Source organism: Heterodontus francisci, chromosome 30, assembly GCF_036365525.1.
Source record: "Heterodontus francisci isolate sHetFra1 chromosome 30, sHetFra1.hap1, whole genome shotgun sequence".
Classification (NCBI taxonomy): Eukaryota; Metazoa; Chordata; class Chondrichthyes; order Heterodontiformes; family Heterodontidae; genus Heterodontus; species Heterodontus francisci.
Genome location: NC_090400.1, coordinates 28,572,045 through 28,986,457, shown reverse-complemented (window position 1 = coordinate 28,986,457; position 414,413 = coordinate 28,572,045). Strand labels below are relative to the sequence as shown.

General features: G+C 44.0%; 1 protein-coding gene and 1 pseudogene across 3 annotated transcripts; both read right to left on the bottom strand.

Annotated features, from left to right (window-relative positions):
* Positions 1 to 559: 559 nt before the first annotated feature.
* On the bottom strand, positions 560 to 330,980 carry caln1 (calneuron 1). Of its 3 annotated transcripts, none has more exons than XM_068009959.1 (6): positions 330,618 to 330,980; positions 329,959 to 330,083; positions 292,791 to 292,934; positions 268,813 to 268,925; positions 9,093 to 9,246; positions 560 to 4,415 (listed from the first exon to the last, which is right to left on the bottom strand). In XM_068009959.1, exons 2-6 carry the CDS (start codon positions 330,074 to 330,076, stop codon positions 4,288 to 4,290), a joined length of 657 nt encoding a protein of 218 aa, XP_067866060.1. In that variant the 5' UTR covers positions 330,077 to 330,083; positions 330,618 to 330,980; the 3' UTR covers positions 560 to 4,287. The 3 variants fall into 3 exon arrangements, with proteins under 3 accessions (XP_067866060.1, XP_067866061.1, XP_067866059.1); XM_068009960.1 differs by lacking the exon at positions 330,618 to 330,980 and adding an exon at positions 330,497 to 330,527; XM_068009958.1 differs by lacking the exon at positions 330,618 to 330,980 and adding an exon at positions 330,208 to 330,266.
* Positions 78,236 to 78,366, bottom strand: LOC137346905 (U2 spliceosomal RNA; annotated as a pseudogene).
* Positions 330,981 to 414,413: the final 83,433 nt, after the last annotated feature.

The window sequence follows — 414,413 nt, the reverse complement described above, 5'->3', positions numbered from 1 at the left end:
ACACGAAGATGGGTAGGTTGGGTTCAGGTCCAAAGTTGAAATTTTAAATATCTGAACCCTGACTGCAACGCCCCTCCAACCTGCCCATTTCCAGGTTTTACGGAGACAGGACAAGGGACAAAAGCAGCCCAACCACTCCCAGGAAGCGGTTTAAATGTTTTATGTTTAAATGTTTTATGTTTAAATGTGTTACGTTTAAATGGCAATTTAAATGTTTTACTGAGGCTGACAGGCTCTGATTAACCTGCTTTGTAGGTTTTACAGTGGGCAGTTGGGTTTTCCAGGCCTCAAGAAACCCAGCAGCTGATGTAAGGTGAGGAGAGCTTTGGGGAGAATGTAAGTGCCTTCACAATGCTGCTTGTGAGTGTTTCCTTCCATTCCCCGCACCGCCCCCCCCACCCCCTCCACTCCCCCTCCCCTCCCCCACAAGCTGCCCCAAATCCGAATCCTCTCCATTCAAAGGCCCCTGGGGTCAGGGATCGGCACTCTCACTATCACTGGGATTGCTACCCACCCCACCTGCACCACATGCCACCCCCCCACACCAGGTCTGGGATCTACTTGGTCTTGTGGCCTGTTCTGGACTGCTCCCCGTCCAACTGGAAGCCAAGCCTGTCAATCAGGCTGACTAGAGGGCAGAGAACCTGTCAGGGCCAAAAGACCACGTTGCAGAGTTGGTTAAGGGGCAGCACAGTGGCGCAGTGGTTAGCACCGCAGCCTCACAGCTCCAGCAACCCGGGTTCAATTCTGGGTACTGCCTGTGTGGAGTTTGCAAGTTCTCCCTGTGTCTGCGTGGGTTTTCTCCGGGTGCTCCGGTTTCCTCCCACATGCCAAAGACTTGCAGGTTGATAGGTAAATTGGCCATTATAAATTGCCCCTAGTATCGGTAGGTGGTAGGGAAATATAGGGACAGGTGGGGATGTGGTAGGGATATGGGATTAGTGTAGGATTAGTATAAATGGGTGGTTGATGGTCGGCACAGACTCGGTGGGCCAAAGGGCCTGTTTCAGTGCTGTATCTCTAAACTAAACTAAACTAAACTAAAACTCCCCAGCAATCAAAACTCTGCCTACCCACCAATGTAACCCATCACATTAATATCCAGACCATAAAGTTAGCTGCTTTGGAAGATCGAAGGAAAGGAAGGCTCATTAAGAATGCATTTTGTGTGTCTTCCCAACACTTGGATATAAAAAATTGGGACTACTTCCTTATGACTTTACAGCACCTTCCACAGTTGTGTAGGTTTTAAAAATGGTTACTGAATAAAAATCTCTCTTGAAAATATAGTTTATAACTTGTGGAGGAGTTACGATTGAAGGAATTCAAGGGAGAACTAAACATAAGTAAGGTTCTCCATTGGTGTGACTAAAGCTCCTATAAGATTCACTGTACTTATGCAATATTAGGAAACTTAAATCAAATAGTAGTTCTGACAAAGGGTCATTGACCTGAAAAGTTAACTCTGTTTCTTTCTCCACTGATGCTGCCAGACCTGCTGAGTATTTCCAGCATTTTCTGCTTTTACTGCATATCGTAGTGGTGGACTGGGGTACACTGCTGGATACGAATGGAATCAAGCCTTCAAGCTAATGATCCCCAGACATCTATTTCCTGACCTCACCTCTGTTGGTCATGGAGGCCAAGCACAGATTCCCTTTACAGAACTGAAGCAGTTTTGCTAAGTCATCGTAACTCACCAGTCAGCCATTTTATTTTAAAGTCTCATGCTTCGCTCAGGATGTTTATTATGCTGGCAAATCACAGGACTCGTGTGCAATTGTGAGTGTTGACAATCTGAAGGAAATGACTTGTTAACCACTTGGCAATTCTTTCAAAGGTCCATCAGAGAGCAGCAGTAGCATAGCCCTAGGATGAAATGTCTGTGGGAATGGTGGGTGAGGGGGGAGGTGGCGAGCAAGGTGCCCTTAAAAGAAAAAATCATGAATAGTGGTAAATTTAACAAAAAAAAATAGAAACAAGGTGATCCAACTAAACATTGGCACAATCCCTGTTCTAGTTAAATTATGTGAATGACTGTATTTGTTTTTGACATGTTCAATGACTTAGCAATGCATGCTGTCGAGCAGTCACCTCCCAACGAAGATAATTGCACGTTTCAGTCCCAGAGCTAACCATTGCTGGGATGTTTGTTAGTTGGGAATGAGTTTTGTCTATCCTCATCCAGTCACTAGGTGGAACACTTCACCAAGGCTTTGGTTTACCTCCCCGTGAGCCCACTTGCTTTCTACAGCAACATTGAGGGTACTAGAGTGAAGCAGTGCAGCGCCATGGAGCAAAGGGCTGAATCTGTGTTTCACAGCTACTCAATGGAGTGTACAGGGCTGGTTTACATTAATGAGCACAGCATAAAATGGAGCCCTCGTCCAATGTTCCATCATATTCATCTTTCTAGTCCACTCAAGGCATCATAATAAACATTCCACAGACATGAAGTTAATGCAGGAGAGGCAGGTGGAGGTCCTATCTGACAACAGTACTTGTTGATCGAGTTTGTGAATTATATAATGGCTAAATCATCCAAATGTTTTATTTTTATGAAACTGTGATTTTAAAATATTTGTAAAATCACGAAGCAACCATTTTTTTGTTTCTGCCGTGCGTCCTGAGGTATGTACAATCAACAGATTTGTTTTTTGTTTTCCGTTCTGTGCTTAAAAATTTTTAAATTACCAATATGAGTTTAAACAAGTGTCCCAGGCCATGTGTAACAGGCCTGCACCTTAACTGAGTGAAAACTGGGCCCTGTTTAATAATATCTCTGCCTTAGTAGCACCCAACCTGAGTTCACTGTACCTTACTGCCTTACACATTCACATCCACGGGGAGGGATGTTTCAATGTAAAACAGACAATAAAAGACATTCAAAGGGTTACATGGCTTGGGATAGTCTGAAAAAATACATGATCAGTCCACTCATCTCATGAGTCTATCAGGCTCTGTCAACACCCTCAAATGCCCAGGAGAGCACTGAGGAACAGCCATGTGAGCAATGATAAAGGAAGAGTGAGAGAGAAAACGAGCGGCAGCATGACCGGTGAAAGCGAGAGAACGAAGAGGAACAGCGGGGTTGGTGTTTGAGAGAGAAGAACGAGGAACAGTGGGGATAGTGAAAGGGAGCAATGTGGAACAGTGGGGTTGGTGAAATAGGTAGTCCTGTAACTGGTGAAGAATGAGGAGCTGTGGGACTGGTGGGGAATGAGGAGCTGTGGGACTGGTAAAAGCCAGTACCAGGCAATGTGTATACCAGTGAATGAGAATTTGATGAATATTAGAGTGGATGAATATACTAGGAATATTCATACATTCCTAGTATATTTGCATGTTTATTTAATTGGTTCAAATCAGGGACACTCATACCCCCTTTTCCCTTACAGTTGTGTTAGTAGCAGCACTGTGAAGTAGATCAGGGAAATGCTGATGTTATTGGAGGCACCTGAATCCCTTGGTTTCCACTGGCACTGCAGCAGGCAGTTAAAAGATAAGCTCTCCTTTGTGAGTCAGAAGCAGCTATTACTTTGAGCCACCATTGGGATATCCACTCTGCACCAGTAGAGGCCGGTGTTGCACGGTTCTATCGCACCCATCAGCAGTGGTCCAACAGGTACAAGTGAAGTCACAAATTACGACTTTAAAGTTTGCGCATATGCAGTCATTGGTCTATGGCTTCGACAAGGCAAACAGAATAGATTCCACAGCACCAGAAGCTTGGGATGTAGCTACTGTTTCTTGTGGTAGTTTTCTAATAATAAACATGCATCTGATAATGATCCACTCGGTCCCTCTGACTTAACAGAAATTAACGGTAGGACACCTTGGAGCTTGATTTTCCTTTGACTAATGTTGGAAAGAAAGTCACATCAGTATAAAGTAGGACCTGGCATTTGGTAGTTACGCCAACTGTTTCCACTAACATTAGCAGATGGAGAAAACAATATTCCCAAAATCATGATATAGTCTATCTCTCTCATATTGTTACTACCAGTCATAGCTATAATTCAGAACTTCTGTACTTTATCACCTTATTAAAAGCAGCTTTTAATTATTCAGCCCTTTTTTTACAAAAAAGAATCCCCGTCTGCGAGATTCTCATTGCGTGAACCTAAAAAGAATCACTTTCATTTTGGGCTCCATGTTCCTGGTAGAAATATATTCTACTCCTATTTACATCACCCTGTGTTCCTAACTTAGGAGTCCGCTGGAGTTTCCCCACTGACTGATAGTCATGCATGGCCAGTTCATGTCAACAGGTGGCTGGTTAGGGAGCTACTCCATGCCATTCCTGAGAATTTGATTTGCGGCAATCAACATGACACTGATGATGAAAGCCACACCAAACGCGCAGATCAGGCTCTTCCTCACACATGTCTGTCTATTCTTCTTTTGCGAATGCACTGTCAAAAGGAAAGAAGAAAGCTGTAAAGTCAGAGTTTTAGGCAGACAAGTACATCCGTGCTTTCAACATAACATAGCGTCAGTCAAGCTGCTGATCTGTGTGTGCCATTCTAACAAAAACAGACAAGGCCGCAAACAGTTGCAGTCAATCCTTTGTTGGGACTGAATGGGCATTAGTGAGCAATCCAGATTATTCCACCAATGTAGGAAGTTGTTCAGTCCATGTGCATCAAAGTCATCAGTGGGTAATGGTATTAGTTTCAAATGGTATAAGCTGTTGGTCTCCAATGTCTCTTGTACTTCTGTGGTCATTAAGGAAGAAATTACAAATAATGTTAATGTTTCTTTAAAGAAAAGCAGTTATACCCACAGTGAATTACATTGTAAGTGCACTACCCAATAGTGGGAAACTGTGTCATAGAGACTAGGAAGGTCCCAGGTTTAATCCCCAATCAATACTGATCTTAGCCAGTGCAGCATTACAGCTCAGGCCGCCCGCTGGCTTGGAAGGTCGGAAGGGGAAGAACCAGCTGAGATGCTCGAGATAATGACCCAATGATTCCTGTGTGTATGTCAAATGTGGACAACATTGGACTTGATTATGATCATCTCATAGTTAAACAGCTTGCCATTGCTCATTGGGTCAGCCATGAAGAATGATCACTTGGTTGAGGTACGAGTAGGTGTCTGGGTCCTGCACCCTGGGGAGAAAATTGGTAAAAACATCGACAAAGAAAGGAAACCAGAATCACTTCTCCCCCTGGAAGCCACTCCAAGCCCTCGTTAGTACCACGCAGAAGCCATTCAGTTTTTGCTTGGCTCTAGTAAGGTAGAGACTCCATAGGCCTGTGCTACATGATCTTGATGCCAAATACACAGAGCCAGATTTGATGGCAAAATAAACAGAGGCCTATTTTATTTGGTTTTCTAGACATGTACATTTCTGTTTCTATTTAAGTGAAAAGAGCTGATCTTGCATCTGAGTATTATTAAGACAGGATTAGAATTTAATTTTATGAAATCTGTTTTTTTGGGAGGAGGCATTGTGTTTCATTTTATTACAAAATAGGCATAGATTCTGTTTTATTACAAAAGGACAGCACCAATAAATATAGCAGCATTTCATTTTACTTCAGGAGCAACAGAGCTGAGTTCCTTAAATTCCATTTATTATTACTTAAAGGGAGCTGGGTTCCATTTATCTTCAGAAACAAAAGAGAACAAGCTTCCATTTCCTTCTTAACTAATGAGCAGCAGCAGTGTGAAAAGCCACATATGAAATCCCTGGCCCTGTTGTTGTTAGGAATAGGATATCATTACAATCCAGGATTCCTCACAAAATAACAATGAATAAAATGAATAACTTGAAGAGTGCACATTGAGAAAGGCCAGTTCATAAAGAAAGCAGCATTAAAGGATCCGAGAGTTCAGGATTATGACAAGAACAGTAAGATGGTGAGAGAAAGCTGAAAAAAGGAAAATGTTTCAATGAATATAGTGCCAGCTTGGATAATAATAAAGTGCGACAGCTTCTGACTTTGGCAGTTAGATGTGGGGGATGCAAGGAAAAATAAATAGTGCGTTGAGGGAGAAGACCAGTTTGCTGTGTGTTAGCAATATCAGAAACACAGCAGTGGCATTTCCTTTATTGTTACTGAAATCATAAATGCATTTGAATATTAGAAGAGTACAATGAACAGCTGATTGTTTTCCCTAGTTTTTGGAAAAGGACAATCATGTGATGAAAGTCATATCACAACATGTAAGCATTTTGGTGAGGTCCTTGAAATGGCTGTGAAACTGAGTGGAGAGAGACCGAGCTATATTATGGACATGAAGCAAAGACAACACTGGCTTTGTTGTGATGGCTTCCATAGTTAAATAATATTCCTGACAGTAAATGTTTAGGTGAACACGTGATGAATGGCTGATTGGGTGAGCTATGGGCAAGCAATTGCATCTTTGTGCTTTCATCCCAGCAAGAGTCAGCTCACCCGAGAAAAAGGTGATGGCTTCCCCAAATATAATGAATGATATAATGAATAGCAATATCCCTGTAGGTAACAGCCTTGGTAGGTTCTTCTCTCCATTTTTTATCTATTTTATTTTCTCCCCTCTCTTTATGTCTCCAGATGCAATTCCCTGGCCAGGAGATCATTAGCCTGTTGCCCAGGCTCCTGCAATTGATTTCTCGAATGACTTGGTCATACATGCACCCAATGACCTTTGGCTCAGCTCCATTCTATTTTTCTGTTCCTCTCTGAGGGCAGCCAAGATCCAGCTTCAGGCATTTTTAGGTCTCCATTTGTGGAACCAGAGACAGGGATATTGATTTTAGTTTCCTAAGGGAGATGAGTCAGGGGATAAAGCTGCCTCGTGCCAATGTGAATGAAAATTCCAGCATATCCATCTGGTATTCCAATCTACATCACTTGATCCTGCCCAGATCCTAACATTTCAGGGTCCCAACAGGACTAGAGCCAATAGTGTTGTCTTTGTTGTACTTTTAAAAAAAATCTAAGTGTCTACACCTGGATTGTTTTACATCAACTGCGTCAGATCAGGGTTTTACAATCTTCAGAAGTTAACAGTAAAAGATCTCAAAGTCACTTGAATGTAAAAGCAGCACTTGGATTTAAAATACAAAGAACCAGTTGAAATTCAGCATTACATAACTGACAATATCAGTATGTATTAAAGCCAGAAATGAACATGATCCTGTAGCTTGAGGCAATGTGCGTCAGATAGTTCTAAATAACTGAGGAGTTTTCAGCAATCTTGCTTCCTAATCTCAAAGGGCTGACAGAAATTTTAATTAATTTAGTGACTCATCATTATGTTTCACAGATTAATTTGTAAAGCGGTGAGCTACATAGAGATTCACCTGGTCTTGAAAGACACGCTAGTTATTTATATTTTGTCTATGCCTCTTGTAATTTTGGAGATATCAATCCCTTCACCAGCCTCTATGCTTAAAAGCTCTGAGTCTAAATAGTTTCTGGCTGATGATGAAATGATAGTCAAATCTGCAGTCGATCTTCTAAAGAGGAGCTCACCCATCCCAAAAAAATACTGTTTGAACAGCACACTAAACTCTACCAATATTCTGAACTGTTGTTGCTGCTGTGTTTACAGAGAAATCCAGCTTGTAACTGTGTGTTTATTTGTTTAGTTTAGTTTAGTTTAGTTTAGAGATACAGCACTGAAACAGGCCCTTCGGCCCACCGAGTCTGTGCTGACCATCAACCACCCATTTATACTAATTCTACACTAATCCCATATTACTACCACATTCCCACCTGTCCCTATATTTCCCTACCACCTACCTATACTAGGGGCAATTTATAATGGCCAATTTACCTACCAACCTGCAAGTCTTTTGGCTTGCTACAAAGAAAAACTCTACTGTTTATTCAGGATGCATTTATATTGTGCCTTTAACATAATAAAATGTCCAAAGGCACATAATCAGACAGAAATTGAGGATGGTGTGGTCAACTGTGTCAAAGGCTACAGGCGGATCGAGAAGGATAAAGAGAGATACTGCAATACTGTCATGGTCACAGTGCTGTGGCAGGAGAAACCTGGAAAGGATCAAACATGGAGTTGCAGGAAAGATGGGCACAGATTTGGAAGGCAACAAGGACTTTGGAAAGGAAAGGGAGGTTGGAGATGAGGTGGTAGTTTGCAAAGAAAGTGGGGTCAAGGATAGGTTTATTGAGGAGGCAAATGATGATGGCAGATTTGAAAGGGAGGGTGAAAGTACTTCAGGAGAGAGAACCATTTACAATGTCACTAGCATGGGAGGTGGTGGCGTGGTGACAGGAAGGAATGAGGACTGATTAGCAGTTTAGTGGGATTGAGGGAGCAGGAGGTGGGTCTCATGGACAAGATGAACTTAGAGAGTGCATGAGGGGAGATAGGAGAGATACTAGAGAAAAATATGAGTTCAGAGTTAGGGCTGGGGGAACCTTACAGGAGGATTGTCTTGGTGGCCAAATGGAGGGGAAGGATGCGACAGAGGCAGCTGAACGGAGGGTCCTCCATCTTAGTGGCAAAGAGGTCCATGAGGTCTTTGCAGGTCCAATCACTAGTTTGTGCTGCTCATTAACCTCAGCTAGAGCACTAATGAGGATGCAAAAGGCCTCTATCCCAGAGAAGAAAATATCAGTTGATGGTCCTGCTTCTGACCACTATCCAGTGGCCCTGCAAGTCCTCACCCAGTACATGTCAATGTGTATAACGTGTCAAAACAGGAGCAGGTTCAGATCTGCTGCCTCAATCCCACACCTAACAGTCCAAAATAGGTGAGGTACCAAAGGGCTATTGATGCCCATAAAGTGGTACGCCAGCTTCAGACCTATTTCTAACAGAGCAGGACAGAAAGGAAAATTAACTATTTTGGTCTGATTGAAATAAGGAGAACAATCTGAACTGCAGTCTTTGCCACAGCTTGAATAAAAATAGGACAGCTGTTGTCTGCACTGAAGAAAATAATAAAGATCTGTGACTTTGCGCAGTAACTAAATATAATAGAAAGTTAAATTAATTCTTTCAAATAAAATTTGTGGTGTCCTTAATCTGATTCTGTTTTTCTTCTTCGGCTGAGAGTGACTCAGCGAACTTCAAAAATAAAAATAAACCCAATCTCTATTCAGTATGTATGATGGGCTTACCTTCAAATTCGGTATGACAGTTACTTGAACTTTCATTCAGACTCTCCTCCTCCGTTATGATGATGTTCTCAATATCTTTCATTGTCAAATGGTCCCGAAATGCATGAAATAATATGTGCTTCAGTTCTTCCAGTGTAATCCTCTGCATATCAAACTGATAGAAAAATAAGAATCAAGCTGTATCCAGAATGACAAAATCTTTAGTTATTTTAATGGGAGAGAGTTCGGTATATCACAGATCAGGAATTGTATCTGAATTATATGCTTAATTAATCTTTCTCAACAAGGTCATTTGCAATCATACAGATTACTTCCACCAGCATGGAGATTCAGGTCACTGGTTTCTGCATAAACACTGCCATTGGATGCTTTGTGAATGGCAAACAGGATATGAAGATGAGAAGCACAACTTAAGTTCCTGATTTGCTCATTAAAATTAGGACTAGTGATTTAAAAAGAAAACCAAACATGTATCCACCTAAGGGTAAAGTAGGCTTATCATTACTGTACAGAAATTTCCTCCGACTAAATATTGGGAAGACTGACGCCATTGTCTTTGGTTGGCGCCGCAAATTCCGTTCCCTTGTCACCGACTTCATTCCTCTCCCTGACAATTGTCTGAGGCCAACCTAGACTACTCATAACCTTGGTGTTACATTTGACACCGAGATGATCCGACCACATATCCATGCCATCACCAAGACCATCTACTTCCAACTCCATAACAGTGCCCAACCCTAGCTCTGCATCAGCTCACCTGTTACTAAAACCATCATTCATGCCTTTGTTACCATTAGACTGGACTGTTCCAATACTCTCCTGGCCAGCCTCCCAACTTGCACCCTCCATAAACTTCAGCTCACCCAAAAGTTTGCTGCCCATATCCTAACTCGCATCAAGTTCCATTCACCAATCACCTCTGTGCTCACTGAACTACATCGGCAACTGGTCCAGCAACACATCAGATTTAAAATTCTCATCCTTGTTTTCAAATTGGTCCATGATCTCGCCCTGCCCTATGTTTGTCACCTCCTTCAGCCTTATAATGCTCCAAGATCTCTGGGCTCCTCAAATACTGGCCTCTTGCGTATCCCCGATTTTAATTGTTTCACCACTGGCAGTCATACCATCAGCTGTCAGACCGTGGGCTTTGAAATTCCCTCCATAAACCCCTCCGCCCCTCTACCTCTCTCTCCTCCATTCAGACACTCCTTAAAACCTACCTCTTTGACCAAGCTTTTGGTCATCTTTCCTAATATCTCCTCATGCAGCTTTGGTGTTCAATTTTGTTTGGTAATGCGCCTGTAAAGTGCCTTGTTTTACTATGTTAAAGGTGCTATATAAATACAAGTTGTTGTTGCATGACTCCATCTTATAGTGTGGAGTGTGCTCTTAGATGTTTAACTAAATACAAATATAAAGAATGTCAAAACTGCAGGAACAAGATGTCTCACACCTTATGGGCTAAAAATAAAATTAACCAGTCAGTAACCATTTTTATAAAACCAATTTCATATTCTCATCCTTTTTTTAAAAAATTGATTTCTTCGAGCTCAGTGATGATATCTTCTCTCGTTTGCTTTGCTCCAGGACAGGACAGTTTACAACAGCATCTATTCTTGCTTTTTAAGTGTCAGCTTGATTCACTGGTAGCCCTCTTGTCTCTAAGTCAGAAGGTTGTATGATCAACTCCCATTTTATGACTTGAGCACATCATCCAGGTTGACACTTCAATGCAGAACTGAGGGAGTGCTGCATTGCCTGCTTTCAAATGAGATGCTAAATTTACGCCCCACCTGTTCAGGGGGACATAAATGATCTCTTGGCACAACTTGTGAAAGAGCAGTGAGTTCTCATTCTGTCCTGACAAACAATTCTGCCTCAAATAACAGAAACAACATCAGATTAACTGGTCATTATTACAAGCAGATTGATAACACAAATGAGAACCAGGCCAAATATAGAAAGTTCAGAGGGGAACTGAAAAAAGTAATAAGAGAAGCAAAGAGAGAGAATTAGAAGAGTCTGACAACTAACATAAAGGGAATCCGAAAGTCTTCTATAGGCAAAAAAATAGTAAAGAAGCAGTGTCATGCTAGGCCCTCACCTGCCAAGAATGAGGCACATTAATTTTGTCATGAACATTGAATTAAATCTGTTACTGGAGTGAAGAAAGGACTTGCTAAACAGATTAGCCATGGCTGGAAAAGACATTTGCATATTGACAGTGTTTGGAAGGACAAAGCAGCCATTCCCTGACATTCAACCCACAATGGACTTTTGATCACCAGACATTGAAGGTGGGGAGCTTGCATTCCAGGTGACTGCTAAGATGGCCGAATACACAAACGGACATGGTCAAACCAGCTAGTCACATGACTAACCTGCTGGGCAACCTGAGTTTTTTGAATTTGTCAAACAGTTTGGGCAGAAGATTTGTTTGCTCCTGGACTGAGAAGATCTCTCCTGTGTGCTCCCATCTCTTTCTCACAAGCCTTTGAATCCACTGAAGACACATGAACCCCAAGAGAGAAAAGTTTCCTACAGTGAACAAGGTTTAAGAAGAATACTGGGCGCCAACGAAAAGCAAGATCTACCTACAATCAAGGACTCTGCAGTGAGCCTGAAGAACCATAACAACAACTCTTCAGATATTGCCCCAAACATTTCCACTTTATTTTTCTTCTGCTCTTTTCTGTCTCTATTTGCATATATCATGTATGCATGCTAGCATTGGCACATCATATATCCGTAGGCATTAACCGAATTAGAGTTTAAGTTCAAGTTTAATAAATTTCAACTTTTCTTCTTTAAGCCTAAGAAAGCCTGTATGTGCTGGTTTCTTTGCCTTATTATTGGAAAGCGATGAACAAGGATTCACCAAGGGGGAGCTAAAAACACATTGTGTAAGACCAGGTGAAGGTTGAGAGGGACTCCTAGACACCTTTCTCACCTGATAGTAACAGTAGTAAAAGGATGGGTGGATCAGATTAGGGACCAAAAAGGGGATTTTTGCACAGAGGCAGAGAACATGGCTGAGGTACTGAATGGATATTTTGCACCTGTCTTTACCAAGGAAGAAGATGTTGCTAAAGTCATGGTGAAAGAGGAGGTAGTTGAGACACCTGATGGACTAAAAATTGGTAAAGAGGCAGTATTAGAAAGGCTGGCTGTACTTAAAGTTGATAAGCCACCAGGACCTCCTGACTCCCCAAAGCCTGTCCACCATCTACAAGGCACAAGTCAGGAGTGTGATGGAATACTCTCCACTTGCCTGAATGAATGCAGCTCCAACAACACTCAAGAAGATCGACACCATCCAGGACAAAGCAGCCCGCTTGATCGGTACCCCATCCACCACCTTAAACATTCATTCTCTCTACCACTGGTGCACATTGTGTACCATCTACAAGATGCACTGCAGGAAATCGTCAAGGCTCCTTCAACAACACCTTCCAAACCCGCGACCTCTACCACCTAGAAAAACAAGGGCAGCAGATGTGTGGGAACACCATATCCTGCAAGTTCCCCTCCAAGTCACACACCATCCTGACTTGGAACTATATCCTCATTCTTTCACTTTCACTGGATCAAAATCCTGGAACTCGTTCCATAACAGCACTATGGGTGTACCTTCACCACATGGACTACAGTGGTTCAAGGACGCGGCTCATCACCACCTGCTCAAGGGCAATTTCAGATGGGCAATAAATGCTGGCCTTGCCAGCAACACTTACTTCTAAAGAACAAATAATAAAAATAGATGCGTCCGAGGATATTAAGGAAAGTAAGGGTGGAAATTGCGGAGGCACTGGCCATAATCTTCCAATGCTCCTTAGATATAGGGGTGGTGCCAGAGGATTGGGGTATTGCAAATGTTACACCCTTGTACAAAAAAGGGTATAAGGATAAGCCCAGTAACTAGAGGTCTGTCAGTTTAACCTCAGTGGTGGGAAAGCTTTTAGAAACAATTATCTGGAACAAAATTAGCTGTTGCTTGGATAAATGTGGATTAATTAAGGAAAGCCAGCATGGATTTGTTAATGGCAAGTTGTGTTTAACTAACTTGATTGAGTTTTTTGATGAGGTAACAGAGACGGTTGATGAGGGTAATGTGGTTGGTGTGATGTACATGGAATTCCAAAAGGTGTTTGATTAAGTGCCACATAACAGGCTTATCTGCAAAATTAAAGCTCATGGGATAAAAGAAACTGGTAGCATGGATAGGAAGTTGGCAGAGTGTCAGGAAACAGAGAGTATGGCGAACGGTTACTTTTTGGACTGAAAGAAGGTCCAAAGTGGGATTCTCCAGGGGTCTGTACTAGGACCACTGCTTTTCCTGATATATATTAATGACTTAGACTTGGGTGTACAGGGCACAATTTCAAAATTTGCAGATAACACAAAACTTGGAAGTATTGTGAACTGTGAGGAGGATATTGATAAACTTCAAGATAGTTGAAGTGGCGTAACTATATTTACTGGACAATGGTTATATTTTTTTATTTTAGAGATACAGCACTGAAGCAGGCCCTTCGGCCCACCGAGTCTGTGCCGACCATTAACCACCCATTTATACTAATCCTACACTAATCCCATATTCCTACCACATCCCCACCTGTCCCTATATTCCCCTACCACCTATCTATACTAGGGGCAATTTATAATGGCCAATTTACCTATCAACCTGCAAGTCTTTTGGCTGTGGAAGGAAACCGGAGCACCCGGAGGAAACCCACGCAGACACAGGGAGAACTTGCAAACTCCACACAGGCAGCACCCAGAATTGAACCCGGGTCGCTGGAGCTGTGAGGCTGCGGTGCTAACCACTGCGCCACTGTGCCGCCACAACGGGAGGAGATTTAAAAAATATTTGCTGGTATAGAGTGTGGCGTAACTATATTTACTGGACAATGGTTATATTTGCTGGTAGAGAGTGTGGCGTAACTATATTTACTGGGAAATGGTTATAGACTGGTTGGTGGAATAGGTGGGCACATGGCAGTTAAAATTTAATGCAGAGAAGTGTGAAGCAATACATTTTGGTAGGAAGAACAAGGAGAAGCAATATAAAATAAAGGTTACAATTCTAAAACTGGTTCAGGAGCAGAGGGACCTGGGGGTATATGCGCACAAATCATTGAAAGTGGCAGGGCAGGTTGAGAAAGTGGTTAATAAGGCATACAGGATCCTAGGCTTTATAACAAAGGCATAGAGTACAAAAGCAAAGAATTAGAATTAGAACATTACAGCACAGTACAGGCCCTTCGGCCCTCGATGTTGCGCCGACCTGTGAAACAATCTGACCTACACTATTCCATTTTCATCCATATGTCTATCCAATGACCACTTAAATGCCCTTAAAGTTGGAGAGTCTACTACTGTTGCAGGCAGGGCGTTCCACACCCCTACTACTCTCTGAGTAAAGAAACTACCTCTAACATCTGTCCTATATCTATCACCCCTCAACTTAAAGCTATGTCCCCTCGTGTTTACCATCACCATCCGAGGAAAAAGACTCTCACTATCCACCCTATCTAACCCTCTGATTATCTTATATGTCTCTATTAAGTCACCTCTCCTCCTCCTTCTCTCCAACGAAAACAACCTCAAGTCCCTCAGCCTTTCCTCGTAAGACCTTCCCTCCATACCAGGCAACATCCTAGTAAATCTCCTCTGCACCCTTTCCATAGCTTCCACATCCTTCCTATAATGCGGTGACCAGAACTGCACGCAATACTCCAGGTGCGGTCTCACCAGAGTTTTGTACAGCTGCAGCATGACCTCGTGGCTCCGAAACTCGATCCCCCTACTAATAAAAGCTAACACACCATATGCCTTCTTAACAGCCCTATTAACCTGGGTAGCAACTTTCAGGGATTTATGTACCTAGACACCAAGATCTCTCTGTTCATCTACACTACCAAGAATCTTCCCATTAGCCCAGTACTCTGCATTCCTGTTACTCCTTCCAAAATGAATCACCTCACACTTTTCCGCATTAAACTCCATTTGCCATCTCTCAGCCCAGCTCTGCAGCCTATCTATGTCCCTCTGTACCCTACAACATCCTTCGGCACTATCCACAACAAGGAAGTTATGGTGAACCTTTATAAAACACTGGTTTAGCCTCAACTGGAGTATTGTGTCCAATTCTGGGCATTACACTTCAGGAAGGAAGTGAAAGCATTAGAAAGGGTACAGAAAAGATTTATGAGAATGGTTCCAGGGATGAGGGACTTCAGTTATGTGTATAGATTGGAGAAACTGGGCTGTTCTCCTTACAGAAGAGCTGAGAGGAGATTTGATGGAGGTGTTCAAAATCATGAGGGGTCTGGACAGACTAGATAGGAAGAAACTGTTCTCATTGGCGGAAAGGTCAGTGCCAGAGGACACCATTTAAAGTGAATGGCAATAGAGCAAAAGGTGACATGAGGAAAAACTTTTTTACGCAGCTTGTGATTAGGATATGGAATGCACTGCCTGAGAGTGTGGTGGAGACTGATTCAATCATTGCTCTCAATAGGGAATTGGGTAATTATCTGAAGTGAAAACATTTGCAGGGCTATGGAGAAAGGGCAGGGGAGTGAAACTAGCTGAGCTGCTCTTGAAGACAGCATGGACACAATGGGCCGAATGGTGTAATCATTCTATGATTCTATTCTATGATTCTATATTGCTATTTTGGGTAGCTTGATGTGTGCAAATTGGCTGCTGCGTTTCCTATGTTGCAATAGTGACTACACTTCAAAAGTAATTCATTGCTTATGAAGATGCCATTTAAATGCAAGTTCTTTTTTTTCATTCATTAATATTCGTGGAAAACCCAAAACAAGTATTTGCACTGCCTTGTTCACAAATAATAGTGAAAAGAGGAAAATATCCCCCAATTTACATACTGCACAAATTTATGAAGAAGCAAGACTGAACAAAGGAAACTGGAGAGTCTATTTCAATACAAATATAAAATCACATGCAAAATTAGAAATCACATGAAAAATGTTTCAAATGCCATAGCTTTAAGCAGTACAGTGGCACAGCCAAGATGATGTGCCGTGAACTACTAAGAGATGGAGTCATGCCTGTGATCTTCCACACACTAAATTACCAATCTCAGACACACAGGCATGGGAGGTCCTAAGTGCAGGGCCACACTTTAGCTCAGCAAGAAACAGTCACCTGGACTGCTCTCATGTAGCTCAAAGTGTGCATTTTAGAGTCATATTGTTAAAGGTTTGGCAGCAAGTGACAGATCTCCTCACACTTTGACAGGAACGATGTTAAATAACAAGACTAAAAAGGAGATTGAGGACTAAATATTCTAAAAAGAGAAAATGCATTAGAATTTGGCTTGACACCTGTGGTGTGAAAAATATAGGAGTCCATTAGAAAAAGAAATTCAGCAGCACCCGATGAGAATGAAGATTGATAAATTCCAGGCAACGCAGTTTCTGTAAGACAGATTGTATCTAATAAATATACTGGAATTCTTCAATGATACAACAGATTTATAGATGAGTAAGATGGTGGATATTATATATTTTGACTTTCAGAAAGCCCTTGACAAGGCCTTTCATCGGAGACTTATGACTACAGTGAAAGCTCTCAGGATCCAAGATTGTGAATTGGATAATTAGCTGGCTAGATAATAGGAAGCAGAAGGTAGGCATTGATAGTATTACTAATTAGAAGTTGTGAGCAGCTTAGTCCCTTGGAAATGATCCTACGACCTTTATTTATTTATGACCTTGATGAAAGCATTATAAATGCAATATCTAACTTTATCGATGATATGCAGAAAGCAGAATATTTCCAAGGTGAAGAATTGTTTAGAGAGCAGTGTAGACACTCAGCAGCTGATGTGATCACTATTAGGTTTTAATGCTCAACAATGTAAGGCACAGCAGGATATTACGGGGGGCTTAATGTTGACTAGAGGGATTCAGGAAAAGGATATTTGTGTGTTGGTAAACCAAATAGCGGCTGTTACAAAATTCAAATATCACATCAGATAGCAACACTTATCAAACAAAACACAATGGCCCAGAATTTGCTGGGAAAGTAATGGCAACTTAAATGTGCACGCCATTATTAGTGTGTAAATAGCTCAGCAATTTGTGGCGAGAAAGAGATAAGGCATGAGTTGCAAATCACCACAAATTGCTGAGTTACTTACACACTAATAATGGAGTCCATATTTAACTCACTGTTATTTTCCCAACTGCAAAAACAGCAGCTCGCCACCAGCCTCCCTGTGCGTTTCAACAACTTGCTGCATTTGCACTGTTAAAAGAAAATCACCACTGAAAGTTAGGGCTGATATTTAGTGTTTGTTATAAGGACCCTTTTAATGACGAGGTTTATGTTCCTGCAATTTCACTCAGCCCTTAATCTTCTCTGCTCTAAGGAGAACAACCCAGTTTCTCTAGTCTGTCCATGTAACTGAAGTCCCACATCCCTGGTACCATTCTCATAAATCTCCTTTGCATTCTCTCTAAGCCCTCTTGAGATGCCCTGCTCCAGCAAATTCGAGGCCAATGTTTACATTATGCCTTGGGCGATAACAATGACATTCTGCAGGAGACTTTACCTGACTGGAATACCACTGACTGATGAAGCACAGGTGCCACAGCATGGACAGCAGTGTAAAGGATGGCAACCTCCATTCGGCCAAAAACAGTGGACAGCCAATTCTTCTTGGGTCTCACAGTCTGATATCAGTACTATCTTCTGACCTGCCAAATGCACAGACCTGATTCAGTGCACTAGTGTGCTTGTACTGTGATACAAAATAGCATCATGGCGTGAAAATGCTGATGCACAGTATGAGCTCAGCATTAAAAGCGGAAATTGGAAGCTTTTCAATGATAAAACAAACACTGCAAGTCAATTCAATTTTATCAGAAATTTGTGCATGTGAATGCAACATTTTCCAATAAAATGGTGGGGAAATTGTATGCAGCGCACATGAAATTTCTGAAATGCTCTCCCAGTGGACAATTCTCCCCACTAACAGAAACCTACCCTTCGGATACACATGTTTAGTGTAATCATGGGAATACAATTAGAATATAGGCTTTGTAGGAATGTAGGCTTTATTTAGAATCCTTCTCTGATTTAGAAGGAGCAGATGGGTGAATTTTCTATTCTGGGATGCTAAAATGGCAAAACTATGAGCTGCAAGAGGGGGCGGGGCTGACCTTGTAGGATTTCTTGCAAAATAACATTATTTATATATATGTGGTAACCGCTTTGCTGCTACTGAACCTGATGCTGAGACACAGATAACAGAGAAGGCTGCAGGAGATTGCTCACATGAACAGTCCTTCGGCATGAAGTGGGGGGAAAATGGTTTCAGCCTTTCAAAAGAGATTTCAAATTTATTTTAAGCCTTTCCAAAGGCAGCGTGAAGCAGGGGATAACTGTGCAGTATACCTAGAAGGAGCTGGTGGCTGGGTCAGTATTGTGCAGCGTGATAGAAAATACAGTCTGTGCCCAAGTGATGGTATGGTACAGCATCTGTGTTTCATAGGAACATAGGAGCAGCAGTAAGACATAAGAACATAAAAAATAGGAACTGGAGTAGGCCATTTGGCCCTTCGAACCTGCTCTGCCATTCAATAAGATCATGGCTGATCTTCTACCTCAACTCCACTTTCCTGCACTATCCCCATATCTCTTAATTCCCTTAGTACCCAAAATCTATCAACCTCCATCTTGAATATACTCAATGACTGAGCATCCACAGCTCTCTGGGGTAGAGAATTCCAAAGATTCACAACCATTTACGTGAAGACATTTCTCCTCATCTCAGTCCTAAATGGCCAAACTCTTATTCTGAGACTGTGACCCATGTTCTGGATCTACCCCATCATACCCCTGAAGAATGTTATAAGTTTCAATTAGATCACCTCTCATTCTTCTAAACTCCAGGGATTATAGGCCTAGTCTACTCAATCTCTCCTCATAACGCAATCCCCTCATCCCAGAAACAAGTCTAGTGAACCTTTGTTGCACTCCCTCAAGGGCAATTATGTCCTTCTTTAGGTAAGGAGACCAAACCTGCATACAGTGGGCTGAATTTTATGAGCCCGTCACAGCTCCTGGCAGCAGACCCGGAAGCGGGTGCCATCACTGCATGTCACATATGCAGTTGGAGGTGTAAATCTCATCCAATTGCACGACGGGGGTGGGCTCCAAGGCGCTGATTGCAGTGCCAGATGACTTCAACGCAGATGCTGCCGTCATTTTTAAAGCACTGCCAACCTTGCCTGTATTGCTGCCTTTCAATGAGGCAGTGAACCTAAAGTGCTGCTGGACCCTTTTGATGGCAGTCTGAATGGCTGGGCTCTCCTGTAATGCTAGTGTAGCTGCTGTTCCCTGGAATTCCTGGACCCCCTGCACTGGGACTGACGACCGTCGGAACAGAGCCTGATCGACCTAGGACAATCTCTGAGGCAAGACACCGAGTGCCCCCACAATTTAGCAACGCCTCCCTGGAGCTCCTCCTCCAGGCTGCATGGGAAAGGCGGGAGGTCCTCTTTCCAAGGGATGGCAAGAAGAGATCCACTCGTCTGACCAAGCAAACCTGGATGGAGATTGCAGAGGTCAGCAGTTGCAGGGTCACCCCTGAAACTGGGTCCAGTGTTGCAAGAGGGTCAATGACCTCCTTTGTTCCACCAAGGTGAGTCCTCCATACTGCTCTCCTCTTTGGGACTTACATGTGGCTACAAGGGAGGGAGTGCTACATGGTGAGGGAGTGACCACAAAGGTGGTGGCAAAGTGGTGAGGCATCGCCACATCCTGGCAGATGTACAGCTGCATCTCAGCGGCAAGCAGCCTCTTTTCAAAGCTCAGCCCCATTACGTCTCCTGAGAGCGGAGGTGGGGAGGAGCCCTGCAGGAAACCCCATCAGGGGACAAGAGGCTGCCATGAGCAGAACTGCAGTGTTGCTCTTCCTGCGAAGTTTTACTATGTCCGGCTTTCCAAATGCAGGACAAAAAGGCCCATAACACAGGGAGACCTCGAGGAATGGCGGAGAGATCCCTGATCTTCATCCACTAACATTGGCTGAGGAAGAGGCTCTGGAGATGGTGGGGGCCCAGGGCGGCCATTCAATCGCGGGCAGTGAGACTGAAGTGTCCACACAAGAGAGCGAGGATTGTTTTCATGTAACCTCCACCACACTTCTGGAGGTCCACAACACACATGGTTGGCATGAGGAGATCTGCACAACCTAAACTACAAGTGTTTGTGTTCTCTCATGCAGGTCATTGAACGCCAGAAGCAAGCGCAGCAACTACGACAGGAGGCCTGCCATCTACCTCTGAGGAGGAGGAGAAGCAGTCAGAGGATACACTGTCACATCATTCCCCTGCACCTTCCACCAGCACAGATACTTTCACCTCGGTGGGTATGTGTTCGAGCTTACATTCAGGGTCACAAGCTGTTGAGAGCAGCACACACGCGCTTGAGCAGCTGGCCAAGGCCTCTGACAGTCGGAGGACTGTGGGTGGTCAGGCCCATGCTAATCCCTGGGCTGATGGCGAGCCTCTGGTGTCAACAGCACATGGCATGCTGGAGTCGCAGAGAGAGGTAAGGCAATATCGGGCGAAGCTACCAGAGGCAATGCGCAGCCATGAGCGGGCGATGGAGGAGTGCATCCATACCATGAGTGCTGCCATGTTTCAGGCATGTAAGTGACCCTCACAGAGAGCCAGATCCCACAGATGACCAGCACACCATCACCTTGGCCATGAACTCAACGCTGCAGTGGCAAGGCGAGAGAAGAACAAGGCACCCAAGAGTCTTCTCCAGGCCCTCGACCTTCTCTGGTTGGCAGAAAGGTTCAAGCAAGTCTTGAAATAGAGGAGGGGAGGCCGACTTCATCAGCTGGACGATCCCCTCAGGGTGCTCTGAGTGTGAACAGCGTCTCCTCAGCCCCTCCACCAATGAGCTCTACTCCAGTAGCCGTGACAATTGAGGAGGCTCCTGCACCTGTGCAGCCACCTCTCAGCCAGCCGGGACCCTCCAGGCCTCAGGCACCCAGAGGACGGCCGCCGAAGTTATCCCAGACCAAAGGGCAGCCTCATAAGCAGCCTGCCTCCATCTCAGATGTTAGCCCAGGGGTCATATCACATAGAAGCACATGTAAATATACAAAGAAGAACACCTAGACTCACCTGGCATTTCACAGGTGTATTACTTTTGGCCTTTATATTGTTTTCTGTAATTGCTGTTATAGAGTTCACATTCATTGTTGTAAAATATTCATTCTTTCATGCCTGAATGGGAGATGCTGCCTTCACCCTTGCTCCCTCAATAGGCTGCCAGTGTAGGCATCTCAGATGTGCCACAGCGTGGGGTGAAGCTGGACGCTGGGCATAGAATTGAGATAGAGAGAAGGCAACAGGTGAAATACATTGAGGTGCGAATTTATTGAGTTCATCATGGTGGAAGGAACTGAGTTTGTATGAGATTGTTTCTTGCCTCCCTTGCGTGTCTCTCAATGGCCTTGGTCTCTGCTGCAAGGGAACCAATATCCAGTGGTGCCTGTTCATTAGCCTCCTCCACATCATCCTCATTGGATGAGGACTGGCGATCAATCATGTCCTCTTCTTGCAAGGCCTCCCCTCCCTCTGCAGTGCTAGATTGTGCAGAGCGCAGCAGACCACCACAATGCACAAGACCCTCGTTGGGACATACTGCAGGGTTCCACCGGATCAATCTAGGAACTGGAATCTCATCTTCAGCAGCCCAATGGCCTGCTTGTTGGACGCTCGGGTGAAGCAGTGGAAAGTGTTGTACCTTGCCTCTGCTGCAGTGCCAAGGGTTTGTCACAGGAGTGAGTAGCCAATTCTTCAATGGGTAGCTTTTGCCCCCGAGAATATATCCCTGAAGGCGAGTGGGGAGCCTGAAAAGCTGTGGCACCTGGGACTGTCGAAGTATGTAGGCATCATGACTGCTTCCTGGGAAGCAGCCATACCCCTGCAGGAAACGCTTTCGGTGGTCGCAGACCAGTTGAAACCCTACCTGTTGATGAAGGTGTCTGGGTGCTCTTTCAGAGCCTTCATGGTCATATATGTGCAATCTATCACACCTTGCATCTGGGGGAATCCAGCAATAGCCCCGAACCTGATGGCCTGACTATCGTGGTCGGTTCGGTAATGTACATAGTCGCCAGTCCTCTTCAACAGGGACATGGTTACCTCCTTGATGCAGCAGTGAGCTACTGCCTGGGATACCCCACATATGTGAGTAGAATTGGAAATAATTAGTTATTAGGTGGGTTCAGAGAATCACAGAATCATAGAAGTGTTACAGCACCGGCTCTTCGAATGAGCAATTCACCTCATGCTATTCCCCTGTCTTCTCCCTGTAGCTCTGCACATCCTTCCTTTTCATATAACAGTTTAATTCCGTTTTGAATGCTTCAATTGAATCTGCCTCCACCACACTCTCAGACAGTGCAATCCAGACCTTAACCACTCGCTGCGTGAAAAAGTGTTTCCTTATGTCACTTTTGCTTCTTTTACCAATTAGTTTAAATGTGTGCCCTCTCGTTCTTGATCCTTTCACAAGTGGGAACAGTTTCTTCCTATCTACACCTGTGTAGTGAGAAACAGAGTTAACGTTTCAGGTGTTTGACCCTTCATCAGAACATGTGAATGATACGACACTTCGAAGCATTGTGAACTGTGAGGAGGACAGTGTAGAACCTCTAAAGGACATAGACAAGTTGGTGGAATGGGTGGACAAGTGGCAGATGAAACTTAATGCAGTGTGAAGTGATTCATTTTGGTAGGGAGACAACATAAAATAAAGGGTACAATTCTAAAGGGAGACGGACCTGGGTGTATACGTGCAGAAATCATTGAAGGAGGCAGAGCAGGTTGAGAGAGCGGTTAATAAAGCATACAGTATCTGAGGCTTTATTAACAGGGGCATAGAGTACAAAAGCAAGGAAGTTATGTTAAACTTGTATAGAACACTGGTTCAACTTGAACTGGAGTATTGTGTCCAGTTCTGGACATCACACTTTAGGAAGGATGTGAAGGCATTGGAGAGAGTGCAGTAAAGATTCATGTGAATGGGTCCAGGGATGAGGAACTTCAGTTACGTGGATAGATTGGAGAGTTGGGACTGTTTTCCTCAGAGAAGAGAAGTTTGAGAAGAGATTTGATAGAGGTATTCAAAATCATGAGGGATCTGGACAGAGTGGATAGGGAGAAACTGTTCCCATTGGTAGAAGAATTGAGAACAAGAGGGCACAGATTTAAGGTAATTGGCAAAAGAAGCAATAGCGACATGAGGAAAACCTTTTCATGCAGTGAGTGGTTAGGATCTGGAATGCACTGCCTGAGAGTGTGGTGGAGATAGGTTCAATTGAAGCATTCAAGAGGGAACTGGATTGTTATCTGAAAAGGAAGAATGTGCAGGGCTATAGGGAGAAGGTGGGGGAGTGGCACTAGGTAAGTTGCTCATTTAGAGAACCAGCACAGACACGATGGGCTGAATGGCCTACTTCTGTGCTATAACAATTCTGTGATTCTATGTCCCTGGCAGATCCTTGGAAAGAACCAGAGGCGTAGATGTTGCGTGCCACGGTGATCTTCAGGACCTTGGGCATTGCATGTCCACAGAAGCCTGTGGGTTGCAGCTCATCCTGCAGCATGGCACCTAAGTTGGTGACGGCCTCCTTGGGGGGGCCGCAGTCTTCGCTGACACTGCCGCTTGAACATTTGGAGGTAGCTGAATCGAGTCCAGTACGCTCCCTGTCGTGGATAGGCCCTTCTTGGCTTGGCTGGATGCTGTTGCTTTCCTATTGGAGCTTCATAGGCAGGCGCAGCTACATCCTGGCCCGTCCTCCCTCCCTCTGACACGTTGCTGCACAGCATGGGGGTCCACAAAGACTGGGTCTATGAGACCCATGCCAGCTGATTAGTAGGCTTCCAGAGCGCTGTCCTTGCAGAGACGAACCTGCCTTGGTACCTTTTCCTTGTTAACCCCCTTAGAATACGCACTAATGCCCCTCAGTACCCACCCTTGCAGAGAGTCTAGCACCCGAGAGATAGCCCACCCGACCCTTGAACCTGAGAGATAGCCCAGTCGTGCAGGGTGCCCACCACTGCAGTCTGACGATGCCTCCGCTCTCCTCCCCCCCACCCACTTCCCTTATCCAATGCTCCCCCGCCCGCCTTCTCGCGATGTCACTGAGGCCTCCACCTCAGTGCCGCCACCTTTAAATAGCTGGGGATCAGAAGGCGCATGATTCCCACACGCTGTTGACAAAATTTAAAACCGCCCCATAAAACTGCGATCACTTCCATTTGCATGGAAGTGAACAACCTGTTCAGCAATTTAAATTGCAGTCCTGCCACATCGAGGTGACAATGCCGCCTTGGAGCTTTTCCGCCACTGACAAAATCCGGAACCGCTGACACGACATCCGGTTTCTAGGCGAGGCGCCATCCTAATTTTTCAGCTCCCGTGCCTCCATTCCCTTTCCTGCTGGCTGCACAAAATTCAACCCAGTACTTCAGGTGGGGCCTCACCAATACCCTTTACAATTGCAGTAAGACTTCTTTACTCCTATACTTTTTGTAACAGAGGCCAACATACAATTTGTCTTCCTAATTGCTTGCTGTAACTGTATGTTGACTTTCTGTGATTCATGTACAAGGAAACTCAGGTTCCTCTGAATGTAAACATTTCCCAGTCCCTCACCATTCAAAAAATATTCGGCTTTTTTATTTTTCCTACCAAAATGGATAATTTCACACTTCACTGCATTGTATTCCATCTGCCATGTCCTTGTCCACTTACCCAACCTGTCTATATCCCTCTGCAGCCTCTGTGCATCCTGCTCACCACCTAACATTGTACCATCAGCAAATTTGGATGCGTTATACTCAATTCTCTCATGAAAGATATTAATATAGATTTTAAACAGCTGAGGCCCAGGTCCTGATCCTTGCGGAATCCACCATTCAGCCCTTCAAGTCTGTTCCACCATTCAATGAGACGATTACTGATCTGTATCTAGACTCCATCTCCTGGCATTGATTCTGTAACCCGTACTACTCTCGGCTAACAAAAATCTATCGATCTATTTTTTTCAACTGACTTGACCTCAATATCTTTTTGGGAGAGAGAGTTCCAGATTTCTACTGCCCTTTGTGTGATGAAGTGCTTCCTGACATCACCCCTAAAAGGCCTAACTCTAACTTTAAGGTTATGCCCTATTGTTCAGGACTTCCTATGGATTCATGGCTGCTGCAGTGGCAAGACTGCTGCATGAGTTGGGTGTGAGGCTGCTAATCAATTCCAAGAGCCAACAGTGCAGTATACTTAGGAGGAGTTTATGGCTGGGTCAGTACCGTGTATAGTACTTGCGTGACCCAGTAATAGACTTAGAGGATGGCCCATCCTAAGGAAGCTACCAAGTTAAGACTAGTTACAACATTGCCACTTATCACCCAGATGGCCCTACTATGTATGAGACAAAGTGATATCTGTCAATCTGTTCCACATGTACTGTTGGCCTATGTCAAGCCCTCAACCAAGCTCTTTCATTGCTTCTCATTCACATGGTTCAGTAAAGCACAATTTCAAGTTGCAATCTACAACTGATATTCTCACCACACTCACATCTTAATGGGTTTCACACATAAAATAATAGTCGCATAAACTACCTGGTTGATGAATGCTTGAAAATAGTTTTGAAATAGCTGGCATCAATATTTGAAGTGAAACCCTGAAGGCATTTGTCTCTGGGACCAAGCCAGGCTGATTGATTTCAGAATTAATCAAGATTAATGGGCTTAGTTCCAGGTGCTAATTAAATTGTATAGAATGTGACGAAAACCACACCTGCCAAAAAATGAGCCATATTAATTTTGTCATATAGAACATTATTTTTGACCTGTTACTAGACTTGAAATAACTTGTTTAAAAAGACCATAACAGTGGCTGAAAACGTGGCTGCACATTTGAATTCTAAAAGACAGTTGTCTGAAGAAGACAATGGGAGTGCCTCCCTGATTCAATTAGCCAGATGGATTTTGATTAAGAGACACTGAATGTGTAAGAGCCAGCATTCCACCATCGCACGCACCCTCCCCTCGCCCCCAACTGAGAGTGTCTGCTAAGCTTGAAGGTATCCACAAAACCTCACAGGAGAAGCTGTTCCAAATAAGGAGCTAGTCACATGACTAATCTGCTGGCCAACCTGGGGGTTGTTGAATTGTGCGATACAGAAAGGAACAGACTACAATTTGAAGACAAAAGAGAAGGATGGTCACTCCATGTCTGTCTCTCTCTCAAGTAAAGTTCCAGGGACCCACAGAAGTAACTCAAGCCTCAAGCCAGAAAACCAATGAAACAAGTTTGAAAATGTGCACTGGGCCCCAACTAGAACTGCAAGACTTAACTTCAATCAAAGACTTTACATCAAACCCAAAGCCAGTAACTGAACTCCGCTATTAGTTCAAACCTTTCCCCTTCTTTCTGCTCCTCTATCTCTATTTGCGTGTGTGTTTATCGCGTATGCATGGTAGCATGGTCATGTCGCGTATTTTTAGTAGTTTTAACTGAATTCGAGTTTTAAGGTTAATAAACTTACACCTTTCTTGTTTAAATCTGAGAAAACCTGTCCGGTTAATTTCTTTGCCATTACAATTAGAGAGCAGTGAGCAAGGACTCACTGAGAGGGAAGCTAAAACATAGTGTTTTAAAAGTTAAACCCTGTTACGGCCAAACCAGGAGGAGGCTGAGAGGGGAAGCCCTAGACCCCTTTCTCACCTGCTCATAACAATAAAAAAGACTTGCATTTATATGGCATCATACATGACCTTGGGAAGTGGCAAATCACTTTATAGCCAATGAAGTACTTTTCAAGTGCATTCACTGTTGTAGCTAAATGTGGCAACCAAGCTGCACACATCAAGGGCCCACAAACAGCAATAAGTGACCAGAACATCTGTTTAGTGATGTTGATAGGGAGATAAGTGTTGACCAGGACACCATGAGAACTTTCTTGCTCTTCTTCGAATAGTGCCATGGGACCTTTAACATCCACCTGAGAGTGCAGACAGGGCCTTTGTTTAACATCTCATCGAAAAGGTGGCCACAGAGCGATTTGAAAACAAGGATGAGAATTTTAAAATCAAGACGTTACTTGACTGGGAGCCAATGTAGATCAGCGATCACAGGGGTGATAGGGGAATGGGACTTGGTGCAAGTTAAGACACAGACGGCAGAGTTTTGGATGACCTCAAGCTTACGGAGAGTAGAATATGGGAGACCAGCCAGGAGTGTATTGGAATAGTCAGGTCTAAAGGTAACAAAGGCATGAATGAGGGTTTCAGAAGCAGAAGAACTACGACAGGGACAAAGTTGGGCAATGTTACAGAGGTGAAAATAGGTGGCCTTAGGGATAGCATGAATATGAGGTCAGAAGTTTACCTTGGTCATACCACGCTAAATAACTTTACCTGAAAACATCTGAAGTTTGTTTTCAAATAATTTGGCAAAACTCAACAAGGAACTCAAAAGTCTTTTTGCATCATCAGATGGTAAACCCTTCCAGTTGTGAGTCAGCTGGCTAGTCACCCTGACAGATGCTATTAACACGTGTGAAATCTCGCACATGCTTAGACTGCATTATTTCCTCAAAGCTGACAGAGTGATTGCCCTGGACAAAAATACAGAGTCTGAAGCCTTAATGTGAAAACATTTGTGAAGCTACTCAGGCACACAAAATACAACTTCAAAGGTGGGTATGATCATGTTAGTGTGAAATATGTACTGTTAAAATATTTTATGATGTTAATACATTATTTTGGACATTAGAAATTACAGTCACTGCAAAAAAAGTTACAGATGAACAAATTTTCAAAAGTATTTTGTCTGATTTGATTACTTGGACCTCTTTTATTTATTGGTAGATTTTCCTGACCTGTCACTGAGCATTTCTTTTTATTCGTTTCATGGGCTGTGGGCATTGCTGGCTAGGCCAGCATTTGTTGCCCAACCCTAATTGCCCTTGAGAAGGTGGTAGTGAGCTGACTTCCTGAACTGCTGTAGTCCATCTAGAGCAAGTACACCTAGAGTGTTGTTAGGGAGGAAGTTCCAGGATTTTGATCCAGTGAAATTGAAGGAACATACATTTCCAAGTCAGGATGGTGTGTGGATTGGAGGGGAACTTGCAGATGGTGGTGTTCCCACATGTCTGTTTCCCTTGGCCTTCTAGTTGGAAGAGGTCGTGGGTTTGGAAGGTGCTGCCAAAGGAGGCGTGGTGAGTTCCTGCAGTGCATCTTGTATATGGTACACACTGCTGCCACTGTGCATTGGCGGTGGAGGGAGTGGATGTTTCAGGTGGTGGATGGGATGCCGATCAAGCAGGCCACTTTGCCCTGGATGGCGTCGAGCTTCTTGAGTGTTGTTGGAACTGCACTCATCCAGGCAATTGGATGAGTATTCCATCATATTCCTACACCTCTACACCTCCATCCTCCACCAAGATGGTATGAGGGCTCTCCGCATCTTCCTTGAACACATGCCCAACCAGTCCCCATCCACCACCACCCTCCTCCGCCTGACTGAACTTGTTCTCACATTGAACAACTTCTCCTTCAATTCCACTCACTTCCTTCAAATAAAAGATGTTGCTATGGATAGCTGCATGGGCCCTAGTTATGCCTGTCTTTTTGTGGGGTATGTTGAACATTCCTTGTTCTAGTCCTACTCAGGCCCCCTTCCCCAACTCTTTTTCTGGTACATTGATGATTGTATCGGTGCCGCTTCCTGCTCTCGGACCAAACTGGGAAACTTCATCAACTTTGCTTCCAATTTCCATCCTTCTCTCACCTTCACATGGTCCATCTCCGACACTTCCCTTCTCTTCCTTGACTTCTCTGTCTCCATCTTTGGGGATAGGCTGTCTACTGGTATTTATTATAAGCTCACTGACTCCCTCAGGTACCTTGACTACACTTCTTCACATCCTGCCTCCTGTAAGGACTCCATTCCATTCTCCCAGTTTCTCCATCTCCGATGCATCTGTTCTGATGATGGAACCTTCCACAACAGCGCCTCTGATACATCTTCCTTTTTCCTTAACCAAGGATTCCCCCACACTGTGGTTGGCCATCGACCGTGTCTGACCCATTTCCCGCACTTCTGCCCTCACACTTTCCCTCCCTCCCAGAACCGCGACAGGGTTCCCCTTGTCTTCACTTTCCACCCTACCAGCTTCCACATCCAAAGGATCATCCTCCGCCATTTCCACCACCTCCAGGGTGATGCCACCACCAAACACATCTTCCCCTCCCCTCCCCTCCCCTGCCAGCATTCCGAAGGGATGTCCCTCTGCGACACCCTGGTCCACTCCTCCACCACCCCCGATACCTCTTCCCTTTCCCACGGCACCTTCCCATGCATTCGCACAAGGTGTAATACCTGCTCTTTTACCTCCTCTCCTCACCATCCAAGGCTCCAAACACTCCTTCCAGGTAAAGTAGCGATTTGCTTGTACTTCTTTCAATTTAGTATACTGTATTCGCTGCTCACAGTGCAGTCTCCTCTACAATGGGGAGACCAAAAGCAGATTGGGTGACCACTTTTCAGAACAGCTCAGCTCAGTGCGCAAGCATGACCCGGTTGCCTGCCATTTTAATTCACCACCTTGTTCTCATGCCCACATTTTTGTCCTCTGCCTGCTGCAGTGTTCCAATGAACATCAACGCAAACTCGAGGAACAGCACCTTACCTTTCAATTAGGCACTCCACAGCCTTCTCCACTCAATATTGAGTTCAATAATTTCAGACCATGAGTCCCATTATTTTTTTATTATTTTTATATATAGATTTTCATCTTTTTAAAATAATCTACTTTTTTTTTAACCAGGTGCTAGTCTTAAACTTATTTTTCATCTTTTTGCTTTCATACAGAGCTGTTCATTACTCTGCCATTAGCACTCTCTCTGGACTCATGCTTTGTCTTTCGCTACACTTTTCGCTATTTAGCACTCCATTTGCATTTTGTTCCATGACATCTGTCTTTTAATCTCTCCTCCCTCATCCTATCACAGTCCTTCCTTCTTGTTCTTCTTCCCCCCTCCCCCCTTGCACTTGCTCAAAGACTGTTACATTTCTAACTTTTGCCAGTTTTGATGAAGGGCCACAGACCTGAAACGTTAACTCTGTTTCTCTCTGCACAGATGCTGCCAGAGCTGCTCAGTATTTCTGGCACTTTCTGTTCACACTCCTTACTTGTGCCTTGTAGATGGTGGGCTTTGGGGCGTCAGGAGGTGGGTTACTTGCCGCAGAATTCCCAGCCTCTGACCTGCTCTTGGAGCCACAGTATTTATGTGGTTGCTCCAGTTCAGTTTCTGGTCAATGGTAACCCCCAGGATGTTGACAGTGGGGGATTCAACAATGGTAACACCATTGAATGTCATAGGGATACGGTTAGATTCTCTCTTATTGGAGATTGTCATTGCCTGGCACTTGTGTGGCACTTATCAGCCCAAGCCTGAATGTTGTCCAGGTCTTGCTGCATATGGACATGGACTGCTTCAGTACCTGAGGAATTCTGAATGGTACTGAACATTGTACAAGCATCAGCGAACATTGCCACTTCTGACATAATGATGGAGGAAAGGTCATTGATGAAGCAGCTGGAGACGGTTGGGTTTAGGACACTAACCTGAGGCACTCCTACAGCAATGTCTTGGGGTTGAGATGATTGGCCTCCAACAACCACAGCCATTTTCCTTTGCTCTAGGTATGACTTCAACCAGTGGAGAGTTTTCCCCTTGGTTCCCACTGACTTCAATTTGGCTTGAGCTTCTTGATGCCAGACTCGGTCTAATGCTGCCTTAATTTCAAGGGCACTCACTCTCACCTCACCTCTTGAGTTTAGCTCTTTTGCCCATGTTTGGACTAAGGCTGTAATGAGGTTGGGAGCCGAGTGGCCCTGGTGGAACCCAAACTATGCATCAGTGAGCAGGTTGTTGCTGTTTAAGTGGTGCTTGATAGCACTGTCGATAACACCTTCCATCATTTTGTTGATGATCAAGAAGCCTGATGGGATGGTAATTGGCCGGATTGTACTTGTATTGCTTTTTATGGATTGGTTGTTTTCATAAGTCCTTAGCAATTTTTCACTGGGCTACCTGCTTTTCTCATGCTCAATTGGTATAGTGCCTGGCTATTCAAATGTAATTTTCCACTAATTTATGAATATGTAATTTGAGTCAATTACACTCAAGTGTGCCACTGGTTTTAGATATCAAATCGGATGGCCAAGGCTCGAACTGAGGAAGCAGGAATTGTGTGTTTACCTATTTTTATAATGTTACCAGTTGGTGCCCAGTGGTATTGCATGTGTGTAGTTGTGGGGTAGTGGGTGAGAATTCAATTCCGGGGTCAGGACCCCGACTTCACATTCATTTCCAGGTCCCGACCCTGCACCGCGCTGGCAACGCGCCAAGTGGCAATTTCAATTGACAAATCACTTAATTGGCTCAGAGTCATGCTCGCTGTCCAATTAGTTGCGGTGGGCGCAGGAAGGAGGCAGGACACAGGAAACAGAGGGGCCTGATTTAAAGGACAAGTGTCAGCCATTGCTGTGGTTGCTGTTTGTTTCAATAATGGAAGGAGGAGCTGAGCAGAGGGCAGTGGGTAGGGAGGGGCCCGTGACAGGGCACACCCCCGTTTCTCAGACATTCACTTGAGGTGTCGCTGGAGGGGTGACATCACAGAGAAATATCCTATTTCCTGACAGCATCAGAGAAGGCCTGAAAGACAGACCAAGAAGGCATGGCTGGAGTGGCACATGAAGTCAGCAGCAGAGGAGTGGTTAGGAGGAACTGGGTCCAGTGCAAGAAATGTTTCAATGACCTACTTAGGTCTGGCAAGGTTAAGACAGACCCAGATGGCATGCTTCCTGGGAAACAGTCACCAGAATGCAAAAGAGAGGGGCATCCTGAGGGCGCATAGAGTTCTCCTGACCATAGGAGAGATTTGTGCACAACAGCAATGATGATCCATAAGATTAGTTCATGACCCTCAGGCTATTGAACAGTAGGCTACAGTGAAGACTGCAACATCTTATGCAAATGAAAAGCTGCAAGTGGTGAGGTAGAGAGATAGTGTTCTAACGCCATCTTCACCTCGCAAGCCAAACCAGAGAACAACACAAGGGAGATCGAGAGGGTAGGTTTGGGTGGTGGGGTGCCGCAGCTCACATCACTGACGCATTTTGAGGAGCTGGCCCTTGATCTGGCCAGAGTGGCAAGCCACCGGGATGTTGGATACAGAGAAACTGGAGTCCAACATAGACAGGGTGAAAAGATCTCAACATCTCCAGGTTCAGGGAATGCATGGCAATCCTCCCCATGCAACGAGCTGTCAATGTATAAGCTGTCAACTCATTATTTTAAGTAGCAGAAGCATCTGTTGCTTGTGCTGATTTCTCATCACCACCTTTTCTTATTTCTCCCACAGGGCCAACTGCAGAGGAAGAGGAGTTGACACACCGCCAACATGTTCTGGAGGAGTCAGAGGAGGAAGAAACATGGAGCCTGCACTGTCACCTCTTTCTTGCACACCATCCTGCAGCACAGACATTCACACCTCTGTGGGTCCTTATGTGGTATCTGAGAAGGTGGCACAGGTGAAGCACACATCACAACTGGAGGAGATGGGGAGAGGCAGAATTGGCTGTGATTAGTACCCCTCAGAGGATGGAGGACAGGCACAGCCCTACTCAACAAGGCAGAGATGCAGCACTTCAGGCATCAGAAAACAGGCGGCTCTACCTGGAGAATCAGCGTGAGATGTGTGCCCGCATGTCGGAGTTACCTGAGGCACTGGAGCCATGGGATGAGAATGAAGGAGTCAATTCATCTCATGTGCTCCACAATGTCTCATTGCTTTCAACGCATGAGCTTCTCCATTGAGTGGCCAACCTCGTGGAGAGCCATATGCAGCATCATTTATAGTAAATGCAAGATCAGCGCACTGACATGCACAATCTGTAACGTTGTCCAGTCAGTGGCACAAATGGTGCAAAGAAGCATAGAGTGGATGCTAGCTGCGCCCCAGCTGGTGGTTCCCTCTAGCAATTATGGGCGCAATGAGAGGGCTTAGCAGCCAACAGATGGTGATGATGGGGCCTTCCTTCATGGGATTCCATCATCATCATCTGCTTCCGTGGCCCCTCTGACGGATGAAGCATCTGTAGAGTCATACCCTGTGACAGAGGTTGCCCCTGGAGCTCTGAAGCTGCCCCCACTACTCCCCGGCCATCTCAGGCCAAGACAGGCACTAGCAAGCAGTCTGCCTCCACCTCATCCTCAGCCACAGGGGGAGCAACTTGCATGAGTGGCCGTGAGCGGAGGCCACCTCACCAGTGACGTCACTTTGTGGGCCACTTAGGTGTTTCTGTTGTAAATGATATCAAACTGTTATGTGGTAAAACACCGGGTACGTTGTTGCAATTAGGCAGATTTGTGTGTTTCCATTTAATCATGGAAAAAGGCAGGAGAATGGAAAATAAGGGTTAACAAAGCAGTGTGTCGAGGAAGAGTGTGTCAGGTGGAGAGTCTGGAGCTTTGCAGTGTTAGTGATGACTTTTATTCTTCACAGTTGATTGCTCTCACACAGATGAAGGAGAATCTTCTCTCCAAATGCCCTGCAGACAGAGTCTCGCTCAGGTGAAATGATTCTAGATCAGAGTAGCCCTAGTATCTCTGCCATCCTGAGGAGCACTTCACCTTCTGAATCTGACACGGTGACATCCCTGCAAAACATGGGAACCATTCTCCAGTTCTCCTTCAGCCTCCCCCTCCTTGTCTTCCTTCTGTTCTTCACCCTCTGAGGAGCTGTGGCATTCCAGTGTCTCTTCCTCTTCAAGGTCCACACCTTTCTGGAGGATCATGTTATGGAGAGCGCAGCAACCACAATGCGATTGAGGGAATGTACTGGAGGGCACCACCTGACTGGTCAAGGCACTGGAACCGCACCTTCATGAGGCCAATGGCCTTTTCAATGATTATCCTTGTGGTCAGGTGGCATCAGTTGTAGCATCTCTCAGACTCCGGGGCAGGGTTATGCACCAGTGTCATCAGCCATCTCTTCAATGGATAAGCCTTTTCCGCGAACAGCCATCTATGGATTTCCCATGGCTCCATGAAGATCTGCAGCACTTGTGATTGCTGCAGAATGAAGGTGTCATGGCATCTTCCAGGCTAGCGCACACACCTGCATAAAGCACTTGCTGTGGTCACATACCAAATGAATGTTTAGGGAGTGGAATCCCTTCCTATTGAGGAATCTCCCTGGCTGGCCTTGGTGGCCATCTGGGTGCAATCAATGATTCCTGCATCTGAGGGAATCCAGCAAAGGAGGAAAATCCCACTGCCCTTTGAGCTTGAGTGCCATTATCCACGTGGAAATCAATGTAATGTCCTGCCCTCTCAAACAGAGCATCCGTTTACCTCCATGATGCAATGATGTGCTGCTGCCTGTGAGATGCCACTGATAGCTGCTGCCACTTCTTGGAAGGAATCAGTTGCAAAAAATTGCTAGGCCACTGTGACTATAACAGCCATGGAAGGCCATGGTGACAGTACCTGCGAACCTTCGGATGACCCTCAGCGAGGGCACACAGGTCAGCAGCTATCTGGGTGGACAAGTGCAGCCTACTAGGGCAATGACGCTCTTACATGTCCAGGTAGCTCTCATTTGACAGTAGGTCCTGTGCTGAGGGTATCGCCTTCACTGTCTTCCAGCCCCTCCTTCCTGAGCCGTGCCCCTGTTGCCCAGGGGTCTGTCTCTGTTCCTACAGATGCTGCTCCTCATCGCTAGTCGATAATATCTGAAACGCATTTCCTGTTAGGTCCTCCCTTCCTTTCAATTAGAATGTGGAGTCTTCCTGAAACCCCCCGTCATGTACCCGTGAAGCCTGTATACAGAACTGCCCATCCACCTCCCTAAGCCGCACCCCACCCCACAAATGCCCTCGCTCAGAGTGAATAGATATTACAGATAATTCTCTTGATGCTGTACAACTTGTTGCCTGTGAGTGAGGGCCTTCTCTGAGCCTTCCCTCTTTAATGGTGCCTTTTGCTGCTGTCCTGCCGTCCTTCCTCGCTCCCCGCTGTGTTACCGCTTCCTCCTCGTTTTTGGGGTTGAGATCCTCCTTGCATCGCGTGCCTTAATAAGAAAATTCCAAACTGGCCCTTAATGAGCTGACAACAAACTCGCTAAGAGCTTTAACTAGTCATTTACACATTTCACAAGGGTTGCCTCTTCCCACTCTCCTCAAAGTCTTTTAAACATTCAGCATTTCGGTTTTGCCTCGAGACACCAGCACGTCAAGCTGAAGGCCAAGTTTAAGTGTCTGCCCACCAAGACTCCCGCCATTGCATTTAAATAAAAATTCTGGCCAGAGAGTGCAAAGTAGAAGCTTTGCACAGTACAGGGAGAGGATAGTGAGAACTGGAGTAAATAGTAAGTAAACAGTGGTGTGTGGGACAGGGATATGATGAATGTCCTTGCTTGGCCAAGCCCCACTGCTGGGATTCACATATGTCTTTGTGGAAACCCGTAAGCCTCAACTCATTCAGCTGAAACTGTGTGCAGCAAGTCTTGTTCTGATGAAGGTCACAGGCCTGAAACGTTAACTCTGCTTCTCCCTCCGCAGATGCTGCCAGACCTGCTGAGTATTTCCAGCATTTTCTGTTTTTATTGCAGCAAGTCTCGGCTGTGAGCAATAATGTGAATAGTGCCAGCAGAAGACAAAGGGACTCCAGAATATAGTGTGTACAGGAAGGTCTGTATCAGGGATCCTGAGGAAGGGAATTAGATCCCAAAATGTCGACGGACTGACTGACTACTGTATTTCCACAACTGCTGAATATTTTCAGCTTTTTCTGTTTTCAAATTTCCACCATGTGCAATACATTGTTTCTGTCATTATAAAGAGGTATTCATTGCCCATTTCCATTTCTTCATTTTAGTAATTCAGTTTGTTTCACTGCCCATAAGTACTTTTAATGCTGATTTGTACTTCCTTGATGGCTCAGCTGGTTAGTAACTGAGTCAAACAAACCAGGAAAGTCTCTGTTCAATCCTGAGGCTACATTGAGTTTACTGATCTCAGCTCGGGTGTCTATACGAGCTTCAGCGCCACTAGTGTGGGAGGAATTTATTTATTTAGAGATACAGCACTGAAACAGGCCCTTCGGCCCACCGAGTCTGTGCCGACCATCAACCACCCATTTATACTAATCCATATTCCTACCACATCCCCACCTGTCCCTATATTTTCCCTACCACCTACACTAGGGGCAATTTATAATGACCAATTTAACTAACACCTGAATGAATCAACTAGAGCTCCAGGTCCTGCTTACAATAAGAACATAAGAAATAGGAGCAAGAAAAGCCTGCTCTGCCATTCAATAAGATCATGGGCTGGACTTTTATCTGTTTATTTTTATTTAGAGATACAGCACTGAAACAGGCCCTTTGGCCCACCGAGTCTGTGCTGACCAAGAACCACCCATTTATACTAACCCTACAGTAATCCCATATTCCCTACCACCTACCTACACTAGGGGCAATTTACAATGGCCAATTTACCTATCACCTGCAAGTCTTTGGCGGTGGGAGGAAACCGGAGCACCCGGCGAAAGCCCATGCGGTCACAGGGAGAACTTGCAGACTCCGCACAGGCAGCACCCAGAATCGAACCCGGGTCCCTGAGGCTGCGGTGCTAACCACTGCGCCGCCCATATTCCATCAACTTTTACATTAACTCCACTTTCCAGTGGGCCACTGCTAGAATGTACACACTTGCAGATGTTGAGTGATACCTAGTTCAGGTTTGACAGGAAAACAAAAGCAAAATATTGCAGATGCTGGAAATCCAAAATAAAAACAGAAAATGCTGGAAATACTCAGCAAATCTGGCAGCGTCTGTGAAGAGAGCAACAGAGTTAACAATTCATGTTGTCAGAATTGGCAAAAGGTGTTTATTTTATTCTTTTTTGGGACGTGGGCATCAGTTTTTTTATATTCTTTCATGGAATGTGGGCATTGCTGGCAAGGCCAGCATTTGTTGCCCATCCCTAATGTCCTTGAACTGAGTGGCTTGCTAGGCCATTTCAGAGGGCAGTTAAGAGTCAACCACATTGCTTTGGGTCTGAAGTCACATGTAGGCCAGACCAGGTAAGGGCGGCAGATTTCCTTCCCTAAAGGACATTAGTGAACCAGATGGGTTTTTACGTCTATTGATGGTGGTTTTCATGGCACCATTACTGAGACTAGTTTTCAATTCCAAATTTCTATTGATTAATTGAATTTAAATTCCATCAGCTGCCATGGTGGGATTTGAATGTGTCCCCAGGGCATTAGCTTGGGCTTCTGGATTACTAGTTCAGTGACATTACCACTACATCACCATCTCCAAAACCTGTAGCAGGCTTTAAGCAAGTACAGAGATAGGGAAAAAAAGGGGAGGGGAGGAAAGAACAAAAGGGAGTTTGTGATATGGTGGAAGGCAGGAGTGATTAAATGAGAATGGGAATGATGGTGCAAAGCAAAAGGGGGTTGGTAATCAGACATGTAAAGAAACAAACAATGGATCTAGAGGAGCTGTAAATGGCAAAAGCAGAACCATACCAGCAACTGCAATCTGAAAAAATGCAAGCAGTGGTTATGATCTGAAATTGTTGAACTCAATGTTGAGACCAGCAGACTGTAAAGTACCTAATCATAGATGAGGTGTAGCTCCTCAAGGTGCCTGACCTGCTGAATATTTCCAGCGTTTTCTGTTTTTATTTCAGATTTGTCAAGGATACTCTCCTGAAAGCAAATAATCTCTTTAAGCTCCCATATAAAGATTGGTTGGTGTGAAACAGTAGCTCAGCCAAGAGTCAATTCCAGCATGCATGGAGCTATTTCCTAGCTAAGAGTCAATTCCAGCACCCAGGAACTATTCACAGCGAAGAAACAGTCTCAGCACTCATGGAAGTCTATCCCAGTCAAGAGGAAAAGTACAAAGAAGAAAAATAAACAATATATTTGGAATGCAAATATTACAAAAATATTAAGATTATCTCCTTGGTCATAACGAAGGGCTTCCTTTTCAATTCCAATTCAATTCCCATTCCGCATGGATTTTAGCAAGGCTTTTGATAAGATGCCACATGGCAGACTAGTTGGAAAAATAAGAGTGCATGAGCTTCAAAAGAAAGAGGCAATATGAATCTAAAATTGTCTCAGTGGCAGGTGTTTTGTGACAGCAATGTCATTTCCAGCAGGGCACAGTACTAGGACCCCTTGCTTTTTGATGCATATATTAATGATTCAAACTTGTAGGGGGTATGATTAAGAAGTTTACAGATAATACAAAAATTGGCCATGTGGTTGATAGTGAAATAGAAAGCTGTAGACTGCAGGAAGATGGTCAGAAAGTAACAAATGGAATTCAATCTGGAGAAGTGTGAGGTAATGCATTTGGGGAGGGCAAACAAGACAAGGAAATACACAATAAATTGTAGGATACTGAGAAGTGTAGAGGAACAGAGGGAATTTGGAGGGGTGCAAGTCCACAAATCCCTGAGGGTAGCAGGACAAGTAGAAAAGGTGGTTAAGAAGGCATACGGGATACTTTCCTTTATTAGCCAACGCATAGAATATAAGAGCAGGGAGGTTATCCTAGAACTGTATAAAACACTTATCAGACCACAGCTAGAGTACTACTCGAGTTCAGGGTACCACATTACAAGATGAATGTGATCTCACTAGAGAGGTTTTACGACAGGTGGGAAAGAGATCTAGGGTTCCCTTTCAGCCTTCACCTGGTCTTACCATAACAGGGTTTAATTTTAAACACACCATGTTTTTAGCTCCCCCTTGTGAACCCTTGTTCATCACTTTTCAATTATAAGGCAAAGAAACCAGCACAAACATGTTTTCTTAGGTTTCAAGAAGGAAAGTTGAAAATTATTAAACTTGAACTTAAACTCTCATTCGGTTGACGCCTATGGATACACGGCGCACCCACGCTAGCATGCATACACGATACACGCATGCAAACAGAGACAGAAAAGAGCAGAAGAAAAATAAAGTGGAAACATTTGAGGCAATATCTGAAGAGTTTTTGTCACGGTTCGTTGAGCTCACTGTAGAATCCTTGATTGTAGATAAATCTTGCTTTTCGTTGGGGCCCAGTATTTTTCTTAAACCTTGTTCGCTGTAGGAGACTTTTCTCTCTTGGGGTTCATGTGCCTTCAGAGGCTTGTGAGAAAGAGATGGGAGCAGACAGGAGAGATCTTCTCAGTCCAGGAACAAACAGACACTCTGAGTTCAAACTGTTTGTGTAATTCAGAAAAACCCAGGTTGCCAAGCAGGTGAGGCATGTGACTAACTGGTCTGACCATGTCTTGGATTGTATCACCTTAGCATTCTCTGGAATGCTCCTCTTACACACAATACCTGGTGATCAAGGTCCATTGTGGGTTGAATGTGTCAGGGAATGGTCCTTTGTCCTTCCAAGCACAGTCTGTTAATATGCAAATGTCTTTCCCAGCCATGGCTGATCTGTTTAACAAGTCCTTTCTTCACTCCAGTAGCAATTGAAAATCTATGTTCATGACAAAATTAATGTGCCTCATTCTTGGCAGGTGGGGGCCTCACATGACACCTCCACACCCAGAGGAATGAAATGTGATTTGAGGAAAGTTGCATTTCATTAAAAAGGTTGAGAGAAAATATAAGATACAGAAAAAAACCCATGCATTTCTCTCATTCATTCACAAATCCTAAAACGTATGAAAATTGCCCCTTTATTGGCATCCCAATAAACATGTGGTTCTTTTTTGGTGATGTTTCTCTTCCGTTTGCCCATTTTCATGGCTGCCTGGGGTCTTTGTTCCTGCTGAGGTAATTATTTTTTCAGGAGAGTCAATAGTGGGCGGGTCTATCCTGAACTCTCTTTCAGTGCTTTGTCAGTCATGCAAAAGCTTTTGACTTTGGGGATGGGTAGTTTTCTTTCTTCTGACTGTGGGGAGGAGTCTTTGCTAATCTCCCCTTTGTCCACTGGGACACTCCTGCCTACAGGTATTTGTGCAGACTCTACTGCACTCCCGTGTGGCTCTTCAACTAGGTGAGGCATCACCCTCACGGTTTCTATGTCCCCCCAGAGATCTTTCTTTATCTCTGCAGGTTCCTGTAAATGCTTTCAGCAACTCTGGTGGGGTGCTTCTGGTGTCTGCATTTACGTAGGAGGGTGTGGAGTCTAACTTTCCACATTTTTTGGGGTTGGCTGACCAGACAGTGAGGGTCTTCATCCGGGATTCCTCCCACACTTCCTTTAACCTGCCCTCTTGGTCACTTTTTCCCCTTCTCTTTCGAAACTCTAGCCAGCCTTGTGCCTGACTGACACTTTTGTTCTCGGCAGGGGTCTGTTACTGTTCACCAGCCCTCTGCTGGGGGTGTGGGGGGGGGGGGGGTTCTCTTGACACCAGTATGAGACTTAAGGGTGCAGGTTTCACTGTAGTTTGGGGTTTCCCCTCAACCTGGCACATGTGGCAACTCCTTCAGTACTCCACCACATCTTTGTGGAGTTTCGGCCAGTCAAACTGCTGTCTTATGCGGGCTTTGATCTTTCATATACCGGCATGTACAGCCACTGTTGTCTTGTGGACCCTTCTTACTATTTCTCTCCGGTACCTCTGCGGCACCACTAACTGGTGAACGACTGTCCACTCCTTGCTCCCAGGTCTGTGAAGAGAACTCCATTCCCTCATCAGTACCTCATTCTTTGAATACTAGCAATCAGGGACTCCCTCTGCTTCACTTTCAGACTGGGCAGCCTGTGCTAACTCTCGCAATACTGGGTCAGCTCGCTGAGCCTCACCTAGGGAAAATCCATTTAATTCATTCCCTGGGTCTCCTAACTTTCCAAAGAAAGTCTCAGACAGACCTCATGGTCATCTGCCTACAGTGCCAATGCAGTCTCCTCGGGGGAAGCTGGTTTGATCATGGCCTGAACCACTACACATTCAGGGAAACTGCAGGGGTCCATCTCCTGCCACCGCCCTGTCTCTCTGACCTCCTGCCGTCTTTCTTTCACTACTGGAGGGGCTACCACCTTCACCCCTGCCAGATCATTACCTAGGAGCAGGTCAACCCCGTCCACAGGCAAACTAGAGACAATCCCTACGGTCACCAGTCCCGAAACTAGGTCACACTCCAGGTGCACCCGGTGTACAGGTACAGGCATACACTGCCCTCCAATACCATTCACCACCATTTTAGTATTCACTGCACTCTCTGGGGGAAAGGTCAGGCCTTTTCCCAGTAAAAGTGATCTAATGGCCCCTGTGTCACTGAAAATTACTATGGGCTTGCTTGCCCCACTCGAGGGGTATGGGGTTACTTTCCCTTCAGACACAAAACTCAGATAACCTTCAGGAATCCCACTAACCTTTCCTGCACTTGCAGTCGTAAGCCTCCTGGGTCTCACTCTTACTGCAGTTAAAGCCACAGTTTGTTCTGCTGTGCTTTCCATCAGGTTCTCTTCTTCACTGAGCGAGTGTGCCCTGATTAACCCTACAAGTTTTTCCTTTAGTTTTCAGCAGTCAGCTTTTAAATGCCCTGCTTTATTATAATGGAAGCACACAGGTCTTCAGGTCTCACTTTTGCTCATAGCACCTTCCTTTTTGGCTAGAGGAGGGCCCCCTGTGTCTCCTGCTTTACTTTCTCTCCCAGGACTGCTTGGGCTCCTATCACCTTCCCATCCTTTGTCCCTTTCGGATTTGTGGGGGTGACTAGGAAAGGTTCTCCCTGGGAATTTGACTTATAAATTAAAGCAAACTCATCATCCAGAACGGCCACTTGCAGGGCTCTCTGGACCCATTGCTCCTCTACATGGGTCTTTATTGAGAGTGGGAGAGAGTGTTTAAATTCCTCTAACAGAATTACTTCTCTGAGATTCTCATAGCTGAACTGTACTTTAAGAGCCCTCAGCCACTGGTCGAAAGCCAGCTGCTTACTTCTTTCAAACTCCAGATAAGTTTGATTAGCTTGCTTCTTGAGGGTTCTAAACTTTTGGCGATAGCCTTCAGGTACTAATTCATATGTCCCGTGGTAGCATTTGTGGTCAGTTCATAATTTGATGAACTCTCTTTGGCAACAGGGAAAAAAGCTCATGGGTTTTTCCAGTTAGCTTGCTTTGTAGTAAAAGAGGCCAGGTCCCAGCTGGCCATTTTAGCTGCCTTGCCAGTTTCTCAAAGGACACAAAAATCCTTCTACATCTTCCTCATTGAGTTTTGGAATTAGTTGAGCTAGTTTTAACAATTCTGTACCCAGCCCTGAATAACGCTCCTCCATTTTGGCCATGCTTTCACTGGGGTTACTCCGTCACCCCCTAGTTAACTCAAGCCGCATCAGCTCTCGCTCTTCACATTCTTTCCAGAATCTCTCTCTCCTCTCTCTCTCATTCCTTCTCCTGTCTTTCTTTTTCTTCACGTTCCTTCTGGATGGCTTTCTTTCTCCCTCTCCTCTAATTCAAGTTTCCTCTGTTCCAATTGTATCTTTGCTAGCAGTACCCTGTCTGGGTCTGCTTCTAACCCTGTTTCTACTTCTTCAGATTCAAGGGAAAAGTGGTTGGCCACTAGTCTTAGGAGTTCAGCACCCAAATTTCTGTTACAACCAGGTGAGAAAGAGGTCTACGGTTCCCTTTCAGCCTTCACCTGGTCTTACCATAACAGGGTTTAATTTAAAGCACACCTTGTTTTTGGCTCCCCTTTGGTGAATCCTTGTTCACCACTTTTCAATTATAAGGCAAAGAAACCAGCACAAACATGTTTTCTTAGGTTTCAAGAAGGAAAGTTGAAATTTATTAAACTTGAACTTAGACACTAATTCGGTTGACGCCTACGGATACACGATGTGCCCAGGCTAGCATGCTTACATGATACACACATGCAAATAGAGACAGAAAAGAGCAGAAGAAAAATTAAGTGGAAAAATTTGAAACAATATCTGAAGGGTTTTTGTTACGGTTCTTCGAGCTCACGGTAGAGTCCTTGATTGTAGGTAGATCTTGCTTTTCATTGGGGCCCAGTATTTTTCTTAAACCTTGTTCGCTGTAGGAGACTTTCTCTCTTGGGATTCATGTGTCTTCAGAGGCTTGTGAGAAAGAGATGGGAGCAGACAGGAGAGATCTTCTCAGTCCAGGAGCAAACAGACACTCTGAGTTCAAACTGTTTGTGTAATTCAGAAAAACCCAGGTTACCAAGCAGGTTAGGCATGTGACTAACTGGTCTGACCATGTCTTGGATTGTATCACCTTAGCAGTCTCTGGAATGCTCCTCTTACACACAATACCTGGTGATCAAGGTCCATTGTGGGTTGAATGTGTCAGGGAATGGTCCTTTGTCCTTCCAAGCACCATCTGTTAATATGTAAATGTATTTTCCAGCCACGGCTGAACTGTTTAACAAGTCCTTTCTTCACTCCAGTAACAGTTTAAAATTAATGTTCATGACAAAATTAATGTGCCTCATTCTTGGCAGGTGGGGGCCTAGCATGACAGAGGGTACAGAGGAGATTTATGAGGATTTTGCCAAAACTGACGAATTTTGGCTATGAGGACATATTGGATAGGCGGACATTGTTTTCTTTGGAACAGAGGAGGCTGAGGGGAGATTTAATTCAGGTGTATAAAATTATGAGGGATCTAGATAGAATAGACAGGAAGGACATATTTCCCTTAGCAGAGAAGTCAATAATCAGGGGGCATAGATGTAAAGTAATTGGCAGAAGGATTAGAGGGGAGTTGAGGAATTCTTTCATCCAGAGGGTTTTGGTGGTCTGGAACTCACTGCCTGAAAGGGTGTTAGAAGCAGAAACCCTCATCACATTTTTAAAAAACTTGAATATGCACTTGAGGTGCTGTAACCTACAAGATTATGGACTAGAAATTGGGATTAGGTTAGGTAGTGATTTTTTTGACCGGCACAGACACAATGGACCAATTGGCCTCCTTCCATGGCATAAACTTTCTATGTTTCTAGATTTGTTTGCTACTAACATACTTGGGGCAGGTGACGTATAAGCACTGTGATAGGAAGGCTGAAAATGTACTGTGTTTTCTATAACATTTACAATGGCCGTCATTTTCATAGTAAGAAATTTAAAGCTGCTTTGTGACACATGGTCGAAATCCAAGGCCTGTTATATCTTTGGTTCTCCATTTTCTATCCTTAACTTCCAAATTTGGAGCACAGCCAAATCCTTTTGAGCAAAGATCAAAGCCACATCACACAAACTAGCTGAAAAGTGCCTGCGTGCTTATAATTCAAAAAAATATGTTGTACCAAAAGCCACACGAAATATTTTATACCCTGCTAACTGTATCAATACCAACATAGCTCGTTGGCTATTTACCCCAAATATTGGGTATTTTTATACAGCTAAGGCACACCTACAACATTCTTTGTAGTCGACAATAATTTAGCATAGAAAACATTTTTGTTGTAATTAATATATTTCCAGTAAGCTTTAATTCACCCATTTCACAGGGAGATGTGAAAATATATTCGCTGCTATTACATAATGTATGAGAGGTATAGCATTTCAACTGCAAATTTAAAGTTACCATAACAATACCGCTTGCCCCTTCAAAAAAATTGATCGCACAAATTTAAACAGAGCTGCAGTATTTAGTAAAACAGTGAGACTTTTGCTCTGGATCCTAAAATAGAACCTGTGCTGCTATGTATCTTTTCTCCTACCCCAGTATACTCTCAGAGGTGCTGTCTTTTGGAATGAGACTTTAAGCTGAGGTCCCATTTGTCCTCTCAGGTGGATGTGAAATATCTCATGCCACTATTTCGAAGAAGAACACGGGAATCCTAGCTAATATTTATCCCTCAACTAACATCACTAAAAAAAACAGATTACCTGCATTGCTGTTTGTGGGACCTTGCTGTGTGCAAATTGGCTGCTGTGTTTCCTACATAACAACATTAACTGCACTTCAAAAGAACTTCATTGTTTGTAAATCTCTTGAGGTTGTCCTAAGGTTGTGAAAGGTGCTATATAAATGCAAGTCTTTCTTTTTTTACATCTCCCTCAGTGGATTCTATCTTCACAGTTCCAGCTGTGAATAATTCAAGAACTGGAAGTACCTTTCCAGTTGACTTCAAACACGAGCCTTTATTTAAAATTCAGGATTATCCTTTTTGATTTGGTAAATTTGGAAGTTGGGATTTGGGGGTAGGGGGGCAGTGGCAAGAGAATTGTGGCCCTGAGCAACATCTCTTTAAATGCAGAGCTATTCGACAGAAATACCTGAATGTATGAAAACGGAGCATTCTGTAAATGCACAGTCAGTGCTTGAGAAAGGTAGGTAAAATGTCAGGTACAGCAATCTCTTTTGTTTTTGTTTCAGTTTTTCAACATCACCATGTTTACTTTTTCTCTCTCTTAAGGAAATAGCTAATTATCTTCATTTTCTTTATACAAGTAAGAAAATTAAATATCCATTCAATTCCCTGCCATTTTTCCAATACAGTACTTAATACAATGAGGTAAAACAATAGATATTAAAACTGTAGGAAATAAGTTGTTACTAAATCTCATTAGAAATATGACAGGGTCAGTTCTTTGATTCCACACTCCTAGGGGGAACCGCTCTCAAAGGGAGTATTAAGCAGGGAATTGGCTGACTTATCTATGATTACTGCTTCCATTAGGTTCATTTACTCCTAAATCAGCAGTTCCAACAGAAGATAGTGAAGTTGGTAGTTTTTGCTTTATAAAACACAACCAGTTCTAGAGTTCTCCAGCAGTCCCTAGTTTAAGGGACACATGCTCCGGGTCATTTTTCCAGCCACAACCACTATCAGAAACAGTCTAAACTCCTAGTTTGAAACCTGATCTGTACAGAAGTAACTGTGTCAACTGGGCAGATGCACTATAATTGGCCTCAGGACCCCCAGGTTAGGGAAGTGGATGCCTGCTGGAAAGTTTACATGTCAGGATGTCAGGTGGGGACAGAATTGACTTGGTCACACTGTCTGCATGCACTGTCAAAGATCGCACATGGCCAACTGGCCTAGGTAAGAGACAGCAACTGGTAATCATATTCCAGTAAGGAGTCTATACAATCAGGGGAAGGAAGGGAGTGGAGAAAAATAGAAATACCACATACTTATTCTAGGAATCCCTCGATAATTTGCTCAGCAATTTACCTAAACCTAGGACAAAGCATTTCGTCTGTATATTGGGAATGTGAGACCAAGAGCTACATATATGTGAAAGAATTGTTTCCTATGGCACCTAGACTTGCTACTGCAGAAGTCCACTTCAGTTGGGAAGTGTCTTTGAGGCAGTAGTGAGACCACTTCACCGTCTGTATGCAGAGGGACAGCAGAGTATTGCGGCCCATAGGTCTGCCAGTGGCCACAGGGTTTGTATTAGTAGCTGAGATCCTATTACTGTAAGTGGTGGGCTGTTCAACTGGTCTGTCCCACGTTATGAGCCTGCCACTGAAGGCAGCTGAGGGGGTGGGGGGAATAAATGTAACGTAAATGCAGTATTAGGGATGATCCCAGAGATCCAGGAATATTTGGGATTTCTGCTCTTTGACCCAAATATTCTGACAGATGGTTGCTCACCTGGGATTCACCAACAGCTCCTGGTGTTTAATGTAAGGAGCCAGGGAAAAGAAATAGATCATGAAGCGTGCTGCATTGCGAAAAAAAAAAATTGCAAAGTGCTTTTCAGCCACAGTAATAGGCAAGAATTTAGAGGTCTGACATTTACATTGGCTAGACTGTAGTTGTTAGTGAATAATGAGGCATTAAAGTGACCCACTTAGATGAATAGTAACAGATTAGCATTTGCAGATGTGAAAATTGGATCATTAACCACCTCTTAAATATTCATTGTTTGTACAATCTATAAAAGCATACTGGTAGAGAAAAATTACCCTCAATATTGCATATATAATGGAATAGGCCGCCATAGCTGCAAAGGGAAGAGGACTTTTAGAAAACTATACATCTAAGTTAGAGGAACAGCCAGCGACAAAGATGCTTAGAATAAATTTCAATATATATTTTAAAAATCCTTACCATGCAAATCAAACACTGACTAAGAAATTATAATTTCTTCTGCCATCAGGCACAACTGGACACATACTTGAAAATGAAAAATTTGCAGAGTTTGAGGAAAACGTAGGGGAGTGGGACAAATTGGATAGTTTTTTCAAAGATCCAGCACAGGTACGAGGGCCAAATGGCATCTTGCTGTGCTAAATGGGGCAGGTAATGGTGGGAAATGGCTTGGGGACTTGCTTCACTGCATCCTGGCCCATCCCTGACAGTGCAGCACATGCTAACCATGGACTCCTCCAGCTAGCCAGTCAGGTACAACAAATGCTGGGAGACTGTTGACAGTATATGAATGTAGTGTGATGCTTGATGCACCTTTCTTTTAAATGCAGCATTTGTAAGAGCAGACAGACTGTTCAGCCAAAGGTTTACATCTCCTGATCCTCCAATCAGAAGTATCAGTCTTCAAATTATTTCCCCTTCAACCTTCCACTTCTGCATAAACTTGTGCAATATCCTTATGCACATTATCTGAGGATTCCCCAAGGTGCTCAACTCTTGTCTGGTGCTTAGAAGGGAGAAGGGAATGATGGCATGGGGAATGCAGCGTTGCCAGGAACTAAAGCTGAGGGACCTGACTGCTTTTCTTCCTGATCTGTTGTGTTTCATCTAGAGGAGAAAAGAAAGAGAGATGAGAATGGGTGTTTGAGCTACAGAGCTGTCTAGTCACTTTCAGCAGATGCAGTTGCATTGAGGCTGTTAGCAGGAGAATCACTGCACTCCAGTGACAATGGGTGGAAAAACAGCAGAATTAGATGCCAAAACCAACAGCCACTACCTGGTTTCATTACTCCTTCTCCAACTCCAATAGTGCTAGGGCTTCCTCCTCACAGAGCATAAGATGCCAACAGGAAGTGTAAAAGGCTTGTTTGCAGCTGCCTATGGAGCACTACTCAGAGACCTAAGGCAGAGTTTGAAAAGGTGAGGACAGCGCCATTTTGCATACAAGATTCTACAAACAGCAATGCTAACCAGAACACCAGTAGAACTCCCTGGTGTTCTTTGGATGTCTGTTTCTCCATGGCCATTGTACCTGGAGGGTAGGCAGGTAAAGTGTACCCAAAGGGCGCCCTGCCTTCAGTGTTCTGAACCCACCAGTATTTACAGGTAAAGGCCATTTAAATGACCTCAGATGCTGCTGCAGCACATGCATACCCTCCACCAGAGCTTAGTGCCTGCAATTGAGGGTGGCAAGTCCACTACCCCCTGCAGTTTGGGCCTCCTGGTTTCTGTCCAAAAACAGCAGCTAGAAATCATCTGGCCCCGATCCCTGGACCAATATCTCTGTAAGAACAAGTTGGGGCTTAGCTCCAGGGCCTGTGTATTGGCTGCCTGCCAATTCTCTGATCTGAGAGGGGCTGAGTGCAGAATCCAAGGCCCACTTCTTCTGGGCAGTCCCTCAAAAGGTGCATCTCAATGATGATGTCGGAGAAAAATATGGCAAAAAGGCCAGAAAAGCACCCTCTTACGTCATTCGAATGATCATCTTCAGCCTGTGCCAGCTGCAGGTACAGACACTTTCACCACCCCCCCAGCACCAGTGGGAGAAGCCCGGAATTCCTGGTGTTGCACATCTCCATCCCCATTTTCTGTGCTTAGTGCTGAGGGGATTAATCTCTTTCGAGTGCAAATCACAAGAAAACCAAAGTTAGGTTCTTTAACATTGACCTAAACCATTTATAACTAGTTATGTTTCACACCTTTGCAAATATTGATATGCACCCATGAACTCTCTGCCCTAACTTCAGAAAAACAATGGGCAGAATCTTAAAGCCTTTAAACATTTTCAGAGGTCAGGACCAAAAGTAACTCCCGATCCCACTGGTGATGCCCAGCCGCCCGTCTGCTCCATCTTACTGGAGGTGGTCAATTAAGAGGCAGCCTCCAGAAGTACAATCTAATAAAGGATGGCGGGCATGACATGCACCCAGCTGGGCCAATGGGAGGGCCCACAGCAATGTCCTGCTGGCAGCCCCACCAGGAGAGGTGGGCGTTGCTGTGGCAGGCAGGGGAATGTGAGTGCACCTAAAGATGGAGGCATCCTCAGAAGATGTATGAAAATGTTAAAATTAATTGCGGCCACAGCTGAACCCCTTCTACAAGGTGGCCTGCGTCCAATGCTGTAGCCCTGTGACAGAAATGGCTCCGGGGGTGGGGGATAAATAAAGGGGGCTTTGCTGGCCTCCCCAGCCTGCTTCATCTGCAGTGTGGGACTCGTCCGCTGCCAGTAAGATCCCACAGCGTCCTCAATCTGGCCCCAAGTGGGCAGTAGATTGACACCAATTGGTTATCTGCCGTTTCCATTGCTCACCTGCCTTTGGTAAGATCGGCCGGAGGAGGGAATGTGCCGGTCCACTGAACCGATAAACCATTTTCAAAATCTGCCCCTCCCAACTGCCACCAAAGCAGCCTCCACGCGGCTGGTAAGATTGCATCCAATGTCAGCTACTTAACAGAAAAGATCAGAATCATCGCAGATATAGCCACAGGAGTAACATTAATAAATCAACAAATACAGGGGAAAAAAATCAGAAATCTGATGATGGATTGACAGAAATTCATGACATGGGTGATCCCTTGGGAACTCCGTATTGTCCAAGGACCTCAGCTTGAAAAAAAATCTTCTACATGATTGCCTTTTTCACATGCCTTTTTTGTGTGAAAGAAGCAGTTTTTGGTGGGATTTCAATCACTTAGTTTTATATGGAACAAAACAGTGTTGAGACGTGCTGCACTGTCAATTGTTGCACACGGTATGAAGAGGTCATCAGATCCTCTGAATTATAAAGCAAGGAAGAAATCAAAACATGAAATCAGAAAGGAAACTAATGACAGCCATTATCGTCTAGCTGGCATCCTCATTCTTTTACACTATTGGTCTCCCACAATCTCTTCCTTCCTCTCCTTCATCCAGTGTCTTGTACTCCCAGTCTGACGCACACATTCTCACATTTTTACTCCAGTCTCGTCATTACGGTGACAAGGGAGAATCACAGAGAGAGAAAGCGCAGATAAACACAGAAGCAGGGAGAGAAGCTCCAATACATGGCAGAGCAAAAAAGAACTGTAATAAGAGATTAATAAACAAAATATACATAGACTCCTAGCAGAATTTTTGAATGCTTCCACAGGTACACGATGTGGGGTCTGGAAAATGGTATATTAGTGAAATTTTGCAGCTCCCCATTGAGAGCACAGGATGCTACTTTCCATATTTGGCTGCCTGCCAATATTAATTTCACTTGCACAGACTGTGTGAGCTTAATTTAAATGCTCAATTTTGTGTAGAAAACTCAGTCTGTCCATATTTAATGGTCTTCAAAGATCATTCCTGCTCTAAACTTCCAGGAAGCGCTTGCTTAAAGATGAATTGCTGCATTTTTGGTTTCAACAACCAAAATTGAAAATAGTGGGTACTGCAGTCAGAACTCCTCTCTTTGTGGAGGTGGAAGAAGAAGATGAAAGAAGGGATAACTGGGAGTTTCATCTCCAGCAAAGGCAAACTGCCCACAACCACCAGCAATCATAGAACCATGGTTACAGACCTAGGCATAGCTACCAGGTAATGTTTTGATAGAACTGCCACTGCAGTCTTAAGTTCAGCAAGAAAGCAAATCGGAGTTGGGCCATCTGCTGTAAGCTGACCTGCAGCAACAACGACTTGCATTTATAATACTTTAGTATATTAAAGGTGCTATATAACATTAAATGCAGGCAACCTCGTTTACAGTGATGGCAAATGCCAGTGCAGGCAAGGTCACCACCACCCAGAACATTTATGCCTCCATCCAGGCTCCTGCAAGAGACATGTGTCATATAAGTCAATACGCAGTGAATGCTTTTATCACCAACAAGCATCTCAATAATTTCCTAATGAAAAAAAATCAAAATGACAAGGAACATCGATCTTTCATACTACAGCATTCCTCCAAAGTCCAAGAAGTTACTGATGGCATGCTAGTGGACTAGACACTATTCCATGGCATTCATCATTCTCCATGTAATCTCCATATGATTAGTGATCACAGAATAGTATCATGCAGGTTAAAGGCAGCTTTCCAGGCAGCTGTCATAAATTCTTTTATTTTAAGGCAATCCTCTCTGCCAGGTTGATTTAAAAGAAATAGCAGACTTGAAGTTAGGCCAAGGTTACCATCTGCAGCCCCAGCTAATGACATTCTTGTCAGAGCCATATACAGAATACAATAAAATTCCTACAGCTACCAGAAGGATAATAGAATCTATAATTGGCATCAGATACCTCAAAGGATCAAGGGGGTATCTTGCAGTATGACCCTTACAGGGTCTTCAACATCAAAACAATCTGTTGCATAACTCTTCCTTCCAAAGAGGTTGATGTATGGAAGAGGAAGACTATCTACCAATAAAGCCAAATCAGAACACTAACAATGACCCTGAAAAATGTCACCATCTTTACAAAAAGTAGACTGCCAGGCTCTCACAGAGAAAACGATCATCATGAAATCCTGAGCCTTAGCAGTCTCCTTCAAGCCCCAGCATGTTATAGCTGAGCAAGAGAGTCCATTGCAACAGGGTATGGATCCACATTTATTTTAGAAAGGTATTAAGGAACAATCAAACTGGAAATCTGAAACATGATATATAAAGCTAAAAGAGAAAAAGAAAAAATAAAACTGTGTGGACAGTTTTGAACACATTATAGACCCAAAGGTTGCCCAGCCTTTGGGAAAGTATACAGAATAGCCAGGTATTGCAAATCTTCTTCTTCTTCTTTGGCCTCCTTGTCTCGAGAGACAATGGGTAAGCGCCTGGAGGTGGTCAGTGGTTTGTGAAGCAGTGCCTGGAGTGGCTATAAAGGCCAATTCGAGAGTGACAGACTCTTCCACAGGCGCTGCAGATAAAATTAGTTGTCGGGGCTGTTACACAGTTGGCTCTCCCCTTGTGCTTCTGTCTTTTTTCCTGCCAACTGCTAAGTCTCTTCGACTCGCCACACTTTAGCCCCGCCTTTATGGCTGCCCACCAGCTCTGGCGATCACTGGCAACTGACTCCCACGACTTGTGATCAATGTTACAGGACTTCATGTCGCGTTTGCAGACGTCTTTAAAGCGGAGACAAGGACAGTGATGAGCTCGCTGTACAATGTGTCCTTGGGGATCCTGCCATCTTCCATGCGGCTCACATGGCCAAGCCATCTCAAGCGCCGCTGGCTCAGTAGGGTGTATATGCTGGGGATGTTGGCTGCCTTGAGGACTTATGTGTTGGAGATACGGTCCTGCCACCTGATGCAGTGAAGATGGAATGAATTGAGACGTCGCTCTTGGCTGACATACATTTATCCAGGTCTCGCTGCCGTAGAGCAAGCTACTGAGGACACAGGCTTGATACACTCGGACTTTTGTGTTCCGTGTCAGTGCGCCATTTTCCCACACCCTCTTGGCCAGTCTGGACATAGCAGGGGAAGCCTTTCCCATGCACTTGTTGATTTCTGCATCGAGAGACAGGTTACTGGTGATAGTTGAGCCTAGGTAGGTGAACTCTTGAACTACTTCCAGAGCGTGGTCGCCGATATTGATGGATGGAGCATTTCTGATGTCCTGTCCCATGATGTTCATTTTCTTGAGGCTGATGATTAGGCCAAATTCGTTGTAGGCAGCCGCAAACCTGTTGATGAGTCTCTGCAGACACTCTTCAGTGTGGCATGTTAATGCAGCATCGTCAGCAAAGAGGAGTTCCCTGATGAGGACTTTCCGTACTTTGGTCTTCGCTCTTAGACGGGCAAGGTTGAACAACCTGCCACCTGATCTTGCGTGGAGGAAAATTCCTTCTTCTGAAGACTTGAACGCATGTGAGAGCAGCAGTGAGAAGAAGATCCCAAGCAGTGTAGGTGCGAGAACACAGCCCTGTTTCACGCCACTCAGGATATTGCAAATCACACTACAGGTAAAATCAAATGCACATTATGGAGGGGAAACCACTGAGCAAATTTTCTGTGAATATAATAACTTTGAATCAAGGAGCCCGAATGGATGCTCACATGAATGGTAGATGAAATGGTAGAATGATTTAAACTGGATTTAGAAGCACAAGTGGTTACCATGTATGTGCAACATTACAATTGTGGACATAAATTACTCAAATACAAGGACTTAATTGTTTGTCAAGTGAACAGTCGATCAGTTTTAATGGCCCGGATTTGCAGTCAGCAGCAAAGTGATGGCATTTGAAGAAGGCTGTCCATCTTTCCCCTTGTTAATTTAAATCTGGTGCCATATGCAGTGGATCTCCAGGCATCCAGCAACAGTGATTTAGTAAGCAGGGTAAGCAACTAATCACATTGAAGATTCTCACAGACCACAAACCAAGGAGTTAAAAGCACTGATTATCCTTCACTTTTTAATATAATTTTACAGAGAGTGAAATAAAGATTGGTACATACATACAGGATTAAGGTGGAAGATGAAATATCATAAACAAACTTTTCAAATATTATTTTAAAAATAAGTGGAGTTTTTCATCACAATGTTGGAATCTGATAGGTAAATAAGGTTGATAGGTAAATTGGCCATTATAAAATTGCCCCTAGTATAGGTAGGTGGTCGGGGAATATAGGGAAGGTGGGGACGTGGTAGGAATATGGGATTAGTGTAGGATTAGTATAAATGGGTGGTTGATGGTCGGCACAGACTCGGTGTGCCGGAGGTCCTGTTTCAGTGCTGTATCTCTAAATAAATAAATAAAAAATAAAATCTGTCATTCCACAAAAATAAATATGAGTTTTTCAGGGCCAGAGAGGTGCTTCGGCATAATTTTGAACTTAGTATTCCATTAAAATGCAAATTATACATCATTCAAAAAGTTTAACCTTTTCAAGGGTTTTTATAGCGAGACTAATAGTGGAAAAGTGGAAGTTCTTGCCAGTTCAACGATTTCTAATTGATTGCAGTCTCAGGGAGGTCCTCAACAGTGCACCCTCTGAAGAAGTGCAGAATCACAGACAGCAACTTCTGGATTTCTATGTTTATGCATGTGTGTATTCCAGAAGGTGCTGTCCACTTGAGAGGTATAATGATGCTGAACGGTGAAAGTCATTCCTACCACAAAATCTGGTACCCGTGTATAGTCTGCATGCTGGGAAAAATGAGGTATGGAGCTTGGCAGAATGGAGAACCTAAGTAGTATAAGAACAAAATAGCTGAACAAACGGAATCAATGAACTCTATTAATTAGTGACAAAAATGATTGGTGGATTATAAACTTACTTAAAGCCGAGAAAATCAAACAAGCCCTACTCCAGGACATAAGTATATAGCTAGAGTGGTGCTTCAATTCAATTCTAAAGGAGTACCATATTTTTAAAGGTACCAGCTTTCAGGTGACATGTTAAACAGAAACCAGTCGGTGTTCAGGTGAGTGCTAAAGATCCCACAGTACATTGCAAAGAAGATCAAGGTATTCTGGCCAACATTCTCCCCTCAGCTAACACCACCAAAAAGAGATTTAATTTCCTCTTTGTAGAATCATGCTGTGTACAAATGTTTGTCTCTACAACTTCAAAACTAATTAACTGGATGTGAATTGTTCAAAGGGTTGTCCACGACCGAATGTTGCAGACTGGCACATTCCAAGGTCCAGGACTATGTGCTGAGGGACGCACTAAAGCTTGGGGCAGCCGCAGCAAAGGCTCAATGGGGAAAGACCACAGTGTAAGGTCCCCCCACCAAGCTGAACTGAGGGGCTGGATCCATGGGAAACCCCTCGAACTGTATCGGAAAAATTTCTGTCTCCTGTATAATGTAAAAATGTATCTGGCATGACAAATGTGAAATGGAAGGGTTGTGAGGCAACTCATGATTGTATAGAAGGAACCTGATCACCTTTGCACTGTTTGTATTTTTTGACTTGATGTTGTTTTAAACTGTTTGGGAATGTAATTTTTACAGATTTTTATGAATAAAGTATATTTTGGAAATAAAAAAAAAACGGGATGTGAAGTGTTCGTGGATGTCCTGACGATGTGACAAGGTGCTGCATAAATGCTAGTTCTTTAAAAAAAATTTACATTGTATTGTTCCTCTGCATGAGGTTAAGTATAGGGCTTGAGCTTTTGGTCCCATTTTGGAGCCAGGCTTGCAGTGAGAATCAGGGCTACAATCTTGTAGCACAATCTCCAGTCCAAAATCCCTGTGAGTGTAACTCCCAGATGGGAATGCAAGATCATGGATTTATCCCTTTCAGCACACTACGTTAATGCAAAATATTTTAGTAAGTTAGATGTGTCTTCAGCTTTCTGGCAAATGAAACTAGATGAATCCCATTCCAATTTCAGCATGTTTAACACTCCTTAAGGAAGGTATAGATTCCTACAACTTCAGTGTGGTATTCTTCAGCTCTGGGTGGTACATTGTATGATATATGAACACATAGTATGTGTTGGCACATTGATGGATATTATAGTGTGGAGTTCATCTAAAGAGGAGTATGAAGGCTGATTTCAAAAGTTATTAGAAGAGTCAACCTGATGCTTAATATAGACAAAAGTGAATTTGGAGTCACTGAGCTGACATCTGTTCCTGACACCATCAATAATAAAGATGTTGAGCCTGACATGATAAAAATCCCATCAATTGGGCACATGTCATGTCCACACTGCAAGACAGGCTCCCCATCAATTCATACCCAATCTTTAGGGAAAAGTATTGCCTTGTGCAATCCATTTAGAAAGGGCTGCTGAATGACCAGAAAGAAATATGACAACCTTTAAAGATAACGTATGCACAAACTAGTTTTACAGCTCTCTGATCTTAAATCCCAATAAAATTTCACTGCTGTGCCACAAATGGGATTAGGGACTGTGCTGCTGCAGAATGACGCATATCTTGTCTCCATTTCAATCAATGCATATGCCTATTGCATATGTATTGACAGATGTGCAAAGAAGATATGCACGATTAAGGAGCAACTGTTAAATATTACAAACAAAAATTGCTGGAAGCCACTCAGTAGGTCAGGCAACCTTTTTTTACGCAGTAACTCGATCTTTGCCTAATTTTCCAATCCATCACGACCTGGTCCACTTCAGTGCTACCGATGATGACAAATGGAAAACCTACCCTATATTTACCTTAAAGGCTAAAAATGTAACTATGTAGAAATCGTCACGAGTCTCAAGACACATCAGTTTAGTATACTATAGGATGAATGAGAACAAACAGGAAAAAAAGCAACACAGCCATGTGAATCTAGATAAATGCAAATGTTTTGTAGGCAGATGCAAAGATATAGTACGGTCATTTTTCTTCATTTAATTCAATCAGTCTCAGTAGGGTAGATTTTGCACAGATTAAAAAAGAACACCAAGTAATGGGGCAGCAAGCTTTGTACTCATTACTTCACAGCTGGGCAGATTTACTGCAAATGGCCTTAATTCAGTATACATGAGACTTCCAGCCTGTCACTACCAAATTGTTGGGGAAATGGCCAAACATGAGAAATTGAGGGCACCAGCAGCCTTAAAAGGCTGATGGAAAATTTAATGGGATGGAACCACTTAATATGGGAGCAAAAATGTTGTTACCATTTACGAAGGCTGTAAGTATCTTAAAAAGGAGATTCCAGCCATTTCAAAGGCTGTTTGTGGCAAAGAAAGTTGCTTCAGAAAATCCAATCATTGGCACGATAAATGTGAGAGCAAGAAGAGTCTGTGTGTAAGTGATAGAGCCGTGCAGCACCAAACACAAAGGCAGGTGAAGTAAGGTATGACGGGAGTATGAAATCATCCAGTTTGCCATTCATGGAGACCCTAACCAGAAGACAGCAGTGTGGCATGCATGGAAGGATGGGACCTCGACTGTCACTGTCAGCGTTGTCCTAATGGTGCATTTTGGCTCAAGTGTCCATGGAGCAGCTGGCTCAGATCTGCAACTCTAGTTCCTAATGATCATTGCCAGGAAGGTGTGGTAGGATCTGCAGATACAATTGTAGGGTGTAATGGTGGGAGCCAGCAATCTGGCTCTGGTGCCTATTGATCTCTTTGACATACCTTCTTTTATCTTGCACTATTCATCCGTGAAATAAGAGACTGGGTTACTTATTCATGTTTTAGAGCCAGAGGACTTACCCTACCAGTTTGAGTTTGTAAGATAGAAACATTCCCTTAACAATCAGTATATCAGTGTACAAATTAGCCACATGCGTTGAGGGAATCTTCTCCAGACACAGACTGCACCTTATGAATTGTATTAAGATAGAGAACTGCTAAATGCTGTATACTATGAGGTAACCTCTTTAACAAAAACACGGATTAGAGATCTGGATGCAGAAATTACTGTTTATTGAGTCTGGAAAATAATCAAGAGCACCATGAATCAGACATAATGACTCCTAATTCCCTATTGAGCTAGACTCCTTGCCAGCTCTAAAGTCTCAGCACAATGCTCCAGCCTGAATAGACAGAACATCAAAGAGGCTCTAGATTAGGGAACAGAGCACAGTACTCAGGCAACAAGGGGAACAAAAGGTCTCACATGGTAAACTGGTCACTGGTCCATGGGATCCAAGACAAAGCGGTTAGTTGGATCCAAAATTGGCTCAGAGGCAGGAAGCAAAGGGTAAGGGTTGATGGTGTTTTTGTGATGGAAGGCTGTTTCCAGTGGGCTTTCGCAGGGCTCAGTAATAGGTGCCTTGCTTTTTGTGGTTTCTAACAATGATTTGGACTTGAATCTACAGGGTACGATTAAGAAGTTGGCAACAAATACAAAAATTAGCTGTGTAGTTGATAATGAAGAAGAAAGCTGTAGAATGCAGGAAGTTATCAATGATCTAGTCAGGTGGGAGGAATAGTGGCAATGGAGTTCAATCTGGATAAATGTGAGGTAATGCATTTGGGGAAGGCTAACAAAGCAAGGGAATACACAATAAATGGTAGGATACTGAGAAGTGCAGAGGAATAGAGGAACCCTGGAGTGCATGTCCACAAATCCCCGTCCAGCTACACGTATATAGGTGGTCAAAAAGGCATAGAGCGTACTTGCCTTTATTAACCAAGGCATAGAATATAAGAGCAGGGCGGTTATGCTGGAACTGAAAAAACACTAGTTAGGCCACAGCTGGAGTACTGCGTGCAGTTCTGGTCACCGCACTATAGGAAAGATGTAATTGCGCTGGAGAGGGTTGAGAGGAGATTTACAACGATGCTGCCTGGACTGGAGAATTTTAGTTATGAGGAAAGACTGAATAGACTAGGGTTGTTGTCTTTGGAACAGAGGAGGCTGAGAGGAGATCTAATTGAAATGTATAAAATTCTGAGGGGTCTAGATAGAGTGGATAGGAAAGTCCTAATCCCCTTGGTTGAGGAGTCCATAACCAGGCATAGATTTAGGGTAAGAGGTAGGAGGTTTAGAGGGGATTTGAATCGAAATGTTTTCATCCAGAGGATGGTGGGGATCTGGAAATCACTGCCCGAAAGGGTGGTAGAGGCAGAAACTCTCATATCTAAAAAGTACTTGGATGTGCACTTGAAGTGTTGTAACCCACAAGGCCACGGACCAAGAGCTGGAAAGTGGGATTAGGCTGAATGGCTCCTTGATGTCCAACGCAGATACGATGGGCCGAATGGCTTCCTTCTGTGCTGTAAATTTCTATAATTCTATGATTCTATGAAATGGGAGGCATTCAGAAGCCATAAAAATCACATGTAATGAAATAAAATTTGACAGCACTTCATTTGTATTTTGTCCAGTAAATGTTATGATAATAGAATTGCATCTAATGGGAAAAATTAAGAATGGTAGCATAGTGGATATGCTACTGGACCAGAGACCTAGACAAATAATACAAGAAACAGCATGGTAGCTGGGGAATTTAAATATAATTAATTAAATAAATCTGGAATCAAAAGCTAGTAACAGTACTGGTGACTATGGATTGTCATTAAAAACCCATCTCGCTCATGAACGCCCTTTAGGGAAGAAAATCTGCTATCCTTACCCAGTCTGGCTTATATGAGACTTCAGACTGAAGACCTGCCCAGGTCACGAACAAAAAAAATGACCCAAACCCGACAGAACCACATCAGACCCGAACCCAACCCGGCCCGAGTCCCTCCATTTTTTCCCATGCCCCTCCCGACCCAACCCGAGCCCGACTCAACCACCGGAATATTCACTTTATCTACCTTCCCATTCCGAATCTGTAGGAAGCTGCAGCATGAGCGTGATGATGTCATAGAGATGTTCACTCACTCACTGCGCAGACTCAGAGTTTCCCTCCTTGACGTCCCGGACTCCCAGCTCAGGTAGACTTTTCAACTTTTGACACTTAACAGCAGAGCAAAATGCAATACTTACCCGGCCTGACCCGGACCCGGCCCGACCCGGACCCGGCCCGACCCAACCCCGAAAGAGTGACCCGACCCGAACCCGACACGTCGTCGGGTCCCGTCGTGTTCGGGTCGGGTAGCAGGCCTTTACTCCAGACCAACTGCAATGTGGTTGACTCCAAACTGCCCTCTGTATTGGCCTAGCAAGCCACTCAGTTGTACCAAACTACTATGGAAAAGAAAATAAGAATAACATTGGACAGACCACTCAGCTTCAACCTACCCAGAGGAATTCCTATCATCAGACCTTTTTTGCTGCCAGTGGTATACTGTGGTGGGAAAACCAGGGAGAAAGGAAGAAGACTTACAAAAACTATGGGCTGAACAAAAGCTACAAGTAATGATACTGTAAAACACTACTGCAAAGCAATCCAAAAACACTAATGATCAAACCCCAACAAGAAATGGTAAAGTTCACCTTAAAATATCTTCTTCTCCAAGACCAAAAGGTGCATTCATTCCAACAATCCATTTTATGTGGATCTGCAAGGTTGTTTGTGGATTCTCAATGAAAAGCCACAGTCCATTTTAGATCCCCAGATGAAGCGGAAAATGGATCCGGTGACCACCACAACACAGGAGTGGGGTATGGGCCAGACCTGCGCCACGTACAGCAACAGCGTGAGTGCCTCGCACCTGATGACCAGGTTCTTACCCACAATGGAGAGAGATCGCTGCCCCCACATGCTCAACTTGTGTTGTACCTTGGCTACTCGCTCCTCCCAGGTTTTGGTGCACGCCCCGGCCCTTCCGAACCATATCCCCAGCACCTTCAGCTAGTCTGACCTGACGGTGAAGGGGACAAAGGATCGGTCAGCCTAGTTCCCAAAGAACATGGCCTTGCTCTTGCCGTGGTTAACTGTGGCTCCCGAGGAACTGGTAACACAGGAGTCTGTGCTCTACGGGCTGTTCCCAGGGACACACACCGAGATAAACATCAACTGCTGCTGGAGGACTATCAACTCGTTGAAAGACGCCCTTTGGTCTGCCCGAAACTTGCTGGTCTTCCAGCGCAAAGAGTTGTACACGACCGAATGTTGCAGACTGGCACAGTCCAAGGTCCAGGACTACGTGCTGAGGGACGCACTAAAGCCTGGGGCAGCCGCAGCAAAAACTCAATGGGGAAAGACCACAGTGTAAGGTCCCCCCACCAAGCTGAACTGAGGGGCTGGATCCATGGGAAACCCCTTGAACTGTATCGGAAAAATTTTCATTTGCTGTAAAATGTAAAAATGTTAATGGCATGACAAATGAAATGGAAGGGTTGTGAGGCAACTCATGATTGTATAGAAGGAAACTGACCGCCTTTGCACTGTTTGTATTTTTGACTTGGTGCTGTTTGAAACTGTTTGGCAATGTATTTTTTACAGATTTTTATGAATAAAGTATATTTTGGAAATAAAAAAAATTCTCAATGAAAAGCCACAGTAAACCATAATTGACAGCTATTTACATGAATTTGCACTGAATTCCATCTTTAATGAGACCTACAAATGCTTTGTGGCTATTGTTTTCTCCCAATTAGAAAATGCACAGCATATAAAATGGGTGAGAAACTGGCCTTGGGCCTTTTCCATGATTCACTGATCTCCCCCTCTTCAAATCAGCACTTCAGCAGCTATCACCAATGCAACTGATTGGACGAACTATCCAAGTTGAAAGGTGAAGGTTTATGACAGTTTAATTAGTTTGAGTACTCCAGCAGGCAACTTCTTTCTTACAGAAGTTCACGGACGGTACAATCTGTGAAGAGGAAAAGGAACTTGGAAAGATTAACTAAAAACTAGTGGTGTTTAAGTGAGTGAAATGAATAGGTAGTGCTCATCAATAGATGGGCAGCTTTACCATTCCTCATAGAACTTGGAGGGAAATAAGATTACATAATAATCAATGGTATTTTAGCAGCTTGGAATCACCAATAAAGGATTTGGATTGATAAGCCTTAGGCACTGTGATGTGTTCTGCATTGCCTCAAACCACATACTGTGTAACAGCGCAAACAAGTGAAGCAGTTTAATTCTGAACTTTAGGAGACTGCATTCGTTTTTCTCAAACACTCCAATAAATATGGCAAGACACTCCTCCAAAGTATGAATAATGTGCATCCTTGAGCAAGAGGTTATCAAGTTTCCAAGATCCTTTGATTATGTTCCAAATGTTAGGCTTCCCCAGAGGTGCAGAGCAGAGTCTGCACCTGTAATAGCTGCAAGCCAAGCACTGCCATGGTAATGAGGTGGATCTATCATTCGCAGCCCTTCAATCTTATTTTGCTGTGCTTACATCCTAGACCTGCCCATTTATAGTGGCATACCTAGAAGCTAGTGGTCTTTGCACCTGGATCCCCTCAGATTAAAGGGTCTGAGGGAACAGAGCAGCAAGGTGAAGAGGGGCAATAAGAACTGGTCAACTGACCTTACTGAGCCTCACTGGGTATTCGGCCTTGAAGGCCCTCGGCCTGCTACTCTCCAACAGCTACACTCCTGATTCCATCCCCAGTTCCCAGAGCAAAGTTCTGCCAGAGGGTGGGCCCATGCCAGGGGTGTGTCCAGATCACAATAGTGTCCAAATTTGCATGTCTCTCGACCTGTACAGGCAGAGCCCACTTGAGGACACTCTTCCTGTCCAGTGCCCTGCCAAGGTTGGGGTAACAATACTGGGGTCAAATTATGCTGTGGTGAATTCTATTCTATTTGCAACTCCCACCTGTTTCACAGCCCCATTGATGCATTTTCTCAATTTTGTGCATGTATTTCTTTGTCTGTTTAATTATATAACATTTTGAGAAAAATAATAGGAAATGAAATAATATTTGCAGCACGACATTTATAATAAAAATACTTTGCTCACTGCTCAATGTTTCATTTCAAGAATTGTAAGACTTATAAAACCAGAGGTTTAAAAAGGAGCCTGTTGTCATCTTCTTCCATAACACCACATTGCGAACTATATAAACAAATAGTTTCTTGTAGCAATCTGCTGCATGTCCCTTTCAAAATATGAAGATGTCTAACAGTGGCTTCACATTACAAATTTAATGTTTCTGTGAAGCAGCTTTAGCTTTTTACCCACTTTAAAATTGTGAATTGAAAGACATGTGTAAAGGCCCAAATTGAATCTGAAGTGAATTGGCACTCCTCCCTCTAAGGCATCTCACTCCACTTTGCTCTGGTGACAGCTGCAGTTACACAATAACTGTAAAACTGTTTTGCACAAGAACTACACTTGTAGTAAGTGCACCAGTAGTGAGGGTGATTTAGCACAAGTTCAAGTGGCTCTCCGATTCTCAGCTGATCAATTCACACTATTATATGGCACTAAGCCATACAGAAGTGAAGATCTCAGGTTTGATCTCTAGGACATGTTGAGTTAACTGATGAAGATTTTAGCAGCAGATGCACTGAGGTAAGGGCAATGTTACACGACCAGTATGTGGCCTCTTAAATACAGAGGATAAGGGATTGTACATCAGATCAGGATTGAATCTGGTGCAAAGATTGAATAGATTGCCAAAACTCAACAGTCACTTGAGTGTAAGTAAGTACTCCAACACTGACCAGTAAAAGAATTAAATTAATTTGCTTTGTTCCATTTTGAGCTGAGCAAGAAGGAAGCAATAACATGGAAAGAAAGAATAGTTTAATCTATGAATTAAGTCTTTATAAAATTCCTTTTTGATTTAGAAATATCTCACACTATATATGGAAAGCTGCCGCTTCAAGCCTCAGGCAGTTACTGTATATACACTAGTACTCAGTATGGTCCAGGGTCTATATGAGGATGGTAATGCAGATTATGTTTCTCCTGACCTTTTGAAAGCCAACAAGCAAATGTCTATGATTGCTGAGACATATGTCATGCTCGGTCCCCACCTGCCAAGAATGAGGCACATTAATTTTGTCATGAACATTGATTTTAAACTGTTACTGGAGTGAAGAAAGGACTTGTTAAACAGATCAGCCGTGGCTGGAAAAGACATTTGCATATTGACAGACAGTGATTGGAAGGACAAAGGACCATTTCCTGACACATTCAATCCACACTGGACCTTGATCACTAGGTATTATGTAAAGACCTGCTACCCGACTCAAACCCAACAGGACCCGAGGACATGTGTCGGGTTCGGGTCGGGTCAGGCCCCTCTGCCAGGTCTGGCTTTCGGGCTCGGCTCGGGTCGGGCTGAGTCCGGGTCATGCTCAGGTCGGGCCGGACAAACACAGTAAGTGCTCTGCCGGTAAGTAGTGAAATTAAAAAACTTGTCTAAGCTGGGAGTCCGGGACGAAACTGAGTCTGTGTAGTGAGCGAGTGATGTCACTATGATGTCATCATGCATGCGCTGCAGCTTTGTGAAGCTTCCCAGTCGGAAGGTAAGTAGAGGGATGGTCGGGTCAGGCTCGGCTCGGGTCGGGTCTGGCTCAGGCGAAACTGGAGGGACTCGGGCCGGGTCAGGCTCTGGTCCACTCTTGATCAGTCGGGTTCGGGTCGGGTTCTTTTTCCCGACCTGAATAGGCCTTTAGTATTGTGTGTAAGAGAAGCATTCCAGTGACTGCTAAGGTGATACAAACCAAGATGTGGTCAGATCAGTTAGTCACATGACTAACCTTGCTTGGCAACCTGGGTTTTTCTGAATTGTACAAACAGTTTGAACTCAGAAAGACTTTTTGTTCCTGGACTGACAAGATCTCTTCTGTCTGCTCCCATCTCTTTCTCACAAGTCATAGCGTCGTACAGAATAGGAACAGGCCCTTCGGCCCACCACGTCCATGCCGACCATAATGCCTATCTATACTAATCCCACCTGCCTGCATTAATTCCATATACCTCTATGCCTTGCTCCTTCAAGTACCTGTCCAGATGCCTCTTAAATGTCGCTACTGTTCCTGCCTCCACCACCTCTTCAGGCGGCTCATTCCAGATACCCAATATTCTTTGTGTGAAAAGTTTACCCCTTTGATCCCCTTTAAACCTCTTCCCTCTCACCTTAAATCTATGCCCTCTAGTTTTAGTCACCCCTATCACGGGAAACAGACTCTGGCTAAAATTCCACTTGCCAATCCCTTGCCCACTTTCCCAGTTTATCTATATCCTGTTGTAACCTTAGTCTCTGAATCCACTGAAGACACATGAACCCCAAGAGAGAAAAGTCTCTTACAGTGAACAAGGTTTAAGAAGAATACTGGGCCCCAATGAAAAGCAAGATCTACCTACAATCAAGGACTCTACAGTAGCCTCGTAGACCGTAACGAAAACTCTTCAGATATTGCCTCAAACTTTTCACTTTATTTTTTCTTCTGCTCTTTTCTATCTCTATTTGCATGTGTGTATCACGTATGCATGCTAGCATGGGCACGTCGTGTATCTGTAGGTGTCAATCAAATGAGAGTTTAAGTTTAAGTTTAACAAATTTCAATCTTTCTTCTTTAAACCTAAGAAAACGTGTTGTGCTGGTTTCTTTGCCTTATAATTGGAAAGTGGTGAACAAGGATTTACCAAGGGGGAGCTAAAATTAAACCCTATTACAGTAAGGCCAGGTGAAGGCTGAAAGGGAACCCTAGACCTCTTTTTCACCTGGTTGTAATGCATATAAAGGTCTGTGTGCATCTCTGCCTGGTGAGAGTAAGATACTGAATAATAATTTGTTATACAATATTTTGAAGGTGACCTCCACACAAAAGTGCTCCAATACAGACTGTGGAAGAATTAAACTTACTTGTTTTATTCTATCTTTAAAAGATGTTCTCCCTCTTGTGACAGAGAGGAGTGACAGCGTCCTGTTTCTTGGTCGTATGAGTACTGTACAGTGACCAATAGGACAGTGTGGTTGATTAACTTGAGCTGACTCTCCTGACTGACAACCTAGACTCAGTGCTAACACTTTTGCCTCTAAATCAGAAGATCATGGGTTCAATCATCATTCCAGAGACTTAATCTAAACTGGCACTCCAGTGCATTAATGGGAATTGTTGCACTCTCAGAGCTCCAACTTTCAAATGAAACGTTAAACCGATCTATCCTCTCTGATGGACATAAAAGTTTCCATTGCACTACTTTAAGAATAGTAAAGGAATTTTCCTACACTCTTGAACAAAATTTATACAATTTCCTTTTGAAAGTTATTATTGACTCTCCTTCCACCTTTCTTTCAGGTAGTGCATTCAGATCATAACAACTCATTGCCTAAGCCATTTTTTCTCATGTCGCCTCTTGTTCTTTTGACAATTACCTCAAATCTGTGTCCTCTTGTCACCAACCTTTCTGCCACTACTAACAGTTTCTCCTTATTTACTTTATCAAAATTCTTGATGATTTTGAACACCCCCATCAAATCTCCCCTTAACCTTCTCTGCTTCAAAGAGAAAAACCTGCTTATCCAGTATCTCCACATAACTGCCTCATTGCTGGTACCTCTTATCTATATGAGGCTGAACCAGACTGTCCACAACCTTGATGCCATTTGTGACTTCAAGATGAACTTCCAACTACATATCCACTCCATTAAGATCATCTATTTCCACCTCCGTAACATCGCCCAACTCCACTCTGCATCAGCAGATCTGCTGTTGAAACCCTCATTCACGCCTTTGTTACTGGACTTAAAAGCACGCCTTGTCGGGCTCCATAACCTTAAGTTCATTGAAAACTCAGCTACCCGTATCCTAACTCATATCAAGTCTCATTCACCCATCACCGCTGTGCTCACTGACCTACATATAAGCAATGCCTCGATTTTAAAATTCTCATCCTTGTTTTCAAATCCCTTCATGCCTTCACCCCTCCCTACTTCTGGAACCTCCTTCAGCACTGCAAGATATCCTCATTCCTCCAAATCTGGCCTCTTGGCGAATTTTAATTACTCCAACACTGGCGGCCATGCCTTCAGCTGTCGAGGCACTAAGTTCTAGAATTCCCTTCCTAAACCTCTCTGCCTCTCTACCTCTCTTTCCTCCTTTAGGACCCTCCTAAAACCTACCTCTTTAACAAAGCTTTTGGTCATCTTCCCTAATAACCCCTGATGTGGGTCAGTGTCAAATTTTATTTGATAGCACTCCTGTGAAGTGCCTTGGACATTTTACTATGTTAAAGACGTTATACAAATGAAAGTTGTTGTTGTTGTTGGTACCATTCTAGTAAATCTCCATTGCGCACTTGCTAAGGCCTGGACATCCTTCCTAAATCATGCTGTATAGAGTTGGCCACAATACTCCAGCTGGGGCCTAAACAGAGTTTTATAAAGGTTTAGCATAACGTCCTTGCTTTTGGACTCTATGCCCCTACTTACTAAGCCAAGAATCCCATTTACCTTTTTAACATCCTTCTTAACTTGTCCTGTCACTTTCAAAGGTTGTGTATACACACCCATAGGTCTCCATATTCCTGCATCCCCTTTAAAATTGCACTTATATAGTTTATATTGCTTCTCCCCATTATTCCTACCAAATGAATAATTTCACACTTCTCTGTGTTAAATTTCACCTGCTATGGGTCTGCCCATTTCACCAGTCTGTCTATGTCCTCCTGAAGTTTATTACTATCTTCTGCACTCTTTATCTTTTGAAGTCTTTTTAAAACTTTCTTCCCTTCCAATTTGCTCCCTTTAGCTTTCTTCAAGGCATTGACCCATGATCTCCTACAGCTCTCTTGTATCATGAACGAGTAGCCATTCCTTAAGTGTGCTCGCAAAGTGGGGTATCAGCAGATAATTTGACAATGAATGACTGAATCACAGCGATCCTCGATGCATGGTCAACATGTGACTTACCAGCAAAGTGAACTGAATAGCAATCAGAAACAGGAATCCTGGCTGTATAATTCTCTTCAAGCCCCCGCCCGCAACCTCCCGTCCCCCCGTCAACAACACCACAACACCATTCAGGGACACAAATACCAGTAGTATCTCCATTGCTAATCGAGCTGAAATACGCTAATGCAGCACAAAACCAAACCTGGGTCAATTCTGGTCAATCTGGCTTCGCTTTGAACTAGACAGTGCACTTATCAACTGAACTGTTCCCCCAAACAGGTAAGGCAAAAATTGAGAATTCTTTGGCGTCATATTCAAAGTCAGCAGGCTCACAAATCGGACAGTAACAGATTGGTGGCCTGTTATGTGGGCCACCTGAATTTCCTCTCCATTACAGTCACTAGCACTGTAACTGAACAGGCTGCGCAACCCTAGAGGGCATCACGGCAATCCCCAAATCGAATTTCATTCAGCATTTGCAATTATGCGCTTTCCATTGGAGTTTAGGGATGAGCAATCAGAAGTGGGAACTGCTTGTGCTTTTTCCTCCCCAGCTCAGGAACACTAAGGCTAATTGTTGCCCTCCATGACTAACCTATCAGAGACCAGCTAACTCAGTGCCGACCTGGGATTTGAACCTCAAAGCCTCTTGATCCAAATGGCTCAATATTATTGATCTACTAAAATTTTAATGGGCTTCAATTTAATCTACGTTCGAAAAAAATTATTTTATTACATCTGCATGTCTTGCTGAATTATCCATATAGTTAATACAACACTTTACTGACTAAAATTAACCATGTAGAAAGCATTTTAGCACAAAGAAAATAATAGTGATTAATAATGTGTTTTTCTTGACAATGCAAGAACATTCACCACTAATTTGTGCATAATAAATACTTAAAATTCTTGATTTTCAGGAAGAATTTGTGCCACGTTCAAGTTTACATGAAATCTAAGAGGTGGAAACTAAAATTTATGGTTATTTTAAATTGTAAATCTGACCTAGAAACATAAATCAAAATATCAGCTGGCCTAAGAATAGAGAAATATGCTACAGTGAATCACATTTCTCATTTTTTTGCCAGCCTCCATTTCTCTTCTCATCTTATGAAATGTTGGCTAATACTTCACCATGATCTGGTAGTCACTTTCAGTTCGCAGATACCGCAGGTGAATAATTGTTCTTCCGTTTTAAATCCAGAAGGAAGTGTCAGCAGATTACTTGACTCTGCAGAGCATCACAATTTAGCACCACCACGATCTCATCTGTACTCCACATAAGCATATTTGGATCACACTGAACACCAATCAACAATGCAAATACTGGCTGAAATTTTCCTTCCTTCTGACCCTGAGGGCATCAGCCTTGGCTCAGTTTGCAGCACTCTCACCTCTGGTTTGGAAAGTTGGTAGTTCAAGTCCCACTCCCGACATTTGAGTCTATAGGCTCAGCTGACAATTAAGTGCAGTACTGAGAAGAGTGCTGCACTGTTGGAGGTGCTGTATTTTAGATGAGATATTAAACTGAGGCCCTATCTGCTCTGTCAGGTGAATGTTAAAGATCCCATGGTACTATTCAAAGATGAGCAGGGAAGCTCTGTCCCATGTCCTGGCTAATATGTATCCCTCAGCCAACATCACTTAAAAAATGATTGATCGTTCATCTCACTGTTGTTCATGAAACCTTGTATACAAATTGTCTGCCACATTTCCCTACATTAAAACAGTGGCTGTAAAGTGCTTTGGGACGTCCTGTGGTCATGAAAGGCACCGCACAAATACAAATTCTTTACTCTTTTCTGCAGAATCTCTACAGTTGATAGTCTGTGACGAAAACCATACATGCCAAAATGAGACATATTAATTTCATCATATGGAACATTATTTTTGACCTGTTACTGGGCTTGAAATAACTTGTTTAAAAAGACCACAACAGTGGCTGAAAACATGGCTGCACATTTGCATTCTAAAAGACATTTGCCTGAAGAAGACAATGGGAGTGCCTCCCTGATTCAATTAGTCAGATGGATTTTGATCAAGAGACATTGAATGTGTAATTGACAGCATTCCATCACCACCCCTAACTGAAAGTGTCTGCTAAGCTTGAAGGAATCCACAAAATCTTGCAGGCGAGGCTGCTCTAAATAAGGAGTTAGTTACCTGCTGGCAACCTGGGGATTGTTTGAATTGTGCCACACTGAAAGGGACAGACTGCAATTTGAAGACAAAAGAAAGGAAAGGTCTATCCCTGTCTCTCTCACTCTCACACGCATAGTTCCAAGGACTCATGGAAGTAACTCAAGCCTCAAGACAGAAGATCCATGAAACAAGTTTGAAAGTGTGCAAGGGGCCCCAACAAGAACGGCAAGACTTAACTGCAATCAAAGACTTTACATTCAATCCAAAACCAGTAACTGAACTCCAGCTATTACTTCAAACCTTCCTTCCCTTTAATTCTTTCTCCTCCTCTGTCCGTATTTGCATGTGTGTTTATCATGTATGCATGCAAGTGTGGTCATGTCACGTATTTCTACTAGTTTTAACTGAATTACAGTTTTAAGGTCAATAAACTTACACCTTTCTTGTTTAAATCTGAGAAAACCTGTCTGGTTGATTTCTTTGCCATTACAATTAGAGAACAGTGAGCAAGAAGCTAAAACACTGTGTTTCAAAAATTAAACCCTGTTATGGCCAAACAAGGAACAGGCTGAGAGGGGGAGCCCTAGACCCTTGCCTCACCTGGTTGTAACAGTCACACTTTTCTTTAAAATTCGAGAACCAAACCACATCAAGCAAAAGACTACAAGAATGCCTGAAGGTGGAGCAGCCTCAGGGACACCACCGAGGATCTCTCACAAACCAATGTTTGGAACTCCCTTCACAAGCCTTCCTTGCATTTAGGTCCTTAAAACTCCAACCTCTCACTTCCCAGGGTCCTTTTACACTCAGTTCTCTGTCACCACCTGAGGGATTTCCTTCAGATGTTTTCCTCCATCGAACAACAGTACTCTTGTTCCAGGAGAAAACCACATTCAAGGAGGGAGAAATTTGACTTGCATTCGAGACAGGTGTGGAGTAACTGCTTTGTGTGCCACGTCTCAGCCAAATTCAGCTATGGGCCTCTTTTAAATGCTGCTGGTTAGGTGCAGGCACCAAACACGGAGTGCAGTAAGGTAACTGGTTAGTACATGGAAATTCATGTCTGTCATGATTGTATGTGTGGGCTTAAGCACGAAAGAATATATGGTACTTGGAAGGGAAACCAAAAGTAGTTTTGTGCTTTGGGGAAAACACCTGACCTGGTGGTTGTTCTAAGGGCAGATAAGCTTATGCTGCTGTAGTGAGAGCAGTAAGCACGAGCTCTACAGAAGTCTTTAATAAAACACTTGTTAAATCTTTGTTAAAGTTAAAGAAGTGATTTCAAGTGTGATTAATTTCGGCCTGAAATGTGACATTGGTGACGAGGTAAATTTGCGAGGTTATAAAGGCAAACAATAGAGAGGTAAATTCAGAGATATTTAGAATTGTGTCATGGCATTTGCTGGAGCTGATATGTCTGCAGTCCAGAGAGTTGAGCCATTTGATCCGACAGAGTTTGAAGAAGAGGTTGGATAAACTCGGATTGTTTTCACTGGAACGACGGAGGTGGAGGGGCGACATGATAGAGGTTTACAAAGTTATGAGCGGCATGGACAGAGTGGATAGTCAGAAGCTTTTTCCCAGAGTGGAAGAGTCAGTTACTAGGGGACAGAGGTTTAAGGTGCGAGGGGCAAAGTTTAGAGGAGATGTGCGAGGCAAGTTCTTTACACAGAGGGTGGTGAGTGCCTGGAACTTGTTGCCAGGGGAGGTGGTGGAAGCAGGTACGATAGCGATGTTTAAGAGGCATCTTGGCAAATACATGAATAGGATGGGAATAGAGGGATACGGCCCCTGGAAGTGCAGAAGGTTTTAGTTTAGGCAGGCATCAAGATCGGCGCAGGCTTGGAGGGCCGAATAGCCTGTTCCTGTGCTGTACTGTCCTTTGTTCTTCGGATGCTGACATTCACCTTTTGTTTGTGGACAGGGCGACAGAAGTACAGAAAACACAGCAATAGGCCTTATTGTTGTTCAATGGGGGTGCTTCAGTGAGGGACTTTCAAGACATTGCCTGACATGGGAGAAAAGGCAGATTATGAACCTGCAGTGAAAGCTTTGAAGGACCATTATGTGGTGATGCCAAATGCCACATTCCAAAGGCATGTTTTCTGTCAAATGAGACAGAAAGAGGAGGAAACAGTAGCCCAATTTCTGACTCGTTTGAGGCCAGCGTCGGATGGATGCAATTATGTTGCAAAGGATCTGAATAACCAGATAATGGATCAGGTGGTCCAACTTTGCAAAGTTGGATAAGTTGAGGCACAGGCTGCTGGAAAGAGGAGGTGACTTGGAGTCACTTTGGAGATTGTGGCTGCATTGGAAGCAGTGGATGGACAAGTTCACAGCATGAAACTTGGTCCCATTTCCACCATCAGCACGGCGAAATCTGAGGTTAATCAAGTGACACAGCGGAATCTAGGTATGCATAATTGTAAAGAGCAACAGTCTGAGAGAGAGTGTTTCAGATGTGGAAACTTGGGACACAATGAAAGAGATGACTGCTGCCCTGCCAAGGGAAAGGTATATAGAAAATGTAGGGGCAGAGAACCATTTTGCCAAGAAGTACAGAAGCAAAGCTGAATAGAGTGGGTAGCCTGGAAAACCATAGAAAGAGAGATGAAAGTAGTACAACTGTGAGATGAGTTGAAGAAGATGCAGTGAGTGAGGACAAGAATAGCAATTGTGGACACATGTTTTCTGTCAATGGAAGCAACCATGAGAAAGTTCCAGTGATTGTTGGGGGTGTTGAAGTGAGCATTATTGTTGATTCAGGTAGTGACAGTATTGTCACTGTGGGAGGAACTGAAGACAAAGAGAATCAAGTGCACATTACGAAAATGTCTCAAAAAGCTTTATCCTTACACATCTAAAATTCCACTTCAAACTGTTGGATGCTTCACAGCGAGTGTAAGAGCTGGAGTTTGAAGTGTGGAGGCAGAATTCATAGTGATTGAGAAGGATGGCGAGCCTCTTCTGAATAGAGAAACTGGCCAAGCCTTGGGGGTGCTACACATTGGATTGAAAGTGAATTCTGTGAATTCCTATGTGGAGCTTCGAGAGGAGTTTGGACCAGTGTTTCAAGGAATTGGGAAGTTGGTCTGAGAGGGAAAATTGAGGTAAAGATCAAGCAACTGGTTGACCAAGATATCATAGAACCAGTTGAAGGACAAACACACAGATCTTCACGAGAGAGGGAAGCTGAATCATGTGTGTGGTTTGTGGCAGTTCATGCTACACTGAGAGCAATCACAACTAGAGAGATTGAAAAAGAGTCAGACAAAGATCCAGAAATGAATGACATCAGACAGAGAATCCAAGCTGGAAATTGGGAGAATTGCCCATTTAGGGCATACATTGTTACACGAGATGAACTGTGCACAATTGGGAAGTGTATTCTCAGAGGTAACAGACTTATAGTGCCACAAAAGCTTAGCCTAGACTGCTGATGCTAGCTCATGAAATTCAAATGGGAGTGGTTGGTACTAAGCAAAATTTATGAACCAAAGTATAGTGACCAGGGATTTTTTTTTTCCAAAATATACTATATTCATAAAAATCTGTAAAAATACATTACCAAACAGTTTCAAACAGCACCAAGTCAAAAAATACAAACAGTGCAAAGGAGGTCCGTTTGCTTCATTACAATCATGAGTTGCCTCACAACCCTTCCATTTCACATTTGTCATGCCAATTACATTTTTACATTTTACAGCAAATGAAAATTTTTCAGATACAGTTCGAGGGATTTCCCATGGATCCAGCCCCTCAGTTCAGCTTGGTGGGGGGACCTTACACTATGGTCTTTCCCCATTGAGCCTTTGCTGCGGCTGCCCCAAGCTTTAGTGCGTCCCTCAGCACGTAGTCCCGGACCTTGGAATGTGCCAGTCTGCAATATTCAGTCGTGGACAACTCTTTGCGCTGGAAGACCAGCAGGTTTCAGGCAGACCAAAGGGTGTCTTTCACTGAATTGATAATCCTCCAGTAGCAGTTGATGTTTGTCTCGGTGTGTGTCCCTGGGAACAGCCCGTCGAGCACAGACTCTTGTGTTACAGAGCTGCTTGGGATGAACCTCAACAAAAACCACTGCATCTCTTTCCACACCTGCTTTGCAAAGACACATTCCAGGAGGAGGTGGGCAACCATCTCTTCCCCACCACAGCCACCGCGGGGGCATTGCGCGGAGGGGGCGAGACTTCGGGCGTGCAGGAAGGATCTGACGGGGAGGGCCCTTCTCACCACCAGCCAAGCTACATCTTGGTGCTTGTTTGAAAGTTCTGGTGATGAGGCATTCCGCCAAATGACTTTGGCGGTCTGCTCGGGGAACCATCCGACAGGATCCACCGTCTCCTTTTCCCGTAGGGCCTTGAGGACATTCCGTGCAGACCACTGCCTGATGAATCAGTGGTCAAAGGTGTTTTCCCGCAGAAACTGCTCCACGAAGGATAGGTGGTACGGCACGGTCCAACTGCATAGAGCCTTCCGCGGCAATGTGACCAGGCCCATCCTTCACAACACCGGGGACAGATAGAACCTCAGCACGTAGTGACACTTGCAGTTTGCGTACTGGAGGTCTACACACAGCTTGATGCAGCCGCACACGAAGGTGGTCCTCAGGATGAGGGCCACGTTGGGTACATTTTTCCCGCCCTTATCCAGAGGTTTGAACATCGTGTCCCTCCGGACCCAGTCCATTTTAGATCCCCAGGTGAAGCGGAAAATGGCTCGGGTGACCGCCACAGCGCAGGAGTGGGGTATGGGCCAGACCTGCGCCAAGTACAGCAACAACGTGAGCGCCTCGCACCTGATGACCAGGTTCTTACCCACAATGGAGAGAGATCACTTCCCCCACATGCTCAACATTTGTCGGACCTTGGCTACTCGCTCCTCCCAGGTTTTGGTGCACGCGCCGGCCCTTCCGAACCATATCCCCAGCACCTTCAGGTAGTCTGACCTGACGGTGAAGGGGACAAAGGATCGGTCAGCCCAGTTGCCAAAGAACATGGCCTCGCTCTTGCCGTGGTTAACTTTGGCTCCCGAGGCCAGTTCGAACTGGTCGCAGATGCTCATCAGTCTGCGCACAGACAGCGGATCCGAACAGAAGATGGCGACGTCATCCATGTACAGGGAGGTTTTAACCCGAGTGCCTCCACTGCCTGGGATTGTCACCTCTCTTATGCTCACATTCCTCCTAATAGACTCAGCAAAGGGTTCAATACAGCAAACAAACAAGACCGGGGAGAGAGGACAGCCCTGTCTGACTCCAGATTGGATTGGGAAACTGCGCTACTGATGCTTGCATAGAGCAGTTTGATCCAATTGCAGATTCCCTCCCCAAACCCCATTTTGGAAAGCACGTCCATCATGTAGGTGTGCGATATCCTGTCAAAAGCCTTCCCCTGGTCCAGGCTGATGAGGCAGGTGTCCACCCTCCTGTCCCGCACATAGGTGATCGTATCCCTGAGTAGCGCGAGACTATCAGAGATCTTCCTGCCGGGTACGGTACAGGTCTGATCGGGGTGGATCACCAACTCCAGAGCAGACTTGACTCGACTGGCTATGACTTTGGACAGAATCTTGTCGTCAACATTAAACAGTGAGATGGGCCGCCAATTTCTGATTTCTGCCCTCTCCCCCTTCCGCTTGTAAATGAGGGCGATGATGCCTTTCCTCATTGATTCTGACATGCTGCCGGCCAGGAGCATACTCTCGTATACTTCCAGCAGGTCCGGGCCGACCCAGTCCCACAGGGCCGAGTACAACTCGACCGGTAAGCTGTCACTTCCGGGTGTTTTACTCGTCTCGAAGGACTCGATGGCCTTTGTCAGCTCGTCCAGAGTTAGCGGCTTGTCCAGTCTTTCCCTCCTGCTGTCAGCTAAGACCTCTGTGATAGATAACAGGAAGGACTGGGAGGCTCTGCTGTCTGTGGACTTCGCGTCATACAGCCCAGCATAAAAGGATTTGCTGATCCTTAGTATGTCGGAGTGCGAAGACGTTACCGAGCCATCCTCTTCCTTCAGGCTGCTGATAACAGAGCTCTCTCTGTGTACCTTTTGGAAGAAGTAACGCGAGCACGTCTCATCCTGCTCGATTGAGCGGACTCTGGACCGGAAGATGATCTTGGAGGCCTCCGTGGCAAAGAGCGAGGCCTGCTGGCTCTTCACCTCTTTGAGGTCCTCCTTGACCTCGACCCCCATTGATTGCAACCGGAGCAGATTTTGCATACTTTTCTGGAGTCGGGACATTTCCCTCTGTCTCTCTCTCGCTCTCTGAACACCTTTGTGGATGAAGAACCTCTTGATGTTCTCCTTGATCGCTTCCCACCAGTGAACTGGAGATTCAAAGAGGGGTTTCACGGTCCTCCAATCTTTGTAATCCCTTTTGAGTTCCTCAACGTTCTCTGGGGTCAGCAGTGTAGCATTGAGCTTCCACGTCCCTCTGCCAACCCGCTGGTCGTCCTGTAAGTGACAGTCGGTCAGTAAGAGGCAGTGGTCAGAGAAGAACACCGGCTTGACGTCGGTGGATCAAACCGTGACAGCACGGGACACAAACAGGAAGTCAATCCTGGAACGGGCAGACCTGTCCGATCTTGACCATGTGTATCTACGCTGCGCTCCGTCTGCAGGTTTGCTGAAGACGTCATGCAGTTTGGCATCTTTAACTGTTTCTATTAGGAATCTGGACGTAGCGTCCAGTTTGCTGTCGTCACTGCCGGATCGTCCAGCCGCATCGATAATGCAGTTGAAGTCACCGCCTAGGATGACCGGCCTGGATGTCGCCAGCAGCAGTGGGAGCTGCTGGAAGACGGTCAGCCTCTTGCTGCATTGTACCGGGGCGTACACGTTGATCAACTGGAGCGGAGCGTTGTTGTAAATTACGTCTGCTACGAGGAGGCAACCGCACACCACCTCCTTAACTTCGGAGATGGTGAAGTTACCTCCCCGCAGCAGAATACCCAGGCCGGAGGAACGGCAATCATTACCCCCTGACCAGATCGATGGCCCGTGGGACCAGCATCGCGACCACTGCCTGTAGGTGCTGAGGTGTGGTATTCCACACTCCTGCAGAAACAGTAGGTCGGCTTTGACCTTGGCGAGGTAATCCAAGGTTGAAACACATCGCGTAGTAGATTTAATGCTACGCACATTAATGGAAGCAATCCTTACACCCATTTTTTTAAAGTTAGTTGTTGCTTCCCATACTATTTGTCCTTGCTAGTCCCAGTCCTTCGGGATGTTCCTGCATACCCATCATGTGTGCAAGCTGTTTCACATTAGTTGGGCTCAGAAACCCCTCCTGGTTTTTAATGCAGGGTTTGTTCCGCTGGGGTGACATCGGGGGGATCTTGTAGGCAGCAAGGATTGGGTTGTCCTCTGCTGCTTCCCTCTGTTTCTCCTCAAAAACATCACTGCTCCTGGCTTCCCGGAGCTGAGGTGCACCAGACGTGTCTTTGCTCTCGGTGTCCCGGAGCTGGGATGCGCTGGCCGTGTCGTTCGGTGTGGCGCTTTGGGGTTGGGGCACGCCGGGCCCATCACAGCTTCCCGTGCCCAGGGGCTGGGGGGCTTTATCTTCCATCTCCCTGGTGTTCTGCCACCTCTTTTGAAGGGGGCGTCGTTCCAGCATTTCCCCGTCCAGTGAAGAGGAGTTGTTGTAGTCTGTCTCAGAAGATAGCCTCCTCTTGCCATTGGTTTGGGTGGTGGCCTGTTCCGCTTTTGGAGGTCTTTTCTTTGTGGTTTTCCTCTGGACCACTTGCCACTGACCTGTTTGCCCATCTGCTGCCTCCTCCTCCATTGATTCTGTCTGTGGAGGAGGGGTTTCTGGGTACGGGGTAGGTGCTGGGTCGCTGGTTTCAGCTGCCTCCCCTTTCTTTTCCTTCTCAGGTTGAAGTTCCTCACTGCGGAGAAGGTTGCTCGTCTCCTTTCGAACACCGGACGCCTTCGTCGAACCTTCTCCCGGCATTTCCTGGGACCTTGCCGCCTGAGCCTAACTGAGGCAGCGTTTGGGGCAGGTTTTGTAGAGATGGCCTGCCGCACCGCACAAGTTGCAACACTTAGTCTGCTTACAGTCCTTGGTCTGATGGCCTTCCTCCTTGCAGTTCTTGCAAACAACCGTGCTGCAGTTGGCTGCCACGTGACCAGATTTGCCACAGGTGCGGCAAACTCTGGGCTGCCCAGCATAGACCAAGAACCCTCGACTTCCCCCGATAGCGAAGCTGGAGGGAGGGTGGATGATGGCTCCACTGGGATCGACCTTCAAGGTCACCTTGACCTGCCGCTTGCTGGTCCAAATCCCAAAGGGGTCCTTGACATCAGTGCTGCTGCCGGCCACCTCGACGTACCTGGCAAGAAAGGTGAGTACATCCACCACAGGAACATGGGGGTTGTAGAGGTGAATTGTCACCACCCGATCACGTTGTGACGGAAGCGTGGAGAGTGGCTCCGCTGTGAGGATCGACAGTGGCACCCGGTCCCCTTTCTCCTTGAAGGCCTTCAGGAACTTGATGCATCCCGCCACGTTCCGGAACGTCACGTCGAAGTATCCTCTGCTGGGGAAATCCTGCAGGCAGAAGACGTCCGTAGCTTGAAATCCACAGCAATCGATGAGGATTTTCTTGATGAAGAAGGTGCGATCGACCGGTGCATCTCCTTCCTTGTACTTCATGACCACCCGAACGGTGTTCCGCACTCCCTGGCCTGAAGCTCGAAGATTGGTTATAGCCATTTCACTCAAAACCTACCCAGGATCAAAAGGCAATGATCATGGTCTCTTCTCAACCAAGTAAGCACTGATAAGAACAGATACTACACTTGATCTTAGCCAAAAGACCGAGAAGCGATGACCAGGGATTTTTTTTTCCAGAATATACTTTATTCATAAAAATCTATAAAAAATTACATTCCCAAACAGTTTAAAACAGCATCAAGTCAAAAAATACAAACAGTGCAAAGGTGATCAGTTTCCTTCTATACAATCATGAGTTGCCTCACAACCCTTCCATTTCATTGTCGTGCCATATACATCTTTACATTTACAGCACACAAAATTTTCCCGATACAGTTCGAGGGGTTTCCCATGGATCCAGCCCCTCAGTTCAGCTTGGTGGGGGGACCTTACACTGTGGTCTTTCCCCATTGAGCCTTTGCTGCGGCTGCCCCAAGCTTTAGTGCATCCCTCAGCACGTTGTCCTGGACCTTGGAATTAGAATTTTAGAATTAGAATTAGAATATTACAGCGCAGTACAGGCCCTTCGGCCCTCGATGTTGCGCCGATCATCTGACCTACACTATTCCATTTACATCCACATGTCTATCCAATGACCACTTAAATGCCCTTAAAGTTGGCGAGTCTACTACTGTTGCAGGCAGGGCGTTCCACGCCCCTACTACTCTCTGCGTAAAGAAACTACCTCTGACATCTGTCCTATATCTTTCACCCCTCAACTTAAAGCTATGTCCCCTCGTGTTTGCCATCCTCATCCGAGGAAAAAGACTCTCACTATCCACCCTATCTAACCCTCTGATTATCTTGTATGTCTCTATTAAGTCACCTCTCCTCCTCCTTCTCTCTAACGAAAACAACCCCAAGTCCCTCAGCCTTTCCTCGTAAGACCTTCCTTCCATACCAGGCAACATCCTAGTAAATCTCCTCTGCACCCTTTCCAAAGCTTCCACATCCTTCCTATAATGCGGTGACCAGAACTGCACGCAATACTCCAGGTGCGGCCTCACCAGAGTTTTGTACAGCTGCATCATGACCCCGTGGCTCCGAAACTCGATCCCCCTACTAATAAAGGCTAACACACCATATGCCTTCTTAACAGCCCTATTAACCTGGGTAGCAACTTTCAGGGATTTATGTACCTGGATACCAAGATCTCTCTGCTCATCTACACTACCAAGAATCTTCCCATTAGCCCAGTACTCTGCATTGCTGTTACTCCTTCCAAAGTGAATCACCTCACACTTCTTCGCATTAAACTCCATTTGCCATCTCTCAGCCCAGCTCTGCAGCCTATCTATGTCCCTCTGTACCCTACAACACCCTTCGACACTATCCACAACTCCACCGACCTTCGTGTCATCCGCAAATTTACTAACCCACCCTTCTACACCCTCATCCAGGTCGTTTATAAAAATGACAAACAGCAGTGGCCCCAAAACAGAACCTTGCGGTACACCACTAGTAACTAAACTCCAGGATGAACATTTGCCATCAACCACCACCCTCTGTCTTCTTTCAGCTAGCCAATTTCTGATCCAAAGCTCTAAATCACCTTCAACCCCATACTTCCGTATTTTCTGCAATAGCCTACCGTGGGGAACCTTATCAAACGCCTTACTGAAATCCATATACACCACATCCACGGCTTTACCCTCATCCACCTGTTTGGTCACCTTCTCGAAAAACTCAATAAGGTTTGTGAGGCACGACCTACCTTTCACAAAACCGTGCTGACTATCGCAAATGAACTTATTCTTTTCAAGATGATTATAAATCCTGTCTCTTATAACCTTTTCCAACATTTTACCCACAACCGAAGTAAGGCTCACAGGTCTATAATTACCAGGGCTGTCTCTACTCCCCTTCTTGAACAAGGGGACAACATTTGCTATCCTCCAGTCCTCCGGCACTACTCCTGTCGACAATGACGACTTAAAGATCAACAACAACGGCTCTGCAATCTCCTCCCTGGCTTCCCAGAGAATCCTAGGATAAATCCCATCTGGCCCAGGGGACTTATCTATTTTCACTCTTTCCAAAATTGCTAACACCTCCTCCTTGTGAATCTCAATCCCATCTAGCCTAGTAGGCTGTATCTCAGTAATCTCCTCGGCAACATTTTCTTTTTCTACTGTAAATACTGACGAAAAATATTCATTTAACGCTTCCCCTATCTCCTCTGATTCCGCACACAACTTCCCACTACTATCCTTGATTGGCCCTGTTCTAACTCTTATCATTCGTTTATTCCTGATATACCTATAGAAAGCCTTAGGGTTTTCTTTGATCCTATCCGCCAATGACTTCTCGTGTCCTCTCCTTGCTCTTCTTAGCCCTCCCTTTAGATCCTTCCTGGCTAGCTTGTAACTCTCAAGCGCCCTAACTGAGCCTTCACGTCTCATCCTAACATAAGCCGCCCTCTTCCTCTTGACAAGCGCTTCAACTTCTTGAGTAAACCACGGCTCCCTCGCTCGACAACTTCCTCCCTGCCTGACAGGTACATACTTATCAAGGACACGCATTAGCTGCTCCTTGAATAAGCTCCACATTTCGTTTGTGCCCATCCCCTGCAGTTTCCTTCCCCATCCTACACATCCTAAATCTTGCCTAATCGCGTCATAATTTCCTTTCCCCCAGCTATAATTCTTGCCCTGCGGTATATACCTGTCCGTGCCCATCGCTAAGGTAAACCTAGCCGAATTGTGATCACTATCGCCAAAGTGCTCACCTACATCTAAATCGAACACCTGGCCGGGTTCATTACCCAGTACCAAATCCAATGTGGCATCGCCCCTGGTTGGCCTGTCCACATACTGTGTCAGAAAACCCTCCTGCACACACTGGACAAAAACAGACCCATCTAAAGTACTCGAACTATAGTATTTCCAGTCAATATTTGGAAAGTTAAAGTCCCCCATAACCACTACCCTGTTACTCTCGCTCCTGTCGAGAATCATCTTCGCTATCCTTTCCTCTACATCTCTGGAACTATTCGGAGGTCTATAGAAAACTCCCAACAGGGTGACCTCTCCTCTCCTGTTTCTAACCTCGGCCCATACTACCTCAGTAGACGAGTCCTCAAACGTCCTTTCTGCCGCTGTAATACTTTCCTTGATTAACAATGCCACACCCCCCCCCCTCTTTTACCCTCTTCTCTGTTCTTTCTGAAACATCTAAATCCCGGAACCTGCAACATCCATTCCTGCCCCTGCTCTACCCATGTCTCTGAAATGGCCACAACATCAGGATCCCAGGTACCAACCCATGCTGCAAGCTCACCCACCTTATTCCGGATGCTCCTGGCGTTGAAGTAGACACACTTTAAACCAAGTTCTTGCTTGCCAGTGCCCTCTTGCGTCCCTGTAACCTTATCCCCTACCTCCCTACTCTCAACAGCCTGTACACTGGAACTACAATTTAGGTTCCCATTCCCCTGCTGATTTCGTTTAAACCCCCCCGAAGAGCACTAACAAATCTCCCCCCCAGGATATTGGTACCCCTCTGGTTCAGGTGAAGACCATCCTGTTTGTAGAGGTCCCACCTACCCCAGAAAGAGCCCCAATTATCCAGGAAACCAAAACCAAAATGTGCCAGTCTGCAACATTCGGTCATGGACAACTCTTTGCGCTGGAAGACCAGCATGTTTCAGGCAGACCAAAGGACGTCTTTCACTGAATTGATAGTCCTCCAGCAGCAGTTGATGTTTGTCTCGGTGTGTGTCCCTGGGAACAGCCCGTAGAGCACAGACTCCTGTGTTACAGAGCTGCTTGGGATGAACCTCGACAAAAACCACTGCATCTCTTTCCACACCTGCTTTTCAAAGACACATTCCAGGACGAGGTGGGCAACCGTCTCTGCCCCACCACAGCCACCGCGGGGGCATTGTGCGGAGGGGGCGAGACTTCGGGTGTGCATGAAGGATCTGACGAGGAGGGTTCTTCTCACCACCAGCCATGCTACATCTTGGTGATTGTTTGAAAGTTCTGGTGATGAGGCATTCCGCCAAATGACTTTGACAGTCAATCTGTGTGTAGACCTCCAGTACGCAAACTCCAAGTTTCACTACGTGATGAGGTTCTATCTGTCCCCGGTGTTGCGAAGGATGGGCCTGGTCACATTGTCGCGGAACGCTCCATGCAGTTGGACCGTGCCGTACCACCTATCCTTCGTGGAGCAGTTTCTGCGGGAAAACACCTTTGACCACTGATTCATCAGGCAGTGGTCTGCACGGAATGTCCTCAAGGCCCTACGGGAAAAGGAGACGGTGGATCCTGTCGGATGGTTCCCCGAGCAGACCGTCAAAGTCATTTGGCGGAATGCCTCATCACCAGAACTTTCAAACAAGCACCAAGACGTAGCTTGACTGGTGGTGAGAAGGGCCCTCCCCGTCAGATCCTTCCTGCACACCCGAAGTCTCGCCCCCTCCACACAATGCCCCCGCGGTGGCTGTGGTGGGGAAGAGATGGTTGCCCACCTCCTCCTGGTATGTGTCGTCGCAAAGCAGGTGTGGAAAGAGATGCAGTGGTTTTTGTCGAGGTTCATCCCAAGCAGCTCTGTAACACAGGAGTCTGTGGTCTACGGGCTGTTCCCAGGGACGCACACCGAGACAAACATCAACTGCTGCTGGAGGACTATCAATTCGGTGAAAGACGCCCTTTGGTCTGCCCGAAACTTGCTGGTCTTCCAGCGAAAAGAGGTGTCCACAACCGAATGTTGCAGACTGGCACATTCCAAGGTCCAGGACTACATGCTGAGGGACGCACTAAAGCTTGGGTCAGCCGCAGCAAAGGCTCAATGGGGAAAGACCACAGTGTAAGGTCCCCCCACCAAGCTGAACTGAGGGGCTGGATCCATGGGAAACCCCTCGAACTGTATCGGGAAAATTTCTGTCTCCTGTATAATGTAAAAATGTATCTGGCAGGACAAATGTGAAATGGAAGGGTTGTGAAGCAACTCATAATTGTATAGAAGGAAACTGATCACCTTTGCACTGTTTGTATTTTTTGACTTGATGCTGTTTTAAACTGTTTGGGAATGTAATTTTTACAGATTTTTATGAATAAAGTATATTTTGGAAATAAAAAAAAAGATGTAGGAGCTGAGGCGAAGCTGACATCCAGCAATCCAGATGTCCAAGTCAGTGATGCTGTTGGCAGGCAGACAGCTTGCTATCCAGAGGGAGAAAAATCGGTTCCAGAGTGGCCAACGACATTTTCTAATCCAGATGTGGTGACCAGAGTTTCTGAGACAACAGGAACACCAATGCCAAGAGGAGACAACCAAAATGATATGAAGATTATATGTTGTGATTATGTTCAAAAATCATGGACATGTTTTGGTCTGATAAGGGAGGAATGTCATGATTGTATGTGAGGCTTTAGTATGAGAGAATACATGGTACTTGGAAGGGAAACTGAAAGTAGAGTCATACAGCACAGAAACAGTCCCTTCAGCCCATCGTGTCCATGCCGACCATCAAGCCTATCTTTTCTAATCCCATTTTCCAGCACTTGGCCCGTAGCTTTGTATGCTATGGCATTTCAAGTGCTCATCTAAATACTTTTTAAATGTGGTGAGGGTTCCTGCCTCTACCACCCCTTCAGGCAATGCATTCCAGATTCCAACCACCCTCTGGCTGAAAAGGTTTTTCCTCAAATCCCCTCTAAACCTTCTGCCCCTTACCTTAATTCTATGCCCCCTGGTTATTGACACCGCCACTAAGGGAAAAAGTTTCATCCTATCTACCCTATCTATGCTTCTCATAATCTTGTATACCTCAATCAGCTCCCCCCTCAGCCTTCTCTGCTCTAAGGAAAACAACCCTAGCCTATCCAGTCTCTCTTCATAGCTGACATGCTCCAGCCCAGGCAACATCCTGGTGAATCTCCTCTGCACCCTCTCCAGTGCAATCACGTCCTTCCTATAGTGTGGCGACCAGAACTGTACACAGTACTCCAGCTATGGCTTAACTACCGTTTTACACAGCTCCATCATAACCTCCCTGCTCTTATATTCTATGCCTCAGCTAATAAAGGCAAGTATCCCATATATCTTCCTAACCACCTTATCTACCTGTGCTGCTGCCTTCACTGATCTATGGACAAGTACACCAAGGTCCCTCTGACTTTCTGTACTTCTTAGGGTCCTACTATACATTGTATATTCCCTTGCCTTGTTAGTCCTCCCAAAGTAGATCACCTCACACTTCTCAGAATTAAATTCCATTTGCCACTGCTCTGCCCATCTTATCAGTCCATCTATATCGTCCTGTAATCTAAGGCTTTCCTCCTCACTATTTACGACACACCAATTTTCGTGTTATCTGCCAACTTACTGATCATACCTCCTATATTCACGTCTAAATCATTAATGTACACTACAAACAGCAAGAGTCCCAGCACCGATCACTGTGGTACACCACTGGTCATAGGCTTTAGGCTTTGGGGAAAACACCTGACCTGGGGGTTGTCGTAAGGTCAGACAAGCTTATGCTGCTGTAGTGAGAGCAGTAAGCAAGAACTTTACAGAAGTCTTTAATAAAACACTTGTTAAAGTTAAAGCAGTTATTTCAAGTGTGATTAATTTCAGCTTGAGATGTGACAATGCCATTGAGATGTACGTTTTATTTGGGGTCTGGGTGTCAGACAGTGGCAAGTAACCTCTCTCCAGCTGAGGTTCAACACAGTAACTTACCAATGAAAAAAAATTAAAAATACGCAGACAAACTTGAGACTCAGCCTAAACTCCAAGCAGTGAACTCCTTTAAACTCAGCATTCTCACCACGATCAGCTGCTCCTGCCAAGCCATAGTGCCTCATTTATATGGTCATACATTAAAGTGAGGATAGTCATGGTGAGAAACTGGACAAAGGGGGCTGAACTTGCCTTCCAGGGTCAGGACCTCCACACCCATAACATCTCCGGGTCCCGACCCTGCGCCGATGCAATGATATTTTCAAAGGAAAAGGGTCTAATTGACCCAGGGACAAGTTTGGCGCCCAATCAGGGGTGTCGGGAGTGGCCTTCGAGCGGAATCTGGCAACTGAGAGTGGTTTTAAAAGGAAAACGGCAGCTATGACTGAACTTGCCGTTGCCTGAAGCTATGGAGCAGCAGCGAAATCAGAGGGCCAGCGCAGGCATGGGCATGCATACCCGGGCGGCACCACGATTTTCTGATGCCTCCCTTGAGACGTTAACGGATGCAGTGGCAAGTGGGAGAGATGTCCTTTTCCCAACATCCGGAAGGAGAAATCCACCGAGAGATACCAGGAGGGCACGGTTGGACATGGCCACGTAGGTCAACAGTCCGGGACTCATCTGAAAGAGGTGAGCCCAGTGCAGGAAGAGATTCAATAACCTGATAAGGTCTGGTAACGTGAGTGGCCAGCAGCACCCAGTGATAGGTCACCAACTCTGTAAACACCAGCATGCATACAAGCTGACCTCACAGAATCTCCATAGTTTCCCCTAGACTTAGGGCCCTGGGATTGTTAGATTTCCATGCTTTGTGATATTGGAGAGTGCTGGCAGCAGAAACTTCATGCTCCATGCTCATGGCTGGCAATGACACTTCACAGATCGAGTGTCTAGTCGCATCATTGAGACAGCAGCCACCCTCACATATGGAGCACTATTCACAAAGACTGAAGGGAACATCAGCTACGTGTATGTCATGCTGGAAGAGATGAGAGAGGGAAGCCTACTGATGAATCATTCTCCTCTCATCCCGCAGAAGAGAGCCCACAATGCTCGGAAATGGCCTGAACAGGTGGTGTGGTGGCCCAACTCTGTAATCTGGAGGAGGCGGCGCTGGAGATCACCAGGGTGCCCTCGAGGCAGTCAGAGGGGGTTGGCGAGAGGTGAAGTCATGAGCAACCAAGTCATTGGTTATCTCTATCTTATGTTGAAGGGCATGGAGGAGGTGCCTGCCCAGTGCATGCTATGGATCTCTGACCACTATCATCTAAGAGGCTGGTTGTGCTGGGGCAATTGTTGAGTAGGACAATTGCTCATTTCCATTTTCTTGTGTTTCCCATGGGCCCATTTACAGAGATGGAGGACAGTGCACAAGCACAATCGTCACCGCCTTCCTTGGCAGGGGGAACCAGCACTGTCACATCATACCACCATCCACCAGCGCAGATACACTCACCTCGGTTGGGCCCCAGAGTAGCATCGAAAGGGGAGCACAGCGTGAACCTCACATTTTACCTGAGCAGGAGGAGGAAGATGAGGCAGAGTCAGGTATGGGCAGTTCCCTCGGAGGAGGGAGACAGACATAGCAATGCTCTGCTGGGCGAAAATGCTGGGTCTCGGGAGTCACAAACGAGGAGGGTCTTCCTTGAGAACCAGAGACAGATGAGTTCCCGTTTGTCCGAGTTCCCTGAGGCCCTGAGGAGCTATGGGCAGGCAATGGAGGAGTCCGTGTAGCATATGTGCTCTGTCATGACTCAGAGCTCCTCCATTGAGAGACTGGGCAACCTCTCGGAGAGCCACATGCAGCACCACTCTGAGTGGGTGCAGGAGCAGCATGCAGATATGCACAGAAAGTGTGAGACGCTAGCACAGACTATTCTGGTGGCACAGTGATGCTCGGAATGGATTGCAGCTGCAGCCCAGTCGGTGGCCTCATCGAGTGTCCATGGGCGCCAGAAAACGGTTGAGAGGGTTGAAGCGGCAGATGAAGGGGCCATCTCTCAGTGGGCACCAGTGCCACCCTTTGGCCCCTCACCCCCTCCGACTCAGGAACCATCTGTGTGCCAAGGCCTAGTGACAGAGGCAGCCCCTGCAATGACGCAGGCACGGCAGACTGTGGAAGACCCCAAAGGCACCTCCATGATGAGGACAGAAGCCTCAGGCATCTCAGCCAGAGGCAGAGACTAGGGAGCAGGCTCCTTCAACCTCATCCCCTGCCACAGGGTGAGCACCCCATAGAAGTGGTAAGAAAAGAAAGATGCCATGTGGGTCTAATGAAACATCTGGGTGCTGTTCTCCGCTCTTTTATTTCATTACAATATCACTTGTTTATTTTATTAATCGGGTATGTGTGTTATTGATGTTTCGTGTCAAAGGGGAGATGGAGTATGGTGGGGTGGGTGGGGGAGGCTTAGGACCCTGGGATTGCTGGATTTCCATGCTTTGTGATGTTGGAGAGTGTTGGCAGCCGAAACGTCATTCTCCATGCTCATGGCTGGCAATGAGACTTCAAGATGTGGGTCTTCAAGGAGTGATAGCTCTTCATGCTGGAAGGTGAGTTCACGTTTCTTCAGTCATAAAGGCTCGGAGGCGATCAAGTGAAACGCTGCTGAATCAGCGTCATCGCCATTCACCCTGAGGCCTGGGATGGCATTGACAGGCATCCTCCGCTGTTGGTTGTCGCCCACCTCTTGAGTGAACCCTATCTCCACCTCTTCATCCTCCTCCCAGTCCTCCGAGGTTGCGTGGCGTTCCAGGTCCTTCTCCTCCTCATCCATCGCCAGGCCTTTTTCCAGTGTTATGTTGTGCAGGGCACAGCAGGTGACCATGATACGAGACGCTCTGGCTGGCTCATACGGCAGGGCACCAACTGACCGGTCAAGGCAACAGAAATGCATCTTCAAGATGCCAATGGTCTGTTCAATGCAGGTCTGTGTTAGTAGGTGGATCAGGTTGTAGGTCCTTTTCCATCCATGCCTGGGTAGTGGACAGGCATCAGGAGCCATCTCTTTAGGGGATAACCCTTATCGCCGAGCAGCCAACCTGGACGTGGGCATGAAGAGATGTGATGCCTGGGGTCCGGGCCCAGACCTGCAAGATTCGCTTCCTGCGGTCACAGACCTGCCCAACATTCAACAACTGGTAGCCCTTTCTGTTCAGGAATCTGGCTCGTTGCTGGCTGCCTTGATGGCTACACGGGTGCAATCGATGACCCCCCCTGGCCCTGAGAGAATCCATCAATGGCAACAAACCCCAATGCCTTTTGTGCCTGCACTGGTCCATCTGTGTCAAAGTGGATGCATCCCTCCGTCCTCCAGAATATGGCCTCCATGACCTGCCTGATGACCTATTGAGCTGCCGATGGCGAGATGCCATCTAGGTCTGCAGCTGATCACTGGAACTACCCGGTTGCATAGAAATTCAGGGCAAAAGTAATCTTGTTGGCTGCAGGTAAAGGACGGTCATGGAGACCGCAAAGCCTCAGGTCACTGTGGATCGAAGTACAAATGTCCGACACCATCTGCCTGGATAGGCGCAGCCTCCTACGGCACTGGCGCTCTGTCATCTGCAGGTAGCTAACTCTTGGCTGGTAGACCCGATCTCTTGGGCAGTGTCTTCTTCCCCTTGCAGCCCCCCGCTATGCCCCTCTGACCTCCTCCTGTCCAGGAGGTTGCATCTGCTGAAGCTCATCCTGCTGCTCATTTCAAACTCAGAGTAGCCTGCCCAAGTGAGGCCAGCGGTCTCACATCCCTCTCCAGATTCCTATCATGCACCTTGGACAAATGCAAGCTTTTCAGCTCCAGCAATGGCTGCTCTGAGGCACTTTTTAAGCAGCTGAGCTTTATTCTGGGCTTCTACAATATGGTAAGCAGCCCTTCCAATAGCCCTCTTGAACCCCCCCACCCCCTTGCAGTGTGCATGACTTCTACACCCTGCCGTGTTCCAAACATGACGTTTTCCCCATGCACTCCTATTAAAACTTACACAGTGCTCCTGACAAGCCTTTCAATGAGCTCCACAATGAGCTCAACTGCTAATTAACTGGAGGTGTTTGAACTTCCCATTCCCTCCCTGCCGGCGAGTCTTTAAAAACTACTTTGCGTTCCATAGGCGGCGGGAGCCAGTGCCAATCTCCGAGAATGCAGTTTTCAAATCATACATGCACTCATTCCCACGCCCACCGGGATTTCAAAATTTAGCCCAGGGTATCATCCTATCATTGGCATATTCCTTATGTAATAACACTGCTGAAGGGACCAGTGGAGGAAATGCCTGCCCCAAAATATACAGGAAACTACTTCGGCATTTGCACATTAATTATCCATTAGTTATGTCTAGTAATTATCAGTATAAGTAGACTTTTAATGATGTGATAATTTGTAATTACTGCCAATCAATCCCTCTTGCTCAGAAATTAAGCACTTATCAGTGTCCCATTCTTTCAGCTTGTGAATTAATTTAGGAAATTTTATAAATGTCATTTTTACTTAGTTTTTTTCTCTCTCTTAATCTATGCTTTCTTTCCCTCTATTTTCCTTTCTGTACCTGATTTGACATTGAATTCATCCACTCTAATTCATCCTCCTTCTGTCCTTCCTCTATTTATTTCTCAGATCTTAAATCTCATTGGTTAAGAAGACTCTTTGTCCTGTTGTTCAATAAGATGCCTTGCTGACCTTTCTTCGCCATTACCAGCTGGAACTTCCAGCAATTGTGAGGCCAGAAATTTTAATAAAATTAAATGTGCAATTGTAAGTCTAACAGGACACACTCCTATCATGTTCCACTCCAGCAAACTCTGGCCCACTGCAGCTGTATTTACATAACACCTTAATGGATCCTCAGTGCAACTTGAGATGCTTTACACACAATGAATTACTTTTGAAATGTCGTCCCTGTTCTTGGAAGTTAACCAAACTAATTTGGTTAAGGTTTGGTAAAGAAGCAAGGGGAGATAATCCTTCCATCTATTTAAAATAAAATATTCACAGGATAAAGTGGATGGAGACCAACTGGAACAGGTGTCAGAGTTCAAATACCTTGGAACAATACTGACAGAGATGGGAGATGCACAAGAGAGATAAGATCAAGAATTGCAATTGCAAAGAGTGCATTCAACAGATGAAAGGAGTTGTTAACCAAGCAGTTGAGCATCAACCTGGGAGTGAGAATCGTCAAAACAATTATATGGAGTGTGCTCCTATACGGAGCAGAGACATGGACCCTGGGCAAGGCAAACATCAAGAAGTTAGAAGCGTGTAAGATGTGGTTCTGGAGATGAATGTTGAACAGCAAATGGTCAGAGAGGGTGGCAAACGACAAAGTGCTCAGAAGGGTCAAGGAGAGTCATTCCGTCATCGAACCCATCAGAAGAAGGTAAAAGAACTGGATTGGTTACATCATCAGACATGAAGGCGTGCTCAAAATGGTGGCTGAATGAAGGGTAAAAAACAAGGAAGGAACAGACTAGCAATGCTAGATATGGTGAACGAGTATCTAAAGGGCTATAGACAGGCAAATGTAAGAATGGGGCAAGGACCTGCCAAAGAAAAAAGAATTCACAGGATCTTTCAGTTTGTGAACGCATCATTCACAAAAATCACCAACAACAGAGGAGCTGCCATGATATAATCAATCATAATCACATACAGCTTTAGCAACATTTTTATATTTTTTAGTATGGTGCAATTAATAAGGATGATTGTTAAAGGATAAAAGAAAACTGAGGCTGGACAGATCACTCGCAGAAAATTGAAGAGGTGGGACTACAAACTTTACAGTCATTAGAATGAAGCAAGAAGCTCGAGTCATTACAGTGAAAGACAGATTCCATTGCTAATTATCTTATTAAAATATTTTCAAAAGACAGGACCAGCCTTCCCAGAAAGTATTCTGGCACAGCTTAAGAGTCTAATATTATATATTCACTTTAAGTGAAGCTAACTCCAGTAAGCTGTTCAGATCAACAAACTGTTGCGAGTTATGGAATGATAAGACAGGGCCAATGTGTTTATAGATTCATGAGCCACCAGCATCCACAAAAACTAATGGGTACAATGAGTAGAATGGGCCAAGAGGTACTTCTAATGGCTTTGACTATAGCTCGTTACTCAGAAACTGGTTGTTCAAAGCTCACCTGGACCAAGAAGTTCCAACCCATGTTTTGTGCTATGTCAGTAGATATCAGCCACAGCAATAAGGACACGACAATTGGCCTCAGTGGTTCTTCAGCTTGCTGGGGAAGGAGGAGGGTTAGGGGGGAAAGAACAGCCAGATTTCTCTCTCCTGGTCACGATACAGTGACCCTTGCTAGAAAATGCACATGTTCGGAGATCTACGATCAACCTGTTTTCTAAAGCCCCACATGCATTTAGGCCAGCCACCAGAGTTCTCTGATGACAATGAGTGTTACAATCCATCTGTCAACTTATTGCTTTTACACAGGGAATCAGATGTTCTTTTCACTGGGAATGAAGCTATCATTTCCAACCAATCAGGTTGGTTGGAGGGCAGGACTGGAATCCTTCAAGACTGTCAGCTCTGTTCAAGGATAAGACGGAAGATAGTAATACAAAGAAAAATCAAGTCCTTTATGGAAAATACAGAGTGGAAGTGAAAAGCGTTTAGAAAAGCTAAGTGAAGCTATGAAGAGAGTCTGCCAGGTAAAAGGAAAGGAAATAGTAAGGATTTTATAAACAAATAAAAAGTAAAAGGACAGTTAAAGAAATGGTAGGGGTGACTAGAGATGATAATGAAAATCCTCTTAGGGAGGATAAAGGAACAGCAGATTACTAAGACCTAGAAAATTCAACCACAAAGCCTCAGCATTTTTAGCGACTAAAGAGCCTCCAAAGGCTCCAATATGGCAGACAGGAAGAACATGGTCATTACGAGCTGAAATGCACTACCCACCATATCACTGTAAGCAGAAAACAACTGACATACAAAAAATGTTTATACTTAACTGAATGTGCAGCGAGGAGGAGCAAGAGAACTGCTCCCGACCTCACATTCAAACCACATGGGCCACTGCTTACCACCATTTCCCCCCCAACCATCATGACCTTGATCTTCCTGATTACCAACCCTTCATTATCATCACTACCCTCACCCCTCCTGGCCACCACAAACATCCTGACCCAATCATTCCCACTTCCTAACCTGACAGCTCCCTTTCTTGACCTGGTCAACCCATTTCTCAATCCCCTTCCCCTTTAACAAATTATCTGAGGGCCAACTGAGTTGACATTGCAGTAGCTCAATCTTTGAGTCTTCTTCACTAGTGAGCTGTCTGGTGAAGCCTATTAGTGGCTGCAGGTCGCCAGCTTAGATGACAATATCATGTGGGCTTCGATCCTATCTATTCAAGTGTGGAGTTGTTCCCTGTGCCCTGGAACACCCATTTGTGGGTACACTCAAAGTTTTAGGTCTTGGGCTTTTTACTTGAAAACAATGGGAAGAACCAATAGAGGTGTTCCTAAGCGGCGATCCAATGGAGGCTGGTATGTGTTGTTGTAATTGTAGTGTAGATAGGGTGTTATTGATAAAGTCTAGGAGTCTAAATAAGGTCAACTAATAACTCTTATTATTTTCACGTCTCTATGTACACTCTCCTCAAGCCTCTCCAGCCCATTACGATGTTATTAGTACACCATGATCACTACAGTGGGAGGGGTTGCTCTCATTGCAACATTTACCCTTTCAGGTCCCCCCTAAGTCTTTATCCAAACATTTTCTTAAACATATATACATTCTTGGCTTTACCTCCTACTCTTTCTCCCCCTCCTGTCCCCCTCAAGTCTCTGACTTCACAGATTTAGTCTGTTAGGATGTTTCACAACTCTCCCTGATCTTGTTCTAGTCTGAGTGGGATGATCAGTAGTCTTCCTTGTAAGTCTGGATCACCGACTTGGTTGATTACCACTAAGGATTCTCGTATCCTGTTTGCTCTGGGTTTCTTCATCATCATCTGGGTCTTCCGAATGATGGTAAGTCTCTGGCATGAAATCTTTTGTGGTAATTTTGAGTTTGTTGCCTTCCATAAGAGTTTTCCCGGTCTCTTACTCTCTCGTAATCCCAGACATCCAATCCTGGAAGCAATTTTTAGGCAATCAGCATGCTGCATTCTTATCTTCCTACCCATCAGTAACTCTACTGGTGATAGTCCACATATCAATGGTGCAGATCGATAAATTAGAAGTGAGCTTGGAAGCTCTTCATTCTTCTTCAATAATGACTTTATGGTTCTTAAACCTCTTTCCACTTCACCACGCGACTGTGGATAATGTGGTGAACCTGTGAGATGTTGAAATCCCATTCTTGTCGCCAACTGTGTGAAATATTCATTCGCAAACTGTGGTCTATTGTCTGACAGTACTTCATCAGGGATACCATGTGTCACAAAGATGTCTTGTCGAACTCATAACTGTTTCTGTTGTTATTGAATATAACCTTCTCACTTCTATCCACCTTGAGAAGTAATCAATGGTGCTTACATAGGACTTTCCGTTGAACAGGAATAAATACATACCTAGACATTGTCAAGGTCTGGTTGGAATTGAGTAGCTATCAGAGGTTCACACTGTTATGGTCTTTGTATTGCATAGATCTGATTGTTTTGAATCAAATTTTCGATGTCTTTGGATATTCCTGGCCACCACACGAATGATTGTACCCTTGCTCTGCACTTCGTTATTCCCATGTGACCTTGATGTAGACGTTCCAAGATATATGATCTAAGTGAACTGGGAATGACTAGTCTGTCATTATAAACTGGGAAATTGTCGATGATTGTGAAGTATTTTCTATATTCATAGAAAGTTTTCATCGTCTTCCCACTAGGAAGTTCTTGTGGCCACCCTTGTGTGCAATACTGCCTTATACGAATACAATCTTCATTGCTTTTTTGAGCGTGATGAATTTCTTGCAGTTTCTCTATGGTCAGTTTTGTGCAGTACACCACAAAATTCACATCTTGTGTCAGATGGTCAATCGTTGCACTTGATAGCGCATCAGTGTACGTTTGCATCTTTTCCTGGACCTAGTCTCATAGGTATATCTCATCAATCTTAAACAAATTCTTTAAATTCTTGCAGGCAATTTTGCAATCTCCTTTCCATCCAACAAAGATATCAAAGATTTATGGTCTGTCTCGATGATGACTCTCAATCCAACAATATAACCAGAAAATTTTTCACGTGCCCATGTGACGGCAAGTGCTTTTTTATCAATTATCGCATACCTTGTCTCTATCTCGGACAAAACTCTAGATGTGTGGTATATTGGTCTGCGAGAACCATCAGATAGCTCCTGGAAAAGGACTGCCCTTAACCCCGTAGAGGAGGTGCCTGCTACTATCGTTGTTGGTAGTGTAGGGTTATAGTGTGTCAAGTTGTCTGGTGATAATGAGCATTTCGTTAATCTTCTGGAATGCTTGTTCTTGGTGTGAACTCCAACACCCCTAATTATTTTTTGAGAAGTTGTCTTAGTGGTTCTGTTACCTCCGCTAAATGAGGTAGAAATTTGGCTAACTGATTCACCATTCCAAGAAATCTTGGAGCCTCTGAACGGAAGTAGGAGTAGGGAATTCTGTAATGGTTCGTGTCTTCTGTGGGTCTGCCATTATACCTTTACTGCTTACTATGTGACCCAAGAAATGGATTGATGTCTTGGAGAATTTGCACTTCTTGTTCAAAGATAGCCCTGTTTCTTGAAGTCACTGTAAAACTGTTCGAACTCATTGGTCATGTTCCTCTACTGACTGCCCATGCATCAGAATGTCATCCATGTGACAAGTAACTCCTTTGAGCCCTTCAAAGATGTTAGACATAGACCTTTGGAAGATCTCTGGTGCAGAGGTTATTCCAAATGGTGACCAACTGAAACGAAACTTCCCGAATGGTGTTATAAATGTGGTTAGTAATCCTGAGGTCTCATCTAAGGATACCTGCCAAAACCCATTATTGGCGTCGAGTTTGATAAACATGGTGCTCTGAGACAATTTTGCCAAGCTGTCATCCACTGTGGACATTGGGTGAATTTCGCACACCACTGCTTTGTTAAGCTGCTTTAAATCTGCACAGATATGTAGAATACCATTTTGTTTTGGAACAGGAACTATAGTCAAACACCACTCCACTGGTGTCGTAACAAGAGAAATTACTCCCATCCTAGTCATCGCTTCCAACTGGTCTTGAACTTGGTTCATCAACAGATGAGGTAAAGATACACACTGGCCTGGCAGCTTCCTTAAGTGTGATTCTGTACTCTGTCTTGAGTCTACTGAGACCTGTGAAAAGTTTTGGACAGTCTTCTTGAAAGCAACTGTATACCGGTGGCTGCTTGACTTCATGAATCTTCTTCTTGATCAGATGCAGGTTTAAGCACACATTTATGCTCAGGAGGGAAAATTCTTGGTTTTGCAAGACGTAATGTGTCTCTCTCTACTTACCCTTCACTTTCAGTTGGGACCATGCAACTGTGTGTCCGCCGGTTGTAGGCAATGTCCCATCAACCATGGCTCTTGGTCTGACAGAACTGTGACACTAGCAACTGTGTCCAATTTGAAATTCGTTAGATGTCCATTTACATAAATGTACACCATCCAAGATCCTTGATTTGGGTCATTAATTTCTCCAAGGAAATCCCCTGGTTCCTTTTCTGCTGGAAGTTGATGTACTGCATTCATCACTCTTTGTGTGTAGGTCTTTTGCTTTGTGACTTTGAGCAAAGATCAGGCACATTTTCCTGTAATGGCCAGTCTTTTTAAAGGTGAAACAGTCCACTTTACTCGTAGGACACTGCTCCTGTCTGTGGGTCTTCCTGGCTCCACAGCGCTGGGACGGTTTCCTGGTGTCATGTACCTTCTCACCTCTGTGTGTCTTCTCAATAGACTGCCTCTCCGTCTTTGACTTCAAGAACTGTACAAGCCACTGGATTTCTTCTAATCCAAGGCTTCTCCAGCCCACAGAAGGACTCTGTTTTGTCTTCGGACTTCTGCCTGTCCTATGATCTGAATTGCCTCTCAAATGTAAGATCATCTTTCAACTGTAAGACATCTGATAAAGACTCATCAGCTATTCTGACAACTATTTGGTCCCTTTCCAGTTCTGCCTTTAATTTTCCATCGTAACATCCCTCTGCCAATCTGTTCAGATCATTTATAAAATAATCTACAGATTCACCCATCTTCTAGACTCGCTTGTTAAATTTAGCTCTTTCCAGAATTTTGTTACTGCATAAATTGAAATATTTGTCCAAGGCTTGTAGCATATCTCCAAATTTATCAGCTGCCTCGTTTATCCCTTGTCTCAAAATCACGTCTTTCGCAATTGTACGCATAGAGTATAAGAGGGTATTTATCTAGTATGCAGCTGGGAAGCAATCCTAAATCGTAGGAATATTTTTCTCCGCAGGACCAATTTTGTAGCTGATTGGGTCTCTCCTGATTGTGGAAGCTGTCAGGCATTCTAAATTTCGAATCCATTTTGTTTTCTTAGGCTTTTTTGGGTGTTCTTTCTTTTTGAAGCATTTTGGCTTTATTGGAAGTGTTGGCACTCTTTCTGGGGTTCCTGCGCTTTCTGGGAGTTCCCACACTTTCTATCCTCAGTCTGGTTGAGTAATGGCTGCTAAATCTGCCCAACTCCTGATTCACCTCTTCGCTCAAGATTGACCTCGCTCCCTGCTTTTTTTCAATCAAATGCGCCATTATGCAACAATGGCACCTTTTAAAAATTCTCTCACCTAATCCTGGAACGTCGCCCGGCACTGTGACTCAGAACCCAATCGATGGAGCTGGATGTTTTGTTGCAGACCACCACATTTCTGTGGTGCAGTCTGAATGCCTGCATGGCTGACTCACCAATTGTCCACATCTTCTTCGACTACAGAGCAGCTCTAGAGCATTTTGCAGTCCCTTGACGAGATCTGCTGTTCTCTTGGCGCTACTTCATGAAGTGAGGTGTTCTCAGTACTTTCTGTTCACTTTAACCGGTGCCACCATGTGTTGTTGTCGTTGTAGCATAGCTAGGATGTTATTGATAAAGTCTAGGAGTCTAGATAAAGTCAACTAACAACTCTTTTATTATCTACATATCTCTATGTACACGCTCCTCAAGCCTCTCCAGCTAGCATCCTTCGAGTTGCTACTCTCTTCTTCCAAAGCCCATTACCATGTGACTGTTACATCATCATCACTACAGTGGGAGGGATTGCTCTTACTGTCTCCAACATTAACCCTTTCAGGTCCTTATACTACAGAGGCATTCAAATTGTGAGAAGCTTTGATAAATTAAATCAGGAAAAATTATTTTCACTTGTCAGTAAATTAGTAACAAAGCAAATTAATTACTTTACCATCGTTACTAATCACCAAAAGAATGAAGGGAGAGATTAGGAGAATCTTTTCTCACACAGTGGGTCATTTGAACATAAAGTACCCTATAAAAAAACAATGCTGGAAGCAAAGTTCATTATAGATTGTAAAAGAAATGGAATGGTGCTATGTTGATATCTCTCCTCAAAGATTTATGAAAGTGATCCTTTTTCCAGTCAACACACAAATCTTTCTATTAATAGTTATAGGTGCATTGCCATGCAGTGCAGCACTGAGGGAGTGCTGCATTGTTGAAAGTGTTGTCTTTCAGGTGAGACATTAAACCAATCTGACTATTTAGACAGATGTGGAAGGTCTCTCATCATTTTTATGAAGAACCATTAGTTCTGGCCAACATCTATTCTTCAAACAACATTACCAAATTCAAAGGGGTATGATAGCATAGTGGCTGTATTAGTGCTAGCATGCTGGACTAATGATCTAGTAGACATGAGCTTAAATCCCAGCATAGCAGCTAGTGAAGTTAAATTCAATTAAATAAAATCTGGAATCAGTAGTGATTTTGAAACGAACAGATTGTTGTAAAAACCCAACTGATTCACTAATATTTTTTAGGAAAGGACATCTGCTGTCCTTATCTGATCTGGCTGACATGTACTCCAGACTCATGGCAGTGTGGTTGACTCTTAACTGCAAATCACTCAGATGTATTCAAGAACAAGGTCCATGCTGCGTGCACATTGTTTGAAAAAACACTTGGAAAAAGTAACTGATTTGCTTTGAAAGCAAACTAACTTGCTGGAGTTCTTTGATGCAGTGAGGGAGAGGATTGATAAGGGTAGTGTGGTTGATGTTGTGCATATAGGTTTTCAAAAGGAATCTGATGAAGTTCCACCATAGTAGACTTGTTAGCAAAATTGTTGCCCATAGAATTAAAGGGGCAGTGGTAGCATGGATATGAAATTGGCTAAGGGACAGAAAGCAGAAAATAGTAGTGAACCACTTCTTTTCAAACGGGAGTGAAGTGTGCAACAGAGTCTCTAAAGTATCTGCATTAGGACCATTTTTGAAATATATTAATAACCTAGGCTTGAGAATACAGGGGATAATTATAAAGTTTGCAGATGACACTAAACTTGGAAACGTAGTAAACAGTGAGAAGGACATAGACAGATGGTAAAATGAACAGACACATGGCAGATGAAATTTAATGCAGAGCAGTGTGAAGTGATTCATTTTGATAGGAAGAATCAGGAGACATAATATGATGGTACAATTTTAAAGGGGCTGCATACATACACAAATGTTTGAAGGTGGCAGGACAAGCTCAAAAGACTGGTCAAAACTTTATAAGCCTTTATAAAACAATGGTATATTGTGGCCAATTCTAGCCACCACACTTAAGGAAGGATGTCAACGCACTGGAGAGGGTGCAGAGGAGATTTACTAGAATGATTTCTTGTAACTAGAATGGTATCAGGGATGCTGGACATCAGTTAGACAGACTGGAGAAACTGGGATTGTTCTCCGGAGAGGGGAGAAGGCTGAGGGAGAAATGTTCAAAATCATGAAGGGTTTTGATAGAGTAAATAAGGAGGAATTGTTTCCAATGGTAAAAGGGTTAATAAGCAGAGGACACATTTTTAAGGTAACTGGCAAAAGAACCAGAAGCAAACTAAGCGAAAAAATATTTACACAGCAAATGGCTATGATCGGGAATGCTCTGCTTGAAAGAATGGTAGAAGCACATTTTAATAGTAACTTTCAAAAGGAAATTGGATAAATAAATTAAAGTAAATAATTACAGGTCTATGGAGAAAGAACAGGAGAATGGGACTGATGGAATACCTCTTTTAAAAAATGGGCACCGGTGAAATGGGCCAAATGGCCTCCTTTTGTGATGTATGACTATGAATTCTGGAATATCCTAAGGATGTGAGAAACACTCAGGGCCATGAAGAGAGCAGGAGGGAGGATTTCTGGACAGGAAACCTGGAAATATGTGTTTCCCAGTTGTCCTACTGAAATTAACCACAGGATATCTTTAACATTTTAAAAACAGGGTTCCTGCCCAATCGTGGGGTCTGTAAAGAGATAAGCTTGTTGGGCCTGGATTAAACACTTTTGCCCCTCCAGGCCCATACGCAGTGCTGTAAAGGCATTTACTTCATGGATCAAGCCTGTCACTCTCCTTTTACTGGCCAGGATTCCTGAGGCCTGGGAAACCTAGCAGCCGTAGGTTAAAAACAGAAAATGGAGTCATGCAGCCTTTAAAAGCTTTTGCTGACTGACCTGCTGCCTGAGAGGAGAATAGTGTCCACCCACAACTCACCTCTATTAAAACCAGAAATGAATGGGTTGGGTTGGATTTGAGATATTTTTTATTTTTACCTCCCACCGGCCCCCTATACCCACCTGTCCTTGGTGGTTAAAATCTCACCCTCACCCTCACCCTCACCCTCACCCTCACCCTGTGTGAATGTAAGCCTTCCTTTATTTTACTTGGTAATGTTCTGATGTCTTTGAGATACAAGCCTCACATCAATGTGAAGGTATCTGTTTCAGGAGAGCCAAGCTGTGTGACATGTAAGTCAGATGTCAAAAGCAATCGAATCCCATCAACTGATGGAAGTCTGCAAGGCCACATTCCATCTAGATGAAAGGTAAAATTGATTAATAACATGTTTACCTGCCTAGTGTGAGAGAAGTGCTCTGATCTGAGGTTGTCAAAAGCCTGCATGTAGCTGTATAAGTGCTGCCATTCTCTATTCTGCAGTTCCCTGCTTCAACTGTGTGTTTACAAATCTCAGCAGAGGTGAGACTCCACAGAGTGAAGAATTAATCCATGTTAGGATTATCAAAGTCACAGTTACAAGATTCAGGAAAAGACTGTAAGGTATCAGGCACTGAATTTTCCTGAATCTTCCACAGAAGAGTCAGGACGAGACTTTCGGCCACCATTCTGACCACATTCCCAGACTCCTGAACTTGGTCCCAGACTCCCAGCCCCAAACTCCTGATCCCAGTCCCTGTCTCCCAGGCCCAAGCCCCAGACTCCCTGGCCCCAGCCCCAGACTCTCAACCCCAATCCCATACACGGGGGGCCCCAATATCAAATGACTGGCCCCAGTCCAAGACTCCCAGGCTCCTGTCCCAGACTCCCAGTCCCAGACACCTGACCCCACTTCCAGACTCTCAGGCCCCATTCCCAGACTCCTAACCTGACTCCCAGGCCCCATTCCCAGACTCCCAAGCCCCACTTCCAGATTTCCAGGCCTCACTCCCAGATTCCTGGACCTACTCCCAAACTCCCAATCCTGGTCCAGTTTCCTCCTTCGGCCCTATTAAATATGCATGGCGGGGCTCCTGGTCAGATTTTCCATTATCAAAAGGCAGCCTGCCACTTCTGAGGAGGAAGAGATGGTAAGACACCCACTGCTGCATCAGGAGAGGTGGAATATATAAACAAAGGAGCAGAACACCTGAAAGAACTTGTCAATTTTTTTACCGAAGGCCATGGACTAGACCAAGGCATTCAACAGGTGTAGGTTTGATGCTATTATGCAGGAAGAGGAGATCACTACGAAGCACACTTCCTCCAATGATGGGAGTTGCCACTACTAATCCAGAAATTATCATCACTCCTCTCCTGGCTGTCCCTGGCATTGTGCAAACAAAGAAACTGGATGGTTTGCTGGACCTGGCCTCCTCACCACGATTTACACACTTTCCTCTGACCACTGACCGCTCCTTCCTCACCATGACTGGCTACAAAGAGGCAACTAGTGGCCACAGGAAATAGAGGTCGAGGCGACTATCAGGCTTCATGACCTGATTTATCCAAATTTTTTCGTTATTATACCGGTTGATTTTTTGAGGAGGGATAGTGAAAGCAAATCCGGGCTTCCTTAGACTGTTTAAAGCATTGTATAAGTTGAACTGAATCCCGATTGCATCTGCATAATTAGAGTGCTTGTAGATAAAGTTGACTGCTAGTTTGGTCTGAACATTACAGTCTTGTATAGTTTCGCATGGTGGACAGGCATGACATAAGCATGTAAGTTATGGATCATTGGAGCTAGGGCTAGTGTGACAAATAGAGAGTTGGGAGTTTGAATTGTAACACCAGGCTGTTGTTTTATGTAAAAGTCTATTGCTTGCAGCTGCTTCATTTTTGTGTTAAGGAAGAGGTGTCAATGCATTAATTGACTTTGTTTGTGTATTCCTGTCACTGCAGTTGCAGAATTGCCAAGGTTGGGAAATAAACTGGGAGTGCAGTTTGAATAATGATCAGTTGCATTTAATTTAAAAATAATGTACGCCCATGTTTAGGATTTTGCTACAGGATAGCGCCATGATATGTGATGAAGGACATCAGCCTGCTTGTAAGTGGGTTACAGCGTTTGATTATGCTGTGCAACCTTGAAAACTGTTTTCAATTTACACACTAGTGGTGGAGGACCATTTGTTATCATGCAGAGCCGACGCTATCTGTATTAGAGTGGACAACCTCCATGGGGAAATATAAGGAATGACATTAATGATCAATATGTGTGCAATAGATTGCAAGTCCCAAACTAGAGGCAGTCAGAATCACTTGAGAGCAGAAAATTCAGCTCCCAGTTCCTGCCAACCACATGCTTGTGTACTTCAGTGTATTTTTAATGATTGCAGAGTCATGGGACAAAGGAAATAAATCTTTCTAATAGGACAAAGAGAAAGCAACATAGGCTGGGATTCAATGTTGGTCATAGTAGCAAACACAACCATGCATTTATTTGGCATTAACTTGACATGAACCAAGGAATAAACTTGTTTATTTTAACAGGATTAATACCTCCATTAAAATAGCGGTCAGAGGAATGTCACATAAACATGCTCACCCACTCTTACTGAGAATTCTAATGTCCATCCTCATGTGTTTCTCCTGTTTATCTTTAAACAAACACAAATGTATTGACTAGCAATATCTGTACACATTCTCTGTTCATGAATAGCACACATTTCGAGCTCCATGTAAGCTTGAGGAACACCACCTCATCTTTTGATTGGCATGTCATAGTTATCCAGAGTTCAACAGCTTTAGATCATAACCAACGCCCCCATTTTCTTAGACAGCAGGTGTTAGGTAAAGGTTCTGATGCAACCGTTTGCATCTCCTCTGGACCCATCATTTGTTCCTTTCCTTATCCCATTACTGCCCCCTTTTGTCTTGCACTATCAACAGTTGTCATTTAATCACTCCTGCCCGCCACCTTTTCACATTCCTTTTGTTCTTTTCTGCCTCCTTTTCACTTGCTTAAAAATTGTTAAGTCTGTAACATCTTCCAGTTCGGATGAAAGGTCATCAACCTGAAAAACTGGAGGAGGAATTTGTCCATATAGCGTCACTTCAAGCAGCGCTACATCGATTCCCCGGGGACAGACAACGCCGCGGGATGCTACCTGTGTAGCCCACACGGGTGTCTTTAATGACATCAATGAGGAAACTAACACAAGGTCATGCCAGTCGCAGTCGGTAGCACTGTCTGCCCCCGGGGAATCGGTGTAGGTCTGCGTAGCACCGTTTCATGTGAATGAATTTCTCCCCCGTTAACTGTTTCTCTTTCCACAGTTGCTGTCTGATCTGCTATGTATTTCCAGCATCTTCTCTTTTTATTCCTGAGAATGCTATCCCACACTCCACTCTAAACCATAGAACATTATCCTGAAGTAAGTTGGCTTCATCTTGGTGGCAGACTTCAAACATCGCCGCTGCTCTTGAACTCACAAGTACATGGTTACATTTTTTTATTTTAAGGAATTTGTCTTGATCATATCAACATCCTGGGGGTCACCATTGACCTGAAACTGAACTGGAGCAGCCACATAAATACTGTGGCTACACGAGCAGGTCAGAGGCTGGGAATTCTGCGGGAACTCACCTCCTGTCTCGCCAAAGCCTGTCCACCATCTACAAGGCACAAGTCAGGAGTGTTATGGCATACTCTCCACTTGCCTGGATGAGTGCGGCTCCAACAACACTCAAGAACCCTCGACACCATCCAGGATAAAGCAGCCCGCTGGATCAACACCCCATCCAAGCCTTAGCTTATGTTGCTTCCACCACTGACACACAGTGGCAGCAGTGTGTACCATATACAAGATGCACTGCAGCAACTCACCACACCTCCGTCGACAGCACCTTCCAAACCCGCGACCTCTTCCTTCTAGAAGGACAAGGGTAGCAGACGTATGGAAACGCCACCATCTTAATTTCCCCTCCAAGCCACACACCATCCTGACTTGGAAATATGTTGCCGCTCCTTCACTGTTGCTAGGTCAAAATCCTGGAACTCCTTCCCTAACAGCATTGTGGGAGTACCTTCACCACACGGACTGCAAAAGTTCAAATAAACAGCTCACCACCACCTTCTCAATGGAATTTAGGGATGGGCCTTAAACGCTGACTCACATCCCACGAATGAGTAAATAAAAAAGTGCGAGATTAGAATTTTCAGGGCTCGAATGCCCAAAGGTCTTTCTTAGAATAAATCACATGCCTTTAGCATTCATAGGTGCAACCTGCACTTTTGGATAGTTTAGTTTTGTGTTCTTTTCTCCCCCCTGCAATTCTACCATACTGACAGCTAAAGATTACGGCAAACATGTTCTGCGTGGCTGCACTTTCAGCCTAGTTCCTTGCCTTCGCACATCATGAGGCTCATATTCAGGATTGCTTTTGAGTTGTCAGCTCCTTTAGGCTGTGTCAGTTGTTTTGAAACTGTTGGGATATTTTTATGCTCACTTTCAAGGTTGGCACCTATGGTCAAAGAGCCACCAAGCACTCATTCTAGGTTCACACTTGAGAAGCTATTAAGGTAAAATACAGACAGTATAATATATATAATTTGGGCATTTTCCATAGACCTGGAATTCTGAAGCAATATTGCAGAAATGTTTCTGGGAGGAGTTCTAAAGTAGACATGGCCTTCAGTAAAATAACATCGGTATAGCAAAAGTGATAGGGGAATTAGTGAATAATTGCATAAGTGCACATTGGTCAAATATACAAGATTCAGCCGGAGGAATTATACCAGCTTTACTAGAAATGGATGCAATTCAAATATAAGCTCCTTAGGTTGGAATATGGAATCATATTTGGGCATTTGAAAGAATAGGCACAGGTATTACGATCAGGTGAGGAGGGGTCACCGGGCTCCCACTTTTACCCTCTCCTTGTTGGACTGCAACATGGTTTATTTCTTTTTAAAAAGTGAATGTACTTGCCAATTCAGTGAGTGTTTCACTATTTACATGCCGCGATCATAAAAGAACCAATCAGACAGGTTTTTCTGAGTTTAACAAAGAAAGAAGTTAGCTTTATTGTACCTAAATGGATCTAGGTAAAATAATAAACTACACTCCAACTATGCTGCGGCACAGTGGCGCAGTGGTTAGCACCACAGCTCCAGCGACCTGGGTTCAGTTCTGGGTACTACCTGTGCGGGGTTTGCAATTTCTCCCTGTGACCGTGTGGGTTTCCGCCGGGTGCTCCAGTTTCCTCCCACAGCCAAAGATTTGCAGGTTGATAGATAAATTGGCCATTGTAAATTGCCCCTAATGTAGGTAGGTGGTAGGAGAATGGTGGGGATGCAGTAGGGAATATGGGATTAATGTAGGATTAGTATAAATGGGTGGTTGTTGGTTGGCACAGACTCGGTGGGCCAAAGGGCCTGTTTCAGTGCTGTATCTCTAAATAAATAAATAAACTTTCACACACAGTTGTCTCCCAAATAAACTCGGTGGTCCTGAGGCTTCTGGTTTGTCGAGGTGGCCAGCAGATTCAGGTTTTCCTGGAGAATAGTCATGTGAATGGCTACCTTCACGGGATATCTGTCTGCAGCAATGATAGACTTAGGTAATCACGGTCAACAGGCAGGGTTCAAAACTTGCCAGGTGGACTGGTGAGAGAGAGGGACCCCACTTGGGTCTCTTCTGAACAGTGTTGGTTGTTTGTCTGCCGCAGAGAGAGAACAGCCAGTTTAAAACACATAGATGGTGGGCCTGTCACATGATGGCTCAGCATATTCCCTCTTGCAACCTAATTTGTTCATGTCTAGGAATTCCCCTTCTCTCAATCAGGGTCCCATTGTTCAAGCAATTATCTTTGAGTGGTCCATCTCCACCAGCTGTAATATCACAAGATTGCCTTTAATGTTTTGTTAATGGGGACTGGCCTGGTGAGGCACTCCAAACTTCTCAAGTCACTGTTCTAGAGAGGACTGGCCAGACAATTCGACTCCCTCTCAATGCAGTGGAATGCAAGGGACTGCGATGCAAATTTCAGTGGCCACTTTAGCTGCTAGCAGACATCTTTTGTCTGTTCCTTTTTCATTTTTTAAAATTTAATTCAGGTTTCCAGCCAATGGATTAAAAAAGTCATAATTCGGCATAGCACGTGTTTCTAACATCAGGATACCAGCACCATCAAGTGCAATATGTATCTGTATAGAAATCACAATGTCATTTATATTTTATTTACTGTTATAGCCTTCTGTTTGAATGTACAGCAGCTTGAGAAGTAGCAACAAAGTATTGGTTGAGTCAGGAAACTGTTACTATGCTAATTTTTAATTGTAACCTTATTTACAGGTTGCTATCTGGCCTCTTGTAGCCTTTCAAGTACAGACCTCAGATATAGGCAAACAAAAGGTAACAACCCACTGATTTGCTCAATTCAATAAATTGCTAAGTATTATTATATAAGCATCAAATGCACTCCCACTTTCTTCACCTCATCATTAGTGGCTTTTTCCTCAGCTGTGTAGGTCTTAAGCTCTGAAATTGATTCCTTAAACCTCTGACTTCTCTCTCTCCTCCTCTAAGACGCTCCTTAAAATCTACATCTTTGACCAAGTCTCCTTATATGCCTCGGTGTCTGATTATACTCCTGCAAATTGCCTTGGGATGTGTTACTGCGTCAAAAGCGCTATATGAACACAAGTCGTTGTTGTTATGTATATAGCTAAGAGGAGACATTTCCAAAGCTGCTATTCAGAAACATGAAGCAGGCCAACTTGCTGTAAAAACCCTTTGGACTCAATGGCCATTCACAGAACAAAGTAAGCAGCTTTCATAACTTGATTCAATTATGATGGATACATTCTTGCTTAGATTTCCACCAGGAACAAAGATAATGGCCGAAATCGTCCCAGCCCAGCAGAGGTGGCTTTGGAGGCGGGGGCGAAAGTAAATTTTGAAAGTTGTGCATCAGGTTGGCTACCCAACGCGTTCCTGCCTCCGTGTGCTTTTGCCAGAGGCGGGCGCAGAACGGCAGAGGCAACAACCCAGCAGTAGCTGGTAGCCAAGTAGGCTAATCGAGGGCCCACTTAGGGCCAAGTTGCAGATGCTGCCTGGGTTTTCCCAGCCTCGGACCAGCCCTCCGCCGAGTCCGGAGATGAGCAACAATGGGGAGGCAGCCCCCCGGCGACAAGTAGGCGGAAGGGCCATCCGTGACTCCTCTCACTGGCCCCATTATTCCACCACCTGAATGCCAAGGCTGCAGCCTGGGCCGCGACCATTCCTGTGGAGGGGTTTCTCCTCCACACTGATGGCCCCAGTAGCTGTGGGCCTTCCTTATTTTTAAACATTAGGCCCTCTGCCCTCGCGCTCCCCTACCTGCCTCAGCAGCGCCCACTTCTCCCTGTGGGGCTGCCATCTGTCTCGTGCTGCGGGTCCTCTGATTGGGCCTCCCACCTTGGGAATCTGCCCACCATCTTTAATTGTCCTGTCAGCACACCTCTGACCTGTGCGGGGTCAAGATCCAGAAATGGTCCCAAGGCCTGAAATTTTTCAATGAGCAGAAGATTACACCCAATGAGTTTTTTGAGAATGATACCTCCATTACTGTTTGCCACAGTCGGAGATGGGTTGCTGCTTGCTTCAGTGGTAAAACATAAAAAGACAAACATAATATGGAAAATCCTTACATTACTTTGCAGCAACTTGATTCTAACATCAACCAAGTCGGCTCCTGAGGTGGTCAATTTTGGCCTTTGGGTGACCGCCATGACTTTGAAGCACTGACCTCATTAACATTGGGTTAGCTAGTTGCAACCCACCAAATGGAAATATCAATGCAGCTCAATGGATTGAGGCTTCCGAATATTGGGGCTGCCCACAAAGTAAGCGAGGAGGGAGGGGAAATCACAATTGAAGAGGATGAGGGTTCCAGAGATGCTCCTGCTCCTCCAGGACCCACAAAAATAATTCGAGACTTACCTTAGATGTTCCTCTTCTACTCCACAGCGTGCACGCTGATCAATTTTGATCTAAGAGGGAGCTTTGGGTGAGTAAGCCCCTTTCAAAATATTGGTAGCAGCCTCTTCGGTGTTAATGGGGCTGTAAGGCTACTGACAACATTTTGAAGTCGCTACTACCCAGTTAATGCCAGGTGATAGAAGACACCCCACCACAGCTTTGAATAGAGGACCCAAAATACCTCAGCGAGCCTAGCAGCCAGTGCCTGTATCATATGGGTGTAGGGTAACCGAAGCACACTGCATGGTCATCAATTCATTTGACAAATTCTTTTGGTCTTAATAAATGTTAGGTGTGCAGGCACACAGCACAACAGACACCTTCCAGTCACTGAAACAGCTGCAGAGCAGCTCTGAGTATCTGCTGAGCTAGTTGTTTGCCTCTGAGGCACATTTTAGTTACCAACATTGACCCTTGTAAAATCATCCTACTTGAAAGAAAATTCTCTACTTGAAGGATGATAAAGGTTTGGAATAAAATACCAGATGAGATTGAAGATGTTAAGGGAGTTCAAGAGACAGCCGGGTCCAAGGCTGTTGAGTTGGAATGCTGGAGGAATAGCTGAATAGCCTTTTCTGTCCTTGAACTTTTCTTATATTAGACAATCTGAGCCTAGTGTCCAATCTCATGTTCTGTGCCTTTGCTAGTTCCCTTTGTAACCTTCCTGTTCAGGCTTCCTACCCTGCACAAGATTGTTGATTAATATAAAAAATGTTCAAGAATTTTTGCGACATGCACTTGAACAACATTAAATAGTTGGTCTCAATTAATATTTCAATACAACATTTTCAACAAAGGAACTTCTGTTTGCTTCCTTCCCACCTTATTCTGTAGGTGTCAGAAAATAATACATAAATCTAGTTTCTTGACCTATGTCGAAAATAATATGCAGCTGCGGATTGCCTTTCACTACAACTGTCAGCCAGAACACAGACGAATTCTGTCAGCAGCTTATGACAGCAGCAATCCACTGGGGCTGGTGGAGGGGAACAGTTTTCAGTCTACCTCTTATAACAGCACTATAACTGGCACCATGGGGAGGTTTGCTACTTGTTCTGACTTCAAAATTAGATATACAGCCACATTGTTACAGACCAGGTTTGCAGTAAAAGACTTCAGCCGAATCATAATGAAATGATAGACGAAGGCATGAAATATATTCAGGTGTGGGTTCCCAACCCTCTGCCCCACACCCACACCTCTCTGAACACTACCCTCACATCCATCCCAATGCCCCAGAAACCTCTCCATCCCAATGCCCCAGAATCTTCTCTGAACATTACACACACACACACACACACACACACACACACACACACACACACACACACACACACACACACACACACACACACACACACACACACACACACACACACACACACACACACACACACACACACACACCAGTAAATTGAACCCAAAATGCACTCGACACTACTCCCTGTAAGACCAATGTGAAATTGCACCCATGTTTGTGCGCAAACTAATTAACATAAGTCTTAGCTTTATATCAGGAAGATACAAATGTTTAGAAAGTAGCTACAAGGAGTGCCATAAAAATTATTCCTAGCTTAAAGAACTTCAGCTACTCAGACAGGCTCAAGGACCTTGATCTATTTATTTAGAGCAGGTAGACTTAGAGGTGACCTGATAGAGGCCTATAAAATAGTTAAAGAGTTGGACAGTGTCTCTACTGCTGGAATATTGGGGTTGGTTAGCTCAGTTGGCTAGATAGCTTGGGTATGATGCTGAAAGATACCTAACAGTGTGGGTTCAATCCCTGTACTGGCTGTGCTAGCTTGTGGAGCCCTGCATCCTCATCTTGCCCCATGGTTGCTAAGTGGTGAGCTGTACATTAACAACTGTCTCTCTCTAATGGGGAGAGATGCTTATGGCCCTTTGGGGACCATGGCTAGAGTGTGATAGAATATTGCAGTTTAACAATTGGGGAGGACCGGGGACAAGATTTTAAGCTAGATAGGAATGGACTGGATGTTAGGCAGTTTGTCATTTCCCAGTGAGCAGTGAGCCTCTGGAACACACTGCCTGCTGATTTGGTGGGTGTTGACTCTCTGAATGCCTTCAAGAGGGAATTGCACCAGTTCTTGACTGGGGCAGAGATCACATCATATAAAGGGAAAGTGTTACATGAACACTTGGTGGTTTATCTAATCTACTGGACTGGTTTTCATCACTTAAGGTGGTCGAAGAGAAATTATCCAGAGTACATTTTCCCTTCTTGGCCCAGGGTTGTCCCTCTGCTTTTTTCTCCCTCTTTCAGAAGGTTACATGGCTGCAGGGGTGGGCAAGCCTTGAGGGAGGAGGGAAGAATTTTTTTTAGCCATGTTGCTCTGGCCATCATGGTGTGGGACAAGCTTGATGGACCAGTGGTCTTTTCCTGATTGTCAATTTTGTATGTTCTCCGCCAATCTGTATAGATTATTTTTCTAATCCAATATTTGGACAGAATTTCTCAGTTTGCAGCAATCAACACAACCACTTTTGTTTTAGAAAAGTTATCTCTCCAGCAGTTTTAATATATTAAGCACTGTTTCAAGATAATTTGTTTAGAAGGATGGAATACATATGTTCACCAGTTTCAAATACTTTAATAATAATAAAACAAGAAATGCTGGAAATACTCAGCAGGCCCGGCAGCATCTATGGAGGGAGAAGCAGAGTTAACGTTTCAGGTCAGTGACCCTTCTTCAGAACTTCAGGTTTCCAGCATCTGCAGTATTTTGCTTTTATTCAAATACTTTACTATTCCTCTTTCACCCGCCATCCTCTCCTGAAGAGCTGAGGTACAGTTCCAGGATCTGAAGAAACAATATTGATATTTGCTGATAGCACAAAATTGGGGGTATGGCATGGTGTGCCGAGGACTGTGAAAGACTGCAAGAGGAACCAGATAGGCTGTAAAGCTGAGCAGATAGTTGGCAAATGCAATCCAATATAGAAAAATGAGAAGTAACACTTTTTGGAAATAAAAACAGGGCAAGGAAATGTTTCGTTTTTATTCCCTTACTAAGAATCAAAGTGTCAAAGGCCACTCTTATAAGGAAGGTTTTGCTCCCTACAATAACAACTTGCATTTATATAGAAATCTTTTAACATAGATAAGCACCCAAGGCACATCAGACAGTCGTGAGAAGACAAAAATCGATGCCAAAGGAAACATTAACTGGTGTGACTCAAAAAGGTGCGTTTTAAGGATTGTCTTAAAAGAAGTGAGGAATGTGGAGAGGTAGAGAGGATTAGTGAGGGAATTACAGAGCTTAGGATGTAGATGGTTGAAGAAATGGCCACCAGTGATGGGACAAAGAAAATGGGGGATGTACAAGAAGCCAGTGTTGGAGGATCACAGATTTTCCAAAGGGTTGTAGGGCTAGAGAAGGTTACAGAAATAGGGAGGGGTGAATCTATGATTTAAATACAATGATGAGAATTTTAAATTTGAGGCATTTGGAAACCAGGAGCCAGTGCAGTTCAACAAACGCCAAGATGATGGGTTAGTGGGACTTGGAGTGGGAAAGGATATGGGCAGCACAGTTCGGATGGGTTTCATAAGTTCAGTGACAACAGTCAATTGATCCATTCCATGACCAGCCAGTAGCCTAGTAGATCAGGGTTGCCTAATCATAGCCTCTTCGTGCCGTGTTCTTTTATTTCCGGGTGGCAGTTGTTCTTCAAACTGTGAACCCATTGTGTCACGCACCAATAGCACTTTGTGTGCCACCAACACTATGGGCTCCTCCTTGCTGCTTTGTGGTCCTTCTCAACAAATTGCAGTGCTAGTACAGCACTGAATCCAATTATCATTGGCCCTTCAGAGAGTTCTGTGATATCTGTTCCTTTTGCACAGAGATATCACAACTACACCCAGATGAATGCATGCAGCAACAATTTGCATTTCTATAGCATCTTTAACTTAATACAATGTCCCAAGATGCTTCACAGGAGTGTTATCAAACAAAATTTTACACCAAACCACAAAAGGATATATTAGGACAGACGACCAAAAGCTTAGTCAAAGAAGTAGAATTTAAGGAGCTTCTTAAAAGGAGGGAGAGGAGCATATGAAGAGGAATCAGCCATTCACCTCCTTGAGCCTGTCCTGCCATTCAATGAGATCATGGGTGATCTGTATCTTAGCTCTATCCACATGCCTTGGCTCCAAATACTTTTATATCCTTAACTAGCAAAAATCTACTGATCTCAGATTTAACATGAGCTAGGATCTACTGCTTCTTGTGGGACAGAGTTCCATACTTTTGCCATACTTTGCATGAAGAAGTGTTTCCTAACTTCCCTCCTGAGTGGTCTGGCTCTGATTTTAAGGTTATATCCTCTTGTCCTAGTCATCCCAACCAGCAGAAAATGTTTCTCTCTATGTACTCAATTTCTTTCAAAATCTTAAAAACCTCAATCAAATCACTCCTTAATCTTCTATATTCCAGGGAATACAAGCCTGGTTTTTGTACTTTTTCTTCATAACCTTTGGGAGCCTAGTAATATTCTGGTGATTCAGTGTTACACACATTTCAAGACCAAGATATCCTTTCTAAGATGCAGTGGCCAGAACTATACACAGTAATCCAGATGTGTCTAGCCAGGACTTTGTATAGCTGTAGCAAAACTTCCTACCCTTTATATTCTAGCCTTCTAGTTATAAAGGCTAACTTTCCATCGGGCATTTTGATTATTTTTGTAATTGACTACTACATTTTAGAGATCTGTGTATATGGACTGCTGAATCTCTTTGAACCTCCACTGTTCATAGCTTTTCACCATTTAAATAATACTTGGATCCATCTGTTTTTGGTACAAAATGGATGACTTTACATTAACCTCCCCTGAAATCCATTTACCACAGTTTCACCCACTCACTTAATCTATCAATATCTCTTTGTAATCTTAAGCTACCACCTACATTGCTTACTATGCCACCGATCTTTGTGGCATCAGCAAACTGGATATATGGCTCTCTAAAGGCAGAGGTGGAGAGGTTTAGAGGGGGAATTCCAGAGCTTAGGGCCTTGGAGCTGAAGGCACAGCCACCAATGATGGAGCGATTAAAGTCAGGAAGGTGTTAACAGGCCAGAATCTAATCAGCTCAACTATTAGTAGCTCATCCCTTTGTGCAGGCAAACCTCAGCAACAATACCTTTTTCATATGAAGGATAGCATGTGCAAGGTCAGAATCCTGGGAACATGGAAAACAATTAGTCTGACACAAGCCATCAGTATTGTACTGCCCAAAGTTACTTCTGTTAAACAGAAATCTGGCAGCCTGTGGTAACTGTGCATTGTGCCACACTCCTGATATTATATCCACAATGCTGACAGTCTTCATATTGCTGGCAGTAATGTCACTAATGCATTTCATTTTATTAATAGAAGACTTGTCACATCATTTATGTTACCATTCATCATCTGACTACTGCAGAAAATCTGCCAGCAGGTAGCACGTATATCCCGTGATGTTGCTTACGCTAAGTCAGATGATGTGCCATTTGATAGAGATTGGAGCATTAAAGCATGCATTGCTCTGCTCCAAAGGTGCAACTAGCTTTAAATGCACCTTTCCCTTTAGATGATTCACAAAGACTAATCGCTGTAAATAGGAGATCCTGAAGTTAGTTAGAGATTAATTGCTGCTCGTGAGGAAACTTTGCAGATGGTTTTAAATTTTAGGGCTGTAAATCAGCAAAATAAATCAAGTGACTACTTTCTTTTTTTAATATATTTTGGACACTTTGAAATGTGATGGATTCAAAACATTTATATACTAGTAAATTTATATGGCATTGCTGATGCAACATTGGATGATATGCATTTTTATTAGAACAGGAACATTGTACTAGGCAGTGCTGCTAGAGTGAACTGCATCCTTCTATAGTTACAAACTCAAATTGCTAATAAGAAAATCAGTAGGTGAGGTTAGAGCTCTTAGAGTCCGACAGCACAGAAGGACGCTATTCAGCCGGCCCTTTGAAAAAGTTATTCAATTAGTCTCACTCCCCCACTCTTTTACCATGGCCCTACAAGTTTCTCCTTTTCAAGTTTATGTTTTTAAGGTGATCAGCAGAAGAAGCAGAGGCAACATGAGGAAACATTTGTTTACACAGTGAGCTGTTACAATCTGGAATTGCACAGCCTGAAAGGGTGGTGGAGGAAGCCGATTCAACAGCAACATTCAAAAGAGAATTGGACAACCACTCGAAGTGTAAATAAATCCCAGGGCTATGAGGACAGAGCAGGGTAGAGGGATTAATTGGATAGCTCGACAAAACAGCCACAGCAGGTGCGACGGGCTGAATGGCCTCCTTCTGCGATGTATCAATCTATGATTCTATGATCTAATTCCCTTTTTGAAGTTACTATTGAATCAGTTCCCACCACCCTTTCAGACAGTGCATTCCAGATTATAACTCACTCCATAAAATAATTTATCCTCATCTCAGGTTTTTTAGTCAATTATCTTCAATCTGGGCCATCTGGTTATCACCCACTCATCAGTGGCAGCAATTTCTCCTTAACTGCCAATCAGGCTGCAGGGCAAGCTTTTTCACTCATTTTTAAGTGTCATGGGTATGGTCAATTTGGTATTACAGGGAAACTGGCTCCTGAGTCAATTAAAACATTTTAAATCACTGGGAAACTTGACACATTCCAAACAACTGCTTTCTAATGTTACTTCTTTTAAGTGTGATACTTAAAACTGCAGTGTGTCTCTTAAAATGTACGGATAATAGTGATGTACGAGAAATGCAGACTTTCATAACTAGATGATTTTTCCTGATCTTTTTTTACAATAAATCAAATGATGGCTGATTCACAAGGACAGCAGCCTTACACCATGTAATGCAGAAGTATTATTCTGCTGGTAGGGTGATGTTAGGTCCCTTAAGGGTACAGAGTCTACCTGCTGTCAGTAAACACTGGGTGAGTTCATATTGAGTTTAATTAAAAGGCTTCAAAAATGATGGCTCTGGTATATTGCATTCCTATATCAAAAAAATACGTTTTAGATTGTTTAAACATTCTGATATAAAAACAATTTATTTTCACTCTTATTCATTGAAATTTTTAAAATTTCAAACGTTTCCAAAATTTATCTCAGAACACATTTTTTGCCTCAAATAAAAGCCTCGAAGGCAAATTGAAAATTGTACCGGCTTGCTGTGATTAGCATGGGTAGCAGTTAAATCAGGAGATGGCAAGTTGTTTACTCGGCCTAGTCAGCAATTCATCTCCCATCTGTGAAAAAGAAACTGAAACTTAAGCAAAGACACCCAAGTTCCTTCAGTGAGAAAAATTAAACATTTCTATAATGGTTTTGTAACTATAAAAACAAAATAAAATTTGCATTTATACACCTTTAACAGAAAAATGTCTCAACATGCTTCCCAGAAGCATGCGGGGAAAAATTAGATGCTGAGTGCTGAGGCACAGAAGCAACTATTAAGAGGAGTGAGCAAAAGACTTGGTCAAAGAGGTGGATTTTAAGGAGGGTCTTTAAGGGGAAGAAGGAGGTGAAGAGGCGAAGGAGTTTAAGGGAGGGAATTTGAAGCATGGGACCTCAGTAGCTGAAGGCAAGGTCACCAATGATGGGGCAAAAGGAGAGGGGCTGTAAAAGAGGTTGGAATTAGTGGAACAGAGAGTTTGGAGAAGGAGTGTTGTAGCACTGAAGAAAATTGTAGATATGGTGAGGGGGAGAAAGCATGGAGTGATCTAAACACAGGTATGAGAACTTTAACTTTAAGATGTTTTGGGAGTGGAAGCCTATATAGTTCAGTGAGAACAGAGGGTGAAGGGTGAGTTGGATGGTGCAGGACAGGTTACGGACAGTAGAGTTTTCAATGATGGGAGGCTGACCAGGGGAGTCTAGGAGTGGAATTTTCCTAGGCCAGTGGAGGTGGGTTCAGGGCAGTAGGGCGGGAAGAATGCAGAAAATGACGTTAGATCGGGATCCTATGTGATCCCGCCCCTTTCCGCCTTTCCAAGGGGCGGGTTGGGAGTGCAGCAGAGCACCCCCATAGCTGAGGCAGGAATCCAATTAAAGTAATTAAGTAGGTAATTAGGAGGAAATGCGCACATGGATTCCTTCTTTCCCAACAGTGCAGGAGTTCCACGCTATGTCTGCACCCAGCAGGTTGGGGAAGGCGAGTACACAGTGGGAAGAGCCCCCTCAGTGAAACTAGCAAGCTGGGAAGGCTTTGATCAGTTACAATAAAGTGCTCCAGCCATGGCCAGGTGAGACGCCGCTGTTCAAAGCTCCTTCTGTCAGACAGTGCTTTCATTGCTTGACAAGTGTCACGTAAATGTGCTTTGTTGAATGATGATTTTTAATCCATCTGCTGGAAACCTGAATTATTTTTTTTAAAAGAAACAGATAAAGGGTGACTCTATACTAGCAGCTAAAGATGGCCAGCCAAATTTGCATCACTGTCCTCCACATTCCAATGCCTTGAGGTGGAGACAGATTGTCTGCACAGACCCATCAACAACAATGACCTGGGGAATCTGAGTGAACTACCTATCCTGTTCCCATTAGCAAGACATTAAGGCCATCACCTGTATATTAAACTGGTGGAGATGAACCACTCACACCTAACCACCTGAACAACGGAACCTTGGCTGTGAGAAGGAAATTCCTAGACATGGACTGATTAAGTTGCAAGAAGGAATATACACTGGTAACCACCATGCTTGAATCACTGGGTGATGGTCATTTGACAGGCCCACCATCTGTGTGCTTAAGCTGGTGTTTTCTCTGCAGCAATGGGACAAGCAGCTAGACGCTGACAAGAGAAGACCCAAGTGGGGAACCTCCTTCCTTTCTCTCTCTCCAATCCACTTTGCAAGCTTCGAACCCTGCCTGCTGACTGCGACCACCAAGGCACATCCTGCTGCAGACAGAGACTCCTTAAAGGAAATCAGCCACATTGCTGTCTCCAGGAGAACCACCGAATCAGCCGTCTACATCATTGAACCGGAAGCCTCAGGATCACCAAAGGAAAGTCGCACGACCACCAAATTGAGCCTGATGCCAACCAAGTCACCAACCCCCACAGACTGTATACCCCTTTTATTTCCCTGCACTCGAATTCTACCAATCTATCCTTCCCCACTCTGTAATCTATTTGTGTGTGTGTGTGTGAATTTCAAGTGTGTGTGTGAGAAAGTTAGAGCATACCTCCTTCTTTGTTAAACTCAAGAAATCCTGTACTCACTGAATTGAGAAGTATAAAAAAAGAACTAAACTTGTTGCGGTCAAACAAGGGGAGGGAAAAGAGAGGAGCCCTTTGACCCCTCCTCACCTGATCATAACACAGGTGATTTCCAAATGCTTGGAAGGCACTATACCCGTTCAGCACTTCACCGACTTTCAGCTGCACTTCTCTGCTGCCAGTCTCGGACTGTCAAGGGAGCAGCTTAAGCAGCTTCACCTTCCACCTCTGCTGAGGGTGCTGAGGGCAGGGTGTTCACCACCGCCAACTTCTCCAGCCACAGCAGAAGCAACACCAGTATCGGCATCAGCTTCCTTTTCCTCAGCCACAAGCCTTTCTGCAGGGCGGAGAGGGTGGACACAGAGATCCAGCTGGAAGGAGGCAAGACCCCCAGCACAGAGTCTTTCTTTCTTTTCTTTCTTTTGGGCCTCCTTATCTCGAGAGACAATGGATACGCGCCTGGAGGTGGTCAGTGGTTTGTGAAGCAGCGCCTGGAGTGGCTATAAAGGCCAATTCTGGAGTGACAGGCTCTTCCACAGGTGCTGCAGAGAAATTTGTTTGTTGGGGCTGTTGCACAGTTGGCTCTCCCCTTGCGCCTCTGTCTTTTTTCCTGCCAACTACTAAGTCTCTTCGACTCGCCACAATTTAGCCCTGTCTTTATGGCTGCCCGCCAGCTCTGGCGAATGCTGGCAACTGACTCCCACGACTTGTGATCAATGTCACACGATTTCATGTCACGTTTGCAGACGTCTTTATAATGGAGACATGGACGGCCGGTGGGTCTGATACCAGTGGCGAGCTCGCTGTACAATGTGTCTTTGGGGATCCTGCCATCTTCCATGCGGCTCACATGGCCAAGCCATCTCAAGCGCCGCTGACTCAGTAGTGTGTATAAGCTGGGGGTGTTGGCCGCTTCAAGGACTTCTGTGTTGGAGATATAGTCCTGCCACCTGATGCCAAGTATTCTCCGAAGGCAGCGAAGATGGAATGAATTGAGACGTCGCTCTTGGCTGGCATACGTTGTCCAGGCCTCGCTGCCGTAGAGCAAGGTACTGAGGACACAGGCCTGATACACTCGGACTTTTGTGTTCCGTGTCAGTGCGCCATTTTCCCACACTCTCTTGGCCAGTCTGGACATAGCAGTGGAAGCCTTACCCATGCGCTTGTTGATTTCTGCATCTAGAGACAGGTTACTGGTGATAGTTGAGCCTAGGTAGGTGAACTCTTGAACCACTTCCAGAGCGTGGTCGCCAATATTGATGGATGGAGCATTTCTGACATCCTGCCCCATGATGTTCGTTTTCTTGAGGCTGATGGTTAGGCCAAATTCATAGCAGGCAGACGCAAACCTGTCGATGAGACTCTGCAGGCATTCTTCAGTGTGAGATGTTAAAGCAGCATCGTCAGCAAAGAGGAGTTCTCTGATGAGGACTTTCCGTACTTTGGACTTCGCTCTTAGACGGGCAAGGTTGAACAACCTGCCCCCTGATCTTGTGTGGAGGAAAATTCCTTCTTCAGAGGATTTGAACGCATGTGAAAGCAGCAGGGAGAAGAAAATCCCAAAAAGTGTGGGTGCGAGAACACAGCCCTGTTTCACACCACTCAGGATAGGAAAGGGCTCTGATGAGGAGCCACCATGTTGAATTGTGCCTTTCATATTGTCATGGAATGAGGTGATGATACTTAGTAGCTTTGGTGGACATCCGATCTTTTCTAGTAGTCTGAAGAGACCACGTCTGCTGACGAGGTCAAAGGCTTTGGTGAGATCAATGAAAGCAATGTAGAGGGGCATCTGTTGTTCACGGCATTTCTCCTGTATCTGACGAAGGGAGAACAGCATGTCAATAGTCGATCTCTCTGCACGAAAGCCACACTGTGCCTCAGGGTAGACGCGCTCGGCCAGCTTCTGGAGCCTGTTCAGAGCGACTCGAGCAAAGACTTTCCCCACTATGCTGAGCAGGGAGATTCCACGGTAGTTGTTGCAGTCACCGCGGTCACCTTTGTTTTTATAGAGGGTGATGATGTTGGCATCGCGCATGTCCTGGGGTACTGCTCCCTCGTCCCAGCACAGGCATAGCAGTTCATGTAGTGCTGAGAGTATAGCAGGCTTGGCACTCTTGATTATTTCAGGGGTAATGCTGTCCTTCCCAGGGGCTTTTCCGCTGGCTAGGGAATCAATGGCATCACTGAGTTCCGATTTGGTTGGCTGTATGTCCAGCTCATCCATGACTGGTAGAGGCTGGGCTGCATTGAGGGCAGTCTCAGTGACAGCATTCTCCCTGGAGTACAGTTCTAGGTAGTGCTCAACCCAGCGGTCCATCTGTTTGCATTGGTCAGTGATTATGTCCCCCGATTTAGATTTGAGGGGGGTGATCTTCTTGATGGTTGGCCCAAGAGCTCTCTTCATGCCATCATACATTCCTCTGATGTTTCCGGTGTCTGAGGCCAGCTGAATATGACTGCATAGGTGTTGCCAGTAGTCGTTTGCGCAACGCCTAGCTGTTCTTTGTGCAGTACTTCTGGCTGCTTTAAGTGCTGCGGATGTTAAATCGCTGGGGGCTTTCTTGTAGTTCAAAAGTGCAATGCGCTTAGCGGCTATGACAGGTTCCAGCTCTTCATTATGAGATTGAAACCAGTCTGCATTTCTCTGCGCACTTTTGCCGTAGGTGGTCAAAGCTGACTCATAGATGGCGTCTCTGATGTGGGCCCACTTGGTCTCAGCATCCCCTGTGGGAGTGTTTTGAAGGGCTGTTACAAGTGAATTTAGAAATTTTTGTAACAGCTGTGGGTGAGAAATTCTGCTCGTGTTGATGCGCGGGTGGCCCTTCTGCTTGGAATGATGCAACTTCTTTGGTCTGAGTCTAACCTTGCTGCACACCAGGGAGTGGTCGGTGTCGCAGTCCGCACTGTGGAAGCTGCGTGTGATTTGAACACTGTTTAAGGCGGCTCGCCTTGTGACAATGAGGTCTAGCTGGTGCCAACGACGTGATCTTGGGTGCCTCCATGAAACCTGGTGACAGGGTTTAGTGTGAAAGAACGAGTTGGTGATGCAGAGGTTATGATAGGTACACAACTCAAGCAGTCTCTGCCCGTTCTCATTCATCCTTCCAACGCCATAGCGCCCAAGGCAGGAGGGCCATGAGTCATGGTCGGCCCCAACCCTGGCATTAAAGTCCCCCAGCAGGAATAGGTGTTCGGTGTTGGGGATGCTGCTAATGATGTTATGGAGTTGTTCATAGAACTGGTCTTTAGCTTCAGGTGCGGAGCAGAGTGTCTACAACCAGAGAATCAGCTCTCCTGACATGTCTGAGCACATGAGGAAGCTCAAGCTTCTGACACCTGCAACCTCCTGGAACAAGGCCTCCCTCTCAGTGAACTAGGTGGGCACATGTTGCCAGGGGCTGATAAGTTGCCTGTAACTGGAGGCCCACCCACTTTGCCTCCCCCCCATCCCTCATCTCTGCCTCTTGCCAAGTTGTGTGCTTTCCTCTCTTGCAAGGCAAGAAAGCCGGGAGGTGTGAGTTTTGGTATTGGCTTGTGTGCAGAGGAGGGAAGGGCACTATTTGTGGAGGTTGGCTGTGATGCATGAGCATGAGAGGGCAATAGGCTAAGGGTAAGTATACTCAGTTGGGAATGTGAGGTATCTACAGAGAGAGGAATGTTTGTAGCTGCAAGGGGTGTTGACCTGAGATGTGCTGTGCAAGGTAATGCTGGGCAAATCAGAATGTGGGGCTTGGCATCCTATGCCACTCATCTGTCATGCCCTCCTGAGGTACTGGATCCTCTTGTGCACTGGCTCCAGGTTGGAGGGAACATACTCTGGCTGCTGATTTCCTCGGCACTTCTATCCACATCTGTTTGGTTGGAGAGGCTGTCCTCTTCCTCTCCTCCTCAGGAGAGTTCAGCTCACTGCAGCCTCAGCTCGCTCAGCTGGATCCCTGATAAGAGTGAGAGACCTGGGATGCACCTTTCCCACATCTCCTCTCTATTCCTGTGGGTGCTGCAATCTGAAAAATCCAAGCACTGCTGAGCTTTTCTGAAACATTCCGAGGTCCCTTTAAACAGAAATCCTTCCTCTGACAGAATGTCTATGTCATCCCACCCACCCTCCCGAATTGGTTGGGCAGCCTCGAGGGCCCTGTTAATTGGTTTGCTCTGGTAAAGAGCAATCGGAAGGCCCTCTAATTAGCCTGCGACCTGAAAATGGGTCCCCCCGTTGTGCGAGAGACTAAGGTGGTAAGATTCCACCCAAGATCTTCCAAAACCCTTGACTCATGAATTGTCCCCTTTGGATTGGAAAATTGTCAATGTCACTCCATTACTTAGGAAGGGTGGGAGATATAAACTAGGAAATTGTCTAACATTTTTTTTGAGGATGTTATTAGATTCATACTGGGGCATCAGCTTTTCATTGTATCCAGCAATGATTAGATGAAGGGTTAGAGAGCCATATAGCCAGGTTTGCTGATGACACTAAGGGATGGATTTTATAGGCCTTCCTGAGGTGGGGTCAGAGGCGGGGGGCCCACAGAATCACGACGGGTGGCGGGGCATGGAAGGCCCAACTCTGCCCCATCGCCAAGCGATTTTCCTGGGTGCGGGATAGGCCGACAACGGCCTTCCCACCCGGAGGCCAATTGAGGCCCTTAAGTGACCTATTAATAGCCAATTAAGAGCCTCTCCGCTGCCGCTGGGATATTACCAGCAGCCGAGGGTGCCTCCACCACACAGGGAGGGCACCTTGTAAAACGAGGCACCCTCCCTGTGGGCTTTGGGTGGGGGGAGGGGGCGTTCCCTCACTCATGGGAAACCTGTGGCCCATGGAGGACCCCCGCCGGGAACCACTGGGACCCCCTCCCCCTATACAGCACAAACACCCCCTACCTCCCGGACTGGCCATGGCGACTCCACCTCACTTACCTGAGGTCTGGGGTTCCAGTGATGGGCCTGGATCCGAGGCCTCTGCAGTATCAGCAGTAGCCACCGCTCCCGGTGATGCCACCGACACTGTTGAGCTGCCAGCTGTCTGATTGGCCGGCAGCTCTTAGAGGGGGGAATCCTTGTCTTTAAAGGGATCCCGGCTCATGAAACTTAGATGTAAAAACAGAAAGGATTTCTGCGGGGGTGCACGAAAAGGCCGAGGCAGGGTTCCCCCTGCCTTTTCAGCCCGGCGCCAGGAGCCCCGCCTCCTCCACAAAATCCAGCCCTAAGTGTGCACTGTATGTACTGTAGATGGGAGCAGAAAGTTGCAAAGGGACTTTGATAGATTAAATGACTAGGCAAAACTGTGGAAGATGGAGTTCAATGTAGGGAAGGATGAGGTCAATACTAGTTTCTCCAGTCTGTCAAGCAGTGGCAGAACCAGTGTAGGGTGATGGGGTTGGGGGGAGGGGGATGAGATTTCCCCCCACCCTCCACCACCGCCCCCCCCAATTAATTTGAGGTCAGCCAACTTGACTCTGGAGGACTCCTCCATTTCATTCCCAGGAACCTCTGGCACCTGTCTTTGGCCTCCAGGTTCAGCCTGCATATTTGTGCACTCCCTACCCAACCTTCAGACTAGATTTGTTGGCATCCTCAGTTCCCAGTTCGGTCCCCTTCCTGCCAAGTCTGCCAAATCTCAATTTCACTCTCCCAGTTAGCCAAGCCATGAAGATTGTTGCTGTTTATGGTATAATATTTTAAGGTTCTTTTTCCCAAAACGTCATACTCTTTGCACTAAATTATATCAGGCACCAAACTGCTCACTCTGTTATTCTGTTTGTGCCATACTGCAATCTGCTGTATTCTTCCTAATCGCTTGCAATGTTCTTAATTTAGCATCTTCAATGAACCAATATTATTCCTCTTCTGCCAATGCCTAGGTTATTTCTCTGATTGGAAAAGATGGCCGAGCACTGATCTCTCGTGTGCACCACTAGCCATGCACTGCAATAGCAAAGAACGCTGTTTGCTTTCTGTCCCCTAGCCATCTCTTGAGCCATGAGGGTACATTCCATTTAACACCATGGAGTGTGTTTTCAACTTATTGCCTGGGCACAAATTGCTGTGAAGGTGAGTCATCCTTTATAAAATGGAAATGAAAACTAGTTGTACATGTGGTGACAAGTTGAAAATCTGTCTAAATTTTCATATCATATGGCATTTTATCAAATGCTTTCTTAAAACCCATATATGCAATCTCTATCTCATTCACTTTATTAATACACTCCTACGTTTCCCCCAAAAAATCAATTAAATTAGTCAAGCACAGTCATGACAGATCCATGCTGACTTTCCCTGATTAGTGCTCATCTTTCTAAGGGTTAAATAATTTCATCCCATATATTAAATGCCATCAGCTAGTTATATCAGGAATTTATGGGCATGTAACCCACAGTTTTTCCATCCATTAGTTACTAAGGAACTTACAGGATTAGAAAGGACAACTCCAGTCTGGACTGATAAGTGGCAAGTAACATTCACACCACACAAGTGCCAGACAATTATCACCTTTAAGAAGAAAGAATTTAACCATCTCCCCTTGACATTCAACTGCATTACCATTACTGAATCTCCCATCAACATCCTAAGGGTTAACTGAGCGAGCTACATATATCTTCTTTTTCTCCTTCTTCTTCTTCTTTGGCCTCCTTGTCTCAAGTGACAACGGGTAAGCGCCTGGAGGTGGTCAGTGGTTTGTGAAGTAGCGCCTGGAGTGGCTATAAAGGCCAATTCTAGAGTGACAGACTCTTCCACAGGTGTTGCAGATGAAATTGGTTGTCGGGGCTGTTACACAGTTGGCTCTCTCCTTGCGCTTCTGTCTTTTTTTCTGCCAACAGCTAAGTCTCTTCGACTCGCCACTCTTTAGCTCCGCCTTTATGGTTGTCCGCCATCTCTGGCGATCACTGGCAACTGACTCCCACGACTTGTGATCAATGTCACGGGACTTCATGTCGCGTTTGTAGACGTCTTTAAAGCGGAGACATGGACTGGCGGTGGGTCTGATACCAGCGACGAACTCACTGTACAATGTGTCCTTGGGGATCCTGCCATCTTCCATGCAGCTCACATGGCCAAGCCATCTCAAGTGCCGCTGACTCAGTAGGGTGTATATGCTGGGAATGTTGACCGCCTTGAGGACCTCTGCGTTGGAAGTATGGTCCTGCCACCTGATGCCAAGGATTCTCCGGATGCAGCGAAGATGGAATGAATTGAGACGTCGCTCTTGGCTGACATACGTTGTCCAGGCCTCGCTGCCGTAGAGCAAGGTACTGAGGACACAGGCTTGATACACTCGGACTTTTGTGTTCTGCGTCAGTGCGCCATTTTCCCACACTCTCTTGGCCAGTCTGGACATAGCAGCAGACGCCTTTCCCATGCGCTTGTTGATTTCTGCATCGGAGACAGGTTATTGGTGATAGTTGAGCCTAGGTAGGTGAACTCTTGAACTACTTCCAGAGCGTGGTTGCCGGTGTTGATGGATGGAGCATTTCTGACATCCTGTCCCATGATGTTCGTTTTCTTGAGGCTGATGGTTTGGCCAAATTCGTTGCCGGCAGCCGCAATCCTGTCGATGAGTCTCTGCAGACACTCTTCTGTGTGGGATGTTACTGCAGCATCATCAGCAAAGAGGAGTTCCCTGATGAGGACTTTCCTTACTTTGGTCTTCGCTCTTAGACGGGCAAGGTTGAACAACCTGCCACCTGATCTTGTTGTTCGTGGCATTTCTCCTGTAGCTGGCGAAGGGAGAACAGTATGTCAGTGGTGGATCTCTCTGCTCGAAAGCCACACTGTGCTTCAGGGTAGACGCGCTCAGCCAGCTTCTGGAGCCTGTTTAAAACGAATCGAACGAAGACTTTCCCCACTATACTGAGCAGGGAGATTCCACGGTAGTTGTTGCAGTCACCGCTGTCACCCTTGTTCTTATACAGGGTGATGATATTGGCATCGCGCATGTCCTGTGGTACTGCTCCCTCATCCCAGCACAGGCAAAGCAGTTCATGGAGTGCTGAGAGTATAGCAGGCTTGGCACTCTTGATTATTTCAGGGGTAATGCTGTCCTTCACAGGGGCTTTTCCACTGGCTAGAGAATCAATGGCATCACTGAGTTCCGATTTTGTTGGCTGTTCATCCAGCTCATCCATGACTGGCAGAGACTGGGCTGCATTGAGAGCGGTCTTAGTGACAACATTTTCCCTGGAGTACTGTTCTAGGTAGTGCTCCACCCAGCGGTCCATTTGCTTGCGTTGGTCAGTGATCGTGTCCCCTGATTTAGACTTTAGGGGGCGATCTTCTTGATGGTTGGCCCCAAAGCTCTCTTAATGCCATCATACATTCCTCTGATGTTTCTGGTGTGGGAGGCCAGCTGAATACGACTGCATAGGTGTTGCCAGTAGTCATTTGCGCAGCACCTGGCTGTTTTCTGTGCAGCGCTTCTGGCTGCTTTAAGTGCGATGGATGTTAACTCGCTGGGGGCTTTCTTGTAGTTCAACAGTGCAAAGTGCTTGGCAGCTATGAACGGTTCCAGCTCTTCAAAGTGAGATTGAAACCAGTCTGCATTCTGCTTCTCACGTTTGCCATAGGTGGTCATTGCTGGGCCCACTTCGTCTCTGCATCCCCTGTAGGAGTGTTTTGAAGGGCTTTTTCAAATGAGTTTAGAAACTTATGTAATAGCTGTGGGTAAGAAATTCTGCTCGTGTTGATGCGCGGGCGGCCCTTCTGCTTGGAGTGTTGCAGCTTCTTTGGTTTCAGTCTAACCATGCTGCACACCAGGGAGTGGTCGGTGTCGCAGTCCGCACTGTGGAAGCTGCGTGTGATTTGAACACTGTTTAAAGAGGCTCGCCTTGTGATGATGAGGTCCAGCTGGTGCCAACGACCTGATTTTGGGCGCCTCCATGAAACCTGGTGACAGGGTTTAGTGTGAAAGAACGAGTTGGTGATGCAGAGGTTGCGATAGGTACACAACTCCAGCAGTCTCTGTCCATTCTCATTCATCCTTCCAATGCCATAGCGCCCAAGGCAGGAGGGCCATGAGACATGGTCAGCCCCAACCCTGGCGTTAAAGTCCCCCAGCAGGAACTGATGTTCGGTATTAGGAATGCTACTGATGATATTATGGAGTTCCTGATAGAACTGGTCTTTAACTTCAGGTGGGGAGCAGAGTGTTGGAGCATAGATGCTGAGTAGGTGTACTGGACCAGAGGCAGTGAGCAGTCGGATGGACAGTATGCGTTCCAAGCCATTGAAGGTGGCTCTATCATGCTGAGCAAAGAGTTTCTGATGGCAAAGCCCACTCCATGTTGTCTTGGTTATTCAGGATACCAACCCTAACAGAAGAAGGTGTAGTCTTGCTATCTAAGAGATCCGCTCGCAGGGAGGCGTGTCTCCTGAAGTGCAGCAATGTCCACATTGAGTCTACTGAGCTCGTTATTAATGATGGCGGTCTTCCGAGAATTGTTGATTTGTGTAAGGTCTTCCGACAGGCCAGGACACATAGTTCTGATGTTCCAGCTTGCAAAACGAAGGCCTGGTACCTTCTCTCCTTTTTTTGTCGTGCTATTTGGTGCGGTGTTACAGTCCACTTGTCGGGCAATGACCCTGAGCTCCAAGCACCCATTGAAGCAAGTGGACTGTGGCGGGATAGAACCTTACTGACCGGGGGCTGACCGGTTTGAGGCAGATGGTAGCTTTCCAGCGAGATACGATGACCTCTCCCACCGACAAAGGCAACCCGTGGCACCCAATCTCTACGCCAATTGAGCTGACTTATAACCCGTGACTGCTGCCCTCCATATTGTTTTGGTTGCTGTGAGGTGAATATGGAGTGACCTCTCCATGGCCCATGCCTGGGCGGAATGTGAGTTGCCCAAGCATCAACACCCCCCTCTTGGCCTTCCTAGTGGGGTCCAAAGGAGTGCAGAGCACGACGTTTGGCACCGGTATGGCTGTAGGGACTGCCGGAAACATGCCAAAGGTGACACATGACTGCCTTTGGGGTTCCACTCCGGATTTTCTGTTAGGGTTTACTCCCTTAGCCTTGGTCTCTCCCAAGATGCCCACAAGGCAGTGGGGTTGTTAGCTCCTATCCCTGAGCAGGGGCCCTAACAAGTAAACTGTGTGAATTTATGGAGGGTGAGGGAAGGGGGGACGGGGTGCGGGGGGAATGGGGTGCGGTGGATGCCGGGGGGAGTAAGTGGGAGGAAGAGGGTGCGAGGGGGAGGGGTGTGGGGGGAGGGGGTGGGGGGAAGGGGGTGCGGGGGGAGATGGGAAAGTGGCGTGCGGGGGGTAGGGGAGGGGGTGCAGGGGAAGTGGGTGTGAGGGGATGATGGTGCAAGGGGAAGATGGTGCAAGGGGGAGGGGGTGCAGGGGAAGGGGGTGTGAGGGGAAGATGGTGCAAGGGGAAGATGGTGTGAGGGGGAGGGGGTGCAGGGGAAGGGGGTGTGAGGGGAAGATGGTGCAAGGGGAAGATGGTGCGAGGGGGAGGGGGTGCAGGGGAAGGGGGTGTGAGGGGGGAGCTGGGAAGGTGGTTATAGGGGATGAGCTGGGAGGGGGCTGTGAGGGGGGAGCTGGGAAGGTGATGCGGGGGGGAGGGAGTGGGGGGAAGGGGGTGCGGGGGGTGAGCTGGGAAGGGGGTGCGAGGTGGGAAGGGGGGAGGGGGGAGGCGTCTGGCAGGGGTCGCAACCCTGGCGAGCGGGCCAGCCCACAGCTTACACGGCCTCCTCGATATCAGCGTCCTCCAGGCTGACGCTGTGCTTGTGGTTGCCATCCTGCTCATGGTGGAGCTTCTTTCCTGGCTCCCAGCAGTGATGGCAGAAGGACGACCGAGGCCGGATTGAGGCCCTGAGCCTCGACAACCGCCTCATGGGCACTCGGGCCACCTTTCACGTCCCTGGCCAGCGCCTACATAAATACTGTGGCTACAAGAGCAAATGAGAGGCTGGGAATTCTGTGGCAAGTAACTCACCTCCTGACTCCACAAAGCCTGTCCACCATCTACAAGGCACAAGTCAGGAGTGTGATGAAATACTCCCCAATGGCCAGGAAGACTGCAGTTCCAACAATACACAAGAAGCTCAATGCCATTCAGGACAAAGCAGTCCATTTGATTGGCTCCCCAGCCACCACCTTAAACATTCACACCCTCCACCACCTGCGCACTGTGGCAGCAGTGTGCACTATCTACAAGTTGCACTGCAGCAACTCACCAAAGCCCCTTCAACAGCACTTTCCAAACCCACAACCTCTATCACCTGGAAGGACAAGGCAGCAAACATGGGGAGCACCACCACTTGCACGTTCCCTTCAAAATCCTGAAATCCCTCCCTAACAGCACTGTGGATGTCCCTACACCACGTGGACTGCAGTAATTCATGAAGGTAGCTCACCACCACCTTCTCAACTGCAATTAGGGATGGGCAATAAATTCTGGCCTTGTCAGCAATACCAACATCACATGAACGAATAAAAAAAAGTCCATCTGGCTGGTGTCTGTGCCTAGGAATATCATATCCCACTTTACGTCTATATATTTATCAATTCTTATTCTCCAGGTACTTATACAATTCTGGTGCAGTTAGCCCTTATTCACAGAATCATGGAAGTGTTACAGGGCAGAAGGAGACCATTCAGCCCATCGTGTCTGCACCAGCTCTCCAAATGAGCAATTCACCTAATGCCATTCCCCTGCCTTCTCCCCGTAACCTTGCACATTCTTCCTTTTCAGATAATGGTCTAATTCCCTTTTGAAAGGCTTGATTGAACCTGCCTCCACTACATTCTCAGGCAGTGCATTCCAGATCGCAATCACTCGCTGCGTTAAAAAGTTTTTCCTCATGTCACTTTTGCTTCTTTTGCCAATCACTTTAAATCTGTGCCCTTTTGTTCTCGATCCTTTCAGAAGTGGGAACAGTTTTTCCTTATCTACTCCATCCAGACATGATTTTGAATGGCTCTATCAAATCTCCTTTCAGCCTTCTCTTCTCCAAGGAAAACAGTCCCAACTTCTCCAATCTATCTTCATAACTGAAGTTCCTCATCCCTAGAATCATTCTTGGGAAACCTTTCTGTACTCACTCCAACGCCCTCACATCTTTCCTAAAGCGCAGCACCCAGAACTGGACACAATACTCCAGCCAAGGCCGAACTAGTGTCTTATACAAGTTCAATATAATCTCCTTCCTTTTGTATTCTATGCCCCTACTAATAAAGCCTAGGACACTGGATGCTTTATTAATCACTCTATTAACCTGACCTGCCACCTTCAATGACTTATGCAAAGATATACCTAGGTCCCTCTGCTCCTGCACCCGCTTTAAAATTGTACCCTTTATTTTATATTGTCTCTCCATGTTCTTCCTACCAAAATGAATCACTTCACATTTCTCTGCATTGAACTTCATCTGTCACTTGTCTGCCCATTCCACCAACTTGTTTATGTCCTTTTGAAGTTCCAGACGACCCTCACAGTTCACAATTGTTCCCAGTTGCGTATCATCCGCAAATTTTGAAATTGTGCCCTATAAACCAAGGTCTAGGTCATTAATATATATCAGGAAGAGCAAGGGTCCCAAAACTGACCCCCGGGGAACTCCACTACAAACATTCCTCTAGCCCAATAAATATCCTTTAACTACTGTTCTGTTTTCTGTCACGCAGCCAATTTTGTATCCATGTTGCTACTTGCCCTTTTATTCCATGATCTAGAACTTTGCTCACAAGTCTGTTGTGTGGCACTGTATCAAATGCCTTTTGGAAGTCCTTGTACACCTCATCAACAGCATTGCCCTCATCAATCCTCTTAGTTACCTCTTCAAAAAACTCCAGGAGGTTAGTTAAACATGATTTTCCCTTAACGAATCCATTGTGGCCTTCCTTAATTAACCCGCATTTGTCCAAGTGGCTATTAATTTGGTCCCAAATTATTGTTTCTAGAAGTTTCCCCACCACTGAAGTTAAACTGACTGGCCTGTAGTTGCTGGGCTTATCTTTACATTGTTTTTTTGAACAAGGGCGAAACATTTGCAATTCTCCAGTCCTCCGGCACTACCACTGAGTCTAAAGAAGGCTAGAAAATTGTGGCCAGTGCCTCAGCAATTTCCACTCTCACTTCCCTCAGTATCCTTGGAGCAACTCATCCAGCTCTGGTGCTTTATCAACTTTAAGTATAGACAGCCTATCTAATACCTTTTCCTTATCAATTTCAATCTTTCTAGTGTATTGCCTCCCATGCATTCACCTATCCCGAAAGTAATTGAAACTATTTTTGCACCTTCTCTACTAAGTTTGAGGCTACAGTCTCTTGTTGTAGATAATGTATTGGAGTAAATTCAACAAATATTCCAAAACCACATCAAGTAGCATAGATTCTACAAAATATATGAGGTGTGAATCAGGATGGCTATAAATCTCATTAATGTTCAGGAGACAGCTCTTATTACGCATTCATCATCTGAAGCTTGTGTTGCAGTAATTGGAGCTCAAGTGCTGTCAACAGCAGTGTGTCCAAGCTTGTCTATCACAGAAAGCTTGGGAACCCATAGGCAAATAAAACCGCACTGTGCCAACATTGTTGCTGTTAACTGAATTAAGGGTAGATTAGTCAACTAGTGATAGGACAACTAGCCACATGCAGTCAGCTGGTGATCAAGTTACAATTAGCTGGAAGGCTACCCACATAATATTAGGCTTTTCACTTGATGCACAAAGCCTTCCTGGTCAGGATAGCTCAAGGATATTAGCTCTAGTAACACATGAGAAAAAACAAGACATATTCGCAAAACACAAGGGCAAGCACAGCAGTTTGAATACATCCAACATATGGACATTAACAAAAGTAAATACTAAATGCTGTAAACATTTCTGTCGGTATTCTCCACGTAAAATTAATGTAAAAACAGATTGTTTTATGCATGACAATGAGGAACAAGAGAGGTAATTGCAGCAAAACAATAATGCAGAGCAGTTCTTATTAAAATGTTTGCTGCTTTGTGTTGCAGAGTGCCAAAACCAAGCCTCCAGCTGTTTGATGCCAATACTGCAGCTACAAAAGAAATGAATAATTGCTTTGTCACTGCATCCTGTGCAGTGACGTCTTAACTTGATTGGATGGCTGCCTAATAATAGGAAAATGATTAGCTCTGAATGGTAGCAAAAATTGGAATTTTTGTAACATTGTAAGTAAGCACACAATAGACTTGGCTGACCCGCCGCTATTGGTACAATCTTTTAAAAGGAGAATGAAAAGCACAAGATCCATATTAGCTATGTACACTCCAGCTGAGAGAACCACTTTCACAGTCAAATGTAGCCCTGACTAGAAGATCAGCTAATTCTGCTGCCGGGATTTTTGGAAATGCGTGCTTTTCATAAATAGTGTTGATCTCACTCATATCTAGGAAGGGTCAGACTGGAATAAAAACAAGAAATGCTGGAACCACTCAGCAGGTCTGGCAGCATCTGTGGAAAGAGAAGCAGAGTTAACGTTTCAGGTCAGTGACCCTTCATCAGAACTGACTGGGTCAGGTGCAGCAACTGTTTTAAATAAAGAGCTGTTCGACAAGCCAGCTGAACTGCGAGGTGAATGGATTTGTCCTACAGGCTGCTGCTTGGGCATTGCAGGTACAACAGGGCCAATTCTCTAACTTTTCCCTCCTGGCTGAGAGCCTTGCCAGCCATGAGCGTGCACCGGGAATTCGAGCACCCGCTGGCAACAGCACAAAGTTGGAAAACGACCTCTGAAGGAGCGCTTATAAGTGATTTGAAGCCAGCAGCCTTACAAAGAAAATAGACAATGTCAAAAACAGTGAGAACAACACAGTTTGTAACTGTCAACTAAACCCCAACACCTGCAGCTGTGGTATCACTCTCACTACATCTAGCATTTTTATAACACCTACAGTTCACTGAAAGAATTTTAATCAACACTGGGCTCACTTGCTTTTGCTGGCAGTTAATACCATGGCAGACGTTAATGACCTGTGCACGATCTGTGCTGCTAACATAACATCCATGCAGAAAGATTCATGCCTGAGGTCATTAGTATAAATCTATTGAGTGATGATCACTTTCATTTGCTCTGACTCAATCTTTCCCACAATTCTACACCTTGCCCAGTGTTCCCTTCCTTCTAAAATCTTTTAAAGAAAGACTTGCATTTATATAGAACCTCAGGATGTCCCAAAGCACTTTACAGCCAATGAAGTGCTTTTGAAGTGTAGTCGCTGTTGTAACATGGGGAAACACATCAACCAATTTGCAAAGTCTCACAAACAGCAATAGGATAAATGAGTAGATAATCTGTTTTCTTAATGATGTTGATTGAGGGATAAATATTAGCCAGGATACTGGGAAAATTCCCCTGCTCTTCTCTGAATAATGCCATGGGATCATTTACATCTACATGAAAGGGCAGACAGGACCTTGGTTTAATGTGTTGTCTGAAAGACAGCATCTCCAACAGTGTAGTACTCCCTTAGTACTGCACTGGAGTGTCAGCCTGGATATATCTGCTCAAGTCTCTGGAGTGGGTCTTGAACCCACAAGCACTGAGCCAAGGTTGACAAATCCATAATTTTAAAACCTTAGCCTAGCATCACCTAAACACTACCTATTGATTTATCTCTCCTACTATTTTCAATCTCAGTGTATCTTATATTATGGGGTTTGGCCCACACATTGGTTTTATCAGTGGTCTCTGCCGAGTTAGCTGACCTCAGCCAGGACAGAGCTTTAACTGGACTCAATGGCTCGGGTTTTGCAAAGGATAAAATCAGCCAGGGCCCACACTATGATTGTTCTTCAATGATGAACTGCGGCTATCTGGATCCCAGCTCAGAGCAAAGTCAATTTGGCCGTGACATCCTCCAGAATTGGACAGTCTGCTGGCACAAGCTGTCCTTTTGAGGTTTAACAATGTCCGATGATGTTATTCACCTTATTATTTAAATGTGGAGGTTGCATAGGATGAGGAGCTTCAATTGTCTGTTTTAAATAAACCAATAGGGTGATGCTGGATCACAAACAGTGTCGTTAACAGTAAAGCAACTATCAAGTGCCCCCCCAAACAGAAGAGGCACCACTAATATAATTAAACATAAAACTAAAATAAACTCCCAATTTAAAGTGTTATTGATAAGCTGTCAGTTCACCCAAGTGACAAGCAATGAAATAATACAGGATCACCACTACATTGGAGCCACAGCAGAGTGAGGCACTAAATGCCTTCAGGAGAAGGGAGAAAATACGAGGAAAAATGGTGAAGAGAAATGTTAATACAAAAGCATAATACTGCAGATGCTGGAAATGTGAAATAAAGCAGGAAATACTCAGCAGGTCAGGCACCATCTGTGGCGAGAGAAACAGGGCGATGACCTTTCATCAGAATTCCGGAACAAGCAGCATAGAGACTAGCCTGATGGAGTACAGCTTCTACAGAATTCTTATCTCGGACATTTGGTGAATGAGGGAATTTGGCACAGTGAGGGAAGAGGTGCTGTTCTGGTATTTTAAAAAACGAGCGGTTCAAGAGAGGAAGTGAGAGACAGTGAGAACTGAGAGCTGAGGTCTAGAGGCATTAATTAAATGAGCAGGTGGTGGTTGGTGGGTGAGTTTTATATTTCTTTTTCCTCTAAACTAGGACAGTAGTTTAAACTCGAACTGGGAAGATATAAGTACTGTATTAAATTTACAGCTTAACTAGTTAAACTACTTAATATAACTACAAATATTCATTAAGTGATATTTCAAAACTTGAAACCTTAATTAGCTAAATAAAATAAAATAGAGATAGCAGGGCAGGTGATGTGTTGCAGCTGTAGCATGTGGGAGCTGGTGGACACCAGTGTGATCCACAGCAACCACATCTGCAGTAGGTGTCTGCAGCTTGAGGAACCTGGACTCAGTGTTGATGAGCATCGGACACTGCGCTGCATCAGGGAGGGAGAAAGTTACCTGGACACATTAGGTTAAGTACTTTGCTCAACCATTGACGGATGACCCCTTCAACTGCCTATGTCGCAGTCTCTGGAATTTTCTCCAACCACCCCACCCCCCTTATCTCTCCAATGCTCTCCTCCTTTTAGACCAAACTTTTGGTCATCCTTCTTTGGCTTGGTGTCAATTTGTTTTCCTTATGCCATTGTGAAGCACCTTTTGATGTTTTTCTAAGTTAAAGGCACTATATAAATGCAAATTATTACTTTTGTTGCTGTTGGTTGTAATTGTATCAGCCAGGTGGATGACCACATCAAGCAGGCAGATCATTGGAAACACAAGTATAATGTCTTCTTGTGTGTTCCAGTAGCTCCACTAATATCACACTAAACTGTGACATACTGCTTCTGTCAGTAGAAACTGCAGTAACTAGTCTCCAGTGACATTGAAACCTACTCCAAATCAAACTTATAGCATACTTGCACAAGGTTTAAAATTTGAAAAGTACCATTGGACACTACAATTGGCCTTAGTGCACTGGGTCCAGTTCGAATTCTTGCTCGAACTTACCTCAGAATAGCCTCCTGACTTTCACTGTCTAGATTTATAGCTGAAGAACAGTCACCTGAGTGATGTATTAGAAGGCCTGCTGGTAGCATTAGAGTCATAGAGTTATACAGCACAGAAACAGGCCCTTCAGCCCATCGTGTCTGTGCCAGCCATGAAGCACCTAACTATTCTAGTGTCATTTTCCAGCACTTGGCCCGTCGCCTTGTATGCTATGGTGTTTCAAGTGCTCATCTAAATACTTCTCAAATGTTGTGAGGGTTCCTGCCTCTACCACCCCTTCAGGCAGTGTGTTCCAGATTCCAACCACCCTCTGGGTGAAATTTTATTTTCACAAATCCCCTCTAAACCTCCTGCCCCTTACCTTAAATCCATGCCCCCTGGTTAGTGACCCCTCCGCTAAGAGAAAAAGTCTCTTCCTCTCTAACCTATCAATGCCCCTCATAATTTTGTATACCTCAATCATGTCTCCCCTCATCCTTCTTTGTTCTAAGGAAAACAACGCTAGCCTTTTCCATCTCTCTTCATAGCTGAAATGCTCCAGCCCAGGCAACATCCTGGTGAATCTCCTCTGCACCCTCTCCAGTGCAATCACATCCTTCCTATATTGTGGTGCCCACCACAACTGCCCCCATAAAGGATTCAGAATTTTCACCAAAGGAGGGTTGAAAGCTATTTCTTAAAAAAAAGGACAGCAATAGAAGACTGACAAGACAATGTTTTTCCAGCTGAGACCAAACAGCAAATGTTTTGGAAAGGAAAATACAGCCAAAAAAGTGTATATTCTGAAAGGGAAAGAGATGAATCACAAATTCAAGTGCCGTGACAGATTGCTGGACATTGTATATGTTTTTAAACTAAAGGGCCTCATTGCTTTAGATCTTCACAGACTACAAGATAAAATAATCAGAGAAGAAAACCATCTGTACTGATACTACTCTTGCTACCAATCTCATGATGACAAAAAACATTCAGTAGTAACCAAATTTGATTCAGCAAACCATCAAGGAACGGTTGCACCTACCATATGAAAAGCAGAATTTCTGCTTTTCCATTTCCATGGTCAACTATCAAAAAACCCAGAAAAGTAAAAACAGAAGTACTCAATATAACATGCCAACATGCCCAACAATATTATTTTGACTTCTAAACATGAACTGCTATTTTTATCACCATTAATAAGCTCAAATGTTTAATCTGCAGACACTGCATGAATCAATATGGGTTTGTGGATAGGTGTGATATCTGCTTAGAAAGGGATCAGGAGAGCAAATAATCCTCTGTAGAACACAGTTATTCTTACATCTTTAAAAAGTTTCACTTTTTTCTCTCTCGTAAAACTGGAAAACTATCAGTGCATCATTTTCTTCTAGCAACTAGTGTGTCATCCAATTTACTATTCCTCGTTGGCAGGCTAGTTTTCTGTGGCGGGGTCATAGCCGGGTCTACTCTTGTCACATTTGTTGCCCGCATATGTGCACTGTCCAACCAGGGGTCAATGGAGAACAATTCGGAATAGGAACTCTGGCTGATTTTTCCCTCCCGAGCTGAGTGTAAAGACCACCAATTGCAGTACTTCCAACTATCACAACACCTATTATCAGTTTGCTCAGAGTAGACTGGAGGTATAAACTGTGATTTTATTGGTCTGTACGCCTCAGTACAATACTGGAAAGTTACCTATTAAGCTATGAATGAAGCATCAGGGAATCTGTCCGTTAAAATTCCATAGAACCTACTGCATTGGCCATTCATCACAACTGGCCTATGCAAGGTTTTATACTTCACACAAGCCTCAGTTATCTGCCTCAACCACTCCATGTGAAAGCAAGTTTCCCATTCTCACTAATCTCTGCGTTAAGAAATTCCTCCGAAGTTCTATATTTGATCTATAGGTGGTTAACTTGTATTTATGCCCACTTATTCTGCACTCACCCGCAAGCGTTTTATACCAGTTAAAAGAAAAATTCTAAACAATGTACCAAATGAGGGCTGAATGGCCTATTTCTCTTCTGTTTCCTATGTTTTATGTTCCCACTTACCTTCTGTATGCTATCAACCACAGTCAGGAATTTGTCCATCTTGCAGGGAACTTACCATTTGCATGTACTCCCATCTTGCTCCAAAGGTCAATGTTCTTCAGCAAATAAAAGCTCCTGATACCTAACCTTGTTCTTTGCTTACATAAATTATACACCCAACCCCGGTTCTCCCAAACCTATCCAATTCAAATAGTCTATGCACATGCACACAGAAGTGGATTAAGTAATAGTAGGGGAACATTTAGGATAATATAATCATTACGTTTATGCTATCTATGGAAAAGGACAAGGAGCAATCTAGGGTAAAAATACTTAATTGGAGGAGGGCCAATTTCAGTGGGATGAGAACAGATCTGTCCCAAGTAAACTGGAACAATGGGCTATCTTTAAAGAGGAGATGGTTCAGGTACAGCTGAGGTACATTCTACAAGGGGGAAAGGTAGGGCAAGCAAAGCCAGAGCTCCCTTGATGATGAAAGAGATAGGGAGTAAGATGAAGCAAAGGGGTATTTAAGGCCATGAAGGTAAATGGCACAGAATTCAGATGGATGCAATACCAGATGCTACGCTAAGAGTGTAAAAACAGCAACAGAATGGTAAATAAAAAATTTGCATTCAATATGACAATAGAAGGATGTGTATGACAGATGTCAAGTTGATAATTCAAATGAGAGCCAGGCAGAATAAAGTTCAGAGTGGAAGTGAAAATGGAAATAAAAAAGGCAAAGAGAAAGTATAAGAAGAGACTGGAAGTTAACATAAAAGGAAATCCAACAGCCTTTGAAAGGCATATAAATAATAAAAAGGTAGTAACAGGAGGGGTGGGGCCAATTAGAGACCAAAAAGGAGATCTATCCATGGATCACTCCACGTGATATCAAAAAACGGCTGAAGGCACTGGATACTGCAAAGTCTATGGGCCCAGACAACATTCCAGCAATAGTACTGGAGACTTGTGCTGCAGAACTAGCCGCGCCCCTAGCCAAGCTGTTCCAGTACAGCTACAACACTGGCATCTACCCAGCAATGTGGAAAATTGCCCAGGTAAGTCCTGTCCACAAAAAGCATGACAACTTCAACCCAGCCAATTACCGCCCTATCAGTCTACTACCGATCATCAGCAAAGTGATGGAAGAAGTCATTAACAGTGCTATCAAGCGGCACTTGTTTAGCAATAACCTGCTCGCTGACATTCAGTTTGGGTTCCGCCAGGGCCACTCAGCTCCTGACCTCATTACAGCCTTGGTCCAAACGTGCTCTAAAGAGCTGAACTCCAGAGGTGAGGTGAGAGTGACTGCCCTTGACATCAAGGCAGCATTTGACTGGGTATAGCATCAAGGAGCCCTAGCAAAACTGGAGTCAATGGGAATCAGGGGGAAAACTCTCTGCTGGTTGGAGTCATACCTAGCGCAAAGGAAAATGGCTGTGGTTGTTGGGAGATCAATCATCTCAATCCCAGGACATCACTGCAGGAGTTCTTCAGGGTAGTGTGCTAGGCCCAATTATCTTCAGCTGCTTCATCAAGGAACTTCCCTCCATCATAAGGTCAGAAGTGGGGATGTTCACTGATGATTGCACAATGTTCAGCACCATCCACAACTCCTCAGATACTGAATCAGCCCAGGTCCATATGCAGCAAGACCTGGACAACATCCAGGCTTGGGCTGATAAGTGGCAAGTAACACAGGCACCACACAAGTGCCAGGCAATGACCATCTCAAACAAGAGAGAATCTAACTATCTCCCCTTGACATTCAATGGCATTACCATCACTGAAGCCCCCACTATCAACATTCTGGGGGTCACCACTGACCAGAAACTAAACTGGACCAGCTACATAAATACCATGTCTACAAGAGTAGGTCAGATGCTGGGAATTCTGCGGCAAGTAACTCACATCCTGTCTCCCCAAAGCTTGTTCACCATCTACAAGACACAAGTCAGGAGTGTGATGGAATACTCTCCACTTGCCTGGATGGGTGCAGCTCTAACAACACTCAAGAAGCTCGACACCATCCAGGACAAAGCAGTCTGCTTGACTGACACCCCATCCACAACCTTCACATTCACTCCTCCACCACCATTGCACAGTGGCAGCAGTGTGTACCATGTACAAGATGCACTCCAGCAACTCACCAAGGCTTCTTTGACAGCAACTTCCAAATCCACAACCTCTACCAACTTGAAGGCCAAGGGCAGCAGATGCATGGTGCTACGACTGAGGCGGAAGGAGTGCACTGTTTTTTGAGTCCCACTTGTCCACAGGTCACAAAGTGTTTTTAATTTTTTTCCCAGTTACCGATACGGTTACTCATAGACTTTATTTTTATCCCAGAATAAAATACACTGACCAGGTATCTTTAATAAACAACAAAATTATCAGTTTATTATAAAACAAGACATAACCTGTAATGAAGCAAAGCATTAACACACAGATTGAAATATTAAAGTTCCCTTTTTACCTTAGCCCCTCACACACACATATGGCGAAAAAATAAAGCGATTTACTCTTTAGAGCTCTATTACAAAAAAAAACAGACAAAAAGAATACTTTGTCCAAATACTCGCTAATTCTTGACGAAAAAAAGAGAAGATATGGAAAGATGTCAGATGTCCTTTGTTTTGGTTTGGCATCCCAAGTAGACATAGACGGCTGCCACTGGGATCTTCCTAGAACAATTCTTGTCAGGCGATGTTGAAGATAGGTTTGGGCAAGCTTTCGAGAAAAAAAATGCAGCAACGGGGGTTTCAAGCAGTTTCTTACACCTGCTTCTCAGAGCTTCTCAAAGAGATGGAAAACTGGCAGGCTTTTCAAAGAGCTGGAACAGGCTGAGGTGGGGCTTGTCCTTGGCAGGTTGATTCCTTAACTCCTTTTCAAGCCATTGTCCATATCCCAACTCACTGTCCAAAGCGAAACCAAAAACATCTCAGCAGTCAATCCTCCTGACCCCTATAAATCTTGACCTGTCACTTCTTTGTAAACATCTTTCCCAAAGTCAAAAAATCCCTGCTGGGCAATTATCTGAAGACAGGTGCCTTCCAGTAAGGGCTTGTTTTTAGCACTCCTTGATTCTTCCAGTAACTGTTTGTTTACAAGCTTAGTCCAAACAACCTTTTGATGACCTCTTCTGAACAAAAACCACAGTTCCAGCATCTATTGAATCTTTTTTCAGTTTTAAAACATGCATCCTCATAATTTAACAAAAAAAAAATGAAGCAATCGTAACAATGGGAACACCACCACCTGCAAGTTCCCATCCAAGCCATACACCATCCTGACTTGGAACTATATTGCCGTTCCTTCACTGTCACTGGGTCAAAATCCTGGAACTCCCTTCCTAACAGCACTGTTGGTGCACTTACATCACAAGGACTGCAGCGGTTCAAAAAGTCAGCTCACCACCACCTTCACGAGGGCAATTAGGGATGGGCAACAAATACTGGTCTTGCCCACATCCCCCGAACAAATAAATTTTTAAAAAGGCAGAAGGCATGGCCTGAGGTAGTAAATGAGTACTTTGCATCTGTATTTTCCAAGGAAGAAGATGCTGCCAAAGTCATAGTGAAAGTGCCAGTAGTTGAGATACTGGATGGGCTAAAAATTGATAAAGAGGAGGTATAAGAAAGGCTGGCTGCACTTCAAGTTGATAAGTCACCAGGGCCGTACGGGATGCATCTGAGGATGCTGAGGGACATAGGATGGAAACTGCAGAGGCACTTGGTCATTATCTTCTAATCCTCCTTAGATACAGGGGTGGTGCCAGAGGACTGGAGCATTGCAAATACTACACTCTTGTTCAAAAAAGGATGTAGAGATAAGCACAGCAACTACAGGCCAATCAGTTTAACATCAGTGGTGGGATAAAGTTAAACAAATGTGGATTAATTAAGGAAAGCCAGCATAAATTGCTAAAGGCAAATCTTGTTTAACTAACTTGATTGAGTTTTTTGATGAGCTGACAAAGAGGGTTGATGAGGGTCATGCAGTTGATGTAGTGTACATGGACTTTCAAAAGTGTCATATAATAGGCATAAAAAGGAAAGTGGCAGCACGGATATGAAATTGGCTGAGTGACAGGAAACAGTCTGTAGTGATGAATGGTTGTTTCTTGGAGTGGAGGAAGGTGTATAGTGGGTCAGTACTAAGACCGCTGCTTTTCTTGATACTTATTAATGACCTAGACTTGGGTGGAAAGGGCAGAAGTTCAAAATATGCAGATGACACAAAACTTGGAAGTACTATGAACTGTCAGGAAGATAGTGATAGACTTCAAGGCTAATGGAATGGGTGGACACGTGGCAGATCAAATTTAATGCGGAGAAGTACATTTTGGTAGGAAGAATGAGGGGGGACAATATAAAATAAGGGTACAATTCTAAAGGGGGTGCTGGAACAGGGACACCTGGGTGTATATGTACACAAATCATTGAAGATGGCTGGGCAGGCTGAGAACGTAGTTAGAAAGACATATGGGATAAAAACAAGAAATGCTGGAACCACTCAGCAGGTCTGGCAGCATCTGTGAAAAGAGAAGTAGAGTTAACATTTCGGGTCAGTGACCCTTCTTCTGAACCGACAAATATTAGAAAAGTCACAGGTTATAAGTAGGTGAGGTGGGGGTGGGGCAAGAGATAACAAAGGAGGTCGAGATTGGACCAGGCCACATAGCTGACGAAAAGGTCATGGAGCAAAGGCAAACAATATGTTAATGGTGTGTTGAAAGTCAAAGCATTAGTACAGATTAGGTGTTAATGCGCTGAATATTGAACAGCAGCAAGTGCAAACCTGAAAAAAAAAGTGGGTGAGCAAACTGAACAAACTAAGATGAAATGAAATAAATGCAAAAAAAAATTGTAAAAAATGTAAAAAAGAATGTAAAAAAAAGAAGAAAAAATAACTAAAAATGAAAGTAAAATGCTCTGAAATTATTGAACTCAATGTTCAGTCTGGCAGGCTGTAGTGTGCCTAATCGGTAGATGAGATGCTGTTCCTCGAGCATGCGCTGATGTTCACTGGAACACTGCAGCAATCCAAGGACAGAGATGTGAGCATGAGAGCAGGGGGGAGTGTTGAAATGGCAAGCAACCGGAAGCTCAGGGTCCTGCTTGCGGACTGAGCGGAGATGTTCCGCAAAGCGGTCACCCACTCTGTGCTTGGTCTCCCCAATGTAGAGGAGACCACACTGTGAGCAGCGAATACAGTATACTACATTGAAAGAAGTACAAGTAAATCGCTGCTTCACCTGAAAGGAGTGTTTGGGGCCTGGGATAGTGAGGAGAGAGGAGGTAAATGGGCAGGTATTACACCTCCTGCGATTGCAGGGGAAGGTGCCATGGGACGGGGACGAGGTGGTGGGGGTAATGGAGGAGTGGACCAGGGTGTCGCGGAGGGAACGGTCCCTTCGGAATGCTGACAGGGGAAGGGAGGGGAAGATGCGACTGGTAGTGGCATCACGCTGGAGGTGGCGAAAATGGCGGAGGATGATCCTTTGGATATGGAGGCTGCTGGTGTGGAAAGTGAGGACAAGAGGAACCCTGTCACGGTTCTGGGAGGGAGGGGAAGGGGTGAGGGTAGAGGTGCGGGGAATGGGCCGGACACGGTTGAGGGCCCTGTCAACCACAGTGGGGGGAAATCCTTGGTTGAGGAAAAAGGTCATATCAGAAGCACCGTCATGGAAGGTAGCATCATCAGTGCAGATGCGTCGGAGACGGAGAAACTGGGAGAATGGAATGGAGTCCTTACAGGAGGTAGGGTGTGAAGAAGTGTAGTCGAGGTAGCTGTGGGAGTCGGTAGGCTTATAATAGATATTAGTAGACAACCTATTCCCAGAGATGGAGACAGAAAAGTCGTGGAAGGGATGGGAAGTGTAAGAGATGGACCATGTAAAGGTGAGAAAAGGGTGGAAATTGGAAGCAAAGTTGATAAAGTTTTCCAGTTCGGGGCGGGAGCAGGAAACGGCACCGATACAGTCATCAATGTACCGGAAAAAGAGTTGGGGGAGGGGGCCTGAGTAGGACTGGAACAAAGAATGCTTGACATATCCCACAAAAAGACAGGCATAACTAGGACCCATGCGGGTACCCATAGCGACACCTTTTACTTGAAGGAAGCGCGTGGAGTTGAAGGAGAAGTTGTTCAATGTGAGAACAAGTTCAGCCAGGTGGAGGAGTGTGGTGGTAGATGGAGACGTCCATAGTGAAGAGGAGGTGGTTGGGACCAGGTAACTGGAAATTGTCAAAATGACGTAGGGCGTCAGAACAGTCACGGATGTAGGTGGGAAGAGACTGGACCAGCGCAGAAAAGATAGAGTCTAGATAGGAAGAAATAAGTTCAGTGGGGCAGGAGCAGGCTGACAAAATGGGTATGCCGGGACAGTCCTGTTTGTGGATTTTGGGAAGGAGGTAGAAGTGGGCTGTCTGGGGTTGCGGGACTATGAGGTTGGAAGCTGTAGAGGGAAGATCTCCAGAGGAGATGAGGTCAGTGACAGTCCTTTGGATGGTGGCTTGATGTTCGGTGGTGGGGTCATGGTCCAGAGGGAGGTAGGAAGAAGTGTCCGTGAGTTGGCGTTGAGCTTCTGCAAGGTAGAGGTCGGTACGCCATATGACAACAGCACCACCCTTGTCTGCAGGTTTGACATATGGGATCCTGGGCTTTATAAATAGAGGCATAGAATACAAAATCCAGCAGGTTATGATGAACTGTTATAAAACATTGGTTCAACCTCAACTGGAGTATTGTGTTCAATTCTGGGCACTGCATTTTAGGAAGGTTGTGAAGGCTTTAAAGACGAAGCAGAAAAGATTTATGAGAACGGTTTCAGGGATGAGGGACTTTAGTTATGTGGATAGATTGGAGAAGCTGGGATTGTTCCCCTAAGAGAAGGTTGTGAGGAAATTTGATAGAGGTGCTCATAATCATGAGGGATCTGGACAGAGTAGTTAGCGAGAAACTGTTCCCATTCTCGATTGGGTCAAGAAGCTGAGGACACCAATATAGGATTGGCAAAAAAAGCAATGGCGCCATGAGGAAATACTTTTTTACACAGCGAGTGGTTACGATCTAAAATGCACTGCCTGAGAGTGTGGTGGAGGCACATTCAATCGAGGCCTTCAAAAGAGAATTGGATAAGCACCTGGAGAGAAAGGATTTGCAAGACTACAGGGAAAGGGCGGGGTAGTTGGACTAGCTGAATTGCTCTGGCAGAGAGCTGGCGCGGACATAATGGGACGAATGACTTCCTACTGTGCTGTCATCATTCTATGATGTTATGGGCTGAATTTTCCTGTGGTCTTTGGTGTTGGTCCAATTAAGGATGTTGGGCAGGCTCTCCATACTGCTGCCCAATCAGAGGGCCAGCAGCTCTGAAGCCTCAGCAGCCCCACTGGGAGAGGTGGGCACTGCTGATACAGGTCGGAGAACTCAGACAATGATTAATTGAAACATATAAGATCCTGAGGGGTCTTGACAGGGCAGATGTAGAAAGGACGTTTCCCCTTGTGGGAGAATCTAGAACTAGGGATCACTGTTTAAAAATAAGGGGTTCCCCATTTAAGACAGAGATGAGGAGAAATTTTTTTCTCTCAGAGAGTTGTGCATCTTTGGAATTCTCTTTCTCAAAAGGCAGTGGAAGCAGACTCTTTAAATATTTTTAAGGCAGAGGTAGATAGAATCTTGATAAGCAAGGAGGTGGAAAGTTATCAGGAGTAGGTGGAAATGTGGAGTAATCAATTCAGCCATGAACTTATTGAATGGCGGAGCAGGCTTGAAGGGCCGAGTGGCCTACTCCTGCTCCTAATTCGTATGTTCGTACGACCCTGACTTTGGGACTAAATAGGGGTCTCAAGCCCACGCTTACTAGCAGTGGGGCTTGCTCGGCGATTTTTCTGGAGGTGGCCTCCTAATTGGCCACCTCCAGGCCCACCATCCAATTAAGGATGCTGGGCAGGCTCTCCATACTGCCACCCAATCAGAGAACCAGCAACTCTGAAGCCTCAGCAGGACGTAGACCTTGGACAAGTCAGATCAAATAAAAAATTCAGGATGGCCAAGGGCAGTAGGCGCCGCGGATTGGAGGGGAAAGCTCTTGGTGGGGGGGAATCGTTGGGCCATGGGAGCTGGATTTCCTGCCTGCGGCCCCTTCTGTGAGCCATGGAGCCTCTGGCTCCAATGGACCCCAGGCTACCTCAGGGAGGCTTCCTCTATGAAGCTGGTGGCCTCCCCACACGGCAGTGGGGGCTGCCCCACAATTGGCAAAATGCCGCCGGCCCCATAAAATGACCCTTAATTATAGAAATTGGCTGCCCACCTCCATGGAGTGAATAGCTGATCTGCCTCACAGCCCACTACTGGGAAACATACCTGGCTGCGCGACTGTGTCAGGAAGCCGTTCCAAAATAGCTCACTGTTATTTTACCAGCCCTCCCCCACCTCGATTCCCGCCACCTGGGGGCTGGTAAAATTCAGCCCAATGATTCTTCAGGACTTAAGCACAAAAATCAAGGCTGAAATAGGAATGTTGCATTGTCGGAGGTACTGTCTTTCAGATGAGACGTTAAAACAAGGCCTATCTGCTCTCTCAGGTGGTGTAAAAGATTCCATGCCATTATTTTGAAGAAGAGCAGGGGAGTTATCCTGGGTGACCTGGATGATATTTGTCCCTCAATCAACATCACAAAAATAAAATCTCTGGTCATTTTCACACAGCTGTTTGTGCGACCTTGCAGTGAGCAAATTGGCTGCCGCGTTACCTGCATTACACTGGTGACTACACTTCATTGGTTGTACTTTTGAGACATCCAGTGGTTGTGAAAATTGCTAAGAAATGCAAGTCTTTCTTTCTTTCTTTCAGTGTAGAGCAACACCTAATACCTGGGGTCACCACTAGTAACTTGTCTACTATCAATTACAACCTACTACCTACAAGAATGCAACCAATTGCTTCTCCTACCCAAGGTTTTCCCCCTAAGTCCCAGAGGACTTTGTCTAATAATGTTGCCTGTCGTGAGGCATCTTATCAGAAGCTTTTCTGAAAATCCAGACTTAATGATGTCAACTGGGCTACTTATATCCTAGTAACTTCCTCAGAAAATTCAACCAGCTTGGTAAGACATGACCTTTTTCCAGAAGCCATGTTGAAAGTCTCTGAAACCTCTGCTCTGTCCAGGTGGTCATATAAAGTGTCGCCAATGATCCTTTTGAGCAACTTGCCTCTAACCAAAGTCAAGCTAATGGACCTATAATTTTCTAGGTTCGACAAGTTGCTCTTTTTGAATTTTGACACAGGACGAACATCCCTCCAGCCCATGGGAAGGTAACAACTGAAAACAAATATTCTCCTGCAGCATTCTGAAGGCTTGGCAATTCTTCCACAGGCACCAGAAGTCCTGCTGTAGCCGTTCTTCATAATTCAGCTCACATAGTCGGTGTTGGCAGGCTCTTTGTTCATGGAGGGCTTCACAACTGAAACCAAATCTGTTTTCACTCCAATGGTAACATTTCAGCAAGAGTCAGCAGACAGATGCAGGAGCAGGAACCTTGGTTGATTTTTCTCTAATGTTTCTGCTGTTACTTTGGCTTAGACCTGGTCTGCAACACTCAAGAACAGTACCATGATAGCCACTGTTTGCAGACCCAATTCAACTTGTATAAAAGAGAACTGTAAAAATATTTAGCAGTAAACTACTGACATTTTAAGGTAACTGAATTTTCCTTGCTAAAAGAGTAAAGCCATACCTTGCAAACTCTCTAAAGTTCAGTCCAAAAGTTCAATTTCTCTCCTAATAAATGCTTTAAAAAATACTTGTTATTTTCCCTACTTAAAGCATCACTTTTTTATTCCAATGATACTTTACAGATTGTCTCATTATTGCCTGGATCCATTGTACTTATTTAATATCTATCTTTTAGTAAGTGCTTTGAACTGTTCGTGGTGGGTAAATATTGAGACATTCTGAGTGCACATTTGGCCTTTACTACTGACAGATTCAAAGGCTAATGCTTGATCGTGTTTATTTCATGCTAATAGAGCTGTAAATTATAAGTCTCCAGTGCTTACATCTTGCTGCATCAAGTTTGTAAATACTGTAATAAGAAGGGGCTGTGGTTTTGCAATTGGCACCACAGCTGTCGACATTCACTCTTTCCAGTTTATTGTCAGTAAAGAATTTAATTCAATTAAGACAAATAAAATATTGGTTGTAAAGCACAGTGGTCGTAAAAGGTGCTATAGAAATACACGTCTTTCATTCTTTTATTTATTGAAATGTGATGGAACAAGGCATGGGATGTCCTAAACAGTGAGGAATAAATGTATTTACATTTATCATGAACAAATAGAGGAAGATAACCCAATCCTTGCACAGGGACACCATGAATGCTCTTCCTTAAGTGCTATGTGCACACATTGCTGATCTGAGTGAGGTCAGCTTGTTTACATAAATCAGTGATCCTATAACATAGAAGAATAAAATGGAATTGACTTTCCTAAACCGGAATGCAGCCTAAACAAACAGTATTGAAAGTCTGAATTTGGATCTATTCAACCAAATATACACTTTATAAATGGCTCAAAAATTGAAGCTTCATTTCTGCCAATCTGGAACATGTTAGTATCTCAAATGAGAATATCAACAAGCAGACTGGGAGATATAAGCTTAGTCAAATGTCTTTTCGCCTCTGGAGTCTTGGTTCCAGTACACAGTTATGGGATGAAAATCTTCGCTCCCTGTTAGCCAGTATACAATTACTTCTGGCTGCCTTTCCCCCAGTTCCTGATGGGTATGGCCACATATCCCCAAACTCCACGATTTGGCCACAAATTGGTTTAACATGGCAGTCTCACTCAAAGCTCCCAAAGGATGTCCAAGTATGAAACATAAACTATCTCCCGGGTTTAGCAGTGAGTAGTCATCTGAGGCTACTAATAAGGTATATTGTTTGTATGGACTGGAGAGAACTACATTCTTTAGCTAACTTGCATTTTACTTGAGTTGTGCGTGTTTGGTATTGATAATATTCCATTCCCCAGCATTAATGCCCCACACTTTGCTAACTACATAAAAATCACCAGAAAAAGCATGTAAACTTGCAGTGCACCTGGCTGTGGATCTCCCTGTTTAATCTGCTGACACCAGCCATTGTAAGTATGATACTCTGAACTCAAGTAGTTTAAAACCATCCTATTATTATAAATATACAAAACCAGTGTTTCTAATCAATGGGTTGCATGAACGTTCCCCTTACTCTATATTCTATATGGGTGATTCTGCAATCTAACAGTCCCAGAAAGGAGCGAACATATGAATATACGAATTAGGAACAGGAGTATACCACTCAGCCCTTCGAGCCTGCTCCGCCATTCAGTAAGTTCATGGCTGAACTGATTACTCCACATTTCCACCTACCCCCGATAACCTTCTCCCCCTTGCTTATCAAGAATCGATCTACCTCTGCCCAAAAAATATTCAAAGACTCAGCTTCCACCACCTTTTGAGGAAGAGAATTCCAAAGACTCACGACCCTCTGAGAGAAAAAATCCCTCCTCATCTCTGTCGTAAATGGGTGACCCCTTATTTTTAAATAGTGACCCCTAGTTCTAGATTCGCCCTCAAGAGGAAACATCCTTTCTACATCCACCCTGTCAAGACGCCTCAGGATCTTATATGTTTCAATCAAGTCGCCTCTTACTCTTCTAAATTCCAGCGAATACATGCCTAGCCTGTCCAATCTTTCCTCATAAGACAGCCCGCCCATTCCAGATATTAGTCTAGTAAACCTTCTCTGTACTGCCTCCAACGCATTTACATCCTTCTTTAAATAAGGAGACCAGTACTGTACAGAGTACTCCAGATGTGGTCTCACCAATGCCCTGTATAGCTGAAGCTGAAAACCTCCCTACTTTTGTATTCAATTCCCCTCACGATAAACTATAACATTCTATTAGCTTTCCTGATTATGTGCTATACCTGCATACTAACCTTTTGTGATTCATGCACTAGGACACCCAGATCCCTCTGCAACCCAGAGCTCTGCAAGCTCTCACCATTTATATAATATGCTTCTTTTTTATTCTTTCTGCCAAAGTGGACAACTTCACACTTTCCCACATTATACTCCATTTGCCAGATCTTTGCCCACTCACTTAACCTACCTATATCCCTTTCTAGCCTCCTATGTTCTCTTCACATCTTACTTTCCTACCTATCTTTGTGTCATCAGCAAATTTAGCAACCATACCTTCGGTCTCTTCATCTAAGTCATTTATATAAATTGCAAAAAGTTGAGGCCCCAGCACAGATCCCTATGGTACACTATTCGTGACATCTTGCCAACCAGAAAATGACCTATTTATGCCTACTCTCTGTTTTTTGTTAGTTAACCAATCTTCCATCCATGCCAATATGTTACTCCCTACACCATGAGCTTTTATTTTCTGCAATAACCTTTGATGTGGCACCTTATCAAATGCCTTCTGGAAATCTAAGTACAATGCATCCACCAGTTTCCCTTTATCCACAGCACATGAAACTCCCTCAAAGAACTCCAATAAATTGGTTAAACATGATTTCCCTTTCACAAAACCGACTCTGCCTGATTACCTTGAATTTTTCTAAATGCCCTGCTATAACGTCTTTAATGACAGCTTCTAACATTTTCCTTAAGACAGACGTTAAGCTAACTGGCCTGTAGTTTCCAGCTTTCTGTCTCCCTCCTTTTTGAATAAAGGAGTTGCTTTCGCTATTTTCCAATCTACCGGAATCTTCTCTGAATCTAGGGAATTTTAGAAAATTAAAACTAACGCATCAACTATCTCACTAGACACTTCTTTTAACACCCTAGGATGAAGTCCATCAGGACCAGGGGACTTGTCAGCCCGCAGCTCCAACAATTTGTTCAGTACCACTTCCCTGGTGATTGTAATTTTCTTGAGTTCCTCCCTCCCTTCCATTTCCTCATTTACAGCTAATACTGGGATGTTGCTTGTATCCTCTATAGTGAAGACCGATGCAAAATATCTGTTCAACTGCCATCTCTTTATTATCCATTATTAATTCCCCAGACTCACTTTTTATAGGACCAACACTCACTTTGTTAACTCTTTTCTTTTTAAAATATCAATAGAAACTCTTACTATCTGTCTTTATATTTCTAGCTAGCTTTCTCTCGTACTCTAATTTTACCTTCCTTATCAATCTTTTAGTCATTCTTTGCTGTTTTTCATATTCTGTCCATTCATCTGACCTGCCTCCCATCTTTGTGCAATTATATGCTTTTTCTTTAAGTTTGATACTATCTTTAACTGTTTTAGTTAACCACAGATGGCGGGTCCCACCCTTGGAATTTTTCTTTTTCATTGAAATATATCTATTCTGTGTATTCTGAAATATCCCCTTAAATGTCTGCCACTGCATCTCTATCGACCTATCCCTTAACCTGATTTCCCAGTTCACTTTAGTTAGCTCTGCTTTCACGCCCTCATAATTGCCCTTATTTAAGTTTCAAATACTAGTCTTGGACCCACTCTTCTCTCCCTCAAACAGAATATAAAATTCAATCATATTATGATCGCTGCTACCTAGGGGTGCCTTAACTATGAGGTCATTAATTAATCCTATCTCGTTGCACAATACCAGGTCTAGTATAGCCTGCTCTCTGGTTGGCTCCAGAACATACTGTTCCAAGAAATTATCCTGAAAACATTCTATGTACACCTCATCTAGGCTACCTCTGCCCATCTGATTTTTCCAATCTATATGTAGGTTAATATCCCCCATAATTATCGCAGTACCTTTCTGACAAGTTGCCATTATTTCTTCCTTTATACCCCTTCCTACATAATGTTATGTGGCCTGTACACCATTCCCACAAGTGACTTTTTGCCTTTATGATTTCTCATCTCTACCCAAACTGCTTCTACATCCTGCTCTCCTGAACTTAGGTCATCTCTCTCTATTGCTCTATTGCCATCATTAATTAACAGAGCCACCCCTCCACGTTTTCCTAGCTTCCTGACCTTCAATATTCAGGTCCCAATCTATGTTGTCCTGCAGCCAAGTGTCTGTGATGGCTATCAGATCATACTTATTTATTTCTATTTGCACTCTCAGTTCATCTGTTTAGTTTCAAATGTTACGTGCATTCAGATGCAGAGCCTTTAGTTGTATCCTTTTATTATTTTTGTAACCTCTAGCCTTATCTGTTGATTTACTCTTAGATTTGTATGCTTTGTCCCTTCCTGTCACAGTCTGTTTATCATTTCCTATATTAATACCTTTCTCTCTTGCCTTGTCTCTACTCTTTGATTTACCATATCTTCCCAAATTTGATCCCTTGTCGCCATTATTCAGTTTAAAACCTTCTCTATTTCCCTAGTTATGTGGCTTGCTAGAAAACCGGCCTCAGCACAATTCAGGTGTAGACCGTCCCAATGGTACAGCCACCACTTTCCCCAGTACTGGTGCCAGTGCCCCACGACCCAGAACCCACTTCTACCACACCAGTCATTGAGCCACGCATTCATTTCTCTAATCTTATTTACCCTATGCCAATTTGCACGTGGCTAAGGTAATAATCCAGAGATGTCCACAGGGAGCACATTTCAGGAATCATGGATATGCAGCCTGCAATTTTTCATCCATTACAATGAATAGTCAGACTAATATGTGTTGCATGCCTCAGATTTCTAGAGATACGTTGCCTCTGAATGCCACTACGTGCTAATTCCCAATTAACACACCAAAAACGATGAAAAGAGCCATTAGCATATAAACATGATAAACAGGTATTACTTTAATAAAGATATTAAGCTGTTTACACACTAATTTTACATGTTCATTTGGCAATTTTATGTTCGTTCATGTTACTTTTACATACTAAATTAATAGTTTATATGCCATTTTTCCATTTATATATCAACATTATGTTTAGATGTTAATCTGACATGTCTAAATGCTAATTTTGTGTTTATAAGCTATCATCGCGCAGCATGATGTCGTCCCATAAAAGGAAGAAAATTAATTAGGCGTCAACAAAAGTACTATAGGGCTGTCTCTGATATAAAATCAGGCCAAGATAAAGGTGGGGCAGGGGAAGTTATCAAGGCTTGAGTTCTGATGTTTACGAGCTGGTTGATGAAAAATCAATGAAAACCTGTGCTCATGCATCATAAGACACAGAAGTGGAGAAAAAGTATCCTGCATTTTAAAAATCAGATTTTTTTTGGTGTCGAGTTAGATATTAGAATTTTCCAGATACCTTGCTTCATCTCTGGTCCAATTCCACGATTCTGTTCCATTTTGTATTGTTTGATTGGATGGAGGAATCCAATTCTCAGTGAATACCGTGGGATGTTGAGAATAAGAGGGAAATCTGAGAAAAATTACTCAATAATAAATTCTTCCAAAATCTTGGAGATTATTCTGACCATAAGTTCACTCGCATTGCCCTTCCTCAGTGCTTTCCAATTGACACATACAAAATAGCTGCTGAATCTCACTAAACTGATTCTTTGCCAATTACCAAGATTTGCTGGGCAGGTTTTGTGGGTTTGAATGCTGTTATTTGTGTGTTGGTGTGCATAACGTTTGACAAGAAAAAACAGTTGTAAGTTGTTGTAGCTGTTGTCCCAAAGGACCCTGGACATCTCTCCCCATTAGAGAGAGATAGCTGGTAATGTATAGCTTGAGGGTCATCACTCTTAAAGCATGAAGCAAGGCAAGGAGGCAGGCCTCCATGAGCTACCACTGTTAGGATAGTGCTACGACCAGGTGAGAAGGGGTCTCGGGTTCCCTCTCAGCCTTTGCCTGGTTTAACCGTAACAGGGTTTAATTTTAGAAACACCGTGGTTTTAGCTTCCCCTCAGTGAATCCTTGTTCACTGCTCCAATTGTAAGGCAAAGAAATCAAACAGGGTTTCCTTAGATTTAAACAAGAAAGGTAGAAGTTTATTAATCTTAAACTCTAATCTGGTTAATGACTACGAATATGCGACGTGACCAAGCTAGCATGCATACGCAATAACAACACACACAGATAGAGACAGAAAAAACAGACGAAATAAAGGAGAAAAGTTTGAGACAACATCTGGTAGTTACAGTCCTTTAAGTTCAATGTGGAGTCTTTGGTTGCCAATAAGCTTTGCAATTCGTTGGGGCTAAGTTCACGCTTCAACTTGTTCCGAAGTAGGAGTCTTTTCTCTCTTGAGGTTTACGTGTCTTCCGTGGGTCCGGTGGCTTGGCAGAAAGTGAGAGAGAGAGAGAGAGGCTTCCTTGTTCCAGCTTCAATTGCACACTGCCTTCTGAATTCAAACTGTCCTGTGCCTAGTTCAAAAAACCTGGACCAGCCAATTAGTCAGGTGACCAGTTGGTTTAACTAGTCCTGGCTCTCTGGATTCTATCATCTTAACACTTCCTTACACCTTCAATGTCTGGTGATCAAAATCCATTTGGGTTAATTGGAGCAGGGAATAGTCCTTTGTCTCCACAAGCAGTGTCTCTTAGTATGCAAATGCCCTTCCAGCCCAGTGTCTGGTGATCTTCAAACAAGTCATTTCTTCACTCCAGCAACAGTTTAAAATCAATGTTCATATGCCAAAATTAATATGCCTCATTCTTGGCAGGTGGAGGTCTGCATGACAACAGCGATTGAACCCATACTGTTAGCATCTTTCTGAACCACACTCTAGCTATCTACCCAACTGAGCTAACTGGCCCCCAGTTGTAATACTTGATAAAAATACAACTGAAATCTTAAGTACATTTGCAAGTATCATGTAGCAGTCTTTTGTTGTTATGAACAGGACTGTAGCTTTCTTCTCAAAGGATTAAAGGATGTGTTGAAACTGACTGAAACAAAGTGGAGAGCAGTTGTTTTTCCGGACTGGAGGGAGGTATACAATGGTGTTCCCCAATGGTGTTAGGACTAGTGCTCTTTTTGATATATATATTAATGAACTGGACTTCAAGCTCAAGTTTACAGATGACCCAAAGCTTTGAAATATAGTAAATAGTGAGGAGGATAGTAACAGATTTCAGGAAATGAACTGGTGAAATGGGTAGTCATGTGGAAAATGACATTTCATGCACAGAAGTGCGAAATGATTCATTTTGGAAGGAAAATAAGGAGAGACAATATAAATTAAATGGTACAATTTTAAATGAGATGCAGGCACAGAGAAACTTGGTGGTTCACATAAACAAATCTTTGAAGGTGCAGGACATGTTGATAAGGCTGTTGAGAAAGTAGACAGGATGCTTTATAAATAAACACATAGATTGTAAATGCAAGGAGGTTATGCTAAATCTTTATAAATCACTGGTTATCCCTCAACTAGATTATGATGTTCATTCCTGGGCATCACGCTTTAGGATGTCAAGGTCTTGGAGAAGGCGCAGAGGAAATTTGCCAGAATGGTACCAGTATCAGTCATGTGGAGAAATGAGAGAAGCTAGGATTGTTCTCCTGAGGATAGAGAAGTTTAAGGGGAGATTTGGTAGAGGTGTTTAAAATTATGAGAGGTTTTGATAGTTTCTCCCCATCAACTCTTCCTGGCAGAAGAGTCCATACCAGATGACACAGATTTAACAAAACTGTCAAAAATTCTAGTGGATAATGAGGAGAATTTTTTAAGCAGTGTTATGCCCAATAAAGACATTTCATATTCCTAACTTTTAAGATACGAACTTTATCCAATGTGGACTCTATGAAATTGACTTTTCCTTAAAAAAAAAGTGGACAATGTGCTGCAAAGATGGCCACCAAAGCTCAGATGACCTGGCCTGTGTATTCAAAAACTGCTTCACTGTCTCGAAAGGACACATTCCAAACTACACACCCATCCTGAAACCATCAGGAGACATTCCCAAATTGAATGGGTTTCTTCTGAGACAAAGGTGGTGTGAAGTAGCCACACAAACATACAAACATATGAATTAGGAGCAAGGGTAGGCTATTCGGCCCCTTGAGCCTGCTCCGTCATTCTATATGATCATGGCTGATCTGTTTGTGGGCTCAACTCCACTTTTCTGCCTACTCCCAATACCCTCTGACTCCCTTGTTTGTCAAGAATCTGTCTACCACTGCCTTAAAAAGATTCAATGACCCTGCCTCCACGGCTTTCCAGGGAAGAGACTTCCACAGACTCACGAACCTCTGAGAGAAAAAATATCTCCTCATCTCTTTCTTAAATGGAAGACCCCTTATTTTTAAACTGTGCCCCCTAGTTTTAGTCTCTCCCACAAGGGGAAACATCCTTTCAACATCCACCCTGTCAAGTCCCATCAGGATCTTATATATTTCAATAAGATCACCTCTCATCCTTCTAAACTCCAACGAGTACAGACCCAACCTGTCCAACCTTTCCTCATAAGATAACCCTCTCATCCCAGGAATCAAGTCGAGTGAACCTGCTATGAACTGTTTCCAATGCAATTATATCCTCTCTTAAGTAAGGAGACTAAAACTGTACACAACAATCTAGATGTGGTCTCACCAATGCCCTGTACAACTGTAGTGAAACATCTCTACTTTTATATTTCATTCCCCTTGCAATAAATGACAACATTGCATTTGCCTTCTTAATCACTTGCTGTACCTTCATCCTAAATTTTTGTGTTTCGTGTACTAGGACACCCAGATCCCTCTGCATCTCAGTGTTCTGCAATCTCTCACCATTTAAATAATTTGTTGCTTTTCTATTTTTCCAGCCCAAGTGGACAAGTTCACACATTCCCACATTATACTCCATCTGCCAAATCTATGCCCACTCACTTAACCTATCTATGTCCCTTTGCAGACTCCTTATGACCTCTTCACAAGTTACTTTCCTAAGTATCTTTGTGTCATCAGCAAATTTAGCATAGATACAATCTGTTCCTTCATCTAAGTCATTGATATAGATTGCAAATACTTGAGGCCCTAGCACTGATCCCTGTGACACCCCACTAGTTATAGCTTGCCAACCAGAAAATGACCCATGTATGCCTACTCTCTGTTTCCTGTTAGCTAACCAATCCTCTATCCATGTTAATATGTTACCTCCTATACCATTGGCTCTTATTTTGTTTAGTAACCTTTGATGTGCCACCTTGTCAAATGCCTTCTGGAAATCCACGTACACCACATCCACAGGTTCCCCTTTACCCCTGTTGCTTGTTACGTCCTCAAAGAACTCTAATAAGTTAGTCAAACATGATTTCCCTTTAACAAAACCATGTTGACTCTGCCTGATTGCATTGAGATTTTCTAAATGAACTGCTATAACCTCCTTAATAATACATTCCAGCATTTCCCTAGGACAGATGTTCAGCTAACTGGCCTGTAGTTTCCTGCTTTCTGTCTTCCTCCTTTCTTGAATAGCGAAGTTACATTTACTATTTTCCAATCTGATGGGACCTTTCCAGAATCTAGGGAATTTTGGAAAATTAAAACTAATGCATCCACTATCGCAGCAGCCACTTCTTTTAAGACCCGAGGATGAAGTCCATCAGGACCTGGGGACTTGTCAGCTTTTAGTTCTAATAACTTTCTCTCTCTGGTGATGGTAATTGTTTTAAGTTCCTCCCTTCCTTTCAACTCTTGATTCACAATTATTTCTGGGATGTTATTTGTATCCTCTACAGTGATGGATTTTAACCTTAGAGGTAGTACTTTAGAGAGGGGAGATCACAACAACATCACAGAAAGCAGTCTAGCAAGAGGCTGTGGAAAGAGATCCATCCAAAACAAGGAAGAAGCCCTGCTGCTAATTATGCATTTCAACATGCTGCAGCAAAGAACTGAAAGTGACCACCACCTCCAGTCTGAAGTCTTAGCCACCAGAAATCTATAACACTTCAACAGGCTCAAGACTACAAACACCCAGGCCTGCACCTTTGAAAGAGAGTGTCCTTCCGAGAAGATTCAACATGTTTACCGTAAACTACACAGACCTACATCACTTTGAACTACATCCTACCCTTTTCTCTCTATCTATCTATTCTTGTGTATGTGTGGGTGAGTGAGTGAATGTGTGTGTGTGAGGTTCCAACTATTTCGGGAACTGTGTAAAAATAGTGATCTTCTGTATCACCTACGAGAAAACCTGTCAATTGTCTGTTTATTTGACCCTAGAAATGCTCAGGGGCTAACTCATCATTTTTAACAAAACATAACTGTGGTCAGTTGGGAGGTGAACAGTAGGAACCACCACACCCCTTACCACCTATCCATAACAGCAGCGAGTTGTTATGATCTGGAATTCACTGACTCAAAAGCTGGTGGAAACAGATTCAATAGTAACTTTCAAAAGGGAACAGGATATATACTTGAAATGGAGAAATTTGCAGAGCTATAGGGAAAAGGCATAGAGTGGGACTAATTGAATAGCTCTTTCAAAGAACTGGTCCAGATACAATGTGCTGAATGGCCTACTTTTGTGGTGTATGATTCTATGGAATGAAGTATCCCTGACCTGACGATCTGAAGGGAAGACTCCACAACATTGAAGGTACCTGCAGGTCTATCGGCCCTCTCCTAACTGTGGCACAGTAGAAATCAGTTAAAGGACTCTGTGCTCATATCTGAAAGGCATGACATGAGGAAGGCAACACTGGGTTAAACAAATTGCCCCAACAGAACCAGCTCGTGTTTCTCCAGTTGCTTGCTGAGAACTTGCATATCCAACAACATAATTACTTTCACCAGTGCCATGACCCCCGCTTCATTCAGAGCCCCCAATATGCTCTGTAAAGTCCAATACAAGCCAACGGCATTACTGCTGACTCTCTACAACACAGAGCCACCCTAGAGGCATACCTCAGCCCTCCACTCAATACTCTGCACCAGACATCAAAGACAATCTACGTGGCTCTTAGGAACACAATCCAAGCTATCCACTAGCGGAAGAAGGCTAAAAGTTAATGGGACTATCCCACATGACTCCACTGCAGCAGTATGAGAGAAGATGAACTCGCAATCTTCCATTGCTTACGCCTCATGCCACACAAGCTCAGAAAATTCCATCTGATGCTAGAAGATGAGTGTGGGTAGAACTGCGGCTACAAGCGCACATTTCTGCATACATTCTTGTCCTGTTCGAGCCACCAGTCCTTTAAAATAGAAGTGCTGGAGGCAACTAAAGCTATGACAGACCTAACTATTCCTCTGGAATCAAGCAGTACATACTCAGCCTACTATTAGCAGTACAAACAATCGCTACCCCTTACAAGATTAGTGATTGAACACTTCAGCCACAGGCTCCTGGTATCCTGCAGGTCAGTCACACCCCTGATAGGACGCTGCCATATTGGTCACAATGCTTGGTCCCAAATGAGTCAATTGAGCTGACAATGACTCCTATCGTTTCAGGGGGCAAATAAACTTGAAAAAAAAATCAAATTGCCTTTAGGATTACTCAACTGCAGCTTTAGAAAGTGCTGAAGTGAGAGGAGTGGACGGAAATATTTCAAAATTATATAGCACTGCTATTTAAATCTAACCTTTTGACTGACTAGAATCTGACACTTAGTGAATAATGAGGCATCAAACTGACACAATCGGTACCCAATGAGTGATTAGCATTTATGGCAATTAGGGACATTAATTTAACGCCTAAGTACATCTTAAGTGCGTGAACTGCAAATGTGTACAGTGGGCTACCATTACCATGACTACCTCTGGAAAGAAAATGAATTTAAAGCAAATGTCATTTTTTTCAACCTCTGCCTTTCAGCAGTTTTTTAATAATTTTTTTTAAACAAATAATGTTGATAACATAATTGCACGGGCATTATTTTGAAAGTGTTGAACCGCATAGTGTGAGGGAAATAAATTAACAAAGACACTTAAATCTCAAGCACCCCAGGTTAATGACACTCGACTGATGCTAATCAGCTCACTCACATTGTCAGATGAGTAATCTCTCTATTGCTTATCGCAAAATTCACAGCACAGAAGGAGGCCATTGAATCCATCACGCCTGTGTCAGTGCCAGACCTTCAACTGGAACTATCTGCTATAATTCCACTTTCTTGCATCCCTTCATATTCTTCATTTTTTAATACTTACCTACTTATCTTTGAACTGGCATAAGCACGGGCAACAGTACTACAAGCAGGGGCCGATGCAGATAGAAAACCGTCCAGACCTCAGCAGCAAGAGGTCTGGGGGCCACATCTCCACAGTTCCAGTCAGGTCGACGCCAGAATCTGGTCGGAAGTGTCTGCGGGCGGGAATGCTGTGGCAAGCAGCAGGAGGCCACTGCCAGGGTCCAAAGGACTCACGATCATGGTGATGGGTGGTGGTGGGGTGAGGCAGGCAGAAACCTGGTGCAGAGGGGGCCGTAGCTTTCCTGTGGTGCCTAGTAGTGCATTCCTGCTCCTCCTGGTCCAGCTAAGAAAATCAAAACAGTTCTATAACTTTATCATTTTGGGCCTTACCTGACACAGATTCCTCTTCTCATTAGGTTGGCCTGGTGGAAAAACTAAAACAGCTTCCCCCACCCAAGCCTCTCGTTAAAATAGCAATCTAGGCCCGATGATATCATCAGAGCCTAGCCAACATAGTTAGAGAAGAATCACGCCAGTTTCTGACAGATGCCCTTACTGGCTGCTCAGAAGACCAGGTTAAAATTGAAACCTGTGGAAACAGAAAGGGACATCAATGGGTAAGTCCCACGGGCAATTTTAACTGGACACGTGCTCAGTTTCCGCCAATAATAACCACCTGTGGTAAATAAGCACTCCATGTTCTAGTAAGTCGCTATGTGATATTTTTCCCCCTAACTTCACCTCCTGTTCATCTGATGGAAATCTTGAATCCAAACTGCTTTGAGACCAATTCACCAACCATTGAAAAGAATCTTTCACGATTTTCCATCTTAAAACTTTTCATAATTCTGAGAATTTGTACTTGATTTCCTCTTAACAACAACTTGCATTTACGTAGCACCTTGAATGTAATAAATTGCCCCAAGGTGCTTCAAAGGAGCAATATAAAGCAAAACTGCACACTGAGCCACATAAGGCATAAGACTGCCAAAAGCATGGCCAAAGAGGTAGGTTTTAAGCAGTGTCTTAAAGGAGGAAAGTGAGGTAGAGAGGCAGAAAGGTTAAGGAGGGAAACTCCAGAGCTAAGGGTCTAATTGTCTGGGTAGCTGAAGGCACGGCATTGTACTGCCACGATACTTTATTTTAAAATCGGGGATGCTCAAGAGGCCAGAATTAGAGAAGGGCAGATATCTTGGAGGGTTGTGAAGCTTAAGGAAATTATAGAGATAGGGAGGGGCGAAGCAATAGAGGGATTTGCAAACAAGGATGAGAATTTTAAAATAGAGGCGTTGCTTGACCAGGAGCCAACGTGGTCAGTGAGCACAGGGATGATGGGTGAAAGGGGCTCAGTGCAAGTAAGGGCATGGGCAGCAGAGTTTTGGATGGCCTTAGGTTTACAGAGAGTAGAATGTGGGAGGCCAGTCAGGAATGTAATGGGATTGTAAAGTCTCGGGGTAACAAAGGCATGGCTGAGTGTTTCAGCAGCAGATGAGCTGTGACAGGGGTGGAGTCAGGTGATGTTGAGGTGGAAATAGGCAGTCTTAGCAGTGGTGCGGATATGTGGTCAGAAGCTCATCTCTGGGTCAAATACGATACCAAGGTTGTGCACTTTGTGCGCTTGTCCGGAAGAGAGATGGAGCTGAGGAATGGAGTTTGCAGCGGAGATGAAAGGCAATGATATAACCATCTCAAGACCCCAATTTTCCAATACTTGTTTTGATACGTACAAGCTTTCATACCTTGTATCATTCTATACAACCATATCCGTGCAAAGTGTCTGCAGCTTGAGCATCTTCAGCTCAGAGTTATTGAGCTGGAATCAGAGCTGCAGACATTGCGGAGCATCAAGGAGGGAGAAAGTTACTTGGACACTTTGTTCCAGGAGGCATTCACACCCCTAAGGTTTAGTAGAACTTTAGAGTTGTTTAATAGTCAGGGACAGGAAGGTGTGACTGCAGACAGGCATCGGGATCCAGGATGTCGTGATGAAGGAGCTTCGGCCCTTGACTTTGACCAACAGGTACAAGGTAATTGCTACCTGTGTGGATGAGAACACGGATGGCAGCATGGATGGGCAAACTGACCATAGCAACATGGTGCAGGAAGTCATTAAACTGGAGGTAACAAAGGAAGGATAAAGTTGCCTTGGAGGCAGTAGATCGAAGGTTCACTAGATTGGTTCCTGAGATGAGAGACTATGTAAATTGGGCTTATATTCTCTGGAGTTTAGAAGAATGAGAGGTGATCTCATTGAAACATACAAGATTCTGAAGGGGCTTTACAGGGTAGACACTGAGAGGTTGTTTCCCCTGGCGGGGGAATCTAGAATACGGAGGCACAGTCTCAGGATAATGGGTGAATCATTTAGGACTGAGATGAGGAGAAATTTCTTCACTCAGAGAGTTGTGAATCTTTGGAATTGTGGATACTCCAATGTTGAGTATATTCAAGACTGAGATTGATAGATTTTTGATCTCTTAGGGAATCAAGGGATATGGGAGTGGGCAGGAAAGTGGAGTTGAAGTAAAAGTTCAGCCATGATCATCTTGAATGATGGAGCAGGCTCGAGGCACCAAATGGTCTACTTCTGCTCCTGTTTATGTTTTTATGTTCTGATGAATCTTCATTGTACTTTTTCATTGCTCTAATATTCTTCCTATAATGTGTTGCCCAGAATGGCTCACAATACTCCAACTAAAGCCTATGCAGTGTCTTGTACAAATTTAACATCAATTCAATATTTTTATATTCAATGCACTTGTGTATAAAACCCAGAATCCCATTTGCTTTTCTAGTCTTTTCTACCTGCATTCACACTTTTGAAGATCAATGTAGCCAAACCCCTAGATATCTCTGCTCTTCCACACTCTTACCATTTAGGGGCATATTTCTATTTACTATTCTTTTTCCCAAAATGAGCTACTTCACATTTCACTGCCTTTAACTGCAGTTAAAATTAACCAAATTAACCTGCAGTTTTCCGCTTTGTTCCTAATGTCACCTAATCTGGTATCATTAGTAAACATCACTATCAATGTTTTTGTTCCTATGTCCAAATCATTTATGAATTGGAAACAGAAGTTGATAAACCACATCCTGCCAATCCAAAAAACATTTTCTCCTTTTATCTTCATATATTTCCTTTTTGCTTCTTTGTTGACAGCACGATTAAGCACAAATCTCACACAGCTTTCAGTCGCACAAACTAGGGCAAACTTGCTCCCTTCTCTTCTCTCAGTAAATTCTCACCCTGCCAGTGTGTCCCTCAGTTAGCCTCTAGTAGTTCAAGTTCAGCATTCTACATTAACAAGAGTACAGATTGAGATCACTGTAGGTACACTTTGTAGGCGTTTCAGTTCACAACTTAACAGGAGATCTCTGGGTTTGGATTCCCAACGAAAGGAGCTATATCCTGAAATGCTGTGTTGAAGTTCTTGGAGCCAATTAGAATTATTATACCCTTTCTGGGTAAACTATTTTTGGATTGGAAGAGTGTAGGAAAGTGCACCATGGTATCAAAAGGCTGACTTTTCTGAAAGGGGAAAAAAGTGTGCCCATATAATTTACTGGAATATAACTCTCATGCTTCTTTGTTCTAAATCCATCACTGTTACAGACTGTGCTTTTATATCCTTTAGGTTCCCTCCTTCCCACAACAAAAATGATCAAATCTTCAATGTGTTTGGAATTTCAATATAACAGCCTCCTCTCCTATTCACACTTGTTTACATGATTTGTGAGGTCCATATTCAGTGCTGTGTTTAAGTTGTCAGCTTGTTTGGGCCATGTCAGCTTTATTTGAAGAAATTTGTCAGCTTTTTCTAGTTTCCTAGGCTGCCGTGAACACTAATTAAAGATGAGAATTTACATTTGATAACATTTGTTGAAGAGGTTTTGCTCCATGTATTCTCAAGGCTCCTTCATTCGCCAGCAGATTGAAGATTCAGTTAACCAGGCTGGGGCTCTTTCCTCTAGAAAACGGAAGACTGAGGTTTGAGATAATAGAGCTCTTTAAAATTATGAAAGGGTTTGATAGCATTTCCATTTGCAGGGGTGTTCAAAGCTAGGGTTATAAATATAAGAGTCACTAATAAATCCAATAAGAAATTCTGGAGAAACTCCTTCACCCAGACAGTGGTTAGGACATGCAACTTGTTGTCACATGGAACAGTTGAGGTGAATAGCATAATGTATTTAATGGGAAGCTATAACTACATGAGAAAGGAATAGAAGGGTATGCTGATAGGGTGAGATGAAGTGTGGTGGGAGGAGACTAGTGAGTAACAAACAATGGCACAGACCACTTGTACCAAATTGCCTTTTTTGTGTGCTGTAGATCTTAAGTACGAACATCATGGGGCAGGACGTCAGAAATGCTCCATCCATCAATATTGGCGACCACGCTCTGGAAGTGGTTCAAGAGTTCACCTACCTAGGCTCAACTATCACCAGTAACCTGTCTCTAGATGCAGAAATCAACAAGCGCATGGGTAAGGCTTCCACTGCTATGTCCAGACTGGCCAAGAGAGTGTGGGAAAATGGCGCACTGACACGGAACACAAAAGTCCGAGTGTATCAGGCCTGTGTCCTCAGTACCTTGCTCTACGGCAGCGAGGCCTGGACAACGTATGCCAGCCAAGAGCGACGTCTCAATTCATTCCATCTTCGCTGCCTTCGAAGAATACTTGGCATCAGGTGGCAGGACTATATCTCCAACACAGAAGTCCTTGAAGCGGCCAACACCCCCAGCTTATACACACTACTGAATCAGCGGCGCTTGAGATGGCTTGGCCATGTGAGCCGCATGGAAGATGGCAGGATCCCCAAAGACACATTGTACAGCGAGCTCGCCACTGGTATCAGACCCACCGGCCGTCCATGTCTCCGCTATAAAGACGTCTGCAAACGCGACATGAAATCGTGTGACATTGATCACAAGTCATGGGAGTCAGTTGCCAGCATTCGCCAGAGCTGGCGGGCAGCCATAAAGACAGGGCTAAATTGTGGCGAGTCGAAGAGACTTAGTAGTTGGCAGGAAAAAAGACAGAGGCGCAAGGGGAGAGCCAACTGTGCAACAGCCCCGACAAACAAATTTCTCTGCAGCACCTGTGGAAGAGCCTGTCACTCCAGAATTGGCCTTTATAGCCACTCCAGGCGCTGCTTCACAAACCACTGACCACCTCCAGGCGCGTATCCATTGTCTCTCGAGATAAGGAGGCCCAAAAGAAAAAAGAAAGATCTTAAGTAATTCTATGTAAAAAAATTCATTTCAACAAGGGATAGCACAGCACAGTATGGTTTTATTAGTTGTTTTATCTTCACTGTGAGAGGACAAAGAAAAAAAAACAAGTTGCAGGAAGGAGCCATGTTTATGTATTTCACCAATTCCTTGGTTTAAATTTAACAAGGTGGGTACAGTATCTATGGGGTTACCAGCAACGTACCACATCATTTTTTCTTGATAGTGCATGGCCAATTCAATACCTTTAAATTTTCTGCAGCAGGACTAGTTTTCCCTTTCTTATAGATGTGTTTATATTTGCTTAGGGTTCCTAGTGGATCAGTGCTCAAACGGAGACCAGTACCCTTGTGTGCCACCTATCCTGGTTATTTGAGCTGGTTTCACTGCGGCTAAGAGTGACCTGTTGGAAGCTGATAACCCATGATTCCCACTGCTACAAGAAAAGGCAATCTGGTGCCAAGCTTTTCATTTTAAACTGAGGCCCACTGCAGCTCACAGGACCCACAGCAAATGTGTCTCTGCTGGCCAGCTCTATTGTAACGCAGATGAAGAGTGTACTTGGCTGAATTGTTCTGACAGAGATGTTCCTTGCTACCCTATTCAAGTTCCAGTGGCAGCAGCTCCACAATACAAGGTGGTTGGTTGGCAATATTCTGAATTTGCCCTGTTTACAAAATTGAGGTCATTTAAATTTGACACCAGCAGCACTTTTTCTCTGGAGAGATGGAAGGATATCACATTATGGGCAGGTATTCCCTTCTTCAGGAGGTGTGAACACAGCCTCATTCATATAACACACATCATCACCTTATTTATATTACATAACTGTGATATAGTGTCCACAGTTGTGTGATGACAGATGAAGAGACAGAGAGTAATGTATCTAAGTTTGCTGATGATGCAAAGCTCGGTGGAAAGGTAAACATTGGGGAGGATACACAGAGGCTGCAAAGAGATATAGACAGGTTAAGTGAGTGGGCAACAAGATGGCAGATGGAGTATAATGTAGGGAAGTGTGAAGTTATTCAATTTGGTCGTAAGAATAGAAACGCAGAATTTTTTTAAAGGTGTGAGACTTGTTGCTGTTCAGAGAGTCTTGGGTGTATTCATACAAGGAACACAAAAGTTAGCATGCAGGTACAGCAAGCAATTAGGTAGGCAAATAGCATGTTGGCCTTTATAGCAAAGGTATTGGAGTACAGGAATAAAGAGATCTTGCCTTGTACAGGGCTTTGGTGAGACCACATCAGGAGTACTGTGTACCATTTAGGTCTCCACACTTAAGAAAGGATATACTTGCACTGGAGGCGGTACAGCAAAGGTTCATTAAATTGGTCCCTGGGATGAGGTGGTTGTCCTGTGATGAGAGGCTGAGTAAATTGGGACTATATTCTCTGGAGTTTTTAAGAATGAGAGGCGATCTCATTGAAACATATAAGATTCTGAAGAGACTGGATAGGGTAGACGCTGAGAGATTGTTTCCGCTAGTCGGGTAAGCTAAAACAGGGGCACAGTCTCAGGGTAAGGGGCCAATCATTTAGGACTATGATGAGGAGAAATTACTTCACTCAAAGGGTTGTGAATATTTGGAATGCTCTACCACAGAGGGTTGTGGATGCTCCATTGTTGAATACATTTAAGGCTACGAAAGACAGATTTTTGGTCTTTCAGGGAATCAATGGATATGGCGAGCGGGCGGGAAAGTGGAATTGAAGCCCAACATCAGCCATGATCATATTGAATGGCAGAGCAGGCTCGATGGGCCATGTGGTCTACTCTTGCTCCTATTTCTTGTGTTCTTGCATTGTGTTCTCGTGTGATAATGTAGTTGAGCTACAAAGTGCATTAATTTGGACATGTATGCAAGCTACACTATGTCCACGGGAAGATTTGCCTGTGTATTCAATCTGCATGTGATCACATGCAGAAACAATTTTAAAAACAGGTGTACCATATTTTTTACCCTACACATTTGATTCATCCTTTGTACAGTTGATGTCAAAGGCATTTTCTTGAAATTTGCTCCAACATGCTACAACTATCCCAAGTTCGATGCAGCAGTCAGATACTTCATGTGTGGACCCAAAACGTTAACTCTGCTTCTCTCTCCACAGATGCTGCCAGACCTGCTGAGTATTTCCAGCATTTCTTGTTTTTAAGTCAGATACTTCTGTGTGCAGAAACCCAGATTCCTTTCTGTAGATTTTTTTTTACATTTCCTTTTCCACCGGTTTTCTCTAATAAAGGTGCTGACTCCTTATTGGGATACCAGGTACCCCTTCAGTACCTTGCCCAAAAAGACAGTCTTCAAGCATGGACCTGCACTGTGAGTGTTGAAAGGCTGTTCAACCATAGGGGAGCATCACAGCTGAGCACAATACTGTTCCACACTTGACCTGATACTCAACGTCCAGCAGGGGTATGTGACCAACAACCAGGAGAGGAATGCTGGTCAGTTTTGTGCTGCTACTGCCCATGGGAATTGAAGCCTATCACAGCAGCCATACCTCCACCCTGGCAATGATTGTTAAATCAGCGAGGGGATTGTCGGTGCGACTTTATTGTTCAGTACGGCTCAGCTACTTGCTGCCTTAACCAGCAGTGCCGCAATGGGTGGAGTACAATGGTTTTAACACCATTATTTTATTTACAATCATTAGTGAACTAGAAGCTTAATGGGTTAATCTAGGTTGTCAATTTTCAGTGAGACATTAAAACCTGTACCCTGAGCCAAGCAGATTGGGCTGTGTGCAGCTCTGGCTTGGTGCTTGTACTATGGTTAGGCACAGATTTGGTCCAATAATAACACTTGTCAAATGAGCTGCTGAGTCTTAGTTTGTACAAGCACTTGCACGCTTCTGAAACTGTGAGCTACTGAACCACTGACAAAGCACCATCAACACACAGCATCTGGAAATGAAGCAATGTGGTTTTAAATCCCCACATTGCAGTTCCCAATCGCAGAGCACAGAAAGTCATGCGAGGTTCTTCTTCCCTGATAGCAAGGTTCTAAATGCCTTGAAGCAGGATACCAGCCCTGATCTCTCAGCCAGGTGAAGACAGGTGAAGTTCTGGATGGGGTCATGCAAGGATTATAAATAGTAGGAGGAGAGAAATTGAACATGGCATCATTGGAGGACGTCATGTCCTCAAATAAAACTTACCTCTGCAATGACTTCCCATTGATTTCATTCCAAAGACATGTCGATTAGTAAGGTTCAAAATTTAGAACAAATTTCTACTGAATTCATTCATACAATGGGCTGCAGACTGTTTCCAAGGCAACTCATACGTCAAATACATTCTACTGCGGAACAAAGCCTCCCAGCTACACGCTGGGAGAGCATTCCTGCAACCCGCAAATATAAAAGATACCAACAAACCAGCTCTGCACTTCTCTGACAATATCTGTTTGCTTTTTCTAAGTGGTGAGAAGTACTGTAAAGAATTTATCAGTAAAGTTAAAAAGGTCACTCACTAAATCCACTGCCAGACTGTGATTTCTCAACGTGTGCTTCCTGTGAATGTGAGAGTGCCTAATTGGGGAATCAGCTCTGAAGAGTGATTAATACCTGGGTAGGATAGTTGAGCAAACTTTCAAGCTCATCCCTAAAATAGTGTGCAAGTCTCTTAAAGAGCCAATTAGCTGCTGTGATGGTGGATTGTAGATAGACCACATGGCCTCAGGGTGTTCCAAAGCCCTTTACAAAACCAATTAAGGACCTATTTTGATCTGCATTATCTAGTCCCCAAAAACAGCATTCATATCCCCTCTCCACATTCTCCTCTAGTGAGAACATGCCCAATTTACATAACTTATATTTTCCTCTTGCGGAATTGGGAGTGCAACATCAAGCAAGCTGAGGCCCATCTTCCTTATTCTGTGCATCAGAGGTACGTCAGCGAGCGGCTGCTCCACAAGCCGCACCACCTTAAGGATGCTAGAAATAGCGGCATTGAAGGGAAGGCAACTTAGAGCAGACCTGACCAAGGCATTGTAAGGTCTTCAAGGAGCAGATAAACTGAATCTCAGAGCAACACTCAATGAAAACACAAGCTGCAGGGCAGGAGGAAGTGGATTCAGAGTGACACAAGAATATTAAAGATGAAAGGAATGATTCCACAAACCCAAATCCCCAGTAGGAAACCACATTCACAGGTTTAGTGGATCAGGGAATCAGAGCTACAGTACTTAGCCCCTGTGGCCATAGCACATCCACTGGGAGAGTGGGATTGTGGAACCATACAGAGGGTGGGAATCATGTGGAATAGCCGATCCAGGTAATGCAAGTGTAGATCACTATATATTTCAAACTGTAATGAATAAATTGGCAGTCTTTTTTCGGCTTCTCCAGGAGTCAGCATTATTTGGGTTATTAGGGGTTGAGGAGGGTGGAATAGAGTCATAGAGTTATACAGCACAGAAACAGGCCCTTCAGCCCATCGTGTCTGTGCTGACCATCACGCACCCAACTATTCGAATCTCATTTTTCAGCAATTGACCCATCGCCTTGTATGCTATGGCGTTTCAAGTGCTCATCTAAATACTTCTTAAATGTTGCGAGGGGTCCTGTCTCTACCACCTCTTCAGGCAGTGCGTTCCAGATTCCAACCACCCTCTGGGTGAAAACATTTTTCCTCAAATCCACTCTAAATCTCTTGCACCTTACCTTAAATCTATACTCCCTGGTTATTGACCCCTCCGCTAAGGGAAAAAATTTCTTCCTATCTAACCTATCAATGTCGCTCATAATTTTGTACACCTCAATCATATCTCCCCTCAGCTTTCTCTGCTCTCCTGGTGATTCTCCTCTGCACCTTCTTAAGTGCAATCACATCCTTCCTATATTGTGGTGCCCAGAACTGTACACAGTACTCCAGCTGTGGCCTAACTAGCGTTGCACCATCTAATAGATAGGGAGTACATGAATGGGTCTGGGGTGGTTTTTTCTCACCTTTCTTTTTACCTCTTGATAACCTGGGAGTGGCACTCACCCCAATATCAGTAGAATTAGCACAATTTAAATGCGACCATTCTTCTTCTTTGACCTCCTTGTCTCGGGAGACAATGGGTAAGCGCCTGGAGGTGGTCAGTGGTTTGTGGAGCAGCACCTGGAGTGTCTATAAAGGCCAATACTAGAGTGACAGACTCTTCCACAGGTGTTGCAGAAAAAATTGGTTGTCGGGGCTGTTACACGGTTGGCTTTCCCCTTGCACTTCTGTCTTTTTTCCTGCCAACTGCTAAGTCTCTTCGACTCGCCACACTTTAGCCCCGCCTTTATGGCTGCCCGCTAGCTCTGGCGAATGCTGGCAACTGACTCCCACGACTTGTGATCAATGTTACAGGGCTTCATGTTGCGTTTGCAGACGTCTTTAAAGCGGAGACATGGACGGCCGGTAGGTCTGATACCAGTGGTGAGCTCGCTGTACAATGTGTCCTTGGGGATCCTGCCATCTTCCATGCGGCTCACATGGCCAAGCCATCTCAAGCGCCGCTGACTCAGTAGTGTGTATAAGCTGGGGATGTTGGCCGCCTCAAGAACTACTGTGTTGGAGATGCGGTCCTGCCACCTGATGCCAAGGATTCTCTGGAGGCAGCAAAGATGGAATGAATTGAGACGTCGCTCTTGGCTGGCATACGTTGTCCAGGCCTCGCTGCCGTAGAGCAAGGTACTGAGGACACAGGCTTGATACACTCGGACTTTTGTGTTCCGTGTCAATGCGCCATTTTCCCACACTCTCTTGGCCAGTCTGGACATAGCAGTGGAAGCCTTTCTCATGCGCTTGTTGATTTCTGCATCGAGAGACAGGTTACTGGTGATAGTTGAGCCTAGGTGGGTGAACTCTTGAACCACTTCCAGAGCGTGGTCACCGATATTGATGGATGGAGCATTTCTGACGTCCTGTCCCATGATATTCGTTTTCTTGAGGCTGATGGTTAGGCCAAATTCGTTGCAGGCAGCCGCAAACCTGTCGATGAGACTCAGCAGACACTCTTCAGTGTGAGATGTTAATGCAGCATCGCCAGCAAAGAGGAGTTCCCTGATGAGGACTTTCCGTACTTTGGACTTCGCTCTTAGACGGGCAAGGTTGAACAGCCTACCACCTGATCTTGTGTGGAGGAAAATTCCTTCTTCTGAAGACTTATTTCAGTGGGTACTATTTCCTCTTGCTGTATCACTCAGTCCTGTACAAATCTGGAGGACAGTTAGGATTATACATTCAGGGCACAAAGCCTCTAAAATCAGTTGGCTTTTACCTAAACTGTATCACAATCGTTCCAATATCATGAGACACCAATAATGCTCTCACTGATTTTTAGAATGCAACTTTATTTTTTCCAGGTAATATCATTGCCATCTGTGAGATTTAATTCTCTGCTCCACTCCCAGCCTGACCTCTCAGTCCTCGGCCTCCTACGCCGTCCAATGAAGCTCAATGAAAGCTAAAGGAACAGCACCTCATCTTTCGAATAGCCACTTTACAATACAGCCTATAATAAAAACAGAAAGTACTGGAAATACTCAGCAGGTTTGGCAGCATCTGTGGAGAGAGAAACAAGTCTGACCTTTCATCAGATGCTGAGTATTTCCAGCACTTTCTGTTTTTTTATTTCAGATTTCCAGCATTTGCAGTATTTTGCTTTTATTTATATTACATCACAGCCTTTCAGATTGAACACCAAGTTCAAAAATTTCAGATCATAACCTCTGCCCCATTTTGTTTTGTGTTTTTTGGTTTTATTTTTGACGGAGGCTGATAATGATTCTGCTTTCCCATTTACACCATCTCTAGCCATATCTTTTGTTTCTTTATTTGTCCCATTATCACCCCTTTTGCCTTGCACCAGCATCCCTTTTGTCATTTAATCCCTCCTGGTTTTGACCCTATCAAAGACCTTCTCTTTTGTTCTTTCCTCTTCTCGCCCTTTCCGTGCCTCTGTACTTTCTTTAAACCTGTCACATTTCCAGTTAAGTGTTTGCCTTTTCTCCGTGACCTTTTGGTCAGCTATGTGGCCTGGTCCAATCTGCACCTTCTCCTTTGTTATCTCTTGCCCCACCCCCACCTTACTTGTTTATAATCTGTGACTTTTCTAATATTTGTCAGTTCCGAAGAAGGGTCACTGACCCGAAACGTTAACTCTGCTTCTCTTTCCACAGATGCTGCCAGACCTGCTGAGTGATTCCAGCATTTCTTGTTTTTGTTTCAGATTTCCAGCATCCGCAGTATTTTGCTTTTATTTAAATGTTAATAGATGCTGCTTGGCCGGTATTTTCTGTTTTTATTTCTGATTTCCACATCTGCAATATTTTGCTTTTGTGCTTGTATGACATTGTAGTGTGGTTTCCACTTCTGATCTTCAATGCATCATCCTGGATAGCCGGGGGGCACAACAAAAGAGTAGGCTGCTGGCCTAGGAAGGATTGGTGTTGGGCTGTTGATGGACATACAGCCAGAAAACTAGCAGGATACTACACATAGAGTTTAACAATCTAACCCCGGCCATCTGCTATATAAATGAAATATATATGAATGTTATTTCAATCAACAGAATACAATGGTTTTACTGAGAGTTGGTGTGCGAAAGGACTGTCTCAATGAGGATGCCTCTATGCTGAAGGTTTAAGTATCGATAATCAAAAAAACAATTCATAAATTTGTACAAGACATAAAGATGGCAGACGTGAGTACACACTGTGACATCTAAATTTAAGATAAAACAATACTCCTCTTAAATATTCTAGGATTTAGTGTGATGTGCATATCATTGGGACATTTAGTTCTTAGGCCGGGATTTAACCATTGGAAGATGGGAGCCGGCCACTGACTGAAAAGTCGGTGGCGAACCCGCTTCCACCTCGCCTGGGGATCCAACCCATATTTTGCGGGTCCCCAGGCTTCAATTGTTCTGAGGTGGGACTTCCACCCGCTTGAGGGAAGAAGTTCCGCCTAATGGAGCTGCTGGCCAATCAGCGATCTGGCAGCTCCTAGACTCAGCAGCACCACCGGCAGCGGTGGCCACTGCTGGGACTACAGCCCAGCTAGAAGTAAAGATGCTGGGGAGCCTGGAAGGCAGCTATGTTTTGGTTGTCTCGCCGGGGGGTATTCAGTCAGGTCCTGGCGAGGCAAGGATGGTCGGTTGGGGGGAGGGGGGAAGCGTGTTGGGGTAGGAAGGGCGGCCCTCCATTGGGCACAGGGTGCCTGATCATGAGGCCCCCGCCCCCCCCCAGGACATTCGAGAGTTGCCTGCTTTTGGCAGGTGGCTTCTCTCAGGTCTAGGACGCCTGCTTGTCAAGCGTAAAATCCTCGTGGAGGCGGGCGAAGGCCATTTGGTGGCCGTTAAGTGGCCACTTAAGGGCCTTGATTGGCTTGGGGTGGGTGGGCCATCTTTGGCCACCGCCCTGCATAAAATGGCGGCGGAGGTGGGAGTGTGTCTGGAAGGGCTCCTGGAGCCTCCCACTCCATTTTATGCCACACCCCCGCCACCATCCCACTCTTTCAGATGCCGTAAAATTCAACCCTAGAGAGTGACCTCAAATCAAAACTAAGGTCTCCTCCCTAGTACTTATGTTGTGTCTACAATTGGTCATATAGAATAAAAACACTTTACAAATGCTTTAATTGCATTACAATAGGTGAACAGTCATCTGGGGTCACTTCAATTAACCTATTTACAGCAATAGAAGTCGATACATGTTCAGCATTCAACATTGAAGAAAATGAAAAAGGTGACAAATTAATTTGGATTCGTTTAAACGAAAGTACTTCACGCCATTTAGTTATTCAGATCCTGATTGGATCGGAAACTTGACGAGATCCAAATCAAACATCAAACCAAATTTTGAAGTTTTTGCACACTTCGAGTCCCTGAAGGAGCTGTGGTGTCCGTTTTCATTGACGAGATGTGCTGTCTAGTCGTGAAAATATAATTGTTCTGATGTCAATTTCCTGATAGCCTTTTCTTTGGTATCTATTCCTATCTAATATAGAAATCAGACTATTTTCAGGTTCCCTTCCTGCAGTTCTAGGAATGCATCAGTGTATCTGAATGACAAGTTTTGAGAAAAGGAATTCTTCCACCCCCTGTGCATCTAAAGGCATTGCCTCCTTCTCCAGGGCAGTAATTGTTTTTCTGATACCTCATCCAAGTGGCCATTATTCACATGTCAAGTGTCAACGTTGTTGGCTGGCTATTTAACTGTAGAGGGCATTGGAGTTGAGCTTGGTCCTGTCCTCATCTCAAATGCAGAAATTGCAGTACAGTGCTCAGGAGAGGCAATGTTTAAACAATTGAGTGGCGCAATGGTTAGCACCGCAGCCTCACAGCTCCAGTGACCCGCGTTCAGTTCTGGGTACTGCCTGTGCAGAGTTTGCAAGTTCATCCTGTGACCGTGTGGGTTTCTGCCAGGTGCTCTGGTTTCCTCCCACAGCCAAAGACTTGCAGGTTGATAGGTAAATTGCCCCTAGTGTAGGTAGGTGATAGGGAATATGGGATTAATGTAGGATTAGTATAAATGGGTGGTTGTTGGTCGGCACAGACTCGGTGGGCCGAAGGGCCTGTTTCAGTGCTGTATCTCTCTATGACCCTAAAAAAAATTAGTCATAGATTTTTCAGTCATAGAGAGATACAGCACTGAAACAGGCCCTTCGGCCCACCAAGTCTGTGCCAACCATCAACCACCCATTTATATTAATCCCATATTCCCTACCACATCCCCACCTTCCCTCAATTCTCCTACCACCTACCTACACTAGGGGCAATTTACAATGGCCAATTTACCCATCAACCTGCAAGTCTTTGGCTTTGGGAGGAAACCGGAGCATCCAGCGGAAACCCACACAGTCACAGGGAGAACTTGCAAACTCCACACAGGCAGTATCCAGAGCTGAACCCAGGTAACTGGAGCTGTGAGGCTGTAGTGCTAACCACTGCACCACTGTGCCACACTTTCTAACCAAAGGCCACTGAGGCAGATGGAGTACTCCTACTGGTACCACAGATGTGAATAGTTAGCTCAACACAAAGTTGGAATTGAACCTTTTGTACAGCTCAGGGATGGAAGCTTTACCTCTGAGCTAGTGAGATGGATATATCTTTAACTGACTCACCCAGCACTTAACTAAATTATTCTGTCGTCCTTAGGCCTTCTAAGTTATTACATGGTACATCAAGCTCTTCACCAAACAATCCTATATTTAGGCCTAATCAAAATACATCCTCAATGGTATAGCTTTTCCATTAACACAAGTGTGTGTCTAATTATCCATATAAGGACAGCCAGAACATTAAAGAAAGAAGTTCCATTTATGTAGCATCATTCATGTCCTCGTGATATCGCAAAGTATTTCAAAGCCACTGAATTGTTTTTGAAGTGTAGTTGCTGTTGTTTTGTAGGCAAATGAGACAGTCAATGTGTGCACAGCATGGTGCCACAAACAACAACGAGATAAATGACTAGTCAATCCGTTTGGTGATGTTAGTTGAAGGATAGATGTTGGCCAGGACACCAGGAGACCTCCCCTTCTTTGAATAGTGACATTTTTCAAAGTGTATTAGAAGAAGGATCATGTTATGGGCGGCACAGTGGCGCACTGGTTAGCACCGCAACCTCACAGCTCCAGAGACCCGGGTTCAATTCTGGGCACTGCCTGTGCGGAGTTTGCAAGTTCTGCCTGTGACCGCGTGGGTTTTCGCCGGGTGCTCCGGTTTCCTCCCACCGCCAAAGACTTGCAGGTGATAGGTAAATTGGCCATTGCCCCTAGTGTAGGTAGGTGGTAAGGAATATGGGATTACTGTAAGGTTAGTATAAATGGGTGGTTCTTGGTCTGCACAGACTCGGTGGGCCGAAGGGCCTGTTTCAGTGCTGTATCTCTAAATAAAAAAATAAAGGAGCTGTGCTTGGAGGGTATTACATTTCTATTCAATCAGAGGTGAGGGATAAACCAGGCAATTATTGATTTATTCACCTTACATTAGTAGGAGGGAAGTTACTAAGGCCATAATTAGGGATAAAATTAATGAATACTTAGAAAGGCAGAGACTGATCAAAGATAATCAACATGGACATGTGGTTCAACAGTAAGTATAAACAGAAGTGATGTAATTTAGATGGACTTCCAAAAAGCATTTCATATGGCATTATAGAAATTGATTGAGAAACTTATAGCACATGACATCAAATGGAATGTGAGTGTTTGGATAGAGAAAGACAGACAACAAAAGTTTGCTGTAAATGGAGGCTTCTCAGACCAACAGGTAATGGCTGGTGGCGAGTCCCAGGGATTAGTGTCAGAAACATTAGTGTTCTCCGAATATATAATATCTAATCGATCTGGATTAGAAGTAAAGGATGCATATCAAAGTTTACTGATTTTGTAAACTTGGAGGAGTAACAAACTATCTATAAAAACACAGGAGAGAACGAGGAGACATAAACAGGCTGACAGAATAGACAGATCAATGGCAGATGCTGTATAATACAGAAAAATGCAAGGGAATATCTAAAAACTTTAAAAATGGGAGCAGACGTAGGTCATTCGGCCCTTCAAGCTTGCTCTGCCATTTGATAAGATCCATGTTGATTTTCTACTTCAATTCCACTTGCCTTGTCCTTATCAATCTCAGTCTTCAACATACTCATTGACTGAGATCCACAGCACTCTGGAGTAGAAAATTTCAAAGATGCACATCCCTCTCTCTGAGTGAAGAAATTTCTCCACATCTACGTCCTAAATGGCTGACCCCTTATTCTTAGACTGTGAATCCCTGGTTGTCGATTCCCCAGCCAAGGGAAACATCCTCCCAGCATTACACTGTCAAGCCCTTAATAATATTTATATGTTTCAATTAGATCACCCCTCATTCTTCTAAACTCTAGGGAATATAGAGAGATACAGCACTGAAACAGGCCTTTCGGCCCACCGAGTCTGTGCTGACCATCAACCACCCTTTTATACTAATCCTACAGTAATCCCATATTCCCTACCACATCCCCTCTTACATTAATGCCATATTCCCTACCACCTATCTACACGAGGGGCAATTTACAATGGCCAATTTACCTATCAACCTGCAAGTCTTTGGCGGAGGCAGGAAACCGGAACGCCCAGCAGAAACCCACGCGGTCACAGGGAGAACTTGCAAACTCCACACAGGCAGTACCCAGAACCGAACTCAGGTCGCTGGAGCTGTGCGGCTGCGATGCTAACCACTGCGCCAATGTGCCACCCTATATAGACCTAATCTATTCAATTTCTCCTCATAGGACAAACTCCCTCATCCCAGGAATCAGGCAAGTGAGCCTTTGTTGCACTCCCTCTAACACAAGTATATCCTTCCTTATGTAAGGAGACCAAGACTGTATACACAACTCCAGGTGTAGTCTCACCAAGGCCCTATATGATTGCAGTAAGAATTCTTTACTCCTATACTCCAAGCCATTTGTAAGAAAGGCTAACATACCATTTACTTTCCAAATTACTTGCAGTACCTGCATGTTAACTTTTTGTGATTCATGTATAAGGGCACTAACGTCCCTCTGAATACCAACATTTCCCAAACTTACACCTTCTAAAAAAAATTCTGCTTTTCTATTTTCCTTCCAAAGTGGATAACTTCACATTTTCCACACCGTGGGCTGAATTTTGTGCCCAGCCTGGGGTTCCTGGCCCCATGCAACAAAGGCATGGGGAATCCCGCTTTGGCCAACTGCAACCACCCCCACCCCGCCCGTCTCCAATTAACAGCCCAGCACTGGGAATGCCCATCCCTTTAAAGACAGGGATCCCGCCTCCAAGAGCTGCCAGCCAATCAGAGGGTGGCCACTGCCAGTACTACACCAGGCCTTGGACCTAGGCCAGGGCTGGAGCCTGGATCCAAGGTAAGTGAGGCAGGGTCACTGGGGCCTGACCGGCAGGATCCGGTAAAGGTGGGGGGGGGTGGTTCAGGGAGGTGCAGGTTTTCCCACTGCGGACCTTCCACAGGCCACAGATTGCCCATGGAGGAGGGCCCTCTCCCAAGCCCACAGGGAGGTCACCTCATTTTAATGGGTGACCTCCCCATGTGGCAGAGGCCCACCCTACCACTGATTAAATCCCAGTGGCGACAGGAAGAGGCATTTAAGTGGCCGTTAATAGGCCTATTAAGGGCCTCAATTGGCCTCTGAGCAGTATTCCGCCCCTGACAAAATTGCTTTGCAATGGGGAGGCAACGGACCCTCCGCCCTCCACATCCTGCTGCAGTTCTATAGACCCCCCCCACCCCCCACCAGCTCTGAATCTGTCTTGGGGGGCCATAAAATTCAGCCCTATATTCCACTTGCAACATTCTTTCCCACTCACTTAACCAGTCTATATCCCTTTGCAGCTTCCTCACAGCTTATTTTCCTACCTAGTCTTGTATGTCAGCAAACATGGATACATTGCACTCGGTCCCTTCATCTTAGTCGTAGATTGTAAATAGCTGAGGCCCCAGCACTGATCCTTATGTTAGGGAAACTTCCAAGCCTGTTTGTGAAGAAGACACTGAGACTAGGATGCTTTAGTCGAGATTGTTTATTGCTTGACACAGAGCTCACTTCTGCTCTCCAAACAAACATCCCAATCAGTGCTGGCTGGCTCTTCTTTATATATATACACTTGAATAAAATTAACGAATTAACACTCAACATCTGTTCACCCTATTATCTTGAACTACCAGGTATTTATTATCCATTAATAGAACTTCAGACCCAAACACATTACGTTACCCAACTAGTTACAACCCTGCCAACCTGAAAATGATGCGTTTACTCATACTCTCTGTTTTCTATCCATTAACCAGTCCTCATTCCATGCTAATATATTACCCCCAAGCCTAATTTTATCTAACAACCTCTTGTGTAGCCCCCTGTTGAACGCTTTTTGAAAATCCAAATACACTACATCCACTGGCTCCCTAAAGTATATTTTAGGAATAATAAAGGACAGAAGTAGAGCTATACAGTAAATTTCCCAAAGCCATAAAGCTGATAAGGAATCTATAACAAAAACAGAAACTGCCAAAAATGCACAACAGATCAGTTAACATCAGTGGAGAGTACAAACTGGTCAATGGCATTTCCAAGGATGTTGACTGACCAATAGTGCGTGTCTAAAATTTTCTGTTTATGTTTAACATTTCTGACATTTGAAGTTGTTTTTACTTTTTGTGAGAAATCTGACCGGGAAGAGACATATATCTTTAAAAGTAGGCGGACAGGATTAAAAAGCTGTTCGGATGGGAAATGGATTTTGAAGTTTTCATTGGGAAGGACTGAAAAACAAAGAGGTCATGATGACTCTGTACAAAATTACAATTAGGCTACATCTGGAACTGTGCAGTTTCGGACACCTCACTATCAGACAGAGGAAGTGCAATACATATTTACTGTGTGATACCAGGACTATGGGTAAAGCCAATAGTATCTAGGGCTGCTTTATCCTGGACTGAGAAACGTAAGCTAAAATGATTTATAAAATGGATGATGTGGATCATTTCCATTGGTGGACAAATTGAAGACAAGAAGCCATAATGTCAAGATAAGGGCTAGATAAAGAGGGGGATTCAAAATAAACCTCTTCACAAAATGAGTTATCAGAATCTGGAATGCATTGCCACAAGTAGTGATAGACACTTCATCTACTACAGAATTCAAAAATATACTGGATAATTACCCAAAGAAGAATTTGAAATAGTTTTTGGAGAAAGCAGGAAAATGGGAATATTTAAAATCAGTGCCTGAGCTGGGCCTAAATTCAATGCAGGCACCAGGTACTGAACATTCAACTCCTCTGCTAATATTTTATGTTTCTATGCAAGGATTCTATAGAAGGATATGTCGATAGGGTGAGATGAAATAATATGTGGGAGGAGGCTCATGTGCAGTACAAACACTTTTTGCACCAAATGGTCTGTTTCTGTTCTGTAAATGATATATAACGTAGTACCTCTGTATCTAGCAATTAATATTCTGAGCTCCGCTCTTTAACCAAGTCAAACCATAATACTGCACTTGGAGGGCACCCATCACCACTTCCCACTGGCTAACCCAATGGTGAGTAGAGTGCACTACATCCCCAGCTGAGCTGCCAACAACACACTGTCATCTGCAAAAAGGGGCCAAATTACCTGGAACAAACATTCCAACAGTGTCACCAAAGACATTAGTTAGGATGGATGACAGTGGATAACCTTGCCTCACTTCTCTTTTCAGACACAATGTACAGCATTAGTGAAATAACTTGAATTTAAGGTAACGTTACCATATGTAAATGCAAATAGTGGACATAATGTTCATAATGTTCCCTCACACGGCATCACAGCTACAATGATTTAAGTATTTATTAGTGTAAAAAGTGTTTCAAACCTGCATGCTTAAAAAAAAATAACATCAGCCACTTGCAGGCTGAGCCTTAAAAATTGGGCTCATTCTTCTGACAGTAAATGTCTATTTACAGGTGAAACCTTTCCTACCTTTAAAAGCTCCTTTCAATGTTGCTTGAGGCAGCTGGAAAATGCATTCATCAGCAGCGGAATCATGGCATGTGAATGTATCTGAGGCACGCAGAGTGAAAACAGAAATACAGTTCCATTAGGATCCACTAGACTATCTTCCAGTGTTGAAGTTCACCCACTGGAGAAGCTTCCCAGGAGTTGTCTTTAAAATTTGTTCCAACAGCTGATGAGAAACACATTGAGGGAGGAAGATTGGTAAGGCTGCCTTGAGCAGCTGTATAGGGGGCATTTTCAGACTGATGGCAAGGAGACTTACTCACCAGCACACGGTGACAAATTGCGGGCCCATTGACTGCAACTTCCTAATATTGATGCGCATTGGAGGGTGACCTTCCCTGCTGCCAGCAAGTGTTCGGGAAATTTAGAGAGGAAGGAAGAAAGGAAATGAAGGACATGGATTCCATTTACATAGCACCTTATATGACCTCAGGATGCCCCAAAGCACTTTACAGTCAATTAAATACTTTTTGTTGCAGTGTAACCTTTTTTTTTGAACTGTAATGTAGGAAAACAAGGCAGTCAATTGAATACAGCAAGATCCCACAATGAAACATGCACAGAATTGGATAACTTGTTTTTTAGTAATGCTGGTTGAGGGGTAAATATTGGCCTGGCCACCAGGGAGAACCGCCTGCTCTTCTTTGCCATAGTGCCATGGGATCTTTTACATTCACTTGAGAGGGTAGAAAGGGCCTCGGTTTAATGTCTCAGCCGAAAGATGGCACCTCCGACAGTGCAGCACTCCCTCAGTACTGCACGGGAGTGTTAGCATTACTATCATTTAATATGGTAAATTGTATAAAACAAAGGCCCGTTTCATACAAATGCTTAGTGTGCTAAAATGGTTTGTAATATGTAGAGTTGACTTGTGTTGTAGTTTGTTTCAGTGTCACGATGTGGATGCTAAAAACTTTCAAAGGATAAGGCTCATATAGGGAGGTTAAAATTTCCCCAGAGCTGCTGTTCAATTTGGACATCATGAGGATGCAGCTTGAAATAGTTCAAAATATTTCAGACAAGAACTCAAAAGTTTCAGTAGCACTGCCACACGAATATACAACAGCGAACCACATCATAGGAATTCATCCTGACATGAAACAGGTTCACCAGTGCCAAAGCCAGGTCTCCTCAACAAAATAGCAGTAGATAACATTTTTCATGAAGATTATTAATATGAAACTCAGATAAACTAATTATAATCTAAATGTGTGCTGGAATATTAATCAAGGAATAGTCATTTATTGGGACAAACCACCTTGTGATCTGAACATTATAGGAGGGAATTTCTGTTTCAGATTCCGAGCACATACAGGGAATTCATAGTGCGAAGTGACTCACCCCCAGTAGCTGATTTCCTTCTCCTTAAAATTTATAGGTGGAAAAGTTCAGGCTGGTATGCACTTCAAGTGTATGCTAGGAGTGTCGATGTGTAAAATCTCCTCTTATAATTCACTCCTGCCGTCAAAATTAGTCGTCAGGCCCATATCACTTGGCTCCCCATCCCCCTCCTCTAATTTTCTTCTCCTTTCCTCCCCCCTTTTCTGAAGGCGGTAGGTCAATGGGTACTGCTATCCCCTGACTCCTTATGCAAGGGACCAGTTTCCATTTTTCAGCCTTGGCAAGTTAGCACTAGCAGGCTATATTAGGCAAAGCATACAAACCTGATTCTGTCCTCACTGGACACACCGGCTTTCCAGCAGCAAACACTGAATAACATTGAGGAGCTGGATCCTTAACTGAATTTCCCCTTCCTCATTAGCTCAGGTGCTGAGGTGACTTGTAGTGTTCTAATTGCCACCCTGGATGACATATGCTAACTAAGCAGATTTACTTATTTCTCAGTAAACCACTGTTCTCTGTTGTGTATCCCATAGCTCAACCAGAGGTGGTATCTGTGAGCACAGATTCAGCTGTGCGTCAGTGCGTGAACACTAATCCAAGGTACTGCAGTGGAACTGGAAGTTTTTGCAAATAAATTATCAATCATATCACAGCCCAAAGCAGCAAGAGTCTCATATTATCTCTTTCAGTTCAGATTGTTCTCATTAACAGTTTTGTAGAAGAATATCTGTATCCTCCCTATTGCAAGTGGCTTATGCTGGAGACCAACATTGCACACACCAGTACCCATAGAGATGTGCCACGATTAATGATTAATCTCATTCAGATATAGAAAAGACAACTGGTCCAACTGAGCTCATCCATTTGGAAAAAACCTGCAGTCTTTTTTAGAACATTACAGCGCAGTACAGGCCCTTCAGCCCTCGATGTTGCGCCGACCTGTGAAACCATCTGACCTACACTATTCCATTTTCATCCATATGTCTATCCAATGACCACTTAAATGCCCTTAAAGTTGGCGAGTCTACTACTGTTGCAGGCAGGGCGTTCCACGCCCCTACTACTCTCTGAGTAAAGAAACTACCTCTAACATCTGTCCTATATCTATTACCCCTCAACTTAAAGCTATGTCCCCTCGTGTTTGCCATCACCATCCGAGGAAAAAGACTCTCACTATCCACCCTATCTAACCCTCTGATTATCTTATATGTCTCTACTAAGTCACCTCTCCTCCTCCTTCTCTCCAACGAAAACAACCTCAAGTCCCTCAGCCTTTCCTCGTAAGACCTTCCCTCCATACCAGGCAACATCCTAGTAAATCTCCTCTGCACCCTTTCCAAAGCTTCCACATCCTTCCTATAATGCGGTGACCAGAACTGCACGCAATACTCCAGGTGCGGTCTCACCAGAGTTTTGTACAGCTGCAGCATGACCTCGTGGCTCCGAAACTCGATCCCCCTACTAATAAAAGCTAACACACCATATGCCTTCTTAACAGCCCTATTAACCTGGGTAGCAACTTTCAGGGATTTATGTACCTGGACACCAAGATCTCTCTGTTCATCAACACTACCAAGAATCTTCCCATTAGCCCAGTACTCTGCATTCCTGTTACTCCTTCCAAAGTGAATCACCTCACACTTTTCCGCATTAAACTCCATTTGCCATCTCTCAGCCCAGCTCTGCAGCCTATCTATGTCCCTCTGTACCCTACAACATCCTTCGGCACTATCCACAACTCCACCGACCTTCGTGTCATCCGCAAATTTACTAACCCACCCTTCTACACCCTCTTCCAGGTCATTTATAAAAATGACAAACAGCAGTGGCCCCAAAACAGATCCTTGCGGTACACCACTAGTAACTAAACTCCAGGATGAACATTTGCCATCAACCACCACCCTCTGTCTTCTTTCAGCTAGCCAATTTCTGATCCAAAGCTCTAAATCACCTTCAACCCCATACTTCTGTATTTTCTGCAATAGCCTACCGTGGGGAACCTTATCAAACACCTTACTGAAATCCATATACACCACATCCACTGCTTTACCCTCATCCACCTGTTTGGTCACCTTCTCGAAAAACTCAATAAGGTTTGTGAGGCACGACCTTCCCTTCACAAAACCGTGCTGACTCATTGTAGCAGTCCTCACACATTGCAGCATTCAACTGTTTTTCTAAAGGATTCCAAGGTTTTGCATCTCTTCATTTTGTGCTTTATGTAAGGGAAATTTCTGGAAATCAGTCTGAAACCTTTAAACGGGAGATGATCAAGCAACAATTCTCCCCACTAGAAGTAAAAGATGGAGCAAAAGCAATTGCCCCTGGATGAGGAAAGTAAAATCAAAACAAGATTTTTAAAAAGAGGCAAATATCAATCTAATAATGCAAAAGAAAATAAAGTGGAGTGTAGAAAATACAGAGGAGAAAAAAGATTGGAAAGGCTAAGAGGGAGCATAAAGAAGGAAGGCAGGAACATGCCTTTATGCAGCTCCTACCTCAGCGATGGAAAATCCCAAAGCGATTCACAGCCAATGAATTACTTTTGAAGTATAGGCATTGTTATATAGGCAAATGCAGCAGCCAATTTGCATACCACCAGGTCCCACAAACAGCATCAGCGGTGTTAGTTGACGGATAAATATTGACTGAAACACCAAGCGAACTTCCCTGTTCTTCTTCAAATAGTAGCTTGGGATCTTTTACATCCACTTGAAAGGGCAGATAAAGATTCAGTTTAACATCTCAGACAGTGCCCTGATAGTGCAGCCTGAATTGTCAGCCTGGATTGTGTGCTCAAGTTGCTGGAGTGGGGCTTGAACGCACAACCTTCTGACTCAGGGGCAAGAATGGCACCACTGAACCATAGCTAGCAGGTAACATAAAGGGGAATGGCAAAGGATTTTATAAATGCTAATAAACAAACAGCTAAAGAAAAGGGTCAAGTATATTAGAGATAAAAAGGAAACCATGTCTTGGAAAACAAGGAAATGGCAGGCATAGTAAATGAGTACTTTGAGGTTCCCAGAAGGCTGTGCCTTGCTTTATTAATGAGTATTTAGGTTCTCTCACTGTACTTCAAAATGTTCTTATTCAGCAGTACAGTGCATTATTGTTACACTCTGGAACTGTGAAGGCTGGAATGTAGGAACAGCAAATTTTAACACAGTTGTCAATGACGTATTATTAACAGGCAGAGCTAGTTAACCTGAACAAGTATGTAAAAATATATGTTGGGCTATTATAATAATTCTTCTTTGGCCTCCTTGTCTCGAGAGACAATGGGTAAACACTGAGTTGCGGTCAGTGGTTTGTGAAGCAGCGCCTGGAGTGGCTATAAAGGCCAATTCTAGAGTGGCAGACTCTTCCACAGGTGCTACAGATAAAATTGGTTGTCAGGGCTGTTACACAGTTGGCTCTCCCCTTGCGCTTCTGTCTTTTTTCCTGCCAACTGCTAAGTCTCTTCGACTTGCCACTCTTTAGCTCCGCCTTTATGGCTGTCTGCCAACTCTGGCAATCACTGGCAACCAACTCCCACGACTTGTGGTCAATGTCACAGGACTTCATGTCGCGTTTGCAGACGTCTTTAAAGCGGAGGCATTGACAGCCGATGGGTCTGACACCAGTGACGAGCTCGCTGTACAATGCGTCCTTGGGGATCCTGCCATCTTCCATGCGGCTCACATGGCCAAGCCATCTCAAGCGCCGCTGGCTCAGTAGGGTGCATATGCTGGGAATGTTGGCCGCCTCGAGGACTTCTGCTTTGGAGATACGGTCCTGTCACCTGATGCCAAGGATTCTCCGGAGGCAGCGAAGATGGAATGAGTTGAGACGTCGCTCTTGGCTGACATACGTTGTCTAGGCCTCGCTGCCGTAGAGCAAGGTACGGAGGACACAGGCTTGAAACACTCAGACTTTTGTATTCTGTGTCAGCGCGCCATTTTCCCACACCCTCTTGGTCAGTCTGGACATAGCAGCGGACGCCTTTCCCATACGCTTGTTGATTTCTGCATCAAGAGACAGGTTACTGGTGATAGCTGAGCCTAGGTAGGGGAACTCTTGAACCACTTCCTAAGCATGGTCACCGATGTTGATGGATGGAGCATTTCTGACATCCTGTCCCATGATGTTCGTTTTCTCGAGGCTGATGGTTAGGCCAAATTCGTTGCAGGCAGCCGCAATCCTGTCGATGAGTCTCTGTAGACACTCTTCTGTGTGGGATGTTAATGCAGCATCGTCAGCAAAGAAGAGTTCCCCGATGAGGACTTTCCGTACTTTGGTCTTCGCTCTAAGACGTGCAAGGTTGAACAACCTGCCATCTGATTTTGTGCGGAGGGAAATTCCTTCTTCTGATGACTTGAACGCACGTGAGAGCAGCAGTGAGAAGAAGATCCCAAACAGTGTAGGTGCGAGAACACTGCACTGTTTCACGCCACTCAGGATAGGAAAGGAGTTTGATGAGGCACCGCTATGCTGAATTGTGCCTTTTATATTGTCATGGAATGAGGTGATGATACTTAGTAGCTTTGGTGGACATCCGATTTTTGCTAGCAGTCTGAAGAGACCACTTCTGCTGACGAGGTCAAAGGCTTTGGTGAGATCAATGAAAGCAACGTAGAGGGGCATCTGTTGTTCGCGGCATTTCTTCTGTATCCGACGAAGGGAGAACAGCATGTCAATGGTGGATCTCTCTGCTCGAAAGCCGCACTGTGCCTCAGGGTAGACACGCTCAGCCAGCTTCTGCAGTCTGTTTAAAACGACTTGAGTGAAGACTTTCTCCACTATGCTGAGCAGGGAGATTCCACGGTAGTTGTTGCAGTCACCGCGGTCACCCTTGTTCTTATAGAGGGTGAGGATATTGGCATCACGCATGTCCTGTGGTACTGCTCCCTCATCCCAGCACAGGCCAAGCAGTTGATGGAGTGTTGAGAGTATAGCAGGCTTGGCACTCTTGATTATTTCAGGGGTAATGCCGTCCTTTCCAGGGGCTTTTCCACTGGCTAGAGAATCAATGGCATCACTGAGTTCCAATTTTGTTGGCTGTTCATCCAGCTCATGCATGACTGGCAGAAACTGAGCTGCATTGAGGACGGTATCAGTGATAACATTTTCCCTGGAGTACAGTTCTAGGTAGTGCTCCAACCAGCGGTCCATTTGCTTGCGTTGGTCAGTGATCGTGTCCCCGATTTAGACTTGAGGCGGGCGATCTTCCTGATAGTTGGCCCAAAAGCTCTCTTGATGCCATCAAACAATCCTCTGATGTTTTCGGTGTCAGAGACCAGCAGAATTCGACTGCATAGGTGCTGCCAGTAGTCATTTGCACAGCGCCTGGCTGTTCTTCGCGCAGCGCTGCTGGCTAATTTAAGTGCTATGGATGTTAACTCACTGGGGGCTTTCTTGTAGTTCAACAGTGCAGTGCGCTTAGCGGCTATGACAGGTTCCAACTCTTCAAAGTCTGCATTCCGCTTCACACATTTGCCAAAGATGGTCATTGCTGAGTCATAGATGGCGTCCCTGACGTGGGCCCACTTCGTCTCTGCATCCCCTGTAGGAGTGTTTTGAAGGGCTTTTTCAAGTGAATTTAGAAACTTATGAAACAGCCGTGGATAAGAAATTCTGTTAGTGTCGATGCGCGGGCGGCCCTTCTGCTTGGGGTGATGTAGCTTCTTTGGTTTGAGTCTAACTTTGCTGCACACCAGGGTGTGTTCGGTGTCGCAGTCCGCACTCGGGAAGCTACATGTGATTTGGACACTGTTTATAGAGGCTCACCTTGTGACGATGAGGTCCAGCTGGTGCCAGCAACGTGTTCTTGGGTGTCTCCATGAAACCTGGTAACAGTGTTTAGTATGAAAGAACGAGTTGGTGATGCAGAGATACACAACTCCAGCAGTCTCTGTCCATTCTCATTCATCCTTCCAATGCCATAGCACCCAAGGCAGGAGAGCCATGAGTTATGGTCGGCCCCATCCCTGGCGTTAAAGTCCCCCAGCAGGAACAAATGTTCAGTATTAGGAATGCTACTAATGATATTATGGAGTTCCTCGTAGAACTGGTCTTTAACTTCAGGTGGGGAGCAGAGTGTTGGAGCATAGATGCTGAGTAGGTGTACTGGACCAGAGGCGGTGAGCAGTCGGATGGACAGTATGCGTTCTGAGTCATTTGAAGGCGGCTCTATCATGCTGAGCAAAGAGTTTCTGATGGCAAAGCCCACTCCATGCTGTCTTGGTTCTTCAGGATCCCTACCCTACCAGTAGAAGGTGTAGTCTTGCTCTCTTAGAGATCCGCTCGCAGGGAGGCGTGTCTCCTGAGGTGCAGCAATGTCCACATTGAGTCTACTGAGCTCGTTGTTAATGATGGCAGTCTTCCGAGAGTCGTTGATTTCTGTAAGGTCTTCTGACAGGCCAGGACATGTAGTTCTGACGTTCCAGCTTGCAAAACGAAGGGCTGGTACCTTTTTTTTTGCCGTGCTGTTTGGTGCGGTGTTACAGTTCACTTGTCAGGCAATGACCCTGAGCTCCAAGCACCCATTGAAACAGGTGGACTGTGGCAGGACAGAACCTTACTGACCGGGGGCTGACCGGTTTGAGGCGGGTGGTAGCTGTCCAGTGAGATACGATGACCTCTCCCACCGACAAAGACAACCCGTGGCGCCCAATCTCTACGCCAATTGAGCTGGACTGAGAACCTGTAACTGCTGCCCTCCGTGTTGTTTTGGTCGCTGTGAGGTGACTATGGAGTGACCTCTCCATGGCCCATGCCTGGACGGAATGTATGGAGGTTGTGAGTTGCCCAAGCATCAAAACCCCCCTCTTGGCCTTCCTGGTGGGGTCCAAAGGAGTGCAGAGCACGACATTTGGCACCGGTACGGCTGCAGGGACTGCTGGAAACATGCCAAATGTGACACATGACTGCCTTAGGGGTTTCGCTCCGGATTTTCTGTTAGGGTTTACTCCCTTAGCCTTGATCTCTCCCGAGACACGCACAAGACATTGGGGTTGTTAGCTCCTATCCCTGAGCAGGGGAAGGGGGTGCGGAGGGGTGCGAGGTGGGGGAAGGGGGTGAAGGGGGGAGGGGGTGGGGTGAAGGGGGTATGAGGGGGAAGGGATGCAGGGGAAGGGGGTGCAGGGTGAAGCGGGTGCGAGGGGGGAGGGGGTGTGCGGGGGGAAGGGGAAGGTGGTGTGAGGGGGGAGGCGTCCGGCGGGGGTCGCGACCCTGGCAAGCAGGCCTGCCCACAGCCTGCACGGCCTCCTCGATGTCGCCGTCCTCCAGGCTGACGCTGTGCTCGTGGTCTCCATCCTGCTCATGGTGGAGCTTCTTTCCCGGCTCCCAGCTGTGACAACGGAAGGGCGACCGAGGCCAGATTGAGGCCCTGAGCCTCGACGACCGCCTCATGGGCACTCGGGCCACCTGCTCCTCCCCATCAAGCTCCCAGTAGACTCCCCAAATCCTCGCCAATTTCATAGTAATCGTCTACATTTTCCTGCTTGAACACGGTAATTGTAACTGGTTACTGCATCCCGGCGCATTATTAGCCGTATGAAGGTAACCAATTTCAGCACCGAGCAGGGCGACCCTCCCTCATTCCTATCCGCATTAAGTGCATTCCTGCAGTTCCTTCTGCAAATTATTGTTTCCTAAAGTTTCAGTTAAAGATAATTTTGCTGCCTTCCACTGATAAGGTGGATCCTGTCAAGCCGTAAGATAGAACCAATCGCTGACCTAGTCTGAAAAAGTTTCTTTGTGTATCCCCTCATACGCAATATGAATCTTACTGTTGTCATGCAGACCCCTACCTGCCAAGAATGAGGCATATTAATTTTGTCATATGAACATTGATTTTAAACTGTTACTGGAGTGAAGAAATCACTTGTTTGAAGATCACCAGACACTGGGCTGGAAGGACATTTGCATACTAAGAGACGCTGCTTGTGGAAACAAAGGGCTGGCTATTCCTTGCTCTAATTAACCCAAATGGATTTTGATCACCAGACATTGAAGGTGTCAGGAAGTGCATTCCAGGCCCTGTTAAGATGATACAATCCACAGAGCCAGCTGTTAAACCAGCTGGTCACATGACTAACTTGCTGGTCCAGGTTTTTTGAACTGGCCATTGGATAGTTTGAATTCAGAAGGCAGTGTGCAACTGAAGCTGAAACAGGCAAGTCTCTTGCATGACTGTCTCTCTCTCTCTCACTTTCTTGCCAAGCCACTGGACCCAAGGAAGACATGTAAACCTCAAGAGAGAAAAGACCCCTACTTCGGAACAAGTTGAAGTGTGAACTGGGCCCCAACGAATTCCAAGACTTACCAGCAACCAAAGACTCCACACTGAACTTAAAGGACTGTAACTACCAGATATTGCCTCAAACTTTTCCCCTTTATTCCTTCTACTTTTTCTGTCTCTATCTGCATGTGTGTTTATCGTGTATGCGTGCTTGCGTGGTCGCATCACATATTCGTAGTCGTTAACTGGATTAGGGTTTAAGATTAATAAACTTCGACCTTTCTTGTTTAAATCTAAGGAAACCTGTTTTTGATTTCTTTGCCTTACAATTGGAGAGCAGTGAACAAGGATTCACTAAGGGGGAGCTAAAACCACGGTGTTTTTAAAATTAAACCCTGTTACGGCTAAACCAGGCAAAGGCTGAGAGGGAACCCTAGATCCCTTCTCACCTGTTCATAACACTGAGATATCAGAGTAAGTGAAAACATTCCCTGCAATGTAGAGAGCTGAGCTCTGGGTAATCCGAAACACAAAAGCCAATAATATCTGCAGTGAAAAAAGTAAAAGAAACCCAATAGCATAACAGACGACAAGGGCTCATTGGTTCAATCTGGGAAAAAGTAATACTGTTGTCAGGAAGTTCTTCTTTAAGCAGAGTGAGCAAAATTTGGAATAAAAACAAGAAATGCTGGAACCACTCAGCAGGTCTGGCAGCATCTGTGAAAAGAGAAGCAGAGTTAACGTTTCGGGTCAGTGACCCTTCATTGGAACTGGGTCACTGACCCGAAACGTTAACTCTGCTTACTCTTTCCACAGATGCTGCCAGACCTGCTGAGTGGTTCCAGCATTTCTTGTTTTTCTTTCAGATTTCCAGCATCCGCAGTATTTTGCTTTTATTTTAGTGAGCAAAACTTGGAATGGCCATCCCAGTGGAGTAATGGAGCGAAAAACCCTGGAATAACTAAATAAACAATTGGATGCCATGATGGGGAAGGGTCGGGTCTTTTTGGATAGATTAGGTAAGATTAGATAAATGCCTATCTCATCTATAACTGTCTTGTGAACAAGAAAAAGTAGTTTCCAGAGAACCATTCAGAAAGCACTTCTTCACAAAGTGTAGTGGAAATCTGGAACGTTCTCCCCCAGAAAGCTGTTCAGGCTGGGTCAATTGAAAGTTCCAAAACTGAGATTGACAGATTTTTGTTAGACAAGGGTATTAAAGGTTTTGGAACCAAGGTAGGTAGATGGAGTTAAGATACAGGTTATCCATGATCAAACTGAATGGCAGAACAGGCTTGAGGAGCTGAATGGTCTACTCCTGTTTCTATCCAGAGCCACAATAGCCTTACTGCAATATTTCTGGAAACTAACGGAATCAGTTTTCAAATGAATAAGTACCTACATAAAAATGACCCTAAAAATGAAAGCAGCACGGTGTCAGAAGAGGTAGGTCTTGCCTGAAGAACCTAAGTAACTTAGTTCAGGAGCTGGCATCTTAAATGGATTGGGGTGCATGCTAACATTGCTGACAAGGGCAGGGGAGTGGGACTAGTTAAATTGCTCTTGAAAGAGCAGATACGGATTCAGCAGACCGAATGGCCTCCTTCTGTGCTGTAACCATTCTATGATTCTATGAGAAGTGCAACACAAGATTCTAGGATCAACAATCAGAAAAGTAACAAGTGGATAAGCGTTAATGATTGCCTAAATGGAAGGAAATGGAGGGATTTTTCACATTTGTTCATGAGATGGGGGCATTGCTGACAAGGCCAGCATTTATTGATCATCCTTACTGGCCCTAAAGAACATTTCAGAGGGAAGTTAAGAAACAACCACATTTCTGTGGGTCTGGAGTCACATGTAGGCCAGACTAAGAACTGTAGATTTCTTTCCTTAAAGGACATTACTGAGCCAGATGAGTTCTTATGACAATTCAGTAGTTTCATGGTCACCATTACTGATACTAGCTTTTTATTCCAGATTTATGTGATTAACTGAAATTAAATTCCCCAGCTGCCATGGTGTGATTTGAACTCATGTCATTGGCTCATTAGTCTAGGCCTTGGGATTACTAGTCCAGTAACATAATGTTATGAATGCTGGACTTTGCAACATGATTATGTTTTAAAAATTGTGATTTTGAAAAGTTCAAGATGGAGTCTAGAAGGTCAGGTGACCACACATCCACTCTGTGAAAGGACAAGACAGAAGTTTTGGTTACCAGGACAACAAAGAACACAGATCAAAGACGTTCTTTTGAACAACAAAGACAGCAGGGCTAACACCTGAAGAACAATATGTTTTGCCCTCCCAGACTTTTGGGTCATAAAACAAGGCATCAGTAATTCAGAAAGTGCAAATGTACAAAGCAACTGTTAACAACTGGGAACAATGGAAGGCCCAAGTGGCTCTGTGAAAACAGACGTCTGGAGTCTGCATATTGGAACAGTACAATAAGCTATTGACTTTTGAGTCCAGATAAATTTAACAGACTTTCTGAAGGCAGACAGGCTCTAAGAGAAGAAGGCTCTAAGGGTTGCGGCCTCAAGGCAGGCTGTGAGAAGGGAACTCAGCGGTTGCAGCCTCACAGAAGGCTGTAAAAATGCCAACCTGCGGTGGCAGCTCGAGAGAGAGAGGAAACACCTGCTCCCGAAAGCCAGATACAGTGAAAGGCTGTGAAGACTTGAACCTGTTTCGAAAGTTGAAGCTTGCAAAGAAGTAGAAGATCAGTGGGATCACAAGAAATGCCTTATTCAGGGACTTCCAGGTCAGAAGTGCTTGGAGAAGTAAGCGAAGAGGACATTGATATCTGAAAAGGTCTGGGAGATCCAATCCATTGCAACTGAGAGGAGTTTAGGACTTTTAACTGCAAAGGATTTCACCATCAAAGAGGACTGTGTTACGTATAGGTGTGATGTGAGTTTTCAAGTACTTTAATAAATTAAGAAAATACCTTTCTTTGTAATTTGGGGTATCAAAGTATTTTTCACTTAATTGGAGATTTCTTTTAGTTTAGTTATTGTAATAAAAGTCTTAAAACGTGAAATGTTGTGGTGTAATTCTTGAAATTGGTCTGGGGGTTCATATCTCATATTTTTCACGTTAACGATCTCACTGAGGTCATAACAAGAACCGCTATGATACCGTATCCCCACCCTTGGAGCTGGAATGTGCAAAAAGGTTAACTTTACAGGTCAAAATAAATTGAAGAGAGGACAGTGGACTCAGAGGAGGCAGCCAAGATCTTTCAAAGAAAAGATCAATAACCAATGGCTGGTGACACACAGCCTGGGTTACTTGCTTGTTTATTCTTTGATTTATTTGGGAAGAATTCAGCGATCCACAAAAACTGTTCAGTCATTGATCGTAATCAGATCTCTAATTACTGATGGCATCCATGAGGGCTAATGGTTAAGAGATTCATCTGTCATCATGATTCAGAGTTGTAAAGAACTCATCTGTGTTGTTGAATTAGGAACACCCAAAAACAGATACTGTAACATTCTTCTGAAAATTTCCCCAATCTTCAAAAACCAGTCACCCAGTGGTGACTGACCAAGTGTTACTGAGCCATATGCAGCAGGGAAACCCTCATTTTGTTGTGTCCAGCGTCTCAGGCTATTTGCGTGAAGGAGTAAGAACCGTGAGAAACTCCAGGCACAGGCCCATCTTCTGGCTAGGTTTTATGTCTAAAACTCACAGACAAAATCTGAGTACAGCTACAGACCTTAAAGATGCCGCCTCACTTCTTTAGTAAGATTTGTCCTAGAAACTGTTCAATTTGCAGTACTCTTTCCATACATTATCCAAGAGGATTTTTTTTTTACACAGGGAAGCTCATATCAGCATAAGCATCTGCCCCTGACCTCATCACAGTTCAAGGGGCTAGGAGGAGGCCTCACAATTCACATTCCTTTGGTGGGCTACGGGCACGTCTGTGGCACCTCCAGCAAAGTGGCCAGAAACCTCGACAGAGGACTCCTGGGTTTGGGGGGAAATAAATATCCCCCCCCCACCCCGCAAGAAGGAAACATAAACTACCCATTAGTTCAATATAAAGAGAACTGTGATAAAATGTTTTTAAAAGTTTAGGGTCCAAATCTTCAGGTGGGCCCTCCAACCACCGGTTACCTATCTGCAATAAAAACAGAAAGTGCTGGAAATACTCTGCAGGTCGGCAGCATCTGTGGAGACAGAAATAGAGTGAACTTTTCAGGACTATCTGCTATGCCTGTTGCACGCTAAGGCCAATCATATGCCAGGGCCCAAGATGGCTCAAGGAATAGCAACTTCATTTAACTGCTTTTACCTAAACCACCCGCACCACCCCACCCCCCCCCACACCCCACCTCGCCCCAACCCTCTCATTAACATTGATAGTCTTGAGCAGAGGTTCTATTCCCTGCAAGTCCACCCCAGTAGCTTCAGCACTAGACTGCAACCCAGTATAACCAGGTACTGGTCTACCAGAGCTGTGGATTGTTGAAACCATTGTATTTTGATGCAAATTTGGGAGATCAAGTGGCCTGCCCATTTAAGCCAATGCAACAGCGCTTTCCCATCCACCAATGCTTCTAATGACAGATGTTTCCCACGGTATTAAAAATTAAACTGACCTGGCAATACATGAGGAATACACATCGCATAGGTGCCATTCTTGCAGCACCACAATTCCGGGGCTTATGCTCAAATGAAAAATTAGGCACCACCATCTGTACTCACACATGAGCAATAGTCACTTGGGCAAAGTATCAGGGGCCTCTGTAACCTGGGAAACTGTACCCCAGCACTCATAGGTAGTGAAGAAAAGAGACAAGTGGGAAAAAAAATCAATAAACAATCAAAGTGACCAAGAAAATTGCATTTAAAATATAGTTCAGTCCCAGCATCTCGAGCAGCCTTCCTTTACAATTAACTATGCCACTACAATATAATAACACATCAAATTCAATTTTGACTGACTCAATCCACACTGAGTCATCTGCTATTGCAAGCCTTCACCGATCACAGCCTGCCAGCAGTAATAATAAAACTGATCTTTTATGGGAGACCTAGCTGGCAAAAGCAATAAACTTTACTCAAATAGTTGTGCAGTCAGAGACTCGGTCTCTGAACTAACTGCAAAGATCTTTGAAAGGATGCTGAAATCAACATTCCCGAGCAGCCTGACAAATGGTGGAAGGACTGTCTCACCGTGAGACTCAAAGTGAATGAAATTGACGCAAACATTTCTACTTGTGACAAAATCAGATTATTGTTTCTCACATAAAGCTTAAAAATGATGGTCCAGAATTTGCCAGCATGGGACATCTTGGTAGTTTTTTTTTCTCCTCACCCTTCAGCCAGTAAGATTTTGCACCATAACTTGCTGGATGTGTGGGCTGATAACGGTGCAGTGAGGGCAATGGGGCATCTGGGACCTTGGTGACAGAAGCAACAATCTATCTCCTTAACCAATGAGATTTAAAGATACAGAAACAATCAGAGGCACAACAGAGTAGGAAATAGGGTGATCTGGAGTCAAATTAGATAAAGAAAGAGAAATAAAGAGAAGGAAGAAAAGATTGAATTAAGAGAGAAACAAAAAGAGACAAAAGAAAAGCAAGAAAAACTTCTAGGAACAATTTACTTTGTGCAAGAATGAGGCTCCACAGTTTCAACTGTTCCCTTTCTGGGACGAAGAGATTGAGTGGCACTGCAGGAACATAAACCTTTTCACGAAAAAGGTCTTTATGCTTTTTTTTATTCATTCATGGGATGTGGGCGTTGCTGGCCAGGCCAGCATTTATTGCCCATCCCTAACTGCCCTTGAGAAGGTGGTGGTGAGCTGCCTTCTTGAACTGCTGCAGTCCATGTGCGGTAGGTACACCCACAGTGTTGTCATTAGACACCAGCCCTAACTTTCTGTGGTGAGTTTAATTCATTTTAACAGCACAAATATAGCAATTTCTTGAAATGCAAAGGGCAGCTGACGGTGAGCTGCAGCTTTTGCGACAAAGGGACAGAGTGATGCAAGTCATCCAGCAATGTGCGGCTATTTGCAACTTACGGCACATCCCTTCCTTACCACAGCCTTCTGGATTTTTTACACGTGCAACTCGCTGTTACTTTCCCAGCAAATTCTGGGCTATTATTTTGAAAGATGGAGCCTTGCTACTTCAACTGCAGAGAAAGGCGATTCCGTGAGAGTTCCCAATAGCTTCAAGGGAAACTCGGGCTTCTTTACAAAAGAGGCTGAGAACTGAATAAATTAGGATCATTCTCTGATTATTTTTAAAACTTTCAGCATTGAACAGTTGAGTGCAAAAGCTTATGTGAAAAACAAGTAATGCAATTGTTTCAAAACGAGGAACGAGAATTTGTAAAGAGTCATGGGGAGAAACAGAGCCGTGAGGGATCTCTGTTGCAAAAAAAGTCCACCTTGTAACAATGATATTTTGTCCATGATATGAATGAATGAGACATTTGTCCATATTTTTTACTTCAAAGTTTATATTTGCTGTGGATTCATTTCCCAGTTAAGCGAAAGTACTTGGCAGTCAAGCATATTAAATGTTATGCAAATGCTCCATTTGAGACTCCTTGCATTGAGAAACTTGTCCATAAGGAAGTCAGTCTGAAAGCAGCATGCTACCATCCTTGTGTGGAAAAGTATCTGACTTACAAATTGGATTTTACAGCAATGCAGCTGCCTTAGAGCTCTGAGCACTGAGCAGAGAATTTGGTTTAAATTAACACTTTTTTCCCAAAAAAACAAGGTGCCGTTCTTCTTTAAAATTTCTTTCAGTATGGAGGAACTGCAGGAATGTTGTAAGAACACATGCAGGTTTCTTTTGCCTTTATGTTAAGTGTGTTTGTGAGACTCCCTGCTGCACTCTAGAATGGCTCGACAGAAGTTGAGCAGTTTTATGAAATGGTAATGAGAAATATGCATTCTCAAAAGTGCAACCATGGAGGGACATTTCATCATGAGCCATCCCTCCCATGCACACAAACAAATTGCAATTCAACACATTGAGAGTTGCCATGGAAATGAAACATGAGCTTGCTGTGAATGTACAAACCAGGCTCTCCTGTCAGGTCATCGAGTGCGACCTCTCACATCAGGGTGCCACACTCCCGGGTTGGTCAGGAAGATTGTGAGAATGGATCTTTTGTGAAGCAATTCCAAAAGTGATTTCTGACATTTATCTTTATGTTCCCCCTGCCCGCCCACCTCTCAATTTTGTCAATTTCTTCTCTCCCTTCCTCCTATTCTAAAGGCATTAGGGTCAATTCAGCTGTTGACTGGCGGAACAAGCTACTCGGACGCCTATTCGTGTCTTGAACGGACCTTCACGATTTTGAAGCTCCAGTCTCAGTTAAATTTGCTGTGTGACCACAGCCAGGTGTTCTCGACACAGTTTGCTAGATTCGGCTAAGGAAGATAGGCCAGAGCTGCCTCTGGTAAAGTAAATTGTGGAGAAAGCAGCAGCAGGGGGTGCGGGGGTGGGGGAGGGGGGAGATGGTGGTGTCATGATATTTGAGGGTCCTGGGCAATAGTTGCCCAGATAATTTCAATGGGCCCACTTGCTCCTCTGAGGCCGACAAAGGTAATTCGACACCTACCTTTCCAGGGACTCTTTTCCATTGCCTTTGCACTGCAAAGGTCCTGATTGGTTCCTAACTAAAAGGGCAATCGAGGTTTACGCCACAAAACCCCAATTTCCTTACAACATGGGTACTTTGGACACCCAGAGGTAGCCCCCTTTTAAAATGGAGTTGGCTGCATCACTACTGTTGCTGGGCCGTAAGAGCTACTGACCCCATTTTGCGGCTGTTACCGCCCGTTTAACCCCAAGCAAGGGTACTCAAAATACACCCATTGACTCTTTGCTGGGGTCCAGTTCCACAAGTATTGGCTGCCCACCAGTATCATGCTCGATTGCCATTATTCATGGGAATATAGACAGCAAATGTTGTCAGATCGTTCAGCTGTGGAGGGTATCACAGTTCAGCCCGATCCTGTTCTTATCTCGAGTCTCCATGTCTGCAGCATCCAGCAGAGATCATTGGGCAGTGATCAGCAGCAGGAACTCTGACCAATTTCCTCTTCGCTTGCCCAGGTTGCTGTTGACCCAGATAAGATCAGCCAACTCAGCACAGAGCATGGATCCAACTTGGGATCTCCTCTCTGTATGCCTTAGGTTGAGTAGATTAGGATTATTTTCATTAGAAAGACGGAGGTTGAGGGGGGACCTGATTGAGGTGTACAAAATCATGAGAGGTAGAGACAAGGTGGATAGCAAGAAGCTTTTTCCCAGAGTGGGGGATTCAATTACTAGGGGTCACGAGTTCAAAGTGAGAGGGGAAAAGTTTAGGGGGGATATGCGTGGAAAGCTCTTTACGCAGAGGGTGGTGGGTGCCTGGAACGCGTTGCCAGCGGAGGTGGTAGACGCGGGCACGATAGCGTCTTTTAAGATGTATCTAGACAGATACATGAATGGGCAGGAAGCAAAGAGATACAGACCCTTAGAAAATAGGCGACATGTTTAGATAGAGGATCTGGATCGGCGCAGGCTTGGAGGGCCGAAGGGCCTGTTCCTGTGCTGTAATTTTCTTTGTTCTTTGTTCACAGTGGGTGGTATTAGAATCATAGCATTTTACAACATAGAATAGAGACCATTTGGCCCATCGTGTCTGTGACAGCACTAGCTGCTGACTAAATTCCATCCCCCTTTACTCTTTTATATCATTTACGTATATTTATTGTGTTACGACTGGGTGAGAACGGTGTCTAGGGGTCCCTTTCAGCCAACACCTGGTCTTACTGTAACAGAATTTAATTTTAAACACACCATGTTTTGAGCTCCTCCACCCTCAATGTCTGGTAATGAAAAGTCCATTGTGGATTAAATTGGGGCAGGGAATAGCCCCTTTGTCCATTCCAAGTACTGTCTGTTAATATGCAAAAAAAGGTTTCTCCAACCAAGGATCCATTGTGGTTTTTTTTTTAAACCAGTTCTTTCTTCACTCCAGTAACAGTTTAAAATTAATGTTCATGTGGCGAAATTGATACTCCTCATTCTTGGCAGGTGGGGGCCTGCATGAGAATTGTTGCGGACAGAATTGAGAGAGAACTGAAACCCCAGTTCCCTTCCCTTTACTGTCTTTAATCAGTGTGTTTTTGACGAGGAAAATGTGTGTGTTTCTTACCCCAAGAGTATGGCCAATCTGAATAACAAGCAGCATGCTTTTCGTGTGATTAAATAAAGAGGATTATTTTTATTCACATGTTCATCCCAAAAATCTAACACTTCATCATTCACTCACTACTCACACACACTCGAGAAGAAAGCCGTTAAAGAGGATAGCACACATTTACCAATTACAAACAAAGGAATAGTTCATAAGTCATGTGATTTTGGCTCTTTCTGTGGAAAAAGCATGCATTGTAGGCCCCGTGAAGAAGGCATTTTCATTCCTGTAATGTAGTTCGGTGGATTCTGTAGCCAGAGTCATATATTGGAGTTGTTGCAGGATTCTCTCAGAGGTGGATTTTCAGCAGGTCCCGAAGTTAGTTGCTTGTAGTCTCACTAACAGGAGGTTGGTTTTCTGTACTGGTGAACTTGAAAAGGAACAGACTTTGAGAATTTAGGATGTTACAGCCTCCAGTTCTTGTAAGGCACAATATTACTGCCTTGTCTGCTTTCTCTGCAGCCATTGTTTGCTGACCAGCCAGTTTCTTCCAGGTGGTTGGAGTAATAAGATCCATTGTCTGTGTTTATTTTCAGTCATGTGACCACCTGATCAATACTCCTATTGTCCACCCAGAATGATTTGAAGTTCGAAGCCATGGCGACACAATGGGGGATGGATGGTGGCCACTCACACCTACTTATGATTTAGCTGATTTGTTGCAGCTCTCTTTGTTAAGTTTTGAGCTCAGAGACAGTGAGTCTAGGCGTCTACAGTGTTATGAAAGTACTGCCATTTTTTGTTAAATTTTGAGGACTTGTGTTTTATTTGGGAAAACTGAAAGGATTCCATGGATTTTTTTTCACTGGTGTCTTTGAAAGGACTGAGAGGTCTTGTTTGCACTGGAAAGTCACCTGTCTTCAGATAAATACCCAGCAGGGGCTTTTTGCCTTGGGGGAGATGTTTACAGAGAACTGACAGGTCAAGATTTATAGGGGTCAGAAGGCTTGACTCGAGATATTGATTTTGTTTTCACTTTGGTCAGTGTGTTTGAGTTTTAAAAACCAGACATGACAGCAGTCACCCCAGCTCAGCCTTTTCCATCTCTTTGAGAAGCTCTTGGAAGCGAGTGTAAGAAACAGAGCCTGGAATTTTACATCCCCCTGCCAAAGAGCAGGCTGGTGGCGGGGATTTTACCATTGGCAGGCGAGCAGTCCAGGCCTGAGAAAAGCATCCTGTGCCCGACGGAGGGATGGCCCGATGCCCCAACCACCCAACGCCCAACACACCACCGGCTCCCCCAATCAACCCCCAGTGCCTTGCCAAGGCCCGATCGATCACCCCCTGGCGAGGCCCCAAAAACTTACCTTTCTCCGGGGCCATCCTTCCTCTTCATTCATCAGCTGGATTGCAGTCCTAGCAATGGCCACCACTCCCGGTGGCGCTGCTGGGACTAAGAGCTGCCAGCCCCCTGATCAGCTGGCAGCTTCATTAGGCAGGACTTACTGCCCCAAATAAGTGCCTGGGAACCAAAAAATCTGGACTGGATCCCCAGGCCCGGCAGAGGCAAGATCGCCACCGACTGTTTGGTAGGTGGACAGCTCCCATCCGCCATGAGAAAAATTCCAGCCAGAGCAATTGATGCTGCATTCGTCCTGAAAGGCCTGCTTGAAACCCCTGTTGCTGTATTTCTCCTGAGATGCTGGAAAAACCTGCCGGATAAATCCTCGCGCCACCTGCACGAATTGCTCCAGAGAAAGATCCCAATGACAGCCATCTACTTGTATTTGGGGACGACAAACCAAAAAAGGGACCACTGACATCTTTCCATATCTTCTCTTTTTTTCTTCAAGAATTAGCAGGTATTTGGCCAAAGTATTCTTTTTGTGTTTTTTTTTTAATAACAGAGCTCTAAAAAGAAAATCTCTTTTTTTCAGTTAACTGATATGTGTGTGTGTGTGTATATATATATATGTGGGGGGGGGACTAAGGTACAAAGGGAACTTTCATATTTCAATCTGTGTGTTAAAGCTTTGCTTTGTTATTGAGTAGGTCTTGTCTTATAATAAACAGATAATTTTGTTGTTTATTAAAGAAACCTGGTTGGTATATTTTATTCTGGGATTAAGAGCAGAGTCTATGATTGACTGGATTGGTAACTGGGTAAATATTTAAATATATGTTGTGACCTGTGGAGAAGTGGAACTAGAAAAGACAGCGCACTCCTCCCGCCTTGGTCATAACCATAGATATTGAGTTTTTGATAGGACCACAGTCAATAGGATGTGTGTATTCCACAAATGGTTTCGTCTTGATATGCCCATCCAAGGGAGGCAGTCCACCCATGGTCAATCAATTGCAAAAGTCACCTGGCCCTCAGCAGCCATCTTATCCAGCCCTTTTAATGCCCATTGTGGTTCATTTTTTTTAAAAAGGAGAATTTAATTCCAGAAGACTCTATGCTAGATTCGGTCCATGTGTAAAGTTATGAATAGGACATGCCTTTACTGAGCATGACATTATCCACTTTCCTTTGAAATGTTATTATGGATTCTGCCTTCACCACGTTTTCAGGTGGAGCATTCTAAGCCCTAACAACCCTCTGTGTAAAAAAGAATCCTCCTTTGTTCTCTCTTCATTTTTTGCTGATGATCTTAAATTTATGCTGTCTGGTTATAGCCTCACCAACTAATGGAAATAGGTTTGCCCCATTTACTTTGTTAAAACTAACATGATTTCTCATAGCTTTTGTGCCCTAGTGAAAAGAGCTCATATATAAAGCTTCTCATCCTTGGTATTATCTTAGTGAGTCTCTTCTGTATTCCCTATGGCCTGGATATCCTTCCTAAGGTAAGGCATCGAAAACTGGACAGAGTATTCTATCTGTGGCCTTATCAGTGATTTTTACAGGTTGAGTATTATGCTACAGGATACTGGAATATCAACAGTTAACAACCTGCCTTACATTACACTGTGGGATATTAATATATGAACAGTTAACAATTCTCCTGACATCAACCTGTTGAATACGGCTGTATGCACCTTAAATTACACAATGGGATATCAGTATCAATTCCAGAGGAAAATCCCGAAAGTGGTGAGTACTGGTGGAGAGCTTGTGGAACATCTCCCTGCCCAATTTCCTTCTCCCACCTGGCCCAAAACCACAAAAGGTAGGTCGTAAACGAGAAGCTAAATCTAAAGACTATTCATACTTCTTACATGCACATGTGCACATGCCCTCTGTAAGCTATTGAATGAAACAGCTCCCTTCAACAAATACTAATTATGGCCACCTTGCCAATCGACAAAGCATTTACTTTACAGACGGAGTCGAATGATATAAAAGCACTATTGGCCAATGTATCATTTTGGTGCATCTGAGTTTGGTCTATCCTCAGGCCCAAACCACATCCCAGTAAATAATTATTACTAGAAAGACAATCATTTTCTTCTTGCAGTGAGATATATGGAGATATTTACTGCTGCATATGTTATAGTTTCAGGTATATTTTTCATTAGTTTCTTGTTGAATGCCTTCACCTACTGCTCCAAATATTGGACCTGCTTCCACCATCTGCAAATTGCTGTTTATTGCCAACTGTCCTTCCAACTACGATCCCACTTACAACTGTCTTAATTCAGGTCAGCAAAATATTAACTCCAAACCATAATAATTAATGAAACATATTTACAATGTTGTAGAGTTCAAAAACATAGAAAAGTAGGCTAATAGTACCGAGCACAAGGCAATTAATTTAGGTCCATGTAGCAGGTGTATGACCTCTTTTCATGCAGAATCTCTTGATATTAAACGAAGGATTATACAGCACACTGGCACATTATATGCAATTTACTCAACCTTCTCATGCTACTTTCAATGTCAGATTAATAAAAGTATAAAAAGAAAGAACTTGCATTTACATAGAACCTTCCCCAACCTCAGGATGTCCCAAAGTGATTTACGGCCAATGAAGTACCTTTAAAGTGTAGGGCTGAATTTTCAAACGCCTGTGGGGCAAGGTTGGGTGCACTTTGAACATAGCGCTCCTGGATGGCGTGTCAGTCTTCCGATGCCTCCATAACACGCCATCTGTCAATTTGCTCACATCTAATTAACTTCCCGCTAAGCTCATTGAAGAGCTTGTTAATGAGCTGAAGAGGTCCAGAAGGAAATTTTCAAAGCGGCAAATGGGAAAAGTGAATGGTCTAGGCCACATTAGTGCACACCTGTCAGACGCACTGTGGGGAGCCATACTGTGATGTTGCTGCTGAATTAAAGTGGTGAAAAAAGGGTTATTCAAACCGAGGTGCTCAAGCAGTGGCACAAAGTTGTATTGCAGAGCAGGTTAAGTAGACTGTAACTAACTGCTTGGCTGCTATTTGCCTTTGAGCATTGCACTCCAGAGCCAGTTCCCGCCTCCAGTCAGGGCCTGGCACTACTAATTGGGCGCCGAGCTTGCCTCCAGTCCAATTAGCGGCTTTGCATATTAAAATAGCGTCACGTCAGCAATGCAGACATGGCACGGGATGGGACCCGGTAATGATCCAGGCATCAGAGCACCTCACAATGAGGATAATGTAGGAAATGTGGCAGTGAATTTACACACAGCAAGGTCCCACAAACAGCAATGTAACAATGACCATATAATCTGTCTGAGTGCTGTTGGTTGAGAGATAAATATTGGCCAAGACACCAGTAAGAACTCCACTGTTCTTCTTTAAAAAAATGTCACGGGATCTTTTATGTGCACGAGAGGGCAGACAGGGACTCGGTTTAACGTCTCAACCAAAAGACATCAGCTCTGACAGTACAGCACTCCCTCAGTGCTCAAGTCTCTGGTGTAATTTGAACTCACACCCTTCCGACTCAGAAACAAAAGTGCTACCACTGAGCCACTGACAACACACAAATGATCCTTTAGGAAGGGAGTTTCATGTTTGTCTAATTAATCCTTCAGAATTTCAGTGAAGTTCCTGTTCATTAGCTACTTAATTTTCTTTGAAGTGAAATAGCAGAAAATGGTTTACTGCCAGACTGGACTTGCGGCAGGTAGTGAGGGAGCCAAGAAGAGGGAAAAACATACTTGCGTGACCACCGCACAGTCCTTGTGGAGACAAAATCCCGGCTCCACAATGAGGATACTCTCCATCGTGTTGTGCTAAATGGGACAGATTCAGAACTGATCCAGCAGCTCAGAACTGGGCATCCATGAGGCGCTGTGGCCTACAGGCAGCAGCAGAACCATATTCAACCGCAATCTGTAACCTCATAGCCCAGCATATCCCTCACTCTACCATTACCATCAAGCCAGGGGATCAGCCACAGTTCAATGAGGAGTGCAGGAGAGCATGCCAGGAGCAGCACCAGGCATACCTAAAAATGAGGCGACAACCTGGTGAAGCTACAACACAGGACTACATGCATGCTAATCAGTGGAAGCAGCATGCAATAGACAGAGGAAAGTGATTATACAATCAATGAATCAGATCAAAGCTCTGCAGTCCTGCCACATCCAGTCGTGAATGGTGGTGGACAATTAAGCAACTTAACTGGAGGGAGCAGGCTCCATAAACATCCCCATCCTCAATGATGGGACAGCCCATCACGTCAGTGCAAAATACAAGGCTGAAGCATTTGCAACCACTTTCAGCCAGAAATGCCAAGTGGATGATCCATCTTGAACTGCTCCTGAGGTCCCCAACATCACGATGCCAGTCTTTAGCCGATTCGATTCACTCTACTTGATATCAAGGAACGGCTGAAGGCACTGGATACTGCCAAGGCTATGGGTCCTGACAACATCCTGGCTGTAGTACTGAAATCTTGCACTCCAGAACTAGCTGCACCCCGAGCCAAGCTGTTCCAGTACAACTACAACACTGGCATCTACCCAGCAATGTGAAAAATTGACCAGGTAGGTACTATCCTAAAAGAAGAACAAATCCAATCCAGCCAATTATCGCCCAATCAGTCTGCTCTCGATCATCAGTAAAGTGATGGAAGGTGCTGCTGACAGTGCTATAAAATGACACTTACTCAGCAATAATCTGCTCACTGACGCTCAGTTTGTGTTCTGCCAGGGCCACTCAACTCCAGATCTCAATACAACCTTGGACCAAACATGGTCAAAAGGGCTGAATTCCAGCAGTGAGGTGAGAGTGACTGCCCTTGACATCAAGGCAGCATTTGACTGAGCGTCGCACCAAGGAGGCCTAGCTAAAATAAAGTCAACGAGAATTGGGGTGAAAATCTCCACTGGTTAGAGTCATACCTAGCACAAAGGAAGATGGTTGTGGATGTTGAAGGCCAATCATCTCAACTCCAGGATATCGCTGCAGGAGTTCCTCAAGATAAGGTCCTAGGCATAACACTCAAGAAGCTCGATACCATCCAGGTCAAAGCAGCCCACTTGACCAGCACACGATCTACCACCTTCAACATTTACTCCTTCCACCAGTGATGTACCGTAGCAGCAGTGTGTACCATTTACAAGATGCACTGCATCTCACCAAGGTTCCTTCAACAGCACCTTCCAAACCCACAACCTCCACCACCTAGAAGGACAAGGGCAGCAGATGCATGGGAACACCGCCACCTGCAAGTTCCCTTCCAAATCACACACCAGCCTGACTTGGATGGTGTTCCTTCACTATCGCTGGGTCAAAATCCTGGAACTCCCTTCCTAACAGCACTATGGGTATATCTACACCAGATGGACTGCAGTGGTTCAAGAAGATGGCTCACCACCACCTGCTCAAGGGCAATTAGTGATGGGCAACAAATGCTGGTCTTGCCAGCGATGCTCACATTCAATGAATGAATTTTTAAAAACTCGTAACTACAACATATTGACAATATCATGGGTCAGAACATTCAAGCTGCTGGTTTCAGGTACAACATCCAGCCATTGTTAACACATGACACCACTGTGTCTGATACAATTTATGTTATCAATGTTCCCAGACAATTGAACTAATAGAGACACAGTTACCCAGGAAAACCAATTACTGCAGAAAAAACACAGGAACCCCTCTGAAAGAAACCATTCACAATTGTAGTGGTTATTGGAGGATGTATGCATTGTTACAACCAGGTGAGAAGGGGTCTAGGGTTCCCTCTCAGCCTTTGCCTGGTTTAACCGTAACAGGGTTTAATTTTTTTTTAAAACACTGTGTTTTAGCTCCCCCCTTAGTGAATCCTTGTTCACCTCTTTCCAATTATAAGGCAAAGAAATCAATTCAGACAGGTTTTCTTAGATTTTAAACAAGAAAAGTAGAAGTTTATTAATCTTAAACTGTAATCCGGTTACTGACTACGAATATGCGACACGGCCATGCTAGCATGCATATGTGATAAACACACACGCAGACAGAGACAGAAAAGTAGAAAAGAATAAAGGGGAAAAATTTGAGGCAATAGATGGGTTTCTATTTTACTGTCCTTTGAGTTTGCTGTGAAGTCTTTGGTTGCCGATCAGACTTACAATTCATTTGGGCCCAGTGCACACTTCAACTTGTTTTGAGGTCGGAGTCTTTTCTCTCTTGAGGTTTATGTGTCTTCCATGGGTCCGGTGGCTTGGGAGAAAGAGAGGGAGAGAGAGAGAGAGAGAGAGACTTCCTTGCTCCAGGTTCCAGTTCAAATAATTCTGCCTTTCTCTGTGGCACAATTCAAAAAAAAACAGGTTGCCCAGCAGGTTAGTCATGTGACTAGCTGGTTTGACCACTTCTGTTTGTGGATTCTGCCATCTTAGCAGTCATCGTGGAATATGAGCATCCTCACCTTCAATGTCTGGTGATCACAGCCCATTTTAGGTAAAGTGGACCAGGGAATAGTCCTTTGTCTCTCCAAGCACTATCTGTTAGTATGCAAATGTTTTTCCAGCCAAGTGTCTGGTGATTTTTTTTAAAACAAGTCCTTTCTTCACTCCAGCAACAGTTTAAAATCAATGTTCATATAACAAAATTAATATGCTCATTCTTGGCAGGTGGGGGTCGACATGACAGCATTATGGTTTAAATGCCCTTGATTAACCTATTCCCTAATGCCATGTCCTGTCTGAATCTTGTATAATAAAAAAAGCACAAAATTAAATTTATGATGATTCACTTCAGCTGCCAATACAAAACTCCATTTTACAACAAAACCTCCCAGTTACTATGTAATTTACACTCCCATGGACATAGATGTCCTCAAGAATGCTACCAGATGTTGTCTCCAAATGAAAATGTAACTGCCCTAGCTAGAGAATATAATGATCTCAAGAAGTTCCCTCATAATAATGTTCTACAAATGAACTGGAAATAATTACCACTGTAACAAGTTTATGAAGCAGAGCAGTAGAATAAAATAGTCTCTTGAACCTCAGAAGATTAAATGCATTTCAACGCTTTGGGGATTTAGAATAAATTTTGCTGTCAAGATGTAATCAGGACTACAGTAGAAAACTATGAAATTTCTGCATTGCGTCAATACAATCATTTACAAGTAGCAAAATGATTTAAATATTCTGATCTTTGGTGATATATGAATACTCAACCTATCAACTTAGATAAGGTAGTATATTCTAAATAAGTAAAATCAGTTACAGCACATTGGTGTGTGATTTTCAACCATAGCATTAGTGTCTGACATTAAATGTCAAAGTTATGCAAATAATACAGTTGAAATTGGTCTTTGTCAGGAGTGTTCTTTTTCAAGGGTTTATACTATTGCAACAAAAAAGCTGAGGTTGAAAATTTCTAGAAGATTTAGAGCAGAGAAGACTAACTGAAAATGGATCAGAATCATGAGTCACTAATCTTACTGTCCTGCCCGCTCCCCAATTCTGTTTTTCAAGCAACTTATTTTCATTTAAAAGAATTTATAGACATTGTAGCAGGTGTTACAACCAAGTGAGGAAGAGGTCTAGGACTCCCCTCTCGGCCTTTTCCTGGTTTGGCCATAATAGGGTTTAATTTTTAAAACACCATGCTTTAGCTTCCCTTTCAATGAGTTCTTGCTCACTGCTCTCTAATTGTAATGGCAAAGAAATCAACCAATCAGGTTTTCTCAAAATTAAACAAGGTGTAAGTTTATTAACCTTAAAACTCTAATTCAGTTAAACCTACTAAAAAGACGCGACGCGACCATGTGAGCATGCATACGTGAAAAACACACATGCAAATAGAGACAGAGGAGCAGAAAGAAGAGGAAAGGTTTGAAGTAATAGCTGGAGTTCAATTACTGGCTTTGGATTTGATGTAAAGTCTTTGATTGAAGTTAAGTCTTGCAGTTCCTGTTGGGGCCCAGTGCACACTTTCAAACTTGTTTCACTGGTCTTCTTTCTTGAGGCTGGAGTTACTTCGGTGGGTCCCTGGAACTTTGCTTGAGAGAGAGAGAGACTGACAGGGAGAGACCTTCCTTCTCTTTTGTCTTCAAGTTCCAGTCCGTTCCCAAACTGTTCTCTGTCAGGAACATTTTTTTAAAAACCAGGTTGCCCAACAGGTTAGTCATGTGACTAGCTCCTTGTTTGGAGCAACCTCACCTGTGAGATTTGTGGATTCCTTCAAGCTAAGCAGACAATCTCAGTGGGGGCTGGTTGGGGGGGGGGAGGTGGGGTGGAAGGTGGAATGCTGGCTCTTACACATTCAATGTCTCTTGATCAAAATCCATCTGGCTAATTGAATCAGGGAGTACTCCCATTGTCTTCTTCAGGCAACTGTCTTTTAGAATGCAAATAGAAACATAGAAACAGAGAAAAATAGGAGCAGGAGTAGGCCATTCAGCCCTTCAAGTTTGCTCCGCCATTCAATAGGATCATGGCTGATCATCCAAACTCAGAAACCTGTTCCTGCTTTCTCCCCGTATCCCTTGATCCCATTAGCCCTAAGAACTATCTAACTCTTTCTTGAATATATTTAATGATTTGGACTCAACTGCTTTCTGTGGTAGAGAATTCCACAGATTCACCACTCTCTGGGTGAAGAAATCCCTCCTCATCTCAGCCCTAAATGGCTTACCCCTTATCCTTAGACTGTGATCCCTGGTCCTGGACTCCCCCGCCATAGGGAACATCATTCCTGCATCTAGTCTGTCTAGTCCTGTTAGAATTTTGTAGGTTTCTATGAGATCCCCTCTCATTCTTCTAAACTCTAGCAAATACAGGAATCAGTCTGGTGAACCTTTGCTGCACTCCCTCCATAGCAAGAACATACTTCCTCAGATAAGAAGACCAAAACTGCACACAATACTCCAGATGTGGTCTCACCAAGGCCTTGTATAATTGCAGCAAGACATCCTTGCTCCTGTACTCAAATCTTCTCGCTATGAAGGCAAACATACCATTTGCCTTCTTAACCGCCTGCTGCACCTGTATGCTTACTTTCAGCGACTGGTGCACAAGGACACCCAGGTCCCACTGTACCTCCGCCTTTCCCAATCTATCGTCATTCTGCCACTGTTGTGGTCTTTTTGAACATGTTATTTCAAGTCCAGTAACATGTCAAAAATAAGATTCCATATGACAAAATTAATATGACCCATTTTTTGGCAGGTGTCGTTTTCATCATACCTCCACATCCAGTGGAATGAAATGCAATATTAGGAGAGTATTTCATTTAAAAAAAAGAAAAAGTACAGGAAAACAAACATGCATTTCTCTCATTCGTTCTCATTCATTCGGAAATCCTAAAAATTATTACAGCCTGTCCTTCCTTTGTAGCAATGCTGCTTTAAACTGCCTCTTTTCTTTTAGTGGGTCTGAGATAGTTATGTATTGCCCAAGGGGCTGAAAGTTTCTTCTCTATCAGCCTGCAATATAGAGTCATAGAAAGATACAGCACTGAAACAGGCCCTTCGGCCCATGAGTCTGTGCTGACCATCAACCACCCATTTATACTAATCCTATATTAATCCCATATTCCCTACCACATCCCCTCCTATATTAAACCCATATTCCCTACCATTCTCCTACCACCTACCTACACTAGGGGCAATTTACAATGGCCAATTTCCTTATCAACCTGCAAGTCTTTGGCGGTGGGAGGAAACCGGAGCACCTGGCGGAAACCCACGCGGCCACAGGGAGAACTTGCAAACTCCACACAGGCAGTACCCAGAACCGCACCCGGGTCACTGGATCTGTGAGACTGCGGTGCTAATCACTGCGCCACTGTGTTGTGAATGGGCATCCCAATAAACATGGGATTTTTGGGGAGGTTCGCAGTTTGCATATTTCCATGCCTAGGGTGCCTTTATTCCTGTTGAGGTCTGCAGGGGAAGGGTTAGATTTAATTAGCCTTAGTTTGGAGTTCTGCTCATGAGAGACGGCAGTGGGTGGATCACCTCTTTCAGTGTTCGGATGATCATGCTAGGGTTTTTCACTTTAGCCTATGGTTCGTTCCCTTTTCTCCTGACCATGAGGGCGGATTCTTTGCTAATCTTCCCTTTGTCCTCTGTGACACTCCTGCTTGCAGGTATTTGTCCAGATTCCACTGCACTCCCCTGGGCACTTTGACTAAGTGAGGTATCACCCTCACAGTTTCTCTGCCCTTCTCAGGATTCTCTTTGGTTCTGCAGGTTTCTGTAAATGCTGTTAGCAACTCTGGTGGGGTGCTTCTTGTGTCTGCATTTACATAGGAGGACGTGGAGTCTAATTTTTCCAACATTTCGGGGTTGGCTGACCGGACAGTTGGGGTTTCCATTTGGGAATCCTCTCGGATCTCCTTTAACCTGTCCTCTTAGTCCCTGTTTCCCCTTTCCTCTCTAACTACTTGCCAGCCCTGTGCCTGTCTGTCTCCTTTTGTTCTCAGCAAGTGTCCCTTAGAATTCACCAGCCCTCTGCTGGAGGATTTCCCAAAAGCCAATACAGGAATTAGGGATGCAAATTTCACTGTGGGTTGGGATTTCCCCTCAACCTGGCACATGTGGCAACTCCTACAGTACTCCACCACATCTTTGTGGAGTTTTGGCCATTCAAACTGCTGTCTTATGCAGGCTTTGGTATTTTGTATACAGACATGTACAGCCACTGTAATCTCTTGGGCCAGTCTTAATATTTCTCTCCAGTACCACTGCGGCACCACTAACTGGTGAACCACTGTCCACTCCTTGCTCTCAGGTCTGTGAGGAGAATTCCATTTCCTCATCAGTTCTTCATTCTTTAAATAATAGCAATCAGGGACTCCCTCTCCTTCACTTTCAGACTGGGCAGCCTGTGCTAATTCTCACAATACTGGGTCAGCTCGCTGAGCCTCACCCAGGGAAGATTCATTTAATTCATTCCATGGGTCCTCTAACTGTTCAAAGAAAGTTTCAGACTAACAGACCTCATGGTCATCTGTCTGCAATGCTCATTCAGTCTCCTCTGGGGGAGCTGGTTTGATCATGGCCCGATTCACTACACATGCAGGGGAACTGCAGGGAACCGTCGCCCACCACTGCCCTGTCTCTCTGACCTCCTGCAGTCTCTCTTTCACTACTGGTGGAGCTACCACCTTCGCCCCCGCCAGATCATTACCTAGGAGCAAGTCAACCCCATCCACAGGAAAACTAGGCACAATCCCTAAGCTCACCGGTCCCAAAACTAGGTCACACTCCAAGTGCACCCAGTGTAAAGGTACGGTGTACACTGCCCTCCAATACCATTCACCACCATTCTGGTATTTACTACACAATCTGGAGGAAAGGTCAGCCCTTTTCCCAGTGAAAGGGATATTGTGGCCCTGTATCCCTTAGGATTACAATGGGCTTGTTTGCCCCACTCGTGAGGTATGGGGTTACTCTCCCTTCAGACATAAAATCCTGATAACCTTCAGGAATCCTATGAAATTTTCAGAACCCGCAGCAGTATGTTTACTGGGCCTTACTACTGCTGCAGCTAAAGCCACAGCTTGTTCAGGTGTGCTTTCCATCAAGATCCTTTCTCCTTCAATGAACGGGTGTGCCCTGATTAACCCTACAGGCTTTCCCCATAGTTTCCAGCAGTCAGCTCTCAGATGGCCTGCCTTATTACAATGGAAGCACACAGGTCTCCGGGTCTCACTCCTACTTACCAGCACCTTCCTTTTTGGCTAGAGGAGGGTCCCCTGTGTCTTCTACTTTTCTCTCTCTCCCAGGACTACCTGGGCTCCCATCAGCTTCCCACCCTTTGTCCTTTTTGGATCTGTTGGGGGTGCCCAGGACAGGATTTCCCCTGGGGAACTGACTTGTATATTAGAGCAAACTCATCAGCCAGAACTGCAGCTTGCCTTGCTCTATGCACTTTTTGTTCCTCTACATGAGTCTTTATGGAAAGTGGGAGAGTGTTTTTAAATTCCTCTAGCAAAACTACCTCTCTGAGGTTTTCATAGCTGAGCTGCACTTTAAGAGCCCTCAACCACTGGTCAAAAGCCAGATGCTTACTTCTCTCAAACTCCAAGAAAGTTTGATCAGCTTGCTTCCTGATGGTTCAAAACTTCTGGCAATAGGCTTCTGGTTCATAGGCTCCAAGGATAGCATTTTTTGTCAGTTCATAATTTGATGAACTCTGATCTGGCAACAGGGAATAAACCTCATGGGCTTTTCCTGTTAGCTTACTTTGCAACCAAAGAGTCCTGCTTTCAGCCAGCCATTTTAACTGCCTTGCAAATTTCTCAAAAGATACAAACAATTCTTCTACGTCTCCCTCATTGAATTTTGGGATCAGTCCCAAATTACTATTATCCATATTGGCCATGCTTTCACTGGGGTTACTCTGTCGCCCCCTAGTTAACTCAAGCCACCTCAGTTCTCTTTCCTCACGTTCTTTCTGGAAGGTTCTTTCCCTTTCTCTCTCCTTTCTCTCTTTTTCGTTCTCCTGATTCTCCCTTTTTCTCTTTCCCTTTCTTCTAATTTAAGTTTCCTCTGTTCCAACTGCATCTTTGCTAGCACAACCCTGTCAGAGTCTATATCTAATCCTGTCTCTGCTTCTTCAGATTCGAGGGAAAATAGGTTGGCCACTAGTCTTAGGAGTTCAGACTTCCTAGCCTTGGCATGGAAAGTGATCCCACACTGCTCAGCCATATTCCTCAACTCTTCCATAGACAGTGCCTTTAATTTATCCCAAATTACTTCACCCTGGCTTGGGGAGTTACTGGCTTCAGTCGCAGACATGTTAGTATTCAAACATACACAACCACAAGAAAACCTGTATTGAAATCTTTTCTCTTTTTGTTTGGGATCAATTTGACTTCCCACTTCCAATTTCTCATGTGTCTGTGGGTTCAATCCGGGGCGCCAGCCCCCAAATTTCTGTTATGACCAGGTGAGAGAGGGGTCTAGGAGGTTCCCTCTCAGCTTTTCCTGGTTTGGCCGTAACAGAGTTTAATTTTTAAAACACCGTGTTTTTGGCTTCCCGCTCAGTGAGCCCTTGCTCACTGCTCTCTAATTGTAATGGCAAAGAAATCAACCATACAGGTTTTCTCAGATTTAAACAAGAAAGGGGTAGGTTTATTAACTTTAAAACTCTAATTCAGTTAAAATAACTAAAAATATGCAACGCGACCATACGTGATAAACACACATGCAAATAGAGACAGAGGAGGAGAAAGAAGGGGAAAGGTTTGGAGTAATAGCTGGAGTTCAGTTATTGGCTTTGGGTTTGATGTAAAGTCTTTGATTGAAGTTAAGTCTTGCAGTTCTCATTGGAGCCCAGTGCACACTTTCAAACTTGTTTCCCTGGTCTTCTGTCTTGAGGCTTGAGTTACTTCCGTGGGTCCCTAGAACTTTGCTTGAGAGAGAGAGATAGGGAGAGACTTTCCTTCTCTTTTGTGTCCAAATTGCAGTCTGGTCCCAAACTGTTCTGTGTCAGGCACAATTCAAAATACCCCAGGTTGCCCAGCAGGTTAGTCATGTGACTAACTCCTTGTTTAGAGCAACCTCGCCTGCGAAATTTGTGGTGTCCTTCAAGCTTAGCGGACACTCTCAGTGGGGGCGGGGGGTGGGAGTGGAATGCTGGCTCTTACACATTCAATGTCTCTTGATCAAAATCCATCTGGCTAATTGAATCAGGAAGTATTCCCATTGTCTTCTTCAGGCAACTCTCTTTTAGAATTCAAATGTGCAGCCACGTTTTTCAGCCACTGTTGTGGTCTTTTTAAACAAGTTATTTCAAGTCTAGTAACATGTCAAAAATAATGTTCCATATGACGAAGTTAATATGTCTCATTTTTTGGCATGTGTGGTTTTCGTCACATAGGGAATTAATTACACACTCTACTCACATTCTGTACAAAGACATTGGACAGAATTTTATTGAAAGTGGAGAACTCCTGACGTAGGGACGATATGCGGGTCCCAAGACTGCACAGCCGGGCAGCGGGACTGCATCGGCAATTTTCCCGGACGTGGAATTAATTTGCCTCTGCTGGGCCAGCTATCCATTTCAGAACAGCAAGCTGGCTGCTGCTGAGCCAATCAGAGGGCAGGCAGCTCTGGAACCTTAGCAGTGCCGCCAAGAGGTGGGTGCCACTGAGGCAGGCCGGAGAACATGAGCGCGCCTTAACATGGAGGCGGCCTCGAGAAAATAATGTGAATTCAAAAAATTAGCCGGCCGAGAGCAGTAGACCCAGTGGATAGGAGGAGAGATCTTTGGGGTGCGGGGCAGCCTTTGCTGGCTGCGGCCTCCTCTTCGAGGCATGGATCCTCCAGCTTTGATGCCCTCCCAGGGAGCCACTGGGAGGACTCCCCATGGCGGGGGGGGGGTGGGGGGAGGCTAGGGAAAATGGCCCTTAATTGGGTCCTTAAGCATTCAAATTGGCCACCCACCTCTGGTCAGCAGGCAGCTGAGCTGCTGCCATTCCCACCACTGGAAAACTTCCCCAGCAGCATGACTGCGTCAGGGAGCTGTCCCAACTTGGCTCCCCAGCATTTTAACCAGCCTGACCCCCTCCCAACCCGTCAAAATCCCAGCCATTATTTCAAATCTCCCCTTTAATTCCCTGACAGTACCTTAATTTTGTGCTCATTTAACAATGTCTTGCTGACCAGTGGGGGGGAAAAAATCTTATTATTTATTTTATCCACAACATTGAAGATGAACATTTCCAGCATTTTCTGTTTTTATTTCAGATTTCCAGTATCTCAACTTTCGTGAAAAAAGCCTTAACCTCTGATCCTTGGCAACATCCCAGAAAATGTAGACTGCAACTTTTTCATTGCTTTTGTATCCTTCTTCGAATGGGGTGTCCAAAAGTATCCACACAGTGCAGCACTGAGGGAGTGCACCTCTCTTTTGGATAAGACAATAAACCGAGATCCTCCTGGTTGCATGCTAAAGATCCTAAAACCCAAGAGCAGAGTTCTCCTGGTATCCTGGCCAACATTTATCCCTCAACTAACACAACTGAAACAGAGCATCTGGTAACTTATCTCATTGCAATTTGTGGGACCTTAATGTTGGTAAATTGTCTGCCACAGTTGCCTTCGTGAGAATAGTGACCAGATAGTCTTTTTAGTGGCGATAGCTGAATGTTGGCCAGGATACTGGGAGAACTCCCCTGCTCTTCAAATATTGCAGCAGGATTTTTTACATGAGGGAACGTAAGACCACGGTTTAAGATCTCAATTAAAAGGTGGCACCTCAGAGTGCAGCATCCCTCAGGACTGAATGTCAGCCTACAGCCTGTGATGAAGCCCCAGAGGTGAGGCTTGAACCCACAACTTTCTGACTCAGAGGACAGAGGTCTACCACAGAACTAAGGCTGACACATGGAGGTTTATCAGGGCCATTATGTGCAGAGGTGTCAGTTTGCATTTGTATACATCCTCACTTCACTACCACTCTCCTCACCTTCACCCCTCAAAATGTATCTCGATGATAAAAACAGAAAGTGCTGGAAATACTCAGCAGGTCTGGCAACACCTGTAGAGAAACAGAGTTAACATTTCAGATCAATGACCTTTCATCTGAAAGGTTCAAGCCTCATTTCAGAGACTTAAGCACAGAATATAGGCTGACACTCCAGTACTGAGGGAGTGCTACACCATCTTTAGGTTGTGATCTTAAACTGAGGTCTTGCCTGCCCCCGTGTAAAAGATACCATGGCAATATTCGATGAAGAGCAAGGGAGTTCTCCAGATGAAAGGTCATTGGCCTGAAACATTAACTCTGTTTCTCTCTCCACAGATGCTGCCAGACCTGCTGAACATTTCCAGCATTTTCTGTTTTTATTTCAGATTTCCAGTATCTGCAGTATTTTGCTTTTGTATTTTTATGACATTGCATTTGATTGGTTGTCCTAATTCTACCACTGCTTGATCCATTTGCTCCTATGTGCAGCACCTTGGTACTTTTATTACATCACGGGCACCAAACAAATATAAGGAGTTGCTGTTGAAACATTAAACGTCAGATAGCAGCCTCTCTCTCTATGCAGGCCCCTTTAAGGTACCATTCCCTGAGTCAAGCCATTGAAGGAGATTTCGAGATGGTCCTTGACCAGTTGATCCTTGCTGGGACAGACTGTTTCCCTCTAAAGGGTGCAGGATTCTTTGGGATTCTCATGGAAGAAGGGGGAGCAGGCCAAGGATATTACGAAAACATTCATGGGGACATTTAGAAAATCTCTTGATTTCCCATATGGCCAATAAGTCCAGAGCATTGTTCCACCACCATTTTCACCCCCTCACATGCTCAGTACTTTACCTGTTGCCCCTTCCTTTATAAACACATCAGTAATAAAAGGATAGTCAAAGGAAGGGTGGGACTGATTAGGGACCAAAAAGGAAATTTTTTTGTGGAGGTTGGGGATATGGCTGAGGTACTAAATAAGTACTTTGCATCTATCTTCACTAGAGAAGAAAGTGTTGCCAATGTGGCAGTAAATAATGGGACAGTAAGGATATTGGATAGGATGAAAATGAAGAATGTTTGGCAGTCCTCAAAGTAGAAAAGTCACCCAGTATGGATCCTAGCATTCGAGGTTACTGAGGAAAGTAAGGGTGGAAATTACGGAGGCTCTGACCACATTCTTCTAATCCTTCTTGGGTATGGGGGTGGTGCCAGAAGACTGCAGAATTGCATGTGTTACAGCCCTGTTTAGAAAGGGGAAAGAGAGATAAAAACCAGCAACTACAGGCCAGTGAGCCTAACATCAGTGGTAGGGAAACTTTTAGAGACAATGGTCCGGAACAATATTAATTGGCATTTGGAAAAGTATAGGCTAATAAATGAAAGCCAGAACAGATTTATTAAAGGCATATCGTATTTGACTAACTCAATCAAATTGAGAGGGTTGATGGGAGTAGTGTGGTTGATGTCGTGTATATGGACTTTCAAAAGCATTTGACAAAGTACCACATAATAGACTTGTTAGCAAAATCAAAGCCCATGGGTTTAAAGAGACAATAGCAGCATGGATACAAAATTGCCTGAGGGACAGAAAGCAGAGAGTAGTGGTAAACAGTTGTTTTTCAGACGAGAGGGAAATATATAGTAGTGTTCCCCAGGGGTCAGTATTAGGACCATTGCTCTTATTGATATATATTAATGAACTGGACTTGGGTATACAGGCATAATTCCAAAGTTTACAGATGATATAAAACTCAGAAATGCAGTAAACAATGAGGAGGATAGGAACAGACTTCAGGAGGACATAAAAAAAGAAAAGAAAAACCTACAATTATATAGCACCTTTCATGACCATTGTGCATCTCAAAACACTTTACAGTCAATTAAGTATTTTTGAACCATAGTCACTATATAGGAAACACAGCGGCCAATTTGCACACAGCAAACTCCCACAAACAGCAATGTTATAATGACCAAATAATCTGTGTACATTGATGTTGATTGAAGGATAAATATTGGCCAGGCCACCAGGGATAATTCCCCTCCTCTTCTGCAAAATAGTGCCATGGGATCTTTTACATCCACCCGAAAGGGCAAACAGGCCCTCAGTTTAATGTCTTATCTGAAAGATGGCACCTCCAACAGTGCAGCACTCCCTCAGTACTGCACTGGAGTGTCAGTCTTGATTTTTATGCTCAAGCCCTGGAGTGGGACTTGAATTTAGAACTTTATGACTGAGAGATGAGACTGCCACTGGACAGACTGGTGAAATGGGTAAACACACAGTAGGTGAAATTTAACGCAGAGAAGTGTGAAGTAATGCATTTTGGTAGGAAGAATGAGGAGAGACAATATCAAATAAATGGTACAATTTTAAAGGGGATGCAGGTACAGGGAAACCTGTGGGTGAATGAACCCAAATCTTTGAAGGTGGCAAGTTAAGCTGAAAGACTGACAAGTTGAGAAATGATAATCCAGGACAAAATTAAAAGTCACTTGGATAAGTGCAAATTAATTAGGAAAAGCCAGCACAGAGCTGTTAAAGGAAAATCATTTTTAACTAACTTGATTGAGTGTTTTGATAACTTGATTGAGTGCTTTGATAAGTTAATGGAGATGGTTGGTTAGGGTAATGAGGTTGATGTGATGTATATGGACTTCAATAGGTGTTTGACAAGTGCCACGTCATAGACTTGCCAGCAATGTTGAAATAAAAGGTACAATGGCAGCTTGGATACAAAGTTGATTGTGTGACAGGAAACAAAGAGCTGTGGTTAATAGCTGTTTTTCAGACTGGAGGAAAGTATATAGTGGGGTGTTTTTCCTGATCATAGAATCATAGAAATTTACAGCATAGAAGGAGGCCATTCAGCCCACTGTCTCCACACCAGCCGACATGGAGCTATGCAGCCTAATCCCACTTTCCAGCTCTTGGTCCATATTCTTGTAGGTTGCAGAACTTCAAGTGCATATCCAAGTACTTTTTAAATGTTATGAGGGTTTCTGCCTCCACCACCCTTTCAAGCAGTAAGTTCCTGATCCCCACAACCCACTGGGTGCAAAGATTTCCCCTTGAATCCCCTCTAAACCTCCTACCTCTTACCCTAAATCTATGCCCCCGGTTATGGACCCCTCAACCAAGGGGAATACTACTTTTCTATCCTCTACTAGACCCCTCATAATTTTATACATTTCAGTGAGGGCTCCCTTCAGCCTCCTCTGTTCTAAAGAAAACAATCCTAGCCTATCCTATCTTTCCTCATAACTAAAATTCTCCAGTCCAGGCCATATCATTGTAAATCTCCTCTGAACCCTCTCTAGTATAATCACATATTTCCTATAGTGCAGTGAACAGTACTCCAACTCCTGCCTAACCTGTGTTTTATATAGTTCCAGAATAACCTCCCAGCTCTTATATTCTATACCTCAGCTAATAGAGGCAAGCATACTGTGTACCTTTTTGATCACCTTATCTACCTGTCCAGCCACCTTCAGGGATCTGTGGACATGCACTCCAAGGTCCCTCTGTTCCTTTATACTTCTCAGTATCCTATCATTTATTGTGTATTCCCTTGCTTTGTCAGCCTTCCCCAAATGTATTGCCTCACACTTCTCCGGACCGAACTCCATTTGCCACTGTTCTCCCCACCTGACGAGTGCACTGATACCTTCCTGCAGTCTACAGCTTTCTCTTTCATTATCACCCATGTGGCCAATTTTTGTATCATCTGCAAACTTCTTAATCATACTCCCTACATTCAAGTCTAAATCATCGACATATATCACAAAAAGCAAGGGACCTAGTACTGAGGCCTGCAAAACACCACTGAAAACATTATTCTAGTCACAAAAATACCCATCGACCTTTTCTTCCTGCTTCTGAGCCAATTTTAAATCCAACTTGCCACTTTGCCTTGGATCCCATTGGCTTTTACCTTCCTGACCAGTCTGCCATGTGGGATCTTATCAAAAGCCTTGCTAAAATCCATAGATTACTTCAATAGACTACCTCATCGGCCCTTCTTGCTAGCTCCTAAAAAAATTCAGTCATGTTAGTCAAACACAACCTTCCCTGAATAAATCTGTGCGGACTATCTTTGAATAATCCGTATCTTTCTAAACAAAGTATTAACCTATCCCTCAGAATTTGTTCCAATAATATTCCCACTGCCGAGGTTAGGTTAACTGGCCTATAATTACTCAGTCTATCTCCTTCTCCCTTTTTATACACATGGTACAACATTAGCTGTCCTGCAGTGCTCTGACACCACACCGGGAGCCAGAGAGGATTGGAAAATGATGGTCAGAGCCTCCACTATTTCTTCTCTTGCTTCCCTTAACAGCCTAGGATACATTTCATCAGGGCCTGGGGATTTATCCACTTTCAAAGATGTTATACCCCTTAATACTTCCTCTCTCACTACATTAATTTCACCTAATATTTCAAACTCCTCCTCCCTGATTGCAATGTCTGTATCGTCCCTCTCTTTTGTGAACAAAGATGAAGTATTCATTGAAACCATACCCATGTCTTCCGTCTCCACACAAAGGTTACCCTTATGGTCCGTAATAGGCCCTACTCTTTCTTTAATTATCTTGTTGCTCTTTATGTATTTATAAAAAATCTTTGGGTTTTCCATGATTTTACTTGCCAATATTTTTTCATGTCCTTTCTTTGGTTTCCTAATTTCCTTTTTAATTTCATCCCTACACTTTTTATATTCCTCTAGGTTTTCTGCAGTACTGAGCCCTCGGTATCTGTCATAAGCTTCCCTTTTTTTCTTAATCCTCTCCTTTAAGCCCCTTGACATTCGGGGGCTCTGGATTTGTTAGTCCCACCCTTTTACGTTAAGGGAACATAATTGCTCTAAACACTGACAATCTCTTCTTTGAATGTCTCCCACTGATCTGGCACTGATTTATCTTCCATGTGTATAAAAAGGAAGAAAGAGACAGACTGAGTAATTATAGGCCAGTTAACCTAACCTCAGCAGTGGGAAAATTATTGGAAAAAATTCTGAGGGACAGGATAACACATTGTTTAGAAAAATACGGATTCCTCAAAAATAGTCCGCACAGATTTATTCAGGGAAGGTCATGTTTGACTAACATGACTGAATGTTTCCAGTCCACTTTACCTAAATCACATGTCAGCTTAGTAAAATTAGCTTTTCCCCAATGCAAAAGGGTGGGACGAACAAATCCAGAAAGTCCAGATGCCAAGGGGCTTAAAGAAGAGATAACTACCCTAAATCTAACTGAATTATGATCACTTCTGCCAAAGTGCACCCCAATTGATACCCCTTCCACCTGCCCAACTGGCTGCGAGGTTTGCTAGCGTCACTCGGGAGGGTTTAAACTAGTGTGGCAGGGGGGTGGGAACCAGAGCAGTAGGACAGCAAGTGAAATAAATGAGGGGGAACTAGTAAATAAGGCCAGTAAGACTAAGAGGAAGAGCAGGCAGGGAGATGTTGCGGAGCACAGCGGGACTGGTGGTCTGAAGTGCATTTGTTTCAATGCGAGAAGTATAACAGGTGAGGCAGATGAACTTAGAGCTTGGACTAGTACTTGGAACTATGATGTTGTTGCTATTACAGAGACTTGGTTGAGGGAAGGACAAGATTGGCAGCTAAATGTTCCAGGGTTTAGAAGCTTCAGGCGGGATAGAGGGGGATGTAAAAGGGGTGGGGGAGTTGCATTACTTGTTAAGGAGAATATCACAGCTGTACTGCGGGAGGACACCTCGGAGGGGTTATGCAGTGAGGCAATATGGGTATCCCTTCAGGAATAGGAAGGGTGCAGTCACTACGTTGGGGGTTTTCTACAGGCCTCCCAACAGCCAGCGGGAGGTAGAGGAGCAGATATGTAGACAGATTTTGGAAAGATGTAAAGGTAACAGGGTTGTAGTGGTGGGTGATTTTAACTTCCCCTATATTGACTGGGACTCACTTAGTGCTAGGGGCTTGGATGGGGCAGAATTTGTGAGGAGCATCCAGGACGGCTTCTTGAAACAATATGTAGATAGTCCAACTAGGGATGGGGCCGTACTGGACCTGGTATTGGGGAATGAGCCCGGCCAAGTGGTCGAAGTTTTAGGAGGGGAGCATTTCGGGAACAGTGACCACAATTCCATAAGTTTTAAGGTACTTGTGGATAAGGATAAGAGTAGTCCTCGGGTGAAGGTGCTAAATTGGGGGAAGGCTAATTAGAACAATATTATGCAGGAACTGAAGAATTTAGATTGGGGGCGGCTGTTTGAGGGTAAATCAACATCTGACATGTGGGAGTCTTTCAAATGTCAGTTGATTAGAATCCAGGACCAGCATGTTCCTGTGAGGAAGAAGGAACCTTGGATAACGCGGGATATTGTGAGCCTCGGCAAAAAGTAAAAGGAAGCATTCGTTAGGGCTGGAAGGCTAGGAACAGACGAATCCCTTGAGGAATATAAAGACAGTAGAAAGGAACTTAAGCAAGGAGTCAGGAGGGCTAAAAGGGGTCATGAAAAGTCATTGGCAAACAGGATTAAGGATAATCCCAAGGCTTTTTATACATATATAAAGAGCAAGAGGGTAACTAGGGAAAGGGTTGGCCCGCTCAAGGACAGAGATGGGAATCTATGTGTGGAGCCAGAGGAAATGGGCGAGGTACTAAATGAGTACATTGCATCAGTATTCACCAAAGAGAAGGACTTGGTGGATGATGAGCCTAGGGAAGGGAGTGTAGATAGTCTCAGTCATCTCATTATCAAAAAGGAGGAGGTGTTGGGTGTCTTGCAAAGCATTAAGGTAGATAAGTCCCCAGGGCCTGATGGGATCTACCCCAGAATACTAAGAGAGGCAAGGGAAGAAATTGCTGGGGCCTTGACAGAAATCTTTGCATCCTCATTGGCTACAGGTGAGGTCCCAGAGGACTGGAGAATAGCCAATGTTGTTCCTTTGTTTAAGAAGGGTAGCAAGGATAATCCAGGAAATTATAGGCCAGTGAGCCTTATATCAGTGGTAGGGAAATTATTAGAGAGGATTCTTCGGGACAGGATTTACTCCCATTTGGAAACAAACAAACTTATTAGCGAGAGGCAGCATGGTTTTGTGAAGGGGAGGTCATGTCTCACTAATTTGTTTGAGTTTTTTGAGGAAGTGACAAAGATGATTGATGAAGGAAGGGCAGTGGATGTTATCTATATGGACTTCAGTAAAGCCTTTGACAAGGTCCCTCACGGCAGACTGGTACAAAAGGTGAAGTCACACAGGATCAGAGGTGAGCTGCAAGATGGATACAGAACTGGCTCTGTGATAGAAGACAGAGGGTAGCAGTGGAAGGGTGCTTTTCTGAATGGAGGGATGTGACTAGTGGTGTTCCGCAGGGATCAGTGCTGGGACCTTTGCTGTTTGTAGTATATATAAATGATTTGGAGGAAAATGTAGCTGGTCTGATTAGTAAGTTTGCGGACGACACAAAGGTTGGTGGAGTTGCGGATAGTGATGAGGATTGTCAGAGGATACAGCAGGATATAGATCGGTTGGAGACTTGGGCGGAGAAATGGCAGATGGAGTTTAATCCGGACAAATGTGAGGTAATGCATTTTGGAAGATCTAATGCAGGTGGGAAGTATACAGTAAATGGCAGAACCCTTAGGAGTATTGACAGGCAGAGAGATCTGGGCGTACAGGTCCACAGGTCACTGAAAGTGGCAACGCAGGTGGATAAGGTAGTCAAGAAGGCATACGGCATGCTTGCCTTCATCGGTCGGGGCACAGAGTATAAAAATTGGCAAGTCATGCTGCAGCTGTACAGAACTTTAGTTAGGCTACACTTAGAATATTGCGTGCAATTCTGGTCGCCACACTACCAGAAGGACATGGAGGCTTTGGAGCGGGTACAGAAGAGGTTTACCAGGATGTTGCCTGATCTGGAGGGCATTAGCTATGAGGAGAGGTTGGATAAACTCGGATTGTTTTCACTGGAACGACGGAGGTGGAGGGGTTTGATAGAGGTTTACAAAGTTATGAGCGGCATGGACAGAGTGGATAGTCAAAAAGCTTTTTCCCAGGGTGGAAGAGTCAGTTACTAGGGAACATAGGTTTAAGGTGAGAGGGGCAAAGTTTAGAGGGGATGTGCGAGGCAAGTTCTTTACACAGAGGGTGGCGAGTGCCTGGAACTTGCTGCCGGGGGAGATGGTGGAAGCAGGTCCGATAATGACCTTTAAGAGGCATCTTGACAAATAGATGAATAGGATGGGAATAGAGGGATACGGTCCCCAGAAGTGCAGAAGGTTTTAGCTTAAGCAGGCATCAAGATCGGCACAGGCTTAGAGGGCTGAATGGCCTGTTCCTGTGCTGTACTGTTCTTTATTCTTTGTTCATTCCCTGAAACTAAGTCCAGAACCACCCCCTCTCTTGTTGGGCTTGTTACATACTGGCTAAAAAAGTTCTCCTGAATCCATTTTAAGAATTTTGCCCCTCTGTGCCTTTCATACTAATTATATCCGAGTTAATATTAGGGTAGTTGAATCCCACACTATTATTGCCCTATTGTTTTTGCACTTACTCAGAGATTTGCCTACATATTTGCTCTTCTATGTACCTTTGACTATTTGGGAGTCTATAGTATACTCCCAATAGTGTGAATATCCCTTTTTTGTTCTTCCGTTCAACCCATATGGCCTCATTTTCGTATTCATCAGCTCTATCTTCCTATTGCTAAAGTACCTTTGAGGTCCTGTTTTTCAGTCTCTCACCTAGCTCTGCCTACAGGACCTCTTTCTGCCTATGTCATTGATGCCAATATGGGCCATTGCCTCTGGCTGTTCACCCTCCCCCTCAGAATGTCCTGTATCTGCTTTGTGACATCCTTGACCCTGGCTCCAAGAAGGTAATATACCATCCTGGAGTCACAACTGCGGCCACAGAAGTGCCTATCTGTTCCCCTCACTATCGAATTTCCTAACACTGTTGCTCTTCCACTCTTCTTCCCCTCTCCTGTGCCGCTGAGCCATCTTTGGTGCCATGGACTTGACTCTGCCTGCATTCCGGAGAGGAACCATCACTCTCACCAGTATTCAGAACTGGAGAGCGAGGTGCACTCCGAGGACTTCTCCACCACCTGCCTGGTCTTCCCTAACCGATGGTCACCCATTCCCTCTCTTCCTGTACTCTCTTAAACTGCGGGGTTACCACATCCAGAAATGTGCAATCCACAAAACTTTCAACCTCACGGATACACCGTGGTGACTCCAGCCACCACTCAATCTCTGAAATCCAGAGTTCAAGCTGCTCCAGCTGGTGACACTTCCTGCGCATGTGGTCATTCAGGCAACGAGAAGCATCCAATATTTCCCACACGCCAGAGGGTGTACATTGCAGGGGAAGTGGTGCCCTGGCATGCCTTTATAGAGTCATAGAGAGATACAGCACCAAAACAGGCCCTTCAGCCCATCGAGTCTGTGCCAACCATCAACTATCTGGGGCAGCACAGTGGCGCAGTGCTTAGCACCGCAGCCTCACAACTCCAGCGACCCGGGTTCAATTCTGGGAACTGCCTGTGTGGAGTTTGCAAGTTCTCCCTGTGTCTGCGTGGGTTTCCTCCGGGTGCTCCGGTTTCCTCCCACAAGCCAAAAGACTTGCAGGTTGGTAGGTATTTGGCCATTATAAATTGCCCCTAGTATAGGTAGGTGGTAGGGAAACATAGGGACAGGTGGGGATGTGGTAGGAATATGGGATTAGTGTAGGATTAGTATAAATGGGTGGTTGATGGTCGGCACAGACTCGGTGGGCCGAAGGGCCTGTTTCAGTGCTGTATCTCTAAACTAAACTTAACAACCACCCATTTATACTAATCCTATTATTAATCCCATTTTTCCCTCTCACATCCCCACCGTTCCTCAATTCTCCTACCACCTACCTACACTAGGGCAATTTTTTTACAATGGCCAATTCATCTATCAACCTGCAAGTCTTTGGCATGTTGGAGGAAACCAAAGCACCCAGAGGAAACCCGCAGGGTCACAGGGAGAACATGCAAACTCCGCACAGGCAGTACTCAGAACCAAACCCGGGTCGCTGGAGCTGTGAGGCTGCGGTGCTAGTCACTGCACCACCCCATGCTTTACTTTCTAGATTATTAACTAGAAACACTTGCCAGCTGCTCACCAATTGGCTCCTTCACTGGATGTGACATCACTATAGTTATTTTGCAGATGCTGCTTTTGTTGTTAGTGATTTTTCTGCAGGCTCTCTCCTCTGCTTTAACTCCTCGTTTGCTGCGCTCAGTCTCCACTGAAGTCCACCACCACTGCTGCTGCCAGTGAGTTTCTTCTTGATATATATTAATGACCTAGATTTGGTACAGTTTTAAAATTTAGATAAGAAGATAAGAAATAGGAGCAGGAGTAGGCCATTCAGCCCTTTTTTTAATTCATTCATGGGATCTGGACATCGCTGGTCAGGCCAGCATTTATTGCCCATCCCTAATTGCCCTTGAGAAGGTGGTGGTGAGCTGCCTTCTTGAACCGCTGCAGTCCATTTGGACTAGGTACACCCACAGTGCTGTTAGGAAGGGAGTTCCAGGATTTTGACCCAGCGACAGTGAAGGAACGGCGATATAGTTCCAAGTCAGAATGGTGTGTGACTTGGAGGGGAACTTGCAGGTGATGGTGTTCCCATGCATTTGCTGCCCTTGTCCTTCTAGTTGGTAGAGGTCGCGGGTTTGGAAGATGCTGTCTAAGGAGCCTTGGTGCGTTGAGCCTGCTCTGCCATGGTGGCCTCAATTCCATTTTCCTACCTGCCACCCATAATCCTTGACTCTATTGTAAATCAAAAATCTAACTCAGCCTTGAATATATTCAATGATCCAGCCTTCACTGCTCTCTTGGGTAGAGAATTTCAAAGATTAATGACCCTCTGAGAAGAAATTCTTCCTCATTTCCGCTTTAATGGAAGACCCCTTATTCTGAAAGTGTGCCCCCAGTTCTAGATTCCCCCACAAGGGAAAGCATCCTCTCAGCATCTAGTTCCGAAGAAGGGTCGCTGACCCGAAACGTTAACTCTGCTTCTCTTTCCACAGATGCTGCCAGACCTGCTGAGTGATTCCAGCATTTCTTGTTTTTGTTTCAGATTTCCAGCATCCGCAGTATTTTGCTTTTATTCTCTCAGCATCTACCCTGTCAAGCCTCCTCAGAATCTTACATGTTCCAATAAGATCACTTCGCATTCTTCTAACCTCCAATGAGTATGGGCCCAACCTGCTCAACCTTTCCTCATAAGACAACCCCTTCATCCCAGGAATCAACTTAGTGAACCTTTTCTGAACTGCCTCCATTGCAACTATATCCCTCCTTAAACAAGGAGACTAAAACTGTGTACAGTACTCTCAGTGCAGTCTCACTAACACCCTGTCCAGTTGTAGCAAGACTTCCCTACTTTATAAAAGCAAAATACTGCTGATGCTGGAAATCTGAAACAAAAACAAGAAATGCTGGAATCACTCAGCAGGTCTGGCAGCATCTGTGGAAAGAGAAGCAGAGTTAACGTTTCGGGTCAGCGACCCTTCTTCGGAACTGACAAATATTAGAAAAGTCACAGATTATAAACAAGTGAGGTGGGGGTTGGGCAAGAGATAACAAAGGAGAAGGTGCAGATTGGACCAGGCCACATAGCTGACCAAAAGGTCACGGAGCAAAGGCAAACAATATGTTAATGGTGTGTTGAAAGACAAAGCATTAGTACAGATTAGGTGTGAATATACTGAATATTGAACAGCAGCTAGTGCAAACCTGAAGAAAAACAACCTGAAAAAAACAGTGGGTAAGCAAACTGAACAAACTAAGATGAAATGAAATAAATGCAAAAAAAGATTGTAAAAATTGTAAAAAGGAATGTAAAAAAAAGGAAGAAAAAATAACTAAAAATGACTAAAAATGAAAGTAAAGTGGGGGGCTGTCATGCTCTGAAATTATTGAACTCAATGTTCAGTCCGGCAGGCTGTAGTGTGCCTAATCGGTAGATGAGATGCTGTTCCTCGAGCTTGCGTTGATGTTCACTGGAACACTGCAGCAATCCCAGGACAGAGATGTGAGCATGAGAGCAGGGGGGAGTGTTGAAATGGCAAGCAACCAGAAGCTCAGGGTCCTGCTTGCAGACTGAGCGGAGATGTTCCGCAAAGTGATTCCAGCATTTCTTGTTTTTGTTGCTTCCCTACTTTATACTCCATCCCCCTTGAAACAATGGCCAACATTCCATTTGCCTTCCAAATTACTTGCTGTGCCTGCATGCTAACGTTTTGTGATTCATGTAAGAGGACACTCAGATCCCTCTGTACTGCAGCATTCTGTTGTCTTTCTCCATGTAAATAATATTTCATTTTTCTATTCTTCCTACCAAAGTGATTTTCCCACATTATACTCCATTTGCCAAATTTTTACCCACTCACTTAACCTATCTATATCTCTTTCCAGCCTCTGTGTCCTCCTCACAACTTGCTTTCCCGCCTATCTTTGTATCATCAGCAAATTTGATTAAATACACTCAGTCCTTTCATCCAAGGCATTAATATAGATTATAAATAGTTGAGGCCCCAGCACTGATCCCTGTGGCACCCAACAAGTTACAATTTGCCAACCTGAAAATGACCCATTTCTCCCAACTCTGTTTTTTGTTCATCAGCCAATCCGCTACTATATTACCCCCAACACCATGAACTCTTGCAGATGCTTGGAAGTACTTTGGAAGTATTTTGAACTGTGAGGAGGATATTGTTTCAGACTCAACTGGAGTATAGTGTTCAATCCTGGCAAGGAAGTTATGATGAACCTTTGTAAAACACTGTTTCGGGTCTCAACCCGAGTACTATGTCCAATCAATAATATAATTCAAGAGAGAATTGGATAATTACTTGAAGTGAAAAAAAATACATGGCCATGGGAAAAGAGCAGGGGAGTGGGATTAATTGCATCGCTACACCAAAGAGCGGCACAGGTACAATGGGAAAAATGTCCTCTTTCTGATCTATGATTTCTGAATTTGATTTGTAGTGGATATACCTGCACTGACAATCGCAGCAGATATAGTGACATGGTCTACTGAGAATGAAATTATGGCTCTTCACGGTTAATAGCAAATTTCCCCATCATCTTGGAGACCCTTATTATAGAAATAGAAGAGGTGCATATGTTGAAAAGTAACAGAAAAAAAAAATTCAACCAGAGCTGGCATATCAATATATTCCGCGTCATGCTTCATGGTGCAATGTATCGCCACATGCATGTGGAGTATACAGAGAAGAATTGAGCCAAGAACAGTATTAGCATTGAGCTATAGGGAAATCTCCAAACTCCTCCTAAGCCACTATCCGCATGGTCTCCAGATACTGAATTTGCAAAGTGAGCTCGTTACATCGGATTAAGGAGCAAGAATGCTGCCATTCCCTCGCGTTGTGAGAACCCTTCTCCTGTGGACTATTATGAAGTATTTTGTTACTGCAAGTTTGAAAAACTGGACTACCAAACGGCCACCCCACAACCCAAAACCAATGACAGTGCATCACATAATTATGTTCAATTAATGTTTGCTTTGTGGGTATAACTATACAGGATTAAGTGCAGCAATAGCTGCATATTTAAGGGTCAGAGCTGGCCTTGTTGCAATCAGGCATGTGAGTACATGTATGAAGAGATCAAAGATTTGAGTGCTTTGCACCTGGTCTCTGTCAAGTGCACGACGTTGGTAGGAAACGTCTTGTGTGTATACTTTGTCCATGTAGTTTGGGTAGGAAAATTCTGGGTGGGCTTAATTTGGAAATCCTGCAGAGGCTGGTAACCATATTTGGTCCCATACCTTCAGATGTTATCTATGGCATTAACCCTTTCAGTCAGCTCATCCTATGTAATGCGAGCAACCGCAACTTGCATTAATATAGTGCCCATAACAAGATTTAAAAAAAACTAAGGTGCTTAAGAGCTTTATTATCAAAAAAAACTTGACACCAAGCCACTCAAGGAGAAAGCTCAATCAAAGAAGCATGTTTCAAGGAGTAACTCAAAGGAGCTGAGAGAGTTAGAGAGGCGCAGAGGTTTAAGGATGGAATTCCAGAGCTTAGGGCCTTGGCAGATGAAGACACAATTGTCAACAGCGTCCGATGAAGGAAAGCATGCCGTATGCCTTCTTGACCACTCTATTTACCTGCGTTGCCACCTTCAGGGAACAATGGACCTGAAAACCCAAATCTCTCTGTACATCAATTTTCCCCAGGACTTTTCCATTTATTGTATAGTTCACTCTTGAATTGGATTTTCCAAAATGCATCACCTCGCATTTACCCTGATTGAACTCCATCTGCCATTTCTCTGCCCAACTCTCCAATCTATCTATATTCTGCTGTATTCTCTGACAGTCCCCTTCACTATCTGCTACTCCACCAATCTTAGTGTCATCTGCAAACTTGCTAATCAGACCACCTATACTTTCCTCCAAATCATTTATGTATATCACAAACAACAGTGGTCCCAGCAAGGATCCCTGTGGAACACCACTGGTCACACGTTTCCATTTTGAGAAACTCCCTTCCACTGCTACTCTCTGTCTCCTGTTGCCCAGCCAGTTCTTTATCCATCTAGCTAGTACACCCTGGATCCCATGCGACTTCACTTTCTCCATCAGCCTACCATGAGGAACCTTATCAAACGCCTTACTGAAGTCCATGTATATGACATCTATAGCCCTTCCCTCATCAATCAACTTTGTCACTTCCTCAAAGAATTCTATTAAGTTGGTAAGACATGACCTTCCCTGCACAAAACCATGTTGCCTATCACTGATGAGCCCATTTTCTTCCAAATGGGAATAGATCCTATCCCTCAGTATCTTCTCCAGCAGCTTCCCTACCACTGACGTCAGGCTCACCGGTCTATAATTACCTGGATTATCCCTGCTACCCTTCTTAAACAAGGGGACAACATTAGCAATTCTCCAGTCCTCCGGGACCTCACCCGTGTTTAAGGATGCTGCAAAGATATCTGTTAAGGCCCCAGCTATTTACTCTCTCGCTTCCCTCAATAACCTGGGATAGATCCCATCCGGACCTGGGGACTTGTCCACCTTAACGCCTTTTAGAATACCCAACACTTCCTCCCTCCTTATGCCGACTTGACCTAGAGTAATCAAACATCTGTCCCTAACCTCAACATCCGTCATGTCCCTCTCCTCGGTGAATACCGATGCAAAGTACTCGTTTAGAATCTCACCCATTTTCTCTGACTCCACGCATAACTTTCCTCCTTTGTCCTTGAGTGGGCCAATCCTTTCTCTAGTTACCCTCTTGCTCCTTATATATGAATAAAAGGCTTTGGGATTTTCCTTAACCCTGTTTGCTAAAGATATTTCATGACCCCTTTTAGCCCTCATAATTCCTCGTTTCAGATTGGTCCTACATTCCCGATATTCTTCCAAAGCTCCGTCTTTCTTCAGCCGCCTAGACCATATGTATGCTTCCTTTTTCCTCTTAGCTAGTCTCACAATTTCACCTGTCATCCATGGTTCCCTAATCTTGCCATTTCTATCCCTCATTTTCACAGGAACATGTCTCTCCTGCACGCTAATCAACCTCTCTTTAAAAGCCTCCCACATATCAAATGTGGATTTACCTTCAAACGGCTGCTCCCAATCTACATTCCCCAACTCCTGCCGAATTTTGGTATAGTTGGCCTTCCCCCAATTTAGCACTCTTCCTTTAGGACCACTCTCGTCTTTGTCCATGAGTATTCTAAAACTTACGGAATTGTGATCACTATTCCCAAAGTAGTCCCCTACTGAAACTTCAACCACCTGGCCGGGCTCATTCCCCAACACCAGGTCCAGTATGGCCCCTTCCCGAGTTGGACTATTTACATACTGCTCTAGAAAACCCTCCTGGATGCTCCTTACAAATTCTGCTCCATCTAGACCTCTAACACTAAGTGAATCCCAGTCAATGTTGGAAAAATTAAAATCTCCTATCACCACCACCCTGTTGCTCCTACATCTTTCCATAATCTGTTTACATATTTGTACCTCTATTTCACGCTCGCTGTTGGGAGGCCTGTAGTACAGCCCCAACATTGTTACCGCACCCTTCCTATTTCTGAGTTCTGCCCATATTGCCTCACAGCTCGAGTCCTCCATAGTGCCTTCCTTCAGCACAGCTGTGATATCCTCTTTGACCAGTAATGCAACTCCTCCACCCCTTTTACCTCCCTCTCTATCCCGCCTGAAGCATCGAAATCCTGGGATATTTAGTTGCCAATCATGCCCTTCCCTCAACCAAGTCTCAGTAATAGCAATAACATCATACTCCCAGGTACTAATCCAAGCCCTAAGTTCATCTGCCTTACCTACTACACTTCTTGCATTAAAACAAATGTACCTCAGACCACCAGTCCCTTTGCTTTCATCATCTGCTCCCTGCCTACTCTTTCCCTTAGTCACGCTGACTTCATTATCTAGTTCCTTACAGGCTTTAGTTACTACCTCCTTACTGTCCACTGACTTCCTCATTTGGTTCCCAACCCCCTGCCACATTAGTTTAAACCCTCCCCAACAGCGTTAGCAAAAGCACTCCCAAGTACATTGGTTCCAGTCCGGCCCAGGTGTAGACCGTCCAATTTGTAATAGTCCCACCTCCCCCAGAACCGGTCCCAATGTCCCAAAAATCTGAACCCCTCCCTCCTGCACCATCTCTCAAGCCACACATTCATCCTGACTATTCTTTCATTTCTACTCTGACTATCACGTGGCACTGGTAGCAATCCTGAGATTACTACCTCTGAGGTCCTACTTTTTAACGGCTCCTAACTCCCTAAATTCTGCTTGTAGGACCTCATCCCGTTTTTTACCTATATCATTGGTGCCTATGTGCTGTTCACCCTCCCCCTTCAGAATGTTCTGCAGCCGAACTGAGACATCCCTGACCCGTGCACCTGGGAGGCAACATACCATTCGGGAGTCTCATTTTCGACCACAGAACCACCTATCTACTCCCCTTACAATCGAATCCCCTACGACTATAGCCCTTCCACTCTTTTTGCCGCCCTTCTGAACAGCAGAGCCAGCCACGGTGCCATGAACCTGGCTACTGCTGCCTTCCCCTGGTGAGCCATTTCCCTCAACAGTATACAAAACGGTATACCTGTTGTGGAGGGAGATGACCGCAGGGGACACCTGCGCTGCCTTCCTGCTCTTTCTCTGCCTTTTGGTCACCCATTCCCTTTCTCCCTCAGCAATCCTAATCTGCGGTGTGACCAATTCGCTAAACGTGCTATCCACGACCTCCTCAGCATCGCGGATGCTCCAAAGTGAGTCCATCCGCAGCTCCAGAGCCGTCATGCGGTCTAACAAGAGCTGCAGCTGGACACACTTCCTGCACGTGAAGGAGTCAGGGACATCAGCCGTGTCCCTGAGCTCCCACATTGAGCAAGAGGAGCATAACACGGGTCTGAGATCTCCTGCCATTTTTAATCAAGCTTAACTTAGTCTGAAACTTAGAAAAAATGAAAAAGGAACGAAAAGTTTTTACCAATCACACGATAAAAAAAAAGTAGAAAAAGCCTTACCTTATCTACACACCACCGAGTCCTTTTTTTTTGGTTAGAGGAGGAGGGCGGGTGGGAGACACTACCCGTGTAGTTTCTCGGGTTCAGAAAAGGCCCAAATATATAGGGTTTTACTTACCCAGCAGCCTCTAGGGTTAGAGGACATTGCACAGATAGGAAGGAACTGGCCCTCGAGAGATTTGAAAGCAAGGATGAGAATTTTAAAAGCAAGACATTGCCAGACTGGGAGCCAACGAGCATAGGGTTGATAGGTGAACAGAACTTGGAACAGGCAGCAAAGTTTTGGATTAGTTCAAGCTAATGGAGGGTAGACAACAGGTGGCCAGCCAGGAAGTAACAAAGGCATGGATAAGGGTTTCAGCAGCAGATGAGCTGATGCAGGGGCAGAGGCGGGTGATGTTGCGAAGGTGCAAGTAGGAAATCTTGGCAATGGAGCAGATGAGTGGTTGAAAGCTCATCTCAGGGTCAAATACGACACAGGGATTGCGAACTGCCTGTTTCAGCCTCAGACAGTGATCAGGGAGAAGGATAGAGTCAGTGGCCAGGAAACAGTGTTTGTGGCTGGGACTGAAGGTAACAGCTTTAGTCTTCCCAATGTTTAGTTGGAGGAAATGTTTGCTCATCCAGTACCGGACGTCAGAAAAGAAGCATGGCAAACCAGAGGCAGGGGAGAGGTTCAGAGAGGCAGCAGTGAGGTAGAGCCAGGTGTCATCAGCTTACATGTGGAACTTGCTGTGTGGTGACAAGATGTTCCTCTACCCTAGAGAAGGCAATCCTCCTCTCACCTTTTCCAGCCATTTTTAAACCATCATACTCTAGATTATTTTGGCTGCCATATTTTGTATCACTAACAGGTCAGTCTAAACCTCTCATACCTTTGAAAATGTCTAACCTTGCTTTGCTCGGTAAATATCTGCTAATGCACCCAGATAAATGAACAGCAAACTCTGTTCGTAATTGCTTTAAGGTACTGGCCTATTTTGTACCTCCATAAATTCTCACTTCCGTCTTTGAAAGTGAACATGAGACCTGATTTAAAGTTTGAAATGTGAAGTAAATTTATTAAACAAACAATTAACAGGAAAAGAGTTTAATATTGTTTTAATTATTACATAATTACAGTAGGATGTCTTTTATCTAACACCGTGTGTAAATAAAATAAATCAACTGGGGGGCATTGCCTCAAGATAAGGGGTTGGCCATTTAGGACTGAGATGATGAGAAATTTCTTCACTCAGAGGGTTGTGAATCTTTGGAATTCTCTACCCCAGAGGGCTGTAGATGTTCAGTTGTTCTGTATATTCAAGACTGAGATGGACAGACTTTTGGACTCTAAGGGAATCAAGGCATATGGGGATCAGGCGGGAAAGTGGAGTTAAGGTTAAAGATCAGCCATGGTTTTATTGTTGGAGCAGGCTCGAAGGGCTGAATGGCCTACTACTGCTCCTATTTCTTATGTTCATAAAAGTTCGCAATTCTAAGAACTGATCTAATCTTATAACTGACTTAAGTACTCAGACAGTAGGGATCATTTTGATGTTGTGCAATTGTGTAAATCCTCGCCTGTTTTAAATTTCTCCTGATTTGTATTTAAGTGAAAATTACCCCCACTGGGTGGCCCAGTGGCAGCAGAAAATGGGGCCGGAATTCACTCTGTTGGATCCCTGCCCATTCTCAGGTCCACCTGATTTCCCGTTTGTGATGTTCAGTGAGTCCACCCATAAGTGGATGGAATATTGAAATAGTATGCAAATAATAGAAAAATGACATCCGCCATGTGTTCCATCATTTGACATTAGCAATAGACATCAGGGAAGTATGGCATTGAACATTGCAGAGATGGTGGAGAAAATGATTTCAATGTTTAAACAATTTTACCAGCACCTCAGAAGCTCCACTAGACGTGGCCTCCTTGGCAGAGGCAGGGGAGCCTGTCAAAAACATGTAAATCACCCTGAGGCTGGAGGATTAGCCCATTAACCTGTGTGGCAAGCAGAATTCCAACCACATCCTGGAAATGTCCCAAATCCATGAAAACAGGAAGATCTGGGTCAATATTTCTTCCGAGAGCAGTCCTCAGAAGACGAAAAAGAACAAGTGCTTGTTACTCATTGGCTCTCCTGAGAGCCCCACAATCACCAGCAGCACACTGCAAAAATGGAAAGCGGAGAGCACTGCTGGGAGGCCCTGGGTCCCCACTCAGCCCTGCAAATGCCTTTGTGTAACTCTGTCTGGAAATCTGCTACAATGCATTCTGCAAACCACTTAACAGCAATTTACATTTTAATTCTATTAGTTAAAAGAACTGATCACAATAGTGAGACTTAGGAAATGATTCTGAATTTTCAATTTAATTCATATGACAGAAATACGAACATATGAATTAGGAGCAGAAGTAGGCCATTCGGCCCCTCTAGCCTGCTCTGCCATTCAATAAGATCTTGGCTGATCTGTTTGTGTCTCGAATTCCACACTCCCATCTACCCCCGATAAGCTTTGATTCCCTTTCCTAACAAGAATCTTTCTACCTCTGCCTTAAAAATATTCAATGACCCTGCCTCCACTACCTTCTGAGGCAGAGAGTTCCAAAGTTGTACAACCCTCAGAGAAAAAATTTCCCCTTATCTCTGTCCTAAAAGGGCGACGCCTAATTTTAAAACAGTGCCCCCTAGTTCTGGCCTCACCCACAAGAGGAAACATCCTTTCCACAACCATTTTGTCAAGACTGTTCGATCTTATATACTTCAATCAAGTCAATTATGTAAGGATTTGGTAGAGTGGATGCAGAGAGTATGAGCTGGATTTTGTGGAGGAGGCAGGGCTCCTGGCACTGGGCTGAAAAGGCTAGGGGAACCCTGCTTCGGCCTTATCGTGCATCCACGGAGCAATCCTCCGTCGTTTTGCTGCCCTAGTGTCTTGCGCTGGGATCCCCATCCCTTTAAAGACGGCAAGGCTATCGGCAGCTTATCCCACCCCTGGCAAAATCACTTGGGCCCTCCGTCCCCACCACTCATCGCGATTCTATGGGCCCAAGCCCAACCTCTGAACCCACCTCAGGAAGCCCTGAAAATCCAGCCCAATATTTCCTCTTGTGGGGAAGAGCATAACTAGAAGCCATCAATATGATAGTTACCAAGAACCCCAGTAGGGAATTCCAAAAAAACTTCTTTACCCAACAAGTGCTGAGAATGTGGAACTCGCTACCACAGAGAATGGTTGAAGCAAATAATATAGATGCATTTAAGGCGAATCTAGACAAGCATATGAGGGAGAAGGGAATAGAAGGTTACGATGATAGAAAATGGAAGGAGGCTCGAGTGGAGCATAATTGCTGGCATGGACTGGTTGGGCCGAATGGCCTGTTTCTGTGCCATATATTCTATGTAATCATGCTTATTTAACCAATCTGTGCATAGCATCATGCCAATATATTCTTGTGTGATTTAGAAGGTGCAAGGACTGCATAGATACCGGGGGGCAAGTTCAAGTTTTAAATCATTTTTTTAAGCTTAAGCCAAATATATTCTGAAGCAATTTACAGGTCATTCATCATCATTAATTAGTCAAAAGTAATTTAACTTCCCTTTACATGGAGTTCCCCAATGGCTTAGTGAGTTGTGCAGTGAGTAATTGAGTCAGACAAACAGACCAGATCTGCAGGTTGTCCAAGGTTTAGGCTCGGATAGCTGGTCTCAGGTGGGGTGGTAATAAAGATGCTGCAACTGGCCTCAGCATCCCCAGGTTAAGAGTAGGCCAGCCAACATTGTGTTTCTGATTGCTCTCTAGTGACCCCTACTGGAATGCCAAGTTAGGACATGATTGCATCGAGTCCTGGCATCTCCCTGAATTCAAACAGACTGCCAACACTCTCTTTTAAGACTCACACATGAATGATGTCTCTCAGACGTTATTGGCATCCATGTAGTCATATTTCTCCTGGCAAAACAGCCAGGTCTTCATACCAGGAGGAATTGCAATTTTCGAGTAATTGGCTATGATTCTCATTTAATTGATTTTGTAATATTTTCACATTTTATTTCTTTGCCAACCTTTTGAACGAAGACAAACTTTACAACACAGCAGAATTTTCAATTGTTTGTCGCAAATAAATGAGGTACTTGTATAAAGTAAACAAGGATACATTATATTTATTGGTGCTAATTTGCACTATTTTTGAAAATATGCGCTGCATATTTAGGGCGGCACAGTGGCGCAGTGGTTAGCACCGCAGCCTCACAGCTCCAGTGACCTGGGTTCAATTCTGGGTACTGCCTGTGTGGAGTTTGCAAGTTCTCCCTGTGTCTGTGTGGGTTTCCTCCAGGTGCTCCAGTTTCCACCCACATGCCAAAGACTTGCAGGTTGATAAGTAAATTGGCCATTAGCAATTGCCCCTAGTATAGGTAGGTGATAGGGACAGGTGGGGATGTGGTAGGAATATGGAATTAGTATAAATGGGTGGTTGATGGTTGACACAGACTCGGTGGGCTGAAGGGCCTGTTTCAGTGCTGTATCTTAAAAACTATATAAAATTGGAAATGTGTATAAATGTATATAATAATTATGTACGATTTGTAAGTTTTCTGCATTATTCCTTCTGGTGTGGTTTGGAACTTCTTTTAGTATGTTTAAACACATTATTGCAGCTTCCTTACTTTTTGTCCCAAAAGTATACTTTATGCATAAAAATCTGTTTAAAAAAATACATTACAAAACTGTTCAAAACAGCACCAAGTTGACATTCCAGAAAGTGCATTGAGTCATAGAGTTATACAGCACAGAAACAGGCCCTTCGGCCCATCGTGTATGCTATGGCGTTTCAAGTGCTCATCTAAATACTTCTTAAATGTTGTGAGGGGTCCTGCCTCCACCACCTCTTCAGGCAGTACGTTCCAGATTCCAACCACCCTCTGGGTGAAAAAAAGTTTCCTCAAATCTCCACTAAACCTCCTGCCCCTTACCCTAAATCTATGCCCCCTGGTTATTGACACCTCCACTAAGGGAAAAAGTTTCCTCCTATCTAACCTATCAATGCTCCTCATAATCTTGTACACCTCAATCATGTCCCCCTCAACCTTCACTGCTCCAAGGAAAACAACCCTAGCCTTTTCAGTCTCTCTTCATAGCTGAAATGCTCCAGCCCAGGCAACATCCTGATGAATCTCCTCTGCACCCTCTCCAGTGCAATCACATCCTTCCTATACTGTGGTACCCAGAACTGTACACAGTACTCCAGCTGTGGCCTAACTAGCGTTTTATACTGCTCCATCATAACCTCCCTGCTCTTATATTCTATGCCTTGGCTGATAAAGGCAAGTATCCCATATGCCTTCCTCACCACCTTATCTACCTGTGCTGCTGCCTTCAGTGATCTATGGACAACTACATCAAGGTCTCTCTGACTTTCTGTACTTCCTAGGGTCCTACCATCCATTGTGTATTCCCTTGCCTTGTTAGTCCTCCCAAAATGCATTACCTCACACTTTTCAAGATTAAATTCCATTTGCCACTGCTCCACCCATCTTACCAGCCCATCTATATCTCCCTGTAATCCAAGGATTTCCTCCTCACTATTTACAACATCACCAATTTTCGTGGCATCTGCAAACTTACTGATCATACCTCCTATATTCACGTCTAAATCATTAATGTACACTACAAACAGCAAGGTCCCAGCACCAATCCCTGTGGTACACCACTGGTCACAGGCTTCCAATTGCAAAAACAGCCCTCTACCATTACCCTCTGCCTCCTGCCACTAAGCCAATTTTGGATCCAATTTGCCAAATTGCCCTGGATCTCATGGGCTCTTACCTTCTTAACCAATCTCCCATGCGGGACCTTATCAAAAGCCTTACTGAAATCCATGTATACTACATCTACTGCTTTACCGTCATCTACACATTTAGTTACCTCCTTGAAAAATTCAATCAAGTTAGTTAGACACGATCTCCCTCGATAAAGCCATGCTGACTATCCCTGATTAATCCCTGCCTCTCCAAGTGGAGATTAATCCTGTCCCTCAGAATTTTTTCCAATATTTTCCCAACCACTGATGTTAGACTCACGGGCTGTAATGACCTGGTTTATCCCTACTACCCTTCTTGAATAATGGTACCACATTTGCTGTTTTCCAGTCCTCTGGTACATCTCCTGTGGCCAGAGAGGATTTGAAAATTTGTGTCAAAGCCCCTGCTATCTCTTCCCTTGCCTCAAGTAACAGCCTGGGATACATCTCATCTGGGCCTGGGGATTTATCCACTTTTAAGCCCGCTAAAACAGCTAATATTTCCTCCCTTTCAATGCTAATATGTTCAAGTATATCACAATCCCCCTCCCTGATCTCGACACCTACATTGTCATTCTCCATAGTGAACACCGGTGAAACGTAATCATTTAAAACCTCACCTATGTCCTCCGGCTCCACACACAGATTACCACTTTGGTCCCTAATGGACCCTACTCTTTCCCTGGTTATCCTCTTGTCCTTAATATGCTTATAAAACGCCTTGGGATTTTCCTTTATCTTGCCTACCGGTGTTCTTTCATCCCTCTCTTCGCTCTCCTAATTACTTTTTTAAGTGCCACCCTACACTTTCTATACTCCTCTAGTGCCTCCGCTGTTTTCAGCACTTGGGATCTGCTGTAAGCCTTCTTTTTTTTTCATATCCAATCCTCTATATCCCTTGACATCCAGGGTTCCCTGGGCCTGTTAGTCCTACCCTTCACCTTAACGGGTACATGTTGGCTCTGGACTCTCACTATTTCCTCTTTGAATGATATGATGTGATGTGATGTGATGTAGACTTTCCTACAAGTAGCTGCTCCCAGTCCACTTTGGCCAGATCCTGTTTTATTATATTGAAATCGGCCTTCCCCCAATTCAGTACCGTTATTTCTGGTCCATCATCGTCCTTTTCCACAATTACCTTAAATCTTACAGAGTTATGGTCACTATCCCCGAAATGCTCCCCCACTGTCACTTCTACCACTTGACTGGCTACATTCCCTAGGATTAGGTCCAGTACCGCCCCTTCCCTTGTAGGACTTTCTACATACTGGCTCAAAAAGTTCTCCTGTATGCATTTTAAGAATTCCGCCCCTTTTAAGCCTTTTGCACTAACACTATCCCAGTTAATATTGGGGAAGTTGAAATCCCCTACTATTATTACCCTATTATTTTCACACCTCTCTGAGATTTGCCTACATATCTGCTCCTCTATCTCTTCCTGTCTGTTTGGAGACCTGTAGTAGACACCCAGCCAAGTGATTGCCCCCTTTCTGTTTTTAAGTTCGACCCAAATGGCCTAATTTGAGGAACCTTCCAAGATGTCATCCCTCCTTACTGCAGTAATTGACTCCTTGATCAACAGTGCAGGGAAATCAGTTTTCTTCAATACAGGGGTGAGCCGCCTCACAACCCTTCCATTCCATTTTACATGCAATATACATTTTACAGCAAACCTATATTTGGTGGATGCAGCCCGAGGGGTTTCCCACGGGTCCAGCCCCTCAGTTCACCATGGCGGGAGGACCTTACACAGTGGTCTTTCCCCACTGAGCCTTTGCAGCGGCTGCCCCAAGCTTTAGTGCGTCCCTCAGCAATTAGTCCTGGACCTTGGAATGTGCAACACTCAGTCGTGGACAACTCTTTGCACTGGAAGACCAGCAAGTTTCAGACAGACCAAAGGACGTCTTTCACCGAATTGATGGTCCTCCAGCAGCAGTTGATGTTTATCTCAGTGTGCGGCCCTGGGAACAGCCCGTAGAGCACAGACACCTGTGTTACAGAGCTGCTTGGGATGAACCTCGACAAAAACCACTGCATCTCTTTCCACACCTGCTTTGCAAAGGCACATTCCAGAAGGAGGTGGGCAACAGACTCATCCCCACCACAGCCACCTCGAGGGCAGCGTGCGGAGGCAGTGAGATTCCGGGCATGCAGGAAGGATGACGGGGAGGGTCCTTCTCACCACCAGCCAAGCTACATCTTGGTGCTTGTTTGAAAGTTCTGCTGATGAGGCATTCTGCCAAATGACTTTGGCAGTCTGCTCGGGGAACCATCCGACAGGATCCACCATCTCCTTTTCCCGAAGGGCCTTGAGGACATTCCGTGCAGAACACTGCCTGATGGATTAGTCGTCAAAGGTGTTTTTCTGCACAAGCTTTTCCACGAAGGACAGGTGGTACGACATGGTCTAACTGCATGGAGCGTTCCACAGCAATGTGGCCAGGCCCATCCTTCGCAACACCGGGGACAGATAGAACCTCAGCACATCGTGACACTTGGTGTTTGCGTACTGGGGATCTAAGCACAGCTTGATGCAGCCGCACACGAAGGTGGTCATCAGGATGAGGGCGACGTTGGGTACATTTTTCCCGCCCTTATCCAGAGGTTTGAACATCGTGTCCCTCAGGACCCAGTCCATTTTGCATCTCCGGATAAAGCGGAAAATGGCTCGGGTGACCGCCCCGGCGCAGGAGTGGGGTATGGGCTAGACCTGCGCCACAGACAGCAACAACGTGAGCGCCTCACACCTGATGACCACATTCTTACCCACAATGGACAGGGATCGCTGCTCCCATGTGCTCAGTTTATGATGTACCATGGTTACTCTCTCCTTCCAGGTTTTGGTGCACATCCCAGCCCTTCCGAACCATATCCCCAACACCTTCAGGTAGTCTGACCTGACGGAGAAGGGGACATAGGATTGGACGGTCCAGTTCCCAAAGAACATGGCCTCACTCTTGCCGTGGTTAGCTTTGGCTTCCGAGGCCCGTTCGAACTGGTCGTAGATGCTCATCAGTCTGCGAATGGACAGCGGATCTGAGCAGAAGACGGCGACATCGTCCATGTACAGGGAGGCTTCTACCTGAGTGCCTCCGCTGCCTGGGATTGTCACCCCCTCTTATGCTTGCATCCTTCCTAATAGACTCAGCAAAGGGTTCAATACAGCAAACAAACCAGACAGGGGGTAGAGGACAGCCCTGTCTGACTCCAGATTGGATCGGGAAACTTTCTGATTCCCACCCATTGATTGAGACTGCACTACTGATGTTCGTGTAGAGCAGTTTGATCCAATTGCGGATTCCCTCCCCAAACCCCATTTTGGAGAGTACGTCCATCATGTAGGTGTGCAATATCCTATTAAAAGCCTTCTCCTGGTCCAAGCTGATGAGGCAGGTGTCCACCCTCCTGTCCCGTACATAGGCGAGCGTATCCCTGAGTAGCGCAAGACTATCAGAGATCTTCCTGTCAGGTGCAGTACAGGTCTGATCAGGGTGAATCACCAACTCCAGAGCAGACCTGACCCGACTGGCGATGACTTTTGGACAGAATCTTGTAGTTAACATTAAGCAGTGAGATGGGCCGCCAATTTCTGATTTCCGCCCTCTCCCCCATCCGCTTGTAGATGAGGGTGATGATGCTTTTCCTCATGGATTCTGACATGCTGCCGGCCAGAAGCATACTCTCATACACTTCCAGCAGGTCTGGGCCGATCCAGTCCCACAGAGCCGAGTACAACTCGACCGGTAAGTCATCGCTTCCGGGAGTTTTACTCGTCTTGAAGGACCTGGCAGCCTTTGTCAGTTCGTCCAGAGTTAGCAGTTTGTCAAGTCTCTCCCTCATGCGGTCATCTAAGACCTATGTTGACAGGAAGGACTGGGAGGCTGTGCTGTCTGTGAGCTTCACATCATACAGTTCAGCATAAAAGGATTTGTTAATCCTTAGTATGTCGGACTGCGAAGACGTTACCGAGCCATCCTCTTCCTTCAGGCTGCTGATCACAGAGCTCTCTCTGTGTATCTTTTTGAAGAAGAAACACGAGCACTTTTCATCCTGCTCAATGGAGCGGACTCTGGACCGGAAGATGATCTTGGAGGCCTCCGTGGCAAAGAGCGAGGCCTGCTGGCTCTTCACCTCTTGGAGATCCTCCTTGACCTCGAACCCCATCAACTGCAGCTGGAGCAGATTCTGCATTCTTTTCTGGAGTCAGGCCATTTTCCTCTGTCTCTCTCTGTCACCTCTGAACACCTTTGAGGATGACGAACCTCTTGATGTTTGATCTCTTCCCACCAGTGCACCAGAGACTCAAAGAGGTGTTTCACGGCTCTCCAACCTTTGTAATCCGTTTTGAGTTCCTCAATGTTCTTTGGGCTTAGCAGTGTAACATTCAGCTTCCATGTCCCCCTGCCAACCCGCTGGTCCTCCTGTAAATGACAGTCGGCCAGTAAGAGGCAGTGGTCAGAGAAGAACACCGGCTTGACGTCGGTGGATCTGACCGTGAAAGCGCGGGACACAAACAGGAAGTCAATCCTGAAACAGGCAGACCCGTCCAATCTTGACCAAGTGTATCTACGCTGCGCTCCATCTGCAGGTTTGCTGAAGACATCCTGCAGCTTGACATCTTTTACTGTTTCCATTAGGAATCTGGACGTAGCGCCCAGTTTGCTGTTATCACTGCCGGATCGTCCAGCTGCGTTAATGATGCAGTTGAAGTCACCGCCAAGAATGACCGGCCTGGATTTTGCCAGCAGCAGTGGGAGCTGCTGGAAGACGGTCAGCCGCTCGCTGCATTGAACCGGGGCGTACACGTTGATTAACCGGAGCAAAGCATTGTTGTACATCTGCTACGAGGAGGTGACCGCCCACCACCTCCTTAACTTCAGAGATGGTGAAGTTGCCTCCCCGCAGCAGAATACCCAGGCCGGAGGAACGGGAATCATTTCCCCCGACCAGATCAATGACCCGAGGGGCCACCATCATGACGATTGTCTGTAGGTGCTGAGGTGCGGAATTCCACACTCCTGCAAAAATAGCAGGTCGTCTTTGACCTTGGCGAGGTAGTCCAAGGTCAAAACACACCATGTAGTGGTTTTAACGCTACAAATGTTGATCGAAGCTATCTTGATACCCATTTTAAAGTTGGGTGTTGCTTACTACACCAGGTGTCCTTCCTAGTCCCAGTCCTTGGGTATGTTCCTGCATACCCATAGTGTACACAAGCTGTTTCACATTTGTTGGGCTCAGGAACCCCTCCTGGTTATTCATGGGGGGTTTGTTCTGCTGGAGTGACATCGGGGGGGGGTGGGGGGAGGGGGGTCGTGTAGGCAGCAAGGCTTGGGCTGTCCTCTGTTGGTGGTGCCTTTCCCCTCTGTCCCTCCTCGAAGATATCACTGTTCCCAGCTTCCCAGAGCTGGAGTGCGCCAGACGCTTGTTGCTCTCGGTCTCCTGCAGCTGGGGTGCACTGGGCATCTCGCTGGGTTTGGCGCTTTATGTTTGGGGCGCGCTGGGCCCGTCACAGCTTCCAGCGCCCCAGAGCTGGGGGGCTTTCACTTCCAGCTCCTTTGAGTTCTGTCGCTTCTTTTGCAGGTGCTGTCTTCCTGGCTCTTCCTCGTCCAATGAGGAGGAGCTGCCATAGTCTGCCTCAGACGGTAGCCTCCTCTTGCCACTGGTTTGTGTGGTGACCTGTTCCTTTTTTGGAGGCTTCTTCTTTGTGGTTTTCCTTTTTACCACGTGCCACTGACCAGTTTGTCCATCTGCGGCCTCCTCCTCCATTGATTCTGTCTGTAGAGGAGGGGTTTCCGGGCACAGGGTAAAAACATAGAAAAATAGGAGGAGTAAGCCATTTGGCCCTTCAAGCCTGCATCGCCATTCAATATGATTATGGCTGATCATCCAAACTTAGTACCGTCTTCCCGCTAAAGAAACATAGGTAGGTGTTGGGTTGCAGCTGCCTCCCCTTTCTTCTCCTTCTCAGATAGACTTTCCTCGCTGCAGGGAGGATTGCTTGTCTCCTTCCCAGCACCAGATGTGTTCACCTTTCCTTCTCCCGGCCTTTCCTTGGACCTTGCAGCCTGAGCATAACTGAGGCAGCGTTTGGGGCAGATTTTGTAGAGGTGGCCTGCCCCATCGCACAGGTTGCAGAACTTACTCTAGTGTTTAAAGTCCTTGGTCTGATGGCCTTCCTTCTTGCAGTTCTTGCAGATCTTGCAGACGACTGTGCTGCAGTTAGCTGCCACATGACCAGATTTGCCACAGGTGCAACAAACTCTGGGCTGCCCCGCATTGATCAAGAAGCCTCGACTTCCCCAGATAGCGAAGCTGGAGGGAGGATGGATGATGGCTCTGTTGTCATCGACATAGGGGTTGTAGAGGTGGATTGTCACCACCCGGTCACGTTACGATGGCAGCGTGAAGAGCGGCTCCACTATGAGGATGGACTGCGGCACCTGGTTTCCCTTCTCTTTGAACACCTTCAGGAACTAGATGCATCTGCCACATTCTTGAATGTCACATCGAAATATCCACTGCTGGGGAAATCCTGCAGGCAGAAGTTATCTGTAGCTTGGAATCCACAGCAATCAATAAGGATTTTCTTAATGAAGAAGGTATGGTAAACAGGTGCACCTCCTTCATTATCCTTCACTATTCACTACCACCCGAACCGTGTTACACACTCCCTGGTTACAGCTATTTTGCTCAAAACTTACCTGGAATAGGATCAAAGGCCACTGATCATGGTGTCTCCCCTGTCAGGTAAGTATCTCAGCTTCCTTAACTCCTGCTGGCTATCATTAAACTGTTGGGATTAAAAGTCTGTGGCTACTCTAGAGTGATGAGGCAATCATTTCTGATGCACTTCTTTGTAAATTTGCTCCACTACAGGTTACTTGCTCCCATGTCAGCTAATGTGTGTTGCCTAGTTGTCGTCCTCTTGGGAAAGGAAATAGCTGAGAATGCCATAACTGACCTGAGCTTTTATGCAACAGTTCATTCAGGCTGTCACAGGGGACATCAGCAGTGTTAACCAATTGACTGTGCACAGATGCATAAAGCAAATAACAGATGCATTGTATGCTGAAGGCATCCAGTACATTGGCTTCCTAAGGACACCTTTTACTGTAGTATTACAGAGTGGCCAAATTCCCCAAAACAAAGAATCACAGATTACACTTACAAGGCCATATGTGCTCCTTAGAACAATCACCAATAAAAGATTCTATCGTCTCATTTTAAGATAACTGGCAAAAGAACCTACAGGGAAATAGAGAGCAATTTCTTTACACTGTGAGTTGTTTAACCTGGAATATAATTTGCAGGGCTATGAGAAAGCAGCAATGGTGTGGGACTAATTAGATAGTTCTTTCAAAAAGCTGGCACAGGCACGATGGGCTTTATGGCCCGTTTCTGCGCTGTCTAATTCTATAATTGTCAAGCTTGTTTGGAGCTAACAGCACCACATCATGCAGTTAAATATTCACTTTCCTGGCAATTGTCACAGTGTCTTCATTTTAAGGTAGCCTACTGTTCCACCACTCTTTTGGCTAAAAAGGCAAGTCCTTGGATGGATCCCGGGACTTCATGATTACCCTTTACAACCATGACTAATAATTATTGTGTGCTTTACTGGATACTATCCGAGCATTGCTATATTAGCATCTATTCAACCACTACAGTCATCATGCTATTACGACCTCAGTGAGAGCTTTAATGTTAAACTACAAGTCTGAACCCCACCCACACCAATTGAAAGAATTACACAAGATTTCACTTTTTAAGACTTTATAATAACTAAACTTAAAGAAATCCCCATTAACTAAATAGTGCATTGTAAGTAGCTGATACCCCAGATTACAAAGAAAGGTAGTTTCTTTACTTATTAAAACACTTGAAAACCTCACACCACACTTAAACATTACACAGTCCTTTTTGAAGGTAAAATCCTTTGCAGTTAAAAGTCCCAAATTCCTCCCAGTTGCAATGGGTCAGATCTCCCAGACCTTTTCAAAAGTCAACATCCTCTTCGCTCACTTCTCAGAGCACTTACAACCCACACGTCCATGAATAAGGCGACCCCTAGTGATTCTGCTGGTCTTCCACTTCTCCGCAAGCTTCAACATTCAAAACAGGTTCAAATCTTTACAGCCTTTTACTGCATCAGGCTTCTGAGAGCAGGTGTCCCCACGTCCCCACCCCCACCCCCCCATCTCTCTCTCTCAGGCTGCAACTGCTGGGTTCCCTTCTTACAGTCTACCTTGAGGCTACAACTGCTGATTTCTTCCCTTTCAGCTAGTCTGCCTTCAGAAAATTTGATAAATTTATCTGGACTCAAAAGTCAAAAGCTTATTGTCCTGTTCCAGTATGCAAAGTTCAGAAGTCTGGTTTCACAGAGCCACCTGGGCCTTCCATTGCTCCTAGGTGTTAACAGCTGCCTGGTACATTTGTATCTTCAGAATCATGACCGCAAGTTTCACGACTCGAAAGTCTGAGAGGGCAAAACCCATTGTTCTTCAGGTGTTACCCCTGCAGTCCCTTTTTTTCAAAAAATGTCTTTGATCTGTGTTCTCTGTTGTCCTGGTAACCAAGACTTCTGACTTGTCCTTTCGCAGAGTGCATATGAGGTTATCTGACTTTGTGGACTCCATCTTAAATAAAGTGTATTTATATAGGAACAAAGGAACAGTAGTAGGCCACTGAGCTCCTCAAGCCTATTCCACCATTCAATGAGATCATGGCTGATCTATACCCTAACTTCATCCAGTTCAATCAGCAAAGTGATGGAAGGTGTCATCGACAATGCTGACAAATGGCACTTACTCAGCAATAACCTGTTCAACAATGCTCAGTTTGGGTTCCAACTGGGCCACTCGGCTCCAGACCTCATTACAGCCTTGGTCCAAACATGGACAAAACAGCTGAATTCCAGAGGTGAGATGAGTGACTGCCCTTGATATCAAGGCAGCATTTTAGCGAGTGTTGTATCAAAGAGCCCAAGCAAAATTGAAGTCAATGGGAATCAGGGAAAGCTCTTCAATGGTTGGAGTCATACCTAGCACAAAAAAAAGGTTGTGGTTATTGGAGGCCAATCATCTCAGCCCTGGGAGACTGCTGCAGGAGTTCCTCAGGACAGTGTCCAACCATCTTCAGCTGCTTCATTAATCGCCTTCCCTCCATTATTAGGTCAGACATGGGGATGTTCACTGATGGTTGCACAGCGTTCAGTACCATTTGTACCTCCTCAGATACTGAAGCAGTCAGTGTCCACATTCAGAAAGACCCGGACAACATTCAGGCTTGTGCTAATAAGTGGCAAGTATCATTCGCACCACACAAGTGGCAGACAATGACCATCTCCAACAAGAGAGAATCGAACCATCTCCCATTGGCGTTCAACGGCATTACCATGCCTGAGTCCTCCATCATCAACATCCTGAGCTTTACCATTGACCAGAAGCTTAAATGGACCAGCCACATAAATACTGTGGCTACGAGAGCAGGTCAGTGGCTGGGAATTCTGCGAAGAGTAACTCATCTCTTGACACCCCAATGCCTGTCCACCATCTGCAAAGCACAAGTCAGGAGTGTAATTGAATACTCCCTATTTGCCTGGATGAATGCAGCTCCAACAACACTAAAGAAGTTTGACACCATCCAGGACAAAGTAGCACCTTAAACATACACTTCCGCCACCACCGGTGCACAGTGGTTGCAGTGTGTATCATTTGTAAGATGCACAGCAGCAACTCACCAAGGCTCCTTCAACAGCACCATCCAAACCTCCGACCCCTACCACCTAGAAGAACAAGGGCAGCAGATACATGGGAACACCACCACCTGCAAGTTTCCCTCCAAATCACACACCATCCTGACTTGGAACTATATCACATCTCCTTCACTGTTACTGGGTCAAAATCCTGGAACTCCCTCCCTAACAGCACTGTGGGTGTACCTACACCACATGGACTGCAGCGGTTCAAGGCGGCAGCTCACCACCACCTTCTCAAGGGCATGAACGAATAAAAAAACCAGCCTTGCCTCGATATCTCTTGATACCATTAGCTAGCAAAAATTTATTGATATCAAATCTTAAATTATTAATTGAACTGGCATCAATTGCTTTTTGTGAGAGAGAGCTCCACACTTCTATTGCGAAAAAGTGTTTCCTGGTTTCCCCCGCAAATGGTCTGGCTCTGGTTTTAACATTATGTATGCTTGTCCTAGACTCCCCTACCAGTGGAAAATTTTTCTTGCTATCAATTCTATCAGTTCCTTTCAAAATACATAAAAACTTCAACCAAATCACCCCTTAACCTTCTATAATTAAGGGAGTACAAGCCTAGTTTATGTTATCTCTCCTCATAATCTAACCCTTGGAGCCCTGATAACATTCTGGTGAATCTACACTGCATTCCTTCTAAGGTCAATAAATCCTTTCTACATTGTGGTGTCCAGAATTGTCCTCAGTACTCCAGATGGGGTCTGAAGCACCTTTCACGGCCTCAGGATGTCACATTGCACTTCATAGCCAATGAAGTATTTCTGAGGTGCAGTCACTGTTGTAATGTAGGGAAACATGGCAACCAAATTGCACACAGCAAGATCCCACAAACAGAAATGTAATCATAAACAGATAATGCGTTTTTAATGGTGTTGTTTAAGGGATAAATGATGGCCAAGCCACCAACTCCTGCTCTTCCTCAAGAAGACCGTGGACATTTTTCTTACATCCACCTGAGAGGACAGGCAGGCCAGTTTAATTTCGCATCTGAAAGATGGCATCTCTGACTGTGCAGCATTCCCTCAGTACTGCATTGAAGTTTCAACCTAGATTATGTGCTCAGATCTCTGGAGTGGGATTTGAATCTTTTGACCCTGGTCTGTCATCTTTTTAGACATCTGTGCCAATCTGACACAGGCCACTTTTTCTCGAGTAGCAAATGTGTCCATTGCATTAATAGCCCTGTCATCATGTTCCCCCATTCCCATCCCCATCAATGAATTCATTTATAGATACTCATCATTCATGCAAACAAATCCAAGGCATTTCTACACCTGGAGAATAAATAATCCCTGAACACAACTTCAGTGCAAGCATAATTTTAATGCAAAACCAATATGTGTGTCTCCATATGCTTTCTATTATGCACCGTCTTGGTGCCTGCCTGTTGTGTGCCCCTTCCAACCCATGTATCTCCTGCGCGTTTCCTCAATAGCGGAAGGGGTATGTCCGTCAGGAGCCATTTGGAACCAAGATGGCCCTCACCTCGAGACAGCTCAATCCTGAGAGGGACATGCTGCTAGCTGCATCTCCTGTGCATGGGCAGGCTGATACAGATACAATAGAGACATAAAGAGACTACACCTAGACAGAGAAACAGATAGATTACAGCAAAAGAGATAGAGAAACAGAAACAAACATACATAAGAAATACCAACTCCAGCAAAAAAAAAAAATGGGCAGCAATTTTCTATCCAGAACCACTCGGATTCAGAGTCCATCTATCTGTGCAGGAAACATTGCAACTGTAGAATTATGGAAACAAGGTACAGCTTATGAATGCAGACATGTGAACAAAATCTGCAAACTAATTTAGCTTTCAGCAAAGCTCTGACAAAATCAATGAATGGCAATTAAATTATTATGTACTGTTGATTTGTCTTTAACTAGAAAATAATCATTAACCAGCACAAAGCAAAATATGTTAAAACCTGGAAAAGAACTTGCATTTATCACATTTATTGTGAACATTTCAAAGCACTTTGCACAAAGAATTATTTTGGAAAGCAATGACTAACTGGAGATAAATGTGACAGACATTTTGTGCACAGCAAAAAAATGAATGACCATTTAATCTGTTTTTGATAAGGGAGAGATGTTGCTTAAAGCCCTGTCTGTTTTCAAATAATGATATAGGATCTTTAACACCCACCTGCAAATCTCATTTAAAGGACTGTGATTCTAACAATGCAGCACTTCCTCAATTCAGCAATCAAGTAACAGGCTAGATCATGTGCTAAAGTAGGGCTTGAGTCCTCAATGTTCTGATTCAAGAATGAGAGTTCTACCAACAGAGGCAAGCTAACATAAACCTGGCATTTGCTAAATGGCTGAACTCATTAAACAGACTCTTGAGTTTATGTAGCTCCCATGATAGCAGAATTTAGTTTGAGTTCTACTACACAGTGTTGGGTGTTTGTCATGCAGTCTTATCAATATGTCACTTCCAGAACATTATTAGCAGCCATGCACTGTTTGCTACTCACTGCAGTGCTTAAAGGAATGTGTTACTGACAGTGAGTGTGCCTCACTTATGTCCTTCTTGATCACATCAAGGCCAACTGAAACATTCTGCAAATTACAAATTCCAGAGCTATTTACTCCATGACTTTATACTTTAGTTTTCCAATTTGTTCTCCTGAAAACCTGAGCTGGGGCTCCTATGGGCGCTCACCGCCGTCCAAAACCTCCACCAGTTCTTTGTGTGACCCTAACCAGCAGCTACCAGCAGGCCATTAACCATGGATGACATCGCAGCAGAGCCTGAGGCTGTTCTCCCAGCATGGGCCACTGGATAGTGATCAGGAGCAGGAACCATGGCTGATGTTCTCCTTCCCTAGCTCAAACCTGAGCTCCCTCTGGTCTCTTTGGCTGGATACTTAGCAGAAAGATGACATCAATTTGTTTTTTTAAAACTGGAAGCATCTGGAGATGGAATAGCAAACCTGCCAAGTGTCACACTGTCACTCACTAAAAATTGAAGTATGTAAGTTATTTTGATGCGTATCACTTCTAGGAGTGCACCTATCTTTATTTAAATAAGTTTGCAGTCTGCCTCAGCCCTTGTGATCAGAAACTCACTCCTTACAGGTGATGAGTGTTCATTTTTGTTAAGTAAAAGTAACCATGCAAGGAAAATATTTCTGGAGTTCTGGCAAGTACTTGCTGGCTTTCCCTCACTTCATGCATGTTAAGTCAATGAAAATGGAGATCCCACAAATTGAACTGCATTCGAAGGATATGCTAATAGGGTGAGATGAAGTATGGCTTGAGGAAGCTCTTGTGGAGCATGAACACTGGTGCAGACCAGTTGGGCCAAATGGTCTATTTCTGACCTGTAAATTCTCTGTAATTCTACATTATTGCAAAACCTCCAGTGGGTCAAACAAACATAATCAGCAATAGAAAATACTTGTAGCTCGAGTTCTGAGTCCGTATATCATGGAATCTACACATTGCTAGGGATTTGGGGAATTGTAAAGTAAGAGACAGAGCCCAGAATCAAACAACAGGGAGTATAATGTGCACCCTATCCACGCAAGAGCAGGTGCAGAAATTGTAGGGTATTTTTGTCCAGTGTTCCCGTGAGCTAACCTCAGCCATGCAGAAAGTGGAGCTGCTTAGTAAGAGATTACCAGATTGGAGCTCACCAACAGTGCCCCTCGTATGGTCAAACAGACTGCCAATACTTATTGCCAACCTCACACGTGAAGTACGGCTACTTGGGCAAGGTATGAGAGGATTCTGCCAGGATTGTAAGGTGGGATGATAAACAGAAGGGAAACTGGCAGAATAGATTGCACACAGCACTCTCACTGCAGGAAACTCAACTCTTGAGTATATTTAACAGGAAGTCTTTAACAGCTCCTCAGACTGTACAAAGGAAACAAATTGGCACTATTGTATTTGGTATTCCTAAATTAGCCCTCAGACTATATCTATTCAAAGAATCATAGAATCTCACAGCATTGAAGGAGGCCTTTCGGCACATTGGGCCTGTTCTGATTCTTTGAAAGAGCCATCCAATTAGTCCCTCTCCCAGGTTCCATCCACACAGCCCTGCAATTTTCTCCCTTCAAATATTTATCCAATTCCTTTTTGAAAGTTACAACTGAATCTGCTTTCAAGCAATGCATTCCAGATCATAATAACTCAACGCATTAAAAATATTCTCCTCATTTCGCCGGTGAATCTGTTGCCAACTCCCTTAAATCTGTTGCCTCTGGTTACCTACCATTCTGTCAGTGGAAACAATTTCTCCTTATTTACGCGATCGAAACAAATTCATGATTCTAAATGCCCCTGTTAAATCTCCCCTTCACTTTCCCTGATCTAAGGAGAACAATCCCAGTTCCCCCAATTAACTGAAGTTCGTCATCCCTGGTACCATTTGAGTAAATCTTCTCTGTATAATTTTAGCTGGGTAGCTACTGCAGCCAAATACCAACCCAAACACTGGAGGGGACATTAAAATTGATCGCAGTTGTACGATAATTCCTCATGCTTTTTGGAACAAATTGACGTCTAATATCAACAATAGCTTGCATTTCTATAGTGCTTTTAATGTAGAAAAAACACATTAGGCTGCTTCACAAATCGTGTAAGGATACATAGACCCCAAGCCAAGGAAGAAGAGGTTAGGAAATAACCAAAAGCTTGGTCAAAGAATAGGTTTTAAGGAGCCTCATAGCGGAGGAGGGAGAAATGGAGAGGCAGAGGAGTTTAGGGAGGGAGTTCTAGAGCATGGGGCCTAAGCAGCTGAAGGTGCAGCTGTCAATGGTGGGATGAAGAAAAGAGGAATGCATAATGGGCTGGAGTCAAAGGAATGGAGAGTTTGTAATGGTGAGGGGCGGTTACACAGATAGGGAGGGTTAAGACTATGGAGGGATTTAAACATAAGAGTCCTCAGGAATGGGCTGTGGGAAAATAGTGTTGTAACATTTTCCACCAGTGGGGAAGTGGAGAGAGGGAGTTGGGTACATAAAGGTCAAACCAGAAGCTTCTATGGAGAGACTGAGAAAAAGTATAAGTGTTGTTGCAGTTGCTAGCTTGTGATAATTAAACACATCCTGAGCAATGCATTAAACTGTGTTTGGAGTTTTAGTTTAGTTTAGTTTAGAGATACAGCACTGAAACAGGCCCTTCGGCCCACCGAGTCTGTGCCGCCCATCAACCACCCATTTATACTAATCCTACACTAATTCCATATTCCTACCACATCCCCACCTGTCCCTGTATTTCCCTACCATCTACCTATACTAGGGGCAATTGCTAATGGCCAATTTACCTATCAACCTGCAAGTCTTTGGCTTGTGGGAGGAAACCAGAGCACCCAGAGGAAACCCACACAGACACAGGGAGAACTTGCAAACTCCACACAGGTACCCAGAATTGAACCCGGGTCGCTGGAGCTGTGAGGCTGCAGTGCTAACCACTGCGCCACTGTGCCTGTGGCTGGACGACACTGAAAATCCTGTTATCTGGTCATTACATGGGTTTTCACAGAAGCCAGTGTGCCACTGTTCATTATTGTGAACAACCAGACACTTCGAATGCAACTAGTATTATTCTCGAGCCTGATGCTGTCCTTACCTAACAACATGCATATGTATCTCCAGCAACGTGGGGGTGAAACCCTCATCAATTTTCCCCTCCTGATCAATTTTTCCTTCTCTGACCAGATATGCTGAGACCCCAATGTTAGTGCCTTTATAATTGGCTGGCTGAGATCAGCTATTGCATCATAAACGAGGGATTAAACCTGAGACTTTCATGGCCTGCAAGGCTTAGCTGCTCACTGGGACTGGTAAAAGGGTCCTGGCACAACACTGTTGGGGACCAGTGCATCTCAGGAGATGCATACAGGAGTGTGCAGAGCTGGTCAGGTTAACCTGAAGTCAAGTTTCTTGACTCTTGCAGCAAACTCTTTTCAATTCACGAGTAAATCCGTGTTTGCATTTTTAAAGAAATTATACGAAAAGCTGAATTCAAAAAAAATAATTCCTTTAAGTTTCTATGGAGCGAATGATTATTTAAGATGTGCCTTATGGAGGCACTATTATAAATTATGTCTCCCTTTATCATTTTAATGTTCTGTACCCTTTGTGAATGTTATGTATGAAGGGAGAATATCTTGAGAACATTGTAGTAGTGCTTTTCTTTATTCTGTTAGGACTCAATGTGGAGGTACACACTCCGCTCAGTTGCTTGAATTATTCAGCAGTCTAACCAGCAGACCTTAAATAGGACAGTGAAGGCCCGTGACAAAAAGGTTAAAAAGAAATTAGCATTTCATTTCTGCGGAGCCAGTGTAACAGGAGTGCTCCTCCATATTTGAATTTCTCCTTCATAGTTCCACTCTCCTGCTTTTGCCTGATAGCCTTTAATATTTTTCTTTAACTAATTATCCAATTTGAATACTGTAATCAATTTCGTAACGATCACCATTTGTGGCAGCACGTTCGACGTATCTAACGCTAATCCTAAAATCAAGGTCTCTTGTCTTTGATCTACATACCAACAAAAGAAATCTATCTCCATTTATCTTACTTATCCTTCTGTCGTTTTGAACACCGCTTATCAAATCCTTTCTCATCTTTTGAAGTTTCAGTTAATGACCACTGGTTACACTAGCCTTTCCTAATAGCTCAGGCCTTTCACTTACCATCCTGGTAATTCTGTGTTACATTTTCTCCAGGGCTATTGTGTCATTTCTGCAGTGAAGGGCAGAAAACCACACATAATATTCCAGATATTACAGAATCAATGTTTTCATTGTGAACTCTTAGCTTTGATTAAGCTCTCTCTATATAAGCACAAAAATCTCATTTGCCTTCTTAATTACTTTATTTTAAACTTGTCCAGCTACTTTTAAGGATGTTAAGGAGGCTTGTGCGGGGCATAAACACTTGTTGGGCCAGATGGCCTGTTTCTGTGCTGTACATTCCATGTAACTCTATGTAATATTTGTAGCCCAGATCTCTTTGCCTCTCCACTACATTGAAAAATTTACCATCTAAGGTTATTTCCATAATTTATTCTTGTTCTCAAGATGTATTACTTCATGTTTTCCTGCATTATACTTAGCAGCCACTTAGCTGCCCATTTTCAACAACTGTTTATGTCTCCCTGTAGTCTCCTGCATTCTCCCTGGCAGTTTGCGTAGGTAGATTATTTCCACTGGCAGGTAACTTTAAGACAAGAAACTGCGATTGCAAAGAATTGCAAAATGGTGTGGTATAAAGAAACAGGCAACAGAAGCTGGATTTTGCGCTCTCAGATGCATCTTACTGACTGTTTCCTGTCTGGAGCTCTCATTGATTATCAAAGTCACTCCTCAAATTTCACTAAGAATGTTAAGGATAATAATGTGGATAGTACACGCTCTCTCCCCAGCTATGGCACAGTACAAAAGGACCTCCAGTTGGATATGTAAACACACTGAAAACAGTTTTTAAACTCGAAGAACATAAATTGAGCACACGAACAGAGCAACCTCCCACATCATACAAGGCAATACATTGTTGTGGAGTCTGAAATGTGGGGATCCGGATGTAAGTATTTTTAAATTAAGCCATCACTCCAACCCCACTACCTGATTTATTTCCAAACCTTGGCAATTCTGCAGGTGTAGTAACAGGAGTACTGAAATAAAACTCATACCAGGCATTATCCTCCTTCTGTCTCAAAAAGGCGAGAGTTATTAGGCTTGTAGAAAATAAAGCGTCAAGTAAGACTACAGCAGGCAGCTGGAATAGAGCTTTTAAGAGCTGCATTTTTACAGCTTATTTGGTACATATAATCTCTTGGTGTCAATCACTAAATAAACACCACTATAAATGTGACTCGCCCGTGCCATCGGTTCATCTTAGCACTTCTCTACCGCAAGTATCTTGTACGTTCAACGTTGAGAGTTCTGACTAAATCTGACAGCTCCTCTCATGCCATCCAACCAACTTAATTCATTCAGTCTCCAGTTCTACCTTTGAATTGCTTTGATTAGTCAGTATTGACAACCTCCAATTCCAATAGAATTTTCTTGTACAAAGCGAGCACATGGACTGAAACACTAACTGCCAGTTAAAACACAGATTGTTGGCACATATGAATTACCAAAACTACAGGCCACTCTCTCGTAATTCTTAGAAACAGTACTATTATGAAGCCAATCAGAGACCTCAGCTTTCACTGCATCTTGGGAATAGATTTTCCAATTCATAGATGCATACAGCACAGAAGGAGGCCATTCAGTCTATCGTGCCTGTGCCAGCTCTTTGAGAGTGCTATCCAATTAGTCTCACTCTCCCACTCTTTGCAATTTTTTCCTTTTCAAGTATATATCCTCTTTCCTTTTGAAAGTTACCATTGAACTTGCCTCCACAACCCTTTCAGGTAGTGCATTCCAGACCATTAGAACTCGCTGCATAAAAACAATTCTCCTGTCTGGTTCTTTCGGCAATTATCTTACATTTGTGCCCTCTAGTGACCAACCCTCCTGCTAATTGGTGTTATTTTTAATGGGTTATCACCAGTGTTAAGATAACTCTGATTGGAAAGTTTTCATATCAACTAATTTGTTAAGGACATGATATTTTTTTTTTTAAATTGTCCTGCTTTATTTCTGTTCTCTGAATTGTTGAAGTTGAATAATTTATTCTGAAATTATATGAGTCAGTCACAGGCCTTCAATGACATTCTGAGCACTTTCACCAAAGGAAATCAATTTTCACCAGTATTATTTTGTCTTGTTGAACGCAAGACATAGTGACTAATGGTTGACTTAAAACAATATGCTATCTGCCCTCCTCAGCTGAATTGATGACAGTAAATGCACAAATGCCATTGTGTCCATGGAAACAGCACACTTCCAGGAGTGTCTGTTCACTAAGCAACTTCCAATCATTCACTTACATCCAGGAGTATTTAATGGTTACTTCGAGGTTAGTCATGAGCACGTAACCACAATCACAAATTTGCAATTTAACAATTCCAGAAAACTGCCAGATAGAAACTGGCTTTCACACCTCAGGATAGATTTTGACTTTCTGCAATAGTGTAAAATGGACACAAGTGAATCAGGAGCCCGCTTTACATAAATCAGGAAAGATGTAAAGCGGGCTGCTGATTCATTAAAACCCATTTTGCACTATCGCATAGCCAAAAACAACTCCATTCTTGTGTGTTCATTCATGGATTACAACATTTTTTGTCAATGCTATATTAATGCTCAAACACTTCACGACCAGAAATCCAGAATGCTAAAAATGGCAGACCTTGAATTGAACAAGTTATTGTATAGAATCACACCACAAAAACATCCTTATGAACTGAAATAAATTGAGGGGAAGTGCTACTTTATTCTGCTACATTTAGACTCATATTCTTTTGATACCATGTATTTAAGGTTGAGCCTTGCATAGGTTCTTTATTCGAGAGGAACCACGAGTCCCATAACAGGAGTTGATCATATAAAAATATCCCCGTGCTCTCCTGATGGTGTAGTGGAGAAATAAAATGATTGGTCTGCGCTAAGACTGGAACAGCTCAGGTTCAATCCACAGCTCATTATGACAACAAGGCAGAGGGTACAGATGTTACAATAGGGATAGGAAGGGGGAGAAAAACAGCAGCATCTCTGCAGTTGCTGCTGTCCCGTGAGCCCTGCTAGAAAATTCATTTGTCAAAATCGAGGAAGCAGAGAATCAGACTTGGCTGTGATAATCTCCTTGGCAGAATAGTCTGCATTCAGGCGCTGAAACTCTCAGCCAATCACAGTTGAGGCGAGGAGGGGTGCTGAATCTGGGTGGAACAGAAATCCCACCCTCCCACTGTTAATGTCCCTGAACCTATGAAATCCCAGAGTCAAGGAGGTAGATCTTGATTTTGTGTAATAGTATAAAATGAGCGATAGCGAGTCAGCAGCTTGTTCTACATCTCTCCTGACATTTATTTTTTTTATTTATTTAGAGATACAGCACTGAAACAGGCCCTTCGGCCCACCGAGTCTGTGCTGACCAACAACCACCCATTTATACTAACCCTACACTAACCCCATATTCTCTACCACATCCCCACTATTCTCCTACCACCTACCTACACTAGGGGCAATTTATAATGGCCAATTTACCTGCCAACCTACAAGTCTTTTGGAGGTGGGAGGAAACCAGAGCACCCGGAGGAAACCCACGCAAACACAGGGAGAACTTGCAAACTCCACACAGGCAGTACCCAGAATCGAACCCGGGTCGCTGGAGCTGTGAGGCTGCAGTGCTAACCACTGCGCCACTGTACCGCCCCGTCAAAATTTCTATTGATTTTCAACCTGACTGAGCCAGAAGAAATTTTACTGCTTAACAGGGTCAGTGAACTCACAGGCTTCCATAACAATCTTCAATTTTAAAATGCATTGTTGGCTTCTTCCGCTGGTGTCTTCAGTGCAGTTGATCACTCCACGGTCAATTTCATTCTACAACTGACCTTTAAGTTTGTGAATTGCACACCCCACCCATGGTCCAAGTATCCTTGGCAGTCAGTGCTGCTAAGGGTGCATACCCTCATTTAATTTGGATTATGATACAATGGGCCATGTGTCACAGGCCCATCCCCAGAATGGTTTGGTTTTCCAAAGGGGCTGGAAAGGGGCAGAGATCTGCTGGATCCAATCTCCAGCCACTATGCTGCAGAACCACCTTCCTCAGCCCCAGGAATTTCAGGGCCTCAATGTCTGGACTCACACATGAACAGTAGTCCCTTCAATAAGAACAAGTTTTGCCTGTGGAATCATACACCAGCATTCTCAGTGCCTTGAGGGGAGAAGAGAAATATCCTTAAAATGCATTAGCACAGCATGTCTCCTTAAGCAGAGGAAGTTAAGGGGAGACCTAATAGAAGTATTCAAAATTAAGAGGTATTTTGATAGAGCATAGAATCATAGAATGGTTACAGCACAGAGGAAGGCCATTCCACCTGTCACGTTCATGCCAGCTCTCTGCAAGAGCAACTTAGCTAGTCCCACTCCCCCATGCTAACCCCACAGCCCTGCAATTTTATTTTTCTTCAGGTGCTTATCCAATTCCCTTTTGAAAGCCATGGTTGAATCTGCCTCCACCACATAATCATTAAGTGCATTCCAGGTCCTAACCACTCCCTGCGTAAAAAAGTTTTTCCACTTGTTGCCTTTATTGCTTTTGCCAACCTCTTTAAATTGGTGCCCTCTGGTTCTCGATTCTTCTGCCAAAGGGAACAATTTCCCTCTATCTACTCTGTCCAGACCCCTCATGATTTTGAACACCTATCAAATCTCTTCTCCACCTTCTCTTCTCTAAGGAAAACAACTCCAGTTTTTCCTATCTATTGTTACAAGTGTTTTGTTTTGAAAAAGAAAACAGAATTCGGTTTGTTTAAAAAACTGAGATAAGAATTTTTTTGCTCAGTGGACACTAACCTGAAAATAGTTGGAATTCCTGCAATGTTTTGAAAGGAATTCATAACAAGAGTTGAATTTTATGGGTACTTTGCAAGGAAGTTGAACTTGTACAAGAACAGGAAAGCCAGCAATTTCAAGGAAACCACAGGGGTTTGCCCTTTCTCCAGAACAGCTTTTGAGTGACAGGGGGAGACACTGTGGCTGGACATGTGACGATGTTCAGGAAGGTTCTTTTTTCACCTTGGACCCTTTAAAAAGCCTTTGAATTGGACAAAGTGTAGGCATTTGAAATCTTTGCTTTGACCTGCCTGGAGCAAGAGAGGGAGACCCAGAAAACTGTTACCTCTCTTTGTAAAGGAGACCTGCATCTCTTGAAAAGGAATCCTGCATTTGAAAGGTGGCAGAATCCGATTGCCTCCAGTCTCTGAAGAATTCCTGCCTCCAGAGTGGCTCCTATTGTCTCCTGTGTTTTGGGAGATCCTGAAATCTCAAGAAAGCTTCTACTGCTAGACTGCTGTTTTTAAAAGCCCAAGCAGACCGGTTACTGCACCCCTGCTGAAAGACCTGTGTGACGCATGCTGCAGACAAATTGCCTTGAAAGCCTACCCATCACAGACTGTTCACCAACCTCGCCTGGGGAGACTTAGAGTGGCATCTGACTATTCAACTCTGGGACACCTCACCAAACTGAAAACATCCTGCCAGAACATGATGAACTCAATAATTTTTTATTCCTTCTATTCCTAAGAAACAGATGTAAACCAAAATCCTTTTTCCCCGGTTAACCATTTTTTTTAATGTATGTGTGTGTGCCTGAGGGCTAAGGAACGAAGGAACTTTTCATATATATAGATTTATCTCATTAGTAGTTAAGACTTATTATCTCTTTTCTAATAAATAGTTAATGTTGTTGTTGTTTAAAGAAACCTGGTTTGTTGTGCTTTATTCTGGGGGAGATAAATAAAGTGTTTAATTTGGCTATTCTTTGGCAGGTGGAAAACTTTATTTGATATGCTATTACCTGTGGAGTAGTGGGTCTGAATTAACAGTGCATTATTCCCACCTTGGTCGTAAACTATCCATATAATTATTAAAATCCCTCATCCCTGGAGCCATTCTTATAGATCTTTTCTGAACCCTGTCCAAAGCCTTCACATCCTTCTTTTAAAGTGCAGTACCCAGAACTGACACAATACTCCACTTGAGGCTGAACCAGTGTTTTACACAGGTTTATCACAACTTCCTTGCTTTTGTACTCTATGCCTCTATTTATAAAGCTGAGAATTCCGTATGCCTTTTTAATCACTTTCTCAACCTGTCCTGCCACCTTCAACGATTTCTGCACATATACGCCAGGTCTCTCTATTCCAGCACCCACTTTAGAATTGTACCCTTAATTTTATATTGCCTTTCCTTGTTCTTCCTATCAAAATGTATCACTTCACATTTCTCAGCATTAAATTTCATCTGCCACGTGCCCACCCAGTCCACTAGCCTGTGTACGTCCTCTTGAAGTCTATCACGATCCTTCTCATGGTTCATAACACTTGCAAGTTTTGCGTCATCTACAAATTTTGAAATTGTGTACTGTACATCAAGGTCTAGGTCATTAATATATAGCAAGAAAAGCAGTGGTCTAGGAACCGACCTCTGGGAGAGCCCACAGTCTAGTGTCCTCCAATCTGGAAAACAACCGTTCATCACTACTCTGTTTCCTCTCTCTTATCAGCCAACGTTGTATCAATGCTGCCAAATTTCCTTACATTCCATGGGCTTCAACTTTGCATGCAAGCCTATTATGTGGCACTTTATCAAATGCCCTTTTGGAAATCTATGTACACACATTAACTGCAAGAAGGGAGAAACTGTTTCCTCTGGCAAGTAAGTTGGCAACCAGAGGTTACAAATCTATAATAATAATAATATGCTGTTTTTGTCTGTCCGCACTTTCTGATTGATCATTGGGTTGATTTGTTCTGCACCTGTGTGATGACAGTTGCTTAATCGGATATTTTAAAGCTTTATTGTAACAATTGGCAACTGAGTGTACCAAGTATAATAATTTTTTGATCCATCAGATATAAAGCGCTTGGAGTAAGATGTAAGGTCCTCTGTTTACAACCAGGTGTGGCGCTTCTAATCTCTGCCATGTCAGTTGTTTCAGGAAGTGGTTGCTAACTGCAATTTTTAAAACTCCTCACTTTATTTTGTGGAACCTTGCTGTGCATAAAACGGTTGCCATGTTATCTCACAGAACTGCACTAGATAATTAATCTATGCAGGTGCTTTGCGACATTTGAAAGACACAAGAGAGTGCTGAATAGATGCAAATCTCTTCTGTCTTTGGAAAGAGTCAGCATCAGTGCAAACTACAGGGGATTAATAGCCTTTTCTTAGTACATATTCCTTCATGCAGCTAAGAATCTTATAAAGAAGACACTGCCTGGCCAGCTGAGTGCAAAAGCTGTAGAATTACTTCACAGTAATGCGTTAAACTGATGGGGATGAAAAATGTTGTTTCAGTGAAGTGGTTGCTAACTGCAATCTTAAAACAGCAATTTTTTTAAACCCAATTCCGTTAATTGCATTCAATTAAACTTTGAGATATGCGAGCATTGTCCACCTGGGGCGCATTTACTTTTCAGTTCCATTTTAAACTCTATTTTTGCACATCCACAGCTTTATGTAGCTTTTTCCAGAGTCAGAAGTTTTGCTTCGATTAAAGTCTATGGTGAAAGAATAACTAAAAATCCTATATTTAAAGAAGTACTGTTGCACTAAAGATACTACTTTGACTGCAAATGTTTTGCTGGTTTCTGCTATGGCGCAGGCAGACACACATCAGTCGTGTGGAGGACTTAAGTGCGTTTTTTAAGACGAATTCCATTATTGCATTAAATTAAACTCTGAGTGTCATTTACATGGGGTGCATTTAGTTTTCTTCACCACTGAAATATTTTAAAAATCCAATTCGGTTTATTGCATTCGATTAAACTTTTTGTTGGTTGAGGCAACGGCAGGACTGGCAACTCAATATTCCAGGATGTAGATTCGTCAGGTGTGACGGTGGGGGGTGTAAAAGAGGAGGTGGTATTGCACTATTGATCAAGGAGTCAAATTCTGCAGTAAGGAGGGATGATACCTTAGAAAATTCCTCAAATGAGGCCATATGGGTAGAACTTAAAAAAAAAAAGGGGGCAAGCACTTGGCTGAGAGTATACTACGGGCGTCCAAACAGTCAGGGAGAGAGAGAGAAGCAGATATGTAGGCAAATCTCAGGGAGATGTAGAAATAGTAGGGTAATAATAGTAGGGGATTTCAAGTTCCCCATTATTAACTGGGATAGTCTTAGTGCAAAAGGCTTAAAGGGGCGAAATTCCTAAAGTGCATACAGGAGAGCTTTTTGATCCAGCACGTAGAATGTCCTACAACAGAAGGGGTGGTACTGCACCTAATCTTAGGGAACTATGCCGGACAAGTGATAGAAGTGTCAGTGGGGGAGCATTTCAGGGATAGTGACCATAACTTTGTAAGATTTAAGGTAGTAATGGAAAAGGACAAAGATGGACCGAATTGTACTGAATTGGCAGAAGGCTAATTTCAATATGATAAAACAGGAGCTGACCAATGTGGACTGGGAGCAGCTACTTGTAGGAAAGTCTACAGCTGACCAGTGGGAGTCATTCAAAAAGGAAATAGTGAGAGTTCAGGGCCAACATGTTCTCGTAAAAGGAACCCTGGATGTCAAGGGATATACAGGATTGGATATGGAAAAAAAGGAGGCTTATGGCAGATTCAGAGGACTGAAAACAGTGGAGGCCCTAGAGAAGTATAGAAAGTGTAGCGGGGTACTTAAAAAAGTAATTGGGAGAGTGAAGAGGGGGCATGAAAAAAACGCAGGCAGGCAAGATTAAAGAAAATCCCAAGGTATTTTATAAGTATATTAAAGGCAAGAGGATAACCATGGAAAGAGTAGGGCCCATTAGGGACCAAAGTGGTAATCTGTGTGTTGAGCTGGAAGACGTAGGTGAGGTTTTAAATGATTACTTTTCATCTGTGTTCACTATGGAGAAGGACGATGTAGGTGTAGAGATCAGGTAGGGGGATTGTGATATACTTGAACAAATTAGCATTGAAAGGGAGGAGGTATTAGCAGTTTCAGTGGGCTTAAAAGTGGATAAATCCTCAGGCCCAGATGAGATGTATCCCAAGCTGTTATGTGAGGCAAGGGAGGAGATAGCAAGGGCTCTGACACAAATTTTCAAATCCTCTTTGGCCAGAGGAGAGGTGCCAGAGGACTGGAAGACAGCGATTGTGGTGCCATTATTCAAGAAGGGTAGCAGGGATAAACCAGGTCATTACAAGCCAGTGAGTCTAGCATCAGTGGTAGCTAAACTACTGGAAAAAATTCTAAGGAACAGGATAAATCTCCACTTGGAGAGGCAGGGATTAATCAAGGATAGTCAGCATGGCTTTGTCAGAGGAGATCATATCTAACAAACTTGATTGAATTTTTTGAGGAGATGACTAGGTGTGTAGATGAGGGTAAAGCAGTTGATGTAGTCTACACAGACTTCAGTAAGGCTTCTGATAAGGTCCCGCATGGGTGATTGGTCAAGAAGAATAGAGCCCATGGGATCCAGGGCAATTTGGCAAATTGGATCCAAAATTGGCTTAGTGGCAGGAGGCCACTAAGGCCACCAGATGATGGTCAAGGGTTGTTTTTGCAATTGGAAGCCTGTAACCAGTGGAGTACTGCAGGGATCGGTGCTGGGACCTTGCTGTTTGTAGTATACATTAATGACTTAGACGTGAATATTGGAGGTATGGTCAGTAAGTTTGCAGATGACATGAAAATTAGTGGTGTCATAAATAGTGAGGAGGAAAGCCTTAGATTACAGGACGATATAGATGAGCTGGTAAGATGGGCAGAGCAGTAGCAAATGGAATTTAATCCTGAGAGGTGTGAGGTGATACATTTGGGGGTGACTACCAAGGCGAGGGAATATATAATAGATGGTAGGACCCTAGGAAGTACAGAGGGTTAGAGGGACCTTGGTGTACTTGTCCATAGATCACTGAAGGCACCAGCACAGGTAGATAAGGTGGTTACGAAGGCATATGGGATACTTGCCTTTATTAGCCAAGGCACAGAATATAAGAGCAGGGAGGTTATGATGGAGCTGCACAAAATGGTAGATAGGCCGCAGCTGGAGTACTGTGTACAGTTCTCGTCGCCACACTATAGGGATGATAGAAACATAGAAAAATAGGAGCAGGAGTAGGCCATTCGGCCATTTGAGCCTGCTCCGCCATTCAATATGATCATGGCTGATCATCCAAACTCAGTACCCTGTTCCCGCTTTCTTCCTGTATCCCTTGATCCCTTTAGCCCTAAGAACTGTATCTAACTCTTTCTTGAATATATTTAATGATTTGGCCTCAACTGCTTTCCGTGGTAGAGAATTCCACAGGTTCACCACTCTCTGGGTGAAGAAATCCCTCCTCATCTCAGTCCTTAATGGCTTACCCCTTATCCTTAGACTGTGAACTCTGGTCCTGGACTCCCCCACCATCAGGAACATCCTTCCTGCATCTAGTCTGTCCAGTCCTGTTAGAATTTTGTAGGTTTCTATGAGATCCCCTCTCATTCTTCTAAACTCTAGCGAATACAAGCCTAATCGACCCAATCTCTCTTCATACGTCAGTCCTGCCATCCCAGGAATCAGTCTGGTGAACCTTCGCTGCACTCCCTCCATAGCAAGAACATCCTTCCTCAGTTAAGGAGACCAATACTGCACACAATACTCCAGATGTGGTCTCACCAAGGCCTTGTACAATTGCAGCAAGATATCCTTGCTCCTGTACTCAAATCCTCTCGCTATGAAGGCCAACATACCATTTGCCTTCCTAACTGCTTGCTGCACTTGCATGCTTACTTTCAGCGATTGGTGCACAAGGACACCCAGGTCTCGCTGCACCTCCCCTTTTCCAATCTATCGCCATTCAGATAATAATCTGCCTTTCTGTTTTTACCACCAAAGTGGATAACCTCACATTTATCCACATTATACTGCATCTGCCATGCATTTGCCCACTCACTCAACCTGCCCAAATAACACTGGAGCTTCTCTGCATCCTCCCCACAGCTCACCCTCCCACCCAGCTTTGTCGCATCTGCAAACTTGGATATCTTACATTTAATTCCCTCAGCTATATCATTAATATATATTGTGAATAGCTGGGGTCCTAGCACTGGTCCCTGCAGTACCCCACTAGTCACTGCCTGCCACTCGGAAAAAGGCTCATTTATTCCTACTCTTTGTTTCCTGTCTGCCAACCAGTTCTCTATCAATGTACCTTTACCCCCAATTCCATGTACTTTAATTTTGTATGCCAATCTCTTATGTGAAACCTTATCGAAAGCCTTCTGAAAGTTCCAAATACACCATATACACTGGTTCTCCCTTATCTATTCTACTAGTTACATCCTCAAAAAATCCCAGTAGATTTGTCAAACATGATTTCCCTTTTGTAAATCCATGTTGACTTTGTCCGATCCTGTCATTGTTTTCCATGTGCTCTGCTATTACATCTTTTATAATGGACTCTAGCATTTTCCCCACTATTGATGTCAGGCTAACCGGTATATAATTCCCTGTTTTCTCTCTACCTCCTTTTTTAAATAGTGGGGTTACATTAGCTCCAATCCAACCTCCAATCTGTTGGAACTGTTCCAGAGTCTATAGAATTTTGAAAAGTGGTTAGCAATGCAACTACTATTTCAAGGGCCATTTCCTTAATGTGATTGCACTGGAGAGGGTGCAGAGGAGATTCACCAGGATGTTGCCTGGGCTGGAGCATTTCAGCTATGAAGAGAAACTGGATAGGCTAGGGTTGTTTTCCCTAGAGCTGAGAAGTTTGAAGGGGGACCTGATAGAGGTATACAAAATTATGAGGAGCATAGATAGGGTAGATAGGAAGAACCTTTTTCCCTTAGCTGAGGTGTCAATAACCAGGGGGCATAGATTTAAGGTAAGGGGCAGGAGATTTAGAGGGGATCTGAGCAAAGAAATTTTCACCCGGAGAGTGGTTGGAATCTGGAACACACAGCCTGAAGGGTTGGTAAAGACAGGTGCCCTCACAACATTTAAGAAGTATTTAGATGAGCACTTGAAATGCCATAGCATACAAGGCTATGGGCCAAGTGCTGGAAAATGGTATTAGAATAGTGCTTGATGGCCGGCACGGACACGATGGGTTGAAGGGCCTGTTTCTGTTCTGTATAACTCTATGATTCTATGTGCATGTTTCAGAGGGGTGGTTACTAACTCCAATTTACATTAAACCCAGTGTTTTCACACATCCACAGCTTTATGTGACTTTTTCCAGAGTCAGAAGTTTTGATTCTGTTAAAGTCTTTAGTGAAAGAATAACTAGAAATCCTGTATTTAAATAAGTGCTGTTGCAAGAATACTACTTTGACTGCAAATGTTTTGCCAGTCTCTGTGACGGCACATACGTGGGGCTTGCGGAGAACTGAAGCGGGTGATGCAAATGCAGCTGCCAACAGTTGGCGCTGGCGGCGATGACAAAAAACAGCGGAAGGTAAGGCTGTAACATGAGAAACTTAATCTACAATAATAATATGCAGTTCTTGTCTGACCGCACTGTTCTGATTGGTCAGTGGGTTGATTTGGTGGAGACACATGGGGTGCATGGAGGACTAGAGCATGTGTGCCACATGCAGTTACCAACAGTTGGTGGCAGTCGGATGGTGCGGGGGGGGGGGGGGGGTGGTGGTGGGGTGGTGTTGGTTGAGAAAAAACAGCGGAAGGTAAGGCAAGCCCAAAAAAAACGTTGGAGGGATTGGGGGAGGGGTGGGGGAGATGACATTGGGGAGGATACGTCATGGGAAGGGGGTGTGGATGGCATGGGAGGTGGAGGGGAGTGGACAGCATAGGAGAGGGAACTACTGCATGGGGTGGGGATGGGGGTGGGGGAATGCATGGGAGGTTTGGAATGGGGCATGAGGATGGCATAGGCCAAGGGGTGGGATCGGGATGGGAATGATATGAAAGGGATAAAAGGAATGGGATGGGGATTTAAAGAAGTACAGTTGCAATAAATATACTAATTTCATTGCAAATGTTTTACAGGTCTCTGCTTGTTTAAAATAATTTGCAAAAGAACTACAGGGGAAATGAGGAGATACTTTACACACAGAGGGTTGTTAAGAACAAACTACCTAAAAGTGTTGTAGAAGCAGATTCTATAGGAACTTTCAAATGGCAATATACTCAGAGTAATTTGCAGAATTATGGGTAAAAAGCTGGGGTGTGGGACTAAATTGGACAGCTCTATGAGCCGGCACATGCATGACAGAACGAATGGCCTCCTCCTGTGATGTAAGATTTTAAATGATTCTACGTTAGGACACTTACAATTGATATTATTCCATGGGGGTGACACTGGTAAGTGGTATTGCTCACCATGCCACTCATGAGTCATTCCTGGTACCTACAGTTAACCCACTGATAACTCAAACCTGTGCCTGTCAGTTGTCTAATTAATAATTTGTACCGACCATCACTGGGGGAGACGACGGAGTGAGCAAGGTCTCTTTAGTCGTGTTAGCTCTATTTACATAAAAATCATGATGATCATTTCAATGCACTGATATCATTCATGACAAACTGTGTTTCCCCAGCAAATTCTATGGGCTTGTCAATCCATGGATAGAGCAGCTCCCACTGAGCTGAGCAACAGAAGGGACAAAAAGCAGGAACAACCGAGTGCTTTTCACTAACAGTGCTAGGCGTCAAACAGCAATTACAGAACAAAAATCACTGCAGTACCTCAAACTGCCACAAACAAGTTCTCACCAGCCATAGTTCAACTGTATTTTTCATCAAATGTTAATCATTACTTTAAAATCCAAAATGATAAAACATTATTAAACAAAAATGCAGTAATGACACAGTTCTCATTCTATTGGTCCCCACTGAGTATCCTTTTCATCCTACAGGCACATATATAGATAGACCTGCCAAGAAGAAAATGCTTTCTTTTTTATGATTTGTAGAGAAATTGTAAATGCATTCTTTATAACTGTGCAATTTTTTTTATAAATAGTACATAAACAAAATCCTCTCTGCAAAACTAATTTTAAATATAACTTCCTGGCATGAATGGGTAGAATGATTAACATCCCTATGTTAAATATTAACTCCTGTGGCATCATAAATGAATGAATCTGCATTATGTTGTCACAGGGAAGCTGCTGTCGTGTCACTGGAGTCACTGCGATGTCGCAAAAGAACATGAATATATTTTTATAATAAAGCAGACTTTTTAATGCAAATTTATAAATGTAATTTTACCTCATGTGGTGTAAATCAATCATTACTGCACTCTGGAACTGAAATCAGAACACTTAACTGCTAAGCACTGTGATTGTACATCTTCTACATTAAAGTATCAAACAGACCTTGCTGCTGTGTGATCCTGCACAAGACTTTAATATGCAGGTTGTGCTGCCTATTACCACAAAGTGTCTAATCAAATAAATACCTTACCTGCCAGAATATGGAGTCTATTGTACTGCCATGAAAACCTTCTCGCACTTCTGATGACAACAGTTTAGGGCCTAGTATTGTCATAAATTCATCAAAGTCCACTTGTCCATCACCTGCAAAACACAAGTTAGTAAACAATCATTCTTGCTGAAGCTCTGGTTTTGATATTTTTCTTTTCATGCTGATAAAATTAAGATACTGTCCTTTTGCAAGGGTTTCTCCAGCTTCCTGCACCTGCATCATAGTCCACTGTAACATAATTTCTGTTATGGTCAAGTGAGGAGGGATCGAAGGACTTCCTTCTTTTCCCTCTCCTTGTTTGACCACAACAGGTTTAATTCTTTCTTAAAGTGGATGTACTGGAACAATTCAGTAGGCGTTTCATTACTTACTTGCTATGATCATAACAAGAACCAATCGGACAGGATTTCTTGAGTTAAAGAAAGAGGTTAAGTTTATAGCACCTAAACCGAACTAATAAAATAATAAACAACGCACCAACTTTCACTCACACACACACACACACTGGAAGTTTACACACACACAAATAGGTTACAGAGTGGGGAAAGGTAGATTGGTTGAGTTAGAGTCCATAAAAAAGGTATTCAGTCTGTGAAGGTTAGTGATTCAGCTGGCTTCTAGCTGAATTCAGTGGTCCTGAGGTTTTTAGTTTTAAGAGGTAGATGACTGGTTTGGTGAGTCCCTTGGAGATAGCGATGCAGAAGATTTCCTCCAACGGAATTTCTGATTGTAGCCGGAGTGTGCAAAGATGGTCTTTCAATAGGCAGAATAGAGAGAGAAGGACCCCCACTTAGCGTGTGCTCATGTCAGAGTCCAGTTGCTTCTCCTCTACTGCAGAGAAAACACCAGCTTAAAAACCACAGATGGGGAGGGGCTTGTCACATAACAGTCACTCAGTGATTCAAACATAGCAGTTAGCAGTATTTCTCTGCTTACTGAGAGAACAGGTAGTTCCTAGAAACCTCCTGGGTCTTGGTTCATGCTGGGGACTGAACAGACATTTTGTCTCTCTCCTCACGGGCCTTTGCAATGTAGGATACAGTGTAGCAAACTAGGTGATCATCTTCAGTTGAAAGGATGGCTTTGCTGGCTGCTTGTCTTTATAAAATGTCTTTATAAAAATAATAAATTCAGAACTTCAGTCAGTGGATTAAAAAAAATTATCATTCAACAAAACACATTGCCGTTAACACACATCAATTCATTCACCAGCCCTCCACCTGAAGAGACAGTGTATTTAGGAAGAGGCAGCAAATATGGGAAGAAATGTTAAGGAAAAATGTATTAATCTTGCTGACCAGTTTGTTGCTGGTAGATTCTTTGTGAGTTCTTTCTAAGTGCACATGTTGGCAATTAGCGGTGATAGGCCTGATAGACCATGCAAAAGGATGAGTGGGTGGAGGTGTTGAATCAATTGGACTTAACAGTGAAATACTGCAGTATTAGTAGGGGAGGATACATTTCTTGAAACTGTGGAATACAAGGAGGACTCAATTAGAAGCTTTATTATATTTCCACTCATTGGCACAAATCGCAGGATCTCTAGCATACTGCACCAAACTTCAGAAAACACTCAGTCCTTTACCCCTCCTTTTTTTCCTGTTGTTTCCTCCACAGGTCTTCTCTACCTATCTTGGCCACTCTGAAGCTGGCTGTTATGTGGTGTAACTGCAGACCCACTTTATAGTACAGTTATGAGTGCCAGCAGCCTTGCAGTGCCTTGTCAGAGCATGGGCAATGAGTTCAAGTAGGCTCTGGGAGTCTTTTGGAGCAGGAAACATGCCTGATTTTCCTTTCATTAGCTTGAGGCGACAGAAGCCAACACACCCACCTCCTTCATGTTATGCAAGTTAACATCAGGTATTCAGGTACAGAGATTAGTGCCCCACCATTTTCATTCTTTAAAATGAATGAAAGTGCACTCCAGTCCCACAATGTTGTCCATTAGGAAAGCCCAGTTGTAAAATCTACCCTAGTGTTTTAAATGAGGCGTGAGCAACACTCTGTATAAGCTTGTTTTTATATTCCCTATTTCTTGTAATCAAGGCCAGCATCCTATTAGCCTATTTTGAATGTGGTTTTTTTTGCTCTACCAGCTAGCATTTATGCCCTTGGTCTGCTGAATCCATTTGTTCCTTTAACCCTCCTCGCTAATGAATGCTTTTGTTTAAATTGTACTTCCAGGTGCCATTCTGAATCTACTACCTCACATATTCAGCTGGATTTTAAGAACCCCTGTTGTTCCCAGCGGTGATCGCAAAAAACTGGTGGCCCATATACACCAAAGAGTCGCCGCGATCTCTCGCGTGGCGGCTCATTTAAATGGCCGGGGCAACCCGCCAATCACGAAGAGGGAGCAGGCTGTCCATCAACGGCAATGGTGTCAGCTGTCTCTGCACAGGCCCTGGTGCCATTTTAAAGGGCAGCCAGCCCTGCTAGCAGATTTGAATTTTTAAAGTGAATCCTCCACCCAAAAATTTACAAAATAAAACTATAAAACTGTAATGCCCCTTTCCAACCACCCCCCCCCCCCGCAATAAAAATTACATTAGATATTTGCCCTTCCCCCCCAAAAAAAAACTTACCTTTTAAATCTGACCTTTCCCCCCTAGACATTGTATTCGTTTTTTTGTGAGATGTGGGCATCGCTGGCTAGGCCAGCATTTATTGCCCATCCCTAATTGCCCTTGAACTGAGTAGCTTGCTAGGGCATTTCAGAGGGTATTTTAAGAGTCAACTACACTGCTGTGAGTCTGGAGTCACATGCTGCACAAAGTTTAAAGTTCACCCCTTCCCACCATCCCCTACACTCGTTGCATATATTTGACCGTTTCCCCCCCACCCCCACACTGGAAATCTTAACTCCTCCTCCCTCTCCACCAGTGTCACGCCAGCTTTCCTCAGACTGGGAATTGAAGGCACGGGAGTGCCGGCCTCCACACTGAGGATTGCGGCGGGCCCAGAAGAAGATTCAAGGTAAGTTCATTTAAATGTATTCATCTCATTAATTTAAATATTGAAATTGAGGTCCTGTGATGGCGGGGGGGAGGGGAGCGTGATGCGGCGCCACAAAGCCTCATCGCCACGAGGATCAGGCCAGGCTCTCCCAGCGTCAAACTTCGTGGTGGGCCTCTGCCGCAACCATCTGCCGGCGCCCCCGCCCCAGAGCTCAACATCGTCGGCTTGGTAAAATCCAGCCATTATGTTAAGCAATACCTGCTATTGTTTCATTACGAATGATTTGCCAGGGACACTTCAGTTGTCCTTCTCAACTCAGAGATTCCTCACTTCATGCGCAATCATCGGATAATCCATAAAAAACATGGGCAACACCTCCCCTTCTCTAAAAGAAGAAAATATTCTCTTAACATGAAGCCCACTGGTTTTATTAGTAGCTTTCTGCAAATATCTGTTCGATGAGAAGCTCTGTTATATTTCCCACTGCATTTTTAATATAATTATTATTTCTACTGCCAGCTTTTTCATTACTATTTTCTAGTCTGAAATTATCGAATTCGGAAAAGAACCTTTTCTTATATATCTTTTGATATAAGCTAGTGTCAGGCAAGCTCCCCTACCTGCCAAGAACGAGGAAATTAATTTTGCCACATGAACATTGATAATAAACTATTGATGAAGAAAAAACTTGCTTTAAAAAACTATTGGAGACTTTGGCTGGAGAGAGACATTAGCATATCAACAGACACGTACATAAACGGACAAAGGGGCTGTTCCCTGCTCCAATTTAATCCACAATGGGCTTTTGATTAACAGACGTTGAAGAATTCCAGGTTAACTACTAGGATGGCCGAATACACAAACAGACGTGGTCAGACCAGTTTAGTCACATGACTGACTTGGCGTTTTTGAATTTGAACTTCAAACAGACTGTTTTGAAACTCAGAAAGCTGTTTGCTCCTGGACTAGAAAAGACCTCTCGTAGCTGGCTCGCCGCAGCCTCTCCTGTCTGCTTCCATCTCTTTCCCACAGAACTGAAAACCACTGAAGACATATGAACCTCAAGAGAGAAAAGTCTCCTACAGTGAAGAAAGCAAAAGACCCCGAGACCTCTTTCTCACCCGGTCGTAACAGAAATTTGGGTGCTAGCGTCTGAAACTTTACCCACAGACAAACAAGAGAAATTGGAAGTGGGAAGCTCGAATGTTCTGTCTATGGAGGAGCTGAGAAAAATGGCTGAGCAGTGTGGGATCACTGTACGTGGCAAGGCTAGGACGTCTGAACTCCTAAGGCTAGTGCCCAACTATTTTTCCCTTAAATCTGAAGAAGCAGAAGAAGTGCTAGAAATAGACTCTGACAGGGTATTGTTTGCAAAGATACAACTGAACCAAAGGAAACTTGAATTTGAGGAAAAAGAAAGGGAGAAATAAAGAGCCTTCCAGGTGGAATGTGAAGAAAAACAAAGGCAGGACAGGGAACGAGAGAGAGAGGAGAGAAAGAAAGGCAGGAGAAGGAACGAGAGAGAGAGAGGAGATAGAGAGAAAGAATATACCAGAAATAATGCGAAGAAAGAGAGTTGAAGTGGCTTGAGTTAGCTAGGGGGCAACAGAGTAACCCCGGTGAAAGCATGGCCAATATGGAGGAGCAGAATTCAGGGCTGGGTACAAGATTGCTAAAATTCGCCCAATTAATTCTAAAATTCAATGAGGAAGATGTGGAGGCGTTTTCTGTGCCTTTCAAGAAACTGGCAAGGCAGCTAAACTGGCCAGCTGAGACCTGGTCTCTTTTACTGCAAAGCAAACTAACCGGTTTATTCCTTGTTGCCAGATGAGAGTTCATCAAATTATGAACTGACCAAAAATGCTATCCTTGGGGCATATCAATTAGTACCCGAAGCCTATTGCCAAAAGTTTAGAACCCTCAAAAAGCAAGCCAATCAAACTTATCTGGAGTTTGAAAGAAGTAAGCAACTGGGTTTTGACCACTGGCTGAGGGCCCACAAAATACAGCTCAGCTATAAGACTCTGAGAAGTAATCCTGTTAGAGGAATTTAAAAACTCTCTCTCATTCTCAATAAAAACCTACATAGAGCAGCAGCGGGTTCAGGGAGCCCAGCAAGCGGCCATTCTGGCTGATGAGTTTGCTTTAATTTATAAGTCGGTTTCCCAGGGGAGAACCTTTCCTAATCACCCCCACAAATCCAAAAAGGTAAAAGGGTGAGAAGGTGACCTCCGCCCAGGCAGTCCTGGGAGAGAAAGGAAAGCAGGAGATACAGGGGACCCTCCTCCAGCCAAAAAGGAAGGTGCTGTGAGCAAGAGTGAGACCTGGAGACCTGTGTGCTTCCATTGTAATAAGGCAGGGCGTTTGAAAGCTGACTGCTGGAAACTAATCAGGGCACACCTGCTCAGTGACGACGAGGGCCTGATGCAAACCACAGAACATGCTGTGACTTTAACTGCAGTAAGAGTGCAACCCAGGAAGCTTACTATGGCCAGTGCAGGAAAAGTTAATAGGATTCTTGAAGGTTATCAGGGTTTTGTATTTGAAGGGAAAGTAACCCCATATGCCTCGAGTGGGGCAAGCAAGCCCATAGTGATTCTCAGGTACACAGGGTGCACCAGATCCCTTTTACTGGGAAAAGGTCTGACCTTTCCCCCAGAGAATGCAGTGAACACCAAAATGGTGGTGAATGGTATTGGAGGGCAGTGTATGCCTGTACCTGTACACCGGGTGCACCTGGAGTGCGACCTAGTTTCGGGACCGGCGACCGCAAGGATTGTCCCTAGTTTGCCTGTGGACAGGGTTGACCTGCTCACAGGTAATGATCTGGCAGGGGTGAAGGTGGTAGCCCCCCCCCCCCCCCAATAGTGAAAGAAAGACTGCAGGAGGTCAGAGAGACAGGGCAGTGGCAGGAAACGGTCTCCTGCAGAGTCCCTGAATGTGTAGTGGATCAAGTCATGATCAAACCAACTCCCCCAGAGGAGACTGAATTGGCACTGCAGGCAGATGACCATGAGGTCTGCCTATCCGAGACTTTCTTTGGAAAGTTAGGAGACCCAGGGAATGAATTAAATGGATTTTCCCTGGCTGAGGCTCAGCGAGCTGACCCAGTATTGTGAGAGTTAGCACAGGCTGCCCAGTCTGAAAGTGAAGCAGAGGGAGTCCCTGATTGCTCCTATTTAAAGAATGAGGTACTGATGAGGAAATGGAGTTCTCCTCACAGACCTGAGGGCAAGGAATGGACAGTAGTTCACCAGTTTGTGGTGCCACAGAGGTAGCAGGGATAAATATTAAAAAGGCCCACGAGACTACAGTGGCTGTACATGCCGGTACAGGAAAGACCAAAGCTCGCATAAGACAGCAGTTTGATTGGCCAAAACTCCACAAAGATGTGGTGGAGTACTGCAGGAGTTACCACATGTGCCAGTTGAGGGGAAACCCCAACCTACAGTGAAACCTGCACCCCTATGTCCTGTACTGGTGTTAGGAGGACCCTCAAGCAGAGGGCTGGTGAACTGTAAGGGACTCCTGCCGAGAACAAAAGGGGACAGGCAGGCACATGGCTGGCAAAAGTTTAGAAAGAGGAGAAAACGTGACCAAGAGGGCAGGTTAAAGGAAGTCCGAGAGGAATTACGGATGTAAACCCCTACTGTCTGGTCAACCAATCCTGAAAAATGTGAAAAGTTAGACCGCAGATCCTCCTATGTAAATGCAAACTCTAGAAACACCCCACCAGAGTTGCTAACACATTTACAGGAACCTGCAGAGACAAGGAAAGACCTCTAGGGGGCACAGAAACCATGAGGGTGATGCCTCACCTAGTCAAAGTGCCACAGGAGAGTGCAGCCAAGTCTGCACAAATACCTACAGGTAGGTGTGTCCCTAAGAACAACGCCTCCTCCCCCACAGTCAGAGGAAATGGGAACCACCCCGAGACACCTGAAGTCAAAAGACAGTTCAGGATAGACCAGCCCACTACCAACTGTCCTGAGAAAAAAAAGGGGGAAATAAAAACAGCCCTGGCAACCAGAAAAGACCATTTTTCAGACGCTTTAAGATTGGTGAATGAATGGAAATGAATGAGAGAAATGCATTGTTTTTCTTTCTGTATCTTACATTTCTGTCAACCCTGTAATGAAATGCACCGGTTTTCCTAAAATCGCATTTCATTCCCCTGGGTGTGGAGGTGTCAGGCAAGCCACCCACCTGCCAAGAATGAGGAAAATTCATTTCGCCACATGAACATTGATTTTAAACTATTGACGGTGAAGAAAGAACTTGATTTAAAAAACAAGTGGAGACTTTGGCTGGAGAGAGACATTAGCATATCAACAGACAAGTACTTCAAAGGACAAAGGGGCTATTCCCTGCTCCAATTTAATCCACAATGGACTTTTGATTAACAGACGTTGAAGAATTCCAGGTTAACTACTAGGATGGCCGAATACACAAACAGACATGGTCAGACCAGTTTAGTCACATGACTGACTGTTGGAGTTTTTGAATTTGAACTTCAAACTGAGTGTTTTGAAACTCAGAAAGCTGTTTACTCCTGGACTAGAAAAGACCTCTCGTAGCTGGCTCGCCGCAGCCTCTCCTGTCTGCTTCCATCTCTTTCCCACAGAACTGAAAACCACTGAAGACATATGAACCTCAAAAGAGAAAAGTCTCTAACAGTGAACAAGGTTTAAGAAGAATACTGGGCCCCTACGAAAAGTAAGAACTCTCTACAATTAAGGACTTTACGGCGAGCTTGAAACACAGCTACAGTAACAAGAAACTCCCTTTACAGACTACCTCAAACCTCTACATTTTAATTTTCTTCTGCTCTTTTCTGTCCTTCCTTGCATGTATCGCATGTGCATGCTAGCGTGGGCGCGTCGTATATCCGTTGGCATTAACCGTACTAGAGTTTAAGTTTAAGGTTTAATAAATTTCACTTTTCTTCTTTAAACCTAAGAAAGCCTGTTTATGCTCATTTCTTTGCCTTATAATGGGAAAGCTGTGAACAAGGATTCACAAAGGGGAGCTCAAAACACAGTGTGTTTAAAATTAAATCCTTTTACGATAAGACCAGGAGAAGACAGCAAAAGACCCCTAGACACCTTTCTCACCTGGTCATAACACTAGCAATAACACTAATTTAAAAAGAAAATTAATGCTATGCATTACTGCTGACCACTCTCTGCCAGTTAGCTCCTCATGCAGTAACTCGTTTTCTAATAAGGTTCATTCCATGACAAATACAGTCCCCACGGCTTATTATGGGTGTTCTGGTACTGTTACTACTGAGATGGGAGTGCACTGTTTACTCTAGTTCCACTTCTCCACGGGGGTCACAACATATATTTAAGTTTTTTCTCTCTTACCAAAATAAGATCAATCATGAGTCTGTTTTTATCCCAGAATAAAACACACCAACCAGGTTTCTTTAATAAACAACAAAATTATCAGTTTATTATAAAACAAGTCTTAACCAGAAATGAAATAAAGCATAAACACACAGATTGAAATATTAAAGTTCCCTTTTTACCTTAGCCCCTCACACCCACATAGACATACACCGGTTAACCGGAAAAATAAAGGGATTTGTGTTTTAGAGCTCTGTTATTTTAAAAAAAGTCCAAAAAAAACTTGTGTTAAATACTTGCTAATTCTTGAAGAAGAAAGAGAAGATATGGAAAGATACCCTTTGTTTTAGTTTGACATCCCAAATGTGTATAGACAGCTGTCACTGGGATCTTCCTGGAACAGTTCCTTCCAGGCGATGTTGAAGATCAGTTTGAGTAGACCTTCCAACAAATGCAGCAACAGAGGTTTCAGATAGGCCTTACGGCAGAAATGCAGCATCAGGGGTTTCAGTTCCCACACATTCAATATGCAGGGTTTCTTCAAATACTGGAGGAAAGAGACTGACACACTGGATACGCAGGGTTTCTTTCCAAGAGAGAGAAAGAGATGAGCTGTATTTCCTTTGCAAAAACCAATTGTCTTCCAAGCAGTTTACCCTCTAACTCACTGTCCAAGGCAAAACCAAAAAAAATGCCACAAGAATCAAGCCTCCTGACCCCTATAAATCTTGGCCTGTCACTTCTCTGTAAACATCTTCTCCAAGTCAAAACAAGCTCCCTGCTGGTATTTTATCTGAAAAAGGTGCCTTCTAGTATGGACTTGTTTTCAAGCCAAGTCCAGGAAGCCTACTGGTCACCTCCTCTAAAAAAACATGAGGTTCAGCATCTCTTCAAGCTTCCAGATGAATCAATGGCCATAATTCAACCAAATGTCCTTAAACATATTTTACCAAACAAAATAGAAGCACTCTCGTAACAGTACGAATGCGATTTGCCCACTATACACTTTGGGCAGTTTAAAAGGGTAGTACGAATACCATTACTGTTGAACAAATCTGTAACTAGTGTTATCTAAACCACACCTGCCAGTCTGGCTTTACGTAAGGAGGCTACACCACAGCAAGCCGCAATGTGAGTACTGCTGAGCAAATATCGGTCGACCTTACCATAACCAGATGCTTTTTATTTATTGAACATGATTTTTATTGTACTCTGTGCCAAGTAGTGCAAGCTGTAACCCGTTACCAATTAGAAGTGATTAAATGTAAAAGGCAATTGCACTTTAACGAGGTGTGAAGGACTAAGTAAGCACCTCTTTCTGCCCACAGCACTTAACACGCTCTAAATGGCAACTTTATAATTGACTATAATGACTAACCTTTTTTGGGCCAAAATGTACTAGCCGAAGGCTGATGGGCAAAGCACACACAATCATCCCTTATCTAGAGATGAAGATACACATGCATACATACATACACTTGTTCAATGGCATTGCAAAAGAACAGCCAAGACCAAATGTGTTTTTCAAGTGAAATGGACTTCAAGAGCAAAGGATAATTAGAATTGGGTATGCAGATGTAATTCAGCTCCATTATGAAATCATATATTCTACCTTTATTTTTAAATAATACTTAAATTTAATATTTTTAGAGTTAAACCCCAAAATTTACAGCAATTGAGAACAGAAGTAGAGTTAGCTGGAGTGTAGGAGTTTATCTGCAGTGCGGAATGAACAGCTGGGACAAAATGGAGGCACTTACAGTGCCACCCTTGGTGGGAGAGTACATTTACAGCCTGGCACATTTGTAGAGGCATTTTCGATTATATATTGACATAGGCATTAATAATGAAATATAAAGAAATACTTTATATAGCATTTATATACCACCTTTCATGACCTCAGGATGTCCTGAAGTGCTCTGCAGCCAATGAAGTACTTCTGAAATGATGTCACTGTTGTAATGTAGGAAACATGGCAGTCAATTTTCACATAACAAACTCCCACAAACAGCAATCTGATAATGACTAGATAATCTGTTTTAGTGATGCTCATTTAGGGATAAATATTGGCCAGGACACTGGGGAAAACACCCCTGCTCTTCTTTGAAAAAGTGCCGCAGGATCTTTTACGTCACCTGAGCGAATAGACAGGATCTCTGTTTAACATCTCAACTGGAAGATGTCACCTCCAGAAGTGCAGCACTCCCTCAGATCTGCACTGGAGGATCAGGTTAGATAAAGTTGACACAAAACCAAGAGAAAATATGACAAAAGTGAGAGTCTGTAAATGGGAAATGCGTGCAGATATAAGATTTTCTAATATATCATAGATGTAGAACTTTTCAAATATTTTCCCAAGAAGTTTTACTTCCTAAGAGACTATAAAGTAGAAGAAGCATATTGCTCAATATCCTGTCGAATACAGCAGAAACTAGAGGACGTGAATATCCCTGAGGTTGTTATTCTAATTAGATATTCATGTATGCTGACAGTCATTTAGATTGATGGCAGTCAGAGATACTCAGCTGATTATTTGATAGTCTATAAAATACTAGCTTTAAATGTAAATTTGTAACAAAAGAATAATAATCCTGCGGGATAATCTATGAGAAACAGAAGTATATTAAGTATTTAACTATTATTAGAAATATCCATTCAAAATTCTTGTTATATTCCAACTAAACTCAGACAATTATCTTATCAAACTAATTGAAAGACTACAGAAAATTAACAGGGACAGCTCTTCAATTAAAACAAATCTAAATTCAATCTGTAATTTTTTTCCCACTTGCACCCAATTGCCCAAAATTGCAGATTGTGACAGAAACCACACCTGCCAAAATGAGACATATTAATTTTGTCATATGGAACATTATCTTTGACTTGACTTGAAATAACTTGTTAAAAAGACCACAACAGTGGCTGAAAACATGGCTGCACATTTGCATTCTAAAATACAGTTGCCTGATGAAGACAATGGGAGTGCCTCCCTGATTCAATTAGTCAGATGGATTTTTGTCAATAGTGATGATCAAGAGACATTGAATATGTAAGAGCCAGAAATCGACCCACCCACCTCCCCCCACCCCCCCCCCCCCCCCAAACTTCACTGAGAGTGTCTGTTAAGCTTGACAGAATCCACAAACCTCACAGGAAAGATTGTTCCAAATAAGGAACTAGTCACATGACTAACCTGCTGGCCAATCTGGGGGCCATTTGAATTGTGCCACATAGAAAGGAACAGACTGCAATTTGAAGACAAAAGGGAAGGAAGGTCTCTCCCTGTCTCTCTCTCTCATGCAAAATTCCAGGGACCCATGGAAGTAACTTAAGCCTCAAGACAGAAGACCAGCAAAACACCTTTGAAAGTGTGCACTGGGCCCCGAGAACTGCAAGACTTAACGTCAATCAAAGACTTTACATCAAACCCAAAGCCAGAAACTGAACTCCAGCTATTGCTTCAAACCCTTTCCCCTTTAATTCTTTCTCTTCCTCTGTCTCTATTTGCGTGTGCGTTTATTGCATATACATGCTACTGTGGTCGTGTTGCGTATTTTTAGTAGTTTTAACTGAATTAGAGTTTTAAGGATAATAAACTTACACCTTTCTTGTTTAACCTGAGAAAGCCTGTCTGATTGATTTCTTTGTCATTACAATTAGAGGGGCGTGAGCAAGGACTCACTGAGAGGGAAGCTAAAACACAGCGTTTTAAAAAATTAAACCCTGTTACGGCCAAACCAGGAAAAGGCTGATAGGGGAGTCCTGGACCCCTGCCTCACCTGGTCGTAACAATATTCATTAAGCTACATTCTAAAACATCTAATATATATCAAGCGTTATCTTTTCAGCATCACTTTAATTACAGAAGGGTTAATGAAAGACTAAAACAACTTTTTTTAATGTTGTATTTTACTCCAGGATGAATCTCCAACTCACAACATTACACAGTTAAATTCATTTCAGACCTGTTAGCTGTAATCAAGATATCAAAAACTATATAATTTAATAGTAAAATATGCTTGATAGATAAGACATAATAATATTGCACTTCTGGAAAAAATATTTTCTGTAAAAGAAAAATTTGGTGAGTTTATTAAAGATAATGGAACAAAAGGAACTATTTTGACATGAGGTTAAATCCAATCTTATGTTCACATCTGCGAAAGATGGTAGTACCTTACAGAAGGTCAAGGGGTACTGGCAATATTACAGAGAGACACATGCCTACCCAATTGAATCCTCATTGATTACAGATAATCGGCCAATACATCTACTAGATCCAGAATTAAAGGGATTAACGTGCAATGTCAAGATTACTGATGCAGATTAAGCTGAGGTGACCAAGATTAGGAGATGCAGCAAGCCATTTGTCTACTGTGTCATTGAGCACTTGTGGACTAGGAAGGCACATTACAGCTCTTGAAATTATTTATATGGTCTGATGGTTGAGTAGCACTGCAGTCGCCACAGTGTTTATATGGTTGCTCCAGTTCAGTTTCTGGTCAATGGTAGCCCCTAGGATGTTGATAGTGGAGGATTCAGTGAGCGCAATGCCACTGAATATCAAGGGGAGATGGTTAGATTCTCTCTTGTTGGAGATGGTCATTGTCTGGCACTTGTGTGGCACGAATGTTACTTGCCACTTATCAGCCCAAGTCTGCATATTGTCCAGGTCTTGCTGCATTTCTACACTGACTGCTTCAGTATCTGAGGAGTCGCGAATGGTGATGAACATTGTGCAATCATCAACGAACATCCCCACTTCTGACCTTATGATTGAAGGAAGGTCATTGATAAAGCAGCTGAAGATAGTTGGGCCTAGGACACTACCCTGAGGAACTCCTGCAGTGATGTCCTGGAGCTCAGATGATTGACCTCCAACAACCATATAAGATAATCAGAGGGTTGGACAGGGTGGATAGTGAGAGCCTTTTTCCTCGGATGGTGATGGCAAACACGAGGGGTCATAGCTTTAAGTTGAGGGGTGATAGATATAGGACAGATGTCAGAGGTAGTTTCTTGACACAGAGAGTAGTAAGGGCGTGGAACGCCCTGCCTGCAACAGTAGTAGACTCGCCAACTTTAAGGGCATTTAAGTGGTCATTGGATAGACATACGGATGAAAATGGAATAGTGTAGGTCAGATGGTTTCACAGGTCGGCGCAACATCAAGGGCTGAAGGGCCTGTACTGTGCTGTAATGTTCTATGCTCTATGTTCTATAGATGCTCAATGCCCATATCAGTTGGGTGCTGCATTATTGGTAGTCCCATTCAGCCATATTGGGTCCTCTTTCTTAAAGGCGAGTCAACTTGGTAATTGTGGTAGGTCACTGTATGTTGACTCTACAATTAGTTTATTTGCTGCATGATTTTGCTATCAGTGCTGAAATTATTCTATCCTTAAGGCTGCACCCTACTTCCTACCTGAGGGTACCTCTAAGGGAATTTTATTTGTTCATAGACTAAATAGGAAATATTGGTAACCACCTAAATATCCCTCTCCATCTAAAGGTTCTGCAGAAGGACGAGAATGGTCTGGGCTTGCAAGGCAGGTGCAGTTTTACCTTAAGTTCCACAGATGAAGCTGTATCATCATCACTACTAGTGTATGCAGCTAATGCAATCATTTCTGGATATGCGTGCGAACATTTGTGCAGAGACAAAGATTCTCATCACAGAACTGCTCAGTCCCCTAGGAACCACTTCCAGGAAAGGAACTGATATGTCAGTAGCTGCCAGGGTGACCAATACCTTGATCTTTTATGCCCCTGGGCCTTTTCAAGTTAACAACAGGGGATACCTATCAAAATATCACATCTTGCAATGCACAGTTACTTCAGCTGGTGACATGTCTTACTTGCCCAGGCCAGCGATTTCATACATTTGCCCATGAAAAGCAGCCAGCCACAAGGGAAAGTCTTTCCCTCTTACCATCTGGTTAGATTCATGCGGGGTATTATGGTAGGCAGGTGGTCAAATCAGCCCCTATGCCCAATATCACCCAGCTTATGAACATAAAGGAGTTCTATTTTATGTCATGAATGTGCAGCTGGTCTGTACAGAATAATGCATAATAATGCCATTACCCGAATAGCTGTCGTGATTCCTTTACAGCAATTGTTATGACCTTATTTTAAGGACCTGGAGAACTGGGTAGATGGCTGCTAGGGGACCAATGCTATTCAATGAAGTCCTATACCTTTGAGAAACCTATAGAGAAGACATCAAGAAATATAATTTAGGCACATGAAATACCCAGGACTTGATGGAGCAGAATGGTAAATCAATGTTTCCAATGCATTAACCAATGTATTGTTTCTAGGGGCTTTTTTATTTCTTTTCCATCGAGTGGGAAAAAAGTTATTTTTGTTCTGTATTTTTCAAAGCAATCTGTATTCCTACAAATATAATAACTGTAGGCACCTAGATGATAGATTGTTAATATGCTAATCGCAAATTGCTTCTCCCAGAAACTACACAATAAGCGATTTGATTGTCTGGGTATTCAGAAAGGCAACTCACCATTGTGTTAGAGAACTCTTTGATCTCTGGTGTGAGACTCAGGCTTATTGACACACAGGGACAGCATAACAAAGATACCAAAAAAAAAGACAGTCATGCTTGAAAAAATAGGATTGTGGCTGAGCATGCACTGCAGCAACTTGCTAAGGTTTCGTTGATAGCCCCTCTCAAACCCATGACCTCCACCATCTAGTAGAACAAGGTCAAGAAGTGCACGGGAACATATCCATTCCAAGATCCCCTCCAAGTCACACACTATCCCAACTTGGACATACATCATTGCTCCTTCATCATTACTGGGTCAAAGTTCTTTGTAGAGGACAAGATGATGATGTGAAGGGGTTGGGGTGGGGGGACGGGCAGGCAGGAAACAGTAGAGGTCCCCTGGAGGTAAGTCAAGATAACTCATTGGATCTTCAAGCCTGGAGGCTTCTTGGCTGCTGCAAGAGAGCAGCAGACGGAAGGGCCAGGCCCACAGTTGCAGGCCTCACAGCTTGGCAACTGTTCTGTTTTTTGTGCCCAATTTTACAGTGCTATGCAGTGTTGCGGGTTGGGCCTGCACAAGGATCTCTAGGCTGTGTTAGTAGTCTGGAATACCAAGATCAGTCACAGCTCGGTATGGACAGGCAAAGCACACTTCGAACGCACTGCTCCCACCCAGCAAATGGCAAGGTCTCTAGGAAAATCAGAGTATAGACTTCGTTTCAGTTGTATTTGAATTACCATATTCTTCGGGTTATATTAAAAAGAAAAACTGAACAATGATTAACTATCATGTAATATAACAAAATTAATTCTAACATTTAACTTGAGTTTCACTTAGCAAATGTGCTACTTCTCGGGTGGTGGGTGTAATATGTTTATTGAATTTTAACTTTTAAGCTTGACATACGGGACAGCTTTAAATCTGAAAATAAATGTGTAATCCAAGGACGGACTTCCACTCTTATGATCTTCTGATTAAGTGTAGTCCATTCCACGTATGGATATATAACTGTTAAGTGTGTTGTATCCTTGTGTTGGCGAGTGGGCTCAGGACCCTTCTATTTCTGGCATGAAGGTGCATTCCTGTTATCTGCTGACAAACAGACTTCATTGCAATTGCACATATTCACATCCTTTGAAAGACAGGTCAGTCAGAGAAGATGGCGTACTCTCTCCAACTGGATGAAGGTAATTGTCTCCATATGTGGAATCAATTTTAGAGTTTGCTGGAAGTGTGCATGAGCAATGAATAAAATGGTTTATGTTTTTGGTTGATTGATCTTACTCTGATACGATGGATTAGTCCTGGCACAGCAGTGCATTGGGCACACTACGGGCAAGCAGCTGTGCTCATGAGGACAACTCATTGAAATATTTTGACAGTGCTCCAAGTGCTTTAATGTTTGTTGCGCTGGGAGAACTCAAAGATTGAAGTGGGATTTCTAAGGCCAGGAGCTCTGACAATGCTACTAGTTGCACTTGAAGCTTTACTATAGAATTGTTTTAAATAAATGGTCGGGGCTGACTACTGCCAAACACTCGTCAGGAGATCTTTCAACGAAGGATGATGCTATTTGGAAGAGAGGTCCATCCAAAGAAATCTGCGAGTGGAGAATGAATGGAAGTGACAAGGAACATAAGTATAGTGTGACCTGTGAAGCATCTGAGGATGACTTTGTGTGGCACAAGGGTGCCACAATAAATGTGCAAGTATGCAGCTGCATTTTAATAGGCTGTCTCACTGGAAACTTGGTATATCATCACAAAGGGAGATTTTAGTAGAGTTTGTCCATGAGTGGCCTTTATAAATGCACCCACAAGCTGGTTTTCTTCCATGGCACTAACACGTCACCATGCCAATTATTAAACATGGCAAGTATGAAGGATCAGGTAGAATGGAAGCACAAGGTTCCTTATTGCTGAACATTCACACACGCACATAAGGTGGCTATTGTACAAATGTCTTCTTTCAAACTGTACTTTCTATCAGTTGGCCCTTTTGTATCTGTTTTCAGCTTCACATGACTGGAGGCAGTGCATGCAAGTTACTATGGATGACCACTGAGGACCAGCAGACTCTGCAGGTTACGGCCGTGGAGCCTGTAGTTGAATGGAAGAGGAGATCAGAGGCCTCAAGTTCATGGATAATATAACTTTTTTTTTCTTTTCATGCTCAATTAACTCATCAAACACTTAGACCTTCACCACCTCACACACAGCATGCATTGCATCTCAGCTGCTTAACACTGCAGTCACTTGCAGGGGACAATAATATGGCGCTCCCGAAACAGCAGCAGGACCACTGTATGTTGAGTGCTAATCTCATTTTATACCATGAAATCAAAATTTAAGTAAATCTCGCATACATGTTCTAGTGACTAGATCCTGACATGCTGAAAGCACATTGTAATGAGACACATCTGTGAAGGGTTGCTGGAAAGAATGACAAGGATTAAGGGAAATCTGAATTTTTTAAATTAATTGTTTAATCTTTAAAAATCTTTTAATTTGTTTATATATAGCTCTACTTTTCAGGTACAGCTAGAAAGTTTGCCCAGCTGGAGTCCTGGCACACTTTTTGAAGCGGGGTACAGCTATAAGATGAGCGTATGAGTGCTTTGCAGTAGAAGTATACCAAATTGAGAAGAAGCCATTTGTTGAATGCCATGCCTATCCTGGAGTTAGGCCACTGGTCCTTCTACAGCATGTTATCCAATTCAGTCACTGCCTCCCTGGTAAATCGGAGCCTCTGAAGGCATCGCTCCTCGGTAAAGTCCAGATAATTTGTTCGTGACTGATGGTATATTCAGTTGGTGGGATAATGGGCAGGCAGGAACCCTCCCACTATTATATCAAACCTTCCCGATATCCAAAAGTTATTCCTGATGCACCAGCACCTCTTCCTCAAGTAGTACATGTATAATGGGTTCTGAATGGGATACCCACTGTTTTAAAGGGGATGGTGGGAGCAACAAACTGTGTAACTCCAGTTTTCATTAAACGCTCCTGAACACTGCGCAGGCTGACTGCAGCAAAGAAACTAGTGCCCACAACCATCAGCCAAACATAGTGAATCACAGAGCATGTGTGAGAAGGTGGTGTCGTTGAGGAAAAGAAACCTTTTGGGCACAGGATCAGCTCATGTCCTTCCTCAGTTGTAGAATACAAGGATTTGCATCTCATGGGGTTCTCACATATAAAGAGTTCTATCTGAGCATGATTGCTTTCTGCAGTTATCTGGGACTGTGTAAAACTGATTGTTGTGTCTGACAGCAACTGTAGATTAGTCCACGATGCACAATGGCCCATCGGAACTGCAGTTCGCTCTGGAAATGCATGGCAACTGCACCGGCTTCTGCCACTGAGAGATTATTTTCACATGGGAATCTCTCTCATGAACACTCACATTGCTGATGCAGTGCCCTTGGGCTCTACATTTCTGTACGTTCTCTTGTGTGACTCTGATCTGCTGGGAAATCAGATTATGATAGCCGTTACACACAGCTTCACAAACTTCACAGCTTTCCAGTAGGTGTCTTTGCAGCCAGATCAGTGGACATACTGAGTGAGCGCCCAGAAGCACTGGCATACCTCAGTGACAAGACGATTAGTAAATTGGGCAGTCAGGCAATTACATGAAAGTCTTGTCCATGGGAGCTGGTATACAAGTCATCCTGTCTGAAACATTTTTTTTTAACAGTAATATCTTCCAGGTCATTGGCACCTGCTGTGTCACGGCTGTGGTGAGTGAGTGGGATCTCCTGCTCCACCTAGTCCATGCTTAGGCCTCTCTGGATGCCTAAGTTCTGCAGCATGCAGCAGACAATGATGACCCTGGAGAACTTGGTGGGACTGTAATGCAATACACCCCCAATATGCCCAGGCATTTGGATTGCTGTTTCAACTGGCCGACAATACGCTCAATAATGATCCTGATGTGTGCCTAGGCATTGTCAGGTTTTGGTTCACCTGCTGTTGCAAGGGCATCATAAGCTAGGGCCAGAGGGTAGATTCAGCCTCCAAAGAGACCAGCTCGAGGCACAGAGCATTACTACCTGAGAAACAGGCAGTTACCTCCATTATTCTACATTGCTAATCACTGCATAATGATGGAATGAAATCTCCTGTGGTTCATGATTACCAAATCATTGTGTGCCAAAATGACTGCATGAGTGCTCTCAATAATGCTCTGTATTTTGGAAATTCCAGAGATGTGGAGAAATTGCAGTGCCTCGTGTTCTGGCATTATCTTTCTATGAAGAGACTGACATGGTATTTGCACTTATCAATGATCTGCTTGATGCATCTATGCACTGGTCAATGTTGGCTGCAGTTCAAATTCCAGCAGATAACGCAACTCAGTCACTGCTACTCAATGAAATGCAGACTGTGCAGGCAATTGTCCTCAGACATACAGGTATGGGTGTCTAGGTCTGTAAACACGGCTGTACAAGTATGGATGTGAGAAGTCTGCCTTTGATGCAAGTGAACCTGCCTTTCATCCCTTCTACCATCCTCTTCTCAGAAAGGAGCACTTAATACAATTCACATTCATTGCGTTTAGGTTGCAACAATCAACGAAAATAGCTGTTCAGCTTTTAAGTAATAAGTTTCTGAAAGACCAGAACCCTGCTGATTTTAATGGCCTTTTCATTCTGAGGGGACTGAATGTAGTGTATCCCTGGTGTGAAAATCAGGAAATTTCAAGAGAGGGCATTACCGTGCATCTGCATCAAAGTCAGCACTCCAATTACATTCTTGCATGTTATGTAGGAAGACATCGGGTCAGCCTAAAATGTCAGACAAGCCAGGCGTGGATCCAGCCACATCTGCACCCTTGTTCAATGTGTACGATCCCACCCACCAGAAACCCAACCTACTGCGCTTCAAAATACTCCATCAGTTCCATTCTGCCATATTGTTATAGGTACATAAAATAATTATATTTCCAAGTAAATTACTTTTTTGTGTTGCAGTATTCTTCTGACCTACAGCCATCAAATATATACTCCCGCTAGGTACATACATAATTGTGACAAATCAGTTACAGCCACAGCAACAGGGCACTGTACTAAATTACTTGTCCCACATTTGTCAGAATTTTGCTGCATAACAAACAACTTTAATATACAAAATGATAAATATTTCAGATCTCAATCTCCATTTCCTTTTGGGTTCTGGAAGCCTGCTTCATGCATATACTGTAATCAACCAGAAATTCAACTGAAGAACTTTCGTAACAACAGCCCGTGTTAAAATAAAGCACTTTAGTATATTTGATGATCTAGTGTCTAATTCTTTGAACTGAATACAATTTTACAAAAGACTGAAACATTGCTCAAGAAATGTCCAACCCCTAATAGACTCTCAACCCCAAATATTTGTTAAGGCAAATTTGGGTAAAGTGCAAAGGCTGAAATATAATAAAATGCAATCACCTTGACAGCCAGTACAATAATTTAGTTTACAGTAACCTTTACAACAAAGCTTATGGCACTATTGCACAAATTTATTTCCAACAGTAAACATAAACCATTAATTAAATAACATAAAGGCTTGGCAGCATAGCTGCTCAGACATGAATTTTAGTCCGTGGTAGATTGACTGTCAGGACTGCATTTCCTCCCACCATTGCGCCACTGCTCTATTTTCCCGGTCAACTTCATTTCAATGTCAATGGGCTCCCAAATGCTATTTGTCACCTCTATTAGGAGCTCACTTCTGTGCTGGAGGAGGGATGTCAGGCACCTTGTCACAGATTCTACTCAGTGACCTTGGCTGAAGCTTGGCCATGGATACCTGTTCACCCAGCTACCCTTCTTCATCTCCTTCCATCTCCAGTGCCTCAATGTAGAATCTTTATCAAAGTGCAAAATTACAGCATTCAGCAAACAATGATCATCAGAGGGACCTTGGCTGCACTGCACTACAGCACATCCCCAGATCACTCAAACCACCTGAAGCAGGCCTTCAGAATACCTATAGTCTGCTAAATAGCACCATGCTCGTTGTATTAAAGTTGAGCTGAGATGGTCAGGAAATCAACTGGATTGTGAGCCAGTGCTGCAGAGGGTAAACCTGATCCCTGATCTCTTACCAGCAAACGGTGCAGGTAGGTTTAACTGGCACATAATTAAAGCACCATGCCAGCTGTCTGAATAGTGGGCATTGACATGTAAAACAAAGTGGATTGGATCACACGTCAGCTGGTCATTGAGTGAATGAAATCTTCTCTAGTTCAAAAATGTCTCAAATAATGACTAGTGATGTGGATATGATCTAATGCACCGGACATCCAGAGAAATCCCACCATTCGGTGAAAGTTGACTACCCTCTCATGTTAATGTGCTAGGCCCAATAGGAAGGATGAGCTGTGCTGCTTATGCAAGCAATGCATCCATCACCTGCTTAATACAATGAAAGATAGCCAACTAGCCTATGTGCATTTCTCGCCTCAAAGTCTTATGGAAGTTGAATGCCATGGTGACTGACTTACAATGCCATGCTTCTAGTAGAGGTGGGTGCCAGCAGATGGCAGAACATCTCTGTATCTTATGGGGGAAGATGCGTCTTCTTACATTGTCTGTTGGAGAAGATTCCAAACAGAACTTTCTTCAGCATCAGCAGCCAACGCTGGAGCTATTAGCTATTTGAGATAGCAAAAAAAAGATTTCAACCGAGTATGCTGTCCTAAGTAGATGCTGAAAAACCTGTGGAATTTGCATCCTTACATTAGTGTCAAGATGCTTTGAATTGAGAACCTCCACCACTGACCCTGGCAGACTGTCCAGGACCAAAGGGAGGTTCTCTCCTTTGCATGTCAGTACCAGACAATTACACCATCAGGTGTGCAACAGGAGCTCCTGCCTGCCAAAGGCTATCTCTAGCTGCAAACTGTAGTGTTGGTCACTGAATCCAGGTTAACTGTGGCAGTTCTCTCCTCTGGAAAGAAAAAAAGGTCACACTGTTCCCTTTTGTAAGGACGTCCTTGCCATTCTCAGCCCTGCCACCACCTAAGCCACTGGCCTTGTTTTGGGAGGCTGAAGGATCCATCAAGGACCCAAAGTAAGGCCAGGTCTCTGCATGTCTGGATCTTGGCCTAATATGTGGCTATCCAGTGCAATATGACCAGGAGAACATTCCCATGGTACTGTCTGGACTTGTATGCCACCAAGATTGAGACCGTCCATTCAGCTGTCTCTGCTGCACCTCTCTTCCCAATTTTTGCCAAGCCAAAACTCTTGTAAGGTTTCCTTTGGCCCTCACCCTGAAACTGCGTCTTTCCCCAGTACCTCTCCTATCTCCTCTTATTCCTTCTCTGAGACCATCTTTTCCATCCTCCCCCGGCTCTCTGCCTGAACTGCTGACCACATAATGTCCTTTTCTGGTCCCCATGCTAGTTACAGCTGTACAAATGGCTTCCTCCCCCTTTCAATACCACCTTCACTCTTCTCATAAAACCCAAGGTCATCAGTTCTGCCCTTGCAACCTACCATCCCATCTCCAACCTTTTCATCCTTTCCTTTCCCCTTCAAAGTCCTTGAACGTACTGTTACCACCCACAACTATGCCCAGTTTTCCCACAACTCCATGTTTGAACCTCTCCAATCAGGTTTCTGCTCCGTTACAGCACTGAAATGGCAACTTAGAAAAATCACATATGATATCCTCTGTGACTGTGATCATGGTGCACTATTCCTCCTTATCCTCTAGACCTGTCATTTGACACAGTTAATTGCACCATTCTACTCCAACCCTTCTCCTCTGTTGTCCAGCTCAGTAGGAATGCTCTCACCAGGTTCCATTCTTACCCATCCAATTGTAGCCAGACCATCTCAAGCAATGGCTTCTCTTCCCACCCCTGCACCACTACCTCTGGAGACCCCCCCCCCCCCCCACCATGATCTATTCTTAGCTCCCTCCTTTTCCCTCATCTGCATGCTGCCTCTTGTCACCATCATCCAACAACCGGGATCACCTTCCACACTTGCGCTATCAACACCCAGCTTCACCTTTCCATCACCCCTTGACCTCCTCCACTGCCCCTTTGTTGTCAGTGTGTTTATCGTCACCCAGTCTTGGATGAGTTACAATTTCCTCCAGTTAAATATTAGACACTATCATCAGTACTCCCGCCACACCTCCATGCTCTCCCCACCTATTCCACCTCCCGCCTCCGGCCACTGTGGAACTAGATGGTTCGCTATCTTGGCATCCTTTTTGATCCTGAGCGGAGTTTCTGACACCATATCCTCGCCATCACAAAGGCTGCCTACTTCCAGCTCTGCAATATTGCTGCTAATGATCCTCAGACATGTCCAGGTAACTGACATTGTCTCTGCACCAAGCTCTTTGGGTAGACATATGTCTATTCAGCCCTCCATCACTACAGAAGCACCCATCTCTGGTCATGTCTGTAAAACTCTTCATCCCTTAGCTCCATGCAGCAACAGCAATTCCCAAGGAAATGCCAGCATCAGAGGGGGCTGTCAGAAAGCTTATTTAAATTCCCTTTATTGTCAAGGTGGCTTAAGAACAAGAGGAGGCCATTTAGCCCTACAAGCTTGTTCCACCATTCAGTAAGATCATCGCTGATCTACAACCGAACTCCATATAACATATATACTCCTTTGATTAACAAAAATGTAGAAAGCTCAGATTAAAAATTAACAATTGATCTAGCATCAATTGCCATTTGTGGAAGAAAGTTTCAAGCTTTCACTACCTTTGAGTGTAGAAGGGAATCCGACCTTCACTCCTGAAAGGTCTGGCCCTAATTTTTAGGCTATGCCCCCTAGTACTAGAGTCCCCAACCAGCAGTAATAGTTTCTCTCTATCTACCCTCTCAGCTCCCTTTAATATCTTGAAATAAACCCTAGTTTGTGTAATCTTGCTTTGTAATTTAACCCTTGGAGTCCAGGTAGCAATCTATTACATCTGCACTCCCTCCATCATAAAAGATATAATCCTCTATCAAACACAGCTAAAGTCAGATGGATATTATTCGGTCAATTGGTCTTTAGTATTCCAGTAACGTGCAATTAAATAACCTCTAAATAAATATTTAAGGACCATGGTTTAAAAATCAGGAACATTAATCACACTGCACACACACAGCAACATGATAAATGTGTTCTCACCATCCATATCGAGTCGCTGCATGATGATTGCAAGTTCCACCTCACTGGGCATGTAACCCAGGGACCTCATGGCCATGCCCAGCTCTTGCTTTGAAATGAATCCATTGCCATCACGATCCAAAACTCGAAAGGCTTCTCTTATTTCTGTTAATATATGTGAAAAAAATAACAGTTCCAATCTGGTAAAGAAAGAACGTACTTGCATTTATATAGTGTCTTTCACAACCTCAGGATGACCCAAAGGGTTTTTCAGCCAATAAAATACTTTTGAAGTGAAGTCACTGTTGTAATGTAGGAAAGAGGTAGCGCACAGCCAGGTGCCACACACCATAATGACCAGATCACCTGTGCTTTAGAGGCCTGCTACCCGACCCGAACCCAAAGGGACCCGAGGACTTGTGTCGGGTTCGGGTCGGGTCGGTTCGGGTCGGGCCAAGTCCAGGCCGAGTCAGGTCGGGTTGGGCCGGACACACACGGTAAGTACTCTGCTGGTAAGTATTGAAATTTTTTTTTAAAACTTACCTGAGCTGGGAGTCCGGGACGAAATTGAGTCTGCACAGTGAGCGAGTGACTTCTCTATGACGTCATCACGCATGCGCTGCAGCTTCGTGGAGCTTCCCAGTCAGAAGGTAAGTAAAGGGATAGTCGGATCGGGCTCGGGTCAGGTCGGGCCTGGGGCAAAATCGGAGGGACTCGGGCCGGGTCGGGCCCGGATCCACTGTGGTTCGGTTGGGTTCGGGTCGGGTTCTTTTTTCCCCCGACCTGAGCAGGCCTCTACTGTGCTTTGCTTTTCGCTGAATGAGTTAGATTAAAATTAACCCCTGATCTGCTTATGGAACTTGTAATCCAACAGAGTGAGGAAGCTTTCCTCTGTGCACTTATACTTAACAAAATTCTAAACTATTTCTTGATAGATGGCTTTATGATTTCATTATCGCGCACACAGGATTTTTCCCAGGAGGTCGCCATTAAAATAATTTATGACTTCATTAAACAAAATTACTGTCAGTCATGACAAAAAATAAACTCTGAAAAATACAACAGACCAGCTTATTCCATCTTTATCAATAAATGAGTAAAACAGATCTTAGGCAGCACGGACAGAAAGCCCCAGCTTCATTTCCTGGTCTCACTAATCTCAGTGGAAGCACTGTTATTGACCTGAGCGAGGGAGGAGAAAAAACAGCCAGTTTCACATTGTGATTCCCATCCAGTGTGACCTCTGCTGGGAATGGTAAGTTGTCTGTAGACATCAGTTGCAGACAGCATCAATCTGGAGTGTCCCCCGACTTGAAATATTCTCCATATAGGCCAAATTTGGTCAGCTGTTGAATTGGACTTCCATTGTCTTGTGGAACTCAGACAGGACAGGTTCTGACGTAAACTAGGATTTCCCACTTGGCCTTGTAGGAGATGGGGCCTTTGCCCAAACATGGTGGGTGGGGGATTCCCTATGTGGAGAGTTCCTAACTCCCCAGCCCATATAGGACTTGGCATTGGTCTGGAGGCTGGTATGCTTAATGCAGTGAGGCAACCTAGCTTCCAGAGAAGCAACGTGAGCCCTATCATAGGAGTCAAGGACAGAGAAATGGCTCCGATCCACAAAGGCGGAATTTTTTTTTAATCTTGGAAATTATTTTGGGATTGACCTCCTGATTAAGGAGTTCTCCAGGTTGCGGACAACACATTTCCCCACCCCCACCCCACCCCTCAACCCCCACTACCCCGTCCACCCACCCAGATTATGGAGTTTCTGGCAGCTGACAGGCTGAAATGGAATGGAAAAATCACCCCACTTATTGAGCCATATAACCAAAATGTTCCACCCAAACACTGGCCACAGGGACCCATGTGGTCGGGTTGGAAAATCTCCAGCATTGCAGTCCACAGGAATTGAAGAATAACCTCAAGGACACTGCTGTGCGTATTTCTGGAGAAGAATCAGGAAGATATTTATTAAATTGTGCTTTTCTCTTCATTTTCTTTGAATACTTTTGTTTATTAGTTAGGAAAATATTAGAGATAGAGGTAAAGACAGTTTGACTAACAGTTAAGAATCATCCAATCGGGTGATAGGGTCTGTTCACTTTACATTTAGTGTGGGAAGGTGATGTGCTACAATGATGGATGTATCAGGTGACCAATGACAAGAGGATGGGGCGGGGCTGTTGGGGCTGATCTATTTCAGAAGCTGACATTTGGCATTTAGTACAGCAAATATTAATGAAGACGTAATGGCAGAAAATGTAACTCATGACATCAAAGTGCATTATTCCTTCATTCACAAATGTGGCTGCTGGTTCTGGAACCCATTAGTTCTGGAAAAAGAGCAGATCACTCTCTCACGTTCTGACCCATCTACCTCAGATATGCCCAAAATCAGGCAGACAAGGAGTGCAAGGTGGGCCTCTCAATGCTTATCCACACTGCAGTTAAAACTAAGTGACCTTTATCCAGATCCTCTTTCTCAAAACTGGGTGCAATGTTTCTCACCCTCCAATATTCTGGGATGCATTTAAGGTCATGTAACCTCCAGGAATCAGTCCTACCAGAGTTGAGAACCCTAAGGCTAACCAAATGCTCAAGCAATATGATGAAAGGTTATCTATCGGAAGCGTTAACTCTGTTTCTCTCTCCACATACTCAGCATTTTCTGTTTTTATTTCAGATTTCCAGCATCTGCATTATTTTGCTTTTGGCCGAATAAAACTATCAGTACCACTTCCTCATCATCTTCGGCATGATGTCAAAAAGTACCAAAATGTCAGAGTCAGTGAAGATACTCTCAAGACGCAGGAAGGTAAGACACAGGGGTCAATTTTCATGGGAAATGCAGCATTAACAGCCATTAAGGGTTTGAATATGGGATCTGTAAATTTATCACCTCGTGTACCCCTGATGATCTATAACTTCACAGGGGTTTTTCAATATCTGCCTCATTAACAACTAAACTCCTCTCTGTCTCCACAGTTGCAGGTCATGGCTTCAAAGAGAATTGAAAACAGGTGCAAACTCAATTTTAAAATGAAAACCATCAAATGTAACTCATTCTGCTGGCAGCACCCAGAAAAAAAATGAAATTTGGACACGGGGATCATAGCCTTGGATAAGCAGCAGTCCCAGCCCTACTACACCAAGAGCTCATTATCATGCCCACTGACTCCCTCATGATGTATTGCCAGCACTTCATAGATCTTCTACCTAGCTTCATTGAGCACTATTGAGTATCTCTCCCTGAGGATTTATTAGTTTTGAGCCTTGAATAATAATCTGCCTTTCTGTTTTTGCCACCAAAATGGATAACATCTCTGTTAGCGATAGCAAGTTAATTGTAGATCATCCCATGAAGAGAGGGATGTCAATAAAATATTTTCTCTCGTGAATATTTCCAGGCAATAGCAATTCAATACTTTAACCTTTTTTTGTTCAATCCTATTTGCATCTTTAAGGAATCTCAATTCCACTTTGCTAGCCCTCTTGTTATAATATGGAAGTATTTTCTACTACTGTATTTGATTTCTTCAGCAACGCTCAATTCTATCTCTTTACTGCTCATCCAGTTACCTTTTTCTTTTAACACTTTTCCCTATAGAAATGTATCACGTGCCACCTCACGCATTCTAATCAACATATTACCTTGATTCCATATCCCTTGCCTAACAGAAATCCATCAATCTCAATTTTGAAATTTTTGATTAATTTAGCTTCAACAGCTTTTCCAGGGGAGAGTTCCAGATTTCTAATACACTTTGTGTTAAGTGCTTCCTGAATCCATGTGTAAATGACCTAAGTCTAATTTTAAGTCTAATTGTTCTGATTCCCTCACCAGAGGTAATAGTTTCCCCATAGTTACCCTATCAACTCTTTAAATACTGTGATCTCTTTCAGAAACTGACATTTGGCTTTGAGTACAGCAGGTACAAATGAAGATGTAAAGGCAGAGAATGCGATTGTTGACATCAAAGTGCATTATTCCTTCATTCACGAATGTGGCTGCTGCTTCCCGTACCTGTTAGTTCTGGGATGCATTTAAGGGGAAGCCAGATAAACACATGAGGGAGAAACTAATAGATAATGCTGATAGGGTTATAAGGTTTTAAAATTCTCATCCTTGTTTTCAAATCTCTCCTTGGCCTTGCCCATTTCTGTAATCTCCTCCAGCTCTACAACCCTCCAAGAACACTGCATTCCTCCAATTCTAGCCTCTTGAGCATCACCGATTTTAATCGCTCCACCATTGGCGGCCATGCCTTCAGCTGTCAAGGCTCTAAGCTCTGGAATTCCTTCCCTAAACCTCTCGCCGCTCTACCTCTCTTTCCTCCTTTAAGACACTCCTTAAGACCTACCTCTTTGACCAAGTTTTTGGTCACCGGTCCTAATGTCTCATATGGCTCGGTGTCAAATTTAGTTTGACAACATTCCAGTGACGCACCTTGGGATGTCTTACTATATTAAAGATGATATATAAATGCAAGTTGTTGTTTTTAGTGACGGATGGGAGGAGTCGTGTGTGGAGCACAAACACCTGCATGGATGTGTTGGACCAAATGGCCTGTTTCTGTGCTGCACATACTATGTAGTACTCTCAGTCAGCCTCACAGCTCCAGAAGTCTCTCTAACAAAAACTTACTTTACACCTGAAGACCTTACCTGAAAACTTACTGAGGAATTCATTTGGCTTGCTTAACTACTCCTTCAATTCAAACAGGACGTCAGCAAAATCTAGTTGTTCATTTGACAGTTAACCTATTTCATTTGAAAACATCAAGACCATCGTCACACAGCCTTACATAAATTATTCACAATATATATTAATGATATAGATGAGGGAATTAAATGTAATATATCCAAGTTTGCAGATGGCACAAAGTTGGGTGGGAGTGTGAGCTGTGAGAAGGATTCAGAGAAGCTCCAGCATGATTTGGACAGGTTGAGTGAGTGGGAAAATACATGGCAGATGCAGTATAATGTGGATAAACGTGAGGTTATCCATTTTGGTGGCAAAAACAGAAAGGCAGATTATTATCTGAACGGCGATAGATTGGGAAAGGGGAGGTGCAGTGAGACCTGGGTGTCCTTGTGCACCAGTCGCTGAAAGTAAACATGCAGGCAGTTAAGAAGGCAAATGGTATGTTGGCCTTCATAGCGAGAGAATTCGAGTACAGGAGCAAGGATGTTTTGCTGCAATTATACAAGGCCTTGGTGAGACCACATCTGGAGTACTGTGTGCAGTTTTGGTTTCCTTATCTGAGGATGGATGTTCTTGCTATGGAGAGAGTGCAGCAAAAATTCACCAGACTGATTCCTGGGATGGCAGGACTGACGTATGAAGAGAGATTGGGTCAATTAGGCTTGTATTCGCTAGAGTTTAGAAGAATGAGAGGGGATCTCATAGAAACCTACAAAATTCTAACAGGACTGGACAGACTAGATGCGGGAAGGATGTTCCTGATGGCGGGGGAGTCCAGGACCAGGGGTCACAGTCTAAGGATAAAGGGTAAGCCATTAAGGACTGAGATGAGGAGGGATTTCTTCACCCAGAGAGTGGTGAACCTGTGGAATTCTCTACCACAGAAAGCAGTTGAGGCCAAATCATTAAATATATTTAAGAAAGAGTTAGATATAGTTCTTAGGGCTAAAGGGATACAGGGAGAAAGCGGGAACAGGGTACTGAGTTTGGATGATCAGCCATGATCGTATTGAATGGTGGTGCAGGCTCGAAGGGCCGAATGGCCTACTCCTGCCCCTATTTTTCTATGTTTCTATGTAGACATCAGCACAGTTACAAAATTGCAATCACCTCCAGCTCCAGGTTATGTGAAAATCACTCATTCGTTTTCTCCTGGCAAAAAAACTCATTCCAACAGATTTTGAATATTGTCCCCAACAGCACATATCAGAAAATGGTGTGCACATTGCCTATGACTTTCTACCCATTGAAATCATAAGACTAGAAATTGGATCACTCCCAAATCAAGATGTAATCCTGCTGCTGAAAACACCATTGGGGTGGGTGATAGGACCACCGGGACTTTATCCACTAGTCTCATATGTTTATTATCACTGCCCCAGAGACAAGTCACAGGTTGCAGAAAGTAGGAAGAGCATCCAGCGCCAGCCAAGATGGTAAGCAGAATCTGGGCTGTGTGGGAGAAAGCAAATCTGTGGGGAGCGGGATTGAAGGCGGGAGTTGAGAAGGGGGGTGTTGCGGGGGGAGGGATGCGTGGGGGGGGGGGGGGGGGGGGATGCAGTGTTCGGCAACTGCCCATGAAATTAATGTGGTAAGTATAAAGATTACAACTGACCTTTAAGGACCATTGGATGACTGACAGTTGCCTGAGAATACTGGCGGTGCATTCTGCACTCAGTCACAAATGAATTTTGCCAAGTAAGCCTGAAATATGCGTTAGGCCCCCTATTTGCATATGCAATGGGTCAACACCTGTTTCAGGTGCAAGCCCTGGACGCCTATGAACGAGCCTTTGCCAATATGGCGGGTGGTGCACTTTCAACACAGAATGTGCACCTGCATGCCACCCTGCCATTTTAGACACCAAGATGCCCATATTATGCCTCATAATTCTAAAACAGAATTGACAGCAGTACAGGTCTGGGAAAATCTACGCGATTCTTTCCTGCTGTCACTCAGTGATCCCGCACAGATCTAAATTAAGACAATTATTCATTTAAGTATTCTTGCATGCATTCTGGAGCTTTAAATGCCTGGCACAAGCAGTTTGCACACACTGTAGTGCACAGAATGTAGCCAGTCGCAATGAATTGGAAACCAAACATGCTCAATGTCTATTTGCCCGATTTTCCAATCCCCTTGTTGTGCACCTGCGCAACTGGCATAGCGGATGACAAATCAGTCCTTACGTATGTTAAATTGAGTTATTAACTGAATGTCTTTGCAGAAAATATGAATTAGATATCTAGAGATGTATAGACTGAAGGATTCAGCACCAATCTCAGGAGGTAAGATGAATTTTTCTCCAATATAAAATAAAAATGATAAATTCCAGAAGACTGGGTATTTAAAGATTTAAATTTGTGTGTTGGCTAAGATTCACCATCCATTTGGCATCCCCGGGATCCAAAATTCGCTGGTGGCAGGTTCCTCACCCTTGGATTGTATTCAAATATTTAGGCCCAAGTGTGGTATTAATGAAACAGATGGACTCAAAAAGCTAACTTTGAATATAACATGAAATTACTATGAAGCTCGGCCTGTCTAATTTACAAACTGGAATCTCATTCTTCAGCTGCAGTGTGCTCCAGTGATCTAAATCTTGGTTTTACTACAGGCACTTTTGGTCCTGACACTAAAATGCTGTCAAGTCTACCAGCAATGTAGATTGTTCCTGTTCGCACTGCCCTGAATCAGCAGGGAGATCAGAGCTGTAAATTTTACTGTCTGCAATTTCTTTCATTGCTGAATAAATGCTAATGAGGGAATGAGTGCGTGAGAAATACATTACTGAATAATCAGACCCTGTCCTTAGCCTCCAGCTGAAAATGTTACCGGGGTCTTTCTAGAAACTACTTTAAGATGAAAGGAGGTTCAAAGCTATTTGAATCTGAATATTGTGTAGTTGGTTTCACCAATGTCCAGAGGGGATCACTGCATGAATTTCACAGTCAAATTAAGGGCAAATTATTGAAGTTGCCAGATTCCTTCCAGCACCAAACTTGGTGGTGTAGATAGGATAAGTAGTGAACTTGGACCCTTTTTGTTCTGTAGCCACATAACAGATAAGGTCAACAGCCTCAGACTGGCTTGACAGTACTAACTGTTGTTTGTCGATGGATGAATAAACATTGAAGACAGACAAAATATAATCTCATTATCTGCACTTAATTTTTTGATAACTGATTTTTGTTCAGTTTGAGCCTCCACAGTGAATGTGCATCATGGACACACCGGGCTGCAATACTTCACTATTCAGGTGACGCTTCCTCGGCTGACATTTACTTTCAGCATCAGCAAGCAATGGATCTCATGGTAGGAGCTGCCTTCATGGATGGCTTCTCGCCATTTTTTCTTATCTTCAGCAATCTGTTCCCACCTCTATTTTGCATTCTTTGAGTCACTTTGAAGCAGACTTTATATTTCCTTTGCTGTCATCCATGAGATTGCTTCCCAGTTGTCAATGCAACATTAAAGATCTTCTCTGGGATTAATAGTACAGATGTAATATCTACAGATCTAGCCATCAATAATACAATACATTTTCCTTTGTTATTTTTAAATCTACTGTGTTCTATCTTGTCTTGGCTTATTCAAATTAAATAATTTAAGAAGAATTTCTGGATTGATTGATGAATCAATTAATTATAAGAGCAAGATGGGCCTAGACATCTGATCATACCCAAGACATACGCACACTCCAGACGGCCACTAGTGTTGGACCAGGTAATGTATATTTGTGCTGCCTACTGATTCTGATATGGTAGGTGTACAGACAGCACTACCCACACTTCTCACTGGCTGGACAGAAGTACATACAGAATACTCATATTCGTCTCATAGTTCACCCAATAAAGCAACAAGATTCTCTGCTTTTTAACATAACTAAAATGAACATAATCTCACATTTCACATTACTTTAGTTTTGGAAGGCACTTGATCCCCTCAATGGATCCGTTTTTATTTACACCTCTTTCAGCACCTCTAAGGAACCAGCAGCAAAAGGGGTATTCTGTCAATTTCTCGAGCTGTTTATTCTGTCAGTTTCTAGAACTGTTCAACCCAAGTCTTTAAGGTACACAGGATAACACCAGTTAACTGAGATGACAATGTGAGAACCAAAAACATAATTTAAATATTTTTAATGAAGCATTAAGTATGGAACAACCTCATGATGAGTGGAATTTCAGTCTATGCTTTGAGAATATTGGTGATACAAGAATTGTTCACTGATCCACAACCTAAAACCATGGGCTGCATTTTAAGAGTCCGCCGCTGAAGTAGGCGGCGGGCGTAAAAAAAATGTGGCCCGTGCACGCGGGCACCATGTTATGGAGCCGCTATTTCAAACATGGCGGCTAATTTGCATGGCCGTGGCGCCCGCCCCGCGATAACATGGAGGGGGTGGGCGGGCCATCGCCGGAAACAGCATCCAGCGCCAATGCGCCAGCACCATTTTTAAAGGGCTTACAGCCCTTCAATGTAGATTTAAAAATTAAAAGGCTAAGTCAGTTCAATTACCAAAAAACAGAATTAAAATACCATTAAATTCATTTTCCCATACTCCCAATGGCATTTCTAAACATTCCTGCCTTTTTCCTCCCTGGAATTTATTCATTAAGAATTTGATCTTTCACCCTCCCTGCCTTTGCACTTTACCCCTTCTCATCACCCCCTCTGACCAATCCGTAGCGATGTCACCCCACCCCACCCCCGCTACACAGAGAAACAATCCTCCTCCCCCTCACCAAAGATGTCGCGCCACGTTTCACCGAATGGGGATTCGAAGGCGTGGCATGGTCGGCCACCAAAATGATGATCAGTACAGCAATTAAGGAGGCGGTGGGACCCTCATTAAATCAGGTATGTAAATTAGTTTATATATTGAGATGGGGGTCCCGTCGGCGAGCGGCGGGGTAGCTGCCACAAGGCCTCGCTGCCGCCAAGATCAGCATGGGGCCTGTCACCGTCGGGATTGGTGGCGGGCCTACACTGCGCCAATCTTCATTGCCCCCCACCAAAATTCCCAATGGCAGAGGGGCTTTAAAATTCAGCTCAATATACCTGCCTTTGCCCCATATCCCTTAATACCTCTGGTTGCCAAAAATCGTATCAATCAATCTCAGATTTAAAATTAGCAATTGATCTAGCATCAATTGCCATTTGCAGAAGAGAGTTCCAAACTTCTACAATCCTTTGCTTATAGAAGTCTTTCCTAATTTTACTCCTGAAAGGTCTGGCTCTAATATTTAGACGATGAGCCACCAATCCCCACCCCCCCCTCCCCGAGTCCTGGACTCCCCAGCCAGAGAAAATAGTTTCTCTCTATCTACACTATCTGTTCGCTTAATATCTTGAAAATTTCAATCAAACCAGCCTTTAGACTTCCAAATTCCAAGGAATACCACCCTAATTTGTGTAATCTCTCCTCGTAATTTAAGCCTTGCAGTCTAGGTATCATTCTGGTAAATCTATGCTGCACTTCCTCCAAGCCAATGTATCCTTTCTAATGTATGGTGCCCAGACTGCTTACAGTACCCCAGATGTGGTTTAACTAGGGCTTTGTGTAGCTGTAACATAATTTCTACCCTCTTGTATTCTAATCCTCTAGATATAAAGGCCAGCATTCCATTAACCTATTTGATTATTTTCTATACCTGTTAATGAAATTTTACTGATTTATGTACCTGAACCCCAAGTCTCTATGGACCTCCACTGTTTCTAGCTTTTTACCATTAGAAACTACTTTGTCCTGTCCTTTTAAGGTCCAAAATGGATGCCCTCACATTGAAATCCATTTGCCACAGTTCTGCCCATCAACTTAATCTATTAATATCTCTTTTTATTTTTATGCTTCCATCAATACTATTTGCCCCCATTTTTGTGTCATTGGTAAAGTTAGATGATGGGATAGAAAGTCACGAATCCAAGTGATTAATAAATGCGGTGAATAGTTGACACCCCAATACAGATTCTTGCAGCACATCGATAGTCATTGTTATACTTCAGAAAGCAACTGGTGAAAGATAGAGCTGCAGCCAATCTTTATACACTTTTATAACCATTTATTTACAGAGTTATACATTACAAGCATGCACCTCCTAATCCAGAGTTTTAGTCTGTGCCTATTTATAGGCGCACAAGTGAATCATCAGTTAATGTCCACCATCTTCCTATGATTAAACACAATGAATATACAATCAACAGTCACAACCTGCCAATTAGAATACCTGCCCATTATCCCTATTCTCTATCTCCTACATTCAACCAATTTCCTAAGCAGGTCAATAATTTGCATTCAATTCCATGAGCTTGAACTTTAGCTAATAGTCTCTTATGGTAGACTTTATCAAAAGCCTTCCAGAAGTCCATATAAGTAACATCCAGAGACATTTCACTGTCCACTACTTCAGTCACCTGTGCAAAAAATTCAAACAGATTTCTCAGACATGACCGACCCTTTACAAGTCCATGTCGGCTCTCTCTGATCAGCTAAAAACTTTTAGTGTGTTCAATCACCCTATCCTTAATTAATGACTCTATTAATTTCCTGGCAACAGATGTTAGGCTAACTGGTCAATAATTGCCTGGTTTCCCTCTGTCACCTTTTTAAATAGGGGAGTGACATGTGCAATTTTCCAATCTAATGGAAGAGTTCCTGAATCGAGAACCATATTGGATGATTTATCTGCAATGTTTTCACCTACTTCCTTTAAAACACTCAGATGGAAGCCATCTGGTCCTGGGGATCTGACAGTCTTTCCTACCATTACTTTCTTCGTTACTATTATTTTTCTTGTGTTAATTTTGGTGAGTCCCTGATTCTATATTAATTTCCTTGGGATATCAGGCATACTGAGCTCTTACTCTACTGTAAATACTGATGCAAGTAATTATTCAGCATGTCTGCCACTTCCTAATTTTCATTGACAATATCACCGTTATCAGTCACATATCATCTGGACAAGTAGAACAGCCTTTTCCAAGAACAGAATCCATAAAATTGATTGAAAACCTCTCAGAAAGACAAGTAAATTAATTAACATGCATGGTTAGTGAAAAATATGAGAAAGGAAAGAGCTGCAAATATAAAACTTATTTACAAAGCACCGTTCAATTTATAGACCTAGGCCTTTCATTGTTTTTCCCATCGAGCAGATAGGTTAAACTTCTATTATAAATATAACCACGTTTCCTCTTTTTCTCTCATCTGTACATTTCAACATTGTACAAGTCCAGATCTTATACACAAATTGAGCAGAGTAATGGTTACAACACTGACCGCAGGGCAAATATGTTTATGTACCTTCAGTCAAAAGAACATTACTATTAACACTATCTTTTCAGTCCTTTAACCATCTTCCGAGAATCATAAACCCTAATTATAACCCAGCCCTCCTGCGGGTTTTTAAATGACCGAGGTTGCAAGGGGTAGGGGTGTTCATAGTTGCACCATGTTCCTAACCCACGCTGTTTTAATTGCCAGGATTCGGGCACCACAAAGGCTGCCTGCTCCAGGCAGTAGGGCCTAATTAAAATGGGAAAATCATGTCTTGTTGACATCAATAGTGCCACAACATGAATTTAATCCCGCAATGGGAGCCTCAAGCGGTGCCGAACCTGTCAGCAAAAGGTGGCAGCAATCAACATATGGCCAGAAGAGGCCCAGCTTTCTCTTTCATTTACATTTTCTTTAAGTTGCTTGTGCCCTAGGAAGGGCACGAGTGCTCCAACAAGGAGATTGTGGGTTTCCTCTCCCTTGGGCTTTTCCCTTGCGCAAGCCCGACCCCCACTGACCTCCGCAACCTGCCCAGAGCCACCCCCCTCCCTACTCACTAACCTATCTGGGTACCAATCCATTAGGTCCCTGGTAGTGCTGACCTCCCATCAGACTTCTCACTCCGTCGCTAAGTCTTCTATCATTCACATCGGCTTCAGGTGGGAGACAGTGTAAAGAGATATAAATGAGGTCAGAGTTAAAATGGCCCAGGCTTCACGCCAAGACGTCAGTGGGAATTTCCCTCCCACCCCGCAACCTGCCCACCTCGAATGCAAACGGAGTTAAAATTGGGACTATAGAATTTTTATAGCACAGGAGGCAGGCATTGGCCCCATCACACTCGTGTCAGTTCTGAAAGAATTTTCCACTTAGCTCCAATCCCCTGCCTTTCCCCCATGCCCTTTCAAATTTTTCTTTTTCACTCTCTTTTAAATAGATTTTGCTTGCTCTTCTTGTTATATTTTTGGGTAATCTGCCACCATTTTGTATATTTGGTTAGGCTAGCTAGGAGAGATTACCAAGTCTTCTGTAATTTTACCACTAACTCATTTATTACATATGAACTATATACAGCTTTACATAAGCCTGTATGACTTCTCTGAAGCCACGTTGCTTCTCCATAGAGTCTCTCTCACATGTGATCTCTTACATCATCATGGTGGGAGGTATTCCTCACACTTTCTCAAGCATTAACCCTTTCAAACCCTTACACCTCATTTTTTTTCATATATATATTTACACATCCATTTTTTATTTTTACTATCCCATCTCCCTACACGTTTCTGACATCACAGATTTAATCTGTCAGGAGGCTTCATAACTCTCACTGATCATGTTGTTGTTAGACACTGAAGATTGGTAGTTTTCCTCTGAATTCTTGTTTCTTGTATTGGATGGCCTTCACTGAGGTTTGTAGTATCTGGTGCTTTCTGAATTTCAGGTTCAGCATCTAGTTTGTCCAAATGCATTGCTACGAGTGCTTCTATATTTTTAAGATTTTTTTTGAGGACTCATGTATTTTAGAACCGGACATTGGTTTATTTTGGGAAAGCTGAAAAAACTCCAAGGATTTTTTTTACCAGGGTCACTGAGGGGTCTGGCTTTGAAAACAAATAGTTACTGCAAGGCACCTGTTTTCAAATAATTACTCAACAGGGGTTGTTTTTGACTTGTTTACAGAGAAGTGACAGGTCAAGATTTATAGAGGTCAGGAGGCTTGTCTCATGACATTGTTTATGGTTTTGCTTTCGACAGTGAGTTAGGATATGGACAATGATTTGAAAAGACAGCTGGAGAAAACATTCCAAGAAGAACAAACCACCCCAACTCAGTCTGTTCCAACAGTTTGGAAAAAGCCTGCCTGTTTTCCACCTCTCGAGCAGCTTAAAAGCAAGTGTAAGAAGCAGACTGAAATTGTGGCTGCATTCCTCCTGTAAGGCCAGTTTCTGAAACCTCTGTTGCGGCAATTCCTGGAAAGCTACCCAAACTGATCTTCAACGTCGCCTGAAAAGAACTGTTCTAGGAAGATCCCAGTGACAGCCGTCTATACGCATTTGAGGCGTCAAACCAAAACAAAGGCCATCTTTCCATATCTTCTCTTTCCTCTTCAAGAATGAGCAAGTATTTAAACCAAGTGTTCTTTTGTCTGTTTTTTTTTTGTAATAGAGCTCTAAAACGCAAATCCCTTTATTTTTCCGGTTAACCGGTATATATGTATGTGTGTGGTGACAGAGTGTGTGACGGGCTAAGGTAAAAAGGGAACTTTAATATTTCAATCTATGTGTTTATGCTTTACTTCATTACTGGTTAAGACTTATTTTATAATAAACTTATAATTTTGTTGTTTATTTGTTGGTGTGTTTCATTCTGGAATAAAACAGAGTCTATGATTGACCATATCTGTAAGTGGGAAAAAATTTAAATATATGTTGTGACCTGTGAAGTGGACCTAGAATAAACAGTGCACTCCTCCCATCTCGGTCGTAACAGTATGACTGATTGATGTCTTTAATCATTAGAAATAAGACTTCTCCTGTTTCTTCTTATTTAGTACAAACTTCAGCAGGTACTATAAGATCTATATTGATTCTCATCTGTCTGGACGATAACTCCTTCTCTGCCTTGGTGTCATACCCATACCTTTTCTCCTATTAACTTTGGTAGGTTCTAGGTATGGTATTTCCTATTATAAGCTTGTTGCTTTTGGTAAGACTTTTCTGTCTTGAACTCTCTGATAATCCTAGACTTCTAGTCCTGCAAGTAATTTTTTGGGTAGAATGGGAAGTTGTGTTCGAAGCTTCCTTTCCATCAACAGTTCTGATGGTGCTAATCCACATAGCAATGGAGTAGATCTACACTTATAGGAGTGCTGTTTGAAAATCTTCATTTTTCTTTAACAGTGCTTTGACAGTTCTGACTCTTTCAGCTTCACCATTGACTGAGAATATCTAGGGGAACTTGCAAGATGTACAAATCTATAGTTTTCTGCGAAGTGCGTAGTTGTTTGCAAATTGTGGTCCATTATAGGAAAATCTCTTGTCAGGAATACCATGTGTCGCAAAGATCTCCGATAAAGCTCGAATGACTATCTCAGTAGTTGTTGTGTGCAAACGTTTAACTTTAATCCACCTTGAAAAATAGTCGATGATAATCAGGTAGGATTTTCCATTAATCATGAATAGATCCATCCCCATACGCTCCCACGGTCTGGTTGGAAATTTGGTTGAAATAAGGGATTTTCTCTGATCCTGCCTGTGCACTGTGCTTACCTGGTAATTAGAAATCATTTCTGCTCTATCTCTCGATATTCCCGGCCACCACACGGACAACTGAGTCCAAGCTCTGCATTTCGTGATCCCCATGTGGCCCTGGTGTATTTTCTCCGAGATTCTGCCCGCAGTGTGTCTGGAATCACCAGTGTCTTGTCATATACCAGCAAATGATCCACACTATTGAAGTGTCTTCTGTGTTCGAGGAAGATTTTCATCACCTGACCACTGGGACACTGCTGCGGCCAACCTTGCATGCAATATTGGCGGATATAAAAGCATTCCTCATCTTGCATCTGAGCATGACAAATTTCTTGGAGCTTTTTTGAACTTGCCAGCCATTGTGATGCAGTGAACTAAGAATATGACTCAAATTCATTAATAAAGTTAACATCCTGTTGTATAAGATGGTCAACGATAGCTCTGGACAATGCATCTGCTGTCGTTTGGTGCTTGCCCTGTACGTATACTGTTTCGTACGTGAATCTCATTAGCCTCAACAGGAATCTCTGCATTCTCGAAGGCATACTAGCCAGTTCCTTTTCATCAAGTAAGGCAACGGTCAGCGACACCCTGGTCCACTCCTCCATTACCCCCCGACACCTCGTCCCCTTCCCATGCAATCGCAGGTGGTGTAATACCTGCCCTTTGACCTCCTCTCTCCTCACCATTCAAGGCCCCAAACACTTATTTCAGGTGAAGCAGCGATTTACTTGTACTTCTTCCAGTTCAGTATACTGTATTTGCTACTCATAATGTCGCCTCTACATTGGGGAGACCAAACGCAGATTGGGTCACCGCTTTGCAGAACACCTCTGCTCAGTCTGCAAGCATGACCTCGAGAATGCTTGCCATTTAAACACCCCCCGCTCCCCCCCACCCCGCTCACATGCCCACATTTCTGTCGTTGGCCTGCTGTAATGTTCCAGTGAACATCAACGCAAGCTCGAGGAACAGCAGCTCATCTTCTGATTAGACACTGTACAGCCTTCCGGACTCATTGAGTTCAACAATTTCAGAGCTTGACTGGCCTTTTTTATTTTATTTCATTGTTTTTTAACCATGTGTCTGCCTTAAACTTGGTTTTTCATGTTTGTACTTTTGGGCAGAGCTGTTCATTATTCTGCCATTAACACTCTCTCTGGGTTACTGCTTTACCTTTCACAAAACCATTAGCACTCTCTTTGCCTTTGTCTCATGACATCTTTGTCATTTAATCTCTCCTGCTCTCTGCCCGATCACACACCTTCCCTTTTGTTCTAACCTTTCTAAGCTTCACACTTCTAACCTTTGCCAGGGTGCCTTCTTTTCTGGTGCTTCTTTTACAGCCCTGTGCTTATGGAACTGAACAGTGGCTGGAGGTTTCCTGAACCAAGTTTTTCTTCACCTCTCAGGATTGCTCTGTTCTTCTGGACCTCTGCTTATTTCACCAGCTGAAATGCTTTGTCCAGGGTGAGGTCTTCCTTAGATGGCAATAAATCTGATATGAATTCATCAGCAATACCTACTACAATGCAGTCTCTTAGTAATTCTGCTTTTAGGTCTCCATATTCACATTCTTCAGTTAGTCTGTAAAGGTCATTAATAAAAGCATCAACTGTTTCACCTGGTTTCTGGACCCTTTTGTTAAATTTGGCCCTTTCTCGAATCGTATTGCTCCTCAAGTTAAAATAGTTATCAAAGGCTTTTAAAATTTGTCTGATCTCTCATTAATGCCTTGTCTTGCAATAACATTGCTTTATTCCATTGGAGCAAGAGCAGACAATTTATTAACTCGTTCTGCTTCAGACTGGCTGTTTAATTTTGAAGCAATTCTGTACCTCAAAAATCTTTTTGCCAATGACCAATTTTGAGTTTGATTTGGTCCTTCCATGTATTGTTCTCTGGTATTGTTAATTTAAGATCCATGGCTTTCTATGTAGTTTACCTTTTTTTTAAATTTTCCCTCCTGTATCAGATGTTTTTCTGCGCTTTTCTGCCTCATGCTGACTCCTGCTGTAGTTACTGTTTCTCCCTGCAAAATCACGCCACTAGACTGTATTTATTTCTTTCTTTCTTTCAACACGGTTTTGCAGTATTTTTCTATACTCTTTATCTCCCTTCACTTGGAGTATTGAGTATTTTCTGCCTCTGGTTTTTTTCTGCCTCGCGGTTGCCACCTGTAATGGCACAACCTCGGATCCATCCTTGTTAAGGACATTTGGTTTTCCCAATGCTGCCTGCCTAGTGACATTAGGAACCAATTTTTACCTCTTTGCAAGTTGCTCACCAGATCTCTGACCATTGCTTGGTTCTCTGAATCAAAGCCTGGTATTTTTTCCACAGACCACCCACCTCTGAAAGCCTCTACAAGCCGATCCCCCGACTCTCCGTGCCTCCTTCATTCGCGGAGCAGCTCTGGAGCTTTTTCACAGCCTCTTCTCAAGTTCTGCAGTTTTTGTGCCTTTTTTCCAGGTCAACTTTCTTCAAAATATTTTTCTTCAAATTCTTCTGGGTGTTGTATGGTAAGAACTACCGCTGTTCACGATGTTGTATGTTTGGTTAGTCTGCCACCATTTTGTATATTTGGTTAGTCTAGCTAGTAGAGATGATCAAGTCTTCTGTAATTTTATTAACTCATTTATTACATTTTAACTATATACAGCTTTGCATAAGTCTGTATGACTTCTCTGAAACCTTGCTGCTTCTCCTTAGAGTCTCTCTCACATGTTATCCTCCCATCATCAGGTGTGAGATATTCCTCACACTCTCTCAAACATTGACCTTTTAAACTCTTGTACTACACCACTGTTTCTGGAAGACCATTTCCATGTCCTAAAAACCCTCTGCATAAAGCAAGCTCCTATAAATCCCCTTCATTTTTCTGGTGCTGATCTTCACATTAATTGTCATCTTGTTACAGTTTCAATTTACTTCACAAGGCCCCTCATAATATTAAGTACTCTATAAATTCTCCTCTTAGCCTTCTATTGAGAAGAGCCCCAGTTTCTCAAGTCTCTCCTCATAACAAAAGTCTTTAATTCCTGGTATTGTCTAATCTCTTCTACACTCTTTCCATGACATCCTTTTTAAAGTAAAGTGGTCAAACTGGACACTATATTCTAACTGCCGGTTAAACTCTTTACTTTTGTTCTCTCTACTCCTATTTATAAAGCTTATGAGGAAAATATTGGATAAGGCCAGAAAAGGAGGGCAGGGATTGCAATGCGCAATTAACCCACACCTTCCCGTCGCGCCAGAACTTAGTTGGAGGTGGGATAGGCCGAGGACGGCTTTCACATCCAGAAGCCAATTGAGGCCCTGAAGAGGCCTATTATCAGCCACTCATGGACCTCCTCCCACCATCACGGTTGCGGGCTGGGGTGGGCCTCCATCATGTGGGGAGTTGACTCAGTAAAATGAGGCAACCTTCCTGCGGGCTTGAGGGGGGCAGCCCTCCTCCATGGGCCATATGTGGGAGGGCTCCCAACGGAAAACCACCCACCTCCATGACCAACACCACCCCCCCGCTCACTCCTGCTACACTCAACACCCAAACTCCTTCCCCCCGTCGCCGGGGCTGCTGGACTAGCCCTGGCGACTCTGCCTCACTTACCTTGGGTGCAAGTCTCCAGCACTGGGCCTGGTTCCAAGGCCTCCTGTAGTACCGAGAGTAGCCCTCTGATTGGCCGACAGCTCTTCGAGGCAGGATCCCCATCATTAAAGGGACGGGGATCCCGGTGCCAAGCTGTTCATTGACCTGACTCTGTTAAATAGAGCTGGGGGAATGGGCTCCGAAAGGTCGAGGCGGGGTTCCCATCACTTTTCGGCCCGGCACTAGGAGCCCACCAGCTCCACTAAATCCTGCCCAGTGAGTCACAGGGCACGAGTGGCTTGCATCCATGCCAGGGGGAAAACATCACGCAGGTGGTTGAATACTGTTTACGAATGCCTCCGATAACTTCAGAACTGGAGCAAAACCAATCAGAAATATAATGGAAAAGTATCAGGTCTGATAACCTACAGGACTTAATCACTGTAATGGCGATTCAGTAGCACAGTGGTTATGTTACTGGACTAGTAATCCAGAGGTCTATGCTAATGATCTAGAGATGTAAGTTCAAATCCTACCGTGGCAGTTGGGGATTTTAAATTCAATCAATAAATTGAACAAAATGCTGGAATCAGTAATGGTGACCATAAAACTACCAGATTGTTGTAAAAACCCATCTGGTTCACTATTGTCCTCTCGGGAAGGAAATCTGCTCTCCTACCCAGTCTGGCTTGTAGGTGTCTTCAGACCCACAGCCAATGTGGCTGACTCTTAACTGCCCTCTGAAATGGCTAAAGAAGCCACCTAGTTGTATCAAAAACAACGTACATTCATATAGTGCATTTAACATAGTAAAACATCTCAAAGAACTTAACAGGAATATCAGTAAAAAAAAAAATCTTTGGAAACCAAGCCAAAGAAAGTGAAATCAGGAATAACTGATCTTAAAAGAGGAAAAAGAGGCAGCGAGGGTTAGAGAGGGAATTCCAGAGCTTAGGGTCAAGACAGGCGAAAGCAAGCTGCCAAATGGTGATGTGATTAAAATCAGGGATGTGAAAGAGGCCAGAATTGAAGGAACTCAGAGATCTCAGAGGGTTGTAGAGCTGGAGGAGGCCACACAGATAGGGAAGGGCAAGGCCATGGAGGGATTTGAAAATAAGAATGAGGATTTTAAAATTAAGGCATTGTCGGATGGGGTACCAGTGAAGGTCAGTGAGCAAAGGAGTGATGGGTGAATGAGATTTGGACCAAGTTAAGATATGGGCAGTAGAGTTTGAAATGAGCCTAAGTTTATGTAGGGTGCTCAGGAGAGCATTCGAATAGTCAAGTCTAGAGGTAACAAAGGCATAAATGAGGGTTTCAACAGTTAATAAGCTGAGGAAAGGTGAGAGTTGAATGATGTTATACAGGCAGAAGTAGGCAGTCTTGGTGATGGTCTGGAAGTGTGGTCAGAAAACTCAACTCGAGATTTAATACAATATTGAGGTTGCGAATGATTCTGCTCAGCTTAAGACAGTCACCAGTGAGGGAAACAGTGGGCAGAGTGTGTGGTGGGGACCAAATACAATGGCTTTAGTCTTCCCAATATAGTTGTAGGAAAGTTCTGGCCATCCAATATTGGATATCTGACAGGCAGTGTGACTAATCAGAGACAGCTGAGGAGTCCAAGGAGGATAAGAATAAAAATAAGAATAAGCTATGATAACAATAGAACCAAACCACCCGGTATTGACCTAGGCATCAGATTCAGACATGACAAAGGCACACCAAGCCCAGTCGACCTGGCAGAATCCTCCGAACTAACATCTAGAGACTGTCCCACAAACTAATCAAGCAACAGCCTGACATAGTTATTCTCACAGAATCATACCTTTCAGCCAACATCAAAGACTCCTCCATCGCCATCCATGGGTATGGCCCATCCCACTAATAGGATAGACCCACCAAAGGTGGCAACACAGTGGCATACAGTCAGGAGGCAGTGGCCTGGGAATCCTCAACATCGACTCCGGACCCATGAAGTCTCATGGAATCAGGTCAAAATATGGGCAAGGAAACCTCCTGCTGATTACCACCTACAAGATGCACTGCAGCAACTCACCGAGACTTCTTCGACAGTACCTCCTAAACTCGCGACCTCTACCGACTAGAAAGTCAAGGGCAGCAGGCACATGGAAACACCACCACCTACAAGTTACCTTCCAAGTCACACAGCATCTTGACTTGGAAATATATCGCCATTCCTTCACTGTCACTGGATCAAAATCCTGGAACTCCCTGCCTAACAACACTGTGGGAGTACCTGCACCACACAGACTGCAGTAGATCAAAAAGGTGGCTCGCCAACACCTTCTTAAGCATAATTAGGGATGGGCAATAAATGTTGCCGGTGACGCCCACATCCTCGAAATTAATTTTTTAAAACCTGCTAACAGTATTGGCTCAACTGAAACCTTTAGGCTTGGTGGTGATTCTGAAATAACTGGCAAACTGCCTTACAGTGCATAAATCAAATTACAAATGAGGTAAAGCGAGAAATGGCCTGCCTTCAACAGCAATCAACTGAAAATAGACCCAGCAGTGTAGAGTTGGAAGACTGGGTCCGAAGGCTGATTACTAGCTGCCTTGAAGGACATTGATGTGCTGGAAAGGAAAATGGTAACAACTAACAATAAACTAGATGATTTGGAAAATTGCTCCAAGATGAACAATCTAGAGATCTACTAGAGTGAGCAGAGGAAAATGGTACAATAGTCTACCTTCAGAATATAGAATTCTGTGATTACCAGAATCTCCAAAGATGGAAACTATTCAAACAACACCATGTGCAATCATCTGCAAAATGCTCAGGTTTCAAGAAAAACTGCAAATCCATGAGACAGCAAGGTAGAAAACTGGCCCAAAGCTAGGAAGCAATCACTTGAAAATCTGCCCTGACATTTCACACAAGCTACAGAAGCACCAGATTCAGACTAATGGAATCAAGAAAATTATTCATGATGGTGGCATTCAAGATGGGCTCCTCTATCCTGCCCACCTTGAAAAGTTGACCTTGGAAGTATTCAAAAGATCTTTTTATTCATGAAACAAGCTCTTAAGACATAGGAAGATTTCCCAAATGCATTTTAACTAAAGATTAACGTTGTATTATTTGCATGGCATGGAATGTATCAGACTATGGTCTGTTGCTTTGAGGTTTGAGATTTGGAACATTATTGCAGAGGAAGTTACACAATGAACATTGATTTACATAGAATTCAAAGAATATGTACAGAAACAGGTCATTCAGTTCAACTAGTCCATGTCAGCATTTAAGCTTCACCTAAGCCTCCTACTTGTTAATCTGTTAATTGTGTATCAATTGTTTGATTATATGCAGGTGGAGGGTGTTAATTGGGGTCTTACTTGAGCACTTATAAGCAGACACTCGGAGACTCAACCACAATCTGTAACCTCATGGCCCGGCATATCCCCCACTCTACCATTACCATCAAGCCAGGAGACCAACCCTGGTTCAATGAAGAGTGCAAGAGGGCATGCCAGGAGCAGCACTAGGCATACCTCAAAATGAGGTGTCGACCTGGTGAAGCCACAACACAGGACTATCTGCGTGCCAAACTGTGTAAGCAGCATGCGATAGACAGAGCTGAGCGATCCCATAACCAACGGATCAGATCTAAGCTCTGCAATCCTGCCACATCCAGCCATGAATGGTGATGGACAATTAAACAACTAACTGGAGGAGGTGGCTCCACAAATATCCCCATCCTCAATGATGGGGGAGCCCAGCACATCAGTGTGAAAGATAAGGCTGAAGCATTTGCAACAATTTTCAGCCAGAAGTGCCGAGTTGATGATCCATCTCGGCCTCCTCCAGAAGTCCCCAGCATCACAAATGCCAGACTTCAGCCAATTCGATTCACTCCACGTGATATCAAGAAACGACTGAAGGCACTGGACACTGCAAAAACTATGGGCCCTGACAATATTCCGGAAATAGTACTGAAGACCTATGCTCCAGAATTTGCCGCGCCCCTAGCCAAGCTGTTCCAGTACAGCTACAACACTGGCATCTACCTTGCAATGTGGAAAATTGCCCAGGTATGTCCTGTACACAAAAAGCAGGACAAATTCAACCCGGCCAAGTACCGCCCCATCAGCCTACTCTCTATCATCAGTAAAGTGATGGAAGGTGACATCAACAGTGCCATCAAGCAGCACTTGCTTAGCAATAACCTGCTCAATGACGCTCAGTTTGGGTTCCGCCAGGGCCACTGAGCTCCTGACCTCATTACAGCCTTGGTTCAAACATGGACAAAAGGACTGAACTCAAGAGGTAAGGTGAGAGTGAGTGCCCTTGACATCAAGGCAGCACTTGACCGAGTATGGCATCAAGGAGCCCTAGCAAAACTGAGGTTAATGAGAATCAGGGGGAAAACCCTCCGCTGGCTGGAATCATACCTAGCACAAAGGAAGATGGTTGTGGTTGTTGGAGGTCAATCATCTGAGCTCCAGGACATCACTGCAGGAGTTCCTCAGGGTAGTGTCCTAGGCCCAACATCTTCAGCTGCTTCATCAATGACCTTCCTTCAATCATAAAGGTCAGAAGTGGGGATGTTCGCAGATGATTGCACAATGTTCAGCACCATTCGTGACTCCTCAGATACTGAAGCATCCGAGGGGTTACCATTGACCAGAAACTGAACTGGAGTAGCCATATAAATACCGTGGCTACAAGAGCAGGTCAGAGGTTAGGAATCCTGAGGCGAGTAACTCACCTCCTGACTGCCCAAAGCCTGTCCACCATCTACAAGGCACAAGTCAGGAGTGTGATGGAATACTCTCCACTTGCCTGGATGGGTGCAGCTCCAACAACACTCAAGAAGCTCGACACCATCCAGGACAAAGCAGCCCGCTTGATTGGCACCCCATCTACAAATATTCACTCCCTCCACCACCAACGCACAGTGGCAGCAGTGTGTACCATCTACAAGATGCACTGCAGCAATGCACCAAGGCTCCTTAGACAGCACCTTTCAAACCCGTGACCTCTACCAACTAGAAGGACAAGGGCAGCAAATACATGGGAACACCACCACCTGCAAGTTCCCCTCCAAGTCATGCACCATCCTGACTTGGAACTATATCACCGTTCCTTCACTGTCGCTGGGTCAAAATCCTGGAACTCCCTTTCTAACAGCACTGTGGGTGTACCTACCCAAAATGGACTGCAGCGGTTCAAGAAGGCAGCTCACCACCACCTTCTCAAGGGCAATTAGGGATGGGCAATAAATGCAGGCCTGGCCAGTGTCGCTCACATCCCATGAATGAATTTTAAAAAAAGAACTTTTAATCAGATCCTACTGTACTCCATTTATATGTCTCTTGGAGAACCTTGCTTAAATCTGCACCAGCATCGATGTACATCTATAGCAGATCAAAATATTCCAAATATATGTTTCTAGAATTAATTTTTTAAACAGTCACTTAATCTGCGAAGAAGGTTTTGATTTAATTGACTAAAATAACTATTTCAGAGGCTTATTGCTTGCATTAGGGTTCATTGAATATGTATAATTTTTAAATAATCAGCTATCTTACCAACACAAGGTGTTACATTAAATGCTAAGGTTCCACTGAGAGTCAAGATGAGTCATAGAGTCCTTTATTTACGACACAGAAAGCAGCCATTCGGCCCATCGTGTCCATGCCGGCTCTCCACGGAGCTATGCAGTCAGTCCCACTCCCCGGCTCAATCCCCGTAGCCCTGCAAGTCTATTTCTGTCAGGTGGCCATCCAACTTCCTCTTGAAGTCATTGAGTGTCTCCGCTTCCACCACCCTTGTGGGCAGTGAGTTCTAGGTCATTACCACCCACTGGATTAAAAAAAAGTGCTTCCTCATATTCCCCCTGCATCTTTTGCCCAAAACCTTCAATCTCTGTCCCCTAGTCCTTACACCATTTGTTAATGGGAACAGCTTTTCTTTGTCTAACTTATCTAAGCCTGCTATAATATTGTACACTTCCAGTAAATCTCCCCTCAATCTCCTTTGTTCTAAGGAGAACAAACCCAGCTTTTCCAACCTAACCTTGTAATTAAATTTCTCCATTCCTGGAACCATTGTGGTAAATCTCCTCTGTACCCTCTCAAAGGCCCTCACATCCTTCCGAAAGTGTGGTGACCAGAACTGGATGCAGTACTCGAGTTGGGGCCTAACCAGATCTTTATACAGGTTCAGCATAACTTCCCTGCTTTTGTGTTCAATGCCTCTATTTATAACGCCCAAGATCCCATATGCTTTACTAACCACTCTCTCAATATGTCCTGCCACCTTCAAAGATCGATGCATATGCACCCCCAGGTCCCTCTGTTCCTGCACACTCTTTAGAACTGTGCTATTAAGTCTATATTGCCTCTTCCTAAACCTTCTGCCAAAATGCATCACCTTACACTTGTCAGTATTAAATTCCATCTGCCACCTCTCTGCCAATTCTGCTAGCTTATCTATGTCCTGTTGCAGGCTGTTCATATCATCCTCACTGTTTGCCTCACCTCTAAGTTTGGTGTCGACAGCAAATTTTGAGATTCTACTCTGTATTCCAAGATCCAACTCATCCCTGTCTCGCTCTCTCTCTCTCTCTCACGAAAGAAAGAAACTGCAATGGGATTTCAACAAGACAGAAAACCATTGAAACAAGTTTGAGAGTGTACTGGGCCCCAATGAGACAGCAAGATCGAACTGCAATCAAAGACTTTACATCAAATTAAAAAGACAGTAAATGAACACCAGTTATTACTTCAAACCTTTCCCCTTGATTCTTTCTCCTTTTCTGTCTCTATCTGCGTGTGTGTTTATCGCACATGCATGCTTGCATGGTTGCGTCACGTATTTTTAGTAGTTTTAACCGAATTAGAGAGTTTTAAGGTTAATAAACTTACACTTTTCTTGTTTAAATCTAAGAAAACCTGTCTGGTTGATTTCTTTGCCATTACAATTAGAGAGTAGTGAACAAGGATTCACTGAGGGGAAGCTAAAAACACGGTGTTTTAAAAATTAAACCCTGTTACAGTCAAACCAGGAAAAGGCTGACAGGGAACCCCTAAACCCCTTTCTCACCTGGTCGTAACAGAAAGCATAAAAAATATTAAACAAAAACAAGAAATGCTGGAATCACTCAGCAGGTCTGGCAGCATCTGTGGAAAGAGAAGCAGAGTTAACGTTTCGGGTCAGTGACCCTTCTTCGGAACTGACAAATATTAGAAAAGTCACAGATTATAAGCAAGTGAGGTGGGGGTGGGGCAAGAGATAACAAAGGAGAAGGTGCAGATTGGACCAGGCCACATAGCTGACCAAAAGGTCACGGAGCAAAGGCAAACAATATGTTAATGGTGTGTTGAAAGACAAAGCATTAGTACAGATTAGGTGTGAATACACTGAATATTGAACAGCAGCAAGTGCAAACCTGAAAAAAAACCTGAAAAAAACAGTGGGTAAGCAAACTGAACAAACTAAGATGAAATGAAATAAATGCAAAAAAAGAATATAAAAAAAAAAGGAAGAAAAAATAACTAAAAATGAAAGTAAAATGGAGGGCTGTCATGCTCTGAAATAATTGAACTCAATGTTCAGTCCGGCAGGCTGTAGGGTGCCTAATCAGTAGATGAGATGCTGTTCCTCGAGCTTGCATTGATGTTCACTGGAACACTGCAGCAATCCCAGGACAGAGATGTGAGCATGAGAGCAGGGGGGGAGTGTTGAAATGGCAAGCAACCGGAAGCTCAGGGTCCTGCTTGCGGACTGAGCGGAGATGTTCCGCAAAGCGGTCACCCAGTCTGCGCTTGGTCTCCCCAATGTAGAGGAGACCACACTGTGAGCAGCGAATACAGTATACTACATTGAAAGAAGTACAAGTAAATCGCTGCTTCACCTGAAAGGAGTGTTTGGGGCCTGGGATAGTGAGGAGAGAGGAGGTAAATGGGCAGGTATTACACCTCCTGCGATTGCAGGGGAAGGTGCCCTGGGACAGGGACGAGGTGGTGGGGGTAATGGAGGAGTGGACCAGGGTGTCACGGAGGGAACGATCCCTTCGGAATGCTGACAGGGGAAGGGAGGGGAAGATGCGACTGGTAGTGGCATCACGCTGGAGGTGGCGAAAATGGCGGAGGATGATCCTTTGGATATGGAGGCTGGTGGGATGAAAAGTGAGGACAAGGGGAACCCTGTCACGGTTCTGGGAGGGAGGGGAAGGGGTGAGGGTAGAGGTGCGGGGAATGAGTCGGACACGGTTGAGGGCCCTGTCAACCACAGTGGGGGGAAATCCTCGGTTGAGGAAAAAGGAGGTCATATCAGAAGCACCGTCATGGAAGGTAGCATCATCAGAGCAGATGCGTCGGAGACGGAGATACTGGGAGAATGGAATGGAGTCCTTACAGGAGGTAGGGTGTGAAGAAGTGTAGTCAAGGTAGCTGTGGGAGTCGGTGGGCTTATAATGGATATTGGTAGACAACCTATCCCCAGAGATGGAGACAGAGAAGTCGAGGAAGGGAAGGGACGTGTCAGAGATGGACCATGTAAAGGTGAGAGAAGGGTGGAAATTGGAAGCAAAGTTGATAAAGTTTTCTAGTTCGGTGCGGGAGCAGGAAACGGCACCGATACAGCCATCAATGTACCAGAAAAAGAGTTGGGGGAGGGGGCCTGAGTAGGACTGGAACAAAGAATGCTTGACATATCCCACAAAAAGACAGGCATAACTAGGACCCATGCGGGTACCCATGGGGACTGGTTGGGCCTCTTCCTACCTCCCTCTGGACCATGACCCCACCTTCGACAGCACCTTTCAAACCCGCGACCTCTACCACCTAAAAGGACTAGAGCAGCAGATGCATAGGAACACCACCTGCAAGTTCCCCTCCAAGTGACACACCATCCTGACTTGAAACTATATCGCCATTCCTTCTCTATCACTGGGTCAAAATCCTGGAATTCCCTTCCTAACAGCACCGTGGATGTATCTACACCACATGGACAGCAGTGGTTCAAGAAGGGGACTCACCACTACTTGTTCGAGGGCTATTAGGGATGGGGAAAAAATTGCTGGCTATGCCAGCGGCACTCACATCCCATGAACGAATAAAAATAAAATGTGGTAAAGACTGTGTGAAGTACGTACAGGAAGCAAAAAGGCACCTGAATTTATTTTAACCATTTTGAGAAGAGTTGGCTGATCAAAGGACCATTCATTTCACATCTATGGAGATCCATAATTAGTCTGTGTTTATGTCTATCTGATTTAGTATTGGGTGTTGACCAAGTCTATCCAATAAACTTGAATCAATACAGAAAGTCACTTTGATGTTATCTCACCACTCTCAGTTTATGTTGAGATTCTTCACATATTATTATTTTCCTGAAAAAAATTCCACAGCACTGGAATAGCCTAGAACTTAGCCATAAATCTGACTGCGTCTTGGTCGCCAATGTTTATTCTCTAAACAAAGTGGATTGTGCCAGTGGGAAAGACAAAAAACTATTTTGTTCTTTTCTCAATTTCCATCTGATTTTCATCACCTACTGTTTCATTCCTGAGGCAATAATTCCTATGAGGATACAGTCCATGGACAAATGAAGCCCTCTAGTTCTTTGCCCAGGCGGTCATTCAGAATTAGACAGTAAATAAATATCACCAGACTATTTGATCAGAGGAACACCGTCACCAAGCCCGTTCTTGTCCTCACCTGTCACCCATATATTTTCCAGCATGGGTGAAAGGATGGTGATCAGGAGCAGTTGATGTTTATCCTACCCTAGCCCAGGGACATATATAAAACATACTATATATAAAGCATATTAATTAAATATACTAAACAAGGTTAGATAGGGATGACAGGGCAAGTGATGTGTCAGAAATGCACCATGAGGGAGTTGGTGGAAACCAGTGAGAACCCCAGCAACCACATCGGCAGTAACTGTCTGAAACTCAACGAATTTCAGCTGAGAGTTGTTGAGCTACAGTACGAGCTGCAGACAGGGAGATGGGGGGGTGGGGTGGTGGGGGGGGGGGGAAAGAGTTATCGGGACACTTTGATCTAAAAGGCCCTTAGCTTAGGTAGTAGTTTAAAATTGGTCAGTAGTTAGGGACAGGAGGATGTGACTGAAAGTCGGGCAAGTATGGGGATCCAGAATGCAGTGATGGAAGAGCCTTTGACCTTGGCCAACAGGTGTGAGGTATTTGCTACCTGTATGGATGTAAACAAAGACTGCAGGCTGGATGGGCAAATTGATCATGGCACCCATGATACAGGAGGTCATTCAAGTTGGAGGAGTACAAAGGAATGTGGGAGTGTTAGAGGACAGTATAATCAGGTGGACAGATACTGCTGAAAATACTGAACAGGTCTACCAGTCTTCGTGGAGGGACAAACAGAGTTAACACTTCAGGTCGATGACCTTTCATCAGAACCGTTACTGTTAGATACTGTTCCTTGCAGCTGCAAACTTGAGTTCCGAAGGTTGTGTTGCCTGCCCAGTGCCAGGGTTAAGTATATCTCCTCGTTGTTGGAGAAGAACTTGGACTGGGAAGGGGAGGATCCAGTTGCCATGGTTCATGTAGAAAGCAATGACACAGGCAGAACTAAGAATGAGGTTCTGCTAAGGGAGTTTGAGGAGTTAGGGCATAAATTAAAAAGCAGAACCTCAAAGATAATAATCTCTGGATTACTACCTGAGCCATGTGCAAATTGGCATAGGGTCAAACAGGTTAGAGAGTTGAATGCGTGGCTCAAAGAGTGGTGTGGGAGACACGGTTTTCGATTCCTGGGCTCTGGATTCAGTACTGGAGAAAGAGGGAGCTGTTCTGTTGGATGGACTCCACTTAAAACAAGCTGGGAAAAGTGTTCTGACAAATCAGATAACTAGGGTTATAGATATGGCTTTAAACTAAAAAGATGGAGGGGGTTGAGGGTTCCAGTGAGGGGGAAATGTATAAATCTAAAAAAAATCAAAGCCATACAGCAACGTAGCAATTTGGTCAAAGATAAAGAGAGTGTGACAGGAAGGGACAGAGAGTTTAATGGTAAAAATGCATCAGTTAATAAGGTCAAATCAGGAAAAAATGGTAAAATGTTAAAATTAGAGATGCTTTATCTGAATGCACAAAGCATTCGTAACAATACATAAGAATTAAAGGCACAAATAGAGATCAATGGGTTTGATCTAATAACCATTACAGAGATGTGGTTGCACAGCGACCAAGGTTGGGAATGAAATATTCCAGAATAACTTGACATTTCGAATAGACAGACAAAATGGAAAAAAAAAGAGGAGGGACAGCCTGATAATAAAGGATGACAAAAGGACAGTAGTGAGGAAGGATCTTGGCTTGGAAGATCAGGAAGTAGAAATCAGTATGGGTGGAGATTAGAAATAACAAAGCAGAAATCAAGAACTAAGAGGCGGTTCTAACAAAGGCAATGCAATAATCATGGGGGATTTTAATCTTCATCTCGACTGGACAAATCGAATTGGCAAAATTGGAGGATGAGCTCATGGAATACATTTGAGACTGTTTCATAGAACAATATGTTGTGGACCCAACCAGGCAACAGGCTATTTTAGATCATGTCTTATGTAATGAGACGGTTAATTAGTAACCTCATAGTAAGGGATCCTCTAGGAATGAGTGATCATAATATGATGAATTTCACAGTGATGTCGACAGTGATGTACTTAAGTCCGAAACTGGAGTCTTAAACTTAAATAAAGCCAATTATGTAGGCATGAGGGAAAGTTAGCTAAAGTAGATTGATAAATTATATTGAAAGATATGCTTGTAGATAATCAATGACAAACATTTAAAGCAATATTTCATAATTCACAACGATTTTACATTCCGTTATGAAATAAAAGCTCTACAGAGGAAGTGATCTGCCATGGCTACCTAAAGAGGTTAAGGATAGTACTCGATTAAAAGAAACTTATAATGTTGCCAAGATGAGTAACAAGTCTGAGGATTGCGAGAGTTTTAGAAACCAGCAAAAGATGACAAAAAAATTGATAAAGGAGAAAATAAGGTGAGTAAAATAGCAAGAAATGTAAAAGCAGATTGTAAGAACCTCTACAAGTATGTAAAAGGAAGAGAGTACTGAAAGTAAAAGTGGGTCCCTTAAAGGCTGATACAGGAGAAATTATAATGGGGAACAAGGAAATGGCAGATACTTTAAACAAATATTTTGTATCTGTCTTCACAGTATAAGATTTTTAAAAAGCATTCCAAAAATGGTGAGGAACCTAGGATCTAACAAGAGTGAGGAACTGAAATTAATCAAAATTAGTAAAGAAAGAGCAATTAAGAACAATGGGTTAAAAACTGACAAATCCCCTGGGCTAGATGGCCTGCATCCTAGAGTTCTAACAAAGGTAGCTGCAGCAATAGTGGATATACTGGTTGTGATCTTCAAAAATTCCCTAGATTCTGGAATGGTTCCCGTGGATTGGAAGGTAGCAAATGTAACACCACTATTCAAGAAAGGAAGACGAGGGAAAACTGGAAATTACAGGGAAGTTAGCCTGGCATCAGTCATCAGGAAAACACTTAAATTCATTACTAAGGAAATGGTAATAAGCACTTAGAAAATCATAATATTATCAGGCAGAGTCAACATGCTTTTATGAAAGGGAAATCATGTTTGACAATTCTCTTAGAGTTTAGAGCACTTTAGATACAGCGGAATCAGTGGATGTAGTATATTTGGATTTTCAAAAGATATTTGATAAGGTGCCACACAAAAGGTTGTTACATAAGATAACGGCTCATGGGGTGGGGGTAATATATTAGCATGGACAGAGGATCAGTGAAAGGACAAGACAGCAGGACTAAATGGGTCATTTTCAAGTTGGCTGGCTGTTACTAGTGGGCAGCTGCAGGATCAGTGTTGGAGCCTTGGCTATTTACTTAGATGAAGGGACTGAGTGTGATATATCCAAATTTGCTAACAATGCAATACTTTGTGGGAAAGTAAGCTGTAAGGAGGACATAGGAGTCTGCAAAGGGATGTAGATAGATTAAGTGATTGTACTCCATCTGGCATCTTCTTGCCCAATGTGGGGAAATGTGAGATTATTCACTTTGGTAGGAAGAATAGAAGAACGGAATAATTTGAAGTGGTAAGCAACTATTAAATGTTGTGATGCATTGGAAACAAGGACATCATCCTTCAAAAGCCAAGTAATTACAAACAGAAAAGAGGGAAAACATAACTGCCCCAGGTATCTTCAAACAAAACACCCAAGCTGACTTCCCATTGAGGACCACAGCTCAGAACCTTCAGCTATATAATATTCAAGATTACACTAAGTCCCTCCACTCTGGAGTAGCCACATTACAAAGCAATGGGCACAGAAACAGTCAGCAATGCTCTGTAATTCAATATATTCACACAAATCCCTGAAAATCCAGAATAAAGTTTAAAAAGAATTGGAAATGGATAGCAGATCAGCCAGCAGCTGAAACAGAAAAAAGATTAACTCGGTCCCAGCTGACACATTGATCTTTCTGTTTCAGAGTAAACTTTGCTCCTGCCTCTCTGCAGCTATTATACAGCAAGAAATATTGGGCCTGATAACCCTTTATTGGTGAAAAAGTAGATGCAAGTATAGAGTGGAAAATGTCAGGAGAAAGGACCAACCGATGATTGGTTGGTACATACAAACATAAGAATTAGGAAAAGAAGTAGGCCACTTGGCCCCTCGGGCCTGCTCTGCCATTTAATAAGATCATGGATGATCTGATTGTAACTTCAACTCCACATTCCCACTTACCCCCGATAACCTTTCACCCCCTTGCTTATCAAGAATCTATCTACCTCTGCCTTAAAAAATATTCAAAGACTCTGCTTCCGCTGCCTTTTGAGGACAAGAGTTCCAAAGACTCATGACCCTCTAAGAGAAAAGATTTCTCCTCATCTCTGTCTTAAGTGGGCGACCCCTTATTTTTAAACTGTGACCGCTAATTCTAGATTCTCCCACATCCACCCTGTCAAGACCCCTCAGAATCTTATGTTTCAATCAAGTTGTCTGCTACTCTTCTAAACTCCAACAAATACAAGCCTAGCCTGTCCAACCTTTCCTCGTAAGACAACCTGCCCATTCCAGGTATTCATCCGGTAAACCTTCTCTGAATTGCTCCCAACACACTTATATCCTTCCTTAAATCAGGAGACCAATACTGTACAAAGTACTGCAGATGTGGTCGCATCAATGTCCCTACTTTTGTATTCAATTCCCCTCACAATAAACGATAACATGCTATTAGCTTTCCTAATTACGTGCTGTACCTGCATACTAACCATTTGTGATTCATGCACTAGGACACCCAGATCCCTCTGCATAAAGAACAAAGAACAAAGATAATTACAGCACAGGAACAGGCCCTTCGGCCCTCCAAGCCTGCGCCAATCCAGATCCTCTCTCTAAACATGTCGCCTATTTTCTCAGAGCTCTGCAATCTCTCACCATTTAGATGATATGCTTCTTTTTTGTTCTTGGTATTTGGAACTGCTCTGAGAGTTCCTACCTCTCCAAAGAAAGTAAGGCGATTCATAAACAAGAAAAAAAGGCAACTTAATTCACTACAGGCCCTTTTAAAAGTAATTAATGATGAACTCATACAGCTTTCTACAGGTATTGGTTCATATCAAAAAATAAATATTTTACTTCAGATCAGACCTGAAGCTATTATTGAGCTAAATATATCTATTAGCACAGAGTGAGAGGAATGAATAGTATAGAGGAGTTTTCTGCTGAAGAACACCATTGGTTAGTATATTGCAGCAGAGCCAGAGGAAGAGATATTGGGAGTAAGGGAAGTGTAGGAAGAAAGAGACCTACAACAGCGGAGCAGCACAGTGGTGTCGTGGTTAGCACCGCAGCCTCACAGCTCCAGCGACCTGGGTTCGATTCTGGGTACTGCCTGTGCGGAGTTTGCAAGTTCTCCCTGTGACTGCGTGAGTTTCTGCCAGGTGCTCCGGTTTCCTCCCACAGCCAAAGACTTGCAGGTTGATAGGTAAATTGACCATTATAAATTGCCCCTAGTGTAGGTAGGTGGTAGGAGAATGGTGGGGATGTGGTAGGGAATATAGGATTAGTCCAAATGGGTGGTTGTTGGTTGGCACACTCGATGGGCCGAAGGGCCTTTTTCAATCTATGAGCTACTACCCCAGATGATATGTCAGCTACTTGGACCCGGCTGAGGGTAAGTGAATAAGGTGACTTGGTCTCAGCAAGAAGGCTGTGACTGAGGTGCGTCCCCTGGTTCGCCAAGCCTTGCAGGGACAGCCAACCACCTGCCATGTACTACCAAAAACATCACAGGCCTCAGCTCTTATGCCATATGAATCGTCCACAAGACATCTCACCGGGCCACTTTTGACTTGAAACCAGGTTCTTTCAACATAACATTTTCATTAAAAATGCCTGACAAAGGAATTTCAGGAGGTAAAGAATTTAATGGCATATTCATTAAATCGCGCAGTCCTGCCAGGGAACTCTGCTCAAAGAGAGCACAAGTTGAGATACAGTGTTGATGCCCTATCTCTGATCCTTCAAACACAGATTCCTGCTAAGATTGTGGGAGTGTAATCCTGCTGGTTTTTTTTCTTCTAACGGTTATTCTAGTGACAATTAATACAAATCTGATTTATCATTTCTAATTTTTGTTCAAATAAATTACCAGACTAAAATGATTCCTTCATAAACAATTCAAATTCAAAAGGATTGGGTGAATAGTAAAGAATATTTTCTCTAGTTAGAAAATTGGTAACATGAGGTCATCAATTAAAAGAATGAGAGAGGTTAACAGAAAAGTCTTTACACAGAAAGTTGAGGGAATGCTTTGCTATAGAAGGCAGTTGAGGCAGAGACCTACAACAACAACTTATATTTATATAGCACATTTAACACAATAAAACATCCCAAGATGCTTCACAGGAGCATTATAAAACAAAATATGACACTGTGCCATGTAGGGAGATATTAGAGCAGATGACTAAAAGCTTGCTCAAAAAGTTAGGTATTCAGGAGCATCTTAAAGGAGGAAATGAAAGAGAGGTGGAGAGCCATTTCAAGAAAAAGCAGATAACCATTTGAAGCAGGGCTATGGAGAGCAAGGAAGTGGCAGTCACTTTGGGTTATTGTAGTTTGGAGCCAACACAGACATGATGGGCCAAATGGCCTCCTTCTGCGCTATAAATCTCTATAGTTTTATAGGGTGGCTGATGTAGGGAGCTTTACTCTGCATTTGGCTGTACTTTACCCAACCTGACAGTATTTGATCTAGGTAGTTAATAGATTGAAATGGAAAAATGTTTCATTCATCAATACTGATATTGCTCCCTTGACATTGCCAAAATTCACTGATATATGTAATATACTCAGACCTCTATCTTTTGTTGTCAGCTTTGACTGTAATTTTGGATGGTCTTACTTTTTACAGCTTCTTAGATCCCTCAGTTTCCATTTTATTTTAAACCTAAGAGTAAGCCCTAAACTTGCAATAAATACATTCCAAGCAGTAAGGTAATATTTTTTTCAAGATGTACAGTACCTAAAACTATATTAATCAAACCACCTGAATAAAATACCCTACAGCTTTGAAACGATTCTTTTTTTTTTCTTATTGAAAGATTAATTAGACTGGAAATGCCAAGGCATCAACTATTCCTAAGAGATAATATGGGGGAAAAAGAAAATACATTTTTGCTCTCTCCGTCCACCACTGCTTAGTCTAACTGATGGTTCGATGTTTGCTTACATGTCTACCTGGAATCACGGAATGTTACAACACAGAAACAGGCCATTTGGCCCATTAACTCAGTGCCCTTTTTCTCCAGGAGTCAGTTAATTTGGTTCCACCCCCCTGCTTGCTCCAGATATCCTTTAATATATTGATAGAATCAGTAATTGTGTAAAATGGACTGTGCATTCACTCCCAGCATGCAGGAAATAGTCCCAAGTTCTGATGGGTTAATATTACTGTCTACATCTTTGTTTCATAGATGGAAATAGATTAGGGAAAAAAAATCAAAATTGTACAGAGGATTCCCCCATTGCATTCTTCGAATTGAAATAATCGTCAAATTTATAGTGCAAATTCCAACTGTAGTTCTTCAAAGGGTTCAGTTAAAATAAATTCAAAGTTTTTTAACAAGTGGAATAAATACTTTTTAAAAAAAGAACTTTTATTCCCTTGTAAAAATACAGGAAAGAAAATTAAAAATGTATTATTCAGAAGTTCATACACTGTCCTTTATCAGCCGAGGGATTTCCTAAAGCTGAAAATAATGAGTGACTAACACTATCTTAATTAACACTGACCTTATTACATCTGAATCTATATACACACTGAAAGTCTGCTGGGACCTGCATAGATAGAACATCGGGTTAACCCTCAAGAAATCATTGCAAATGTAGTCATTACAACATTTAAATGCATGCTGCTCCGATTAGATCATGCCCCCAAGTTAAATAACATTCAAGAGCCCTAGATTCCAAATATTGTTAAAGAAATTCACTTGTGGGTGGGGACAGACCTGGCACAATCGTTTCTCCTGGGAATACTTTCTGTTTAAGGACATTTTAGAATTCTATATCAAATTAACTTTGCTAAATTACCCACTGGGATTTTTTTAAAAATCACAAAAGATACAAATTTATTAATACCTTCTAAAAATAAGGTTCTGACTGAGATATTAAACGAAAACATATTTTCTGGCTAAAAATTTATGAAATGCAGTAGGGGGGGAAAGTAATGTTAGTATGCGCAGCATTCCGGTTACTGACTGCATTTTCCAGGTCCCCATATTCTGCGCTTGTTTTACTAGTCGGATTAAAATTTACCGTTTAGTACTCAGTGGATGCAACTCACGTTGTAAACTGTTCTTTTTTGTGCATTTGGTAATTTTGCTGTGCATCAAAAGTTGATTAGCATCGATGAGTCAACCTGCCCCCTGTTGCATTTCCCACAAGTTACATAAAATGCACAGCACAGAAACAGGCCGAAGAAGGGTCACTGACCCGAAACGTTAACTCTGCTTCTCTTTTCACAGATGCTGCCAGAGCTGCTGAGTGGTTCCAGCATTTCTTGTTTTTATTACAGAAACAGGCCGTTCGGTTCAATTGATCCATGCCGGTGTTTCTGCTGCCCAATAGCCTCCTCCCACAAAGTTTCATGGAGTCCTTCACTGATTTTTTTTTTGTAAATTGAGATTGTATTACACGCAGGTCAGATCATGTTTCTGCCAATTGTGATCCCGGTGTTTTATTAAAGAGGGAACATCGTTCTGCCCGGAAATCCCACCTTTGTTGCAATAATTTAAACAAGTGAAGCTGAAGAGACGGTCCCTACCCTCCAGCTCCTCTTCTGAAATGTTGGCCAACTGTTCACTCTCGCTGCCGTCGGACAGTGACCCGGTCAAGTAATTCCCTTTGTACAGGAGGCCGGTGTGCACAGGATGGAAAGGCATCTTCTCCCTGTGTGTGAGAGAAATAACATGCAACCATTAACTCGAATTGACCCTCTTGGGCTTGGAGGTTGACCTCCTCACCTCAAGACTGAAACATTCTGTTGTCCTTCACTGTGACTCAACCAGAATACCTGGATCGAAAACAAAGGCGATGGGAGGTGATGGAGACGGGTCTAACTTCCCACACCATCGAGAGACAGACTGAGAGAGAGAGAGAGAGAGAGGGGAGGGTGAGGACTTGATTTCTGGAAAAATAATGAAGCAGCTCCCACTTGTTACGAGCGGTCGCTGCAGCCACTTTCTGCACTGCTTTCCAAAGAAGCAAAACTGCTCCGTTTGGTCGTCTCTCGAGAAGTGAGAAGGGAGAGAGAAAGAGGCGGTCAATCCTGCAAATACTGCAACTCCCAGGACCATCCTTACCCGCTGGGAATGCCAGCCCCAGCTCCCAGACATGCTCCTTCCTCCCACTAAAGCCCAGCTCCCGTGACAGCAGCAGCTTCTCGGCTTGTGAAGGTCAAAGACTGGTGCCAGACCGCTTTACCTGCTTTGCTAGCTGGCGGTTTGTAATCCGGAGTAAGGGTGCCTTTCACCGTCCCTGTGTGCGGACCACTGGATCGAGCAGAGGCTTCTCTCCGGGGAGGGAGGTGACCTTTGGCAGAGCGAGGTGCAGGAGGATCACTGTGGCCACTTGCCCAGATGGAGAGGGTGCACCCGGCGGCTGGGGGCTGCCCAGTCCCTCCTGGGTGCCCGGGGCTCAGGGATCAGAGGAGAGAGCTGGCCAGCTCGGCGCTGCTTCACTTCACCATGTCCAAAGCAGAGGCAGCGCCGGATTACCACTTCCATTCGTTTCAAACTCCCACTTATCAAGCGGATGCCTTGGAATTTTTGGGAAGAGCCATTCCCAAAGTTGTTCCCGCTCCAGCGTCGCTGCCAAGCATTGGTGCAGGTTTCGAATTGAAAGCCTTTTGCTGTAGCTCTGAATGGCTGGGCTTTGCACTGCAGAGCTGCCCGCCGATAAATGTTGCGCTTTTAAAGGGGCCACTTTTTTACATATATCTTGTCACAGTCTGATAATGTGGAATGACTTTTCGGCACCAGGTTATGCGCATGCCTTGCACAGGTTCAATTAAAGAGGAGTTACATGCAAGCCAGAAGGTATCTCAGGTACTTTTTTTCCTGTACCTGCAGGATGTGCCATGGATTGTATACACCTGCACCTTGGCACTGCCCCCTTAACAGATAGCAACATTAAAATGTTGGTTAATCTGTTTTTTGAAGCACAAATTCTGACAGGTCTACAATTCAGCACACTTCTAAAAATAAACAGAATTAATATTGATAGCACGTTTTTTAAAAAAAAATCTCACTGCTATCCCAGTGTTCGAATCAAGATCCGCATCATCACTTCCCATCTGCTCACAACCCCTACCCCACCCTGTCGCTTCTTGGGGCATAGGAGCAGGGATAGGCCATTCAGCCACCCCCAGCCCGTTCTGCTGCTCAATGAGATCATGGCTCATCTGCATCCTAACTTCATTGCCCCTGACATGCTCCATGTCCTTTTCTACCCATGTCTCGTAAAAATCGATTGATCTCAGATTTAAAATTATTAACTGAGCCAGAATCAACTGCTTTTTTGTGGTACATAGTTCCACACTCCGATTGGCTTTTGCATGAAGTGTTTCCTAACTCCTCTCCTGAATGGCCTGTCTCTGATTTTATGGTTCTGTACCCTTGTCCTAAACTCCCCACCAGTGGAAACATGTTTCTCCCTATTTACCCCATCAATTTCTTTCAAAATCCTAAAAACAATTAAATTACCCCTTAACCTCCTATATTCTAGAGAATACAAGCCTTAACATTTAACATAATCGCTCTTCCACATTAATGCAAGTTTATTATTCCTGTGATCTCCAGCTGCACCACTCCCAATGCACTTGTTACTCTAATATGTTTTTTCCCTTGATCTCTGCTTCCACAGATCACGATCAGTGGCTGCTATACCACAGAGGACAGCCCGCACTCAGTGATAGCACTTTCTCACCTCTGACTCAGAAGGTTATGAGTTCAAGTTCCACTCCAGAGACTTGAGCAAGGACAGAGGAGAGTGATAATGGCAGTTTTGAAAGGGCGGGGGGGGGGGGGGGGAAATACTGGAGGAGAGGGAAACATTTACAATGTCAGCAAAGAAAGGGGCCAGGATGGGCAGTTTTGTGATTTAGTGGGAATGGGATCAAGGGAGCAAGAAAAGATGAGGTCAGTGAGGACATGAGGGGAAGTGGGAGAGAAGCAAAACAAAGTTGCTGGTGCAGAGCTAGGGTGGGGGATGGGAGTGGGAGCCTTGGGGAGGTTCATCTTGGTGGGCAAGGAAAAGGGAGGGATGTGACCAAAGCAGCTGAAATCGGGTACAAAGTTTGATGGGACATATATCTGGAAGGTTTCATCACATCATCTCCAGCCACAAACAACCTGGCCCCACCCAATATGTCCATCTTCACAGCAATCAGTCAATAATGGCAGCAACTGTACGCACAAACCTCTGTGCTCCAGAAACTGCCCCATCCATTTACCAGTTACAGGGCACGTGCCAGGGCTGCATTGTATCCTGGACAGGTTATAGAAACATAGAAAATAGGAGCAGGAGTAGGCCATTCGGCTCTTCGAGTCTGCTCCGCCATTCATTATGATCATGGCTGATCATCCAACTCAGTAACCTGTTCCCACTTTCCCCCATATGGCTCAGTTGTTTGTTTAACTTTTGGTTGCTCACAGCAATGTCTGAGTGATTATTCCTCAACTCTAGGAGACTCCAGGATAATTTAGGAGTGATGATAACCCTAAGATGAGAAATGGTCACATCAATCTTAGTGGCAAAGTTCATTAGCCCCTTGCACTTGTCATTGGTGGTGAGGGCAGAGGGAGAGTAGCGAACATTTTTGTCAGAGGAGAGCAAGATCTGATAATGTTTGATGTGGTCCTGTCAGATCTGGCAATGGATGGTTAAACCAGTTGTGTACCAGATACATTCCAGTCTAAGCCCATTCAGCTTGAAGGAACGAAGATGGGGGCCATGTGCAGGGTAGGGGTGAGAATAAGGGTTTTACCAAGGGCAAAGACATCAAACACAGAAGTGGTGGAGTAATTGAGCAGATCAACAGCTGCAGAAATATTGTTGGCAAATGGAGGGCCAGAGGCTAGACAATTGGAAATTTGATGTGCAGTTGTAAATGATCTGAGGGAATAGTTTTATCCAGGAGCGGATGCAGAAACAAGTGGGATTATCAAGGGTAGGCTGATTTGAGTGGTATGGAAAATGTTCGGAGAGAGCCTTGTCTGTGATCAACATGATGGGAATAGAGAGGCGACATGAGATGACGAAGTTAAGGTGATGATCATTAACATGGAGAGGATAATTTGTATGGAGGGAGAGGCTAAAGGAGGACAAAGTGATCTGTGATGGAGATAAAGTTCACCATGCACGAGGAATTACTCCAGTGTAGGAAAGGAGAGAAACTTACGAATGGGCCTGGGGAAATGGTAGAGAATAAGGATTTTAAAGAAGACATAAGAGGGGTCGAATAAAGGGTGCACTTGAAGTAGGAGAAAGTATCAGAACGGTAAGGGTACAGACCAACATATGAATTGGTGATAAGTGCCACGCCCCCACCACAGCAGTTTGGGAGGAGTAGGTGGTGCAAGGTATATCCAGGTGGAGAAGCTTCAGTAAATGATAAAGTGCCGACACCTATCAAATTATTGATGGCAAGGGCTTTGCTCTCAAATTTACAATTATGATATCACATTATCGTTTTTCATCATATCTGCTCCTACAAAATTTTTTTTTACTGTATTTTGGAGAGAGCACCGATCTAAAGAAAGTCTAAGAACCCCAGACTGCTTGGTACTTCTTCAGTTATAAGACGAATGTCATTTACTGGGACATGTCCCACAAGTGCTTCATCCACATATGTTGTGAGGAAGGCTGCACTGCACCACAGTGGGGCAGATGGACTGTCCAGCAGCCAGTAAGAGGAACTGTGCTAGTCTGTGTTTTAGAGGGACTGTTAGGGAATGGATGTTCTTACTTATAAATTCATAAGTTATTCCACAAGATAATAGAGTGCAAAGGCACTTATTGGTTTTCATAGGAATTAAGCATACAATGATAACTATTATTAATAATAATAATGATGTATGATCGTGAGTTAGCACTCTCCCATTTTGCTGCAGTTTAGTGTTGAAGGTCAGTCTCCCTGCCTCTCATTACTCACTCCATTAACTTCACAGCATTTAAAAAATTAATCTTAAAGTGAAAGAAAATGATTTAAAAATTATATAAATGCTGCAAATGAAGGTGGTTTAGTGGGCTATATGTCCACCACACCCTTGTGTAAAGCACTGAGATTTTCTACTTAAAAATACTAATATGTTCAGATTGGGTATTCAGCTGAGCTTTTGCAGAAGGATATTTCTAGAGATTTAACGCAACCATGCCTTTGAAACAATGAGGCATGTCTTTGATCAAAATATTTCTGCATTACCTGTTCACTGAAGTAGAATTTAAGTGCACTGATGTCGCAACTCAGCTTTCTTTTGTTGGTCACAAGCATCTTTTTTTAAAAACATTTTTTGTCCAAATAATTGAATCAGCTTGGCTCTGTGGATGCTCATCACACCTGATACAAAGTATGAAGCACAGAACTTGGTAAGCGTTGGATAAATCTGGTTAGTGCAGTGGCTTGCTAAGCAGAGTGATGGCAGGAATTCAGTGGTAGTGGGAATTCAATGCCAAGGGGGCAGGAAACGCTAAGTAATTTAAACAATGAGACCACAGTAAATATATAAATAATTAATTAGATCTAAGGGGATAAAAATAAAATTAACTAAGAACAGAATATCAACATTAAAGAGATCCAAATTGCATTCAATAAAATAATACATATGAGTAAGGGATACTAAACTAAAACATATATAAGACATAATTATATTTATATATATATATATATATATATATATATATATATACACGGACACATAAAAATATTTTTAAATGACCATCCATGATTTCCATCTCTCTACTGCTCCTTCCTCTTTTAAGACATTCCTTAAAACTACCTCTTTGACCAAGGCTTTGGTCATCTACCCTCATAGCTCTTTATGTGGCTCCATGTCAAATTTTGCTTTATAACGCTCCTGTGAATTGCCTTGGGACATTTTATTACATTGAAGATGCTATATTAGTACAAGTTCTTGTTGTATTGAGATCAGCTATGGTTTTATTGAATGATGGAATAGACTCGAAGAGTTGTATGGCCTACTCCTGCTTCTAGTTCTGAAGTTCTCATGTTCTTATACGGTAAGTAGACTTCAAGCAAACTGATAGGACAGCTGTTACCTGTTGCCTAAAATTCCTGTGCCATGTGGGAACTCCAGGACATCACGTGTGTAGGAAATGGCTCCAGTTGCTTGAACATGAGCTCAGAGATTTTGAGCTTGAGGAGTGGCTGGAGTCACTGGAGTGCATACGCAGAACTAAGAATTTCTTGGCGCTCATGTTCCAGGAGGTGGTCACCCCACAGCTGCAGAGAGTTCAGGAGGATAGTTAGTGGGTGGCCATCGGCAGGATAGGAAGAGGTAGGCAGTGCAGGAATCTTCCAGCATGGTGGCCCTTTCAAAGCTGTTTTTAGTGCTGAATACCAGTGAGGGTGACGATACCTCGGGGGAGTGCAGTCTAGAGCACATCCATGGCACTGGGGGTGGGGGGGGGGTGGGGAGGCGGGAAACGATTGCACAGGGGACACAGTAAAATGCAGTGGTTATAGGGGATTCAATAGTCGGGGATAGACAAGCATTTCTGCCACTGCTAACCTTCATGAGTCTTGCATGGTTTGTTGCCTCCCCGGTAAAGGAGATCACTGAATGGGTGCAGAACATTTTGCAGGGGAACAGCCTGAAGTCAAAGTCCAAGTTGGAACCAACGGCATAGGTAGGAAAAGGGTTGAGGTCCCACAGACAGAGTTTCAGAAACTAGGGAAAAAGTCAAAGAGCAGGGCTTTAAAGGTAGTAATCTCCGAATTACTCCAAGTGCAACGTGCTAATGTGTATAGGAGCAAATAGTGTCAGATAGTTAACACATGCCTAGAGAAAAGGTGCAGAAGGGAGGGCTTCAGATTGCTAAGGCATTGGGACCAGTTCTGGAGATGGAGGAACCTGTACAAGATGCACAGGTTGCACCTCAACAGAGCTAGGACCAATGTCATCACAGGGCGGTTAACTAGTACTATGGGGATGGTTTAAACTAATCTGGCAGGGGAAGGGACACCAGGATGAAGCATTAGAGAGGAGAAACAAAGTGCACAGAGGGCTGGGAGATGCAAACAGCATTAGAATAAGTACAACAGTTCCAAAATAAGAGTGGTCAGACATGGGGAAAATGTGAGGCAGACTAAGCTGGTTTTAGGGTGCATGTGCTAAATATGGTTGGTCAGCTGCAGGCACAAGTTCTTCTTCTTTGGCCTCCTTGTCTCGAGAGACAATGGGTAAGCACCCCACTCAATGTATTCAGGAAAGAAAGAGAGGGGGAAAAAAAGAGAGGTTGGCAGTATCGCTCAAAGATACCATTACACCACTAGACAGGGATAATGTATTTGAGGGTTCAAAGACAGAATCTATTTGGTTAGAATTAAGGAACAATACAGGAGCTAGTACACTGCTGAGTGTATACTACAGACCACCAAATAATGGGAAGGAGATAGAGGATCAAATTTTAACAGAATTTGCAGACGAATGCAAGAACTCTGGAGTAGTGATGATGGAAGGCTTCAATTATAGAATCACAGAATCATTACAGTGCAGAAGGAGGCCATTCTGCCCATTGTGTCCGCACCCGCTCTCTGGAAGAGCAACTCTCTCAACCCATTCCCCTGACTTCTCCCCATAACCCTGCACATTCTTCCTTTTCATATAACTGTCTAATTCCCTTTTGAATGCTTCAATTGAACCTGCCTCCACCACGTTCTCAGGCAGCGCATTCCAGCCTTAACCACTCGCTGTGTGAAAAAATTATCCTAATATAGTCTGAGAAAATAACAGCGTAAAGGACAAAGAGTGGGATGAATCCCTGAAATGTGTACAAGATAACTTTCTTGATCAGTATTCTTCCAGCCCAATGAGGAAGGAAGCAGTGCTGGATTTGAGTCTGAGGAATGAAGTTGGGCAAATGAAGCATCTTTTACTGGGACAGCATTTGGGAAACAGAGATCACAATATATTTAGGTTTGTAGTTATTGAAAAGGATGAGGAAAAGTCAACTGTGAAAATACTCAACTGCAGAAGGACTAATTTCAGTGAGTTGAGAAGGGATCTAGTCCAGGTGGATTGAAAGCAGGTTGAAACAGTAAATTAGCAATGGGAGGTCTTCAAAGGAGATCGTTTGGGTGCAGGCTAGAGACATTCCCATGAGGAGAACAAAGAACAAAGAACAAAGAAAATTACAGCACAGGAACAGGCCCTTTGGCCCTCCAAGCCTACGCCGATCCAAATCCTCTATCTAAACCTGTCGCCTATTTTCTAAGGGTCTGTATCTCTTTACTTCCTGCCCATTCATGTATCTGTTTAGATACATCTTAAAAGACGCTATCGTGCCCGCGTCTACCACCTCCGCTGGCAATGCTCAAGCTCAAGCTCAAGCTCCCTGAACGACTAAAGACATAGAAATAAAATGAAGCAGATAAAGGAAGCTTATGGTAAATGTCGAGTTCATAATTCAGTAGAGAACCAAGCTGAATACAGAAAGTACAGGAAATAACTGAAATAAGAGGGGAAAAGAGAGTACATGTGAATAAATTATCAGTTAATATAAAAGGGAACCTAAAAGTCTTTATAAACATATAAATAGTAACAAAAGTTGGGGGCGGGGGTGGCATTAGGGACCAAAAAGAGGATCTTGTGGAGGCTCAGTTACTAAATGAGTATTTGCATCTTTATTCACTAAAGAAGATGCTGCCAAAATCACAGTAAAGGTGGAGGATAAGATAAAAATAGAGGAGGTACTTAAAAGGTTTCATAGAGCCAGTACAGGCACAATGGACTGAATGGCCTCCTGTGTGTATCATTCGGTGATTCTCATTCATGCATTCTAGTTCCACTCCAGGACATGAGCACACAAACTAGACTGGCACTCCAATGCAGTACTAAAGAAGCATCTTATTGTCAAAAGTATTGTCATCCTTCAGCTAAGACCATAAATCAAGGTCTTACCTTTTTGCTGGTTGAAGTGGACATTAAATATCCCGTAACACTATTCCAAGAGGAACAGAAAGTCCATCAGTTTCCAGACCAAAATTCCTGTTTTTTCTTCCTCTACCAAAAGCAGGTTAACTTGCCATTCACGGGATTGCCATTTGTGGGATGCTGCTGTGCACACATTACACGCCAAATTTGCAAAACAACAAGCACACCACTGAATTTTGACCGCAAGATGGGAAGCAACCCAGCTAAAAACCTAAGTAGAACCTAACTATAAGGGGAAAGCTGTTAAAGTGTAATCCACTTTCCATTGAGTATCAGAGCTAAATTCGAGTTTTGAAAGCAAGCATTTGATCTGCTCGAGTGCCGAATTACAGATAAATTGAAGAGTTGTCATGAGGCTGCTGTTGGATTATGCTGCCTCCTAGTGGCTAATTTGGAAAAGGACCTGCAGGTACCTGACCTGGCCAAATCTGCTCAAATGGGATTAAAATCAAGATGGAGGGATTCCATACCCTCAGAAACACCTTAACCAGTTATCGAAGATATTCAAGTCCAAACATCAGCTTTAGCATATTTATACACACCAGGTTATTTTCAGTTTGCCAGGGAGAATATAATTGATCTGAACCTACATTGATCTTGAAATACATATCATTGTTTGCAAAAAGAAATTATTTATATATAATCAATATTCTGAAATTAGATGCAGCCAATGAGTTTCGAACCACGAGTGGAAGGATTGCTCCAGTTGCTCTCTGTGTGAAAATCATAAACACGTTCTGATTGAATGCTGGAATATTGTATGCTTGAATATTGCTACAGACAGCAAGCAGAGAAATCAATCCTTCCTAGCAAGTAGACTGTTTAGCACATAGGTTGAAGAAATCTATTAGTAATAAGAGCGTAATTCAGCTCTCCTTTACAGAAAGGGAAACAGTAGGAATAGTAGCATAGTGGTAATATTACTGGAGTGGCAATCCATAGACCTAGACTAATGCTCCAGAGACATGGGTTTAAATCCCACCAGCACAGCTGGTGTTGGGAGTTTAAATTCAATTAATTCTAAGCAAAAAAAAAAGCTGGCTTTAGTAATGATGATCATGAAGGTACTGGATTGTTGTAAAAACCCATCTGGTTCACTACTGCCCTTTAAGGAAGGAAATCTGCCATTCTTATCCAGTCTGGCCTACATGTAACCCCAGACGCACAAAAATGTGATTGACTCTTACCTGCCCTCTGAAATGGCTGAACAAGCTGCTTAGTTGTATCAAATTGCTACAGAATAAGAATAAAAGCAGATGGGCCACCTCGCAAAAGAACCAATGTCGACATGAGGAAAAACATTTTTATGTAGTGAGTGGTTAGGATCTGAAATGCACTGTCTGAGAGTGTGGTGGAGGCAGATTCAATCATGGCTTTCAAAATAGAATTGGATAAGCATCTGAAAAGAAAAAATTTGCGTGGCTATGGGGAAAGGGCGGGGGAGTGGGACCAGCTGAGTTGCTCTTGCAGAGTACAGCACGGACACAGCAGGCCAGTCGACCCTGAAAAGTCCTCCGCACTAACCTCTGGGGAATAGTGCCAAAATTGGGAGAGCTGTCCCACAGACTTGTCAAGCAACACCCTGACATTGTCATATTCACAGAATCATATCTTATAGCCAATATCCTAGACTCCTCCATCACCATCTCTGGGTATGTCCTGTCTTACCAACCAGCCAGACCCACCAGAGGTGGCAGCACAGTGGTATACAGTCAGGAGGGAGTATTCCTGGGAGTCTTCAACATTGACTCCAGACTCCATGAAGTCTTATGGCATCAGGTCAAACATGGGCAAGGAAACATCCTGCTGATTACCACCTACCGCCATCCTTCAACTGATGAATCAGTGCTCCTTCATGTTGAACACCACTAGGAAGAAGCATTAAGGGTAGCAATGTATTGTGGTGGAGAGCTTCAATTTCCATCACTCTGGCATGGTAACACCACAACTGGCGAGGTCCTGGAGGACGTAGCTGCCAAATTGGGCCTGCAGCAGGTAATGAGAGAACCAACAAGAGAGAAAAACCTACTTGACCTCATCCTCACCAATCTACCTGCTACAGATGTATCTATCCATGGCAGTATTGGTATGAGTAACCACTCCACAATCTACCACCATGCTAAACGGAATAGATCTAACAGCTCAAAACTGAGCATCCATGAGGCATTGTGGACCGTCAGCAGCCACAGAATTGTATTCAATCACAATTGTAACCTCATGGCCTGGTATATCCTTCACTTTACCATTACCATCAAGCCTAGGAGACTAACCCTGACGTGGCACAGAGGACTACTGCAAAATGAAGGAATCATGACTATGGGCATTCACCTGCATCATTTAATTATTTCATGATCCATTTAGAGAGCAATGGTGGGGAGGGGGGTGGTTTTCATGCTGGTTAATGTCGTGTTGAATTGCACGAGGTTAAGACAGGGCATAGGTTGGAGCATGATGTTTGAAAATGGCAGTGCTGTGTCATTTTTTTTCCAAAAATATACTTTATTTATAAAAATTTGTAAAAGTACATTGCATAGCAATTCAAATTTCCCATTACATAAAGTGCAATACAGATCAGTTTATTTCGATACATTATATGAGGTGCCTCACTACATTTACAATTACAAGTTATATTTACAATGTACATTTACATTCCATGTCCAACATTCTCTGGTGCATACAGCCCAAGGGGTTTTACACAGGCTTCAGCCCCTTGGTATACTATAGCGAGAGGGCCTTTCCCCATTGAGCCTTTGCAGTGGAGGTGGCTCCAAGTTTTAGTGCATCCTTCAGCATGTAGTCCTGGACCTTGGAATGTGCCAGACTGCAACAGTCGGTCGTCGACAGCTCTTTGCACTAGAAGACCAGCAAGGTCCACGCAGAACAAAGTGCATCTTTCCACACTGATTGACATGATAATTTCCCTGCTCTACATGCTGCTAGGGGTCGCTAGGTCAGTGCACACAAATTCCTTTATCAAGATGGTGTCCTGCAGACTTCCTGTCAGAAACATCTCGGATGCCATTTTCGAGCCTTAGGGGGTCAAGTATTGCCTAAAAAATGGCACTACAAAGCCCAATTTCTCCCCCAATGTTTCCACTTGTGGGAGAGTCCAAAACTAGAGGTCATAAAGATAAGACATTCACTGATAAATCCAACAGGAAATTCAGGATTTTTTTTTAACCTAAAGAATGGTAAGAATGAGGAATGTGTTACCACAAGGAGTAGTTGAGCTGAATAGCATAGATGCATTTAAAGAAACACAGAAAATAGGAACAGGAGTAGGCCATTCGGCCCTTCGAGCCTGCTCCACCATTCATTATGATCATGGCTGATTATCCAACTCAGTAACCTGTTCCAGCTTTCGCCCCATACCCTTTGATCCCTTTAGACCCGAGCTATATCTAACTCCTTTTTGAAAACATACAATGTTTTGGCCTCAACTGCTTTCTGTGGTAGCGAATTCCACATGCTCACCACTCTTCGGGTGAAGAAATTTCTCCTCATCTCAGTCCTGAAAGATTTACCCTGTATCCTTAGACTATGACCTGGACTCCCCCATCATCGGAAACATCTTTCCTGCATCTACCCTGTTAAGTCCTGTTAGAATTTTATATGTTTCTATGAGATCCCCCCTCACTCTTCTGAACTCATGCGAATATAATCCTAACCAACTCAATCTCTCCTCATACGTCAGTCCAGCCATCCCAGGAATCAGTCTGGTAAACCTTTGCTGCACTCCCTCTATAGCAAGAACATCCTTCCTCAGATAAGGAGACCAAAACTGCACACAATATTCCAGGTGTGGCCTCACCAAGGCCCTGTATAATTGCAGCAAGACATCCCGCCTGTTGCACCTGCATGCTTACCTTCAGCGACTGGTGTACAAGAACACCCAGGTCTCGCTGCATATTCCCCTCTCTCAGTTTATAGTCATTCAGATAATAATCTGCCTTCCTGTTTTTGCTACCAAGGTGGATAACCTCACATTTATCCACATTATACTGCATCTGCCATGCATGAGCCCACTCACTCAACTTGTCCAAATCACCCTGAAGCCTCTCTGCATCCTCCTCACAACTCACCCTCCCACCTAGTTTTGTGTCATCTGCAAATTTGGAGATATTACATTTAGTTCCCTCATCTAAATCATTAATATATATTGTGAATAGCTGGAGTCCTAGCACCAATCCCCACGGTACCCCACTAGTCACTGCCTGCCATTCAGAAAAAGACCCATTTTTCCCTATTCTTTGTTTCCTGTCTGTCAACCAATTTTCTATCCAGCGCAATACAATACCCCCAATCCCATGCGCTTTAATTTTACATGCTAATCTCCTATGTGGGACTTTGTCGAAAGCCTTCTGAAAGTCCAAATAAACCACATTCACTGGGTCCCCCTCATCAACTCTACTAGTTACATCTTCGAAGAATTCTAGTAGATTTGTCAAGCATGATTTCCCTTTCGTAAATCCATGCTGACTCTGCCCGTTTCTATCACTGTTCTCCAAGTGCTCTGCTATAAAATATTTGATAATGGACTCTAGAATTTTCCCCACTACCGATGTCAGGCTGACTGGTCTATAATTCCCTGCTTTCTCTCTACCTCCCTTTTTAAATAGTGGGGTTACATTAGCTACCCTCCAATCTGTAGGAACTGTTCCAGAGTCTATAGAATCTTGGAACATGACCACCAATGCGTCCACTATTTCTAGGGCCACTTCCTTAAGTACTCTGGGATGCATACCATCAGACCTTGGGGATTTATTGGTCTTCAATCCCATCAATTTCCCCAACACCATTTCTCTACTAATACTGATTTCTTTCAGTTCCTCTCTCTCACTAAGCCCTGTGTTCCCCAACATTTCTGGTATGATATTTGTGTCCTCCTTTGTGAAGACAGAACCAAAGTATGCATTTAGTTGGTCAGCCATTTCTTTATTCCCCATAATAAATTCCCCTGTTTCTGAATGTAACGGACCTACATTTGTCTTCACCAATCTTTTCCTCTTCACATACCTATAGAAACTTTTACAGTCAGTTTTTATGTTCCCACAAGCTTGCTTTCGTACTCTTATTTTCCCCTTCTTAATCAATCCCTTGATTCTCCTTTACTGAATTCTAAACTGCTGCCAATCCTCAGGTCTGTTGTTTTTCCTGGCAAATTTATATGCCTCTTCCTTGGACCTAATTTAAGGGCAAGCTAGATAAGCACATGAGGAGGAAAGGAATAGAAGGATACCTGATGGGATTAAATGAAGAGGGGTGGGGAGGAGGCTCATGCGGAGCCTAAAAGCCAGCATAGACCAGTTGAGCCGACTGGCCTGTTTCTGTGCTGTAGGATCTACAGAACACGTTGCTTGAAATGTCATTTAAATTGCAGTTGGCTGATCCAACCACCAGGCTAGCTGTCTGCACATAGCATCGCTGCAGCTGCTATGAATAATTATAATAATGAAATGACCATATAAAAATGCATCCAATCAACACACTGCACGTCAGCTGAACTTTGCACCCATACCAGAAAATCTGGACTGAAATGTCAAATGACTAATGTAACCCGATCAACAATCAACAGTCAATGGAGGAAGAAGCAGATAATTGATCTTAATAACTTGGGACTGCAATTATGACCGAAAAATTAGAAGTGTGCCACCCTCAGTGCCCCTTTTTAAAAGCCAAGTTACAAGAACTATCATTAATTATGATAGTTCTTTGCTTAATTGTGTCTTTTTAAATGTATTTTAGTATAAATAGTATGAATGCTGTGTAAGGTGGCTTGGAGGAGACACTCAGCAAGAAGACAAATTAACATACCCACACAATTTATGCCAAAGTCTGCATTTATATTAATATTAATTCAGCTCAACCAATGTTTTCACATTAAATAGCTCATTCAAACTGGTTACCCCAGTGAGTTAATCACCACTCAGTCTTTAAAGAAAAAAATTATCTACACAAAGAGGAATTAGAATTTGAAATTAAGGCTCTTGCTGACTTTTTCTAACTGTTGGTTTGTATGAACATACTTGATGGGGTGACTTTCACGCTTAAATCTTGCTTCAATCAGAATAAATTACTCTCTACGGATTGGGTTTTTGAGCTGTAGAAATTGTCTTAAACAGCATTTGATTTTATTAGAGTTAATCCTGAAGATCTATTGTAATACGATGGATGTTTCCTAAATGTCATTAAAATGAGTTGTTAACATTCTTGATTTGCATCTCGACCAAACAAAATATAAACCTTGAATGAGGTTTGTTGTGATATCTTCTGCTGTCCCAGCATTTAATATAATAAGGTGGCATCCCACCAACTATTCTGAAGCGTTATGATCGGATTCTGCAAATGAATTAAATTAACAAATTTACAGTAGAAATTGATGGTGATGAACAGATTAGAATTGATAAGAAAGGCCATTGATGTGTTCCAATGATAGCCATGATTTTCTGGTGATTTATTAGCAGAATGGAGCCTTTGGACTAGCATGGATTGCAAAATCAGGTGTTAGGCTAGTTTGCTCGATTCTCAGTTTATCACAATGTGTGGCAAAACTAGATTGCTGGGTTTTTGAACGGACTTTTGCTCCTTCCATGCCAATAGCACTGATTTCCCATATGAAATGGATATAGTCGTGTGTGGATGGCCTAGCTCATAGGATTTGGTTTCTTAATGATGAGCAGCACCCTTTACTTTTGGTTAGAAATCTTTGTTTTATTCTATTGCTTTATCTGCATTTTCCCTAGTGCATTTGTTTCTGTTGTTTAGCTCTGACTTTCTGCATCGAAATCATTTTATTTCCGACTCTATTTCTAACAACAGTCCTGCTTCCAGCTGCTAATACACTTGCTGCAACCAAGGTGAGAGGGATGGAAAATCTTTGAGAACTTCTAGGATTGGAGAAAGGAGAGCAGTTCTTGAGGTAACATGAAAGTCAAGTGCAACAATGGCTCATGTTACAGACACACTTTTGAGTATCCAGAACCTACATTTACTGGCCTCGATGGTCCTTACTGGGCATCTCAGGGAGCAACTGTCTTTGGCAATATTGATCATTTAAGCTGCCACATAACTGCACAATGTGCTGGTGGCCAACCTGCAGACAATTTATACTCCAGGTACAGCCCTTCCTCTAGGCACCAAGGACATGGTGCATTAAACGCTTATACCACAGATCCTTCCAAGCCATCAACAGCAACGTAAGCCAAACCAATTGGTTGGCTGTCCACAGATATATCAATCAAATGACGGAAGCCATTTTTCAACAAGCAACAATTTCATTTCTTTCCCTGTAGAAAGGAAGTACCTGTTTGACAGAGCACGGAGTTACATCTGCTACATATCCACCCAACCTGCTAGCCTATCTATACCCTCCTGCAGCCTTTAACAATTCTCATCACAATTTGACAGTTTTAATGCCATCAGCAAATTTCAGTATTGTTCCCTCTATTACAGATCCTTTACACATATAGGAAATGAGCAATTCCAACAAAGACACCTGTCAAACAGCAGTCATCACATCTTTCGATGTGAGATAATTCCTTTTACTCCTACCCTTTGTTCTATACCTTCTTTTTATCTCTTTATCAATGTGGCTACAGTTCCCTTAATTCCAAATGCCATTATCTCACACAACCTCACACAAATCATACATTTTGCATTTCCCTCTATCTCCATTCCCTCTATCTATGTCTCTTACTTTTTCAAAGAATTCTGAATATATCCTACCTTTTAGAAATCTGTGCTGACTGTCAATGTTTAAATCTTGCTTTTCAAATGCATCACAATTTCATCCTATATTGCATAGACTCTAGGGGGCTGATTTTCGGATATTTTTGTAAATCAATTTTAAATGGATAAGAACAAGTGTAAATCTTGCCATAATGTGCTAATAGCACTCAATTTTCTGCTGTCAGTCCCTTCATGTAATTACTCACAGCTCCAGGTAGGTTTACTAAATTTCAAACCGTTTCTCATAGCCAACTCTCCTCAAAGTTTCAGTGAGGACCACTAAAGACCATTTTAAGCCGATTGGTCTATTAAACTATTATTTTGGAATTTAAAGCAGAAACTTGTGCGTTGGGCATTATGTGGAGTCATTGTCGTCATCTTTCGATTAATTTAGTGCACTTGCATAATAATTAATCATAAGATACCCTACTTCAGATTTACAAGGGTCCAATGTGAGAGTGAGGGAATTAAGTGCAATTCAAAATGTGAAGGCATATGACAAGCAATAAAGAGCAATTGTTTAATTAGTAGCTTTGTTAGAAGCCAAAATATATAGCACGTGTTTTATTCTACTTATCAAAATCAAAGTTCATCAGACAGCAATAGGTTTGGAATAGATTGTTAAAGATTAAGTCTATTCATTATTCATAATATAATTGTTTGTTTTCTCAATTAAATAGTGTAGCATTACTATTGAAAATTAACTTAATTACGGCTTTCTATGTTCCTGGAAACAAGAGTCTTGATGTTTCTCTTCAATGGGTATGCCTAAAATAGAACTAAAGTAGGCAGTGGGACTTTCACCTGACTACAATTGATGCTACCAAATTTGCTGGAGAGTTCAATTATTATGTGGCAACTATTAGTGTTTGCATTTTTGGAAGAACAGGAAGCAGTGAGGATAGCTTTTAGGACCAGAGGTATCCTGTGTATCCATGGCTACAGACCCCAGAGAAATCCCCTAATAAGCAGAGGAGCACTTTGGGGTGGACATCTCAGTGTCTATTTGCTCTTTCTCAGTTTCCACCTCCACCTGCAAAACAAATGTACTATCTAGCCTCTCATTCAATGAAAGAGTATGTCCAAAAGTGCAATGGTTGTATACAGTTCTTGAAATGGTAACACCCTGTAATGCCCAACTTAGGTTTGTGCGATGGTTGATGAGCCTACAAAAAGTGTGTGCAAAAGTGAGAAGCCCATTTGCCTTGCCTTCCTCCAGCAAACATTTTATTTGCAACAAGAACGAGGGAGCTGGGTGACTGCATTGATTGGCCAGCGACCTTCCTCCATTTATCTTGCAACCGTGCTTCTCTCATCCGCCAGCTCACAGTGACCTCCCCCAGCAGACACAGCTGCAGGAGCCCAACTTGTGTTACTCTGAATTCAATCAGTTCCAAATACTCGCAGTAGTGTGGATTAAACTGTATCAGGTTATACCTCTTTCAAATTGAAGAAACCCAACTCCAGTTTGGTCAAGGTGACTGCTTTGTCTGACTGAAGGTCAATTTACTTCAGTAGCAGTCTAGGTAAAATGCATTATAACATTGCATTGGTGTTACATGAAACAAAACAAGAGAAAGCTGAGAAATTCAGTCACAGTAAAGTCCCCTGTTAAGATTTGTAATCAGTACTAAAACAGTGGCGGAAATTAATCAGCTCAACTCACCACTTTGTTGTAAACAATCCCTCCAGTAAGATCTTACCCCAACACAGCTTGTGGGAAGAATGTGCACAATGTAATTTGTACGGAATTTAAAACTAGAGGCTTGCTTTAATGCAATATGATTGACAGTATATGATATTAATTACGCACAAATAAAAAGTCATCCTGATTAGACTCAATTCAGATCATTTTATTTCATATCTCAAAAAATAGATATAAACAGCAGTTCTGATGAGAGCCACATGTTATAATATCACAATTGATTTCAATCAACATAATTGTAGATCATCACAGCTTTAATATGTGACTGTGAGGAATGTTCCCCGGTGACTGCTGAATGCATCATTTTTTTCCTTTTTCAATTTGCTTTGAGTGTGTCAGATGTGATGAAAAGATGGTTCTGAAGCAGAAGTGACTGCATAAGCCTTTTATCAATCGGAGGCAGTTGACCCAAATTCAGAGAAGTGCTTTGTACATGGCAGCTCTAAATAAATTGCCAAAAGAAATTGTCCAATCAGTGCCACTCCACCTGAATTCATTTAGTGTAAAGTGCTTTGTGGAAAGAAAATTTGTTTGTTTACCCATACTTTTCTTTGCCCCTACTCGTGACTTCCCATTTTCCTGGCCAAGAGAGCAGGGCCACCATCTGTTCCCAAGTCTCTGATAATGCAGCTCTGTTACCAACCTGCAGAAATGAGAAGCACGCATCGTCCTAGGTTGACTGGCTCTCAGACTTTTTCTTTTCCTCACTCCCACTCAGTAGTATTTTCTCCAGTGATGTGGTTGAGATTTGGCATTCAAATATGGAGGGTTGTGGACATAAACTACTAATGCATTGTGTCATTACATCACCCAAAGTGTTTTCCTGTGCTGCAACTCGGGTAGAGTCAGGTATATGCAACATATACAACATATATTGTGTAATTGGGTGCTGGTGCAGTCATCATTTCAGCAATTCTGAATCTGAGGAAAACAGCCAGGTCAAAGTCACAAACCAATGCACAGGAACATCACGACACACAGTTGTCCTCATATACATTGACTTCTTTAATCTGGCTTTTTTCTTCAGTTGCAGAATCAGTGCTGTGCTAATCACACCAATACACACTGTCGAGCTGGTTGCCGATACACAGATGCAATCATCACGTCACAGAGTTGCATGAGTGAGCTATAGTGTGTTTGCTACTTTCTCACATGAAGAAAATTGCACAAAAAGGACATTTTAAAGGAATGGCAAGCAGCCATTAGATCAACATTAGATAGTAATTTGATTTCTAACCAAATTAGATGGATTGAGTTTTTAAAAATAAGGCTGGCAACAACCAATTCCATACATACCAATTTATTACAAATTATTCTAACAACTGATTGAATTAAACAATAATGTAATATAAGGCCAACTTTACAGTAGTGTGCACCAGATGAGCAGGAGCACAACTGTAGCAGACAGAGTGTGGAATTGGGATTGGAGGGATGCATCTTCCTACTCTTCCATTATTGCTGTCCTGATGTCTCCGTGTCCATTTCATGCATAAACCTCATTAATACCATAGATTTAATGCAAAAATATTTGAATGAAGACCACTTCCAACTCCCCCGCACTTGTACTTGACTTGCCCTCTTTTTCGTGCACACCATTTTGAATGGACTACTAAGTAAGATGCTCGTGGTGAAACAATTTTTCCAGATTTCTGAAATTTTATGGAAATTTTGTTTTGGTGGAAAAAAATTGGTAACCATTTTTGCTAATTCCTTGGACCTATTGGAGGTGTCCAGATGTGTGGGACGCCACTGGCCACTTGCTGCATAAATGAAGTGGTGGGGATGGCGCATGCAGGTCCATCCCCTGGGTGTGCACGAAGACCTTGAATGAACACTATCATGACGTCAGTTGTTGTATGATCAGCTTAAGAGTGATGTCCCTTTAAGATCTCAGTATGCTAATGAACTATGTACCAGGATGTAGTCATGTGACTACAAACCAGAGTCGCTCTGTAACACCCAGATGAAGGTTCTGTAAATAGTTTGCTCTGTACTGTATATAATATTTTAGCTAATAAACCTGTTTTGAGATATTCAGCAAACTGGACTCCATGCATCTCATTTATGTTGCATCAGACAACATAAAGGATTCATTATATGGTGGAAGCGGTGGTGAAAAGTCGAAGACTAAGCTTGAAGACCACGGGTTAAACAGCTTTGAAAACAACCCTTCCTGCAGCTAAAAGGGAACAAGTCAAAAGAAATACTGGCCCAAAAAGTGGAAATAAGAAAGGACTTAACTCCAGCTGTAGAAGACAGAGCACAGAATGACAGGCTGCAAATTAATTCCTGCGATTGGGTAAGTCATTGTGCCGATGGTGGAGGAATCCTAGTTTTAAAAAAACAAGCTTCAAAGTGCTTAAAAAATTGATTTTATTTCAAAGGCTACTTGGGGGAGAGAAAAAAATGGGGAAAACCCGATTCCTCTCCCAGGCTGATTGAGGTCGGCACCATTATGGGAGGCATCCAATAGCAAAAAGCACAGGAAATCCCTGATCACTGCAGAGTCGCCATTCACGTAGACAAAGTTTTTTAAAAATCATAAAACCACTCAAGCATGAAGAACATAAACAAACTCTAGCAAAAAAAGCAATTGAACAGCTGTGCAAACAGACAAGCTTAAGTGCTGCAAGCAAGATAAACCATGCACACTCTCAAACACCTGCTCCTCTCCATCCAAGCAGCCAGTCTAAACAACAGAGAATTTCTTAAAGGGAAAACAATGCAAAGTGAATAGAACAAAGTTAAATAAAGACCAAAAAGCAAAAGAACAGCAGAAAGATGAATACCAAATTTCCCAGCATGAACTGGAAGACCATTAATATCCTATCCATTTAAACTTTTCAAACAAAACATGCAATTATGTTTCACAAACCAAGTGATTGTAGAACCAGAGAAACAGCTCTAAAAATACTGATATCAGTTGGAAATGAGGGATTATACAGAATCAATACCTCTGGCTTATCTGAAGAGGACCAGAAAGATCCTGCAAAGATATGGAAAGTGCTATAAGATCAGCTCCAATTAAGAGTGAATTTTAGAATTCACCACCTGGAATTATGTCCTACAGGCAACAACCACAGGAATCAATAGATCAGTTCATTAGCAGATGCTGTAGTAAGGACAATGAATATGATTTTTCAGAAAATGAGCTGTGAGAGCAACTAATGGAGCTGGTAATTGTCTCAACACCCACTGAAGTGTTACAGATACAACCGACAACTGCAAAGTAATCTGCATACAATGGGTCACCCATCCCTTGCAGTGGCATACTAACAATGCAATGCAGCTAAGGCAAGTCAGCATGGAAACCTCAATTATTTACCTGGTAGACACGTGAGGCCAGCAGCAACAGGACAACCAGTGTGTATGGACCTCAACATCATGACTATCCACGAGGTCCCAAGATACCCATTACAGCAGAAGAGACCAAGAGTACCCACATTTAGTCAGTCCACGAACTACAATAAATGTACCCGGACCGGATCAACACCATGGAAGATTTCAGAGAGGATGCAATTCCAATAATCGACCCTTCCAGAAAGCACAGCGTGCAAATACAAAAAAAGCTTAAGCGCGTGTTCGATGGCATGGAACGCAATAGCATCATCCGTCGTGCGCATCATCACACAGGCTGGTGCAGCTCAATTATGTGCCTACTGAAGAAGGATGGAGCAATCAGGGTATGTCTAGATCCGAGGCATCAAAACCTCTCTCTAAAGAGATGCCCCCACAAGATTCCGACATTAGAGGAATTGAATCCCAAGTTCACAGATGCCAAATTCTGCTCCAAGTTGGATGCTAAACATGGATATTGGTCAGTACACCTCTTTCTCTCTCCCTGTCCCCACTCTCTCCCCCACTCTCGCTCTCTCCCTCTCTCTCTCCCCCCTCCCCTCTCTCTCTCTTCCCTCTGTCTCTCTGTCCCCTTCTCTTTCTCTCTCTCTGCCCCTCTCTCTGTTCTCTCGCTGCCTCCTCTCTCTCTGCCTCCTCTCTCTCTGCTCCCCTCTCTCTCTCTGCCCCACCTCTTTGTCCCTCCCCTCCCCTCTTCCCCTCACCCTTTCTCTCTCTCTTCCCCCCTCCCATTCTCCCTCCCTCTGTCCCCCCCCCCCCCCATCTCTCCCTCCTTCTCTCCCTCTCTCTCTCTCTCTCTGATGGTGTGATTTGTCTATTTTTATTTTAAATTGCAGCCGTCAGCTTCACGGCTGACAGGTGGTCAGAGCGCGAATAGTGGCTTCCAATTCGGACAAATTCGTGGTTTTTCTGATGGGCTTTTAAAAAAAAATCAGAACCTGCCGGAAAACCCCGAACTTGTCAGAATTGGAAGCTGCCAATCCCGCCCTGAGCACCTGTCAGCTGTGAATCTGAAACTGACAGCTGCAATTTTTTTTTTAATGGATTGGTTGAAAGTAGAAGTCAATGGGAAATTTCTCATGCCTGAAATTAACAGTCACAGACCTCAAAGTTTTTACCACAGACTCTGGTGTCCATGTACGGACATGTTGCCGACCCCTGTCCTGAACTGCAGGACAACAAAACTAGATTTTCGTGTTGCCATGCTCCACCTCAGAACGACACCTATGGATATGGGACTACCACCAGCAGAGATCATGTTTGGCAGACAAGTGCGGACAACTCTGCTATGACATCATCTGTCCAAATTCTCTGAGGTGCAGGAGACGCTGCTCGAAAAACAAGGGAGAATGAAGATGGTGCGTAACCGACACACAGGGGCGGAACTACCTCAGCTACATGTAGGACAAAAGGTCAAGGTCATACACCCCACAATGAGAACATGGTTACCTGCAGAGATCTCCAAAGTATGCAGTGAGCTTAGGTCCTATGAAATTACAACATCTGATGGAGCAGTATTGAGAAGGAACTGAAGCCAATTAAGAGAGGTGTGCAGTATTTGAATTGCACGCAGCAGATTCAAACAACACACTCCGACGATGAGGGTGTGAAGGAACAACAGGACAACAACCAACACATTGAAAACATGTCTGCAAACCAAAAACAGCCAAGGGTGAAATCCACATCCTCAGAAGGTTATACCATAACCAGATCTGGAAGAGTTGTCAAACCACCGAAACAATATATGGTCCTTTAAGCCTCTGCACTTGTAAATTTCACAATCCCTATCCTTATACCTGTAAATTTTATAATCTATATCCCATATAGCTAATTTTCATGTTATCTAATTTTATGTGTTTTTCTTGTAGCATACGAGACTTGTCTTTGGAAAGAAAGGGGATGTTGTATGATTGCCTTAAGAGTGATGTCCCTTTAAGATCTCAGTAAGCTAATGAGCTAAGTACCAGGATATAGTCATGTGACTACAAGCCAGAGTCACTCTGCAACTGTAACACCCAGATGAAGGTTCTGTAAATAGTTTGCTCTGTACTGTATATAATAGTTTAGCTGTTAATAAATCTGTTTGAGATCTTCAGCAAACTGGACTCCGCACATCACATTTATGTTGCATCAGACAACATAAAGAACTCATTACATCAGTGACCCAAATAGGCTGATTCAATGCCAGGATCCCAAATCTGGTCAACATATGCGCAGGCAGCGTCTTCATTAATCACTCCTGAAACGAGCATTATGAAGCAAGATGGGCCTGTTCTGGAGCTATTTAAAGGGCCACTCAACATGCAGCTGAAGTGTTTTTGATTTACTTTTGCTGAGGCAAAGTTTGTGGAAGCACTACGGTGAGTGGCTGGAGGAATTTGGAGGTTTTTGCTGACCACAAGAAGGCAGGAAAGAGCAGTGCCTTGCATAGTATGGGGGCAACTGTTGCAGTACTACTTGCTCTGCAACATGACCAGGACATGGACAGGAGGAGGCAGAGTGGGGAAGCTCTGCAAGCAGGGAGGAGAGGGAGGGTTCTGCATAGAAGGCCCTACTCACAAAGGGTATTCTGGGAGCACCACTCCTACATTGCAATGAGCCAGAATCTGTGCCTGAGAAGGTTACGATTCACAAAGGAGGTCGTCATGGACTTGTACCATCTCCTTCACACCAACCTGGGACTTCAAGGCAGGTTGAGGTCGGTCCTCCCCTGCCCGCCCAGCAGTCACCATGAAGGTCACCGTCGTCCTTGCATTCTATACCACTGGATCCATCCAGGCTGGAGCAGGTGACATCAGCAATAATGCGGTTCATCGTGCATAGATGCATCAGGGAGCTACAGAGGCATTGTATGTAAGGAGAGGGGGCTTAATCCTCCTCTCCTTGAGGAGGGAACATCAAGATGAATGGGCATGTGGATTCTCCAGGATAGTGGGCTTCCTGAATGTGCAGGACACCATAGACCACACACTTGGCTCTGTGGGCCCCCAAGTTTAACGTGAAGTGATACCTCAACTGTAAGGGCTCTGAATGTACAGTTGGTGTGCACCTAAAATGGGTTTTTTTCCTGTGCCAGTCTGCAATACTGACCATCTTTGGGTCTCGAGGCTGCACCAGAGGAGGGCTGCTCTGCGGCAAGGGCTACCCCCTCCACACATGACTCAAGAGCCCGAGTTCTGTTCCACTATGTTGAGAGCCATGGAGCCACCCGCAACACCATGGAGCAAGCCATTGGCCTCCTCAGTGGCTTCGCTGCAGTACACACTCAAGAGGGTATCCACGTTTGTCGTGGTGTGCTCTGCCCTCTACAACCTAGCAATTATGAGAGACCAGCCACTACATCCTAGGATCCAGAGTCCACCTCAGGAGGAGGAGGAGGAAAAGGAGGAGGAGGAGTGAAAGGAGGAGGAGGAGGCAAGGAGGAGACCACATCCACTGCATGCAGCTCTACAGAGTGAGAGGGACCACATTCTGAGGCTTCACTTCAGTGAAAAGGAGCTTCCCAATTCCCAATATGGAGCCACCAGTTACATATCAGACTCTCCATCACAAAGTCCTCTTAGCAAACATCATTCAATAAAGGCCAACAGCAAAATACCTTTACTCAACAACTTTATCCAACAATTATAAAAAAACACAGAACTAATCACTCCTGTGCACCCCCTGCGTGCGTTTACGTGGTGCCTTTGCCTGGTCTCATGCTCCCAATCAGTGCTACCCCAGTGGCTGCAGCATGGCTGGTGGAAGGCTGCTGAATTTCAGTAGGGGAGACTGCAGATGGCCTTGCAGGATGCCCTTGAGCAACTCCGGGCTTTGAAGGCCTGGCTTTGGACTGCATCATCTCGGCATTGGTGGCAGCAGTCTGGGCTGGCTGACTGAGAGGGAACAGCAAGGACACTGGTGGAGTGGCAGAGGTGGGAGCATGAATGCTGACAGAGAGAACAGCAATTTCATACTCCACAGTGCCACTGCCTTCCACCAGCCATGCCACTGTCACTCCCATGGGTCAGTCCACCAGTGCTGTCATGGAGGTGCCACCATTTCCACAATGGAAAAGGTGGACTCCAAACTCTGTGTAATGCCCTTCACCACGGTGGAGCCGGAGTCTTCCATGCTCCTAGCCATTGTCTCCAGGCTACCGGGAAGGCCAGCTAAACAACCAAGCACAACCAGTGTGCGTCATCATCAGCATATTCCTGTAGTCCACCCCAATGAGGTCCTCATCTGAGGCCCCTGAATTAGAACCTACCTGTGACCTTGCCCTGCAGGGAGTTTGCACATAAGCTGTCCTTTCCCCTGGCCTGGCTGTAGCCCACTTGTGTCCAGTGGCTCACCACATGCTGATCCCAACTCTACACACGCCTCCGACATTCACACAGTGCCAGTATCTGAGCTGCATGCTGCATGTGTAAGGTCAAGTGACAGTTCCTCCTCTTCACTGTCTTGGGGTTGTTCTTCCTCTTCCTCATGGCTCTGTGGAGGCTGAGCAGGCATCAGCTCTTGACTATCTGAAAGCAGAAAAGCATAAGGGCAGGGTAGGGGTGAGGGAAGTGGGGGATGGGAGAGGAAAGCAGGATCTCTGTGATCACTTCATTTACAGATTCCTTGTCATGGCACCTTTTAGCATGAGGATGAGCAGTGAGTGCAGAAGGTGCATAAGGCAACAACTTACCATCATCCTCGATGGTCTCAGCAGTACCAGGTGCCACTAGCTATGTGGCACTGATACGGATGGTTCTATGGACTATCTCCTCAAGGGTGCTGTGCCATCTTCTCCTGCATGAGGGAGGGCAGAATGAATGTGACTGTTGTTAGGCTCAGGTGGTAAGGGGTGTGGGTGGTTCCCACTGTTCTCCTCCCAACTGACCACAATCATCTTTTGTGAAAATGATGCATTAGCCCCAGAGTGTCTTTAGCGTCAAATAAACAGACAAAATGACAGGTTTTCTCGTAGATTAAAAAAAGATAACTATTTTTAACAAATCCCAAAATGATCGCAACACCACTCATGCACTCATTTGCTCTCACATGCACTCTTTCAATAGAAGATAGATAAGTACAGGGTAAGAGGTGTTCAAAGTTCAGGTTGTAAAAGTCTGTTGTTTCAGGAATAAGCTGTGGGATCCCCCTCAGAAGATGAATTTGAAAAGTTGCTGGCCTGGTTGCTGGTGGTCTGGTAATCGTTAGGCTGTTGCAGTCTCCTGGCGGTTCACTTTGGGTTAAAGATGGTGCTGATCTCTTAAGTCAATCCCACCAGTAGAAAAGTCTTTTTTGCAAAGGCACTCTCTTTCTCTGCTGTAGCTAACTTCCAATTTGTCTCAGCAGGGTTCAACTGTATTGGCTGGAATCAATCTCTCTCTCTCTCTCTTCGCCTTGCTGGAATTCAAAATGTCATTTTTGTTGTACTGTGAGAGATGAGGACAGATCAGACTGATGTTGTGTCTAGTCCTGTCCCGAAAAGACTCCCCCTTTGTTCTTCAAAATGATTACCTTTTAAGGTGAATTTTAAAAGGGTTGGCATTGCCCAAGTGACTTCAGGTTTCAGTCCTCGCTGGGCTGTATAATGGCCTTGATGATGGCCCCATTCTGAGTTGAGAGTAGTTCACACTCCATCGTAATGGAGTCTGAGAAAGGTCTTGTCTCATCGTTTTTGAGTATAGCTCACATCCAGGTATAATTATCTGGCACATTTTCATGCAGACGGAACTTAATTGGTTTTTAGTCTCAGTAGACACGGATGTGGATTTGAGTGCAAGAAATGCTGAGGGTCATATGTCTTTAAAATTGTTCCATGTACCAGTCTCCTTAAAATTGTTCCAAATTTTTACAACTCTTCAGTTTGGTTCTGTATTTTCATTGTTGTACTTCTCATGAACGTGACACTGTGTATCAGTGTGCTTGGGTGATGTGCCTGCCGTAGCTGAATAGCTGTAGGTTTGCGGATGCGTGAAGAAGAGTGTGTGCAGCTGGCATGATCGCAAGGTGTGTGTGGGTATAAGGATGTTAAGGATGCCCTGAGTGCCCAGGTGTGCTGCTGGGTGAGTGATGGGGGTGTGGTGCATTCAGCAGTGTGAGAGGTGGGTGGTGTGGTAGGTCTGAGATGTGAGGGACAGATACATTCACTCACCTTGACTACCTGAGTGAGGTCATTAAACTTTTTTCAGCATACTGCCACATTCTCAGGGCAACACTCTGGGCACTAACTAACCTTGCACCTATTCCCATTCTCTCCTGAGGCCCTGTTTGCACCTTTGAAGAGGGAAGGTAGCATGGAACATATGGTTTCTTCAGACCAGTGCACAGAGGCTGCGAGCAGCACTATAGTGAACGGTTTAGCATGGGAATTGCTCAGGGCCATGCTACAATTGTAGAAATGAGGTTGGTGCACCAGGTTTATGTGCTACCCATCTCGCTTGGAACTGATGTGGGTAGGTGGCAATTGTGACCCACCTGTCCAAAAAATGAGGCTATCCAATTTCTAGTCCCTTAAGTTTTAATGCATTTCAATTCCATAGTTGGGGGTGGGGAGGGGAAAGCTGATAGAAAGCATGCCAGGGAGATCAGATCAGAAGACTCCAGACAATTCTTGTGCTTGTCAAACTTACTTTGCCAATTACACAGGACAACTGTTTCAGTTTGCTCTTAAGTCTGTCATCCGGGAGAACTTTGCCATCTGCAGCAAACCTACAAAAGTAGAGATGGCATAACCAGTAGTTGGCAAGAATGTCACTAACAACAAATTGTTATGCCTCTGGCTCAGACCCTGCTCACACAGCTCTTTGTCACATATGCACCAGAAAGCTGTGTGATGCGTTGGTCATCGTGACCTGCACTTTTATATCCTTTTCTACTGGACACCATGATACTGATTCCCAACAGTGTGCATGAAAGTGCAGGGGGTCGCTGATTGCTGCCATGTGTCCAACTTGAATCCTTGGAATATGGGAATGTGGCAAGGCTTTTACTGTAATTTGCATCTTGACAGTGTGCCCTGCTGAGGTATGGGTATATGTGATAGAGCTATAAGATTCTATGAAGGATTGGCTTGAACAAGCACTAAAGAAAGAACATGTTAACAGGCTACACATTGCAGCATGTGCTGCCTGTCTGGTAAGTGTTTCTGTTGTTAGACTTGCCTTGTACATCCCTCAAAGTGTGTTGTCTTTTCCCACACCTATTGGGTTCTCTCAGAATTGGAGATAGCATATAGTCTACCCACCACCTTCTTCTGGCGTGCTGCACCACTGCCCTCTGCAAGGGTGCTATGGAGTGCCAGTCAGAGCAAGCTTTCTCAGATTATCTCCTGCAGCAGAATGCCTACTTTGCCATCCCTGTAAGAGGGGTAGGATAGCAGTACAAATCTGCCATTTGCTCACACTCTTTCTTGTGCCTCTACTTTGAACTATCTTTCCTTCTGAAGTTTCCCACTATTTATTCTCCTACTACAACCTTTGAAAAGGCTGAAACCTGCTGCTTCTATTTTTAGCCTTGACAAAGGCTGCAGCACTTTTTTCCCACCACTTGCCTGTAACTGCCATGACCCTTAAATTTTGAGCAGCAGCCCTCTAAGGGCTGCACATTCCTGATTCTGCAGACCTGCCTTCCCAGCACTCCCCACACAAGGCTCAAACTGTGCAGGGTGCATTTACAAAACAATCAAGTGGTCCGACCCCATGCAAACCAGCAGGACTGGGAAGCCTTTGAAATGGCATAGTTGTGCTCACACCAATGCAGATAATGTGTACCAGGGAAACAGCCCTAACTAAAAGTGATTGTGACAATCATTGAATTCAAAAGTAACGACATCTTGCAGCCATTGACTGTTTCTGACTATAATGCAATATGTCACTGTCCATTGCAAACAATTGATAAAAGCCCTCTGTGCTTACAAGCCTGAAGCTCTGGTTTGAGGTAAGTAGTAATCAGTCTCATAAATTGACAAAATAAAAATCCCTAGATTCAAAATCTATCCCCTATGAAATATAAATGTGTTCAAAAATTCACCTGAATAAATGGGCCCCAAATGTCCTCCAATGCCAGGTACGGTGGGGAAATGGTTTTCATCCACTCACAACTGGCACATGACATCAGTCCATTTCCTAGGGTAAGGTGGGCAATGGGGCCTCTGCAAACCCAGCTTCATGGATGACCAAAACTACAGGTGAATATTGAGAGGTGTTCAAAGAAGTATTTGGTTTGACAAAAGACCCGTGCATACCCTTAAAGGGCAAAAACTCTACATGAGTCACCTGTTCAGGAGGGGGAGGTGGGGGGGTGGTGATGATGGTGGTTGGTAGGAATTGCTGTGGCACAGTGCCACAGATTACATGGGCATGATTCCAGCCCAACATTGTAAACAATATTTTAAGTTGTCCCAAGTTCCACTTTGCAGAACAGACTAATTACCTTTTGGTAAGTGGCCTTTTCAAATGTTACTACCCACCTCCCCACCTCCCCCCCGCCCATCCCCCCCCACCCCCCCCCCCCCACCAACCAGAAGGCCTTAACAGCACTGGCATCAAGGAAGCACAGGCGTGCCTTGAATTTAGTGTTGCTGGGGTACAATGGGTTTATTTCCCTCATTCACAGGTAATGCACCCGCTTCTTTCAGGAAAGGCATATCTGTCACAAAATGGCAGAGATCTGGTGGTACTGTTTTTTACCTATTATTCTTCCTGTTCATGGAAATTAAAATCAAAGCCAATGTGTGCGCAGAGTTTTATTTTCATTTTATATTATTTTTCTGTGGTCCACATTGACATTTAGAGTTGGACAACTGAGTGCTACAAAAGGAGCTAATTGGCACGTGTGTTTTTTTTTAGGGGCTCAGTGAATGGGTGGGGGAAGAAGTTAAATAGTGAGTGTGGATTACTTGTTTGTTTCCAGTTTATCCTGGCAATGTGAGCACATGTTCAAGTTGGTACCAGAATTACCTCTGGGACAGGTTCCATTTATACCACTAACAAATTGGAACTCACAGCTCACACAGCTTCCAGTAGGCAAGTAGCTAGATTTTCAGGGCACATCCATCTGCTCATTGCCGCTATAAATGAGACAAAGATGATTGGTAATTGGTAACTTCCCCAGGAACTGTCCAATCAGCACCACTGTAGAGGAAATGAAACAATGCTTCACAGAGCAAAAACAAAGGCACTCTCCTTTAAGTGGCACAAACTTTTTTTAAATGCTGCTAGCTTGCTCAATTTTACAATTGGCAGTCAATCAACTTGTAAGCCGGACTCCTTACACACATTTTCCATGTGCAGCAAGTCGAGGGGAGAGAGCCTTCTACTGCCAAATTTGTCATAACTTACCTCTTCACTATTGGTGTGCACAGCTTTAGTTTTTAAAATATTACAAAAGAAAGTTATTTCTTGACTTCGTTGATGCTAACATTCCACATTCAAAAATAAGTTTCTTAAAGAAATCTATAAAACCACAATCTTGGTCTCATTAGAGCACAATACTTGTAATCATCTTGGATTGAAAGTCTAGCTATTATGTGTGATTATACTGTGTTGAAACACTAAGGTGCAAGATTGCGTCTAGATAGATAGAGGTAATGAGCTCCAACAAGAGAAAATATGTTATTACTGATGCAGGCTGTGCAGAATTCATTTAATGAATCTCCATTTATAACATTAACTCGTGTCTCACTCCTAACAAATGCAAATAGACGAAGATTGGCTTTTAAAAATGTAAAACAGCAAGTGAAACAATTGAAGCAAGTAAAATCCATTCCACTTAAAAATTAGAATCTATTTGTAAAACACAAATGGTGTTTTTAACTTCACAGACTTCTTGGATTCTATTTTTTTAAATCGTTACTTTGAGAGTTTGGAGTTCAATAGAAGAGTTTGTTCACAGAGCAAATTAACACAGGTTACACAGTGGGGCAGACTTTCCACTCTGCTTACCCCAGCCATAAGTCAGGTGCTGCATGTATGGAAATGGTCTGATTTGAGTATTCATCTATGTGGCTGAATGTCCAGGGTCCGATCAGTTGCATGGTCTGGTTATATGCTGGGCAGGATTACTGCCTGTGAAACAAAGTTGTGGGTTCAGGCTTGCAGCAACTTTGGCTGCTACCATCACCCCACTAATCTTCTTTGCTGCCCTATGTAACTAGCACTTATCTTGCTCTTGGATCTTATCTTAGATTTCAATTTCACCTTCCCTCATTTACTGAATCCCTAAATTCATACCAATTAACTCATTTCGTGCCACTCAATTGTACAACTACAAATGCTGATATGGACCACAGAAAAATAGTTGCACTTATCTCAGATGCTGAGAGATCGTTTCACTAGCTGAAGAGTCTAGAACTAGGTGGCATAGTCTAAGGATAAGGGGACAGCCATTTAGAACTGAGATGAGAAGAAATTTCTTCACTCAGAGGGTTGTGAATCTTTGGTGTTCTCTACTCAAGAGAGCTGGGAATGCTCCATCGTTGAGTATATTCAAGGCTGGGATCGATAGATTTTTGGACTCTAAGGGAATCAGGGAATACGGGGATATTATTGGAAGGTGGAGCTGAAGTTGAGGATCAGCCATGATCTTATTAAATGGTGGAGATGGTTTGAGGGGCCATATGGCCTATTCCTACATTATTCCTATTACGTTCTTATGCTGCAAGCTCCTGTACAGCTTGCTTGCAGCTCCTTTTCAGATCTTGGCTCTCAAGGGACTGGCTGGCAATCTCTAGCACCTGGATTTTTCTGGGTGCCAGGCAGCAACCCAAGAAAATGATGGAGGAAATGTCTTGCCATCACTCCTGCGTCATTGACAATTCAGACAGGAACCACCCACCCATCACCAGGCACCCTGGAAATGTTTTCTTCTTCTTAGGCAGTCCCTCGGGATCGAGGATGACTTCCTTCCACTCCGGTTCGATGGGTTCTGAGATGGCTGATAAGTCCAATGCGTGATCTGCAGACTCTGCCACATGAGGGACAGGTGGTGCTTGAAGGGTCAGGTAGATGAGTAGTTTGGAGATTTGTGCACTCCCTCTGATGCCTCGATGTTGCCTCCACATGTTACCGTGAAGTCCCTCAAGATGTACAATATCTTCCTGAATGAGCTTTCTCCATCTAGGACAGTTACGAGCCAGGGACTCTCATGAGTTGATGGGAATATTTGATCTCTTCAGGGACCTCTGAAGCATTTCCACAGTCCTCCTGGGAGTCTCCTGCCATGACCAAGTTCTGAGTAGAACATCTGCTTCGGGAGTCTGGTGTCAGGCATGCGAAAGGGAAGGCCCGCCCAGACAAGCTGGTTTTGGGTGATTAGCACCCCAATGCTGGGCAGGTTTGCTTGAGAGAGGATGCTGCTGTTGGACCGCCTTTCTTGCCACTGGATTTAGAGAGTCTTGCGAAGCACCTCTGGTGGTACTTCTCCAGTGCCTTGAGGTGTCTGCTGTAGGTTGTCCAAGTCTCCAAAGCATATAGGAGCACAGATATCAGTGCTGTCCGGTAAATCATGATCTCAGTCTTGGATTTGAGATCCTGATCCTCAAATACTCTCTTCCCCAATTGGCTGAAAGCTAAGCTGGCACATTGGAGACAATGATGAACTTCATCATCTATGTCTGCCTTCGTTGAGAGGAGACTCCCAAGATATGGAAAATGGTCCATATTTTCCAGGATCTCGCCATTGATCTTGATTGACATGGGCAGGTGTTGTGCCGTGGGAGCTGGTTGGAAGAGAACCTTCATTTTCCGAGTGTTTAGTGTAAGATCCATTTTCTCATGCTTCGGAGAGTCGACAACTATCTGGAGCTCAGTTACAGAGTGAGCACACACGCAAGTGTCAGCTGCATACTGAAGCTCAATAACTGAGGTTGGAGTGATTTTGGTTTTGTATTGAAGGTGGGATAGGTTAAACAGTTTCCTGTCTGTTCTGTAGATTATCTCCATGCCTGCGGGTAGTTTTCTGGAGGTGAGGTGTAGCATTACAGTGAGGAAAATGGAGAAGAGGGTTGGTGTGATGACACAGCCTTGCTTGACCCCAGTCTTGACTGAGATAGGGTCTGTGGTGGTTCTGTTGGTGAGGATCACGGCTTGTAAGTCATCATGAAGTAGACAAAGAATGGTGACAAAGCTCTGAGGGCAGCCAAATCTGAGCAGGATGCTCAATAATATATGAACATATGAATTAGGAGCAGGAGTAGGCCACTCGGCCCCTCAAGCCTGCTACACCATTCATAAGATCATGGCTGATCTGATTGTAATCACAACTCCACATTCTGCCTACCCCTGATAATCTTACACCCCCTTGCTTATCAAGAATCTATCTACCTCTGTCTTAAAAATATTCAAAGACTCTGCTTCCACCACCTTTTGAGGAAGAGAGTTCCAAAGACTCATGACCCTCTGAGAGAAAAAAATTTCTCCTCATCTCTGTCTTAAATGGGCGACCCTTTATTATTAAACAGTGACCCTGGTTCTAGATTCTCCCACAATATGGAAAACATCCTTTCCATATCCACCCTATCAAGACCCCTCAGAATCTTGTATATTTCAATAAAGTTGCCGCTTACTCTTCCAAACTCCAGCAGATACAAGCCTAGCCTGTCCAACCTTTCCTCATAAGAAAACCCGCCCATTCCAGGTAGTAGTCTAGTAAACCTGATCTGAACTGTTTCCAATGCATTTACATCCTTCTTTAAATAAGGAGACCAATAATGTACACAATACTCCAGATGTGGTCTCACCAATGTCCTGTATAACTGAAGCATAATCTCCCTACTTTTGTATTCAATTCCCCTTGCAAGAAACAATAACATTCTATTAGCTTTCCTAATTACTTGCTGTACCTGCATACTAACCTTTTTGTAATTCACGTACTAGGACACCCAGATACCTCTGCATCTCAGAGCTCTTCAATCTCTCACCATTTAGATAATATGCTTCTTTTTTATTCTTCCTGCCAAAATGGACAATTTCACATTTTTCCACATTAAGCTCCATTTGCCAGATCTTTGCCCACTCACTTAACCTATCTATATCCCTTTTTAGCCTCCTTATGTCCTCTTCACAACTTACTTTCCTACCTATCTTTGTGTTATCAGCAAATTTAGCAACCATACCTTCGGTTCCTTCATCCAAGTCATTTATATACTGAGGCCCGAGCACTGATTCCTGTGGAACACCACTCATTATATCTTGCCTACCAGAAAATGACCCATTTATGCTACTCTCTGTTTCCTGTTAGTTAGCCAATCTTCTATCCATGCCAATATGTTATCCCCTGTTATTTTCCACAATAACCTTTGATGTTGCACCTTATCAAATGCCTTCTGGAAATGTAAGTACAGTACATCCACCGGTTCCCCTTTATCCACAGCACATGTTTCTTCTTCAAAGAACTCCAATAAATAGGTTAAACATGATTTCCCTTTCACAAAACCACTAAGCCTTCGTGGGGCCCATCAACCTGGAAATGTACATTAACCAGAAAGGGAGTAAAGTCCCAGCAGTCAATTTGAACCCTACTCACTTGGTGGAAATTGGGCAGTGGGCAGTTAAAACAAATAGTTCAGTAACTCGCTCAGAACTCCCCCTTTCCCACCGCCTACAATCTTAATCTGCAGGTGACCATTTAAAACAGGTGAGGGCCTTATGAAATTGGAGTCCTATTACACCTATAAGACTCTGATTGCATTTTAACCCAGCCTAACCGGGGAAACCGCCACCAGGTAAAACAAGGTTGGGTCTTTCAGGAAGGATTGAGGCTGAAAAGGCAGGTCAGAAACTTTCTTTTGTGGGGCTAGGAGGAGTAGGAATACTCATACATGAGGATCTAATTCATCTTTCGGCACAGGAGACGCAGCCAGCAGCAGGTTGTTCAGGGTTCACAGCTGCCAAGAGACAAGGATCATCTAAACTCCATTATTTCCTGCTACAGTGCCTCAACTGGCTACTTATGAGCCTATTGCCGCTAATGGAATAAGAGCACATACCCGTGGTAGCCTGGCATATGCCTGAGGGTAAATAATTTCAGAATTGTAGGAATCCTTATAGTAACAGTCGATGCTGGGCTTGAAGCACACAACACAGTGTAGCCTCAATATGTATTGCTCCCTGACAAAACCAGTTACATCCACCAGCACCTGCATTGTTAGTTGGGAGGGTAATAGAAGGTAGGAGAAAGAAGCATTATATTACCTGGTATAAAGGCCTGAGAAAAGCACGGCCATGCAAATGGTGTCACTTCCATCCCATTAAAACATTATAATGACATCCCCGCCTGTCTCTGGAGGGAGCTACCAGTGCCAGGTAAATATTTGCCATGCAAAACGGGCAGAGGTCAGTGCTGATGGGTCATCAATTTTTCTGCTTTGTTTTGCCCAATGTGTATTCCTTTATGGGACCTAAAGAGGTGAAAATCAGCCCAACAATTTCTTAATCTGGTTAGGTCAGACCCGCCCCAATGGAAGAACCAGCTGCCAACACAGAAACAGACGGTGACAAAGGTGACAGGTTAGCTGCGAAACTAAACAGAAGCTGCAGATTAATTAAACATTTAATGGAACACAGCTGCTTGGGTTTCAGAGGTAATAAAATTCTCATTGAGAATTTTTATATGAATCTGCAATGCTTCGAGTTCTCTGATTTCCTTTTCATTGAAAGCTCTATAATTATTCTATCTTCAAAATATATTCCCATATCAGGGTAATTGTAGTTGTGGTGATTACTATTACAACCAGCTTCGAATAACTTTGGCAGCATTAATTCCTTAAAAATAGATTTTTCCTCTTCAGCGACAGGACTCTTTGATTAATGCATTTTAAAATTGTCCTTAGCTTTTTACTATTAAGATGTACACCATTATCCATGTACATTGTGTGTAGCTCTGTAACTAAATAAATTTGTAATGTGTCAATTATGTTGTTATAATTGTAAAGTGCAGAATCATGACAAGCTTCCACATATTCATTTTCTGCCTCCTGTATGTGTACCTTTGAGGTTCAGTTCTGCAACTCCCCTAGCACTACAGTTGACAGCCATGTCAGAAGTTCTGGAATAGAAGCTGCAGTCTCTCACCCTGATACAGTGTTTTGGAGATATAATGATCTGTGCCATCTGAAAAGAGAAGCCAGTTTAAAGTAGTCTAGTATTGCTCCAATATTCTGTACTTTAGAGTGACAGGATTTGCTCCAGGATTCTCTCACATACAGATCCTACCCCCAATGCAGGCAACAGATAAATGAGAAGAGCAACAACAACTTGCATTTATGCAGTGCTTGTCCCAAGAATGACCCAAGAGTCCGTGTGCTCGACAGTAGGAGCAGGGGGCCTCTAGTGCCCCTCAAGTGAATGGTTGTAGATGGCATGAAAGTGGTCAAGAAAAAAATTACTTTTAAAAGGGAAAAAAGAAAGAGAAGGGCAGTCGAAGGATAATTTAGTAATGTTAACCTGAATTTACAGAAGACATCCAAATTATTACATGAAAAGATAGAAAAACCACGGATAAATAACAGGAAATTATTTACAACATTAACTTAGCCAAAACAAAATCTATCATGAAGCTTCTCCATAGCAAAGAAAATGAACCACAAGTCCAATAACTTTGCTTTGTTCAACTAAAGGCTGTATGATATCAAATTTCTTGTGGGGGAGTTGCAGAGATATGGGAACTGATTTTTACCTCACTCCTGTGCTCTGATCGGCATGAAGCAGTAGAGAGACAAAATAAAACTTTGTATCATCTTTGTGCTCACTACCTTTATGGAGGGGGCCTTGAATAGGTGGCCAGGGGTCTCCTGCAGGAAATCAGAGAGCACCTCATCTATATATTTAAATCCGAGTGATGTACAAAAGATCCAGACAGAATCTTGGGGGCTGGTGGGGTGAATTGTAACCCCTAAAAGCAGTCATGTTTGGGTTGAATGGGATGTAAACATGTTACTAATCTGAATCTCGACCCCAACTCACCCACTTTCAGTTTTAATGGAGGCAGGACAGGGTGTGGGGTGGGGAGCCGGCAACCTGCTCCCAGGAGACGGCTTGGCAATTTAAATATTATAATGAGGCTGTGTGCCTCATATGTAACTACCATTTTAAATTTAATCCTAGCTGGCTAAAGGGAGGCAATGACTGCTGGATCCAGGAGGAAAGTGCCTTTCCCTTTACCTGCTGCATCCAGCTTAATTGTTTCTCCCACCGCCCCCACTCCCCCACCCACGATTGGACATTCCACTGATCCTTCCAATCTCACCCATCAAGCCTCTGATCTCTTCCACGACTCTTCCGATCTTGCCTGACCCTTCCATCCAATCGGCCCCTCAACCCTTTCGATCTCCCCCCCCACCACCCGACTCTTCCAATCTCCCTTTAGCTGCTAGGTTTCCCAAGGCATGAAAACTTGGCCGGCTAGGGTTAAATTTAAAATGGTAGTTATACATGAGGCACTCAGCCTCCTCATAATATTTAAATTGCCAAGCCATCTCCTGGGAGCAGGTTAATTCGGGTGATCCCTTTAAGGGCTGCTGGTCAGGCCTAGCTCCATTCTCTGCGAATGGGTGGGGCTTTATCAGTGAAGGCACCATGCATTTGGACATTAAGGGCAGGTAGTTATCTCGGAGGCAGGGGTGGAGCAGGAGGGCTGCTTTGAGATTCTGAAAGCCAGAACGGGTTTCCCTCAGGTCCTGCCAAATTTACCATGTTTTGGATCTGTTTCCCAGCCACGGCCAGCCATATTGAGATTCTGAAGGGAGTTTGGAAGATAAGGCAAATAAAACAGTTATGTGGTGAATTTTTGGGAAGCAGGAGAAAGATGAATGCTTTTGCTCCACAAATATACTACCAGCTATTGCCTACCCTTTACCTGCCATATGCCAAATATCCTGGTCCTCCCCTTCACGGTTGAACTACCAGCTCGTCTATGCAGATAAGCTGCTGGATTCACCCCTCCCCCGCCAGATTGGCGAGCTGCCTATTAGCGCTCATTTAATATTGGCAGCTGGCTAATTCTATTCAATTGAGGCCAGACCATGGAAAAGGTTTCAGCCTCTGGCTAGCTTCACCAGGTGAGCATTGAGCTCATTCCATCTAGCCAATGAACAGGGCCACATGTAAGTAGCCCCCATGGAGTATATTGCTCTCAGTACAAACAACCATTTGGAGGCATGGCAATGTCTAACAGCCATTAATCTGGCAAGTTTATCTAAGTGGAACAATGATGAAGTACCATTGTGATTTGCCTTTCATTTGATCAGATGACTTAACAGGTAAGACCTCATTCCAGCTGATCACTAATGCCAGCTCCTTCTTGAAAGTTTTACTGAATCAGTCTTCACTATGTCTTCCCGACTCTTATTCCACAAGTTGATTACCCTCTGTGAAATTAGAAACAACTGATTATCCAACCTCACTCCCTATTTCCACATGGCTGGCCTCTAGTTTTACTGGCCCAATTACCTCAAGCACATTGCCTACCTTCTTGTTCTTTAACCATAAATACTTGAATCAGATTCCCTCTAATTCATCATCTGTCTAACGAGTCCAAGCCCAAGGCATTCACTTAGTGACATTAAACCAGTGACTCTCCTGATCATTCTTTTGTCACCTTCTCCAGAATGAGAATGTCCTTTCTGAGGTCGGTGGACCAAAACTGGGCACAACACTCCACATGATGTCTTATGAAAGCCTTAAGTAACCTTGTATAATTGGGATCCTAGTTTTACAAAGGATGGTCTGGGAAATACAGCCCAAAGCCCTGCTTGCCTTGGTCTCTTGACACTGCAGTTGTAATATGAGGGAATGATTGATGGTCACTCCCAATGTTTTTCTTCCTCTCAGTTACTTTGAATCAACACCCACTCATTATATATTTATTTATATTTAGAGATACAGCACTGAAACAGGCCCTTCGGCCCACTGAGTCTGTGCCGACCATCAACCACCCATTTATATTCTTTTTTTCTTTTTTTTTTTCTTTTTGGGCCTCCTTATCTCGAGAGACAATGGATACGCGCCTGGAGGTGGTCAGTGGTTTGTGAAGCAGCGCCTGGAGTGGCTATAAAGGCCAATTCTGGAGTGACAGGCTCTTCCACAGGTGCTGCAGAGAAATTTGTTTGTTGGGGCTGTTGCACAGTTGGCTCTCCCCTTGCGCCTCTGTCTTTTTTCCTGCCAACTACTAAGTCTCTTCGACTCGCCACAATTTAGCCCTGTCTTTATGGCTGCCCGCCAGCTCTGGCGAATGCTGGCAACTGACTCCCACGACTTGTGATCAATGTCACACGATTTCATGTCGCGTTTGCAGACGTCTTTATAACGGAGACATGGACGGCCGGTGGGTCTGATACCAGTGGCGAGCTCGCTGTACAATGTGTCTTTGGGGATCCTGCCATCTTCCATGCGGCTCACATGGCCAAGCCATCTCAAGCGCCGCTGACTCAGTAGTGTGTATAAGCTGGGGATGTTGGCCGCTTCAAGGACTTCTGTGTTGGAGATATAGTCCTGCCACCTGATGCCAAGTATTCTCCGAAGGCAGCGAAGATGGAATGAATTGAGACGTCGCTCTTGGCTGGCATACGTTGTCCAGGCCTCGCTGCCGTAGAGCAAGGTACTGAGGACACAGGCCTGATACACTCGGACTTTTGTGTTCCGTGTCAGTGCGCCATTTTCCCACACTCTCTTGGCCAGTCTGAACATAGCAGTGGAAGCCTTACCCATGCGCTTGTTGATTTCTGCATCTAGAGACAGGTTACTGGTGATAGTTGAGCCTAGGTAGGTGAACTCTTGAACCACTTCCAGAGCGTGGTCGCCAATATTGATGGATGGAGCATTTCTGACATCCTGCCCCATGATGTTCGTTTTCTTGAGGCTGATGGTTAGGCCAAATTCATTGCAGGCAGACGCAAACCTGTCGATGAGACTCTGCAGGCATTCTTCAGTGTGAGATGTTAAAGCAGCATCGTCAGCAAAGAGGAGTTCTCTGATGAGGACTTTCCGTACTTTGGACTTCGCTCTTAGACGGGCAAGGTTGAACAACCTGCCCCCTGATCTTGTGTGGAGGAAAATTCCTTCTTCAGAGGATTTGAACGCATGTGAAAGCAGCAGGGAGAAGAAAATCCCAAAAAGTGTGGGTGCGAGAACACAGCCCTGCTTCACACCACTCAGGATAGGAAAGGGCTCTGATGAGGAGCCACCATGTTGAATTGTGCCTTTCATATTGTCATGGAATGAGGTGATGATACTTAGTAGCTTTGGTGGACATCCGATCTTTTCTAGTAGTCTGAAGAGACCACGTCTGCTGACCCATTTATATTAATCCTACATTAATCCCATATTCCTACCACATCCCCACCTTCCCCTACCACCTACCTATACTAGGGGCAATTTATAATGACCAATTTACCTATCAACTTGCAAGTCTTTGGCTGTGAGAGGAAACCGGAGCACCCGGCAAAAACCCACGCAGTCACAGGGAGAACCTGCAAACTCCGCACAGGCAGTACCCAGGATTGAATCCGGGTCACTGGATCTGTGAGGCTGCGGTGCTAATCACTGCGCCACTGTGCCGGCCTTAGTACAGATATCATGTACTAAGTTCATAACCGAACACTTACATTGTAGATCAGTCAGTCCAAATCCATTTGCAATCTATTACCCTCTTTCAAGGTCTTAATTCTGTAACACAAGTTGCTGTCACCCTCCGATTTAATTACTGTGCTACCAATGTCCTCCTCCAGATCATAAATGAACATAATGAACAGAAGGGGACCTAGAAATCCTGGGAGATCTCACTCTGAGCTGTTTCACTGGGAAGCTGTCACATTTAAACCCACCCTTTGCTTTCAGTCCCTTAGCAAATTTGTTATCTGTCTTCTGATTTCACCCCCTGCAGCATGCAACTTAATTTTCACTCTCAATTCCTCATGCAGCACTTTATTGAAAACCTTTTGGAAATCTAAACACATCTCCAGGATCGCCTTGATTCACCATTCGAGCCACCAGTTCAAATATCAGAATCTGATTCATCAATAATAGTATCTGCTTTCTAAAATGAGTTTGGGTATCCTCTATAATGCTTGTATGTTCTTAATGCTTATTTATAATATCCTTTAGAATACAATCCATTATCTTTCCCATGACAGAGGTTAGACTCACTGATTCAATAGTGTCCCACATTTGACATTCAACCCTTTTTGAATCAGGAGACCAATCCTCTGGCACACTCCCAGATCTCAGTAAGCTTTTAAGATATCTACCAGGGTGTCACACAAGACCTCTGCCATTTCTTTCAGCACCCTAGAAATAATTAATTCTGACCTTGATGCTTTGTCTATCTTGAGTATTTTTAATTTAAACTTTCTCCTTATGACTTATGAACAACCTATCTAAGTTTTAGTCCAAATTGCTAGACAAAGGGCAATCCCAAAATTTGTGTAAAAAACAGATTTAGCTCTCCCACAATGCCTTTATCCTTATTCATAATTATTCCTAATCCATAATTTGCACTCTAACTGAATTTTACCCCCTAACATATTCAAACAATACCTCCCCATTATCTTATTTTTTTAACTATGCTCCTCTCCAGATTCATTTGACTTCCTAATCCTTTTTTAGTCAATAGTAATTACTTTAATGTGTCTTCCTCTATCTGAAGGGAGATGACTCCATTTATAACTCCTAAGGTACCACTTCTTGAGTGTAATTTGCCAAATTAACTCTCCATGTAGCCATTGTAGCTTTCTCTCATTGTTCACACTTTTATGTTTGATAGGATAAGGGCATCTTTTCCTCAAATGATGTTTTTTTAAAGAATGCCTTTCTTGTATGTTTCAGTCATCTGTACCAGCTAGGCTGTGCTCTTAACCATTGTCATGTCTCTTTTCACTTCTGTAAACTGAACCTTATTCTCATGCAGCACCATCATACTGTTATCCTGAAATAGCTCAATTTTTTTTACTCCAAATTATCCAAATCTGAAAGGTACTTTTTCAACTGTATCCTGAGTTCTTTGGCCTCCTTGTCTCGAAAGACAATGGGTAAGTGCCTAGAGGTGGTCAGGGTTTGTGGAGCAGTGCCTGGAGTGGCTATGAAGGCCAATTCTAGAGTGACAGACTCTTCCACAGGCGCTGCAGATAAAATTAGTTGTCGGGGCTGTTACACAGTTGGCTCTCTCCTTGCACTTCTGTCTTTTTTCCTGCCAACTGCTAAGTCTCATCGACTCGCCTCTCTTTAGCCCCGCCTTTATAGCTATCTGCCAGCTCTGGCGACCAATGGCAACTGACTCCCACGACTTGTGGTCAATGTCACAGGACTTCATGTTGCGTTTGCAGACATCTTTAAAACGGAGACATGGACGGCCGGTGGGTCTGATACCAGTGACAAGCTCGCTGTACAATGTGTCCTTGGGGATCCTGCCATCTTCAATGCGGCTCACATGGCCAAGCCATCTCAAGTGCTGCTAGCTCATGAGGGCGTATAAGCTGGGGATGTTGGCCGCTTTGAGGACTTCTGCGTTGGAGATATGGTCCTGCCACCTGATGCCAAAGATTCTCCGGAGACAGTGAAGATGGAATGTGTTGAGACGTCGCTCTTGGCTGACATACGTTGTCCAGGCCTCGCTGCCGTAGAGCAAGGTACTGAGAACACAGGCTTGAAACATTTGGACTTTTGTGTTCTGTGTCAGTACGCCATTTTCCCACACCCTCTTGGCCAGTCTGGACATAGCAGCAGATGCCTTTCCCATGCGCTTGTTGATATCTGCATCCAGAGACAGGTTACTGGTGATAGTTGAGGCTGGGTAGGTGAACACTTGAACCACTTCCAGAGCATAGTCGCCAATATTGATGGATGGAGCATTTCTGACGTCCTGTCCCATGATGTTCATTTTCTTGAAACTGATGGTTAGGCCAAATTCTTTGCAGGCAGCTGCAATCCTGTCAATGAGTCTCTGCAGACACTCTTCCATGTGGGATGTTAAAGCAGCATCGTCAGCAAAGAGGAGTTCCCTGATGAGGACTTTCCGTACTTTGGTCTTCGCTCTAAGACGGGCAAGGTTGAACAACCTGCCACCTGATCTTGTGTGGAGGAAAATTCCTTCTTCTGAAGACTTGAACGCATGTGAGAGCAGCTGTGAGAAGAAGATCCCAAACAGTGTAGGTGCAAGAACACAGCCCTGTTTCTGCCACTCAGGATAGGAAAGGGGTCTGATGAGGCACCGCTATGCTGAATTGTGCCTTTCATATTGTCATGGAATGAGGTGATGATACTTAGTAGCTTTGGTGGACATCAGATCTTTTCATGTAGTCTGAAGAGACCATGTCTGCTGACGAGATCAAAGGCTTTGGTGGGATCTATGAAGGCAACGTAGAGGGGCATCCGCTGTTCGCAGCGAAGGGAGAACAGCAGGTCAATGGTGGATCTCTCTGCTCGAAAGTCGCACTGTGCCTCAGGGTAGACACGCTCAGCCAGCTTCTGGAGCCTGTTTAAAATGACTCGAGCGAAGACTTTCCCCACTACGCTGAGCAGGGAGATTCCACGATAGTTATTGCAGTCACCGCGGTCACCTTTGTTTTTATAGAGGGTGATGATATTGGCATTGCGCATGTCCTGTGCTACTGCTCCCTCATCCCAGCACAGGCAAAGCAGTAATAAAAACAAGAAATGCTGGAACCACTCAGCAGGTCTGGCAGCATCTGTGGAAAGAGAAGCAGAGTTAGCGTTTCGGGTCAGTGGCCCTTCCGATGAAGGTCACTGACCCGAAACGTTAACTCTGCTTCTCTTTCCACAGATGCTGCCAGACATGCTGAGTAGTTCCAGCATTTCTTGTTTTTATTTCAGATTTCCAGCATCCGCAGTATTTTACTTTTATTACAGGCAAAGCAGTTCATGGAGTGCTGAGAGTATAGCAGGCTTGGTACACTTGATTATTTCAGGGGTAATGCCGTCCTTTCCAAGGGATTTTCCACTGGCTAGAGAATCAATGGCATTACTGTGTTCTGATTTTGTTGGCTGTTCGTCCAGCTCATCCATGACTGACTGGCAGAGAATGGGCCGCATTGAGGGCGGTATCTGTGACATTTTCCCTGGAATGCAGTTCTAGGTAGTGCTCCATCCAGCGGTCCATTTGCTTGCGTTGGTCAGTGATCGTTTCCCCTGATTTAGACTTGAGGGGAGCGATCTTCTTGATGGTTGTTCTTTGCGCACTGCTTCTGGCTGCTTTAAGTGCTGGAATGTTAACTCGCTGGGGGCTTTCTTGTAGTTCAGTAGTGCAATGCGCTTAGCAGCTATGACAGGTTCCAGCTCTTCAAAGTGATATTGAAACCAGTCTGCATTCTGCTTCACACGTTTACCAAAGGTGGTCATTGCTGAGTCATAGATGGCGTCTCTGATGTGGGCCCACTTGGTCTCTGCATCCCCTGCAGGATTGTTTTGAAGGGCTTTTTCAAGTGAATTAAGAAACTTTTGTGACAGCTGCGGATAAGAAATTCTGTTAGTGTTGATGCGCGGGCGGCCCTTCTGCTTGGAGTGATGTAGCTTCTTTGGTCTGAGTTTAACTTTGCTGCACACCAGGGAGTGGTCAGTGTCGCAGTCCACACTGTGGAAGCTGCGTGTGATTTGGACACTGTTTATAGAGGCTCGTCTTGTGACGATGAGGTCCAGCTGATGCCAACGACGTGATCTTGGGTGTCTCCATAAAACCTGGTGACAGGGTTTTGTATGAAAGAACAAGTTGGTGATGCAGAGGTTGTTTAGTTTAGAGATGGAGCACTGAAACAGGCCCTTCGGCCCACCGAGTCCATCAACCACCCATTTTTACTAATCCTACACTAATCCCATATTCCTACCACATCCCCACCTGTTCCTATATTTTGCTACCACCTACCTGTACTCGGGGCAATTTATAATGGCCAATTTACCTACCAACCTGCAAGTCTTTTGGCTTGTGGGAGGAAACCGGAGCACCCGGAGAAAACCCACGCAGACACAGGGAGAACTTGCAAACTCCACACAGGCAGTACCCAGAATTGAACCCGGGTCGCTGGAGCTGTGAGGCTGCGGTGCTAACCACTGCGCCACTGTGCCGCCCCGTACACAACTCCAGCAGTCTCTGTCCTTTCTCATTCATCCTTCCAATGCCATAACGCCCAAGGCAGGAGGGCCATGAGTCACGGTCGACCCCAACCCTGGCGTTAAAGTCCCCCAGCAGGAACAAAGGTTCGGTATTGGGAATGCTACTGATGATATTATGGAGTTCCTCGTAGAACTGGTCTTTAACTTCATGTGGGGAGCAGAGTGTTGGAGCATATCTGCTGAGTAGGTATACTGGACCAGAGGCAGTGAGCAGTTGGATGAACAGTATGCATTACAAGCCATTTGTAGGTGGCTCTACCATGCTGAGCAAAGAGTTTCTGATGGCGAAGCCCACTCCATGTTGTCTTGGTTCTTCAGGATCCCTACCCTGCCAGTAGAATGTGTAGTCTTGCTCTCTTAGTGATCCGCACGCAGGAAGGCGTGTCTCCTGAAGTGCTGCAATGTCCACATTGAATCTACTGAGCTCTTTGCTAATGATGGCGGTCTTCCGAGAGTCGTTGATTTGTGTAAGGTCTTCCGACAGGCCAGGACACATAGTTCTGACGTTTCAGCTTGCAAAACGAAGGGCCGGCATCTTCTTTCCTCTTTTTAATCATGAGTAGCTCATTACTAAACATTAGACTGAATATATTAGCTTCAGTAGGTGAGTGACAAACTGTCCCAACCGCAACACCATGTCCAATTATTGAGGTGAGTTAATATGTTCAGTCTTTGCAGGCATTGGCTGTGATTGAATTCCTGCCTTTATGTTGTAGGATGTATATTGTATTCTCTTGACCTTGTCAGCTTAAAGAAACCCTGAATGCTTCCTCCAAATTGGCAGCAAAATAAATGAGCAGTGAACATCATCCTTGATGAATAACCCCTGCCATCGTACAAACTGGGTCCAGTTCTCAATGTTTTCAAGCCTCTTATCCTTTGCCCAGTGCTATTCTGGTCAGCAACTCCTTTCATAGTCAGCAGCAATTCTGAAATGTAAAGCTGAAGGCCATACTTTTTAAATTATGTGTCATCTTTTTGTATCTATGCTTCATGATTTTGAATCTTCTCATCAAGGTTTTATTCGACCCCAATGGAACAACCATTTTGTTTCCTTTAGCATTCCCTCATTTGGCTATCTTGGCTGCTATAAAATATAAAACTGTAGCATTTAGTGCCTTCTTCCAAAAAAGTTTCCTGAAAATAAATTAATTAAGGAACCTCCACAAATAAAATAGTTCAATTTTGTTAATCTCTTGGATCAGCTTGTCGTGTTTTGCCTATTTTGAAAAAGGTAAGGAGGTAATGTTGAACTTGTGCAAGACCTTAGGCTGCAGTTTTTTTTATTCATTCATGGGATGTGGTCATCACTGGCTAGTCCAGCATTTATTGTCCATCCCTAATTGCCCTTGAGAAGGTGGTGGTGAGCTGCCTTCTGGAACCGCTGCAGTCCATGTGAGGATGTGGGGTAGGTACACCCACAGTGCTGTTAGGAAGGGAGTTCCAGGATTTTGACCCAGCGACAGTGAAGGAACGGTGATATCGTTCCAAGTCAGGATGGTGTGTGACTTGGAGGGGAACTTGAAGGTGGTGATGTTCCCATGCATTTGCTGCCCTTGTCCTTCCAGTTGGTAGAGGTCACGGGTTTGAAAGGTGCTGTCTAAGGAGCCTTGGTGCATTGCTGCAGTGCATCTTGTAGATGGTACACACTGCTGCTACACTATTGTGTATAGTCTTTGGGAACCCCAATATAAACACAATGGAACAGTGTAGTGTACATTAACTGGGATGCAATAATGGATGAGAGTTACAGCTATGAAAAAGACTTGATTAGTTAGGTGTTTTTCCCCCACTGGTGAACTGATAGGACTTCAAGATTATGATGGTTATAAATAGTGATAAATTGTTTCCACTGATCAGTGATATGGTAACAATAAAATACACATTTAGGATAATCCCAAAAAGGATTGAAGGAGATAAAAAATCATTCTTTTATTAGAATGTAAAATTCTCTGCAACAAACAGTGGAATTAACTAGAATTATAAAAAGGGATTAGATGGTTGCAGGATATTGTAAGAGAGTGTGATTAGACTAATTGGCTCACATGGAGCAAAATACCAATGAGAACTGGATGGGCTATATAGTCCATGTCTGGGCAATAGTGTTCCACTGTTCTGAAATGAAGAGGAGGGGGCACTTGTATAACTGGTGAGACAAAAATAAATGTCTAGGGTGGTGAGGGGATACATTTTCATGTTTATCTTCCCAATTTAGACCTATCCAATTTTAATTTCTAGTGGGAATATGATGTTGTGGCGATAACGGAGACCTGTCTCAATGAAGAGGAGGGCTGGGTATTAAATATTCTTGGATACAAGGTGTTCAGGAAAGAAAGGAAAGGAAGTGTTGATTAAGGAGAACATTGCAGTGCTGGAGAGAGAGGATGTCCCAGAGGGGTCAAGGACAGAATCTATTTGGCTAGAGCTAAGGAACAAAAAAGGTGCAATTACATTGCTCAGTGTAGTCTATAGGCCACCAACCAGGGGGAAAGATGTAGAGAAACAAATTTGCAAGGAAATTACAGAGAGGTGCAAGAATTATGGTGTAGTTATAATGGGGGACTTTAATTATCTGAATATAGACTGGGATAGTAGTATTGTAAAGGACAGAGATGGGCAAGAGCTCCTAGAGTGTGTTCAGGAAAGTTTTCTACAGCAGTATGGTTCCAGTCCAAGGAGAAAGGAGGCATTGCCAAACCTGGTTCTTGGGAATGAGGTGGGCCAAATGGATCAAGTGTCAGTAGGGGAACAATTAGGGGACAGTGATCATTGTATCATAAGACTATGGAAAAGGACAAAGAACAATCCAGAGTAAGAATAATTAACTGAGGGAAAGCCAACTTCAAGGGGGTAAGAATGAATCTGACCCAGATAAATTGCAATAGTGGTTGGCAGGCAAAACGGTAACTGAACAATGGGCTGCCTTTAAAGAAACGATAGTTCAGGCACAATCAAGGTATATTCCCATGAAGGGGAAAGGTAGGGCATACAAATCCAGAGTTCCCTGGATGAGAGATAGAGGTTAAGATGAAAAAGACAAAGTGTGCTTATGATGGATGTCAGGTGGATAATACAACTAAGAACCATGTTGAATATAGAAGGTTCAGAGGGGAGGTGAAAAAGCAAATAAGAGAAGCAAAGACGGAGTATGAGAAGGGATTGGCAGCCAACATAAAAGGGTATCCAAAAGTTTTCCATAGACATATAAATAGTAAAAGGATGGTAAAAGGAGGAGGGACCAAAAAAGGGATTTACACATGGAGTCAAGGGGCATGGCTGGGGTATTATATGAATACTTTGTTTCTGTCTTTACCAAGGAAGATGATGCTGCACAGGTCATGGTGAAAGAGGAGATAGTTCAGACACTTGAAGGGTTTAAAATTGATAAGGAGGAGGTATTGGACAGGCTGTCGTACTTAAAGTTGATAAGGCACCAGGACTGGATGAAATGCATCCAAGGTTACTGAGGCAAGTGAGAGTGGAAGTTGCAGAGGCACTAGCCATAATTTCCCAGTCTTCCTTACACTCAGGAGTGGTGCCAGAGGACTGGAGAATTGCAAATGTAACATCCTTGTTCAAAAAAGGGTGTAAAGATAATCCCAGCAACTACAGGCCAGTCAGTTTAACTTCAGTGGTGGGGAAGCTTATAGAAACAATATTTTGGGACAAAATTATTATAGTTACTGGGACAAATGCGTGTTAATTAAGGAAAGCCAGCACAGATTTGTTAAGGACAAATTGTGTTTGACTAATTTGCTTGAGTTTTTTGATGAGGTAACAGAGGGGGTTGATGAGGGCACTGCTGTTGATGTGGTGTACTTGGACTTCCAAAAGGCACTTGATAAAGTTCTGCACGACAGACTTGTGAGCAAAGTTTGAGCTCATGGAATAAAAGGGACAGTAGCAACATGGATATAAAATTGGCAGAGTGACAGGAAACTGAGAGTAGTACTTAATGGTTGTTTTTCAGGCTGGCGGAAGGTTTGTAGTGGAGTTCCCCAGGGATCAGTGTTGGGACCCCTGCTCTTCCTGATATATATTAGTGACCTAGACCTTGGTGTACAGGGCACAATTTCAAAATTTGTGGATAATACAAAACTTGGATGCATTCTGAACTGTGAGGAGGATAGTGTAGCACTTTAAAAGGACATAGACTAGTTGATGGAATAGGCGGACAAGTGGCAGATGAAATTTAATGCAGAGAAATGTGAAGTGATTCATTTTGGTAGAAAGAACATGGAGAGACAATATAAAATAAAGGGTGCAATTCTAAAGGAGGTGCAGGAGCAGAGGGACCTGGATGTACATGTGCATAAATCACTGAAGGTGGGAGGACAAGTTGAGTGCGCAGTTAAAAAAGCATACAGTACCCTAGGCTTCATTAATAGGAACATAAAGTACAAAAGGAAGGAAGTTATGTTAAACTTGTATGAAACATTGGTTTGGCCTCAACTGGAGTATTACGTCCAGTTCAAGGCACCACACTTTAGAAAGGATATGAAGACATTAGAGATGGTGCAGAAAATATTTACAAGAATGGTTCCAGGGATGGGGAACTTCAGTTACGTAGATAGATTGGAGAGGTTGGGACTGTTTTCCTTGGAAAGGTTGAGAGGAGATTTGATAGAGGTATTCAAAATCATGAGGAGTCTGAACAGAGTAGATAGGGAGAAACCGTTCCCATTGGTGGAAAGATCGAGAACCAGAGGAAACAGATTTAAGATAAGCGGCAAAGGGAGCAATGACGACATGAGGAAAAACTTTTTCACACAGTGAGTGGTTAGGATCTGGAATGCACTGCCTGAGAGTGTGGTGGAGGCAGATTCAGTCGAGGCATCTGTGGTGTTCTCGGGTCTGGGGTGAGGTTTAGCCAAGCTTACTAAGAGATATGAGACAGAGACAGCATGCTGTTGAAACAATGGCTTCTTCTTTTTTCTTTCACTTTCCAGTTCCTCTGCTAGCATGGGTGTGTATAATGGCCTCATGTGAACAAAATGCACAATGCAGTTTTCAAAACATTACATCATTCAAGAGGGAATTGGATTATTATCTGAAAAGGAAGAATGTGCAGGGCTATGGGGAAAAGGTGGGTGCGTGGCAGTAGGTGAATTGCTTCTTCAGAGAGCCAGCACAGACACGATGGGCCGAATGGCCTCCTTCTGTGCAGCAACCATTCTATTCTATGATTCTAATGCAGACACAAGTTGGATAATTACAGATGAAAAACAATTGTTAAAACAGAGACAATGCAATGAGTGGTGCTACAGGAGAACTACTAGTAGTGCATTAAGGCTATGTATAAATGTTTTATATAAAGCATGACATTTTTTAAATTAGCATTGCTTCTCTGAAATTCAGAGGATCAGAGGATTCTGTGAGGCTGCACGTTTATTTCAGGACAGTAGGCTATTACTTAACCTAGACCATTCTGGCTATAGACTGGACTATCCTGTGGCACTTTGCTAATGGAGACATTTTTCCAAGTCCGCCGTTTGCAGAATAGCCTGGGCACACAATTTCCTTCTCACACATCTGAACAATACAAGTGGAAGATTTCATTAGGACAGCGCTAAAGCACACTCAATTGAGCCTTTCAGGACTAAGGCCAAAACTGAGAATTATGGTTATGTCAATAAACAATACAGTTAGGTGGACTTTTGGCAGGTGTGGAAGGCAAGACAAGTCCTTCAAAAATATACCGAGGGAATGGGGTATTAAACTCATCTAGGAAATTCCGCGAGCTGACTGCAACTCCAGTATCTTGGAGTTTTTGAATCTACCAGTGCTTTAGCATGAAGATTCCTCTGGCCAGAAGCATTGAAAACCATATTTATGACCTTTATAAAGTGCTTACATGTCAAATGAAATGACACATTGACTGGCAGTCTATATTTGGAGGCTTAGGTATTGGTTATACAGCCAAAGGTCCTAAATCAGAAACAGACATGTTAGAAATAATTCGGAGTAAAATACTCATTACAGTCTGACAGGACAGCTGTGTGCTTGCCTTGAAGGATTTTGAAGACAGATGCTGCAGAACTGCCATGAACTGCAACTCCTTCAACTTCTGTCAATGCAAGCCCATAAGAAAATAGTTAGGTTCATGTTTGAGGATCTTATATAGTGCAGGAGTAGGAGAAAATCAAATGGCTCTCATGAGATTGCACAAAGTAAAAGGTCTTAAAGGGACAGAAAATACTGGAAATACTCAACAGATCAGACAGCATTTGTGGAGGGAGAAACAGAGCTAATGTTTCAGGCCCATGGCGTTTCTGACACTAAGTCACTGACCCGAACCAGTAACTCGGTTTCTCCCTCCACAGATGCTGCCTGACCTGCTGAGTATTTGCAGCATGTTTTAATTTCAGATTTCCAGCATCCACATTATTTTGTTTTCTGCCTTAAAGGGACACTCCACCTGTGTCTATTCTGTAATTGTACTTACATATTTATCCTCCACGTCCAAAGATCATTTTCTGTTGTTTCCAGATTGTTTTGCATTATGATGATGTGAGAAGTATCTTCTTAGCTTTCTCTCCAACATTTCCTTCATATCATTAATTGGATTTTTTAAAGTGTACTTGCTGCCCTTTCTATTGTCATTTCAAACACTGGCAAGACTGATTTGTGGAGCCAGCTATACAACACATTGTGGTAAACCTTTCATTATTGATGAAATAATGTTTCCTGTTGGAACATTTGGAAAGTAGCACTGACTTTCAAATCAGTGAAAGTAATGGGTTTTCAATAGGCAGGCACATCTTTCAATGGAGTTTCAGCTGATGTAATTGAATGTTGGCGCTTGATTTTCAGTCCCCTCTGGGTCAGGGAACTAAGATGGGCGTTCGGTAAAAATAACACTTTCGACCTGTGTGCCGGTTCCCCAGCTCCATCCTGTCCCCAGCCATTTTCCCAGAGGCAGGATCGGGGGTGGGTGGAGGGGTGGGGGGCAGCAGGGCAACTAAACCAATCAAAGTCTATTAAGTTGGCCTCCAGGTTCCCGGAGGTGGCAGGGGCCAGTTTAGCTGCCTGGAAGTGGCCTCCTAGTGGCAGACCGGGGGCCCAGCACTCCAGGCAGGCTTAGAGGCCCTCACTGCCTGCCTAAATGCTACAGCAGTTGCAGGCTGCCATCTAGAGGGACTCCCCACCCCCACCCCCATTCCACGATGGTGGCCTGGCTGCAAAAGCCCTTTTTTATTTAAACTTTTAAAAAGTTGGAGAGGGTGCCTTCATTTTGAAATGCCATCTCTCTCACTTACCTGCCATGGCATCCTGCAGCTGTTTTCAAGCTGGAAGTCTTCCTATTGGCCCTCCAGCGTCGAGAGCCTGCCCGCTGTCCTTAATTGGCTGGCAAGCCAGCCCTCTGGCCATTAACTGGCCATGTTGTATATTATTGCTAGCATTTCAGATGCTAGGTTGAGCTTGGTTTACAGAGATCTCAGAGTTATTGTAAATCTAAACAGTAACTCATTTATTATATTTACATGGACTATGTACACTTTCCATAAGCCTGTCTAGTTCTTACTCTGCATGATGCTTCTCCCCAAGCCCATTACACATGTGATCTCTTACATCATCATCATAATGGGAGGTGTTACTCTCACTGTCCCAAACATTAACCCTTTCAGACCCTTATAATACATCTCCCCCAAGTCTTTGTCCATATATTCTTTTTAGATATTGTCAAGTAAACCCCACCTGCCAAGACTGAGGCACACATTATTTCACCACATGAACATTAAAACTTTAAAAACTGCAACTCTGACTGGAAGGACATTTGCATTGTACAGACAAAATGGAAACAAAGGGATCCGATCCTTGTTCCTCCAATACACAGAAGTGGTCAGATCAATTTTAGTCACATGACTGACTGGCAGTTGCAGAGTTTTTGAGCTCCCAAAAAAGGATTTGAAGAGACAAAGCCCTGTGCTCATGGAGTAAACATCTCTCCTGGAACTGAAGCAAGAATTACAGCCTCTCCTGTCTGCCTGCTTCATCTCTTCCCACGGAACTGAATCTTGTGAAAACTCGTGAAACTAAAAGAGAGAAAGATTTTCTACGTGTAGAAGGTTTAAGACTAATATTGGGCCCCAACGAACTGCAAGACCATATCTTCAGCAAGGACTACAACAAGCTCGAGAAACAGTAACAAGATATTGCCTCAAACTGTTCTACTTAACTTTTCTTTTTTTTATTCCTATCTACATGTTTATAACACGTGTGCATGATAGCATGAGCGCGTCGTATATCCGTAGGCGTGAACCGTATTAGAGTTTAAGTTTAAGGTGTTAATAAATTTCCTCTTCCTGCTTTAAACCAAAGAAAGCCTGTGTGTGCTCAGTTCTTCGCCTTAAAATTGGAAACAGTGAACACGGATTCACAAAAAGGGGAACTCAAAACACAGTGTTTAAAATTAAACCCTGTTACAATAAGACCAGGTGAAGACAGCAAGACACCCCTAGACACATTGCTCATCTGGTCGTAACAATATTAATATTTAAATATATTATATATATATATATATACAGTCATTTTTACTTTACTTACTACCCCATCTCCCCCCAAGTCTCTGACATCACAGATTCAATCTGTCAGGCGACTTCATAACTCTCCCTGATCGTGTTGTTGTCAGATTCAGAAGATCAGTAATCTTTCCCTGAACTCTTGGTCATTGACCTGGATGGCCTTCATTGAGGTTTGTAGTATCTGGTTTTCTCTGAATTTCAGGATCAACCTCTGGTTCATTCAAATCTGATTGATTTATGTCTTTGAGGAATAGGAATAAAGTTTCTCCTATTTCGCCTTATAGTACCTTCTGGAGAATGTACTAAATAAGATCTCTGATAATTTTCATCTCTCTGGATAATTACTCCCTCTCTGCCTTGGTCTTATATCCATATAGAGTCATAGAGTCATACGGCATAGAAACAGGCCCTTCGGCCCACCGCGTCCATGCCAACCATAATGGCTATCTATACTAATCTCACCTGCCTGCATTAATTCCATATCCCTCTATGCCTTTCTCATTCAAGTACCTGTCCAGATGCCTCTTAAATGTTGCTACTGTTCCTGCCTCCACCACCTCCTCAGGCAGCTCATTCCAGATACCCACTATTCTTTGTGTGAAAAATTTACCCCTCTGATCCCCTTTAAACCTCCTCCCTCTCAACTTAAATCTATGCCCTCTAGTTTTAGTCACCCCTACCATGGGAAACAGACTCTGGCCATCTGCCCTATCTATGCCTCTCATAATTTTATATACCTCTATCATGTCCCCTCTCAACCTCCTTCTCTCCAGGGAAAACAGACCCAGCCTATCCAATCTCTCTTTATAACTCAAGCCCTCCAAATCAGGCAACATCCTTGTGAATCTTTTCTGCACCCTCTCTAGCTTAATCACATCTTTACTGTAGTGCGGCGATCAGAACTGCACACAGTACTCCAACTGCAGCCTAACCAATGTTATGTACAACTGTAACATGACATCCCAACTCTGATACTCAATGCCTCGGCCGATGAAGGTAAGCATGCCATGCGCCTTCTTCACCACCCTGTCTACCTGTGTTGCCACTTTCAGGAACTATGTACTTGCACCCCAAGGTCTCTCTGCTCAACAACACTCCCCAGGGCCCTGTCATTCACTGTACATGTCCTGCCCTGGTTTAACTTCCCAAAATGCATCACTTCGCACTTGGCTGCATTAAATTCCATTTGCCAATCCATTGCCCACTTTCCCAGTTGATCTATATCCTGTTGTAACCTTAGACAACCTTCTTCACTGTCCATTATACCACCAATTTTGGTGTCACCTGCAAACTTACTAATCATGCCCCTTACATTCACATCCAAGTCATTAATATATATGACAAACAGAGGGCCCAGCACCGATCCCTGCAGTACACCACTGGTCACCAGCCTCCAACCTGAAAAACAACTCTCCACTACCACCCTCTGTCTCCTATCACCAAGCTAATTTTGTATCCAATTGGCTAACTCACCCTGGATCCCATGTGTTCAAACCTTCCAGACCAGCCTACCATGCGGGACCTTGTCAAAGGCCTTGTTAAAGTCCACGTAGACCACGTCCACCGCCCTACCCTCGTCAATCCTCTTGGTCACCTCCTCAAAAATCTCAATCAAATTCGTGAGATATGATTTCCCACGCACAAAGCCATGCTGACTACCCCTAATCAGACCTTGCCTTTCCAAATGCATATAAATCCTGTCTCTCAGAATCCCTTCCAATAACTTTCCCACCACTGATGTAAAGCTCACTGGCCTGGAGTTCCCTGGCTTATCCCTGCTGCCCTTCTTAAATAAAGGCACAACATTAGCTATCCTCTTATCTTCCGGTACCTCATCCGTGGCTAACGATGATACAAAAATCTCTGCCAGGGCCCCAGCAATCTCCTCCCTTGCTTCCCATAGCATCCTAGGATACACCTGGTCAGGCCCTGGGGATTTATCCACCTTAATGCGCTTCAAAACCTCCAATACCTCCTCCTTTGTAATGTTGTCTTTCCATCAACTTGGGTAACCTTCTGGTACAATACCTCCTATTGTACCGGCACAGTGGCGCAGTGGTTAGCACCGCAGCCTCACAGCTCCAGCGACCCGGGTTCAATTCTGGGTACTGCCTGTGTGGAGTTTGCAAGTTCTCCCTGTGTCTGCGTGGGTTTCCTCCGGGTGCTCCGGTTTCCTCCCACAGCCAAAAGACTTGCAGGTTGATAGGTGAATTGGCCATTATAAATTGCCACTAGTATTGGTAGGGGAATATAGGGACAGGTGAGGATGTGGTAGGAATATGGGATTAGTGTAGGATTAGTATAAATGGGTGGTTAATGGTCGGCACAGACTCGGTGGGCCGAAGGGCCTGTTTCAGTGCTGTATCTCTAAATCCAAAATTGTAATTCTGAGCTTGTTGTTTCTTATAAGATTTCTCTCTGTCTTGAACTCTTTGATAATCCTGGACTTCTAACCCCAGAAGTAGTTTTTTAGGTAAAATAGGAAGTTGAGTTTGAGCTTCCTCCCCATCAACAGCTCAGATGGTGCTAATCCACATAGCAATGGAGTAATGTGTAGGGCGGCACAGTGGAGCAGTGGTTAGCACCGCAGCCTCACAGCTCCAGCGACCCGGGTTCAGTTCTGGGTACTGCCTGTGCGGAGTTTGCAAGTTCTCCCTGTGTCTGCGTGGGTTTCCGCCGGGTGCTCCGGTTTCCTCCCACCTCCAAAAGACTTGCAGGTTGATAGGTAAATTGCCCATTGTAAATTGCCCCTAATGTAGGTAAGTGGTAGGAGAATGGTGGGGATGTGGTAGAGAATATGGGATTAATGTAGGATTAGTATAAATGGTCGGCACAGACTCGGTGGGCCGAAGGGCCTGTTTCAGTGCTGTATCTCTAAATAAATAATAAAAGAGTGCTGTTTGAAAATTTTTGTTTTTCTTCAACAACACTTTAATAGTCTGACTCCTCTTTAAGCTTTACTAATAGCTTGAGGATATCTCAGGGAACTTTTAAGATGTAAGAATCCACATTTTCCCGCAAATTCTGTGAAATATTCATTTGTCAATTGTGGTCCATTATCTGCCACAACTTCATCAAGAATGCCATGTGTTGCAAAGACGTCTTGTAAAACTCAAATGACGTATTCGGTAGTCATGGTATACAACCTTTTAACTTCAATCTATCTTGAAAAATAATCAATCACTATCATGTAGTATTTCCCATGGAACATAAATCGATCCATCCCTTGACGTTCCCACGGTCTGGTTGGAAATGGTGCTGATATAAGGGGTTCCCTCTGGTCTGGTCTGTGCACTGCGCATACCTGACAATTAGAGATCAGTTGTTCAATATCTCTGGATATCCCGGGCCACCAGATGCACGACTGAGCCCAAGCTCTTCATTTTTTGATACCCATTTGGCCCTGACGTATTCTTTCCAAGATACCTGCCTGGAGTGAGGCTAGAATCACCAGTCTGTCATTATACACCAGCAAATCATTCACAATAGTGAAGTGCTTCCTGAACTCAAAGAAAATGTTCATCAGTTTACCATTGGGATGTTGCTGTGGCCAACCATATGTGCAATATTGGCGTATTCGGATGCACTCCTCATCTCAATTCTGAGCATGACGGATTTCTTGGAATTTTTGTGTACTTGCCGGCCATTGTGACGCAGTGTACTCTGAGTACGACTCAATCTTGTCCACAAAGTTAACATCCTGTTGTGTAGGATGGTCAACAGTAGCTCTAGACAAAGCATCTGCAGAAGTTTGCATCTTGCCTAGTACATACATCATTTCATATGTGAATCTCATTAGCCTCAACCAGAACCTCTGAATTCTCAGCATAAAGATACATTTGCGGCATGTTTTCTGAACATTCTAGCATTGTAGCGAAGTCCTTTTCATCCAGTAAGGAAACTAAGGGTTTTTGGTCTGACTTGATGATAACTTTTAAACTAATAATATAATCCAAGAACTTTTCTCAAGCTCACGTGACTGCAAGAGCTTCTTTCTCCATTACAGCGTACCTTGTCTCTATCTCAGACAGTGCTCGTGATACATAATAAATCAATCTTCCACATCCATCTGACTGTTCTTGAAAAAGGACTGCCCATAGTCCTGTAGATGAGGCGTCTGCTGCAATTGTGGTTGGAAGTGAAGGGTTATGATGCGCTAAGATATCTAGCGAAACCAGCATTTCCTTGATCCTTCGAAATGCCTGCTCTTGATGAGCATTCCAACACCATGCTTGATCTTTCTTTAAGAGTTGTCTTAAGGGATCAATACCTTGCGCTAGATTGGGCAAAAAGGTTGCCAACTGATTAACCATTCCAAGGTATCGTTAAAGATCTTGGACAGAAGTAGGAATTGGGAATTCACTAATGGCTCTTGTCTTTTGTGGGTCAAAGCGATTCAAAACTTCTCTAACCCTCAGGTCATGTTCTTCAATGGATTCGCCATGGACTAAGATATCGTCCATATGGCATATTATTCCTTTAAGGCCCTGTAAAGACGTAGTCTTTTGGAATATTTCAGGTGCAGATGTTATGTCAAATGGTAATCGGTTGAAACAAAATCTTCCAAAAGGTTATCAGTAATCTTGACTACTAATCCAAAGGAACTTGCCAAAATCTGCTATTCGCGTCACGTTTTCTGAACATACTACTTTTGAATAACTTTGCAAAGCTTTCGACTACAAAGGACATTGGATGAATTTCCCTTGTGACAGCTTTATTAAGCTGAGTTAGGTCTACACAAATGCAAAGAGTATCATTTGTATCATTTGGTTTAGGAGCTGGAAGCATTCCCAAACACCTCTCCGTTGGTTTAGTGACAGGTGAAATGACTCCCATCCTGGTCATCTCTTCTAGCTGTATTTGGACTTGCTTGTGGTATCTTTCTGGGCATAAAGATACATATTGGTTTAGCGTCCTCTCTCAACATAATGCTGTATTCAGTCTTAAGTCTTCCTAGACTCTTAAATAGTTTTGGAAAGTCTGTTTGAAAGTGGCTCTTTGATTCTTATTGCCTGATTTCACCCACTTTTTTGATAAGATGAAGGTCTAAACAGGCTCTTCTGCTGAAAAGAAGAAATTCTTGATTCTGTAGAACATAGTGTTTCCAATATCTGCTTTCCCTTGTACTGGAGTGTTTCCTGTGGCTTTCCCTTGACTTTCAGTTCAATCCCTCCTGGACCAAGTAACTGAGTGTCTGTCGGTTGCAAGCAATGTGTTGATAACCATGGTTTGTTCTCTGACAAAACTGTGGTGCTTGCTCCAGTGTCTAATTTAAAATTGGTAATATGTCGATTGACATAAATATCTGCAGTCCAGAATGCATGATTAGGGTCATTGATCTTCCCAAGGAAAATTCTTGATTTATCCTTCAATGGAGCTTGTTCCACTTCATTGACTGCTCTTTGCATGAAGACTTTTTGTTTGAAATCTTTCAACATAGAGGTCTTCCTTCGACACATTTTTCCAAAATGGCCACTGTTTGCAACTGTGGGTCTTTTTGGTGCCACAGCGCTGGCAGGGTTTCACGGTGTCTTGCACCTTCGCCCCTGAATGTACATTCTTTTTTTTTCCAAAAATATACTTTATTCATAAAAATCTGTAAAAAATACATTACAACACAGTTCAAAACAGCACCAAGTTGACATTACAAAAAGTGCAAAGGAAATCAGTTTTCTTCAATACCGGGGTGAGTTGCCTCACAACCCTTCCATTCTATTTTACATGCCATGTACATTTTACAACAAACCCATATTTGGTGTATACAGACCAAGGGGTTTCCCATGGGTCTAGCTCCTCAGTTCACTTTGGTGGGAGGACCTTACACAGTGGTCTTTCCCCATTGAGCCTTTGCAGCGGCTGCCCCAAGCTTTAGTGCGTCCCTCAGCACGTAGTCCTGAACCTTGGAATGTGCCAGTCTGTAATACTCAGTTGTGGGCAACTCTTTGCGCCGGAAGACCAGCAGGTTTTGGGCAGACTAAAGAGCATCTTTCACCGAATTGAACATCCTCCAGCAACAGTTGACTTTTATCGGTGTATGTCCCTGGGAACAGCCCGTAGAGCACAGACTCCTGTGTTACAGAGCTGCTTGGGATGAACCTTGACAAAAACGACTGCATCTCTTTCCAAACCTGCTTTGCAAAGACACATTCCAGAAGGAGGTGGCCAACTGTCTCTTCCCCATTACAGCCACCTTGAGGGCAGCGTGTGGACGGGGCAAGACTCCGGGCGTGCAGGAAGGATCTGACGGGGAGAGCCCTTATCACCACCAGCCAAGCTATGTCTTGGTGCTTGTTTGAAAGTTCTGCTGATGAGGCATTCTGCTAAATGACTTTGGCAGTCTGCTCGGGGAACCATCCGATAGGATCCACCATCTCTTTATCCCACAGGGCCTTGAGGACATTCAGTGCAGACCACTGCATGATAGATTGGTGGTCAAAGGTGCTTTCCCGCAGAAACTTTCCCACGAAGGATAGGTAGTACGGCACGGTCAAACTGGATAGAGCGTTATGTGGCAATGTGACCAGACCTATCCTTCGCAACACCGGGGACAGATAGAATCTCAGCATGTAGTGACAATTGGTGTTTGCGTACTGGGGATCTAAGCACAGCTTGATGCACCCACACACAAAGGTGGTCATCAGGATGAGGGCAACGTTGGGTACATTTTTCCCTCCCTTATCCAGAGATTTGAACATCGTGTCCCTCCGGACCTGGTCCATTTTAGATCCCCAGATGAAGCGGAAAATGGCTCGGGTGACCGCCACTGCGCAGGAGTGGGGTATGGGCTGCGCCACAGACAGCAACAACGTGAGCGCCTTGCACCTGATGACCAGGTTCTTACCCACAATGGACAGGGATCGCTGCTCCCACATGCTCAGTTTATGGTATACCCTGGCGACTCGCTCCTTCCAGGTTTTGGTGCACGCCCCAGCCCTTCTGAACCATATCCCCAGCACCTTCAGGTAGTCTGATCTGATGGTGAAGTGGACAAAGGATCGGTCGGCCCACTTCCCAAAGAACATGGCCTCACTCTTGCCGTGGTTAACTTTGGCTTCCAAGGCCCATTCGAACTGGTCGTAGATGCTCATCAGTCTGCGAATGGACAGCGGATCCGAGCAGAAGACAGCGACATCGTCCATGTACAGGGAGGCTTCTACCTGAGTGCCTCCGCTGCCTGGGATTGTCACCCCTCTTATGCCCACATCCTTCCTAATAGACTCAGCAAAAGGTTCAATACAGCAAACAAACAAGACAGGGGAGAGAGGACAGTCCTGTCTGACTCCAGATTGGATCGGGAAACTTTCTGATTCCCACCCATTGGGGTGGGACTACTGATGTTTGTGTAGAGCAGTTTGATCCAATTGTAGATTCCCTCCCCAAATCCCATTTTGGAGAGCACATCCATCATGTAGGTGTGCGATATCCTGTCAAAAGCCTTCTCCTGGTCCAAGCTGATGAAGCAGGTGTCCACCCTCCTGTCCTGTACATAGGTGATCGTATCCCTGAGTAGTGCGAGACTATCAGAGATCGTCCTGCCAGGTACAGTGCAGGTCTGGTCAGGGTGAATCACCAACTCCAGAGCAGACTTGACCCGACTGGCGATGATTTTGGACAGAATCTTGTAGTCAACATTAAGCAGTGAGATGGGCCGCCAATTTCTGATTTTCTTCCTTTCCCCCTTCCGCTTGTAGATGAGGGTGATGATGCCTTTCCTCATGGATTCTGACACGCTGCCGGCCAAAAGCATACTCTCGTGTACTTCCAGCAGGTCTGGGCCAATCCAGTCCCACAGAGTCGAATACAACTCAACCGGTAAGCCATCGCTTCTGGGAGTTTTACTCGTCTCGAAGGACCTGACGGCCTTTGTCAGCTCGTCCAGAGTTAGCGGTTTATCCAATCTCTCCCTCATGCAGTCATCCAAGACCTCCGTGATAGATGACAGGAAGGAATGGAAAGCCGTGCTGTCCTTGGGCTTCACGTTGTACAGCCCAACATAAAAGGATTTGCTGATCCTTACTATGTCAGACTGTGAAGATATTACCGAGCCATCCTCTTCATTCAGGCTGCTGATCACAGAGCTCTCTCTGTGTACCTTTTGGAAGAAGTAATGCGAGCACATCTCATCCTGCTCAATGGAGCGGACTCTGGACCGGAAGATGATCTTGGAGGCCTCCGTGGCAAAGAGCGAGGCCTGATGGCTCTTCACCTCTTGGAGATCCTCCTTGACCTCGACCCCCATTGATTGCAGCCGGAGCAGATTTTGCATTCCTTTCTGGAGTCGGGATTTTTCCCTCTGTCTCTCTCTCGCCCTCTGAACATCTTTGAAGATAAAGAACTTCTTGATGTTCTCCTTGATCGCCTCCCACCAGTGAACTGAAGACTCAAAGAGGGGTTTCATGGTTCTCCAACCTTTTTCATCCCTTTTGAGTTCCTCAAAGTTCTCTGGGGTTAGCAGTGTAGAATTGAGCTTCCATGTCCCCCTGCCAACCCGCTGATCATCCTGTAAGTGACAGTCGGCCAGTAAGAGACAGTGGTCAGAGAAGAACACCAGCTTAACGTTGGTGGATCTGACCATGAAAGCACGGGACACAAACAGAAGTCAATCCGGGAACGGGCAGACCCATCTGGTCTTGATCAGGTGTATCTATGCTGTGCTCCATCTGCAGGATTGCTGAAGACGCCGTGCAGCTTGGCATCTTTCACTGTTTCCATCAGGAATTTGGACGTAGCATCCAGTTTGCTGTCGTCCCTGCCGGTTCGTCCAGCTGCGTTAATGATGTAGTTGAAGTCACCGCCTAGAATGACCGGTCTGGATGTTGCCAGCAGCAGTGGGAGCTGCTGGAGGACTGTCAGTCGCTCGCTGAATTGAGCTGGGGCATACATGCTGATCAACTGGAGCAGAGAATTTTTGTACATTACATCTGCTACGAGGATGCAGCCACCTACCACCACCTTAACTTCGGAAATGATGAGGTTGCCTCCCAGCAGCAAAATACCCAGGCCAGAGGAACGGGAATCATTACCCCTGACCAGATGGATGACCCCTGGGACCACCATTGTGACCATTTATTTGATTGATTTACATTTACATTTCAATTTACCATTGACCAGATAATTTATAACACTCAGCAAACATTTATTCCAGTCAGAAGGAAGGACTCGAAAAGAACGATGAACGACCCGTGGATAACAAAGGAAGTTAAGGAGAGTATCAAATCAAAAGCAAAGGCGTACAATGCGGTGAAAACGAGTGGTAGGCCAGAGGATTGGGAGGTTTTTAGAAATCAGCATCGGATGACTAAAAAACAAATAAAGAGGGAGAAAATTGATTATGAGAGTAAATTGGCAAGAAATATAAAAACAAACAGTAAGAGCTTCAATGGGTATATTAAAAGGAAGAGAGTAGCTAAAGTAAGTGTGGGACCCTTAGAGGATGAGACTGGGGAATTAATAACAGGGAACAGGGAAATGGCAGATAATTTAAAGCAATATTTTGCATCAGTCTTCATGGTGGAGGACACTATAAACATCCCAACAATAATAGATGAACAAGGTGTGAATGGGAGGGAGGAACTTGTAACAATCTCTATCACGAGGGAAAAGGTGCTGGACAAACTGATGGGACTAAAGGCAGACAAGTCGCCAGGACCTGATGGCCTGCATCCAAGGGTTTTAAAAGAAGTGGCTGCAGAGATAGTGGAGACGTTGGTCATAATATACCAAACTCACTGGATTCCGGTAGGGTACCAGCGGATTGGAAAACCGTTAATGTGACACCCCTATTCAAGAAACGAGGGAGACAGAAAGCAGGAAACTATAGACCAGTTAGCTTAACATCAGTCATAGGGAAAAAGCTTGAGTCGATTATTAAGGAAGAAATAGCAGGAGATTTAGAAAAACATAATGCAATCAAACAGAGTCAACATGGTTTTATGAAAGGGAAATCATGTTTGAAAAATTTGTTAAGAGTTCTTTGAGGATATGACAAGCAGAGTGGATAAAGGGGAACCAGTAGATGTGTGTATTTGGATTTTCAGAAGGCGTTTGATAAGGTGCCACATAAAAGGTTATTGCACAAAATAGGAGCTCAGGGTATTGGGGGTAATGTGTTGGCATGGATTAAGGATTGGCTAACACACAGAAGGCAGAGAGTCGGGATCAATGGGTCTTTTTCAGGTTGGAAAGCCGTAACTAGTGGGGTGCCACAAGGATCGGTCCTCGGGCCTCAACTATTTACTATCTATATTAATGACTTACAGGAAGGGACAGAGTGTAGTGTATCCAAATTTGCTGATGATATAAAAATAGGTGGGAAGGCATGTTGTGATGAGGACACAAAGAATCTGCAAAGGGATATAGATAGGTTAAGTGAGTGGGCAAAAATTTGGCAGGTGGTGTTCAATGTGGGAAAGTGTGAGGTCATCCACTTTGGTAGGAAGAATAAAAAGTCAGATTATTATTTAGATGGAGAAAGACTACAAAATACTGCAGTACAGAGGGATCTGGGTGTTCTTGTGCATGAAACATAAAAGGTTAGCGTGCAGGTGCAGCAAGTAATTAGGAAGGAAAATGGAATTTTGGCTTTTATTGCTAGGGGGTTAGAGTTTAAAAATAGGGAAGTCTTGTTACAACAGTACAGGGTGTTGGTGAGGCCACACCTGGAGTACTGTGTACAGTTTTGGTCCCCGTATTTAAAGAAGGATATACTAGCATTGGAGGCAGTTCAGAAAAGGTTCACTAGGCTGATTCCTGGGGTGAAGTGGTTGTCTTATCAAGAACGGTTAAATAGGTTAGGACTTTATTCATTGGAGTTTAGAAGAATGAGAGGTGATCTTATCGAAACATATAAGATTTTAAGGGGGCTTGACAGGGTAGATATTGAGAAGATGTTTCCACTGGTGGGGGAATCTCGAACTAGGGGACATAATTACAGAATAAGGGGACACACATTTAAAACTGAGATGTGAAGGAATTTCTTCTCTCAGAGGGTGGTGAATTTCTGGAATTCTCTGCCTCAGAGAGTTGTGGAGGCTAGGTCACTAAATGTACTTAAGGAGGAGGTAGATCGATTTTTGAAATCTCGGGGAGTCGAGGGTTAGGCAGAGCAGGCCCGAAAGAGAAGTTGAGGCCTGGGACAGATCATCCATGGTCTTATTGAATGGCGGGGCAGGCTTGAGGGGCTGAATGACCTACTCCTGCTCCTATTTCTTATGTTCTTATTGCCTGTAGGTGCTGAGGTGTGATATTCCACACTCCTGCAGAAACAGTAGGTTGGCCTTGACCTTGCCAAGGTAGTCCAAGGTTGAAACACATCGCGTAGTACCTTCTTGTTTCAGTCCTGGGCTTCTGGAACTGTACAGTCATCAGAGTTTTTCTGACCCAAGGTTTCTCTTCCCCTCTCTGGATCTCTCTGTTCTGCCTATGGACCTCTGCTTGTCTGACAATGTGTATTGCCTTTTCCAGGGTGAGGTCTTCTTTTGATTGTAATAAATCCGATAGAGGCTCATCTGCAATACCCACAACTATGCGGTCTCTTATCAATTCTGTCTTCAGTTCTCCACACACATCCTTCAGCCAGTGCGTACAAATTGTTAGTGAAAGTATCTGCTGATTCACCCAGTTTCTGGACCCTTCTATTAAACTTGACCCTTTCTAAGATCTTATTTCTTTTTAAATTAAAATATTTATCAAAGGCTTGTAAAACATCATCAAACTTATCGGAAGCCTCATTGATGCCCTGCCTTGTGATCACATCATTAACTGTTGTACCTATCGAGTACAGGAAAGTGTTTACTTGTTCAGCTTCAGACTTGATGTGCAGCTGGGAAGCTATTCTGTATCTTAAAAATCTTCTCCTCCACAGAGACCAATTCTGAATCTGGTTAGGTCCTTTCAAATTCTCAACATTTCAGGCATCGTATATTGTGGAACCATAATCCTTGCTACACTCTGTAGGTCATTTTCTTTCCTTGATAAATTTTCGTTCTCGCTATGAAATGTTCCCGTGCTTTTCGGAGGTTTCCATGCTTTTCCCTCATGGTCTGCTCAAGTAATGGCTGCCAACTTCAGATCCGCCCTTTGTGAGGATTCAGCTTTTCCACGTTTTGACTTCCCAGTGCGCTGTTCGACAATGTTTCTACCTTTTCCTAAAGGTTGCTCACCCGATCCCTGACAGGTGCTCGGTTCTATGGCTTGGTGCCTGCAATCGCTGGACTTGCATTTTACTCACAGACCACCGTGTTTCTGTGGTGCAGCCTGAATGCCTGTGTGGCTGACTCACTGACTCTCTGCGTCTTTTTGTCATTTACGGAGCAGTGCTGGAGCTGTTTGCAGCCTCTCCACGAGATCTGTAGTCTTTTGGAGCTACTGTACCAGGTTAGGCTTCTTAAAATCTTCTGAGTGTGTTCACCGTTGCCACCATGTTGTGTAATGTTGCTCGCATTTCAGATGCTAGGTTGAGCTTGGTTTATAGAGATTTCAGAGACATTGTAAATCTAAACAGTAACTCATTTATTATATTTACATGGACTATGTACACTTTCCATAAGCCTGTCTAGCTCTTACTCTGCATGATGCTTCTTGTTTCTCCCAAGCCCATTACACATGCGATCTCTTGCATCATCATCAAAGTGGGAGGTGTTATTCTCACTGTCCCAAACATTAACCCTTTCAGACCTTTATACTACAGGCTGCTCTGGGGAAAATTACAATGAGTGAGTGGAAAGGGAGCATTAATAAAGCAAAAACCGGAAACACTATATGATTAGTTGTAAATCAAAATGTAAACTTCAGATTTCTACATCTCTCTTTTCTCTTCAGCATCTTGAAACTTTCTTTGTAAATATATATATGTCCTTGATGTGTACATATTTCTGTCATTGTAATACACAATCTCAATATTATGTACTCTAATCTCATTCACTTCCCACAGCTTAATCTCCCCACATCACTTTAAACATAAATCACTTTCTTACTCTGTAATAAAATTGTCTAGATTATGCATTGGTGGTGGATTTTCATTCAACCAAATGCCAACTTATATCGGAGCTGCTTTTGTGAGATCAGGAGGATCATAAGTCATAAACCATAAACTGCAGTTACATTAACTAATTGCAATAATATGTTAATCTATGTGTATTTGAATATATTTTGAAAATTGACAATTCAACAGCAACTGATCTTATCAATGTGCTAAAATCCTAAACTAACACGCATTGTCAAAAACATCCATTTACACTTCTTTGAAAACCAGATTTTAGTGAGATGAATTATTACTGTTTTGGCAAGAGTGTTTGGGGAAGTTCAGAAATAAAATATCTATCTCCCATTCGTGTGACACTGCATACAGTTTTGCTGAAATACACAATTGGCACAGGCTCCAAAAGAACTTAATAAAGATTTTCAGGCCATGTTGTGAAAATCGAGCACGGTGGGGAAAAAGACCAGAGGTGGACAATGGATGCCGGACAGGGGACTAAATTAAATATGTAGCTTGGGAAAGTATGGGGGGCTAAATTTGTTAGCCCCCGAAATCGGTCATGCAGATCCTGATGCGCAATTAACCTGCACCTGTTGGCAGCAACGCAGTCAGCGCAAGAACTGTATGCTGCATGCTGTTTTACATGGTTGCAGCTCAAGCCAGTGTGAATCGCACTGTTCATTGGCTGGACACCCTCGTCAGGGGCCAGTAACCAAAAGTGGCTAACGCCAGTTAAAGGTGGCCTGCTCTTTGTAAAGTTGATCCTCAGTTCACGAAGAGGAACTGAACATCACAGTTTAGGAAAATGTTTTGATCATGACTAACATTATAAACATTAGAGAGATCATGTTCAGTTGCATGTTTGTATTTTAAAGGGATCCCACCATTCCATGGACATATAAATAAGATGGACAAATGGTGTAAATGTTTGTTGGGAGGCCCTGCCACGACAACTCCCTATTGTTCCAAATTGTCTTAGGCGTATCAATGTTTTGCTTTAATAAACCTTCTGCTGCATATGGCCTTCCCTTTTGGATTTTGAAATCAAACACTTAAAATAACTTATTTCTTATATCTTTTATGTGGAAAAGTTGTCAAAACATCTTGAAATGTGACGGTAATTATGCCCAGAGTTTAGGCATTGCAAGTATTTGACTCTCTGAGCAAAAATGATATTCTACAATAATGCTTACGAGATAAACCAACCTTTCCCAATCAACGATTCTCTTGATTTTTGGGATCCAATTTGGGAAGAAATGCTCTGAACTATTGTTGACTAACACCTTCTTTACAATTGGTGCAACAGTGAAGATTCACAGTTAGCAAGGTATGATACACTTCACTTTCTTTGTGTCATAAAATCATATAATCTGCAGTACAGAAGGTGGCCGACTGCCCAATTGTCTCAATGCTGGTGTGAGTTCTTCACCTGGAGCTGTAGACTGTAATCCAACTTTCCTGTCCTTTGCCCACATCCTTTAATATTCTTCCTCATCAAATACTTATCTAATTCCATTTTAAATGATGATACAATCTCTGCTGCACAGCCACTTGCAGCAAAGCATTCCATGTTCCAAATACTGTTTGCACAGAGGCATGACGGACCAAAAGGCCTCAATCTGTGCTGTAAAATTCTATGGGCTAGAAATTCGTCTCAGGTGGTGGTGCAAAACAAGTGATATCACCTCAATTTCCCATTCTACTTAGCACCGTGATATTTAATTCCATTGACTTCAATGGAATGGTATCGCCCATTTTGCGCCACTGTCTGGGACAAATTTCTAGGCTTATGTCTTATAATGCCCCCCTCATTTTTTGAGTGATAATCTTTAGTCTATGCCCCCTTATTACGGATATATTAATGAGTGGAAACAATGGCTGGAAACTTACCAAGTCCCAGGTTGTCCTGCTACTGGGACAGAAAGCAGGTGCTGAGCCCGTGTGGTCGGACAGCGGGACCCTAGGCAGCACATTACCAATGACGGTCAATTAAGAGGCTGCTGTTGGAACCTCCGTCCAACTGAGGACAGCGGCCCGACTCTCAGAGCTGCCGGCTCAATCAGAGGATTGGCAGCCCCGGCAACAGCACCAATAGAGGTGGCCACTGCTGAGGCTGCAGCTTTGATAGTAACGGAGGTGCGTGAGCGGGCTTACAGCTGTGAAGTCAATTTCTGTTTTCGGTGACTGCAGCTTTGATAGTAACGGAGGTGCGTGAGCGGGCTTACAGCTGTGAAGTCAATTTCTGTGTAAGTTTAAAAGTGAATTCCCTTTTGTTTTCGGAGGACCAGGGGACTGCTGGGTAAGTAAAAAGTATATATTTGTGTGGTGGCTGGTTTGGTTTTTGGTTTTTCAGTAGATTTGTTGGGAATTTGGAATAGTGGGAATGGAGGTTAAGGCAGTTGCATGTTCCTCCTGCAGAATGTGGGAGGTAAGGGTCGCCAAGAGTGTCCCTGCTGACTGCATCTGTGGGAAATGCACCCAACTCCAGCTCCTCGAGAACCGTGTTCGGGAACTGGAGCTGGAGCTGGATGAACTTCGGATCATTCGGGAGGCGGAGGAGGTTATTGAGAGGAGTTATGGGGAGGTAGTCACACCTCAGGTAAAAGAAGTAGGTAGATGGGTTACCGTCAGGGGAAGGAGAGGGAACCAGCAGGCAGTGCAGGGATCCCCTGTGGCCGTTTCCCTCAACAGGTATACCGTTTTGGATACTGTTGCGGGGGACGACTTACCAGGGGTAAGCAATGGGGTACAGGTATCTGGCACAGAGTCTGTCCCTGGTGTTCAGAAGGGAAGGGGGAAGAGGAGCAGAACATTAGTCATTGGGGACTCCATAGTTAGGGGAACAGATAGGAGGTTCTGTGGGAACGAGAAAGACTCACGGTTGGTATGTTGCCTCCCAGGTGCCAGGGTTCGTGATGTCTCGGATCGTGTTTTTGGGATCCTTAAGGGGGAGGGGGAGCAGCCCCAAGTCGTGGTCCACATAGGCACCAACGACATAGGTAGGAAGAGAGATGGGGATTTAAGACAGAAATTCAGGGAGCTAGGGTGGAAGCTTAGAGCGAGAACAAACAGAGTTGTTATCTCTGGGTTGTTGCCCGTGCCACGTGATAGCGAAGCGAGGAATAGGGAGAGAGAGGAGTTGAACACGTGGCTGCAGGGATGGTGCAGGAGGGAGGGTTTTGGTTTCCTGGATAATTGGGGCTCTTTCTGGGGTAGGTGGGACCTCTACAAACAGGATGGTCTTCACCTGAACCAGAGGGGTACCAATATCCTGGGGGGGAGATTTGCTAGTGCTCTTCGGGGGGGTTTAAACTAATTCAGCAGGGGAATGGGAACCTAAATTGTAGTGCCAGTGTACAGGATGTTGAGAGTAGTGAGGTCAGGGATATGGTTACAAGGACGCAAGAGGGCACTGGCAAGCAAGAACCTGGTTTAAAGTGTGTCTACTTCAACGCCAGGAGCATCCGGAATAAGGTGGGTGAGCTTGCAGCATGGGTTGGTACCTGGGATCTCGATGTAGTGGCCATTTCGGAGACATGGGTAGAGCAGGGGCAGGAATGGATGTTGCAGATTCCGGGATTTAGATGTTTCAGTAAGAACAGAGAAGATGGTAAAAGAGGGGGGGGTGTGGCATTGTTAATCAAGGAGAGTATTACAGCGACAGAAAGGACGTTTGAGGACTCGTCTACTGAGGTAGTACGGGCCGAGGTTAGAAACAGGAGAGGTGAGGTTACCCTGTTGGGAGTCTTTTATAGACCTCCGAATAGTTCCAGAGATGTAGAGGAAAGGATAGCAAAGATGATTCTCGACAGGGGCGAGAGTAACAGGGTAGTTGTTATGGGGGACTTTAACTTTCCAAATATCGACTGGAAATACTATAGTTCGAGTACTTTAGATGGGTCAGTTTTTGTCCAGTGTGTGCAGGAGGGTTTTCTGACACAGTATGTAGACAGGCCAACCAGGGGCGATGCCACATTGGATTTGGTACTGGGAAATGAACCCGGCCAGGTGTTAGATTTAGATGTAGGTGAGCACTTTGGTGATAGTGATCACAATTCGGTTAGGTTTACCTTAGCGATGGGCAGGGACAGGTATATACCGCAGGGCAAGAATTATAGCTGGGGGAAAGGAAATTATGATGCGATTAGGCAAGATTTAGGATGCGTAGGATGGGGAAGGAAACTGCAGGGGATGGGAACAATCGAAATGTGGAGCTTATTCAAGGAGCAGCTACTGTGTGTCCTTGATAAGTATGTCCCTGTGAGGCAGGGAGGAAGTTGTCGAGCGAGGGAGCCGTGGTTTACTAAAGAAGTTGAAGTGCTTGTCAAGAGGAAGAAGAAGGCTTATGTTAGGATGAGACGTGAAGGCTCAGTTAGGGCACTTGAGAGCTACAAGCTAGCCAGGAAGGATCTAAAGGGAGAGCTAAGAAGAGCAAGGAGAGGACACGAGAAGTCATTGGCGGATAGGATCAGGGAAAACCCTAAGGCTTTCTATAGGTATATCAGGAATAAAAGAATGACTAGAGTTAGATTAGGGCCAATCAAGGATAGTAGTGGGAAGTTGTGTGTGGAATCAGAGGAGATAGGGGAAGTGTTAAATGAATATTTTGCGTCAGTATTTACAGTAGAGAAAGAAAATGTTGTTGAGAATACTGAGATTCAGGCTACTAGGCTAGATGGGATTGAGGTTCACAAGGAGGAGGTGTTATCAATTTTGGAAAGTGTGAAAATAGATAAGTCCCCTGGGCCAGATGGGATTTATCCTAGGATTTTCTGGGAAGCTAGGGAGGAGATTGCAGAGCCTTTGTCCTTGATCTTTATGTCGTCATTGTCGACAGGAATAGTGCCGGAAGACTGGAGGATAGCAAATGTTGTCCCCTTGTTCAAGAAGGGGAGTAGAGACAGCCCTGGTAATTATAGACCTGTGAGCCTTACTTCGGTTGTGGGCAAAATGTTGGAAAAGGTTATAAGAGACAGGATTTATAATCATCTTGAAAAGAATAAGTTCATTAGAGATAGTCAGCACGGTTTTGTGACGGGTAGGTCGTGCCTCACAAACCTTATTGAGTTTTTCGAGAAGGTGACCAAACAGGTGGATGAGGGTAAAGCAGTGGATGTGGTGTATATGGATTTCAGTAAGGCGTTTGATAAGGTTCCCCACGGTAGGCTATTGCAGAAAATACGGAAGTATGGGGTTGAAGGTGATTTAGAGCTTTGGATCAGAAATTGGCTAGCTGAAAGAAGACAGAGGGTGGTGGTTGATGGCAAATGTTCATCCTGGAGTTTAGTTACTAGTGGTGTACCGCAAGGATCTGTTTTGGGGCCACTGCTGTTTGTCATTTTTATAAATTACCTGGAAGAGGGTGTAGAAGGGTGGGTTAGTAAATTTGCAGATGACACTAAGGTCGGTGGAGTTGTGGATAGTGCCGAAGGATGTTGTAGGGTACAGAGAGACATAGATAGGCTGCACAGCTGGGCTGAGAGATGGCAAATGGAGTTTAATGCGGAAAAGTGTGAGGTGATTCACTTTGGAAGGAGTAACAGGAATGCAGAGTACTGGGCTAATGGGAAGATTCTTGGTAGTGTAGATGAACAGAGAGATCTTGGTGTCCAGGTGCATAAATCCCTGAAGGTTGCTACCCAGGTTAATAGGGCTGTTAAGAAGGCATATGGTGTGTTAGCTTTTATTAGTAGGGGGATCGAGTTTCGGAGCCACGAGGTCATGCTGCAGCTGTACAAAACTCTGGTGAGACCGCACCTGGAGTATTGCGTGCAGTTCTGGTCACCGCATTATAGGAAGGATGTGGAAGCTATGGAAAGGGTGCAGAGGAGATTTACTAGGATGTTGCCTGGTATGGAGGGAATGTCTTACGAGGAAAGGCTGAGGGACTTGAGGTTGTTTTCGTTGGAGAGAAGGAGGAGGAGAGGTGACTTAATAGAGACATATAAGATAATCAGAGGGTTAGATAGGGTGGATAGTGAGCGTCTTTTTCCTCGGATGGTGATGGCAAACACGAGGGGACATAGCTTTAAGTTGAGGGGTGATAGATATAGGACAGATGTTAGAGGTAGTTTCTTTACTCAGAGAGTAGTAGGGGCGTGGAACGCCCTGCCTGCAGCAGTAGTAGATTCGCCAACTTTAAGGGCATTTAAGTGGTCATTGGATAGACATATGGATGAAAATGGAATAGTGTAGGTCAGATGGTTTCACAGGTCGGCGCAACATCGAGGGCCGAAGGGCCTGTACTGCGCTGTAATGTTCTAATTCCAGCCACCAATCTAGGGCATTATGTGGAGAGACACCCATATGTTAAGTTACATTTAAATTGTAAACCTAAATGAAACTATAAAGGAGAAAAAACATTGATAATTCCTACCAAACCTGGTTTGTGGGTCTGGACAGACCATGATTATAACACTCAGCTCGCTTATGCTCTGATTGTGCTTAATAACCAACATCAGTCAGCCCTCAAAAACTTAGGTTGTCACGTACATCTGCTGCTTTCAAATATAGTTATTTCACTGAGGTCAGAGGCTAAACCTGTATGATTAAAGTTATCTGTTAACAGCAGCCTTAAATCAAGAGCTGTTCAATCACTCAAGCTTGTTACGATTCCCTGCAGTGGCACTTAGAGGGCACCTTGTCCAACGTAAGCAAAGAATGTGCAAAAAGCTTCACTCAGTATTTACTGGAATGTCAGCTTGTAGAATGCTACCAGTGGCTGATCTAAATTTTCCTTACAGTTTCTGACTTCTGAGGCACATCTTATTGAAATATTGCTGTTGAAAAATTAAGTGCAATGCTAAATAATGCAAATACATCATAATGTTGATGCTTTTTGTCCATCAAATTTAAAAAATGGTTACAATCATGCTTCACATTTTAATAGTACTGAAAACCCTTCATGATTTTGAACACCTTTATCAAATCTCCCGTTAACCTTCTCTGCTCTGAGAACACTGTCAGTTTCTCTAATACCTCCATGTAACTGAAGTCCTTCATCCCTGGTCCTATTCTAGTAAATCTCCTCGGTATCTTCTCTAAGGTTTTGACAGCCATCCCAAAGTGCGGTGCCCAGAATTGGACACAGTGCTGTGGCTGATACCTAACCAGTGAATCATAAAGGTTTACTATGACTTCCTTGCTTTTGCACTCTATGCCTCTGTCTATAAAACCAAGGATCCCATTTGCTTTTTTAACAGTCTAATCAACTTGTCTTGCCACATTCAAAGATTTGTGCATGTACACCTCTAGGTGTCTCTGTTCCTGCACCCCCTTTAAAATTGCACCATTTATAATGCCCCTTTTTATTCTGCCAATCAAAAAGTATCAGATGTTGTTAATGACTTGCTGGGAGCATCATATGGGCCAGGGTCTAGAATACCAGTCCTAGACAAGGGGAAGGAGGTGCTCTTTGATCTCTCTTTTCTTTTCTGCCTTTTCAGCCTCCACGGTACAGGGGAAGAAGCTGATTGGCGAGTAACCGGTAAGCTACTCTATTTACTACAACTTGCAGTAATTAGTTTGTAAAGCTAAGGTATGACAGGGCAGCTCGGCCAAGTGGAATGCGCCTCCTGTGGTATGTGGGAAGTCATGGACGCACCATGTGTCCTTGACAAACGCATCTGTAGTTAGGGGAACAGACAGGGATTTCTGTGGTCGCAGACGTGGTTCCAGGATCGTACGTTGCCTCCCTGGTGCAAGGGTCATAGATGTCACTGAGCAGCTACAGAGCAGACTGGAGGGCAAGGGTGCACAGCCAGAGGTCGTGGTCCACATTGGTACCAATGATATAGGTAGAAAAAGGGATGATGTCCTGCAGGCTGAGTTTAGGGAGTTAGGAAAGAGATTAGCAAGCAGGACCTCAAAGGTAGTAATCTCCGGATTACTCTCAAGACCACGTGCTAGTGAGTATAGAAATTGGAAAATATACCAGATGAATGCGTGGCTGGAGAGATGGTGCAGGAGGGAGGGCTTCAGATTTCTGGGACATTGGGACCGGTTCTGGGAAAGGTGGGACCTGTACAAGGTGTGCATCTGAACAGGTCTGGGACAAATATCTTGCAGGAAGGATTGCTCATGCTATTAGGAATAGTTTAAACTAGTTTGGCAGGGGGATGGGAACCTGAGCGCAGTCTGAGATAGGACAATTTCAGGGCAGAGAACAGGAGGCAAAAAATTAGTGAGTGACTCTGAAAGACAGAAGAAGCAAAAGTTAAAAAGTATACAGCACAGGAATTTGGCAGTGTTAAAAGGTATTTATTTAAATGCAAGGAGCATAGCAAATAAAGCTGATGAGCTGAGGGCACAGGTAGACACATGGCAACACAATATCATTGTTATAACGAAAACTTGGCTTAAAGAGGGGCAAAAATGGCAGCTCAACATCCCTGGATATAGAGTTTTCAGGTGTGATAGAGAGGGAGATAAAAAAGGAGGGGGTGTAGCATTATTGGTTAAGGAATCAATAACAGCTGTGAGGAGGGATGATATACTAAATGAATCATCAAATGAGGCCATACGGGTGGAGCTCAGAAATAAAAAAGGGGCAGCCACACTACTACGAGTGTACAATAGCCCCCCAAATAGTGAGAGAGAGAGATAGAAGAATAAATATGTAGGCAAATATCTGAGTGCAATAACTATAGGGCAATAATAGTTGGGGATTTCAACTACCCTAATATCAACTGGGATACAAACAGTGTGAAGGGCATAAAATTCTTGAACTGCATTCGAGAACTTTTTAGCCAGCACGTAAAAAGCCCAATGAGAGGGGGCGCGATTCTAGATTTAATCTTCGGAAATTAAGCTGGGCAAGTGGATGCCCATTTTGAAGAAAGTGACCATAATACAGTTAGTTTCAGCATAATAATGGAAAAGGACAAAGATAAAACAGGATTAAAAGTTCTGAATTGGGGGAATTCTAATTTTATGAAGCTGAGAGGTGATCTGGCGAAAGTGGACTGGATATAGCTACTTGTCATCCCACTCTTCATCTCACATTACCTCAGAGATTCGGAGAGAAGCAGCGGGAGAGGAGAGCATTTAAAAAGCACACCAGAACCTCGGAGATTCGCAGAGAAGCAGTGGGAGGTTCGGAGGCAAATCAAAAATCGAAAAGTGACGTCACCATCAACAGAGAACACGGAGAAACAGAAATCAAGCTGGGGTGAGTATGGCAGTAAGCTTTTAATTTAATCTAAGTTAATCAAATACAAAATAAGACTTGATCGATTTATCAGTATAAAAACTAAGGTGGATTCTATAATTTACCACATATATTTTGAGACAGAGAGACCAGCAGGGAGGGTAATGGTTCAAATTAGAAGCTGGGTAATTAAAATGTTTTCAGTCATCGTAATGTAACAGTAAGTGTTATAATAAGAGCATAAACACAGAGCAGGACTAGAAGTATTCATTACAATTGATTGTTTAAACAAGTACTTTTAATTTAATTTAATTTAAATCAAACATAGCATCAAATATCACAGACAAGAGGGTAGGAAATTGGTTTGGGAAGAAGCTACCTGTTTGGTGAGTATCTGGTAAGTGACTAAAGTAAGTAAAGTAAGTAAAGTGGGTTAGTAACTAAAGTGAAGAGGAAGTTTTTTTTATATAGTAAGTAGTTTTTTTTTAGGGAATCAAGGTCCCTAGAGTAAATATTCACTAATTTTTGAGTAATTTAAGGAAGTAAATTAAGGGTACGTCATGGCAGGCCAGCTCAGCAGCATGGCGTGTTCCTCCTGTTCAATGTGGGAAGTCAGGAACACTTCCAGTGTCCAGGGCGAACACGTGTACAGGAAGTGTCTCCAGCTGCAGCTATTTGAAATCCGCGTTTCGAATCTGGAGCAGGAGCTGGGGACCCTGTGGAGCATCCGCGAGGCTGAGATCATTGTGGATAGCACATACAGGGAGGTGGTCACACCGCAGGTAAAGACTGCTCAGGCAGAAAGGGAATGGGTGACCACCAGGCAGAGTAGAAGAACTAGGCAGGTAGTACAGGAGTCCCCTGGGTCCATCACCCTCTCCAACAGATTTTCCACTTTGGATACTGTTGAGGGAGATAGCTTCTCGGGGGAATGCAGCAAGAGCCACGTCTGTGGCACCACAGGTGGCTCAGCTGCACAGGAGGGGAGGAAAAAGAATGGGAGAGCTATAGTGATAGGGGATTCTATCGTAAGGGGTACAGATAGGCATTTCTGTGGCCGCAAATGTGACTCCAGGATGGTATGTTGCCTCCCTGATGCTCGGATCAAGGATGTCACAGAGCAGCTGCAGGACTTTCTGAAGGGGGAGGGTGAACAGTCAGAGGTCGTGGTTCACATTGGTACCAACGACATAGGTATAATGAGTGATGAGGTCCTGCAACAAAAATTTAGGGAGCTAGGTAGCAGATTAAAAAACTGGACCTCAAAGGTTGCAATCTCTGGATTACTCCCAGTGCCACGTGCTAGTGAGTATAGGAATAGAAGGATAGAGCAGATGTAGGCGTGGCTAAAGAGATGGTGCAGGAGGAAGGGCTGTAGTTTCCTGGATCAGGGTATAGAATATTCAGGCATGACGGGGGTGGGGGGGCGGTGTAAAAGAGGAGGTGGCATTGCACTATTGATCAAGGAGTCAATTACTGCAGTAAGGAGGGATGATATCTTCGAAGGTTCCTCAAATGAGGCCATATGGGTAGAACTTGAAAACAAAAAGGGGCAATCATTTTGCTGGGAGTGTACTACAGGCCTCCAAACAGTCAGGGAGAGATAGAGGAGCAGATATGTAGGGAAATCTCAGCAAGATGTAAAAATAATAGTAGGGGATTTCAACTTCCTCAGTATTAACTGGGATAATCTTAGTACAAAAGGCTTAAAGGGGGTGAAATTCTTAAAGTGCATCCATGAGAGCTTTTTGAGCCAGTACGTAGAAAATCCTACAAGAGAAGGGGCGGTACTGAACCTAATCTTTGGGAATGAAGCCGGACAAGTGGTAGAAGTGTCAGTGGGGAGCATTTTGGGGATAGTGACCATAACTCTGTAAGATTTAAGGTAGTTATGGAAAAGCACAAAGATGGACCAGAAATAAAGGTACTGAACGGGGGAAGGCCGATTTCAAATATGATAAAACAGGATCTGGCCATCAGACCAGTGGGAGTCATTCAAAAAGGAAATAGTGAGAGTTCAGGGCCAACATGTTCCTGTAAAGGTGAAGGATAGGACCAACAAGTCCATGGAACCCTGGATGTCAAGGGATATAGAGGATTGGATATGGAAAAAAAGGAGACTTATGGCAGATTCAGAGGGCTGAAAACAGCAGAAGCACTAGAGGAGTACAGCAAGTGTAGGGGGTACTTAAAAAAGTAATTAGGAGAGTGAAGAGGGGGCATGAAAAAACACTGGCAGGCAAGATAAAGGAACATCCCAAGGCGTTTTATAAGTATATTAAGGGCAAGAGGATAACCGGGAAATAGTAGGGCCCATTCGGGACCATAGTGGCAATCTTTGTGTGGCGCCAGAGGACGTAGGTGAGGTTTTAAATGATTACTTTTCATCTGTGTTCACTATGGAGAAGGATGATGTAGGTGTAGAGATCAGGGAGGGGGATTGTGATGTACGAACAAAGTAGCATTGAAAGGGAGAAGGTATTAGTGGTTTTAGTGGGCTTAAAAGTGGATAAATCCTCAGGCCCAGATGAGATGTATCCAAGGCTGTTATGTGAGGCAAGGAAGGAGATAGCAGGGGCTCTGACACAAATTTTCAAATCCTCTCTGACCACAGGAGAGGTGCCAGAGGACTGGAGGATAGCGAATGTGGTACCATTATTCAAGAAGGGTAGCTGGGATAAACCAGGTAATAACAGGCCAGTAAGTCTAACATCAGTGGTAGGGAAACTATTGGAAAAAGTTCTGAGGCACAGGATTAATCTCCACTTGGAGAGGCAGGGATTAATCCAGGATAGTCAGCATGGCTTTGTCAGGGGAGATCATGTCTAACAAACTTGATTGAATTTTTCAAAGAAGTGACTAGATGTGTCGATGAAGGTAAAGCAGTTGATGTAGCCTACATGGACTTCGGTAAGGCTTTTGATAAGGTCCCACATGGGAGATTGGTCAAGCAGGTAAGAGCCCATGGGATCCAGAGCAATTTGGCAAATTGGATCCAAAACTGGCTTAGTGGCAGCAGGCAGAGGGTGATGGTTGAGGGTTATTTTTGTGATTGGAAGCCTGTGACCAGTGGTGTACCACAGGGATTGGTGCTGGGACCCTTGCTGTTTGTAGTGTACATTAATGATTTAGTCATGAACATCGGAGGTATAATCAGTAAATTTGTAGATGACACGACAATTGGTGGTGTCGTAAATAGTGAGGAGGAAAGCCTTAGATTACAGGACGATATAGATGGGCTGGTAAGATGGGCAGAGCAGTGGCAAATGGAATTTAATCCTGAGAAGTGTGAGGTGATACATTTTGGGAGGACTAACCAGGCAAGGGAATATACAATGGATGGTAGTACCCTAGGAAGTACAGAGGGATCTTGGTGTACTTGTCCATAGATCACTGAAGGCAGCAGCACAGGTAGATAAGGTGGTTAGGAAGGCATATGGGATACTTGCCTTTATTAGCCGAGGCACAGAATATAAGAGCAGGGAGGTTATGCTGGAGCAATATAAAACACCAGTTAGGCCACAGCTGGAGTACTGTGTACAGTTCTGGGCGCCACACTATAGGAAGGATGTGATTGCACTGGAGAGGGTGCAGAGGAGATTGACCAGAATGTTGCCTGGGCTGGAGCATTTCAGCTATGAAGAGAGACTGGATAGGCTAGGGTTGTTTTCCTTAGAGCGGAGAAGGCTGAAGGGGAGACCTGATTGAGGTATACAAAATTATGAGGGGCATAGATAGGGTAGATAGGAAGAAACTTTTTCCCTTAGCAGAGGTGTCAATAACCGGGGGGCATAGATTTAAGGTAAGGGGCAGAAGGTTTAGGTGGGATTTGAGGAAAAGAAATTTCACCCAGTGAGTGGTTGGAATCTGGAACACACTGTCTGAGGGGGTGGCGGAGGCAGGACCCCTCACAACATTTAAGAAGCATTTAGACGAGCACTTGAAATGCCATAGCATGCAAGGCTACCGACCAGGTGCTGGAAAATGTGGTTAGGATAGGTGCTTGATGGCCGGCACAGACACGATGCACAGAAGGTCCTATTTCTGTGCTGTATAACTCTATGACTCTATTACAACAAGCACTGCTCCTACTATCAAAAGATGATGCATTACGATTAGTGATCCAGGGGCTATAGGAAGATGCAGGGAGGCAAGTGACCTTGCAGGGGCAAGGATAAAAGGAAGGCACTAGAGAAAATGTGAATGCATGTTGGTTACAGAAAATAATTTACAAAAAAAAACATTTGCATGTAAATCTAATTCAGCAAATGGTTTAGTATATCTCAATTTATTTTGTCTTTAGGATTGATAGTGCAATTTTTATCACTTGCATGACTTAACAGAGGAACAATTTTATCTGTCCCATCTGCTGAACATAATAGTATTTCACTGGCTGTACATACAGAAATGGTGTAAGAAACTAAACACTTCCAAGTTCCTATGAGCTTTTGTTAATCATTTTATCAGTCTTAGCTCAGTGGTAGAACATTGGACTCTGAGTCCGAAGGTCATGGATTCAAGTTCAACTCCAGAAACTTGAGCAAATATTCCAGGCTGACACTTCAGTGGAGTGCTGAGGGAGTGTTGCACTCCCACAGGTGCTGTCTTTTGCATGAGACATTTCACTGAGGATCCATCTGCCTGTTCAGGTGGATGTACAAGATCCCATGGCACTATTAAAAGAGTGAGTTCTCCCAGTGACCTGGACAACAAATATCCTTCAACCAACACTACCAAAACAGATTTTTGGTCACTTAGCTCACTAATGTTTGTGTGCCTTGCTGTGTACAAATTAGCTGTCACAATTTATTTTTATTCATTCATGGGATGTGGACGTCTCTGGCTAGGCCAGCATTTATTGGCCATCCCTAATTTCCCTTGAGAAGGTGGTGGTGAGCTGCCTTCTTGAACTGCTGCAGTCCATGTGAGGTAGGTACACCCACAGTGCTGTTAGGAAGGGAGTTACAGGATTTTGACCCAGCGACAGTGAGGGAACGGCGATATAGTTCCAAGTCAGGATGGTGTGTGACTTGGACGGGTACTTGCAGGTGGTGGTGTTCCCATGCATTTGCTGCACTTGCCCTTCTAGTTGGTAGAGGTCACGGGTTTGGAAGGTGCTGTCTAAGGAGCTTTGGTGCATTGCTGCAGTGCATCTTGTAGATGGTACACACTGCTGCCACTGTGCGTCGGTGGTGGAGGGAGTGAATGTTTGTAGATGGGGTGCCAATCAAGCGGTCTGTTTTGTCCTGGATGGTGTCGAGCTTCTTGAGTGTTGTTGGAGCTGCATCCATCCAGGCAAGTGGAGTGTATTCCATCACACTCCTGACTTGTGCCTTGTAGATGGTGGACAGGCTTTGGGGAGTCAGGAGGTGAGTTACTCGCCGCAGGATTTATAGCCTCTGACCTGCTCTTGTAGCCACGGTATTTATATGGCTACTCCAGTTCAGTTTCTGGTCAATGGTAGCCCCTAGGATGTTGATAGTGGGGGATTCAGCAATGGTAATGCCATTGAATGTCAAGGGGAGATGGTTAGATTCTCTCTTGTTGGAGATGGTCATTGCCTGGCACTTGTGTGGCGCAAATGTTACTTGCCACTTATCAGCCCAAGCCTGGATATTGTCCAAGTCTGGCTGCATTTCTACACGGACTGCTTCAGTATCTGAGGAGTCAAGAATGGTGCTGAACATTGTGCAATCATCAGCGAACATCCCCACTTCTGAACTTATGATTGAAGGAAGATCATTGATGAAGCAGCTGAAGATGGTTGGGCCTAGGACACTACCCTGAGGAACTCCTGCAGTGATGTCCTGGAGCTCAGATGATTGACCTCCAACAACCACAACTATCTTCCTTTGCGCTAGGTATGACTCCAACCAGCGGAGGGTTTCCCCCCGATTGCCATTGACCTCAGTTTTGCTAGGGCTCCTTGATGCCATACTTGGTCAAATGCTGCCTTGACACCAAGGGCAGTCACTCTCACCTCACCTCTTGAGTTCAGCTCTTTTGTCCATATTTGAACCAAGGTTGTAATGAGGTCAGGAGCTGAGTGACCCTGGCGGAACCCAAACTGAGCCTCACTGAGCAGGTTATTGCTAAGCAAGTGCCACTTGATGGCACTGTTGATGACACCTTCCATCACTTTACTGATGATTGAGAGGAGGCTGATGGGGCGATAATTGCTGGGTTGGACTTGTCCTGCTTTTTGTGTACAGGACATAAATGGGCAATTTTCCACATTGCAGGGTAGATATCAGTGTTGTAGCTGTACTGGAACAGCTTGGCTAGGGGCACAGCAAGTTCTGGAGCACAGGTCTTCAGTATTATTGCCGGAATATTGTCAGGGCCCATAGCCTTTGCAGTATCCAATGCTTTCAGTCGTTTCTTGATATCACGCGGAGTGAATTGAGTTGGCTGAAGTCTGGCATCAGTGATGCTTGGGACTTCAGGAGGAGGCCGAGATGGATCATCAACTCGGCACTTCTGGCTGAAGATTGTTGCAAATGCTTCAGCCTTATCTTTCACACTGATGTGCTGGGCTCCCCCATCATTGAGGATGGGGATATTTGTGGAGCCACCTCCTCCAGTTAGTTGTTTAATTGTCCACCACCATTCACGACTGGATGTGGCAGGACTGCAGAGCTTAGATCTGATCCGTTGTTTATGGGATCCCTTAGCTCTGTCAATTGCATGCTGCTTACGCAGTTTGGCACGCAGATAGTCCTGGGTTGTAGCTTCACCAGGTTGACACCTCATTTTGAGGTATGCCTGGTGCTGCTCCTGGCATGCTCTCCTGCACTCTTCATTGAACCAGGGTTGGTCTCCTGGCTTGATGGTAATGGTAGAGTGGGGGATATGCCGAGCCATGGGGTTACAGATTGCGGTTGAGTGCAATTCTGCTGCTGCTGATGGCCCACAGCGCCTCATGGATGCCCATTGCTAGATCTGTTCGAAATCTATCCCATTTAGCATATTGGTGGTGCCACACAACACGAAGGAGGGTATCCTCAATGTGAAGGAAGGACTTCGTCTCCACAAGGACTGTGCGGTGGTCACTCCTACCAATATTGTCATGGACTGATGTATCTGCGGCAGGCAGATTGGTCAGGATGAGGTCAAGTATGTTTTCCCCTCTTGTTGGTTCCCTCACCATCTTGTCCATGTTTGACCTGATGCCATGAGACTTCATGGGGTCCAGAGTCGATGTTGAGGACTCCCAGGGCAACTCCCTCCCTACTGAAGACCACTGTCCCACCACCTCTGCTGGGTCTGTCCTGCCGGTGGGACAGGACATACCCGGGGATGGTGATCGCAGAGTCTGGGACATTGTCTGTCAGGTATGATTCCTTGAGTATGACTATGTCAGGCTGTTGCTTGACTAGTCTGTGGGACAGCTCTCCCAACTTTGACACAAGCCCCCAGATGTTAGTAAGGAGGACTTTGCAGTGTCGACAGGGTTGGGTTTGCCATTGTCGTTTCCGGTGCCTAGGTCGATGCCGGGTGGTCCATCCGGTTTCATTCCTTTTTATTGACTTTGTAGCAGTTAGATACAACTGAGTGGCTTGCTAGGCCATTTCAGAGGGCATGTAAGAGTCAACCACATTGCTGTGGGTCTGGAGTCACATGTAGGCCAGACCAGGTAAGGACAGCAGATTTCCTTCCCTAAAGGACATTAGTGAACCAGGTGGGTTTTTACAACAATCAACAATGGTTTCATGGCCATCATTAGACTAGCTTTTTAATTCCAGATTTATTAATTGAATTCAAATTCCACCTTCTGCTGTGGTGGGATTTGAACCCATGTCTCCAGAGCAATACCCTGAGTCTCTGGGCTACTAGTCCAGTGACAATACCACTACACCACCGCCTCCCCTGTTTGCCTACACTACAACAATGGCTAGACTTCAAAACTACTTTATTGGTGTAAAGCACTTTGGGTTGTACTGAGGACCTGAAAGACATGCAAGTACTTTCTTTTCTCTCATTAACAAGATTTTTAAAAATCCATTTATCAAGGTGGAAATTATGAAATTAGAAAATAGACTATATTAGATTTTCTTGTGTAAAATGGTGAACATGTTGAGTGAGCCATCTCCCCACATCCTGTCCCCCCAATAACAATGCCATGTGAATAAAGCACCATTAAAAGCAGGATGATAAACATTGGTTTCATATTTTGTTGTTGATTATATCAGAATTGTTCACCGAAGCCTTTATTTTTTCCCTGGCCCTCTTGCTCCCTCCACTTCAAGCCTGTGGTACCCAGCAAGTAACTGGACTAAATGAAAATGAATATATTAAACGGCAGGTGAAACACTATAACAATATAACATTTTGTTCAAAAGCAGTACTTGATATGGTTTATAACTTACTGGGTAATATCAAAAAATTGCATCTCAGGCCATATTTTCTCTCCAGTTTTTATAATACTCTAGCTTATCTCTTGCAGCTCTTAGTGCGCTGAAGATCACTGTGACAGAAGATGGATGTCACACCAAAAGTACTATTTGTAGCACCTAT

Bases quoted from the DNA above. Each gene is read 5' to 3' on its own strand.
- caln1 (XM_068009958.1), bottom strand. From the start codon at position 330,266: ATGGTGTGGGAAGTTAGACCCGTCTCCATCACCTCCCATCGCCTTTGT. The intron at 330,084-330,207 runs GTATTCTGGTTG...TCTCACACACAG, and splicing joins CGCCTTTGTTTTCGATCCAG to GGAGAAGATGCCTTTCCATC. The intron at 292,935-329,958 runs GTAGGGACCGTC...ATATATTAACAG, and splicing joins TTCAGAAGAGGAGCTGGAGG to AAATAAGAGAAGCCTTTCGA.